The 488,688-nt window shown below is 44.5% G+C and overlaps 3 protein-coding genes across 5 annotated transcripts; 2 read left to right on the top strand and 1 right to left on the bottom strand.

The window, feature by feature from the left end:
• Positions 1-79,109: 79,109 nt before the first annotated feature.
• On the top strand, positions 79,110-80,570 carry HRH1 (histamine receptor H1; the record flags this gene model as incomplete). The annotated part of the gene is made up of 1 exon (XM_079712990.1): positions 79,110-80,570. The coding sequence occupies one exon, from the start codon at positions 79,110-79,112 to the stop codon at positions 80,568-80,570; it is 1,461 nt and encodes a 486-aa protein (XP_079569116.1).
• Positions 80,571-105,073: 24,503 nt separating this feature from the next.
• On the top strand, positions 105,074-328,385 carry ATG7 (autophagy related 7; the record flags this gene model as incomplete). Its single annotated transcript, XM_079713922.1, has 18 exons — positions 105,074-105,233; positions 105,710-105,764; positions 112,681-112,798; positions 114,648-114,725; positions 118,105-118,221; positions 119,507-119,656; positions 131,073-131,173; positions 132,793-132,908; positions 136,939-137,029; positions 137,789-137,933; positions 143,173-143,331; positions 146,910-147,104; positions 150,220-150,423; positions 152,129-152,244; positions 157,229-157,304; positions 171,267-171,347; positions 209,208-209,330; positions 328,114-328,385. 18 exons carry the CDS (start codon positions 105,074-105,076, stop codon positions 328,144-328,146), a joined length of 2,118 nt encoding a protein of 705 aa, XP_079570048.1. The 3' UTR covers positions 328,147-328,385.
• A 3,175-nt stretch (positions 328,386-331,560) lies between these two features.
• VGLL4 (vestigial like family member 4) lies at positions 331,561-485,712 on the bottom strand. 3 transcript variants are annotated; one of them, XM_079713840.1, is made up of 6 exons: positions 485,577-485,712; positions 471,854-471,919; positions 368,539-368,728; positions 336,107-336,329; positions 332,481-332,601; positions 331,561-332,124 (listed from the first exon to the last, which is right to left on the bottom strand). In XM_079713840.1, exons 2-6 carry the CDS (start codon positions 471,915-471,917, stop codon positions 331,853-331,855), a joined length of 870 nt encoding a protein of 289 aa, XP_079569966.1. In that variant the 5' UTR covers positions 471,918-471,919; positions 485,577-485,712; the 3' UTR covers positions 331,561-331,852. The 3 variants fall into 3 exon arrangements, with proteins under 3 accessions (XP_079569966.1, XP_079569967.1, XP_079569968.1); XM_079713841.1 differs by lacking the exon at positions 485,577-485,712 and adding an exon at positions 484,485-484,557; XM_079713842.1 differs by lacking the exons at positions 471,854-471,919; positions 485,577-485,712 and adding an exon at positions 446,801-446,883.
• Positions 485,713-488,688: the final 2,976 nt, after the last annotated feature.

Below are 488,688 nucleotides of genomic sequence, written 5' to 3'. Positions count from 1 at the left end.
TGCTTTATTTTGACTCATCTATTTCTGTCTGCCCTCGGGTGTGTGTGTGTGTGGCGGGGAGGATGTTCTCACCAGGGTTCTGATCCTGCTTTCAACCTCTCCCTCCAGACCCCAGGAACCTCCGCACCGTGCAGAGCCGGAGGCCGGGGCGCTCTGCGAGAGCAGCTTTGACCCTGGGGCAGGTGTGGGAGAAGGGGTCCGAGCCCGTGGCGGCCCCTCGCTCCCCTTCCAGCGTGCGCGGAGAGGGGGGCGGCCTAGGAGCACAGAGCGGGAGGCGGGGGCACTGCAGGCCCGGGGGCCCAGGTCTCCGCCTCCCTCCCGCCTTCTGGGCTGGCGCCCCTCGGCGCAGCTCCTCCTACCGCGCCCCGCCTCCGGGTCCGCTCCCTCGGCGCCCCAGCCGCCGCCGCCGCCGCCGCCGCCGCCGCCGCCGCCGGGCGCCGAGCACCGAGCAGCCTGGCTGCCGCGGCCGCCTCGCCACCAAACTTTCCCGGGAGCCGGCGCCGGTGAGTCGGAGCGGAGCGCGGGCAGGGCGCGGGCAGGGGCTGGAGTGCGGCCGCGGCTGCGGGGCGAGGCTGTGCGTGGCCGGGCTTGGGTCTGGGCATCCCCACGGAGCCGCAGAGCTCCCGGAGCCGGCGGCGTGGGGTGAGCGCGCTCCGGGGCCCTGGCGACTGTGGGCGGCGCGGGTAGGGTCCCGGAGCGCGGCTGGCTCCGCGGCACCCTGTCTGATACCCAACTCTGGCCCCCGCCCGACCTGCACACACCTGTGGCTTTGCCTGGGTTCGCCAGCGTGCGCGCCCCAGGCGTCTGCCTCCGGCTCCGACAGGGGAGGGCGAGTCTCCATTTTTCTCAGAGCTGCCCTAGGCTCTGAGTTTGATGTTCCCCACAGTCCGAGCCCATCTCTTGAGTGCACTGAATGCGCCAGGCACTGGGTATCCGTGATCTCTTTCGGCTCTCCCTTTAACTTGATGAACCGGCATTATTATACCCATTTTACAGAGAAGGAAAGAGGCTCAGAGAGGGAAAGTTGTGACCAGGAGCACCACCGAGTCAAGGAGAGAGCCAGGATTTTGAACCCGAGTCAGCCTGACCCACACCACTTAATCACATGCGGGCAAGCCCCAGGTTCCGCGTCACCAGGGGTCTGGTGTGGAAAGTGTGGAGACCGCTGCCCATGCTCTCCTACAGCACGGCTGCAAACCCGGGGCGGACCGCCACCACCTCATTGTGCCTCGCGGAGGATCCTGTGGAAAGATGCGTGGCCCTTACTGTCAGGGAGTGGATTCTGGCGGCAGAAGCCCGTTGGGGCTGCCCTTTCAGGTGAAAGGAGCCAAATTCCAGAAGCTAGTCTCGATTTTTCTGGAAGGAGCCAAGGAAATCAGGAGCTGGAACGCAGCAGTTCTTCACGGAAACTTCTTTCCTTCTCTGGGTGATTCTCCCCTCCCCCCCGCCCCCCAAAGAGACCCCACCCCAATCCCTTAATCTCTCTGAGGTGTCCGCTCCGCCTGGGAGCTGGTAATGCAGAGATGCTCCAGGCAGGGTTGCTGTCCTCCGGCAGGGGGCTCCCACCTCAGGCCTGGAGCCCGATGATGAAGGAATGGTGCTGAGGCTAAGTACTATGAACCAGGCCCTCGGCCGGAAGGTACTTGGGGCACTCATTCCATGATGGGGACTAGGTCCCTGTGACTGGAGCACAGATGGAGTGCGTCTCCAGAGCATGAAGGAGAGCAGAGCTGGGATCTGATAGGGAGGTCTTGAATGCCCCAGTCTTAGCTTTAATCTTGGAGTCAGGCAGGAACAAACAGAGACTGGGAGAGAGAGAGAGAATGGACCCGTCGGAGTATCATTATGCATCATCCCACTTAGTTTTCACAGCAGCCTTGCAGAGTGGGCACTATTATTACTAGGCTCATTGAACAGATTGTCTTTTGAGGCTCAGAGAGGTTAAGTAACTTGCCTGGGGTTGCCCACGTGGTCCGTGGAGGAGTTGGGATTTGAACACAGGTTTTCCTTGACTCCTTCCAGATTGTCAGTGACACTCAGGCTGTAGATGGGACCTTAGGTCCCTTCTGCTTGTGACTGGCAGCAGCAAAGGTGAAAACAGAGAGATGCCAGGCAACAGGGTCCCTGATGCCCCTGCACCGCTCTCCTTTCTCTGTGATAGGTGTCGTGTAGGAGGCCTGCTGCTGAGTGGTTATCACTCACAGGAATCCCTGACAGCCCCACATAAATTCCCTAATCTGACCCAGGGCTAGTTGGACCCTCACACAGAAGCCTGAGGCTGCCTGAGGCTACCCTGCTGTCTCAAGAGGTATTTCCCCTGATGGAGGGAAAGTCTGTAGGGAAGCCTGATACCATTTTCATGTGTGAGAGAGAATCCCTCCAGGATAGAGGGTGGAGATGGCTCAGCACTGCCTGAACATGATTTCAGAGCTGGGTGGAGGCAGGAGCTGCCTGCAACCCCCTGCAGCCCAGAGGAGTTTGGACAGTGCTGGGCTGGGAGTGCTCCCCCCTTGGCTGACTGTCCGAGGTAGGAAGAACTTGTATCTGATCTTCCTTTCCTCGGACTCTCTCAGAATTCCATGTTCCTGTTTGCACTTTCCTTTTTACAATCCAGGAGTGCCTGGTGGAAATGGTGTGGCCTTTCTAAAACAAAGAGGAGGCATGGCAAAGAGATCAAGAGTGTGGATTCTGGAGCTGGCTCAGATCCCAGAGCTGTCACTTATGGGCTCTGTGGCCTTGAGCAAGTTGCTACACCTCTCTGTTCCATTTTTAGGATGGGAGTATTCCTAGCACATTCCTCACTGGGTTGGTGAGAGAACTAATTGTGTTCATGCGCATAAAGCACCTAGATACAATACACTTTTATGAGGCAGTACATAAAAGTGCTATTTAAATGTTAGTTGTCACTGTTGTTACCGTTAAGGTCAAACAGACCCAGCTTGGTAACCTGGCTCTGCCACCTGCGAGCTGCCTGCCTGACCTCCTTAAGACTCTTGCTTTTTCGTCTATAAAGTGCGAGTAGTCTAGTGTTAGATGTAATGTAAGAAGTCTTAGTGTAGGCTCAAGCTTTAAATAGCCTAAAACCTCAAGTCCCAGTGCAAACTTATTTAAAACTTCTGGTGCTCTATGAGGTACTCAGCAAATGCTGGGCATTACCATGATTACCACTGTTAACAGCGAACCTCACTCCTTCACACTGCAGCTTGAACTTGATGCTCTGGCATGTTTCTGAGGGGCATGGATTTGGGACAGTTTTCTGGCTTGTGGGGCACGAGAAGGATTCTTCTTATCTTTCTGCCCAGGTTCTCTCTTCATGGTCATTTCTCAGGGACAAGTGTGGGCCTCTTGATGGTTGTGGGAAGGCAGAAGGTAGGTGTGAAGTTCATTTCATAAGGTCTGCCCTGTCCTCACCAACGCAAAGACGTCAGCAGAACACGCCACCCCAGCTGCCTTTCAGATTGATATTCTGTGCACCTTCCAGGTGGAGAAGACATACCCAGAGTTCTGGGGTTTTTTCCCCTTAAAGACAGAATGGTGCAGTAAAAAAAGTTCAGGATTAGAACCCCAGCCCTGGCCCTTTGAGCTGAGTGACCTTGAGCATCAATTTCCTCATCTGCAAAATGGCCATTAATCATATCTTCTAGTGTCTGTTTCTCAGGGTTAATGCCAGGGTGGAAAAGAAAAGGAAAAAAACAGGTAGTGTAAATGGCAAAGAATTACAAGCAATTGTAAGTAATTCTCATTAGCATTCAGGCTGGGCATTAGCTGTAATTGCTCCTGATCCAAGACGTTTTATCTGAAAGACGTACCTGGCAGAGGATCATTCAAGCCCAGTCACCTGCTGCTCTCCCTTTCACAGTGACGCTGAGCATTTCTGAATCTCGGGATGTAATTATAATAAAGCTCCCGTATCTTACTTATAAGTGACTCCCTTCTGCCGTTAATGGTGGCAGAGGACTCAGGCGCACCCTCATTGGGAACAGTGCTGCTGATGCTGGGGGGAGGGGGGTACAGGATACCTCTCCTCTTTATGCGTTCATCTTCCCTGCTGTAATTCTCCAGTGATAATGCATGAGAATCACACGGGCCAGGATCGAAGCTGACAGCTCTCAATTTGTGCAGCAGCTTGGATGGCAAGACCCATTGAATCTTGTTGCTGCCAGCAGAGTGGATGTTAGAAACCATTACATCACAACAGAGAGGATGGAGCAGAGGAAGTTGAGGAAGGCACCTCGGGGAGTGGTTAAAAGCATGGATTCTCATGTCCAGCAGACCTGAGTTTGAATCTCGGTTCTGCCAGCTTGTTAGTTGTGGTATGATTTTTGTCTGTCTTCCCACCTCGACTATCAGTTCTAAAAGAGCAGGGACCATGTCCATCTTACTCACCAGGGTATTCACAACTCTTGGTACATAGAAGGGGCTCATGAATGTCTAATGAATGAATGAATATATGAATGACAAGTTGCTTGTTTGAGCCTCAGCTTTCTCATCTGTAAAATGGGGCTAACATAGCACCCACCTTATAGGTTGCTGTGAGCACTGAATGAAAAAATGTTGTACACAGAATAAGCACTCAACAGTGCCTTGATGACAAGTTGATGAGCAAAAGCAAAGACACAGCTGGCCTAATCTGGGAGAGAGAGCTTTTTCCCTACCCTTAGACCAACAAGGGGCAAAAATGCTAGTCATAAGAATCCCTGTTTTTATAGAACACTCTGCAAAGTGCTTTCTTTCTTTTTTTTTTAAGTATAGTTGATTTACAATGTTTCAGGTGTACAGCATAGTAATTCAGTCATACATATATATATATAAACAGGTATTGAATATAGTTTCCTATTAGGTCCTTGTTCTTTATTTATTTTATATATAGTAGTGTGTTTCTGTTAATCCCAAATTCCAAATTTATCCCTCCCCTCCCCCCACAAAGTGCTTTATTATCTATTGACTCCTCACAACTAGGCAGGAATGGCTATCCATGTTTTACAGGTGAGGAAACGGGTTCAGAGGGCTTGGTCAAACACACCAGAGTCACACATTTTAGAAGCAACAGGAGGTAGAATATAAGCCCAGGTTACTCTGATCTGCCAGGTGTTCCTGCTGAGCTCTCTATTGCCCCTTGGGGGTGGAGGGTGCAGTATTTAGACTTCCATGAACATGGTATCTCTCTTCATTATTTAGGATACAGTTTAGGTCCAGTTTCCTAATGTCCCTTGGTGGTCTTGCACATCTTTTGTTAGATATATTCCTAGTTATTTGATATTTTGTATGCTATTGTAAATGGTATATCTATATCTATCTACACATATATTTTTTTTAAATTATGCTATGTTGGTTGCTTTTTTGGAGAAATATCTTTGCATTTTGCACATTGATTTTGTATCCGGAAATCTCGCTAAACTTTCTAATTCAAAAAAATGTATTTGTAGATTATTTTGGAGATACTGTGTATACAGTTACAGGAGGTGCAAATAAGTTTTGTTTCTTCCTTTCCAATCCTTTCTTCCCTTTGGGTTTTTTTTTTTTTTTTCTCTCTCTCTCTCTCTCTCTTATGGAAGAGCTGTCTACATTTGACAGTTAGATATAATGTTTATCTAGGGTTTTGGCAGATAATCTTGTGAGATCTTAGTTCCCTGACCAGGGATTGAATCCAGGTCCCGGCAGTGAAAGCGCCGAGCCCTAGCCACTGGACGGCCAGGGAATTTCCTTGGCAGATAATCTTTACTAGATTAAAGAAGCTCCTTTCTATTCCTAGTTTGCCAAGTGTTTCTTTTCTTTTTAGTCATAAACGGAAGTAGATGTTTTTCCTGCTTCTGCTCAGATGGTCGTGATTTTTCTTTTTCAGTCTGTTAACATGGTGAACTACATTGATTTTTGCATTTCTGGAATAAACCCAACTTGAGTTGTCCTGTTGCATCTTTTTTGCTGGGCTATTTCTCATCACCTTTTTGCTGAGGACTTTAACATCATGAGTTCATGAGTGAGATTCACTGGCAGTTTTCCTTTTTGGTGTTTACTTGTCAGACTTTGGTATCACTGTTATGCTGGCCTCATAAAACAAGGTGGGCTGTGTTCCCGTTTCCTTGGTTCTCTAGAAGAGATTATGTAAGCTGGGTGTTGTTCTTGTTGAGAGTTTGGTAGAATGGACCAGTAGGACCCCCACTGGGTGGAAGCTAAGTGCAAGGTGGGGAGGACAGCTGGTTTCAGCTCAGTCCAAGGCAGAACTTTCCAACAGGGAGAGGCTCGGGTTGCCTCAGGAGGAAGTGGGCAGAGTCTGTGAACCCAGCTATCCTGAGTGCTGTGGGGAGAGCCGGCCTTGCGCTCTGGGTAGGGTTTTTCCAGCCAAGGATCCCAGATGAAGGAAGTTCAGCCCAGGGTGAGAGTCTGGTACCCGTCTCCTCCTGCTTCTAAAATTGCTGCGTCTGCAGACAGTGTACGCTGTGAATTACTACTCTCCGGTGCCCGCAATGAAGGGACTTGACTCCATCCATGCACACGTCCTCTTTCCCCCTCTTTGATATCAGTTTGCCTGAAATCCCCAGATTATGACCTGGGGCCACACCCCTCCAGCCATTTCCCTCTGACCCCCGGGTGGCTGGATTTGGGCAAGTTTGTCAGCTGAATCATCCCTCAGTCCTCTTTTACTAAAACAGGAGGCCCTGTGCCAATTTGGATCATCTCTCTTAATCCCCATAACAAGGCCATGAGGTAGCTACTCTTACCCCCATTATTCAGACTAGGAAGACAAGGTTTCTAGCTGTGAATTGTTTTAATAGTTTCATCTTTCACAGTAAATTATCACTGTCTAACCTGTCTGGGTTTGGGTGTAAGATGAAGGTCTCACTCAGTTCTCTTTTCACATATTTCTCTAGTTGTCCCCATCCCACCTGCTGGCTCGCTCTTCCTTTCCTTGCCTCCGCCACCTGCATCAGATCCTCAATTGCTCTGCATCTTTAGAGGCAGAGCTGCAGCGCCGTACAACTCCAGGGAGCACCATTCACATGGTTTTCTATTTCAGGGTTTGCAACCTGGACACCCACTCCTCAGCAATGGGTCTCCTTCCCAGCTGTTCACGTGTTGAACTTGCTGCTGATTCGGGCGGCCAAGCATCAGACAGGGTCATGGCAGGACCAGGGCAGACGCTGGCTGGGCGCCACGCAGGTGGAGGAGAGCAGTGCAGGTCTGTGCCGTGCTGCTCGGAGGATTCTCTGCGGACCATAAATGTTAACAGCTCCCAAAGGCATCTGCTTTCCCCTTCTTTTTCTCTCTTTTTTTCTTTCTTTCAAACTTTCTAGGCAGTTCTCATTCGGTTTATTCTTCTAGGAGAACTTCATTTATCTACTAGATGGCTTTTCTCTGTTCCTGGAGAGAATCATCACTAAATAAATCCATCCCACTGGCCCTCTCCCCCAGTGCAAGTGAAGCCCAGTTCCATCTCCATCGCACACACGTGATCCCGAGTGTCTGCCAGTGTGACTGTTGATGCTGGCCCCCAGTGGAAGCCTGTTTTCTTTCCTTTGTCCGAAGCATCTAACTGTTCGTATGGCACGTCCACCCTGAGGGGCCCCTGATAGAGCTAGTTTCCGCCTCCCTGGAGGATGATGGTCTAACTTTTCCAAGAGCCTCTCGAGGGCTCCCCACAGCAAATTTGGGGGAAACCATGAATTCTGCATTTAAATCGGACCTTCTGAAAACAAGTTCATGTCAGGTAGAAAGAGACAAAGAGACAAAATGTAATTGTACATATAAATTCAATTGTGTAAATGATACTTGTAAATTCAGTTTACGACGAAGAGCAAAGGTTCCAGGGCCAGACGACGTAGGTTTGGATCTTGGCTCCGCCACTTTGCAGTGTGTCTCAGGCAGGCCATCCACCCTATCTTTGCCTTGATTCCCTTGATTAGAAAGTGGGGTTAGTGACTGTATTAACTTACAGGATTGTTATGAGTATTAAATGAGTCATGAGGTTTGAAAGAATTAATATTTGAAAAGCATTGACAGCAGAACCTGGCAACTCGTAAGTGTTTATTAAACAAACCGATGAATAAGTAACTATCTTACATGGATTTCTTTTTCCCCAAGAAACTGGGGGTCATTTTGTCAGGTTTCAAAATAAATCCCACTGGATTTAAAATTTTTGAAACTGTATTAATCCTATACATTAATTTGTGACCCACCTTGTGTGATGAGTGTTTTTGTGTAAAGATGTTTTCTCAGATTAAACTGGAGGCTCCTGAGGGTGTGCTGCATGCTACTTTGTTGAAGATCTCTGAGGTTAAGATTCTTTTTAAAAGTTCTAGAACCTACAGGCAAGTGGGTTTGGTGGCAATAGTTGGGGTTTCAGAGTTTTGACCTGGTGCCATAAATAGTTACCTTTTTGGCCTTGGAGGAAGCATTTTAACCTCCCTGGCCTCAGTTTCCACATCTGTAAAAGGGGAATCCTAATATTAATAATAGTACCACCACTCACAGCGTTATTGAGAGCCTCTTCCCCCAGGTCTTGCAATGGCTGGCACCTTCCCGTCACTGAGGACTCAGATGTTCCCTCCTTGGAGAGCCCTTCCCCGACTACCCCGTTTTGACCCCTGCCCAATCCAGTCCCTGTCTGTTGATTTTCTTCATCACTGCTACCAGATCGCAGTACAGGAGTGTAGGGGTGTCATCTGCCTGGTTGACAGCTATACCTGCAGTGCCTTTGTTAATAGCACCTGGCACCTAGTAGGTGTGTAATGAAAACTTATTTGATGAAGGAAGTGAGTTCACAGCTAGATCCTGAAAGACACACACCCTGATCATGCAAATGGCAGTAAAGACCACCAAGTTGGTGAAGATACCAGCACTTCGTAGCATTCGAGTACCTGAAAATGCTTTTTAGGCATCTCAAAAGTAGTAAGTAACACTGAGCAAAGCTGAGTTATTTTCACGGTTGTATCAGGAGCTTAGTAAGTATTTGTCAGTCATTTATTGATTGGTTCTCACAGCACCGAGCACCGGGCTTGATGAGGGAGGCCCTGAGAATCTCCATTAACAAGGTAGGAACAGCGGACAGGGTCTTCTCCCGCTGCTCAGTCCTGTTGGGGGGCGGGAGGGGCCAGTAAATAGCACTCCTCTGCCCGGCCTGAGTTCTGGACCAACTGAGTATTAAGACAAAAAGCAAGGTAGCCGGAGAACAAAATGTCACCGTTATTACTGATCCGAGTGACATTGAAGCATGTGGGCTGCTAATGCTGAAGGCTAGAATCGGATGGGTTTCCCACCTGCCCCAGGGGTGGGCAGGGCTGGGTTCCTGCAGAGCCTAGGTCTTTCTCCTAGGCTCGGTCGGCTGACTGAGAGTCCAGTCGGATGCAGGCTCCCAGCAGGCAGGCTGGCTCCTAAGAGCAGCCCAGAAGAGCCTGTATGACTTGGCTATTTCATCTCTCAAACTCTCTTATAAATACGTGGCACCGTGCACAGGCCCTGGAGAGTGAATGAGGAGTGGGAGAGAGGCCAGGGTCTGAAGCTAGAGGAGCTCCCACTATATGGAAGGAAACAAGAGGCAGGAAGCAGGCAAGAAGCCCTGTAGCTGGGGGAGTGAGGTCAAGAGAGGCAGGGGGGTGCAGAGGCCGCTGGTGCCTGTTTCGTATGTGCACCAGCAGAGTATGAAAGCAGAAGAGTCCCTCACCTTTCTCATCCCTCCCAGCCAGCTGATGGAGGAAAGGAACTGTCATCTATTGAGAAGGCACTCCCGGCCAGGGCTTTTGGTTCATTATGTCACCCCGTCCTCTCCACAGCCCTGTGAGAGAAGTGTCAGTGTGCCCATTTTAGAGATAAGAAAACTGAGGCTAGAGATGTGGACTAACTTATGCTAGGGTGGAGCTGGGAGACCAGGAACGAGGCTATTGCAGTCGTCCAGGTGAGAGAGGAAGGTCACTCAGACCAGTGGTGGTGGCCCTGGAGAGAAGTGGACAGACTAAGACTGTTGGAGCAGGCGCAGCAGGACTGACAGGTGGCCGAATGTGGTGGGGCTGGATGGCGTGGTACTAGAGGACGGTGTTAAAGCAGTGCTTCTGGGTAACTTGTGGAGTTTTTGTTTTGTTTTTTGCACTTTGGATAGAATAGATGTGACCCTCCTGGGCAAAGAATATTCAGTGAATTAAGAATTCCATAGACACCACATCTGCTGAACATGTCAGCTGAACTGAAACTGATGGTCAATCACTCTTTTTAAAAAAATTTATTTATTTTATTTATTTATTTTGGCTGCTTTGGGTCTCTGTTGCTGTGCGTGGGCTTTCTCTAGTTGTGGCGAGCGGGGGCTACTCTTCATTGCTGTGCGTGGGCTTCTCCTTGCGGTGGCTTCTCTTGTTGTGGAGCACGGGCTCTAGGTGCGTGGGCTTCAGTAGTTGTGGCACGTGGACTCAGTAGTTGTGGCTCTCGGGCTCTAGAGCGCAGGCTCCGTAGTTGTGGTGCATGGGCTTAGTTGCTCTGCGGTATGTGGGATCTTCCCGGACCAGGGCTCGAACCTGTGTCCCCTGCATTGGCAGGTGGATTCTCAACCACTGTGCCACCAGGGAAGCCCCGATGGTCGATAACTCTTAATTGGAAGTGCCAGCTGGGGTGTGCTCAGGGAGAGTCAGACATGCCGGGCTAGGGTGGGGCGAGAGGGAAAGATGCTGGGTCTGTAAGAGGCTTGTAAGCAGAAGGTGTGTGTGGGGGGGTCTCAGGACCCCTTCTTCCACTCCAGAATCCCCGAGAGGTGTAGTGCTGCCCCCTGCTGCCCGGTCATGTTCCCGGAGCCCAGCCTCCCTCAGCATCCTCCCTATCGCAGCTTGAGCTTAGGCCTGGTCCTCCCTCCCCAGAACCCCAAGAGAGCTCCCCTGCCCCTAGGTGGCCCCCTGCCTGTTTTCCAGGGAAGAATCTGATCACATCACTTCCCTGCTCAAATTCCAGTGACATCCTCCCTCTGCAGCCATTAAGTAGAATGGGGCCTGGGTTGCACCATTTAGAAGGATGTCTGTGATAAGTTCATGGTTAAATGAAAAGAGGAAATGTCAGAATAACACTGACAGCCTGAGACAGCAGAATGCAGTGGTCAGAAGCCTGGGCTCTGGGCTGCACTGAGTTTGAACCCCGGCTCTGCCACGTAGTAGCTGTGTGACCAGGAGCAAGTTCTTAACTCCTCTGTGCCTCAGATTCCTCATGTGGCAATGGGGATGGTAACAGTACCCGCTCCCATAGGGTTGTAAGGACCGAAAAGGAGCTAATATGTGTGCAGTGCTTAGCCCAGTGCTTGGCTCCTAGTAGCATCCATAAATGTCAGCTATTATTATAACTATACAGGTTCACGTACATTAATAGGCACCTCTCTCCATTTTAACCTCATTTGTCAGGGCTCAGAAGTCTCTTCCAGGAAGCCTTCCCTGGACACACCCCACCAAGTCTGGGCCAGGACTCTTCTCTGGACTCACATCTACCACACACGTATTACTCGTTATTGTGACTGTCTGTCTCCCCACGGCTTTAAGTAGCTTGGGGACGTGGGCTGCGGCTTCCCCATTATATCCCTAGTGCCCATCACAGTGTCAGGGATATAGTAAGCCCTCAGAAATACTTCTTGAATGAATGAGCGTGAGCAGGGCTTTGAAACATAAGGTTTCGAGGGGTAGAGATGTGAAGGAAGGCTATTCCGGGCAGAGGTGGGAAGGCATGTGGTCATCCAGCAGGTGACCTGGTCAGGCCACATCATAGCGTGTGATTAGGGAGGGTAACAGGAAGCAATTAAGGTGGGCAAGGTGGGCAGGGGGCATGAGAGATGTTCTGTGTAGGGGAAGCAGGTGTAATAGGGGTAGGCATGGGCAAGGAAGGGATCTGTAGGGCCGCCATCCCCTTCTCTCATTTCTGCCTGCTCCCCCAGACTGGCCAGGGGCTTCTGTGACACCATGCCCTCATCATAATGTAAAATAAATACGTGCTTTACCTGTCTCTTTCCATCAGCAGATTGTAAACTCCTCGAGAGATGGAAATGTATGTTGTTTTTCCCCTCTTTTTTCTAAAACTCTTCTTGCCCATAAAGATAAGCTGTTTCCTCATCCACCCCTGCTTTTTCTCTGCCATGTAGGGGTACAGACATAGATTGTGTTGTGTGTTCTGATATCGGGATCCTAGTAGAAGTCACTCCAGTTCTTCTGGGAGTAGATGATATATAGCTTCTCCACTTAAACCATTCACCTGACTCTGCTTCCTTTATGGAGTTCTTAAATCAAGCCAGAAACAAGAACAGGCTTGCAGTTCATTACTGGGTCAGACAATGACATTGGCCTTTGACCAGTGGCCTGCAGAAGAAAAAGTCCTCACTTAAGTTCTTGGGGCTGAACGAAATCTTTGCCAAACCCAAAGAGGCAACGTCTGGGCCAGCAGCAGAGGAGTGGGAAGGTAGAGCAGGATTTGGAGAGTTCGAAGGGATCGTGCCCCTGCTGTGCACAGGTGACACGACAGTGGACAGGCAGACACAGCCATTGGCTTTGCAGGGTGATGAAGACAGATGCTGGAAGAATAACAACAAAGTGGGATGTGATGTTCTCAGATGGGGAAGCACAGTGCTGACAGAGGCTCGGAGAGGCTAAGTGGCTGGCCCAAGGTCACACAGCTAGCTTAGCTGAGCTGGGGTTTGAACTAAGATACTTGGATCCCTTTTTTCTGTGCTAGGAAGCCCCTCACGGTGAGATGCTAATTGCCTGAAGTGTTTTTGGAAATTACTCAGCCTTAGGTAACCCTTCCAGTTTTTCGCTTGGTAGCTTACGTTGCATTTGTCCATTCAGTCCGTCCTATAAATATAAAAAGGGGGTGTTTCTAGGTGCTAGACCCTGTCCGTACCCTTTTTCCCGAGTTCCAGGCTACATAGTAGGAATAAGTCACGAAACTGAGCCTTGGGTTTCCAATGTTGAATGAATGCTCACTGATACCCAGAGATGATGTTGTTTTCTCTCTATTACAAGCAGAAAAAACACACACAGGCGAACAGGGAAGAAAAATCAAATGAGCATTTGGCTCTGTGGATTGAAGGGAAAGCTTGAGTGAGTTACAGGATGGACACCCCAGGTTCGTTCGGGCTGATGCGGGGCCTGGTTGCCCCATCGGCGCTGGACTCCATAACAGCAGGGACACCGTGCCAGTTCTGAACACCCAGAGCTTTCTCTGCGTCCTTGGTCACTAAGGGAAACCAAGCATTTTTCTAACGAATGCCTTTTACTCCCTTTCATCCCAGGCACCAAGCTGTGTGTCTATCCATGCACTAAGTGTTACTTTGAAAACACTGCAGCTGGCAGCAGGTCTCCACTTCTGTGCTTGCTGGTTTACAAGATTGCCCTCAAGCATCTCGTCAGCATCGGCTAACACGAGGTGGCGGTACTGATGGTGCTAGCATGTGAGGGCCTCGTGCCAAGCCCTCTCTATTTGTTGCCCCATTTGGCCCTCTAAGCAGCCGTGTGCGGTCGGGACTGTTGTCCCCATCCTAGAGATGAGGAACCCAGGGTCACACAGCTAGAAAGTGAAAGACCTGGGCTTCTAAGCCAGGCCTGGCTCGCAGCCCCGTGCTCCTTACCTCGTTTGTTTAGGGGAACTTAGAGCGGCAAGGGACTTTGAGAGATGCCAGAGGGAGGAGCGAGGGGCCAGGAGAGGGAGGGTGACCTGCCCGGGGCCACACCTGCTGTAACAGCAGAGCCGGCTCTAGAACCCAGCTCTACTGACCTCTGCGGGCACCACCACTGGCTTTGGGCAGACTGTTCTCCTTCCAAGGCTCATCACAGCCGATCCAGACCCTGAGCCAGAGTGCTATACATAGGCTCTTGGCAGGCTGGCCCTGGCTGCCTTTCACCCCCCACCCCCATACTCTCCATGTGCCCATCCATGTGGGGCACCTCGCCCTTCCCCAGGCACACCTCGTGCTTCCTCATCACCGTGACTTTGCTGCCAACATACCCTCCTGCCTCCTCTGCCCACTCAAACCCTAAGTCCCCAAGAGTTTTATTCTGAGGTTTTCTTAATTGTGATAAAATATACATAGCAGAATAAGTGAATCTCATGGTATGTAAATTGTGTCTCAGTAAAGCTGTTTAAAAAAAGGAAAGTAAGAAGAGGGGTCTGGGGTTGCCTGTTCCAAGTTCCCCCTTCTGTGGTGCCTCTTCCAGGGAGGCCTCCCTGTTAGCAGGTTGTTTGGGGTTGCAGGGACTAGAGACATGTCCAAGTTAGCCTCAGTTAATGGGGCTTATTGCCTGGATATAGGGGGATGTAGCAAAGACAGAAAGCAGTGTCGCCATCACACTGCCAAGCCCCACAGAGACTGGAGGCTTGTCCGGATCCCCTGGAGCCTGTTGCCCTGTCTTCCCTGCAGCCGTGTCCACGGCCTCTCCACTCCTTGCCCCACTTTGGCTGTTCCTGCTTCTGCCAACTAACTCTTCTCTTTTCTCCACTCCACCTTTCATTTATTCAGCAAACATTTATTGAGCTCCTGTGTGCACCAGGCCCTCCTCCAGGCCCTTGGGATTTTCTGCAGAAGAAAACAGACAAAGATGCCTGCTCAGGTGGAGCCTATTTCTGCCTCCTGGCCCATGACATCTGCTGTCTCGTGGTTTCTGTGGCTCCTGGCTTCTGCAGCCTCATGGCTTTTGATTTCTGCCCCTGATTCCTACCAACTGCTGCTGCTTTGTGCATTTCACACTCAGCCTTTCTAGAGGGAATCTTACTAGTTCAGTTAGCCAGCACCTGGTTGCCCAAAAATTTTGCCCCAGGCCACTCCACAGATAACCCATGAATGGGGGTCAAGGACTCTTGTAGGTGGTGAGGGACAGGGATGAACAAGATGGACAGTCCTGCCTTCCTAGAGCTTTCACTCTCGTGAAAGCCTGGGAGCCAGGCAAGAAGTGCTTCGACAAATGAATGTAAACTGCAGTGTTGAGCAGTTATTGATGACGAGCAGTGTGGGAGACTGGGAGGGGTGGCCTCTGCATCACGTGAGGAATTGAATCATGTTTGTGTCGAGGGAGAGGGAACAGCAAGGTCCTGGGCTGCAGGTGGTTTGGAATGTTCTAGAAAGAGTGAGGAAGCCTCAGTGGCTGCAGCAGAGTGAACAAGAGTGAGTGTAGGGGATAGGGTCAGAGAGGTCACGGGCCGAATGTCCCCTTGTCGGCCATCGTGAGGACCTGGCTTTTGTTCGGAAGACATTGTGAGCCACCGGAGGGTTTGGGACGTCCCATGACAGGATCAAATGTGTGATGAGAAGCATCGCCCAGCCCTCTGTGTGGACGAAACACAAAGGAAGGGGGACAGTGGCCGAGTGAGGCCTCCGAGGGAGGCTTGCCATCCTTTGAGCAGGGGCCGAGGTAGCCAGGCCAGGGTATAACGTGGACGTGAAGGGAGGGGATCCGCTTGCAGGTCTATTTTGAAGGTAGAACTGAACATAACAGGTGTCTCTCCGAGGCACTTTCCTCCAGTCACCCAGGTCGGTGCAAGTACCACCCCCTTTCTGCTCCTGGGGTGCTCGGTGTGGGTGCCACCACTGGGTTTCCTGATCTGTAACAAGAGGATAGTAAGCGTGTCTCTCCCCCCAGGGTCACTGGGGGCGTGCAGGGCCCTAGTGGGGCTCCTGGCGCAAAGTGGATGTCCAGCTGTTCTTGTCAGGAGCACTGGGTTGGGGGCGGCACGCCAGGGGGCTTCTGGGCCGACTTCTCCTGGTGGATCCGGGCAGCTGGGGCTCTGCTTGTCCAGGAATCCTGGGATGGGAGTCTCTCCAGTTGGAGATGGAGGAGCAGACCCCTTTACCGAACCCCAGCCAGGAGCTCAGGGCTTCCCCCAACTTGCTTCAGTCCTCCCAGCCCCTCAGAGCAATGGGACTCACCACCCCATTTTACAGAGTCTCAGAGAGGCAGAGGGATTCACCCGAGGGCCTGTTCCACGAGACGGAGCTCCAGCCCGAACAGCCGAGCCCTGGCCAAGAGGCAGGAAGTGATTAAAGGCCTGGGCTGCAACCACAGAAATCTGAGTTGGAATCCTGGCTCTGCCCCTGACTGGCTGCATGACCCTGGGCATGGCCTTCAGCCCTCTGTGCCTCAGTGTCCTGATCTGTAAAATGAGATACTAATAGGTTCCTTGCCTAGCTGGGATGAGGCGTAAGGGAGGCGATGGACGTGCAGTCTTGGACAGGACCCGCTCAGGGTAGGCACCCAAGGTGAGAGCTCCCTCCCCTCACCCCCAGGCCCGTGTCTCCGTGGCCCCTGCCTGGCATCCCTGCCAGCACTTTGAAGTAGACACCTCGTTGCCAGTCGCTGCCATGGAAACCAAGGGATGGGGGAACAGGAGAGGCCCAGAGGAGGTGTGGGGGAGGGGACGTCCTTCCCGCGCTCACCCTCCGGCCCACCTCGGCTGGCTCGTTACGGCAGTGATGGCTCAGAGGAACGGAGTGCGGGCGGGCGTCGAGGCGGTGATGGAGGCAGGCCGCTGGGCTCCCCTGGAGGCTTGGTTCCTGTAGAGAGTGTGGAATACAGGGGCCCAGCTGTAGGGCCATGTGCGGCCACCTCCCAGGCACCCGAGGCTTGGGCCGGCTGGAGTGGGATGTGACTCATTCTAGAATCCCTGTCCCTCTGCCTGTCCCTCTTTAAGAGGAGATGCATTCACTGTCTTTCCCTTTGAAACAACCTCCCCGCCCCATCTCCATCAGGTCATAGCCATGGCACTTCTGGCTGCCTCTCTGAATAGATGTCCAAGTGAGGTGCTCACTGCCTTGCAGTCAGGAACAGCTCCGTTTGAGGACCTGGTCCCCCATCCCAGTGTCTTTCTACTCTAACCACCTCCTCCTCTGCAGCGTGTCACCACTGTCAGGTCTGGACCTCTCCCATTTCAAATGCAGACCTCAAGCTCTGCAGCTTTGGGAACTCAGCAGAAGGGCCCCTTCGCTTGGTGTCACACAGAGCTGTGTTGGAATCCCCATGTGCCCGGCCACTTAGGTGCTATTGACAGCTCGCTGGTCTCTGTGAGTCTCAGTTTTCTTATCTGTTCCAGGGGGTTGATAGCAGGACCCACATCCCAGGATTCAATGGGTTAGCCCAGGTTAGGCACCTGCAAACTGCATTACTATTATTATCATTTCACACCTTTCTTTAAACTCAGGAACAAAGAAGGAAGCAGAAAACACACACACACACACACACACATTTTGTTTATAAAATTAAGTCATTTTTCTTTGAGATGGAAAGAATCTACTAAACCCTTCCCTTTAGCGATGTTACCAGCTTTGGATCAGTTTGGCAAACATTTATTATGTACCTGCTGTGTGCCAAGCTGTGTGCTAGGCACTGAGGAGACAGGGGACAAGGCATGATCCGTGCTTTTGAACTTAAAGCCTGGGGGGGAGGCAGACCCAGACTCAGGCAGTCTCCATATAGTAAGATATGCGTTATGGTCTAGATGTTCTTAAGGGTTATGTGTGTGCAGAAGCTGGGGTAGCGGTGGAGGGCTGGGGCCCTGATCTCAGCCTGAGGATGTGCCAGCAGGGTTTTCAAAGATGAATAGGTCTTAATTCAGCAAAGTAAGGTGAGAAGAGCTTTACAGGCAGAAGGTACAGCCTGAGCCGAGCAATGTAGCATCCACAATAGTGTGATGTGTGCAGGAAACCGTAAGGGATTAGGTTTTGCCAGGGCATAAAGTAAAGCCTAAGGGTAGGGGGCGGGGGGAAATGGACCCTCCTGGAGAGGTAAGCAGGGTCATCAGGGATCGCCTCTCTCCCTGTCTTGGTCTAACCTGGAATATTTTAATTTATTTTAATTAATTAATTTTTTTTATTTGCCTGCGCCGCACAGCAAGTGGGATCTTAGTTCCCCGACCAGGGATTGAACCCACACCCCCTTCACTGGAAACGTGGAGTCTTAACCACTGGACCGCCAGGGAAGTCCCCGCACCTGGAATATTTTAATGTCAGTGAGTGATAGTTTCAGGGTCACCGTGGGACCAAGGGTTGTGGGAGGAACCTTGCTCTTTGGGGGGTGGTCCTAGGACCAGCAACACTGACATCACTTGGGAGATTGTTGGAAATGCAGACTCTCAGGCCTCACCCAGACCTGCACAATCAGAATCTGCATTTTAACAAGGTGACACGGATGCACCTTACAGATTGAGATGCACGTGGTGCCAAGAGGCATGCGGACGTCCCCCAGTCTGCTTCCAGCCCGCTGGTAAGGTGGCCTCATCTAAAGCAGGGCCAAGTGGGACATCTAAACACAACTTTCTTACTTATTCAGTCAAGGGAAATCTTTTCTCTGCTCCTTGATAAAAACAGTCTCCACATAAAAGATATTTGGGCAAGAGAGTCGGCAAGTGATACTTGGCTCCTTCCATGAGATGGCTTATCTTCAAGGACAGGGCACCCAGACCTTGTGAGAGTCACTTGCTTGACGGCCCCCATTTGTTCATCTACGTGTTCTCTTGAGAAAGGGAAAATGACTGCAAAGTCTCCCCCATTTCCAAAGACCTTGAAAATCAGGCGCAGTGATCTAGACTTCTGCTGGGGGCACTAGGGAGCCATAGAAGAGTTCTAAGGAGTAACAAGTTGAATGTTGCCTGTTGAAAGACCACTCTGCCAGCAGTGAGGACGTGGTGAGAAGGGTCTGGAGACATGAGTGCAGAGGCCACATAGGGGCCCAAGTGTGAAAGACAAGGCCTGGGTTCAGCCAGTGGCCTTCTTTGGTCAACTGCATTAGGCCTCAGAGGGCCCATCCTTTTTCCTGCTAAGTGGGCAGTGGCTCAATTATTCTGAGTTCATAACCTATCTAGTCTGCTGGCAATCAAGCAGCAGCTAAATTTGAAGCAGTAACTCAGAACTGGCTGGGAGTAAAATTTGGAACCCTCTGTGAGTCATATGTGGCCAATGATGTCAGCTGTTTAGATCTAGACAGATTAGGAGCTGTCGGCTGGAATCCCAGCCTCTCCTGGGAACCCCTCCTAATTCTTACACCAGCCCCTGGAGTGAACACAGAGGGCCTGTTGAGGGGCTTGGACCCGGGGCCCAGCTGTGGAGTGCGGAGGAAGAAGAGAAGCAGAGCCTCAGAAGTCCTTTTGTTGCTTTTGGTGAATCTTCTGGTAAGAAACTAGAGCAGTGTTTCCCACAGTTGCTCTGTGGAACCCCAGGTATAAGGAGGGTCCATGGCTGAGGAAGTTTGGAAATGCTGTATATCGCATCCCCGTCTTAGGGATTCGTAATACCCAGGAAAGGGTGGAGACTTTGGGTTGGACAGAGCTGGACTGAATCTCAGCTCCACCATTTACTGTGTGATCTTGGGCAGTGAACTTCACTTCTTGGCTTGATTCAGCCTCTCTGAATGGGGATAATGGGGATAATCACAGATGGGGACAATGACAGTACTGATGACTTCAAGTTTTATGGGGGTTCATGAGATAGTGCATAGCACGTCTTGCACATGAGGAAACACCAAATAAAAGGTAGCTGTAAAATTATTATATTTTTAATATTTATTAAATTATTACTTATCAAAATTTATTTTAAATATGTATATTATTATCTTATTTCACCTTTAAAGGCTCTGAGAAGTCCTGCAGTAAAATCTGCTTGGCTTTGCTTACTCAGTGTTTCTGAAATGTATTTGGTCTTGGAGTCTCCTTTTTCACATTACATATAGGACTTTCCTAAGGAATTCATGCTCTTTGGGACTCTGGGAAATACTGATTTTTGTGTTTTGGGAATAGTCTGGGGAAGCCAATGTCTCTGAATCAGGATCCAGTCCAAACATGGATCCTTCTGGGTGTAAAGAGTTGTGTTCCATCCTCAGTTTCTCCTCTATCTCCTCTTCCCCCAAGATTGTCATTCAGGAAGAAAGGCATGGGCTAACCATGCCAGGATTGTAGGGCTTAGAAATAGGTGGTGAGGCTTGAGAGTAGCCCAGGCCTTGGAAAACTCCTGCTCATCCTTCAATACCCCATTCCCATGTTAACTTTGCTCGGAAGTCTTCCCACCTTGCCCAGGCAGAGTTAGTTGGCCATTCCCACATAAGAAGGCCAGTGGCCTCTAGTGCATACCTCACACTCAACACGGACCATGTCAAAACCGCAGTTATCTGTTACATGACTGCCTCTCCCAGCTGGACTGTGAACTTCTTCAGGGTGGGCATCGCGTGTGTCATCTCAGTACTCTCAGGCAGCACTAGATCAAGACCAGATTTCATCCATCACCTTCTAGGGATTCCTAATGACTCCGCCAAAGACAGGAGGAATGAAGAGGTAGCTCTGGGTCTTATGAGGCTGGGGGGCGCCATCTCAGCTCTGACAACTCAGCTGGTTCCCATTGCCTTGGGGGAAAGAATCAGTTCCCTCTGACTGTCAAATGCACGGTTCAAGACCTTCCTGGGGTCCCTGAGTGCAGAGGCCCAGGGAGCAGAGATGAACGCTGGGATTCCTGCTGTGGAAGGGCAGAGAGAACCACAGAGGAATGATGATAAGAAAAGGGAGCTCCCTAGGACTTCCCTGGTGGTTCAGTGGGTAAGACTCTGTGCTCCCAATGCAGGCACCCTGGGTTCGATTCCTGGTTGGGGAACTAGATCCCGCATGCATACTGCAACTAAGAGTCCGCATGCCGCAACTAAGAAGCCCACACGCTGTAACTAAAAAAAGATCCCTCATGCTGCAACTAAGACCCGGCGCAGCCTAAATAAATAAATAACTGTTTTTTTTTTTTAAAAAAAGAAAGGGCAGCTCCCAGCGCCCACTCCAGAGTTCATACACCATGACCTGTCATGTTGGTGGTTTGTTGAGAGCTAGGTGAGGACCCTGTGGATGCTTAACCTTGGAAGCAGACAGCTCTGCAGGCCAGGGGCGGGCCTAGTGCAGAGGGGCTGATCCGGAGGCTCAGAGGCCAAAGCTGGAACCAGGGGGCGGACCCTGCTGCCCCCACAGCCGAGGGGCTCAGCTCAGGGCACGCCAGGGCTCCAGCAGCGATGGGAAAAGCGGGGAAGGTGAACTGGAAGCCAGCGTGGAGACTCAGGGAGCTGTTGGGCAGTAGTCTGCTCCCCCGTCACCACCCAGGACAACGTTCAGTAGAGGGTGAGGCCTGATTCAGGCCTGGATCGAATAGGGTCCCGACGGGGGAGGCTTAGTTTCATGGTCCATGCAGATCAGGACCCATCCCCCCATCAGTGTCTGGAGATCAGGGTACTGAGCCAGACTGGATGTGGGCAGTGGAGGGTGGGGGATGCCAAGGCCTGGTCACATTTCACGGCCCCAGCTGGGGAGGATTCCCTGGAGACGTGATAATAACAGCAACAATGACGGTGACAGCAGCTTCTGTTATCACTGAGCACTTTCTACAGTCGACCTCATATAACCCCCACTACAACCCTCTGAGGTGGGTGTTTTATCCCCATTTTGCAGATGAGGATGCTAAGAATTAGCAAGATTATACATATTCTCCCGGGTCATATAGCTAGTAAGCAACAGTGCTGGGTTTCAAATTTCAGTCCTTCTGGCTCCCAGACCCTGGCTCTGATCCTTAGGCTGTCATCCCAAGGGAAATTGGGTAGATTCCCAGTTGTCTAGACCAGGCCAGTGGGTCTGAATCCTTCAGTCTCAATGTTACCTTTATAACAAATAGTTTGTGATGCCCTCTTTACAATCCTGAAATGCAGTTCATGCATAGATCATATAATCTATCTACAAATACTGAAAATAGTAATAATAATAATAATATGCTAATCACATGGTAAAGGAGAAATAAAAGGAAAGCCATTTTTTTGTTTGTTTCTGTTGTTTTTGGCTGCACTGGGTCTTTGTTGCTGCGTGCGGGCTTTCTCTAGTTGTGGCGAGCGGGGGCTACTTACTCTTCGTTCTGGTGCGCGGGCTCTAGGCACGTGGGCTTCAGTAGTTGTGGCTCGGGGGCTGTAGAGCGCAGGCTCAGTAGTTGTGGCGCACGGTCTTAGTTGCTCCGCGGCATGTGGGATGCTCCCGGACCAGGGCTTGAACCCGTGTCCCCCTGCATTGGCAGGCGGATTCTTAACCCCTGCGCCACCAAGGAAGCCCAGAAAGCCATTTGTAATAAAATAATAATATATATTCCACTACATTAAATGCTTGGGCATGCCCACACTTGAAGATTTTCTGAAGCAGTCATTGCCTGTAGTCACATCTAGAATCGGGTAAATACACAGCGACCAGTGCAGATGGGTACAGATGTGTTGAACTGGCAAACACCATCAAGTGATTCAACCGATGGGAAAGCTCCAAACAGAACAGTACATCACCTTTCCTCAGTTTACATCATTGGAGCAACCTTAGACAATTTAGAGCAGATTAAAGCTGTGCAGTGAGCTTTTGTGTTCATATGTAAATGGATTGGGGAATGGATTTAGATAGTTATAAACAGGTTTTTCCACCTACGTGTCTTCCGGGGGATGTTTAGAAGGTGGCAGGACAGAGGACAATGCTCCGTTGTGTGGAACGCCACTGGCCACTAATGCCACTTATGTCTTCCACATCATTGTGAGAACTCAGATCGCCCCCTCTGTTTCCAGATGCACTATAGAAGGTGGTACCCTCCCCGCCGCTTGAAACTACTCTCCTAGGCTTGCATGGTGGGGCTAGGTGAGGATCTGAGGTTTACAGAGGCACAGTGGCACCCACAGTTCCCACCCCTCCAACAAACAGTGAATTCCAGGCCCTCTGACCACAGCTTCAGGTGCCACCTCCTGGTGAACCTGAAAGTGGCCAAGGAGTGGGCAGGCTAAGCCTGTAGCCAAGTAAGAAAGGGGGGAAGAATTAATGAACACTGTTTACTCTCAGCTGGGCCCAAGGTCATATGATTAATGAGTGGTGAAGCCAGGATTCAAACAGGACTGACTCGAAAGGGGATGATTTCTATCATACTTTAAAAAGTTAAGGTTGTAACTTGGGGGATTAATGGAATGGGAGTCTCAAGATAGACAGTATTGTATAGCGTTCAGAGCACAACTTGGATTCAAGCACAACCCCAATCCTACTCTTTATCAGCCAAGTAACTTTGAAATGACATTTCTCTCATTCTTTCTGGTAAACTCCTACTCATCCCTCAAATCCCAACTCAGACTTCACCTTGTTTGTGAGTTACCCCCAACTCCTCCAGGACGAGGGAGTATTGCCTCTTCTGGGCTCCTAAGCTCCCATCCATACCTCTCACCATGGCACTAAGCACCCTGTGTTGTGATTCCTGCTCTGTCTCCCTTACTTGATGATGAGCTCCTTGAGAGTAGAGACCTTATCTGATTCATTTTTAAGACCCCCAGCACCTTCCCTTTACCCCCAGTGTCCAACATAATGCCAGCCGGGTGCATCACAGGCATGAATAAGTGCAGAATGAAGGAGTGTTTGATTGAATCAACTCACTTTGCCTGCTGAGCTGCTGTCAGAGCAGACCCTTCGTACTGGGTGACTAAGTGGAACAGGTCACAGTCACCTGGGATTTACCAGCTGTTGATGGTCTCTCTTTAAACACTGCAGCTTCTTTACTGGCACAGATGGAGACAGGAGTCAGCGTGTCCCTGCCTCAATCCAGCCTCCCTCTGAAGAAGTTTCTTTCCATGGGGTTTCTTTCAAACACGTCTGCATCCTGCAGTTGTCTCTGTTATCTGGGTCCCTCCACCCGCTAACCAGAGCTCTCAGCAGCCAAGAAGGAGGGGGTTGGACTGCATTTAGCTCCAGGCCACGGAGGGAGGAGGTGCTGCTCACCTGACCCTGTCGTCACCCCATAGCACCCAACTCCCACCTCATGCCTGCTTTTTCCTCTTCTGTCTTCCTTGGGATCCAGGCTCATAACCCTCTCCAGCCACTGGGCACCATCCTCCTTTTCCTCTAGCTCTGCTTGTCATCCTCACCCCGTGGGCCATGCCCTTCCCCAGCTCAGTCTATGGACGCATCCCTCTTGAAGAGGGTGAGGAGGTCATGGGCTGTGGAGCAGACCTGGGTACAAAGCCCAGATCTCTAGTTTCCTAGTTAGGTGCCTGGGCAGATGGTGTTGGTGCTTCACCCACAGCCCCTCGGGTCCTTTGCAGTTTCTGGGGAACCCTCCTCCGACTCAGCTGTGCTTTTGCCACCAAAGGCTTGCACCTGCAACCCTCCTCTGGAGGCTGCTGATGGCTATGAGCCCTTTGTCCACAAATGCAGAAGTCTAGACATGTCCAGGAGTTTACGCCTCCCACCCCCATCCCCGATGCCCATTACCAAACGCTGTGGAGTACGGGAGTCGGAGAGCCCCTCTCCCGTGCCTGGCTGGGGCCAAGCCTGGGGGTGACTCACACTGTAGGGTGGGCAGGACTCCGCCTGAGGTGCCCGCCTGCTCCGCTCCCACCCCACCCACCCCTTTTCTGCCTTTTCCTCAGAGCACTTCCTTCACGTATCTCTTGGCTCTGGGTCTGCTTCGGGGAACCTGAATTAAGACAGTGACTTGGGCAGGTCCCTGCACATTTCAGAGCCTTGGTTTTCTCATCTGTAACTTGGGGTTAGTTGTGTATACTTCTTAGGCTTGTCGGCAGGATTAGATAAAATAGTATGCGAAGTGCCTGGCGTGGGGCGAGTAGTGAGTGCACAGTTCCTGTTAGTGATCCCTCTTTTCAGAAGGTCAGCCAGAGGGGCGTTGGCCTGGGAATGGGAGGCCTGACTCTTGTTCTGAAATCGCTGATCATCCTTTAGTAAATATCTTTGCCTCCCTAAGCCTCAGTTTCTTTCTTTCTTTCTTTCCTTTCTTTCTTTCTTTCCTTTCTTTCTTTTCTTTCTTTTCTTTCTTTCTTTCTTTTTCTTTCTTTCCTTTCTTTCTTTTTCTTTCAGCAGCTTTATTAAGATGTAATTTACACAGTGTGCAATTCACCCATTTAAAGTAAACAATTCAGGGGTTTCCAGTATGTTCACAGAGATGTAATACCATCACTACAGTCTAATTTTAGAACATTTTCATCACCCCAAAAAGAAAGCCCCTACCCATTACAGTTACACCCCGTTTCCTCCCACCCCAACCCAAACCCATGACAACCACTGATCTACTTTCTGTGTCTACAGATTTCCCTATTCTGGACATTTCATATAAGTGTAGTCATATAGTGTGTGGTCTTTGATGATGGCTGGCTTCTTTCACTCAGCATGATGTTTTCAAGGTTTATCCATGTTGTATCATGTGTCAGTACTTCATTCCTTTTCATGGTTGAATAATATTCCACTGTATGGATATACCACATTTTGTTTATCCATTCATCTGTTGATGGACGTTTGGGTTGTTTCCATTTTTTGGCTCTTGTTAATAGTGCTGCTCTGAACAGGTTTTTGTATGGACAAATGTTTTTATTTCTCTCAGACATATATGTATATATTTAGGAGTAGAATTTCTGTGTTACACGGTAACTGCATTTTTAACTTTTTGAGGGGTTTCCTGTTTTCCAAAGAGGCTGCACCATTTTACAATCTCATCAGCATGTTTGAAGTTTCCAATTTCTCCACATCTTCGGCAGCACCTGTTATTGTCTTTTTGATTGTCGCCATCCTGGTGGGTGTGAAGTGATATCTCACTGTGGTTTTAATTTGCATTTCCCTGATAGCTAATAACGTTGAGCATCTTTTCAGGTGCTTCTTGGCCATTTATATATCTTTTTTGGAGAAATGTCCATTCAGAGTCTTTGCTTATTTTATAATTGGGTTAAATGTACTTTTATTGTTGATTTGTATGAGTTCTTTATATTTTCTGGATACTTTTCCCTTATCAGCTACATGAGGCCTCAGTTCCTTTGTTTGTGACTTGCTGTGTTCCCCAAATTAAGCGCAGAGTATGTAAGGTGCCTGACACATCCTGGGTAGCTGTTAGCTGTTATCGTTACTGGAACATTCTTTTAATTCACAGGGCCAGATAAGCCTCTAGGTATTATTATCTGATCTGACCCTCCCCTCTATCTACCCATTTCACAGATGAAGCAACTCAGGCCAGAGAGAGGTTACTTCCTTCTCTTGGCTTCAGAAATGGCTTAAAGCAGATCTGGGATGGAGCCCTGACCATGTGGGCAGGTCACCTCCTCTCCTTCCACCTCAGTGGTTTCATTTGCAAAACGGATGTGAGGGAAGGGGTTACAGCTAGCCGGCACTGAGCATCTCATGTGTGCAAGGGCTGTCTGAAAAATGTAATCTTGCTCAGCCCTCCCAACTTTACTAAGTCATAGGTGTTTCCACCTGCCTATTTCACAGATGTGGAAACCAATACTCAGAGAAGTGAAGTCCCTTGCCCAGGGGCTCATGTCTAGGAAGCGACAGCATCAGGATTCAGTCCCAGGATTTTCCAACACCAACACCTGTCCTCTCCTCTGCTGTGCCTCCTGGGAAGCACTTTTCCCTTTTTCTTCCTTTTCTGATATTTATTGTGGTTATATCATAAACTTTCTAATAACCACAGAGGAAACCTGAGGGAAAAGAGAATGTTTTTAGTACTTCTTAGATCTCGTGACCTGATACTTTCAAATGCAGTCCAGGCCTAGCTGAGTCCCACCTTTTTAAAGTGATGGCCTGGGGAGGCCAGAAGTTGAACCATCTCCAAGGCCAACCCCAGCCTAGATTGTGCTGAGTTTGGGGGCAAAGATGCATTGGGCCTCTCCTTCTAGAAGTCAGGCCAATCTGCTTCCTCACTGGGGGTGGAGGTGGGGTCTCTTGGGGCGGGTACTCTGTTTCTTTCTCTTCTGTATCACCAGTGCCCAGCACTGTAAACCATCAGAGCTGGTTCTCAGGCAGCACTTGGTGAATGATAACAGTTGGTCAGAGAGTTGCCTTCTGCTGATTAAGTCTTAACTGTGGTCAGCCCCTGACTTTCCACCTCCAACTGACATGTTACTATAATGAAAGCAAATAGATATATAAAATTTACTATATCTGATTGGCACTATTTTAAGTCCTTTACATATATTAACTCAGTTAATCTTCACACAACCTATAAGATAGATATTACTGTTACTCCCATTTTACAGGTGAAGAAACTGAAACAGAGAGGTTAAGTCACTTGTCTGAAATTGCACAGCTCAGAAGTAATAGAGGCAGAATCTGAACACAAGCGGTCTGGCTCCATGCTCTTTACCACTGAATGTTTTGCTCCCTTTCTTAAAAACTGCCAGTGAAACACAACCTGCCCTCCCTCCCTCGTGTCTTGAAAGGAGGCTCCCTTTCTCCCAGGCAGGCATGGGAGAGAGAGCCTCTCTCACCATGTCAGGCATTGACAGTAGGAGGGGAGGAAGCACACTTTCCTAAGGTGCTCAGATAATGATTTCCAAGCACAAGGGAGAGAGAGAATCACTCATTATGACAGGCTAGCTGGGCGCGGGCTTTGTCCCGGGGGCTTCTGGCTTTATTTTTCCATTGTGTTTAGAGTTTTTCTTAAAATGAATGACGTTCATAAAAGAAAAAAAAAAAAACCTGCCAATAGCTGCCCATTGGATGGCAGGTCCCAAATGCACATCCTTCAATAAAAAACTAGGGGGCTCTAGGTCTATCCACACCTCTACAAATGACCCAGTTTCGTTCTTTCTTATGGCTGAGTAATATTCCATTGAATGTATGTACCACATCTTCTTTATCCATTCATCTGTCCATGGGTATTTAGGTTGCTTCCATGACCTGGCTATCGTAAATAGTGCTGCAGTGAACATTGGGGTGCATGTGTCTTTTTGAATTATGGTTTTCTCTGGGTATATGCCCAGTAGTGGGATTGCTGTGTCATATGGTAATTCTGTTCTTAGTTTTTTTGTTTGTTTGTTTTTAACATCTTTATTGGAGTATAATTGCTTTACAATGGTGTGCTAGTTTCTGCTTTATAACAAAGTGAATCAGCTATACAGATGAACCGGTTTGCAAGGCAGAAATAGAGACACAGATGTAGAGAGTGAACATATAGGCACCAAGCGGGGAATGCAGGGCTGGGGAGTGGTGGTGGTGGGATGAATTGGGAGATTGGGATTGACATATATACGTTAATATGTATAAGATAGATAACTAATAAGAACCTGTTGTATAAAAAATAAATTAATTAAATTAAATTTTAAAAAAAGAGGGGGCTGTGAAAAAATACAAGTGCTTGGATGCTAGGGCTGCAATTTGGATTCAGAAGGTCTGAGGAGAGGCCTAGAAATGGGTATTTCTGACAAGCTACCCTGGAAATTCTAAAGTCCACCAGAGAGGGCAGGAGCCCGGAACATAGCACTGGAGCCCAGGAACCTCCATTTTCAGCCACTGAGGAATAAAACTCCTGCTCACCATTGACAATGGAAGCATGATTCAAGTTCCATCCTACAAGTTGCCTCCTCTGGGAAGCCTGCCCTGATTCAAAGTAGCTAATCACTTCTTCCCTGACCTCCCACAGCCCTTTGTATACCCATTAGACTTGACATCATAGAATAGCTATTGTATTTGGTCCTTTTGAACAAGGATTGTGTCTTGTCTGCCTCTGTACACCCAGCACCTATTCCGTTGCCAAATATAAAGTTGGTGCTCAATGAATGCTTGTTGAACAAACAGATGACTCAACAGTCCACTGCAGCCCCTGTTCGGAGCACATCGTGGTCAGGCTTTCAGTCTGTAAAGACCTGATTTCTAACTTTGCCACTTGCTGTCGTTTTGACTTTGGGCCGCTCATGTGCTCCATCTGAGTCTCAGTTTGCTCATCTGGAAAATGGGAATAATATTAATCCCTCTCAGAGGAGCTCAGCTGATATAGGCAAACAGTGCAGTGGTGCTTAAACCCGAGGTGTGGTGCTGGTATGTGTGGGAGCGGGTGGCCTGGGGGCTGTGTTGTTCCTGTTCTGGAATGTGGGTGCTCCGAGATGTTGTTCACACGACTTCTGGGCTCTGGGCCTGCTTTTCCCTGGGCTCACAGCACTTGGTGAGGGCGGGTGGAAGTTCCAAAAAGAAGCAGGTGACGGTTCTGGGGAACAGCACCGCCGGATCTTGGGTGTTGTTTGGAAGACTCAACCTCCAACCACCTTCCCAGCGTTCCCACTCTTCCCAGCTTCCCTGCCTTTCCTGCCCACCTTGCAGGGCTCCTCAAGGGTGCCTGGGCCCCTGCCAAGCAGGATGGGGCTCTACGCTGAGCCCTTTACGCCTCAGTGGCTCTGAGGTCAGAGTTGATTCCGCCCCCCTCTCTTTGGAGGACCTGGCCTTGCAAGTCCTGTGTCCTTGGGGTGTGGACAGACAGACCTTTAGACTGATTAACCGGCTGTCAGAAAGCTGCATAGCTCAGTCCCTGCTAAATCGTAGCCCAAGTGATGGGCGTTACTTGCCTCCGAAGGAGGGAGACCAGCTCTGCCATGGTGCAGTGTCCTCTGTCATCCTAGCTGGGCCTTTTTCCTATGACATCTTTGTCCAGCATCAGATGATTGCATCCTCGAAACGTGATATCAGTGTTATTATTACTATTACCGTTTTGCAGTTGGGAAACTGAGGCTCTAAGAGAGGAGCTGACTTACCCAAGGGCAAACCACTTCACTCTTGAGAAAGCTAGAGTCCAGCTCGGAGCTGGCAGAGGCCACTCACTGCCTCTGAGTGAGTGAAGGGGAGGGAAAGGCTGTGTGTTATGCTTGTTTATCTCCCAGCTTTGGAGGATCAGGATCTGGAACCTCTCTGACTTTCCCCAACCCACCCTAGAGTTAGGAGACCACCCAGTTATGGGAGGTAAAGTAGCACAGGCTGGGAGACCTGGTTCTGGCCTCACCTACACCACTAGGGTGCTTTGGTTTAATGTGATCATGTATAAAAGTGGCTCTAGAATAAATAGGCAGACAGTTACACAGAACAGAAGGAAGTCCAGAAATAGTAAGGTGACATGGAAAGTCACTGGAGAAAAGATAGATTACTCAATAAATGGTGTTGCAACAATTGGAGAACCACCTGGATGCGACTCACTCCTTTCACCAGAATTAACTCCAGATGGATCAACATGTACATTTTTTAAAAAGCTTAAATACAACTACTTGAAGAAATAAGAGATTTTGAAAATAATCTCAAAGTGGGGAAGGCCTTCCAAAGTATAATGTATAATCAAAAATATACCAAATTTTTGGTGAATTCTAATACCTAAATATTTTAAATGTCTTCATAACAATACTGTAAGCAAAGTCAAAAGACAAATGAGTTACTTGGAAAAAATAGTGACAAACAGATATCCCAGACATGAGCTAATTTTCTTAATATATAAAGAGTCCCTACCAATCAATAAAAAAAAAGATCTAACCTCACAGGAAAAAAGTGGTGAAAGGAAGTGAACAGAAAAGGAAATACAAATGGCATTTAAGCGTGTGAAATGATATTCAACTTCCCTTATTATAAGTGTAAATTAAACTACAATGAGGTATAATTATAACATATCAGATTGGCAGAAATTTTAAAGTTAGACAAGACATCCTGTTGTCAAGGTTGTGCAGAAACAGACACCCTCATAAATTTCAAATGCTGCACAAATACTATAGCCTCTGTGGAGATTACTTTGGATCTTACAAATTTTTAAATGCACAAGTCCTTTGACCCAGCAGTTCCACTTCTAGAAGTCCATTCTATAGACAAACTTGCACATGTGTGAAGCGATGATTGTATGAGGAGAGTCTGAAGTGACAAAAGCTTGGAAACAACCATAAATAGCCACCTCTAGGGCACTGGCTAAATAAATGGTCATCTATCCATATATGGCTTTCTGTGCATCTATGGAAAAGAATGAAGCCAGCCCATATAAACTGATATAGAATGCTTCCCCAGGACCCTTTGTTTAAAAGAAGGAAAGGAAGGCATGAGTAAGAGAGGAGAAAAGAAAGAAAGGGAGGAAGGAGGAAGTGAAGAGCATATGATGCATATGCGTGTGTGCACTTAGCCTGGCCCTGGAAGGGCACACAGGATACTAGTGACACATGCTCTGGGAATAAGATCTGAGTGGCTGGGGGATAGGGCTTGTTTCTTACTCTATTTTCTTTAGTATAATTTTTTTCTAACGCTGTTCATAAATTTATTTATCACATGTCCAAATAAATAAATGAAAGAACAAAACAACACACAAACACCTGACACATAAGAGGTGTTTAATATCTGTTCCCCTCCCCCTCACTGAACCTGAGTTTCCCCTTCTGTTAAAGTGGAATGCTGAATCCCAGTGCTGCCGTCCTCACTGAGCAGTTGTGAATAACAAGTGCAACCATCAAAAGAGAACATGGTTCACCTGTACCATTTTTCTAGGTTCCACATATATGTGTTAATGTGCGATATTTGTTCTTCTCTTTCTGACTTCACTCTGTATGACAGACTCTAGGTCCATCCACATCTCTACAAATGACCCAATTTCATTCCTTTTTATGGCTGAGTAATATTTCATTGTATGTGTGTGTATATATATATACACACACACCACATTTTCTTTATCCATTCATCTGTCCATGGACATTTAGGTTGTTCCCATGTCCTGGCTATTGTAAATACTGCTGCAGTGAACATTGGGGTGCATGTGTCTTTTTGAATTATGGTTTTCTAAGGGTATATGCCCAGTAGTGGGATGGCTGGGTCATATGGTAATTCTATTTTTAGTTTTTTAAGGAACCTCCATACTGTTCTCCATAGTGGCTGTATCAATTTACATTTCCACCAACAGTGCAAGAGGGTTCCCTTTTCTCCACACCCTCTCCAGCATTTACTGTTTGTATAGATTATTTGATGATGACCATTCTGACCGGTGTGAGGTGATACCTCATGGTAGTGTTGATTTGCATTTCTCTAATAATTAGCAGAGCAGGAATAGAGATGCAGACGTAGAGAACAGACGTGTGGACACAGAGGGCTGAATTGGGAGATTAGGTTTGATATAAATACACTACCATGTGTTAAATAGATAGCTAGTGGGAACCTGAGGTATAGCACAGGGAGCTCAGCTAGATGCTCTGTGATGACCTAGATGGGTGGGAGGGGGATATATGGCAGGGAGGTCCAAGAGGGAGGGGATATATATATATATATATATATATATATATATATATATATATATATATATATATACACACACACACACACACACATATAGCTGATTCATTTTGTTGTACAGCAGAAACTAACACAACATTATAAAGCAATTATACTCCAATAAGAAAAAAAAAAGAACATGGTTTGAAAGGTGTCTGATGCTGGAACATTAGTAGTAATAATGATGATGTTGTTGTTGTTTAAGGTTTTTCTGGGCATCCCGCAGGCTTCGTCTGCTTGTCCTGAAATTCTTCCTCTATGGGCTTCAATTTTATCATCTGTAAAGTGGGCCCATCTGGGTCTAATGTGGGTGATTCCTGACCCTGCAGGTCTGGAAGGCTTCCTTGTTTTCAACAGGAGCTGCCCAACTCCTCTCCCCCCGCCCCCTATTTACTGGAGGCCCCTCAGGTCTATGCAATTTCAGAACTGCCTTCTTCCCAAACCTTAGAGTAAGGTGAGGATGGAGGGGACCCAAAGGCCTGGAATAACCCAACCTCAAGGTCATAACTGTGAGCCCTGCTTGCTACTGATAACAAAGCTATCTTCTTCTCTGCTGATTAAAGTGCCAACAGATTTAAGTAAATCAAAAGTTTTTAATCTTCTGTGACAAAAACATAGATGTTTTTAAATGGATACAGGGGAATCCTAAGAAACTAGGAAGGTGCATTTGGAAAGTCAACTGAAAATGTGTCTTTCAAGTATTTTTTCTCTTAACTACAAAGGTTATATAACAGAATTGCAAAACATTTTGAAACATAAAAGGAAAAAAAGAATGTCTTCAGAAATCCCAACCCTTAAATACAGCTCCTACTGTTATTTTTATGTGGTTGTTAACATGGGATATGGTACACATTTAGTTTTATAGCTGCTCTTTTCCATTTAACATATGTCATGAGTGTTTTCCCACAATGCTTCTGTATCCTCAAATTGTAATAACTATATAATAGTCCATCAACCACTTGTGCCTTTACTGATTTAATATTTCCCTGTTGCTGGACATTTAGATTTCATGTCATTTTTCCTATTATAAAAATATGCGATACAAAGGTTTCCTGCATATAATATAGAAAATGGTTTTTTAAAGGGGCCTTAGGACAAGTCAGAAAAGAGATATAAATGGCCAGAAAACATTTGGAGGGAAAATGTCTAACTTCACTGATAAAATTAGGATACCTATGAAATGTCACTTGTTTAATTTCATCAAATTAACATTCAGTTTTGAAAATGACAGAATCCAGTGTCAGTAAGAATATAGTGAAAGCATAAAGATCCTATAGGTTTTATGAAGAGCAATTGAGTATATACATATCAACAACCTTAAAAGCGTTCATACCTTTAGACCCTGTAATTCCACTTGTGGAAATTTACCTAAAGAAATAACCAGATACATGCACAAATATTTATATATAAGAATGTGCATTGCAATTCTATTTATATAGTAAAAAATTAGAAACACCTTCAAATGTTGAGGTGTAAGTTATAGGTATAAATTACGGTAAATCTGTATTATGGAATTTTTATGTAGCTGTTAAAAATCATGTTTTTGAAGAATCCATAATGACACAATGTCATGAGGATGCAAAGCCAAACAGTCAAAATACTGTTCTCCTAATTTTAGAAGAGATTCATGTTATACATTTTACTTATGTAATGTTATATATACATGTATACACACACGCATAAACATATACACACATATAATGTTATTTATATAATTTATGCATAGAGAAAAGGCTGGCAGGAAACGCACCAAAATATACATCAAAATGTTAACTTTGGGGGAATGGGATTAGGAATAATTAAGAGTATTTTAATTTTCTTTTTATACCTTTCTTCAATTTTCCGTAGTAATTCTTTTCCTATTAGAGTAAAACAATGCATATTTTCTAAAAGCCTGATCATATGAAGACTAATCAGATTATCAGATCAAATAGGATTGTATAACCTTATAATCTCATAAAGTCCTCTGACTGACATCCATTAGGAGCCGCAAATACCAGGGCCATGGGCCTCAGCCAGACAACAGATGAAGCTGATTGGGTTGGTCTGCTCACATTTCATATATAATTTTGTCTTTCCTGCTTCTCTTGAAAAAAAATCAAGAGATTTGCCAATACCAGGCCCACATTCCCACTTGGCAAGTGTGGTCAGAGCTGAGAGGCAGCTGGCCCATTTGATTGCAGCGTTCATGCAAGCTGTCCACATCCCTCCCCCGTTCGCTGGCCTCCACCATCCCTGTTGTCCACGCCTACCCTGCTGGCATAGGAAGTCCTCATGAACCGTGCTCACCCTACTCCTCTGCTTGGAGGTCAGGTTCACGGCTTAGTTACCTGCATGTTCCTAGCCCTCCTCTTAGGCTGCACTGTGTGCTTGTTAAATGAGTTTACAGGTGAGTAAAGGGATGCCCAGAGAAGAGCGGCGTGTTGTCTAAGGTGGCCCAGTGACGTGGTGGCAGAGCCAGGACCAGAGTACATCTCTGAGCCCAGAAGACAACATGGTGACAGGCCATTCCTTCCGTGGAAAAGGATCTTCCCTGAGCTCCACTTTCTCCACCCAGGGGAAGGGGCGGGGGTCAGCAGCAACTCTCAGGAATTCGCTTGGGTAGATGTGTCCCTGTGTCATGACCCACAATAGCTTCAGTGAATGTAGGGCAGGAAGGAGGACTTTGCAGAATGCAAGGGTTTGGGAAGAAGGGGAAAGTCTGGAAGGAACACTGGTCTACCCTTGACTCATTTGGGACTCATGGGAAAGCCATACTGCCTCCTTGCACTGATTTCTGTGCCATGAACCACCCACCTACCCCCATGTCACTCAAGGGTCCCGAGAAGGGCTGGACGTATTGTTAAGAAATGCAAACTTCTTGTCATCTTATCCTTGGCAGTCCCATCTGCTCTTCTCTTTTTTCCTCTTCCAAGTGTAAACTCATGGCCTAGACATGACCTGGGGTTTTGCCTTAATTCGAAGGGCATTGGCAAACTTCCTCAAAATGAATATTATTTATAAAACTTCTGAAATACTTGTTTCAGTGATAACCTGCAGGATGAGAATAAGCATCTGATTAAAGGGGGAAAAAAAAGAGAAAAAATTCTTTTGGCTAGAAAATTATTACATCATCAGAGAAGGCTTCTTTTTGACTTGTGCCTTCATTTCTCTAATAAGCCTGGCATTGTGTTAAGCACTGTGGGAGAACCAAAGGTGAACAGAATTTGGCTCCGTATCACATAAAGAGTAATGCTCATCTAATATTCCATGCACTCCCCAACATTTCCCAGCCCCTGGCAGCCAATCAGGGCCAGTAACTAGTTCAAACCAGTCAAGTCCATAGCACTTAACTGGCTGTTCGAGACCCTCTGGCACTCACTTCCCCTGTGGTGTTGATCAACAACGTTTCAGATGATGAAGCCTCTTCATCCTGGCTTCCTGAGTCACCACGTGGAGCAGAATGCCCTGCTGACCAGGCCGTTTGCTTTGTTATACCTCTGAGATTTGGGTGTGAATTTGTTTCTGCAGCATAACCTAGCCTAGGCTGACGAATACAGTCCGTACTCTCAGTAATAAGAGCTACCACTTATTGAATGCCTACTGTATGCCCAAGAACTTAACTTGTTTTATTTCATTTAAACCTCACTTCAGCCCTGTGAGAGCTATTATCATCTCCATTTCTCAGACGAGGAGCGGTTCAGAGAGTCTTGCCCAGTGTCATGCAGCTAGTAAGTTGCAGAATCAGGATTCAGCCTCAGGTCAGTCTGACTTCAAGGTTGCTGTTTCCTCCTAAACTAGTTCCAAGTTCAAGAGACCTTAAACAAGAAAATGTATTCTGCAGGCGAAGGTTGGAGGCTGGGGGAGTGGGACGAAGGGGAGGTCCTTAGTTTCCGATGAGGAGGAACATCGAGGTTCAAGATCCCCAATCAGAACGCTGGTGTTTTGGAGACAGAAATGCCATTTTAAACATTGTTTATGTGTTGCCTGTGTAGATGCCATTAATATCTGTCAGACGCATCCCTGCTGTTTGTTCCCACCAGCAAGAAGAATTCCTAACATAAGCTGTTTGCTGTTTCATAAGTATTTTAACCCAGAAACAAAGCCAAAGTTGTAAAAACATTAGAACAGGAAGGGACCTCCTGTGAGAGGCCGTCACTTTTTGCGTGGAGGAGGGTGAAGCCCAGAGATGGGAAGTCTCCCGTTTCAGATCACACGGTGCGTTCCTGGCAGCCCTCTCAGCTGTGCCTCAAACACCGAGCATTGGCAGGAGCCCACGGAAGAAAATGCTTGTCTGCTCTGTAAGATCCTCATGCTTCCTGAAGGCAGGAGTGGCTTCGGACTTATGCACTTGTCCCTGTCCCTTCATGCACACATTTGCCAAAATCTAAGTATTCTCACATCAGTTATCTCTTCTAAACTTCACAGGAACCCTCTGAGTGAGCGAAGCAGGTCTTGTCCCCGTTGTACCAATGAGGAAGTCTTAGCAGGACGAGTGAATTGTCCAAGGTCACACAGCCCTGTTTAACTGCAACCCAGATCTCTTCACTCTCAGATAAACCTGTGATCCTTCCAAATCCAGAAGACAAGTTCCTGTCGTAGACCAGCCCCGTGGTGATGGGCATGGCACTGCATTCATAACCCAGCCATTTGATCCTTCTGTGACTCAGTTTATTCATCTGTAAAATTAGGAAGGTAATAGTACCTCAAGAAGAATTAAGTAAGCTAATACGTACGACGGTCTTAGAGTAGTTCTGGGGCCACAGTGCTCGGTCAGCATCAGCCAGGACCCTAATGAGATTCTGGGCAGCGGTGGATGGATCGTTTGGCACTTCTCAGGGACCTTAGTGGTCCATGATGTGTAACAGTTTGTTGTTTTGCTGAGACAGAAGTTAATGACTCACATGGAATGGTATTATGATGATAATTTAAACACACACCACTTTGTGAAAAACAGCCACTAAAGGAGTGAGAATGGTGCAAATCCAGGTAGCTGGATGAGAGTCGGGCAGGAAGCCTGTGCCTCTAGAATGTGTGTAGGGAGAAAGTCAGGAGTCTCTCTGGTGCCTTAGGGGGAGACTTTGGGAAACTCTTATGGATGTTGGTAGAAGGGTGTCATCCAGGTGGTATTTAGCCAGGGGCCCAGGAACACCCACTTGTGCCCTGCAAGTCCCAAGAGAGAATATAAGTGCCCAGAGGACACTGAGCAGAGTGTCATTCTGCAACTGTGGCTCCAGCAACCCACCAGGACCCCAAATGAGCATGACTGGACCAGACTGGAAGGCCTCTGCCCACTTCCCTGGTCCTCACTTGGACCTGAACTCTTCCCATCCCAATAGTGAGAAGAGACCCGGCCATCACATGCTGCCCCAAGGCCAAGCTGACCCAGGCTGGTTACCTCAGGCATCCTGAGGGCAGGGCAGTGGGCCAACCACATGGAAGAAAGAGCTAGTCTTGAAGTTTGTTGGTTTGGTAGGAGTTGTCCAAGCACAAATGCAAATAGATACATAGTGTACCCGTATGGGTTGGGATAAAATGGGCCAGGCCCCAAATCTGGGGTCTTTATGGGGTCTTTTATGAAAGACACTTGTGTTTTCTAGAGGAGAGAGAGAATGATGTATTTTTAAGGGTGATATGGTGCAGTTAGGGAATCTGGAACCTGAAGGCAAGCAGACCTATGTTCAAATCGCAGCCTTGGAGCTTTCTAGCTGTATGCATTTGGACAAGTGTTCTCATTTCTCCAAGCCTCCATGTATTGACTCTAAAATAGGAATGGTAAGTCCTACCTGCTTGTTATAAGGATTAGAGATGACGTAGGTACTTGTGAAATGGTGGCTGTCACGTCGGGGCTCCTGGTCTGTACCAGGCTGTATGCCAGATGCTTGCCTGCTCTTCATCTCAGTGTTCTGCAAATTTCACAACCTTGGCCTTCCTCGTATACTAACCGCACTATTGTTTACTTACTTTCCAAGTCAGTTCACTTTTTTTGCCAGTATATAACATTTTTTATTTTAGAAAATTAGGTAGCAAACATTTTGTACTCATAAGCTGCATGATGGAACTCTCCAGTAATTTATTTTTTTAATTTTGTTGAAGTATAGTTGATTTACAATGTTGTGTTAATTTCTGCTGTACAGCAAAGTGACTCAGTTATACATATATACCTTCTTTTTCATATTCTTTTCCATTATGGTTTATCACAGGATATTGAATGTAGTTCCTGGTGCTATAACAGTAAGAGCTTGCTGTTCATCCTCAACTCACTTTTTAATTTAAGCCTCATCCTGAGCAATAGTAGCCATGAAATTATGGGCTTGATGTGCTTTTTTTTCCAATATGCCTTAAAATATATGCATAACCATTAAAACAATAATTTTCTTTGTGTGAGACAAAGAAGAAAAGAATCACTGTGCCTTCCAACGTTTATCTGCACAGCACACTTTGGGACACCCCAAATGTCCATGTTTAATCCTCAAGATGTCCTGTCCAGAGAAGTACCCCCTGTTTGAGATAAAGAAATGGATTTCCCGATTAACCAGGCATCAACTTGATAGCTTTCAGAGGTCAGTTTGACATTTCTTCAAGACATTTTCTTCTTAGGAGGGATCTTTCAGATCCTGAATCTCCTTGCCTGTCACCAAAAAGAGCAAAGCACTGTAGCGAGTGGTTCCTGGACCCTGCAGATTCCCGCAAGGTGGTTCTTTTTGAAAAGATTCAAATTCATCTCCATCCCTTGTAAATCAAACCCAAACCTCCAATGTGAGGGGAAACCATAAACAGCTTTGAACGGGGCTGGCTGGACAGGGCCAGGGGTGACCTTCGAAGCTGGGGACCATGTTTAGGCGTATCTGCCATGTGGTCCCTCGACAGCCTGCCCCACACCCTTCCACTCCTGGGTTGGCTGGAAATCCTGTCCACCTCAGTGCAATGGGTGGGAATGACCTCTTGTGTCCCTGCCGGAGCTCAGGAATCTGCATGTATTCCTCAGAACGTAGTGACTTTACCATGGCATTGCCTCAAATTATGGGGTGTCTGGAGACTAATCCTGGGGTGCTGCTACAGCGTGTGTGGTGCTCTCGCACTTTTGAAATCCTCAGTGCAAGTGTGCTGCTGAGTTTGCTAGGACTCTCTGGGTTGCAAGGAACAGAAACTGCCTCAATCAAGGAACTCCTCATAAGGATACAGAGGCATCGCAAGGAAATCAGAGCAGGGTGGCAGAGGAGCCTCGGGAAGGGCTGGAACCATGAGCCGAAATGGAGCAGAAGCCCCCTGTCCTTCCCTGCAAGCCCTCTCTCTCCCAGTTACTTCCTGGGTGTCTGATTCACTCCTGTGTGTCTGAACAGACGGACTGTCCTGCTTCCAGCATCTATGGGGCAGAAAGTGGCCATCCATAGCTTTAGAGTCTTGTGCCACCCAGAGAGAGACTGAAATGCTATCTCCATCAAGCCTGATCCCTCCCGCACTCCCAGGGAAGGAACTACACCCTCTGGCCCCTCCAGCCCATCCTCCTCCCTACAGCCAGAGTGATGTTTTCAAAATGCAAATCTGATTATATTCTTCCTTCCCAGTAAGACACTTCAGGGGCCGCTCGCACTCTTAGGATGAATGCGAAACTCTTCATGAAGTCCTGCGTGGTCGGGCCCTGCTTGACTCTCCAGCCTCCTCCTTCGCTCCCTCTGCCCAGCCTCACTGGGATACCCTGGATCCTCAGCCAGGCCTTTGCTGTGCTGTTCTCTCCTCTCCCTGCCTCCAGCCTCCCCGGCCGGGTCACGCTCCCTGTTACAGACACTCATGACCTTTGTCACAGATGCACGTTTACATTTCACAGATGCATGTATTATGAGTCTTTGATTTTTACGTGTCTGCCCCCATTCAGCTGCTCACTCCTCCAGGATGGAGACATGTCTGTTTACTCCCCTAGTGTGCAGGAGGTGCACCTCAGAAACAGCAGTGCTGATGCTTCAACCTAATCGCCTCATCTCCCCGAGCCTTTCAGAGTATCTGAACTTCAAACCTGTATAGTATGTTTGAGATGCTGCCCTTTTGGAAACTGCATATGATGCTGTCATAGGGAATTATATTCCAAATCACAAGTAGCCATTCAGCTACTCAAAGTGTGGTCCATGGACCAGCGGCATCGGCATCACTGGGGAGCTGGTTAAAAATGCAGAATCTCAGACTCGACCGCAGCCCTACTCATTGGGAATCTGTATTTTCACAAGTGATTCACGTGCAGTTAAAGTTTGAGAAGCACTGAGTTAGGACACACTTTTTATACGTTCCTATAACCTCCCTTGATTTCTTTCCATTTCTCACTGCTTCTTTAGTGTTGGGCTTCTCTTCTACACCGTGAGCTTCCTGAAGGCTGGGACCCTGAAAGACCTCAGGGCCAGGTACATGTTCTGGCATATACAGGCAAAGATATTTTTCCCTAAAATTATCCCCCAGGAAAGGTCCACACAAGGCCTTTCATATTATAGGATGCTCTATAAATTATTTTGTTTTGAACAAAACAAAATAATGTGTCTGGGAAAGGCACATTATCTGAAAATGACCTCAGTGCTAGTTTGGATGTTTCTAGCGGTCACGCAATGGATGCCATAAAAAATAGGTAAAGAAATGCGACCCGATTTAGTTGTCATTTCTGTTCCATGTGACTTCACAGCTGTAACTGCTGTGTATCGCTGTACTCGTGTCCTTTGAAGATTATCTTTAGAAGTGTGTGCTTCTGCCGTGGGGTCACAACCTGCATCCACAGAGTTAATTTAGAAAAACAAGACTGCTCACCGGAGGCTGCCCTCCTGTCTGCACAGTCTCCAACACCACAGCGTTAGCTCTTAGGGAAAGAGCAAGGAGGACCACGTTTGGAGGTTGTGACTGGAAAGTCCTTGCTCTGCCTTTACAGACTGGTGACTGCGGGCGAGTTTTCAACCTCAGCCTTCATTCTGTGCCTGCAAAATGGGGATGCTGCTCTCTGAGTCCCCCTGTCTTTTGGCATCATTTATTCCAGTGTGTAGCTGAAGCATCAGTTGTCCAGCTACCCCCCAGGACCCTCAGTCACTACCCTCCTTCACTACCTGTAGCCTCTTATATCTAAAGCACAGGAGCAACGCTGTAGGTCATAAGAGCTGCAGTTGGTCCTCTGTGCCCTCACGCCTCCTGTTCCTGCACGCCCTCCACCTTGCACACCCTCCACCTTGCACGCCCACAGTGCTTGCTCACTGCTCTCTCCACAAAGTCCCCCCCAAACCAGCTTCCATTCCCCACCCTCACTTTCCGATTCCCCATGCTCCAGACATTTCTCTCTCTGATCTAATTCCCATTTTGTCAGGGCCCTGCTGCCAGAATTTTATTTAATGAAGGAACTGGATGACAAAAGTATATGAATGACTTGAAGGCCCATCTCTTATTATAATAACAGTTGCCGCTCTGTACTGGACACCTGGTTTTGCCTGGCTTCTGGGTTGGATGTGCAGGTGGCTGGCGGTGCTGTTCTCTGGGGTGGAGAAGAGGAAAGTGGGGCTTCCTACCAAGATGGCTGACTGAGCTTTCAAGGGAGATGCCACCCCTGGGCCCATCCCTAATGGTTGTGGAGCCCAAGGCAAGAAAGAGTACAAATGGTCTAGGAGTGGCTGCAGTCATGGGTTTTGGGGGCGTGGGGTGGGAATTGAGGTTGTGTGGGGCCAAATTGTAAGGGGTCTTTCATGTCAAAGACAGAATTTGTCCTGTGGGACATGGTGAGCCAGTGAGGAGTGAAACAGGATGCTGGAATGATCTGATGGCATTTTAGGACAGTTCCTCTCATAGCAACATTGAGAAAGGATCAGAGAGGGCAAGACTGGAGGAGGGCAGCCCAGTTAGAAGAGGGTCATAGCATTCCTGCCACCTGAACCAAGGCAGTGACATGAAATGAAAGGGGATTAGTGTGTAAGAACTCTCTAAGGCAGAAGCGGGATGGTGAGGAAAGAGGATGAGTGAGGATGACTTCCTGCTTTACAGGTGTGTGGCTGGTATGGTCATAGGTGCCCCAGGAGGAGGCTGGGAAATGCCAGGTGTGAGGTGCCACTCCAAGAGGAGTAGTCCAGGAGGTGTTTGGGTATGTGGGCCTGGGCTTGGCAGATCTGGGCAGATTTGGGGGTTGAGGCAGGGTTACAGAAGACCAGAGCTGCTGTCCAGATGAGAGATGATGGTGGGCCGGCCCAGAAGCAGTGGCAAAATGATCTAGAAGAGTGGATAGAATTGAGAAGCATTTAGGAGGTAAAATGGGCAGCACTTGGAGATGGTTGGGACGTGGAAGATGAGATGGGGGTAAAAATCAAAGTTGACTCCCTGTTTTCCAGATGCCATAGCATCTGAGATGAGGGCAGTGCAGTCCATGGGACAGGAAGCAGTTTTGGGGGAGAGATGATGGCTTAGTTTGCGATGTCCCCAAAGCAGACCTTGAAGCAAGGACTTGGATGTAAGGAGTCTATTAGGGAGGTGAGTGGGAAAGGAGGATACTGATGAAAAGTGTTAACGCACAGATTGCTGCTGTGGGCAGCGGAGCCTCAGTCCTCCTGGGGACCTGCTGACGCCCTGTGGGCCACGCCTGACACTGCTTGAGCATCACTCCTGAGGGGATGGTTAACTCTCCAGCACTTGCAGCCTGCTCCGCAGTGGGGTCTCCTCCTCTCAGGAGGAGAGCCCCTGTCAGAATACACAGCTATCTCAGAGGAGGCCAAGGAGTCTGCTAGGTTTGCGACAGGTGATGAGAGAGCTCGGGTGTGTTGAGTCCCAGGCATCTGAGACTTCTAGCTCGAGATGTCCCCAAGCAGATGGTGGTGACACTGTAGTAGCCACCAAGGAGCCCTGGATGCTGTGCCCTGGAAGGATGGGTGTTCATGCTTGTTTAGGGCCCTTGAGTGTCCATGGTCTGGTCAGACCCGCCGTGCATACTCATCTCCCCTCCCTGGGCTGGCTGCAGAGCCCATGCTTCAGCCCTCCCTTCCCTTCCCGAAGAACAGGCCTCGGCTGTTTCAGCGCCTCTGCCCTCCCTCCTTCTGTATCGAGAGCACCACTTGTCAACAGTTCCAAGAAATGGGGCTCATTTAGCAAAGAGGAAGCTGGGGGCCTGGGAGAAGATAGGTCCATTCGAGGACAATCTGCAGATCGAAAGGCAAGAGTGCCGGGTTGGGGTGGGGAGCGCATGACATTGGCAACGCCAAGTGGGTTTCCAGGAGTCGGAGGAGAGGCTTGTGCAGAGAGGAGGGTGAGCGAATGAGCGAAAGACGAGGAGTTGGTGCCAGGCCCCTGTCCCCGCTGCATCCTCTTAGCCACAGACCAGGCAGGGTGTTGAATGGGTCTGCATTTCTGTTTCTTTATATTTGCAGTGACATGCCTAGGCCAGCACAATCTTACAGAAATATACGCGAGCCGCAAATGTAATTGTAAATATCCAGTAGCCACATTTTAAAAAGTAAAGAGAAGCAAGTGCCATTCACTTTTCTAATATATTTTATCTTCAGTATATCCCAAATATTATCATTTCAGCTTGTAATCAACATAAACAATTTTGAATGAGATATTTTACATGGAGGTGGTTGGAGGGACTAATTCTTCAGACTCTAGTGTGTACTTTACACTTATAGCAGATCTCAGTTCAGACCCACCACATTCAAGAACTCACCAGTCACATGTGGCTGGTGGCCACATGTCTGGTGGCGCAAGCCCAGGCCGCCTGCACTGGAGAGCCACGGGGGAGTTCGGCCCCCACCCACCTCTGCTTGTCAGATCTTCATTGTAGGGTCCAAGCCTCATAGTAAGATAATTACGATACTGGAGGATTTACACTGTGGTGTGAGCTTTATAGGCAAGGTCTTATTTGTGCCTCACACCCACCCTGTGAGATATGTACCGTTATCCCTGTTCTACAGGTGAAACAGTTCAGGCACGGAAAGTTTCAGCAGCTCGCCTGTAGTCCTGTTCCCTATTAGTGGTGACTCCAGGATTCCAATGCAGATCTCTTTGACTCAGGTCTTGTGTTCATCCATGAAACATACTGCCAGCCCCAAGAGACACACATTCTCATTCACCTCAGGACCTTTGCACATGCTTTTCCCTCTGCCTTCAGTGCCCCCGCCCTGCCTAGCTAACTCCCACTTTTCCTTCAGGTCATGGTTTGGACTATGCCTCCTCCAGGAAGCCTTCCCCACATACATCCTCCCTATCTTGGGCAGGCTGAGCCACTTCCCCAGCATCCCTGGTATCCCTGTTCCCCTGCCATAGCACTCATTGTACCATGTTGTAATTGCCTGTTTACCTGTCTGTTCACCTCCTAGGGAGAGGACTGTGTCTGTCTGGCCCATCACAATCCTCCCAGCATAGCACAGAGCCTGGCACATGGTAGGGACCCAGGCATATTTGTCACATGCTGTTATGGATCCAAGATGCTGCCTGGCTGAAGACATACACAATTGACCACCACTGTTGGTTCTGTTACAGATGTTCCCCAGATAAGGAACCTTAGAAACAGTCACTGTGGTTGATATGTGTAATAGTCACAATTGGCAGCCATTCCCCTGTTTCCTGGCAAATAGAACCCTCATTTTCTTTGGGTAACTACTCCCCAGGGAAGGTGATCCTGTTTTTAGCTCAGCCAATTCTGGGAAATCTAACCCCATTGCTGGTGATTCACTCAGTAGTGGACTTAAGATGTGAGGAAAGTTAGTGGGGCTGGGATCTAGGTGTTTCTAGAAAAGATCTCCTTGATCTTAGGGAAGAAACTGAAAGAGCAGGATGTTGTCATGTCTGGGTGTGACCTCTAGGCCTGGGCAGCCATCTTGTGACCAAGAGGTGATCTGCTCTGAGGACATTCCTGACAGACACTGAGGATGGCAGAGCCAAAAGGTGGAAAAGGAGTCCTTGATGACGTCCTTGAGGAGCTGAATTAGCCAACCCTGGAGCTGATGCCCTAACTTGGGATTTCTCGTTAGAGGGAGGATACATTTCCTTATTACTACAGCCAAGTGAGTTGGGGTTTTCTGTTCCTTTTAGCCTAAATCATCCTAACAATTACACTGTGGTGGAGAGATAGTACAGTCTGAGACCTGGTGGAGAACAGAGCAGGGATGTGGGCTCCAGCTCTGGCACTGACGGCCTGGGACCTTTTGTGCAAAGCTCGGATGCCACTTCTCCACAAAGCCTTCCCAGAGGCCCACCAGGAGGTGGGTCCTCCCGCCTCTGGGTTCATCTGTCTGTGTGCCTCCGTTACCCCTGCTTGCGTCTTCTCTCCCTGCAGCTCTTGGGCTCTCCGAGAGTGGGGCTTGTGCGTTTGTCATTTCTGTACCCCCATGGTTGTACCTTGCACATAGTAGGTGCTTGAAAAATCATTGGGCATTAAGTGGAAGGATGAGTAAATTAATATTAATATTGCTACTTCCTCACTCATAAGAGAGGAGATATTTCCCCTAAGCATTCCGTCTGGCTGACAGATGAGTAATCGTTTCCTGGCTCTGAGGCTCAGCTGATTCATATGTAAAATGGGAAAGTTGGACTAGATCTTCAGCTCAAAGAGACTCCATGACTTGATTGCATTATACAGTAAGGGACTGCTATGTGCCAGGCTGTGCGATACAGGGAATTAGACACATTCCCGTCTGTCAAGATGCTCAGGGTCTAGGGTGGAGGTTCTTTACCTTTAAGGGGGGAACAGACCCCTTTGGTGGCCTCTTCCCAGAAAACTGCTCCTGCCCTCAAAATTCCATGGACAGTTGTAGGGGATCCATTCAACTAGAAAAAGGCATGCCGAGGCCCACCCCTGCCTTCCAGCACTGTCTGAGCTGGAGCAGGGGAAACAAAGGAAGAATACCATTCTTCCAGAGGGGCCCCCTGGGCAGAAGGGGAGGCAGCATCTCCACTTCCAGAGGTGCTGACAGAGGCAAGCCCTGGTGACTCCAGGAGAGGGACTGGAGCTGCCCGGAAATTCAGGGGAAGGCCCTGCTGCTGGTCTAGGAGTTCGACAGGTGCTCAGAGGGAGGAAGGCACACACCCCAAGGTGGGGAAGGCACCTCGTATTATGGAATGTGAGTAACTGTGCCCCAGAACAAAGCGGGACAGGAGACTGGAGAGGTGGGCAGGGGAGGTGGTGGAAGGCAGGGGAGGGGTGGAATTCCACATGGGAGAGGAGCCCAGAGGAGGGGGCCGGATACAGGGTGCTTTGGGGTGTGCCAAGAGTGGAGAGCAGGGTGGGAAGTCTCGACAGAGGTTTGTAAGGACCTAACATCAGACGCGGGCTTCCAGAAACCAGACTGAAAATTCAACGCAACCTCAGGCTCTGTTGGTCAAGGGTCGTTGAGAGGGAACTGCCCCCCTGAGAGGGAACCACCCGAGGAAGAAGGCTCTCCTATCCAGGCTTTGTCCTGAGCCCGCTGAGCTGCGTACAGGTAGCTTGGCCAGCTTGGAAAAATAAAAGCAGAAACCTTCTCGCTTTGTGTGGTCACATGGCGGCTCTTAACGCGGGCCCCCTGTAGCCAGCCTCCAGGGGCTGTTGTTAACATTTCAGGAAGTTAAAGGAAATCATTTACCTGCTGCCCAGGCCTCCGTTTTTGCCGGAATTGCCTCGGCATGTCGTCTCCGCATGGCACCCTCACACTGGGTAGGTGCCGGGCGGATGGAACAGGATGCCTTTGAGTAATTCAAAGCTGGGAAAGTGGAGTCTCCCTTAATACATTTACTTTTGTGGTGGATGAAATCATTTCATGCAGGAAAGATTAAAAGAAGCCTTTGTTTGGCAACCAATTAACTAGATCATTTCTAAGGTTCCTTGCAGCTTTTAGCATCCCGACCCTTTGCGGTGTTGGACCCCGGGCTCCCCGCCCACCTCCATCCAGGGCCAGGCTGGGCTTTGAGCTAGTTACACTCCTGCTTCCGCCTCTTCCCTAATTAAGAGGAATGGGGAGGTGGGGAGGGGGTCTGTAGAGGACCTGTTGACCTGGATGTGCCAAAAATCATTTAATCATTTCACAATACCATGAGGGGGGTGGGATCACGATTCCCATTTGACAGATGCATTCCCTGAGGCTCAGTGAGCTGCGCACATTCATCCATTAGACAAATACGAATTAAGGACCTGGTGTATGATGAGTCCTGAGGTGGAAGCTGGAGGTACAACAGAGAACAGAATAAAAGTGTTCCGCACACTGCTGGAGCTTCCTGTCTAGGAGGGGAGAGAGGGCCCTGATGCAGTCACCGCACAGATACATGGTGTTGGGAGAATTTAGTCTGGGCTGGGGAGAGCTTCCTCAAGGAGGTGATGTGTGAGCCAAGACTGGAAGCATGAGTAGGTATTAACCAGGCAGAGGGATGGGCCAGGTGATCCAAGCAGAGGGAACAGCACTTACAGAGCCCTTGAGACAAGAAGGAGCGTAGAGTTTTCCAAGGACTAAGAGGTGTGTGTGGCGAGGGCGCGATGTAAGGTGCCGCTCAGTGAGTCATTGAAGAGGTAGGCGGGGATCAGCTCCAGACAACGTCGTGGGCCTTGAGTGCATAGAGGGGACACAGAGAAAGAGAACCCACTGTGTGCCAGGCTGTCATATGTGTGATCTCGTCTGCTCCCCCAAGCCACCCATCCCATTTCCACATGGGAGAACTGAGGCTCAGAGAGGGCAGGTGACTGCGGGTCACACCGCTACTCAGAGGCAGAGCCAGCCTTCCCTGATCCACAGCCTGGGCCCTCCTCAGCTCCCCAGCTCAGGCCTGGACCCACCAGCAGCCAGCCCTCCCTCCCAGTACCTCAACCCTCCTTTTCCAGGTGCAAGATTTCCTGCAGGGAGAGCCCAGCCAGGCTCTGCTCGGCCCCAGCTTTTGGCTTCTGGTCTGTCTCTGTGGCATCCTTGCTTGGAATAAGAGAAAGAAACTTGGGGCCTGGTAATTGTATTCCACTAAGCCTAATTAAGATGCAGATTTGTACAGTTAGTGAAGAAGGCAATTTGGAGGCAATTTCGCCAGTGACACGGGACTCTTGTCGGTGCCTCTCTGCTTGGTTGGTAGGTCTGAAGATAGGGGAAGTGTATGCGCTGCCACCTACCAAGCTGCATCTGGCTGGGCTCCAGGGATAAATTTTTCCTGCTGGAGCAAGATAACCCACCTCAGGAAGAACACATTGTGCAGAAACTGTTCGGATCACGTGACCCCTGATGTAGGGAGCACAAAGTTCCGGGCTCCTGCCACCTTCCTCCCCTCTGGGCCCCATGACCCCCACCTGCAGGCTCTGCCCTGCCCTGGCCTCTTGATGTGGGCAAGGAGGGGTTGAAGCAGTTCCCTGGAACCAGACCACCTGGGTTCAAATCCCAGCTCTACCACTCATTGGCTGTGTGTCTTTGGGCAAGTTTCTTAACCTCTCTGGGCTTCAGTTTCCTCTTCCATGAAATGAGGCACTGATAGCATCACCTGATAAGGCTGCTGTGAAGATGGAATGAGGTCGTGCATGGAAAGCACTTGGCAAGCACCTGGCCCATGAATGTTGGACGTTTTCATGAGCTCTGCCAGTTCCAGATTCCGTATGGGTAGTTCTACCCACAAAGCCTAGGCTAATAGAGTTCTTACTGCTGCTGTCAGAGGCCCACTGTCTTAGAGTTAGACTTTCTTCAGGTCCTGGATGCCCCATCCTTGTGGTCCCTCTGGCTGTGAAGCTAGGGTACAGCCAGTACCTGCCCTTTTGCATGGATGGCCACCTGTTGGTTGGCTGTTTTCCCATTTTAGATGTCAGGATTGGCCTGCTAACCTGCACTTACCTCTGGCACCCGACCCCACTCCCTCCCACCACCACCTCTGTGGCCCCTCTACCTGTGGCCAGATGTATTTATTTATAAATAAATCATTCAACTGACATCATCATTATCAGAGCTGATACTTTTGGAGTGTTCCCTGTGTCGTGCTCTTTACCTTTAATTATGTTATTGCATCCTCACCACAATTTACAGATGTAGCAACTGATGCTCAGCGAGTGACTTGCCCAAGGTCACACAGCTGGTCCAGGGTAGAACTGGAGCTCAAACCATGTCTGTCTGACTCCTAACCTCATTTGTAAGCCCTCTAGTCAAGCTGCTCTTCAATTCCCAAGTGCCTGCTGTGTGCCAGGCCCTGTGCCCTGCGCCTGGGGCGGAGAGACAGCTGTCTTTATCCTCACGGAGCACAAAGACTTGAAGGAGGGGACAGACAGTGACAGAGCAGGGTGGAAGAGTGGTGGTGGAGGGAACTCAGGGCAGTGGCGTGTGCGGGAGCGTGGAGAGGACCTTAGTCTTCCTAGGAAGGAGTCAGGAAAAGAAGGGATCTCAGGGGAGAGAACGCTTGGCCTGCGAGTTGAAGAAGGGCGGAGTCTCTGGAGGTTTGCAGTGGAAGGGGCGTGACTGGAGGGAGGCGCGGCGGGTGCAGTGGATTGAGCTGTGAGGTACTGGGGTGCGTTGCAGTTTAGGGGCCAGGGGTCGCCAGTGGGCAGGGGGCAGCAGTGGGAGGGTGAGGCAGGAAAGGTAGGTGGAGGCCAGGTCACGCTGAGCGTCAAAGGCCAGGCCAAGTCAGAACTGACTAGAGGTAGGGAGTGGTGGCCTGGAGTCCGAGCTTCTCCACTTACCTGCTGTGTGACCTTGGACAAGACCCTTTACCTCTCTGAGTCTTGGTTTCTTCATCCATAAAATGGAGGAGGACTAATCGAAAGGCCTCTCTCCTAGGGTAGTTGTGAGGAGATGCACAAAAACAGAGCACAGTCTCTACGGAGTGAACCGTTAACCAGCACAAACCGCTTCCTCTTGCTGGCCAGGGTGAGGGCTGGAGGGAGTGCATCAGGAGCCCCTGCATGAGAGCTGGGCGCTATGAAGAAAAATCAGGCAGGCTAAGAGGTTAGATACGACACGAGAGAGGGCTTGGGGAGGAGAATTATTTAGACCAAACGGACAGGGAAGGTGGCATCTGAGCAGAGATCTGAACGACGTGGAGTGCACCATGGGAAGGTTTTAATTAGCAGTTTTGTGCCCGAAGCAGGCAGCTAACAGGGCCCTCAAAGCAGCGTTGTCAAGTCATAAGGAAAGGGTGCAGCCAGGCGCTACATGTGGGCTCCTACTCCAGTGAATTGCAACCGTAGATGCCAAGCTCTTTTATTTCCAACTATTATGGGAGTACCTATTGTCAACATGTAAATTTGGCAAATAGAGAAATGAAACAGCATTTCATAATCACAAGTAGGCCTTTTCTGGTTATCTTTCATGATCACAGCTAGGTCTGGCACCCTCTCCAGTTATGGCTACATCCAGGGCAGCTGCAAACTGCCCAGCTTGGGCTTTCCCGGGTAGGACCAGAGAGCAAACCCTGGGCAGCTCAAGTTAGGATGATACATGCAGAGGATTTAGATGAACATTGAGAGAGACAGGGATTTCAAGATTCTCTTCTGTTCTCATTTGCCCGGGCGGGTTCACAACCCTACCTGGAGTCTAAGTGTGCTTCTCATGGCCTGAGAAAGGACTGGGGGCCACTTTGTCCTGTGGGCTTAGATGCAGAAAAGTTGGGCTCTTGGCCAATCTCTGTTGTTTGGGTCAGTGTTTCTTAGACCACCGATAACAGAATTGTCTGGGACTCCTTATTAAAAATGCAGCTTCCAGGCCTTGTCCCCGACCTCCTGAGTGCAGGTCCCTGGAATCTGCGTTTAACAAGCTCCCCAGTGGTTCTCATGCACTGCAAAGTTGGGGGACGGTGGACGGGTCAGGGCACCCATCAGAAGAATATTTGTGATTGGGACTGTCCTGGGACTGCCAGGACATGCACTTGCTGTCCTACTGGCAGGTGGCACTTCCCGGCCAGGTTGGTGGCGGGGTGGGGCATTGGGAGGGAGGCTGGCCACATCCCACGGTATGTATTTTACGTGGTTTTGCCTCGGAGGGAACTGCGGCAGGAATAAAGGCAAGGCATTTCAGAAGTTGGTGCCTGTCATGCTGAGAGGCAGTGTGTGTGAGAAGGCTCCGCCACACTTCAAGTGAGAAGAAGAAAAGAACTTGATATATATATTCTGGAGGCAAATGTGTCACTTTCAGATGGATTCTTCCCAGCCTGAGCACTTTTAATTTCTCTCTGGTGAGTCATTGTAGGAGTTGCCTTTTTCTCGCTGCCTCTTGTGAACAAAGGACACATTTCAGGGAGAGGCTGAAACCTCCCAGGGACAGGACTGGGAAATTTACCCTTCACCAAGTCCAGTTAGAGGATCCAGTGAGGCCATCACAGAGCCCCACCCAGTCCTGTGCTGTGGAGGAGCCCCAGAGACACCTGACAACCGAGGGGATGGTCGTGCTCCCCTTAATAATCAGCCATCCTTTTTAGCTCAGATCTTGCCCTCTCTTGTCTTGTTTTCAGACTGTCTGGCTGCCATCCTGCTGGTTTTAATGAGAAAACATTCCCAAGTACCTTCTGACATACATTCATGCATCCATCAGTTGTGTAGTGTCGTAATTAGAGCACGGGTTCTGGGAGCCATCCTCCAGTGGCTTTCCATCTCACTCAAAGTCAGAGCTAAAGTCCCTCCCACATCTGCAAGGCCCTCTGTGATCTAATAATCCCTGTCACCTCTCTAACTTCATCTCCCACTCACTCAGCCCTAGCCGTACTAACTTCCTTGCTGTTTATTGAACACATCAAAGATGTGTCCACCCCAGGACCTTTGCACAGGCTGTTTCCTCCTCCTATGATGCTCTTTACCCCAGATCTCTGCAAGACTCATTCCCTCACTTCCTTTAGGTCTCTGCTTAGAAGTCACATTACCCTGACCATCCTAAATAAAATAGCACTCACCTCAAACATCACTAACCCCCTGTTTTCCTCAGAGCATTTATCAACACCTCACATAGTATTTATTTACTTGTGTGTTTTTGTTTGTTTGTTTGTTTTATGATCTGTCTCTCCCCATCAGAATGATAGCTTCTTGTGGATGGGAACTCTGACTTGGTTACTCCTGTTTTCCCAACATCTGGAGTATGTCAAGTTCATTTTAAGCCCTTAATAAGTAATGATCAGTTGATTGAATGAATGAATGCCTGGCTCTCTTCCTTACTAACTGTGTGACCTGGAGCTCCTTAGCATCTCTGAGCCTCAGTTTCCAAGTCTGTAAAATGAGCAAGGTTATGGGGGTTTGCATTGTAAATAAGACAGAGCATAAGTGCTTAGCATGGAGACCAGCACATTCAAAGTCCTCAGTAAATGATGACTGACCTTAGACTATTCTTACTTAGACCAACAAAGTAAGACAGAATGTGCTAAAGAAAATGAAAGAGATTTGCAAAAGGGCTGTTGTGTTGAGAGGTGGCAGCAGTTCCGCCCAGATGGCTGGAATCAAGAAAGGCTTCTCAGCGGGGATGGCATTTGAGCCGGGCCTCTGGGTTGGACAGGCTCTCAGCAGCTCATACTCAGTTTGCGGAATGATAGTACAGGATGAAGGAGCAGTGTGAGTGAAGAGGCAAAAGGGAGAGTGGTCAGGCATGCTTCCTGAACTTCAGGGACTGCAAAACACGGGGACGGTGGGGGGAAGCAGAATAAGGTGGAAGCATTTTTTTTTTTCCCCTGGAAGAAGAGAAACCAGTGAGTGCAACAATAGAACTAAGAGAAAGTCTGATTTTCGGTCTCCTTTTTAGGGCAGAGGGCTTTGCAGTCAGTAAAGCAATCCCTGGCCATCATTTTGTTGGCTCTCCACAATTCCTTCTCCAGGGAGGCAGGATTTATTAAGCGTTTGTATTTCTACTCTGGAGGTCACCTGCAAATAACCCTGAATGGAGTATCACATCCCTAAAATACCTATTAGTTATGGTGGAATTTCTGGGCATGGTGGTATCCTTGTGTCTTGTAGACTAGGAAGAAATTCAAAGCACAGGTGTAAGGGGAAACCAAGAAGGAAGGTGTGAGGCAGAAAGACTAAATGGTTAACTTAAGAAAACAGGAGGACTAGCATTTTTCATTCATTCATTCATTCATTCATTCATTCAATGAACACTGAGCGCTTACATGCACGAGACAGTATATTCAGGCCAAGGGCCCAGTGGCCAAGACTTCAGACGCTTTGTATATGTTTAATTTTCTACCTGATTGAAAAAGAAGTTTCTGTAACTTAAGGGAAGTTGGGGAGGCAGTACAGGTTTCATCTCAAATGTCAACTCCAATTGATCTATTATGGCTGCCCAGAGAGGGTTTCTGAGACAGCAGTGTGGACTCTGGCAGAAAGGAATCTGGTGATTGATTACTAATGTCTGCCATGGGTCTAAGCGGGAGAATAGTAGGTCAAATACCACTCATTTGCAGGAACGAGATGTGTATACACCTATAATATGCTGACCTGAGGGTTTGCAACAGAAGAAAATAATTTCTTGAGTCTGTACAGTTGGTGAGGGTGATGTGGCTGATAACTCACCGTGGAGAGCTGTGGGCATTCAGGACAACAAAGGGGGAGGAATTGATGCCCCAGGACGGTAACTCAGAAGGGTAGGTCCCCTCAAAGGGGTGGTGTCCCCAGACTTACAGTTGTCTCGTCCACCTCTCAGTGGACACTCGCTTAATGCATCTTCCCCAAGCATTAAACTTTGTTCTCATAGAAGCATTCTTTTTGCACTCATATTTCACCTTCCTGTGTCATATGTAATTTGCTAATTGGTATACAGTAAATGCAATCAGAACACACAAATTTGGAAACAGAGCTATCTCTTAGTTTTTGTACAACACAATGGTTGGGAACAGACGGTATAAAACTAGAGGTGTTGGGTCACTGTGTTTACTTGGGGGTGGAGGGTGGCAAATTTTGGCTAATCCAGTGAATCAGTTAAGTGGAGGTTAGTGAAGAGAGCTTCTCCTGTAAACAAATAGTTATCTTTTAAAAAAAAGGATTCACTCTTCATATTCTGTTTTGTAACCATTTTTTCCCCCTTAAACAAAGAGTAGGGGCATCTTTTTATGTCATCAAATACTCTCTTACAACAGTATTATAGATGGCTACCTGGGATTTAGTGATAGGGATCTACCATTAAATTGATCCCTTTTTGTTGGACCTTTATGTAGTGTCCAGTTTGGGACTGTTACAGGGAACATTGCCTTTCAGTTCCTCCAGTGGGTGGTGGAGAGCTATGAACAGTGAGGGTGATGAGGAGCAGAGATGGACAGTAAAAGGGGCTGGTAGATGGGGATGTAAAATGGTGCAGCCTCTGTGGAGAACAGTGTGGCAGTTCCTCAAAAAATTAAACATAGAATCACCATATGACCAGCAACTCCACTTCTGGGTATTTGTCTGAAAGGATTGAAAGCAGTGTCTTGAAGACATACTTGTACACCTGTGTCCATAGCAGCATTATTCACGGTGGCAAAAGGGTGAAAGCAGCCCAGTGTCCAGTGACAGATGAATGGATAAACAAAGTGCGGTCTATACATACAGTGGAATATTATTCAGCCTAAAAAAGGAGGGAAATTCTGACACATGAGATAACATGGATGAACCTTGAGGACATTATGTGAAGAGAAATAAGCCAGGACACAAAGGACAAATACTGCATAAGATTTTACTTATCTGAGGTTCCTAGAACAGTCAAATTCCTAGAGACAGAAAGTAGAAGGGTGGTTGCCAGAGGCTGGGGAGTGGGGGTGGGGAGCTGTCATTTAATGGGGACAGAGTTTCAGTTTTGCAAGATGAGTTCTGGAGATTGGTTGTAGAACAGTATGAATATACTTAACACTACTGAACCTTACACTCAGAAATGGTTAAGATGGTAAATTCTATGTTATGTGTATTTTACCACAATTTAGAAAAAGTTTTTTTTAAAGGAAACATGTGAGTAGATGTAGACATTAAGTATCCACAGCTGCTAAGATTATCCAAAAATGAGGCAAGCAGACATTGTGTACCACCTAAAGAAGCACCTGAGTCTGATCCAGTCTCTGGAACCAGCTGCCCGTTTGCAGAGGGACAGAGGACCCATTAAACTGGACCCTGGGTGTGCATTTGGCAACGTCAGACTGGGAGGTGCTGCAAACTCCCAGGCTCTTCCAGTGAACACATGAAAGGAAATGAAAAGGATGGATGAGGAACGCATAAATTAAAAGAGACCTAAGAGATCAGATTTTTCAGATGGGCCAGAATGTAGTGTCCAGAGATGCACATTTGAGTAATGAAACAATTAAAAAAAAAAGACATAGGAAGTGATTCCTTAAAAGTCAGGATAGTGGTTACCGTGCGGGCTGTGAGTGGGATGGGACATGTGCACTGGGCTTCCAGGGTTGGGGGCAAAGTGCTATTTCTTTTCTGAGTGGTGTTTGCCTTATGATAATCCACTAATTCATATGCTAGATGTGTGGTTTTCTGTGTTTGTTTTATTTTACAACAACAACAATCAAAAAAAAAAAAACAAAACAAAACCCTTTTTAAAAGGAAGGGAGGGGGCTTCCCTGGTCGCACAGTGGTTGAGAGTCTGCCTGCCGATGCAGGGGACACGGGTTCGTGCCCCAGTCCGGGAGGATCCCACATGCCGCGGAGCAACTAAGCCCGTGCACCACAACTACTGAGCCTGCGCTCTAGAGCCCGCAAGCCACAGCTACTGAGCCCACATGCCACAACACTGAGGCCCGTACACCTAGAGCCTGTGTTCTGCAACAAGAGAAGCCACTGCAATGAGATGCCCGCGCACCGCAACGAAGAGTAGCCCCCGCTCGCCGCAACTAGAGAAAGCCCGCACGCAGCAACGAAGCCCCATCGCGGCCAAAAATAAATGAATAGATCTTTTAAAAAAAAGAAAGGGAGATTTTGGATACAGACAGAGAGAAGGGTCACACTGATCCAGATAAAACCCAGGTTCTGCCTCCTGTCAGCTCCGTGACCTGTGGGGAGTTACTTCATCTCACAGTGTCCTCATCTGGAAAAGAAGTTACAATAGTACTTATCTCGTAGCATTGTGCTGGCCTTTTAATAAGACAATGCATGCAATCCCCTAGCACCATGCCTGGCCCAGAGTAAGTGCTGTGAATGTGAGTTGTTGTGCTCCTGGAAATAAGCAGCCCCAAATGCCATTCTCATCTCCACTCCGACCTGCTGCGTCATCCTGGTAAAGTTGTTTCTCTGTGGTTGGATGCCTCCTTTCCCTGATAATCCCTGTCGCATGTAAGATTGCTAACCGAGGTTGTAGGTTGCTTGCTGGGACCTGTGGAGCTCAAGGCTGAGCCTGCCCAAGCTTGCGTTTCCTCCAACAAAGCCTCCGTCATCCCAGGAAGCAGCAGGCGAGGAGAGGTGTGGAATTGTCAACGCTTCCCATGTCACCAGCAGGTGAAAATGCACCCCCAGACACAGGACCGAGACAGTAAATTGCTTTCTGTCATTTTCTGCAGGGAGAATCGTGCTGTTTTTACCCTAGTAAGCTCGGGCTGTCTCCCATAAGCATCGGTTGCCCTCTACTGCCTTTATCAGGCTGGGTGAACGTGAAGAACAGCCGAGTGGATGGCAGTGACAACAACCTCGGTGGAGGGTTACCTGCCCATTGGAGCCGCTTTGGACAGAATCCTGCTTCCCCGGTAGCGTGAAAGGGACAGCCAGTCCTTGATTGCTTAACTGAGCTAATGGGGGAAATCAAGTCACACGGAGAGCCTGCAGTCGCCGCTCCCTGAAGTATCTGGACAAAGGAATTGTTTGCAAGAAAATTTAATTTTACGTCCAACAGTCCAGTCCATGTACTGGTAGCTACTAGACACCTCCACTCACCCTACCTTGGATTCCCAGGAAGATTCCCTCTAAAGATCCCTTTCAACTGGCAAATCCTTTCATGTTAGGAAACCCCTCCCACCTCCACTCCATCTCGAATGCTGTAAGGAGCTGCCTGGTTTCTTATTTATTTATTTACTTATTTCTTAATTATTGTGGTAAAATACACATAGCATAAAATTTACTATTTTCACCATTTTTAAAGTGTCCAGTTCAGTGGCATTAGGTACATTCACATTGCTGTACAACTGTCACCACCATTCATCTCTAGAAGATTTTTCATCTTGCAAAACTGAAACTCTGTACCCATTAAACATTAACTCCCCATTCCCCCACCTTCAGCCCCTGGCAACCACCATTCTACTTTCTGTCTGTATGAATTTGACTCTTCTAGGTATGAATAGAATCATAGTGTTTGTCTTTTTGTAACTGGCTATGTCACTTAGCATAATGTCCTCAAAGTTCATCCATATCATAGCAGGTGTCAGAATTCCATTCCTTTTTCAGGCTGAATAATATTCCATTGTATGGATACCCACGTTTTGTTTATCCATTTGTCCATTGATGGATACTTGCATCAGTTCCACCCTTTGGCTATTGTGAATGATGCTGCTATGAACATGGGTATATAAGTTTTTCCTTAAAATTGTTCATCAATCCTTTATTCCAGTTATTGGGTAGTTGTTGTGATTCTATGGGGTACGAATAGGTACTCATAGTTTGCTAACACGTCTCTTTAACACTTACCCCCTGGGCTTAGGAACTGGAGAAAGAGCAAAGTAGCAGGAGGCAGGGGCCAGGTGGGGGTGAGGGACAAAGCAACCAGAGCATGGGGTACGTTCCCATCTGGAACTTCCCTGGATTGGGAAGTTTCTCTTGACAGCCATTTATGAAAACTGTGATTATTTTCCATTTCATGGTGTGCGTGATTGTTTTCATAAGAAGCTAAGTGGTTTACATGTGATTACAAATCCCAGGTGTTGTGTGGAATTTTAACTAAAATACCAAAATCTAAGGCTCTTTGCCTGTCCCTTATCCCTTTGTTCAACTTCCTCCGAGTTCACGGCACTATTTAAATTGCTTATAACCTGTGGAGGTTTTAGTGAGTTCTAGAAAACAAGGAGAGGGAAAAATTGGTGGAGAAAAGCAGGATTGAAGCAGATGCACATTTAGGAAAAAGACAGCAGACTGACAGAAAGCAACGGTGGTCCAAGCTGCCGACTGCCCAAGTGCTGTGTGGCAGGCCGACTTACATGCGTGTCAAGGCTGAGCAAGTGGTCTCCTATATCCAGGGTGGTTTCAAGGCACTGGGAAGCATCCACCCTCCACCCTGAAACAACCCTCTCTCCTTCTCCCAGTCAAGGTGCCTCCCTTCCACCCTTCGAGCAGTAATAGTTGTTTAAATGCGTCAGAAAGAATTTTCCCTTTTCGGAGCTACTCTCTTAAAATGCAGATGCTCCATAAAGAACAAACTGAATTTTCAAGCAGTAAGGACTTTCTGGGTTCACCTAGCTTGGTGGTTATCAAACTGTGCTCTGAGGGCTTCTGGGGAGTTTGGGGCAAAGAGAAAGGGAGAGCCTGTGGCAGATGGGGCTGCGGGTCCACAGCTTCTTCACTCCAACCAGAGCAGTCTGCTTTTATCTGACAGAAATTTTTATGAGAACCAGTAGTTGCACTCCCAAGGAAGGGGGTGGGGAGGGAGTTTGACAGCCTCTGATCTAGCGCAAACCCCTTGTTTGACAGAGGAGATGCAGAGAAGTTGAGAGAAGGGTTCAAAGTCTCACAGCAAATTCATTCAACAGATACTCACCGAGCACCTGCTATGGGCCAAATACATAGTAGACAAAGATGTGCGCACACATCCCGTGCCATGAAGAGCAGGCTCTTCTGTGCAGGGTGACTCCACAGCAGCCTTCCCCACCCACGGCATGCGACCCTCACGCCCCACAGCAGTGACACCGTCTCTCCTGGACACGCCAGAGGGAACAGACGTGCCTTCTCTTTAGTGTATTGTCATTCCCCTCCCCCCGTACTGTTTCATGTGCTATGTGTACCTACTGTGTGCCAAGCTGTGCCAGCATGGGAGGCTCCAGGCTGATCCAGACACGGCTCTGCTTCCGAGTAACTTCCCGCTTAAAGAGATAAAAGCTCTACTTAAATGACCACATTACAGAGTCAGCACTAAACGTCCTAAGGAGGCACTGATACCTTTGCAGCCTTGGTGTTTGGCCGGGGGAGAGAAGAGACCTATGTAGCCAAGGGAGGTGGCACTGGAGCTGGGCCTGTCTTATCTTCCCAACTTTTAGGTTCGGAATTCGGATGTCAGAGTCAGGCAGCCCAGAAGGGCCATATAATAGTGTGGGCTTGGGCAAGGGATGGGGACAGAGTCTCAGTTGAAAAATGTGGGTGATAATAATAGTTCCTACCTCAGGGGGATGCTGTGAGGATTAAATGAGATGATGCATGTCCAACTCAGCCTCAATAAACATGGTTCTTATTTCTAGGCTTTAGAGATAAGGTGGTGGTGGGAGAGAAGCACTGCAGACAAAGGCACCACCCAGCCACAGATCCGAGAGGGGAGAGGGAGCAGTGTTGAACAGGATGCTCCATCCACTTGTGCTGAGAGCAAAGGAAAGGAAATGCGTGGGAAATGGCTGGGAAACGTGGATCCAGGCAACAGAGGGGCCCCTCTGATCCCAAACTGAGGACCTGCACCCCCTGAAGTCATTTATTAGCTCTAATAGTTGTCTTGGAGATTCCTTAGGATTTTCTATGTGCAAGATTGTGTTATCTGCAAATAGAGACAGTTTTACATCTTCCTTCAAGTTTGTCTCCATGCCTTGTTTCTGCATTGCTTTTAACTCCTTTTGTTTTTGACTAGGTGAGAACCAGGTGTGGCTATAGAGTCAGGCATCCCTAGCAGGAAGAACAGCATTTGCAAAGGTATAGGGGATGAAAGAGCCAGGCCCATTCAGGGAAAGTGGAGTGTCAAAAGATGAGGCTACCCAGTAAGTTGGGTCCAGATGAAAAAGGTTCTTGTATGATAGGGTCGAAGGTTTTAACATATAACCAGTCACTGCCTGGCCCTCTGCCTCAGTTTCCTGAGTAGGATCTGTTTCTGAATGTTTGTCTCTTGGGCATTTGTTGTGCTTATTGCAGGAATGAATAAAGAAGAGAAGGCACTGGGACAGCTAGTGCCCTTCAACAGGTCAGAGAGATTGGAGAGTGGGCAAGAATAGAGCAGAGCCAATGCAAGCTCAAGTTTTTTGCTGGGGGGAAGGGAGATTTGAGGGCAAGCAGCTGACACAGGAAGTGGCACTATGGCATGACAGATGGGAGAAGAGTTTCTTTAGAATTTTTTTTTTTTTTTTGCCTCTTTGAGAGTCTTCAGTAAAGGTTTAAGTTATTTTCCATCTTTCTTTTTTTTTTTTTTTTTTTTTCCTGGATGTTGGACTTGAGTTTCTTCTGAATGTAATACCATGGTTGGACTGGACGCAAGGCAGCCCAGTTTTATTTGGGTCACACTTGAATGTTACCTACGGGGCTTACCCTATGTATCCTGTTACATCCTGACAGCAGTGGCAAGTCACTAAAAGAGTTTCAAATAGGAGGAAGAAGTGGTTGAACTAGTGGTTTTAGAAAGATTATCTGGCTTTTGTGTGTAGGATGGGCTGAAGGGGCCAAGACCAGGATCGGGATGGCCAGTTGGGAAGCTGTTAGGATGGTCGAGAGGAGGAGATACGTGTTATCAAAGTCTGCACCACAGAAGGTAGCACTAATGGTCATTACCTCCACCCTTCAGTAATCTGTGGTGCAAAATCTTAAAGCAGTGAGGGGGCAGCAGCTGGGAAGGAAAGTGCCTTTACCTTGGGGTAATTAAAGTCTTAATCATATCCTAAGGCCCTGGATTGTCTTTGTGTAAATACACACCCAGAAAGAAATTTGTTTGAGCAGCACAGGACTTTGGTCTGCCCCTTGAGACTTGCCTTTTGTCTTCTGCAGGGTTTGGAGAAGTCTAGAGAGAAACACTTCTTTTTTGTTTTTTTTTTTTTTGGTCTCTTGACTCACACACACCCTCCACGAACTCTCCCTCTGTGAGTGAATAGAGTCTGTGCTTACATTTGCCGAAGGAAACAGCCCGAAGTAAGGTTTGCTGTCAGTCAGTAGGGAGGTGATGGCTGTGGACTGGCCAGTTAATCAGGAAGACAAAGTTCTTGGATGGACTAGCACCCAGCCTCAGCATTCCCTAAAGCACTTTGGAACGAGGGGGAGAAGTGGGCGTCTCAGTCATGTTTGCATCTCCAGCAGCTTGGCCTTGCGTAACACCTGGTACCGTGTTATTGCTTAATTAATGTTTCCTGAATATATTAATGAATTAGCATCACATGAAACCCTGAAAACGGTCATGTTGAGTCAGGACTCTTATGTGCTAAAGGCAGGGTTCCTCCATTTACTCATTCATCATTTACTGAGCTCCTCCTACCACTGTGCTTCGGGTTAGGACAATGGTTCGAAATCTTGGCTGCACTTGGAGAGTTTTTGAAAATCCTAAGACCCAGACCACACTCCAGACCAATTAAATCAGAATCGTGTCCAAGGGTGGGACCTAGGCATTAGTATTTTTTTAAAGCTCCCCGTGTGATTCCAATATGTAGCCAAGGTTGAAAACCACTGGGCTAAGTGCTGAATTATAAGTGAATATCATATTGCCTCTGCCCTTGTAAGGATCAGTCTAATGAAGGAGACCTGATTTCATTCATTCATTCATTTATTCATTCAGTAGAAGACAGAGATTTAAATGTCTTGATAGAGATAAGGAAACAATACTGTGGGATCCCAGAGGAAGGAATGCTTAGAGGTGGCTAAATGATATGGGAAAGCTTCAAAGAGGAAGGAACTTTTAAGATGGGTTTTGTACAATAAACAGAAGTTCATCAATAACTCCTTTCCTCCCTCTCTGTGTCCCTCCCTCCCTCCATCCTTCCCTCCCTTTGTTCCCACCTTCCTCCCTTCCTTTCTCTTTTCTTCCCATCTTCTTTATTAACTTTTCCACAACCCCCCCCCCCACCTTTTCATCCTTCTCACCTACTTTGTTCCAGGCAGGCTCTGAAGTAGGCCCAGAAGGAGACAATAGTAAACAAAGATGTGGTCCCAACTCTCAAGGCACATTCTCTTCCAGGAGGAGGGAGTCACATGTACAGAGCCCAAAGGCTGAAAGAACCTGAGTGTTTGGGGATAGTGAACTCATTTTTACTGGAGTTGAGTGGGTCAGACACAAAGGAAATGTCATGCCAGCAGCCTGAAGAGTTTGCACTTTTCCTTAGAGGCATTTAGGAGCAAAACAGTTGTATGATGAGATTTAAAACAGTATTTACTGCATTTTAGGTGCTACTTTATGACTCTAAATGGTACTCAGATGTGGCATTAATTAACACCGACTCTCATGGGCTTGCAGTCCTTCTGATTACATCCAGGAGAGTCTCCATTTGGTGCTGGTAGGTCTTTAACACCTATCTTACACCTGCTCATCTTTTTTTTTTTTTTTTAACAAAGCAGAGCCTTTCTTGAAATGTCTGGCTAGAATTCAGTCACACTGTTTTTTGCCACTCTATTTATTCTTTTTTTTTTTTTTTTTTTTTTTTTTGCGGTACGCGGGCCTCTCACTGTTGCGGCCTCTCCCGTTGCGGAGCACAGGCTCCGGACGCACAGGCTCAGCGGCCATGGCTCACGGGCCCAGCCGCTCCACGGCATGTAGGATCTTCCCGGACCAGGGCACGAACCCGTGTCCCCTGCATCGGCAGGCGGACTCTCAACCACTGCGCCATCAGGGAAGCCCCACTCTATTAATTCTTATGGAAAGTTTCTATAGATGACAAAAAACAGATGACTAGTTTTTCATATATAGTAAAATGAAATTAAGCTAAAAAAAAAGGTGGATCCATTAGAAAATATACAAAGGAAATGATGGTATAAGAGACACATAGATGCAGTGAAGATTATGATGGGGCTAGGTAAATAACTGAAGGAGAGAGCAGATTCATCAGTTTTTCTTTTTATGGTTCATGTTTTTGGTGTCAGATCTAAGAACTCTTTGCCTTGGCCTGGACCATGAAGATTTTCTCTAATGTGTTTTTCTAAAAGTTTTATGGTTTTATGTTTTACCTTTATGTCTGTGAACCATTTTGAGTGCATTTTTTTTAATGAAGTATGAGATTTCAGTTTTTTCCTATGGATGTCCAATTGCTCCAGCACCATTTGTTGAAAATACCCTTTCCTGGGCCTCCCTGGTGGCGCAGTGGTTGAGAGTCCGCCTGCCGATGCAGGGAATACGGGTTCGTGCCCCGGTCTGGGAGGATCCCATATGCCGCGGAGCGGCTGGGCCCGTGAGCCATGGCTGCTGAGCCTGCGCATCCGGAGCCTGTGCTCCGCAACGGGAGAGGCCACAATAGTGAGAGGCCCGCGTACCACAAAAAAAAAAAAAAAAAAAAAGAAAATACCCTTTCCTCAGTTAAATTGATTTTGCATCTTTGTCAAAAATCTCTTGGGCATATTTGTGTGAGTCTGTTTCTTGGTTCTCTATTCTGTTCCATTATTCTCCACTGATACCACAGTCTTGATTACTGTAGCTATATAATAAGTCTTGAAATCACACAGACTGATTTCTTCCATTTTATTTTTCTTGTTTAAGATTATTTTAGCTATTTCTAGGTCCTTTGCCTTTCCATATAGATTTTAGAATAGTCTTGTCCTTCTCTGTAAGACATCTTGCTGAGATCTGGATAGAAATTGCATTAAATCTGTACATCAATTTGAGGAGAACTGACTTATTTACTATGCTTACTTATTTACTATGAATCTTCTAAGCTGTGGACATGTGTATCTCTCCATTTATTTAGATCTTTTATTTCTTTCATTAGCGTTTTGTAATTTTCGGCATAAAAGTCCTGTACAGGTTCTTCATATGAGAATGTATTGACTTTCCTTTATTCCTTAAGGATATTTTCATTGAGTGTAAGATTCTGGGTTGACAGTTCTTTTCTTTCAGCATCTGAGAAGCATTGTGTCACTTCCTGCCTATCTCCATATTTTCTGAGGAGAAATCTGCTGTCATTCTTATTATGGTAAGATGTTTTTTCACTGGCAGCTTTCAAGATTTCTTTCTTTGTCTTTAATTTTCAGAAGTTTAATTATTATGTGTTTTGGTGTGGGGTTTTTTTTGGGGGGGTGGGAGGTTATCCTGTTTGAGGTTCATTTACCTTCTTGATTCTGTAGGTTTATGTCTCTTGTCAAATTTAGGAAGTTTTCAGCCATTATGTCTTCAAGTATCTTTTCATCCCCACCCTCTTTTTCATCGACTTCCAAGACTATGATTACAGGAATGTTAGCTCTTTTGTTACTGTCCCATAGGTCCCTGGGACTATGGGGTTTTTGTTTTGTTTTTGTTTTTTTTCAGTCTCTTTTTCTTCTGATGTTCAGATTGGGTAATTTCTATTGTTCTGTCTTCTAGTTCATTGGTTCTTTCCTCAGCTTCCTCCATCCTGATGTTGAACCCTTCCATTGAGGGTTTTTTTTTTTTTTCCAGTTATTAGATTTTTCAGTTCGAAAATTTCCATGTGGTTCTTCTTTTTATCTTCTGTTTCTTTGCTGGGACTTGTTACTTTTTCATTTGTTTCAAACATGTTCCCATTTGGACATTGAGTATTTTTATGTTGATTACTTTTAAATATTTGTCAGATAATCTGAACATCTCTGTCATCACTGGCTCATTACTTCCAGGTGGGACTAGAAGTCCAGGTTCCCCACTTGGCTTCTGTGACAGTTGAAGGGGGAGGGTGTCTTCATTACTGATAAGTGGGGTGGGCGGGGAGGAGTTCTGGCTCCCCACCAGGCCCCCAGGGATAACTCCCTGTCTGGGAGGGGTTGATGTGCCTCCACTTGCACTGTGGAGGTGGATGCAGGGCTTGTCTCCACCTGATGGGGATGAAAGTCCCTACTAGGGATTGTAGGGACACCACCCCAGTGGTGGGGGGGGTCACCTTGTCATAGCCTGACAAGGGTAGAAATCTTGGCTCCCCACTCAGCCTTTGCTGGCGAGGATGGGAACAGGGCTCCAGTGTTTTCTGTGGTGTTTGGCTGCAGTAGAGCAGTTATTGTCTAGAAGTTTTCTGTTTTCCTGGCCTCCACCTTTCTTGTGTTTTTGTCTAGACACAGCAGGCTTTTATTGTGGCTTTTTTTTTTTTTTTTTTTGGTTTGTGCCCTTTGGTGTTTTGAGTTGCCAACTTCTTTAGCTCAAAGTCTCAGATATATTTGGCCAAATGAAAACCCAGGGGACTCATTGCTGTGTCATTCTTTGGGTCCTGGATTCCAAAGAAGTCCAAAGAATAACTAGTGTGCCTTTGCCTTTCCATTTTTCAGAGTCATCGTATGTTTATTTTAAATATGATGTCCAGGGTTTTCTAATTGTACTTAGCAGAAGAATAGGGGAAAGTACCTGTACCCCATCTTCCTTGAAGCAGATGTCTTAGTATGTTTTAAAAGCTTCCCAGGATCTTGGTATGTTTTAAAATCTCTCCAGGCCAAGGTTGAGAACCACTGGTATAGGCTGTAGGCTCCATGAGGACAGGGGTTGTGTTTATCCTTCACCTATCAAAACATTTGTGCCTGATCCCTTGATACGTAAAGATTTTTTGGGCAGACGGATGGATGGATGGATGGATGGAAGGAAGGGAGAATGGGTGGGTAGATAGATGGATGGATGGATGAGTGAATGAATGAATGGCAGAATGGAACCAGCAGCCAGACTGTTTCACACACACACCTGTGCCCCAGTACATACCTGTCACTGACAAGTCTGGCCCTCGAACCAGTGGGAGGGCTTGACCAGCTGGTGGCGCCGAAGAGCCCTGGTGTGGGGTTGGGGTGGCCCCTGCACAGCCAGGCACCCGGTCACCTGATTGAAGGAGGAAGAGACATTAAAGAAAGTCCTGATCACCTGGGAGCTCTCGCTTGTAAACACTGCATCTGCCTCTCCTTTCTCTTCTGCTAGCTCTTTTATTTACTTCAGTATCGTAAATTTTTTTTCTTAAGAAGAGGACAGTCTGGATTACTTTGGTCTTTGAAAAGCCTTTCTCGCAGCTTAATCTCCAGGGATTTGGAACAGAAAGAAAACATTTTTCATGTCCTGAAATGATACGTGTGCATGTGCTGGGCCTGGTACCATGTTTGCTGCGTCCTTGACTAATGTCAGCACGGATGTTCATATTTCCAGTTCCATGAAATCATTATTTAAAGCATGTATTCACTTTCCTCTCTTTCTCACTGTAGTGAAATGGAGGGTTAGTGAGGGTGGGGAGGGGGGTGTCTGCAGCTCATTCAAATGTCTTAGCATGTGGGTATCACTTGGGCCTTTAAATGAAACTTGCTCTTCAGTCACCCTTGGAGCTTAGTGCAGGGCAACCAATAAACTGCAGAAGTCTCTGTTTGCACATCTCTAAAATGGGGGCAAGAATGATTCCTTTCTTACGAGGTTACCAGCACTGTGCGGATTAAATGAGGAAGACCTCCCAGCCCAGTGCAGGGATGTAGGAAGTCTTTGAAATGTTACTTTTCTGTTTCTCCATTGATTTTCTAGGCCAGAGGATAAGAGAGAATGGAGCTGGACTTTTCATACTTCTTTTCTTGGCCATTTAGTGATGATTAACCTTCAGCTTCCCTTTCCTGTACCTAATTAAAAAAATCCCAGCCTGTCACACCAGGGGTGGGGGATGCAAGGGGCAGACAAACAATCAAGCAAGTCCAACCTTCCAAAACTCTTAAACCAAATTATACAAGGAGAGAAAACCATCGAGGTACACGAAGAAAGGGATGATGTAGCTAAATCATTTCCCTGTTTCCACTTCTGATGATTAGCTAAGAAGTTATGTGTAGCATTTCACTCTGCTTCCTTTATAAGAAACCATGAGATACATTTTGTCTAAAACTTAGTACCAGCTAAAGTTGTCCTTCTGCTAAGCAACTAGTTTGCTTTCATTTAAATGACACTAGAATCTTGTAATTGGTCCCATTTTCCTCTTTGCTCTGGCTGCTGGGAAACTCAGAGTCAAAACTGTGGCCCAACTATAGTGGTTCTTTAGGACCCACCTTTAGTTTCATCCTTCTTTGTCTAACAAGTCTTTATTTCCTTGAAAAAAAAAAAATCCTGTGGTAGGTATTTTGGGGTGCAACACTAGTGCACCAAAATAGATTTTTAAAACAGATCTGGAAACCCAGGCAGCTTCTTTCCTGGACCACTGAATTTCTTTTTAAATAACTTTATTGAGGTATAATTTACATGCCATGAAGTTCACCCATTCTAAGTGAATTGTACAATTCAATTATTTTTAGCAAATGTACAGTTATACAGTCATCATCGGAATCCAATTTTAGGATGTTGTCAACACTTCCAAAGAATCCTTCCGTTCCCATCCCCAGTCAACCACTAATAATAAACCCTAGGCAACCACTAATCCACTTTTTATCCCTATGGATTTGCTATTCTGGACATTTCATATAAATGGAATCCTACAATATGTGACCTTTTGTGTCTGGATTCTTTCATTTAGCATGATGTTTTTGCAGTTCATCTGTATTATAGCATGGATTAGTACTTTGTTCCTTTTATTGACAAATAATATATGGATATATCATATTTTGATTATCCACTCACCAGTTGATAGACATTTGGGTTGTTTTCACTTTTTGGATGTTATGAATAGAGCTAGAAATATTCACACACAAATACATGGACATATATCTTCAGTTCTCTTGGGCATATGTCTAGATATGGAATCGCAGAACCATCTGGTAACCATGTTTAACTGTTAAGGAACTGCCAGACTTTCCACAGCAGCTGTTCCGTTTTACATTCCCAGCAATAGTATGTGAGGCTTCTAATTCCTCTACATCCTCATCAGTATTTATTACTGTCTGTCTTTTAAACTTATAGTCATGCTGGTGGGTGTGCAGTGGTGTCTCATCGTGGTTTCGATTGTCATTTCCCTAACGACTAACGATGTTGAACATCTTTTCATGGGCTTGTGAACCATTCCTATATCTTCTTTGGTGAAATATCTATTCAAATCCTTTTCCCATTTTTACATTGGGTTATTTGTCTTCTTATTATTGAGTTATAAGAGTTCTTTATATACTCTGGATACGTCAGATATATGATCTATCAAATATATGATATACAAACATTTTCTCCCATTCTGTAGCTTTGCAGTTTCTTAGGGAGTTTTTTAGTTGTGGTGAAGTCCAATTTAGCAATTTTTTTCCTTTCTTGGTTGTGCCTTTGGTGTTGTGTCTAAGAAATCTTTGGCTAACTCAAGGTCATAAAGATTTTCTTTTCTTTCTTCTAAAATTTTTAAGAGGTTTGGCTCTTACATTTAGGACTTTGGTCTGTATTGGGTTAATCTTTGTGTATGGTGTGAGGGAAAGGTCTAAGTTCATCTCTGGGCACGGAGATATCAGCTATTCCAGCACGTGCATTATTGCATTTGTTTGCTGCCTTCCGTCACCTCCTCTCCTTCTGCCTGGAGGTGAGCAACACTGCCCCCCAGCGGCAGCCTCAGCCCTCGCTTCCCTGTCACTTCGGTTCACGAGACCAGAGACCAACAGACTATCTTGACTGCACAACTCGGATTCCAGTTTTCTGGAGCAAGAATCGGACTGATTGGCCCATTTGGGATCAGAAGACAACCTTTGGTCCAGTCACATGTGCCTAGGTGTCGAGTTTACATGATGTGACTTTGGCTGCCAGGGCCCATCCCTAGGTGGGTGGTGGTTCTCAGAGAGGAGGCTTGGTGTGAGCTGGGCAAATACCCCAAAGGTGTCTCTGCAGGGTCATTATCTCATATTCAGCACCCTGGATCCCCTGTGAACTAGATTCACACTTCCAGTTCAGGGCTCACAGGTCAGATCCCCCAAATGTGTTTTTGCTTGACCTGTGTTTAAGTGTCCAAGAAAACAAATGAAACAACGGACTAATTGACAACATTTAAAAACTAAAAGATTTCATGCAAAAATCCCGTTTTTAAGCGTCATTTTAAAATTAGGCAGATCTGGGCCTGCTGCAGTTGGTGGCATCTGAGTGGCAGCTGTCCTCTTTAGATAAAGGATATCCTCTCCTGGTTGCCCCAGTCCCCATCACTCTGTCATGCTCCACACACAGTCCCCTGTTCTTACTAACTTTTCCTGCCTGACTCTGTAGACATTTGAATATGTACCTCCACCCACCCCTGAAAAATCTTCAGGGCCACTGCCTGCCCACAGGTCATCTGCCTCCTGTGTCTTACGCAGAAGCAAACTGTGGGCCCAGCATTGCCCTAGATTCCGAGTCAGCCACATTCCCGCAGCGCTGGGCTCCTAACGGAATTTTGCTATTTGCATTCAGCTCTCTGCACCACTGCCAGTGGCATTGATAAACCTGGATGTTTTATGGAAATGATGTCCGGGACAGACTCGATGAGAATATGCAGTCCTTGGGGCCCCCTCGTGCATGGCATCTCTTTCTTAGAATTAGAGCAAAGAATTTAATGTTCTGGCTTAGTTGACCACAAAAACCGTGCACTGCAAGTGGGGCAGAGGGCAGAGCAGTTGGGATGGAGAGTGATGGGTGAGGCAGTTTAGAATGTATCAGGAAAGGAATCCCAAACTCTCACTTTTTACTAAACAAAATAAAAGATGTTCTAAGGATGTGGAAGACATTACAAAAAATTTTTCCAGTGGAATAAATCTATTTTATTTTGTTTTCTAAAAGGAGTGCAGTTAGTTCTTATTCCCCCTATTATAAAACTAAGATGTCTTTGTTGTTGAAATCTTGGAAAATACCAAAGATGATAAACATCATTTACTACCCTGAGGAAACCACTGTTAACATAACATAGCAGAGACTCACTCTCTCTCTAAGTCTGTTAATAGAGTTGACATCATCCTGTACAAACAATGTCTGTTGTAAATTTAATTTCATCATAAGCATTTTCCCATATCATTACTGGTGTCCCATAAATGTGATTATCGATGACTGTAGCTATCCCATAATATGTGTAGTTCCCAAATGTTAGATTATTTCCTTTTATTTCCTACCACGAATAATGTTGCAGTAAGCATTTTTGTGCATAGATATTTATTCATGTTTTGGGTTAACATGAAAGAAATTTCCAGAGGTTTCCAAGAAAACGTAGGAAAGTCTGCTGGAAGGTATTAATACTCATCAATAGGACAAATCTTATCTCAAATTTTTGTTGGTTTAAAGATCCCTGTGAAAAATATGCCCACACCTTCTGCATTTAGGTCCTACTTCCTGTGTCTTCTGCTGTGCTTTATCCACGTGTGTCTTTTTTTCAGAGCTCATCCAGTAAACTTCTTTTGAGCATCTATCGTGTGCCAGCACAGGAGAATGGCAGCGAGGAAAAGGTGTGGCCCCTACCTTCAAGGAGGGCATGTCCCCTTTATGGCCCTGGGTGTTGACCTTCAGAAACAGTGGGCACACTTCATGTCCTAGAGGTACCCCCTTGTAGTTGGGGAGAACCAAGTAAAGAAAGAATGGTAAGATAGCTGATGTAAAGGGGAGTGTTAGAACTGTTGTGGAACACAGAAAGAGGAGCAGCTAAGAGCTTCAAGGCAAGAGGGTGCTCCAGGCAGGGGAAACAGCACAGGCAAAGGCATAGAGGGTAAAAGTGAATCCTTATACCTAGGCCCCAACCTGCGTCTCCAGACTCCTCATTCTGTGCTCCAGTCACTTCCAGCAATTCCCTCCCAGTTCCTCAAACTCAGCTCTGTACATTTATTCTTTCTTTTACTCATCCTTAAATTCCTCTTTCTTCCTCCCTGCAAACTTCTACTCATCCTTCAAAGCCCAGTCACACATCACCCAGTCTGTGATGTCCTTCTTCACATTCCCACTGTACCTTGGGAGAGGCTGTTCCTCCCTCCCCTGTCCTGCCACCTGCTTTGATCTTACCTCAGTTATCACACTTGTCCCAGTTGCATTGTAGAATTTTTAATTTAATTTTTCTGATGCTGTTTGTTTATCTTTTGCCTTTATTCTCATCCTAATTGACAAATTCCTTGAAGTCAGGGGCAGTGTATCAGTTAGGATTCGGTTTGGGTGTGCATGATAGAAAAGCCAAGCTAGTCCAGATGTGGTTCTGGCTGGTATGGCAGCTCCATGATCATCAGGGACCTCAACTCCTTCCAAATTACTGCTTCACCTTCCTCATTTTGAGCCTCTTCCTCATGGTCCCAAGATGGCTGCTTAAGCTCTAGTCGTCCTGTCAACATTCCAGCCAGCTGGAAGAATGAAGAGCCAAAGAAAAGAACACATCCTCCCTTTAGGGTTGCTTTCTGGAAGTTGCAAACTACGTTTCCATGTCCATGTCATTGGAACTTAGTCACATGGTCATACCCAGCCACAAAGGAGCCTGGGAAATGTAGTCTCTATTCCACGCAGCCATGTTTTCAGTTAAATAACAGAAGTCTATTTCTAAATAGAAGAGAACTGATATTGGGAAACTGTTAGCAGTTTCTGCCACAGTGAAAAACAGGGAGAGGTCAAGGATGATTCTTCTGAGCTCAGCGGGGCTGGCTGTGGGGTCGGTGTGTCACTCACCAAGAAATGGAAAACACAACAGCCGCTTTTAAATGAGCACTTATATGTCAGGCTCTGTACTAGGTGTTTATCCCCATTTTAGAGGTGAGGAGTACTGAAGTTTCTTGAAGTAAAATATGTTGCCCAGCTAATTAGGGCAGAAGCAGGATGAGAGCAGAGGTTTGCTGATGTACAAAGCCTGGCTTCTTAACTGCTGCACTATTCTACTCACCCAAATGAGCTCCAAGCCTTCTGTGGACCAGCATTGCTGAAATGAGAAGGAAAGTGGAGAGGGTGAGGCCACTGGGAGCCTCGTTTCCTGGTACTATCTCTCCAAATCCTCCAGTTCCTCTTGCCTCCCCTTCCTGGCTGTCAACAGAAATTCCTGCCCGTCGACCCTTTTTTTTTTTTTTTTTTTTTTGCAGTACGCGGGCCTCTCACACTGTTGTGGCCTCTCCCGTTGCAGAGCACAAACTCTGGACGTGCAGGCTCAGCGGCCATGGCTCACGGGCCCAGCCGCTCCACGGCATGTGGGATCCTCCCGGACCGGGGCACGAACCCGCGTCCCCTGCATCGGCAGGCGGACTCCCAGCCACTGTGCCACCAGGGAAGCCCCCGTCGACCCCTTTTATCTAAAACCAACAATTGCCACTGAGAAAGCAGGAGTATTTCTAATTTGGAGCCAGAGCCACCTCTTCTTGGATACCTCCCGTGATGGGGCGCTTAGTATCTCTCAAGGCAATTCATTGCACTGTTAGATAACATCTATTTTAAGAAACTCCTTCCTTACTTTGAGCTGAAAGCTGTTTTCTTTGGCATATTCTTCAGTTAGATCAGTGATTCTCAACTACGGATCATTTTGCTTCCCAGTGGATATCTGGAAATGTCTAGAGATATTTTTGGTTGTCATGTCTGGGAATCAGGGGAGGGTGCTACTGGCATCTATTGAGTAGAAGCCAGGGATGTTGCTAAACATCCAACCATGCACAGGACACCCCTTCACAACAAAGAACTATCCAGCTCAAAATGTCAGTAGAACGAAGGTTGAAAAATTCTGAGTTAGACCTAGTTTTGAATCTTGGCTTCACCAACCACTTCTAGCTGTGTGACCTTGAGTAAGTTGCTTCACCCCTCTGAGCCTGAGCTCACCGTTTCCTCCTCTGTACCTTGGAATCATCAGAAGACCTCCGTATGGGCTTGTGGTGGGCACTTGATAACCGATATCTGAAAAGCCCAGGGCTTGACTTACCATCTTAGCTGCCACAGGCGTCGCTCCCAGGCTGTGGATGGACTGTTGGCTACGTTTGTTTATTTGCTGGCACATGGACCTGATTGGATTAGACTTGTAATCACTCTAGTAAAAATTCCACTGTAGCTAATTTTTCCTTTTTTTTTTTTGAATAAGCATGGTCTTTTTTTTTTTGGCTGCACCAGGTCTTAGTTGCGGCACGCAGGATCTTCATTGCAGCATGTGGGATCTTTAGTTGCGGTGTGCAGTCTCTTAGTTGCGGCATGCAGGATCTAGTTCCCTGACCAGGGCTCGAACCCGGGCCACCTGTATTGGGAGCTCAGAGTCTTAACCACTGGACCACCAGGGAAATCCCCTGGTTTTGGAATGGAGCCACTGCCTTAACTCAAAAATGATGGCTTGCTTGTGTACGTGAGCCTCTTAGAGAGAAAGGATCCATTTCTGCTTGTCACCAAGTTGTCATCACAGGGGGTTAGCAGAGCTCTCCCACCCCATTGTCTCAACTGAGGCTCCCGACAGCCCCAGGAGGGAGGTGATACAATTTTCCCTACTTTACAGGTGAGGAAATTGGAGATCTGGCTGTTTTCCCAGGCTCCACACAACCCATCGAGTGGCAGAGCCAGCTGAGAACTCTCTCTTCCAGGGCCCGCTCCGTGAGGGACATGGTACTAGAAAGAAAGACCCCTTGGTGCCCTGGTTCTTTCTTCTCAAAATGCCCTGTCCCAAGTACCTCCTTAGGTTCAGTTCTCTCTCCCCAGGGCACATCCTCTCTGTAGGCTCGACCTTGACCCCAGAGAGGACACCTCAGAGCCCGATGGGCTCTGGGCAGCCCAAGGGGAGTGTGGCATCCTGTGCAGCATGGGGTGAAATGAGAATCTGTGTCCTCAGATACCTTCCACCCTCTGCTGGAGTGCCTGGCATCCCTCTGGCATTTAGAGAGGGAAAACTGTTCACGGATCGTTCCAAGGAACGCAGATCCCCAAGGGAGAGGAAAGCGCCTTACATTAGCTATGTCACTGAGTGGAGCCTTTTCAGTGTCTGGGTGAGAGAAGAGAGATCAGAATGGCAGTCACACAGGTCCTGCACTCAGGAGGGCCCTGCGCTTGGTTCAATGTTCTGCTGCCTCCGTCCTGAAATGATTAATGATTTTTTAGTTTGTCATTTTGCACTGGGCCCCGCAAATTATGCAGCGGGTCCTGAGTGGGACATGCAGGAGATGCAGATGTGGCCACCCCTGCTGCCCTCTTGGCCTCCCTCCCAGTGGGACCCGCCAGGCCCCCAGCAGCATTTCCACATGCTGCTCTAGCAATGTGGGTGCTGCACTTGCCTTTCTAGGAATCTTTCTTCTGAATTGCGTGGTTTCAGAGAACAAAAGTGGGTTTTCTTGCTCCTAAAACAGATCACTGAGCTGAAAAGGAACCTTTCGCCAGTAAATACCTGTTGAATGAATAAGTTCTGAGCCGAGATATTTCAGAGCACTCTGCCTCGCGCTCACTTATTTATTCACGTAACAAATATTTCTTGATCGTTTTCCTGCTTTTAGCTTTATGCAAAATAACATGCTGAAGCTATGAAGGAGAAAATGTGATAAAGAATGGGAGCTTATAGTGATAGTTAAGTGAGGAAGATAAACTTATGCTGTATTAATTTTCTCCAACATTTTACCTTTTTTTTTTTTTTTTTTTTGCGGTACGCGGGCCTCTCACTGCTGTGGCCTCTCCGGTTGCGGAGCACAGGCTCCGGACACGCAGGCTCAGCGGCCATGGCTCACGGGCCCAGTCGCTCCGCGGCATGTGGGATCCTCCCGGACTGGGGCACGAACCCATGTCGCCTGCATTGGCAGGCGGACTCTCAACCACTGCGCCACCAGGGAGGCCCCATTTTACCTTTTTTTAAATTGAAGTATAGTTGATTTATAATGTTTTGTTAGTTTCTAGTGTATGGCAAAGTGATCCAGTTATACATATAAATACATAATCTTTTTCATATTCTTTTCCATTATCGTTTATTATAGGATAGTGAATATCATTCCCTGTGCTATACAGTAGGACCTTGTTGTTTATCTATTATATATTCTCCCACATTTTATTATGAAAAATATCAATTAAATAGTAAAGTTAGAAGCATTGTATAGTGAACACGCATATATCTACCACCCAGGTCATAAATTAACATTTTGCTCTTTTTGCTTTATCATATATCTATTCATTTATCCATTCTTCTAACCAATCATCCATCCAACTTACTTTTTGATTAATTTCAAGTAAGTTGCAGACAGCAGTAGACTTCACCCCTAAACAATTAATTTCACACTAATTTTCAGTGATCTCAGTTCAATCAAGAAAACTTTTGTTTTTAATCAAAAAGGAAAAAAATACATAGATTTTTATAGAAAAACAAATCATTTTCTGTCAAATAGAATTGTGGAATGATAAATAGTATATATGCACAATGAAAAAAATTACTTGTTTTCCTCTGTGTGTATGAGGCAAAGAGAAAAAAGAGAAATAAGAAAAGAGAGAAATTTCCTCAAGGTGATGAGGAAAGAGAGAAATGAGACACTCCTGTGGAAGTGGGAGGTGAGAGCTACCTGGGGAATGCTGAGCTGGGAGCACTTTAGGGAAGTGCTTTCTGCTTCCTCCCAACCAAAATAAAAAATAAAAATCCCTGAGACCATACGGCCCTAGCCTTCTTTCCTCCTTCCCGAGGTGACTGTGGACAGTTCCAAGCAATTGGACTTGGGCAGGGCTGAAGGGGAAGCTGTGAGGTATTGGGTGTTGGCTTTAGGAGTGGAGACAGGTACAGGCTGAAGCTACAGATTCAGGGGTGTCCTGACAGAGGTAATGGCTGGAGTGGAGTCGGCTGAGTGGGTGAGACCCCTGAGGCTGACAGCAGGAAGTGATGGGAGCAGAGGGCAGGACCGTGTCACAGGAAGAGAAGGGGATGCTGCTGAAGCAGTCAGAGGAGGCACACTAGGAGGAGTCAGACGGCTACCCTGGCTGTGGCGGCGCAGAGCTGGTGGAGAACTTGGAAAAACACCTAACGCGAGCCTCTAAAACGGAGACCTGGAAGTCTTAGCGATCACCTCCCCGCCTCTCACGTAGGCCACGGGAGAAGATGCAGGCTGAGAGATCACTCAGAAAATTAGTGATGGAGCTGGAGCAAAATCCGTGCTATCCAAGTGGTGCTTTTCCAACAAAGTAACTCAAAGGGTTCCTTCCACAAGGATCAAATGCCTTGGGGTCTTGCTTTTTTTCTTTTTTAGTTGAAGTATATTATATTTGTTATGGGTAAAAGTCACAGGCATACAACGTAGTGATTCAATATTTTTATAGGTTATTTATAGTTATTATAAAATATTGGCTATATTTCCTGTGTTGTACAATATATCCTTTTAGCTTATTTATTTTATACACAGTAGTTTGTACCTCTTAATCCCCTACCCCTATTTTGTCTCTTCCCCCTTCCCTCTCCTCACTGGTAACCACTAGTTCTATGTGTGAATCTGCATTTTTTTTTTTTTTTTTTGCGGTACGCGGGCCTCTCACTGTTGTGGCCTCTCCCATTGTGGAGCACAGGCTCCGGAAGCGCAGGCTCAGCGGCCATGGCCCACGGTCCCAGCCACTCCGCAGCATGCGGGATCCTCCCAGACCAGGGCACGAACCCGTCTCCCCTGCATCGGCAGGCGGACGCCCAACCACCGCGCCACCAGGGAAGCCCGTGAATCTGCATTTTTTAAATTATATTCACTAGTTTGATTTATTTTCTAGATTCCACATATAAGTGATATCATACAGTATTTGTCTTTCTCTGTCTGACTTACTTCACTAAGCGTAATGCCCTCTAAGTCCATCCATGTTGTTGCAAATGGCAAAATTTCATTCTTTAATATGGCTGAGTAATATTCCATTATATATATATATATATATATATATATATATATATATATATATATATATACATACACATGCCACAGTCTTCTTTATCCATTCATCTGTTGATGGACACTTGGGTTGCTTCCATATCTTGGCAATTGTAAATAATGCTGCTGTGAACATTGGGGTACATTTATCTTTTTGAGTCAGTGTTTTTGTTTTTTTTCAGATACATACCCAGGTGTGGAATTGCTGGGTCATATGGTAGTTCTATTTTTAGTTTTTTAAGGAACCTCCATACTGTTCTCCGTAATGGTTGCACCAATTTACATTCCCACCAACAGCGTACAAGGGTTCCCGTTTCTCCACATCCTCACCAACTTTGTTATTTGTGGGTATTTTTTTTTTTTTTTGATGGTAACCATTCTGATAGGTGTGAGGTGATATCTCATTGTGGTTTTGACTTGCATTTCCCTGATGATTAGTGATGTTGAGCATCTTTTCATGTGCTTGTTGGCCAGCTGCATGTCCTCTTTGGAAAAATGTCTATTCAGGTCTTCTACCCATTTTTAAATCAGATTCTTTGTTTTTGTTTTTTGTTTTTCAAATTTTATTTATTTATTTATTTTTGACTGCCTTGGGTCTTCGTTGCTGCACATGGGCTTTCTCTAGCTGTGGCGAGTGGGGGCTACTCTTCGGTGTGGTGCGCAGGCTTCTCAGTGCGGTGGCTTCTCTTGTTGCGGAGCACGGGCTCTAGGCACGCGGGCTCAGTAGTTGTGCCGCACGGGCTCAGTAGTTGTGCCGCGTGGGCTCAGTAGTTGTGGGTCATGGGCTCTAGAGCGCAGGCTCAGTAGTTGTGGCACACAGGCTTAGTTGCTCCACGGCATGTGGGATATTTCTGGACCTGGGCTCAAACCCGTGTCCCCTGCATTGGCAGGTGGATTCTTAACCGCTGAGCCACCAGGGAAGCTCTCTTTGTTTTCTTGATGTTGAGTTGTATGAGCTACTTATATATATTGGATATTAACCCCTTATCAGTCATATCACTTGCAAATATTTTCTCCCATTCAGTAGGTCGTCTTTTCATTTTGTTGATGGTTCCCTTTACTGTGCAAAAGCTTTTAATTTTAATTAGGTCCGTTTGCTTATTTGGGGTCTTGCTTTTTTTTTTTTTTTTTTTTTTTTGCGGTACATGGGCCTCTCACTGTTGTGGCCTCTCCCGTTGCGGAGCACAGGCTCCGGATGCTCAGGCTCAGCGGCCATGGCTCACGGGCCTAGCTGCTCTGCGGCATGTGGGATCTTCCCGGACCAGGGCACGAAGCCGTGTCCCCTGCATCGGCAGACGGACTCTCAACCACTGCGCCACCAGGGTAGCCCTGGGGTCTTGCTTTTTATCTTTAAAAAATCATAAGAATTTGGCCTTCTACTCAAGAATTTATCTGGCTTTGTCTTAATGTAAAAATAATGTTTTTGCTAAAGAGACATTTACACTCTGTTAGTATTTCTCAATTTTCTTTAAACTCATACCACTTTTTGATTAATATAAAAATCTAACAGTACCTTCTGGAAGTTTTAATACCTACTTTGACCTCCCTCCCCAACTGAGAATCACCTATAGCAGGATCCAACCTGTTTTCAGTATAGTCCTACTAGCAAAGGTTTTGTTACATATGACTTTGCATATTTTATGTAATGAAAAAAGATTTCAAATATAAAAGTGAAATAATGAATATGCTTTCTCAAATAACATAACCCTCTTCCCATTTGAAAACCATTCATCTAAGGAGATTTTCTAGATTTATTTCATGCTTTGTATGTCCTGGTAACCTCTTCTGTATTGGTTAGGAGTGCTTTTAGATGCAAGTAAAAACTCCCACAACAGTGACTTAAGCAAAAAAGATATTTAATTATTTCCCATAATAACCAACCTTGAGGAAGATGATTCCAGGGTCAGTCCAGCAGCTCAGTAATAACAGGTCTCTGGGCTGGCGTCTCAGTGGTGCTTCCGTGATGGCCCCAAGATGACTGCCATAGCCCCGTGCATCACTTCCTGTCACAAAGAAGAGGGCAAGTGGGAAACACCCTTTTACTTGTTTTGCTCATTTGTCAGAGAGGAAGAACTTTCCAGAACCACATCTCTGCCATGAGACTTCCCCATCTACTTCCTTGGCCTCTAGGAGTTGTGTTTCAAACCCACTCCTAGACCAGCCACTGGCAAAGAGGAACGAGGGGGCATATGCAGCTGAGACCAATCATGATGCAGTCCATCTCCCAGGACATGTGCAACATGGGACTCGTACAAACCTCCCCTTGTTTTTCCTCACGCCTCCCCTCACTAGAATGTGAGCTCCTTGAGGACAGAGGTTTTTGTTTTGTTCACTGCTCTATTCCCAATACCTAGAACAATGCCCAGGAATGCAGGAAATAGTCATCAAGTGAAGGAAGGGAGGAAGGAATGGCTAAAGAAGCAGGGGATATAGGCTGTAGGTAACCAGCAGTGTCTCTCAGCCCCGACAGTATACAACCCTAGCTTGATCACTGTGATAGCACTGAGTGACTCTACTGATCACCGGGGCTCTGACCTGAATCCTTGTGTCTTTCCTCCCAGGGAGTGAGCCATAGCTGGAGGCTGCTCTTGTGCCAATGACCCTTCCCAATTCCTCCAGCGTCTTGGAAGACAAGATGTGTGAGGGGAACAAGACCACCACGCCCAACCCCCAAATGATGCCCCTGGTGGTGGTCCTGAGCGCCATCTCCTTGGTCACAGTGGGACTCAACCTGCTGGTCCTGTATGCTGTGCACAGCGAGCGGAAGCTACACACGGTGGGGAACCTGTACATTGTCAGCCTCTCGGTGGCCGATCTGATCGTGGGGGCCGTCGTCATGCCCATGAACATCCTCTACCTCCTCATGTCCAGGTGGTCCCTGGGACGCCCTCTCTGCCTCTTTTGGCTTTCCATGGACTATGTGGCCAGCACAGCGTCCATTTTCAGCATCTTCATCTTGTGCGTCGATCGCTACCGCTCTGTGCAGCAGCCCCTCAGATACCTGAGGTATCGTACCAAGACCCGAGCGTCGGCCACCATCTTGGCAGCCTGGTTTCTCTCCTTCCTGTGGGTTATTCCCATTCTGGGCTGGCATCGCTTCATGTCGAAGACCTCAGGGCACCGGGAGGACAAGTGCGAGACGGACTTCTACGATGTCACCTGGTTCAAGGTCATGACTGCCATCATCAACTTCTACCTGCCCACCTTGCTTATGCTGTGGTTCTATGCTAAGATCTACAAGGCTGTACAGCAGCACTGTCAGCAGCGAGAGCTCATCAGTGGATCCCTCCCATCCTTCTCTGAAGATAAGCTGAAGCCAGAGGACCTCAAGGTGGGCGCTAAGAAACCAGGGAAGGAGTCTCCCTGGGAAGTTCTGAAAAGGAAGCCGAAAGATGCCGGTGGTGGACCTGTCTTGAAGCCAGCATCCCAAGACCCAAAGGAGATAAAGTCTCCAGGTGTCTTCAGCCAAGAGAAGGATGGAGAACTGGACAAGTTCCATTGCTCCCCACTTAACATTGTGCAGACGCAGATGGAGGCAGACGGGAGTGGCCGGGAATACGTAGCCATCAGCCAGAGCCAGAGCCAGCTCGAGATGGGTGAGCAGGGCCTGAACATGCATGGGGCCAAGGGGCTACTAGAGGATCAGATCCTAGGTGACAGCCAGTCCTCCCGGACGGACTCAGACACCCCCCCAGAGTTGGCACCAGGGAAAGCCAAATCGAAAAGTGAGTCTAGCAGAGGCCTGGATTATATCAAGTTCACCTGGAAGAGGCTTTGCTCACATTCAAGACAGTATGTGTCTGTGTTGCACATGAACCGAGAACGGAAGGCCGCCAAACAATTGGGTTTTATCATGGTGGCCTTCATTGTTTGCTGGATCCCTTACTTCATCTTCTTCATGGTCATTGCCTTCTGCGAGAGCTGCTGTAACCAACACGTGCACATGTTCACCATCTGGCTGGGCTACCTCAACTCCACGCTGAACCCCCTCATCTACCCCTTGTGCAACGAGAACTTCAAGAAGACGTTCAAGAAAATTCTGCACATTCGCTCCTAAGGGAGACTACAAGGGCATGCAACTAAGTGATGCTTATGATGTCCCTGAAGGAAATAGAGGAGGAGGCCTGTGCATTGCCAGACACCTGGGCTTTCTGGAGCCAAAAGAATAGCCTTAGGGGCTGGGTAGTTTGGAAAGTTCATAGGCACCACTGGAAGAGCAGCAGATGGCGGTGGTCAGCAGAGAGAGTGTACCCTGGGAGCAGAATACTTCCAAGAGGATCCCACCTGGTTGAGCTCTCCTGCTCCTCAGGAAATGTGGGCGCCTCAGACTCACACTGTAATTCAAGCTTTCAGACTCGAATTAATGGGCAACTGAAGGGACACGTGGGTAGAGTTCCAGTAGAGGAGTAAACAGAACTCTGGAGCCTTCCTGGAATGGAGCTATACGACTGTGCAGAGACCTTATACTGATACACACAGACAGATGCTGTCCCCTGCCAGGGGTCACCTTGAGAGGCAGGACAGCTGTTCCCCTGTGACTGCTACTTCTCAGAACACCTTTCCTCTGAGCCTCTTTTACAGCGTTCTCCAGACCCAGTGTTTGAACTACCTTGGAAATTCTGCCGTATTATTTCTCACTCACGCACATCTTAGAGTTGATAGGAAATTATGCAGTCTGCACATCCATCATTTTCAAACCCAGATTCCTTTTTTGCTATAAAAAAAGGCTAAATGCTACCCTCAAAGAGAAAAGAATATTTTTTAAATGGTTGTTCATTAAAAACCAAAAAGGGGAGTGGGGAGAAGAAAGCCATATTTCTTGAGGGCTGTGCCAGGTTGATGTCATTTAAGCCCCACGACACCCCACAACAGGAGGGTGGTATTACTAGAGAAGCAAATTGAAGTGCAGCAAGGTGAAATAAGGTGCCTGAGATCACACAGCTAGTTATAGGGGAGCTAGAGTGAACATCCTGTGGTTTCAGCTCATCGTAACACATTTTCTCCTAAAGGCAAAAATTTGTTCTATTCAGCACACACACACACACACACACGCAATTCCTGAGAGTGGTGGCAATTCTCAAGAGTATATTGAGGGCTTCCCTGGTGGCGCAGTGGTTAAGAATCCGCCTGCCAACACAGGGGACATGGGTTCGAGCCCTGGTCAGGGAAGATCCCACATGCTGCGGAGCAACTAAGCCCATGCGCCACAACTACTGAAGCCCGCACGCCTAGAGCCTGTGCTCTGCAACGAGAGAAGCCACCGTAATGAGAAGTCCGCGCACCGCAACGAAGAGTAGGCCCCGCTCACTGCAACTAGAGAAAGCCTGTGCGCAGCAATGAGGACCCAACACAGCCAAAAATAAATAAATAAGTAAATTAATTTTTTTTAAAAAAAGGGGGCTTCCCTGGTGGCGCAGTGGTTGAGAGTCCACCTGCAGATGCAGGGGACACGGGTTCATGCCCTGGTCCGGGAAGATTCCACATGCCGCGGAGCGGCTGGATCCGTGAGCTATGGCCGCTGAGCCTGCGCGTCCAGAGCCTGTGCTCCGCAGCGGGAGAGGCCACAACAGTGAGAGGCCCGCGTACCGCCAAAAAAAAAAAAGGGTATATTGAGAGCAGGAAGAGCTGACATAGAAGATGTTTGTGGCCACAGAGGAGATACTTTTGAAGGGACAGTGCATTTTCATCTGTGAGTTTTGCTGTTTATCCAAGAAGAGTCATCATGTTCTTTTATAGGCACACCTCTTAAGTCAAAACTAGCAAAGGCATGGGAACGTGCAGTTTTACTTGGTGTTTATGTTGCAGTCTGGTTGTGATTTATATTTTAAAACTCGATGCTAAACTGTAATATATGTAGCTAGTGGGAGTGCCTGTACAACCTGGTATTTTATGTCTTATGTTCCTGTTTGCATGATCTGTTAAAATGAGAGATTTTTTACCTACCTAAAATATGATCTTTGAAACTATACTGTTACAAATTTGATTGATTTAATACTACCTTTCTGAGTCTCTTGGACTGAGAAGATGTATTGAAATGTAATGTCAAATGTTAACAAGATCTGATACAAGGTTTCTCTTTGGTTTTGTAAGGACATGTACATTCACATTTGTAAACATCTTTAGAAAAGGACTTACTTTTTATAACAAGCTTCACTCTCTACTTTGCATCTCCCAAAGCTCTTCTCCCTCAAAACTGGGGGAGTTAAGGAGACTTTTATCCTGGTTTAGGTTTTCCTGCAGCTGGTCTGTTTCCAGGTCAGAAACCGGGAAGAGTTGCTTCCCAGGACCCCTCAGGACCAAGGAGCACTTCTAAGTCTTTTTAAGGACTACCCCAAGCAGACAAATGGCTAAGTGCCTGTTATTGATGTTGATGAACAGTTGAGGCAACTAGTGAAGAGGAGTGGTTACGAGCCCTGACTTTGGGTCAAGGAGACTTGGATTTGAATCCGACAAGAACAAAAAATGGTCAATATAAATTGCCAGAGCAAAATAAACAAGGTCCATGGATTATTGTGTACAGTGTTTATGGTGCTTGCAGAGTGAATGGTACCCAGTGGGGACTCAAGTAGTTTTAAAATATACTGAGTGTATACTTTTGTGCTTTACCACTGTTATCTAATCTCTATAACACCTCGTGAGGCAGATTTCTGTGTTTTTACAAATAGGCAAACCGAAGCACAGAGGGATTAATAAGGACCAGGTCCAAGATCTGATTGTGGAATGGGCTTCCTTTCCACGGTATCAGCCTGCTCTTCCTACGCCTGTCTGTATGCTTGAATTAATTCTTAAATTCATGAAAGGCAAGGGTCTATGGTGCAGACATAACTCAGCCCTAGCCCACTCAGGAAAGAATCAGTGGCTGATGGCTTACACAAAATCCAGTTGAAACCAGGCTCTCTGCCCAAAATATGAAAATAAATACCTTCTTGGAAAAGGCTGTCAGAGACCTTGATTTTAGATTAAAACTTGCAGACTCAGAAGCCCCTTTGGGTTTCTTTTTATGGCCTTAAAGCTGATGAGCTTAAAGCCAATTCCTCCACTGACCAATTTGCCAAATTGACCAAATGTTGGGTTCTTTTTAACTATTTACAAGGTTTACAACAATGCATGTTGGTTGAGGTTTTTAAGAGAAGTTTTCTGCAATTGTTGTGAAGTTAGAGTAACAGATTTTTGTTTTTCTTCACAGCTGCATATTGAAGGAGGTTCAATATGCTTTGTTCCCAGATCACTGCTGTTGCAGGGAGAGACCGAGTTGCAGAGAGGGGAGAAATAGAGGTGAAGAGACTCCAGGTGACAGAGGGGAAAACAAGGGGTAAAAATAAGAGGAAACTAGGGGAGGCAAGGCTGTTACCGAGTCCAAGCTCCTATTGCTCCTGCGTGAGAGGCCAGTAAATCAAGAGACGAGCTGCGGGAGCTGGGAATGGTGACTTCATCTGGGAAGCCAGCAGACCAGAAAGAAGGGGCACTAGTGTCCCAAAGAGCCATCCTCCCGAGTTAGAATTCAGGCTTATTTTATACTAAAAGGAGAGGGGATAAAAGTCCTAGTTCCGGCCAGACTCCAGAGGGGATGTGTTCATTTCTTCCTTCCTGCAGCCGTTCACAGGTGGGCCTGGTCAGGATGCTTCCTGTGAGCTAAACAAAAGTATTTTCACTTAACGCTCATTACCTGGGAGGCAGGGTTCCCAGAGATGGGCCATTATGTATAATTTAAGCCTATAGGCAACATCCCTTTAGTGATTCATTTGTAATAGAATACAAAGGTTCTTCCCTGTTACGGGGTGGGGGGGTCAGAGAGGACAGATCTAGGGGAAGAGATGGGGGACACCAAGGAACAGAAGAGGGAGGAAGGGGGAAATGAAGTGTAGAGGGACAGAGATGGGGAGAGATTAAGGGGCAGAGAGATGGAGACATTTAGGGGAAGACAAAGTGAGAAGCTGAGGAATGGGAAAGGAGACAGAAGGAGAAGTGAAAAGCAGGAGACAGAAAGAGCATAAACTTGTGTGGCATGATATTAATACACAAGAAAAATCTACATTCAAGAATATAGTCTTCATTAATGTGTTCATAAGTTAAATATAGTCAAAGGAAGAATAAAGCCATCCTTAATTTTTGGTAAAGAGAAAATTCTTTCAAATGCCTCTCTGAAGGCAACATGAAAACCATCAACTACATCATATAAATCTATAAAAGCTTGCAAAACCCATTCCATCCAGTAGAAATCGCCATAAACCTTAGACGTTGGTAAGTTAGTGTTAGGCGAAAAGCTGGGTTTGCCTCTTCGTGCATATCGATCCGAAAGACACAACCAAGCCCAAGAGCGGGATAAGGAAGTATTTATTCCTTGCAGCAAGTAAGGAGAACCCTGGAGATCTTTCCCAAAGCAGTATCTCCCCAACAGCAAAATTGGGGAAGTTTTAAGCTAGGGGTACATATATATTCATGAAGGAGCGTGGGCACTGAATGAAGTCACAAGAGTCCTAAAAGGTCCACATCGTCAGCCCTAGTTAGGTTCCAGTTGATCTGGTGGTTGAGCACCTGAGGGTGGGGGCGAATTAAATTCTGCACAACAGCTCAAGAAAGTGCTTCAGGCTAGTCTTCACCATTGGAACAGAAGTGGGAGTCTTTACAAATGATATGTTATTTTTGCTGTTGTTGCTTCTCTTGCCTGATAACAGTCGTTTGTTCCTGCATTTTTTTTGTTGTTGTTGTTCCTTTAAGATCATTAATTACAAAGACCTCTTCAAAGATAAGCATTGTGGCCAGGCTCAGATCACAAAATGGCTTAGGCCAAAAATGGCTTCTCTTATGTCAAGAAAGCCAGGCCTAGTTCTCTTTCTCTGGGGACCCCCTACCCTATCTGCTTACATTAGCAAAATGTCCATTTAGAAAACCCATGAGTCTGCAGATTAGCCATTTGATAAATTGGTCATTTGGTTACTTGGCTGGCAGAAAATCGCTTGTCTCTCTTTTGAAGATGGGTCTTCTAGAAGGTAGATTCAAGTCTTAACAGCAGGGCGAAGAAGATGCTGGGCTCTCTTGGCTGTGACGCATTCTAAGTGCTGTAAAGAAACGCTGTTAAGACCTAATTTGCTGGCATATCATGCCACAATTTCTTGGGCTTTCAAAGTCTAGGTCGTGCAGTGGTTCCCATTGTGGGGGGGGGGGGGGGGTCCTCAACTGAGCTGCAAGACAAGTGATGAAGGTACCTTGACCTGGATCTCTGTGGTCTTGAATAAGTGTCATGGGCCTCGTTGCCCTACTGTGTCTGAGAACATTCTCTGCCTTTTTATGGTTCCTGGTCTTGCATCTTTTTTGATGCTCCATCATCTTGGTGCCCCACTGGTCTGTCTCCCCCATGCTGGGCAGCAGGGGCAGATCTTCTGCTCTGAGCCTCACCCTAATTCCCTGCTAACATGGAGGCCACATTTGTGACCTAAGTGACCATCTACTTTGGATGCCCAGACCTCATCTAATAATTTAACACACTTTTGAGCACTTCTTGGGCCAGTCCTTGGGGCCATGCCTTAGGAGACAGTGGAGGACATACAGACTTGGCTTCCACCTCATGGACCTACTGCAGGGTTGCAAGCGACAGAAATCAGCTTTGTGAATGGCTACTGGGGTGTTTTGTGGAATCCAGTAACACTTTTTTTTTTTTAACTGGTGGTGCAGTGCACACTTGGGTGAATATGTCTTTTCTGGTTTTTAAATTAATTAATTAATTAATTAATTTTTGGCTGCATTGGGTCTTCGTTGCTGTGCACGGGCTTTCTCTAGTTGCGGTGAGCGGGAGCTACTCTTCGTTGTGGTGCACGGGCTTCTCATGGCGGTGGCTTCCCTTGTTGTGGAGCACGGGCTCTAGGAGCGCGGGCTCAGTAGTTGTGGCACGAGGGCTCAGTAGCTGTGGCTCGTGGGCTCTAGAGCGCAGGCTCAGCAGTTGTGGCACACAGGCTTAGTTGCTCTGCAGCATGTGGGATCTTCCCAGACCAGGGCTTGAACCCATGTCCCCTGCATTGGTGGATTCTTAACCGAATCCAGTAACACTTTGGATGACCTCACCTCTGAAAGGCTTGAGCCAAGGCAGCCGCAGGAACCTCAACAACCAGAATCCAAGGAAGTTCCTGCTAGACTGCTGCTGTTGACCTATGTGAATTATTCCGATTCCTACTCACTGTATCAGTTCAAAAGTCCAAAGCTGAGGGTGAAGAATCATCTTATATCCACCTCTGATGCAATCAACTGTAAAGGGAGGTGGGGGCCAGTTGGCACATGTGGTACAAACATGGCTGGAGGACCAACGGTTCCCAGAGAAGCAGGAATCATTGTGAGCTGGGTGGAAACTCCAAAAAATGTATTCATTACAAGGATCTCGAAGTCCAGCAGAGGAAACCTTATAAAGAACTAACTTCAACTCAGCCTCACAGGTGCTTAATCAAGTGAAACACAGGGGTAGGTGGATGTCAGGCATGCCTTCACCTAGGAGGTGACGTCCCCATTGTTTTTTTTTAAACCAAGTTTATTACATTCAATATATACAGTAAAATGCACCCATTTTAAATGTACAGTTCAATGAGTTTTCAGAAATGTGAACACCCATGTCATCCCGATCTCAGTCAAGATACAGAACATTTCTATCACCTCAGAAAGTTTCTCATGGCACTTTGCAGACAGTGCTCCCCTTTATACCCTAGGCAACCACTGATCTGACTTCTATCACTATAGATTAGTTTTGCTGATTCTAGAACCTTCCATATGTGGAATCATATTGTATGGACTCTTTTTCCTTCAACATTTTGTCTAAGATCCACCCACATTTCAAAACTGTGTTTTGAAGACTAAGAGGAAGGGTGAGGATACTGCAGGGATGGAGATGTAAAAGAGCAGAATGAGTAGAGTGTGCTTTAAACACCAGAATTAGTTTAGTGTGACCCAAGCATGCAGTCCGAGGGGGCAGTGGCAGGAGAGGAGCCTGATAAAATGGAAAGAGTTGACAAAGTTGAATTCTACCTGAACCCTGCACTCTTGAGAAACAGTGATGGTGAAGAAATCCCCCCACTCTTTTGTGCTCTGGAAATGGTTTACTGCAAAGAGACATCCATTCCCATAGGACCTACGTAAGATTTGGAGATGCTTCCCTTGTTTACCTGTGGCAAGGCTAGACACAGTCCTTCTGAATTCCCATTCTTTACCTTATAAATGATTTGCTGAACTACTGGTCTCCACTGATCAGTCAGAACAAAATGCTGATCAACCAAAGTTTAAACTTCTCTCATTTCCCCAGGCTCCTTAATTTTGACCCACCCTCAGCCTGAGCCAGCATATAACTGGCCTCAAGGTAAAACATTCTCTGATTTACTACTATCGGATCAAGCAAGCCACCCTTTCTTTCCCACTTTCCACATCCAGTTCTCTCTAGCTTTCTTCAGTCTTCCTGAGAAGGAAGAACTCCTTTGCGTAACCCTTGAGACACCTGCAGAGTTTTCGGCTGAAGTGGTCTCCCCACGGCTATAGTGTTGCCCCTTCCCCTCCCCCACCCTTTGCAATAATCCTTCTGAATAAAGTTCTCCTTAATAAGTCTGGATTTGTTTTCTTATTTAGCAAACCAGGCTTCCGTTAGAATCCTAGCCCAAAAGCTCTTTAACCTTCAACAAGCCGCAACTTCTCCTAGCCTCTGTTCTTTCATGTGTAAAATGGGGATAATATAACCTTTACCTTGTAGGACCTTTGTGACGACTAAAGATGGGAAACCATGAAAATAGGATAGTCAATAAATAGTAGTCAATAGAGTTACATCAGAGTCACGGCCTTACATGTCAGATTAGGTCTCTCCACACCTGCCTCCCGAACGGTCCCTGTGATACATTTGATGCCGCCTCTCCTGGAAAATGGAAATGATAATTCCTGTCATCCTCTGAAATCACTAGAGAGAAGGAGGAGCACTTTTTTTTAACATCCTGAGGGGCATATACACATTCCCACATGTGATGAGAGAAAGTCTCTCCGTCAGCTCTCACAAGGGGTCCTGGCCCACCTCCTGAGGCCCCGCCTTCCCCACGGCTCAAGTTCCTCCCACTCAGCTGGGTGCTAGGGGCTCCTTTAGCCGGCTGGCTCGCGGCTCCGGGTGCGCATGTGCGCACTTCCCCCCCCCGACCCGGCTGGAGGGGGCGGGGCCACATTGCGTCATCGGGGCGCGCGCGGCGGACAGTGCCGTGGTTGCCGGAAGTTGGGCGGCGGTAAGTGAGCCGCGTTGGTGAGGGAGGAGTGGGGTCCTGCGCGGTCGGTTCTGGAGCCCTGGGGAGAAGGGGCGAGCTCAGCGGTGAGGGCGAGGGTCACGGCGGGTCTGAGGATCCTGGTCCTCCCTCCTCGAGGGAGTCACTGACTCCGGCTCTCGCCTTCTGTCTCCGGTCACGTCCCCTCAGACTGGTTCAGCGCGGGGTTTTCTGACTAGGAAGCTCCTGCTGATGAACGAAGTCATTCCCGCCTGTCCCCTGGCAGCAAGTGCTCTGAATCTCCAGTGTTGGAACACGGGAGACAGGCCGCCTGGGCTCTCCTCCTGGCTTTGCCGGTTTTGCTGTGTGACTGGCGCGTCTTTTCTGGCCAACTCCTCTCTTCTCCTTATGTGACGTGATTTTGAAACCCTTTAAGGAGATGAATACAGGGCTCTCATTCAACCACAGGGTCCTTTTTCTGTTCCCAGCCAGCTTCTCATAATAGAGAATAAGCGTAAACACTGATTGAGCTTCTGCTGCCTGGCACTGCTCTGCAAGCTGGGAATACCAAAGTAAGTAAGGTACACATCCCCGTCTTCAAGGAGTTATTATTTTTTTTTTTTTAAAGTCAAGGAGATAGAACAGCAGTACTGTAGAATGAAGCTACTGTAGAAGTTTGCTGGAGGAGGACTTAGGGTGCTTGTAAGTCAGGCCGAGGCATCAGTAGGCTTCTGTGAGGAGGTGTTGCTTTATCCAAGTCCTAAAGGATGAGCAGGTTTAGTCAGGTGAAGAGGGCTGGGAGCTGGGACCATATCGCAGACATTGGGAGTGACATAAACAGAAGCCTATACTATGAATGACCTGCAAGTAGTTCACCCAACTGGGAGTGTCCAGTTGTAAAAGAGGTGATTCTGGAAAGCCAGATCATGAAGGATCTTGTGGGTGATAGCATGTGAGGAACACAGACTTTGGAAGCTGTGATACTTGTATGCCATTTCTGGCTTTGCCACTGAGCTAGTTTCGTGACCTTGGGCAAGTCACTTCCTTTCTTAGCTTCAGTTTCCTCATCTATAAAAAGGACAAGCAGGGAGTTCCCTGGTGGCGTAGTGGTTAGGATTATGGGCTTTCACTGCCGTGGCCCGGGTTCAATCCCTGGTCAGGAAACTGAGATCCCACAAGCCGTTTGGTGTTGCAAAAAACAAAACACAACAAAACAAACCCCCAAAACAAAACAGCAAAAAATAACAAAACAACAACAAAAAAGGGCAAACATTAACCTACCTCCTAGGATTGCTGTGAGAAGCAAATGAGATGATGTGTTACTCACTTGGCACTAGTAGTTAGTAAACAGTAAGCTGTAGCAGTTACTATTGCCATGTTAAGAAGCTTTATTTGAAAATGTGGCTGTGAAGAGTGGAGTCCTGTGGAATTTTACACAGGGGTGTGACATGATCTCATCTGTTTCAAATTACCCAGGCAGTGATGTGCTGATTATACTGGGTGGGGAAGGACCCACAGGGAGACCGGTCCGGCACTTTTGCCATGGTCCAGGTGACAGAGGAGGGAGGCCAGAACCAAGGCAGCGGCTATGGGGATGGAGAGGGGTGGGTGGATTTGAGAGACCAAGGAAGTGAGTTTTGCTGGACTGGTAACTGATTGGATGATACCTCGAGAGTCAGGAGTCAGGATATTGAGGGTGGAGTGGGGAATGAATCCTCTTGGTGGAAATAAGTAATAAGTTCCTTGATCGGTGGTCCCTGATTGGTTATCCCTGACCTCAGAGATTTTATTTGGAAGTCGGAATGGCCTCTGTCCTCCACTTTTACCCATGGAAGTAAGATTCACTAATGCCTTCCTGCTGTCTATCTCCAGATCCTCCTGGCTTTCTCCAGTGTAAGTAAAGCCCCACTGTGTGTTCCAGGGAGAATGACTAGGTGCTGCTTTGTTGCCAGGCAGACAACATGCATGTCCATGGTCTCGTTAGGCTGGGTGACAACCTGTCCACCTGGTCTCAGTCCAGCCACAGAATGATCACCTCTGGGATTTTCACACCTTCTTCTTTCTGGTTACCATCCTTTGAACTTGTTCCTGTGTGTCGGTCTCTTTGTGAGTGCGTGGCATAGAAAGCAGGTCCTCTTTTTTCCAGGAGTCTGGCCATGCAGAGCAGGACTGTACTCTTCTTTCCATAACCTAAGGCCCCGCGCGACTCTGCTGGGCTTTGCTGTAGACGCTTCACGCTCTTGACACTGTTCCACTATCTGAGAGCCAGCTGGGCTCTCAGCACTGCCCACACGTCCCTCCTTGTCTCTCACGTCTTCATTCCTCTCCCGGCTTCCTACCTTGCCTTTGACTTCACTAAGTTGCAGCCATCAGTCAAGGCTCCTCAACTTCTGTTGTTACAGACTTACCTCCAGCTGACCCTATTGCTTTGCCTTTTATTCTAATTCTGTGAAAAAATGGTGTTTGTTCTAAGGTTACTTCCTTTGCGTATGCTGAGATCCTGTCTCCTCCTTTTCCTCAGGACCTGGTTCCATCATTGTTCCATTTCTTTCCTGTTTAACTTATCCCTCTAGTTTAAATATCCTCTGTTTATCCTATTTTGAGAAAAACACAACACCATCCCATTAACCTCTGCTGTACCCCGTCACACCTCTTTTTCCCAGCCACTTTTCTTGGACAAGGTGCCACCTCTACTTCCTGAAGTCATCATTCACTGAAATTCTACTTCTGCATCACCCCTCCCCCAAAACTGCTGTCCTCAAAGTCATCAGGCCTTGGTGTTGCCAGAACCCCTGAACTCTTTTCCTTCCTTATTTTTTGCGTTCTCAGCACGTCTGACATTGCCGATACTCCTTCACTTACAAAATCCACTCCTGCTTTGAACTCTCTCTGGCCATTTCCCCTCAGTTTCCATTGTGGGCTCTTTCCCTCCTTTCATCCTTTAAATGCTAGTTTTCTTCAAGGCCCTGCCTTCTACTCATGGCTCTTCTCAACCAGTGTGAACTCTCATTTCTGTGCCAGTGACCGCTGCTCTGGATCTTGAGTCCAGATCTCTCCTGAATGCCAGCCCTAAAACTCAGCGAGTCCGAAACTAAGCTCATCATCTTCTCTCCAAACCTGTGATTCTCTCTCCATTCTTTACACTTCCTCATTCACTTTGTGCATTTATTCATTCCAGTGAGTAAACATTATGAACCCTGGGAGTCATCGTGGACTTCTCCCTCTCATCCCACCCCTCCCTTCCTCCTTCCCAGCCTGGGCAGTCATCGGAGTTCTACAGGTTCTCGTTCCTTGATATCTCCTGACACGTTTTCGCTTCCATTTCCTCTCCCACTGCCTTAGTCAGGCCCTTCTCACTTCCTGCCTATGTTCCTGCCCAGCCTCTGAGCTGGTTGCCCTGCCTCAGCAGTCTGGCCCTAACTGGTGCTGGAGTGCCCTTTCTAAAATACAGACCTTTGCTAAAATACAAATCAGTAGCTTTTCATGGAAGACCTCTCACGATTTGGCATTCACCTGCTTTTCTGGTGTGGTTTCCAGCTACTCTGCCACACGAACCTTTTCTTCTCGCCATACAGAACTCTTTGGGTTTTCTGAAACATACCATGCTATTTCCTTTGTTCATAGACTCAGTCACCAGCAGGTATTTTTTGGGCACCTGTGAGGTGCTAGGACTGAGTCAGGTGCTGGGAAAACAATGACGGATGGAGGACAACGAGAAACTGACGCAGTTCCTTTCTCAAAGAGCTTTTCTCCTAGTAGGGAAGACGGACATTCATCAGTTCATATAAAATAACTGCACATGTGCTGTGAAGCAGGAGGTAATGGTGCTCTTTGTGGGTAGGGTACAGGAGAACTGACCTAAGCAGGAGACGAGGGAGTCAGGGAGGGAAGCCTTCCCTCTACTGATGGTTGAGCTCAGATATGATGGGAGAAGAGGCATTAAGTAGACGCTGGGCATGTGGATGGAAAAGAACATTCTAAGCTTGTGCAGAGGCCATGGGGGTGTTTCTAGAATTGGAGACGTGGACCTGAGACAGCTCCCTCCTCTTGCCTGGAGCGTCCCTGCTCCGCACTGTAGGCTCCTCATCCAGCGGGACTGGCTTGGGCTGGTGCTGCCGCCCACTCCCCTCTCCCAACCATCCAGAGTGTGTGGAGCTGCTGTATTTTGTGACGTGACCACGGGGCGTTACTGCATTTAAGAGGGCACCAGGGGTGCTAGACATTCTGCAGTGTGTGGGGGCTAGCAGCAAATGAAAAAGAATTGTCCCACCCAACACGTCAAGTGGTGTCCCTGTTGAGAATCCACTGCCAGTTCTTTTCGGAATCTGGGCTCGAGGGTTTCCTCCTCCTCCCACGGCGCCCTGCCAAAACGCTTCCACCACACTTACTGTGCTCGTGTTCCCGGCAGCTTTGCTCTGTTGTCATTCCTGGTATGTCTTACCCTCAAAACTGTTAGCTCCTTAAAGGCGGGGATCATGGCTTTTTGCCGTTGAGTCCTGAGATACAGCATAGGGACTAGTAGGTCATATAAATGTTTACTGAAGTAATAACGAAATGGAAACCCCAGTGTTTTTGGCATGTGCTTTGTTGATGGTATTAATTTTCCTTTTGAGTGCCTCCTGTGTGCCAGATACATGCATTTTCTAGTTGAATCTTGTCAATAATTCTGCACTACAGGTGGTGTCCCATCTTACAGATGAGGAAACAGGCTCAGAGAAGGAAAATGACTTGCCCAAGGTTGTGCGGCTTGAAGTAGCAGAGGTGGGCTTTGAACCCAGGTCTCTCTGGCTCATGAAGCTACACCCTTCTGTCTACCGTACCAACTCCAGCGTATCAGACTACATTGTTGTCTAGTTGTTTTTTTTGGACTGAGATTTAAGACCCTAGATTTCCCTCTGTGAAAATTTTAATCTTGGTAAATAGACCTGTCATTCTAGGTGGTCAGAATCTTTCATTCTGAATTATGTTATCTGTTATAGTGCCTGTTCCTTCTTGCTTCATGTCATATGTAGAATTGATAAGCAAACCTGTATCATTATCCAAGTCACTGGTAATATGTGGTTATAAGAATATCTTACTGAATGTATTTGTTTATGTGTCAGCTTTCCTGCTGTAACAAGGTTCAGCACGCATAAAATACTTGGTAAATATTGATGAATATTCATTCACGTAGATAAGTAAAATAAAAATAAACTGGCTAGGCCCCAAGACTGAGCCAAAGACATCCCTGTTAGCTCCTTTCTTATTAACATCAGTTCATTCCTTAAGCAGCACCGTTTGAATAAGATTATTTTTACCAGTTTTAAATCCTTCTAATTATGTCAGTGTCCAATTCCTACATCTTTATCTTGTCTACTAGGCTATCTGAAGAAGACTTCTCAGAGACCTTGCTGAGGTCCACAGAGTCTATCTCCTTTGTCTATGGTTCTTCCGTAATCAAGGCAGAAATGCAGTAACTCTGTCGTGACTTGTTCTTGGAGAAACCGTAGTGGTCTTTTGTGAATATACTCAGGGTTGCTGCATACAGTTCTGTAGGTGGTACACTGCACAAGAGGCCAGATCTAAGAGGGTTCCATTTAGATCATAGGCGTCATGGGTGTGTTTTGTAGTGACAGTTTTCTGGCAGGCAAGGGTAAAGATATCTTGAGCTAACTTAATCGATATATTAAACAACAATTTTCTCAGAAGAGGAGGTAAAATGTCTTGAGGAAGGTGTGTAATTTTCTTATTGTACAAAGATGCCACGTGAACCAGAATGGACTATATGACACCTTTCCTGGGAACAGATTTCTCTGTCCAGTGGGCTGTAGAATCCATCTATGTTCTCATCTTTGGAAATCAAATATTTTGAAAATCTGAAATCAAGTGTTTGCTTGGCCCAGTTTTCCAGCACCTCTCATTTTCCAGGACTCCTTAAAGATCACCAGAAATGAAAACCATAAAGACTGTTACTCAGAAACAAGCCTTCATACTTCAGCCAGCTTTTAGGAAACCATCATGGATTTTAGTTGTGGGTTGACCTAAGGGCTCCTTAGTGATTCAGGTGAATCCAGGTGGCTGTCCCTCATGTACAGAATGGAACAAGGTGACACTGTTGGTTGGTGAACGTAACACAGAGGACTCAAAAGTGGGCACAGTGTTCTCCATCTCCCTTGTATGATCTCCTCTCTCCTCCTGCCCATGTTTTTCTCAGCTTTCACTCTCACTCTCTCATAGGCTTGCCACACCCCACAATACTGGCATCCAGGGTATCCATGCTCAAAAACTGAGCCTGAATGAGACAGCAGATTGTATGTGAAGGCTGAAGTTATTATAGCAGAGGGAAAACAAAATAAAACAAAAGAAGAACAACTCCCAGAAGTAACTATTGAGAATGAAGGTTACAGTTTGAGCCGGTGGAGGCGATTGCCAGTTCTCTGGTTGACCTCCTGAAGAAGCAAATAAAGTGGATCCTGTTGGGGCAGAGGTGGCCCACGGGGGTGAGGGAGACAACCCGTCCATAAGAGCAGTTATCCTGCCTGCTCATATCAGTTGTTACCACCTAATAGCACAGTCCCCAGAAAAGCCATTTTGGGTGACTTGGTGTCTTGCAGAGGCATCAGTTTAGCTCAGGGGCATCTTGACTCTAATGAAGTTTTTAAAAAGAATTGAGGCTTCTGTACCCAGCTGGTTCCCCTGTAGGGGTCCTGGGTTTTCATCTTCTGGTAAAGCCTACTTTTTCGTTTATGTTTGGAACTTTTCCCCCCTCCTTTTGGAAGGGAAGACCTTTTAAACCTCCTTCTTTAGCAGCCTTGCAAATTATTCCCAAAACTCCTGAAGTTGCAAGAGCATCATTGCCCTACAAAACGGGCATTGGCTCTGCATGCCAGAGGAGCCCTCTCCCCTCCCCTGGAGATGTCCACCGCCTTTTTACCCATCAGCAGCTAAGCACATACTCTGTTTGTCAGTGGGACTTGGTCATGTGGTTTGGTGCTTATTTTAATGACTGCCAGAGCTTGCAGCCCCACAGCTGGGAAAATGAGAACAGAAGTCTGTTCTACGTGCTCCATTTTGGCCCAAAGATGGTACTTGAGGGCCAAATCTTGGTTATTCTGGCACTTCTGCTAAGTGAATGGCCCCATGCAGCCTCGGAGAAGTTGGACACAGAGTGCTCCTGACCCCTTAGCACTTGCTCCTCTGGACTTCCCCTGGATGACCTATAGCAGGAGGTCATCCTGAGGTTTTAATTAAACCTCTGCTGTGTCTGCAGTGCTCTTGTGAGGGAGGGAAGACTTATAAGAGGCCTGCTTGAGGCAGAGGACGTTCTCGTGATGAGCGTGGGGAAGGGCGACCATGTTCTCAGGCACTGTTGGCTGATGGTGGGGTGAGGGAGGGCGAGGTGACAGAGACTAAGAGCAGCTGCTGTGTGTTGACTGCTGACTGTAAGCCAGGCACCAGAACAGATGTGTCACACACTTTCTCATTTAGCCCTCCCAACAACCTTGTGGTTTCGGTATGATTATCCTCATCTTACAGAAGAGGAAATGGAGGCACAGGGGATGAAGTTACCTGCCCAAGGCTACTCAGCCAGGGAGAGGTGGAGTTGGAACTCAAAGGTGGGTTTATCTGACTGAAGACCAGGTTCCCAACTATCTTAGCTTTTAGCATCTTTTCTCTGAATGGTTCAGAGCTCCTCTGCCCTCCCAAAGCAAACAAACAAAACTCCAAGAAGGCACACATGAAAAATTATAGTGAGAGATGTTTTGGATAGTCGGGCTGGTCTTTTTCTCTCTTCTCCCCACCAAGGGTCTAGTGTGCCTAAAGACAGGTTTGTTTGTTTTTTAATCTCTATGATTGTTGCTTATTTTCTACCAATTTTACTTCTTCCTTTCCAAAAGTCCTATACTGGCTTGATATTTGCTGTGTCCAACCCTATAGGTGCCCGCAGAGGGAAAACGGTTGGGCAGACTCACTCTAGGAAGCACTTATGCTCCAATTAATTTTATAAGCAGCAAAACCAAAATACTTTTATCTTCAGCATCTTTAATAACAAAATGCCAGAAAATCTATGGAAATGATATTTCATTTCCACACCTTATTTCGAGCAATGAATTTCTTTTCCACAAAGCTAGATTTAAATAGGTCATCTGTTAACTGTTGAATGAGAAAGGAAGGTTCTTTGTGGGATTGGTATAGCTTGAATATGGGATCTTCTGGGGTTTTTTGTTCAGGTATAGCATACATATAGTAAAGTACACTGATTGTAAATATGTAGCTCATGGATTTTTATATATGCACATGGTTTGTAACCACTGCCCAGCTTGAGGTATATAGAATATTTCCAGCTACCCTGGAGGCTTCCTCATGCCTCTTCCCAGTCAATAGCCCCACGCCACCCTGTCATTACTATTCTAACTTCTATCACATTGATTGGTTTTACCTGTTGAATATAGAATAAGCTGTGTCTGTGCAGGCGCATCTTCATATTTTATTTTATTACATCTTCAAACTTACAGAAACCTTACAAGAATAAGTCAAAGACCTTCCATATACCCTTCTCCCGGGGACTTCATTCCAATTTTATCCTGGTAACATCTTTCATAGCAGACAGTCAAAGCAGGATCATGAATTGCCCCCCGTTGTCAAGTCTTTCTAAGCCCTGGGGCAGTTCCTTAGTCTTCCCCTGACTTTTAAGACCTTGACACTTTTGAAGTTTATAAGCCAGTCCCAGTCATTTTGTAGAATGTTTTTCAGTTTGGGTTTATCTTGTGTTCCCTCCTGACTAGACCCAGGTCCACTGTTTTCAGCTGAATACCATACATGCTATGTTCTTTTCATTGCCTTCTATCAGATAGCACACAGTGTCTGTTGGTCCCATCACTGCTGGTGTTAACTTTGATCCCCCTTCATTAAGATGCTGTCTGCCACATTTTGTCACTTTAGAGTCACTTTTTCTTTTTTGTAGTTAATTGTGTGTGTGTGTGTGAAGAGATACTTTGACTGTGAGTGTAGCTTTTAACTTACATAGCCATGGGAAACCTTTCAGGGAGACTTATTCTTTACTACTTTTATTTATTTTTATTTTTATTTTTGGCCACACTGCAAGGCATGCAGGATCTTAGTTCCCCAACCAGGGATTGAACCTGTGCCCCCTGCAGTGGAAGCATGGAGTCTTAACCACTGGACCGCCAGGGAATTCCCTTCTTTACTACTTTTATATTTGGTTGAGTACAGTTTCATTTAAATTGATTTGTATGGAACTAGAACAAAAAAATATACGATTTGTATGGAAACACAAAAGACCCCAAATAGCCAAAGCAATCTTGAGAAAGAAAAATGGAGCTGGAGGAATCAGACTCCCTGACTTCAAACTATACTACAAAGCTACAGTAATCAAGATAGTATGGTACTGGCACAAAAACAGAAATATAGATCAATGGAACAGGATAGAAAGCCCAGAGATAAACCCAGTGCACCTATGGTCACCTAATCTATGACAAAGGAAGCAAAAATGTACAATGGAGAAAAGACAGCCTCTTTAATAAGTGGTGCTGGGAAAACTGGACAGCTACATGTAAAAGAATGAAATTAGAACACTTCCTAACAGCATACACAAAAATAAACTCAAAATGGATTAAAGACCTAAATGTTAAGACCAGACACTGTAAAACTCTTAGAGGAAAACATAGGCAGAACACTCTTTGGCATAAATCACAGCAACATCTTTTTTGACTCACCTCCTAGAGTAATGAAAATTAAAACAAAAATAAACGAACGGGACCTAATGAAACTTCAAAGCTTTTGCACAGCAAAGGAAGCCATAAACAAGATGAAATGACAACCGTCAGAATGGGAGAAAATATTTGCAAACGAAGCAACTGACAAAGGATTAATCTCCGAAATATACAAACAGCTCATACAGCTCAATATCAAAAAAAAAAAAACAACCCAATCAAAAAATGGGCAGAAGACCTAAACTGACATTTCTCCAAAGAAGACATACAGATGGCCAACAAACACATGAAAAGATGCTCAACATCACTAATAGAGAAATGCAAGTCAAAACTACTATCACCTCACACTGGTCAGAATGGCCATCATCAAAAAATCTACAAACAAAAAATGCTGGAGAGGGTGTGGAGAAAAGGGAACCCTCATACACTGTTGGTGTGAATGTAAATTGATACAGCCACTATGGAAAACTGTATGGAGGTTCCTTGAAAAACTAAAAATAGAACTACCATATGACCCAACAATCCCACTACTGGGCATATACTCAGAGAAAACCATAATTCAAAAAACCACATGCACCCCAATGTTCACAACAGCACTGTTTACAATAGCCAGGTTGTGGAAGCAACCTAAATGTCCATCGACAGATGAGTGGATAAAGATGTGGTACATAATACAATGGAATATTACTCAGCCATAAAAAGGAATCAAATTGGGTCATTTGCAGAGACGTGGATGAACCTAGAGAGTGTCATACAGGGTGAAGTAAGTCAGAAAGAGAAAAGCAAATATAGTATAGTAACACATCTGTGCGGAATCCAGAAAAATGATATAGATGATCTTATTTGCAAAGCAGAAGTAGAGACATAGATGTAGAGAACAAATGTATGGATACCAAGGGGGAAAGGGGTGGGGAGGGAGGAATTGGGAGACTGGGATTGACATATATACATTATTGATACTGTGTATAAAATAGACAACTGATGGGAACATACTGTATAGCACTGGGAACTCTACCTAATGCACTGTGGTAACCTAAATGGGAGGGAAGTCCAAAAGGGTAGGGATATCTGTATGTGTATGGCTGGTTCATTTTGTTGTGCAGTGGAGGCTAACACAACATTGTAAAGCAACCATACTCCAATAAAAATTAATTTAAAAAATTGATTTGTATGTGCGTATTTCCTGTCATCTGAGATCTTAATCCTGAAAAAGTCATAGGTTTAGAGACCCTCTATGTCACATGGCGTATCTCCATATGTTCTTCATGACTTTTTTACTCCAATCTCCATCTTTCATGGTAATAAGCCTGGAGTTTGTCCTCCCAATCACGGAAGCCTGGGTTCTTTCTTTCTCTTGTTTCTCTTGGGGAAGGTACCCATAAAAAGTTTCCAGAATTCATCTTAGTAACATTTGAGAGCCACTCTGAAAGGGACTAGGGTATATCGAGAGGAATGTGAACCAGGGTCTGTGTTTATGGAATTTACAGTCAGGTTGATGGAGGCAGGCAGGTACGCAGAGTTGAACGATACTCACTGTCCAGGTGGCCGGGGGAGTGGAAGTGGTTAACTGTGGCTGACGGGAGGCGCAGGACAGGAGTAAAGAGTGAGCGGCAGCTCTGGGAAGGCTTTCTAGAGCAGGTCACCTCTGTGCTGGGATTTGGAGAGCGCCAGGCAGTCACGGGGGCCGGGGGCGCCTTTCAGACAGGGTTGTAGAGGCAAGACAGCAGGTGAGTTAGCGGAGCACAACGCAGCTCGATGTTTCTGTGGCATCAGGTCAAAGGTGAGGCGGGGCAGGTCCCCCAGGGCAGCACTAGAGAAGTTGGGAAGCAGTAGCAGGGGTCCAGGGGAAAGTGTGAAGGAAACCGCCAGGGGTGCGGCCATGCACCTGCCTGGGAGGTGGAGTGCTGCGGCTGCGAGCTTTCGCACGTGATGAGCTTCAGGAAACGCCGAATGAGCTTCGTCTTGGCTTAGTAATGCTCACATCTGTATGAGAGTTCTGTGGAGACCACATTTGCCGGTCCATCAAGACGGATTTGTGTCATAGATGGCAGACGTGGCCTCGAAATCCGGTCTTACAATCTGCTTCACCCTTAGTAGCCCTTGCAGATCTCTACTGCCCTCTGAAAAGATTCTGCCAAAGAGGTCAGTCTCCCTAGAAACAAAATACATTATTGACACCTTCCAAGAATCAAAAAAACAGCAGGCTTCAAAGATCTTCTAGTCCAAGGTCGGCAAATATGGCCCTGCCCAAGGCCTTTTTTTGCGCAGTCCATGAGCTAAGAATGTCTTTTTTACTTTTTTTAAGAGTGAAGAAAATATGACAAACTGTTTTGGCCTGCAGTGCCTAAAATGTTTACTAGTTGGCCCTTTTCAGAAAAAGCTTGCCAACCACTGTTCTCATCGGACTGCCTGATACAGTAATCCTCTCTGCAGTATTACTTGGCAAATGATTGCCTAATATATGCTTGAACACTTCCACTGATGGAAAATTCATCATCTCTTTGGTCAGTCTACTTCCTATTTGGACAGGCCATTAGTAGTTTTTAAACTCTGCTGAAATCTTGTCCCACTGTAGCATCCATTCTTTGGCCCTTTTTGGGAGAAGAAAGCTATTTCATGTCAACATTTAGTGAACTAATCTATTCTAGGCACTGCACTAAGTGCTGAACACAGATCAATAAGACAAGGTTCTTGCATCAGGGTTTCCCAGGTGTTATTTCTTGAAACCAAAGTGGTTGAGCTGGTCATCTTATATCTGTCATTCCCTCTGCTTGCCATTGGGTTAGGGCTTTTTTTTTTTTCATTATTTTACTTATTTCTGTATTATTATTTCACATAGACAGTATAAAATTCAAAAGGCAAAAAGGTTATACAATGAAAATAAGTCTTTCCACAGCCCGGTCTCCTGACCCCAGAGCTTCTTTCCTGGGAGGCAACCACTGTTACACATTTCCTGTAGGGATTTGATGGTAAAGAACAGCACTAACACAAGGGTTAGGTCCATTTCGACAGGAACTTCTGATAAGTAACATACAGTGGCATTTTTTTTTTTTTGAGCTCTTGCTTGTTTAAGTTGCCGAACGTGACTTATTTTTATTTCCCTAAAAGCCTGAAATTTATAAGTTTGGGTGGTAGACGCAGCCCCAGAAGGTTTGTGTTGCTTTACATCCATCTGCTATTTCAGTTAAATCCTAACTGGATATTTTGGTTACTGCTGGGTTTCTTCTACTGCTGCGGTTCTTGTTCATTACAATTTCAAATCCTCAGAGCCTTTCCTCTTTCATCAGAAGTGACACAATCCCGTCTTGTGTAACACTTGGGTTTCACATCCTGAATACAACGTTGAAGTGTGATAGAAATAACCTTTTAGTTTTCTCAGCTAAGCAGAGGCCTCGAGTTTCATCTGCACTGTTCAGGGTTATATGGGCAAGCCTTACTTTTCAGGACACAGGTAATGTTTTGATCTAGGTTAGTTACACACAGATGACTTGGCACCTGAGACTCACTTCCTTTTCCACCAGAATTCCTTTCTGATCATTACTTCTTAAGTCTTCCCTTCTAATTTAAGGAAGATGGCAGTGTGACATAGATGTATAGGTTCCTAAGTGATACCTTTATATTGAGTATCCTATTTAGATGTTTCCAGCAGATTCCTAATCACTTGTTGCTGCTGTTGCTTAAGACCTTTCCGTTGCCTTAACCAGTCAGGCAACACTTTAGCAGCTGGACACCAACCACATCCTCTTGTGAAATAGGCTCTTGGGTTCTGTTCAGAATTTCTCGAAGACCAAACATGTCAGAAAATGAAGGATATGCCTCTTATGCAAATTTCTTTCTTGGAATACCCGTCCATTCTCTTCTGTGGTACTCCTGAGTCACTTTTTCCTAGCTGCTGAATAGAAAAATGGAATAGAATTTTCTCTTTTGTCACTGGCACTGGTAAAATTCCATCTTGGTGACCTTAGCAGGTCATCAAAATGATGAGGAGTTACTGTTGACTTCTAAGACTAAGTTGTGAATGATTGAAGTGTGTAGGGGCCTGATGACCCGTCCCACGGAGGATTTCAGAGTCGATCCATTTGTACCACTGCCTGCTGCTCTGTTGATTCTTATCTCTCTGAACCTCAGTTTCTTCTTCTGTGAAATTGGAACTGTCTCCTCTTAGGGCTTCGGGGAGGAGAAAATTCAGGCGCACACCCCTGCTGCAGTGCCTGCTCCTGGCCAATACTCAGTAGCTGCCACCTTCATCTCAGTGCCAGAGGACTGTTTACAGTTGAGCCTCTAGCATTTAGTGATTTATTGGATGTGAGAGAGAGAAAAATTGAAGATGACTTTGAGGGTTCTTCGTGGCTGTATGGTGGTACTATCTAGTAAACTAGGACGTATAGGAAAATGGGCCGAATTTTAGTGAAAGGTACGTTCAGTTTTGGATTTGTCAAACTCGAGATATCTGTGAGAAATTCACATCCTGACTTTGGAAGACACTTAAATATATGGTTGGAGGTTAGCACTAGAAATACAGTCCTGGGATTCATTGGCATATAGATGGAAATGGATGTGGAGAATGAATAATTTTGCTTTGGGGAAAGTTTATAGACTAAGGAGAGGGCTGAGCATGGGAACTTTCAAAAACCAACAGTAGAAGGAAAATGCTAGCTGTGTTGTGGAGGAAGAGAGGAGAAAGCAGCAATGGAGGCCCGCTAAACCAAGCAGGAGGCCATCTAGACCGGCGTTTCTCAAAGTGTGGTCCCTGGGCCATCTGCATGAGGGTCTCTTTCTCCACTGGGCTCTGAAGCCACAGTACGTAGGATTCACAAACTTTTCTGGGGCCTATGAACCCAGGAGTGACCCAAAAAGATGAACATTTTGAGAGTGCAAAATTATAAAGATCCTTTTGAACAAAAGCCAGAAATTATTTAATATGGGACGAGGGTTCATTTAAATATGTTTGAAATGATTTAGAGGTGGAGACTCCAAAAGTAAGAGTGACAGTGGCCTGAAGGCTTCAAGACAGTGTCAAACTCGAATCAGAATCACCCTGGGGCCCTAGTCCCGGCCACCCTCACCGTCCTTTTCGCCCGCCCCCCAGCAGGTGGAGCCCAGACATCTTTTTTTTTTTTAAATTAATTTATTTAATTTATTTATTTTTGGCTGTGTTGGGTCTTCATTGTTGCGCATGGGCTTTCTCTAGTTGCAGCGAGCAGAGGCTACTCTTCGTTGCGGTGCGTGACCTTCTCATTGCGGTGACTTCTCTTGTTGCGTAACACGGGCTCTAGGCACACGGGCTTCAGTAGTTGTGGCTCACAGGTTCAGTAGTTGTGGCTCGCAGGCCCTAGAGTGCAGGCTCAGTAGTTGCGGCACACAGGCTTAGTTGCTCTGCAGCATGTGGGATCTTCCCAGACTAGGGCTTGAACCCATATCCCCTGTGTTGGCAGGCGGATTCTTAACCACTGCGTCACCAGGGAAGTCCGGCATCTTCATTTTTTAATGATCCCTCAAGGTGGTGAGAGTTTGAAAACACTCAGTCGGGCATTGTCTGGTGCGTGATGCCACAAATCCATACTGAGGCAGCAGAGGGTTTAAGGACAGCCATGTGCCCAGCCACTTCGCAGAGGCTTTCGCCCTGCTCTGACCCACACTTGGCTCCTCTTTCTTGGTTTTTAGTGTGTTTATGTAGTGCTCACTTTGCATTTTACCATATCGTCACCATTGGACCAAAGCTCCTTGTCTCTAATTCCAATATCTAACAAGTTTAGAAAACTGAAAGGGGTTTAATTATCTTGGCACAAAACTCTGAGTAGATGTGAACTGTCTGTGGTTTTTTTTTTTTTTTTTTGGATTTATCTGTCTGTTGTGACTATTCATACATTCTACTGCAGAAATATTCATCTGTCTTGCGGCAGTTGGGCAGGATGGAAAGTGACCTCATCAACTTGTTCTTTTGGAACTGCGAAGCTCCTCTAGTGTTGTGCTTCTCCCCCTGGGGTCTGTGTACCCCTGAGAGTGTGCAGGCCATGTAGGGAGTTACAGTGTACACATGCCTGATTGCCAGGACAGTCAAATTTAGATTTGAGGGGGAGAATGAAATATTAAAATATATATGGTAGGGTAAAATGCAAGTTTTCTGCATTTGAAAGACAAAACATGAGATTTCGAAGAAATTCTGGTACTGTGGTTAGAGTGGGGGAAACTTCTTCATCCTCCTCGGCTGGGGTACTCAAGCACTGCCTCACTCAGAATCCAGACAGTTTGCATGGCTGTGATGCCAACTGGCTGGACTTCAGGTTTTGTGCTTGTAAAGTTCCCTAGGACAACACAGGTTGGCAGAAACTTCTGAGACTATGACCGTGTCGAAGAAGGAATAACACTAGTGCATCAGTCAGACCGACTTTAATGAGAAAGGGAGATGCACCAAAATGAAGGCCAGGAAGTTCAGTTGTGCCATAAGGAGACTAAACTTGGCAACAAAGCCAGATTCCTCAGGTTGATTTCCAAAGTTGTGTCTTCAGGCAGCCCATCTACCTCTCATTACTTTCTGTTTGTTTGTTTTGATTAAGCCCATGATTACAAATGTCATTTCTCACCATGTTTTGTGCATTGTTGCTGTGTTCTGTTTTGGTTTTAGCAGGCAGTAAAGAATGGCAGCAGTTATGGGGGATCCTGGACTCTCCAAATTGCAGTTTGCCCCCTTCAGCAGTGCCTTGGATGTTGGATTCTGGCATGAGTTGACCCAGAAGAAGCTGAATGAGTATCGGTTGGATGAAGCTCCCAAGGACATTAAGGGTTATTACTACAATGGTAGGCGATGGGGAACTCCATCTTTTGCCCTCTTCTGTTACCTTCTCTGCCCAGTATAGGGTCAGCTTTCCTTCAGGAAGGGATGTCCTTGACTTTTATAATTAATACTATTCACTGGTTTCCATTTTACTTCCTGACTTTTGACCCAAGTTCACTTTCACTTCTTTTCTCCTATGGGGAAAAGAAAGGGAGAACCTAATTTATTAATCCAAAGAATTAATACCGATTACTTAGTATTGCTGGGGGATGGGATTGGAAATATTTTTCCCAATGAGTCTTTTTTTGTATTCTTGGCAAATTCCTTGAATTCATGAAATCTGTCATCTTCTGCTATGTCCCTGTTTAGTTTGGGTGACCAGGTATTGGATGGGGCATTTTGGGCTCAACCAAAAGAGCAAAATTACTCACAAACGTTTTTGTTATAAATGCCACTATTACTGACTCGTAATTGACTATTTGATAATGCTTCTGTCCAGGTGATTCTGCTGGACTGCCAGCTCGCTTAACATTGGAGTTCAGTGCTTTTGACATGTGAGTATTTTTTGCTCAAAATCTAAAATAAAGAACACTGTTTTTTGCAAGGAATGAACGTTCTTAACCTTTATCGTAGGTGGGCCACGTGGGGCACTACAGAAGCTTCCAGTGAGCAGGGCCAGCTTCTCATGATTCTCTTGTACCTCCCATGGCACAGAGACAAGTGCTAGAGGCTTAGGACTATCTGATTCATTTTTTCAGCAGATATTTATTGCAGCCTATTAAGTACATCAATGAATACTTATTAGGCTACTTTTGTACACAAGTCACTGTGCAAGGCATTGTAGGGATATACAAAGAAACATGACATATGCCCTCAAAGAGATTTTTTTGACTAATTGGGAGCCGTGGGGAGTTGCTGGAGAGAAGAGAGACATTTGTTGACTTAATCATTGACTTATTTTCCATACATAATCCTTTCAGACCTGTCTGGTGTGGTTCTTCTCTCTTTTACGGATGAGGAAACCATGGGTTCAAAGGTAAAATGACTTGCCCAAGGTTACACGTGGCTAAATTTAGGAAGCAAGGGTAAGAGAGAAATAAACTGTATTTCTGAAGTTGCAGTCTGAGTAGCCAGGGGCATTTTGCTGTCTTCTGTAGAAACTGAGAAGCCAGGAGGGAGATACAGTTTGGGCAGGAGGTGAGTTTGTTTTAGAACATGTTGAGTTTGAGATGACAGCATCCAGTAGAAATGTCCAGGGAGCACTGGCGTCCAGGAGGGAGGGTCATCCACGTAGAGGTCCTGAGGCTGTAAGAGGGGAAGAGACTATAGCATAAGAAGAGCGAAGGGCTGGAATAGTGAATGGACCTGATTAGGGTGGGCAGGGGGACACAGAACTTACCAAAGAGATGGGACTTGTCAGAGAAGTAGAACCAGAGAAGGTGTTCTCAGGAAGGGAAGAGAGGGTCAACAGCATCAGAAGCAGAAGCATCAGAGTTCAGTGCTAGGGTTGCCGTAATTGTTGATTGGGTTGTTTGAGAAAGTAAATTCTGCACAAAAGGGTGGAGCAGAAACCATGCTGAGAGGCTTTAGGATAAGTGAGAGTTGAAGGGTTAAAGGTTTCAGGGAGGGAGGGCAGCTTTTTCCTGCTCCTGCGTGTGTCAGCTGTGTCAGGGTAGGGGATCTGGGGAAAGTGAAGAGGTGTTTGCCAGGTACCGCCTGAACATGGCGGTAGTCAAAGGTTAGGGCATCTCAAATAAAGACTCCCTAGAATTAGAAAATAAAAATCTCTTCAAAAGTCAATACATTTTTTCCCTCTATCACAATCAAATTGTGAAACTGAATTGTATAACATGAATTGAAAATGATGTTAGTCTTTATATCTTTAAAAGGTATGTGTTGATGTTTCTTGTTCCCTTCAGAGCTTTCTTGCTCCATAATAAATCCTTGTGATCGCTTCTGAAAACAAATTAAATCTTAGTTGTCTCTCTCCTGTGTTGGCAAAGACTAACTTACTTTGGAGCAATTACCAGATAATGAGGAAAATATATTCATTGTACAGCCTTGAATTATCTGGAGCTGGTAGAGGGGCAATAGCAGCAGTGTAGTCTGCTACATTAATCTGGAGAGTCCAGCGTTTATTGCAAGCTACCCTCGCTCCTGTCTATTCTGATACTAGACTGAAAGTTGTTATTTTCTGAGTTTTAATAATTTTATTCTTTGGCACAATTAATTATAGAAAAATGCAGTTCACAGAAGTTAGGTTTGATCTTGTTTCAAAGTCCAAGCATCTTAAACTTTAGCAATCCAGAAATTTTAGTTGAAGGAGGTAAGAAAATCTGTGATCCTGCAGCTATGGCTTTCACACAAATTGCTCTGTTTTCCTGGTCATAATATGTGATTTGGCTTTTGAATACTCGTGTGAGGCTCCGTGGTAGGCACTGGGGGAGATGAGCAAGAATAAGACATAGGAACCCTGGATTGGAAGCTTGAAGGCCTGGTATCTGCAGCTGATTAACTGTGTTACCTGGAATAAGTCCTTTTCGTTTTCTCAGCTTCAGTTTCCTCAACTGTAGCTCCCAGCTTCTAATATTCCTTGCAGTTTTAAAAGTTTGTGATTTTTCTGGGTCCCCTTTTCTTAGGATGATTGGTGCTGTGATTCAAATGTTTGTGTTCTTCAAAAATGCATATGTGGGCTTCCCTGGTGGCGCAGTGGTTGAGAGTCCGCCTGCTGATGCAGGGGACACGGGTTCGTGCCCCGGTCCGGGGGGATCCCACATGCTGTGGAGCGGCTGGGCCCATGAGCCATGGCCGCTGAGCCTGCGGAGCCTGTGCTCCGCAACGGGAGAGGCCACAACAGTGAGAGGCCCGCGTACTACAAAAAAAAAAAAAAAAAAAAAAAAAAAAGCATATGTTGAAAAGCCAGTGCCCCGGGTTATCATCTGAGGAAGTGGGGCTTTGGTGGGTGGTGAGGGCATGAGGGCAGGGCTCTCGTGAATGGGATTAGTGTCCTTCTAACAGAGGCCCTGGAGAGCTAGCTCTCCCCCTCCACCCTGCAAGGCTGTAATTGGAAGCAGGCAGTCTGCAACGGGAAGAGGATCTTCACCAGAACCTGACTGTGCAGACCCCTTGATCTTGGACTTGCAGCTTCCAGAACTGTGAGGGATAAATGTCTAATGTTTAGTAGCCACCCAGTCTGTGGGGTCGTGTTAACAGCCACTCAGGCAGACCAAGACAGTTAGGAAGTTTAATAAAGACACTTGGGCTCCTCAAGAGGAACGAGGTTTTTGTATCCAAATTATTTTCATTATTACTGTTCTTTCTTTGCTTTTATTGCTCAACATTTGCATGGGTTTGTAGGGAAAATCTTTATGAACTTATTCATCCAACACCGAATGCTTCTTGTATGCAGGATGTGTAGGTGTTAGGAATGAAAAGGCTTAAGAACTGGGGAACTCTAGAGGAGCTCTGGATGGAGATAGAAGACAGGTATCAGCATTACAGTGAATGCAGTGCTGGAATAAACGTGGAGAGCTAATAGTCGTTTCAGAAATACTTATTGATTGCCTCCTCTGTGTCTTGATAATAGACTGTGATGGGCCCTGGACATACAGAGAAGAATAAGATACAGTCGAAGAGCTAATAGTCCTAGTACTCTTTTATAGATGCCAAGTGTACCTCAGCTTTGCACAGGACCAGATAAATCTCTTTTACTCTGAGACCCTGGAAGCCTGATGGATCTCTGCCAGCAGTTAGCAACACAGGATCCCGTTCTCTCCATTGTTTTAAGTGAGTTATCAGTCAAGTAGTATTTTATCAGGCACCAGCCGTCTTGCACTGGAGGCTGCTGTCTAGGGTAGGGCACACTGATGAACCAGACTCCACCACGTAATGGCCCAAACACAGAGGACGTCTCTTTCTTAGCCCTTAATAGTCCAGGGTGGGGGTCCAGTCTTCTTCCCTCTTACGGCTCCATCGTCCTGGAGGGCTTGCCTTTGTGTGCTGTTGAAAACTGAATTGTCACCTTCTGGTAGCAATAGATAGAGGTGGAGGAGAACCAGAGTGAAAATCAGAAGAGACACACCCACTGTCTTAAAGGCCCTCGCGGGGTGGGGCTGTGCATCACCCCCCTCAGATTCCATCAGGGAGAGCTCAAGGCCTCACCTTTCTCCCAGGGAAGACTGGGAGACATGGTGCTGAGCTACAAGCATCAGAGAATTATTTCTGTTGAAGGAAAGGAAAATAGATTTTGGTGGACAATCTGTATACAAATTTGAAGCTGGTAAAAAAAAAAATGTCCATTCCTTTGAGGAACATTTATCTATGTAGTCATAAGAAAGATTTTTCTTTTCTAAGCCTCAAGTTGGACTTAATAAGAGAAATAGAAGGCATAATGCCTGCCCTCAAAGAACTTAAGTAGTAGCTGAGGAAATAAGACTCAGATGCGAAATCGTCTGTGCAGGGCACAGGCTCCCTTATTCTCCGCTGTCTCGCTAGCACCTAACTCAGGTCTGACGTGTACTGGTTGCTCAGGTAGTTGCTAGAGTCAGTTGCACAAGCAGTCTGAGGCCCTGGCTGTCCAAACGGGATGTGGTGTGGTTGGTGGAGAGGCACCAATGGACTCTGTTGCAAGATGTGAGGGACAGAAATTCAGACACTGTTACTGAAAGCAGTAAGTAACGCAGTCGTGCCCCCAGACCGAGTGTGACTTAGGTTCCCAAAGCTCCCCACGGGCATGTGAAGCTGTGCACACGTAGCAAAGCTTTCTCCGGGTGTGAAAAGTGACCTCTGTGCTTCTTTTCGGGGAATCTATTCCATCCCGGCCACTCCCACTGCCTGTCTGTCCTGGAGGCTCTGGCCACATGCCTGCCTTTGTCCAGGAGATTCCAGAACAGCCACGTTACTTTCCTGAGTTATCACTGTGAGACTGAGAGACATGAAGGCCAAGTGTCCAGGGGGAACATCCCCAGGCAGGCCCAGGCTTCAGGCCTTTGTAGGATCCATTCTTTACCTGGTTAGTGTGTACATTTTTGAGAGTTCACTGTTGGCTTTAAGAGCTGGGGAAGATTTCTAATTCTGGTGTTTTAAAATAGCTTTATTGAGATACACTTCACACACCATAAAATTAACCCTTTTAAAATGTACAATTCAGCACTTCTTCGTATATTCATGAGGTTGTGCAACCACCACCACTGTCTAATTCCAGAACATTTTCATCATCCCAAAGAGGAGCCCTGTACCCCTTAGCAGTCACTCTCCATTCCTCCCTTCTCCCTTTCCTCAGCGCTAGGCAACCATGAATCTACTTTCTGGCTTTATGGATTTGGCTGTTCTGGATATTTCATAGAAATGGAATCATAGGAAATTAAACTCATAAATATCCAGGATCAGGATTTGGACTAAATTCTGTAGTTTCCAAGTCTGGGGCTCTTTGCAGTCCTTATCTGAACCACCTCTTTGTAGAACGAGTGGAACTTGAACCTGGAGAAACTGCTAGAATGGCTTTCCCTCCCATTATCACTTCTGAAATTCTTTCCCTTGGCCATCTCCCCTGGGGGAACTTTAGTCATGAAAAACGCTTCTCCTTTGAAACTCAGCTTGTCCTCAGTAATTAACTCGCTCGAGGGCTCACGTCCTAGGAGTGTCGCCCTCCTGGCAGCTGCTTGCATTCTTGTGCTTTAGTTTCCTCCACTCTCAGAGCAAGGCTTTGGCCTGGCATTCGCACACCCGGGACATCTGGACTCTAGGAGGGAGGGAACCAGATTCGTCAGAGCATCCTTCCCTGTGTTTCAGCAGTCATTTCATAAAGCCACGTCTGAATGTGGAGGGCCCAGTTTACCAACGGCTCTGCTTCCTCCTTCTTCCCTCTAGGCTTAATCTTGTCCCTTTGTGATTTCTTTTTCTCCTCAAGACTACCCTTGATGTCCTTATCTCACCTGGATGAAGAATATTCTTCTGTTGGAGTACAGTGGTGACAAACGGCCTGTGACCCGCTGACTCATCAGCTCCCGGAGGAAGGCTCTGGCCTTTGGAAGTTACTTCTCTCCCAGGACCTAGCATTTGGTGGCACCTCCACACCTGTTGCACCCCTCCACACCTGTTCTAGGTTTAGATCTCTCCTTGCAGCACTCCCCACCTCCCAACCCAATTTTACTCAGACTCCAAAGGAAGAAACACTGGGTCTTTTAAACTGTGCAGCTACCATCAGTGTAATCAGTAAAAATGCATCCTCTCTGCAGTAGTTGCGACCACAGTATTCAACGACTAATGAAATGAGCACTGCTTTCATTTAACGTCTGTAACCTCTGAAACACAAGTTAATCATTTTAGAGATGAGACCAGGTTTTTCCACATCTGAGTTTGTGTTCAGAATCATCTCATCCTTCTCCTCCCCTGACCTTGATGACTCTGAGGCCTTCAGCGACAGTGCAGAATGTGACACACATGTGGCACAACATGGCCACACAGGTGGCCCGGGTGCAGCGTGTCTGATTTCATTGTTTGGCTCCGACGCCCACGGGGCCGTGCCCCGCAGCAGCTCCATGCACAGCCTGTTTGTGGCAGGAGAGGGCATGGGGCAGACGGAGGAGGGAGGCGTGCCCCTGCCCTCAAGGAGCTTACTGTCCTCAGGGTGGGTGTGTGAACGTTGGTCTTGAAAACACTCTAAAATAAATTATGCTTGTTACCAGAGAAAGGCAGGATGGATGGCTTCCTGGAAGAGGAGGGTTTGCAGCAGGGCGTTGACACCTGAGAGTGCTTGAGTGGGGAGTGGGCAACACAGTACCTTAGAGTCAACCAGTTCTGATTTGAGACCCCAGCTCTGCCTAGTATGTGACCTTAAGCAAGTTACTTAAACCTGAAGTCAGAGAACAAACTCTTCTGAGAACTGAAACCTTGTATAGTTCTTGGCACAGTAGAAGCACCATAAATCATGTTTCCCTTTCAGGTGAGAGATGGGAAAGAATTTTTTAAAATGGGAAAATAACTTATATTTGGGGGCAGTGGAAGAAGAGCATGCCGAGGGATTAGGGGAAGGGGAATATAGAGGCTTTGGGGGGTGGGGTATAGTGCCTGTTTTTACCTCTTAAGCAATGATATTCGTCTTTTTTTTTTTTTTTTTTTTTTTTTTTGTGGTACGCGGGCCTCTCACTGTTGCGGCCTCTCCCGTTGCGGAGCGCAGGCTCCGGACGTGCAGGCTCAGCAGCCATGGCTCACGGGCCCAGCCGCTCCACGGCATGTGGGATCTTCCCGGACCGGGGCACGAACCCGTGTCCCCTGCATCGGCAGGCGGACTCTCAACCATTGCGCCACCAGGGAAGCCCAATATTCATCTTTTTCCAAAGAAATATGAATCAGTCTTCTCTTTGCCCTGCAGAGCGCTGTCCTTGTCTCCCCTTGTAGTCTGGTTTGTTTGTCAGTCCCTGGCTCTCTGAGTCCCAGCTGTGCCTGTTAACCGTGTTTCTCTGTATCCAGGAATGCTCCCACACCAGCCCGCTGCTGCCCGGCGGTTGGAACGCTGTATAACACCAACACACTCGAGGCTTTCAAGGCTGCAGATAAGAAGCTACTTCTGGAACAAGCAGCAAACGAGGTTAGCTGGGAAACATGAGGTACCTGTCACATTTTCCATGGTCCCACAGGCATGATGCCCCTGATCGTGAGGTGCATGAGTCTGTTATGGAAGCTAGTATATAGCCAGTATTCAAGCGTAACTGTGGGCTTCTGCGTTGACAGGCAGGTCGGGGGAGACAGCGAGGCTCTCGCCTGGGGATGGGCTGGAAGGGCAGGGCAGGGTGTGAAAGCTCTGCTGCTGACCTCCAGTTAGCGTTCTGCAGCAGCCTGACCTCTCTCTGTGAGTTCTGTTCCTGTGTCTGAATGCACTTGGGTTCTCTGTTCTTTGTGCCCCTTGAAGAGGCTTTCTAGTTCTAAGCACTGTAATGCTGTCGTAGCTGATCATGTAGTCTCTCCAGTATCCTCAGGGCGGAATCTAAATGGCTCCGTCTCATTTACAAGGCTCCCTGTGGCCTGGCCTCTGTGGCCCTGTGGCCTTTCTGTCCTGTCCCTCTTGCCCTCGCTGTCTTTGATCCAATCATAGCAAATCACTTAGAATTCCTTCCTTCACCACTTTTTTGTTCTCTCCTCTCTCCTTGGGACATGATGTTCTCTGTGCCTGGAATGTCTTTCTTTTACTTCTTCACATCTGAGTTAGTGTGAGGAATAAATGAGGGGCAGTTTATCCCAGCCCCTCTAACACCCACTGAGTCGATGGTCTTCACACGAGTCTTAGAAAAGAGTCTGATTTATGTGAGGGTCGTGGTCAGAGAGGGAAGTCTCCTGCCTTTGGCCTGAGGAGGGAGTCCTTCCCGTCCCCTGGGTTGGGTGACCATGGTTGATTAACTTGGCCTGAGGCTCAACTGCTCCTGGGCTCCTGATTTGGCTGCACACGTCAAAGGCCGACTCCAAAGAGGTGGGTCAGGTCTTAGGCCATCATCGAAAAAAGCACGTTGCTCCCCACAGGAATCCTACCCCCATCCCTCATCCGAGGCTCAGCCTCCCCCAACCCCCAGCAGTTCCCGGCCCACCCTGGTTTTTCAGAAGGGGGGCCTGCTCTCCTGTGGTCCAGCTCCTCCAAGGTTATTATTTCAATAGCAGGAACTTCTGTTTCCTTGTTGCCCTCTTCCACTCACATGTGGGCATTGGCTCTTATTGACACAACTGTTTGTCTTGCTTAGTGACACAAAGTTTAGCAACTAATCTTCACTACCAAAACATCTTGCAATCAGTAGCTGCTGAGCAGGACCAGCTTCTGCTTCCAGTCACAGTCCATGCTGAGTATCCATACTCTTGATTTTTTTTCCTCTTCAGGGAAAGATAATCCCAAATAAGACTTTTAAGAAATCCCTGTACATAGTTCAAATCACTGCCTCCGGAGCGCCTCCCTGGCTCCTTTCCCTCTCGTGTCCTTAGCCGAGGTCAGGGCTCCTCCCAGGAACTGTCCGTCCTCCTGTGAGGGGACCTACCTGCTGCCTAGTGGTGCACAGGCATTGACGCCTGGCTCTCTCACAGCCTGTTAGCTTCTAGAGGGTGGGGACTGTGTCTCCTATTGCTGTAGCCCCGATGTGCTTGCTCTGTAGTTGAGAATAAGTAAATATTTGTTGAAGGAAGTAACGAAGCCGTAAACAGGCTGGTTGCCTCCTCTGATGCTGAGCCCCACTGAGAGGAGGCTTCTGGGTTCTCTGACTTTCCTCAGTCTGTGCAGGGAGTGGGGCTGGGGGAGAGGCAGCGTGAAGGGGGCAGAGTGAGTGGTGACGCACGTCACCGCCCATGATGAGTGGTGCTGGGCCTGCGGGCAGGAAGGGCTTGCTGCCGGGCAGCTCCACGTGTGTCTGGGAGGGAGGAGGCCCTGGAGCCTGCCTTGATGCTTTTCCTTCTTCTGGCAGATCTGGGAATCCATCAGGTCGGGGGCTGCTCTTGACAACCCTGTCCTCCTCAGCAAGTTCCTCCTCTTGACATTTGCGGTAAGTCCACGGACTCGGCTGCATCTAGACTGCTGACTGCCCTGGCCAAGCCCAGTGTGCCAGTGGGGCAGTCTGCTCTCTTCTCCCTGAAGCTTTTCCCTTGTGTTAGTCAAGTCATGGCTGTTAAAGAAATGCTCTGTTAGTGGCCGGATGGTGCTGGCCCTTACCACTGATGCAAAATTAATTCATTCTTACTGATCGTACTGGTGGCTGTTGCCCGACTCTCATCATTTGGGATGTGACAAAGTCGGGTTCCAGACCACAGTTCATCATTGCTAATGTTCATCATTGCTAATGTCTTCGTTAAGTTCAGCGCCGCAGAGCTCAGTTGCTGGGTCCATCGACACGAGGAACGGGTAACGACTCGGGGATCTTAGCCATTCCCAGGTGGCTTCTAGATGAGAGGTGATCACCCTACATAGCTTGTCCACACAACTGTTTTTTTAAGAAAGAAAAATATTTTATGCAAGTGAGACCTAATTAAAGTGAACCTTAAGGGCAGCCTTGAAGAGGAGAAAAAAATCACATTATGGTAACATCTGCTGCCTAGGGAAGCAGGGGAAGGATCTGGTCGTGGTGATGGGGAAAGTGGGAGGAAGGTAAGGGCTGATTGTAGGAGTACCAGCTACATGCACACGTGCACACACGTGTGTGTGTGTATATATATATATCGTGTGTGTGTATCCATATATTTACATATGAAACTAATTTATCCTTTATAATTATGTTGACAATATAATATTCTGTCAAGTGTATGTTCTTTAGACTCGGGTATGTCTAGGTTGTTTTCAGTCTTCACTATTATAAAAAAATGTGACAGTGAACAACGTCGGCCATGCTGATTTTCTTTTCCTCTTTATTTCTTTATAATACATTCTTTGCGGTGGGCATGTAAACGTACTGATGTTGACACGTATTAAGTGTGTTGGCTGTTTCACCCGAGCTTCATCCGTTTTGGATATTAACCCTCTTCCCTACATTTTTCTTCCTTTTTTTGTTTGCCAAGTTATAGGTCTTGCCTTCTTCATCCCCCACGAACTAGTCCTCCATTTCCTCCTCATGCTGCCTCTCTGATGTACCGCCCAAGGCAAAGGAGAGAGAGACAGGGTCCAAACTGGAAGCGATACCCCGGGGGGCCATCTACAAGGAGCACATTTTCCAACAAGTTAAAATGCTTTCTGTGTGATAGTGGGGAGATAGAAAAAGGTTCAAATTCTTCAGGAGATTACTAGGCCCAATTTGGCATTGATAATTTGTAAATTTGAGTAATTTTGTAAGCTCACTACTAGGATAAATATAAGCAGTGCTAATTAAAGACTTTTGGTTTTTTTACTTTAACATCAATACATTTTCTATACCAAGAATTCTAGTTAGTATAATCTAATTGACAATTTGCATTTAACTGAGAAAATAGTATTAGCTCCCACTTAAAGTTTTAAGGCATTTCCCAGAGTCATTATGTGCATTGGCCCTGTTGCCCTTTCTACTGAGCATTCTTAGCCTGACTTTAAAAATATTAAAAGTCTCTGTCTTAAAAAATCATCAGACACAAAGGGCTTTATGTTTAATGTAATCGAGATCCTTTGTGTCCCCCCAAAATTCTAAGAAATTCAAGCCTTTTGACTTTTGAAGATGACTTGATGAAGCTTCTTAGAAACTGTGAAGTCCTTCATCTTGAATTGTTTAACCTTTTACTAAAGATCAATTATGACAAATCATTTAAATACAAGGAAGAGAGAATAATCTCTGGAGGTGTTTTCTGCTTTCCTTTCTACTCTTTTTAGGACTCAAAGGTACAGACACTTTATTAATTTCAGTTTTTCAGTTTGCTTTGCTGTTGTCAAAGGGAATTTGTTCTTAGTTGATCAATTAATGGGCAGGATTAAAGACTGTGGAAACTATAATTACTAGACTTTTTCATGTGGACACACGTTTATGTGTAAGTTTATATTTAAAAAGTCAACTAGTATGACTCCATTTACTTGAAAAGCCCAGAACAGGCAAATCCATAGAGACAGAAAACAGACTAGGGGTTTCCAGGGGATGAGAGTGAGGTGAATGAAATGTTTCTGTGAATGGTATTTCTAACTAATAAACCAATGGGGAGCTTCTACTCTTGGGGTTTCTTTTTGGGGTGATGCATATGTTCTGAAATTGGTGGGGATAGTGATACAACCGTGTCACTATAGTAGAAAACCACTCGTACGCTTTAACATGGCGACTTTCATGGTAGGTGAATTATATCTCAATGAAAAGTCGTCAACCAGCCATCCCCTCTTTATTCTTAGCAAGATTCGAGAGGAAATATTAAGTAGCCAAGTAAACTGCATAGTGCTCAGTGGTAACAGACTGGCGGGGAAGCTGTCAGATACCCACACAACCATGGGGTCCTCCCATGTGAGTGCCTCAGGCCACACCTGGTGTAGGAATTCAGAGGCGAGAGCATTTGACCTGAGTGGGAATGGCATCTAGAACAGCCTCACGGGTCACTGCCCCTGCATCACCTCCCCTGGTCAGGGGGCAGCCACATACACCCCTGAAGGTGCGACCTCTTATAGCATCGATGCTCCTTAGCTCATAGAAACTCTTCTGTGACTCATACAGCTAATCATATACTTATTTTATCTCTGCTCCCTGCAGAGACTGAGCTGTCCAAGGGCTGGACTGGGTTTTATTCATCTTCTTATTGTCAGAGTGTCTAACATTTTGCCTTGTACACAGCAAGTGCTTAGTCGTTGACTTGAGTTTCACCAACGTGGCATTTCTGAAAACGGCATTATATTATCTCAGGCATATATAGGGTATGAATAGCACATTTTAATAACTTTTAATAGCTTGCTTAGTTCATTCAGTTGTGAAAAGAGTGGTACCTGTTTGGAGGTCGTACCTCCCCAGCTGGCACCCTATGTACACGTGGAACCGAGGACAGGAGCCTAAGTCCTAGAAGTAGAATTCTGCTCTCCTCTCTGCCACTTAGGATCTTTGTTTCGTTCAAGCTTTTTCACCCCTCTCTAAGCTTCAGTTTCCTGTCTATAAAATGGGACGATAACGGTTACCTCCCAGGGTGATTTTGTGTATTAAACAATGATGCCGACAATGTCAGTTACTTACTGAATACTTCCTGTTAGCAAGTGGCTGATAAAATATATTATGTCTGTCATGATATATTAGTGTGTGGTGTGTGGGAATATTTTGGATGAACACAGAGTTTCCAAATCCTATCATGAGTTCTGCTGGAGATGAGAATTTCTGACAAGCTGGTTGTATCTTGCATGCATTAAATTTTTCTGTCTTACGTAGCTACTGGGAAGTTAAATTAATTGGTGCATTTCAGTGTAACCATTGGCGCTGTTCTGATATGTTATATTGCTTCTTCTAGGATCTAAAGAAGTACCACTTCTACTATTGGTTTTGCTGCCCTGCCCTCTGCCTTCCAGAGAGTATACCCCTCATTCGGGGGCCAGTGGGCTTGGATCAAAGGTTCTCACCACCACAGGTATCAACAAATAAAACAAAATGCAGGTAAAACTGGGTTTAACGTGCATGAATAGTTTATCTAGCTCATTCTAAAGACACGCCAGCACTCGTCTGGATGAAGAGGTGGTTCCTGTGGAATCCTCCAAAGCTGGTACTGGAAGCAGACTTACTTGCACAATGTCTGTAAGCGCGTTTTGAAGAGTGAGCAGCACTCCTCCAGGTTCTCAGCAACATTTGTTAAAATGCTAAAAGCCAATAGGGAGGAATTACGGAAACGTTTTGAAAGACTGCAGGAATTTTCCAAAGTGTGGTCTCCACTCTCAGTGTGGGGATCCTGAGGCAGTATACTTCGGGGGGAGGGTCTTTGAAACCAAATAGAAGATCTCCTCCTTCCTTTGTGCCAAGTTGCAGAGCTTCTACATTAAGAACAGTACGTGCAGAGCTAGTCTTTGCAGTTGAAGAAAGATAGTAAGGTCATTAGAGATGGTTCCCAGAAAAGCAATGAAAATAATCAGGTTGGTAGAACACAGACCCTCACCCGCCAAATTCTGATTGTTGTTGAGGCAAAGATTGAGTGGCAAGGTGACTTGAATTCATGAAGCGCGACATTCGCTAAAACCCTGAATTCTGAAGCCAGGGAGCAGCCCTTATTAATTAAAAATAATAATAAGCTCAGTTACTAAGACAAGTCAAAGGTGGTGGTTTTGTGGAATTAATTTTCTAAGGAGAAATGTAAGTGGGAGAAAAAGAGTATTCCTGGGGATTGACTGGTGATGGATTTGAGGTTTCTTTTAATGGGGACAAAAATGTTCTCAAGTTATTGGGGTGATGGTTGCAAATTCCTGTGAACATGCTAAAAACAACATTGAATTGTGCACTGTGAATTAGTCAATTGTATTGTAAGTGAAGTAAGCATGCGTCAGTAAAGCTGTTAAAAATTATAGAAAGGGTCAGGGAAAAATTCATCTGTGGTAGATTCATGCTTGGCTATCACAGGAGAGATAATGTTCAGCTGCTTCTCTAAACCTTTGTGGTGACATCTTAGGGAACCGGGAGCCATCATGCTGTTCCATACAATGTCCCTTTATGCCCCTGTCTGAGACACTTCACCATGCATGTGGAAAGCATCATATAAAAGTGAGGTGGTATGATTTGGGGCGCTCTTAGTTTGTTTGCTGCAAAAGTGTGATCAGCCATTTACAGTCTTCTGGCTTGAAAGTAATACCTTTTATTTTATTTTAATTTTTAGCTCAGAACTAGATATGTAATTGTCTAGAGAATAACTCAGTGTTTCCTGTTTTCAGATTCAAGCCCTTGAACGAGCATATGATGATCTTTGTCAAACAGAAGGAGTCCCAGCCCTGCCTTACTTCTTAATCAAGTATGATGAGAACATGGTGCTGGTTTCCTTGCTTAAACACTACAGTGATTTCTTCCAAGGTCAGAGGACCAAGGTCAGAGAAACTTTGAGTATCATTTTATTACCCAGTAAGAAAATCTGATGTTCATGTTATGATAGACCACTGCAAAATTTGTACTCGTTTAGGTTTCTTAAGCCCTACAAAGAACGTTTCAGAACCTTTCTTTATCTTTACCCTCTTCCACCCCTGCGGTTCCCAAATCAGCTCCTCCGCCAGATTTTCTTAGCTCTGTGACACCTCAGAGTAATTTTGGATTCCTCACTTCCTCTTAGTGGTAAAGTTATTTCAGTTTTTCTTCCTGATACATTTTGTATCTATATTTTCATTTATTGCCAGCGCTACCATGGTAGTTCAGGTCCTGGTCCTCTCACGCCTGGACAGTGAGAGTCTCTTGCTTCCCCATGGGAAGGACCTCCCTCAGACCCCTCACGTTCCCTGTGTCATTCACGGATCAAGAGTTCACGGTGTCTTCCTTCTGCCTCCAAACCACCTTGCCTGCCTCACCTTCCACTGTTTTCCTTACAAACCATTGCTCCGGCTAAGATTCTCTGTTTTCTGCCAGACATTCCGCCTAAGCAGATACACCTAGAACTTTTCCTCCATCTCTCTTTGTCCTCGTGTTGTTATCATCTTCCTGAAATAGGCCCTGCCTGTGGGGATTCTAAGAAACTCTCTCCCCTTGTTGAAACCCTGCCTCCACAGTGAGGCCTTCTCATGGTGTGGCAGGTGTGACCTGTCCCCTCTGAACTCACTGCCCTTGCCCCCCGACCTCCCCCTTGCCTGCTCCACTCACTCGCTTGCATACACTGCCTTTTGTGCTGTTAGACTGTAAGCTCTCAGAGGGCAGGGACCAAGTCTGATGTATCCGTGTCAGTGCAGTGGCCAGCCCTTGTCCCAGGCCCTGAATACAATTCTTTTGAATGAGGGAAAGAGTACTGTGTCTTTTCGATGTGATGAGGTACATAGTAAGGTGTCTTAGCCATAGCAGACACTGAAAGTTAAAAATAAAAAAATTCATGGGCCTCCCTGGTGGCGCAGTGGTTGAGAGTCCGCCTGCTGATGCAGGGGATACGGGTTCGTGCCCCGGTCTGGGAGGATCCCATATGCCGCGGAGCGGCTGGGCCCGTGAGCCATGGCCGCTGAGCCTGCGCATCCAGAGCCTGTGCTCCGCAACGGGAGAGGCCACAACAGTGAGAGGCCCGCGTACCGCAAAAAAAAAAAAAAAAAAAAAAAAAAAAAAAAAAAAAAAAAAAAAAAAAAAATTCATGATGCGTATTATGCAGTTTTGAAATTAAGTGGGAGAATTTCAGTCGCTGTGTAGATGTATCAGAGCTGAAAAGAGACAGGCCTCTCCCTGATGCCCTGACTCTTCTTAGCCTGAACTTCAGATACCTTTTTGTAAGTACACTTTTTTTCTCAAACACATTAGCATTTTGTTTTCCAGAGGGAGCCCTGTTTAAATTGATGACTGAGGACTGGATTTTTATTAAAATTCTCCCCACGACCACCACTCCAGGCATGTTCACGGAACTGTAGCTAAATCAGTAGCCATGAGACCAACCATTGCTGATTTGAAGCCCAGTCGAGGGCGAGGCCATGTTGTGAAGGCAGGCGGGGTGAAACGGCCTGGGTGTCAAAGCAGCTGGATTTCATGTTGTGTGTGGTGGTTGCATGGTCCTCCCCAGAGGGCAGCTCTACTGAAATAACAGTTTGCAGAGCATGTGACAGTTTAAAAGGGGCTTTCATGTACTGGATCATGTAATAACTTGATGAGATAGGTATTCTCAGTATCTGCATTTTCTGTTTGACAAAAATGAGACTCAGAGTCACACGGCCGAATTGTCTCATTCCAAAACCTTTGCACTTTCTTCCATTCCATTCTCATGTCACTGGGGGAGAGGTGGTCCCTGCTTGACATTTGGAATCAAATAAGTCTGGCTTTGATACCCAGCATTGCCACCTAGTAGCTCCGTGAACCTGGGGAATTTGCACACCCTTTCTTCACCTGGGTTTACCTGTTCTGTGGTGCTAATTCTACCTCCTACACGGCTGCTGAAGGTGAAATGTGATGATGTGGATAAAATGCCCAGCATACAGCAGGTGCTCACTTTCTTTCTTTCTCAGCAGCAGCCAGTTTTTTTTTTTTTTTTTGCGGTACCTGGGCTTCTCACTGTTGTGGCCTCTCCCGTTGCGGAGCACAGGCTCCGGACGTGCAGGCTCAGCAGCCATGGCTCACAGGCCCAGCCGCTCCGCAGCATGTGGGATCTTCCCAGACCGGGGCACGAACCCGTGTCCCTTGCATCGGCAGGCGGACTCTCAACCACTGCGCCACCAGGGAAGCCCTATCAGCAGCAGCCAGTTTTTAACGACTGGACGACTCTCTGGAGTCTCCATTGAAGCAGTCTTGGTGCGTTCGCCAGGGCCCCGACCTGGAGGCCAGCCGCTGGCCAAGTCAGACACAGATCCTTCGCTTGGCTAAGGTTGATCTCAGGAAAGCCTGGCATGGCTTAGCGCATATACCGAGCACCTCCTATGAGCCAGAAATTATGAAATATGATTATACCTGTTCTTGCCTTCTAGGGGAGATGAGACATTGACTTGTGGAAAGTTAACTAGAAACTCAAGTCACGGAAGAGAAGTGCCAACGAAATAATATGGATGATACTTTTGGTTGTTTATCTGTGCATCTGTGCCCAGTCTGGTTGTAGGCAGGATCACCAGAAGCTGTGCAGATTGGTGGGCTCTTAGGAGTTTCATGGCCTCCTGGCAGACCTCCCTTCTGTGGTCCTGAATGTCCCATCCATTCCCCACACTGCTGCCCAAACGCATTTTCTAACACAGAAATTGCATTGTGTCACTCTTCTACTTAAAACCCTTCCTTGGTTCCTGTTGACTTCAAGATAAAGTTAGAAATAATTAGCCTTCAATGCCTCCTCAAACCTGGCACCTGCCTATCCCTCTAGCCTTACCTTCTGATGCTCCCTGAGATGCATCCTATGCTGTGGCTGCAACTGTGACCTCCAGACGCCCCTAATCCCCCCATCTTCCCTCCATCTTCCCACCTTCAGTCACGCCTGTCCGTTGTCCCTCCTGCACCTGGCTGATGCCTCACCCCACCCCCTTTCCGGTTCATCACCCCTGGGGAGCGCTGGCAGATTCCTTGTACTGTTTGATATCCCTTTTCTGTGTCCTGGTAGCAGCCTCTCTCCTGGCAGTGACTGGGCTCGCATGTAATCTTGGTTTGCTGCTTGTCTGCCTTGCCCGTATCACCGACCAGCCCGTGAGCAGTGTTAGCACAGAGACCGTGTTATACCCCACAGCGCGTCCTCTGCATTTAGCGTAATGCCAGACACTTAATGGCCACATGGTGTGTGCATGTAGAGAGGAGAGAGTTCCTTGTGGACAGGCAGAATCACTTGTGGACTTGAGCAGAGCCCTGAAGAAATGATTTCTGTGAAACCTATGTATCACTTCACTTGAGGTCACTCCGGCCTTTATGGCATGGATCTTTTCACTTACTTTCACATAATGCCAGTTGCTCTTTCGTGTTCCTTGAGTCATGAAGTTTCTTTGAAATTTTTTATCCTGTTCTTCCACAAATAGGCATTGTTTTCAGTGTGAGCTCCCGCAGTTGTGCTCTGGCTTCATATTTTATTTCCTGCCTCCTCTTACCAGGACTTTGACTCCCGAGAAGCCACTGTTCCTCTGTGAGCTCTGGTGTCCTCACGGATAAGATGGAGAACTGTTGGAATCCCTCCAGGTTTCTCTCTTTTCAGTTTGTTTTCTCTTCCGGGGGAGTCTGGTGCCCACGACCCTAGTGACCACATTCTCCAGCCTGAACCTCCTCTGGACCCCGGACTGCGTTATCCAACCCCCTGCTGCCTTCTCCAGCTCCTCGAATTCAGTATCTCCAAGCTGAACTCATGATCTTCGCCCAAGTCTGGCCCTCTTCTGGGCATCGCTGTCTTGATGACACCGTCATCCATCCAGTCACGAGAGCCAGAAATCTGGGCAGCTTGCTAGACACCTCTCCATCCTTTACCACCCCCGTGTCCCATAGATTTTGTGTCCTAAACTTCTGTCGGTCTGCCGCCTTTGCGTTTCTTCTGCCAGCACCCCTATCTGAGCTTCATGGTCTTTCATCTGCTTTCCTGCAGTACCTCCTAATGGGGCTCCTTGTGCTGCTCAGGCCTCCCCCAGTCCATCCCCATGTCACCCCAGGCAATCCTCTGAAAAGCACATCTGATCATGTCACTCTCAGAATGAAGCATAGCAACGCCTTCTCTCCCGTGCTCTAAGAACAGACACCTAATTCCTTCACGTGGCGTACAGGACTCCTCCTGGCCTGGCCCCTGTGTGGATCCAGCCCCGAGTCCTTCTGTGCTCCCCTCAGAGGTGCTGGGTGCCCGCCTGCTGCAGGGCTTTTGCACGTGCCTCTGGCCCGGAACTCCTGTCTCCTTTCTCTCCTTCTGCCTCTTCTCTCCCCACCTCCACGCCTCCCCTTTGCCCAGTGAAGTGTTCACTCTTTCTTCAGATTGAAACTCACTCATGATTCCTTGGGGAAGCCCTCCCTGACCTCTGTGCAGAGGTTTACGCTGCCCGTAATGGGTTCTCCTGGGGCTGTGTGGCTCCTCTTTGTAATATTTAGCACAATGGTATTGTACATTTTCTTGAGGGACCTTTGATCTTCTTCTCCCATGTCAGCGTAAGCTCCGTGAGGGCAGGTATCCTGTCTGATTTTTCACCATTGCATCTACATCCCGTGGTATCATGTCTGGTGTGTAAATACAAAGGGGGACTGAGGGCGTGAGTGCATGAGTTGTGCGGATTGGAGCTCACATATGTGAAGTACCTGGGTCAGTGCCCCTTACATAGGAGGCCTTCAGCAAGCGGTAGGTTACTCCTAATAGGGCTCATGATAAGTGTTCTCTTTCATATGGTCTTCTGATTAAGGCTGTGTTGCTTATAAAGGCGTTCCCAAATTGTCTGTGCACCTAAAGTCAATAGGTAGTATGAGTCGTAGACGTGCTTGGTGGTCGGACAGGAGACAGAGTATGGGGGAGGTGTGTGATTTGCTGTGGGGAATTTAGAGCAGTAGTTCTTAATTTGAGGAAGGGATGATGGTCAGACGTATAACCTCTGAGAATTTGGTGGAAGCAATCGATCCTTGCCCACCAAAAAATAAGCATCTAATATCTAACGTCAGGGGATCCACAGAACACTGAAATGCATTCCTGGATCCTCTTTGGGTCCCTGACTTAGAGGAACATGAAGGGAAGGACAGGAGTTAGCCTGCCCTGGTGGGGAGAGAAGGCTGTGGGATTGCTGAGATTTGGAGGTGGGTGGCCCATCTGTGTTCCCAGCCAGAGCTGGGACCTTTGCACCTGGAGGTACTGCCTGTTCAGGTCCGGAGCCCCAGCTCGCTGGGAGGGAGTGGGTGCCTGTACCTGAAGAGGGCGCACTGTCCACTCAGTCAGCAGCGGCTGCGGTTACCCCGTTCTGAGTTCTGACTGTGTGTCCAGCACAGAGCTGGTCACTCGTGGTGTCAGTAATCCTTCCAACACCCTGCAGAGTGAGTAGTATCCTTCTCACTTTATAGATGAGGAGAATGGAAATGAGGCTGGGGAATGGTGGCCCCTTCACATGTGAATTATCTTACCCCCTGTAGTCAGAATGCTTCCCACAGTGGGAAAAAGAGCATCCATGTTTTTCTCAGCAGCTCACAGCATGACATGACACAGTAGGAAGGCCAGATGTTGGGTCCACCTGCGACCTTGTGGGCTGTGACCTCTGAGTCTCCGTTTCCTCCCCCTCTTCTGCGTAAGATGGTTGTGAGAATTAAGATGACGGATATAAACAGGCTTTGTTAGGTTTTACTCACATGTTATAATTGTTCTCATTGTATTTTCTTAGAATACATTTGTCAGCTTTCATTTTCAAAGGAAAATGATTTTCTGTGGACAGACCTCCATCTCCAGCTATTCTTTATAGATGGACTTTTGAGGTCCTGAGTCAATGCAGCCAACTTTGCCTTTACCAAAGGAAGGCATACTTTTCTTGCCTTTTTGGTTTTAACAGAAACCTGGAGAAATTAGGCATGGCCTGCCTGCAGGAGAAGTCCTTCCGGAAATTTTCAGAAGGCCCCGGAGCATCCAGGAAGGTTTGACCAGTTCACTAATGATGCTTTCTTTAAAGTAAAGCTGAGTAGCAAGTGCATCTTTGATTGGTTTCTTCTCGTTTCTTGGATGACTTAACGGTTGTTAAAGGTGATCGCTAGGGGATCCCTTAATGCCAAACTCCTTTGACTGTTACTTGTAGTTAAAAATACCTGTTACATTGTGATTCAATAATCATATTTATGTGTGTCTTCAGATGTATATACACACGCATAGAAAACTGAGGCAAAACTTTCACAAAATAATACTTTGCTAGGGGCTATGTACTCTGTTTTCTATCCTGTTTCTGTCTTTTGAAAAATGCTAGTTGAGACCCAGTGAGTGATTTAGGACTCGCAAATAGCTCATCACGTAGAGTTTGGACAGTGCTGTGTGCCCACTTCGAGAATACTGGCAGGTAAATGAGCTGCACTTGGTGTGGTTCCATTCATTATTTTTATGTCCAGCTGTATCTTTCTGTTTTTAAAATCTCACAACGCTCTTCAATTAAGTTTTTGGAGTTTTTTTAAGTAAACACTTTGTGTATTTCCTTCTAATCTTATGTGCATTTTTCTAAAGGCTAAGATTCTACTATATTCTGTTTTATTTTAGTATTTTAGCATAATATGAAACTCTACATTAACATCCTTTTTAATAAATTTGTATGATAATGTATTTACCAAGTTTTTGACATTTAGGTTTCTCATAATTCTTCACTTTTAGGAGCTTCTTTGTGCATGAAATCCCATACTCCCCTCCCCTTGTATTTTGAATTATTTATTTCCTTAGGAAAAATTTCTAGATGTGGAATTACTGGGTTAAGAGTTTGAACATTTTAAGGTTTGTAATTGGTCGCATGCTGGTAAATGTTTGACAGTGGGCTCTTGGCGATGTGGGTACCCTGATTTTGTAGTGTCTGCTTACTTCCGTGGTCTCAGCTCTCCCACCGTGGCCCATTTCGGGCTCCCCGTGTGAAGTCACAGGCTGCGGAGCTGGGGAGAGATTGGACCAGTCGGCTCTCCCAAGCCTTGGGGCCCCTCCAGCACCACTGCTTATAGTAACTGTGGCCACAAGCTGCCGACTTTTTCTCCTGCCGCATTGAATGTTCTGTACATTGCCACACATTCAGTAGGCTGAAAATGGGCCTTGTTTAAGTTCTGCTTTCCCTCGAAGAAATGACTCCACTATGGGTCACGGGGCCACCGCACTGTTGCAGCAGTTCTGGTGGTTACGCTGAAACAGCCCCTGTCACTATCCCGTTGCCAATCCTCAAGGAAAGCTTGCTTGATTGAGTTTTACTTCTTTCTTCAGAGCAATTATTTTTTTATTATTTCTTTAAGGAAGATGTTGGGGGTAGGAGTTTATTAATTAATTTATTTTTGCTGTGTTGGGTCTTCGTTTCTGTGCGAGGGCTTTCTCTAATTGCGGCGAGCGGGGGCCACTCTTCATCGCGGTGCGCGGGCCTTTCACTATCGCGGCCTCTCTTGTTGCGGAGCACAGGCTCCAGATGCGCAGGCTCAGTAGTTGTGGCTTACGGGCCTAGTTGCTCCGTGGCATGTGGGATCTTCCCGGACCAGGGCTCGAACCCGTGTCCCCTGCTTTAGCAGGCAGATTCTCAACCACTGCGCCACCAGGGAAGCCCCAGAGCAATTACTGAAGATTAAATATTTGGGAAATGTTTTGTAATTTTGACAACATTAGCCTTTAATTCTAGGGCTGTAAAATCTTTGGACAAGAGCAATAAATAGCAGAGGAGCAATAATTGGTCTGTGTTAGCGGGGCTCTTTCTTCTCTTAGTGATCTCGGCATCTTGGCAGCCATCTGTGACATCGCCATGCATTAGATATCTGAACTTTTTCCCTAAACTTTTAAGACACATAATCTCCCTTGTGCATTTCCCGTTATATTGAGTGTTGGGTAATAGACAGCCATTTGTCAGATAAGCATGTTTTTTGGCAATGTGGAAATTTCTCCACACACTCAAGTTGACAATTTTGCCCTCTTTTCTTTCTCATTTTGTACTTTTTCAGCAAATTGCTGGGTGGATTGCAGCCAGATCATTACTGAACAACTTCAATGAATTGTATGCCCTCAGCCAAGGAGAAAAGAGTGTTTATTTCATAAACCTTCTAAACAAAGGGTTTTTTTGCAATGACATTTTGTTTCTTTCTGCTGATGTATTGTAAAAGGAAGAGATTTGCCCAAGTTCACACAATGAATTTGTGGCAAAGCCAGTTCTAGAATCCAGACCTCCTAGCCAATTGTTATTTCTGACTGCCATTAAAAAAAATCTGTTTACCCATATAGTTAAACTGGCTTACCCAGCCTTGTATGGACTAATTCCTATAATGATTGAGGTTCTGGATTTGGTTCCTAAAGCACTTGAAGATTTTGGAGTCACTTTTGAATCATCAAAGGAAAATTAAATGGTATTCAGCCTAGTGTCAAATGGATTCTGTCATTTTCCAGTCCGGATGCTTGCTCTTTGTACTCATGCATGCCTCGTGTGGGTAGGAGAGTTACTTTAAGGCATTTTCAAGCTGACCTCCCTTTACGAGTAACTGATAAATTTCTCTTTAGTGGTTCATTCCTTCTCTGTAACTCATTTTAGGTCAGGTTGCTCTAAGAAATTTATTCCTGGTCTTCTCAAAAAAGATTTCTTTTTCTTATTACCTTCCTGCCTCATTGCCTTTGTATTTAGTGTCAGAAATATACTCATTCTTTGAAATTAGGCATCCACTTGTGGTATCTAAAGTAACATTCTAATTTATATAATTTAAACATCACTTAGTCCCAACTCTACAATTGCAGATGGTAAAACCTAGACCCAGAGAATATTTGATAAACTAGAGAAGATAACCTTGAAACTGAAGGTAGGTAACTGTGTAAGGGTGATAGACTGAACTGAACAAAGACGTCAGTGAATCTACCACAATAGAGTTTATTTATATTGTTGTTACAGTTACCATTTATTGAGCTCTTGTCTTGCTCCCAGTCTCTGTGCTAAGTGCAGGTGAGAGTTACCCTCTAGATAAGAAAATTAAGGCATAGAGAGGTGAAGTAAATTGCTGAAGGTCAAATGAGAGTAAGTGACAGGACATTTGATCAGAGCCTAGGTTTATGAAGTCATACTTGAAAACTGAAACTCAGCATCTCTATATGAATGGCATTTCCTGGATTGATACTATCAGGGTTCTTCCCAAATAAAAATTGAAGAGCCTTTAGACACCTGGTAAGATTGAGCCTTAATAGAGACTGTGTTGTTTTGTAAGCTATATAGGATTTTTTTTCTCTTTAATGGTCTATAAAGCTCTGTAATTCTGGAGCTAGAAGGAATCCTTTGAGGTGAAATTATTTTACAGCTTCATTTTACAGGTGAGGGAAGACCTTCCCCAAGGTCTTAAAATCAATTAGCTGCAGGATTAGAATGCATGCCCGCTGGCGCTCCAGCCAGTGCTTTTTTCACTGCATCAGGCCATTCTCTTCTCTTCTCTGCTGGATAACAGAGAGGTAAATGCCTTCGGTGAATTTTTTAAAATGTGACGTTGAAGCAGTGATTACTTAATCATGTAGTATGCCTGGCAGATGCCCTCTGTCACAATTGATAGAGGGGAACGAAATAAAAAGGTGCCCCACGTGGTGGCGGTGGCCAGCTGGACCAGAAGAGCTCCAGGGAGACAGTGTCTTCATTCAGAGGGAGCGCTAGGCTAGAGGCCTCATTCTCAGAGCTCTCTTGCTTCCCATAGGAACCTGTCTCTTAGACCATGCTCTCACCTTCTCACCCAGGAGAATCCCAGAGGCATTCTGTTGTCATGTCTCCTTCATCAGCTCTGGTCTGTAGCAGTTCCTCAGACTTTTGTTGTTTTTAGTGACCTTGACCTTGACAGTTTTGAAGAGTACTGGTTCAGTTATTTTGGTCTAATACCTCTTAATTTGGGTTTGTCTGACGTTTACTTATGATTAGATGGGTTATATTAGATGGGGTTATTTTTGGAAAGAATACCACTAAGGTGAAGTTCCCTTGTCATCATTATATCCAAGCTACCTGATACTCACATGGCATCCCTGATGGTGTTAAACTTGATCACTTGTTTAAGGTAGAATTTGCCAGCTTTCTCCACTGCAAAACTACTGTTTTTTTCCTTTGGGTGTGAGTCACTAAGTCGAGCCCACACTCAAGGAGGAGAATGATTCAACTCTACTTCTGGAGGGGGAGGTATCTACATATGTTGTTTGGAAATCTTCTGTAAGGAAGATTTGTCCCTTCACCTTCATATTTATTTATCTCATCGTTTATGTCAGTATCGACTCATAGATACTTGTTTTATACTTTAGGTTATAATCCAATACCACGTTATTTATTTTGTTGATCAGATTGTCCCAGCCTTGGCCATTGAGAGCTCTTTCAGGTGTCTTGGGTGCCCGCTTGACATGCCCCCCATCCTTCTGTTTATTGAGCACTTGCTTACTTTCTGGTGTGGAAGGTGCTTCAGGCTCATCTTGTATTTTCCTTGCTGCAGCCCTAGAATTAGCCACGTAGCCATGGAGCCCTGATTCCTTTTGCAGGAGAATCGTGTTTAGAAATCAAGATCTCATTGTCTTTTGAGAGGAAGGAGACAGAAAAAGTGAAAGATGTTATGTATAACGTACAGAGGGCTATGGAAGCAGAGAGGACAGGGTGACGCCCTCCACCAGGGGCAGTCTTCACTGAAGACATGGTGTTTGAAGTTCAGTTGAGTTTTCCAGTTGGCGATCAGGGTTGGGGGAGCTGGAGGAGGGAGGAATGAGAGGAAATATATGTTAGCGATATCAAAGGCATCCTGCTTTTTAATTTGGTCTCACGATGGATTTACAATGGTAGTGACCCTTCTTTGATTTTCTCATTACATAAAAATTAGCAGTTTTCTCAGATGATGTCTCTTTGTGAGGGGATTTTCTCTGTGTGAGCCCTGACAATTGCCCTTCCTCCCTCCTGGTTTTCCTTTCAGTCTTCCTTCCTTCCTTCCTTCCTGGCACCTTCTAGGAACTAGAATGTGTCTAGTTCCTACTCTCTTCCAGGCCCAATGCGAGGCACAGGGGGTGCAGAGAATTTGACAGCCCCTGCCACCAAGACGTTCTCTTGTCTGGTGTGAGGTCCTCTGGCTTTCTTCTCTTCCTTCTAGCCCTTCACCAAGTGTCTAATTGTTGATGCTTTTACAAAACAGCATAAATAGGAAAGAGGAGGGATTAGCAGTGTTTGTGTTGTGAATCTGACATGATACTTGCCTCACTGAGAAAACCTTTTCTGTTCACAGATAACTATTGGTGTATATGATCCCTGTAACTTAGCCCAGTACCCTGGATGGCCTTTGAGGAATTTTTTGGTCCTAGCAGCCCACAGATGGTATTTACGTGTGTGTGTGTGTGTGTGTGTGTGTGTGTGTGTCTGTGTCTGTCTGTCTTTGTCTATATGTTTTTGACATTGTGCCTAACTATATCTTATATTTCTGTTTTCCCAAATGGATTTTTTTCACTGCTGGCATAGAAACCAGATAATAAATCAGTAAATCAGTCATGATCCCGTTTCCATCAGTGGTGAGCCTCTAAGCAGGTCTGTTACGGAGCTTCAGACTCTGACCATACAGCCCTAAAGATATTTTAGAGTAGGGCAGGGCCAACAGCTGGAGGTCCCCATCCTGAAATTCTCTAGCCCTCCCTTCAGCTATCTGAGTCACGTTCAGATAGGATTTTCCTGTTGCTACCATCTGCCCTTTTTCCCAACCTTAGACTAAACAGACGGTAATATACATTTGAAAAGATGCTCAACGTCATTAATCATCAAGGAAATAAAGTATAACTAGATACTACTCATTAATAAAGATAATAAGATGCCATTATGAAATACTACTACATACTCACCAGATAATGAGATACTCACCAGAATGAGTCTAAAAAGATGAGAATACCAAGTGTTGTCAAAGATGTGGATGAATTGGAACCCTCAAACACTGCTGGAAAACTGTTTGTCAGTATCCACCAAAGTTAAAAATATCTATAGCTCAGCAGTTTCCCTCGCGGGTATATAAAGCACAGAAATGCATACTCAGATGGAAGCAAAACATACACAGGAATGTTTATAGCAGCATTATTCTTAATAACCAAACACTGGGAATAACCCAGATGTCCTTGAACAATGAAATGGACAATAAATAGTGGTATATTCACTGCAATGGGATGCGATGCTGTAGTGAATCTGAATGAACTATTGATACACATATCAACATGGATGAATTTAAAAAACATAATGTTGAGTGAAAGAGGCTGGACCTGAGACAATACGTGCTCCCTGGTTCCATGTATGTAAAGGTCAAAACAGGCAAAACCCATGTCTGGACTTAGAAGTTGGAGCAGGAGTTACTTTTGAAGGGGCTGGTTATTGACTGGGAGGAGGCATGAGACAAGCTCCGTTACATTTAGGATTTGGATATTTACCTCTGTGTCTGCTTTACTGAAATAACAGTGTTCACTAAAGATAGCTAGATGACAGATCATCTGCAGAGGGAGAGCGTTATACTTGCTTGTCCTGGTGGTGAGTCTGTAGAGCTGTGGGCTTCCTCACCACCGCCCGAGCTGCCGTCTCGTAGACTGTACGTTCAGGTGGGAGAAGGGGGACCAGAGGAGCCCGTGCTTGTCTTGGAGTTTCTGTTTAATATCTTGTGAGCTTTTTTTTGTCTGCATTTAAGGTTCATTTGTCAGAAGTATTTATGTACAATGTGAAATTGTTATATAAAACTCACCTAAAAAGAAATCATAGCCAGTTCAGCGCTCAGCCTCTAAACACTTGGACAAAGGAAGCCTGCGTGGATATGTTCAGAATCTCTCAGAGGTCAAGGTCATCCCCCGAGGGTGTCAGGGAGGCATAATTACAATGAATTGAATCCTCTCCACCTGGGTTTGGCGAAGCTCTTACGTGAGCTCTTTCTTTTCCTTCCTTCAAAAAAATTTAAAAAAATCTGGGCCCGACATCAGGAGTAGCAGTTTCCAGTCTGTTGAAGTCCTCTGCTTCCGGGACCGCACTCTGCAGGGGATGAGAGACGTCACCCACAGCATCATCTTCGAAGTGAAGCTTCCAGAAATGGCGTTTAGCCCAGGTAACTTGCCGGTCTTTGAGAATGCATATACTTATCATTTACCAGAAACCAAATTAGGTTTAACTTTTCTTTCATCCCTTCACAATGGCAATGGAGGTGGAAGAACGTACAGCTCCTACCTCTTTGCCACTAGGAACTCTTCCCTGGAACAGAGGGCATGCTCTGCAATTCAGACAGGAACAAAGGCAGAGATTGTCCTCAGGGTATTTCCTCCAGGCAGTTTTTTCAGTCCTGAGAATTTTTTTTCCCCTCTATTTTCTGTTTTTGCTTAACATAAAATCTTTATTCCTTACCTTCTTACAGGAAGAATGAAGTATTAATGCACCTACGTATTTATTTGTTACAAAAAGTTGTGTGTGATCTTATTCTCCATATAGTAAGCCAGTCAGCAAAAGTGCCATTTCTCCTTCCACGTTTAATATTCTTCATCTGATCATGTGTGCTAGGCATCAGCTATTCGCCTTGTTTCATAAGTTAGGAAACTTGGGCTCACAGATAATGTTATATATATAGATGTGTGTGTGTGAGTGTGTGTGTGCGTGCATGCGTGTAGATATACATACATGCATTTATTTATATATTTATGTTTATGTACACATCACAAGGACAGAATAACATACCCAAATTTGAGTAAAATAAAGGTAATAATGCCCACCTCATGGAGTACCCCTTATGAGGAATCTGACTCCTATGTAAAAGACAGACACAATGGTGGCATATTATAGTTCCTTAATAAATGCTAATTTATGGTAATTTCCTATCTTACGCAAAGCCGAGAACCTTTTCCAAGATGACCCCTCAGATTTCTATGTCTTACGTGCTGCCCAGAGTACTTGTACATACCTACATGGTTTAATTTGCTCCATACAGCACCTGCATTGTTCCAAGGAACATTGCTTTCTTTAGTCCGTGGATCACGTGCCTTAATGTGAGTGTGTGTATTGGGGGTGAGGGGTGTTAAAATCTCTGCTTCATCAGGCAAAAGAGGAAGCTGTTTACTTGTTAGTTTAGAGCCTTAAAATATCTATCGGCTCTCTGCCGTCTTTAGATATTTAATGCATTTGATTTAGCACCCTCTTCTGGCACATTCTAAAATAGCTTCCATGTGATGTTTCATTAAGCCGCCACTGGAAGGTAGCTCCAGGGGAATGAGGTGAGCAGGAACTAACCAGTAATGCGGCCTCGTCTCCACCTGGCAGGCCACCAGCTCTTTCCACATGTCACTCACTTAATCCTGTCAACTACCTTTTGAGGGAGGCACTTTTCTTTCCATTTTTTAAGATAAAGTCACTGAATTACTCTTACTCCCTGCTCCCAGTGATATATCACTGATGCTTGGTGAAGCTGGCAAACCCAGGAAACACCGTGCAATTCCATTTGAAAAAGAGGTTTTCTGTAGCGCAGTAGTGCTGTCAAGTCTTTACACTTGATATTGAGTGTAGATTATTTAGTTTAAGAAAGGCAGATGTTCCTCTTTTTTCATGTAAATTAATGTTTTCCCTCTTAGCTGTAAATAAAACCTTATAATAAATAAAACTTTGTAAAGTTATTCTGTATTGTAATGTGAACTGAAGGTATTCGCATGGTAGTGTCTTTTAATATTTCTAAGACATCCCATAGTTACAATGACAGTGTTACAAGAAATGCAATTTTGAATATCCTGTGTCTTCTTCTGCTCTTGGTGGTGCAGGCAAGCTCACTCCCCTGTGCTGATACAGAGTATTTGAGCAGCTGGCGGAGGGAAGCAGCAAACACTGCTGAGGATGGGAGAGCCCTCCTTTCAATTCCTGTCCTTGGTGTGCTCCTCCTCTTTGTCCAGCTAGGGGAAGACAGGGCCTAACTTTCCCCTAAAAAATATTTCCTCATTAATTTGGGGTATGTCTAATATGGAAGCAGATATGATAGACTAAATATTATGGTCACCTATAGTATTTTTTAAAATTATCAGTAAGTTTAAAGTACATCTAATTTTCTTAAAATGGCTGTAACATCTTGAGTACAGAGATGTTTTCATTTGCAATGACATTTTGTGTTTGTCTTATAATTTCTTATCTGTAACAGGAGAAAGCTAAGGCTGGAGTTATTAATTATAGTACTAGACTGTGTTTCTGAATTTCTTGTCAAATTTCTGTGCATGTGTTAGAGAAGCATTTTTAAATTTAACATGAGAATAGTAAGAAAATCAAACAAAATATGAGTTAGTAACTGGTTTGAACTCTTTTTTTTCCCCCAGAAAAATGATTTTGGAGTTCTTATCCTCTTTAAGAACTCAAATCTATTATTTCAGTTGAGGATAAGAACTCCAAAATCATTAATCTTTTGTGGTGTAAAAAAGGACCACACCAGAGCACCTGAGTTAAAACAGGAAAAGGCTCATTTGTTTTTCGGCTCCGCGCTGTGAAAGATGCCCTCAGCCAAGTAGCTTTTGAAGATAACTGACCCCCTTGTTTCCCATTGGTCGTCCTGTCCCAGAAATAAAAAATTGTGTAAAGCAAATCAACACCTCTAGGTCCCATAATTATATTGAGCACTATTATTTTAAGAAACAAAGGTTGAAAGCTAAAAAGTTCCCAAGGAAAGGAAAATAGAGGTGTTGATAGAAATATAAAAGTCAGAGAATGTCCAAAGAAAACCAGTGTACAATTAGAGACAAATGTAAAATTCCTGCCATAGTCCTGTATCTCTTAACCTTAAGTCAAGGAGCTTCTGTTCCTTCAGAGACTGTTACTTCAAGCAGATATTGGAGGTGATGCTGGAAAGGTAGGTGGCTGAGTGAATTCCCTGCTAAGGAGTTGAGGCTTTATTGTGAATTTTGGGAATTCAGTGAGGAAGGGAGAGCAACTGAGGTCCCAAGGTGTGGGGAGTGTAAGACTGGGTGGCCCCCATTAGCAGGATTTACAAGGCCGGGTTTCCACCAGTGAAGCCAGGTTTCCACCAAGGAAGCCAGGTTTCCACCAAGGAAGCCAGGTTTCCACTAAGAAAGCCAGGTTTCCACTAAGAAAGCCAGGTTTCCACCAAGGTGAGGAGGTAACAGCAGTATTCTGCAAAGCCGTTGAGATTTTTAAGAGGACTTTGCAACAGTGGAATAGAGCAGCATTACCCTGAATGTGTCCTGTGAGATTTTAATTGGTGTTACTGGTTGAGGGTGATATTGGAGAGCCAGGTAAGGTTGGGAAGCTCAAAGCCAAATCAGACAGAGTGGCTCCTTTACTGCAGGTTTCTCAGAGCTTTATCTCCCTCATGTGCAATGTGACGCTCCAGGTTTGGGTGGTTGTGGGGCAGAGGGAGAACACAGGTAGGTGTACAGAAGCATTTCCCAAGCCCGTCAGCCATGGGGTCTTTATCCTCTCAGAGCTTTGCGTGGAGCACATTTTGAGAACAGCTGGAATTGGACTTACAGAGGCACCCATTGCAGAGGTTAAAAGAGGTCAGCGGGAAAGGGAAGAGTCAGAGGAGAGGAAGGTCTGAATGGATAAGGATGTGCTTAAAGGAGAGGGCAGCTTAACAGAAGAGCAGTCCCTTGGGCTGAGGTCTGGAGACAGGTAGGCGCAGTGATGGAACTGAGAGGCTGGGTGGAAGGGTAACGTAAGGATGAAGAGCGGAAGGGGTGCGCTCAACGGAGAGGTCCAGGTCCAGGTGGGAACTCAGCAGAAGGTGTGCTGCAGTCACACTGGCTTGTCATCCTAAGGTAGAAAGCCCTTCACAGGGTTAGACCTGCTCCAGATATATATTTTTTTTTGGAGCAACTTCCAGTAACTACAGAAGTTAAGGCAACTCGGACCAGAGACCAGGGCTGTTTCAGAAGCCCTTCTGCAGGAAGACAGTGCTTGGGTCTGAGGGTCTCTAAACCAGATTCCTAGTGGCTCAGGAAAATGAGGCAACTGAGGCAAGTAGATGCAAATTCTGGCCTGCAAACCTCCTTGAAAAAGAAGTGAACTAAAAGCTTATGGATGCGTGAGCCATCTTGCTGCTTTGAGTTATTTTTTATTTTTCCCTCCTTCCCTAAACTTACTGTTTTATTTGCCTTAAGATTGTCCCAAGGCGGTTGGATGGGAAAAGAACCAGAAAGGAGGCATGGGACCAAGGATGGTGAACCTCAGCGAATGTATGGACCCTAAAAGGTATACTTTGGAAGCCGTTTTCTCCAGGGTGCACAGCAGGTTCTGTCAGGCCAAGAGCATTGCCCAGTTCAGTCAGGGGACGCCTTCACACTGATGACACGTGTTAATCCACTCTTGGCTGCCTCTTGATTTAAGTTTGGTTGTGAGAATTAATATTAATGATGGGTATCCTGAAGGACACACAATTCACGTTTCTCTAGACATTCTAAATTTCGTTCTTGCTTCAAGCTCAGACTCTTCAGACCTGTGTACCTACACCACCTTTTAATTCTTTATTCATTGCCCTTTGATTTTGTCCATTAGCCTACACTGAAGGACATTATAAGAAATATTTCACAGAAACCAGTATTGTATTGAAGGCATGATGTAAGTACCCCCTTTACTGAGGAGACAGAAATTTCTCTGTTTTCAGTATTAGGAAAATCTTTCCTCATAAGCGACTGGTGTGTTTTTATTCCTGGACACAGTAACTCCTACACCTGGTCATGCTTCCCATTTCACCTTGGCTGCTGGGAGCTCAGGATCAGATTGGTGGCCCATCACTGTGCAATTGCAGAGGATAATGGTGGCATGTGTTCTGTGTGGTCACCTTTCTCCTCCTCGCTCACCCTCAAGCTTTGTTGTACTTTTCCTTCGATACTAATTTCCATAGTATTTGTTTCTTATTATCTCATACAGCTACTTTCTATCTAAAAAGGACAAGATTGGGGCATAAATGAGTGATTGACTAAATAAATAAATAATTCTCTCATTTTCTAGGTTAGCTGAGTCATCAGTGGATCTAAATCTCAAACTGATGTGTTGGAGATTGGTCCCTACTTTGGACTTAGACAAGGTTGTGTCTGTCAAGTGTCTGCTGCTCGGAGCTGGCACCTTGGGTTGTAATGTAGCCAGGACATTGATGGTAAGTTTGTGGGGGTCAGATGTTACCTCTAAAGCTGTGGCTTCTCTTCTTATTTCACTATACAGTCCACCTTCCATACCTGTGGGTTTCGCATCCGAAGATATGGAGGGCCTTGTATTTTATGTAAGGGACTTGAGCATCTGTGGATTTTGGTATCCCCAGGGGCTTCTGGAACCAGTCCCCTATGGATAGCAAGCGACGACTACAGCTGAGTGCCTTCTCTCTCCCAGACTCCCCCTATTCTCTCTCCCTCCCTCCCTTCTCTTTTTCCTCCCTGTCTTCCTCCCTTTTTTCTTTTCTCAGTATCTCTTTAAGTATAAAAGGAATACATGCTTTTATTATAAGGTAGAAACAGGAACTCTCCCTCCACTCCCATCCCAAGTCACTTACCAGAATTAAGCAGACTTCACAGATTATTACACAGCATCTTTCCCTGAAGTTTTCGTAGGCATGTGCAAATGCAGAGAGAGACATTTGTCATCTTTGCTCTTAGTTATTTATTTATTTATATTTACAAAAATTGGATCATAGCATACTGTGTATAGCACGTTTTTATTTTTAACTTAATATAACAATAATTGTGGTTCTCTTTCTATGTATTCCATATTATGTATATGTAGGATTTTATTATATGTCTTGCCCTCAATTTATTTACCAATTTCAGCATATTTTTCTTTTAGAGACGCTGTTGAAGTGAACATTCTTATATCTTTACATGTCCGTGGGATTATTTCTTTAGGAAAAAAGCCCTAGAAGTAGAATTACTCTGTTAGAGAGAATGTAAAACAGAGCTTTTAAATTTGCATTTCTTTAATTAGTGAGGGTTAGTATTTAATTTTATTTCTTTTGTGAATTTTATTTCTTCTATTCATGTCCTTTGGGCTGTGTTTCTTATATATTGACTAGGAGTTTCTTTTTTTAATGGATATTAGCCTTTTTCTGTAATATAATGCAAATATTTTTCTCAATTTAAGTTATCTTTAGCCACATAAAGGTTTTTAAAATTTTGATGTTATTAAATATGTCAGTCTTTTTCTTTATGGTTTACAGAACTCTTGTTTTTATGTTTAGATCTTTATCAATGTGGAATTTATTTTTGTTTTATGATGAGAGTTAAATATCTAACATTTTTTCCACAAAGTGGACAGTCATTTGATTGAATGGCATTCGTTCAATAATACAAATCATCATTTTCCCACCTTTATCAAACACTAAATCTCCTTATGTACCTGAGTCTCTTTTTTGGATTCTATTTTGTTCCATCATTCCATTTGTTTGTTCCTGCATTATTACTCGTAGCTTTAACTCAAATTACAATGAATTTATAGATAAATTGGGAAGGATTGACATCTTTACAATATTGATCCTTAGTTCCAGAAGCATTGTATATCTCTTAAATTATTTAGATCATCTTTGTAGCATTTTCTTTGTTTAGGTCTCCCACATGCCTCATTTAGTTTATTTTCACATGTTTAATTGTTTTTTTTCTTTTAAAGATATGTTCCTCCCACTAAATTTTCCAGTTGACTATTACTGGGATATATAAGAAAGATATTCTATCTGGCCATCTTTCTAAACTTTCTTAGTTATATTAGTTTTTTGTTTGATTCTTTAGAATTTTGTCGGTTGATAAGTATTCCTCACCAACATTTATACCCATTTCTAAGATTGACTAGGACTCCATGGTTTTGCTGAGGAATAGTCATGAGAGTCGGCATCCTCATTTTGTGACTGATTTTAATGAGAAACTTCTTTTTTTTCCTTTAATTTTGATATGTGATATTGGTTTCTGCTAATGCTCTTTTATAAATTAAGGAGGCAGATTTTTATTTCTAGTTTACTATGAGTTTACATCAGAAATGATTGTTGAGCTTTATCAAATACATCTATCAAGATAATAGTATTCTAATGTTGAGCATTCCTGGAAAAAACCCTATTTGTTCATGGTATGTTATTCTTCTAATATACTGTGGGATTCAGCTGGTAATGTTTTATTGCTAGGTTTTACATATGCATTCATAAGTCAAGTTGGTTTATAGTAATGTTTTTCCTTTTCTTTGTGGTGTCGTATATCTTGTAGCTGAGTTATGCTACTTTTATAAAATAAAACCTTCTGCCCTTTTCTATGCTCCAGGACAGTTTAAGTATATGACTTATCAGTTCCTTGATGGTTTGGCAAAATTCAGTTATAAATCCATCTGGGCCTGATGCCTTTTGGAATTTTGTTGGCAGTGAGGGCAGGGAATCTTTGTGAACTTCTACAAATGTTTCTATAGTCATTGACCTTTTTAGATTTTATACCTCTTTTGAGTCAGTTTAGTCATGTTGTTTTCCTAGAAAATCATCCATTTCATCTAAATTTGAAAATTAATTGATATAAAATACATGTGGTATTCTCTTACCATCTTTTATTTTATTTCATTTTTTAAAAATAAATTTCTTTATTTCTCTATTTCTTTTTTGGCTGTGTTGGGTCTTCGTTGCTGCATGCAGGCTTTCTCTAGTTGCAGCGAGTGGGGGCTACTCTTCGTTGCGGTGCGCGGGCTTCTCATTGCAGTGGCTTCCCTTGTTGCGGAGAACGGGCTTTAGGCACACGGGCTTCAGTAGTTGTGGCTCGTGGGCTCTAGAGCACAGGCTCAGTAATTGTGGCACACGGGCTTAGTTGCTCCACGGCATGAGGGATCTTCCTGGACCAGGGCTTGAACCCAAGTCCCCTGCATTGGCAGGCGGATTCTTAACCACTGCACCACCACGGAAGTCCTTCTTACCAACTTTTTTTTTTTTTTTTTTGCGGTACGCGGGCCTCTCACTGCTGCGGCCTCTCCTGCTGCGGAGCACAGGCTCCGGACGCGCAGGCCCAGCGTCCATGGCTCACAGGCCCAGCCACTCCGCGGCATGTGGGATCCTCCCGGACCGGGGCACGAACCCGCGTCCCCTGCATCGGCAGGCGGACTCCCAACCACCGCGCCACCAGGGAAGCCCCTTACCAACTTTTAAATCTTCTCTTTATCCTCTCTTTTATCTCTCCTTATTCCTAATGTTGAATATTTGTGTTTTCTCTTTTTTTCTCTTTCTCAGACTTGCCAGGGAGGCTTGCCTATTTTATCAGTCTTTCCAGAGAACTAAACCCTTAATCTCTTTATTCCATAATTTTTGTTTTTGTTTTGTTTTGCTTCCAGATTCATTAATATCTACTTTTATCTTTATTCATTTCTTCCTCCTTTTTTGTGGAATTTATTTCATTCTTTTCCTAACTTCCAGAATTAGGTACTTAAGTTTTCTTAGCATTTTTAAAATTATAAAGTCATTATAGACCCATTGTAGAAAATTTGTAGAGTATAAGAGTTGTAAAGCAAGAAAAGAAGACCCATTTTTCGACTACATTTTCACTTATTTCTTTTCAGTGTTTGTTTAATGTATATTGAAAAATCTTATTTGATATATAAAAATGCCCCTTGCTTTTACCAATTAACATTGTAAACACTTTCTCATGTCATTAAAAAGGATACCTAAAAAGCTTTCTTAATGGCTGTAGAATATGCCTTCTTGTATGATGAAACATGATTTACTGTGACATTCCCCTAATGTTAGACATTAACATTGTTTCTGGTTTTTTACAACTCTAAATTATGTTACAGAGAACATCTTTGTGATTGCATTTTTGTCAGTATTTCAGATTATTTCCTAAAATAGATTGCTGGAAGTAGGTCAAAGGATATGAACCTTTAAAAAGTTCTAGAAACCTATTGCCAAATTGCTTTCCAGAAGAATTATACCAGTTTACATTCTCAATCAGTAAAATAGTTTTTTCATCACCCCATCCTCACCAGCATTGAGTATTGTAATTTTCTTTAATCTTTACAGATTAGCCATTTAAACTGTGTAGCATTCCAGGAAACTGAAAGTTAAGTGTGAGAGTCCACATGCATGTGACTAACCTGTGGCATGTTTGTAATTTATGTAGCTTTCTTCCCACCGCCAAGCATGTTCCCAGACTGCCTTCCTTGCTCTCCACTCAGCATTGCTTTAAGGAATGCAAAAATACTCCCGAAATAAATATCCCCAAGCCAAGCACCAGTGACTTGGATTTTCCATACTTTTATTCCCCCTTCATGGTAGTTTGCTTACCTGGTGAAAGTCACTTATAAAACTGGGTGGCTAGACCAAAGTCACCATTGGGCTTCAAAACAAACAGCCGACTTAAACTATGCTTTCAAAAGAGTGGATTCTGGCCCATCATCCTCCACCCCGACAGTGAATCTTGGGTTGTTGTTGACTGTGCCCCTGGAATCATCAGACTAACTGAATTTCAAAGTCCCTAATGGAAGGATATTGAAATAAGACAGAGATCAGACTCAATTCTGCAGCCAATCCTGGCAGGGCTTCTCTTACATCACTGTGCTTGTTTATGGTTTACTAAAATACACATACCCCATCTCACCCCAGAAAGTAGGCATCTTCATTTGGTTGCCACTCTGAGGATCTCATTTCCTCCCCACCATTAACCAGATCTGTGACCTAAGATAAGTCACTTATCTTTTCTGGGCTTCAGTTTCTGTATCTGTAAAAGAAAGTAATTGAACTAAAGATTTTAAAGAGCCTATCTAATTTTAAAATCATGTGGTTCTATAAGACTTTATAGGAGATGGAATTGAAGTGTATGAAATCATGAGAACTATCTCTGAGAATGTAGAATTGTCCCCTGCATTCCAGAATATTAATAAGGGCTTTGCCTCTTGGAGAAAAAGTACAAAATCTTCTATGATGTTATACAATTGGAAATAACTTATAAGTCACTTTTACGAGGAGCTAATTCAGGCTTTAAGTGAATTTTAGGATGAGCTGTTATTTATGCTTACTTATTCATTCAGGGAAAGCAAGGACATTGGGTGGCTCTTGCTAATCCTTTTAAGACAGTAACAGGGACAGTTCTTATGGGACTCACCCCCAAAGCTTCCTCTGGTGCCACTGTCAAAAATAATGAATTATTAGTCAGACCCACAATGACATTTCTTAGTCTTATTACTGTAGGAAGCTAGGCACTGTGTGTATAATTATTTTGTCTTTTAAAGGAAGTTGACAGTGTCAAAAACTGAATTTGCACAATTCAATTTCTGGAGCTTCCTGTATTTTGAGGTTCCCAAGCTGCTCCAAAATAAAACCCCTTTTAGGGATTTCAAGGGAGACACCCTGTGAAATGTTCATCAGAAACACACCATGATCTCCTGTTTCCATGCAGGGTTGGGGCGTCAGACACATCACATTTGTGGACAATGCCAAGATCTCCTATTCCAACCCTGTGAGGCAGGCTCTGTATGAATTTGAAGATTGCCTGGCAGGTGGTAAGCCCAAGGCCCTGGCTGCAGCAGACCGGCTCCAGAAAATATTCCCCGGAGTGGTACGTTGATGCTGTTTGAGAACGTCTGAGGTTTTCTCCTGGATCTTTCAGTGTTTAAGTCTCGGGGAATGAGGCCCTGTGGTATTGCTGAAAGGGAGTCAGACATCTGTCACTTACTACCAGGCCCTCATCATGTGGCCGAACCTCTGTTTCCTCATCTCAGAGATGCAGATTACAAGAACAAAACTCTCATATATTATTATGAAAATAAAATGAAGAGTACATGAAAAGAATGTTTTATAAGTTGCAAAGTGTTATCTGAGTTGAGGAATTTGGGGTACAAATATTTTTAGATACTGCCTTGTTCCAAAGGGATTTATGGTGGCTCAGATGTAGGATATTATTTTCCTCATCACCAGAATACTTGATAGTTAGTACAGGTTTATGAAATTAAGTTGAATGTAAGTCTGCAGAAGAAAGATCTGGCTAATGGTTAGCTTTTTATTCCAGCTGCTTCTTATTTTTGACTTTCATCATTTATTTTAAAAACAATGAGGCAAGTCATTCAGCTCATTTGATTCAAAATTTGCCAGTGTTTTTGAGGTCATCCAGCAAAAGACATTCTGCATCTTGCATGCTTAATCAATTTATGTGACAGAGGTTAGATTAGGTGTCTCCGAAGTATCTGTTTGTACTTAAAGTGCCACAAGAGACTCTTGGCCCTGGCTAAAAATAAAAAACCTGCTTTCTCAAAATTTCTCTGTTTAGTCACTCAGCATTAGATTCATTCATTTTAACAGTCTTTGCTTTAAAAGCAACTTTGACTGTTTTGCCCATTTCATCCATGTACCAGAGGAATGTCATTTATTGGGCTTTATTCAACAGTATTGATTGAACACCCACTGTACCCAGTGAGGTGCTGGATGCCAGAAGAGATAAGAATAAGTTACACCCCATCACTGAGGAGGCATCTTAGTTAGTTTTCTGCTGTGACAATATTGCATATCACATACTCCCAACATCTAAATGGCTTACGATCATAAACATTATTTCATGCTCATGGGTCTGCAGGTTAGCCATAGCTTAGCTGTAGGCTAGGCTGGACTCAGTCTTCGAGTCAGGTTCCAATCTGCTCTGTATGTCATTATTTCAAAATCTACGCTTCAGGAGCAGCAGTCAGCTGGTCCTACTCTTCTTATGGTGGAAGGTAGAAGTGTAAAGGAGTTGGTGAGGCTTACCATACCTATACCTGTTAAAGTTTCAGCTCAGAAATGGCCCTGTGCAGTGTCCTCCATCTCCATTGCCAGAGCTAGTCACAGGGCCAGGCCCTAAGTCAATGGGGTTGGTCAGTATACCCTGCCTTCCTCGTGGGAGGTCCTAATAAGTTGTATGGCAAAGGGCATGGACATACAATTCTATCAGAGGGAGGCAGTGCACAGTCAGGAAGAATAATTCATTCTATCACCAGAGAGTATCGTGAACTCCCCTCTGGGCCCAGACAGACCTGGCTTTGAATCTGAGCTCTGCCTGAAAGTTTTGCTTGCCCAAATCCTAGCCATGGTCTATGACCCAATGCAATTCCCCCTATTTCTTTGTTCAGTTATTCTATGACTTACTCACTCCTCACATACTTATTTAAGGCCTACTGTGTGCTGGGGACTGGGGAACAAGGCAAACGAAGTTCCCCTTCCCTTGCATGGAACTTCAAGTCTAGCTGGGAGCACGGTCAATAAACTAATTTCCTAAACGGTTACACTTGTAACAAGTGCATGAGGCAGGAGCTCAGTTGCTGTGAGAATGTTTAACAGGTAGGCCTGACCTAAACCAGGCTTCCTTGAGGAAGCTAAGTCCTGAAGCATGGGTGGGAGTTCGCTAGACCAAGGCGGGGCACAGCTGTTTGTGCAGAGGCCTGAGGTAGGAAGCAGCATGCTGCCTCTGTGGACTGAAAGAAAACCAGGCTGGCTGAAGCATGGAGGTGAAGAAAGACACAGAGCTAGGACGTCAGCAAAGGCCAGGTCATGCTGGGCCTTAGAGATCAAGTTCACCTTTTCTTGAAAACATCAGCCTACCAGGATCAAGCCTCTTCCTCAGCACCTACATCATGTTACTCCATTTTACCTATTGGATTATGCATTCCTTACCACTGGGAGCCAGGTCTCTTATACTATTATCCTTCATGCCTTATAAGTAATACTAGATAACGCAGAATGCATCTAAGTACTAGTGTAATTCATCAAATTCGTGAAAAGTACTTGTGAAACTGTTTCACTTATTGGTTAGCCAGGCTTATGTAATTTTCTTTGTGTATTCAACTTAGTGTTCAACAATCAATATTGTTGATATTTTCATTCAACAAATACTTACTCATCACCCTCCTTACACCAGGCCATGGACAGAAGGCTAGTCCTAAGTGAAGAAGACATGAAAAGAACTGCTCGACTACAAATACCATGCCTAATCCTGGGGTTGAATTAATTGAATAGGAAAAAAACCTGACCTTTAATAAATCAAATAACTATTTGAGGTCACCATTTTTTTTTTCTCCCAAAGGTAAGGCAATAAAATGTAGGATTGTAGAGACACACTAGGGGTTTTAAAACCCAGCTCTGGACATCTGCTTCCAACCCTGAAGAGTAACTGATAGACTAGCTCTCCTACCATTATGCACCTAAAAGTTCTGCACCTGGGTAGATTATAAAAAATGACTCTTCAGACACTGAACAATATGTAGTGAAAGACTGTGGTCTCAGAAAGAAATGTTTGTCCCAATTTATTGCATGCAGACACTTTTTAGCCCATTGGCACTCCTTTGTGACTCACAATTCATCTGCCAAGACATTGTGGAGCCAGCAGGGGACAAAAGGTAAATTACAGAGCTGTTCTAAAGCCCCCATGAGAAATCCTGAGTCCCCACACTCAAAGAGAACCCAGGTTGCTGGGCAGCTTCTGCTTTTGGACAGGGAATGAAGCTTCACTACCACACATAGCTGTCACCCACCCCCCAAACAAATATCTATACACTCCTAAGTCAGTTTTCTAGTTCAAGTCAGCAAGTAGAGTTTTTTGGTTTGGAGGGTTTTGTTTGTTTTTAATGCATATACTCCTAAGAAGATTAAGGCAAGACTAGCAGCCATTCTAATCTTATATGAATTTATTAAATTATTTTTGTTCTGACATCCCATTTGGAGGTATTCTACCGTAAGGAAGTGGAGGGGAGGGCAGCTTGGGAATAAGTGGGGAGAGACAGCCTGGCTGGATGGAGGGACTTGCGCTGGCAGAGGGCATTTTGATGAAGTTTCTTGGCCTCAGGTTGTAGGAAAGAGCCAAAGGTACACAGTTTTTTCCAGTGTTCACCTTTTCTCACACAGGAAGTGTCCCCCACCCACTTTGGAACTAGGATCCGTGTGTCTCTGTCCAGCTTCAGGGGCCCTGGGTGACAGGAAAGGGTGGTCTAGGTTGAAGAGGTGAAGAGGGTTGGGGGCACAGGCAGCAGAAGGCTAAGGCAGAGTGGTCGTGACGGAGAGATTTCAGGCTGTAAGCGACCATGCGTGCACACTTGTGGCGACCGGGAGATGCGGGTTCTGAGATCCCACCTGTCCCTTTGCTTCAGACCCCCCCTCTCTCTGGTGTGTCCCCAGAACGCCAGAGGGTTCAACATGAGCATCCCCATGCCGGGACACCCAGTGAACTTCTCCAGCGTCACCCTGGAGCAGGCCCGCAGGGATGTGGAGCAGCTAGAGCAGCTCGTCGAAGGCCATGATGTCGTGTTCCTGCTGATGGACACCCGGGAGAGCCGATGGCTGCCCGCCGTCATCGCCGCGAGCAAGAGAAAGGTAGAGTGTGGGTCCTCTGGTGGTGACTTAAGGCATCATCTCCCCAGGGGGAAGTGTCCCCAGTCCGCCCCCTCCAGAGCAGAGGGTGCTTTGTGTGGCCTAGTGACCTGGTACAAGAGGGCTTCCTCCAGAGACTGTCTCTGCCTTATGCACCATCATCCAGCATAATTGTTACCCTTTACTGTTTAATTTTCATAACCACCCTGTGAGGTCCTTTACTGGAAGGGACACTCTACTAACAATAGAATGTAAGCTCCAAGAGGGCAAAGATTTTGTCTCATTCACTACTGTTGGGTCAGTGACAACTTCAAGGGCCAAAAGAACTGAATGGTTAAACACTGCGTTGGCCAAAAAGTGCCTTCAGTTATAAGTAAAAATAAGACACATTTTTCATTTTCACCAAGAACTTTATTGAACAATGTATTCACCCTTTTGTTCCACTACCTTCTGCCATTTTTCAGGCAACTTCATAATTCCATCTTCCCAAAACTTTTTTTTTTTTTTTTTTTTGCGGTACGCGGGCCTCTCACTGCCATGGCCTCTCCTGTTGCGGAGCACAGGCTCCGGACGCACAGGCTCAGTGGCCATGGCTCACGGGGCTACCGCTCCACGGCATGTGGGATCTTCCCGGACTGGGGCACGAACCCGTGTCCCCTGCATCGGCAGGCAGACTCTCAACCACTGCGCCACCAGGGAAGCCCTTCCCAAAACTTTTTATCTTTTTGAGCAAAGAGCTGTTCCAGGTGCCTTTTACAGTCTTCCAGGGAATTGAAATTTTCCATTAAGAGAATTTTGTAAAGACCTAAATAAATGGAAATCCAAAGGTCAATGTCTGGTGTATATGGCGGATGAATCAGAACTTCCCAGCCAAGCTGTGACAGTTTTTCCCTGGTCATCAAAGAAACGTGCAGTCTTGAGTTATCCTGATGGAAGATCATGCATTTTCTGTTGACTAATTCCAGATGCTTTTTGTTGAGTGCTGCTTTCAGTTGGTCTAACTGGGAGCAGTACTTGCTGGAATTAATCGTTTGGTTTTCCAGAAGGAGCTCATAATAGAGAACTCCCTTCCAATCCAGCCATATACACAACATCACCTTCTTTGGACGAAGATTGGCCTTTGGTGTGGTTGGTGGTGGTTCATTTTGCTTGCCCCACAGTCTCTTCCTTTCCACATTATTGGACAGTATCCACTTTTCACTGCCTGTCATAGTTTGTTTTAAAAACGGAACGTTTTCATTACGTTTAAGTAGAGAATCACATGTGGAAATACGGTCAAGAAGGTTTTTTTTGCTTAACTTACGTGGAACCCAAACATCAAAGCAATTCACATAACCAAGCTGGTGCAAATGACTTTCAACACTTGATTTGGATATTTTGAGTATGTTGGCTATCTCCCGTGTGGTATGACATTGACTGTTCTCAATTAATGTCTCAATTTGATCGCTGTCAACTTCAACTGGTTTACCTGACCGTGGAGCAGCGTCCAGCAAGAAATCTCCAGCACAAAACTTCTCAAACCGCTTTTGATACATTTGATCAGTCACAGCACCTTCTCCATACACTGCATAAATCTTTTTTTTTGCGTTTCGGTTGCGTTTTTACCTTTCTTGAAATAACAAAGCATAATATGCCGAAAATGTTGCTTTTTTCTTCCATCTTCAATATTAAAATAGCTACACAAAAATTCACCAATTTTGATAAGTCTTTTTTTAAATGCGTGCTGATATGACAGCTGTCACATACAATCTAACAAAATTGTTTCGAATGACATTAAAGACAACTAACTGCTACTAGAGCCATCTTATGGAAAAAACAGAACGAACCTTTTGGTCAACCCAATAAATCACGGTACATATGTGTGACAGAATAGTATGTAGCCGTTCACGGTTATGTCTTCAAATAATTTTAATAACATGGAAAATACCACATTATGTTAAATAAGCAAGATATAATATTGTATATTTTTTATCAACTCTGTTGATATATGTAAAGATATCTACGTTTCTCAAAGGGTGGCAAGAAGAAGGGAGAAAGGGAGGAAGGGAGTGGGAGAGAAAGAGAGAAAATAACAGGGAAATACTTCAAACTATTAATAATAATTGTTTGAGCTGTGAGATTGTGAGTGATTTTTGTTTTCTTTTCTGGTATGGTTTTCCTTGATTTTTTCCAACTTTCTGTCTAACCATAAATTTGGGAGAATAAGTTAAATTACAACTAAGAGAAGTTCTTACAGTATAAATGAAAAAAATTGTCCTCAAAGACCTATGTGGGGGGCTTCCCTGGTGGCCCAGTGGTTGGGAATCCGCCTCCCAATACAGGGGACGCGGGTTCGAGCCCTGGTCTGGGAGGATCCCACGTGCCGCGGAGCAACGAAGCCCATGCGCCACAACTACTGAGCCTGCGCTCAAGAGCCCGCGAGCCACAACTACGGAAGCCTGCACGCCTGGAGCTCGTGCTCCGCAACGGGGGGAGGCCACCGCAATGAGAGGCCCGCGCACCGCAGCGAGGAGTGGCCCCCACTCGCCGCAACTAGAGAAAACGTGCGCGCAGCAACCAGGACCCAATGCAGCCAAAATTAAATACATAAATTAATTAATTTTAAAAAAGAAAGAAAATATTCAAAAAAAAATCCTATGTGAAGGGTGAATTATATGGTATGTGAATTATATCTCAATAAAGCTATTATGAAAAAAAATCTCTGTAGAAATGACAGAGGACAGCATAATGCTGGAAAGAATGGGTTTGAGAACTATCGAGACAGTTTTATACACCTACCTTTTACCAGCTAAGTGACCTTAGGCAAGTTATAGAAGTAACCTCTCTGACTTTCAGTATCCTCATCTGTAAATAGGAAATGTTTGCTGGGAATTTTAAATGAAACCAAATGAGATAATTTATGTTAATCACTTGTCAAGTCTTTTGCACTTAATAAGCCCTCAGTCTTGGGTAACTTTTAACAACATTAGCTTCTAGAATCTAATTATAGTCATATGCAAACATTTATTGCAAACACTTATAAAATAAATTTTTTAAGTGGACCAAATATGAAGTTAGCCATGTGTGTCTTAAAATATGTGTCTCTTAACTCTAGCCTTTTATTCCTTGAAACTCACAGCTGGTCATCAATGCTGCCTTGGGATTTGACACATTTGTTGTCATGAGACATGGCCTGAAGAAGCCTAAGCAGCAGGGAGCCGGGGACTTGTGCCCCAGCCACCCTGTGGCACCTGCCGACCTCCTGGGCCCATCACTTTTTGCCAACATCCCTGGCTACAAACTTGGCTGCTATTTCTGCAATGATGTGGTGGCCCCGGGAGATGTAAGTGGATTTCTTTGTTATTCCAAATATTTCCTACAACTGTCTCACCCACTGGAGTGGAGAGACCCAGTTCTTTCCTTTACGACTATTTAGATATTGTCTTTTAACAAAGAGAAAAATTCTGCATTTGGGGGACGGGGCAGGGCCTTATCCCTCTATGAGCCTTGTTTGACATCAACTGTGTACAGCTCTTCCCTGTTTGCCAATGTAAATGCAGCAACAAACCATTTTTATGGAAAGCTCAGCAAGGAAACTGCAGGCTAGATTGGTTCCTGGCAGTGCTTAGCGCTGTATTCTGTGTGTATCTTAGTGAAGAGGGCATTAAATGAGGAGTCTGAAGACCCAGACTGCAGTCCAGGCTTGGACACTGCCTCACAGGATAATTCCAAATAAGTCTATTAGGCTCCCTGCGCTTCTGCAGGATGGGACTGAGGCCCAGAAGTTTGTCAGGCTCGGCATGTCAAAATACAGGATTTCCAGTTAACTCTGAATTTCAGGTAAATAACGAATAATATTTTAGTATAAGTATGTCCCATGCAATATTCGAGATCTGTTTATGCTAAAAGATTATTTGTTGTTTATTTAAAGTTCAAATTTAACCGGGCATCTTGTATTTTATCTGCCAACCCCAGTAGGGGAGGGACGAATACTTTCCCTGACTATTAACAGTGCAAGGTGGTTCAAACATGGAAGTGCTCTGAGCAGCAAGCACTACACTGTTCCAGCGTAAGGTTCTGTGTTCTTAATGCTGCCATGGAAGCAGGGTGAGCAGGAATGGTCTTTCATCAGAAAAGGCGATCACTTCTAGTAAAACAAAGCAGAGGTGTTGTCTGTACCCTCCCCTCCATTTTCACCTTCTATTAAAACTTGTTCCTTACTAATTTACACCTCTTTTGGATGACTGGCTTTTGTGTCTTCCCAGTATAAAGAAAAAAATATCCTCTTATGTGAAGAAGGGTGGCTTTATCTCCATCGTGGGTTATAATATACAGCTGACCCTGTTATTTCATTATTACCAACAAGTAGGATTAAGGATCAGCTGCAGTAAAGTTACATCTGTTCATAAGGCAAAAATTTCAGAGTCAAAGTTATCCCTAACAACCCCTTAAATTTGCCCAGAGTTGGAAAATCAGAATTTCTTAGGTTGAACTAACGAAGGCTTGTGTTTGGAGCCACAATGTAGCAAAAATACTTGCTCTTAAGCCCTGAGATCACGCTCAGGGTGACAAGATGCCTCCACTGTGAGGGGCACATGGAAACAGAGGATGGCGGGGACAGCAGATCAGTGCTTCCGTCTCCCGGGCACTCCGAGGGTTAGCGCAGTCATGGTGGGAGGGCAGGACCATTTGCTCTGTTCAAATGTTCTTCCTGTCTGTGCCTCTCGCTCTCAACTCACAAGCACAGTAGAGTTGAGTCAGTTAAAAGAGTACATGATGCCACTCCATGTATGAGGCAGCTAGGCCCCCCATCTTTGTTTATAACTGCTAATCCTTTTTAATGTATTACCTCATTTAGTTACCTAACTTGTATATTTTGTTTTTCTTGGTACTTGCAAGAAATGGTATTATGTGAGGCTGACTGATCTTTGCCAACAGTGAGTGTCTGGTATGTGATAGAGCTTTATTGTGGAGGAGTTTCATGCTTCACACAGCTGGCGTTGGGTGGAACAGAACTTTGCATTCACGTCAGTGACTGTTCTCTGTAGTCAACCAGAGACCGGACCTTGGACCAGCAGTGCACTGTGAGTCGTCCAGGACTGGCCATGATTGCAGGAGCCCTGGCGGTGGAGTTGATGGTTTCCGTTTTGCAGCATCCAGAAGGGTGAGTTTGCCTTTTAGAGATGGGTGTTTAAACAAAGAAAGCTTTTGTATCTTCCTCGGCCTTTTCTCAGTCTGAATTTTCTGAGAATTATATTGCGCTTTCCATCCTCAAAAAAACAAGATTTTTTAAAAACCCAGTGTGATTCTTTGGCCTGGAGAACTTGTCATTGTGATCTTTGGAGCTGTATCTCTGCATCCTTCTGGAACTGAACTCTCCTAGAGTTAATTGGTAATTGATAATAAGGAAGGATAAAAATTTTGGTAGTGGCCTTAGGACCTTCATGCATTTATTCTCTTAATATGTTTTGATCTCCTTAGCCCTGAGCACTTGTAAGGCAATACGTGAATCACATATGATAGAAATTGCATTTAGCTGTATGTAACAGATCCATCTAAAGTGACTTAGCCCAAAGGGTACAGCTTGATTTTTCTCATGCGGCAAGAAGCTCGGAGGCAGCATCCAGGGCTGGTACAAAGGCTCCGATATGCCACTGGGGACTGTTTCCTTAGCACTCACTCAGCCACGCTTGGTTCCCTTCCTTATGCTTGTCACCTGCGGTCACAAGATGGCTGCTCTGCCAACAGTGTTGCTTCTGTGTTACACTTAAGAGGAAAGGAATGACCAAAGGATGAAAGTTGTACTCAGCTGAGGCTGCCCCCTTCTAAAAGGCTCTCCGGGAAGACTTACCCATTGATTCTAAAACTTCTGTATCACATGACCTTGCACTCGTAACTGCAAGGAAGACGGACAAATGTAGTCCTTTGGCTGGGCATGTTGCCTCTCTCAGTGAAACTGTGATAAGATAGAAGTGGAGAATACATTGGGCAGGCGCCCAGTACTGTCTGCACATTCATTTAAAAAAAATTCTGGGGCTTCCCTGGTGGCGCAGTGGTTGAGAGTCCGCCTGCCGATGCAGGGGACACGGGTTCGTGCCCCGGTCCGGGAAGATCCCACATGCTGCGGAGTGGCTGGGCCCGTGAGCCGTGGCCGCTGAGCCTGCGCGTCTGGAGCCTGTGCTCCACAACGGGAGAGGCCACAACTGAGAGGCCTGCGTACCGCAAAAAAAAAAAAAAAATTCTGTATGTATTTTAAACCCTAGAAGATATTATTTTTGTTATATAGTTGGTATACATTTCATTTTGCTAATATTTTCCTTTTTGTTACTTTTCTTTCTGTGACCTTGAGCTTCCATCCAAGGGCATTTTCCTTCTGCCTGAAGAATATCCTTTATTCTTGCCTTTAGAAATGCTAGCGACAAAGATATTTCAGTTTTTGTTTTTGTCCAAAAATGTCTTTGTTTTATCTTTTTTTTTTTTTTTTTTTTTTTTTTTTGTGGTACGCGGGCCTCTCACTGTTGTGGCCTCTCCCGTTGCGGAGCACAGGCTCCGGATGCGCAGGCTCAGCAGCCATGGCTCACGGGCCCAGCCGCTCCGCGGCATATGGGATCCTCCCAGACCGGGGCACGAACCCGTATCCCCTGCATCGGCAGGCGGACTCTCAACCACTGCGCCACCAGGGAGGCCCTCTTTGTTTTATCTTTATGCTTGAAAGCTATTTTTGCTGCGTACAGAATTCCAGACTGGTGGTAATTTCCCTTTAGCAAGTTGAGAGTGTACTCCTGTTGTCTCTGGCTGCCCTTATCCTGGGTGAGGAGTAAGGTGTGTACCTCACTGCTACTCCTTTGATACAATTTGCTTTTCTCCCTCTTCCCCTACCCTCAGTTGCTTTTAAGATTTTCTCATTGTCTTTGGTTTTCAGAAGTTGGGAATACATACCTAATTCTGTTATTTATTATTGTATACCTATTTCTGTATTTATTCTGATTGTGCTTTTTAGTGTCCCTTGAATCCATGGCTTGATGTTTTTCACCCACTGTGGACAATTTTCAGCCATTATCTCCTAAAACGTTGCTTCTGCCCCTTTCTTGATTCTTTCCTTTTGAGTCCCCAGTTGCATGTTAGAATCAGCCTATGCTCTTTTCTGTACTTTCCATAATTTTGTCTTTCCTTACTTCAGTCTGGCTATTTGGTTTTGGCTTACCTTCCAGTTTACTAGTTCTTCCTTCTTCTGTGTCTATGTTTTAAACCATCCATTGAGTTTTAAATTTCATAATTATATGTTTCACTCTTAGAGTTTCCATCGGATCTTATTTTATACGTTCCTTCTTCTTTGCTAAAATTGTGATTTTGGCCTTTTTCATTCTTTGAACACATTTGATCATGTTTTTCTAAGTCCTTATCAGTTATGTCCATTAATGGGATCTCCTATGAGTCTGTTCCTATTGTCTATTGTTTTTATTGGCTTTTGGTTATGTATTGTCTCCTCATATACCTGGTTTTGTTTTTTTTTTTAAAAAAAACAAAACCTTTCATTATGGAAATTTCAAACATATATGAAAAGATATATATAGATATAGATATAGATATATAGATATAGATATCTTCTTTCAAACACACACACACACACACACACACACACACAATTTGTGTATATATGTAGAAACCACCTTGTATGCACCATCCAGCTTCAACAATTATCAGTCATCATTTATCTGTACTACTGTCCACAGTTTTTCTCCTTCCACTGACTTATTTTAAAGCAAAACCAAGACATAGCTTTTCATGTATAAAAATATATCTTTTTAGTATGTATCTTTACTATTTTTACATATAAAAACAAATTAAAGGCAATTCCCTAATATTACCACATACCAATCAATATTTAAATTTCTTCAATTCCTTGTATCTTCTTGGCTATATTTGATTGACTACTGGACATAATATTTGAAAAATTACAGAGATGTGATTTATATTTCTTTCTTGCAAACTGCTAGGCCAAGGGGACTACCATCCTAGAACATTTTATCCAATTAGGGCTTATCTATTTACGGTTCACTGTTAGTCTGAGGATGCACCCCTGTATGATCCCAAACCAAAGCCTGGGATATTTTCCATGGTTCCTCCTTATTGGCAGACCTCAACTCTGGATTTTCCCATCAGCCTCATGAGTCAGTGAGTATCACTGTTCAGCTTCTGATCTTGTGGCCACTGCTTTTGGACATTGACAGTCATTTTATGGGGGAAAACTCCCCTTGCAAATGCCTGGTTTACCTCTGTCGGCTTCCCTCCTCTTATAAACCTTAGCTCTGTAGTTCTCCCCTACTGTGGTAGCTCTCTGATACTTTCAAACAGAGGTTTGTGTACTTTGTCTAGCTTTCCTATTTGTTCTCAGTGGGGGAACCGGTCCTGACCACTTAGTCCACTAATGCCACACCAGTTATAAAAATATTTTTTAATTTATTAAGCACTCACAGGGTTCGGCTTGCATGTGAGAGGAAGGCGAGGAGTAGGCTGGTGTGTTTTGTTTCAACTTGACCTTGGGCCTTTCGGTAGTCTCTGTGTAACACATTGTATGTTATATTACAAATATAAAAATTAGCACAATTGTGGTCTAGACACCCTCTCTTCTCCAAGCAAGGAGAAGATCTTACTTTATGAGTTATAAACAACAGAAGTAATTCATCTTATAATAAATAAAACTGAGACAAAAATTAAATTAATTTTAAAAAATAAAGTCAGTAATGTAGAAAAAGAAAGAGGGAAGGAAAAGAAGAGAAAAGGAAAGGAAAGAAAATGAAGAAAAGAGAGAAGCAAAAGAAAACTTAGTAAACAACTTAAGACTCTCTCAATATCCGATGGAGACCGTGCTGTCAAGTGTGATATAGTGAAGGCAGACTGGAGCCAAACAGGTATTTACACCTGACTGTGTGACGAACACACTGTGATTTATCTTATTTTCAACGCTTACATAGTGCTTACGTTGTGCTAGGCATTATTCGAAGCACTTTACAAATAGTAATTCATTTAATCCTCATAGCAAACAGATTAGGAAAGAACTCTTATCTGTCCCATTTTTGATGGGGAAATTGAGGCATAGCGAAGATAACTAAGTTGCTGAAATTCACATAGCTGATAAGTAGTAAAGCTGGGATTAAGCACAGCCCAGTTTGGCTCCAAACTCTGTTTTTAATCACTCTGCTATGCTGTTTGTAATACAGGCAGGAAAGAACTGAATTTTTGAAAGATTTGTTTTTCCAGTTCTCAGAAATCAACATGAATATTCTATTTACTGTGTAACTCAGAGTTCTTCTCTGAAGTTGAAAAGACAGCCTCTGTACTATGTTGGTAGCATACGTAACAGTATAGATGCTTCAGAGTTAAATGAAAATAAGCAGCTGTTTTTGTCTTCCTCTCATCTTTGTCATCCTCCTGGCACCTATGTTTATTGTGGCCCCCTGACAGGAAGCATTTGGGTTAAAATCTTTCAGAGCTGGCTCTGAGTCCTTGACACTGACCCCTCTGTCTGCCACATGTGCCTTGGTCATAGGCTAAAACCAGGGTCTGTGTCACGTCTCTTCTGTAACATAAGTAAACATCAGACTGTTATTCAGGAGGGAGTATTCGTTCTGCCCAGTTAATCCCTCGCTTTTCTTTCTCCTTCCTCCATCGTGGTAGCATTTACATCACCTCAGCAAGTTAAGGTTGGAAGGTTTTCTGTTTCAAAATTTCAATTCAACTCAACAATGTGTTGTGGTGTTTTACAAGACTATTTCAGAGAAGGGAATTAACATTAGTTGGATGTTGCACTTGGCAATTTATCTAACATTCCTAATTCATTTCTCACAACTGTCTTATTCCTATTTTATAGGTGATGGACCTGAAGCACAGAGAAATTAAGCAACTTGCCTGTGCTCACAAGCTCTGGTCTTTCTGACTCTAAAACACAAGCTTTTTTTTTTTTTTAAACTATTCTTCTGCCTTCCTCCCAGGGAAATTAGGGATTTTTTTCCCTAGCTTATGCTGCCTAGGAAGGGGTGTTTCAGTTATCCTTATAAATGTTATGTGGACCTCCTCCAGATCGTCCTCACAGGAATCAAACATAGATTTTTATGAAATGAACAGCTCTAATGGTTTCCTTTTCTCAGGGGCTACGCCATTGCCAGCAGCAGTGACGACCGCATGAATGAGCCTCCAACCTCTCTCGGGCTCGTGCCTCACCAGGTTAGTGACTGGGAATGAAATCACAATTCTGGGCCCGATCCCAGTGGTGCAGTGGGAAAGTATTTGGGGTCATCCCAGCCCACCTCTTCTCCACCCTGTCTACCCTCCAGCTTCCCTGGAATTTCAGTGGGAATTCTTTATGAGCACCTGGAGGAGATCCCATTCTGCAGGATGGTGATGAGAAGAAATCCTGAACAAGCAGCATTACCCAGAGTCTTGATTTAGCATTTAGCATGTTGACTAGGGGCCTCGTGATGGAGTAGAACAAGAGAGAACGGGCTTTGGAACCAACCAGACAGCGGCTTAAATCCCAGCCCTGCAGTTATTAAGATGGCCTTCCTTGGCCAAGTCATTAAACTTATCTGAGCCTTAGTTTTCTTATCTAGAGAATGGAGGCAAGAATACCAACCTCAGCTGCTAGCAGTAGAGATGAGAGATGTTATATAGAAAGAGCTCAGCGACAGTGCCTGGTACATCACAGCCCTCAGTAAATGGTGCTGCTAGTTTTGTTGCTGTTGTTTATTATTACTGACTCTTTAATAATAATTAAGAAATAATAAATAGTAGAAGCCAAATGATAGAAGCCTTTCTGGGCGTGCATGGGAAGGCCATTAGAAGTGCACAGTGTCACCAGACAGTGGGATGTCTTTTCATAAAAAAGAATCTGAGGCATCATAGGGAAGGTCCACCCATAGAGAGTGAGAGAGAAAAAAAAGAAAGCAGTGGGATGAAAATGTTAAATTCGTGTTGCCTCTTCACCAGTTTTTGACACTATGCTTTTGGAGGTCTTCTGGTCTTTTTGGAAATCATTTCTCTGGGTTCCGTGTGTGTATCTCAGTCTGTAGCAGGAAGGCTGTCTAGTTAGGGGAGCAGTGAGAGCACCCGACAGTCCCATCTGGGGGCTTTTAAGTCCCCAGACTTACAGACGCGTGCAGAGAGCGGGGTAACTCAGGCAGGTCGCGTTCGTCTGTCTCACTGCCTATGCACACCTGCCCTGTCATTTGCTGGTTGAGGGTCTGAATCAGAAGAGGGGAAATTACTTGTCCACGGTCATAGAGGTAGTGGATATGCCGAAATCCATACCTAAACTCGGCACTCTGATCAGGGCTGCCTCTGAGGTTTTGTGAGTGGAAATAGCCCCGGCCTGCATTTTGGGAGAGTTTGCTTCGAATCGCTGCTCTGGGCCACTTGCACTATGTCACCTGTCATGGATTTATGTTAGGTCACTTACCTCCCTGGGCCTCAGTTTCTGTATCAGTAAAAGCAGGTGCTTTACCTTGTGTCCAGGATTGTCTATGACGAGGCTTGGTAAAGCACACAACACCACGCAAATGTGACTTTTCCAGCCTGCCTCACTCAAGATGGCATTTATTTGACATGAATGGGTTAATCTTTTCTTCAGAAACCCTTCAAGTAGGACCCACTAGGCCCTGTAATAAGCCCCCCTCATCCCCATGAAGAAGCTGTCCTCCAGAGCCAACCTTTGCTGTGGACGTGCTCATTTGAATCCTCACCCTCATCCCTTTTCACATGTCTCCTTCCCTTTCTTCTGACCTTGAGATGTGCCCTCATCTCCTTTACAGATTTCATGCTGAGAAGGGCCTTAATTAAATTTTCAGTCATGCCCCTGCACTGGTTTCCTTCTTTAAGTCCTTTATGTTAAATTACCGCAGTTGTAGTTTTCTCAGTGCTGAGGCCAGAGGGCAAAACAGTTTCTTTATAGAAGGGGTCTGGTGTCAAAATGCATGTGCCCATGTTTTTAAAGTACTATGGCAACTAATCCCTCTCAGTGTTATTTACCCCCATGGAGCCTTGCAATTGTTTGTCATTCACCCACTCTTCTAGTTCTTTCTCCTCGTTTTCAAATGTCTGAAGGATTATTTTGGTTGTTGGCCATCTCTTCATTTGGCCTTTTCAAAGTCTGAAGAATAATGCAGCCATATATGGGAAAAGCCCAGTGCGTGCATGTGTGTGTGTGCGTGTGTGTGTGTCATTACTTGCTTACATTATTTCAAGTTTCAAGCCTTTATTTTTAGCTACTTTCTAAAAAAGACAGTGGAGAAAGAACTTTAAAATTAGTCAGGGTTGTGTGGTCCCTATTTTATAAGGCTTTAAATTTCTTATTTTTTTTTCTTTTTGAAGTGGAGTGAGTCCATTTATGCAACTGTGTTTTGATTAGGGGACCACCGTTTCCACAAAAACACTGGGCTGTGTTGCAATGCAGACTCAGCACTTACCCCCTCCTTTTCCTGGCTCTCTGAGACAAATGACTTCCTGTTGGAGGGGAACTCGGTAAACCCCTTTGTGTGCTTTGTATACAGAGAATAGCCAGTGACGTTCCCTGTGCTCATTTTTTCTCCATTCCCCAAAGGAGAGGGTTTATTAATTGGCCCCTGTGGAATGAGATGTAGTAGAAAAGTGATAGTCCTTGGACGGAGAATCACAAGGCCCCCCACCAGCAACTCACTGTGTAATCCGGGGAAAGTTGCTTAACTTCACCCATGCTCTCTGCGTCTCAGCTCTCCCCCGTGTCAGACCTGGGAGGCCTGAGGACTACTTAGTCCATCTCTCCGTGGGACCACAGGCAGAATTTGGCTTATCCAGAGATTGGCCAAGTGCAGAAAAAGGCTTGATTAGTCTCTGAAATTCAGTGATATTCAGCCTGAAACAACCTCTTATTGCATTTGAAAACCGTGAAAAAACCATTTGAAGGTGAGAAAATAGGCTTATGGGTTTGTTCTTTTTAAAAAGTCCCTGGCCCACTGTGTGTGGATGGGATTCTGTAAGCAGGCAGCAATGAGTATAAGCCACTTTCTGCCTATAAAGGGAATGGCTTTTTAATTTGTCATTTTTATCTATATATAAAATATACACAATCACACAAATCATTAAGTATACAACTTGGATTCTCACAAAATGAACACCACTCATGTACCCAGCACACAGATCAAAATGAAGTGTTATCAAGTACCCTGACATCCCCCCATGCTTCCTCAATTATCACCGCCTCCTTCCCACACAGAGACACGCAGCTCTTGGCTCCGAACACCTTGGGAGACTTTTGTCTAATTTTGAACTTTCTGTAAATGAAATAATATAATACACGGTCTTTGGAGTCTGGCTTCTTTGGTAGAGAGAATTTTTGCACTGTAGATCTTAGCGCATACTGTTATTCCCTCTGCTTCCCAGCAAGTGGGATCTTTTATTTAAAAAAAAAAAAAAAAAAAGATGGTGGGGTTGTCTTTTCCTCGCTTCTGGGGTGGTGACTGTTCTGTGAGGCCAGACCCCTTTTTCTGGTTCTTTGGTGGGAGGCACAGTGCAGGAGTTATCGAATGTAGAGGCCACTCCTGATGTCTCCAGGAAGTTGGTGTGCAGGCTGCCGAGACAGAAATGCGACAGAAATTAACAGCCGATGTAGCTGCTGCTCATTTGACTGCATGTCCCTCAGAGAACGAAAAGCCTCGTGGCAGTTCAGTAGCTGTCTGAAAACCACGGTCATGAATATAGCAGCCTGCTTTGATCCCACCATGGACCAGGCAGTTCACATTTTTTGTCTTTGGGCAAATGGACTCTTGGTCCTCAAGTACTACTGAATGAAGACCCTGGATGGGTACACCCCTCCTAGGGGTTTGGACTTGCCAACCCCATAGTTCTCTTGGGCTTTCAAGTTCTTTGTTTTCATTACTTTCAGAAGAGTAGAACAAAGCCCAAACTAGGACAGGACCTGGGCAGGGACCAGCCTGGGAAATCTCCCAGTGAGACGAAAGCTGAGCTAGAGCTGTGGTCTCTAGCCAAGCCTCGGCCTGTCTGCACAGGCTGTGCCCCACAAATCCTCAGGCCATTCGCTTTCAATAAGGTCTCGTTACCGTGCTCTGAAATGCTGACCTCAGTGTGCCTCTGGGGGTGTGGATGGACTGACTGCTGAGGAAGGAGGTTAAGAAGATAAGCCCTAAGAGCGTATTTCCTGAGACGTAGCCCGAGAAGGAGTCTCCTTCCCCCTCTGATTCTGTACCCCTCGAATTGATGGCAGTGGAAAGGGCAGGAAGAACAGATAGCCCAAATGTCTGCTGTTCCACCATTTCAGCTACTGTGGTTTGTGACCTGTTCGTCCTCCCTTCCCCCTCCCTCCAGTCATCCCTGCAGCAGATGATCCCCAAACGCTGACGCCGTGCCAAAGCGCCATTAGGTTCAGAGAAGTTCGGTGACCGGCACGCAGCACAAGCGTTTGGTTCCACTTGCCTTTGGAGTTTCTAAGGTGGTGGATGTACCAGCCACTCAGATGTGGTGAAGTCTCATTCCAATGGGGAGGCCCCTGAATTCAGGAGGGATTTGGGTACAAGATCCGACAAGGTCTGGGCTTCCCTGCCTGCAAGGCCCTAGAAGAACAGAGGGGCATTCCCTGCTCCTGGCACACAAAGTGGGGGATAAATTACACACAGTGCCAGAGTTCCAGAGCGTCTCAGGTAGCATCTCTTGGCCCAAGAGGACTTGGGCATAGTCTTATCAGGTAAAGAACGTCACTTGTGCCCCACGAGTTTTGCTCACCCAATGGGGCTGTCCTGTTTGGGAGGCCCGTGTGGGAGGGAACCAGAAGACTCTGTGATCATACAGATCCTATTAGAATCCCAGCTTTGCCTCTTAATTTCATTTTCATCCATTTGACAAAAGGGTTCAAGGCGGTTCTTGCCACTTGTCACTGTGTGACCTTGGGCAGGTTACTGATCCTTTCTGAACTTCATATTTTAACTTACTAAAATGGGCATAATAATATACTAAACAACTGGGATTCATGTACAGATTAAATTACATTATAGATTAAATTACATTAGTACAGTTCTGGCCACATAAGGGACATTTGTAAATGTTGTTTTTATCTTCCTCTTTCACTTTTAATTAAAATGGTAAAGTGGGCGCCTATCTCGCCTCCTAAAAAGGAAGTTACAAGGAATCTCGTAGAAATCTGGAAGCCGTGAGTGTGCAGGGAGGGGTTGGAAGGATTCGTTCCATCCTGCACTATTTTTCTAAGGATGGCACTGGCTCATTTCCAGCTTGCTGCTTCTCCCCCTTGGTGGCCCCTGTTTGACAGTGAGAGGTGGGTCAGTGGTGGTAGCTGAAGCTGTTGTCTGAAACAAAGACCTCTGTGGTGCGCCTGAGGTTTTGCATTTGCTAAACTTTATTTTGGCGTTGAATTTGGTTAAGCCTCTCTGCAACATCCAAGAGCAATGCGGAGTTTGGAGTTAGCTCTTATTTATGCAAACTCCAAGCTCTAGAAATACTGCCAGGCCTGCTGGAAACCGGTGTGAAGTCAAGGCAGCAGGTTTCTGCTGTGGCTGCAACTGTGCCTTCTCACAATGGCTGTTTATTTCTGGGCATTGGCTCTTCACTTCCCATCCAGGGGAGGTTGATTTTGGACACACGCAGCAGTAAGCGGCAACTTGCAGCAAGCAGCAGTGAGCAGTAGCTGGAAGCAATATTCTTAGTCCCTGGACCGGGAGTCCTAACTGTTAGACCACAGAGGCCAGCAGCTAGGGCCTAAACCCACAGTTCTTGCCTGCCTTGTCAAGAAAGAATTCAGGCAAGGAGGCAGAAAGTAAAGAGAAAAGTAGGAAGTTTATTGGAAAAGCAAAGTACGTGCAGAAAGATGCACGGGAGAACTCAGAGAGAGAGTAGCGCCTTTAGGAAGTTTAAATCCTTTATAAGGGGGCAGTTTTCCAGGTTTTTGTCTCCCTTCTGGCCAATCATCTTGCTTTGTCCCCTCCTGGCTAATTTGTCTCAGGACCCTCCCCTTAGGTGCACAGGCACCCCACAGTCGAGATGGACCCTGATGTGAAGGCATCTGGGAGAAGCAAGAGTCACCATGGCATGCAGTTGTCCCCTGACTTTTGAACCCCAAGGAGCCTTTCTACACATGTGTAGTGTCTCCCTTGCCCCAAGGAGGGGCGAAGCGGAGATCCCTTGATCCTTTACTCAAACGAGGTTTTGCCCCTCTTCATTTTTGCCATGACTTATCTTAAGGCATCCACAAGAGACAAAGCTTGGCTTTTTACCCTGTCTCTGTCATTGCTTCCATTTCGGAGAGCAAACAGGAGGCTGATTTTAAATGTCTAACCTGAAGCCCACCTATCTCCTGTCTCAGGAAATGCAAACAGGAGGCTAGTTGTAAGTGTCCGGCCTGAAGGCCCATTTTTTCCTGCCCCATGAAATGTTAACAGAAGGCCAGTTGTAAATGTCTAACCTGGAGCCCATCTATCTCCCACCTCAAGGTGGGCTTGGGGCTCAAGCCGCTTTCACTCAGCTTAGGTGTAAACACCATTAGGGGCTGCCCAGAATGGAAGAGACCCGTTTCTATTCCTGATCTATTTATTTTGTAGCTGACTGGGCATAAATGACTGAAGATAATTTAATCCACTCAGACCCTGGTGGCAGCCATCTTGATATTGAGTTTTTGGTTTTGAGGGGGTGTTTATTTGTTTTTTAATTCCTCTGGTTTTCTCTTTCTTTCTTCCATTCTTTTTACCTCCTCCTTGATTTTCAGCCTTTCCCCCTAGACTTTGGAGAGAAGGAACAGAACTCAGACCCCTGGCTTACCACTTGGTAGTTGTAGAATCCTGGGCGAGCCAAGCCACTTCCCTGAGCCTCGATTTCTTTATCTAGAATACAGGGGAAAGTCACAGGATGGTAGTGAGGGCAACATGAGGTGAGTATGTGAAAACACTCCAGAGAGCCAGACACAGGGATGGCACGTAGCAGATGTTGGTCCTCTGCTCAGTCCCCTAGGCCACCATTTCCACAGGATGTCAGGACATGCCCTCCTGCACGGCTTCCAAGGTTAGGAGGGAGCAGTTATTTCTGTGGAGGGAGAAGGGAGAGGGGTTAGCACTTCAGGGGAGGCACAGGAGAGGCGGAGAAGATGGGTGAGTCTGAGAATCTGAAAGGCCACCAGTGTCCCTGTAACATAGAGAATTGGGAGAGCACAGGGGAAGAGGAGGAGAGGCAGGACCTCACAGGCCATCTTAACCCCAGGGGCAGCGGAGAGCCGTTGAAAAGTCATAAGCAGAGCTGTGACGTGATCAGGTTTGGCTGCTGTACAGAGAATAGACCGGAGGAGATAACAGAGGATGTGGGCATAGAATTGGAGTCCTTGAGCGTTTAAGTGGAAGACAGCCTAATCCAGGGATGGTGCATCAGAATCCCCTCGGGAGCCGTTCTAGAATACACATTTCCCAGCCCTGTTCCAGATCCACTGAATGACAGCCTCCAGGGACGTTAGGTGTTTGAGAACAACGACTTCATTCTATAAAGATGGTTTCTTGATGGCATCCTATGGGACAAAGCACATGACTCGTCAAGTTAACACGGACCAAATCCTGCTCGTTGATCATGGCTTTTGAGTTTTGTGCTCCCACCGGCCCTGGTTCTTTCCAAAAGGGCCCTGGACTCCTAGTCCCTAGGACACACCCCCAAACAGGTGTTCCTGCCTTCCAACCTTTGGACGCTAGTTAAGTGCGCACAGGTGCGCCTAATGAATCCGGCCGGGACCGCCCACTGTCCTCCTGGGAACCGCCCCGAGGGAGGAGGGAGGCCGGGAGCCTATATAGGCCTGGCTCTGAGGCTTTGTGCGTCATCTCTGCGCTCATCTCTGCCCCTTCCGGGTGAGGGGGCGTGAGGCCTCACTAGCCAAGCGCAAGTACAACCATGCGCCTCGCTGGTGTTTGAAGACGGGGATTCAACTCAAGCTCCTTCTGCCCTTTCTGGGGCCTGGGGGTGAAGAGAGGGAAGGGAGCCAGGAAACCGCAGGTAATTGTCCTTCTCCCAGCTTCCCGGGTGGGGTTTTTAAATATTCGGGGCGCGGGGGGCCTTCCCTGGTGGCGCAGTGGTTGAGAGTCCGCCTGCCGATGCAGGGGACACGGGTTCGTGCCCCGGTCTGGGAAGATCCCACAGGCCGCGGAGCGGCTGGGCCCGTGAGCCATGGCCGCTGAGCCTGCGCGTCCGGAGCCTGTGCTCCGCAACGGGAGAGGCCACAGCGGTGAGAGGCCCGCGTACTGCAAAAAATATATATAATAATAAATAAGTATTCAGGGGGGTAGCAAAGAGACGCATGTTGTAGAGCTGGTCTATTCGTAAAACACTTTTTCTTTCCCTGGAAGGCTACATTGGAAACTGATGCTGGAGGGGCTATTTTTGTTTGTTTGTTTGTTTTTGTTTTTTTGAGGCAGAGGGATTGGGGGCAATAGGGACTTTATGCTTTCATTTTGTACCTTTCTGTATTGTTTGGAAAATGTTAATGAGGTTATGAACTTTTTTTAGTCACCTTTTTTCAGGCATAACTTATGTACGGTCAAATGTGCCCGTTTAAGCGTGCATTTTAATGAGTTTAGACGAGTGTGTACACTTGCATATGACCCCTACCACGGCAAACGAGGTCCAGAGCTTTTCCATCCATCCCCAAAACTGACTTTGTGCCTTTTCTATGGTAATATCCCCACCCTCAGCCCCAGGCAACCACTGATTGGATTTTCATACAGGCCATTTTAATATCTTCTTTATTCTTTTCAGCATTAAGAGGGAAAAAAAACTTCATCAATGTAATTTAGAAAATAAAATATGCAGCGAGGCAGGCAAAGTTTGGCCCCTCTAGTAGAGGCGCATGTGTGTGTGTTTGTGGAATTGGCAGTTTTTCCCCCTCTAGGGAGGGGAGAGATTGAGAAGCCAGTAGTATTCGGGAGGCTGTTTAAAAGGAAGTTAAGTATTTAAATATATTTAAAAAAATAGGAAAACAGGAGTAAATATGCTATGAGAGTACGGGTTATTTTTTTGTTTACTCTTTTGTTTTCTGTCATGCTTATTATTTTTATAATAGGTCGAATTAAATTTTTTAAATATAGCTGTTTAATACTTACCCTCCTGTAAGGAAAGATTGACAGCAAATATTATAATCCAATAAGGGTTTAGAGGAAGCTGTGTGTAGTCCCCAAAGTTGGAAGACTGTACCTTGAGCCGTGTCAAGAGGCCTTAGAGTGGATGGAGAAATCACTTTATAAAATCTTGTCATTTAGATGTTAATTTAGATGTGGCTAAATTAGCTGGGTGTGGTGGTGCTATGCATAAAAACCGTGAAAAGGAGGGAGAGGCTTGCTAACTGCTTCCATCTGCTTTCTGACATCCAACAGGTGATGCTGAGTGTATAGATTAAACCACGGGAACGGGTAAATGAGCTTGGTAATTGAAAGCATCTTCTTCCAAAGGCTCTGAATCACCTGGGCTCTTGTTAAACATGCAGATGCTCTGGCCTTACTTCAGATCTTTTCAGACAGGTTCCAGGGGATTCTTCTGATCAGGCAGGCTTCGAAAAACACCAAATGAGCATATTGTTTCATATACTTTGCACACTTCTAAGTAGGAGGGTGATGGTGAATTTTTCTCCACCCAAGCAAGGGACAAATCCTTATAACTTCTTTGATTGTGAATTGGTGCCTGGCCTCTCTAAATAGGTAGAATATATTTATTAGGATTTTGCATCAGGTGCCTGGATTTTAGATTTGCTCTGGGATTTCTATGCATGTCTAAGGAAGGTGCTAAAATTTTAAGTAGCAACTTCTGCTCTTTAAATTTTATGCATTTCTTGTAAGATTTTAGGGAATACAGAGCATATTGTGGAAGCTCAGTGCATTTGTAATACAGGGGATTTAAAGAGTTGTTGATGGGGAGGGGCTTCATATTGCCTGAAAGGTGTGAATGGTGGTAAGATGGAGTTTTTCTTGTGGTTTATTTGGGATGTGTTTCCTCTGAATACTTCAGGTGTGAATAATTTGGTTGGCTTTGGGTTGTTTGTGTTTTTTTCTCATCCACTCATTTCATAATTAATAATTAGTGTTTGTTATGAGCAAATCACTGTGCTATGGACAGATGCAAATAGTTCAACCTATATCTTGCCCTCTAAAAGCAAGAGAGATTAAAAAATAATTTTTTAAGTAATTATATTACACAAGCTGATTCTAAAACTCATTTGGCAAGGCAAAGGACCCAGAATAGTTAAAATAATCTTGAAAAAGAAAACAAAGTTGGAAGACTCATACTTCCCAGTTTCCAAACTTACTACAAAGCTACTATAATCAAGACAGTGTAGTACTGTCATAAAGGTAGACATATAGATCAACAGAATAGAATTGAGAGTCCAGAAATGAACCCTGACATTTATGGTCGTTTCTTGCCAATTAAACGGGGGGAGAAGGCCCTTTTCAGGAAAGATTTGGAACAACTGGATTTCCACATACAAAACAGTGAATTTGCACCCTTAATGTCACACCATATAAAAAAACACCTCAAAATGGATTGCAGACCTAAATGTAAGAGCTAAAACTATTAAATAAGAAAACATACTAACTCTTCTTAACCTTGGGTGAGAATTGGTTTGTTATCTATGATACCAAAAGGCCAAGCAACCAAAGGAAAAATAAATAGGACATCAAGAAAGTAAAGTTCTGTGCTTCAAAGGACACCCATCAAGAAAGTGAAAAGACACCCCACAGAATGGGAGAAAATATTTGCAAAATCATATCTGAAAGAAACTCATATCCAGAATATATAAAGAACTCTTAACATTTAACAATAAAAAGAAAACCCAACTTAAAATTTGGCCAAGAATTTGAATCTACATTTCTCTGAAGAAAGATAATATGAATGGTCAAGAAGCACATGAAAAAATGCTCAACACTATTAGTTATTAGAGAAATGCAAATCAAAACCAGAGTGAGCTACCACTTCACATTCATTAGGATGGCTGCCTGAAAGAGACAAGAAGGTGGAGAAATTGGAACCCTCGTATGTTGCTGGCAGGAAAGTAATATGGTGCAGTCACTTTGGTCCTCAAAATGTTAAACATATAGTTACCTGAGATCCATTAATGCCGCTCTATGTATATACCCAAAAGTTATTCAACTTGTGAATAAACAAAATATGGTATATTCATGTAATTGAATAGTATTTAGCAATAAAAAGGAATGAAATACACATGATACAATATAGTAAGTGAAGCCAGTCACGTATGATTCCATTTGTAGTGAATAGGCAAATTAGGCAAATCAATAGAAGTAGAAAGTAGATTAGTAGTTGCCAGTGTTTGGGAAAAGTGGAGAATGGGGACTAATTTTTAAGGGTTCTGAGTTTCTTTTGGGGGTGATGAAAATATTCTGAAATTAGGTATTGGTGATGTTTACAAAATTCCATGAATATACTAAAAGCCACTGAATTGTATAAAGTAAGTTTATGGTACATGAATTTTATCTCAGTAAACCTGTTATTTTTTAAAGAAATAACTATTACATAAGTTATTTTGGTGATAAATACCAAAAAGAAGGATTTCGAATAATGAAGGCGTTATCTCTAAGTCAAGTGGTGGGTGGATTGAGTATTTATGAAAGAGGTGTGTTTGAGCTTGAGTGACTATTATGGAAGATGTAGATTTGGTTATATAGCTGGTTCCCAAAGGAAGAGCTCTGAGTCGCAGAATTCTGGCATGAGGCAAGGTCAGCAACGCAGGAATGTCTTTGGGAGGGACGTTGTACTTGAGCTTAGTAGTTGTATGAAGCCTGTGAAAAGATCAGAAAGGCAAAATGGGCCCAGATTAGGGGGGACCTTGAGTGCCAGCATGAGGAATTCTCTGCTTTTTTGGTCAGCTCTAGGAAGCTGATAAAAAAGTGACACACCTCAGGGCTGTGTCTTAGGAAAATTAATCCATAGCAGAGTGTTGGATTCAGTGGGAGGGAGAGAGCTCACCTGTGGAGGTGCCTGTTAGGAGTCTGTCGCAGTTGGTGTGAGAACAGGCCTTCCTCTTTTAAATTTCCTAAAACTGGAATTAGTTTGGTGGAGTTCTGAGCCTTCTGATACCAACTTGGGGAATTAGAAAGGCCTCACACACAGATGTTATTCTACTTCATTTCCTGGGAAAATGAGTCAGTTTCCTGGTAAAGAGCTGTCTGGGGTGCTAAACAATGGTGTGGGTGCCCCTGCTTGGCCACCCCATTCACTTCGGCTCCTTTCTGTTGCTCACCACCTGCGTTTTTGGTTTATATTTTCTCTTTCCTTCCTTCCTTCCTCTCCCTTTTCTCCCTTCCTTTCTGCTCCTAACTGGGTCTACTGTCTCCCTTCCCTTCGCCTTTAACTCCGCACCTCCAATTGTGGAACAGTTTAGCAGAGAAAAATACCAGTATTTCTTTGCACAACACAAAGAAAGTTTATTACCTGTGTGAGAGACTAGAGAATCAGGAGACCTTTTCATGAAGCCTGTATGGAGACATTAACCTGTAGGCCATATCAGTGAGCATTTTAATGGAAAATATACTACATATGATAAATATTTTCCTAGGTAAATTTAATATTAAAGCCATTGAGATAGAAGGAGACTCATTATGAGAATTCTTTGGGCCTGTAACTTCCAGATCTCATGAGGATCTCAACATATCCATTTGTGACCTGCCGTTATAGTCTTTTCTGCTGGTTTGCCTTCTCTTGTTTTGGTGACCTGGAGAGCAAACTTAGGACCCTGCTTGTGCCTCAAGCACTGTATTAGGAAATGGTCACCACTTTCCTAAGATACAGAGAACTAAAGATTGTCACATTTTCAAAGGTTCACAGTAGGCCAGCTAACTTATCCCAGCTATCTAGCTTATCATTTCTACCAAACACTCCTTTGTCTTTGGATTACATTGAAATCTCATAACATATAGATAACAACATTTAAAAGATTGCTATAGGCGTTTCCTTTAAGGTTAGATCTTCCAGCAATAAGTATGCAAATGTAACTAGACTAGTTGCAGTGTGGGCTTAAAGGTGGAGTTGCCCACGCTCAGAAGGAAGCCTGTCTCTTTAAAGAGTCCGCCAGGTTTTCCTTGGTTTTGGGGGAGTGCTGGTAGGGTGGCTAAAGGCAACAAGGACTGCGGGGTGGGGGGGGTGGTTGGTTCTTTTGCTGTATTCAGGTGAGGCTGTTAAATGTGTGGTGAGCCCTCACATTGAATACAAAAGCTGTGCTGTCCTGAGAGGGAGGGAAGGGAAAGGAAGGAGAGAGGGAGCCCAGGCCAGGGCCTGGCCAGGTTTGGCATCAGGGGCCCGCTTCTGAATCTTAGCGTTGTCACTTTTTGTTGACCTGAGCCAAGATGCTTCACCCTTCCCAGCTGGAGTTTCATCAGTGGGGTAGTTGTCAAGATCAAATAAATTAACTCAAGAGAAGATTGGTGGTGTTTGGCTTATTATTAAATGTTGAGTCCTATGGAGACTTTAGAGATTTCACCGTACATATTTTGAGTAATAATGTTTAAATGATATATGTAACAGTTTAAAGTCCCCTTTTGGTGTCAGTGTAGTTCTGGAAGTGTAGTGTCTGAATTACTTAAGTCACAGTTTGCGAAACCTGGTTATAACTGATACCCCGTAAATGGAAATGAGTTGTAATTCAGAAATTATAACTGAGGTGCTCAAGGTGGCGCTGTTTCCCCATAAACTTGGTAATGTGCTCCATTTTATCCCTGTCTGTTCCAACTCAGGCAAGTAACTGGATCTATATTTAGGACCATTTCTGCCTTCTGTAGTCCCCCGCCCTTCTTACCTAGTGAGGCCGCACCCAATACCACATCCTAAAAATGCACACTTGTCCTGTATTCACTGTAACATACATGAGAATTGTCAATAATAAACTAGTTGACTGGTTATATATCTGAAGATGTTTATGAAAACAATACTTCAGATTTTACAGCTTTCTTTTTACATTTTGGAGTCAGTTTGTGTTTAGGTCTCAAATATGTGCAAAGCTTGTAGACCAGTTCTTAATGGAATAAAAGACCTCATATAGTTCTTCCTCAAACTGATTATATAGTACGAGGGAAAATATCCACATTGAACTTCATTTTTGTTAATCTGTACCAAGAGTGTCATCCTGGGCCTGATGTGCATTGTTGTGTTTGTTTTTAGATACGAGGATTTCTGTCGCGATTTGATAATGTCCTTCCTGTCAGCCTGGCATTTGACAAATGTACAGCTTGTTCTTCCAAAGTAAGTCGTTCCACATTCATGGGACTTGTTTAAAATGAGCTCTTCAGCCTTACTAGCCAGAGGCACTGAAACCAGCTGAGGGCTTTCTGTGGAGGAGGGGAGGGCCTAAACATGCCAAACCAGGAAGGATGGTGTTTGCGTTGATCTGTATTCATTCTCACAGAGAAACCAGCCTGAGAAAGTGTGGTTTATAGTGTAGAGAGAGAGACTGAATTAGATTACTATAGTTCTGTATCAGTACTTGAAGCACGATGGTAATTTTGACTCGAATTTGAACTTTACTCGTCTCTGTTCCTCCCCAGAGAGCTCCTCGCTTATACCGACCGTCACAGAGCAATTTTTCAGTGTTACTCAGAGGATGAGGGGTAGCAGGCGGTCCTGGTGGTGTGTCTTTTCGGAGATCTACATAATGACAAAGAAAGAGTAAACAGAGATTAGGGCCCTGGATGGGGAGCCAATAAAAGGGCCCATTCAGCTTTGATCTTTCCAGAGGCTCTAAAAATAGAGCTGGTATGTCCTCCATTGTAATGGGAAACGGCTGATGTATCTCAAAACTACAGTGATGGCATCTCATTTTTTAATAGGCTTTGAGATAGTGTGAGTTATTTTTACATGTACACTGTGTGTTATAGCTGATTTCCTTTTGGATACCTCTTTAAGCCTTCTAATGCCCAGTGATTTAACCTGGGCTTTTAAAACTCATGATTCTTTTTTTTTTTTTTTTTGCGATACGCGGGCCTCTCACCGTTGTGGCCTCTCCCCTTGCGGAGCGCAGGCTCCGGACGCACAGGCTCAGCGGCCATGGCTCACGGGCCCAGCCGCTCCGCGGCACGTGGGATACTCCCGGACCGGGGCACGAACCCGCGTCCCCTGTATCGGCAGGCGGACTCTCAACCACTGCGCCACCAGGGAAGCCCAAAACTCATGATTCTTGATAAGACTTTCATGTTCAAGTGTTATGCAAAATAGCATTGGGGTCATTAATCCCAAACTCTGGCCTCTCAGTTATAATTTGGGACTTTGCTGTGTAGCCTACATCTGGCACTCTGAAAGGGATTGAATTCTAGGGATAGTCTCTCCACTCTGAGATGACAAGCTTTCTTTGAAAACTTTACCTGGGTCTTGTCTTATGAGAAGCACAATCGTGACCAGTCAGTCTCTCTAAAAAGTTAACTCAGGGGGCTTCCCTGGTGGTCCAGTGGTTAAGACTCCAAGTTTCCAATGCAGGGGGCACGGGTTCGATCCCTGATCAGGAAACTAAGATCCCTCATGCCGTGCGACACGGCCAAAAAAAAAGTTAACTCAGATTTGACAAACAATGTTGATAAATTTGGTTAATTTTAGGTGCTCAAAAACTTAGAGTAACTCTTTCTCTCTTTTCTTCAAAAGTAAACTAAGCTCCTGTTCTATCGTTATGCATCCCAAGTGTCTCTGTTGAGATTTAAAGCTGTTTCTTAGTAGTTATCCATGAGTTCCTTTTTTCTGTAGGTTCTTTAAGGCATCTTCTATCTTCTTGAGTCAGGGCCTCAAGGACATCTGTGTGCACTTCTGTCTTCAGAAATGCAGGTTTTAGGATTACGTGCTCTTCAGTGGAGCACATTTTTTTCTTTGAATGGCTAAGCTAATTGGTCTCAAAATAACTTGGCAGTATTAATTTTCATATTGAAATTGTTTGGCACCGGTGCCAGAGGTTTTTCTGTGGCTTTATGTAAATCTGGTTAGTCAATGAAATAACGATAATTGGGTTCTCTAAGTGAAATGCAAACACTCATTTTTTCTTGTTCTATTTCTAATTAAATTAGCCCTTTAGATACTGTTTACAAAAGGATCACAAGCATACCAGCTAGCTGAGGCCCCTTATATTCTTTGAAAGAGAATAGCTTTGCATTTTTCTTTCACACTTATTGTAAGCATTAAATTAATTATAGGTATTACTTTTTTGTTAGCAAAATTATTTCCCCTTGGTGGTCATTCTGAGAGTCCTGCTTTACATAAACATGCTGGACGATTTAATACAAACTGACTTGGATTTTAACAGCTGTGCTATTCCCATAGCGATCACTTTTCATGTGGTCTGGGTATTAAATTTCTTTTGTGCTGAAAAGGTTGCTTCATTGGTGCATGTATTTCCTTACAGTAGAAACACAGCATTTACTTACTTGGCTAACTTATTTATTCGCTTAGGAGAATGTCATTCTCTATTATCTGCAAACCCAGCATTAATACTTTGAAATGACAAATCCAATTACATTTTCATCTCTGTGCATGTGAATTTTTCTTAATTCATACTTAGCATAATATTTTTTATACTGAGTCATATCATAGTTGTTATTGTTTCAAAAAAATTCTTTGAGGCTAAAAATGAGTTTTAAAAATTTCTCCTTTGACATCCATGAAGTAATTTTTTCCTTTGGTAGTGTTCAGTATTTTTGCTTTTTTTTCCCCCTAGCACTAAGGCCATGCTTGTATCTTGATTTAAGCACAAGTACAGAAAGATTGGGGAGGTAGAATAAACTATGCTGAGTAGAAATGCCTTCATTACCTTATTTATATAAATAAAATATAGACCTTTTATAAGGCCTGAGGTGGGGAAGAGTACAGCTCTCTGTTTCTGTGGCAGGGAAGGCTAAATCATCTACACGCAAATTGTTCCTTATCCTGTTTGATTTTAGCTTGGCATACAGCCAGGTGAATTGTTCCGTCTTCCAGAAAAAATATTGAAGAATCTGGAGGGAGGAGGGTGGTGAGGAGTCGCTTTCATTCCAATTTCTATTTATTGCCTCGTAACACTTTCCAAAATGATAGTATCTGTCACTAGAATTTCAAAAAACCCTATTTGAAGGTATATGAGTCCTTTTTTAGTTTTTTTTTGTTTGTTTGTTTTTTTTGCGGTATGCGGGCCTCTCACTGTTGTGGCCTCTCCCGTTGCGGAGCACAGGCTCCGGACGCGCAGGCCCAGCGGCCATGGCTCACGGGCCCAGCCGCTCCGCAGCATATGGGATCCTCCCGGACCGGGGCACGAACCCGTATCCCCTGCATCGGCAGGCGGACTCTCAACCACTGCGCCACCAGGGAGGCCCCTTTTTTAGTTTTAAAAAGGAATTCAGAGCCAAATAGTTTTGTGGAATTGGTACCAAAGGGAAAAGTATACATTTGAAACCGATATTCTTGAAAGAATTTCTTGTAATACATTGAGTTAATTTGTTGTTCTTAGATTTTCACCTAAGTAATTTGGGGGAAGTTAGGGTATTTGGAGGGGTACCTTTCTATTTTGATACAATTTTAAACTTACAGACAAGTTGCAGGAACAGTACGAGGAACTCCTTTCCCCAGGTCCCCCAAGTGTTTACATTTTTCCCCATTTGTGTGTATGTGCTCTCCTCCCTGCCTCTCCTCTTTTTCTGGAAACTCTGAGAGTGAATTGGAGACACTGTGATTGTTCATAGCTAAATACTTCAACATATGTTTCCTAAGAAAAAGGTTATTATCTTACATAAGCACAATGCACTTATCAAATTCAGGCAGTTTAAAGTTTGTGTAATACTGTTATCTAATACACGGTCCATATTTTATATGTTGTTATTTGTACTAGTAATGTTCTTCATAAGTTTTTTCTCCAGACCAGAATCCAGTTCATGATCGGGCATTTAGTTGTCATGTCCCTTTGGCTTCCTCAACCTGGAAAAGTTCCTTAGCCTTTCTTTGTCTTTCTTCACTTCACCACTTTGACATTTTGCCAGTTGTTTTGTAGAATTTCCCTCGATTTGGATTTGTCTAATGTTTCCTTATGATTAGATTCAGGTTATGAATTTTTGGCAGGAATACCAAAGAAATGATGATGTATCCTCATGTCAGGAGGCACATGATATATTTTATCCCCTTTGATAATGTTAACTTTCCCCTTTCCATATTTGTAACTACCTTCCCCAATAGTGAGAAACCTGGCTCCCAGTGTCCTGCATATATTCACTTACTTGCTCAAGCCTAGAGTACACAGGAAGTAGTTCCAAAATTGCTAGTCCGTACTACTGCAGATAGTAAGCCTATTACCTAGAGTTTGATCATTGTGCATGGTTCTTTTTTTCTAGGCAAAACTTACATACAGTGAAATGCGTGAATCTTAAGAGGACAATACTATAATTTTGACAAACACATACACCCATGTAACCTACATTTCAATCAAGACATAGAATGTTTCCATTACCCCAGAAAGTTCCCTTGTACCCCTTCCCAGTCAGTCCTGGGGGAGGGGAGCAGTATGTTGAGTATTGTGACTGTTCTCTTTCCCTAGAAGGAGGAAAACTAGGCCCCTTCTGGTGTTTTTTGTAACAGTAGCCTTGTTCCTGGGACCCGGAAGTTGACTGGAAACTTCTCTCAGATATGCAGAGTCAGGAGCAGGGCTGTGCCTGAGGCGACTGCAGGCAGACGATTCTTGATCTTGTCGCACGATTCTGTCACAACCTTGGCAATATTGCAGGAACAGCCTATTACGAAGAAGCAGGCCCCAAACTTGGTTTTCATACCGTCTGGGACTGCCTAGTGCACAGATGTAGCAAGATGTGCCCAGAAACCTGATCTTCAGATGTTAATTAGCCATTAGCAACCCTAATAATATACTCACTCTGGTGTTTACTATACGATGGGGTCTTCTGTTGATAGGTTATGACTGAACTTCCCAAAGTGACTTGTTATTAGTTTTTTTATGTGCACCTGTGTATGTGTGTCTTGGAGTGACAGGGAGAGGGTGGTGTAGAATATGTGTCAGCTGGTATCATCATATGGTAAACTGTGCTTGCTTTTTGCCTTTGTCATAGTCAGCCTGTCCATTTATCTTTTTTTTTTTTTTTTTTTTTTTTTTTTGCGGTACGTGGGCCTCTCACTGTTGTGGCCTCTCCCGCCGTGGAGCACAGGCTCCGGACGCGCAGGCCCAGCGGCCATGGCCCACGGGCCCAGCCGCTCCGCGGCACGTGGGATCCCCCCGGACCGGGGCACGAACCCGCGTCCCCTGCATCAGCAGGCGGACTCCCAACCACTGCGCCACCAGGGAAGCCCCATTTATCTTTTGATATTACTATAATCCTACCTTTCTTCTCTCATTTCTCTTCTCTTTGTTAAGAAAAGAGAAGCATGAAATGCCAAAAATTAAACTCAAGTATTTAAACTTTCTTTAAAGAAAAACCTCTATCCCAAAGCAACCTATTACCTAAAAGTTCTGCAGATGCACCGTTGAGGAGAGAAAGACAAATGGTAGATTTGGAAGGAGAGGTTAAACTCTTACTGTGTGTCTGTTAGCAGACATACGTTTATTCAGCTGACATTTGAGTCCCTGCCGTGTACCACAGATATGGAGGTGATTAAAATAGCCACTGCCTTCAAAGAACACTATCAAAAGAGAGAGACCTATAAACCAATGCCGATCTCCCTAACATTGTTATATGCTCTACAGTCAAGGTATATTCTCTTAAGGTGTCCTGGTACCAATTAGCTTTGTAAATGGAGAAGACCAGGGAAGGTCTTGCAAGGGACTTGTAAGTTGATGTTAAAGGATGAGTAGGAATTTGTAGAAATATATGGGAGAGAGGACAAGAGGAAGGTATTCCAGGCGTGGGGGGATCACATGAGTGCCAGCCAGAGGCAAGAAAACATGGCACATTTATGAAGTTGTTCTGTGTAGCAGTTGTGACAGAGCCTGGGACACCTCATTCCCTTCAGATTGTCCTCTTGTCTTGGTGAGTGCCATTTTCATTTCAGCTCTTCTTGAGCTGGAATCTCGCTGTACTTTGTCTAGCACTCGAGGCTCTTTCTCACCTCGCATCAGGCTTAGGGGTTTCCTAGCCTAAGGAATCCAGCAACTGCAGCCCGTTGGGGGGGTGGGGCGGGGCGGAGAGGACAGGAAGGCAGGCGGGGGATTTCCAGGTCCTGGCTCTCCATCCCTTGCTGGGCAGCTGAGGGACCACGAGCAAGGTGCTCCCCCCTTCTGCCCGCCTCCCTTTCTTTTGTTAAATGAGTCAGTCGGATGAGATAAGCTCTGGCTGTCTATTGACACTTGAAGTTGCTAGCTTTTATATTTCCTTTACTTACTTTTATTTAATTCTTTATTCCCCAAGCAATGCATTTTCGTTGCAGAAAAATCAGAAAATAGATTTAAGGAAGTAATCGACTTTATTCCAGCCACGCAGATCATTGTTAGGCATTGAAGTCTACCCTTCTTGGCTTTAAAAAAAAAACCCTATCTTTTATGGGTATGTGCAGATAATTTTTCTCTCTGAACATTGCTATTGTAAGTTTGAAATTAGCTTTACAGAGAGGGATTTATGGTGCTGCATCAAGCATACTCTCTGCTTCTCTGATTTGATAGGGTTTTAAATCTCAGTCATTTACAAGGACTGGCCAGAGCCCCATCGGAAGAGCTCTCCAAAGTTGTGCCAGGAATTTTTGCAAACGGCTTCTCAGTGGCAAATATTACTCAAAACTGGGCTGCAGCCAGGTGTTCCTTCTTCTTTCCAAAAGGGACATAAATCTCCGATTTGGAAAATGATGAGTAACCCCCAGGTTCCCTTTTTCTATCTCATTTACCTAGTGAGGCCTCAAGTCTCCTGTTTTAATGTGCGATGGATTCCATATGGATAGTTGTGTGGTGTAAACTGTATCTCACATCTTGTCCTTAGCAACTAGAGTTCCCCCAACTTCCAGAACTGCTCGCTTCCCAAAAGGAGATGGAATATCCAGCCAGAGCCAGTGTGGAGTATTTAGCTACAAGCCCTAAGCTCAGAGCTCTTGGCTCTTCACCTCCTTGAAAAACCTTGGACGTTTCTCCCTTTGCTTCAATTTCCTCATCCATAGAGTGGGGAAAATATTTTCTGTTTCCCAGGGAAATTGCAATGGCTGACGTGTATCCAGTTCCCTGTGACCAAGTACCAAGGCCTTTGCCCACTCCTGGGACTGATGTTGACATCAGAAATAAGAGGAAAACAAAGACCCCTGTGATTGCATTAGGTCTTCCGGGGTGTGTGGCACCCTTTCTGGGGTCACTGTTCACAAGCAGGTACAGTGAAAGGCCTGATTGAAAGTCAAGTCTGCCTTGGCTCTGAAAGGCTGCAGAAACCTTCCATCATGGCTCATGATGACTATTACTACCAAAACCTTTTCTGTGATTCCAGAGAACTCAGTTTTGCTAGTTACTTCTAACCTGAGACCACCTAATCGGTAGTTAGTTTGTGCTGCTTACTCCTTTCTATGTCACCTGAGGTCACAGAGACATGCCTTCCCTGTCCAAACACATTTTTTTTTCCCTTAGAGGATCTCTAACATCCAGACCAGAAAATTTAGGGCTGTGTTCTCCCTAGATGGTTCCACTGGCTGCCTGGCCCAAGCGTAGTCTTCAGGTTATTGAAAATCTGAGTTCCTTTAAGTTGGAGTTAATCTCATTCACTTTTAGCCTTTCCCCCAAGCCCAACCCTTGACATAGTGGTTCTTAAATTTTTTGAGTCATGGACCTCATTCAGACTGATAAAAGCAGTAAACCTGCTCCCCTGAAAAATGGAAGCCACACAATTTTGCAGGCAATTTCATTGGCTTTGTGAAGTCCCTGAAACATGCCCGTGGATCCTAGGAAGGCATCCTTGCTCTGAGTCTTCTTTGGTACCATTCCCATACTCTCCCAGACAAGGCCCTGGGGGATGTGGGTGCAGCCAGCCACAGCCCCACGATGACCTCTCTGTGTGGCTTGGGAAAGTAGCCCTCTCTCTTTGGGGACTCATTTTCCTCAACTGTAGTAAAGGGAGATGCTTGGGCTGATCTACCACTGGGTTTTGTTACCTGACTCTGACATTGTTGTAGTCTCTTGATCAGCTACTTTGTTTCTTTAGGCCATGCGGCATCCAGGTGGGGGAGGGGAGAGACAGCGAAGCTGCTCAGAGTTCTAAGGGTTATTTGTCCTTTCTCTAGTGGTGCATTGATTTGACTCCAGATGGGCAAAGAGCCCCAGCTGTCATCTGTTCATGTTCCTTCTTTTCTTCTTATTTATGTAATACATTTGTCTTCTTCCCTCCTCCCTCTACCCTTAGTACCTTTGTAAGATAGGGAGGGAAGAACATGGTAGTAACTGCTGGTTTTTTGAAATAAGGGTGCCATCAGCTTGAATTGGGAAACATTTTATGGATGTACATGCTTATACATACACAGGTTGCATATAATCTATATATAACTGTTTAAATTGAGTACTTAAACTCATGTAAATATATGTTTGGTTGTTTATTTTAATGACTATTGTCATAACAATTCAATAAACATTGGAGCTTCTGTTTCATGATATATTTTTGGATGATACAGAGGTCAGTAAGACATTCTCTGAAGTTTCTGATTATATCCTTCTGGACAAGATAGGAAAATTATACTACACGATTATACACCTCAAGCACATCAACTTATTTAAACATCTTGACCCAAGAAATGTTCCTAAGCTTAGAAGGTATAATTAGTTCCTAGCAAAAGGTAGGAACTGGTTAAATATATTTTGAATGGTGAGAAAAATTAATGAGTGTTTTTGTAGATTAATAAATGAACAGCACAACAGGAAGAATGGGAAGATAGGCTGTGCCCTCCAGGTATTCAGTCGGGTGGGAAGCTAAGGCTTGGTAGCAGATGCTCTTTGCCTACTCGTGCAGAGGCATGATTTATCATGAAGCCATAGGTGGTAGCTATAATTGAATGTTACATTTCAGTGCTCTGAATATTTGTTCAGCTGAGCTTCTTTCCAGCTTTTACTATCTCATTTGCTTTAGTTGATGCTCTCGATGATTTGTTATTGTGTAGGAAGATCATTTCCAAAGTATATTAAAATAAGGAGCCTTTGGGATTCATCAGAGATGACTTAACATTTTATGAAAGGACACATTCTGGCAGTGAGCTTTTTGCAGGGTTTTGGTTGCTCTCCTGCAGGATTTTTAAAAGTCCATTTTATTTTTTCTAAAAGGTCTTCCAATGTCCTGTCCAGGTATTTCTAAAAGTACTTATCACTACAGCCTTTCTTGCCATAGAAGATTGAAAGAACTGTTTGAGAACATCCTATTCCCAAAGTTACTGTTGTTATAACTTGTTTATAGAACATCTTAGGTGGTGATAGTGATAAATTCTAAAGTATCTGGCCTTCCCTGGTTTTAAGTAATTCTTCCAGCATGAAAGTTTTATTAAACTTTTTTTCTTAGCAAGAAGAAAAGACTACATATTTCTGTTTTCTGGAGTATCTAATGGCTGGCTAAAGCACACACCAAAGTTAGATATCTTAAATTTATAACTATCAGACTAAAACTGGGAAAATAGCTGCTCTGTGGTCCTGACAGGGCTGCAAGCGTGCCAAAGGTGAACAGTCAATGGGAGAACAGACACAGCAAATCTTGTAAATTAGAAGAACTACCTTGACACTAAGTAAGTGTACATCCAACAGAGTTTTAAGGAACGGCAGCATCGCTGGGATGATTGCCCATCCCCATGAGGACTGCTTTGAAGGGTGTGTTGAATGGTCACAAGGCCCACAGTCAGAACTCCAGACAGCCTAGGTGTCTTGGCAGTTGACTTGAGTTACTGAAGCATTTGGATGTTTTTAAGACCTTTATCAGCACTCCAACTTGGAACAGAAATCTGTGCAAAAGTATATTTTTGTGTTGTTTGTAAAGGCGGGAGAGAAAACTTGGGTTTTTCCCAGTTCTCAGTTGAACTTCACATTTGCCTTTCCTCTTATGTCAACTTTTTCACGAAGGACCCTAAAGGGAGATGATAACAAAAGTGGGATTGAAGGAAGTGGCAGTGTTTCTCTGTTGCATTAAAACCCCTCACACACCCTGAGCATGGAACGTGAGCTCCACGTCGCTCTTTCTTAAAGAAGAAAGCGTGACTAGAAACCATCCGTGGGATTGGTACTGTACCCATATCTAGATTTTCTACTAGTTCAGTCTGACCTAACAAACTTGACTTCAGTCACAATGCAAGTGGATTTAAAAATAATAATAATAATTGAGAGCAAAATGACTTCCTGGTAGAATAACATGCATAAGTAAGAAAGCAAAAACACATACGCAGCACTTGGCCCTACTGGAGGAGTAGGAGTTTTATTTCACAACATCTGCTTTTCTTTGCCTAATCACTCACTGCTTCCTATTATTGAGAATGTTCCAGTGGGCACTTAATACCTGAAAAATGAGTCCTGCATCGCAATATCATGCTCTCTGCAGAAGGACTGCAAGTCCCAAGAAATGGGCCCTTTCAGTGACCCCTGGGGGCGGGGTGCGGTTGGGGGGCATCGTACTTGTTTCAGTTCTGCTGTGGTAGCTCAAAACAGTTGACAAGTTCTTCTTGGGAAATTGCTTCAGATCTCACAATATTTTCCTCTTAGTAGCCTCAGCAGCGGTGAATTCTTGACCTTTGAGAGTGGGTTTGATTTTTTTGGAAAAGGCCAAGAGTAATTTGAAGCCGTGTGTTGAATAAAGGGAACGAGCCATCTGCAAGAAAAAGTTTAAAAATTTTTTAAAGAACTGCAGAGGCTTCAAATGGCTTGCAGGTCTGAACAAGTGAGAGCCCCAGTACCAGGAACTCCAAGTATACCAGCCTTTGACTACAAGCTGGCAGAAAGGTAACAGGACATTTGGACATGGTTTGTACACTAGAAATGAGCACTGGCTTTTGAGACGACGCCACCTACTAACTACGTGACCTATGACAAGTTTCTTGAAGTTCCTGAGCCTCAGTTTCCTCAGGTAGAAAATAGTTAAAAATTCTTTTTTGGTGGCGATGAAGATTAAACAAGAGCCAGTATGCCACGTGTCACGGGCGCGCCACTCTGTAAATGTTTTCGATCGCTCCTTTGTACGAGCAGAGATCTGGTGCCATTCCTGTGTCCTTTATAAGTGCACTCATTTTGTAATTTACAGCCGTAAAAAACTTGGCATCTTTAGAAGTTGACAAAAAAAGGAGGGGAATAAAAAAGGATGAGCAATTCTTTTAAAAGGGGCATGGGCCTCAAGAGGTCAGCAAATATTAAATGTGCAGGCTGTTAGATTCTTTGTCTTTTTCTTTCCTTTTCAAGTAAGCTGTTAATCTGGGGGTTTAATTATTAACCAAAACGAAATGAGATTTCATGTTCCCAGGAGTGTGCGCTCTGGGCAGGGGTGAAGCCTCTTTTTTCCTGAAGATCTGTGCAGGTAATCTGTGGCCAGTTTTGGGCCTATAACTTGAGAGGAGCTGACGTGAACCTATAGGGTAAAGACTTCGTGCCTGTGTTCCCTCTGAATTCTGAGTTTCTCTGTGCTCTTTGAGGCCAGAACGCGAGAGTGTGGATGGCACTTCTGTGACAGCACCAGGCTGCTGCCTGTTCGTGCGGTTGTTCTGGTCCCTGCCCCACACTGCTGCTCACAGGCCTGTCTCTAGCCTCATTCATCTTGCCGCCTCTCGCTGGAGCTGTACGGTGAGTGGGCCAGTGCAACACGAGCAGAGAGGATCAGCTGCCTTGGCTGCGGCATTTCTGCCTTCCTTTGGCATCACTAGATGGGTGTTTTCCCAATCTCTCTTTCAAGCTTCCTGTGAAGGTGCTAGCAAGGGGGCTTACCAGTCTATTAGGTAGAGACACCACTAGGTTCAGAGAAACTGCATGGGAGTCCAGGATTCCCAGCTCCCACTTCACTTACCTACCGTATTAAATGCCTCTCAGACAATGAGCTGGTAGGATTAATTCACCCTCAGAGAATTCCAGTGTACTCATTTGGGGTTGGAGGAAGATCCCACTTTAGATTTAAAAAATTTTTTTTATTATTATTTTTTACATCTTTATTGGAGTATAATTGCTTTACAATGTTGTGTTAGTTTCTGCTGTATAACAAAGTGAATCGGCTATATATATACATATATCCCCATATTCCCTCCCTCTTGAGCCTCCCTCCCACCCTCCCTATCCCACCCCTCTAGGTGGTCACAGATCATGCTACCATATGACCCAGCAATCCCACTACTGGGCGTATACCCTGAGAAAACCATAATTCAAAAAGAGTCATGTACCACAGTGTTCATTGCAGCTCTATTTACAATAGCCAGGACATGGAAGCAACCTAAGTGTCCATCGACAGATGAATGGAGAAAGAAGATGTGGCACATAGATACAATGGAATATTACTCAGCCACTTTAAATTTTTAGCAGTTTCAAGAACAGATTGGTTAAGCTCCTTGGTGAACCAGTTGGTTGACTACCCTTGGGGGACTTGTCTTTTTAAAGGGGAATCCTGATACCGAGAGGAAAGTGTTTCTGAGAGTTGTGTCTTCAGACCGTACCATCAGGAACATTGTGTGGGCTGGAGCAACGTCTAGTGCCCCACCGATACAGGGTGGGTGGTGAAAGTTTCCAAGGTTTTCCTCAAAAAACTGTTTATGACAAACATAGTTCACTTTCCTATTTTGGTAAATTTTTAGCTTAAATTTTTAAAAACATTTGGCGTGTAAGGACGTACAGCTGTTAAGAATCTAAGACAAGTGCTGTTTTGAAAGTACAAATGCTTCTGTTTTGCGTTTACTGAAGCAAGTAGGATAGTTGCCTCTAATATAGTCCTTTGAATACAGATACTGTTTAAGTGACATCATTTTGTGTAGAGCACCGAGTCCAGGTGGTTTGGGGGAAATCATTGGAGGCAAAAGAAAACGAAAAAGCTTGGGTATCATTGCATTCTAGGGGCCAAGAAACAGAATGATGGTGTTTTTGGCAGGCTCCCAGCAAAACCCACACCCCAAGGCTGTCTTCGTAGCTTCGTGTGGTTTTCCCACTAAAGAGAAGCAGCCTTTCTCTTAGAGGGTCCCGGCTGGCAAGTTAGTACATCAGCTTGATCAGCGTGATGTTCCTGCTTTGAGGTTCTGTCCCAGCAGTATTCATTTGGGAAATTTGACGCACCACAATTGTTGCAAACTGAACTGAGCCAGTCTCACTGCTCCTGGCAGTGCAAATCTTTTTGGTAGACATCGGTAGCTTCTAATAATTAGAGGTGGTTATGCTACCATGTGGTCTGCAACAATAAAATCAAGACTCAGACCACATTTTGCCACACATATGAATATTTATTAGCAAGCAGGCACAAAAGTTAGTCATTCAACCTGTTCTTACAGACAAAAGCCCCAACCTTTTTGCTTTGGCTGTGTAGCCTGCATCAGAAGTTCAGTAGAGACAGGTGTGGACATATTCTCATTACAGGATATATCTAACCTTTCCATTGGATCAGGTGATGGAATTCTCTGTTAAGTGTCCAGACCCAGGACCAGAGCCCTAGGCCCAGAGGGCCCCTGAAAAGAGTGTTAGGTGGCCTGCTTTGCCAGATACTTACAACCCACATGTACACACAAGGTTCAGTGCCCCTGTACAATCATTCTAGCCAACCCATATATATATTGAACACTATTATTTTAATCAGAAAAATTATTTCTACCCTCCTTTTCTCATTAGGGGACCCTCTAATATAGATTTAGGTAGCTGTAGTTGATACACTTAAGATAGCCTGACTCTGAAGGTTGGACTTCTAGTCTTTCAAATGTGAACCAACCACACCTGGAGTATGCATTTTTTTTTTTTATTAAGGTACCTGAAATACTACCTACCTACCCCTAGTGGTTAAGAGTGTGTGTGTACATCATCTGTGAGCACACTATGTATACTGAAGTATATAAAAACATAGATAGTAGTATAGAAATAGGTAGCTCTTGTTTGGCTCCTGGAATACTGTGTCTTATGTAATGTTGCCAGCCAGTGATGAGTGACCTGAGTTACCAGTTGAGCACTAGCCTGCCATGATGAATTACCCAGAGCCATGGATGAGTGGTTCACCCATGGAGCAGAGAAAGGAGGGAAGAGAATTATAATTTTAGTTGGTTTTATAGGCCTTTTCAAGTTCTTTTATGTTCCTTCACTTGATATTCTGGTAAGTGTGGAAGTATTATTTCCCTACCCAATTTTGCAGACAAATCTTTGTCCAGGGTCATAGAATGAATAAATTACAAGAACTATAACTTTGTTTTTAAAAGTATAGTTGATTTAGGGCTTCCCTGGTGGTGCAGTGGTTGAGAGTCCGCCTGCAGATGCAGGGGACGCGGGTTCGTGCCCCAGTCCGGGAAGATCCCACATGCTGCGGAGCGGCTGGGCCGGTGAGCCATGGCCGCTGAGCCTGTGTGTCCGGAGCCTGTGCTCCGCAGCGGGAGAGGCCACAACAGTGAGAGGCCCGCGTACCACACACACACAAAAAAAGTATAGTCGATTTATAATGTTACGTGAGGTTCAGGTGTATGTATTTCTATTACAGGCTATTATAAGATATTGACTATAGTTTCCTGGGCTCTCCAGTAAATCCTTGTTGTTTATCTATTTTGTATGTGGTGGTGTGCATCTGTTAATCCTCTACTTCCAATTTGTCCCTCCCTGCTTCCCCTTTGGTAACAATGTTTGTTTTCTATGTCTGTGAATCTGTTTTGTAAATAAGTTCATTTGTAGTATTTTTTAGATTCCACATATAAGTGATATCATATGATATTTGTCTTTCTTTGTCTGACTTGACTTAGTATGATAATCTCTCAAGGTCCAACCATGTTGCTACAAATGGCATGATTTCATTTTTTATGGCTTAGTAATATTCCATTGTATACACAGACACATACACACCACATCTTCTTTATCCATTCATCTGTTGATGGAAGGGGAACTATAACTTGAAATCTCATCCTGTATAGTTGCTCTGCACTATAGGGGTAAGTTGCTACCAAGAAGAACTGTCACTATTCTTCAAAGAATATCATAGGACTTTGTACTTTTCACCTTGAGGTAGGTGTTGTCAAGCTAAGGCCATGTACCAACGTTATAACATATAACAGAATGCTGGGAGGTTTCTACTTTAGCTAGTGGTAAGTCATGTAATTCAAACAGCTCTCTTACTGAAGTCATTTAAAGAAGCTAGATAAAAATTTGTTTAATCTTAAACATTTAAGAACTAATAAATTGTGCGGAGATGAGTTAAGATTTGGGAGAGAATGTAAACACAGAAGAGTGAGCCTAGCACTGGCATCACTTTTGTCTTGTGGTCATTTTCTGACCAGGAAAAGGAAGTTGAAAGTCTGAGCTTACCTTTGGTGTCCTTTCAAAGTTAGGGAGATAAAAATTGTAGTCTGAGTCTTTGAAACCTGGGAAACCTGGTGAACTATTCCTTACTTTGGATTGGGACTCCCTGAAGAGATATGTCTAGGAATAAGGGTGAAGTAGTAGTAAACCAACTCTCACATTGGCTGCAGCTGAGTTTCACATTATCTGAGTGGCCCAGAAACCGTAAGGCTTACTTGGAATAAGATGATTCCATTTAGCTAATGCCCATAGGTAACAGGTAAAAGCAATGAAATGTTCTCAGAGAAAGGTATAATGTTCTATTCTCAAATGATTTCTACAAATAAATTTTGAGTTACAACATCTGACCACAATTATAGATAACCAGGCACACAAAAAGAGAAGACACCATATGTGAGAACCAGCAAAAGCAACAGACAACAGAAATAGACTCAAGAGATTCTAGATATTGGACTTATCAGAGGCAGAGTATAAAATACTATGCTTACAGTATTAAAGGAAATAAACACCAAATTTTATTTTCAGCAAGGACTGAAAACTCTAAATTGTGGCTTTGCAGATTAAGAAACAAATTCCAGAACTGAAAATGTAAGAACAAAATGAACAAGTTTATAGGCAGTTGGACACAGCTGAAAAGCAAATAGTGAACTGAAGAACTGGTTAGAAGAAACTATTCAAAGTGAAGCACAGAGAGAGGGGGAAAAAGTGAAATATATAAAAGAGAAGGTAAGAAAAGAGTGAGGCCTATCATGTAGTTGGAGTCTTAGAAACGAGAGGAGAAAAAGAGTGCGATATTGGAAGGATCATTGCTAAACATTTTGAAACAGATGAATGACCTCAAACTTAAGATCCAAGAAGCGCAACAAAGCCCAAACAGTATAAATAAAATGAAATCCACACCTAGACTTGTCACAATGAAACTTCTGAAAACAGAATACAAAGAGAAACCTTAAAGCAGTGAGTGGGGGAAATGTCATTAACTTTAGAAGAGTGACGGTCAGACTGACAGTTGACTTTTCTGTCACAGAGTATAAAGCAAAGGGCAGTGGAATAATGTTTTCAGTGTGCTGAAAAAAAGAACTGCCAGCCCCAAATTTTAGACCCAGCAAAAAATAGTGTTCAAGAATGAAAAGAAAGAGGTAAAAGTGAAGGTTAAAGGTATTTTATATAAACAAAACAGAGTCTACCACCAGTTGTTTGCACAAAAGGAATTCCTAATGGGTATTCTTCAAGTAGGAGAAAAGTAATCCAAATGGGAGGTCAGAAGTGTAGAAAAAAATGAAAACAAAGTGGTAAATATGTGGGTAACTCATAGTGAATATTGTGTAAGATAATGCAGTGGTGGATTTTTTACAATACAGAGAGATTTAAAATACAGGGCAAACATAGCATAAAAGTTGGGAGGCGGTAAGTGGAATTAGTCTGTTCTAAGATTTGTGCATGGTTTTGGAGGAGGGTAAAGGTGTCGATTAACTTTTCACCTGGATAAGTCAAGGATATATGTTGTAATACAGTAAACATTAAACAAATAGAAAAATTTTGTAACTTCTAACTAACAAAGGGAACACCCTAATGAGAAAGCAATTTAAAGGAAGAAAAAAGGAACATAGAACAAGTGAAATATATAAAACATAAGAAGAGGTGGTAGACTTAAACTCATTCATCAGCAATTACATTAAACATAAATTGGCTAGCTATTGTGGTTGAAAGACAAAGATTTTTCAGACTAGATTTTGTCAGTTTTATGCATTATACAAGCAGTATATCTTAAATCTGTGAATACAGAATGACTGGAGATAAAAAGATGTAAAAATGTGTACAATATAAATGCTAATCACAAGAAAGCTGGTGTAGCTATGTTAGTAGCAGACAAAATAGATTTCAAGCCAAAAAGCATCACTGTGTGTTACTCTTACTTTCCAATGATCAGTTTTAATTCACCAGGAAGATAGAATTCTATATTTGTATGTACCTAATAACATGGCTGCAAAATATATAAAGCAAAATTTTACAGAACTGTAGGAGAAATAGACAGTGTGTAATCACAGTGGAAAATTTTAACACATCTTTCTCAGTAACTGATGATAGAAGCATATGAAAAAAATCTGTAAAGGTTATTGAAAATTTGATCAACATGATATATAAACATATTCTAGTGAACACACTACACCAAACTGAAGTGCATATGCTTTTTAAGCAGGCACATAATATCTTACAAGAATTTATGATAGACTGGATTGTTAATCCTCAACAAATTTCAAAGATTGATATTATACCTAAAATATGTACTTTGATTCCAATGTAATTATGCTGGAAATCAGTAACAGATAAATAGAATATTATCTCCATGTTTGGAAACTGAAATATATAACCCTAAATAACTAATGAGTTAAAGGAGACACAATGGAAATTAAGAAGTATTTTAAATAAATGATGAAAATATTTCATATAAAATTTATAGCATATAGATAAACAGTACTTAATAGAAAAGTGTATAGCCTTAAAAGAAAAAAGACCCCAAAGTAACTAGCAAATATTATCTCAAGAAGTCAAAAAAGCAGCACAGGGCTTCCCTGGTGGCGCAGTGGTTGGGAGTCCACCTGCCAATGCAGGGGACACGGGTTCGTGCCCCGGTCTGGGAAGATCCCACATGCCGCGGAGCGGCTGGGCCCGTGAGCCATGGCCGCTGAGTCTGCGCGTCCGGAGCCTGTGCTCCGCAACGGGAGAGGCCACAGCAGTGAGAGGCCCACGTACTGCAAAAAAAAAAAAAAAAAAAGCACAATAAAAAACAAGTAGAAGGTAGAAACTACTAAAGACAAGAGCAGAAAGAAGATCAACAAAGCTAGGAGTTGGCTCTTTGGAAGGACCTATAAAGTTGATAAATCTCTGGTGAGGCTAATCAAGAGGAAAGAGAAGGTACATTAACATGTATCTTAAAAACATAGACGCAAGAGGGAGGAGATATGGGAACATATGTATATTGTTTAACTGATTCACTTTGTTATAAGGCAGAAACTAACACACCATTGTAAAGCAATTATACTCCAATAAAGATGTAAAAAAAACATAGAATTGAAATTTTAATTTCATTTACAAGAGACAAAATTTATAAAACTGGCCTTTAGAAACAGGCAGAACTGAGTGATATTGTTAGGGAAGCAGGTTTAGGTGGAAAAATTATATAAGTCAGTGTTTACCTCAGAAAGGCAGGTAGGGTGTTGTGATTGGGAGGTGGCTTTGTAGGGACTTCTGATGTGCTGATGTTCTTGACTGGGTAGTAGAGGTTTACTGTAGAGTACAGTATTTTAAGCTATGTATTCCATTTTACTTTTCTGTGTTATTTCACAAGAAAAAGGTTAAAATAATAAATAGGCATTCTGCATGCAGGTTTTTGCAGGCACAGCCATCATTTACAGTGTTCTTTTTGCCACATATGAAGGGTCTCAACCTGACACAACTGCTTTTCAGAGAATGGTCATTAGCCTGAAAGTTTCTAATGTAAGAATTTCTGGGGCTTCCCTGGTGGCACAGTGGTTGAGAGTCCACCTGCCAATGCAGGGGACACGGGTTTGTGCCCCGGTCCGGGAAGATCCCACATGCCACAGAGCGGCTGGGACCGTGAGCCGTGGCCGCTGAGCCTGCGCGTCCAGAGCCTGTGCTCTGCAATGGGAGAGGCCACAACAGTGAGAGGCCCGCGTACCGCCAAAAAAAAAAAAAGAATTTCCAGAGAGCAGAGGTGGCCTACTGGTACATCACACAACTCAACAACCTTAGGCCATAAGAGAGGGAGTCCAAAGGAACTACCCACACCACACTGAATTTAAGCCAGTTTATATCTACTTTTTGAAATTGAGACTACTGTTTCCTCTTACGCCCAGCACTCAAATACACATGCCTACAGAGGCTAGGCCGATAAACAGAGTGGAGAGGACTAGGTTGAAGACCACAAGAAATGAATGGGGACTGTGGCCAGCTAGAGCTCGAATGCTCTATGAAGGGCAGCTGTGGCCCAACTCTGGCTGATTATTTACGTGTAAAATTGGGAATGACATTGCCAGATTTTCGGATTTTGTTTTTTTTTTAGTTTTAAGGGTACGTGGAAATCTGAATTTTAATGTGAAAGCACCTGACTTTTAAGTGTTGGACCAAGCATAACTTCCCCCTCCCCCAAGTATTCCATGTATCAAACCAAATCTGTGTCTGGGCTATTTCCATCCAGTGGCTGTTAGTTTATGGCAGTAACCTCAAGGGCCATGCAGATGGAGATAGAGAATAATGTATAAAATAATTCAGTATAATCAAGTACCTAATTTTTCTCAATGGAGCTTGCTTGCCAAATATGTGCTAGTATAATTATCAGCCCCCAAATTAAAAGAAATTCGCTGAACCAAAATTCACACATTACAAGACTCACTTGGGGTAATAAGTTTCTTTAATGAGACCTGGCTGTCTCTGAAGGGGTACTAAAAACTTTTTATCATAAAGAATTTATTAAAGGGATGAACTAAAACTGCTAAATAAACAGTAATATCACACAAAGTAATTTCTTTTAGGAGGAATAGCTAAAGATGAGTTTTTAACATTAATTTAAAGGGAATGTACATGCTTCTTCATAGGTTGAGTCTCAAGAGAATGTGCTCCTGTTTGGATATAGCAGGTGTTTTCAAACGGACCCACGGCATCTGTGTCATCTGAGAACTCACTAGAAATGCAAATTCTTAGATCCCACCCTAGACCTAATTAATCACAGACTCTGGAGGTGGAACCCACCTCTGTTTTAACAAGCTCTCCAGGGGATTCTGATGCGTGCTCCAGTTTGAGAATCACTGCTCTGTAGTTTTTGTGCTTTGTGACTTATTTTGAAGAATGAATTTAGAAAGTTTTACTTTGTTGTATTAAGGTTGCAGGTGTATTTTTTTTAATTAACTTTTATTACAGCTTTTTTGGGATATTTACGTACCATGCAATTCACCCATTTATTTTTTTTATAAATTTACTTATATTTTATTTATTTATTTTTCGCTGCGTTGGGTCTTCGTAGCTGTGCGCGGGCTTTCTCTAGTTGCGGCGAGTGGGGGCTACTCTTCATTGTGGTGCACGGGCTTCTCACTGCAGTGGCTTCTCTTGTTGCGGAGCATGGGCTCTAGGCGTGTGGGCTTCAGTAGTTGTGGCACACTGACTCAGTAGCTGTGGCGCACGGGCTTAGCCGCTCCGCGGCATGTGGGATCTTCCCAGACCAGGGATCGAACCCATGTCCCCTGCATTGGCAGGAGGATTCTTAACTACTGTGCCACCAGGGAAGTCCCTCAAGTTTTTTTTTTTTATTTTTTTTTTTAAGTCTTGGAATCCTCCAAATGATCCTTCAAAGAATATCTCCAGGATGTTAGTCATTTAAAAAGATGACTAAGAAAAGTTGCATCCCTAAAAATTCCGTTTTAAAGTGAGATTTGTATGACAATAGATGCAATTATATCCTCTTTCCACCTTTCTTGTCCGCTACTCATATGCTTAAGTAGAGAAATGTATTTTTCAAGGGTATTTTTTTATTGTTAAGGGCATTAGGGGAAAGGAAGTAAGAGTTTTTTGGTTTTTGTTTTTTTAATGGTAGGCATTTCAGCTTGTTTTTGTTCAGATGAAAATGTTAAGAAGGAATACTTCTTGGGCTTCCCTGGTGGCGCAGTGGTTGAGAGTCCGCCTGCCAATGCAGGGGACACACGTTCGTGTCCCGGTCTGGGAGGATCCCACATGCCGCGGAGCGGCTGGGCCCATGAGCCATGGCCGCTGAGCCTGCACGTCCGGAGCCTGTGCTCCGCAACAGGAGAGGCCACAACAGTGAGAGGCCCATGTACCGCAAAAAAAAAAAAAAAAAAAGAAAAGAAGGGATACTTCGTGTCTGATTCCTTCTGTTTAGATAATGAAGGATGAAAAGAAGTCATTTAGGAAATACAGCTTGTACCTAATGTAAACTTTTAACTTAGGTATTTTTAAATATTTTTTTCCACCTGTGAGTTACTTGCATTTAATTGGGGGAAGAATCTTCCTTTAATATGTTACTGTTAATTAATACTTAAGTATGTAAGGTAGCCTGGTTCCTTTTCCCTGAGTTGATTTTAGAAATTCATGAGAGTGTTAATGAAATAGCAAAGAAAATAAAAAATAAAAACAAACCAACAAAACGTTAGTGTATAAGCAAACCTGAGACCAAACAATGAATATCACAAATGCAGAAATAGTTTTGCTTGCACTGTGTGTTACAGTGGATGTTTGGCCATCTCCTTGATAAGAGATGGCACCCCTGAACACCCCTGTTCATAGCAACATTACTCACTATAGCTAAAACATGGGAGCAAACCAAGTGTCCATCAACAGATGAATGGATAAACAAAATGTGGTCTATACATACAACAGAATATTATTCAGCCTTAAAAAGGAAGGAAATTTTGACATGCTACAACATGGATAAAACTTGAGGACATTAGGCTAAGTGAAATAAGTCAGTCACAAAAAGACAAATATTGTATGACTCCACTTAAATAAGGTACTTGGAGTAGTAGTCCAACTCATAAAGTAGAGTGGTGGTTGCCTTGTGGGTGGGGGTAGGGGGAAATGGAAGTTTAAAGAGTGTAAATTTCAGTTTTGCAAGATGAAAAGAGTTCTGGAGATGGCTGGTGGTGATGACTGCACAACAGTGTGAAGGTACTTAATACTAAACTGTATACTTAAAAATGGTTAAGATGGTAAATTTATGTTATATACATTTTACCCCAGTAAAAACACTGGGGAAAAAAAGATGGTATCCCTTATACAGAAACACTGAATTTACAGAAGAAAGCTGTAACCTAGAGCAGGCTCTTTGTAAATATTTGAATAAATGTATTGAGTGATTTGGGCTGTAATTATTCTTGGAGTGGCTTCTTTTGCATTTTTCCAATTTGCCTTCTTGTCGATTTCTATCAGTATTTAAAATAAGCCCTCCTCAAATTTATGACCTACAGTAAGTTTTAGAAGAGTAGATTAATTGGTCAGAGCATCCATTTGTAAATATTTTGGTCATTATAATATCCTGTTCATTAACCAACTCAATTTTTTAATCAGTTCAATTTTGTAATGTCAGATTATTTGAGAAAATCTCATTTTGAGTATTAAAAAGAGTTGTTTTTATAGATTTGGATAAAGTTGCTCATGGCTTATTTTCTTTTTTTTCCTTTTTTTTTTTTTGTCGGGGGCGGAGGGTGCAGGTTAGATTTTCTACAAACGATCTCCACTAGTTCTTTGATCCTCTTCTACTTCCCAAAACTTGAAGGTTATGAAACCTCCTCAAGAGAACTTACTCTTTCTTCTCTCCCTTTCTCTTCACCATATGTATTTCTTTATTTTCCCAAGAATCTTCAGAAGTATTGTTAACCTTTTAAAATGATAAACTAGACTTGGTGCTTATTTAGCTCGAAAAAACTCTCATTGGAAGTGACACATTGTTGAGTAAGCATTCCCTAGCAGCCCACAGATTGATGGGGGCACGGTTAAGTTCATCTCTCTGACCCTCCCTCCCTGCAGCCATCCAAATAGTGTTTTTAATTACTCAGGCTGCTTTATAGACACCCTGCGTTGAATCCTGATACTAACAGCTGATTGTATGTCTTTATTTTTTTAAGTTAAGGTAAAATTCATATACCATAAAATTCACCATTTTAAAGTGTAAAATTCATTGGTTTTTTAATATATTCACGAGTTTGTGCAGCCATGATGCTATCTAATCCCAGAATAATTTCACCCCCAAAACAAAGCTGTATCCCCATTCACTACCTTCCCCTAGACCCTGGCAAGCACATTCTGTCTCTATGGATTTTCCTGTTCTGAACATTTGGTATAAAGGAAATTATAGCATGGTCTTTTGTGAATGGCTTCTTTCACTTAGCATAATGCTTTCAAGGTTCGTTTATGTTGTAGCATGTGTCAGCACTTCATTCCTTTTCATGGGTGAATAATACTCCATTGTATAGATATACTATATGTTTATCCATTCAACAATTGATGGATATTTGACTATTATGAGTTTTTTGGCTACTATGGATAATGCTGCTATAAACATTTGTGTACAAGTTTTTGTGTGAACAAATGTTCTCAGTTGTTCTTGCTGTGTACCTAGGTGTATAATTATTGGGTAGCATGGTAACTCTATGCTTAACATTTTGTGAAACTGCCAAAACTGTTTTCCACAACCTGTACCATTTTAAATTCCCATCAGCAGTGTAGGAGGGTTTCGATTCTCCTCTTCCTCATCGACACTTGTTATTGTCTCCTTTTTATTATAACTATCCTACTGAGTATGAAGTGGTATCTCATAGTGGTTTTGATTTGCATTTCCCTAAAGACAAATGATGTTGAGCATCTTTTCATGTGCTGTTGGCTATTTATATAGCTTTTTTTTTTTTGAGAAGTGTCTGTTAAATTCCTTTGCCTATTTTTAAATTGAGTTGTTTGTCTTTTTATTGATAAGTTGTAAGGGGTTTTGATCTATTCTGGATACTGAACTCTTGTCAGGTACATAATTTATAAATATTTTCTCAGGTAGCTTGTGTTTTCACTTTGTTAACGTATCCTTTGAGGCACAATAGTTTTTAATTTTGATGAAGTCTTAATTTTTGTTTCCTTTGGTCGTCTATGGTTTTGTTGTCATAGCTAAGAAACTTTGTCCCACCCAAGGTCATAAAGATTTACTATGATTTCTTCTAGGAGTGTAATTGTTTTAGCTCTTACATTTAGATCTATAATCCATTTTCAGTTAATTTTTGTATAACGGTCTATGGTATGGGTCCAACTTCATTCTTCTGCATGTTGATACTCAGTTGTTCCAGCACTATTTGTTAAAGAGACTATTCTTTCCTCCATTAAATTATCTTGTCACTCTTGTTTAAAAAAAAAAAAAAGGGTTTATTTTTGAACTCTCAATTCTATTCCATTGATCTGTATGTCTGTCCTTATACTAATGCCACGTAGTACTGATTATTGTATCTTTCTAGTAAGTTTCGAAATCATGAAGTGTGAGATCTCCAACTTTGTTCTTTTTCAAGATTATTTTGGCTATTCTAGGTCCCTTACATTTCCATATGAATTTGAGCATCAGTTTGTCAATATCCACCATCCCTACTAAAAGCCAGCTGGGATTGCATTGAATAGTAGACCAATTTGGGCATTGTTACCATTTTACTAGTATTAAATTTTGCAATCCATTGAACTTGGGATGTCTTTGTATTTATTTTGTTCTTTAATTTTTTTCAGTGGAGTTTTGTAGTTTTTAGTGTACATGTATTACAATTATTTTGTTAAAGTTATTCTTAGATATTTTATTGTTTTTTGATGCTATTGAAAGTGGAGTTGTTTTCTTAATTTCTTCTTTGAATTGTTCATTGCTAGTGTGTAGAAATAACAATTGATTTTTGTATATGGCTCTTGTATCCTGCAGCCCTGCTGTACTTATTTTGTTCTAAGGGGTTTTGTGTGTGTGGTTTCCTTTGGCTTTTCTATATACAAGATCATGTCATCTGCAAATAGAGATAGTTTTACTTCTCCCCTTTGAATCCAGAATTTTTTTTTTTTTTTTTTGGCTGCGCTGTGTGTGGCTTATGAGATCTTAGTTCCCCAACCAGGGATTGAACGTGGGTCATGGCAGTGAAACTGCTGAGTCCTAACCACTGGACTGCCAGGGAATTCCCCAGATTCAATCTAGATAGATGCCTTTTATTTCTTTTTCTTGCCTATTACCCAGAGTCAAACCTCCAATACAATGTTGAATAGCAGTGGTGAAAGTAGACATCCTTGTCTTGTTCCTGATATTAGTAGGAAAACTTTGAGTCTTTCACCATTAAGTATAATGTTGATGATTATTGATGCTCTGCAACAGGTTGAAGAAATTATCTTCTGTTTCTAGCTTGTTGAGTGTTTATTGTCATGAAAAGGTGTTGGAATTTGTTGAATGCTTTCTCTGTCTCTGTTGAGACGATCATGTGGTTTTTGTTCTTTATTCTATTAATATGGTGTATTACATTGATTTATTTTCGTATATTGAACTAACCTTGCTTTCCAGGGATAAATCTCACTTTCTCATGGTGTATAATTCTTTTTATATGTTGCTGGATTCAGTTTGCTAGTAGTGTACTGAAGATTTTTGCATTTATATTCATAAGGGACATTTCTTTGTGATGTCTTTTCTGGTTCTAGTATCAGGATACTACTGGCCTCAGAGAGTGAGTTAAGACATGTTTCCTCCTTTTTTGTTTTTTGGGAGTTTGTGAAAGTTTTGGTTAATTCTTCTTTAAATGTCTAGTAGAATTCACCAACAAAGCCACTTGATCCTAGTTTTTTTGTGTGTGTGTGGGAAGTTTTTTGATTGCTCATTCGCTCTTTTTACTTTTCATTAAGTCTATTCAGATTTTCTATTTCTTTCCTTTTTTTTAATTAAAAAAATTTTTTTATAATCTATTTTTGGCTGCTTTGGGTCTTTGCTGCGCGCGGGCTTTCTCTAGTTGTGGCGAGCAGGGGCTACTCTTTGTTGCGGTGTACGGGCTTCTCATTGTGGTGGCTTTTCTTGTTGCGGAGCATGGGCTCTAGGCGTGCAGGCTTCAGTAGTTGTGGCGCAGGGGCCCTAGAGCACAGGCTCAGTAGTTGTGGCGCCCGGGCTTAGCTGCTCCGCAGCATGTGGGATCTTCCCCAACCAGGGCTCGAACCCATGTCCCCTGCATTGACAGGTGGATTCTTAACCACTGTGCCACCAGGGAAGTCCCTCTATTTCTTTTTAAGTCAGTTTCAATACTTTGTGTCTTTCTAGAAGTGTGTCCATTTTATCTAGGTTATCTAGTTTATTGGTATATGGTCGTTCATGGTATTATAATCCATTATATTTCTCTAAGATTGATAGTATTGTCCCCTCTGTCACTCTTGATATTAGTGATTTGAGTCTTCTTTTATTTTTGGTCAGTCTAGATAAAGATTTGTCAATTTTGTTGATATTTTCAAGAAACCAGCATTTTATTTATGCTTAATTCTTTATATTTCCTTCCTTCTGCTTGTTTTGTATTTAGTTTGCTTTTTGCTTTGTTTTGTTGTTAGCGTGAAAGGTTAAGTTGTTGATTTAAAATTGTTCTTTTTTTTTTTTAGAGAGATTTTAAAAAATTATATATTTTTGGCTGCCTAGTTGCGGAGAGCGGGGGCTACTCCTCATTGTGGTGCTCAGGCTTCTCATTGCAGTGGCTTCTCTTGTTGTGGAGCATGGGCTCTAGGCATGCGGGCTTCAGTAGTTGTGGCTCACAGGCTCTAGCGTGTGGGCTCAGTGGTTGTGGCGCATGGGCTTAGTTGCTCTGTGGCATGTGGGACCTTCCTGGACCAGGGCTCAAACCTGTGTCCCCTGCATTTGCAGGCGAATTCTTAACCAGTGTGCCATCAGGGAAGTCCCTAAAATTGTTCTTTATTATAGACATTTATAGTTATAAATTGCTCTCTAAGTAGTGCGTTCATTGCATCTCATAAATTTTGGTATGTTGTGTTTATTTATTTTTTTCATCTCAAAGTGTTTTCTAATTCCCTTGATTTTTACTTTGATTCACTGCTTTTAAGAGTGCGTTTTTTAATATCCACATATTTGTGAGTTTCCCAGATTTCTTTCTGTTATTGATATCTACTTTCATTCCATTGTAGTTAGAGAACATATAGTGTATGACTTCATTTTTTTATGGTCTAACACATGGTGTATCCTGGAGAATGCTTCATGTGCATTTGAGGAGAATATGTGTTCTGCTATCACTGGATATAGTGTTCTAAAGATGTCTGTTAGATCTAGTTGATATATAGTTTTGTTCAAGTCTTCTATGTCCTTGCTGATCTTCTGTCTAGTTGTTATATCCATTATTGAACACACAGTATTGATGTCTCTAACTATTATTGTTTATTTATATTTTTCCCTTCAGTTCTGTCAGTTTTTGCTTCATGTGTTTTCAGGCTGTTTGATAGGTACATGTATGATTATAATTATACATTTTTGATAGACTGACCCTTTTATCATTAGATAATGTCCTTCTTTGTCTCTTAGCAATGTTGAAGTCTATTTTGTCTGATATTAGTAAAGTCTCTCCAACTCTCTTTTGGCTTCTATTTGCATGGAATATCTTTTTTTAAAAAGCAACTTTAGGGAATTCCCTGGCGGTCCAGTAGTTAAGACTTGGTGCTTTCACTGCTGGGGCTGGGTTCCATCCCTGGCTGGGGAACTACGATCCCGCAAGCCGTGCTGCTCAGCCAAAAAAAGAAAAAAAGACTTCACTGAGATATCATTGATATATAAAAATTATATATATTTAAGGTATACAAATTAATGTTTTGATATATATATGTATATATATAGTGAAATAATCACCACAGTCAAGCTAATCAACATATCCATCACCTCCAGCACCAGTAGTTACCATTGTGTGTGTGTGTGTGTGTGTGTTGAGAAGTTTAATTTCAGATCTATCCTATTAGCACATCTCAAGTATACAATATAGTATTGTTAACTGTCATCACTGTGCCATACATTAGATCTCTAGAGCTTACTCATCTTGCATAATTGAAAGTGCATGGTATATCTTTTTCTCTTCTTTTACTTTCAACTTATTTGTGTCTTTGAATCCAAAATGAATCTCAAGTAGACAGCAGATAGTTGGATCATGCTTTTTTTTTTTTTTTTTTTTTTTTGCGGTACGCGGGCCTCTCGCTGTTGTGGCCTTTCCCATTGCGGAGCACAGGCTCCGGGCGCACAGGCTCATCAGCCATGGCTCATGGGCCTAGCCGCTCCGCGGCATGTGGGATCTTCCCGGACCGGGGCACAAACCCGTATCCCCTGCATTGGCAGGCAGACTCTCAACCACTGCGCCACCAGGGAAGCCCCATGCTTTTTTAATGCATTTTGCTGTGTCTGCCTTTTAGTTGGAGTCTAATTCATTTACATTTAATGTAATTACTGATAAGATTTACATTTGCAATGTTGCTATTTGTTTTCTGTGTGTCTCATGTATTTTTTCTTCCTGTATTTCTCAATTACCACCTTCTTTTGTGTTAAATAGATATCTTCTAATATACCATTTTAATTCCCTTGGGTTTTTTTATATTTTTTTAGTTAATTTCTCAGTGGCTGCCCTGGGAATCACAGTTAGCATCTTAATTTATAACAGTGTAATTTGGTTTATCATCAACTTAATTTCATTAGTATACAGAAACTTTGCTGCTGTATACATCTGTTTATCTTTCCTTCCTTTGTGTAATTTCCTTCGAAATTACATCTTTATACATTATATGACAACACAGATTTATAATTATTGCTTTATGCATTTGTATTTTAAATCACATAGGAGAAAAAAAATTACAACAGAAATATATTTAGTCTTTTATATTTATCTATACAGTTACCGTTACCTGTGTTCTTTTCTAAATGTGGATTTGAGTTACTGTCTAGTATCCTTTCATTTCAGCCTGAAGGACTCCCTTTAGTGTTTCTGACAGGGCAGGTTTGCTAGTGATGAATTCTTTGTGTTCTGTTTATCTTGGAATGTGTTAATTTCTCCTTCATTTTTGAAGGTTAGTTTTGCTGGGCATGGAATCCTTGGTTGAGAGTTTCTTTTTCTTTCAGCACTTTGAGTATTTAATTACACTACTTTTGGTCCCTGTGGTTTCTGATGAGAAATTGGCTGTTAATGATTCCTTTTACATGATAGGCTCTTTCTTGTGTTTACAAGAGTCTCCCCTTGTCTTTTTACAGTTTGGTTATGTGGTATGTAGGTGTGGATCTCGTTGAGTTTATTCTACTTGGAGTTGAGCTTCTTGGATGTATAGATTAATGTTTTTCATCAAATTTGGGATGTTTTCTCCCATTATTTCCTCAAGTATTCTTTCTGCCCTTTTCTGTCTCTCCTATCTTCTGAAACTCCCATTATGCGTATGTTGGTATGCTTGATGGATATTTAAGGCTGTATTCATTTTTCTTCATTCTTTTTTCTTTCTGTTCCTCAGACTGGATAGTCTCAATTGACCTATCTTCATGTTCAATGATTCTTTCTGCAACTTGCCCAAATCTACTATTGAGTGTCTCTCATGAATTTTTCAGTTGTACTTTTTAACTCCAGAATGCCTCTTGGGTTCTTTTTTATAATTTCTCTATTGGTATTCTGTATTTTGGTGAGGCATTGTTCTCATACTTTCTTTTAGTTATTTGTACATGGTTTTTTTAGTTCTTTGAACATACTTAAAATAGCTGTTTTAAAGTCTTTGTCTAGTAGGTTCCTCGGGGACAGTTTATATAGACTGATTTTGTTTTGTGAGTAGGACATACTTTCTTGTTTCTTTGTAATTTTTTGTTGAGAACTGGACATTTTCAATAATATCATGCCACAATTCTGGGAATCAGATTCTCCTCCTTCTCTGTGGTTTATTGTCATTCCTTGCTGCTCCTGTTGTTTTTTATTTAGTGACTTCTCTAAACTAATTTCATTAAGTTTGTATTCTTTGTCCTGTGTAACCATCAAGTTTCTCCTCAATTAGCTTAGTGGTCATCTAATGATTGGATAGAGATTTTCTTAAATGCCTGGAACCAGTAAGTCCCCCAGTCTTTGCTGGGGGGCTCTGTGTGCATATTGGGTCATGCCTTCTGTGCTCAGATATGCAGTTAAGAACTCTACCTTACCCTTCATGTCCTACTTGCACACATCCTCATGATCAGCTAGAGGTGAGAGCTTAAGGCCTTCTCAGATCTTTCCTGAGCATGTGCATGACTTTGAGCATGCACCTAGCTCTGTGCCTGTGCATAGTCTTCTAGATTCCTAAGATTATGGAATTCCCCCAGATTTTCCTTTTAAGCTTTTTAGTCAGCTTATTGTTGCTTCAACTGTTAATTACCATCTCAGGAGATCACAGTGTTAAACAGTTGCTCCTGCTACTTTTCAACAACTGGTCCCAGGAAAAAGGCTTTCACACAGGGTGAGTTCTGAGTTTGGTTGAATAAAGACAACAAGCAAGTAGGGTCTTCCTTCCAAACAGGTGACAGTTTTGTGAATATGGGGTCAGAGCTCCTTCAGAGCTCCAAATTGCCTCCTCCAGTCACTGCCAGGCTGGTTTTCATTGTGGTAGTGTGTTGGTTTTCAAGGCTACAGTCAAGCTAGAAGGGGAAAAGGGATGGAAATGGGGCAAGTTAAAATACCACAAACCTCATTGTTTTTACTGTGAATCAGCTGCTTTTCTTAATTTCTCCTCAGATTTTGTTAGTATTCTCTTTTCTTTTATGGAAGAGAGCATTTTCAGAGGTCCTTACTCCACTATTTTCACTGATGTCACTATGTGTCATCTTTTCTGTACTTATCAAGCCCTATTTAGTGATAATAATTGTATTCTGAGTAATAAATGCAAAAAAAAGGTAATAAATGAATAACATTTCTGTTGCTCCTTGTAAACCATTCTTTGTCAGTGATTGAAGTCATAATGTTTTTTTAATCTAAGTGGGGAGATAGGCATGCAGTTGGATCCCCATTGTAGAAATGAGCAGACTCAGAAAGAGGAAGTGTTTTGCCCAGTGTTGCCAAATTACTGTCCATTGCATTTTGACTCCCAGTTTTCAGTTTCTTTCCTTCTACTCAGTTGGCCTTAGTAAATTTGTGATTTTGGTACGTGAAGATACCAAGATGTAATATTATTTGGCTTTTTTTAGTACAGTTGTATGTTGCACCATAAGAAGTTTAGTTAAAATACTAAAGTGTTGGAACTTTCATACTGTTGTCAATTATCTCAATTTGAAAGCTATTCAGTGTTTTGATTTAAAATCTCCTGTATCCTTTAAATTACCATTGTGCCCATTTTACATTTGGATGCCTAAGAAAAAGGTACACTATACAGTGACTTTAGGGAAAGGACAAGAGACTTATCTGTTTTATATTTTTGACATGCCAATAATTATCCTGATTAATGCTATACTTTATGACATGCTATTATGTTTCTTTAACTTGCTTTTATTTTTATTTATATTATGAAATTAGATCAATTTACAAGAAAGAAGAACTAATCTTAAAAATCTCATTTATATCTTTTCAGACTCACTTTTTAAAAATTTTTATACAATTCTTAAAGGTTACACTCCATTTACAGTTACTGCAAAATATTGGCTATATTCCCCGTGTTGTACAATACATCCTTGTAACCTGTCTTACACCCAATACTTTGTACCTCCCACTCCAACCCTGTATTGCCCCTGCTATTAAATATCTTGAACTCAGAGCAGCCCTCCTTTTTTAAAGTTTGATCTTATAAATCCTACCTGTGTCTAAATAGAGTAAGTTAACAGCAGCCGATTTAGTTAGGATGATAGCTACATGTTTCCATATGAAGCCGTTTTCTCATCCATTATCTGCTTTATATCACTGACGTATATAGAAAATAGGAACAAAGTTACTGAACATCTGGTTGATGTTTGAAAATGCCATCAACTGCTGATTACAAGGGACAGTGGGGCAGAGTATTTCTTTCAATCCCGTTGGCAGCTCAGTGTGCCATGGAGAGTGGTGGGGTCAGAGAAGACAAAAGGGAAAAAAGATCATCGGGAGTGGAATTACTCACGGAAGACTTCTTGCAGGTGATACTTGAGCTGAACTTTGAAGTGCAAGACCTCATTTGATAGGAAAGACGAGATCATTCTAGGTAGGCCAGCACCAAGAGGTAATGAGAAGGGAGCTGAAGCTTTTCCAAGGTGATGGTCCCAGGGAGGAGCTGGGAGTAGTGAAGGTGGAACAGTCGTGTTGTAAGGGCTGCTGAAATCAGGTCTTTTTTCCTCTTCTTTGATTCTTTTTTATGATGATGAGAGAAATCCCAGGGCACCAAGAGACAGAAACTGATCAAGGGGCTTCCTGGTGTTACTAGCAGTGCTTCCAGCTCATTATCCAAAGTGGGGGCTTCTCTACCCTGGCATGGCTCCCTCAGCAAAAGTACTGGAAAACAGAGTTTTGCCCTCAACTTGAAGTAAAGTCTCTGCAGACGACTGGGTGACTGTCCCTCAGAAGGGAGTGTTTTGACTCTTCTTTCATGGATTCTCATAGGATGGGAACTAAGGGTCCTGGTGGCTTCTAGCCATACTCTTTTATTACCCTATCTGGAATATTGGGCAAGCTTTTCCTAAGTTTTTTTTAGAATTCATGACCCATGTATATTTTTAAATCATCAAGAGCAAATAAGTTTCTAAACAACAAAGACTTTTAAGTAAGAGTTTTGCAGACACTGCGTGTTGCCATCCCCTTTTGAAAATATATTAGCTATTTTTTTTTTAGGTAGGGCACACAGTTCCTCGTGTCCTTGTTTAAGAATAACAGACAAGAGTTGCAAACTGTGAATCCATTCTGCTTCTCATGAACTGAAAGTCATTGCATGGTGTAGTCAGGAGATCTTAGACTCTATGAAAGGCACTCTACAGAGAGCCGTCCAACAATTGGAGGATTCTGGAGGGACTTAAACGCCTAGCTGGACAGTATAGTTTTTTGGTTTTTTTGTTTTTTGCGGTATGCGGGCCTCTCACTGTTGCGGCCTCTCCCATTGCGGAGCACAGGCTCCGGATGCTCAGGCCCAGCGGCCATGGCTCACGGGCCCAGGCACTCCGCTGCACGTGGGATCTTCCCGGACCAGGGCACGAACCCGTGGCCCCTGCATCGGCAGGCAGGCTCTCAACCACTGCGCCACCAGGGAAGCCTGGACAGTATAGTTTTGATCTAGTAGCCACCAAAGAGTATCGGCAAGAGAAGTGATATTCCTAAAATCATGTTTTAGGAAGAGATTCTACCATCTTTGTCCAGGGGTATGTGCTCATATACATCATGAATAAAGATAACCTAGCCTTACGGAATAGTTAAGTAAGGAAAATTGTGTCCATTAGGAAAGGATCTGTATCTTTATACTGAAAGAGTCATTATTATTTCTCTACTTAGCAAAGTACCTTTAGAATACTTACAACCTTCCAAAATGTAATGTGTACAAGACCGCATATTATATAATTTACTTAAGAGGTGTTATATGTTTTTTGACAGGTTGTTGCAGTGCTCAAATTCATTGTGATAGTATTTTTTTGTGTGATAATTTAAAACACATTTTTCCCCTTTAAGAAGGTTAAGATGTTTGTACAGGAAAAAAAACTCCTCCTACGTTTTATAAGCTGCTTATACTTGTAACAGAGATTAACTTCCCTGCACATAAAGGGAATACTGGAAAACTCTTGCATGATTAAATATGCCCCTAGGGGATTAAGTTTTTCCACATATTTTTCAAGCCAGAGCTATTAATAATGTTTCAGCCTTAAACTTGCTGTACATCCTGATTATGGGGGAGGCCTTCACTCATTCGGCCCTTGCTGTTAGTTTTTTCACTGTCCAGGTTTGTAGCACTACACAATTAGCTGTGGATGCGTAGGCTTGAAATCTCAGAGAATAATTAAGGTCTGACAAAGCACCATCTCTGGAGTTACTCCAAATTTGTTTTCAAAGTTTTTGCCCGTTTTTCACTCCCACGTCTTCTTTTTTTTTAAACCTTACTGGAAACCTAGCACAAAGTAGCTGTTTAATTACTTTAGTAGTTCACCCAGGAATAAGTGATCACTGGATGGACCTAGAGATTATCATACTAAGTGAATTAAGACAGAAAGAGAAAAATACCATATGATATCACGTATGTGGGATCTAAAATAAAATACAAATGAACTTACTTCCAAAATGGAAATAGACCCATAGGCAGAGAAAACTAACGTATAGTTACCAAGGGGGAAAAGAGAGGAGGGATAAATTAGAGGAGTTTGACATCAACATATACATACTACTGTATATAAAATAGATAACCAACAAGGACCAAGTCTATAGCACAGGGAATTATACTCAGCATTCTGTAATAACCTGTACGGGGAAAGACTCTAAAAAGAATATATGTATATATATGTATAGCTGAGTCACTTTGCTGAATACCTGAAACTAACACAACATCGTAAATGAACTCTATGTCAATTAAAAAAAATAACAGCAGTATTAATATCATGACTCTTAAAAAAAAGTAAGTTCACTAAACACACAGCATTTAGCATTTCAAAAAAGATCACTTACTTTCTATGCACATTTTTCCTGAGATAACATTCTGGTTTGTAAGGACTCCCATAATTACTGAGGCATTCAATTATTAAGTGCCTTTTTATCCAGGCATTGGATTGTCAAATTAATTTACTGTGGCTAATCAGCCAAAGACTGTACTTCGTTAATGCCTTGGGGCCTAACAGTCATCCCCTGCCTCTCCAGCTCTCCACGTTCCGTCTCTCTGTCCCTCCAGCCTGCAGGTCTTTCCTCACCAGCCTCAGGTCCCTTCATCGCTGCTCACTAGCCCCTCAAGTTCTTTGACCCTTTCTGGCCAGTCCTCAAGCTTATTAGATGGGTCCTTAACTATCTTTCTCCCCAAACTTATATTTTCTGTCCTGAGCAGGGGTTTTAGATTGTTTAGCACTCTTCATGCGCTGCTGAGCAGCTGCCCGTCTCACATTCCACACCCAGCTGCCCAGACTGTCCTCACCCCCCTCCAGCTCCATGTCCCACCCCATCCCCTTTTCTGGCAGCAGATGACCTTGCTGCCTGCTGTTCAGACCCTAGAGTTCCTCGGCCCCCAGTTCCCTTCTCTCCTAACTTAACACTTCAACTGCTTTGCTGGCCCCTACCTACACACTTGTGTGCCCGGGGCAGAGCCGCCCCTCGTTTCTAGCTCCAACTTCTTCATTAGGACTTTACATAGAGTTCTTCCTCTTCTTCTGAGAACTTTCTCCAGCACTGAAGAAAAAAATAAAAACTAAATTGAGATTTTAATATTATTTGACGAAGTAATATGTGCACATGGTTTTAAAAATTCATGTAGTGTAGAAGAATGTACAGAGGCAACCACTTGATGTCGGGTGTGTGTGTGTGTGTGTGTGTGTGTGTGTGTGTGTGTGTGTGTGTGTGTGTGTGTGTGTGTGTGTGTGTGTGTGTGTGTGTGTGTGTGTGTGTGTGTGTGTGTTCTTCCAGAGATGATATATGCAAAAACAAGCCTATGCGTATATGCATTTCCCTTTCTTCCTCTCTCCTCCTCCACCTTTATTTTTAAAATATTAATACTAGACACATGGTCTGGGCATTGCTTTTTAATATATCTCTGTGTTGGAAATCAGTTTATGTTAGTACTGTAGAACTACCTCATTCTTTTTTTTTTAATCTTTATTGGAGTATAATTACTTCACAATACTGTGTTAGTTTCTGTTGCACAGAAGGTGAATCAGCCATATGCATACATATATCCCCGTATCTCCTCCCTCTTGCATCTCCCTCCCACCCTCCCTATCCCACCTCTCTAGGTCATCACAAAGCACCTAGCTGATCTGCTTGTGCTATGCTGCTGCTTCCCGCTAGCTAACTGTTTTACATTCGGTAGTGTATATATGTCGATGCTGCTCTCACTTCGCCCCAGCTTCCTGCCCTCCCCCACCATATCCTCAAGTCCATTCTGTACGTCTACGTCTTTATTCCTGCTCTGCCACTAGGTTCATCAGTACCTTTTTTTTTTTTTTTAGATTCCATATATATGTGTTAGCACTACAATGAGGTATCACCTCACACTGGTCAGAATGGCCATCATCAAAAAATCTAGAAACAGTAAATGCTGGAAAGGGTGTGGTGAAAAGGGAACCCTCCTACACTGTTGGTGGGAATGTAAATTGATACAACCACTATGGAGAACAGTATGGAGGTTCCTTAAACTAAAAATAGAACTGCCTCATTCTTTTAATGGATCCTGGTTATGTCCTTGATTGTAAATATACCACAATTTAGTTAACCAGTCCCCTTTAAAAGGGTAGTTATTCTTAATCTTTTGTTGCTGCAAACGGTGTTGCAGTGAGTGTCCTTACACATCAGTCTTTGTGCCCATGCAAGCAGGGTAAAAGCAGGAATGGTGTGGGCATGCTGTTTAAGAGTCAACATTCTCATCATCAGGTTTTCTTCAAAATGTTCACTGTGTAAACTAAAAGATAATTGAATATTGAAGAATATTGAAAAAAAGGGAATCACAATTCCCCAACCCTCAACAACAACAAAAAGTCTTTGAAAAGTCTTTGAAGTGGAATTGCTGGATTGAAGGACTTATACATTTTCATTTCTGAATGGAGAAAAAAATTTTCTAATTCTTCTTTCTATATCGTGTTATTGCTTCTCCAACCTTTGTGTTCATGTGTTGATTTCTTAGATTTATCTTCAATGTCTGCTTTTTGAAACTTTCATCTCTTTATTTATTCTGAGTTTTGAGAGAATTTCCAAGACATTATGGTTCAGTGTTTGCTTTCTGCAGTTCACAGTTCTTATGATCGTGGAATTTCTAAACGTGATAGTCATTTTTTTGGTGTGTGTGTGGTTTGCTTTTAGGTAGTCATATGTTCTTACATTGTTCTCAGAAGACTAGTGGTCTCCTATCTTTTGATCTTTTTGTTGAAGGACAACATGTATATGAAAACATGCTTGATAGTTTTTCACAAAGTATACCTTTGTAACCAGAACCCAGATAAAGGAACAAATATTACCAACATCTCAGGACCTCTCCTGTGCCCCATTCCAATTACAGTCCTTCAGTGGATAACCACTCTCCTGACTTTTACACCACAGGTTCATTTTTTAAAAAAACTTTATATAATTGTAATCCTGTAGCACATACCGCTTCTCCCTTCTATTGTTTCACATTATGTTTGTGAGAATTATGTATATTGTTGCATGTAGTTGTCTGTTTGTTTTTATTTCTGTATGTTACTCCATTGCATGAATAAACCACAGTTTGTTAATTCATTCTACTATTGATGGACACTTGTGTAGCTTCTAGTTTGAGGCTATCATGAATAGTGCTGCTATGGATACTTTTGTTCAGGTCTTCTGATGCACATATGTACATATTTTTTGTTGGATGTATATATCTAGGAGTAGAATTTCATGATCACAGGGCATATACATGTTAAACCTCTAAAGCAGTTATCTCATTTTGCCTTCCCATGAGAATACTGGTTGTTCCACCTCCTTGTCAGTACTTGGTATTTTCTGTCTTTTTCATTTTAGCCATTCTGGTAGGTATGAAGTAGTAGTTCATTGTGGTTTTAGTTGTCATTTCCCTGATAACGTGTAATGTTGAGCAACTCTTCATATGTTTATTGACTATTTGGGCAACTTCTTTTGTGATATGCCTGGTGAAATTCATTTTTACATTAAAAAATTTTTTTAATGCATTTTACTAGCTAGTAGGCCACATTTCCGACCCTTTTGTCCCCACCCTTTCCCTTTATCCTTAAAAAATTTTTTTCTTGACTCTTCTCTTGCTATTATTTTTCTTCTAAAAAGTGAACTTTAGAATCAGCAACCTCAACTCTTCTAGAAGTTTTAGCGAATTTGCATGTAACTTACTTTGTTTGAGAAATACCATCATCTAAATTGGAAGATGATGTTGTCATTCTTTCTAAGAAAGAGAAAATAATAAATCCTAAGCCCTCACAGTTTTTTGCCTACCATATTGATTTTTCCCATATTTAATTTTTAATTCTAGTTTTAGTTCCATTTTTGACAAGTGATTATTAGAAGTGAAACTCTTAATATGCATTTAAAGCCTACAGCCCCCTTAAATCATCTATATGTATAAATATCTTACAGGTTCTTGATCAGTATGAACGAGAAGGATTTAATTTCCTGGTGAAGGTGTTTAATTCTTCGCATTCCTTCTTAGAGGATTTGACTGGTCTTACGTTGCTGCATCAAGAGACCCAGGCTGCTGAGGTAAGACTAAAACAAACATTTTGTTCGCAAGACTGATGTGTTTCAAACCTGTTTGGTAATCGGATTTATGGAAAAGGAAGGAAGCAGTTCATTACCATTCTTTCCTTAGGACAAAATCGCTGAATAAGTCTGCTAGTTATCAGAAAATGAACCTTCTGCAGCTGCTGGATGATGCAGTGTGCAGGTTATTGTGTGGTAGGTTCCAAATGCACAAAATTGCTGATAAAGGAAGTACAGGTTATTGATTTCCAAGCACCTCTGGTCCTTACTGAAGAACAGCATGCCTGTGGCCCTTGGAGGGTTGGCTGTGATGTCCATACATTAAAATGCAAGTCAGGGAAGACATTGGACTCTGGCCATGTCTTTTATTTCACAACTGAACCCATCTTTGTAGGCCACTGAACCTCACCACGAAATGGCTTCCTCAGTTACAACCTAAGAGAGTTTTGTTTTGCTTGTCGTTTAGAATATTTTGCAAATTGTAATTTCCTGGGTTGCTACCATTGTGTGTGTGTGTCTGTGTGTGTTTTAAGACAGGGATTACAAACTAGATTATCATTTTGCTTTTCCAAATGCTCACTGTACTTAGAAAAGGGTATGCTGTGTATGTGTGGCACTGTTGGGTCACTTGACCAAACAGACAGTTCCTCAAAATGGATGAATGAGATTAAATGAGATTAAACCAACATCTCCCCCAGCCATTCCCTACCCACCTCCAACCCCCACCCCACCCCCACCCAGTAGCCTAGGTAAAGAAGCTCTTAGGAAAAATGTGGCCTGTCATAGCGTTTCCGCAAGCTGCATAAGGAAAACCTTGAGTGCCTGTATCCTATGGGAGTGGAACACTTGCAAAGTGACCATCAGTCCCACAGTAACTGATGTTGAGAGTAACATAGTTCCTCTGTTGAGTAACAGATGTTGAGTAACATAGTTCATTGATTTCTGCCTGGGGTTTTGTATGCTCAACATTGGGGGAAGCCCCAGTGGTCAGTGAGTGATGGTCAAGCCCAATACTGCACTAGCTGGTGGTGAAAAGGCTGGTGTTTGCAAGACTGGAACTAGCCCTGAGTATAGGAAAACGATGTAGAAATAGCAGAAGGAAACCTTGTGAAGCTTTCAGCAGACCGGAGTAAGAGTTTTAGCCACCCCAGAAATACATGATAGTGCTCTTCTAGTGCTAGACTTAGAGCTGAAACTGATTCTTCTTTGACTTGCTTTGGTGTCCTCTGGGCATTCAGCAGATGCAATCTTCCACTTATGACCAATAGTTAGACCTACATAGGGTATCTTAGCTTCATTTTCAGGAGATGAATGGCATCTCTACAGGACTTTAAGAGACGTTGAGATGTTCCTCAGAGCTGTGATTGGCTTCCCAGATATGGTTCAGAGTATCATGTTGATCATGGCTGCCATTTTTTCTTTTGAGCAGTGCTGATGGCAAGGGAAAAATAACTTACGGGTCTTTTCAACCACACAGTCATTTGACTAGTTGGCTGGGGGAATTTTTCCACCCAGCTAGAAATAATTCGCATACTTCTCTTTAACTGCCTGGAAGAATTGCAACTTGAAATTGATCCCGTGTTTCACTCTTTAAAAACAGAGCAGATGCTAGGATAATGGGCCGATTCCTTCATTAAACCTGGCTTGTTTTGCATTTTGGTTGGTCAAACGTTCATAATCTTTTCAAAGACCCAGAAGGAGAAGGGGAAGTTTGAGAGCAATATCAGCTAGGTGGTAGGGCGGAAGGGGGTATGATTTCATCCACAAGTCTTATCTTTCTTTTTGAAGTTTTCCTCTATTAAATTACATTTATAGTTTTGGAATCATAAGTTACACATCAAATTTTAGATTAGAGGTGGTAAACTGGTTGGCCTATGAGCCAGATATGGCTTACAGGTGTGTTTAGTTTGGCCTACCCTACGTGTTAAATTCTGAATAAAGCCAACATTTAAAAATTTAAAAATTATGAGTTTTACCTAAAAATATGAATGTTCCCATTTCCAGCTTCTTTGAAAAATCAGATCTGGCAGCCCCAGGCCTGCATTCCTTTATAGTGATGTTAGCTGGAGCCAGGAAGAAAATTTTATAGATAAATAATGCACTTGATACAAAGTTTTAAAGGCATAAAAATATTCTGTGTGGAAAGGAAACCTTCCTTCTGCACCTGTCCCTTAACACCCAGTTCTCTTCCTGGAGACACACACTGCTGTTAGTTTCTTGCCCAAAGGTATTCTTTAGGTGAGGATGCTCTGTTTAGAAAAAAGGTTGTGAAGAACCTAGGGGCAGGACAGGAATAAAGACGCAGACCTGATAGAGAATGGACTTGAGGACACGGGGAGGGGGAAGGGTAAGCTGGGACAAAGTGAGGAGTGGCATGGACATATATACACTACCAAATATAAAATAGATAGCTAGTGGGAAGTGGCCGCATAGCACAGAGAGATCAGCTGGGTGCTTTGTGACCACCTAGAGGGGTGGGATAGGGAGGGTGGGGGGGAGGGAGACGCAAGAGGGAAGAGGTATGGGAACATATGTATATGCATAGTTGATTCACTTTGTTAAAAAGCAGAAACTAACACACCATTGTAAAGCAATTATACTCCAATAAAGACGTTTAAAAAAAAAAAAAGAGGTTCTTCAGTTGATGACCCTTATTGTTATTGGAATTTGCAACTCCTGTCTTAGGAAAGGATTATTCTTTTTCTTAAAAAGCTCTGAATAGGATTGTGTTTTAAAAAGATAATTCTCACCAGCAGACCTCAGAGCAACAAAAATCATTGTGTTGCCTATATTATTTTACGTTACTGTGAGAAATGTGTGTGTAAATAAATAAGTATGAATATCAAAAAATATATACATATACACTGTGTAAAGCTAGTGTTTTGATTTGCATAGTTGATTCCCAGTGCATTTTTCAGTAATAAAAATACAAACTTCTGCGTCCCATATAGAAAGGTCCCAACTTACTTATTTTAGCAATGCAATCAGGAATGCCCAAATAATTCTCATCTTAGACTGTTTTCACCCATCAACACTGGAATTGCAAAAGATATGTGACAGTATCCTGTGATACATTGTTTACAAAATATGTATTTGTACAAATAGTAGCTTTAAAAAAAAACCTTTACTGAACATCTTTTGAAAACTTGGTAGCAAGGCACTATGCTAGTGACTGAATACAGAAGTTAATGAAATGAGTTCACAGTCTAGTGTGCAAAGCAGAGACGTAAATAGTGAACTCTAGTATCATCAGAAATGTTTTAGTCATTTATACATTAGGTGCTGAGGGAGCAGGGGAAGTTACTCCCTGGGGGAGTAGGGATGTCAAGGAGAACTTCCCAGGGACCAAATATTCCATTTAGTTTTAAAGGATGAGTAGGCGCTCTCTAAAAATAAGAGTTGGATTTGGGCAGGGGAAGTGTACGGAGGGAGTCGGACAGGAGGGGAGGGCCAGGGCATCCTAGGGATAAAGGACTCAGAGGCCAGGAGTCTTTAGTGTGTCACTCAGATTGTGAGCATTTAGTTGGCGTTACCTGAAATCAGATAATGTACTTTTTAGTAACAGTTTTATTGACCTATAACTCACATACCATGAAATTTACCCTTTAAGAGCGTACAATCAGGTGGTTTTTAGTGCATTCACAGAGTTGTTACGCTGCTGTTTTTCCTAAGTTTAGTACCTTCTCATGCCCACGAAAAGGAGCTCCGTACCCACTGAGCTGTCAGTCCTTGTTCCCACCTGCTCCTTGCAGTCCTCATAACCACTCATCTCCCTGCTGTCTCGCGGGATTTGCCTATTCTGGACATGTTGCATAAATGAAACCAAGCAATGCATGGCCTTTGTGTCTGATGTCTGTAACTTAGCATGATGTTTTCTAGGTTCATCCATATTGTAGCAAGGTAATTCTTCTCAATTTAAAGAAAAAAATGTTTTGATGCTATTAAACTTTCTCCTATCCCTTAACACCTGTGGTCTGTCTCCCTAAATATATCCCCTTTATGAAGGATGAATACAAAGCTGATCCCGCTAGAGACTACAAATCCCTTTATTTTCATAGAAAGAGGCACAGAGAGAATAGATGGAGAGAGAGATTCAAGACAGAATCATCCGGATTTAGTGAGATTGACCAGTGCAACCCAGTTTTTTGCACCCATCTCCCTTCCATCATCAGGTCTACAAAAATGATTGCCCTTATTTTAGTCCAGGTTACTAGTTTAATGATAGTGCTGTTGAGATTAACAAACAAACTGCCAGGTTGGTTTCTGTTGGAGGAGGGGTCGAGGAGCAAGGTGCAGGGTGGGGACTGGCAGTGGGGTGGAGGGGGGCGCCAGACTCACAAAGGCAAGTTTGTCTTGGGGTATGATGGTTTTGAGGTAGTGGAATAAATGAGTGAAAACGACTAGATGGCATTAGAGACAGGAGGGAGATAGAGTTTGGAGAAAAAGAACAGAACTGGTAGATGGATTTCACAGATAAAATTATTCTGTTTCATTTAGCATAATGAGGAGAAGCTGTAGAGCTAGGATGCAAGAAAAATACTTAAATGAGAAATGTGTGTGGTATATTAATTTTATTTCAAGCTGTAGATTAAAAAATTTTAAATACCCACATCAGAAATGTTTTTGGTAATGCTAACATTTCATAAGGAAAGGGTATTGGACAGAGATTCGTGTTCTTTGTAGCCCATCTAGCTGCCAAATTGTAGGTGCATCTGCCCATGAGGTATTAAAAGGCCCCACTCAGCTTTTTACCCTCTTAAAATGTTGCTGGCTGAGTAGGGAATTTGGCATGGAGTTCTGACCTTTCCTTTCAAGACCCTTACTGAGAATGGGTTTGGATATTTGGAGATTGACCCCAGGTCCATATGGCTCCTAGATGGCTGTTTATCCCAGTTGGAACCAAAGGAAATGGCCTTAAAGTTGATGAAACACAAGATATCCAAGTCACGAAGCTGTTGAAGTGCTCACCAAATACCGTTTAAATTGCTGAATTTGTTGAAGAAAGGCTTAGTCTAAACCAAACATGTGAATGACTTAGCCATCTTTTCATAAAATGTGCTGTGACTTATCTTCTTAGGGTTATTTTTCATCAAGTATCAGTTCACATGTACTGATTGAGTTCCAACTGTGAGTTCAACATAGTGCTGTGGGAAATGCCAAATAATTTTCAAATTCTATCTAACTAGAGAGAAAACACTGATTATAAGGGTTAATGAAACAAGCTATATTGGTATATCCTGGAGATACTCAAATTCCAAAATTTCATGACCCAACTTTCCTGAAATATTTCATTCTCATTCTTGAAAGTTTGCAAGTTTCATGATTCCAAGATTAATTTTAGGCTATGTTTTCTCCCCTTGACTGATGCTGTATCATACAGTTATGTTTTTAGGATTGCAGTTACAGCATTCTTTCAAAAGAATTGCATTTTTGTTAAGCAGAAGTTGCTTTCTGCAGAATTGGGGATTAATGAATGATCATTTATAAAGTAAGTTTAGCACACCAGCTGTAACATAGGATGTAAGATCATAAACAGACTAGAAATGAGCAGGGCTCGGCCGATGGGTTGATTTTTGAATTAAAACTCAGATTTTGACTCATCCACTACAGAATTCAGAATTCTAGAAAATAAAATGCCCATTTCTCTCATAGCAGGAAAGTCATATGAAAAACATTATAGTCATGTGATATGACTTCATTGGCATGACAATTTACTGTTTAGCAAAGTAAATAGCACAATTAACAAGTGTTTCTGCTGGGACTTTTGCACTTACACTGAGTTTTTGGCCTCTCCCCCTTACAGCTGGTTTTGATTTGGTTCCTGTGGAATATTTTTGCTTTGTTTTGTTTTGTATTTAACAACAGTCAGATATTTATGTACAGCTTCATCAAGAGCCTCCGATGACAAATATGCCTTTGGAGGCCAGTAGAAGCTGTGGGAAACCCCCGTGTCAGCACTTAAACCTGTTGCCAATGGAGAGAAATCACTCTGGGGACTGACCTAGCCTGCTCGTGAATCCATTTCTCTTTTCCCAAGCCTTCTGCTAGCCCACTTCCAACCTGCACTGGCCCATCCTGAGACTGTATCCTGCCTTGATTTTTCCTTATGGAGCAATCCCTCAAGACACAGCTTTGGCTTTCTTTCCTTAAGTGAGGGGGGAAAGGCAGAAACAGCAGGCAGAAAGCCATTTAATTCTTACTTTGGAAACTAGAGCCTGGCTTTTGAAATAAGGCTTGGCAGTATCCCTTCAGAACTCACTTTATAAAATGAGTCACTTCTATTTGCTGTCAGAGCTATCTACATGGATTTGAGATGTTTAGATGAGTTGGTATTAGGGAAAGATCCAGTTGGAGGATGGACAGTGAAGCCTGGGCAGAGTTCCATACCCTTTAGAAGAGGAGTCTTGGATGGTACAGTCCACTTGGAGGTGTGTGGGAGAGAGAGGGGAAGAACCATAAATGCTGAGTTCAAACAGCTAATATTAAGAAATAGAACATGGAAACTGCATCCTCCTTAAATTTTAGTCCCTATTCTGCTAGTGTTCTCATGAGTACTTGAGTCATGAGAACATTTTGTGCATCAGTTTACCAAATTAAAATAAGGAGATTGAACCAAATGTGAAATCCTTTTTAGCTCTAGTAATTCAGTGATTTTGATTCAGTATACCTGGTATGACCAAGAAGTAAAGAGATGGCCAGTTTTTATATCAAAATGTTTTCAAATGCATCAGACTGATTCCTTTTTATACATTATACAAATATTCTCTGGTATCTTTCATATCTGGCTGCCATTGCTAGAAACAGTTCTGGTTGCATTCTTTTGAGACTTAGATCTACCTGTACTTTGAACCTTTTAATCACTTTTCATGCTTGGTACTGGTTGGTTTGTGTAGCAGTATAAAAATCCAAAATGGTGCCATCTGGCCAAATAACTTATTCTCCGGACTTCAGTACCGAGGACTTTTGGCTTCTTCATAAACTCAAGTCTTCCGTCACTTTAATTAAATATGTTTATAAAACATACCTTTTCATATAGCTTCCGAAGACAGACTCCAAAATCCTGTAGTTTTAAGTAATGGCAGCATCCTTAGAATGTTAAATGTATAATATGTGAGGAAGTTGTTTAAAAATCGGCCATATTACACTATAACCTTCATAGAGTGTATGAGTGCCTGAACTCTGGTTTGGTCAGAAGGCCTGAGTTCATAGCCCAGCTCCAACAAATGGCCAGGACTGCTCTGTTCACCCTTATGGGTTGTGCAGGGCAGAACCATGTGCAGTGGCCCTATGTGAGACCTTGGGTCATTTACTTCATTGAGCTTCATGTTCCTTATTTGTAGAATGGGATCAGTAATTTCTACTCCTCACAATTACTGTAAGCATTAAGTAAGAAAGCACCTAACAAAAAAGACAGATTAATTGGGCTCCATCAAAATTTAAAACTTTGTGCTTCAAAGGATGCTCTCAAGGAAGTGAAAAGACAGCCTATAGAATTAGAGAAAAAAGTTTTTTGCAATTCATTTATCTGATGAGGAACCGGTATCCAGAATATATAGGCAACTCTTACAACTCAATAATAAAAAGACATCTAGCTCAATTTAAAAATGGGCAATGGATTTAAATAGCCATTTCTTGGGACTTCCCTGGTGGCGCAGTGGTTAAGAATCCGCCTGCCCGTGCAGGGGACACTGGTTCGAGCCCTGGTCCGGAATGATCCCACATGCCGCAGAGCAACTAAGCCCGTGCGCCACAACTACTGAGCCTGTGCTCTAGAGCCATGAGCCACAACTCTTGAGCCCACGTGCCACAACTACTGAAGCCTACACGCCTAGAGCCCCTGCTCCGCAACAAGAGAAGCCACTGCAATGAGAAGCCCATGCACCACAACGAAGAGTAGCCCCTGTTTGCTGCAATTAGAGGAAGCCCGTGTGCAGTAACGAAGACCCAACGCAGCCAAAATAAATATATGTATATTATTTTAAAAAATAAATAGCCATTTCTTCAAAGATATATAGCTGTCCAGTAAGTCCATGAAAAGATGCTCAGCATCGTTAGCATCAGAGAAATGCAGATCAAAACCACTGTGAGATACCACTGCACACCCACTAAGACGGCTGTAATCAGAAAGATGACAGTAATAAGTGCCGGCGAGATGTGGAGAAATTGGAACCCTCACATACTGTTAGTAGAAATGTAAAACGGTGCAGTCACTTTGGAAAACAGTCTGGCAGTTCCTCACAAAGTTAAATAGAGTTACCATATGGTTGTGCTCTTCCACTTCTAGGTATATAAGCAAGAGAAATGAAAACATATGTTCACCCAGAAACTTGTACGCAAATGTTTATAACAGCATTATTTATCATAATAGCTAAAAGGTAGAAACAACCCACAGGCCCATCAACTGGTAAATGGATCAATAAAATGTGGATATTACATTTGGAATCATAATGGAATGTTATTTGGTAATGAAAAGGAAAGACAGCTACAACGTGGATGAAGGTTGAAATTATGCTAAGTGAAGGAAGCCAGTCACAAAAGGCCACATATTATAGTATTTCATTTATATGAAACGTCCAGAATTTAAAAATCCATAGAGTCAGAGAGCAGATTAGTGGTTGCCGAAGAGTGGGCGTGGGGACTTGGGGGGGAAATGAGGAGTGACCGCTTATGGGTAAGGGTTTCTTTCTGAGGTGATGAAGTGTTCTAATCTTGGATTGTGATAATGGTTGCACACTGTGAATGCACTAAAACCAATGAATTATACACTTTAATGGGTGAATTGTGTGGTAATGTGAATTACTTCTCCATAAAGATGTTTTAAAAAGAAAAGAGAGCAAGCGCACGGCCCCACGGCACGTAGCTGGGGGCTCTCTGTGCTTCCGCCTCCTCTCCTCTCTCTGTCCAGCTCCTGGTGGTCGTGATTTTCTGTTGGTGACAGTGTGCTCGCTGTCTGTAGGAATGAACTTGGTGTAGATGCAACAGTGATTTCTCATGTTCTTATTGCGTCTTAGTTTTCAAAGCCTTAGTCTCTGTGCACCTCGTTTAACCCTTTTTTGTAGCACGGGTAGCCAGTAAATACTTTGTTGGGGGTGGGATGCTAAAGGGGCCCACTGGCCAAGTGCATCCCTTGTGGGCTTTCTGGGAGAAGATAATGAACATGTCAGCCCCTAACGGAGGGGTGAGAGGAAGAGGAGAAGTGCTCTGTTGTTGTGGGTTGAAGCAGGTGTTTGACAGATCCATATCCCAACCTGGCTCTGAATTTTTGTAACTTCCCTCTTTATCACAGGATTTTATTTTTTCCCAAGACTTTTTATTTTGAAAATTCTCAAACATACAGAAAAGTTTTAAAAAAAAGTAAAATGAATACTGCAGATACCTTGGATTCCTCTATTAGCGTCTTGCCACACCTAGTTTATCTCTTGCACTCTCTTTCCACACACACACCACATACATATTCACACAATGTCTCTTTTCCTGAACCATTTGAAAGCAAGTTCCGTATACAGTGACACCTCCCCCCTAAGTTTTTATCATGAATCTGCTAGTCATACAGACACTCTTCTGTGTAAGTAGAATACTGTTATCGTCACAGAACAGTGAACAGTAATTCCATAACACCACCTAAAATCCAACACATATTCAGAATTTCCCAATAGTCCACAGGATTTTAAAGGCACCCTTTAAGCCACTGTTTGCTTTCTCCTTAAGTTTGTAACTTTATACATAAACAGTTTTTAAAGAACAATTAAGCATCAGTCACTTGGTATATAAACTTGAGCACATCTGTTAAGCTCTCTTGGCGCCCTCATCTCTACATGAGGAGACACAGTTCTTCTGTTAGGCAGGTGCCCCAGTCATCCTGCTGCCCCAGGCAGGCCTCTTCCAAGTGAGGTTATCTCCAAGTATTACCTGAGCATCCTGGTAGAAATGAAAACATATGACTGAAGCAGCCCTGATAGCCAATCCACCCTCCAGTGCTTGAGGCTTTGAGAAGGTAGGAATGGGACTGTGGAGCTTATTTTTGATATTTGGAAAAGCCAAACAGAAATAAAACATTTAAACCATGAGATTACATTGACCAACTAAACCATCAAGTTGTTCCCGCACCACCATCCCTGCCCCCTGAATTCTGTCGTCTCTGAGTAGAATAGAATACTGAACAGCTTGACCCATTCCGAAGCTCTGCTTGGCAGTTATGTGTGACTTTGAATAATTAAAATAAGATGAAATAGTGCATTTTGTTGGGTAGGAGGGGTTTTTCAGTCTGTGAAAGAGAAAGTGGGGATTAGGAAGTAGAGGGCTGCTGGCCCAGGGCACACCTGCGCGGACTTCCTGACTGCGTCTGCAGTGGAGGGTCCTGGGGAGGTGTTCTTGCAGTCTGCCCTGTGACCATGATTCTAGGGGCTATATTTTTACAGCTGACCCTTCTCACTTGCAAACATAACAGCTGCTATGTGTTGAATTTGGGGGATTTCCATGCTTTGATACTGTAAAATTAAATTGATTCTTGGTTCTGAAATCTTAGTTTTGATCCATCTTGCTTCTCACTTAGCTGTGGGAGAGCAGGGAGGGGAGGGAGTATGAAATATTCTGAGGTGATATTTTAAAAAATATTGTTCATATTTAATCATGGCTTCTGTTGGTCAACAAATATTTATTGGCCCCTTTCCAATTTCATGGTCGGGTGGGGATTCAAAGAGGTACAAGCCAGGCCTTCACGAGACTGATAGTGGGTAGCCCAGGGTGTGTGTGCAGGATGACTGCGGGGCGCTGGGCATGCACAGGAGCTGAGCACGTGGCACAGCAAGACCGGCAGGATTTCAGGGCATCAGATACAGAGAGAGGGCTCTGGGCAAAAGGTGGATTTTGAGCTGGGCCTCACAGATGGGACTCCCAGTACAGGAAAGGAGAATGAGAGAAGCCATTCCAGAATGGCCCATGACCCAGGGTGCAGCCTAGATCTCTGACAGAAAGTACCACGAGAGGCATAGCAACCACCATTGATTACATCAGCCGTCATTTTCATGGCACTTTGGTACCTAGCCTTTTGAAGCTCAAAACAATCTTATGAGGTGGCTGTGACCCCATTTTGTGGATGTGGTGGTCAAGGCTCAGAGAAGGGAATTGATTTGCTAACTTGACTGGACTAGTTAAACATAGCTATGCTCAGTGTTTACACCTCGAGGCTTACAGTATACTCACAAGCCTGGGAGCAGAGAGGGAGGTGGACGAGGAGTGACATGGATGTGCTCTGCTTTGTAGAGAGTACCACTACATCAACGCTGAGCAGTTTTTTTTTATATATATAAATTTATTTATTTATTTATTTATTTTTGGCTGTGTTGGGTCTTCGTTTCTGTGTGAGGGCTTTCTCCAGTTGCGGCGAGCGGGGTCCACTCTTGATCGTGGTGCGTGGGCCTCTCACTGTTGCGGAGCACAGGCTCCAGACGCGCAGGCTCAGTAGTTGTGGCTCACGGGCTTAGTTGCTCCGCAGCATGTGGGATCTTCCCAGACCAGGGCTCAAACCCGTGTCCCCCCTGCACTGGCAGGCAGATTCCCAACCACTGTGCCACCAGGGAAGCCCCGCTGAGCAGTTTTAAGAAAGCAGTTTTGCTTTTTGTCTGTTTCCTTAAAACCGTGTCCTTGGGTAGCATGGTTTCTTGCACTGTACCATCCATCCCAGGGCCTAGGAAACCAGCATCACTGTTATTTCTTACTTCTGAACAGTTTTTAAGAATAGACTGGCTTTTAATAAACTCTGTGGGAATGAGGTTTATACTCATTCATGTTTCCATCTCCAGACATACCTATGGGAAAAGGGCAGGTGAGAGAGAACTTTCTTCCTGGCCTTTTTTCCTAAATTGTAAAGGGAAATTAAGAGCTTGCCCCCACTTGCGTTTATTTAGCTATCTGATTTAAAAAGTAAGTGATAGGGCTTCCCTGGTGGCGCAGTGGTTGAGAGTCCACCTGCCGATGCAGGGGACACAGGTTCGTGCCCCAGTCCGGGAAGATCCCACATGCCGCGGAGCGGCTGGGCCCGTGAGCCATGGCCGCTGAGCCTGCACGTCCGGGGCCTGTGCTCCGCAACGGGAGAGGCCACAACAGTGAGAGGCCCGCGTACCACAAAAATAAATAAATAAATAAATAAATAAATATAAAAAAAATAAAAAGTAAGTGATAAACTAGAAATATTTATATCTTGTTGCAGAACAAAAGCATTGAGTTCCCCATTACAAATACAGTGAATTGCTGTGGGATAGCAATTGTTTTCAATGAGAAGTCTTCTGTAGCCATCCAGACCCTGCTTATAGTGGCAGACACCAAAAGCTCAAACTGGCTTTAACATAAATGAGGAATTTATAACCAGGCCATGGAACCCTGGCCCCAAGGATTCTAGATTGGGGCTTTTCGTGTTGCAACCACCTTTGTAGTTACCGCTCATCTCTGTTCTCTGTTGGCTTCATTCTCTCTGATTGCAAATCAGTTTTTTTTTTTTCCCCTCCCATTTAGCAAAAACCATGGCCCCAGGAAATTCCAAAATCTCATTTTTCCTTTAAGAGCATCTTCCCCAGTGGCTCTAAAAGGAAAACCCCAGACCCAGACTGTGATTGACCAGGCCCTAGTCACATGCCTTCTCTGGACCACTGCAGCCGGCAGGCATGGGCTGCCGTGATTGACCACCTTGGGTGACAGGCAGGGGCGGTGATTAGAACCACACCGTTAGGGTAAGAGGGGCACAGTCCCCCCAGAGGAGGGGCTGATGTGGGTGGACCGGTGTTGGGCGTATGTACAAAAGTCCATTCTAAGTCCACCCTACTCTTAATTCTATTCCTGTGTCTGTTCTCATCCCTCCTAAACAGTTCTGCTTTTCTCTGAGGACTTTATTGTAAATCTGGAAATTCCAGTCACCAGATTTGCCCCCCAAGCTTGAGTTACTCTGCTTTCTAGATTTATGCCATCTTCTCACCTAACCACAGGTTCCATAAAAGAACTCTTTATTCATTGAGTCCTTTAGCAGACCAGCTGCTCAGTCTCCCTTACCACCAGTCCCCGCTCTAAAGGAGGAAAGAATTTTCTCCGAGAACGGAGTATAGGGCTTCTCCCTTTTTCTACAGCATACAGATTTCTCATTGTAGGTTAAGGCTCAGCTGTTGCAAGCTTCCACACACCGTTGTGAGGCCACACCTCCTAGGGTGGGGATGGGGAGTGCTCTGGCCGTCTGTGCAGACCAAGTGTGGGCCCAGAGGCCAGCATGAGGCTTCGTCTTTCAGCCCAGATGGTGATGGTCCGTACGTGTCACTGCCTCAGGACATGTGCTTTCAGCCTCCAGTCTAAAAAATTACTTACCATGCTGAAACTTGTTGATAAGCCCAGATCTGTAATTTGGAACATAAACGACACAATACAGGTCTTGCACAGATGAACAGTTGTGGAGTATTATGGGCCCCTGTGGATTATTTGACTCAAGAAAAGGAGGAGGGAAAGCTGGTTGCTGTTGGACAAATTGCTACCAGATGTAGATTTCAATAAACACCACACTGCTGTTCCCTTGCCCGAAGGTGCTGTGAATTTCTTGAGGCAACAGAGCAATCAGTTAACTGGCAACTGCCCCACTGTGAGTAGTTTCCTGGTGTCCCTGGCCCTGGATGCTTGTCCACAAAGTGCAAGGCAGACCCCAGGGGCCTCTCTCCCCTACCTGACATTTTAAAGGAGAGTAATATACTTAAAATGCAGCAACCAGATCCCATGGAACCTAAAAGAAGTCTGGAATTGTGGTTCAAATGTCACAAAAAGAAAGTGTCACTGGGGTGGGGAGGATGCTTTAAGAGAATGAGGATCAGGGGTTTTTCCTACACATGCTAACTGTAAAAGCCACAGGATGAACCTGCTTCAGTCAGTGAATATTTGAGAGCCTCCTGTGCCACATGAAGAAAGCCCACTTTCCTTCTCCCATTGAACTTACAGATGAGAGGAAGAGGGGCATTAGAGCAGTAGTTACAAGTAAATAATGGACAGCCTTTGGTGTCCCATGGACTTGCAGCATGGAAGCTGCTTGTCTACCTTCACCAACTGCTGCCATGGGGCGGCCAGTATGGCCTGAGAATCTGAGACTGAAAGGTCCCAGAGCCATCATGCCACTTTGTTGTACCTTGAAGGGCATGGAAAGGAGAGATTGAGATTGAGAGAGGGAGGGAGAGGGAATGTGACTGATTTCAGTTTCGTTTACTAACGAGCTTCTCATGGTCCTTAGAATAGAGTGATTCTAGATATAGAGGTTTCCCTGACCCTTCTCTTGGTTATGCCACTCTAATAAAAAGGCAAGCACCGAATGGATGGTTGGCCTAAATCCAGCACACGTTTGCATCACTGTCTGGTTCTCTAATCTGCTTTTCTCAGTTAGATGTTCGGCTTCTTGAAGGAGAGGACCACCTTTCCCATTCTCATCGACTAACAGGTGCTTTGCACATATGTAATCAAAAAAAAAGTTTTACATGAAAACACATCAACTACTGAGACCACATTTTTGTTTTGAATTGTGTGTAAGTGTTGTAGGGGCATGGAGCTAATTGGAAGTCCTGGAGTTGAAGTAAATTCAACATTTGGCCCTCAGTTGACGTATCTCTGCCAGTTGAGCTCTGGGGGGCTCCCCGTCTCAAAGGGTGGTCTGTTCCTCCTTTGGACAATGATGATGTGTTGGCTTACTTCTGAGAACTTTCTGTGTTCCAGATGTCATACTAAGCATTTATTTGGGTTATCCCATTTAGTCTTCACAACCATTTTATTTCACAGATGAGGAAATTGAGGTGCCTGGAGGCTAAGTTGCCCAAGTTTATGTAGCTAGTAAGTGTTGGAGCCAAGTAGTTTGGCTCCAGAGCTTGTGTTTTTAACTCCTACCTTGTAGTATCTCTGTTTGTTGGGCCTGCCTAGAGTTAGTTAAATTTCTCTTCTACATGGCAGGCCTTTGTATGTTTGGCCATGGTTGGTTTTCACATTCCCCAAACCTCTGTTCTCCAGATTTGTGCTTTGGTAGACCATCATGGTGTATGGATCCTACCCCTTTGGGTCAGAAACTCAATTTTGCCAGAGCAGGAGGGCTAACTCCCAATAGCCAAACTCATAAGAGATTGATGTATAAACGAGCTTGTTAAATTTGTTCTGCCTGCCACTCCCCATACATACATGGGGAGACAGTTGGTAGTTGGAAGGTTTCATGATCACCTCATGGAACTGTGATACCTGAAGAACAGAAGGGATTTGCTTTCCAGTGAGATCATCTTGCTAATTTCTGGACAAAGGTAGAGACATTAACAAATTGTTGCAGAAATTCTGGGCTCCCTTTTCAAACTCCACGTGGAACCTGATACCATCTATGAACAATCTTCTAGAGTTATGTAGATTTTAGCTTTCTTAGTTAAAATATGTCTTCTGAGATCACTCCTTTGTCACTTTGGAAATTCCCTATCTCCCCACCTGCTTTTCTACAGTCTCTTCAGATGACTAACTTCCACACATGGCCAGTGTCCTTCAGTGCGTGTCAGTTCTACTAATTCCATTCTCTAAAGCTAACCTTATTTTCAAGATCTGCAGGGAGACCTCAGTATCCCTCCTCATATGTGCGAAGTGTAGTCATTATCGCAGGGGAACATCACACATACCTTGTTGGAAACCCGGGAGAAACATTCCTTTGATCTTAATGGAAAGAAGATGGCAAACTGGGTGCGTTTAAAAACAGATTAAAACTTCTGAATCATTACCAAGGAGGGTGTCTTTTGAAGAGGACAGGTCAAGTACAGGTACTTGCTGAGTAGGACTAAATATAAACATCTGTGGGCCTGATCAGCACACGAGGTGGAGCACTGGGTAGCATCTACCCAACAGAGCTGAAACCGAAGGGAAATGATGGGCCTCTTGACCTGAGCGTCCCACAGGTACAAAGGGCCTCCACCAGCTAATGTGTGTGTGGCTCTCATGCCCAAGAGAAAAGCCTGGGAGGTCTGCACTCAGCAAATGTTTATTATTGGACTGTGAGCAACTAGAAGGCAGACCCTAGATTTTACTCCAATCTGTGATTCCGGTATCTGGCATGAGAGCTGGCATGCCACAGAAAACACAATAATTCTTTTTTTTAATGAATGAGATTCCATCTAAATGAAATATCCACAGTAAGCAAATCTGTAGTGGCATAAAGTAGATTAGTGGTTGCCAGGAGCTGATGGGGTGGGGCTTTTAGAGGTGGAGGGAGAGTTGGGGAAAAATCAGGAGTGAGTACTAATGGGTTTCTTTGGAGGATGATGCAAATGTCCTGGAATTGGATAGTGATGATGGTTGCACAATTCTGTGAATATAGTGAAACCACAAAATTTTACACTTTAAATGGGTGAATTGTATGGTCTATGAATTATATAGCATGTGAATTATATCTCAGTAAATTTAATAATTTTAAAATGAATGAGAATTTGTTGCTGGTGGGAATGTAAAATAGTACAACCATTTTGGAAGACAGTTGGGCACCTTTCTTACAAAACTAGTCATACCCTTACTATACGATTCAGGATTGTGTTCCTAGGTATTTACTCAAATGAGCTGGGAACTAACGTCCACCCAAAAATCTGCGCATGAGTGCTTAGGGGAGTCGTATAATATAATCTTCCAAACTGGAAGCAACCAAGGTGTCTTTCAATAGGTGAATGGATTAAAAAAAAAAAAAAAGCAGTGTTGCATTCATACAATGGGATATTATTCGGCAGTAAAAAGAGATGAACTATCAAATGACAAAAAGATAGGGAGGAAATTTAAATGCATATTGCTAAGAGAAAGGGTTCAGTCTGAGAAGGCTGCATATTGTATAATTCCAATTATTTGACATTCTGGAAAAGGCAAAACTACAGAAATAGTAAAAAGATCAGTGGTTGCCAGGGGCTCAGGAGGAGGAAGGAAGGGATGAATAGGTGGAGCTAAGGAGGGTTTTGCGGCATATTCTGTATGACACGGTAATGATGGGTACATGTCAAAACCCAGAGGGCTGGAAAACACAAAGAGTGAACCCTAATGTAAATTATGGACTTTAGTTAACAATAATAATGTATCACGATGGTTTCATCAGTTGTAACAAATATACTGCACTAATGCAAGATGTTACTTAGGAAACTGAGGGTCGAGGAGAGAAAACTAATTTCTCTAATTGGAACTCTAATTTCTGCTCAATTTTTTGTAAATCTAAAACTTCTCTAAATTAATTAAAAAAAATAAAGTACAAACAATATGGCAAACACTCATGTTTCTACCATGCAGTACTGACATTTGTATTATTTGCTTCAACTTTTCTTTTAAGTAAAAGAAATAAAATATTATAGGTGAAACCCCCCCCCTTGACATCCCTCACCCTCCCCAGAGGAAACCACTATTACGAGTACATGTCCTTGCTTTCATATTTTTATATTGAATAAATTGCATTATTTTTCAGGTGTTTAAAAACAATACATAAGTGGCATAAACTATAATAGTGTTTTGCAACGTTCATTCAACCTGATGCTTTAAAGATCTGTCCATGTTGCTAAATATAGATTTAATGCTTTTATCTTTTATAAAAATCTTTTTTAGCTGTAATATCATATTCTGTTGTATATATGTTACTTTACGTTATTTTTCCATTTCTCTATTGATGGATGTTTAGATTATTTCTGATTTTATGTTATTACCGCCAATGCTGCAATAATTTTTTTGACATAAATAAAATGAATGAGAAGGTGAAACCCATAAGAAGTCCCACTAGACATCAAGCAAATGATATGATAAGGATAAGACAAGGGGCATTTTGAAAAGCAGATTCATTCATGCTAATCTGATCTACTGGAATCCTGGGGTGTTAACCCTTGAGGAATAGAGAACCAGTTAACTAGCTTTTGTGTAAATAATCAATTAACTAGTTACATAGGCTTGAGATCCATAATAAGGACCATTTTAAAAGTTGAGTCACGTTAGGGTTGAAAATTTGTTAGGACTGGGGGACTGAGGTTTATAGAGTCAAGTAGAGGAGATGAACATTTTTCTAGAACACAAATACTGCAGATATTAGTGTTCAGACCCATTCTCTTTAGTATTTTTTACGCACAGTAACATCTCCAAGTTACCAACAATATTCCACAATTCACCAGCATTCACCAAGCATCTACTATGTGCCAGTTGCCAATCCAAGGGAGAACCAGTTCTTGTCTGCTGAAAGTGTCTAATCTCCTGGGCTCCAGTGCCAGTCCAGCGGGGGACAGGTCCACTTACTGCTGAACTGAGCAATCTGTTAAAACCCAGAAAAGATACTGAAAACAAACAGCTGTTCATTCTTACCAAGCATGACTGTCTACAGCTCTGTAGATAATCTAAAAGAGAGCCGCGCTCAAATTGGAAGGTTCATTGTACAGTTAAAGGAGGGGTGGTCAGTTTGATGTTGAGTGGGCTGAGGGTTCTCTGAATTCCCAGGAGCAGAGAACGAACGGAGTCATGGGCCTTCTTACCATGTGGCCTGAGCACTGAATGTCCTTGAAGTGTAGAAAGTCCTGCCCACAACGTTTATTAACTTTTTTTCTTTTAATATTTATTTTTATTTATTTATTTGGTTGCACTGGGTCTTAGTCATGGCAGCCTGGCTCCTTAGTTGCAGCTTGCCGGCTCCTTAGTTGTGGCATGCATGTGGGATCGAGTTCCCTGACCAGAGATCGAACCTGTGGCCCCTGCATTGGGAGCGCGGAGTGTTATCCACTGTGCCATGAGGGAAGTCCCTATTAACTTTTTTTCCACCTAGAAAGAAGCCAAAAAGTTTCTGAGTAATTCTCAGAATAATCCAGAATCATCTTCACAAAAGATAATACCAGAAAGCTCAGAGGGATAAAAAGGTACGCTTGCTAAAAAGAGTATTTCCCGGCCTCTGCTGGCCCTTTGAGCCAACAAAAGCAAGACCTCAGTCACTGTTTAATGAGTGAGAGAGAACAGCTAGAAATGGGTGGAGAAGTAGGCAGAAGGAGGCTATTTAAAAGACCCTAAAGTGCTGCAGCTGTTTTGGCTAATTTTTCTCATCTCAGCGATGTTCCAAGCTCTTTGTCTTCTATGTGAGGCGAATTCATTTGGCTCTCTCATGAGTCATTCTGCCCACAAATAATCTCTCTTGGAGTAGCCCTTATGAAAATAGACAATTCACATTGCATTGTGTGAATTGGCAATTGTGTGTCCCTTCCCTGGGTGGGCTGTGCTGCGTCTGCTCTGCCTGCATCCACACATGTCAGGGCTTCTAAGGTCTGAGCACACCCTCAGTGTGCCTGCCGAGTGACAGGGGAGTACAGAGGGAGACGTCTGGACTCTGAAGCTGAGGCAGGCTGCAGACAGTGGGCCCCCACCCACTGACGGCTCCCTCCTAAAGGTTTCTAGATTTCATAGATGTAACCTTTGCCACAGGGTTTTATGAGAATTATCTATGAAAAAGTAGACAACATCAGAGGAAATTCTGGGTCAATAAATGTTACTAACATTTCAGCCTGGATCTTGCCAAATTTAGCTTTTCCTTCTTAGTATTTTCTTCACTATCTGGCCAGCAGATCTGACCAACCAGCATTCTTATTTAAAATTTCCCTGGAGAGACACTGAGCTCTTGAAAGTAGAGACTAGAGGGATATATGTTGTTTCTGCTGCCTAGCAAAATTTCCTCTTCCCTAATGATTACCTTGATTTTACTCTAAGAGACCATCCTGGACCTTGCTCTCATCCCATGTGCTTTTCTGGTGCAGTTGGCTCCACCCTTGGCTCAGGGTTGGAGCATGTAATTGCGGCCCAAGACATTCAACACTTCTTATTTCCCTGGTCATAATGATTACCCAGTCATAACCAGTGGGATTCAATGAGACTTTGGCTAGGAGGCTGGGACAGGACTCGGGGCTTTGCCAGTGTGAGGTCGAGCCCGGCACAGCCTTCTAGCGCTTATGAGTGGAGAGGCAGTTTGCGCATGGACACCATGCATGGAAGAGAGCTGAGTCTGGCTGAGGAGGGAGAGGGTGTGGACAGTCATGGCCTTATCCTCTAAGCCCTGAACCAAGCTACCCTGAAGGCACCATTATCCTGGTCTTTCTCGGCCTGTGAGCCAAGTCCCCTTTTGGCTCGAGTAAAGCTCAGTTGAGTTTCCTATCGCTTGCAACCAGGAGTTCTAACTCATTCACTCAGCCCCAGCATCTAGCAGAGTGCCTAGCATGTAGAGGAAGTCCAGTATGTGTTTATTGCATAAATTTTCATTCAGTTGAACAGCTGTTTATTGAACACTTATGAGGAACAAAGTCTTGTTCTGGATCTTATAGGGCTGCACTGTCCGATACGGCAGCTGCTAGCCACATGTGGCTCTTTAACTGTACATTTAAATTGGTGAAAAATAAATTTTAAAAAACTTCGGTTTCTAAGTCACACCACCCACATCTCAAGTGCTCAGTAGCCACAGGTGGCTGGTGGCCTCCATATTGGACAATACAGATATAGAACATTTCCATCATTGCAGAAAGTTCTGGAGGACAGCGCTACTGCAGAAAATACAGACATGCACAGGACTCAGAACATGCCTCCAAGAAGCTATGGTTTTTGCAGTTGTTTGCATTCAAATTATAACCATAGAAAGCATCACATACAGAATGATAGTCTGACTTAGTGAAAAGACTCATTTATAAAAGGCCAGCTTTATTTTTCCCATGTATAATTATTCACATATAAATTCTGACGAAGTAGTTTAATGAAAAAAGTCACTACATAGAGCCACTCATTATACAAAGTGTGGTTCGCTTAAATGTTCTTTCATGCAAGAGGAACTAGCATTTACTGGGCCTGGAAACTGAAGATGTGTGGAATAGAATGCCGTGTTGATTTTTGGAGGCTTTTCAAGAAATAAGTCATTGGTTTAATTTTAAGTCATTGGACCTTCACTCGAGTAGTAAAGTCCTAAAATTTCTCGGAGAGCTTGTTCCTTCTGTCTCGTGATGATGGCGAGTCTGAAGCGGTGAGAGCAGAGGCATCTGTCTCTGGCAGGCGCTCCTGGGCATGCTGGTGCTCCTCTTCTGCCCTGTTGTGGCCCACATCCGGCCCTCTGCTGTCCCCCTCCTTCACTGCAGGGTGTCTGAAGCATACTCAGACCTGTGATGTACTCATTCTGGAGAGGAGGAAAGCCTCCCCACCGTGCCCTCCTCCCGGGGTGTCTAATTCTCCCGACAGTCCTGAGAGAAGCTGACCATGAGGCTGTCAGCGTGAGAGTTTCTGCCCTCGCCAGGGGCCATCGTCAGCATCTCAGGTTAGCCCACGCTGGCCAGACTGCATTTCAGCCTTGTCCCCTCCGTTCCCGACTGAAGGCTCTCACCCTCACCACACTGGTTACTCACAGTCCCAGAGCATCTCTGTCCTTTGGCTCACACCGAGTCCCTACCCAGCTCCCCCACCTCCAGGTACTAATTTCTCCTCAAGACTTGGCTCAAATACCTGTTGTTATGATGGTCTTTCAAACCATCCAAGCCAGGAATTCTGATCCCTCCTTTAAGCCTTAACATCATGGTCTGTGCTACTGGTTTTTTGGTAACAGTTTTATTGAGATGTAATTCACCCTTTTTAAATGTACAAGTCAATGTGTTTTTTTTTTTTTAATGTATTCACAGGTAGCAACCATCACTATCATCTGTTTAGAACATTTTCATAATCCCAGAAAGAAACCTTCAGGCCTCATTCTCCAAGCTCCACCTCTCTCCCCAAGCCCTAAGCAATGACTAATCTACTTTCTGTCTCTGTAGATTCGCCTATTCTGGACATTTCATATAAATGAAATCCTATAATGTGTAATCTCTTGTGACTGACTTCTTCTACTTAGCATAGTATTTTTAAGGTTCATCCATGTTGTAGCATGAATGAGTACTTCATTCCTTTTTAAGGCCAAGTAACATTCCATTGTATAGCTACACCACATTTTGTTGATCCATTTATTAGTCATTGGGCATTTGGGTGGTTTCTACTTTTTGGCTATTATGAACAATGATGCTGTGAACATTGGTGTACAAGTTGTTGTGTAAATATACGTTTTCTTTTCTTTTGGGTATATACTTAGGAGTGGAATTGCTGAGTCATATGGTAACTGTGTTTTGTACCATTCTTTTGGCAACAAATATTCCAATGTTTAAATCCCATGGTACTTAGTTTATCGCTACTACATCTTGGCTTCCTTAGGAGACCTAAACCCTTGGGAGTAGGGGAAAAAAAGCCCACTTTTCTTTTTATTCCACCCAGTACCCACCACCATGTCTACTCAACAAGAAACACAACTGCTATTTGGATGTGAAAATGTAATGCAAAGAGGTAGAGACTTGTAAAGTTCTCTTCCTTGTTTAACCCTGATTTTTGTCACCTTTTTCTGTTTGTGCTGCATCTGCTCTCTTTTCTAAAAGTGTCTGGCCTCTCTGAGGCCTTGGTAGTGGAGGGGGACCGATCTGCAAATGCAGGTAATTAGTGTACAGCTCCCACAGGTCTGAGCGTCCCGAGGGGGATGTACTTTGGGAGCACAAAGGAGGGTCAGCTTCCACCGTGTCTCCTTCCGGACAACACTGTGCAGTGCTCTGTGCTGTGGAGACAGGTCAGCTGTGGGGCATTAGTGGACCTCTACCGGCAGGGCTTCACAGGGTCATTGCTCATTCATCACCAATAATTAAAATGTTTAAGGACACAGTAAAAGCCATTAGGAGGAAAAGACGTCTTCCTGCTTCTTCTCCCTTGATCAGACCCTAAGAAGACAGCTTAAACAAAGGAGAGGAATGATGCCAGGTTTATAAAATGGAGGCCCTGCAGCTGTCTTTGGGTCCACCTTGAGGTGAGATCAGAAGTTTTTTTTTTTTTTCCCAAACTCTTGCTGGCAGGAAGAACTGTACTCAGCGGCATTGTCATAACCGGTTCTTTTCTCAGTTGGTAAATCACTGGGCATGATAAGCAGCTGCTTTGAAGTGAGCGGTGTAGCACCTCTGTTTGATTCTCCAGCAGCAGATGGCAGCTGTGGGTGATGACGGACAGGAGATAGAGGGCTGTGCTTCCCAGGATGAAAGGGAAATTTCAAGTGAGAGAGAACTGGGGTCTCTTGTTGGGGTATAATTGGTCTTTCATGAGCTGTTATCAAGGGTTCTCCCAGTACCTAGAAGAATTGTTCTTCCCAGTTTAATCAATGCTAAATGAATGAAAGGATTTACATTCTTCTCTTCTGAATGGGGGGAAATCAGCATTCTAGTAGATACAATAAGAACTTCACATTGTGTAGCGTTTAATAGGCACGGAGTAATAACTATACTAGTTCAGGGGTGACGGGTAGATTTCATTTCATGCCCCTCTTATCAGTTGCTCTCAGCTATTTAGAGGGTTGTGTTGGGAAGGATTTTTGAGGCCAGTTTCAGGGTCAGCAAGAAACATGGTCATATAAGCGAGGGAAGACAGTCTCTTGTCATGACGCCTAAGATACTAAGAATGGCATATTGTGTTGAATATTTGTCCTAGACCTTGAGCTCTGTGAAGACAAGGACAGTGTCTAAATAGCATATTCTCAGGACCCAGCACATTGCCTGTATGTAGTAATTAACCATTAAGTATACATTGGTTGAATGAGTGACTTGATTTCCTAGTTTTAGAATGAGCGCATGATTCTAAGTAAATGACACACACTAAAGGCCATAACAGTAAATGAATTTTTGCAACAGAGTGTTTCCCAGAGAACTTTGATTTTTTTGGAGCTATTGCCTTGATATTTTCAAAAAAGCCCTCTGTTTTGCTACAACAAAATAATATATTTCAAGAATTTCAACTTAAACTGGCTACTCTAAGTAAATTTCTTCATTTTCTATTTCAGTGGTCTAGAGAAGAATCTTGGCATCTTAGAACACAGGCCTGGAAGTCAGATTTGGGTTTTACTTACAGCCCAACCGTTAACCTACTATGTGACCTTAAGATAGTCACTTCTCCTCTCTGGGTCTCATTGTCCTCTATAAAATGAGACAGTTGAAGTCAGTGAGCTCTTTGATTCTGTGAATCGGGATGGAGGATGAAAAAGGGAACTGGTTTCAACTATATAATCTGCCTTCAGCCTAGCTGATAGCTTCTCTGATTCCAGATTCAGTTTCTGTCCAAGGAGCAGTGATCCTGGGATAAGGTAGGAGAGTGACATTTTTAATGATGACCACAGCAGTAGAACATCAACATAATGAAAGCCTTTTTTGGTATCTTTGCAGAATGTTCCATGAGATTTGCCCTATATTCCAAGATGATTGTGGTACATGTAATGTATAAAGACATAATGTATCACCTCAAACACATGTCTTGGCTGACATTCAGCATCAAGAATCTGACAACTATGTTTTAATATTTATATACATTCTGCCTGATTCCAGAAAAAGATTTAAGATAGCTACAGTCAAAACCATAGACATAATTAAATCTAAAAACCCTTAGAATGAGATTAAAAGGACAAGAGCGAAGTTTTGTGTTGTTTTTATTTATTTTATTCTATTTTATTTTTGGCTGCGCTGGGTCTTTGTTGTGGTGAGCGGGGGCTACTCTTCGTTGCGGTACGTAGGCTTCTCATTGCGGTGGCTTCTCGTTGTGGAGCACAGGCTCTAGGTGCGCGGGCTTCAGTAGTTGTGGCACTCGGGCTTTCGAGTGCAGGCTCAGTAGTTGTGGCGCACCGGCTTAGTTGCTCCGCACCATGTGGGATCTTCCTGGATCAGGGCTCGGACCCGTGTCCCCTGCATTGGTAGGCGGATTCTTTTTTTTTTTTTTTTTTTTTTTTTTTTGCGTGGTATGCGGGCCTCTCACTGCCGTGGCCTCTCCCCTTGCGGAGCACAGGCTCCGGATGCACAGGCTCAGCGGCCATGGCTCACGGGCCCAGCCGCTCCGTGGCACGTGGGATCTTCCCGGACCGGGGCACGAACCCGTGTCCTCTGCATCGGCAGGCGGACTCTCAACCACTGCGCCACCAGGGGAGCCCAGTAGGCGGATTCTTAACTACTGTGCCATCAGGGAAGCCCAGTTTTGTGTTTTTAAAGTCATTATTTTAGGAAACTTAAACTAAGGAAAGCTTCCAATGTTGAATGTGAAGTGTAACTCCATGGCTCCTGGACTACCTAGTTTTAGTTGTCTGGTAACAGCCAGGGTGATTGGCTTTGGGGGAAGAAAAGGAAATGCAGGCAGAATCCGTCAGCCTGCCAGGCCTCCTCTAATAGCCTGTTACCAAGGCAGGAGCCATCAGTTAATAATGAAACACTGAATTGCAAACAAGAGTGACAACATAGGCCAAGCCTTATTTAATCAATAATGGCTATTTTACTAGTTGTGTGGTAGACCTTAACCAGGCCACACATAATAATAGTAGCTGATGCTTACTTTTTTGGTGCTTATGTGCTAGACACTGTTCTAAGCACTTCATCTGCATTAATATATCAAATCCTTACAACGGCTCTGTGAGTTAGGAACTCTGAGGCTTGTGGTCTTAACCACTGCACCGTGCTGCCTCTCACATGTCTGAAGTCATGCAGAGATTTAACTGACCACCAGTTATACAGCTCAGCTCCCCGGCTCCGAGCCATCGCAGGACAGAATGTCTCACTTAAAGCAGCAGTTACTAGTTAAAAATGAGGCAGCTGTAGTGCTACCAAACTGAGTGGATCAGTTCTTTGCTTACTGAGTTAAGCAGTTCTTTTTGCATTGCTTTAAGGTGGCATGCTGAATATTAAAGGAACAGTGTAAGCTCTATCTAAGCATTCTTTCACACATCTCTTTCACACATCTTGGTGTGGCTGCATCATACATCAGCCGCCCACCCTCTTGTCCTCGGGTATCATTCATCTATATACATCACAAGTGCTAATCAGCCAGCTCATTCAGGGAAGGTTGCTGCCTGGGAAACCGTGTTGAGAAGGGGTCTCAGGCCTGGTTCAGACGTGATGAGAGAGGTTCATGGCTTAGCAGTAACATCTGCCATGGGCAAGCACGAGTGCGTGTCTTTGCCAGCCATGGTCTAGTTCAAGATCAGGGCTTCCCTCTACACTGAATGGCTTCACATAATTCATTAATTCATTCTACAAAAATCTAATGAATTCTCTCTTTGTACAAGACAAACAATAGAAAGATGAATACGTCAAAGTCTTTCCAAAAATATTATTCTAGCTACAAACATAAATTTTAACAAATCATTTCCATACAGTGAGGTAATAATTATTCTTATAAAGTGCTGTAATAAGGGCAGACAGGCATCACAGAGATGGTGCCAGTGAGTCCAGACCCTGGTTCAGTCCTTGTGTATGGAGCCAATGAGGGAGTATGTTTTGATAGCCACCTGGCATGACCAGCGTCCCCAATTTTTTTGGCAACTGTCATATTCACAGTACATACAGCACCACCATTAGTAAGCTATCTCTTTGGGTCTTGATGCAGTTACACACCCAGGAAGAGAGGATGAAAGGAATTTATCATGATTAGTCAGTATTTTTCAAGTTTGGCTATGAGTAAGATCTTCAGGGAAGATGAAGCCAGGGATCTAGGGAGTCAGTCCCGGGCAGGTGGAGTCGGATGCTAAAAGGGAAGGTCAGAAATGCCAGAGATGAGCCAGCACTGGTGTTTCCACCAAGGCCTGTTCTGTGTCCATTAGGAAATATGTTCTCTCCAGACCCATGAGAAGCACAGGGAGCAGTGATTGGGTTCAGAAATGGCATCACTGGGCCGAAAAGCCCCAAATAAAGTCATTTTGGAGCTAACCTTTGATTTCAGAGAGAGCGTTGCCCTAAGCGTGTTTAGGATTTCCACAGAATATTTTCTGAAGAGAAGTCAAAGGCTTTCACTTTTCCCTTCTCCCTGCCTTGTGAAGACAGGCATCCAAAATCCCCGTCTGCAGGTGAGGAAATCAAATCTGTGGTCTGAGATCCCACAGTGAGTTGAACAAAGACTCACAAGAAAGTGTTTAATCTCTCTTACCCCACATTTGCTCTTCAATTTAATGCTTCGAATGAGGAGAATTCTCCTCAGTGGTTTTAAGAAAATAATAAAGCTTTATACTATATTTAATCACCAAGAAACAAAACATTTCTACCAAGGGGACACTTTGGAAATCATCTCATCCGGTGCTCTTGTTCTAAGATGTGGAATCTGAATCCAAGAGACAGCTCCAGATAACTTGAGGGGTCCAGGTGTTAAACCTACTCAGCTCTCATGGTTTCCTTTTCTAACTAGAAATGCCTCCAGGAACGGTTTAAGAGTCTCTGCTCATCCTTCTAGGAACTCACTTTAAGACATCTGCTGGGGCCCTGGAAGGTCCCCCTGCCCTCAGTCTGCATCTGAGACTAGGGCCTTCCCTTTGCCATTGCTAAGGGCCCTCCTGGCTCCCTGTCCCCCGCCCCTGTCGACTTCTGCCCATTTATGAGACTCTCACCATCTCCCTAACAACCACTGACTTCAGTTTGCAGCAGAAAATTCAGACTTTGCAGTTCAAAAGGACTCAGACTGCTGACCAAAAGCAGAAGAGGCCTCCTTGTAAGGTGTTATATACCAATTCGGCTGTCCTTATCTGCTTCTGGATGGGCCAGCTTGCACTGAAGCATCTCTTTCTGCCCCTTTTGTAATGTTGCAAGAAATAGACAGTGTCTCCAATAATTGGATGCTTCCCTAAGTCCCCTAAACCTTCAGCCTTGTTAAACCGATTGTTTTACCACCTTGTAACAGCAATTGTGGGGAAATTTTTCCACCCCAGGTGGAGTATTTCTCATCCTTTTCTGCATTTAGACTTGGTCGCCTTCAACTCTCCATTGCTGGTACCATTTCTAAATTATTCAGAACGCTTTTGGTTTCAAGTGACACACACCCAACTTGAATTATCAGAGGCAAATGGAAATAATGGAGCCTTGAACACAATTAAAAGAAAGGTAGATCAAGCAAACCTTGGGAAAAGCTGCAGTTTAGGAGGAACAGGTGTTCTCCCCTGGAGACAGGCTTCTTCCACAAGGCAGGAAGCATGGCTGCTGGCAGCTCCTCCTAATTCATGGCTTCATTCACCTGACGTGGACTGGCCCACGACCCAGATTCAAAACTCAGGGCCCAGCTTGCGTCTGTTGCTTATTTTGGGGTCAGTCAAGTTGGGCCAGAGAGGCAGGGTCTGTAAAGGAACATGGTTGGCACGAGGGGAAGGAGCAGTTCCCATTAGAAGGTATTTGCCGTTTCCAGGAGACAGGAGGTGCTGGGCAAACAGACCTAAAGGTGTCTGCTGCAAACCTGAGTCCATCAGGAGAAGGATGATTAAGTGATTTAAGTAGCAAGAGGCATAATATGCTTTTGAAAAATAAAACATATTCAAGAAAGCTTCCCTAACCGGCTTTCCCTTCATTGCCCTGTCCTGATTGATTAACTCTGCACTCCCTTGTTACAGCAGGATCTGGTGCCCATGGGGGGCTGGATGCTGCCAGCCAGCAGGCTGGTTTCTAGGACACCTGCACATTTCTGCTCCCACCAGTTGAGGCATACGCTTTCCAAGAGTCATTCGTGTTTCTTGCCAGACCTGGGAATGCCAGATGGACTTACTGTTGTAATTATACCATTTAAGTAAATATCTCCCAAGTGAAAAAATGCAAAAAGAAAGTTATTTCTATGAAAATCAAGTTTAGTTCAGGAAGATTCGATGACAGTAGCTAGAAGCAATGGCTCTTCTGCAGTGCGGAGAGGGCTTTTACCTTTCATTCCAGGATAGGTTCTGCAGTCTGATCCCCTATATACACATTTTAGCTCACCAGTAACTAGCTTTGTAACCCTGGGCAAGAGGTGGAATCTTCCTGAGACATAGCCCCTTTACTGTAAAAAGGAAATAATAACAACTTTGTTGGGGAATTCTGAGCATTAAATAAGATGATGTATTTACAGCACTTAACACAGTTCCTGGCACATAGTAGGCACTCAAAAATGGGACAACTGTCATCATCATCATCATTATAATTAACAATCGCAATTTGAAGTGAGACATATATATTTATACTGTTTCACACCGCTCATGTTAAATGGTATAAGAGGGTGTCATTTCCATTAAAGAATTTAATAAATGTATTTCTTTTTAAAAATTAATTAATTAACTTATTTAGTTATTTATGGCTGCGTTGGGTCTTTGTTGCTGCACGCGGGCTTTCTCTAGTTGTGGCGAGCGGGGGCCGCTCTCTGTTGTGGTGCGCAGGCTTCTCATTGCGGCTCACGGGCTCTAGGTGCGCGGGCTTCAGAAGTTGTGGCGCTCAGGCTTATTTGCTCCGTGGCATGTGGCATCTTCCGGGACCAGGGATTGAACCCCATCCCTTGCACTGGAAGGTGGATTCTCAACCACTGGACCACCAGGGAAGTCCCAAATGTATTTCTTTTAATAACAGAAGTAATTGTCTGACCATAGAGATAAATCATTTTTTATCAAATCAATTTCTGAAAACCTAAATAATTTTTTTAATGTAAAAGCCTACCTCTGATTCACTTTGCTGTACAGCAGAAACTAACACAACATTGTAAATCAACTATACTCCAACAAACAGTTTTAAAAAATAAATTTAAAAAAAGTAAAAGGCTGTCTCCATGAAAACATGGTTTATTAGGATGAGTCTGTAGTACATCCTCCATCCCTAGTATGTTTGGCTTTTGTAAAAGTTAGAAAGCCAAGGATATGAAGCAAGGGAGATTTGGAAAGTCTCCAGGTAGTTTTAAGGAGCCTCTAAGTGCATAAGAACCCGTGCTGGCTCTATTCATAGCTTTGCTTTCTGGACCAGTATTCTAGAAGTTGCTACATTCTTTTCATTTGTGTCTTTCACAGAAGGCAGTAAAATTTAGTTCTAATTACATTTAGGGCATCTGGATTCTAGTCAGCATTTCTGGCTCCGTTTTAGAACCTAAAGTCTGCGGCTTATTCCTAATGTGGAAAATGGAATAATCCCCCAGGCCTGAGAAGAAGAACTCCAACATTCAGGCTGCCGTTACTATAGTGAGACGCTGCTTCAGACATCACAAGACTTGTTATACAAGGAAACATGATTACAGTGGATTAGAGAAACTTGCCAGGGCCTTGAAGGATTTATTACTTTTTGAATTCTGAATGAGACATAAATGTGCTTTTCCCCTTTTAATTTTGGACCCCATACGGAGAAGGTGAAAAAATTCTTCAGCAAATTTTAGAATGCTTAGCTCCTAGAGCTCAGTTGGGTGTTGTGTCCAAGTCATATTGCAAAGGGCATGAATACTTGCTTGGCGGAGACGCAGAACAGTCACTCCTTTCTGTCTGCACTGCCAAGATAGTTACTGCCCTCTCTCCCAGTGGGAGAAAAATGTAGCTCCCTGGGGAGTCTTCTGGAAGGCAGCATGGTGTAATGGAAAAAGCAATGTACTCAGAGGCATGAGGCCTGGATTGCAGCTTCCACACTTAAAAGCTCTATGATTTTTCAACAGGTTACACTCTCTGAGCCTTTGTGTCCTTTTATGAAATATAGGGTTGGTAATTCCCATCTCAGAGGGTGGCTCTAAGGTTTAAAGTAAGTTAAATATCATGTATAGAAACTCAAATATTAGTTGCATTACCATCAAAATGGTACCTGTAGCACACTCATATGAGTTCATAGATCTCAGAATTTTGCTAATGTCCCAAAAGGAGGGACTTTTAAAAAATAAAGGTGGTCTCTCACCTTATCTATTCTGCAGATTCTTTGGTTTCTCTGGATGCTATAGAGATAGCATAGGGTAGTAGTTATGAACAACTGAGGAATCAGAAAGACCTGAGTTTAAATTCACTACTTACTAGCTATGAAGCCTTGAACAATTTACCTAACTTCTGTTATCCCCATTTCCTCATCTGTGTATTTTTATTTGTATATAAAAATAGTTCCTCAAGCATTCTTTATCCCTTTACGCTGTTTTATTTTCTAAGTGGCATTTATCACTATCTGAAATTTCTGTTTATTTTCTGTCTCCCACTCCAGCCCTCACTCAGATACAATCCCCATAAGGGCAAAGACTTCATAATGTCTTGTTTACCATTTTATATGTCTTGCCAAAGATAGTGACTGGTACATTACTGTTATTTATTCTTTTCACCTTTGACTTCTGTTTTTAAAAAGTTCCCCTCCCAGTGTCATGACTAAATATATATACAGTAGCTGAGTTAGAAACCGGGCAGAGTTGTTTTCTGTTTGGAAATACCTGTGTTCTTACAGTCGAGTTTCTATTTCCTGAAGGTGCTTACTCAGCCTTGGATGGCACAGTTTGACTTGTGACATCAGAAGATTGACAGGCAGGAGTCTGACTCAGGGATTCAGCTAGAAAAGAACATGACTTTCAGCCCGGCTCGCCCTTTGAGGGATGGCTGGACAGGACTCAAAAAGGTCTTGGATTTCAATTTATCTAGGAAGGTATTTAGCGAATTATTTTTAACCGTCTGGATTTGGTACAGATCACCCGAGGAATCTGCAGCCTCTGCATAAGTGAGGAATGAGAGTGGAAGGACAGAGGGGAGCTGAGGGGAGAACAGGCTTCCTTGCTGCTTCCCGGGGTACCTGGCTGGCATCTTTCTCCAGGGCCTGTACCACACTTGCCCCGCTCTCCACCCCAGACCCCCCAGAGCATCCACTTTGACTTTTACCTACTCAGCACCTTGGAAACCACTAAGTTTCCAAGGTTTTCCACAGTCACTCAGAGGTAGGCACTGCAGACAGATAAATGTTCGGGCTCTGAGTGTCACATCATTCATTAGCCCTCTCCCTATGAAGAGGTGGCATTCACGGCAACGAACTGTGTCATGGAGAAAACTGAGCCCCGAGAAGAGGAACTCTGGACTCTCCTACCTCATTCTTTCAAGACCTATGAACTGGTTCTTCTAAACTCCTGTTGGGCTAAGATGGGCTTAGGGGGTGGGGTGGGGATGCTTCCTGAACCCCCAGGGGGTGTGTACAAAAGGTCGCATGTGTGTGTTTTATGGGGGAAGGATTTGTGTCATTCAATTCTCAAGAGATATCTTTGGTCTAAAATAGGTTTGGGACCCCTGCCTTAAGTGGACCTAATATATTTTTATAGTGTTTGCAAACTCTGCAGCTTTGCCCCCTGGCACTCAAAGCTCTGTGTGGGTGGGCTGAGGATGGAAATGCAGAAGCAGTGCACAGCTGCCCAGTCTTGTTGGGCTTTTGCATTATGGCTCGCTCATCTCTTACTGAGTTTGCTGTTGGCATGAACAATGAAGTCAGGCGCATTGGAAACCAAGTCGTGACTTGTCGGCAGAGGGCCCAGTTGAAGAAGGTAGTAGGAGATCCTATGAACAAGGTGTCTCTGGATTCAGCTTCTAGGATAAGGCGGAGCCACACCACCAACAAGCCTATCTGTTAGTGTGGAGTTTCTCCCTTCAGTCACAAAACACTCCCTGGCTGTTCCCACACTCTTGGACAAGGAACCGTGATACATTTGACCGTCTCGCCCGTGAAAGTGCTGCCTGAGAGCTGCGTTTCCACCTCCAGGAGCACCGACACCCCTCTTCTCCGGCCCCATTCACAGCAGCCTGAGCGGAGTTCTGAGGGACCTTCAGGGGTTGTGCACTTGTGTTAGTCCACGTGCTTTAACTGCCACGAAAGAGCTTCTGCCTTGTTCTTAGAGCGACATTCTGTTAACTGTACGATCTGGAAATCCCTGGCAAGTGAGAAGCCACTGCTTGGCATGAGGATGTCTTTGTGTCTTCGTAGTGTGTTGTGCAGTCTACTTCATCTTCTGCAGGAGTGTGGCAGCTTCTGTGTACAGGGTGTTTATCACATGCCAGGTTCTGTGCAGAGCGCTCTATGAAATTTTTCTTATTTTGATCCTTATCCTGAGATAAATGACAGTCTTCCCACTTTCAAGATGAGGAAGCTGTGGTTCGGAGAAGTATCGTGAGTGATCAGGTCTAAAATACAAGTATAGGATCTGTGGCAAGGGGGCACCCAACAAGCTACCAGCAGATATGGAGCAGTGGCCTTCCCAGAAGCGGAGCTCTGTGAGTAGATCGGATTTAGGGTGGGGAGAGAACTTAGGATGGAGGAGCTGAGACCCAGAGTCTGAGAAGGCCACAGGCATTTAGTACCCTCTCCCCATATTACTCTGACTCAGTCTTTGTCCTTTAAGATGCAGCTAATCCCCAGACCAGAGTTCTTCTCAAGTCATCGGCATGGGATTGGTTTTCAGTGCTTTTTGAGTTAGGATTGTAGACTCTTGCCTTCTACTCCAGTCTGGCTTTTCTCCACCAGAGTCCGCATGGCCATTTCCCATTGACGACCACAGGCCCCAGTAAGTCCTGCCTTCAGTCTCTGTCCCCTCCAGTCCACCCTCCACAAAGGTTACCAGGCCTTGGGTGGCACACACAGTTACTCAGGGACTTCCAGAGGCTCAGTTTGGCTTCAGGATCAGGTCAGCCCCTCACAGGGCAGTCGCAGACGCCCTTACAGTCCGGCTCCAGCCTACCTCCCGCCCTGGACCTCCCACGCTTCCCACCGCCCCTTTGCTCTTGTTTTTGCCACCTGGCAAACGCATACTCATCCTTTCTGAAGGGTCCCTTCTCACATCTGTCACCCTGGATCATAATTATTCATTAGCTTCCTGAGAATGAGAACTATGTCTTAACCATCTCTGTATCCTCAGTACCTAGCATAATACCTGACACATATTTGGTGCTTACTAAGAACATTTTTGAAACAATGAGTGAATGTGTTTGATGGGAGGTGAAGATGAAGGATCAGGGACGTAGAGAATAGAAGTTCTCCTTCTGTCCACAGTGGCCTCGCAGTGCCCTTGTCTCATTTATATTCCATTTGTATTTGGTTAAATGGAATTGCTGGCTCAAGAAATGCTGGTGGGGACTTGCCTGGTGGTGCAGTGATTAAGAATCTGCCTGCCAATGCAGGGGACACGGGTTCGAGCCCTGGTCTGGGAAGATCCCACATGTCGCGGAGCAGCTAAACCTATGCGCCACAACTACTGAGCCTGTGAGCCACAACTACTGAAGCCCATGCTCCGCAACAAGAGAAGCCACCGCAATGAGAAGCCCGCGCACCACAACGAAGAGCAGCCCCCGCTCGCCGCAACTAGAGAAAGCCCGCGTGCAGCAATGAAGACCCAACGCAGCCAAAAATAAATAAATAAATAAAAGAATTTAAAAAGAAGAAAGAAAGAAAGAAATGCTGGTGGTTCCCCAGCATCTCACATGTTCTACTCTAACTTTTTTTAAAAAGAACTCAGAAAAGTGCTTCACAGGCTGCCTTTTTAGATAAGTCCTTTAGGATTAAACTCTACAAGATTACTTCCTGTATCAGTCACACTCTCTTGGTTGAAAGTTCGACACTAATTCAAAGAGATTTAAGCAAACATGGGGATTTATTTGTTCAAGTAACTGAAAAATTCATGGATACTTCTAGCCTTAGGCACTACTAGATCCCAGTTTTCAAAAAATGTCAATAGTGACCTTTCTGCCTTCTTTCCTTTGCCTGGCTGTTTTCTGCATTGCTTTGTTCTGAGGCAGGCTGTCTCCTCATGAGAGCAAGTTGGCACTGGGAGCCCCGGGCTTAGCGACTCCCATGGAAAGGGAGCCTTGTTCCCAGTGGCGCTGGCTCGTGTCCTGCTTTACTGGTCACTGATGGCTCGGGCACGTGGTGGGGCAGGGGGTAACTCGCACTGGTCAGATCTGGGATATGTTCCCATCACCAGTGGTACATGGGGTGAATGACCCACCTAAATCACATGCCCTGAGGGTCAGGGAGAAATTGGTAAGAAATTAGAAAACTGGTATGATTTTCACAGGGATAAAGATGCCGCAGTCTGAGTAGGCAGAGTGATAGCTGTCCACTACAGTTACTTTTCCTTTTTTTGTTGTTGCTAATATTTCTCTTATTTCCAAGAGCTAAATGGTATGATGGACCCCAAGCAGGTGGCCTTGTCTTCTTTTTTTTTTTTGTAAATATCTGTCCCCCAGGATTATTAAAAATAGCCAGTTCACTGCTTTCTTTGACTGACTTTTCACCCTAGACTTTGTGATGGGTTCAGCAGCTCCAGTGTTTGTGTTGGAGCCTTGGAATGCCAAGTGGAGTGATGTGAACACAAGAGTTTTTCATGATGACTTGCGTTTCTTGATAAGATCAAGGAATGCCAGTGTTTTTTGTTTGTTTGTTTGCGGTACGCGGGCCTCTCACTGTTGTGGCCTCTCCCGTTGCGAAGCACAGGCTCCGGACGCGCAGGCTCAGCGGCCATGGCTCATGGGCCCAGCCGCTCCGCGGCATGTGGGATCTTCCCGGACCGGGGCACGAACCCGTGTCCCCTGCATCGGCAGGCAGACTCTCAACCAGTGCGCCACCAGGGAAGCCCCCCAGTGTTTTTTAAATTGGAATCCTGCCATGAGTTCTCTGATACTATATAGATTTAAAGTAAATACTGTTTGGGAGTTCCCTTGGCAGTCCAGTGGTGAGGAATTGGCACTTTTACTGCCATGGCCCTGGGTTCAAACCCTGGTCAGGGAGCTAAGATCCCGCAAGCTGCGGCACAGCAAAAAAATAAATAAATTTAAAAAGTAATAATAGTAAATAAAATAAATAAATAAAGTAAATACTGTTCTCAGGAACATACTTTCCTATTACTTTCTTTTGGCTGTTAACCAACGATTTCTCATATTCAGTGACTTTCTGATTGATACTCAGCTCTGATTGCTACATGTCACTGTGATCAAGCCATAAAATAGGAATATTTGCAGATCCTGCTTATGTGGGGAATAATAACAAAACACCTTAGCAGTTTGGGCCATGTTTTGTGTCTTCCAATTGATAACTTGTTTTTTTCCTGCCACCCTTCATGTACTTGTTTCCTGGCATGCTTTCCACCCCGATTTGGTTGCCACCTATTTAGTGTATTTTGAGCTTCTACCATCTACCCAAATGGAAATTTTAATTTTTTGAGTACCTACTTTCTGTTAAGTACATCCGAAGGACTTTTTTTTTTTTTTGCAAATAATCCCATTTATTTCTCATAGCAACCCTTTGTGGGATGGGTATCAATATCACTACATAAAAGATGTGGAAATTAAGGTTGAGAAGACAAATAATTTGCCAAATGTCTTAGAACTGGTAAAAGACCTTGGAATTCAGTTCTGAGTCTAGTAACCTTCAAAGTTAGTTCTCCACAAATTAGGCTAGGAGTGCTAACATACTGGAAAAATAGAAGATCCAATTTCTTACCTGAAGTGGAAGGAGTAAGACTAACACATTTGAAACAATGAGAGTACATTTAAGATAGGATCATTGCTAAGTGCTGTGTGATACAGTGTAGTTTATGGTGCTGTTTAAGTTCAGAAAATGGTGAATTCTGCCTCCAGTTCCCACTCTCCTTCTATCTGAACCTGACTGGCATATATATATAAATTTAAATCAAGACTTTGTTTTAAATGTAAACTTGGCCCCGGTTTCACAGTGTGCTAATCAGCTGTTTTGTGCTGTGAATTTAGACATTTGTGTCTCCTCGCACTTCTTTTGAACCCAGAAATATTGGTGAGCCCTAAATATGTTTACATGTGTTCACGCTCATGTCCACTGCCTTTTCGGTCCTATGAACTCCTTGATAAGCACAGGTCCCAGTTATGAGCCCTTCATTATACATCTGATACGGCAAGACAATGGCCAAGGCTAGATTTTTATCTGTGCCCTAGTTATCTGCCCCTTGGTTGAATTCAGTGCAGTGCAGTTAAGCTGCAGCTGGCTGAGTGCCTGGGAAGTGGCAGCCTGTGTGGAAGGCTGTGGAGGAGACAGCATGTTCATTTAAGTGCTGGGCCCCTTCCAAGCTCTGGGGATACAGTGGTAGTCAAGGCACACAAGGCTCCATGTTTTGCAGGAGCTTACATCCTAGTTCCACAAGCAAGCGGAAAAAGAAACCTTCAGCTAGTGATGAGCACAGAGATGAAGACAAAACAGGGTATTGGATTAGAATGAATTGGGGTGGGGAGGGAAGTGGAGAGAATAGAGGTCAGGAGTTAGACAACTTAGACTGGTGGGTTGGTGGCGGTCCCTGTGAGAAGGCGGCTTCCGAACTGAGACCTGAATGTAGAGGAGGCGGCCAGACCTGTGAGCATCTGGGGGAGGAGCCGGGTGGCTGAGGGAACACCTCTGACGCAGACTAAAAATCGGGGGCTTCTTTCTTTCAATTTTATTCATTTATTTTTTTTTATTGAAGGATAGTTGATTTACAGTGTGGTGTTACTTTCTGCTCTATAGCAAAGTGATTCAGTTATATGTATATATACATTCTTTTTTTTTTTTTTTTTTTTTGCGGTACATGGGCCTCTCACTGCTGTGGCCTCTCCCGTTGCGGAGCACAGGCTCCGGACGTGCAGGCTCAGCGACCATGGCTCACGGGCCCAGCCACTCTGCGGCATGTGGGATCTTCCTGGACCGGGGCACGAACCCATGTCCCTTGCATCGGCAGGCGGACTCTCAACCACTGCACCATCAGGGAAGCCCTACATTCTTTTTCATATTCTTTTCCATTGTGGTTTATCAGAGGATATTGACTATAGTTCCCTGTGCTATACAGTAGGACCTTGTTGTTTATCCATCCTCTATATATAACAGTTTGCAACTGCTCACCCCATCATCCCACTCCATCCCTCCCACACCACCCCTCCCCCTTGGCAACTACAAGTCTGTTCTCTGTGAGTCTCTTTCATAGATAAGTTTATTTGTGTCATATTTTAGATTCCATGTATAAGTGATATCATATGGTATTTGTCTTTCTCTTTCTGACTTATTTCACTTAGTATGATAATCTCTAGGTCCATCCATGTTGCTGCAAATGGCATCATTTTGTTCTTTTTTATGGTTGAGTAGTATTCCATTGTATATATGTACCACATCATCTTTATCCATTCATCTGTTGATGGACATTTAGGTTGTTTCCATGTCTTGGTTATTGTAAATAGTGCTGCAGTGAATGTTGGGGTGCATGTGTCTTTTTGAATTATAGTTTTGTCCAGGTATGTGCCCAGGAATGCGATTGCTGGGTCATATGGCAACTCTATTTTTAGTTTTTTGAGGTATCTCCATACTGTTTTCCATAGTGGCTGCATCAACTTACATTCCCACCAACAGTGTAAGAGGGTTCAAAATCGGAGACTTCTTGAAGGAGAATTTGTTAATACCCTTAACTTAGAATATCAGGAAAAGTTCTGATGTCATAATTGAAATCCTACACCCTCTCCTAGGTCAATTTTAAGCTGAAATGGTCTTAGGAAATCTGTCCTGACCTGTGTCCTCTACCCCAACCAGGCAGGCCGGTGGGGACATTTTCCTAACCCTGGTTCATCTGTCTCTGTTATTCACACCCCAGAACCTGGACAGGCTGGGGCACCTCAAGAGCTCCAGAGCAGTTGTCTTCCATTCTGAATGTTCACCTTGGGACAAGAATGATCCCAGGTGTGGTTTGTTTCCCTCAGACTCTCAGGGTCTTTCCATAGCCCCAAGCCATCATCAGGATTTCCTAAGGGCTGGGGTGTTCTGTGGGCACGTAACTAGGGTCAGGTCCTGTTCCTTTATGCTGGGGTATTAGGAAAGCTGTTGGAGCCCATATCTGGTCTATATCTATTTATATCTCTAGGAACTATTTTGGTTTGGTTTTGCTTTTTCCCTCTTATTCTTCCTTGAGAGGACTTACGTTGCTTTTAGTTTTCTCCCAGCAATCACTCGAGCAAAATCTGGAGGCTCTGGTGTTTATCATTGGCCAGGCTACATAGCAGTTTGTAGAAAATGGCTGCAATTCTAGGAATTGCAGTCTTAATTTGTTAGTCAAATATTCCATGCATCAGCAGTGGCGGTAGCTGCCAGTTGATCTGAGTTTTATGTGGTGAGATTTTTGTTTTGTTTTGTTTTGTTTTTTCCCCCTCAGATGAGAACTACTGTTTGCTAGAGCTGAGATCATCAAAACCATTTCAATTAGGACTTTGTGTGAGAATGTAATTACACCTCCCAAAGATTCAGGCCTGGCCTAGGAAAGTGAGGGTAAAAAATAGAGTCAGTAGGAGAATGATTACTGGTACAAGGTAGCTTGAATGGCAGCTCCCTTGTTTTCAGTGATATTACACAAATCAAATAAAATCCTGTTCCCTTTTATTTTAGCTAAGTATTCTTGTCCAAAATGAAAATCAGATGTTATTCCTTTTCATTTTTTTCCAAAGCAAATGGTTATGAACACTTCCTTTATATAATTTACTGGAGGCTTTTTTTTTAATTCCTAAAAGAACATTTACATTACTTCTTTTATGCATGCAGTAACTTTTGATCAAAACATGACTCCACTCCCTTGTTTAATGTTGAGCATCTGGATTAAAGGCTTCTTTTAATCTTAAGTACAGATTATGGCTGTCTTTCCCTTTAAGCAAACCGCCATAAAACCCTGGCCCCTTTCCAGATTTCTTCATTAAAGCTCTCTTTATTATAGTGTTTTGGGATGGCAGTCATTAAATGATTGTTATGCACAATGGCCACTTGATTATAATTATTTAACTGGCAATCAGTTATTGCAGCAATTTGGTGGTATAATTAAAAGGGAGCATGTTAGTACCTGCCAGCATCTCTATGATGTTCAGCTCTGGAGGGGAGGAAGAAGCAGAACCTAAACATATGGACAGGAAGAATCAAGCACTCCTATGAATGGAAGCTTTTCTTTTATTCTTCCCCATTGTGGTTCTTGGCCTCTTTTGTTTCACAAGGTAGATGAACAATGGTGTTAAAATAAGATGTGGATTAGAATTTTTGTGCTACAAACTCCTGAATCAGAAAATATACTCAGTAATGAATGTTTCCCCATGTACTGAGAAATGCTAAATGTGCAGAAGTATATTAATATAATTCTGCTTTTTTTTTTTAACACAAGCATTTTTCCCACTCTAAAGTTTCAGCATTTCTTTCTTGACATATACATTGACATGAGATGCCGCTAACAAAAAGTTGGTATAAAAGATAAGTGGCTTTCATTAACAGACAGCTGGGAAGCCATTAATCACTGAAGAACTTAGTAATGGTGTGATTCCCAGGTTAAGAAGGGCCCCTGCATTATTCAGAACTCTTTTAGTTGTGTCAAAGACCTAACCCTAACCAACCTTCACAAAGAGGAACTTTCCCGGCTTATGTAGCTGGAATATTACTGGAACTGCTTGTAGGATTAAAGGAAGAGCTGCAGGAACCAGGCCTCAGGGTTAGGAACTAGGATTCAGTCCCTCTGAGACTTTCTGTCCATTTCTCAGCTGAGCCTGCCTGTGCTTTGGCCTCATTCTGAGGATGGGCTTCCAGCTTCTCTCTGTGTCAGGAACCATGGCCCTTAGTCACCCCAGATTCCCATCTTCTTAGCTGAACAACTCCAGTGGAAAGCAACACTGTATCTTCCATCGTTCATAAATCAGTCTCAGGGAAGGACTCTGATTGGTTGTACGTGAGTCATACACCCACCCCCTGGACTAATTACTGTTGCCAAGGAAATGGCACCATGTGATGGGCCAAGCTTGGATCACATGTTACCCTGGGTGTAAGGTAGAGAAGATGAAAGTCCTGTGGTTAACAATCCTGTCAGAGACATTGATATGTTCCTATAGGTGGTACCCCAATGACTAAGAAAACCAACGATTATTTGAGAAAATGAGGGAGTTCCATGGTGGTGCAGTGGTTAAGAATCTGCCTGCCAATGTAGGGGACACGGGTTTGAGCCCTGGTCCGGGAAGATCCCACATGACACAGAGCAACTAAGCCCATGCGCCACAAATAGTGAGCCTGCACTCTAGCGCCCGCGAGCCACAACTGCTCAGCACGTGTGCCACAACTACTGAAGCCCGCACGCCAAGAGCCTGTGCTCTGCAACAAGAGAAGCCACCGCCATGAGAAGCCCGCACACCACAACAAAGAGCAGCCCCCGCTTGCCGCAACTAGAGAAAGCCTGCGCGCAGCAACGAAGACCTAATGCAGCCAAAAATAAATAAATATTTTTTAAAAAAGAAAATGAATGTGAAAATCTGAAGGATCCAAACTTAAACAACATTCTCTACATGTTTCCCCAAAGTGTGGATCTCCATGTTTCTTTTAGAAATATTCCACCTTTGTGAGACTGAGTTGAAAAAGTCTCTGCGTTTCAAATGATTGCCTAACTTTACTTGTAGTCATTCTTCTGTGCCAGAGACCCCTTAATAGTGTGATCTAAGGGCAGGGCGTTGAAGAGATGGGACACAGGCACAAATAAAAGATGCCTGCTCTGGTGGCATGGCCACCACGGCTGTGTTATCATGAGCACCTTAGGATCCAGGGTTCCAGGGAGCGAGCACAGTTTTCCACTACCTTGAAGTAGTCAACCATTTATTTACCACAGTTCTGGTTAATAAAATTTTCCATTTCCCTCCTGGTTTAGCTCCATATTTGAATCTGTGAGTGCAAAGGCAAAACAGTCTGCAAAGCATCAGACTTAAAGAGGAAAAAGCCTTTAAAGTAAAGGAAAACATTAATTGAAAATTCAAAAGAAAAGTGTCCCTCCTACCCTCACCGCCCACCCTAACCTGATCTTATTTACGGGGAAAGTGTGAATCATCCTGTTTATTAAGTAAATAAGAAAGATGACTGAAATGGGCAAGCTCACACTTGAATAAAAATAAATTCTCAATTTCCTATTTATCTTATTAATCAATGCACATTTTTTAATGTATTTATTTGTACAACTGTGATATTGAAGCTCAGGGTAAATTAAACCATTAATAGGATACTACCTGAACTTGGAGGCGGGGAGGCAGCTTCTTTCAGTTGAATGAGTATGTGTGTATTTACACGCACACTTTTCAGTTTGTGGATATTGGATGCTGCTAGAGGGGTTTCTTGGGAATCTAATCGTCTCAATGGCAAGCTCCAGCATCGCCTTTGCCAGTAGTTTAGTTCATGTGGACTTGATGCCAATTGTCTTTTCACATATGTAAAATAACAGTTTGGCACATAGCAAACAAAACAGTGAAACATAGAGAAGACTGGTGCTTTTTAAGAAGTGAAATGGGCGGATTCAGAGCTCATTTTTTTATTTAGGTGAACCGAGTTTAAATTAAATGTTGCAAGAGATTACAGTATTTGTGTGACTCTCAAGAAGTCAAAGGCCGTGGCAATAAAGTATTTTCATTTTATAGAGTTTTTCTTGGAAGGGCTGCACACCGTATGACAGCAAAGTGCTTAAAACCCAGAGGCTGGTGCCAGTACAAAATCCAAACATCATAAAGTTACTTCCAAAGCCCAGATATTTATTGGTCCCATCTCTTGGAACAGAGCATCTCTGAACCAGTCCAAGTCCGCCAGCTCAGAATCACCTTCCCAGCCTAGGGTTTTGAGTATGAAGCATCGGGTAAGGCGTGTTCTCCAGGAAGCAAAGGAAAAGCTGTTGAAGAGCAATTGTCAGATGAGTCACAGACCACAGAGAGCACCACAGATCCTAATGGATAATTTTTTTTCCCAGTAAAATTTGTTTCTTTAATTATCCTTTAGCCAAAGAAAGTCAAGGGAGGCCAACCAGTGGCACAGTGGCATTTGCTGTATGTGTGCCTGCCTGGTCCCTTGGTCAGTTTTTGAAAACCTAGCTAACCTCCCTCCAACAAATCGTCTCCCTCCGCCCCTTTTCAGTTAAGGCTGTGTGCCTTTACCAGATTAGGAGATTCAGAAGTGAAGGGGCCATGTGTTCAGGCTTTCCATGCTTCTGCAGTGCCAGAGTCAGTAAGAAGCCTTGCAATCTGTGTTTCTTTGCTTCTCTAACTTCACCTGAAGGGGATTGGGGAGCCTTGCCTCCTTGCTAGGCTGCTTCTGTACAGAAGACCTCTGAAAGCTCTGCTCACCAGGACTTGAAATCCAGGCTTCTCGGTGAATTTCCATCACAGGGTCACTGCCAAGTCACACAAATCTGTCAGAGGAGGCTTGCCTAGGAGAGAACCGTGTCCCTGTCCACTAGGTGACAGTTCAACAACTAGCCCCGAGTGCCGGCTGGTCAGGTGTCTCTTCTCTCCCACCCCGGTCATTAGACGTCCCCCGCACCTGCTAGTGCATCTAAAGAGAACAGGAGGTCTTGGTCACAATAGGTGATTAGAGTTGATGCCAGAAGTGTAAACAAGTTGTAAATTACTCTTAATCCTTCTTGGCTACGATGCTGTCAGTCTTTAGTTATGGAAAAATATATTCCCTTTAATCTCTTTTACTTATATGATAGTTGGTCTTCTTGTACGCTGGTAAATCTCACTATTCTTCAACAAGGATTTCCTAAGCATGTGCTCTGGGCAAAGTGCTGTGGAAGCCACTACTTGAGAACAGATAATGGGAGTTTGCGTTTAAAGGGGGCAGAGTGTCAGTTTGGGATGATGAAAAAGTTCTGGAGATGGATAGTGGTGATGGTTGCACAGCAGTGTCAGAGCATACTTACCACTGAACTGTGCACTTAAAAATGGCCAAAATGATAGATTTTGTCATATATAGTTTACCATTATAAAAAATTAGGGTTCTTGCATTTTTCTTTTAGTCAAGATTAATTATTTGCTATAAGTTATAATTTTCTCAAATATTCTATATCAAAATATGTGTGTGTGATTCACCACAAAAACCTGGAATTCCACATTTCTTGTATTTCACATAGCAAGTTCTGAGGTCATGATTCCACTGATATCTCCTATTATCAGAATACTTTATAAGACTGTAATTAACAAATAATTATCCTCTACAACAGAAGTAAAAACAGAGTCTCAACAAATGAACTGTGAACTAATGAACTGAACTCCTGAGTTAGGCCTCAGACTTCATGTCCATACCGCAGTGCCCAAAAATGACTGGAGCTTCATTAAGCCTGGAGAACAGAGATTCAGATCCTGTTTTGAGGCTTGCTAAAGTGGAGAAAACCCTGGCCTGCAGGCCCTGGTTCCTGCTTCTGCCTTTGGCCAGTAGTATGACAGGGTCGATCATTCATCTCATCTTCGTGGACTTCCATGTCTTTATCCACAAAATGACAGTGAAGATGCCCACCTTGTAGGGTTGTCAGGCCAAACGTACAGACATTTGTGAGACTTTCGTGACAGTCCCAAGGGCCGTAACGCAATGGATGTCTGAGCCAGGCTCCAGAGAGCCCTTCCTCCTGCACGTGTGGAACACGCAACCACCTCCTGAGATCCTTTCTCCCTCTCCTGGTACCAAGTCCCCTCTCTGCTCACTCTCTAGACTGTGCTCCCACTCTGCCTGCCTTTGAACTGGTCTGGGAAGTTCATGCTATGAATATATTGATGCTGTGTGAGAGGGGAGACGGCCCACCCCTCAGTCCCCGGCCCGGCGCCAGCGACAGCTGTGGAAACACGGTGGTGCTCAGTGTCTGACGTCTGGGCCTCTTGCTCTCTGAAGACCCAAGGCCTCACTGTCTCGCTTCCCACCACACCCACCACACCCACCACACCCACCACCTTTCCCTTGGATTAGAATCTCTTCCCCTTGGTACCCTTTGATTTGACCTCTTTGTCCTCAGTCTAAAGCCAGCAGTAAAGAAAGATACTGTTACCTCAGACCTGTCTTTGTGGCACGTAGCTTGGCCCCAGTTGGCCCCTCGTCCCCAAGGTGTGAAAAGCTGTGTCTGGCAACTGTCACCCTTCCTTACTTGTGGATCCACACTGCTCCTCCCAGCTCCAGGGGACAGTCTGGCCTTGCATCAGGCCTCACCAAGAGCTACTATTCAGTTTGGTGAAAGATGACTTTGATTGGTGGTACAATTTACCAGCTTCCAAAGTTAATAATATCCTTTTCCATCTTGTAAACACCCTTCCATGAGTTAAAGGGGATAGCTAGTGCCGGGCTACTAAGCCAGTGCTTCTCAATCCTTCTGTTTTGTTTTTTTTAACCTTTTTATTGAGGATTCTATAATTTATATACAGTTAAATCTCAATTATTTATAAATCTTAGGTGTACACCTCAGTGAATTTTTATTAGCTATACACTTGTGTAAATGCCATCCAGGTTGAGATTCAGAATGTTTCTAGTTACTCCAGAGCTTCCCTTGAGCCCTCTGCACTCAGTCCCCCAAGGATCACTAATCTGACTAATCACCTTTGTTTGGGTTCTCAACTTTTTTCCACCTATGCCCACCCCTAAGTCCTACTCACCTTCCTACTTAATATCATTTAAGAATTCAAGATTAATTATTGCCTATTGTTACCAAAAAGAAAGTAGTGATCATTTTAGAAATGCTTTTCCTGCCCTCTCCTCCCCAACATGTTCCAGTACACCCTCTGCCCCCGACCCAGCACCCGTCTTCCCCCTTTCTGGTCAGTCATGCTTAATCCCAGAATCTGGAAGAGAAGAGAAACAGGCCCCCGGGACCTTAGTCCTGTTTTCCTGGTGCTCAAACCTCACAGTAGAGTGTTTTCTAAGCTAAATAAGAGTATGGTTCTTAGAATCATCCAGTATCCACTGAGCTCCCAAAGTGCATAGATTCCTGCTTTCCGTTTTCTGTCAGAGGAGGGTTTTTCTTTCCCCTGCTTAGGTTTGGCATTTTCTTGGGGATGGGAAATGCATTTGAAGAGCGCTAGCGACGTTACACTCCCCTTTCAACATGTTACTATTGACCACCTTGAGGAATACGATGGGAGGATGATTTTACAGGAGGCACACAGAAGCCCCCATTTCGGCGTGTACTGCCACACTCAAATCCTTGTATTTAAAAGTAGAGCTTAGTCTGTTTATCCTACAGTAAAAATATCTACAAGAAGCTATTATTATATTGACACTGGAGCCAAACAGGAAATCAGAGGATTCACAGATGTTATCTGCTTTAATGCAATGGGTTTTCTACAGACTGACTTTGCAGCCAATCAGGATAGACTCTACAAAAGGATTGAAGGAACATGTTATTGACATAATGTTTATTCCTTGGGCTTTGCAGGCTACATCGCATTCCCAGAGTTCTGAGGGCTAAAGAGAGAGGGAGGTTTAGAGAGAGAAAGAGAAGATGAAACCAGCAAGAAAGAATCAAGATGGATTCCATCATTACCATAAAAATATATTATAATTATAATATTCTTTGATGTGGAGTAGAATTTGGTGTAATTCAACAGTTATATTTAATCATTTATTATATGCACAGTATTGCAGAAAGCACAGTTCACAACCTAAAGGGAAGGTGATATGCCAAAAAGGTTCAGTCCTCAAAAACTGTCTTTTTCAGCATTTTTATCCATGATTTAGATTAGGACAAAATTGGTACATCTGCCAAATTCATGGGTGATGCTAAGCCAGGAAAGAACACTAAAATCAGGACCTAAAGATATCATGACAGACCTGAGGCTGAACCTAAAAAGTTGAAGTACAACAGGCAGACGTGTAAGTCCTTAGATCTTTTTTAAAAAAAGGTTCCATGAGCACAGGATGGGGGAGATGCGATAAACAGGACCAGTGAAAAGAGGTTTTCAACGCTTGTGAGCGCAGTACGAGTGAAGCAGTGTGAAGGGGTGTCACAGATCGCTTCTGCACCGTGAAGCTCCGTCTCTAGGAACCGAGTGGCCAGAACCCACACCTGGCGGGTTGACTTCAGATCACCACACCTACAGAAGCGAGGGGCGTGGAGGACCGGGATTGGGAACCGTGTTACCAGGAACATCCTCAGATAAAAGAATGAGCAGTTAGGTGGAGGAAGAGGAAAACAGAGGGGTGCCCTGTCCCATCCTCAGATACCAGACGGCCGTCCCACCTGTGGGGCAAGTGCGGCTTGTGCTCCAGGGCCGAGCAGGTCCGGGGCCGAGCAGGGAGTAGCGGGCACTCACAGAGAAGAGTCTCTAGTTCTGTTACCCGCCCTTGAAGTTGTCGGGCAGAATGGAGGAGGTGGGCTCGTGGCCCCGCCGGTGTGGAGGACATCCCGCACGCCAGTCGTAGAGCACCGGCCGCCGCTCGTCAGAGGGACTGTGGGGGCAGTGTGTGCCCTCCGTGGAGGTGTGGAACTCTGCAAGACCTCATCCACGCCTGCTATTCCACGGTGGCACACAATCCAGGCTCTGGTACGCCTGCCCTGGGCTGGAAGGGGACAGGGATTGTTGTGGATCTTGACATGCAGACAGAATTAAGGAGCACAAGGTGATTGAAGGCTCGGAGATAGACATGCATGGGGGGTGAGGTGAGGGCTGGGAGATGATGAGAGAGAAGTTCGGATTGTTAAGGTGGGGCGACAGAGAAGGCCCAGGCTGGAGATGCAGGCGGGTTTGCTGCTGCAGGCCATCGTGCGCTGCTCAGGGTTTTTACTGGGGGTGAGGTAAGGTGCATAATCCTGCGGGGAGACAGGCACTGAAGTCCTTGGACCCCCGTGCTCTCATGTGGTCTCATGCAGGGAGACAGGCAGCAGAGACCCTGATCCCACAGCCTTGGTGAGGTCAGCTCCCTTTTGTGTTGGTCGATAGAGAGTAAGGTGCCCAGACCAAACCGCAGGCGAGTTCCTAAAGACTCTGGGAGAAAGGCGCCTTCTTAGGACACGAGGAACTGGGCTTCCTTTTCCACCTGCAGCCACGTGGGGCGTCTGGGGTTTCTACTAACGCTAACTCTCTAAGCTCTCTGCCGTCCTTCTAGGAGCCGCGGGTACCGAGTGTCAGTTTTGCCCTTGTTCGTAAGCGTGGCTCTCGAGAACGCTTCCTTAGTTCAGGCCACCAGCACACTTTCTCTAGTTTAGTTTTACTTCCCCCATTCACCCATCATTTCCCCTTAACTGAACGGGCAACAGCGAGATGCAAAGTGCATATAGTGGACATTGCACTGTAAGGACCCAGGCTGCCTGTCAGTCTGACCTTGTGCGTGTGCATTGCACGTGTGCTTCCAGCGACTTGCACAAGGCGGCCCTGAGATGCGAGTCAGTCAGGGCCTCTTCCCTGTCTGGCGGTGGCTGTAGGAGCGGCTGAGTGATGGTGGGAGTGTTTTCACGAGAATGGAGAACAGCCCGTTTTGTGAGAGCAGAGGCCATTGGAAGGAGGATGTTATCGCTCTTTAACTAAAGAAACATTCACAGAGAAAGGGTTTGGCGTTGGCAAGGCCAAGTTAAACAGGATACAGCATTCTCTCCGAGCGTTTCCCCCGCCGCGCCCCTCTCCTCACACTGGTGCTTGCGGGTCACTTCCTAATCCATGAATGGGTTCACTGACCTGGGAGCAGGGGCGGGAGGTAGAGAGTTTCCTTGCACAAACTCCTGGAGGGAAGTCATTTTGCAAGTTTCCCAAGGATGAGAGAATGTTTTCTCTTCCCCCTCCTCCTCCTCTGTAAAGCAGCCATGGCCTCCCTACTGCAGCAAAGGCTGACTGTGGCCACGTTGACCCTGGTCTTCTCTGGGGGCTGCTGAGGCTGGAGCTTCGTGCCGCCACTAGACCAGTGTGTCTAAAAAGACATTTCAGGGCTATCAAAGAGACTGGAATATCCGGTGGCTATTGAAAAAGCCAGAGGCTGCTTCTGTGACTCATCACCAAGTCCTGACATTTAAGAATCCTATCACCGTAGGGGGTCCCAAATACCATCTCATTTGACCTTATACGCAGTCTGAGTAAAGAATCAGGAGTGCTTTATGGGCAAATTCTCTAAGGCACAGTGCCATTCCTCCTGAAGCTAGAAAGGAAAAATAAAGTTACTCCTTGAATTAAACAAAAGTCCATAGGACTTTCCTCATGTCCTTTCTGACGCAGCCTTTATTTCTTGTGTTCATAATTATTTCAAGTTCTGAGTTTTTCTGACCCTGCTGAGTTTCCACCTTCTTCACCCCGCCATACCTGGACATTCCTACCCTGTCTTAACGTAGGTTGTACAGATCATGTTTGTTCCCTCAAGATACAAAGCAGATCAGTGGCTTAATTTTTATTTTAAACGTTGTCTGTGAGTCATCATCGTGGGGCAGCTTTGGTACATGAGGCTGATATTTGTTCCCCAGAAGTCTCTGCCAATATTCCTGTCTGTTGTATAGATTCACTGCTATTACAGTAATAGTAGTTTACAGGAGCCCAGGTTATGATATTTCAATAATATAGAGTCCTTTGTTGGTATAAATGCTTCATGCAAATCGAAATGAAATATTAAAACCACAATTTTGGCTCTCCTTATCAGTACACAAAGAAATTGAACCTCAGCCATCAGGTGGATCGGAGCCCTCTTTGGCAATTTAGTATTTCTTTGCATTTCAAATCATAGAGCCCTCATTTTAAGAATAAAGAAGCCAGGGCCTCGGCCCACTCTTTGTGGTCAAATCGAGATTCAACTCCAAGTCTCTATCCAGTATTTTTTTCTCTATTCCTTATTTAGTCCCTCATTTTACCTGCTTTCCTAGGAGGAAGGCTATGGTCTCCAAGCAGAATTTCTAAACAGTTGATTCCAGCGTGCCCCAGTTAGAGAGAATCCTTAAACAACAATTTTCCAAGCACACAATCAAGGAATGCAATTCTTGCAGTCAAGAACTACAGTTTGGGGAACTCTGCAGTGTGGTCCCCTATGTCATGCTGCATTGAAGGAAGGGACCACCACCTGCTCTGAATTATATCAGGCTTGGACTATGTAGGAGAATTGCTTTTTCAGGTGATAGAATTTCCTGCCTTCTCATCCCTCCAGTCCATCTACTATCCCCACTAGGATTAATCTTCCTAAAACACTGTTTTTTCCTGCATCGTTCCTATGACCAAACTCCACCCCACCATGTCCTCAGCTGTTCTTCCAAGGCCCCCCCCGCACACCCCGGCCAGACCAGTGGAACAGGCCATATTCATTCCCAGTCCTCTTTGGTCTTGTAAAGGCCCTTCTCTTGTCTGTGTTCAGCCCCTCCCACTTCTCAGCAGGCAGGCCAGTCCCACCTGTTAGACTCTGTCCTAAGCTGTGCTCCCTCCAGTCTAACTCCTGAAATGTCTGCTGTTTCAGTGAATGTGTAAGGCTAACTGTTCACATCCCGATTACATCACTGGCATGACTTCTGGTCTCTGAAACTCAGCTGTGAGCCACCAGAGTTCTCCAGCTCTCTCGGTTCACGGTGCTCTTGGAGTCTCAGGAGTTACCTCATGGAATCCCTAGGCCAACAGAAAAACATAACAGTTCCATTCATTAAGTAGTTGGGACCAAACAACTTAACAAGCAGCTATGTCCTAACAATTGAGTAACTACTCGAAAAAATACTGCACATAAATTGAAAGAAAATATCATTTTATTCTGAAATAACCAGTTATTTACTGATAGGATGTTTGCTCCTGTTGGGCAGTGCACAGCTTCCCAAACCTTGGAATCAGATGGGACACTGCCAAACTCCTTTGCTGTTCTGTGTTGATTTTCACATAATAGTTGCTTTTATAAAATGACTGCCAAAACCCTAATTTTGCAAAGATATGAGATCATCAGAATGATTGTAACACAAACTAATGTGGAAGCTGTAAACTACTTTGATCTAGTAGTTTGTGTGGGGCCTGACAGATGTTGTATATCATGTTTCAAAAATCTTGAAATACCTCATGGTGGAAATTCACTGCAGTGCCTGAAGACACACAGTTTGGGGACCACAGCTCTAGAGCACACATGTAATATCATCCTTCTCTTGTGTGTCCCCAAAGTGTGTTGGGTAATGCAGTCCTCATGGTGGTAGCCAGTTAATACAATCTTAATCCTTGAGTGCCTGATAGAGGCCACACATGCCACAACTTCAGCAATGTGCTGAGTTCTCTGGCATGGTAATAATTCAAGTTACATCTACTTGAACATCTTTTGAGGATGCTGTGAAGGAAATTCCTGAGTGGAGGTTAGCTTAGATGCCTTTTAAATTCCCTTTCATCGCTAAGCTTCTTTAATTCATGGACAGTGACATGTCATATAAGACCAATATGAGCACAATTGCATGACAGTGGTGAGGATGAAATGTCCTAAACCCCCATGCCAAAAATATAAAAATATTTGACTTTTAACATGAATTTGGTGTGGAGGAAAGAGGTAGAGACATAAAACTGCTGTTCCCCTTAATTTATAAGGTAGATTAATTGAAAAACTTTCGACTTTTCAGTTGTCACAGAAATTGACCATATAGTAGGACACTGAGAAAACGACGGTACATACCAAAAAAGTAGAAATAGCACAAAAACCGTATCTGATCACTATGTAATATAACTGAAAAATACAAATTTAAAAAATTTTAAACAAAACATCACTGGAAAATTTAAAAACTCCCCTTGGGGTCAGTAAGGAAACCAAAATCAAAACTGTAGACTCTCTAGAAAATAATGTGAAAATTCTACACATAAATACTTTTTGATACAGCTGATACAGCTTAGGAAAATTCATCAGCATAAGTTCTTATATGAATAACAAAAATGAATGAAAATTAAAGAAATTATGCACTAAACTTACAAAGTTATAAAAAGAACAAGAAAATTAACCCAGGGATGGCACAAGAAAAATCTTTTAAAAGTGCCTGACACACAGTAAGCACTTAATAGATGTTAGTCTTTATTATTATTTAGTTACCAAAAATATTGAGGAGTCTCTATTTGAATGGTACAGGAAAATCTCCAGGATCGAGTTCTGATTTTAAAAAGCAAGTTTCATTTTTGAGACAGTTGGGACAGTTTGAATACAGACTGCATGTTAGGCGATATTATTGAATTAATGTTAATTTTCATAGGTGTGATCATGTTGTGGGTGCACAGGAGGATGCCCTTATTCTTAGAGGTTATATCCTGATGTATTCAGAAGATGAGTGTCATGATACCTGCGGTACTGTATACTTTTCAGAGGTTCAGGGGGGAAAAAATAAACATATATTAAGAGAAAAATGTGGGAAAATATTAATCAGTATATTTGGGTAAATAGTACAGAGGTGATCATTCAAGTTTTCTCTAAGTTTGAAACTTTTCAAAAGTGAAAGAACAAATATTATTACAAAAAACCCAAGGTATAGAACATATATAGTATGCTTTTAAAATCACGTGTATGTATATGTGTGTGGTTGTGTGTTCACAGGCTTGTACATGCATGAACTGTCTCTAAAGGATATACTAGAAATTGAGAACAGTGGTTGCTGCTGGGGAGGGGAGCTGGTTGGCTGGGGAAAAGGACTGGAAGGAGACTTGACTTTTGAACCTTGTACTATGTGGTTACAGTTTCTGTCTTAAAAAAAAAAAAAAAAGCTAATAACACATTTAAAAGAAATATATAACTCCATGTCCTGTGCTCAGTTTCACTGTTGTGCCATAAATGAAGTAAGAATGCCTGGGGGCTGGGGCTGCTGAGAACTACTTAGGAAATGCCTTCCCTCAAGGCAGATGGTTTCTCTTTGGAGTCGGGGCTCTGCTGCTCTGAGCAGCCTGTGTGCTTCCCGCCCCTACCCACAAGGAGCAGCCCCCTGGCCTTGGCCCTGTGGGGTTTTCATGAAGGCATTTTTACAGCTGGTGGAAGGTGGTGGGCACATGGGACGGTCCTTAGAAGAAAAAGGTGTGGGCTTCCTGTTTTCACTGTGACTCAGGCATGTGGGAGAGCGTTTCTGCAGTATACTCTTAATAAATAACTTGTTTACCCTGACACCAAGGAGACTCCCCAGTGTCAGAGTTAGAATTCAGGGCGAGAGGCAGTGATCCTTGAGGTTCCGCTGTGGAGAGAACCACGTCTTTTGGATGTGGCTTGTGGTGCCAGCGATTTCAGAGCTGGAAAGGACTATCCTGAGGGGTCCGAACTGGTTGCTTTACAGATGAAGACACCTAGGTCAGGAGAGTCCACTGACTTGGCTGAGTGACACAGCTAGTACCCACATGTCCCCTGAGCCATGTCCGGTGCTTCCATGACACTGCAGTGCCTGAGAAGCCCTCAGGGAGTCCGGGCTCCAAGACCGCCTACAGGCCTTAGACAGGTTGACCCTGGACAGTTGGTGCTGCAGCTGATGTGCTTGTTTGCTTCCAGAAGAAAAGGGCGGAGTGAGGCGTACAGCTGAGGAGGCAGGGAGGGAGGGGGGATGAGATGGGAGGCAAGGTTCATGAAAACCAAGTTTTGCCCATGCAAGGCCTGGCCAGGAACCCGATTCACCTCCTACCAGGAAAAGACTGATAAATTAGTGGGGGATTTTGTCATTTGCCCTCAGTGCATTAAAATACCTAACGCTGGAGATTTTCACATAAAACACTTGAGAGCTTTTTCTTAACCACTGTCTTTGTTATGGAATACTTCAGACGTGCAAAAGGACTTAGGGAAGATCCTGAAAGCCTGCATACTACCGCTGAGCCCCAGAGTGAAGGGAGATACTGAGTGGAAGCCCCTCCACCATGGCCCATCTGTGCTGGCTTCACACTCTGACCACATGTGTGCTGTCTCCTTAGACAATGTATCACCTTGTTTTCCATATTTTAAAACTTTATATATCGATAGATGGTGTCAGGTTGTACATATCCTTCCACGACTTAACTTTTTCTCATTCAAGAGTGTATTTTTTGAAATGTCTCCATGTTGCTGCATATAGCTCCAGTTCAGCCACTGTACCACATGTATACTAGTTTGAAAATCCATCCATTCTTCTGTTGAAAAACATCGAGTTTGTTTCCAAGCTTTGGATAGAAATAATGCCCCAACTAACATCCTTATGCTCACAGTACCTGTTCTTGAGGGTCTGAGACTTTTCTCACTATCGCTATATCCTTCATTGATCAACACCCCGAATGAATGGGTTAGGTCTGTTCCTATTCCAGAAACTCATGATTCATAAAGGTGGGAGTTTATCTGAGAGGTGGCACGTTGGTTTACCTCGGGGGTTTTAACTTAGAGAGTGGTACATTAAAGTCACCTGGGGGTTTGTTTTTGTTTTTTTTTCCTTGAAAATAAACTCAGGACTTTACCTCAGACCTAGAGAACTTGACATTTCTCAGGGGGGAAGAAGAGGTCCTGTTGGAGAAGTTCCTAGTGACAGGGGCCGTCCATTGATTTACCACCCCAGCTGGACTCAGGCAGGCTATTCTCTGCACAGCTGAGGAGGTAAGTCACATCCATCCCTGACTACATCTCAGTAGACTCTGGTCATAGCCCTCTAGAAAGTGGGCCCACCCCATGAGAGGAAGTGGCCTTTCAGCAGAGTAACTGCTGTGAACGTGGACACCACTGCAGTGCGGTTTTGCCATTTGACTTCCATCTCTATCATCCCTTCCAGGCGCCTGAATTTATGGCAGGTTGGATGATGTTGTATTTCTTCCTTCTGTGTTGGAAAAGGCTTAACCTCTTTGACCCCAAATACTAGGGCAGTCACTTTATCCCAGTATCATGCTGAATATAGGGGTTACAGCCTGCCTTCAGTGAGATTGTGTTTTGGTGCTAAAGGCTGCACATATATACATTTATAACTGTAACCCAAGAAATAATATAAAGACCACTAGACACATATAAAGGAGAGATATAGAGTGTCAAAGAGGGAATGATTCTAGTTTGGAGGATGGGGAAGACTTCACAGAAGAGGGGCCATAGTAGGATTTTAACAGAGCAGATGAACATGAGAACAACAGGTTCAAAGGCACAGATTTGCCTTTTTCAGGTAACTGGAGAATAGGGTGCATGTAGGGATGATGCAGAGAGATGAACTTGAAAGATAGGAAGGTAGGCGGGTTGAGGCTAGGCTGAGGAGCATTTTGGATGGAATTTATCCTGAAGATGTGGGGGACTCATGAGAGGTGGGGGTAGGGACTGTTAGAAAAATGCCTTTGGCAGCCGGGAAAGGCACTAATTGCAAAGGGAGAGCTGGAAGCCTGAGCAGGAGACAGGAAGAGGCACAGCAATAGAAAAAAGCAAAGGAAAGGATGAATTTGAAGGCAGCTACTCTGTCAGGGGTAAGCACAATGCAGATTGATAGACAGAGGGCAGCTTTGGTTACTTATTCCTTTTCTGTTTCTACTCATTTTGTCAAACTGGGGTCAGATGAAAGGTAAATAGCAGCAATGTTTGTATCAATACTGAAGGCTATGAAAATAAGGGAAAACAAAATGGAGTATAATGTGGAAATAATTGCCAAGACATCTAAATAAGGACAAGAGTTTGAGGCATATGAAAGAAATGAGCATCAATTAAAAATAATAAACGGCCATCCCGTATGTCTTAACTTTTTGTATGTTGATTTCTGCACGTGCTGAAGTCAGGAAACAAGAGAAGTCCTCCGCATTCCGACTCAGGGAGCCAGCATTTAGTGTCCCTGCTGTGCCTGTTGACTGTGAGACCTTGTACAAGCCACTTGACCTTTCTACACTGCGGTCCCTTCCATATTAAAACAGGGTTTGTCTGTTGCCCCGGGATCCCTTCCAGACCTAATGTCCTACAGACTCTGCTGACAGCACTTTAGGCCTCTCCCCTTGGGCATGTCTTTCTGGGTACCACTCACCTTTACTTCTCCAAAAAGAGGAACTGCTTCCCGAATTTCTGTAAACTACTTCCATGAGTCATATGATTCAGTTCTCAATCTGACCCACATTGGTTTAGGAGCAAGAAAGCTTCTAAAGGATTCACAAAACAGTTGGTGGTATACTTGGCCTTATCTTTTGGCTAAGGAGCTAATATAAAAAGCTAGTGAACTCTGAAGAGGGATTATGCTTCAACTGGCATTTAACGATGAAAGTGGGACAGAAAGAACATAACAAGACACCCTTAGGTGTGCCTGCTTCAGAATGCTGCCCTGTCCTTGAAGACTACAGTTGTGTTATAGATGTGATGAGATAGAGGTTTCTCAGGCTGCCAAGCTGACTGCTCAGCTTGGTTCCATCTCCATGTGTCAAGGTCTGACTCTCAATTATGAAGGCCCAGAAACCTGGTTTTTGCAGAGTACCCAGAGCTGGCACATAAGAACTTACTACAGAAAAACGGAACTGTGATAGTCTTTTCACCAGAATCCCTTGGTTGGCACATTCTACGTGGAAAGCCAAGTTATAATCAAGTAACTTGCTGATTATGGATCAGAGCAAGTTGGATGATCTTAAGTGCCAGTGTTCCCTCTCCACTGTAGAGATGTATTTGCCAGAGAAGGTAATATATCTTCAGGATCTCTAGACAGCAGAGCTCCTGGAGAAATGACTGTTTCTAGATCTGGAGTGATATCTTTCTATGCCAAAATACATAAATTAAACTCTCAAAACAGGACATGTCCAAAGGACATAGGCCCAGGGAAGTCAGGCAAGAAAAAGAAACAAAAAGGTATCCATATTGGAAAGGAAAAGTAAAACTATCTCTATTCATGATCTTATATTTACAGTAGCCTAAGGAATCCACAAAAGAAGTATTAGAATTAGTAAACAAGTTCAGCAAAGTTGCAGAATACAGGGCAAATATACAAAAATCAATTCTCTTTCTATACACTTGCAATGAACAATCTAAAAATGAAATCTAAAAAGTAATTCCATATGCAATAGCATCAAAAAGAATGGAATTGTCATGAATAAATTTAACAAAAGTAGTATAAGGTTTGTGTACTGAAAGCTACAAAACATTATTGAAAGAACTTAAGGCATAAATAAATGGAAGACATCTCACATTCATGGATTGGAATAATTAACATTATTAAGGTGGCAATACACCCTAAATTGATCTACAGATTCAACACATTCCCTATTAAAATCCCAGCTGCCTTTATTACAGAAATTGACACCTGATTTTAAAAATCATATAGAAATATAAGGATTCAGAGTGGCTAAAACAAAGTTGGAGGTCTCACACTTCCTCATTTCAAAACTTATTACAAAGCAATAGTAACTAACATAGTGTGGTACTACTAATAAACATGTAGATCAGTGGATTAGAATTGAGAGTCCAGAAATAAATGCATATATTTGTGATCAACTGATTTTTGACAAACGTGAAAGACAATTCAATGGATAAAGAATGGTCTTTTCAACAAATGATACTTGGACAATTGGATATCCCCATGCAAAAGAATGAAAGTTGGACCCCTACTTCATACCATATACAAAAATTAATGTAAAATGGATCATAAACCTAATGTAAGAGCTAAAACTATAAAACTCTTAGAAGAAAACATAGGTGTAAATCTTCATGACCTTGTATTAGGCCATGATTTCTAGATACGACACCAAAGTACAAGAAACAAAAGACAAAAACAAATAAATTGGACTTTATCAAAATTAAAACCTTTGTTCTTTGAAAGACACTATCAAGAAAGTGAAAAGACAATGCACAGCATGGGAAAAAATATTTGTAAATGATTTATTTGTCTGATAAGGGCCCAAATCCATAATATATAAATCTTAGAACTTATCAACAACAACTAAAAATAAAAATAAGTAAGGCTTTGAATATACTTTTTTCAAAGAAGATACACAAATGGCCAGTAAGTACCTGAAAAGCTACCAAACATCATTAGTGGTTAGGGAAATGCAAATCAAAACTATAGTGAGATACCACTTCACACCCACTAGGATGGCTAAAATAAAAGACAGACAGTAGCAATTGCTGGTGAGATGTACCATAATTGGAACCCTCAGGTGTTACTTGTAGATTGTGAAATGGTGCGGCCACTCAGGAAAATATCAAAATTTTAAACACATGGATTGTCAAAAAATAAAAAAGGATTGTTGCTGAATCCATTTATTCAGCTTTTTATTGAGTCCCAACTATGTATCAGGTATTGTGCCAGTTATTTGGGGTACAAGCATTTCTCAATCCAGTGGGGGAGAGAGTCTGGGAAGCAGTAAGTTGTGGTAAGTGCTACACTACAGATATGGCCAGGGGAAGTAGAGAGAAGGCAGCCTTGAAGAAATCCCTTTAGTAAGTCTCCCATCTTCACATCTGTCCCCTTGTCATATGTGTATACCCAAATAAGCAGGAGTATGGGCTTTGTCGATCATATAAACCTGAACCCCAGGCCTGACTGATGCTTAGGAGCTGTGTAATCTTGGGCAAGTCCCACACCTCTAAGGCTCTATCTACTCATCTGTAAAATGAAGTTAATAATGCCCACCTCTCAGAGTTGTTTGGAGGTTCAGTAAAGAAAGCCATATGTGTAAATGATTTTGTCAGTACCTGGCAAGATGATACATGCTCATTAAATGGGACCTGCTACTATTACAACAGAAAAGGTGCTTTTATAAATAACACTTTTAAAAATTCATCTTCCCGTTGTTTGTTGCCAGAATATAGAAGTACAATTAATTTTTGCATGTTGACTTAGTAGCCAATGATCTTTGCCAAATTCACTTAATATATTCCAATTATTTGTCCATTTTGGGGGGATTTTCAGTGTATGCAGTTTGTCATCTGTGAATAAAGACTAATTTACTACTTTTCCAGTTTTTATACCTTTTAAGAAATAGCTTTACTGAGGTATAATTTGCATACAATATGCATTTAAGTATACAGTTTGATGAATTTTGTGTCTTTAATTCTTCAACAACATTTTGTAGTTTTCAGTGTACAAGTCTTTCACTTCCTTGATTAAATTTATTCCTAAGTGTTTTATTCTTTCTGATGATATTTTTCCCCCCATGGAAATAAATGCCCTTTTAAAAAATTTTCTTATACAGCAGGTTCTTATTAGTTATCCATTTTATACATATTAGTGTATATGTGTCAATCCCAATCTCCCAGTTCATCCCACCACCACCACCCCCCCACCACAGCTTTTCCCCCTTGATATCCATATGTTTGTTCTCTACATGTCTGTCTCAATTTCTGCCCTGCAAATCGGTTCATCTGTACCATTTTTCTAGGTTCCACATATATGCGTTAATATACGATATTTTCTCTTCCTGACTTACTTCACTCTGTATGACAGTCTCTAGATTCATCCATGTCTCTACAAATGACCCAATTTCGTTCCTTTTTCTGGCTGTTAATATTCCACTGTATATATGTACCACAACTTCTTTATCCATTCGTCTGTCTGTGGACATTTAGATTGCTTCCATGACCTGGCTCTTGTAAATAGTGCTGCAGTGAACATTGGGGTGCATGTGTCTTTTTGAATTATGGTTTTCTCTGGGTATATGCCCAGGAATGGGATTGCTGGGTAATATGGTAACTCTATTTTTAGTTTTTTAAGGAACCTCCATACTGTTCTCCATAGTGGTTATATCAATTTACATTCCCACCAACAGTGCAAGAGTGTTCCCTTTTCTCCACACCCTCTCCAGCAATTGTTGTTAGTAGACTTTCTGATGATGCCCATTCTTACTGGTGTGACGTGATACCTCATTGTAGTTTTCATTTGCATTTCTCTACTAATTAGTGATGTTGAGCAGCTTTTCATGTGCTTCTTGGCCATCTGTATGTCTTCTTTGGAGAAATGTCTATTTAGGTCTTCTGCCCATTTTTAGATTGGGTTGTTTGTTGTTTTAATATTGAGCTGCATGAGCTGTTTATATATTTTGTAGATTAATCCTTTGTCCGTTGATTCGTTTGCAAATATTTTCTCCCATTCTGATGGTTGTCTTTTTGTCTTGTTTATGGTTTCCTTTGCTGTGCAAAAGCTTTTAAGTTTCATTAGGTCCCATTTGTTTATTTTTGTTTTTATTTCCATTACTCTAGGAGGTGGATCAAAAAAGATCTTGCTGTGATTTATGTCAAAGAGTGTTCTTCCTATGTTTTCCTCTAAGAGTTTTTTTTTGGTGGTTTTTTTTTTGTTTTTTGTTTTTTGTTTTTTTTGTGTGGTACGCAGGCCTCTCACTGTTCTGGCCTCTCCCGTTGCGGAGCACAGGCTCCGGACGCGCAGGCTCAGCAGCCATGGCTCACGGGCCCAGCCGCTCCGCGGCATATGGGATCCTCCCAGACCGGGGCACGAACCCGTATCCCCTGCATCGGCAGGCGGACTCTCAACCACTGCGCCACCAGGGAGGCCCCCTCTAAGAGTTTTATAGTGTCCGGTCTTACATTTAGGTCTCTAATCCATTTTGAGTTTATTTTTGTGTATGGTGTTAGGGAGTGTTCTAATTTCATTCTTTTACATGTAGCTGTCCAGTTTTCCCAGCACCACTTATTGAAGAGACTGTCTTTTCTCCATTGTATATCCTTGCCTCTTTTGTCATAGATTAGTTGACCATAGGTGTGTGGTTTTATCTCTGGGCTATCTGTCTTGTTCCATTGATCTGTGTTTCTCTTTTTGTGCCAGTACCATATTGCCTTGATTACTGTAGCTTTGTAGTATAGTCTGAAGTCAAGGAATCTGATTCCTCCCACTCCTTTTTTTTCCCTCAAGACTTATTGGGCTATTTGGGGTCTTTTGTGTCTCCATACAAATTTTAAGGTTTTTTGTTCTAATTCCATAAAAAATGCCATTGGTAATTTGATAGGGATTGCATTGAACCTGTAGATTGCTTTGGGTAGTATAGTCATTTTCAAAATACTGATTCTTCCAATCCAAGAACATGGTATATCTCTCCATCTGCTTGTATCATCTTTAATTTCTTTCATCAGTGTCGTATAGTTTTCTGCATACAGGTCTTTTGTCTCCCTAGGTAGGTTTATTCCTAGGTATTTTATTCTTTTTGTTGCAGTGGTAAATAGGAGTGTTTCCTTAATTTCTCTTTCAGATTTTTCATCATTAGTGTATAGGAATGCAAGAGATTTCTGTGCATTAATTTTGTATCCTTCAACTTTACCAAATTCATTGATTAGCTCTAGTAGTTTTCAGGGGCATCTTTAGGATTCCCTATGTATAGTATCATGTCATCTGCAAACTGTGACAGTTTTACTTCTTTTCCAATTTGTATTCCTTTTATTTATTTTTCTTCTCTGATTGCCGTGGCTAAGACTTCCAAAACTATGTTGAATAATAGTGGCAAGAGTGGACATCCTTGTATTGTTCCTGATCTTAGAGGAAATGCTTTCAGTTTTTCACCATTGAGAATTATGTTTGCTGTGGGTTTGTCATATACGGCCTTTATTATGTTGAGGTAGGTTCCCTCTGTGCCCACTTTCTGGAGAGTTTTTATCATAAATGGCTGTTGAATTTTGTCAAAAGCTTTTTCTGCATCTGTTGAGATGATCATATGCTTTTTATTCTTCAAATTGTTAATATGGTGTATCACATTGATTGATTTCCATATATTGAAGAATCCTTGCACCTCTGGGATAAATCCCACTTGATCATGGTGTATGATCCTTTTAATGTGTTGTTGGATTCTATTTGCTAGTATTTTGTTGAGGATTTTTGCATCTATTCATCAGTGATATTGGTCTATAATTTTCTTTTTTTGTAGTGTCTTTGTCTGATTTTGGTATCAGGGTGATGGTGGCCTCATAGAATGAGTTTGGGAGGGTTCCTTCCTCTGCAATTTTCTGGAAGAGTTTGAGAAGGATGGGTGTTAGCTCTTCTCTAAATGATAGAATTCACCTGTGAAGCCATCTGGTCCTGGACTTCTGTTTGTTGGAAGATTTTTAATCACAGTTTCAATTTCATTACTTGTGATGGGTCTGTTCATATTTTCTATTTCTTCCTGGTTCAGTCTTGGAAGGTTATACCTTTCTAAGGATTTGTCCATTTCTTCCAGGTTGTCCATTTTATTGGCATAAAGTTGCTTGTAGTAGTCTCTTAGGATGCTTTGTATTTCTGCAGTGTCTGTTGTAACTTCTCCTTTTTCATTTCTAATTTTATTGATTTGAGTCCTCTCCCTCTTTTTCTTGATGAGTCTGGCTAAAGGTTTATCAATTTTGTTTATCTTTTCAAAGAACCAGCTTTTAGTTGTATTGATCTTTGCTATTGTTTTCTTTGTTTCTGTTTCATTTATTTCTGCTCTGATCTTTATGATTTCTTTCCTTCTGCTAACTGTGGGTTTTGTTTCTTCTTCTTTCTCTAGTTCCCTTAGGTGTAAGGTTAGATTATTTATTTGAGATTTTTCTTGTTTCTTGGGGTAGGATTGTATTGCTATAAACTTCCCTCTTAGAACTGCTTTTGCTGCATCCCATAGGTTTTGGATTGTCGTGTTTTCATTGTCATTTGTCTCTAGGTATTTTTTGATTTCCTCTTTGATTTCTTCAGTGATCTCTTGGTTATTTAATAATGTATTGTTTAGTCTCCATGTGTTTGTGTTTTGTGCATTTTTCCCCTGTAATTGATTTCTAATCTTATAGTATTGTGGTCAGAAAAGTTGTTTGATATGATTTCAGTTTTCATAAATCTACTGAGGCTTGATTTGTGACCCAAGATGTGATCTATCCTGGAGAATGTTCTGTGCACACTTGAGAAGAAAGTGTAATCTGCTGTTTTGGATGGAATGTCCTATAAATATCAATTAAATCTATCTGGTCTATTGTATCATTTAAAGCTTGAGTTTCCTTATTAATTTTGTTTGGATGATCTGTCCATTGGTGTAAGTGAGGTGTTAAAGTCCCCCACTATGATTGTGTTACTGTCGATTTCCTCTTCTATAGCTGTTAGCAGTTGCCTTATGTATCAAGGTGCTCCTGTGTTGGGTGCATATATATTTATGATTGTTATATCTTCTTCTTGGATCGATCCCTTGATCATGATGTAGTGTCCTTCCTTGTCTCTTGTAACATTCATTATTTTAAAGTCTATTTTATCTGATACGAGTATTGCTACTGCAGCTTTCTTTTGATTTCCATTTGCATGGAATATCTTTTTCCATTCCCTCACTTTTTGTATGTGCCCCTAGGTCTGAAGTGGGTCTCTTGTAGACAGCATATATATGGGTCTTGTTTTTGTATCCATTCAGCGAGCCTGTGTCTTTTGGTTGGAACATTTAATCCATTGACGCTTAAGGTAATTATCCATATGTATGTTCATATTACCATTTTCTTAATTGTTTTGGGTTTGTTTTTGTAGGTCCTTTTCTTCTCTTGTGTTTCTCACTTAGAGAAGTTCCTTTTGCATTTGTTGTAGAGCTGGTTTGGTGGTGCTGAATTCTCTTAGCTTTTGCTTGTCTGTAAACGTTTTGATTTCTCCATCAGATCTGAATGAGATCCTTGTTGCATAGAGTAATCTTGGTTGTAGTTTCTTCCCTTTCATCACTTTAAATATGTCATGCCACTCCCTTCTGGCTTGTAGAATTTCTGCTGAGAAATCAGCTGTTAACCTTAGGGGAGTTCCCTTGTATGTTATTTGTCATTTTTCCATTGCTGCTTTCAATAATTTTTCTTTGTCTTTTATTTTTGCCAATTTGATTACTGTATGTCTTGGCGTGTTTCTCCTTGGGTTTATCCTGTATGGGACTCTGTGCTTCCTGGACTTGGGTGGCTATTTCCTTTCCCATGTTAGGGAAGTTTTCGACTATAATCTCTACAAATATACAGATATTTTCTCAGGTCCTTTCTCTCTCTCTTCTCTTTCTTGGACCCTTACAATGTGAATGTTGTTGCATTTAATGTTGTCCCAGAGGTCTCTTAGGCTGTCTTCATTTCTTTTCATTCTTTTTTCTTTATTCTTTTCTGCAGCAGTGAATTCCACCATTCTGTCTTCCAGGTCACTTATCCGTTCTTCTGCCTCAGTGATTCTGCTATTGATTCCTTCTAGTGTATTTTTCATTTCAGTTATTTTGTTGTTCATCTCTGTTTTTTCTTCAATTCTTCTAGGTCTTTGTTAAACATTTCTTGCATCTTCTTGATCTTTGCCTCCATTCTTTTTCCAAGGTCCTGGGTCATCTGCACTATCATTATTCTGAATTCTTTTTCTGGAAGGTTGTCTATCTCCACTTCATTTAGTTGTTTTTCTGGGGTTTTATCTTGTTCCTTCATCTGGTACAAAGTCCTCTGCCTTTTCATGTTGTCTCTCTTTCTGTGAATGTGGTTTTTGTTCCATAGGCTGCAGGATTCTAATTCTTCTTGCTTCTGCTGTCTGCCCTCTGGTGAGGCTGTCTAAGAGGCTTGTGCAAGCTTCCTGATGGGAGGGACTGGTGGGGGGTAGAGCTGGGTGTTGCTCTGGTAGGCAGAGCTCAGTAAAACTTTAATCCACTTGTCTGCTAATGGGTGGAGCTGGGTTCCCTCCCTGTTGGTTGTTTGGCCTGAGGCAACCCAACACTGGAGCCTACCTGCTCTTTGGTGGGGCTAATGGTAGACTCTGGGAGGGCTCACGCCAAGGAGTACTTCCCAGAATTTCTGCTTCCAGTGTCCTTGTCCTCATAGTGAGACACAGCCACCCCCCACCTCTGCAGGAGACCCTCAAACACTAGCAGGTAGGTCTGGTTCAGTCTCCCCTGGGGTCACTGCTCCTTCCCCTGGGTCCTGATGTGCACACTACTTTGTGTGTGCCCTCCAAGAGTCGAGTCTCTTGTTTCCCCCAGTCCTGTCAAAGTCCTGCAGTCAAATCCCACTAGCCTTCAAAGTCTGATTCTCTAGGAATTCCTCCTCCCATTGCTGGAACCCCAGGTTGGGAAGCTTGACGTGGGGCTCAGAACCTTCACTCCAGTGGGTGGACTTCTGTGGTATAAGTGTTCTCCAGTTTGTGAGTCACTCACCCAGCAGTTTCGGGATTTGACTATATTGTCATTGCGCCCCTCCTATAGTCTCATTGTGGCTTCTCCTTGTCTTTGGATGTGTGTATCTTTTTTGGTGAGTTCCAGTGTCTTCCTTTCGATGATTGTTCAACAGTTAGTATTGATTCCAGTGCTCTCGCAAGAGGGAGTGAGAGCATGTCCTTCTACTCCGCCATTTGATGATATTTAAATGAAGTTGTTTTCTTAATTTTCTTTTTGGATTATTCATTGTTAGTGTATAGAAATGCAACTGGTTTTTGGGTGTTGATTTGGTGTCTTGCGACTTTGTTGAATTATTAATCTTTTAGAATAACCTATTTTGGGCTTTCTTGATTTTCTGTTATTTCTGTTTTCTCTTTCATTGATTTCTGCTCTTATGTTTATTATTATCTTCCTTCTATTTGTTTTTTAAATTTAATTCTTTCTCTAGCTTCTTTTGTTAGAAGTTTTTTGTGTGCTTATTCTGTCATTTAGAGGTGCGTTAAAATCTCCAGCTATGACTGTAGATTTGTCTATACCTTGTTTTTTCTTCGCAACATTGTTTTATTTCTTTTAAAGCTATATTATTTGATGCATACATGTTCCAGGTAGTGATATCTTTCTGTTGCATTGACCCTTTTATCATTGTGAAATGCCTCATTACCTGTCATAATATTTCTTACTTTAACATCTATTTATCTAATATTAATATGACAAAACTTTTGTTGTTATTATTTGCATGATATAAATCATTTACTTTCAACCTTTTTATTTAAAGTGTATTTCTTGTAAAAAAACATTTGGCTGTATTTCTTGTAAACTACCAGCTGCTGAGGGTTTTTTATAGTTGCAGTTGTATGTTTTTTTTTTTTAAAACCAACCAGCCTTTGTCTTTTCATGAGATTGTTTATTCCATTTACATTTAATGTAATTACTGCTAGAGTTAGGTTTAATTCTCTTGTCATTTCTTTTATATTTGTTCGTTTTGTATTTTCTTCCTTTATTGCTTTTTCTCTGGCTTTATTTTAACTAGTCAAGAATTTTTAAATTCTGTTTTATCTTTTCTACTAACATTTTTGTTATACCTTTATATATCAATCTATTAGTGGTTACTGTAGAAATTTCCAAATTAATCTTTTACAACTTACCTTATCATTTTTTAAACAATGCAAGAAACTTAACGTAGTGCATTCTGTTTACATTTTACCATTTTTTGGCTATAATTGCTATATACTTTATTTCTACATAAGTTACAAACCCCACAAGACTTTATTATCATTGTTGCTTTTATAGTCATTAATCTTTATAGTTATCCATATATTTACCATTTTAGAGCTGTTGATTCCTTCTTATGACTGTATACTTCCATATCAGATCACTTGCCTTTCAACCTGAAAAACAGCCTATAACATATTCGTCATATTAAATATCCTGTAGTATTACTTGTAGAGCAGTTCTCTGCCAGAAATGATGAATACTCTCAGTTTTTGTTTTTCTGAGAGCATCTTTACTTTTCATTCCTTTTTAAAGGTCATTCTCCTTGGGTATAGAATTTTTGGCTGACTGTTTTTTCTTTCAGAACTTTTCAAATCTTTTGCCTTATGTCATTTCTCTTAAGGAATATTTTTTTGTATTATTGTTTCCCAAAAGGTAATGTCTTTTTTTTTCCATTGGCTACTTTTAAGACTTTATCTTTACTTTTTATCATTTAGTAATGTACCTGGGTTTGGTTCTCTTTATATTTATCTTGCCTGAGAATCACTGAGCTTGAATCTGTGGGGTAGATATGTTTCCTCAGGCTTGGAATACTATTTGCCATTATTTTTTCAAATTTGGTTTCTTTCCCATTCTTCTCTCTTTTTCCTGTATAGGAGTCTAATTACATGCATGTTAGATCATATGACCATGTCTCAAATCTGTATTACTTTCTTTTTTTAATGGTTGACATTTTATTGTGGCTTATTCAAATATAATATGTTCAGAAACCATTATGATATGATATCAGTACAGTATTAAAACAAGTCAATTTGAAAAATTCTTAGCAAAACATAATTCATTTTTTGTATCACTTTGTTATTTCATGTGTTATCCAGTGAAATACAGATGCCACTAATTGAATTTATTATCACTGTTGCATTTTGATCAGTTTCATATTGTTCTGGCTTTGAAGAGTATATATCCATATTATAGCATAAGTAGCTATTTGCTTGAAATACAATAATGAATAGACAGAGATATTTTTCTTTTCTTTTAAACAGATTATAACATAAAATGAATATTATAGAATTCAAAAATATATAAACAGTTTTCTAATTGAAGTGTAGCTGACTTACAATTTTATATTAATTTCAGGTATACAACATAGTGATCGCACACCACACAAAGTTATTGCAATATTATTGACCATTTTCCCTGTGCTGTACTTTACATCCTCATGACTTATTTGTTTTATAACTGATAGTTTGTACCTCTTAATCCCATTCAGTTATTTTTTTCTGTCTTCCAACCCCTTCACTTCTGGCAACCACTAGGTTGTTCTCTGTATCTATGAGTCTATTTTTATTTTTTTCAGATTCCACATATAAGTCAAAACATACAGTATTTGTCGTACTTTCTGACTTGTTTCACTTAGCCTAATATCCTCTAAGTCCATCCATGTTGTCACAAATGGCAAGATTTCATTCTTTTTTATCCCTGAGAAATACTCCATTGTGTGTGTGTGTGTACGTATGTATACACAAACACATACATACATACCACATCTTCTTTATCCATTCATCTGCTGATGGACACTTAGGTTGCTTCCATATCTTGGCTATTGTAATTAATGCTGCAATGAACATAGGGATTACATATATTTTTGCAAATTAGTGTTTTTGTTTCCTTTGGACAAATATCCAGAAGTGGGATTTCTGGATTGGATGGTAGTTCTATTTTTAATTTTTTGAGGAACCTCCATACTGTTTTCCATAGTGGCTATATCAATTTACATTCCCAGTAACAGTGCACAAGGGTTTCCTCTTCTCTGCTTTCTCACCAACACTTGTTATTTCTTGTCTTTTTGATAGCCATTCTAACTGGCGTGCGATGATACCTCATTGTGGTTTTGATTTGCATTTCCCTGATGATTAGTGATGTTGAGAATCTTTCATGTGCCTGTTGGCCAACTGTATGTCTTCTTTGGAAAATGGTTTATTCAGGTCCTCTTCCCATTTTTTAATCAGGTAATTTGTGTTCTTTTTATTGTGTTGTATGAGTTATTTATATATTTTGGATATTAACCCCTTATCGGACATCTGATTTGCAAATATTTTCTCCCATTCAGTAGGCTACCTTTTTGTTTTGTTGATGGTGTCTTTTGCTGTGAAAAAGCTTTTTAGTTTTATGTGGTCCTATTTCTTTATTTTTTATTCTGTTTCCCTTGCCTGAGGAGATAGATTCAGAAATATATTGCTAAGACCAGTGTCAAAGAGCATACTGCCTCTTTTCTTCTAGGAGTTTTATCATTTCAGGTTTTACATTTAAATCTTTAATCCATTTTGACTTATTTTTTGTGTGGTATAAGCAAATGGTATAGTTTTATTATTTTTCATGTACCTGTTCAGTTTTCCCAGCACCATTTACTGAAGAAACTTTCCTTTCCCCATTGTCTATTCTTGTCTCCTTTGTTGTAGATTAATTGACTGTATGTGTGTAGGTTTATTTCTGGGCTCTTTATTCTGTTCCATTGATCTTTGTGTCTGTTTCTATGCCAGTACTATACTGTTTTGATTACTGTAGCTCTGTAGTATAGTTTGAAATCAGGGCATGTGAAACTTCCAGCTTTGTTCTTCTTTCTCAAGATTGCTTTAGCTATTTGGGGTCTTTTGTAGTTCCATACAAATTTTTGGATTATTTGTTCTAGTTCTGTGAAGAACGCCATGGGTATTTTTTTTTTAATTTATTTATTTATTTTTGGCTGTGTTGGGTCTTCGTTTCTGTGCGAGGGCTTTCTCCAGTTGTGGAGAGAGGAGGCCACTCTTCATCGCGGTGCGCGGGCCTCTCACTGTCACGGCCTCTCCCGTTGTGGAACACAGGCTCCAGACGCGCAGTCTCAGTAGTTGTGGCTCACGGGCTTTGTTGCTCCGCGGCATGTGGGATCTTCCCAGACCAGGGCTCGGACCCGTGTCCCCTGCATTGGCAGGCGGATTCTCAAACACTGCGCCACCAGGGAAGCCCCCGCCATGGGTATTTTGATAGGGGTTACATTGAATCTGTAGATTTCTTTAGGTAGTATGGTCATTTTTACAACATTAATTATTCCAATCCATGAGCATGGTGTTTCTTTCCATTTATTTGTGATATCTTCAGTTTTGTTCATCAGTGTCTTATAGTTTTCAGAGTATAGGTTTTTCTTTTAGATGTAATTGTAATTCTGGTTTTTTTTTCCTCTGTGCTTTATGTTGGATATTTAATATTGAGTTATCTACTGGCTCACTAATCCTGTCTACTTCTGTATCCAGTCCACTGTTAATGCAGCCAATTAGTTCTTAATTTCAGTTATTGTCTTTGGAAGTTCTGGAAAGTTTTTTTTGGATTTTTTTTTTTTTTTGGTAAATTTTAAGTTCAAATATTCTATCTTTTCATCCAGCTTTTCTATCTTTTTTTAATATATTAATTATGTTATTTTGAACTCCTTGTCGCTAAATCTAATATCTGGATTACCTCTGATCTATTTCTAGTCACCATTTTATCTCTTGATAATTGGGTCATTTTTTATAATTTTTTTGCAGGGGGCTATATTTAATAATTTTTTATTATGCGCCGTACACTGTGAATGATAGATTTGACCTACATTATGTTGTAGTATTCTAGGATGTTTGAATTTGTTCAGACAGTGAGCTAAGTTACCAGAAGTTCACTTTGGTTCTGCTAAGGTCTGTTTTGGGCTTCTTAGGGAAGATCTATTTTAGTGTTCCCCTTAAATCCTAAGTATGGTTGATAATCTTGGAGGTCTTTCTGAGTTGTAAATAAATGTTTGGTGTATTCACCTATGTCTTCCACTCTGACTTGGGCCAAAATCCAACATCTCTCCAGTATGTTTAACATCTGGCATTTTCACTCTCTCTCAGCTTCAGCATCCCAGCTTTCTTCCAAACTTTTAGGAGTCTCACTCTTTACTCTGCAGCCCAAGAGTTAGCCAGGGATCCAAGGGCAATTTCCATGTAGGTTTCCGGGTTCCCTTTCTAAGGTTTACCCATCCCTGTTACCTGCTCCCCAAATCCCAGCAGCCTCAGCAGCATCAAACTTTGATTTTTGCCTTGTCCCTCTATCAAAACCATTGCCCTCTGCTTGAGTTCCTTTATTGGTTGCTCTCTTAGCCTGGTAACAGTTATTTTATGTATTTGTTGTTTTTATTATTGTTTATGGCAAGAAAGTAAGTCTGATACCATCTACTTTATTATAGTCAGAGCTGGAAGTCAGCATTTTGCTATCTTGGTTTCAGGTACATTTCTTTATACTCATTTTAAAAGGCATAATTTGTGGATTATTTTTATTTTGATTTAAATTTACTTCATGGTAATCTTGTTATTCAGTAATGTTTCCCATTATCATTTAGATGGAAAATGATTATTTTTTATAACGTAGAAAGGTTTAACTTTGTCTGTTCAGCTTTGTTGCTCATTATATTAAGAGAGAGATTCTTTGGTGTTTGCTTGGTTTGAAATTGTCCAGTGTTGAGAGTCCACTCTGGCTTGACCTAATTTTCCTGGTAAGCATAGTCCTAGTAACAGCACGTCTTGGCAAAACTGACCGGTTGTCTTGGGCAGCTCTCAAAATGGCAGCTGCTAGAGTTTGATTCCTTTGGCCTTAAGTTTTATCTCCTCTGAAAGTTCAGCCACTTTGGGGAAGATTGACAGAGTAGGCTGTATTAGTCATTCACATGAGAACAGTTTATCAGATCCTTTCTTGCTGAGCTAGTTTAATAATAGGTGGGGAGAAGCTTTTGTGGTCACTTCTTAGTGTCTGAGGCAGTGAAAAGGGCCATAAAAGGTGGGAAAATGTACATAAAGTGGAAGGAACTATAAAGATAAACTTTATCATTGTTCTAATCCTCCCCAAGGAGCTAGGTTTCTTTTATCTATTTCCTCAAGAAGTTCTTAGTGCATTGTGAAAAGCACTTTAGTAATAAAGCGAAGTCTAAAATGATACAAATAGGCTGATAATATAGAGTAGGATCTAAAATGATAAAGGTAGACTGGAAGGACACCAGAAATCAATAACATTGTTTTCTTCCTGAGAGGGATCTTGGGTGGCTGGTCATTAAGGATGGGAGGGAGACATAATTATATATGCTTTTTTTTCCTTCTAAACCTTGAACCATGTGAATACTCAAAAGTTGATTAAGCATATTTATTTATTTATTATTTCTCCTGTAATGTCCTAAAATCACAGTAAAGAGAATATTTTTTAAAACCTTCAAAGATAGTAAGAATGGGAGAGCAAATAACAATAAAAAATATGGAATCTGGAAAGGTGGTGCTGTAGACTGAATGTCCCCCCAGAATTGATATGTTGTAACCCAGTCCCCAGTGTGATAGTATTTGGAGGTGGGGCCTTTGGGAGGAGATTAGGTCATGAGGGTGGGGCTTTCATGAATGGGATTAGTCCCTTCTAAAAGAGACCCTAGAGGGCTCCCTTGCCTCTTCTACCTTGTGAGGACAAAGTGAGAAGAGGTCCATCAGTAAACTAGGAAGTAGGCCATCACCAGACACCAAAACTGCTGGTACCTTGGTCTTGGATTTCTCAGCCTCCAGGTCTATGAGAAATAAAAGTTTGTTGGTTAAGCCACTGAATCTATAGTATCTTTGCTATAGCAGCCTGAACTGACCAAGATAAATGGACAACAAGAAGGTTAAATTCTAAGCCAGCCAGTAGAGAAAGCCAGTATTTTCCTCAGAACCCTCTGAAGACTTGGGAATTGGGGACAGTAGATACATCTGAAAATGGGAAGTAAATATGAGACTTAAAACAGGAGAGTTAGTTGAAAGTCTGTCTGTAAGAAGCAATTAGATCTCCACCCTAGCTTTGTACAACTTTGGTTAAGAAACTGAAATTTTACTTTCTGGTCAGAGTAAAACAGGGTTTCTAGACTAGGACACATCAGCCAAATTTGAAAATAGGATGTATCACTGAAAACATGGGATTAAATGAATGTTTACATATCAAATACAGAGAAGTCAGACCTTCTCCTCATCCTGGGCTCCCACAACACAGGTCCTCCAGCTTAAATACCTTCCAGATGGGAGAGTGGATGATCCTCCTCCTGGGAATCTGTCCAACACTAAAGAGAAAACGTCAGGAGCTCTGAGATGACAGCTCAGCCAGACGGCCCCACAGGGAGGTCCACGGGGGACTTAAAATCAAGTACCTCCTTGAACAGAAGCAGAAACCAAGTATTACTTGACATCTGAGTTGAAAGACAGAGACTAAACTAAATTTGAAGGAAATAGATTATGCCAGGAGATGAAAATTTCATGTATTCCTACAAATTCCACCATCATTTAGGTTCTCAGTGAGATAAGAGAGACATTATATTCATGAAACAAGAGTAAAAGGCTATAAAAATGGATATTCAGATAATTAAAAAGAGCTCTCAGAAATTAAAAGTAAAAGTTTAAAATTCAGTAGAAGAATTTGACAATGAAATTCAGAATATTTTCCAGAAATTAAAACAAAAGGACAGAGAAATGGAAGATAGAAGAGAAAAGATAAACAAATTAGTGGGTCAGGCTAGGAGTGCCAACATCCAGATAATATAAGTTCCAGAAAGAAAGAGGAAACAGACCAGAAAAAATAAAGAAGGAATTAAATAAAATATCTGAAAATTGAGAAATACAGTTTCTAGATTGGAAGAGCCTACTGACAGCCCAGAACAGAGAATAACAATAGGCTAACACCACGGCCCATCACAGTGAAATTTCAGAACAGTGGGGTCAAAAAATACCTACAGTTTAAAGAAAGAATAAGTCATATATAAAGAATTTTAAAAATCTGAATAGTTTTTTCCTTCTCAGTAACTACATTGGAAACCAGAGATCAATGGAACAGTGCTTTCAAACCATGAAGGAAAATTATTTCTAATCTACAATTCTATATCCAGCCAAACTGTTAAATTGAGTGTGAAGGTAAAGATATTTTCAAATACATAAGATCTCAAAAAATTTACCTTCTGTTCACCCTTTCTGAGGAAACCACTGAGGGATGAACTCCAGAAAAACAAAAGAGTAAACCAAGGAAGAGGAAGACATGGAATGTAGGAAGTGGGGAATGGTACACAGGAGAGAGTCAAAGGAATCGTCAGAATAATGGTGAAGGGAAAGCTCAGGATTACAGTTGTGCCTGAAGCACTAAGGGCAACTAGAACAGATGGGATCAGGCCATAAGTCTCTAGCACAGGTTTTGTTAAGGAAATGAAATTGCTTGAATACCTAATGGGTCTGAGCATATAGTTAGGAGATTTAGATAATTGCAGAAAGTTTAGGATTAAATTACAGAAAAGTACTTAGGAACGAAGTAAAACAAACAAAAAAAAGGCAATTGTTAACTCCGGAGAAAGCAATATTGTAGAAGGGAAAAATAAGTAATCCTAGCACATTACACAGTTCACCTAGATATAGCGATTAGACATTGATCTAATCGGAATTATAATTATGTTGTAAGGATGAGAGGATAGGAAGGTAAGAATTTGTGATCACAGGGGTAAGGGCGTGCTTAACAGTGGAAGAGAGCTAAATCCTCATTTACCAAAAAGAGAAATAGACATATAGTGCTTAAACCTGAAAAAAAAAACAAACCAAGAAGTCAAGAAGTAACAATACAGACATTAAATATTTTGTACCCAATTCCAATGTGGGGTGATGGTTTCCCCACACTAAGCAATTCTCCAGCACCAGCTGGGTGTCCTACAATTCAACTCAATTCTGACACTGTTTACACAGGTTAAGGGCTCAGTCCCATAAGACTGCCCCCTGCTTCAGATGCCAATCACGAGTCCAGGTTGTTACCTGTACTTCTTTTCTGACTGACTGGCTCTACATCAGAGGTTCCCACAACCCCCTCCTTGGGTTCAGTTAATCTGCTAGAGCAGCTCACAGGACTCAAGAAACCAACTTACTAGGTTACCAGTTTATTACAAAGGATATGAATCAACAGCCAGAAGAATAGATACATAGAAGGAGGTCCTAAACAAAGGAGCTTCTGTCCTTGTGGAGTATGGGGCCTGGCATGCTGGCACATGGAAGCAATCTGGTTTACCAACCATAGAAGCTCTCTGAGCCCCCTCCTCCTGGGTTTTTATGGAGGCTTCATTACATTGGCATGATTGATTAAATCATTAGCCATTGGTGAACGATTCAGCCTCCAGCCACTCCTCCCCTCCCTGGAAATCAGAGGGTGGAACTGAAAATTACAGTCCTCTATTCATGGTTAGTTCCCCTGGCAACCAGTCCCCTGCCCCCCTCTTTAGGAGATTTCCACAAGTCACCTTATTAACATGAACCCAGAATTCCCTGGCTGTCCAGTGGTTAAGAGTCGGTGCTTTCACTGCGGTGGCCTGGGTTCAGTCCCCAGTCGGGGAACTAAGATCTCCCAGGCTACGCAGTGTGGCCAAAAAATAAATTAAAACAAAACAAAACATGAACCCAGTTATGGTGGAAAGGGACTTGACACCCATTTCACCTTTATGGTTCTGAAGAGTTTTCAGAAACTGAGGACAAGAGACCAAATATTATAAGAAAAGATGCTCCCATTGCTCTTATCACTCAGGAAATTCCAAGGTTTTTGGGAGCTGTGAGCCAGGAACCATGGATGAAGACCCACTATGTATGAGAAATATATTTCAGTCATTGGAGTGACCAAATATGTATATTTCTTATGTCACAATATTGTAGACAGATTATTTTAACATAGAGGTAAATACTTGAATAGCATCAGGGAACTCACCATGGGGAGTAGAAGGTGGAGGCCTGCTATTTTTCATAACAAGTCTTGGAGTTATTTGGCTTTTAAACTTTGCTCATATATAACTTAGAATCAAATGAAAACTTTTTTAAAAGAACAAAACAAAATGGAAGAAGTGATAATGAGAATGGACAGACTGGGTTTTTGAAGGATAAGTAGAAGTTCTGTGGGCCTAGGGAACAGAAGGGTGTGCTGGCAGATAGAGAGAACCAAGACTGGCAGGAAGCAGGGTGGGTGTTGCCTGGCCTCCACATGGAAGCATGAGATGTGCGATGTAGTCACACCTCAGTATTGGCTTTTCTCCTTTTGGTGTCTAGGTTGTTTAGAATTTAAGGCATGGCCCTTTTGTTAACTGATAAAATTATAATGTATTACTATGTTTGGTTGTTGTTCTAAAATAATAGTGTTCTTTGAACTAATTTCAAAGGGAGGAAAATGAGCTGTCATTGAAATGACTTGCAGTAAGGTTTGCTGAAAAGACCGTGTCATTTCCAAGTCCTTACCTGGACTTGAGGAAGTGTTTTAGCCACCATTCCCAGCACTCAGAAGTCCTTGTAAGACAATAGACTCCAAAGGAAATGGGCACTTGGCCAGGAATTTGGGGAATTCAGATGCCTGCAGCATCCCACAGCCCACAGGGCCAGAAAAAGGACTTGGCAGCTGTGTGTGCCCTAGAGGCAAATGGGCATCTAGGAGAGGGGTGGGGTGGCTAAGTGCTGGCTATAGGTCTTTTGCAGCTGCTGGGTCACTGCTGACTGCTGACTGCCGACCGCCATCCAAGGTATTGGAAGGGCTAGAAAGCACAAGGTGTGGTGGAAAGATCTGGAGTTGACTTCTGGCTCTACCATCTTCGTAACTTCAACAAAGTTGCCTAACCTCTTTGAGAGTAAGACAGGTGCAATAATAAACACAGGGTGATTAGAGGCAGCAGGTAAAATAATGTGCACGGGAATGCTTTGTAAATAGAAATTTCCTGTTCTAAATCTTGGTTTCAGTTAATGAGTCTCTTTACCTGTTGTATCTACAAATGTGCCTTCTATCCCTAGTATATTTATTCTTATTGACTCCAAGTAAGCTTCTGTATTAAGGTATAGGTTAAAGTACTGTAACAGAGAGACCCCAAAATATGGCAGTTCAAACCAGACAGAAATGTGTTTCTCTCTCATATAACAGTCTAGAGCTCTGTTATCCAGCATGGTAGCCCCTAGGTACATGTGGCTGTTTGCATTCAATGAATGAAAATTAAATAAAATTTAAAATTTAGTTCCTCAGTTGTACTGGCCTCATTTCACCTCTGCAGTCCTCCGCTCTACCAGCTGAGGTATCGAAGGGTGCATTGTAGCGGCCTCATTTCAAATGCTCAGTAGCCACTTGACTGAGGCTGTTGTATTGAAAGGCACATATAGAACATTTCTGTCATCACAGAAAGTGCAAAGGGCAGCCCTGCTCTAGAGGAGTGGTCCAGAACTTGAAGGGTGGCTCTGCTCTTCAAGGTCATCCATGGACCTGAGTTCCTTAAATATTACTGCTCTGCCACTCCCTAGGTAAGGCTTCATAATATTTTGTGTGTGTGCGATGGATCCCTTTGGCAGTGTGACAAAGCCTACAGACCACTTCACAGAGTAATATTTTTTTTGAGTGATATTTTTAAATGTGTAAGGTAAAATACATAGAATTACAAAGGAAAGTAATGATGTTGAAATACAATTATCAAAGTGGTAAAAAATGAAACAAGCTCATAATATAGTAATATATGCTTTATTAATACATCAAATAATGATCTAGGGGCAAGTATAATGACTACTATAATTTCAAAATATTGATGAGTGGACTTCCCTGGTGGTGAAGTGATTAAGAATCCGCCTGCCAATGCAGGGGACACGGGTTCGAGCCCTGGTCCAGGAAGATCCCACATGCCGCGGAGCAACTAAGCCCGTGTGCCACAGCTACTGAGCCTGTGCTCTAGAGCCCGCGAGCCACAACTACTGAAGCCCACGGGCCTAGAGCCCATGCTCCACAAGAAGAGAAGCCACAGCAATGAGAAACCCACGCACTGCAATGAAGAGTAGCCCCCACTTGCCGCAACTAGAGAAAGCCTGTGTGCAGCAATGAAAACCCAACGTAGCCAAGAATAAATAAATAAATAAATTTATTTTAAGAAATATTGATGAGTTCATATAATATTTCAAGATAATCCATAGCAAGTATCATGTGGTATGAGAATATCTGTAAATGTCTGTTGCTGACAGAGTCTTGGATACTGCTAATATACTATATTTTTTTTCCCTACCTGATAACTGAAGGAAATGCTAAATTTCAAATAGAAGTTAGTGAAAATAAAGTTGTATAGCTTTTTTCCCCATCCAAGTTTATAGGCCAACAATTCTATTTATGGACCCCTTTGCAGTCTGTGGACTTCAGGATTGAGAAACCCTGCTGGGTGTTGTCAAAGCTGGCTTGGCAATGCCACGTCCACACTCTGGAAAGGGGGAAAGAGGAAGTTGAGGGCAAATGATTTCCCTTTTAAAGGGCATGACCTGAAAGTTGCTTGCCTCCCATTGGCTGACAGTTAGTCACATGACCATCAGTAGTGTAAGGCAGGTTGGGAAATGTAGTCTCCAGGGCAGCCCTGTATCTTGCTAGTAAAAAAACTGGGAGGAATTCTATCAGTTAAAGGAAGAAGGAAAGAATGGATATTAGGATAACCAGCAGTCTCTGCCATAGCTTTGTTCATAATTATGAAACAAAGTATTTTTTCAAAAACTGCACTGCTTATTTCATACACTTTCAGGGCTAAGTCAAAAATTCCAGGAAAAGTTTCACTTTTACTAGCTGTTGACAGGCCCCCAGTGTGGCACCAGTTCCTGGGCCATGCAGTGTCTAAGGGATATAGCACATTTTGAGCCAATGTCCCCCAATTCTGTGCACATGCCTATAGTTGCTGGCAACATTGTCATCAGCACAGAGATACCATTTTTATCAGTGCCAGAAGTGTGTCGTCCCTTGTTTAAACTCAGTATGCCCTGATCTGCACTTATGGAACTAATAACAAATTAGGTGTCTGTTCCTGTCACCAATGACCAGTATTCTGTGTGCAAGAGAACATCAAGTAGAAGGAGGCAGGCCTTTTCCAAACAAACAGATCCCTGAGCAAATGCCCTTTAAAGTTTAAAATAACAACCCCTCGGGTTGTACGGCTTTTAACTTCTCAGAGAGCTTTAAGTACCTTAACTCTTCTTATTTATAAAGTGCCCAGATCATGGTTTTTTTTCCTTTTCTTTTTTTTCAAGTTAGTTAAATAAATAGCAGTTACGACACAGTACCACATGGCCAGCAGCTTTTAATGTATAAACGGAGGGTTTGAAAAGGCATATTTAGAGGCCAGCTTGCTCTGGCTTCTCCTGGCAGGAAGGAGGCAGAGCTGTTCCAAGGCCAGATAGCACTTAGAGGGCCAGGCGACCCCTTGCACACCGCTCGTCTCCATACAGGGGGATGCTTTTCTGATGGAACATGACTGTTTGGTGCCGTTTTCTTTAAAGTCCCAGATTGTGAGCTCCCAAGGGGCAGGCGCTGGAGCCTTCCGAGCCCTCACAAAGCCTGGTGCAAACTCTTGTGTGTCACAGGCGCTAGGCATATGTTTGCTGACAAATCGTTAGTATTTTATGAGCATTTATAATGGCCTTTTAAGTGCCGTTTTAAAGTTTGGTGAATGAAGGGTGGTTTTTATTTAGTCTTAGGGTCATCATTGTTTTGTTGTGTTTGTTCGGCCACCCCTACCCTAATCCACCTCTGGTTTTAAAATGTGATTCACTAGGAAAATATGACTCCGTTAATTGAATTCATTTTAGAGCCAACTTTTCAGGAACCTATCTATTTATGTAAAGTGAGATCCACTTGCGAGTGCACCTTTTGGTGCCAGCGCTCAAATTTTCCCTGACTTAGTTGCTCCCGTGGTGTTTCAAATATCTTCCCATAAATCAGGCAGCCAGCACCCCATACTTGTGAGGATTATTTACTGGGTCTTGTGATTCAGCCCAGGATCCTGATAGTGATGTTGGACGGGTGATATAAATAGACTAGGATTTGCCAATGGCTATTTTTATAAAGGAAGCTTTCTAAGTTGATTTCTTTGAACCCAGAATGACTTCCTCCCTCTGGCTTCCCCTGTTTTCCTCCATGGCCAGGGAGATCCTCTCTTCAGTCTTCCTGCCTATCTTTCCCCTCCCCCAGCCAGCTGGTGTCTGCAGAAATCAGAAGGAAGGTACGTGCCTGACACAGAGCTGCCTGAAATTGAATATCTTCACCCCCTTTCAGGATCATCTTTCTTTTATCCGGCCCAAGAATGGCACCTGCCCCGCCCATCAGGCCACAGGATCTCTGGGACTGGATGCCTTGTCTGAAATAGATACCCACCGGCTCTCAAGCAGAACAATTCCCTACTTCATATCTGAACATATATTTTACAATATTACCTCTTGTCTGTCTTTGCAGGTTTGCCCCTGCCCCAAGTTTTTAAAAAAGATCCTAAGTGGAGTTACTGCTAATGAACCCAACTGCCTCCCTTGAGGTCCCCTACTTTTTCCCTACCCCAGCCTCCCTGTGCCCAGCCTTGCATGCCCACCCCAAGTGATGCAGAGGCAGTGGTGCCTGGTCAGGCCTTCCCAGAGGACACCTTTGCCCCACTGGGCCTCCAAAGCTCTCTTCCCTCCTTATGGGGGCCTCCCCCCACCCACCCACATCCACCACAATAAGTGCGCTGTCAGCTGGGAGAAGCTTGCCGTTCTTTGCATCCTTTTCCCAGGTTTTCATGCTGAAAACAGCACATTCTCAACAGGACACAAAAATTGATTCTGCTCTCTTTTTCACCTTGTGTTTCTGACCATGCTGTTCTTGGCAGTCAAACTTCCAGGCTTGGGGGTAGAACTGATAGCTTAAAGTGTACATGTTAAATTGGTTGGCAAAATGCCATTTGGAATCTTAGGTCCCTTGGATAATTTACCAGCATCTGTGGCTTCACCCACCCAGTGGCCTGGAGTGTCTTCTTAACTTTACAACTGGCTTGCCTCTTGGAGCTCCCCCACCCTTCCACCCGCCAGCCAGCCCTGAGTGTGGGACCCCTTCCCCCTTCCTGGGCCAAGTGCTGGAAGTAGAGAGACTGTTTTCGATTTCTGAGTTCCACCAGAAGCTCAGAGTCTGGTGCTGTGGTCTGGCCAGAGGGACCACAAAACCAGGTCACCAATGATGCTCTGAGCTTTGGTTCTGCCTTGGCATAGGATTAATGTTCCATCTCGGAATAACTATGAAGATCAAATGAAATAATGTATTAATGCTTGAAATGCCTTGTGAAAGGTAGAGAGCATAACAACAGCAAGAATAAATATAGTAGCTACTGTTTTATAAGTATCTATTGTGTCCCAAGTACTGTGTTTAGTGCTTCACGGGATCCATCTCATTTAATTTAATCTTGACAACTATTTTTAAAAAGTATTAGTATGCCGGGTGTTTTTTGTTGTTGTTGTTTTGGTTTTTTTATTTGGTTGTGCTGGGTGTTAGTAAGGCAGGCTCCTTAGTTGCGGCAGGCGGGCTCCTTAGTTGTGGCATGCAAACTCTTAGTAACAGCATGCAAGTGGGATCCAGTTCCCTGACCAGGGATCGACCCTGGGCCCCCTGCATTGGTAGTGCAGAGTCTTATCCATTGTGCCACCAGGGAAGTCCCAGTATGCCCGTTTTATAGAAAGGAAAGTGAGGCTCGAAAAGATGAAGTTATTGGTCAGGATCCCATACCTCGGGAAAGTGATAGAATCAAAATTTGAGTCTGGCCAATTGACTTTACGGCCCATGCTTTCAGCTATTAAGTAAAATTTTCCCCTCCCTATTTCAGGATTGGTAAGAGAAGCATAATTAACTTTCAAGATGGGCATTTATAGTTCTTTTCCTTGGGATACCTATTTTACCTTCCATTTTCAGATCAACAAGCAGTTTCTTGTGCTCGACCCTTAATCCCTTCAGCAGAAGGAACTCGGTGATTTTCCCACTGGTAGAGGGAGGCTTGAGACGTGGCTGCTTGTTCCAGGAGATGCTGCCCACTCGTCGCCCACACTGAACCTCCCAGTGCACTGACTGTACCTCAGCCAACGCAGTGATGGCTCTTGTGTAAGCCGCTGGCTGTCAAAATGACTAAGGCTTAGAAAGTGGCACTGCATTTCTGTTCCCGGGGCGGGGGATGGGCAGTGGACCTAGGAGGGCATTTAGAACCACTCTGCTTTTAAGAGGCTTAGGGCAGGTGTGAGTTCATCAAGCTCCTGGCAGAGCTCGTGGCCAGCCACACGGAGAGTCAGACACAGAGCCCCCATCCTACAGAAAAGACGGAACAGGCACTGTGACTCATCAGTGTGTGTATATTCGGCAGTAAAGGACAAGGTGCATCAACGGAGAATTCCGAGAGGGGAGAGATGGATACAGGCTCTTGGGAAGCCCCCATGAAAGAGCGTTTGATCTGGCGCTGGCGTATATGGGTAGAATTGTGAGGAGAGAAGGATATTCCCAGTGAGTGAAACAGCCAAGTGTCTCTGGTCAATGTTCCTGAGAGGACTTGATAGAATTTGCATTTTAATCTTAATTCAAGAAAAGGCGCATGATAAAACTTGCCACTTTGCAAAGTGTTCATGTCTTAGGTGAGACATGGTGCAATTTTCTTCAGTGTCTTAACTGAATACTTGTAGGAGGGAAGTGAAAGTGAGCAAGGCTGTGGTGGCGGTGGTTACATAGACACGTGTGTGTTAAAGCTCATAGAGTTATTCACCAGAAAATCAGGGTTTTTTACCATATGTAAGTTTTAAAAATAATTATTTCTTTAAAGTGTGAAAGATGGATCCTTCCCCTCAAAGAGCTTACGGCTTCACGCGAGATCAGGTAGTCAACTGTCTTGCGTAGTTAAATACGGTCTCTGCCACAAGAGAGGTTGAACAAAAGAATGTTGGGGGGTGTTGGAGCCAGTGTGGAGCACTGCTGGCTGCGGGAAACCTCACCTGTCCTGACGGCTGGGTGGCCTGTGCGGTGTGATCTTAGAGTGGAGAGTGGTCAGAATAGAGGCGTGGGAGCAGGGGCGTGTCTTGGGACAGCTCACGTTTCCTCACCGAGTAAGATACACAGATGGCAGATAAGCACAGGAAAAGATGTTCCGCATCACCTGTCATCGGAGAATTGTAACTTATAGCAATAATGAGATACTATCACACACCCATTAGAAGGGCCCAAATCCAAAACACTGACAACATCAAATGTTGGCAAGGCTGTGGAGTAACAGGAACGTTCATTGCTGGTGGGAATGCAAAATGGTGCAGCCAGTTTGGAAGACAGTTTGGTGGCTTCTTACAAAACTAACATGCTCTTACCATCCATCCAGCAGTCACACTCCTTGGTGTCTCCCCACATGAACTGAAAATTTATGTCCATACAAAAGCCTGCACACAGGTATTTATAGCAACTTTATTCATAATTCTGGCACCAAGATGTCCTTCAATAGGTGAATGGGTACACAAACTGTGATACATCCAGATAATGGAATATTATTCAGTGCTAGAAAGGAATGAGCTCTCAAGCCATGAAGGAAAACTTAAGTGCATGTTAGTAAGTGAAAGAAGCCAGTCTGAAAAGGCTATGCACTGTATGATTCCAATGATATTACAGTCTGGAAGAGGCAAAAATATGGAGGCGTTAAAAGCTCATTGGTTGCCAAGGGCCAGGGGAGAGAGAGGATAAATAAGTTGGCAGAGCACAGAGGATTTTTAGGGCAGTGGAGAAAAGAAAGACTCCATCCCTGTCCTTTAGGATGTCTGTCCAGCTGGGGAGACAGAGACAGTGCAGAGGGAGCGGAGGAACTGTGGATTCTTCCTCTGTTCCTAGAAGAAGTCAGAGGAGGAAACTGACGGGTCTTGGGGGCTCCCAGCGAATTCTAGAGGAAGAGACACATCTAAGATGTGACTAGAAAGAGCGGCAAACAGAAAGCAAGCCAGAAAACCATTCTACGCCACAGAAACTGCACGTGGAAAGGCCTAGACTAGGTGAGAGAAAGGAGGACAAACCGTATGTGACTCGGCTCAGCAGAGCTAGGAGCCTGGGCAGGGAGGCTGAGGCCGGACGGCTGAGCCACGCAGGGCTTGGTCGGCTACACGAGGACGTGGGGACTTCACGTGGACAGCTGTGGGGACTGGAGGGTTTTGAGCAGGGTGACATGATCAGATCGCTGCTTCAGAACGATGGCCCCAGAGTGCAGGACAGACTGGAGATGATGCACTGGCCCAAGAGGGACAGTGGCTTGGCTGAGAGCAGGCCAGAGGGAAGTGGAGGAAGTGAGAGGGTATAATCTCCAGGCCTCGATGACCGGGTGGGTGGGTGGTGAGGTGGTGGGGCCTCCCTGGGCTCTGGGTCTCGCTTAGATGGCGGGTGAGGGGCAGGCCCAGAGAGGAGGATGAGCATCTGGGAGAGGAAGGTGAGGGACTAAAGCTAGCAAGGTTGGTTAGAGCTGTGCTGTGACGGAGCTGAACGCCAGCACAGAGAATTTGTCTTAAAACCCACGGAAGGCACAGTCTTGCTGCAAAACACTGTTCTGTTAGCACTCTTTTCTTTGACACATCAGACTTCAGCCAGAACCTGGAATATAGATGGACCTCTGGGAATTGTTAGATTCCAGAATAAACATTTGACAGCCTTTGCAGTCCTAAAGTGGCCTGTACCCAAACTGACAATCGGGGGCTTGCTGAAGTGTGGAGGGAGACTTGACGTGAGCCTCAGAGCCAATGCAGTTGGTTAAAAGAGAATACCTTTTGTTGAATACTAACAATTATTTTTTAAAATATTGAATTTAAACAGTAAGGCAAACAATAGAAACAATCTTAATCTCTCTTGACCCCAGTTTTCTCATCTGGTAAATGAAGGAAGACCTGTTGATCTCAGAGTTCCCTTCCAGCTCTGAAATTTTAGCCTAATAAAAAATTTCACCAAGATTTTTAGAAAAAAGACTCATGTGAATAACCGCACAGAGTACATTGCTATCCCTTATTGAGCTTCAAACATATTTTAATCCAAAATTTTAATTTTGAAACTCCACCTTGCCAGATTTCCCAGAGTATAAATCCCCTGACCAGTAAAGTGTTATTATTTGAAACTACTGTAGCCTCTGAAGCTCTGAGTTTACAAGGCAAGGAGAGAGGAAGGAAGGGAGGAAGGCAGTAAACTTCCACATTTCCAGCAATGAATTTCCTGATACTAATACAATGCAAAGCTAACAGCTATCTTGTGTCATATAAGGAACCCGCATACAGGGTTCCTTATGGTTCCTTAAATGGAGATTATAATCGCCATTTTATTAGTGAAGAAATATATAGGTGCAGGTGATTATTTCAGACCCTGTGCTTCCTTGGCGGAATATGTCTGGATAGTGAATCTTACTCAGATTCTGTTCTGTTGCTATTCTTAGAATTGACTTGAGAAGCAGTCGCCCCCAGCTCCCTTTCTCAGAGCAGACGGAGATCTGGGGACGAGCTGTCTTACACTCCTGCTCACAATATTGTTTGTTGTCACCACTGAAGTCAGTCGGTGAAAGGAGTTTTCCTTCTACCTGAAACATTTTTTGTTTCAACACAATTATCTTCACTTTCTCCTTCCCATCCCCACTTTCAGATAATGACACTTTTGGGGGGGCATTTTAAAAGGGAAAAAGTTTGGGGGCCACATTCATACAGCTTGAGGCTGTGCTTGCAGTGAGTAAGGGAAGGAGGGAGCCTGCCAGATGCCTAAACGGCAGCTCTGTGCTTGAGACTTCTGCACATAAATTCGTCTGATTTTCATAAGAATGTTGTGAGATCAGGAAGCTGAGGCTCAGCGAAATTCAGTAAACTTACCCAGGATCACACAGCTGAAAGGGGGCAGAGCTGGGACTTGAACCCACTTTGGGCAGACCCCACCACTCAGCGTGCTGCTCTGCTGTGATTAGGGGACCCTGGTTAGAATCCCTCCTCCAGCAGTGTTCCGGTAGAGAACCAGCATGTCTGAAATGCCACTGTCTTCCTAGCGTTCGTTCATTGAACGAACAAGTGGAGATGATGCATCCACCTCCCTCATGAGGACATTTTAAGGATTAAAGAGAGGTAATCCCTATAAGAGTTTTGGTTTATAACGACAGTAAATGCCTGCTCAACGGTAGTTTTTGTTTTTTTCCTTTTTTTTTTTTTGCGGTACGCGGGCCTCTCACCGTTGCGGCCTCTCCTGTTGCGGAGCACAGGCTCCGGACGCACAGGCTCAGTGGCCATGGCTCACGGAGCCAGCCGCTCTGCGGCATGTGGGATCCTCCCGGACCAGGGCACGAACCCGTGTCCCCTGCATCGGCAGGCGGACTCTCAACCGCTGCGCCACCAGGGAAGCCCCTCAACAGTAGTTTTTATGGCTACTAACAGTGGCTTCTGTGCGAGGCTCCGGACCAGACAGGCTGCGGGAATCAGACTGAGGTGGACGTGTCCTGCCCCTGCCCTGGAGGAGCTAGCAGAGGAGGAAATGGCTCCAAAACAAATAACAAGCGAAAGCGGAACCTCAGCTCGCAGCCTCTGCGTCTCTGACATCGCCCACTTCCCTCCCAGCAGAGGTGACGTGGACCTGACAAGCTCAGTCACGGAAATCACTCTGTGGATCTGGGCCTCAGCGTGTCAGTGACCAACAGTGTGTTCAAAAAGTCCTTAAACAGGGCTTCCCTGGTGGCGCAGTGGTTGAGAGTCCGCCTGCCAATGCAGGGGACGCGGGTTCATGCCCCAGTCCGGGAAGATCCCACATGTTGCAGAGTGGCTAGGCCCGTGAGCCATGGCCGCTGAGCCTGAGCGTCCGGAGCCTGTGCTTCGCAGCGGGAGGGGCCACAACAGTGAGAGGCCCGCGTACCGCAAAAAAAAAAAAAAGAAAGTCCTTAAACAGCACTTAGTGGGGGCCCTCCCCCTCCTCTGCCTCCTGTCTTCCCTGCATCTCCCACCCCACCCCACCCCACCCAAGAATTAGGCACAGTTGTTGTGTGTCCTCCGGGGTCAACATTCTGCAGGCAGGTGAGCATTTTCTAGCACTTGTGGCTGCCTTGTTCGCATAAGGGGAGGGAACTGTTGCTCCAGGCCACACCGGGGATGGGAGAGGGAGGAGACCCGAGTGGACAGCGCATGCTGGCCTCTTCTGTAACACCGGGATGATAGTAGAAATGCTTGTGTAACAGGTGGGGATAGTCGGTCATGGGATGACAGGCGTAGCGCATGTGAGATCTGTACAGCACTCAGCAGAGCTTGGTTGCCGTTACTAATAATGAGTCGGGAGGGCCTGCAGCACAGGAAACAAGTAGATGTATGAGAGCGCGGGCTGTGCAGGCCACAGGCTGACAGTGCTGACAGAAATCCCACGGGGGCTGGGACCAGCCTGGGAAAGGCTGGCTGAGAGAAGCGGCGGCGGAGTGGCGACTCATCAGCTGAGCGTGGGTGTGCGTTGGTGTGGGACGGGCAGATGGTCTGGGCTCTGGGCAGGGCAGGCGCACTGATGGCAGGGGAGCGGGAGGGAGCATGCTGAGTGGGGGCGTTCAAGACCCTCAGATGCCAGACTTGGCACCCAAATGGTCTCTTTGTAATGCCTCCAGGGCCTGCCATGGGATGAACTTTGATGCTTGTCCCAGGAAGCTTTGTGGGGAATTTTCCAGGCATCTAGTGGCTTTAGATGGTGGCTGTACCAACAGTGACAAAGTCGATGACGTTCTGAGTGCCTCCTGGTGTTGTGCTAACTCTTTATGTCACTGGTGTCACTGCTAACCCACGAGGGGATACCGTCGTTATCCTCGTTTTATAGAAAGCGACACTGAGGGACAAAGAGCTTGCCTGACTTGCCCCCGGGTCATCAGCTAGTAAGTGGCCAAGCCAGGGTTCCATTTAGATCTGTCTCTCCCCGGAATGCAAGCTCTTAACCCAGCAGTATAAGGTGGCTCTTGGGAGGAGAAGATTTTCGTGCCTCCCCAGCCTGTTCGCCTCCTTCCATCTGGGTCTTCTCTGTGTGGGAACTTCCCTGTGGAGGGTTCAGCCAGTGGAGACAGCACATGTCCTTAGTGTAGCATCAGGGAGCCCTGACATCCTGAAGCCAGCAGTCATGTCTTTTGGGAACTTTCCACCTTCCCCTTTTGTGACCTCACTCCTTTTTCCTAGCAAGAGGAGGCTTTACAGAAATGTGGAAGATGATTCTGTGTTAGGAGACCCTGGGGAATTCCTGAATAAGCTCGGGACTTACTAATCAATCAGAAAAGCCCATGAGTGTCACAGCGGAGTCCACAGCTCCACCTGGCCAAGGGAGTCAGCAGGGGGTGGGCAAGGCCTCCTGAGTGGCTGCACGGGGCTGGGATGCCTGGGAACAGAAGCAGTCATGCCCCAAGGTTACAGACATCATTCTTAATGGAATTGAGACTAGACTCTAGTGCTCTTTCTTTTTTTTTTTTTTTTTTTGCGGTACGCGGGCCTCTCACTGTTGTGGCCTCTCCCATAGCGGAGCACAGGCTCCGGACGCGCAGGCTCAGCGGCCATGGCTCACGGGCCTAGCCGCTCCGCGGCATGTGGGATCTTCCCGGACCGGGGCACGAACCCGTGTCCCCTGCATCGGCAGGCGGACTTTCAACCACAGCGCCACCAGGGAAGCCCTAGTGCTCTTTTATATTAAAATGCTGCAGCCAATTTTAACAGTGTTTACTGGGCAGTTCCATGTGACTGTGAACAACGGATTCAAACAAGGCACAATATTCACACTAGCCTGTTGAACGCCCACTGTGTATCCTCCACACCAAGCCTGACGTGCCTGCACTTAAGTGTGGACGCATCGTGGCGGGGCTGCCGGGAATCGTAGGCAGGCTGTGAATCCCCGCACTGTTTTGATTTGGTGTTTGAAGGCGCCTTTTCACAAATTAGTAGACATCTCTGGATCTACCGTCAAATAGAGCGGAGGTCCAGTCCCAGTCAGCCACCTACCAGCCCTGTGGCCTCTAGCCACTTGCTTTTCCTCTCTCAGCTTTGTTTCCTCACCTGTAAAATGGACACACATTTAGGGTTCTTCAGAGGGGTTAATGAAATTGTGTGGCCACACTTTGTGAAGCACCTTGTAAATGTTGTTAGAAATTTTGTGTCATATAGGAAATGCTTCCTTGGTGTTTGTAACGCCTAACTCACGTCCTTCCTGAGAGCATCCCTAAGTTGTAAGGGTCAACCAAAAGTTGTGATGGTAGTTTTTTTGTTTTGTTTTGTTTTGTTTTTTTATTTTATTTATTTTTGTCTGCATTGGGTCTTCATCGCTGCACAGGCTTTCTCTAGCTGTGGCGAGCGGGAGCTGCTCTTTGTCGCGGTGCGTGGGCTTCTCGTTGCGGTGGCTTCTCTTGTTGTGGAGCCCGGGCTCTAGGCTCACGGGCTTCAGTAATTGTGACACGCAGGCTTCAGTAGTTGTGTCTCGTGGGCCCTAGAACGCAGGCTCACTAGTTGTGGCGCACGGGCTTAGTTGCTCCGGGGCATGTGGGATCTTCCCAGACCAGGGCTCAAACCCATGTCCCCTGCATTGGCAGGTGGATTCTTAACCACTGTGTCACCAGGGAAGCCCTGTGATGGTGGTTTTGTACATGTTTGACCTATAAAATAAAATCAGCATCTTTCCCTTTTCATTTTTGGAGTGCGTGATGGTAGGTGATCACTTCTGTTAAGATGATCTTCAGAAAATTCTTACCCAAAGATTATTTTACCCTCTGTCCTGGTGACCCATCTCATATGAGGCATATCCATTTAGCCTATCTCTAGGCCTAGAGAGAGGAAGGGGGAGGATGCTTTTTAATTTTTACCATATGTGTGACCTGTTCCCAGTCCACGTTTAGGCAGAGGTGAGGGCTCCGGTGTTTGATTTCGAGTCATCAGGAAATCCACCCCGCTGTTCCTCGGGGAGCCCTAAACGTTGATTTGCCTTTGGGAGGGCGGGGGTTTCGGTGAAACCTGATTTACAGCATCACCCTGGTACTGATTTCCTTTCACATACTCTAAAGGAAGTGCTCTGGTGATATTGGCACTGAGCAAGTAACAAAGGGTTTAAAACGTCAGCTCTGGAAACAAAACTGCACCTTGTGATGTTAGGATGATTGAACCACACTTGATCTCCGATTACAGCTAAAACAACAGTTGCTAAATCCAGCTAACATGGAAAAACTAGAAACGAAGAGGGAAAATCAGCCAAACCCATGGCCAGGGACGGAGAGAGGGGGCAGTGGTGGGACACAGTCTTGTGTTTCCACTTGCCGGGTGTGGGCCCAGGCAGCCGCCGCGTGTGGACACTGGCTGTGGGAACTCTGTGACTTAAAGTCGAGTTGAAAGAACTGCTTTTATCATTTCGAGTTTGCAGCCCCAGGCCAAAACAGACAAAACAATTTTTTAAAGTCTCAGTTCAAAAGCAGTTTGAAACATTCTCTCTTTTTCTCACGTGAATGTCTCCATCAGAAGGAACCCCACATCTCTCCACTGTCCTGTGTGCACCTCCTCTGATTGCCTATCTGGCAGACTCCCCCAGGTTCACGGACTGACCCAATTAACTGGCTCCCCTGGGTGAACCGTGGCTCAGTTAAGCTGAATTTGAAGCACGTAAAATGAAGGAAGGCATTTCCTTCCAGCCATGGGCAGCGCAGCCTGTTCTGCTGCTGTCACCACAGGGAAACCCGAGCCGGAGCGCTGCAAACGGGGGTGCAGGGGTTCCCTGCAACTGTGGCGGGGTACAGAGTAGAAAAGCACCGTTTAAAGTGGTGGCAGCTGCTCCACGTCTCTCAGAAAGGCCGAAGAATTCTAATAAAGAATGTACGGTCTATTTTTAATGCTCCTAATAAATACCATGCATTCTGAGTCTATAGCAGACCCCCCATTATCCTGTCATCTTCCAGGTGAGGATCTGTACTTTGCAGATCATTAAGAACACGACTCTCTGTCAGTGAGCAGACACTTCAAACGACAACACAGAAACAAACTCCATATATTCTGCGTTTCCCCTCGCTGCTTCAGGATTGGGGTGGAATTTGTAGGGGCATTTATCCCTCTGCTCAAATCTCACGTGAGTTATTTCCTGAGGAGGAGGCAGACTGCTCTCCTCTCTGGCCTGAGTGACTGACTTCCTCTTAGAGGGTCACAGGAAATCACTGATGGGTTTTTTTACTCCCTGTCCTTGTATTCGATAGATACTTACTTGGTTGTTGATGGATTGAGCATCTTTTATTCAGCTGGTATGAATATCTAGGTATAGTCTTTTTTTTAATCAGATGACCAGGTACTGAGAAATTTTGTAGCATACTTTGTGTATAAAATGGAGATTCTACCTCTCTCACAAGACTATGTCAAAGATCAGAAGTGCCATTGTGATAGCTGACTAGACCCAGGGAAAGGAAAAATTCCGTTTCTCCCAACTGCCAGAAAACTTTGGTATTCCAAATGTGTAGGTCTTTTTTCCCACACCAAGAAATTCTCTAATTCTCTGCAGACACCAGCTAGGTGTCCTACAATTCAATTCCATTCTGACACCATCTACCTGGAGGTAGAATCAGATGCCACAGGTTAAGGGCTCAGGCCTGCAAGACTCTCCCCCTCCAACAAGACTCTCCTCAGGTGACCCACGACTTCTGTCCGACTTGGCTACAAATCGAGAGTTCCCACCACCCCCTCCTCAGGTTCATAATTTGCTAGAATGGCTCTCAGAACTCAGGATACAAGGACGCAACTCAGGAACAACAAAGTGGAAGAGACGCGTAGAGCAAGGTATGGGGGAGTGGGCACGGAGCCTTACGCCCTCTCCCACCCTCTCAACACCTCCCAGGTGTTCACAAACCCCGTACTTTAGGGACTTTTATGGAGGCTTCATCTTGTAGACATGATCAGTTATTAACTCAATCTCAGCCCCTCTCCCTTCCCCAGAGGATGGGGGCGAGGCTGAAAGTTCCAAGCTTGTAATCATGGCATGGTCTTTCTGGGGACCAGCCCCCATCCTGAAGCCGTCCAGGAAAACACCAAGAGTCACCTCATTAGGACAAAAGGTACTCCTGTCGCCCAGGAAATTCCGAGGGCTTTAGGAGCTCAGTGTCAGGAACCTGGGTCAAGGACCAAATATTAGAACAAAAGATGCTCCTAGCGCCTGTATCACTTAAGAAATTATGAAGGTTTTAAGAGCTTGGCCAGGAGCCAAGGACAAAGACCAAAAAATATATTTCTTTTTTGTTTGTTTATTCACCCACTTGTTCCTTTATGCATTAAACAAATATTTACTGAACCTTTCTTTAGGCTAGACTCTGACTAGGTACTGTGGCCACAGATGAAAGAGAATTCTTGCCTTCAGGGAGTTTGCAGCCTAACCATCTCGTTCACTTTTTTCCTTCTTTAATAAAGCTGTCAACTTTTATCCTCCAATACTGTTTCCTTCTTTAGATTCCTCACTTTCTAGAGCAAGCAAGAATCAACCCAAGTTTCCCTTTCTTCATGGGGTTTTTCCAGGCCAACCTGGGCTGTGTGTTTCACTTTCTCCAACTGTAAAATAAAGCCCAAAGGGAGCTAACAATATTTCCAAAGATTGTTGTGAGGTTAAAGCAGAAAAGAAAAAAAGACTGTATACCTTTAGGAAAAAGGTATTAAGCAGGTGACATTTTACTGTCAGTTCTAAGATGCGTTTGCCTAGAGAAATTCTTTCTTGTTTTATTTTTTGTTGTTTTTTAATAACAGCTTTATTAAAATATAATTCACATACCATACAATTTACCCACTTACGGTGTACAATTCAGTGGTTTTTAGTATTCTCACAGAGTTGTGCAACCATTACCACAATCAATTTTGGAACATTTTTATCACTCCCAAAAGAAATCCCATACCTATGAATAGTCACTCAACTCTTCCTCTTTCACTCAATATATTTCTTGTTATATCACAGTATCACACTCAGTATGCTGTAAAGCACTCTGCTGATACAAACGTGATTACTGCTGCTCTGTTTCCTAGATTCACAGGCAGAGTATGAGATTCTTGGACCATAACCTGCACTCAGGAACCCCTGCCATGGTAGAGTTTTGACTATATTTTAAGTTTCTAAACAATAATAATCCTTACAAACAATAGGACTGTTAATAACGTCCCTGACTCTTTCTCTTACATTTTTTCAAATTGCTAGTTATTATTGGTATACAGCAAAACTGAGTTTTGTATGTTGATTGTATATCTAACAACATTGTTGACCTTTCTTATTAGTTTTAATAGTTTGAGAATTCTTTCAGATTTTCTATGTAGATCGTCATATCTTTTGCAAGTAGAAATAGTTTGGGCTCTTCTCTTCCAATTTATATACCTCATTTCTTTTTCTTGTTTTTTTTTCCCCCTTTGGCTAAGGCTGCCAAAATAATGTTGAATTAAAGCCCTAATAGCAGATTCCTTGAATTGTTCCTAACTTCACTGAGAACGCTTCTAAAGTTTTACCATTTATCGTGATACTCACCATAGGTTTTATTAGGTTAAGGAATCTCCTTTTGGTTTTAGATTTGCAGTTTTATTAAAATTATGACTCAGTGTTAGAAACACTTCCTGCGTCTCTTGAGATGTTTATTTTTTTGTCCTTTTGTAAAAAGTAGTAGTGTGGTATATTAAATTACTGGATTTTTAGAAAAAATGTTGAACCATCTTTGCATTTCTGAGATAATATTCTCTTCCCGTTGTCTCAGAGTGACTATTTCCTGTAGTTAAGAATTTGCGTTCCTAAGAACTAACTCCCAGGATATTAGTGACACCGGACTATTTTTCATGTTACACCAGTGCCTTACAACATTCAGCCGGGTGTGTTAGGATTGTGTGGGAAGGAACACTGGGATCTGTGTTCATGAGCATGATTGTTACCATGTACACCCCACAGAGTTTACTCAGGAAGCAAACATATCAAAGTTTGAGAAACTTCTATCCTACAAAGGACTTTAACTGCATAGGAAGCAGTATACTACCTTCCTGCTTTAGTATTTATCACCCTTATCTACACAGAAATGCATCAGTGAACTGATTTGGGGTAACTCCTCTTTCCCTGCCTATTGGTTTGAATCATAAAATCTTTCCTACTTTGCCTGTTGGTTGAAGATCACCGACGCAATAATTTCTGCTTCAGCTGTGGGCTTTCTGTTGTCTTCTCATTTGGGGGACCGTGGGAATAGGCATGGCAAAGAAAACAAACACATTAGTGAAGCAAGGTCCTGCTTACTTTTTAGTTTGAAAGGTAATCATTTCACAAGGCAATGTTTTCTGTACTGATTCTTGTTTTCAGCCCATGAGAATGTTGACTTCATTCAACAAATATTTCTTGAGCTGCTGTTATTAAGTCAGCAAGTATCAGGCCCTGTTAATATGTCCAGGTATATCGAGTTTTAATGGCACATACCTTACAAAAAACACCCATCATCTGTCCTGCCTTCAGAAAGCTTACGGTCGGCCATTTATTAGCACTAATATCCAGTAAGGCGGACGGATGTGCACTTCCTGTGTGGCGGCCACCGCCAGAGACCCTGAGACCACAGCAAAAAAAGCTCATCTCTGACACCATGGCCCAGCGTCCAGTCCAGTAGGGGAGACGATACAAAGCACACATGGAGACTTAAAAACAACATTACAAGAATAAACTGACACTTTGAGGACACAGTTGCAGAGGAGTCCTATGTAAAGTGTTGTCAGACTCACAACCACATAACCTGTGAGACTGTTGGTGGGGATGAGAGAGGTAGGGAGGAGGGTTTCTGCAAAATGGACGGGCATTTCAAAGGTGGGCCTGGGGGGCATTTCAGGTAAGCGAAATACTGCATCGCAAGCACGGTTGATAACAGGGAATGGTACAGCCAGGTGACAGTGGTGACCAGCCAGTGTAGCTGGATAAGAAGGCACCTGAAGAGGGATGGAAGGAAGGACAAGGAATGGAGAGCCGGCCTGGGTGCGGGTGCATTTCCACCCGAGGGTGCTGGGGCCGGGGCAGCTCTGTGCTGGTCAGTCAGCCACAGGCCGGGTCTCTTCCCTTGCAGTGACTGTCCTTCACCATCCCCTCCTGCCGACTTCCCTCATGCTTACTCCTTTTTCATTGGGAGGTGCTGGCCTGTGGGGGACCCTCTGGCCCTGGCTGGAGGGAGTGAGGCAGAGACAGGCCTGAGGCCTGGATGACCCGCGCGGGCAGAGCTGCCACAGGTGTGCTGTAATATCCTTGCCACGCCTGCAGACACGACGAAACACACTGTCTGCTGTGAATAATTCGTTCGTCAGAGCCGCTCACAGGGTGAGTGAGCAAATGGCGCGCGTTCTCAGCAGGAAAAGCCCTGGCTGTGCGTCCACAGCTTCCTCCTGCTAAACAGGTTGCCAGTCAATGTGTTGGACATCCTAAGATAAACTTGTTCTTTTTTAACATCTTTACTTGTGTATAATTGCTTTACAGTGTTGTGTTAGTTTCTGCTGTATAACAAAGTGAATTAGCTATATGCATACGTATATCCCCATATCCCCTCCCTCTTGCGTCTCCCTCCCACCCTCCCTATCCCACCCCTCTAGGTGGTCACAAAGCACCGAGCTGATCTCCCTGTGCTATGCGGCTGCTTCCCACAAGCTATCTGTTTTACATTTGGTAGTGTATAGATGTCCATGCCACTCTCTCACTTGGTCCCAGCTTACCCTTCCCCCTCCCCGTGTCCTCAAGTCCTTCTCTATGTCTGCGTCTTTATTCCTGCCCTGCCCTTAGGCAGAACCTTTTTTTTTTTTTTTAGATTCCATATATATGTGTTAGCATATGGTATTTCTTTTTCTCTTTCTGACTTACTTCACTCTGTATGACAGACTCTAGGTCCATCCACCTCACTACAAATAACTCAATTTCGTTTCTTTTTATGGCTGAGTAATATTCTATTGTATGTATGTGCCACATCGTCTTTATCCATTCACTAAGATAAACTTTTGAATTTAAAGAGTCATAATGACCTGAGCTGCATCTTGGCCCAGGAGTCACTTCCGTCCCTCCTTTCATGGTTTTCTGAGAAACTTGGATGCTGAACTGTGAAGTAAAGGTTTGCTTTAGTTGTAAACGGAAATGTAAGAAGAATGAAAATTCTTCCCACTGGCACCCAACCTGGACCTCACCTCCTCATGAAATGTGCCCCCAGCCCCGAGATAGATCGTCACCCTCCTGATCACCACCTCCATCTGTGACCCCGTCTAGCCGTGATCTTTGTCTCTCTGGGTCTTCTGAGTAATGAATAGTAACCCTTCACGTTTGTTTTACTCTTGAAAATGAGGAGTGCCTTCCTCCCATGGTCCCAGATGAGAGCCCCCTCACTGCAGGGCAGGGCAGGGCAGGGCCGGGCAGTGCTCTCAGCTAGTAGGTTACAGCTGCACGAAGAGCCCAGTCATCCTGGCCCCCTGGGAGCGGGAGGCTGTGCAAGGGGCCCAGCCAGTGGAGCAGGGTGAGGCTGGGGAGCGGGGACTCCTGTCTCGTCAGCCTGAGAGGTGGGGGGAGCTTGCAGCAGGAGCGGCCTTACTCTCGCTTGATGCTTGGCGATTCCTCTCAGCCTGAGGTGAGCAGCTGGGTGCAGCCTGCCTGGGGAGGCAAAGCCATTCCTCACAGGACTCCCCACCTCCTCGCCCCGTCCTTTGCTGGATGCCACCAGGAGTGCTCATTCATTTGTAAACGTCCTCAAGCCCATGCGTTGGCTTTCAGTAAGCTCCACCCTGACAACAAAGCATTTTGAAGTTTACTAAATGATTAAAAATGGTCTAGTAATAATAATAACAAGAGCTAACATTTATCCAGTGCTTACTGTGTGCCAAAAACACATATACTTTGTTGGCATCATTTAATTTAATCATCAAATTTATTTAATCTTCCCCAGAATCATCACTTTAGAAAGTGATCACTTAAGGCTTAGTGAACCGGGGAATTCCCTGGCAGTCCAGTAGTTAGAACTTAGTGCTTCCACTGCTAAGGGCCCAGGTTCAATCCCTGGTCAGAGAACTAAGATCCCACAAGCGGTGCGGTGCGGCCAAAAAAAAAAAAAAAAAGTGAAACGAAAAGATTGCATTTTATACCAACACACTGACCAATCCCTTGCTAAGCTAGGCTCTGTGAGGGACGCAGAGACTGCAGGGCGCATCTGGTCCCTGCCCTCCAGGTGCTTGAGATTCAAAATGGTGAGAAGAGAATTCACAGAGCTGATTTGGTGCTAAGAATAGGCTTGTTCTTTTATTCCCTCATTCAACAGGCGTTTATTGAGCCTGATTGTTGATTTATGCCTGGTTTATGATGTATTGGTGCTGACCGCTGTGTGAGACGCCACAGACACTGGTCTTAAGGAGTGCATCATCTGCAACAAATAAACCAGAAGTGCGGTGTGCTGGGCCCCGCAGGAGAGGGCTAGTCCAGAGGACGGGTGGGAGGCTCACGGAGGGGTGTGAGCTGGTAGTTAAGAACAGGCTTCTCTCCCAAGGTTAATGATAATCTCCCCATGGGGTGAGGAACCATCTAGATAACATACGGCATGTTTACCAACGGTGCCTGACAGGCAGTCAGCAGGCGGGAAGATGTTTCTACTTTGTTAGTGGAGTGAAAGGGCTTTGGAGGAGCCCTGAGTCTGTTCTTCTGCCTGCGCACTGGCCCCCGGCCCCCAGTGTCGGCGTTGCCTCGCATACCCGGCTTGGTACCTGGATGCTCACCTGGAGGCTTTCCCAGAGGGGTGGGGAGGGAAGCAGGCCCCAGGCGGGGGGAGGACTGGAAGAAGGGGCCTGAGACAGGCACAGCCTGGAGGCAGAGCAGAGAGTGGGCTTTTCACCTGGAGTCCCGGACCTGGAATCGCCCCCCCACCCTGACCCCCCCGCCACAGACTCAGCGCGGTGCCACCTGCGGGGCAGGTTGGTCTGGGCTGGCCCGGGCTGAGCTGTTTAAGCCCCCAGCCCTCATCCCCAGCGCCTGTCAGCGTGGCTGTGCGTGTTCTTTTAGACCCAGCAAGACCCTTGCCAAGAAAAACAAAGAAAATGATCTCTCAGCGGTTATTTATATGGTAAACCTCCTCTGGAGCGATTTTTTTCCCGGTCCAGCTTGCAGTAATTTATTAAGAAAGATAAAGTGATTTTTAAGTGTGATTTTAAAGGAGTTAGGACCATACATAGCTTGCTTTCTGTTGTTCTTCTGCTTGGGTTTGATGTTGTTCCCAGAATGAACTTAGATTTACCTTCTTTTCCTGATAGTTTGGGACCACTGAAAAAAATCCCCATTCTGTAAAATAATAGCTATTACATAAACACACTGAGGCAGAAACTTTTCTGAGATGACTGAAAACTATCACTACAAACTACCTCCTGAGAAGAGAGAAGAGATGGGAGGGAATATGTGGAGCGGATTCTTTGAAGATGTTATTTTTTGTAGCCACAGTTCTTGCTTCTCTGTTAACCAAAATGCAACTTTCTGAATGTAGTGCCTGCTGTTTATCATCAGACCAAGAGAGAGAAAAGAGAAAAATTAAGAGGCTTGAAGCAGAAAACTCTGAACGGTTTATGAAGTGGGTTTTTAAAAAATATTAAGAGAATGAACTGTTGTTTCTTTTTCACCCTTAAACATTTAAACTCTTTCAAGTTATGGCCAATTAGAAAAAACCTTGAGCGCATCTCGAGGCCCAGATTTCTCACCATCAGAAATGTGTAGCCACAAAGGAGAGGTCAAGAATTGCCGCACTTCTGAGCTGTCTGGGCTGGAAAAGTACTGACCAGAGGAAAGCCTTGAGCTGGGGCCGTGGGCCTCCGGGCTTCTCCAGCCCATGGGCGTACCTGTGCCCCTCGGCCAGGCGGGCTGTCAGTTTCACCTGCCTCTGAGGATGGTCAAGCCAAACAAGAAAGGAACTTGAGATTCCAGCGACCCACAGTGAAAAGCTTCTAGAGTCTTAACACTGAGCCTTTCTGCTCTGAGTCGGGCCGTGCCGATGCTGTGGCAGCAGGCAGATGCGCCTTCTGCACAGGCATCTATATTTAGGTGTGGGCAGGATGTTGCCAAGGTAAAGAAAGGCATGGTCCATGTCGCCTCGGCATGCTGTTTGTCTTGGAACAGAGGCCCTCACCGCCTGTCCCCACGTCTTCTGCTCACAGCCAGGCCCTGTGTTGCCCCCGGGGTTAGAAATTCTCACCAAAGAGAAGGCATCTCCCCAGAGCCCAGCAGTTTGGAAGGTGGCAGCGCCCTTCCTGAACGGCTGTCCTTCATGCTGGTGGTACGTGCCACCCGGCAGGGACTGGACACTGAGGTTGCCGCACTGTTTGTTAGCAGGCCGTGTGGTGGAGCCCCAGATGACCTGGGGTGTCCAGTGGCCCATTGCCTGCCTCTCTGAAGCAGTAGTCCTTTAACCTGCGGTGGGCAGTTGCTCTCTCCCAGCTCCGTCTGCTGGGCCTGCTGGCCACCTGGAGACAGAGCCCCAGTCACTGCCTGCCGTCACGTACCTGGCCACCTCGGGACCACCTAAGAACCTCCCACCTGCAGAAGGGTGGCCCAGCTCAGCGGGCCTTAGCCAACCAGCAGCCTGGAGGCTTCTCCCGGCCTCGAGCCCCCATCCCGGAAGCCTTCCCTGCCGTCCCTGTAGGAGCCTCATTCCTGGCCTTCAGTCCTCGCCTGCACTCCTGGCCCCAGTGCCTTGGCTGCCTGGTATCACCCCGGCTGTGCGTCCAGTTCACACCCCCGTTTGCTTGTGAATCACCTCTTCCAGGAAGCCTTCTGTAAAAGGGTCGATTGATGTCTTCCTGGGATTCCTTACATGGGGGCCTCCCTCGAAGCCATGCTGGCATTCCTTCTGGAGTGTTCCATCCTTCAGGGCTTAGCTCCAGACCGTCCTGTGCAGAGCCTTAGCGGAGTGCCCGGCCGTTTGCCCCCTCAGCTCAGGCCCTCCCCTGGGCCGCCTATCAGACACCCTGCCTGCTGTGCCTTACCCTCCTGGCCAGACTAAAGACTGCCGAGGGGAGGGGCCCTCCCATCTTAGTCATCGTTCTATCCCCAGAGGCACCTAGCACAGCTCCCAGGTCCCTAAGGTGGAGTCCCAACTTCTGTCACCCTATGACTGTCCTGCATCGGCCCCTCGCAGAGCTGGACAGGCTGTGGGAGGTGGTGATGGAACAGCCGCCCTGATAGGGGCTCTCAGGCCCACGGACTGAGGAGACAGCTGTACGCCCAGTGGGAGGACCCAGCTCTGCAGGTGGATTTGGCAATTGAGGCACGCAGGCTTCCTGTGAGGAGGGCTCGGCCCTCTCAGTTTTCAGATTCACAGGGTCCTTGGCACAGACGTGGGGGAGCCCGGGATGAGGCACGGTTCGTTCTGTCTCTGGGAGAGCCGTGCGGCCGTTCTCGAGCCTGCCTTCCCAGGGCCTTCAGGGCACCTCGGAACCCCCGGGACCAGGGCTCCCGCTAGCCTCGTACCCTTGCTCTCGGGGTGAAACACATCTGTCCCTTGTAAAGAATTTCTGCTGATCCCACCAAAAAATGAGCCCGAAGCTTGTCACCCTCAGCAGAGAAAAAGCGGTTCCATGTGGGAGGGGCAGAGCCCCCCACCCCTGCCGCCCACACTGGCCGGCTGGGGATGAGACCCCCTCCACTGAGCAGGTCAGCCAGGCCCTGGCTTCTCTGGGCCTCTCAGGGCCGGTGCCTGGGTAGGGGGAGTTTGGAAGGAGTGTCCCCAGGACCCAGGTGAGCAGGACCGGGGGGGAACTGAGGGCCTTCTGGTGAGTTGGGAAGTAGCTCCTTAGAGACAAGTTAGATAGCAAGAGGAATGTCTTTATGGACTGCCATTAGTGAGCACAGCCAGCTCCCATAAACCCTCTGGGAAACGTGCAGCCGGTAGCCTGGACACAGCAGGGCCGGGGGCGGGGCGGGCCCCACCCTGCTCGCACCCTGCTCGCACCCTGCTCCAGCAGAGAGTGACCATCACCACTGACGCTTGGAGTTTTGTCCTGGCCACGGAGCCTGGACTTCAGGACGGGTCTGTGCCTTCCCAGGACCTTTACCGGGACTGCAGAGGAAGAAAGCCAAAACCTCCACTTCGCAAGAGAGGTGCAGAGTTTCACGCGCACCTAGGGAGGATGTTTGTGTTCCGCGGAGGTCACTGCCCTTGTTTTCAGAGTAAACGTTTGTGTGAGCACACCCGGTGGGGGGCCTCCGGGGAGAGTGGACCCTCTCACCTCTCCTTCCGTGGGCGTGGACTAAGCCTGTGACTCTGACCCGGGACAGGGCAGCCGAGGACCACCCTGGTGTCTAGGGTTCCACGCCCAGCTCCGCCTATGACCTTGCTTAGGCCGTGTCCCCTCTCTGGGCCTCGGTTTCCCCTTCTGTAACAGTGGGCGGGGGGACTTGACGTGTGTACGTTTCCAGCTCTGACATTTAAGGACTCTGGTCCTAGCTCTTTATGCTCAGCCTGCTGGTTCTCCCTCCAAGATAGACTTCAGATATGCACACTGCTCTCTGTTTTTCCTGGCACCGTCGGTGATCGTGCTGCTTCCTGCTTAAGTTCAGTGGCTTAGAATAAACCCACACTCCTCACCGTGGACCCTCTCGTCGCAGACCCTCTGCCCTGAGCTGTCCCACCACAGCCACATGTTCTGCCGCCAGTCCCTGGAGCACACGCGCCCGTTCCTGCCTTCAGATCTCCGTGCCTGCCGGTCCCTCCACCAAGAGCCACCCTCCCTCTGCTCTTTGATGGGCTGGCTCCTTCCCATTTTCGGATCTCAGCTTACATGTTGCCTCCAGGAGGGCTTACAGAAAATCCCTGTCTAAAGCAAGCACTCCTCTGTTACTCCCTCTCACACTCCGTGTTTACTCTCCTTCATGGTACTCAGATGTCTTGGAGCTGTTTTCTTAGTTCTCGTTGTGTGTTAGTCTCTTGTCGCCTCCACTAGAATGTGAGCTTCACACAATCAGAGGCCTCCTGAGAGTGGGGGCCGTATCTGTCCTGGTCACTGCTGCACACCCAGAGCCTAGCATCGGGCCTGGGATGCAGTGGGTGTTCCCTGTTTGTTGAATGGATGAGTGGCTGGCTGGCTGGAGACTCCATAAAGAGTATCGTTTTTCTTCCTGATCTCTCAGTCTCAGGCACCATTCTCCCTCAAGGGTCTGAATGTTGCAATGAGGGAGATGTTACGTAAAACAAGTGTCCATTATGAAGCCCTCAGCCAGTAGCCAGGAGGGTTTGTGTTGCTGTGGCCTCAGCGCAGTTGGACTCAGATTCGTTTAACATTTCTTAAGGGCCTGCCTGATGCCAGGTTCTGGGTGAGTGCTTTCCGTTCGTATTTTATTTACCCGTGACAACCTTTGTGAGGGTGGTGGTGGAAACTAAGTCTCAGACAGATGAAGTAACCTCGCCTGAGATCACGGAGCTGTTCAGTGGGAGAGCCCAGATCTGAACTTGGGAGCACCTCGCTCCCTTCCTAGCCAGCGCCGCCGAGCCGAGCTGTAGCCGTAACAGAGCGGCGGCCTGGCAAGGGTGTGTGTGACCTCAGATGGCCTCTGTTATCCACCCCACTAGGAGGAACCTGGAGCCCAGGGTTGACTGACCATGAGGAGTATCACGGGAACCTGACAGAAAGTCCGTGGCATATCTAGCCCTGGTGTCATACAGAGCACGGGGGCTCTGTTGGGATGAGTGATAGCTGAGAGCCCAGAGGACAGGCCCAGTGATCCTGCCCTCTCTGCGTGACCTGTTAGCTACTTCAGGAAGGCCTTGCTTTTCTTTTCTTTCTTTTTTTTTTTTTTTAATTTTTGGCTGTGTCGGGTCTTCGTTGCTGCGCGCAGGCTTTCTCTAGTTGCAGTGAGCAGGGGCTAGTCTGTTGCGGCGTGTGGGCTTCTCACTGTGGTGGCTTCTCTTGTTGCAGAGCATGGGCTCTAGGCGCAGGCTTCAATAGTTGCAGCACGTGGGCTCAGTAGTTGTGGCTCGTGGGCTCTAGAGCACAGGCTCAGTAGTTGTTGCACACGGGCTCAGTTGCTCCGCGGCATGTGGGATCTTCCCGGACCAGGGCTCGAACCCATGTCCCCTGCATTAGCAGGCGGATTCTTACCCACCGTGCCACCAAGGAAGTCCCAAAAAGGCTTTTCTGAGGCGAGCACAGACTCTGTCATACAGTTACCCTTCAGAGGATAGTTCTCCCGGCAAGATACTCCCTAGGAGCCTCACAGTGACTTATTGCCAGAAGCCACAGTGGCGAGAGAGCATAGGGCATGGAAGCAGAGAGACCTGGGTTTGAATCTGGGCTCTGCTGTTGTCTAGCTGTGTGACCCTGGCTGAGTCATCTGCCGTCTGAGCCATCAGCTTTTTATCTGTAAAGACACCATGGTGTGGTAGAGATTAAAGAGGGTCATATTTGAATATGACACAGAATTGGCCCTGGATAATTCTTGTGACTGAGCAGGTGAAGGAATGACATCAGAGACAGGAGGAAACAGGTTTGTGGTATTTTCAGCATGAAAAGCTTTAATTAGGCTCTTCTGTGAGATCAGTTACCCACAACTTCTAAGAGCTTACCAAAAAATGTTCATGATGGCAACAGGGATTTTTTTTTTTTTCCAGGTTGTTGTGTTCTCAATAATTTCAAGCAAATAACAGCAACTACTGTGTACCCAATGTCGGGTACTATTCTGAGCACTTTAAATCCTTTGTCACAACAACCTTATGAGGGAGATGCTGTTTTTGTCTTCGTTTTTCAGATGAGAAAACAGAGGAACAGAGAGGTTAGGTAAATAGCCCAAGGTCACCCAGCTAGTAAGTGGCAGAGCGGGGATGCGGTCCGAGAAGTCTGGCTTCAGAGGCAGGGCTTGTTACCCCTCGGCTAAACCATGGGGTGTTGATTGGTGACTAAAGGGGAAATCCTACCCAGGGTAAGAGAAGGCCTGCCATCTAGCTGAGGAAGCAAGGATGCTAGACCGTAATGATTCTATTCCGCTCAAAGTGGTTGGAAAATTACACTCGGAGTAAAGTGGTTGGGAAGCAGTCTGGGTGCTGAAAGCGTGGGAGGGGGCCCCACTTGGGGACGCCCACCCTCTGCCTTCTTGCCTATTTTGGAAAAGTCACAGTATTCCTCTTATATATTTTGGCAATTATTATAATATGTATTTATATTCTGTGAACCCCCCCACACACCTTTTAGCTTTTTTTTTTGCTGAATTTTTAAAAATCACATTTACTGAGGTGTAATTTACATACAGTAAAATATATGTAAAAGTGTACCTTTCTATGATTTTTGACAAACTTACACACCTGTGTAACTACTACCACAATCAAAATATGGACAATGTCTATCACCCCAAAAGGTAAAGATTTCCTTGGGGCCCTTCACGCTCAGATCCTCCACCAGCCAGCCCCAGGCAATCAAGGGTCTCTTTTCTACCATTACAGATCCATCTGTATTTTCTAGGGTTTCATATAAATGCAACATATTTTTTTATTTTTTAAATTTATTTTTATTGAGATGTAATTGACATAAAACATTGTGTAAGTTTAAGTTTACAGCCTGTTGATTTGATACATTTATTTTTGCAGTGTCAGTGTTAGCTAACCGCCCCCCATCATGTCCCATAATTATCATTTCTTTGTGTTGAGACCAATTATGACCTATTCTCTCAGCAGCTTTGAAGTTTATGATACAGTATCATTTTGTATAATCACTGTGCTGTGAGCTAGCTCTTCAGGACTTATTTATCTACTAGTTCCAAGTTTGTACCCTCCAATTCTCCAGCCCCTCAGCCTCTGGTAACCATCATTCCATTCTCTGTTTTAACAAGTTCGGCTTTTTTAGATTCCACATATGTGATATCATCCAGTATTTCTCTTTCTCTATGTGTCTTATCTCACTTAGCATAATGCCCTCAGGGTTCATCCTTGTTGTTGAAGATGGCAGTATTTCCTTCTTTCTCATGGCTGAATAGTATATATACAGCATATCTTCTTTACATGTTCATCTGTTGATAGACACGTTTTCATATCTTGGCTATTGTGAATAATGCTGCAGTAAACACAGGACTGCATGTATCTTTTTGATACCCTGTTTTCATTTCCTTTGGATAGATACCCAGGATTGGAATTTCTGGATCATAAAGTATCTCTTCTTAAATTTTTTGAGGAACCACTATACTGTTTTCCATAGTGACCAAACCAATTTGTATTCCCATCAACAGTGCACAAGGATTCTCTTTTTTCCACATCCTCGCCAACATTTGCTACTTGTTGTCTTTTTGATGATAGCCATTCTAACAGGTGTGAGGTGATAGCTCATTGTGGTTTTGATTTGCATTTCCCTGATGATTAGTGATGTTAAGCACCTTTTCATGTACCTGTTGGCCATCTGGATGTCTTTGGACAAATGTCTGTTTAGTTCCTCTGCCCATTTTTTAATCAGATTGTTTGGTTTATTGTTTGGTTTTGTTGTGGTGGTGGTAGTTACTGAGTTGTATGAGTTCTTTATATATTTTGGATATTAACCCCTTATCTCATATGATTTGCAAATATTTTCTTTCATTCTGTAGATTGCCTTTTTACTTTATGGTTTTTTAGCTGGCAGAAACTTTTTAGTTTGATGTAGTCCCACTTGTTGATTTTTGCTTTTGTTGCTTGCGCTTGTGGTGTCATATAAAAAGAATCATTGCCAAGACCAATGTCAGGGAGCTTCTTCCATATCAGGTTTTTAGTATCCGATCTTACGTTTAAGTTTTTAATCCATTTTGAGTTAATTTTTGTGAGCGGTGTAAGATAGGGATCCAATCTCATTTTTCTGCATGTGGTTATCCAGTTTTCATAACACCATTTATTGAAGAGATTCTCCTTTTCCTATAGAGTGTTCTTGGCTCCCTTGTCAAATAATAGTTCTCTATTCTGTTCCGTTGGTCTGTGTGTCTGTTTTTATGCCAGTACCATACTGGTTTGATTACTGTAGTTTGTAGTATAGTGTGAAATCAGGAAGTATGAGGACTCCAGCTTTGTTCTTCTTTCTCAAGATTGCTTTGGCTATTTGGGGCCTTCTCTGGTTCCATACAAATTTTAGGATTGTTTTTTGGAATCATATATTGAATACTCTTTTGTCTGGCTTCTTTTGTTCAGTAAATTTTTGAGATTTATCCATTTTGTTGCGTGGGTCAGTAGTTTGTCCTTTCGTATTGCTGAATAGTATCCCATTTTATATCATAATTGTTTATTCACTCATCTATTGATGAGTATTTGTTTCCAGTTTGGGACTAATGAAAATAAAGCTCCAATGTGTGCTTGTAAAACAAGTCTTCATGTGGACATTTGTTTCCATTTCTCTGAGTGATTACCTAGGACTGGAATTGCTGGGTTATCATATAAGTATATATTTAATTTTTAAGAAGCTGTCGAACTGTTTATCAGAGTGTCTGTACCATCTCTTCCCATCAGCAGTGTATGAGAGTTCTGGTTGTTCTGCATCTTGGCCAACACTTAGAGCTGGCAGTCTTTTTAATTTTGGCCATTTGAGTGGGTATATGGTTTTTATTTCAGTATTCTAATGAGAGTGGATGTTGAACATCTTTTCATGTACTTATTTGCTGTTCGTATATCTTCTTTTGTGACATTTCTTTCATATCTTTTGCCCATGTTTCCAATCGGTTATTTATCTTCTTATTGAATTGTAAGAGTTCTTTATATTTTCTGGACATAGGTCCTTTGTCAGGTATATGCACTGCATGTATTTTCTCAATATCTTTGGCTTGCCGTTTCATTTTCTTCATGTTGTCTTTCAAAAAGCATTGAACTTTGATGAAATCCAGTTTATTAATTTTTTATTTTATGGTACTTTTGGTATTCTAAGAATTCTTTGCCTACCTCTAAGTCTCATTATTTTTTTTAATGTTCTTTTCTAGAAGTAGTTGTATGCTTTTTGCTTTTACATATATGTCCATGATTCATTTCAAATTAATTTCTACGTATGATTTGAGATAAAGGTCAAGGTTCATTTTTCTCCATGTGGATATCTAATCGTTCAAGCACCATGTGTTGAAACAACTCTCCTTTCCCCTTAAGTTACCTCGGCACCTTTGTTGAAAGTCATTTGACCCATATATGTGTGGGTCTGTTTCTCACTCTCTATTTTTTTCCACCCTCATGTCAGTACTGTACTCTCGGGTTCCTGTAGCTTGGTACAAAGTCCAGGGGACAGCTTCTGCCTCATCTTGAGGTCTCTGGTGGTCAGGCCCAGAGGCCGGGCCCTCAGGAGAAAGCCTGCGGGGATTGAATCTTGGCGCTCTGCGGATAGCCCAGGGCACCTGCATTTGCATATTTAAAGCTTCAAAGTTCTCTCTTGGTACCAAGTCAAGTCTGGTCTGAGTCTGTTTAGATGCTGCATTCACTTCACGCTGGAGCTCTGAGCTCTCAAGCTTTCCTCCCTTCCATCTCCCCCCTCCAGTGTTGACCCCAAAAGTGCTTTGAGGTAGAGAACAAAAATGCCAAAGTGTCCGCCTTTTTATGGGGCCCTTATCAGAAAGTTTTCTAAGGAACTGAAAAGAAGAACTACATAATGGAAAACATTTTGCAGCCTCCAGCACGGCCATTTATCTCAATAACCATTTCATTTAAAATGTGGGCCAAACGTATAAATCATATCTTGAAAGAAAGTATGTTGGTGCCACAGAAATTGCCCTGTATTCTTACCACCTAATTTGAAAAATGTGTTTTGAAGCCAGGAAGAAAGCAAGCAGGCCTGGGGCCTGGCCACCCTTCTCCCTCACGTCCCCTTCCTTCACGCCTCATGTCGTCTCCAAAGTGAATCCCCGCTACTCCCCAGTCTGAGTGGAGAATCCACACCCTTTGTCAGTTGCTGCTGCTGCTGCTGCTGTTTGAGAGCCTCCCTCCTTAGAGATGAGGGGTTGAGAGCCCAAACCCGCTGCTACCCGTCCTTGGCCCTCCCCACAGCAGAGCTCAGTCACACCTCCGTCTTTTGGCCGCCATAAACCCTCCTTAGAGCTCTTAGATGTTGGTCCTCATTTAAGGACATGCCTGGAGGGAGGGGGCTAAATATATAGCAGGGCCCTGAGCCCCATTTTCCAGACTAATCACAGCGGGAGGTGGTGGGCAGCCTGCACTGTGGGCTGGGAATTCCGGCTGGGGTCTTCCACTTAAATCTCACTAGGGGTCCACGGTTAAATGGCAGCATTCTCCCCACCCCCCCAAACCCCCACCCCTCCCTTAGCGGGAGGTTTCTTATTTTGCTTCTCAGCACTTCCTGGGAGGGAAAAACACAAGAAACCAACAGGCACTGAGTCCCTGTGCACAGAGCCACACCCTCACCTCCGCACTCCCTGGGGGAGCGTCAGGATCCCCCCTCTTTACACAACCTTTTTTTCTGATCATGGAAGTCATAAGCGAGCATTTAAAAAAAAAATTCTAAAATAAAGAACAAAACTCACACCCATGATTCCACCACTCAGACGCTATTGTTCTGATTTGCTTTTTACTCCTAGCCCTTTTTTTTCACCAAGCATGTATGTCAATGGGGTCAGACTGAGCATAGAGTTTTATTTTCTCTTTTCAGAGATTGCTGATCATTTTCTCACATCATTAAAACTTGCTTGAAAACATGTTTAACGCCTGCCTAAGTACTCCCTCTGGTGCATGGCCACGTTCTCCCGCCCAGTCCCCCCCACCATGGTGTGGGGAGGCCACCAGTTTCTCTTTTCTGGCCCAGGGGGCAACTTGAGCCCCCTGCCCCCCATGGGCTATACCTTCTCCCCCCGCCACCCATGTCCCTCTGCCCTAGCTTTGAGGCCCAAGGAGCCCCAGAAGGTGGAAACAAGCCTGGGCGGACCGTCACCGGGTGGTGTCACCTGAGGTCTGCATCTCCAGTCTGGTCGTTGCTCGCAGCAGCCTCTTTTCCTCTGCTTCCCTCCTGTGCCTCCTTTAAGATGATGGCCCCCTGGCACCCCCTCCAGGGCATCCTATCCCTGTATCCCATGTCAGCTGAGTTCTTGGTGCCTGGAGCAGTGAAGTGAGGACCAGCCAGGCGCCACCCCGCATTCCTGAGTGCCGGCCTGGCGTGTTGGCCTTTTTCTCTGGATCTAGGTTCTGAGGCATGAGGCTATCTTCTTCAGATCATCTCTTCTTGTCGCTCGGAGCCCAGAGCATCTCTGTGGGTGGGAGGAGCAGGGAGGATGGGGGCAGAGGCCCTGAAGGTGGCGTGCAGGCCGCCTGTGTGCACGGGGGCTGCAGCCACACGGGGGATGGGGGGACAGACCCCGCTCCTGCCACTGCTGCAGCCCCCAGAAAGCATCGCCTTTCGCCTTTCCTCCCTCCCCATCGGCTGCCCAGGGTACTTGCTGTAAATCATTATTTGCATCCTATCAGCTCCCTTGGCCACCACAGTTTCTTTGGAGTGAAACCTTAACCTTGTTCCTGGAACCGTGAGGCAGTGCACGCAGGGCCCCTGATTTAGTGCCGGTGGGGGGGCCGCCGGGGGGAATGGGAACGGCTGGTGAGAAGTTCTCCACCAGAAGCCTCTAGAGCTCCATGCTGCCACACAAGTTCTAGCTATGTCTCCATCCCCCTCCCCTCCACTAGCCTTCCACTGCCTGGTCTCTGGAAGGCTGAGTTTGGGGCTGGGGTTTCCCAAGAAGAGGGGTTGGGCCTTAATTCATCTCCCAGATCTGGCGTCCAGCAGAGGCCAGGCTAGAGGAGGTCGAGAGTGTTTGGGACACAAGGATGGAGTGGCAGGTGAGGGTCTTTCAAAAGGGAGGCACCAAAGTGGTGGTGCATCAGAGGGGCCTGCAGACCCCTGAGGATGGCACATGGGGGGATTGCTTCATCTCCACTGAAGGAGGGTGAAAGGCAGGTGGATGGAGTGTGAACAAGGGGCCGTGACAGCCAGCGACAGACAGCAAGGGCCCCTGGAAGTCCCCTGCCGGGCGTGGGTGCTGTCCCCTGGGAGCCCTCATCATCTGCCCTGGCTTCCTTGCACAGATGCTGTACCCTCTCTCTTCCCTCTTGTCTGTCGCTGACAGCTGTCATCTGCTCACACCAGGCAGCCTAGGCAGTTCCCTTCAGTCACCCTTGTCTGAGGGGCAGAAGAATCTTGAAGCTTTCAGATCACATGGTGCCTCCAGGGATGCTGGGGCATGTGCTCTGTGCTCTTGGGTTCTGGACTTATGTTGAAAGGGCAGGGTTATTCCCGTGGTGTGACCGGAGCTCCAGGTGGAAATCTGGGAGTGGGCTCAGAACCTGGGCCCTTACCCAGGGCCCATTCCTGCTACCCTCCCCAGACGTGACACGAACAGCCCCAGGGCAGACAGGAGGCGCCATTGGACAGCCCCACGGCTGCTGCACACACAGCATAGTCACCAGCCAGCACCAATCCCGCCCCCAGGCCTCTGGGAGTCCAGAAGCAAGAATTGCCCACCACTCTGCACTCCCGGAGCCTGGTGTGTGGCTTGATGTGGGGCGGGGCCCAGGGAGGAGAACAGGGCGTCAGTGGTCTGGAGTCAAGGCCTCCCTGGAAAGTTGGCTCTACTGCTCACCTACCCAGCAGGAGATGCCCACAGCCCTGCCCCATCGTCCTGTGGGCGTGGAGGCCAAAGGCTTGACCTGCCAGGATCCCCAGCAAGCAGGTGGACTGAGGGACCCCTTCTTTACTGCTTGATTCTTGGGTATTATGTTCGCATCCAGAATTCCCCTTTCTTTTTTCCACTGTGGAATCGCACCCAGGGCAGATGGTTCTGAATCACTGTTCATTCAAAAGCCACGTATCGGGCCAGGCTCTGCACCAGGGCTGGGGGCCCACCCTCGGGCAGCTCACTGTCCTCTGGGGAGTCAGGCAGATGCACAAACTAAAACACGGTGGCGAATGACGGGAGGGGAGGAGTCGGCAGGAACCGAACAGGCTGTTCGTCTGAGACGCCCGGAGCAGGAGCCAGCCCTGCAGTGCAGAATCGAGGGGGAGGGGTCTCCCTTGCCCAGAGCAAGGGAAGAGCTCGAGAGCCGGGGGCAGCTAGAATCTGGTGAGCTGGAGGGAGGGTCGTGGGAGGTGAGCTCGGAGAGGTGTGGAGCCCAGTGGCCCGGAAACGAGCACGGATTGCACTCTTCCTGTGTAGACAGCACCAGCAGGTCTGTGGAGACCCGAAAGAACCCCCAGGGGCCAGTGATGCCTGTGGACAGGAGGCCCTGTTCTCTGGTGGGCACCTAGGGTGGAAGTGACCCTGGAAGCAGCCCTGCCTTCCTCCTTGGGATCCCAGCCCCGTGTCTCCACCCAGGGGGACAAAGTGGATGCCTGTGGGGATGCCCGGGGTCAGGGAGGGGTATTGCCTGGAGGCTGCTCCTCCCGCCAGGCCACCTCCTCCCCTACCTTCCTTGTCTGTGACTCTGACCTAGAATGTTGGGGACCAAGCACAGGCCCACAGTCCACTGGCCGGGGGAGCCCGGCAAGCCCTGCTGTCTCCCTGGGCCTCGGCCATGATTGAGTCCTCTGGCCCGGCCCTCCTGTGGGCTTGTGTCTCTCTGGCCGAACCTGTTTGGAGCCTTTCTGTGAGTGCCTCCTGTCCCCTTCCTCCTCTGGTCCCAGTGGTCCCCTGGAAGTGCTCAGTCAGGGCTCACTGACCACCAGACCCCGGCCTGCCGTTGTTTCCCATAAGTTTAAGGAAAGTACTGACCACCTGGACAGGCAGGAAATGGAGGAACCCCCTCCCCTCCTCTCGCCTAATGCCGCACTACCCAGCAAATGTTTCTCAGTGTGTGAACATATGTGAGTGAATGAATGAATGGCTATAGTGTTACCCGCTTGGAAACATGATGGGACCTTCATTCTTCCCCCCAAGTGGACGGAGCCCCGGCTGGGTAGTCTGCCGGGGAAGCCCAATCCAGCCTCCTCACCTGGTCCCCAGCATAAGCCACCCCCAGACCCCTGTGTTCTCGGTCCTTCCCAGTAGAACAAATCGTACCTGCGAGGGTCCCACTGAGGAGGTGTGGGGAGCAGGACTGCTCAGAGGCCCAGAGAGATCGGGGACGTTTTAATTGTTATCTGAGAAATAAAGAAATGCTACAACTCGGTTTCAAAAATGGTGGTAGATTTTAAATGTTTACATTTAACAAATGAGCACTTTTAACACACACAAACAAATATAACCGTGCCATGTACGGGATAATTAGTGTCTATAGAAGAAAAACCTTAGTCCATGGCAGGTTCCAGGCACAGCGTGGTCCAGAAATGGGACACAGGTTCGAAATTGAAAGACAAATGGCTCCTCTGAGATGCGTCCGTCTCGTTGGGAGAGTGGAAAGTGAAACCTTGAGGCCCTCTGGGGGGGTGTGGCCCAGCGCTCGTGCCCCCTGACCCCGTGTGACGGGCCCCAGCGGTTGGAAGGCTCCCTATCCCCACATGCACAGTGGTGGTCCCAGCCCCGCCAGCTACACACCTACACTGGCCTGAGGGCTGCATGGCGGGGGCTGGGGGAGAGCATGAGGGGCCCGGGGCAGAGACTGCCCAGGCCCCCCAGCCAGCACAGGCTACCGCCAGTCCTCTCCTCGGGGGGCCCAAAGTCCGAGCCAAAGGACAGGAGCTTAGGCTCCGCTTTCTGAACAGTGTTGGAGGACAGAGGTTAGGGACCCTGGGAGCCGGTGCCAGCTGCCCTGGCCTTCGCTGCCCTGGGTTAGCTGTGGGTACTGTGTGTTGGCCGTGGGGCCACTCACTGGGTGCCAGGCTAACAGAATGTCAGCTTCTGCCCTTTACTGTTTTTTGGAAGGAATTATGCTCAACAGTAAGGAAATGGTGAGATAAAGTGGAAGAAGCCTCTGCTCTACGCCTCACTAGCTTGGCCTCCTTGACAGGTTACATAACTTCCTCTGCACTTGAGTTGCCTACTTGGCAGAAGGGGACAGTCACCCCAGCGTCCTCAGGCTCTTGAGAAGACGGAGTGTAAGCAGGTGTTTGGCCAAATATTCCACTGTAGGGAGAGACCACATTTTCCATTCCTTGCTTGGTGGGCAATTGGGTTGTTTCCACTTTTTCACTGTTATGAATAGTGCTACAAACATTCGTGTACAAGTTTTTATGTGGACATGGGTTTTCATTTCTCTTGGGTGTACACCCAGGAGTGGAATTTCTGGGCCATTTGGCAACTCTATGTTTAACTGTTTGATGAACTGCCAGACTGCTTTCCAAAGTGGCTGCACCATTTTACACTTCCAGTAGCAACGTATGAGGGTTCCAGTTTCTCCAAATCTTCACCAACACTTGTTACTCTCTGACTTTTTGATTAAAGCCATCCTAATGAGTGCAAAGTGTTATCTCCTTGTGGTTTTGATTTGCATTCTCCTGATGCCTAATGATGATCAAGTGTCTTTTATGTGCTTCTCAACTGGTTATCTGTCTTTTTTGAGAAATGTCTATTCAGCTCCTTTGCCCATTTTAAAAAACTGGGTTGTCTTTTTATTATTGAGTTGCCAATGGTCTAGATACAGGTTCCTTATCAGATATGTTTCTCTCACTCTGCGTTGTTTTTCCCCTTTCTTTATAGTGTCCTTTGATGCACAAAAGTTTTTTATTTTGATTAAGCCCAATTTATCTATTTTGGTTTTGTTGCTGTGCTTTTGGTTATTTTTTTTAGTTTTTCAAATACACAAAACAGTCACTTGATTCTGAAGTGAAAAGGTATGCTCAGAGTAGCCTCACGCCCATTCCACCCACCCCATAGGTAGCCATTTACTTTAAATTCTGGCTTATCATTCCTGTTTATTTTTGCAAATTTTATGAAGAGTCAGCTTGTTGGGTCAAGAGTTGACACCTAAACAGTTCTGTTGGATATTGCCACATTTTCATCTGTGGGTCATACCACTTCTGTCCTAGCGGTGTTACGGGAGAGTGCTGTTTTCCCAAGCACTTGTATTCTGTTTCCCACAGCACTTGTATTGGGGTTTTGCCAAGCTGAGAGGTGAAAAATGTTCTGCGTAGCTTTTTTTAAAATGTCAACTTTATTAAAGTACAATTTACATATAATAAAACACACGCATGTAAAGTGTATAGTTTGGTGAGTGTGGCACGTGATCTACTTTCTGTCACCATAGGTTAGTCTTTCCCTTTCCAGAATTTCATATAAATGGATTTATGTAAAGACTTGTGTCAGACTCCTGTGACTCGGCATAGAGATTCTGAGATGTATACACATTGCTGTGTGCCTTGGTGGCTGGTTCCTTTGATGGGGAGCAGTGTCCACTGGATGGATGTCACTGTTTGCCTGTTGATGGACATTCGGATTGAGCCTAGTCCATGCCTATTAGGACTAAAGCTGCCATGAGCATTCTTGCAGTCTTTTTGCAGACCCGTGTTTGCATTCCTTGGGGTAAATGGGAGTGGAGTCGCTGGGGCGCATGTGATGTGTATGTGGACTCTTAAGTCGCCAGGCTTTCTTCTCAGGGGCTGTGCCGTTTTCATTCCCACTAGCAGCAGCCGGTGAGTTCCTGCTGCTCCACATTCTCACAGACCTTTGGTGTTGCCAGCCACAATTTTTCATTTTGGCCATTCTAGAAGGTAAGGTATGCTGTCTCTTTGTGGTTTTTTTTAAATTTAAAATTTTTACTGCAGTATAGTTGATTTACACTGTTGTGTTAGTTTCAGGTATACAGCAAAGTGAATCAGCTATACATACGTCCAATCTTTTTTAGGTTCTTTTCCCATATAGGTCATTACAGAGTATTGAGTAGAGTTCCCTGTGCTCTACAGTAGGTCCTTATTAGTTATCTATTTTATATACAGTAGTGTGGATATATCAATCCCAGTCTCCCAATTTATCCCTCCCCCTCATCCTCTGGTAACCATAAGTTTGTTTTCTACATCCGTGACTCTACATCTGTTTAAGTAAGTTCATTTGTACCCTTATTTTTAGATTCCACATATAAGTGATATATTTATTTTTCTCTGATGGATTTCACTCAGTATGACAATCTCTAGGTCCATCCATGTTGCTGCAGATGGCATTATTTCGTTCTTTTTTATGGCTGAGTAATATTCCATTGTATATATGTACCACATCTTTATCCACTCCTCTGTTGATAGACATGTTGGCTGCTTCCATGTCTTGGCTCCTGTAAACAGTGCTGCAGTGAACATTGGGGTGCATGTATCTTTTTGAATTATACTTTTCTATGCATATATGCCCAGGAGTGAGATTGCTGGATCATATGGTACTTCTATATTTAGTTTTTTAAGGAATCTCTGTACTCTTCTCCATAGTGGTGCTACCAGTTTACATTCCTACCAACAGTGTAGGAGGATTCCCTTTTCTCCACGCCCTCTCCAGCATTTATTGTTTGTAGATTTTTAAAAACTTATTTATATATTTATTTTATTTATGGCTGAGTTGGGTCTTCGTTGCTGCGTGCGGGCTTTCCCTAGTTGCAGCGAGTGGGGGCTACTGTTCCTTGCAGTGCACGGGTTTCTGATTGCGGTGGCTTCTCTTGTTGCGGAGCACGGGCTCTAAGCTTGTGGGCTTCAGTAGTTGTGGCTCGCAGGCTCTACAGCACAGGCTCTAGAGCGCAGGCTCAGTAGTTGTGGCGCATGGGCTTAGTTGCTCCACGGCATGTGTGATCTTCCCGGGCCAGGGCTTGAACCCTTGTCCCCTGCATTGGCAGGCAGATTCTTAACCACCGCGCCACCAGGGAAGCCCTGCTTGTAGAGTTTTTTTTTTTTTTTTTTTTTTTTTTTTTGCGGTACGTGGGCCTCTCACTGTTGTGGCCTCTCCCGTTGCGGAGCACAGGCTCCGGATGCACAGACTCAGCGGCCATGGCTCACGGGCCTAACCGCTCCGCGGCATGTGGGATCTTCCCAGACCAGGGCTCGAACCCGTGTCCCCTGCATCGGCAGGCGGACTCTCAACCACTGCGCCACCAGGGAAGCCCCATCTTGTAGAGTTTTTGATGATGGCCATTCTGACCAGCGTGAGGTGGTATGTCATTGTAGTTTTGATTTGCATTTCTATAATAATTAGTGATACTGAGCATCTTTTCATGTGCTCTTTGGCCATCTCTTTGTGGTTTGGATTTGCATTTCCCTGAAGACTAAGGATGCTGAGCATCTTTTCAGGTTCTTATTAGCATTGTATTTCCTCTTCTGTGAAATATCTGTTCAAACCTTTTGCTCACTTTAAAAAAAAATCAGGTTATTTGTCTCTTTATCACTGAGCTGGAAGAGTTCTTTGTATATTCTGGATATGAGTCCTCTTTATGTACAGTGTGGATATTTTCTCCTCCTCTGTCAGTGGTGTCTTTCAGAGACAAGAAATTTTGAATTTTGTGTCCTAAGAAATTTTAGCATTTCTTTTCTTTTAAGTAAAGTTGAACACCTTTTTTTATGTATAAAAGCTATTTGCTTATCCTTTTCTGTAAACTGCCCATGTCTTTGGCCTGTTTTTTTTTTTTTAATCAGTTTATTGGTCTTTTTCTGCTTGATTTTAAGAGCTATTTATATCTTAGGGGGATGAGCCCTTCATGGTGTGTTGTGATGTTTCCACCCAGTGTGTCATTTGTCTTTTCAACGTTGCTTACAGTGTTTTTTTCCATGCAAAATTTCTCACGTGTGTCTTTACATCATCCACTGTATCTGTTTTTATTGTTTATAGATTTTGGATCATCGGCTCCCCACTCCCAAGTTATAAAGAAATTCACCCATGTTTGCGTCCAGTATTTGAATGGTTTCATTTTTTTACACTTACATCTCTGCTCCATTTGGCCTTGATTCTGATATACAGTGAGGCATGGAATCAATTTTATCTTTTTGCAAATGACTCTCCAGTTGTCCCTATGTCGTTTATTTAAAAGCTCATATTTTTCTAATGATTTGAGATCGCATTCCTCAGACCTTTATTATTAAAATACTAAACTTCCATGTGTATTTGGACATTCTATTCTGTTCTGTTTCTCGACTCATTTGGTTCCACTGGCCCATCTGTCTGTGTTCCTGCTGACACAACCCTCTAAATTACAGGCTTTATGACATGTTTAAACACACAGTAGGGGAACTGCCTCACTGCTCTTTTCATACTCAAAGGTTTTTCTTAGATAGTCTTGCTTATTTCCTTTTCCACATAAACTTTAAAACCAGCTTGTCTAGCTCTAGGAAAGATACTTGATTTTTTAAAAACTGAGATTGTGTTAAATTTATATGTTTACTTGGGAAAGTTGACATCTTTATTGATGTTGAATTGTCCCGTGCAAAAAACACAGGGTGTATCCCCATTTATCCCAGTTTACTTTTCATACAATGTTTGTGAGGACTGTTACAGGACTGTTTAGAAGGATTTTCTCCCTAAAGATGTTGTACATTTCATGTTAGGTTTACTCCCTAGTAATTTATCTTTTTCAGTGCTCTTACAGTGGGTTCTTCTCTTTCATTATGTTTTCTAACTGAATGTTGTTTGTATACAGGAAGGCTGTAATTTTGTGTCATTAATTTCATATCTTGCTATCTTACTGAATAGTCATTATTATCTGTATTCATCTTAGCATTTATTTTCTTGGGTTTTCTAGGTATACTTGCATATCATCTGCAGAAAAGATCATTTATCTCTTGCTTAGGGTACGGACATTTTTAAAGCTTTGGGTTACATATTGCCAAATCTCTTCTTTTAAAAAATACGGTACCAGTTTATACTCCTCCTGGAAGTGTTTCCCCATACCCTTGCCAGCACTGAGTGTTAACATTTTTTAAATCTTTGCCAGTTTATTACAACCTTTATTCATTAAGAGGATGTGGCCCCGTCTTCCCCAGGTGGTGGGCAGAAGGCTGAGGACCTAGCAGGGAACAGACTAACCTCGAGTCCACAGTCTAAGAGGAGCTGAGGCTTAAGTTTCTCCCCTGCCCCCAACTTTATTGAGGAATGGCTAACAAATTACAACTGTATGTATTTAGGTTGCACATGTGATTTTTTAAAGGTATACAATGTGATCATGTAATATGCGTATACTTTTGAAATGAGGACCACAATCAAGTTAATTAACACATCCTTCACCTCACAACCCTTTTTGTATTTGTGGTAAGAACACTTAAGATCTACCCTTTTAGCAAGTTTAAAAAGTATACAGTACTATAAACTACAGTCAGTAGGCTGTACACTAGATCCTCAGGATTTATGCTTCTTATAACTGAAAGCTTGTACCCTGTGACCATCTCCCCATCCCCTCCAGGGCCTGGCAACCATCCATCTACTCTCTGGTTCTATGAGTTTGGCTTTTTTAGATTCTACACGTTAAGTGATATCATACAGTATTTGTTGAGGCTGAAGTGTCTGGAGGTTTACAATTAAGACTGCTGCTGCCCTCCTGAGCCCAGCCAATGGCAAAAGGACTGGCTGCCCTAGCAGAGAAACCCCATCTCCGGCCCAGAGAACGCATTCTGGAAAATCCCTGGGCAGTTCTGTAAAATCCATTGCCTCCCCTCAACCCCCCTTTTGCAGAGTCCTGTCATAATCAGCCCTTTGGGTGCCTTACTTGATCCTCTACACACCCTGGGCAGTGCCAGGAACAAGGGGAAGAGCCAGGCTCCCTCCCCGCTGCCCATGCTCAAGCCAGCTCTCTCCCCGCCCTGCCGTGTGCAGAGGTAGGGCCGGGTGCTGAGGATTCTTCCCCAGAGCTGAGAGCCAATAAGATGGATGACAGAATGGATTGAGGCTCCTGCTTTCCCATTAAAGCCCTTCCCAGGGCCTGGCCCCCCAGGGTCCTGTGAAGAGCCCTGGCTACCCACTTGCAGGAGGGCGTTGCTCACTGACACGGACTCTGCCCGGCCCTGGCTGGCAGCCCCTGTCCCCGGAGGCTGGGCGGGAGGACGGAGAGGGCCGTGGCCCGCCGGGCTCACCCCCTCGTCTTGGCCTGGCTCCCTCCTCCAAGCAGCCCGCCCCAGCCCTGAAGCCCAGGCAGCCTTTCTCCTCACATAACCCTTTCCCTCTCACCTGTGTTCCCAGCTCTGTACCTTACTTGCTGTGTGATCCTGGGCTAGTTGACCCCCTTCTCTGAGCCTGTTTGCACCTACACCTCCTCACAGGCTGTTGTGAGGAGTGAAGGAGGGAGCATGTGCACCAGGTGGGCAGAGCCCATGGCACAGGGATGGGCTCCATACGCGTGTGTTTACTGAATGAGAGAGTGAAAGAATAAATGAATCGTGTCCGAGAGCCCTCTGGTGGTCCCTTCCCCCACTCAGATGGTTAGAACTGGAGGAGCATCAGATGCAGCCTTCGTCGGAAAGGCAACCGCTCCTCCACCACCAGCCGCCATCCCACCCGAGGGGGCAGGCCCAGGGGTCTGGTTTCAAGCCTTGCTGAGGATGATCTGGGTGGGGAGTCTGGCCCAGAGAAGGGCAGGGCCGCCAGGCCACCCTCAGGCTGCTGGGCCCCAGCCCCTCCACACCATCCCCGCTGCTTCGGGCGTCTGGACCCTGGTGGTCTCATCCCAGTGTCCTTGGACAGCAGGGTGCATGTAAAAGTGAGGGTGTGTGTGAGAGGCACACCCACCACCAGCCCTCGGCCTCAGGCGGTTGGTCCTCAGGAGAGAGGAAATTTCCTTCTCTGTATTTATTTTCCACATCCCCGACACTGAAAGCCAAGCTGGTGTTGATATTTACCTTGGCCGGGACTCCCCATCTCTCCGGGCCAGCCTCGCGTAAACACGATGTTCCTTTCCTCGGATCTGCCAGGATTGAGGTGGCCTTTTGCAACCAATTCTAGGAATTTTGAAAGTCTGTAGGCATAAGTTCAGGGCCCAGGCGCCCAGGGTGCGAGGAGCGCCTGGGGGCTCCATGCTGGCCTTGGGCCTTCTCCCGGGGGTTCACGCTGGGGGTGCAGAGACAAAGCCGGGCCTGTGGGGGCCAGCGGGCAGGGCCCCCCATTCCTCTCGTTCTTCGGGGCCGGTGGTGGCCAGAGGGCTTACTCTGGAGGGGCAGCAGTGGTCAGCGCCACAGAAATGGGAGTGAGCGGGGGACTGGGCGGGGCAGGGACGCTGCGGCAGTGGGAGGGTCCACACGGCCCGGTCCAAATCCCAGCTCCCCCAGATCGGCCACCGGGGGCTCACTCACCAGGGAGGCCTTGGGCAAGTGACCGCAGGGCTCTGAGATGTGGTTTCGTTATACAGGGAACGGGGTGTCAGTCCCTCGGTGACCAGGGGGCTGTGAGGCACTGCAGGTGGCACCGTGTTCCTTTTGCTGTCGCCACAGCCGCACGGCTTTGAGGCAGCATCCCGGGCGGCGCCGGGTGAACGAACGCTCTGAACGTCTCCCGTTCTCCACGCAGATCTGGGACATGAGCGACGACGAGACCGTCTGACGCGCCCCCACCCTGGCTGCCGGCCCACCGAGGGGCTCTCAGGCTCCGGAGCAGGACGCCGCCCCCAGGACCGGTGATTCTGGGCCCCGGGCCCCTCCAGCCTTTGTGGTCCCCTCATCTCCATACCTTAAGGACTGGGGCCCGCCCTCTGCTGCCCGGGAGCTTCTCCGTTTCTTATGATTCATGGTCCCACCAGTTCTCAGCTAAATAATAACCTTGGCTTCGGCCTTGCCAGTGATCTGGGACTTGGTTCCCTCCACGAGCAGTTCTTTCTTCTTGCTGTCACACGTGTTTGGTAGTCAGGCTCCCGGGATGCTCCTGGCCGTGACCCCCATAGGGCGGAATGAGGAGAGGGAGGAGTTGGCCCAGCACAGAGCAGGCAGGGAAGTGAGAAGTCAGCTCCTTGCAGCAGCCATCGCGGGAGCCCGCAGAGGGGCCCCGGGCACGTGTGAGTGCTGGGGTCCTCGTCAGCGCTCGTCAGCTTGGCCTGCAGGCAGGGGAGGCAGGAGAGCTGAGGCACGTGCGGGACAGAAGGGATTGCACTCGTCCCTGTGAACCCAGACCCCCGCTGAGGACGGAGTCTGCTGCCCAGACAGCTCCCCCACCTGCGGGCCTGTCGTCAGCCACGGGCTCAGCGAGGACACAAGTGTCTGCTGCTTTGGGCTGGTGGCAGGGCCCAGGGACAGATCCTCGAAGCTGCCTGCGTGGGGGCCCTCCTGCCTGTGTACAGGACACCCAAGGCCCAGAGGCGGCTTCAGACCCCACGTGGGAGCCTGCTCTCCTGCCACAAGCAGGGGCGGCTGCGCCTCCCGTCCCGGGCTCCTCCCTGGTGGTGGCCTGGAAGGCCCGACTCCGTGTGGGCTGGAGTCCGTGGTGTGTCTTTCTCAGCCTGTGGCCAGGTGTCCATCAGGGGTGGCGGGAGGGCTCTGCCGTGGGCCCCTCGGGCTGATTTTCCTCCTCCTCCTGGGTGAGCACGTCCGTGCCAGCCTTAGAGCTGGGCATGGAACCCAGGAGAGGGGCCCTTTCCACACTTTTATTTCTGTGGTGTCACCTTTTGTCTTGGGCCTGGAACCAAAGTCAGAATTGAGTCGTACAAGAGTTGGATTTCTGTAAGTTAGGTTTTTGCCCCACCCTCTCCGGGCTTCAAGCAAAGGCCCCGCCCAGCCTGGCTCTGTCACTGCAGGACCCAAGGATCACACATACAGTCTGTGGTTTAAGAGCACTTTATTATTGTTCTTAAGGCTACTTTTAAGTACAAAAAAAAGATGGCCTGCCAAACCTTTTTTTTTCTTCTTCTTCCAGGAAAAACAGGCCACAGAGAATGGTATATTACAGATTTACAAACATGGAGAGAATGGTCAGAACGCACTGCAGATGGCGTGGCTCTGTGAAGAACCTCTCTGTGCCCCCCGAGGCCTGGGAGTGTCCCTTCCTGGTGACCGTTTGGTTTCCTGCCTCAGGCCCCTCCCAGGTGCTGCCTATCCCAGATAGGTCAGTGCACCAGGGACCCGGCCCTCGGTGCCACCGTCCCTCGCAAAGCGATGGCCTCGCTGGTGGACGCGGGCGTGCGAGGAGCCCGTTCTGCACAGAGCCACCGGCAGTGGGGTTGTTTTCCTGGGGCGACGCTCAGTAGCCTGTAGCAATAACAAACTAGTGGCTATTAAGGCAGATGCAGTGTTCTCATAGAATAACTGTGTTCCTGCACTTTTACAGACAAATCTACGACAAAAAAAAGATCAACTTTTTTTTTCCAAACAACAAAAAAATATGAATGATTACAATAGGAAAGGGAAAAATTAAATAGCTACATATCATTAACAAATTAATTGTTCTTCAAAAAATACCTACAAATTTCTCTGTACATTCTTTACGCACAGCGTAATGATGGTCTTAAAGTTACCTATATAAAAAAAGTGTTCTCAACGATTTTTCCTACAGAAAATATAGGGGCCTGAATGCAGAAGCCTGGAAGCCCAGTTAAGTGGGAGGGAAACGTGTGCAGGGGCCAAAAGGGGAGGCTTTCCTCCCGCCTTTTCAAATACCTACAGCCACCCTGTGGCCACAAGAGCCCATCCTCCTGCCTGTTCACCCAATGCCAACCAGCGAACCTGTACTTTTCTCATACTGACAACCAGCCTCGAGAGCTCCAGTGAGTCCACGGTGCCTCGCAGGTGAGGTGGTCATGCCCGAGTCACCTGGCCAGGTGACTGCTCAAGCCCTGTGGTGGGCAAGGCTGGAGGGTAGTAGCACAGGGGAGGGAGGGGCAGGGGCATAGAAACGTTTACCAGAAAGAAGAGCAGCTGTCGAACATCCACAGCTGGGTCTGTCATGCTTTCTTCTTCACCTAATTTCTAGTTAGTAGCTATTACTATAGCAAACGATAATAAATGCAGTAATAACTGTATAAAGTCAGAGGAATGTATACTGCCTTGGCCCCAGCGTACGAGGAAGCATACAAAACACCATCTCACAGATTGTCAGGAATCTGCTGTTCAGCCAAGAGTTCAAAGGGAGCAGTTTCTGCATCGAGGGAAGTTGGAAGACACGAATCCCAGCTCCCCTGGGAGCGAGTTAAGAAGCAGACAGGGATGCAAAAAATAACTGACAACTGTCAGCCCACAGCCACAACTCCAGCATCCTACTCTGCAGCTGACCAGCCACTCGCCCGCCCGTGTCCAGGGCCTGCCAGGGACCGACTGGCCCCACGCTACTTGGGAGTAACGTGAATATCAAACACAAATCTTAGAGTACAACTGTACCAGCAGTAAGTATATCTAGGACTGTAACTGACAAAAATAAACGAATTCTGAAAAGAAGCTAGTAAGTATTAAGCTTTTTGTTTACTGTCTATACAATTAATAGAAACCAGCTATTTTTATCCATTAAAACATGCATCACGTTTAAAGCACTACAGAATCCTCCAACTTCAGCTCTAGTCTAACAAACTGCAGTGTTTAGAAAAGGTAAAATGCCCGTGATTGGTAGAGTCTGCAGTCCAGTTGCAAGCACCTGAAAATCTAGACAGAGAAAGACCTATAAACCTGCATGAGACTTCCCCTTCCAAAGCAGTTTTGTCTAAATTAATACAACAAAAAAACACACCCATGGTCAGAAATGTCATCCTTAAACCCTCCGTTTTTCAGCAGTTTGCCCTCAGAGTACTATCATCTCGCACAAAGTTGTCAGGCAGGCAACTTGAGTCCTCCTCCCATAGTGCAAATCAGACACGACAGTTCTGTTCTCTTCAAGTAGACGCACACACACAAGCGCGCACACACACACGTGGGCTGGAAGCTGAGCCGCACACGCCCCAGTCTCGAGAAGCAAATGAAAAAGCACAAAGCGTCTAGGTCACCAGTGGCCTGGCCTGTGACTGAGAAAGCGCAAGCCGTGGAGTCCAGGCCCTGTCGGGCAGCTGACCTGCATTGAGGCTTCTTTGGTAACCAAGGCAGGGACTGGGGGGCGACAGCGGACAGAGGTTCCACACGCAGGTGCTGCTATCACGTCTGAGGGCCCCGGGTATGGATACCAAGCAGGTACAAAACAGAACAAAAATCCCAACGACGTGGTTTTTGCGAATAAACCATCCCTCCCCCCACCCCACCCCCACGATTTTTTTTTTCATTTTTCCATTTTTTAAGCACTGACTGTTCGAAGCTCAGGCAAACCATGCAGATGGACGTGGCGTTGGAGGGCGGTGCTCCCTTCAGGAGGCCACAGACGGGGAGTGGCTGTGGCTGACCATGTGGGCAGAGGGGCTGGCGGGCTGGCCCCTGCGAGAGGCCGACTCGGGGCTGCTCGACGCGCCATCCTTGGCCGCCTTGATCTGGAGCCACGTGTCGCCCAGGGCTTTGGCGAAGTGGTCGTCCACGGAGCCCGTAATGGACACGGAGTTGGGCGCCGGCTCGGGCTCCTTGTAGTTCTTGCCCAGGCTCCTGCGGAAATGCTCCTCCACCACGGGGTCGCAGGTGGTGGCGGCTGCGGGGGGGAGGACAGCGGTCAGGGCTGGGACCCGGGGACACCGGCGGGGGCGGGGGGCCGCACAGGTCACCTCTCTGAGGCTGCCACGGGGCGGCGCGCCTGCTGCGCCGAGCCGCGGACGCGTTCAGACCGCCCCGTGCAGCAAACGCGGGCCCCGCTAGAGGGGGGACCTGGAGGGCGGGGCCGACGTGCTGCTCCCCCGCCCTCCCACGCCGAGCACAAGGCCGCTGCACCGGGGCTCAAAGAACGGGGTGTCGACCTCCCTCGGGGGCCCTGAGGCCAGCCGCTCCTGGGACCAAGAGGACACGGAAGGAGCCCTCAGTCCCCTGCAGTGGTCTGAGCGGGGCACTTACAGCTCGGGGCTCTCCGGTAGCTGGCCGGGCCGGCCGCGCAGCCGCTGTGCGCGATGGGGCAGTGGGAGAGGTTGCAGTTCCGGGCGCTGGCGGAGGCGCACGTGATCACCGAGGGCCGGTTCTGCGGAAGGAGGGAGCTGGCATCAGTGCGGGCACGAGCACACAGGAGGCAGCAGCGCTTCGGCTCCCCCCGCCCCAAGTGGCGACCCCATCCTCATATCCCCGCCCAGCTCCAAGGCCGGGCGGCCACCCCGGCACCCCTCAGTCCCCCCGCTGGGCACCCGTCCCGCCTGGAGAACCAAGAGCCGGCGGCCTCGGTGTTGGAGTGGTGCCTCGGCGCGGGGCCTCACCAGTACCCACGCTCTGCGGGAGCCCCTCCTGGAGCCCTGCCGGCCCAACGGCAGATCCGGTCAAGCCCAGGCGCAGCCGCCTGCTTCACGTTGGAGGCCACACCGCTCAACGACCCGAACCCTCCGTGAACGAGAGTCTTGGGGGTGTGCGCTCGGCCCCCTCCCAATCTCTCCCTTGTCTGAGCAGTGACCCTCCGTGTGAGGCAGTGGCAGTGTGGATCGGTGAGGGACGTGGGACAGAGGCTCGGCTGTTGGGAGCTGGCCTGTCCCAACTCTCGGATCTGAAATGAGACCATCGCCGAGTCGGGAGACCAGTGTGTAGATGGCGGAGGGCTGTAAAGGGACCACAGCTCCTACCGTCACGGTCCTGAGAGCGCCTGGCCCTGCACTTCTCAGAGTGTATCCTCGGACCACGCCGCCCGCCCCCCGCCGGCTTCTCTGGGCCATCCCAGGAGCCTTCTAATATACTCCTGGTTTTTCTCAAGCCAAGCCAGCTCAAGTCGGTTTCTGTTACGACCATGCAAGTCATGATGGAGACAGAAACGCAGGAATCTATCCAAGTGCCTGAATTACACACAAAGCACCCTCACCCCATGCGCCTGCCCACACTCGCCCTCCTTCCCCGAAACCACCGCAGAGTCTGCCTGGCAAACTCCACTCGTTCTTTAAAACCTCGTTCAAATATCATCTCTGTGAAGCATGACCCTCCCCCTGCCTGCCCCACATTCAGCCAGTAAACCAGCCCTTCCAGAGGCACCTGTCTCCCTGACCACACACACTTCAGAGCAGGGACCAGCGAGTGTCTGGATCCCCAGACCCGGACAGAAAACATCTGTGAACCAACTGAGCTCCCTCAGGTTCCAGCCAGGAAACTTAACTCCTGAAAACCCGGACGACAAGACAGCTAGCAGGAGCTGGCTGAAGAGTCACCCCAAAGGCAGTGTCAACAAGGGAATCGGGCCTTGTCCACCCCGGGCCTTTCCCATAAAGAGCTGGATCAGTAGCCACTGTGAAGTCCGCACATCAAACCTTCCTGTGATGGGAAGTGAACAGGAATGATAAGGACACGTCTGTGATGAAGATCTGTACCCACACAGGTGAGCGGGGATGTGCTTGGGTCTAACAAGAAATTCCACACATCCAGGATGGGGGAAGATGCAGCTTAGCAGCAGCACGTGAACAAAGAATCTGGGGCTTTATTAATTCCACACATGAGCAATGGGAAGGAGCCACCAAGAGAGTCGGTGTGACAACCCCCGCCCCCGCCGTGTGGATGACAATGGCAGACAGGAGAGAACATGGCTTTGAGGCCTGTGGACCTGGGTGAACCAGCTCTAGTCAGCAGGCAGGACCTTCAGCCCTCTAAGCTTCCATTTCTTTGAGTATGAAACAGGAAGACTCGTACCTGAGGGGCGTGGAGCATCGCCTGAGACGGGTGTGGGGGCCTGGCCCGTGGTCACGTCCAGGAGTCCCGCCCTGCAGGTGCTGGTCATGCCGCACCTGAAGGACAGCCTGCAGTGTGCAGCCCACCTTTTGAAGGGCCTATTTAAACCCCCGGGCCCGTGATCTCCCCACCAGCCCTCTCGTAGTGACGTGCCCTCCATCCTCGAGGTGGGGCTGTACAGCCCTGTTCATAAGTGACCTCGCCCCACGGCCAGGCTGGAGATCTGCCTCAGGCTGCGGCTCAACTACCGAGGCCGACTCAGGGAGCTGGGGGACGGCCACGCCGAGCTGGCCATGTGATCCAGAAGCAGAGAGAGAAAAGGATGCAGAGAGAGGCACGGGGCCAGGGGAGGAAGGAGGGTCCTGCCTCCTATCTGCTCGCCCAGGCAAGAGCTGGCCCTTGCTTCCTGAGCCTGGCTGTACCCACGACCCTGGGTCTGGGAGACGCCCCGGGCCCTCCCAGTATAACTCCCTTCCTTCCTGTAGCTCCAGGGCCTCCCAGCGCCGGGGCGCAGCAGCACTGGGGAGTGTTCACTATGTGATAACTCAGCCTGGTTCTCACCAATTCATACATTAAGAGTTTAGTTATTTGACTCCCTGTCTCCTCCAGACTCAAACTGTGAGCGCCCGCAGCCAGCTTGACCAGTTTCTAACACACTCCCTACACAAAGCAAGTGTCCACGCAGTTTTGTTAAAAGAACAAAGGAAACAAACAGGGTTGTGATTTTGGGCTCCAAGGTAGGAAGCGCAACTGCTCATCAGCCTCACTGGGAACCACAGGCACCAGCGCAACCTCGCCCAACGCCCGGGGCCCCTCACAAGCAGGTGTCACAGACAGACTGGGTCAGAACCAGGAGCGGGCAGAGGACACAGCGGCAGCCTGGAGGCTGAGCCCGGCTCCGGCGGCCCCAGCACCTCCTCTGCTCGCTGTCCGCATCCAAGAGTCTTAAGCAAACACTGAGTGAGGACCTATTAGGTCACAGGCCCCAAAGGTTCAGAGAGAAAAGCCATGGGTTCATGCAGTGTTTCTGAACCTCAAGGCTAACGCCTCCTTTTATTAGCTCTTCCCCCAGGAACCCCACTTTTTTTTTTTTGCGGTACGCGGGCCTCTCACTGTTGTGGCCTCTCCCCGTTGCAGAGCACAGGCTCCAGACACGCAGGCTCAGCGGCCATGGCTCACGGGCCCAGCCGCTCCGCAGCATGCGGGATCCTCCCAGACCGGGGCAAGAACCCACGTATCCTGCATCGGCAGGCGGACTTTCAACCACTGCGCCACCAGGGAAGCCCCCAGGAACCCCATTTTTTAAAGTCTGTTTTCCTACCAAGCAATCTGTGTTTATTAAGTAACAACTTAATTTCCTAAAAAAAAAAAAAATCCTTGTCTGCCAATCACAGGTTTCTGACCAGCAGGAGCTAATAGCCACTGGGACCACTGACTTCATAGGATTCCAGCCCAAAGCAAAGCAACCTGGCATTTAACTCCATCCGTGTGGCCTTATAACGGGTTAACGTAGGATTCCTATTAGGATTATTACATTGATCCCTAAACGCGGCTGCCAAGGAAGACTGCTAGAAACACAGCTAGTCTAGACCAACCCCACCTCGTGCAAAGAAACTAAGCCCCAAAGACATTAAGTCTTGTCTGAGGCCATTAGTCCCAAGGGGCGAGGCCTAGGCAGGCCCAGGTCAGAATTAAAACCACCCTCAGTACAGAACTGAGCGTGGGGTTACTCCCCACGCCTGTCACCGCCCTCCTTCCACCCCACCCTCCGTCCCCCAAGCCCCCGGGCCCACTACCGGCCACCGGCCGAGCCCCACTGGACAAGAGCATACCTGCTGCCGCTCCACTGGGGTCAGGGTGGGCGAGAGGCCGGCCGGCCTGCCGGCGTCCAGGCTGTTCTTGGTCAGTGCAAGGGGCTGCTCCATGCTGAGGCTGGGGAGGGACGTGTACAGGTGGCTGCCGTGCAGGCTCATAGTGGGGGCCACGGCTCGCTCAATGGGGCTGCGGCTCCGTTCCCGGGGGTCTTTCCGGCAGTCCCCGTTGGCCGTCTTGTTCCTGAAAAAGAGAAGTGAGCGCTCAGACAGGAAGACCTGGCAGCTTCTGGGAGGCAAGGGGGCTGGCGACCGTGGTGAGATGCTCACACTGATCATTTCATCCCTCACTTTGGTGTGGGTAAATATTACACAATCGTCACCCCACTGTCTGAGGCTCTGATCAAACAGCCTACCAGTAACTGAGGGGCCAGGATGCTAACCAAGGTGGGTGCTGGGGAGAAGCACCTTCCCAGGGTCCAGAGTCAGCTCCATAGCTCCATCCAGACGAGACGGCAGCCCCCTGCTCGGCAGTCTGGCTGAGCGCTTCTTCAACAAACTCCACTCTCTCGGAGCCCAGAGATCTCACCTGTGTGCTCCAGGCTGGCTTGCTTGGACCAGGATCTGCCTTCAGAAGGATGAAGGTGGTGATGATGCCAAAGTAACCCAATGCCTCCTACCTGCCGGGTCCTATTCTAAGGTTCCACTGGCCTCAGCTCATTCAGTCTTCCCAACAGCACTGAGAAGGGGACCCGCCCCAGACGGGGGGACAGAGACCCAGTGCAGTCTCGTCACTGGCCGAGACTACCGGCCCGCGAGCCGTGGAGTCTGGCTCACGGTGTGGCGGTCAGGCTGGTGTGGAGCGCGGAGAGCCTGGCGCGCCGGCGGGAGGGCCCTGCCGCAGGGAAGTCCAACCACGGGCAGGTGCCGACTGGGACCCAGAAGAGGTGGTAGCACGGGCCCTGCCTGCAACCTGATGGACCTCGTCTAGGGGCAATGTCACACGCTGCGTCGTCACACGCTGCGTCTCTTTGAGAATGGGGAGAAGGACTCTGCACGGCAGCGCTGGGCCTCGCGGTAGAAGCCCAGGAATCGCAGCCCAGGTCTCACGCCGGCCCAGGGGTTCTCTGTGCCTCATGTCTCAGCCCTTAAATCCGCTTTGTTCTCTGCTGCCAAAGCAGTCTTTTTTTCATAACAAAGGAGCAAGTATTTTAACTAAAAATGTGGTCATGACTTCTGTGACAGTGGAGGGATCAATGGACATTAGTGGGACCAAATCAGTTGTAAGCTCAGTTCATCAACTACAGGGCAACGAGCCGCGTAAGGCACAGCATGTAATTTATGGGTGCGTCCCCCCAGCCCCGCACTCTTCTCTGGTCGACTGTACAAAATGACTTAGAAGCAATTAGACAATAAACTTCCAGCCCATGAAGACAATCATGGAAGAGTATATTCTGGTCACAGTCTAGATGAGATGTTCCATACACACCACATGGATCCTGGCAATTTTCAAAGAATTACAATACCAAAAATAGAAAAAAAAAAAAAAAAGAAAAAAAGTACTTAATTCTGAAACCAGCCTGTCCATAATTTCATCTTCCTGTGAAGATTCAGATGACATGACAGGCCTTTATGGTGAAGGGCTGCACAGTTGTGACCGCAAACACCGAACTTCCCTGCAGAACGGCACAGAGCGGGGACGTCTGGCTCGATGGGCTCCAGGCCCCTCAAACCCAAGATAAGCTGGCTTTTCCCTGAACGGGTACTTATTACTGAATATACAGGTGACCAGTGTCTGAAAAGACTACGTTGTCACACAGAGTCATCTCCAGCATCAGGTTTCCATCTAAATTTGAATAAAATTCAGTGTTTGATGAGCTATGTGAATTGCTTCCCTGACACAGTGAGGTTTGTCGTTGTGTCAGGGAACCGCCCCCCCCCCAAAATGAGGTTTCTAGAGGTCACTTCACGAACTCTGCAAACTCAGGGACTGGACGCGTCACTCGGAACGCACCTCCGTCCAGTTCAGGCCCCACGATATTCAACCAATGTTAACTGAGCCCCTATTTTCTGACGGTTACAGAGAGGAAGACACAGCCCTTCTCATAGGCTCACGACCACGGGCAGGGGAGACAAGCTCCCCCGTGACCACCACAGCAGCGGGAGGGGCGCAGGCCCGGAGAAGCGGGCAGAAGGCTGGAGAGTGGCCCGGGCGGCGCCGGTGCTCACACCCCGCACCCCGCAGCACCGCGACACTGCACAGCGCAGCAGGGTGCCCGAGGAGCGGAGGGGACTGTCCCCAGTCAACCCGCGGGGAGCGAACGGGAGAATGGGCCCCTGCAGGCAGGACGCAGCAGGCATCAAGGACCGGAAAAGACACGGAAACACCCAGAAACCATCTGAAGACCTCGCTGGTTAATTTTAGTAAAATTATACATTACTCAGATTTCCAGCTCATTTTCCCGGTTCCCGGAGCTTGAAGACAGACGTTGTTTTCCTTCCCCCAGTGACTCATACCCCGGGCTCCGCTGCTTCCCGGGGCGTCATGTGCTCCCGGACCCAAACCACACGCTTCCTGCCTGCGAGGGGCCCCGCGGCGCCTCCGTTCTCATTAAAGACGACGTTTGCTCGGGAAAGAGTCCAGAGGGCTCGCGCGGGGGGATGGACGCGGAGGGGCAGCCGATGACAGGAGGCTTGGGGTCCACGGCCCCTCCCGGGACCCATCCTCATCCTGGGGAGGGCGTTTCCACAGAGAAAACGGGAAGGGGCTCAAAAGCACAATGGTGTCCGGGAAATGGGGGGAAATGGGTGCCACGTGCTGCCGCTCTGCCCTGAGGCGAGAAGCCAGCCATGTCCCCAGTGTCCAGGGAAAAGTAGCCTCAACTCCAGGCAGTGAAACTGAGGAAAGTGCATCCACTTGCACACTCATCAGCGTGAGGTTTTCCGGCCCTTCAACCAACCGGGGCTCAGAGTTGAAGGAAACCCTCGGGAAGGTCTTACTTGACAATCTCGGGCCTCAACTAAATTCCTTACCTCCTGACATCAATTAACTAAACCAAGGGGAGTATCAGTTCTTAGCACAGGGGAGGGATGTGGGGATGAGGCATTTTACTTAGTGCTTTGGAGGAAATGTTCTGGGGCCCCAGGGGTCCCCATGCTGTAGGCCCCTCAGCCCAGCCCGGCCCCCGTGTCCCCCACGCGGGCCCAGGCTCCTGTAATACAGGAACATCCCTGAGGTGACAGGGTGTCCCGGCCAACGGGATGCAGAACACCCCTGGCAGGAGTGGACTGAAGGTCTGTGACAACACCCACTGTGCACGAGGGCGAGGCGTATATGGAGGCTCAAGGAAGGAGGGCGCAGGGCCCACGAGGGTCACGGCGAAGACCGAGCCCTGCCTCCGACTCACCCAGCTTCCCTGGCCTCGGCATCCCTCACACAAGCGTCTCCGCCCTCTGGGAACCTACAGGATGGCAACAAAGCTTCACCTTCATGGCCCAACACGAATCACAATAAAGTTGTTAAAACATCTTTAATTTTAGAAAGCTTCCTCAGAGAAGATACTTAATGCCATTGAACTGTACGCTTAAAAATGGCTAAAATGGTACACTGTATGCACTACAATTAAAAATAATAATAATTAAAAAAAACTAAAACCAGAAAATGTCTCTCCCCTGCCATTACTTGCTGAGTTGCTGGGTCTGTGACGTGGATCAGGTAGATGGCCCCGTCCCTGTCTCACAGAAAAGAGGCCCGAGGTGAGGATGATAAACGCTTAGCCTGAGCAGTGGAGGCGGGACGGCAACCAGACACCCAGCCGCTCAGCCATCCTCACTGCAGGCCCCCGTATCACCCACCCCTCCATCCCCAGCTTCCAGAAGGCCCTCCCTGACCCCCCAAACTGCAGCGCCAGAGGGCACGGTGGGGACCTGCACGTGCGTGAGGGGACAGCCCTGCAAGGCACGGGGCTGAGCACAGAGCGGGTGTTTTAACCACCATTCACTAAGTGAACTATTTTTTTAAGAAATTCATTTATTTTATTTTTGGCTGCACTGGGTCTTCGTCTCTGCGCGCAGGCTTTCTCTAGCTGCGGCGAGCGGGGGCTACTCTTCGTTGCGGTGCGCAGGCTTCTCATTGCAGTGGCTTCTCTTGTTGCGGAGCACAGGCTCTAGGTGCGCACAGGCTTCAGTAGTTGTGGCGCACGGGCTCAGCAGTTGTGGCACATGGGCTCTAGAGCGCAGGCTCAGTAATTGTGGCGCACTGGCTTAATTGCTCCGCGGCATGTGGGATCTTCCCAGACCAGGTTTCAAACCCTTGTCCTCTGCATTGGCAGATGGATTCTTAACCACTGCGCCACCAGGGAAGCCCCTAAGTGAACTATTAAAGTACACATATCATGTGTAAGTCCAGTTAGGATCTGTGGTGAACGAAAGGGAATTAAGGCAATTTCAGGGGAAATTCCCAGCAGGAAACTTTTTTTTCTGAAAAATGCAGAATTTAGGGAGCATTTAAACATCAGCCATAAATAGCTGTGAAATAGTTTCTCCCTTTCACTACCTTCCCCATCGTTTGTTTCCCCTTCCCCCGCTTCTAAGTGTCCCCCAGGTCATCCAAACCTCACGCATCACCCCCTTTCTCCTTGTGAGCAGGAGAATTCACTGCTTTCCAACCAGGCGGGAGGGTGTGTGGGTGTGTCCAGGACATCCTGAGTCAGTGTCATCACTCCAAGGTACCAATTTCAGACGGGAAGCGGCGGGGCAAGACAGCGCTGCCAGGGTGTGTGGTGTGGAGGGAAGGCGTTGGCATGCGGAGGGGGTGGGAGGTGAGGCAGAGGTGCCCTCCTGGTACAAAGTGGTGAGCTGTGTGTCATGGGCCGGAAAAAGCTGAGAAATACTGGCATTCAGAGCATCCCAAAGGCACAGAGGGACCAGGGCCTGTCTGCTGCAGTGCCCAGCACGTCCCGCTCGGCAGTGACACGGGGCAGCTGTCTCTGCCTTTGACTGGGGGGAAGACTGTGTCGTATATGACACCTGCCACCGCTTAACATCACTTAATAATCAAGAAAAAAGCCACAGCCCTACCGCATCCAAGGTTCAACCCGACCTGAGCATGGCGGACCGTGCAGCTGGCTGGTCACATCCCTCCCCATCTTTCCACCCAAGTAACATGCCACCCCCCGCCACTAACTCTCCCCCTTTCTGCTAGTTCACATTTCAAAAACCCACTACCTGGAACTAAGCGACATACTCCTCACTGGCTCTGTCCCATGACATGTGTGACCTGCAGTGCCAGGGAGGAGCACATCCATTGCATCGCTGCCCTCAGAAAGACCTGCCCAGAAAGAGAGAGCATTACGGGCTGGGGAACCCCTCCGAGTCAACTGCTCACCTGGATTATCTTCATTATCACCAACTGCCGTTCCCTGAAGGCACTTATCATTATCACCTTATTAAATCCACCACAAGGCTGCAAAGTCAGCATCAGCATCTCTGTCGTGTAGGTGTGTACACTGAGATCCAGAGAGGTTAAGTAACTTGTCTAAGGTTGCAAAACTAGCACAGTACAAGGGTTCTATTTATATCTGACTGGCTCCAAAGCCTCTCCTTTTCACCTCCCTGTCTCGAGAGAGGGATGTGGAGAAAACTACAAAGACCCATGTACCCACCACCCAGAACTGACAGATGAAACCGCACCATCCTATTTGCTTCAGATCTTTCCTTCCCTCTTGAAGGCTTAAAGCTGCAGAGCACGGTCCTCCTTCACGCCCCCCAGGCCCCCGCCCCGTCTTCACCCCTAGACACACCCACCAGCTTGTATTTGGAGATTCTTCCCACCTGAGCCTTTGTCCTCTGACCACCTGCGAATGTATCTGTAAATCAGAGCAGCACATTTTACTTTCCCATCACCGTAGGTACTTAACAGCCGGGCTTTTTCCCCTCACGTGTTTCTGGCCTAGAGATCCGGTTCATTCATGTTCGTCACCTGCCGTACAGGATTCCTTCACAGGAATCCACCAGTTTGTCGATATACTGCTGCCCCGACAGGCGTTTGGCCATGTCGGGTTTTCCTAGTTATCAACAATCCCACGGTGTTTACATTCCTGCACCTGGGTGCCTCTCAGGTGCATCTCCGGAGGGAAGGCTTCTGGCTGCAGGGCGCCCCGCCTTCAGGGCCAGCGGGTGCTGCCGGAGCCCTTTAGGACCCGGCGTCCACTGCACTCCTCCCACCACTGCGTCCTCAGTCACGTCTGGCACCAGCGCAACTGAGGGCCTCTTCGTACATTTGTTAGCCAGTCCACTTTCTTCCTTCAATTACCTTTTATCACTTATGGGTTGAATTGTGTCCCCTGCCCCCAAAAGAGGCTGAAGACCCAACCCCAGTACCTGTGCTTTTATTTAGAAACAAGGTCTTTGCAGAGAATCACGTTAAGATGAGGGCATTAAGGTGGGCCCTCAGCCAATGACTGGTGTCCTTCTAAAAAGGGGAAATTGGACAAAGTGACAGACATGCACCAAGAAAAGATGACGTGAGACGTGAAGATGTAGGGAGAATGCAATCTATAAGCCAAGGAATGCCCGAGGCCACCGGAAGCTGAGAGAGAGGCCTGGGACAAGCCGTCCTCACAGCGCTCGGAGAAGCAACCCCGCCCTCAGCTCCATCTCAGACTTCAGCCTCCGTAACTGGGAGGAAATACATTTCTCCTGTTGAAGCCACCCAGTCTGCGGCACTTGGTCATGGCAGCCCCAGAAACTAATACAGTTTCCATGGCTTTTACCCCCAATGCTTTTACTTCTTTAGATATTCTCCACATCCAGGTTTTTTCTGCTTTATCTGTAATTAATCTCTTCCCCCCCACCACCAATTTTTTTGAAGCTTGGTCTGGACATTTTCAGAGGCCCCTAAGATCCACCGGACCTGAGGTGTCCTTGTCACACATACCTGTCATCACGAGGACATTTAATCAGCACTGAGGTGACAAAGTGTGTGAGGCCAGGCCTGCCGGTGAGAAGCTGGAGGGCCAGCTGCCCCCGACTGCTCCTCCAAGTGCAATTCAGGAAGCCAGGAAGAGGCATCCGCCCGCCCCTGTGCGGTCCACACAGGACCGCAGACCCTCATCAGCCAAGCCATCCTCCCAGCCGTCCAGCTCAGGACCACTGCAGGTAGAGAGTGAACGAACCAGCAGACCTTCTCCTCAGTCCTGCACGGATGGGCCCGTGGATAACCAACCCCAAGGCCTGGGCAAGCTGCGTCCAACACCCGCCTTCTCTCCCCAACGCCCGCGCCAGCCTCGGGGGTGCCCACACCCTTCCCAGGGCAGGAGGAGGGAGACGGAGCCGAGAAGAGGCGCGCCCAGTGCACAGGCCGGCGGGGGCGGGACGGGGGCTCCCATCAGGCCAGCCCTCCCCCTCCTGCCTCAACTGCTGCCCACTGTTCGGTGCTCAAGGGAGGATGACCAGCTCTGGGTAGGGGAGAGGACAGGCGTATCTGAGGAAGGCTTCGGCCGTCCTCACTGGACTCTGGCTCTTTAGATGAGTCAAGGGTCTCCAGTCGCCGCCCTCAAGACCGAGCGGCACTGAGAGAGCACCGCCCACAGCTCCACAGTCTCCAGCCCTGAGACGCCGCCATGGCTGCACTGGCCTCCAGGGAGCCAGCCCCAGGGGACCCTCCAGGGGACCAGCCCCAGGGGACGTTTCGTGGCTGCTCCTCCTGCCTTGCTCCGTCCCCCAGACGGTAGGTCTCTCTTCCCTCGGGCACAGTCACTGCGCAGACCCGTGTGGAGACCCAGGGCACCCAGGACACCCGACAGCCGTCACCTGGGCCCACGGCGGCCACTTCCGTAAAGGTTCTAAACAACCGACACGTAAGCCTTAAGACACAAGATATTTTAAAACTTGTAGTTAGAAACCCGTCTGAAACATCCTACAATTGACTTTTCCTTTCTTGGTGACTTGGGATCTTTATTATAAACGTGATTTCGGGATGTGATGGCCCCGCGGCAGGCCCGTCTGTCCTGTGCTAAGGCTCCTCAGCTAGCTCAGCAGCTGCCAGCGCTAGGTCCGCTCCCCTCGTGTCTTGGTTTCCTCCCTGGTCATCCTGGGGGCAGGCCTGGCGGGAGGGTCCCTGCCTGTCTGCTCGGCCTCTGCTTTCCCTTCTCCTCGCGGTGGGCCCCGAGGCCAGGCAGCCAGATGCTGCGCTCCGGCTCCAAGAACAGGGCCAGCACTTGGGCCTTCTTCGCTTGGGGAGTCAGGGCTCCCAACCTGCTGCCCAGAGAGGGCGGGACCTGCGATGTCGGACCACCACCCGGAGCCCCTCTCCCAGCAGCTCAACTCTGTGAAAAGGAGGGACTAGTTTTCTTTGACTAGGACAGTCTGTGCATGTTTTCCATCATTAGCTGAGACAAGAGGAAAAACCGAAGTTTTAGAAAAGAGGTCAACCCTGAGAACGCGACGGGGAAAGCCTCTCCCCCCTCCTCCCCCAACCCAGGTGGGCCACGGCCGCCATGAGAGCGGCGGGCATCCACCCGCGGGCGGCGGGTGCAGCACGGGACCACGTGCAGCCTGAGCTCTGCTTATGGACTCAACGGATCACGTGGGCCACACGTGTACACTCATTCATTCCAAATGAATGGAGATGTGGCTGAGACTAATAAAATACAAATTAATTTAAAATTCCTCCTGCTACTAAATGTGTAAGTCATTTTTGTCATTATGTATCCTCTAGATGAATGATATTAAAAAATAATACAGGGCTTCCCTGGTGGCGCAGTGGTTGAGAGTCCGCCTGCCGATGCAGGGGACGTGGGTTCGTGCCCCAGTCCGGGAAGATCCCACATGCCGCGGAGCGGCTGGGACCGTAAGCCATGGCCGCTGAGCCTGCGTGTCCAGAGCCTGTGCTCCGCAACCGGAGAGGCCACAACAGTGAGAGGCCCGCGTACCGCAAAAACAATAAATAAATACAAATAAGTAATACAACCACTTTCCTGTTTTTGGCATCGAAGTCCTTGCACCAGGGGAGGGACAGAAACATCATGTCCCTCCTGCTGCACAACAGCTACAGTGTCTGCAACGCACACAAACCTGGGGCAGCCCGTCCGTCCCGCTGCACAGCAGCAGAGGTATCACTGCGGCACTGCTCTGCTTGGCTATCCGACCACTTGGGACGGCTGGGTGAGGGAGACAGGGAGGACGCTAAGAGAGTGGCTTTTTTGTTTTTAAATAAATGTATTTATTTATATTTTAATTTTTTTTGGCTGCGTTGGGTCTTCGTTGCGGTGTGTGGGCTTCTCATTGCGGTGGCTTCTCTTGTTGCGGAGCACAGGCTCTAGGTGTGTGGGCTTCAGTAGTTGTGGCCCGCGGGCTTGACAGCGCAGGCTCAGTAGTTGTGATGCACGGGCTTAGTTACTCCACGGCATGTGGGATCTTCCCGGACCAGGGCTCGAACCCGTGTCCCCTGCGTTGGCAGGCGGATTCTTAACCACTGCGCCACCAGGGAAGTCCCAGAGCGGCTTTTAAGTGGACGGTGTCTGCAGCAGCTTTGCTGGGGTCAAGGCGGCAGCTCCCCGCACCAACACACAGCCCTCAGCCCGATTCTAACATCTCCTGACGAAGCCTTCCTTATGCTAGAAATGCGGAGCGTGGAACCAGCTGCTCAGGCAGGAGGAAGCCAGGCGCACTCCGCTTCCGAGCCATCCGCCAGCCCGGGACTCAGCAGGGAGACACGGTGGCCCTTCTAGACATGCCTGCATTGAGACCCATGGACCTCCCACCCTGCTCCCAAGCTCCCACGAGTCAGCGTGGAGAACAGTGCCGGACACACAGTATCTAATGCATGAATGAACCAACCAAAAAGCAAACGGATTCTTAGGAAAAAGCAGCACCAACGGGTCTGAATAAGACAGGAACCCATGAAGCTCCAGGGCGGCATCGGGCCCAAGGGTCACTGGAGAAGCAATCCCAGCCCCCGCAAGGCCACCAGGAAGGGGTGGTCTGCAAACACCTCCAGGGTCATTTCTGCTCCCTTCTTCTGGGCGGGGGCTGGCCCGCTTTCTGATTCCATTCAAGTTCTTCGGAAGGCTCACTCTTAGCTTTTGCTCCACATTCTGTGACAAATCGCTGGAAGGCATTACACACTGTTTAGGGAAGAGAGTGGACGCTTTGTCCTACTCAGAGGAAGAGAGCTTCGTGCTGAGACGGCTGTGAACCCCGGAGAGGGGTGCGAACAGCAGCGTCCTCACATGACGCCCTGCGGCTGCTTCTCACACCCTTCCCAATGACCCTCATACCATCCTAACACCTTACCATCCCGTCATCCACCTCCACACACTCTCCAAAGTAACATCCATCTTTAAGTGTGGTACCCAGAACTATGTATAATACTCCAGAGGAAATCTAAAGAACAGAGCACACAAGAAAAGATAACTCCCTTCAATTTACGTAGCACATTTTAAACCAAAAGTCAGTGCAGAAAGTCTAGTAAGAACCAAGGTCAACAGAATAGAGTATCGAAATCAGGATGATTCTGAGACCTGTAGTCAACTGGGACTCCACCCGGCACAGCACGACCCAAGACACAACAGTTCTGCCAGCAGCCTGGTCCCACAGTAACGTGTAGTCTCCTAAAATCCTCCTAATTCAGCTATACTTGTGACCCTGTATTAGCCAAAGAGAGAGATAAATGAGTTACTGCACACGTCTGCATCACAGGCGAATGCCTGTCAAAGACAGAGCCGCACATTTCCTCCCTGTGCTCTTTGGTTTGCTGCAATTCCCTCCTGCCCTTCACATACCCACACAGTCGCCTTCCTACACCTGAATGCAAGTACCTTCCCAGCGTCCAGCCCCGATGGTGGCAGTGACCAGTTCCAAATTATTCTGTGGACTTCTTTATTTTTTTAATTTTATCGCAGTATAGTTGATTTACAATGTTGTGTTAGTTTCAGGTATACGGCAAAGTGATTCAGTTAAACATATATATAGGTTATCGCAGAATATTGAGTAGCATTCCCTGTGCGGTACAGTAGGTCCTTGTTGGTTACCTATCTTATATATATTAGTCTGTGTGTGTTCATCCTAAGCTCCTAATTTATCCCTCCCCACCACCCATGTTTCCCCTTTGGTAACCATAAGTTTGTTTTCGATATCTGTAAGTCTATTTCTGTTTTGTAAGTAAGTTCATTGGTATCAATTTTTTAAAAATTAGATTCCACATATGAGTGATATCATATATTTGTCTTTCTCTGACTTACTTCACTTAGTATGATCATCTCTAGGTCCATCCATGTTGCTGCAGATGGCATTATTTCGTTCTTTTTATGGCTGAGTAATATTCCATTGTATATATGTACCACATCTCCTTTATCCATTCATCTGTTGATGGGTATTTTGGTTGCTTCCATATCTTGGCGATTGTAAACAGTGCTGCAATCAACGTTGGGGTGCATGTGTCTTTTTGAATTATGGTTTTCTCCAGATACATGCCCAGGAGTGGGATTGCTGGATCATAGGGTAGTTCTATTTTTAGTTTTTTAAGGAATCTCCATCTTGTTTTCCACAGTGGCTGTTACCAAATTACATTCCCACCAACAGTGTAGGAGGGTTCCCTTTTCTCCACACCCTCTCCAGCATTCGGTTTTAGACTTTTTGATGATGGCCTTTCTGAATGATGCGAGGTGATACCTCACTGTAGTTTTGATTTGCATTTCTCTGATAATTAGTGATGTTGAGCATCTTTTCATGTGCTTTTTCGCCATCTATCTGTATGTCTTCTTTGGAGAAATGTCTATTTAGATCTTCTGCCCATTTTTTGATTGGGTTGTTTTGGGTTTTTTTTTTTTTTTTTTTTTGTGGTACGGGCCTCTCACTGTTGTGGCCTCTCCCGTTGCGGAGCACAGGCTCCAGACGCGCAGGCTCAGTGGCCATGGCTCATGGGCCCAGCCGCTCTGCGGTATGTGGGATCTTCCTGGACCGGGGCACGAACCCCCGTCCCCTGCATCGGCAGGCGGACTCTCAACCACTGCGCCACCAGGGAAGCCCTGTTTTGGGTTTTTTTGATACAGAGCTGCATGAGCTGTTTGTATATTTTGGAGCCGTGGACTTCTTGACAATAGAGGATAAGCTCTAATTCAACATATTCATTCTACACTAAACAAAAATTAGAAAGACAGTTTTTCTTTTAAAACCACCCACCTACCCTGACTGACATCAGAAACTTTGCAGGCAAAATTAAATTACTTACTGAATTAAATTACTATAAAACTATACTAAAAAGTTTGAGAATTTAAGTATTGAGTATATAAAGTGATTAAATATTCATTTAATAGAAGATACTGAGGCATCTACCAAATATTCTTTAAAATAGTTACTACTGTTACTATTAAATTATTAGTTATTATGATTATTAGTAATAAAATTATCATTATTAAAGGGCCTTCAGGACCTTGCATCTGAGAGCACATTATGTACGGCATTAATTCCCTCTGAGCATCCGTGTGGTCTGGGTTGAACTCCATCTTTTCGAAAACTAGAGGAAGAGGTTAGCTAAGCCATTGTTTCTCTTTACTTAGATTACAGGGTAAGAACATGATCTGAATTTCTTAAAGGTTATTTCGAGGACTCTCCGGTGCTTAGAAAGGCTACTGATGTATTGGCAACTGATAGGCAAATTACCAACCAATCTCTATTCTTGAAGCAAAGTTCCCAAGGGATCTAAAAAAGCCAATACTGATGGCTTACTTCATTTTCCAAGTTACAAAAATGCATTTCTTAACAAATATTCTTATTTTCAAACTCTTCAGAGAATTCAGAACTGACTTTCCCTATAGTGTCTGCTTAGTTTTACTGTAATGTCACTAACATCTGGCTATTAAAATCATATTTAATTAATCCCAAACCTGGGACCTGGAAAAGGAACCCAGGGGAACCTCATGACTGTTCAACACTGAAATGGCATCTCCCCCACAAACTCCTGAGTGGATGATTCTAAAAATGTCTTCGGAGAATCCAGGACTGCCACCCCCAAATACCTCAAGGGATGCACCCCTTTCCTTTTCACAAGGACCTCCCACACCAAATGGCAACGGTGACTCCCAACCACCCTTTAAATTAAAATGACCACGCCCCAGAGTCCTCACATTGCCACTCCCCACCATGAGGCCCCAAATGTCACATCCTGAGAGCTGAACGTCTGTCCTTCAAGTTCTTACCCCCTCTTGACACACTGTTCATCCCAGCCGAGCACGGAATACAAAGGCTGAACACATAATAGATTCGTTATTGTTTATTCAATTGAACCAAAGTTAATCATTAGTCTTTGGAAGGTTTTTAAATCTTTTTTAAAAACTGGCAAAATACACATAAAATTTACCATTTTAGTCATTTGAAAATATGCAGCTCAGAGGCATTAAACACATTCACACTGTCATGCAGCCATCTCCACAACCCATTATCAAGAAATTTTTCATCTTTCCGAAGTGAAACTCTGTACCCATTAAATACGAACTCCCGGTTCTCCCTCCCTCATCACCTGGCAACCACATTCTCTTCACTGCTTCTAGGAATGTGACACTCACTCAAGAAGAATCACACACTCTTTGTGCTTTTGTGACTGGCACATTTCACTTTACATAACGTCTTCAAGGTTCATCCACGCGGTGGCAGGTGCCAGAACCGCGCGTTCCTTTTTTAAGGCTGAATAATATTCCATGGTGTGGATCTATTCATTCCTTGACGGGCACTGGGTTGCTCCCACCTTCCAGCTGCCATGAATCATGCTGCTGTGAACACGGGCAGGTGTACAGATACCGGTTTCAGGTCCCTGCCTTCACTTCTTGTGGGTCTATACTCATGTGTGGACTTGCTGGATCAGATGGTAATTCTGTGTTTAATTCTCAGTCCTTAGGCGTTCTGACATATCATTGGTAGTCAATGGCCCTCTCTACTAGAGAAAAATGATAGGTTTCCAAAAGGATAGGTCTGGCTCACAACAACAACACAAACGCAAGTCTCTGTAAACACAGTCCAAGTGGTTCATGAGAGAAATGCTGAAGAATAATGTAAGCATTTGACGTAAAAAGGTAAATAAACAAACACCACCCAACACCAGCTCACCCAACCCTGCAGCTCCAGGCACACACTGGGGGACTGCAGTCAGGGGTGTGGTCAGCGCCGGGGAGCATTTGGAGACTCACAGGCTACACATTTGCGGTTCTCATTTCTCACTATGGGCCTTTAAAAATGACTTCAAGCCGTCTAAGGATGGCTAGTGTTAAGAACAGTAATAGCTACCATTTGTGTGACATCAGCGTACAGTTCTACAGAGTGTCCCGCACACACGTCATTGTTAACAGATCTGCCTCAATCTGCACCCCCTCCTCGCTGCCCCGCCAAGTGTGTGCCTCAAATGGCCTGCCCTGTGGACAGGGGAGGGCGCCTGGACACCGGCTCCCAGGCCGGCGACCTCTCAGTCTGCATCTGAACCTCAGCTTCCTGTCAGGGCCAGGAGGGAGGAGGCTGCTCACCGAGTTACGTGGCAAGTTCCCGAGAGATGGGACAAGAGCCCCATGTCCTGAGGCCTGTGGAGGGGCCTCCTCTCCAGTGGGTCCTGTGCCCTAAAGCAACTCACAGAGGAGGGCCTCCAGCACCCTCTCCACGGAGGGCAGTGGTCACATGGCTGAGGTCGGAACCTCCAGACTTCAACTGTGCCCAAGTGCTTTTATTTGCCTTGTCATTTTCTTTAAGAATAAATGTTCAACGTAAAACATACCCCCTTCTGGAGGCGATCCTGGCGGCTGAACTGAGTGGGAAGAAAAAGCACCCTGTCCTCCCCGAAGCTGCAGCCTCACCAACTATGCATCATTGTCTGCAGTGGGTCAAGTGATGGCCCGGCCCGGCAGCAGCAGGTCAGCGGTCACCTGGAACCTGGCTGCTTCCACCCCCTTAAGGCAACAATTACCCATTTGCGTTAACCCCTCGGCTCACAGCGGCGGGGCTGCGGCCCCTTTAAGAGCCCTCTCTCTCCAGGCCCCTCTCAGAAGAAACCGGATACGACGGGGATCTGATTGGGACAAGGGGCCGCCTGGTGAGGGAAGAGAGATGAGCAGGAAAGTCACTGCTGCCCTTCTGAGCACAGGCAGTTGCCGCCTCTCCCAGCCTTGCTGCCGCAGAGTTTAAATTAATTACAGCTGAAAATACAGGGTTGCCATCTGGTTTGCAAAAGCAAGGATAAGGGAATAAAATGAAAGGGTTTTTGGTACTAACCTCACTTTAATCATTGCCAAAGAGCATGAAGACAGCCCAGCGTCCTCCCACAAGAAAGCCTTGGGCCTCCCAAACTTGGCAGGCGGTCCAGGCGCAAAACTGGATGGGCGGGAGGCTCGTCAGAATAAAAGTCCCCGCCGGGGGAGGCGGCAAGGTGAGGGCCGCCGCCCGCGCGCGAGGGCCAGGCTCGGGGCCCGGGCCGGGCCGAGGTTCGTTCACAGAGGCTTTCCTGCCAGAAGGCGACACGCATCGTTACGGTCCCAGTCCGTGAGAAAAGGGGTCCGCTGTCAGGAGGACAGCATGCCATTTCCTCTTTCTTTGTCTCCCCGTCTGCCAGAACATCAGGCTTTTATAAAACTCTCTAAAACGAGGCCCAGCAGAACCCAGAGAGGCCGGTGGGCTGCTGGTGGGGGGGGGCGCGAGGAGGAGCAGCGCCGCCCCGCACGGTCCCCCGCCCCTGCCCCCGCGCCCCCCAGGGCAGGAGGGTCGAAATGCCCCAGGTTCCCTCGTGCCTGGTAGGGAGCGACTTCCTCCTGCTTTCCTCCCGTCGGCAGAAGCCTGGCTGAGAGGCTCCGCTCTGCGGGGGCTCAGGCCGCAGAGAGCTGGGGACAGTAAAGGTGCCACCGCGGTCCCGGGTCTGTCTCCGCAGGCCTGGGGTGGGTGCAAAAGATGCCACGTCTGCAGCTTTCTCACCCCGCCCAGCATCAGGGAGTCCTCAGGAGCCAGCCTCAGTCCCATTTCTGGCCAGTTCGAACTTTCGCCTGCCCGCTACCTGAGTTCTTTTCGACCCAGGTGAGTTTTACAGACAAAACCTAGATGTACTGGGTCCAGCTGCTTTCAGAAAGTACTAGCCGCGGTGGCACAGTGGTGTTTAGGGGAATAAGTTCCGAGCAACCGGTTACAGTCTCTTATAAACCAGAGATCAGAACAGTAACAGAGAAGATAAAAGCTGATGATGAAGACGGCATTACTGTTCTGGGGGAAATCACATCTTCAACCCCAAAATGATGCGAAAGTTGTCTCCCAGATCCTGCCCTGACCGAATCATTGTCTATAGCAACGGTGTCCATAACATTCAAACTCTCAGGAGTGTAACTTTCAAGTAAATGGTACATCTATCAAACCACAGGAAACATCTGGTAAAATGGTTAAATAAAACCAGAATTGAAACGTTTGATTTCAGAGCTTGCTGATGGGACCCAACAAGAGACCATTAAAATAAACACCCAAAGCCCTCTGTTCACTCAGGATGCTCAGTGCAACGGTGGAAAATGTCCTAGAACGGGGAGGGGAGAACAAACAGACAATCCAGAAACGCTGGCGGGGGTGGGGGGTGGCAGGGCCCCTGTTCCTGGGGCTCTGCCCTGCACATCGCCGCCCCCAAAACTTCCTCAGGCCCGGGAGGGCTCCTCCACGCCCACCCTCATCCCCCCACCCAATGCCGCCAGAGAAGCAGGCACCCGGGAAGTGCCAGATAAGTGAACGAATGAAGCAACGGACACACAATATACATCTCTTCATTGCATAACTAACATGTATTAAGCACATACAATTATCCCACCGTCAACACACACAGCCTAGACATGTGTCCCAAGGTACTAGGCAGCACATTCCGCTCCTTTCTAGTACACTTTAGAAGCCTTTTCCATTAAAGAAAAGGTTTAATGATTCGACCACTTCCAAATTTAAAAAAAATCTGTATTTCAAAAACACAGTAAAGTTGAAAAGCAAATAACAAATTAGGAAAGTGGTTATTTTCCTAACTCATCTGATGGAGGGTCCTTAATAAGCAGAGTTATAACACAGCAATAGAAAGAAGATGAATGCCCTAAATTTTTTTAAAAAGAAGATATAAACAGTCACAAAAGAAGAAATCCAAATGGTCAATGAAAATATGAAAAGATCATTCAAGTTTCCTAGTATCAGAAAAAAAAAAAAGACAAGTTACCACAATGATTCTCCTATGAAACCTGCAAAAATTAAATACACGTTAACAGTCACCTTTGTGATGCTGTGGGTGACAGGCACATGCATAGAGTTGCCAGTGGAATGTCAGTGAGCTAACCTACTAGAGACGAGCTGGCAGGATGCACGGAAGCAGAAATGGGCGCTGTCCGACCCAGAAATTCTACTTCTAGAAACGGGGAATAAGAGATGTGAACAAGAAAGGATGTACAGAGACGGCCCCAGAAGTATCACAAATAATAGCGAAACATTGTAAACAGCCCCAGTATCTGTATTTGTTAACAAGTTCTTTTGGTCACAAGCAACATAAAACAAGGCCTGCTAGCTTAGGCTAAGTGGGGGAATTTACTGGAAGGACACTCTACTACATTTCTTGGAAATGAAAGAAGAGTCAAACAACCAATGCTCAAAAAAGAAAAAATAAGGCGTTCTGGGATCTGGGCAACAGGAGGAGGAAGGCACCCCCTGCCCCCAGCCCTGCACCGGGCAAGATGCCCGCCTGGGAGACCCTGCCGCCCACCCAGCCCACCATGCGCTCCAAGTTCGGGTGAGAAACCCCACAGCCACCGTCGAGGTCTCCATCACGGCACCCCCAAGGAGTTAACATCGAGTCTCAGAAATTCTGAGGTCGGTTTTATTAGACATCAAATTCACTACTGAAAATTAGAAGAACCCTCCCTCCACTCCCCCAAATGCTACCAGTTTTCACAGTCAAGAGACTTCACGTGAGCTTTGAATCAATTATATCTAAGAAACCAGGGGTCTCACAGGAAATCAGTCTATTAGAGTTTTGCAGGTTTAGGGAGGAGGAGAATAGGGCAACGCCCCACCTTTGCCGCGAATGAGGGAAGGTGCCGGGTTGTTGCTTTTTTTTTTTTTTTTTTTGTAAGTAAAACCCCTGGGATTGTTGGCTAGAAACAGAAATGAGCCTTTGGGGCAGCGATAAAAATATATGAAAAGCTGATGAGTTATCTCGGAGCAGGCGGAGACATTTACATCTGTTCCTTACAGCTCAGCCACGTCCTGTTCCAATCGCTCCGACTCCTCCTTCAACCTGACTTCTCTCCCTCTGCCTTGTCCATTTCTGAACTCACCCTTCCCCCCACGTAACAACCACAGGCACATCCTGAATACGTGCTTTATTTATCACGTACAACAACGTCATCCCTCCCAGTGTGGACAGACAGGCCCCTGCTGTCGGTCTGGCTGGTTCCAAAGGGCGACTTTCCCAAGGAGTGACATCAGGGCCGCCCCTGCCCAGGACCCTGCCTCCCTCGTCCCCCAACGCCACCACCATCCACCCCGCAGCATGGGGAAAGCTGTCCTAGATCAAAGAGCACTTGGAGGCACAACAACAAAATGCAATGTGTGGCTCCTAACTGCGCCCTGAATGTAAAGGAAAACATCCCTAGAGGGCATTCTCGAATGTGAACACATGTACTACGTTAGATCGCATCACTGTCTACGACGCGTACAAAAGAGAAAGCAAATGTGGCAGAATATTCACAACTAGTGAAGCCAGTGAACGATATGTGGGTGCTCATGGTACCAGTTTAATGTTTCTGTAGATCTGAACTTTTTCCAAAATGACATGCTGGGGAGGATGGCAGGTCAGACGCTCACCAAATTTGGTGGCATGTTTAGAAAGATCAAAGTTAAAGTACAGGCAACCAGGGAGGCTGGGAACCCTGACTGACACAGGGGGTGTGAAGAGGAACCTGGGAGATGGTGAGGGCCACACCGCACACATTAAGACGCCCCGGGCCATGAAAATGCTGGTTTCAAATATTAGCCTCAGAGTGGAAGTTCCAAAGCAGGTGAACAACCCAGACTGCCCACCGTGAGTTGGGGAGAATCGCTTCTCACACCATGTGGAGCTTGCTCAAAGGCGTATAATGGCGGGGATTCGGATAACTTCTTTTAAACATAATCATGGTAAAGGAGGCTTTTGACAATTGATAGTCCAAGAGGGCCATCTACTGAGAATAATTCTGGGAAAGGGAGTTTAGGAGAGGTCACCAAAGTGCCTGAAGATCACCCTACATAACCTGGATTTTTTTTTTTTTTTTCTTTTTGCGGTACGCGGGCCTCTCACCGTTGCGGCCTCTCCGGCCGCGGAGCACAGGCTCCGGACGTGCAGGCTCAGCGGCCATGGCTCACGGGCCCAACTGCTCCACGGCACGCGGGATCCTCCTGGACCGGGGCACGAACCCGCGTCCCCTGCATCGGCAGGCAGACTCCCAACCACTGCGCCACCAGGGAAGCCCCATAACCTGGATTTTATCTTACTGTCAAAAATGAGCCAGAGCCATTGCCCCTCAGTGAATGTTGCCTTGCCCTCCACGGAGGCTCTCAAGAAATACATGCCAATCACAGAGCCACAGGGCATCAGCACCACGCACCCGTGTTACACGGTTAGAACACGGAGCCTCTGCGCTGCGGTCACTTGACATAACTTGCCCTAGAGCTAGCACCCAAAGTGGTCACACACAAATAAAATACACACCACAGCTCTACTATGAGATGGTTGAAAAACGCTTTGGCTTTGAGAACTTTTTAGGTAGATTTAAAAAACTCCAGAAGTAATAAACACCTGAGCAGAGATCTGTTGGCTTTTCTAGCATGGCCAGAACTATTGTTTACACCCACAAGTGTCTGGCCATCCCTCTGACCTACGAGATGCACCCACCTGAACTGGATTTCTCATTTCTATACACCTTACCTGGTGCTCACACTGGGATCAGAGCAAGATGCACAGGAAGAAATATAAACAGAGGGAGGAGCGGGGGAAAATTCATTCCTACAATAAACTCTGAAGGCTTATTACTCAGGGTCAGCACTGGGATAAGAGCATCTGATCCAAAGCCAGCATCTCAGGCAGAGCCAGTGATTCCGATTATTAAGTGTGCACATGCCCAGGTACTAGGGATTTGCATGTTTCTGTTTGGGGGGAACAGGGGTCCGGGGAGGAAGGCAGGACAAGTAGTGGCGGTGGGGTTCTCTGTTCCAGGGGTTCCCTGAATGAAACATCAGGGCTACACAGAAAAAACAGAAGTACAGTAAGTGGTGCCACTCAGGGCTCATTGCATATTTGAAAGCGATTCTTGGGATTTCCTTGGTGGTCCAGTGGTTAGGAGTCCGCCTTCAAATGCAGGAGACGCGGGTTCCATCCCTGGTCGGGTAACTAAGATCCCACATGCCGTGGGGCAACTAAGCCCGTGCGCCACAACTAAGACCCGTCACAGCCATAAATAAATAAATAAATAAATAAATATTTTTTAAAAAGAAAAAAAGTAAAAATGAAAGCAATTCTTACCATGCTTTCCAAAGGGAAGAGCACTGACAGTGCGCTCAGAGTGCCACATTTTTCATGGAAACATTTACTTAGCACCTAGAAGGCCTCGGGTGCTATGCTGGGTGCGCCAGTGGGACAGACACGATAAGGGACAGCAAAGTGTGATCGTTCTATGCATAGAACTGTTCCCCTTGACGCAGAAGGAACCGCCCTTTGCCAAGAGAAGGAGGCAAGAAAAGTGACGAAGGACAGCAGTGGGCGGCACCTCAGCAGGCAACGCGGAAGCTCCTGCAGGCGGGGGTCTGCTCGGGGTCCCCTGGAGCCGAGGGGAGCCGTGGGAGGATTCCAAGCAGAGAGGAAGACTTCAGAAACCTTCTTCTGCACTAAAGTGCCAAGACCAGTAGGGAGGGCACTGCCATGGGAATGGGGGTCTAAGCCATGGCCGAGGCCAGGAGCTTCGTGGAAAAGATTCAGCAGACTGATTTAACAGGGGGCAGAGAGAGAGCAGCCATGGGAGACCAGATGGAAGAAGAGCGAGGTGACTTCAGGGAAAGTGGAAAGACGGACGGCCGCCCTGCCGTGAAGATGGGGGACAGACCTGGGGACGCGCTGGAGGAGAAGGAGCCTATAAAGTCACGGCCGGTGGGGCAACTCTGAGCCTGAGGGGCACATACACTATCCGGAAGGCAGGCGGCTCTGGGGGTGTGCAGGTTTGGCCTCAGCCGGACATAAAGATCTAGGAACCCTCCACCTCTAGTGGTAAATCAAGGCATGAGCTGGCATGTGACTTCTTTCCAGGGTCTGTGCAGTGAGAAGAACGGAGCCCTGGAGGATGGATTAATGACGAGCCTTTGAGAGATCCTGAACGGAGGAGCCAGAGAACTGGGAGGGGAACCAATGAAAGCAAGAAAGGGGCCAAGGAAACCAAGGGAGAAGAGGCTTCCAATGGAACAGGAAGTCAAATAAGATAACCTGGATCAGGTTCCCCCTGCATCGGGCGACCAGCGGGGCACCAGCGAGGGAGGGAGAGAAGTTTCATTAACGCTGATGGTCCGGATCACGGCGCTGGACTGGGAAATGGACACGGAAGTGGAGACAATCCACCCCTAGAAACAGCTCGGAGGGAAGGCGGTGGGTGAGGAAGGAAGGTGAGGGGCCACGGTCAGGGGACAATGGGGCCCCGGGCGTCCTCAGCCTCCCTGGCCTCAGTGAACTTCGCTGGAAGCCCTGAGCATGAAAGCTGGCACCCTACAGCCCCAAATCAAGGGATCACACAATCCTGTCATCACATACCTAAGCTGTACGGCACCAGAACCTTGCGAGTCTGCATGTTCATAATAGAATTTTGAAACCAAATAAAATGCTCATTTTGTTAGGCAAGTTTGCCCCCCGGAATATTGCTAACAGGGCTCGTGAGAAAGGAATCGAGGATCCCATGGCGAGTTACATTTGAGAAACCCTGGGCTAAACCACGTCTCTGCACCTCAGACTCTCAGAGCCTGACTGGCGCCAACCACACAGGCAGACTCAGGAGATCGGGTTGGGCGCTTCCCAAACTCTGGCCGGGGAACACTCTCTGTCCTTCGAGCATCTTGAGGTAAGAGGGCCCTGAGGCACTCGACGGGCAGCAGTGCCCTGCACCCCTGAGGGGTCACCTTGGTGGTCCCAAGGAAACGACTTCCGATGAGTTAGAAAAGCCCACGACCCTCCCTCGACGGGTTCAACGACAGGGACAGGTTTGGGGGAGCAAAGAGGGTTCAGCCTCAGACGTGCTTCTGAAGTGACCTGACCAACTACAAGTTGGTTTGCTGCTTCCACTTGGCCCTGATCCGGTTTCTCTGTGGATCTGTTAGTTGTATTCTTAGATCTCTTCAAGGAAAGCAAGGCAGGAGGCAGAGAAGTCAGAGGAGAGGACGGTAGCGAAATCCATCCCCCTCTAGTCTGCGGTGCACGGGGCCTCTGCTGGGGCCATGGAGGCTCGGATCCAGAATCCAGATCCCTTGTTTGCCAAGGTTTCCAGCTCCTGCCAGACCCAAACCCTTACTGCAACACTGAGCTCTTTAATTATGCTTTGGAGACAATCTGTGGAGAAACTGAGAGAGAGACAGAAAGACGGAGAGAGACGGAGAGATGGAGAGACGGAGAGGGAGGGAGAGGGAGGGAGAGGGAGAGGGAGGGAGAGGGAGGGAGAATGTGTGTTGCGTTTGTGTGTGTGTGTGTGTGTGTGTGTGTGTGTGTGTGTGTGTACCCAAAGATTTAGCAAGGAAGATAAGGGACCAAAGTACTGGCAGTCATGAAACAAACATTACACCAAACACAGCACGCGGGACTTGGCCACCACCTCACTGTGTGCCAGCCGCAGGCAGCACAGGAGACCACGGGTTTACAAGCAGGACCCAGAGGAACATCAAAGAACCACCGACACTCACACGAGACACACTTCTGAGCAGTCCTCCCTCTGGTCCTCAGTCAGATCTACTAAAGTGACAGCACCTGATACGCTCTCAGGACAGGCTGGCTCCACACTGCAGCAACAAGAGGCCTGTGCGGTCACAAAGCAACAAGACTAATCCTCTGCGTGTAAATATAGCTGCCGTTTGTGTCCCCGGCACAGATGCATCTTCATGGAGACGGCGCTCTAAAAGGGGCTGAGGCGCCTGGAGAATCAGGGCAGGAGGGGGAACCGGCCAAACCCTATGTTGTGTTGTTTCCTCAACTTCGGAACAAATGCCTTTGACTTAATCCATCAACCTAAAAACACTCTTTTTCTTTTTTTCCATCTTAGTGAGGCGTCTTAAAAAGTGTCTTTACACATGCTAATGAAAGTTCTCTGATGGATCCCAAAGGTTCTTTAATGCCTCTCTAGTAAAGAAGTCCCCCCTTTTCAAGGTTCTCGTCCCACTTCTATAAGCTCTGTGATACGGAAGAGCCCAGAGGTCCCCAGAGCAGATGAGAACAGACACGCGATGACGGTCCTTTATTCTGCTGCCTTGACTGTTGGCACGCTTGGCATTTCTGCCTCCCGTGTGTCATTTGGCCAGAACAACGCCAGTGGCAGGACGGTTCTCTGCCTTCCGAGCTCTCTGCAAAGACTCTTAAGGCAGAAATGATGCCTGCTGGGAAAAGGCTGATGTCAGCTCTTAAGAGCATAGCGCCCTGCTCGGATAAGGAGGTCTTTGTTTTCGGCTGAACTGTGAAAATGAGAAAATGCCTCTAGCCTGACAAACAAGAAACCCACACAACAGAGGTCGGGCCCGTGACCTTTATTTAAAGGTACCACACTTCATTAGCAAAACACTCACATGCAACACACAGATGCGCCTTTAATGTCACACAGAGTGGCTGTAAAAACCAGCTTCATTTCCACCCCCGTTAGGGATGACCCGCAGCCCTAGCTCCAGTGCAGGGCAAAGTCAGCCTCACACGAAGCCCTTCTGACACCCCACAGAAGCACTCATTAAAGACCCAGGCTCCCTTCTCATTTACTTTTCAAAATAAATACACATACTTGCTATACGTTGGGGGGATTTAAAAATAAAAAATTAACAATATCTCAGTTTCTGAGTTAGTTATTTAGGATAACTAAAATTAAGGCTATAAAATATCCTCTTAAATCCCAGAACACTTGTGGGAAGACTTACACGATTGTGTGTGAAAGCGCAGAAGAGGAGAGAATTTCGGGGCTAAAACTTCCCAAGTTCAGACGATGCCAAAAAGGATGTGGGAGAAAAAGAGAAAGCACATAGTCTGAGGGATTCTATTTCAAAAGTCCTTGATTTATGAAATCTGTAGTGGGGGGGAAATGTCTTCATATATTTAAAGCAAATTTTAAAATGCCCCAGTCTGCGTCTTTAGACTAACGTTACTATTGGCCTGTGCCACTAACTTAATATTGGGTCAGAGATTTTAAACCAGAACACAATTTCTTTTTTTTTTGGCTGCCCTGGGTCTTAGTGGCCGCACGCGGGATCTTCGTTGAGGCATGCGGGATCTTTCGTTGCAACGTGCGGGCTTCTCTCTAGCAGTGGCGTGCAGGTTTTTTCTCTCTCTAGTTGTGGCGCGCAGGCTCTCTCACTGAGGCACGTGAGCTCAACAGTTGTGGCGCACGGGCCTAGCCACCCCATGGCATGTGGGAACCTAATTCCCCGACCAGGGATCGAACCCGCGTCCCCTGCGTTGGAAGGCGGATTCTTTACCACTGGACCACCAGGGAAGTCCCCAGAACACAATTTCAAAAGCACTTTCCTGAGCATGAAGGAAAGCTTCCTCTGTTCACGTGGGGCTCTCACCTGCACAGAGATGCCCTTTCAGCCTCTTCAGGGGAAGCTCAACAGCTGCTCTTCCTCCCATCGTCCCTGCAGGGAAGCCTCGCCGTGCAGGGCGGATGGACCTGCCTCGCGCTCTCAGAGCCCTTCCACGCTTACTCGCCTGCAGCCCGTCACCGCGTGCTCCAACGACCACTCTCCACCCGCCATCTCCAAAGCATCACTCCGCTGTGTGGAGAATGCTCACACAGCAGATCATCCAAAACCACAAGGCGTTAAGCTCCTGTATCAAACAATTCACAGCAGCTGGATGCATGCGCTCTTCATCATCAATGTAACATGGTTCCTAACAGCGCTGGCTCCAGGAATAGCCAGGCTGGGTTTTGATTCCTGGCTCCGTTCCCAACTAGCTAGCTCTGTGACCTTGAGCAAGTTACAAACCTTGCTGAGCCTCAGTTTTACCACCTGCAAAAGAGGGATAATCATAGCATCTACATCACAGGCTTGAGAGGACGCAAGGAGATCACGCCCATGAAACATTCAGCACAGGGCTTGGTACACAATCAGGCTCAACAGATAGTCACGGTCACGAATAAGCCCTGATACAAAGGCTCTCTTGATTCTCTGGATGCTGGGAATCCTGACCTATCACCATTCTCAGTGATGAAAATTCTGACTCCCTCTAAGGCTTATGTAGACATGGACACAGCAATAACATGCTCTGCCTATAAATACGTACTACTGTTTACCTAATAAAAACACATTACTGTTTACCTTTTAAAGTCTCAGCTGCTGTTAGGTCAAGGTACTAAAATAACCCCAACTTTTTAATTTCCTCTGGGTCTAGCTGTTTTTTTTGTTTAATTTAAACTATAGTTGATTTACAATATTGTGTTAGTTTCAGGTGTACAACAAAGCGACTAGGTTTTATATATATATACATACATATATATATATATATATATATATATATATATATATATATATATATATAAAAGACTATATATATACACACACACATATATAAATAATCTTTTTCAGATTCTTTTCCACTATAGGTTATTACAAGATAGTGAATATAGTTCCCTGGGCTATACAGTAAATCCTTGTTGTCTATCTATTTTGCATATAGTATCTGTTAATCCTGTACTCCTAATTTATCCCTCTCCCCACACCTTTCCTCTTTGGTAACCACAAGTTCGTTTTTCTATGTCTGTGAGTCTGTTTCTGTTTTATAAGTAAGTTCATTGTATTATTTTTAGATTCCACATATAAGTGCTATCATATAATATTTGTCTTTCTCTGTCCAACTTACTTCACTTAGTATGATAGTCTCTAGGTCCATCCATGTTGTTGCCAATGGCAATATTTCATTCTTTTTTATGGCTGAGTAATATTCAATGGTATATATGTAGTGTATATATGTAGTATATATATATTTATCCATTCATCTGTTGATGGACACTTAGGTTGCTTCCATGTCTTGGCTATGGTAAATAGTGCTGCTATGAACATAGGGGTGCATGTGTCTTTTCGAATTAGAGATTTCATCTTTTCCCGATATATGCCCAGGAGTGGGATTGCTGCATCATATGCTAGCTCTAGCTTTAGTTTTTTAAGGAACCTCCATACTCTTTTCCATAGTGGCTGCACCATACATTCCCTCTGGGTCTGGTTTTAAATTGAAATGAGGAATTGCTTCCTCTACTTTCATGAAGTCTGTGGACTAACGGTCCCCTGGGAAAGCATGTTCATACACATCAGTACTAAAGGTACTAAAGAGATACAAGAAATGGAGAATCACCGAACAGAGCATGATGGTGTTGCCAACGATTATGCATATACTTTACAAACTAGATACTCCTGAACACCTGAGGTACCATCTACACAATCAATCCCTCTGGGGGAAAAAAATGTCCATTCTAGTCAGTAATCAATAAGGTTTTGTTTTTTTTTTAAACCGAGTTTCTAAATCACACCCAGAATGTGATTTCAAAGGCTTCCTCCAACCTTCTGTCAAGCTGCAAGAATTACTGGTTTTGAGTCTGTTTTTCCCTCTTTTTCTGTTCACTCTTATGGGGTCAAGAGGGAAGCGACTGAAACCAAGGGAGAAAAAAAAAAAAAGAATAAGAATAGGAGGTTAAGGGAAGAAGAAAGCAAAGGAGAAGGAAGAAGAGAAAGGGGAGGAGCAAAGGGAACAGAAGACCCGAGCCTGGAGAACACTCTCAAGGATACACCAGGATCGGCTCCATCAGACTTGAGAAAAACTTCAAAGGCATGGCCACAGAAGCAAAGACAACATCAGGGGACATATTTCACACCAGGAAAGGATTTCAAAGGAGCAACACCAGCAAGCAGGGGTCATGTTTTCTTTCGCTGGGCCCTGCCTCTTTCAGCTTGGATTGTTAACGCCGTCTGGGGCGAGCATAGCCGTTACAGCACAAGGCCAGTGACCATGGCTTTGATCTCAGTGTGAGCTTATGGGTTTTGCCCTGTTCTGAGGCCAGGGGCAACTATTTTGCACATTTATATAGCACTGATCAAAAAGAGGATGCCTCTTCCAATTGGGAAATGAGCTCAAAGAGCACATTCTCTGGATAGTGGGTCTAATTTTCAATTCAACACAGAAATTATTTAGCACCTGCCATGTGCCAGACACTAGAATGGTCAAATGTCACCCTAAATATGTGATGTCCATCTTTAAGATGCATGTCATCTTGTCTCAGGTGAGATACAGCTGTGACATCACGTGATGATTGGTTTCGGTGTCACACACAGCAAGGTTAATCCCAACTCCATCACTTTGGACACGTTATGCTCTCAATTTCTGCTTCTGTAATACACACACACACACACACCATCTTAAAGGGACACACTTACTGTAAGGGTTAAATGAGATAACATGCTTAAAGTGTCTGGCATAGGGCCAGTATAGAGTAAGCACTCAATATACATTCCCTTCCTCTCACAGGTAACTGAGTGAAGAGTTCAGCTACATATCCATCACTCACACACAGAGGTGAAAATTGAAAGCCATCTTAGACTATACTCTTCAGCACAGAACTCTCACCAGGTTCTACCAGCCAAGCAGCCTAGACTAAGTCTCAAAACCAGTATGAATTCAGCATGTTGTTATACTGCATCAATTGTTAGCCTTCAAGAGTCTTAATTGTATTACAAATACACAAGATATTACAAATGCACAAGATTATCCACGGCAGCATTATTATTATAAAATATTATCTAAATGTCCAAACAAAGGGGGTTAGCTGAACCCACCATGGCAGATGCGTGCAATGGAGTACTATGCAGTTGCAAACAAGGATGAGAAACTGGCATGAAGCAATTTCCACAATACATGGTTGACTGAAAACACCTGAGCTCAAGTGAGTATACAAAGTATGGCACCTTGTGTGTAAGAAAGAAAGGGAATGAGAGAATATTCATGTATCTGCTTACTTTAACAGAAAGACACACAAGAAGGGTAATCACCTTCAGGGTTAGGGAACAAGAGCAGTGAAGGAGACAGGGAAGGGAATAATACTCCTCTAGTACTTTTTGTTTGTTTTGTTTTGTTTTTGCGGAACGCGGGCCTCTCACTGTCGTGGCCTCTCCTGTTGCGGAGCACAGGCTCCGGACGCGCAGGCTCAGCGGCCATGGCTCATGGGCCCAGCCACTCCGCGGCATGTGGGATCTTCCCAGACCAGAGCACGAAATCACGTCCCCTGCATCGGCAGGCAGACTCTCAACCACTGTGCCACCAGGGAAGCCCTCCTCTAGTACTTTTAAACATAGTTTTGACTTTTTTTTCTTTCAGTCTCATTAAGACATAATTGATAGATAGCACTGTGTAGGTTTAAGGTGTACAGCATAATGACTTCACTTACTTATACAACAATATGATTACACAGTCTTGACTTTTAGAAGCATGTTAATAGTTTTACATATTCAAAAAATGAAATCAACAAGGATGGGAAAAAATCTCCGACTGAGTGCCAACAGAAATTAATTATAGATTGTAATTAACACAACACTGAAGTGGGGAGGGGAGGTAACTTTTGAAGTTGGTACTTCAGAAGAGGCTACTATTATACCCTCAGCACCAGGGGAAAAAAAAACACCAACAAATCTTGAACTCTTTCTAGCAGGTTTGTTTTTCAGAGTGGTACAGGCATAGCAATTCTGAAACTCTTTTAAGTGTACGGTAGGACTGAGCACTAAGTAAATGGGTTGAAGTTGTTGGAATCAGGGAGATACAAATATGAAATAGGAAGGAAGAACTCCGTGGGGTTGGATTACACCTGGAGTATTAAAATGAACTCATGATTCCCTGGCTCTTTCCACAGAGTCTAGAAATCATGCTGTTCAACAGAACTTTCTGTGATGGTAGAAATGTTCTGTGTGTGTTCTGTCCAACGTGCTAGCCACTAGCCACATGTCACTACTGAGCTGGAAATGTGGCTACTGCAACTGAGGAACTGATTTTTTAAACTTAATTTAATGTTAAGTGTGATCTGCCACATGCAACTGTGTCTACTGTATTAGACAACTCAAGTCTAGAGGCAATGACACCACAGTTACACTTAGCACCCAGATCTTGGCTTCTAAATACTACTCCCCACTGAAAGGAATTAGGGTCCCCAGGAGAAATGGCCGATTCCATGGCTGAAGCAGGTAAGTTACAAGATGAACATCCGGTCTGCCAATCAATGAGGAAGTGCTCAAAAAAGGGGTTGGGGGGGAAGGCATGTAAGAAGGACACATGAGTCAGTTGAAGGGGCTCTTATCTGCCACATCAGGGACAGCTCAACTCACCAAATAAAACAGGAATCCCTGAGTCCATATGGATGATAGACAGGGGGAAGGGCGAGCTCTTCCTCACCAGATCACACTTGAATACCAAGGTCGTAGAAAAAATTACTTACTGACATTTCCACAAGACGAACCCCACTCTACCCCTTGCCTCATACCTTGATTACTTTATTTCTATGGCAGATAAGAGTACTTTTCAACTCCCAAATAAGACATTCATGTTCTTAACACTTAGGGAACAAAACAAAAAAATTTCTCAGGGTCACCCTTTCAATAAGAAAATAAAGAGTTCAAATGACCCAGGAATCCTCAATTTCCAAGTTCTGGAGAAATCACTAGGCAAACCTCTTCTCTCTCCCCCTCCTCTCTGAATCAAATCAAATGAAAGTTAGTCATACTCTGTAGCTTCCTACCTTGGGTCAATCTCTCCATCTCTCTACTGGAAAATATCTCAATATGATGGTTATGGTGAAATGCAGCCAAAGCATGCATCTCTGAGACCCTCTTCATATGAATCTGTAATTTAGTATAGGAAGATTCTTGGATATCTTCAATAAAAAGGAGGGGACACACTATAGTGCAAACAGGAAACATTTCATCGAATCAAACAATGCACTTAAGTACCCTAACCCATGGAGAAGCAAGAGGTGCAGCATCTTTTAAACCTGCCTGTGAAACTGGTCATTCAGCACTTAGAAAACATACATGGAAACATCAGTAACGTTACTGAGATGAGGAATTAACCTGCGGCGAACAAGTGACACTGCCCACCTTTCCTCTTTGAGTCCAGGGAGTTGGCCCAGGGGGCGCTGCCATTTCTGTTTTTCTAAACCTGTGCATGATGACATCCATTGTGAGTTGCACGTGAACTCTGCAATTCTATTACTTACACTTTAAATTATTTACAGCGTCATCACAGATCTGTGCATCAAGGTCACATGTGTAACCACCCAAGGAGTTACAAAATCATTCTCTAAATGCTTCGACATTCTAATAATACTAATAATGACGAAAGCTCTGCTTATCATCTGCCAGGCACTGCACTAAGCACTTACCATCTTCCTTTCAGGAAGGAACCACTATTACTCCCATTGAAAGATAAGGAATCTGGGATGTTAACCCAGACATTATGACTTTCAAACATTACATTCACTGTAACAGGCTCTTATTCCCTATCATTACCCGTATCTGAATAATGGACTCATTAATAACAAAGCAGTAACTATCATCAACTGAGTATTGTACTGGGCCCAACTCCTTGCATATTTTCACTCTACTGCTCACAATAGCTCTATACATGAACTGTCAGCATTGCCATTTTACAGAGAAGGATATCGGGCCCAGATAAATTAAGTGATTGTCCAAGGCCACAAAGATGGAAAGTGGCAGAATTGGGATTGAAACTAAGGCATGCTTGATCACAAAACCTACTATCTCAGAGCCACCTCCCCCTTTCTTCATTTAAAAAAAAAAAGAGAGAGAGAGAGAGAGAGAAAAGGACCAAATGTCTCTTATTTGGGTTTGGAGAGAGGAAGAGATTCCTAGTAACAAAAGAATGAACTCCAAACAGTTGGACGCCCAGGATCTGAATTATGAGCCTCTCCCTCTTTGCGAGAGGTCATTGTTTTGCAGAGCCTTGTTGCTGGATTCCTGATCGTAGCAAATTCCAGGGCTCCAGACTGCAGGCTCAGCCTCTGACTAACACTACAGTGATTTACTGAGGATAGAGAAATACCGCTGTCAGTACGTCTCATGACTACACACACAGGCCAGCGCGCTGGAATGCCGCCAATGCCGAGGGCTGCCGGCGCGACCGGCCCCCTCGAACCGTGCTAGGTCCCCGCCTCCAGCGAGGAGCCCGGACTATGCGCTCCACGTTCCTGCCAGGAACGGCAGCATCCTCGAAGAACTGGGGATATGGCCGAGCATCCTGAGTAATCACTATACATTAACTCACGTGTGGCGAGGAGAAAGGGGCAGCGCCTTTTACCCAGACAGACAGCGCGCTCCTGCCAGCCGTCAGGGCGGCCTCTGCCCTCTGCCAAGACCCCAGACGACCCACCGGCCGCCCAACCGCCAGGCCAGCCTCTCCACGCAGCTGCCTGGGGGTCTCCGAGCCCGCCAGACCTCCGAAGAAGCATGCGGTCCCTCCTCGAGGCGTGCGTGTGAGAAACACAACGAGGAGCCCAGATACAGCACGCCGGTTTCCAAATACAAACGTGGTGATGCCGCATCGGGTCACAGAACTTTCGTCTCAGCAAAGGTGGACACTGAGGCGCAGGGAGTTGAAGCAACGCACGCGGAGGCCTTAGGAGCGGGCGGCGACGGAGGGGCAGGGCTACCGCCCGTGCACCACCGCTCCTCTGCGCGCGGGAGGAACCGCCCTCAGCCGCGCGGAGCAGCCTCGCGTCCCCAGCACGAAAAGCGCCCTCCCCACCGTGGGGCACACAGCTGCGGCTGCACACCTACTTCTCAGGGTGCACCACTGGGGCTCCTGAGCCAGCATTTCACAGCGGTGGCCCGGCGCTCGCCCCTTCGGCCACTGCCCCGGCCCCTAAGAACACTAGGTGGGGACCGGCCCCCCGCGCAAGCAGCCGGCAGTGAGCAGGCAAGAGAAGCCAAGGCTTCCACACAACGTCCCCAAGCCGCTCTAGGGAAAGGTAGCTCCTCTGGGGAACACGCTCGAATGGCCGCACACATGCGTTGGAAGGAGCTGAGAGGTCACCTCTCCTGGAGCTGTTAACACCGGTTTAATGCCCGCTCCTGGCGGGGGAGCAGCGGGCATCTCTCCCCTTCCGAGTCAGCGGCACAGAGCGGCAAGAGAACCGTGGCCCAGGACCCGCTTCAGTGAGGGGGGCACTTACAGGTGGGGGGCGAAGATGCGACTCATCTTGGAAGCATGGTCACTTTCACAGTCCAGCTCGTCGTCGCCGGGCTCCACGGTGAACTTCCTCTTGCTGGGACTGATGGGTGGGGGCCCCGTGCGGTGACTAGTGAGGGCCGAGGCCACGGGCAGGGTCTGCAGCCGGGGCTCCCCCCTGAGAGCAGCTTCACCTGAGCAGAGAGAAAGAGAGACACGTGTCACCAAGCAGGAGACACGCCCCCACCCCTGCCCGACTCCCGGGGGAAAGTTTCTGGCAACAGGACGGGCTGCCATTCTCAAAATGCGCCTGGGCCCCGGGGAGCTGCCAAGCGTGAGCCCTTCTACATAAACATGGTTTCCCAGCACAGTCGCTCTTTCCTCCCCCAGCGTTATTGAGACATCACTGACATATATCATTGTGTCAGTTTAAGGTGAACAACGTGTTGATCTGATACACTTATATACTGCAAAACGTTACCACCAGAGCTAACACATCCATCACATCACATACCTACCATTTCTTCAATAACTTTTTAGGGGAGAGTTTAAAATAAAAAGTTGCAATAAAGTAACTGGGGACAGAGAGAGTATCAAACATAAACCATCTCAAAAGTTAATTGAAAACAACAGAGGTCTTTTGATTTGTGGGTATTCAACTGCATAGCTGTAAGAGTATGATGACCTAACCGTGGGTTCATTAAACCACTAAACTCACTTTTCTTGCATGTTACACTTTTATTATGTCTTTGGTATGTTATTTTTTTTAAGAATGAGGAAAATTTATGGGTTAATAGTTCACATGTTTGCCCCCAACGTTAAAGCAAACAAAAATACATTGTTTAATGGGAAATACATATTTTGTTCTTACGGTACACTAAAAATGGCATGCTAAAAATATGATTATTATCAGCACTAAGTTTCTGTGGATAATCTCTCACCAGCTTAATGCACGTGTGCTGTTCTCAAAATATTTTCAAAGTCAGACACTCACGATCAGAGTTCACATTTTGATCTGATTTGACATCTTGCTGTTTTTCATTCCCGTTTTAGAAAGGCTTTGTGTGAAGAGATAACTTTGTGCCTTGTTATGAATTAAAATAAGCATAACCTTTCATTACAAGAATGGTTATATACTTTCTAAAATTTACAAGCAAGAGTAATAGTTACTTTAAGAGAAAACATCAAGCTTTCTAAGTCATGGGGGGCTGAGTACCTAAAATTTTCACAAATAATAACCTGTTGTGCTTTTCATATTGGCCTCTAAGGCCTGACCAATTTTGTTTCCACTTGGTCACAATTTGAGAGTCACATTAGGATAAAGTCGACTTCATCTGAGGCCTGTGGTACCTAAGAAAGGAAATCTTTGTTTGCCACCACTAATTTTCATATCATCACAGAATGCGTGGACAGTTTTAACAGCCGTTTGCTTCACACACATACGACAAATACGATTTTGTTAGGGAAAGGAGGGGAAAATGCCTTCTTAATGTTTACCAGGAAAAATAGAAATTTTGCCAATTTAGTCAGCAAGATATAAACTAGCAAATATACAGTCACCCATAATACACCTCCACAGTCAGGGTTTCTTTTAAGGATTCTGGCCCCAGAGCAAACTGGAACTTTCCATTTTAAATGAAATACCTAAAACACAAGCCCTATGCTGGCCTGCTACACTCAGAAACTCAGTAGGATTTTGGTTGACCTCTACTACCTATTAAGTCATTTTTGGTTTAAACAAACAAACAGCAGTGCTAATATCTGTACCTTGATAAATTAGAAAATATCCTTTCGAAAGCTGCCCCCCCTTCTCATTCTCTCCTTCTCCACAGAGCATCAGTAAGCCGGTTAACTTCTGGAGGAGCCCTGGTGATACCCTGAGAAACCCAACAACTGCAAATCAAGCCTCATCCACAAGGCACAGCGCCAGCGCACCCTCCACCCAGCGTTTCTCCACATCCTTGGCAGGATAAGTGGGATGAGGAGCACTCTGTGTGGACCCCCGGGCTTTGGGAGCCATTTCATCAGGTGCCAGATGTGTGGCAATGACAGTTGCCATGGAAAATCGCCACCACATCAACGAAGTCAAATCCCCCCAAAAAAGAAAGAGTCTCTCATTACACAAGCAATCACTGTTACGTGAAGAGCAAAACTCTTGGGGTAAGGATAACACTCCTGCTTCACTCCCCAATTTCCATCCTTGTACAAGTTCTTGGGCTTGTTTGCATTTAAGTTCATCAAATGGAGGCATTGCTTATCTTGAGACTGAATTGTTGGTGTCTGGCAGAGAAAGTCCACAGGAATCCTCTGAAAACACTGGAGATTGGTAACCGGGCGGGTAAAGGACCCACGAAGGAACCACAGGTGGTCCTCCTCCCCTGGGGGGAGGGGGGTTCCTCTAGAGATGATGGGGACATGCATGCCGTTAGTGCTGGATTCCCTCGTGTGACAGATGGAGTCACCCACTCAGGGTCACACGTGAACAGGTTAACTGTAGCAAGAACCATGCCCTCTGCCTATCAGGCTAACACCTCCTTCCTAAACACTGTGCAAGCCCCACACACGGCTCAGCACAAAGGAACCAGGGGCAGGAGGAAAAGAGCCACAGTTAGAAGGGCAGGCAGGTCTGCTCAGTTCCACGCCTTCATTCATCTCCGGGCCCCCCTGGACAGGGCCGTGGCCCAACGCCGGGTATTGTAGAGCAGGATTTGCTGTTGTCAGTGTGTACGTAGCAAAACATGGTTAAAATTATTTTAGTAAAACTGAGGAGTACATTTAAAAAAATTTTTTTAATAATTTTTTTCCCTTTAAATTTATTTATTTATTTATTTATGGCTACGTTGGGTCTTTGTTTCTGTGCGAGGGCCTTCTCTAGTTGTGGCAAGCGGGGGCCACTCTTCATCGCGGTGCGCGGGCCTCTCACTATCGCAGCCTCTCTTGTTACTGAGCACAGGCTCCAGATGCGCAGGCTCAGTAATTGTGGCTCATGGGCCTAGCTGCTCCGCGGCATGTGGGATCTTCCCAGACCAGGGCTCGAACCTGTGTCCGCTGCACTGGTGGGCAGATTCTTATCCACTGCACCAACAGGGAAGCTCAAGGAGTACATTTGATCTGGGAGTCAAGGCACCTGTGGGATACCCTCCCTTTATTTAGAATCAGGCAAATATGAGCACGTACTTCCCCCCTCTGGGCCTCCATCCAACCAGGGGACAGACTAGCTAATATCTCATATTCCTTCAGACCCAATTCTATGGTCCACAGTCCTGTAATCAATCAAGTAACCAACCAACCAACCAACATTTACTATGAAATTATTACTTGTGAAATACTGAACTAAGACATCAAAACCCAAAGTACGTACCTCAGATCTTACATGTAAAAAAAAAAAAAAAAGTGAATCCATGGTCAAATAAATTTGGAAACCACAAGATTAAATAATTTTCCCAGGAGTTCCTTCTTGTCTTCTAATGCATGTGTCAGTTTCCAAGAGAGAAACACAGCAGCGCTGCCTTCAATCACGCCACCCCCAATTCATCCTACACCTTCTGTAGACACAGCCTTCCAAGGCTCCGCTGTGAGAACATCACCCCATCCTCACCCAAACAGCCAGCAGCTTGCCAGTCACTGATAAAACACTATCCAGACTGCTTCAGCATTCAAAGTCAACATCTGGTCCCAGCTATGTTTCCGATCTGTGTTCCTGGTATTCCTCTTTCTAAGCTCTGAAAATTTCAGCCCTAAAAGTTAAACTAGACTAGTCACCATTCCACAGAGAACTAAAGATCTTTACTCAGGTTCTTCCCCTAATCTTCTTGTGTTGAATCCCACACATCCTGCAAAGGCCACTTAAAATGCTATCTCCGTCAGGTTGCCTTCCTTGATTCCTCAATCTCAAAGTCATCTCTCTTCCTGAATACCCACAGAAATTTATCACTATGGCCCTTCCCTTCCCACTTTGTTCTGTGCCCCTTGAAGTAAGGGACACTTTATTCATTTTCTATCCTTAGAACACAGAGCACAATATATCCCATGCAGCAGATGGTTAGTATACACTGACAATGAGTAAATGAGGCAAGGGGTGCCCAGGTTATAGAGTTCTGAGGTACGTTAAAGATCAAAGATAATGTAGAATAAGGAATTTTTAAAGATCTATTTAAGGATATATTTATATAAAGAACTCTTACAACTCAACAATAGAAAGATAACCCAATTTAAAAATAGGAAAGTAGGGCTTCCCTGGTGGCGCAGTGGTTGAGAATCTGCCTGCCGATGCAGGGGACACGGGTTCGAGCCCTGGTCTGGGAGGATCCCACATGCTGCGGAGCGACTGGGCCCTTGAGCCACAACTACTGAGCCTGTGCGTCTGGAGCCTGTGCTCCGCAACAAGAGAGGCCGTGATAGTGAGAGGCCCGCGCACCGCGATGAAGAGTGGCCCCCGCTTGCCGCAACTAGAGAAAGCCCTCGCACAGAAACGAAGACCCAACACAGCCAAAAATAAATAAATAAATAAATTTAAAAAAAAAAAAAGGAAAGTATCTGACAAGAACTTTCTCCAAAGAAGAGAATGGCCAAGAAGCACAAGGAAAGATCTTCAACATCGCTAGACGTCAGGGAAACACAAAACAGAACCACAATGAGACACCACCTCGCAGCCACTAGGAGGGCTAGGATGAAAAGACAGAGGACAAGTGTTGATGAGGATGTGGAGAGATTAGAAACCTCGTGTCCTCCTGGAGCAAATGTGAAATGTGCGGGTGCTGGGGAAAACCACTTGGGGCAGTTCCTCAAATGGTTAAACACAGACCCAGCAACTACTCTCCCAGGTATATATCCAAAAGAAATGAAAGCACATACTCACACAAAACTTATACATGAATGTTCACAGCAGCATTATTCATTATAGCCCCAAACCCAACTATCCATCAACAATGAACAAATATAAAAAATGTGGTATATCCATACGATAGAATGTTACTCAGCTACAAGAAGGAATGAAGTACTGGTTCATGCTACGACATGGATGAACCTAGAAAACAGTAGCTGAGTGAAAGAAGCCAGCACAAAAGCCCACATACCATCGGGTTCCATTTTATGGAACGTCCAGGAAAGGCAAATGCATAGAGACAGAAAGTAGATCAGTGGTTGCTGGGGGCTGGGAGAAGTGAGGGGTGGGACATGGCTGCTACTGAGGGCAGGGTTTCCCTTGCGGGTGATAAGAAAATGTTCTAAAATTTATTGTGGTGAAGGTTGCATAGCTCTGTGAATACACTAAAGTCCACTGAATTGTATACTTTATTTTTTTATTTATTTATTTTTTTTTGTGGTACGCGGGCCTCTCACTGTTGTGGCCTCTCCCATTGCGGAGCACAGGCTCTGGACGCGGAGGCCCAGCGGCCATGGCTCACGGGCCCAGCCGTTCCGCGGCATGTGGGATCTTCCTGGACCGGGGCACGAACCCGTGTCCCCTGCATCGACAGGCGGACTCTCAACCACTGCGCCACCAGGGAAGCCCGAATTGTATACTTTAAATGGGTGAATTGTACGGTAATGTGAATTATATTTCAATAAAGCTGTATTTATAAGTAGATGAAAGAAGATCCCAGTATTACGAGATCCTTTTCTCTCTCAGGTTTTTCTACAATTAACTGTTAAATAAGAACAAGCATCCATTAATTTTCCCTGAAATAAAAATAAACCTTTTGTTATTATAGCCATATCTCTCTGTCAGTCAGATAATTTTCTAAATATTTATCAAGTTAAAACAAATCAAAGCAGAAGTGCTTGAGGTTATGTAGACACTTGGATTCATCAGAGTCCTATTAAGCTCCAGCTCAGCTTTTAATCAGATTGTGTTTGAGTGTCTATTACATGCCGAAGGCTGTGCAAAGCGCTGTCAGAAAAACAAATGATGAAACTTATACAGACCCTGACCACAAGCAGGGAAAGAAAAAAAATACACACCAAAAGGAACTTATCTTGGTGTATAAAAGACTTCTTTCTTTTGTGCTCATGTGTATTCTAAATCTCACAATGGTTTGGTAATTGAAAAAGGAGAAATGATCTTTCTTTGTCAAGAACAAACAAGAGGAGGGAGTTTGAGCTGAGGAACCCAGTATTTTAAATTTCTCAAGTTGGCTTAGCTACAATTGTCAATTTAACTTTTTTTTTAAGTTACAATTATAACTAAAGAAGCTCAACTTTTAAAATATATCTGGCCTTTTTAACAGAACATAATCTTATCCAGGTATGTGATGCTGAAGAACAATGCCTAATGGATACAAAAAATTTACTTAATTGCTGTTTTTAGTCATGGTAGCAGTTCTAGTATATGGATCAAAAATATTCATTAAATGTTTCTCCCAGTTTTGAAGATGAGCAAGGATTTGGGCCCAAGATTTCACAAGAATCAGCATATATTAATTTCAATTAAAAAAAGTTTAACAGAGAGAAAGAAAAAAGAAAACCACTTAGCTTTATGATGTGCTATATAATGATTCTGCTGAAATATTAGAAGGAAAATCCTGCTTTCAAAGTCAGAAATGGAGTGGGAGAAGAGAGACCAAGGCAGAGGGATGAGACCCACAGGAATCTGCAGCCTCGTTTCAGAATCCCATTCTTGCCATATTTAAAAGCTTCTAAGGGGCTTCCCTGGTGGCGCAGTGGTTGAGAGTCCGCCTGTCAATGCAGGGGACACGGGTTCGTGCCCCGGTCCGGGAAGATCCCACATGCCGCGGAGCGGCTGGGCCCGTGACCCATGGCCGCTGAGCCTGTGCGTCCGTAGCCTGTGCTCTGCAATGGGAGAGGCCACAACAGTGAGAGGCCCGTGTACTGCAAAAAAAAAAAAGCTTCTAAGACTCCTTATTTCCTACATTATAATATAGCTAAAACTGAAGTTTGTCTATCATCAAGTGGCATATTCTGATAGGACTGGTTTTCTTTGGCAGACATGACACAGTGGTTCATCTTAGACTGGACCCAATACAGAACCTGCTGGAGGGCCTTCAAAACAGCACCTGTCTCTTCAGCCCTGATTTCTTCATTTGTAAAATTCAGTGGTTCCATTAGCTCATCTTGAAGGCCTACCTTTGGCTCTGAAATCTACATTGTCCATAAGGTACAACTTCCAAAGGTGGTTGATAGAGAAACAGTCAACTTTTACAGGACACCCTTGACATGGTGGGAGCAAAAGCTGGTTCAACTAAGAACTCTTGACTCACAGTTCACCTCATAACTGAAGGAGATTTAGTTAAAAACCAAGCACCCTTCTCGGTCCCAGTGTCCCAGCATCATTTACTTATTCCAATGCTACGAGAAAGTTGTCCTTAGTCAACTGAAGCCCGAGATAAATGCAATGTGATCCACAAAGCACAGACTTTTGACTTTTACTGAGCTGAATGGCGGAGACTAAGACCTCCACCACGGAGCAGAGACAACTGATCCGGTTTCAGAGGGACGGCTGGGTCCTGGGACAAAGCAGGGGCGGTGTCAGAACCGGGCTCAACCCCCGTCACAACGCCTCCATCAGCTCTGTGGGCCAAAGGCCAGACAGGGATTTGTGGCTGCACTTAAGGCGGGCATGACTCGGGGGAAATGAATCAAAATAAGGGCATTTATTGTTGTTTTATGGAGGTTAGACAGCACAAGGCTGAAATGACAGTGTCTGTGTTTATCGGAAAGGGGAAGGGACAGCTATAGTAAGGGGTCTCTGGCTATAACTTCTAAGGATTTTTCACAAAAATCTCTACGCCTTGCCCAACGGAGAGCTTTCTGCCACAATTTAAATCTCTGCTGTGCCTAAGATTTTATGTTCTACTCTCCTCCTCACCCCTTTTATTGTTTCTAAACCTGAACCAAAGAAGTAGAACCACTGCTCAGTCCCCCAAGCCAGCTGCCCAGCAATGGGATCCCTCTCCTGTCTGACCACAGCCCACGGCGGCAGACTGACATCACCCTGCTGGCAGGGGAGTTCCTGATAAAACAAACGCACTCTACATTTCACAACCCATCTCCCATCTCCCAAGCCCCGGCAGCCGGGGCCTATTCATTTTCTTTCAAAGAATACTTCTTTGTCTCACGGACCAGCAGCTGGGGAGAAGACAGAGAAGTCAACCTCTTTCAAACAGTCCAACTTGTGGCTATTCTTGACTTTTTTCTTTTTTCTAAAAAGGAAGGCTGTCAGGCAATACAATGAAACCCAGGAGAGCCAGCAGAGATAAAAGATGTGACGTAGCGTCTGCCAGCGGCGCAAGGATTCCATGGACTCTACAACTCAGTGTGGAGCCCCCTCCCACCTCCGCTCGGGGTGCCCCACCAAGTGCCCTCCCCACTGTCACCCTAGACTCACGGCTCTAAACCCGCAGCCCGATTGTACATCTGGAGGCCAAACCTCAGCTAAAGGTCACTCTTGTCCAGTCAGCTGGGGTCAGGGGGCTCAGGGGAGGCTATGCCAGACCCCCGAACTGAGCTTGGTTTCAGCAGCTCTCACCTTTTCTTTAGAGCAACAATGAGATTGTTGAGAGAGGAAAACAAAAAAAACAAAAAAAACCAACCACAACCTGTATGACTGACTGCTAATAATATAATTAAGGATAACAACACCACAGTAAAACTTGTGGAGTTAAAACACACACTGTTTTAATTAGAATTTCAAGTACTCCAGATAATCTTGTAGACATTACACCTTGTCAGAGCTTTCTTCTATCTTATATCAGCATATTTTATTTTAAAAGCATTTAAAAATCCAAGCTGGTATTCTGGGTTTTCCTGACTATAGTCCTATAAGGGAAGAGAGGAAGAATAACTCCCATCCTGCAGCCGAGGAAATTAGTGTTTCAAGAATGGGTGAAGGGTCTTCCCTGGTGGCCCAGTGGGTAAGAATCCATCTTGCAATGCAGAGGGTGCCAATTTGACCCCTGGTCGGGGAACTGAGGTCCCACGTGCCGTGGGGCAACAAAGAGCCGGCGTGCCACAACTAAGACCCGACGCAGCAAATAAATATTAAAGAAAATAATAATAATGGGTGAATAGCTCAAGTCACAAAGCTGATTAATAGAAGGGCTGGAAGGAGAAACCTGTCATTTCGATTTCCCAGCTTTCACATCTTTCTAGCTGTGCAGGATGCTTTACAGGTTAAGGAAAAGTAGTGGGAAGAAGACACTTGAAGGGAGGAAGTAGGAAAGAGAGTGGAAGGGAAGGGAGAGGAAGAGGAGGGCTGCAAGGTGAGGGTGGGAAGGGGGACTTATGCACTGAACTGTGCCCCCCAAATCCATATGCTGCAATCCTAACCCCAGGACTCAGAATGTGACTGTATGTAGAGACAGGGTCCTATGGGTGGGCCCCAATCCAATAGGACCAGTGTCCTTATAAGAGGAGATTAGGACACAGACAAGTACACACACGGAGGAAAGACCATGGAAACATGAAGATGGACATCTACGAGCCAAGAGGAGGGGCCTCAGGAGAAACCAACCCTGCCGACACCTTGATCTCGAAGTCCAGCCTCCAGAACTGTGAGAATAGATGCCTGCTGTGTAAGCCCCCAGTCTGGGGTACTATGATCCCACAGCCCCGGCTACCTAACCTAAGGAGGGAAGAAGGAGGGAAGAAAGGCAGGAAGCAGGGGAGGCAGGGACAGGGCTGGACCTTGGGTCTGACACAAAGGCTAAAGCTCTTCACTGACACGAAGGCTAAAGCAGCTTCGACAGCTTGGTCTATCCTGACTGACCTCATCTAGTGGGACTGGTCGAGATGGAAGCCATGTTTTTTCAAGTTTTTTTATTGTGGTAAAAGTCACATCATACAAAACATACTATTTTAACCTTATTTAACTGTGGAGTTCAGTGGCACTAAGTGCATTCACATTGTCGTACAGCTCTCACCACACATCCATCTCCTGAATCTCCACCTTCCTAAACTGAAACTCTGTCCCCATGAAACACTAACTCCCCATTCCCCCGCCCCCAGGCATCTAGCAATGTACCTTCCGACTCTATGAATTTGACTATTCTAGGTACCTCATATAAGGGGAGAAATGGAAGCAATTTAACGTCTGGAGGCCACTTCCAGATTAGAACCTGCCTGGGAGGGGACGAGACCCGTGGGCTGGCACAGAGAGCAAGGGGAGCCCTGGCTCCGTACCAGGAAGAGTGCAGAGAGACTCAGGCTGTGTCTCGGCGAGAACAAACGCACAGGAGAGACCAGGGCTCTCTCTGGAAAGCACAGGTGAAGGGGAGGGTCGAGGAGACCAGGCGAGGGTCTCACCCAGGCTGCTCCCAGACAGTGCCGAAGCTGCCGGTGCACCAGGGGTGGACAGTGTAGACAGTTCCTAATGGTTTTAAACACCTGTAATTCTCCAGGGGCAAGAGGAGAAAGGGTAAAAAGACAATCCCAAAGAAATGGTAAGATGTCTATAATTCCCAATATAATTCTAAATACACACTAAGATGTTTTAATAAGGTGAAGAGAAAGGTTAATCTGATATCAAAAAGCACTAACAGAAAATACTTTAAAGTAAATTAAAAATTGTTATATTCGCATCCATATGTTGCTATTCATTGAATTAGCAAGTTCTACATCATTTAAAATAATTGTGTTGTGCTCAGGGTTTAAAAAAAAAATCCGTGCAATCTCATTTACCCTACTGAGTTCACTTTATACCTGAACTGTATCTTCATAGATCATGTAATACTAACCTGTGTGAAATTATCACAAAGTAAGAGAACTCAAATTAATCTTACTATCTATATCATCTATACATATATACCACATATATATCATCTCAGCTTAAAGAAAATTTCAGGTACCTAACAGTGAGATAATCAGGCTGAAGAGCCACCGATCTCAGTCTCAGGTTGGGTTTTGGCTTCATAAATCATAACTGGGATTTAATAGGATTGAACACCCGTTCGCATCCTTGGTTTCCTGAGCCAGACCTAGTAACCACACCGGCTTCTGTTCTTGGTCCTCGAACCCCAGACTGTGGCTCTGACGGGAGCTGCAGAGGGTTCAGAGTAAATCAGAGAAGCTGAGTCTCAAAGGACAAGCCCTGCTTTTACTGTATGGTGTCTGCCTGGATATTAGAACATCAGTACAGTGAGTCACACGCCCTCACATGTCCCTGTCTGAGGCCCCAGCACTGACACATGACCCGTGAACCCCAAGGAGATAAGAGCAGTTCAAGTACCTTGGATGCCAAGTGCACAGAACCCTCCTTAATGGGAAAGACTCTCTAAGCCCGCCAGAAATTCTTCACTATGTTTACTAGCAAATCTACTTTTGTAACATGTTCCTGTTAATAAAAAAGAGGAGAATTATGAAAGCAAAGTGTCTGCAGGTGGTATTGGAATCAGGCACTCTGCTGGGGACTTGACTTTCTTTCAGGTAGAGCTTACAGAAGGAATCGCTGAACGACATGAAGCAAGAAAGAGGCTGTCCTGACCTCTTCAACAGGAGAGCTACCTGGGGAAGGTACCACCTCTTCAATGTATTGTATAAGTGGGTAAAAATACCCTAAGCAACTCCCTCTTCCAGCCCTTTGGCATGCAACAGGTTACACATCTAAGGTAACAGGCTAGTATCGGCACTGTCAAAACATTCTTAAATTTAAGGGAATTCTAGAGGGTATGACCGGGGCCAGAGGCCCTGGGAGGGTTGAACCTAAGAATCAGTCACTGACCACTGAAGGAGGAAAAAGAGAGAGAGTTTGGGGAGTGGAAGGAGAGACTGGAAAACTAAACATTCCTTCCTCTGATGTCCCATCACACTGACCCTCTAGAATGGACTTCTCACACCCTGGCTACTCTCGAGCTTGCCTGGGTCCCATCCTCTTTGTCCCACCTGCGTGTGGTCAGAGTGCGGCCCCGTGACTCGTTTCTGTGTCCCCGACCATGCTGGCCCAGTGCAGAGAGACGTGGTGGGCTTTGGGATCAAAGGTGTGATCTTGGCAAAGTCTCTTCGTCTCTCTCGAGCCTCTATTTCTTCATCTACCTTGAGGGCTTCTTTTGTGAGAACCAGTGAAAATGCACAGGAAGCTCCCAGCCCTGCACGGGCCATCTGTTACTATACCATCTGTTCAATTCCAGCCTTTGATATGACTCCCATCCAGAGGATGAAATGATGGGGGCAAAGGAACTACTCCAGGGTCGCTCCCACTGTTCACAAGAGGTTAGCACATGCACAGTTTCCACTAGTCGAAAGTCAGACACAGTGCCAGGAGCACAGGTCAGTGGCCTTCCAAACCTGCTCCACCAAGAGCCAGTGGGGGATCTCGGGGCAGCTATCCGACTGCCTGTGACTGTTTCCACGTGTGTGAAAAGGACCACGTGAACCCACACGGAGGCCCAGATCTATCTTAAGGGTTGAACAGGACACTTGGCACAGTGCCAGGTGCTCTAGCACCCCTCCCCACACCACACACACACACAGAGGCTCCCCTCGTTTGCTTGTTTCCAGACGCCTTTCCCCCCACTAGAATCCCTCCTGACCAATTCAGTCATCCCCACTTTCAACATGCAATCTCAAGGCGGCCTGCCGCCCAAGAGCAGCACCTCTTCTGATACCACCGGCTGGAGTCTGCCCGGCTCCAGCTCCCAAACTACAGATTTCTGAGCCGTACCATCGTGTTTGCTGCTGTCTCTCAAGAGACAGACAGGCAGTCTTGTTCTTTGCAATATATTCTAGTCCAGACCTGGAGGAATAAGATGAGGCTCCCAGGAACCAACTCAGAATTCATACATAAACTGGCATATGAACTCCTGAAGGCCACAGATGGGCCAACCTACCCCAAACACGGGATCTCACATCAGCTCCAAATCCCTTCCAGCGTGGAAGCCGGCAGGTCGCTGGGACATGACAAACATCCTAAGTCCGACATCTCAGAAAGCCATTCTGCCAACCCACAGAGAGGCAGCAACCCACTGTATTACTTACTGCTGCTCAGTGGGCTGGTTTTAGAAGCCAGAGTGATTTTTCCAAGGATTAAAATAGGACACAAAGTTCAACGACTCCACAATACTGAGAGTGAAAGAAGCACTGGGCACTCAGGCACACACGTGATCCAAGGGCCTAATCACCGTGAAGACTGGTAAAACGAGCCAGTTAAACTAGGATTTTGTCAGCTTTATCACTCAAAGAGCCAAGTGCCCAAGTACATGAGTTTATTTTCTCCAATTCTTTTTTTTTTTTTTTTTTTTTGCGGTAGGCGGGCCTCTCACTGTTGTGGCCTCTCCCCTTGCTGAGCACAGGCTCCGGACGCGCAGGCTCAGCGGCCATGGCTCACGGGCCCAGCCGCTCCGCGGCATGTGGGATCTTCCCAGACTGGGGCACGAACCCGTGTCCCCTGCATCGGCAGGCGGACTCTCAACCACTGCGCCACCAGGGAAGCCCTCTCCAATTCTTAAAATAATTTTAAAGCCACCGAAAAGTTTAATAAGTGAGCATCCCATTCCCTTCCCCTTGATTCATTTCGTCTGTCTACAGACATGCACCTTTCAAACTATAATTTTTACAATTTTTAAGGTACCTTGCAGGCAGGCATCATATCATACCCCAAATACTTCAAGTGTCTTCTACTAGTGAAGGCACTCTCCTTCACAGACACAGAACCATCATCACACCCAAGAATGTTAAAGTTCATATATCATCACTATCTAATACCCAACCCAGGTTCAAATTTCCTCAACTGAACTATCTCTTTTGGGGGAGGTAGTGGAGAGAATCCAGGATCCAATCACACACTGGCCGATGGAGTTGCTGCATCTCTTAATTTTATTTTATTTTTTTTTATTTGTGGAATTTTTTTTTAAAACATCTTTATTGGAGTGTAACTGTTTTACAATGTTCTGTTACTTTCTGCTGCATAACAAAGTGGATCAGCTATATGTATACGTATATCCCCATATCCCCTCCCTCTTGCATCTCCCTCCCACCCTCCCTATCCCACCCTTCCAGGTGGTTACAAAGCACCAAGCTCATCTCCCTGTGCTATGCGGCTGCTTCCCACTAGCTAGCTATTTTACATTTGGTAGTGTATATATGTCACTGCTACTCTCTCACTTCGTCCCAGCTTACCCTTCCCCCTCCCCGTGTCCTTTATAAATTTTGGAGATTAATCCTTTGTCAGTTGCTTCATTTGCAAATATTTTCTCCCATTCTGAGGGTTGTCTTTTCATCTTGTTTATGGTTGCCTTTGCTATGCAAATCTTTTAAGTTTCATTAGGTCCCATTTGTTTATTTTTGTTTTTATTTCCATTTCTCTAGGAGGTGGGTCAAAAGGGATCTTGCTGTGATTTATGTCATAGAGTGTTCTGCCTATGTTTTCCTCTAAGAGTTTTATAGTGTCTGGCCTTACATTTAGGTCTCTAATCCATTTTGAGTTTATTTTTGTGTATGGTATTAGTGAGTGTTCCAATTTCATTCCTTTACATGTAGCTGTCCAGTTTTCCCAGCACCACTTATTGAAGAGGCTGTCTTCTCTCCATTGTATATTCTATACTCTTGCCTCCTTTATCAAAGATAAGGTGACCATATGTGCGTGGGTTTATCTCTGGGTTTTCTATCCTGTTCCATTGATCTATATTCCTGTTTTTGTGCCAGTACCATACTCTCTTGATTACTGTAGCTTTGTAGTATAGTCTGAAGTCAGCGAGCCTGATTCCTCCAGCTCATTCTTCTTTCTCAAGATTGCTTTGGCTATTCAGAGTCTTTTGTGTTTCCATACAAACTGAAATTTTTGGTTCTAGTTCTGTGAAAAATGCCAGTGGTAGTTTGATAGGGATTACCTTGAATCTGTAGATTGCTTTGGGCAGTATAGTCATTTTCACAATACTGATTCTTCCAATCCAAGAACATGGTATATCCCCCATCTGTTTGTATCGTCTTTAATTTCTTTCATCAGTGTCTTTTTTTTTTTTTTAACACCTTTACTGGGGTATAATTGCTTTACAATGTTCTGTTAGTTTCTGCTGTATAACAAAGTGAATCAGCTATATGTATACATATACCACCATATCCCTTCCCTCTTGCACCTCCCTCCCACCCTCCCTATCCCACCCCTCTAGGTGGTCACAAAGCATGCTACTGTATGACCGAGCAATCCCACTACTGGGCATACACCCTGAGAAGGCCATAATTCAAAAAGAGACATGTACCACAGTGTTCACTGCAGCTCTATTTACAATAGCCAGGACATGGAAGCAACCTAACTGTCCACCGACAGATGAATGGATAAAGAAGATGTGGCAGATATATACAATGGAATATTACTCAGCCATAAAAAGAAACAAAACTGAGTTATTTGTAGTGAGGTAGATGGACCCAGAGTCTGTCATACAGAGTGAACTAAGTCAGAAAGAGAAAAACAAACAGCATATGCTAACACACATATATATGGAATTTAAAAAAATGGTTCTGTGGCTTCCCTAGTGGCGCAGTGGTTGGGAGTCCGCCTGCCGATGCAGGGGACGCGGGTTCGTGCCCCGGTCCAGGAGGATCCTGCATGCCACAGGGCGGCTGGGCCTGTGAGCCAGGGCGGCTGAGCCTGCGTGTCCGGAGCCTGTGCTCCGCAACGGGAGAGGCCACAACAGTGAGAGGCCCGCATACTGCAAAAAAAAAAAAAAAAAAAAAAAAAAAAAAAAAAATGGTTCTGATGAAACTAGGGGCAGGACAGGAATAAAGACGCAGACGTAGAGAATGGACTTAAGGACACGGGGAGGGGGAAGGGTAAGCTGGGACAAAGTGAGAGAGTAGCACTGACATATTACACTACCAAATTCAAAACAGACAGCTAATGGGAAGCAGCTGCATAGCTGCATCTCTTTAATTTCCTAAAGGAACTTTTTCTATCTTTCTTCCTCTTCTGTGACACTGGTGTATTTAAATAATCGAGACCAATTAACTGCCCTACAATTTTTGGTGATCTGATCATTTCCTCATGATTCGATTCGAGGTGAACATTTTCGGCAAGAATACGAGAGGTGGTGTGCACAGCACGTGGCATCACATCAAAGGCACCTGATGCCACTGTGTCCCACTGCAGGTGCCACTAAACTTGAGTACTTGGTTACAGTGATGCCCACAGAATTTCCCTATCCTAAAAAAGTAATCTTTTCCCTTTCATAGTAATATGGGGGTGAGCGTGCTGTCACTCCCTCTCAATCTCTTGCTCATTTATTAAGCACCTTTTATTTGTTCTGCAAGAGACTAGAGTTAAGCTGGATAAAACATGGCGCCCCCCTCCCGCCGATTACAAATCGGCACAGGTCTGACATGGGACACGCAGCATTTCTACATAAAAGACAGTGAAAGAAAAATATAAGAAAACACCTGACACGATCAGGGACTTCCTGAAATACACTAGGCATTCAATAAACATAATGCTGTGTTAGGAGCCTGTACAGTTAGGGCAAATAAAAGCTACTGGCACTAACTTCATCCTCTCAATTATCCCTCTCACATCACCTCATACCTTGGCAGAAAGTCCTTCAACATGGTCACCCAGCCTTTCACCATGAGAGTTTAAAGTCCCTGATGGATTCGATTGCTGAAATAAAGTCTAACAGTTCTCAACTTGGTGGTGGAGACCTCCACAGCCCAACCCTCTAGCCTCACCCCTCTCTTTCCCGTCAAACGAACTCCTCCCAGGCTACACCGCTCATGCTGTTCACTCAGGCTGCGAACACTCTTCCGTCTCCCCATCACCTGGCAAGTTCGAGGCGCAAACCCTAGTGCATTATCCTTTGCTCCGAAAGCTGCCACCCAAGTTCTCTTCTTGAGACAGTCCTCATCCCCAGATGATAGTTAAGTGAAACTAGCATCCCTGCTGAATCGCCCTGGAAATTGACATAACAGCCCCTTATTTTAAAGGCTAGCTGCTAATTGCTGAATCTAGTCCCCACCTAAAGAAGGTATGGAATTTAAAACCGGCAGAAGAAAAGAGGAAACATGGATCATTCAAAGGCATTTTAGTGCCTGGTATGTTTGTAGCACTATGCCTAGCACTAAGGGGAACACAAAAATGTCTGAGATTTGGTCTTTGCCTCATGAACCATAGTTCTAGTAGGAGTGTTAAGTCACGGTGATAAATAATCATAAGGAAGAACGTAAATGCCAAAACAAAAGAGATGCTCTTTAAGTGGGTGAACTGTATGGTATACGAATCATATCTCAATAAAGCTGTTACCAAAAAAAAAAAAAAAAAATTACCGAGGACCACAAAGAACTTTTGCTTACATAATTTCTATCTATCAATAATTACCATATTAGGAACTAAAATGGAGAAAGTTTTCAAATATTAATTTCAAGATAAAAATAAACTCATTACATGTAAAAAGAAAAATAGAGAAGCTATGAACATTTTAGATGAGGATGATATCAATTCTAGCTCTGATAATCTAGTCAGGAGTGGAATTGCAAAAATAGGTAGGATTTGGACACTTGGAAATGGTGGGAATGGGCATTCCAGGTGGGGACAGCTACACACATAAAGGCAGAAAGCAGGAACGGCGTCGTCATGTGTGCGTGAGATCAATCTAACTGGAACAAAGGGCTCGTTTCTTCTGTTGGTTAAGAGTAACTGGCTAAATAGATCGATGGGTCAGATAATAAACGGCTCTGAGCACAGGCAGAGTTCAGACCTGATGGCAGACAACTGGACGGAGCCACTGTGAGTGCTCACACAGCTGAAGAAGAGCTTCAGAGAAGGGTGGTCTGATGATGCTGAGTTGCTCGGATGGACACACCTCAGCCAGGGGACAGCGCAGCAATGCATCGGGGGCGGGGCACCAATGTCCATACCCATGAGGGGGAAGAAGAGGCCAGTCCAAGGGACATTTTAAGGGACGATCAGAGAGCTGGACAGTGTTTCAGCCTGCACCTTCACCTGATCCTTTCAAAACAGGCCACCCTCATTTTCTTCCTAATCATTCCCTCAATACTCGCTGATCTTTGCTTCTTTATAAGTTGAGAAACTAAAATGAATTGAAGAAGCCAGAGAGCTACGTTTTTTCTGACTTATCAACATATAAGAGGGAAAATAAAGATTGATTTAGCAGTGTAACTCCATATGTGAAGTTCCACAGGTTGATCTAACAAAGTTTAATTAACCTTCTACATCCACTGTCAGTGGACACTTTTAATATTCTAATAAGATTATTTTTATTGTTGGAGAAAATAAATCAGTATACCAAATTTTCTTTAAGTAAAATAATGTTGATGTCCAGTGTTTAAGTGGCAGGGATTGTGCTAACAGCTTCCCATTACCCATGATTAACTGACATTCACTCAATAGATATTTTCTGGGTAACAAGTAAGTTGTGAAGAACAACTATCAAATACCTTAAATAATAATGCATATTTATAAAAGAAAAATTTGGAATGGTAATTTAAAACAGACTCATATGAAACTTACCCTATGTTAAAATAAACCAATCCTAAAAAAATTATCACATGTCATCATTCATTAAATGGATGCCAAGCTAACATACAGTTATGTTGGTTTCTTCACAGTACCTAGGATATTTTGGAGTCCTTTTACGTACAAACTTATTTCAATAGTTATAGTTCGCATAAGCTATTATTAAAAGATGTTTGCATTCCCCAACTGAAAACGAAGAGACTATTGAAACTGAAGTCTCAAAATACACTGACCAGCTTGAAACAGCACTAAAACACTTACTGGAGATTTACTGGAGTGGCACACAGCTAATTTCATATATGGAAAAGAGTATTTAATGTCGAAACATATTTTTCTTTCATATTAAGAAAAATGCATAGCCACGGTGTACAGCACAACCAAAGAATATGGGAATGTGAGAACTGCTTTCTGAAGGGACTACTGCAAATCTGTCCCCTAGGTTTTCATATTAATTGGAAATCTTTGATTTCCTTATGAAATCTTATAAGATGCTTATAAAAACTATATCCAACCAAGGAGAACTTGTCGTATCTTCAAGTTCCAAGAAAAGATACTGTTAAGATACTAATCTAGAAAGTCCTAAAAGTTCATCTGAAAACAAATAATCCACTGGCAGGTAGAATTTAATGTGTTTCCAAAACCGGAATCGCCCACTTGCTGCTCAGTGTGAAGGCGGGGAGGTCCCCCAAATGAGACAACTTCAAATGTTGGGGGCGTGTGCTGTTGACATTTTCCTTCTACTTCTCGCTCCTCTCCCCACCCCAACCTCTCCTTTTAAGTTTACATTATCCCGGTGAGCCGGATTTTATCAATGGGAGGCCAAGGAGGGCTGACTCCCTGGGGCATGTTTGCTTAAGATATGAAGGTCAAACAACCACTGTGCTTAAAAAGTTGTGGCCTTTGGGGGCCCATACTTCAGGTCTCTCCTCACCTCCAAGTGACTCATTAAGAAGCCAAAGGAAGAGGAAAATGGAGCGGATCAAAGGCTGGGCTGTCCTTAAGTGAAAATGAAGGCAGATGAAAGGCCTGCCCTCCACTTCAAAGGGGCAGCTGAGCTCAGGTGCGCAAACAGCGAGAGGCTGGGCCCCGAGGGCAGGCGGCTGTGAGGGACACGAGGTGGTCTCCCGAGGGCCAGATACCTGGGATCGGTTACGCACAGTAGAACCGTAACAACGAACACAAATTCAAATGTTTTCCTCCTGCATGTACAGGGGCGTAGGTAACCCCAAAACATCAAGTGAGGTACATCAGGTCCGCACTTGGAAAGATGAAAAGTTTTAAATGTAACAAGGTTCAAGGACTGCTGAGGAAGTTGGCACATCTAAAGCCGTGTACAATTATATTTAAACAGTTTTTCCTTATGCCCCTGAGGTGTGTCCTGAAATAAATCTTAATTTTGAGAGATCTTGGCCGTAGCAGGAAGTCTGGTTTCCCCAGGAGTTTAATGAAGGATCCTTAGTGCGTTGAGGCAGAGGGCCCCCCAGACTTGCTCGAGGACCTCGGGTGGGCACAGAGCTGGTCTAGAGCCACGATGGGCTGTGGAGGACGAGCAGGGACCCCAGGTCCATTTCTGGCTCCACCACAGTCCCCCCCTCAGCTCACCCCATCCGCGCCCTCTACCCACACCAGGCACCCGGGAAGACAGAAGCTCCTGCGGGCAGGAAAGGCCTTACATTCTCAGGGGCCCTTAAGTCACTTAATCGAATCTCCTTCCTCAGACAGTCTCCCTGGAGTGACTATTAAAACAGGTGACTGTGAACCCCACCACCCAATCCCTTTAACACAGGGAACAGCCTTATCTGTACAGCTGTGGCCATATTGCAGACTTTTCAGGGAATTTGCAGGTTCTCCCCTGTAATTTATTGTTAGTAATAGACTTGCATGTTAGTGCCCAGGAAGCAGAGGAGGGAGCCTGCCACCCCCCTCTGCCTGAAATGAATAATCACGAGGACGGGTAACCATTCAGGAGCATTTCCTTGGGGCCAAGAGGTATTCCAACAGCTTTGTGTGCACGAATTTTATTTCATCTTCCTAATTACCTATGGAGTAGGTACTATTATTAGTCTTATCTTTCAGAAGAGAAAATGGAAGCAAAAAGTGGCTTGGCAACTTGGCCAAGGTCACAGGCCTTTGGAGAGGCTTCGTGGATCCGAGGGCACTCCAGCTGGGTGTTGAAGGATGAGTAGGAGTTTGCCGGTGGGCACAGGGTGGTGGGAAACAGCATGGCACCCCTGAGCTGCTGGAGCGCACAGGGCCGGGTGAAAGCACGGGAGAGGACAAGGCAGAGAAGAGAAAGCCCCACAGACAGTGGTGTAGGGGGGCAGCTTAGATTTGGGTCGTCCAAAGTCTTTAGCGCCTCCAAGGCCCCCTCAAATCAATGACTGTGAGTAAAAACTTAGTTTGCTATGCAGGCGGGCACCAATCAAGTCCGTGAGCCCTCCCTCCGCCCGCTTCCAATCAGACTGCCCCCACAGAAGCGGCGCTGCATGGAAGTTCCGGAGTGGCCAGTTTCACTGGCCACACTCAGGAAAGAGTGTGGACTTCATCCCGCAGGCCACGCAGAGCAAACGGCTAGGCTCGAGCCGGAAAGCAGCACACTCACAGGGACATGTGGCCATGTGCACACCTGTCCTTGTCAACTGCTTCCCCTGGAATTCCATCCCCTCCTCTCCTCACCCCCAGCTTCCAAACACCCGACGCTGACAAACACACCATTTATTCTCTGTAAAGATTATCTTAATTTACAACATGCATGGCACTGATTTGTTTCTTTATAAGACAGCTAGTAGTGATTATAAAGAAAGCACGATACCTGACTGTCAGCTCCTTGAGAAGAGCTGTATCATGTTCAGCAGGGAAGGTCCCTTAGCACCAGACACAAAGCCTGGCTCTCAGACACCCATGGCACGGACTACAGGTGCCATCAGTGAGGCTCATAATCAAACTAACGGTACTTCGCCAAGTATTTTCATGTGAGCAAATGCACACATGTAGAACTCTGCTAAGAGTCAAATGAATGGAGTAACAGTAATGAACAATATTCTCCACTTCAAATCTCCAAATTTTACAAGAGCTTTACTGAAATACAATTCACATACCATAAAATTCACCCATTTAAAGCGCCCGATTCGGGTGGGAGGGAGGGAGATGCAAGAGGCAAGAGATATGGGGACATATGTATATGTATAACTGATTCACTTTGTTATAAAGCAGAAACTAACACACCAGTGTAAAGCAGTTATACTCCAATAAAGACGTTTAAAAATAAATAAATAAATAAAGTGCCCGATTTGATGTGTTTTAGTGTATTCATAGGGTCATAAAACAATCACCACAGTCTGAGGGCGGAATAGTTCATCCCCCCAGAAAGAAACTCATACCCCTGAGCAGCCACTCCCCACGCTGTCCCCGACCCCTACTCTCTGGCAACCATGCACCTACTTTCTATCTCTACAGATCTGCCTATTCAGGACATATTTCATAGAAACAGAATCACACGTGTAGTCTGGCGTGTCAGACTTCTTTCATTTAGCATAGCGTTTTCAAGGTTCATCCATGATATATGTCAATACATTCGTTTTTACTGCCAAAGAATATTCCATCACATGAGATATACCACATTCTAGTTATCCATTTATCAGGTGATGGGCATTTGGATTGATTCTACTTTTTGGCTATTATAAATAATGCTGCTATGGATGTTCGTGGACAGATTTTTGTGAGGCTATGTTTTCCGTTCTCTTGGCTATACACCTAGGAGTGGAACTGCTGGGTCTGATGGCAACTCTGTGTTTAACATTTTGAGAAAAATGCCAAACTGCTTTCCAAAGGGGCTTGCACCATTTTAAATTCCTACCAGTAACACAGGAGGGTTCCAACTTCTCCAGATCCTCACCAACACGTCATTGTCTCTTTTATTTTAGCCATTTTAGTGCGTATGACGTCATATCTCACTGTAGTCTGGATTTGCAATTTCCTAATGACTAACAGATGTTGAGCACCTTTTCACGTGCCTCTTGGCCATCTGTATATCTTCTTAAAGTTGAGGTGTCAGAGTTTTTTTATATCTTCTACACACAAGTCCCCTATCAGATATTTGATTTGTAAAAATGTCCTCCGATTCTGTCTTTTTATTCAAATCTATTTTTCCCCTTATCTATGCCCTTCAGGCACAGGAACAAAAATCTGATCCTTACTCTTACTTCTTTTATAAGGTATGCAAATTTTATTACAAATGCTCTCCTAAAAGCCACTATCTTGCCATTCCATTTCTTGACAGGCCGGCCTATGTAGAATGAGGTCACATCCATTGCTAAATACCCACTGCATACACCTGGGGAGCAAACTCCTAAATAATAAATAACAGTGATATTCACCATGGACATTCTGGCATTTCAGAAATTCAATCCATCCCCCAAAGCCTTATTTTAGTGGTTTAACAAAACAAAGAAATAAAATTTCACACTATTAATAGATTTAAGAACCTACATGTGTTTTGCCAACCTGTTTTCTTTAAAACCATGCTGACAATAGTCATTAAAACTGTTCCCATGCTAGCATGCTTCTAAATTGTTTTAGCCTTGACATAAGGTCAATGGGAATTAGACTAATGAAGAAACAAAGCAATACTGAAACATTTTAATTTGGGGTCTACTAGACTATACTAACTTCCAGCAAATTAAATGGATGAGCAGTTTGCAACCACTGACATTTGTATTTCACTATTAGTTCTCCAGGCTTCTTGTTCTCCCTGTGCCATTAACCTTGAGGGTCCGGCTCTTTGTCAATCTCACTTCAACCGTGCTTTCCAGGGATTACAGAATCACTAATTCCATAGCACATTGTGGCACAGACCCAGTCAAATCAGAGGGACAGATGTGAGCTCATGTAATTGAGAGGTTTCCATCTGTTGCCTTGAGAACTGAGGCCTGAAAGACTTGCATTTTCTTTCTTATACTCATTCAGGGATGTTCAGTCTTTGATGATCCAATTAACATAAGCACTCGGTATTTCGGCAAATAACTTAAATGGCTAATGCTCCAACCTCTCAAAGGCGGATGGACATTCACTGAAGATTCTCACATTAGACCTATTATGAATCCCAAAGGTGGCTGAAAGCCCAGAGGTGATAAACCGAGATGGAGAAAGGGATGCCAACTCATTCACATCCAAACCCTTGCTTCCACATTCACCCACACATTATCAGGGTACCCCACTGAGGCCACAGATCGTCTACTGGGACATTGTCAAGGCACCGGGGACTCGCTTGGGAGGAATAAGAGGAAGGATCTATGAAGCAGAAGCAGCAAAGGATCTTATTTTAGTAAAAAGTTTAAAATAGGTGTTGTAGGGACTTCCCTGGTGGTGCAGTGGTTAAGAATCCGCCTGCCGATGCAGGGGACACGGGTTCGCTCCATGGTCCAGGAAGATCCCACATGCCGCAGAGCAACTAAGCCCATGCGCCACAACTACTGAGCCTGCGCTCTAGAGCCCACGAGCCACAACTACTGAGCCCACGTGCCGCAACTACTGAACCCACACGCTCTAGGGCCCGTGTGCCGCAACTACTGAGCCCATGCGCTGCAACTACTGAAGCCCATGCGCCTAGAGCCCACACTCCGCAAAAAGAGAAGCCACCGCAGTGAGAAGCCCGCGCACCGCAACGAAGAGTAGCCCCCGCTCGCCGCAACCAGAGAAAAGCCCGCGCAAAGCAACGAAGACCCAACGCAGCCAAAAATAAAAATAGGTGTTGTATACTAAGGAGGAATTACATTCTGTCTCTCGGGGTTTTCTGTAAGATGCTGATGCTGAATATTTATCAGGTGAAATTGACTTCATGTGACAAATGTATTCCTGAAAATTGGGGAGTAAATTAACTTTTGGTTAAGTCTGATCATGATCTACACCAAGCTCCTACTTAAAGCAAAAGTGGTTCTCAGTTTACTTTCATCGTCTGTGGGGATTTTCCTTATTGTCTCTCATTCAGCTGCTCCTACTCACCACTCTGTACAATGTTTTTCAAAGTGTGGTCCCCGGGGGCTTCCCTGGTGGCACAGTGGTTGAGAGTCCGTCTGCTGATGCAGGGGACACTGGTTCGTGCCCCGGTCCGGGAAGATCCCACATGCCACGGAGCGGCTGGGCCCGTGAGCCATGGCCTCTGAGCCTGCGCGTCTGGAGCCTGTGCTCCGCAATGGGAGAGGCCACAACAGAGAGAGGCCCGCGTACCGCAAAAAAAAAAAAAAAAAAAAAAGTGTGGTCCCCGGACCACCTATATCAGAATCCCGAGATGCTTGTTTACAATGCATATTCCTAGGCCCGAACCCAGTCCCAGTGGGTCCAGGGACCCTCAAAATCTGTCATTAAGCATGCCCCCCAGACGTTCCCAAACACACTAGTGGGTATCTTCTCTTGCGCCTCTTCCACTTTTAAAACTGATCAATACTATGATCAACCAATATTCTGATCAAACATTTCCAACTGCCTAAGGGGTGTTTGTACAGTGATGTGGCTGCTGGAAAGGAGAACTGATGGCTGAGTATCGCAAGCTCAAGCACCTGATCAGGAAATGCCCGAAGAACCAGGGGTACAGAGAGCAAGACTCAAGCCGTCCTGGTTCCTCCAGGCAACGGTAACAGGTCAAACACCTAAAAACCACCTTTAGGAGACCCTGTTTTCAAACAATGATGTACTGATACTTCTCTGCCTAATTATTTTAAATGTTCACGTCTTTAGAGGTCAGAACCTCAACGAGGGGACCCTCACCAATACCTCAATTTCCCCATAAGGAACATGGCTTCACCATCTGCTGCCCTACATTCCCTGTAATGCATTTACTGCCATATAGTTCCTACATGTCTTTTACATAATAAAACAACTCATTCCCCCAAAAGCTTTGAATTAGGACCCTGAGACGTTCGATAAAAGCTTTGCAGATGGAGTCCAGGGCTACTGATTTGTAAATTTCTCCAAGCCTAGAAAACTGAGAGGGGCAGGAAAGCAGAGGAACTTGTACTCTAACTGCAGACACTAGTCTCAACTCGCTAAGCAGGAGAGTGCCAGCGTGCGCCCAGCTGGCTGCCCAGGATTAACTCAAGGCCACGGTGATCACTCCCGGGCAAGCTGCGGACTGAGTTAAGAACAGCTCCGGGTAAGTGGCGTCAGAGGAGGAGATCAAAACGCCCTTTGCTAGATCTGCCTTTTAAGACATCTCATTTCAGGCTGGGGATATTCATAAAATAAGAAATAAAATAATTTACAAAGAATCTCATGCTAACTTCTAAAGGTTTCTGTCTCCCCAAATTCAAAAGTGCCAGAGGCTCTTTCTTTTGTCCCAGATTGCTTTTCCAACGCTGCTTCATGACAGAGGAATGGCTCCTGACCTGTGGCCACACATTTCTTTCTTTGTTTCCCAGAAGTCATACTTTATCGTACAACATAGAAACCACACGAGAGAAATCCTGCAAGTAAAATGAATGTCAGGAAATATCTGTCAGGGTAGCCATCATTTAGACATCCAAAAAGCTCACATGAGTGAGAAAGTCCTATCAGTATTCTGAGCATTCAGAAATTTTTTTATACCCGTTGGACTCATATTAGAACACTCTAAAGGGGAATAATCACAAAGACTGCAACATTTATGGAAGGCTTTAACAAGAGGTGGTGTTTCCATGAATGTCAGAGATACAAAGTATAGAACCTTTTTAGATATTTTAAATATGTGAAAGCTTTTTAACAAAAATTCAAAGAGAATCTGTACTGAGGGAAACACTTACACTATAAGTCATCTTGCAGAGATCTGATTACAAGGTTGGTGTTTTTCTTTTAAAGAAACCTGCAAATGTCTAGATATATGAAGTTTATTAAAAAGCACAAATAAATTGAATAACCAGGTGACATCACTAAACACAGTATGCAGGACTTACGTGTGAATGTCAGGAGCACATTTCTTTTATCCTATGAGTGGGCCTCCTAGGTAGGACTGCTAGCATTCAGCAGTCTATCTTACCTAACCCCACGATAACCGAGAACAAAACTACAGAATACTTAGTTGATAATCCATTATGGTTCAGGTTGAATGACATTTTGGTTCTGAAGTCTTTGAAATGCCAAAGACCTTCCTTCTACCTACCTACCTATCTATCTATTTGGGTACATATGTATAGATATATATTTTTTAACTTTATATATAATAGAAATGTTCTAAATATACATACATATCTATCAACAGACATCCATGTAAAATTAGAGGTCTAACATAGAAACTCCAATTTCACTGCCATACATAAACACACACACACACACACACACACAGAGATGTGTGTGTATATAAATCACCACAACTAAGGTGCAAATTACTTGACAGCAAGGAATCTACCATCTTCCTCTAGAGCCATCTGTGCAACGTATGTGAGTGACCAAAACTGAACAGAATAAAGACAAAGGCAGAGACTGTCAGTCTACCTGTGAGCAGAAATTATCACTCAGATACTGAAAATAAACCATGCTACTGCACCAGGGGATTATACCATAGGATTGTGACCATGACATTTTGCTGGGGTTCAAGTGCAGATCAGCAAACAAAATGGTTTTCTTTTCTTCTGCTTTTCAGGGCTGAAGAACACATCATAGTCTGTATAACTGCTCAGCCTAACTTTTATCCAGGAGCTATTACTGCTTCTTAAAAAACATTAACTTTTGGATAAATAAAATGTGATCTATCCATACAAGGGACTATTATTCAGCCATAGAAAAGAATGAAGTAGTGACACCTGCTACAGCATGAGTGAGCCTTTCATTATGCTAACTGCAAGAAGCCAGTCACAAAAAACCATACATTATATGATTCCATTTATATGAAATATCCAGAATATGCAGCTCTATAGAGACAGAAAGTAAACTAGTGGTTACCAGGGCCTGGGAGGAAGAGAAGGAATGAAGAGGGACTGCCAATGGGAACGAGATTTCTTTTGACACTGATGAGAATGTTCTAATCTTAGATCGTGGTGATGGTTGCACAATTCTGCGAATATACAAAAAACCACTGAACTTACATTTTAAATGGGAGAATTTTATGATATGCAAATTATGTATCAGTAAAGCTGTTAAAAAACACTAGATTAAAAAAAAACTATCATCTTTAAAAAGCTATAGCAGAAACAGAGCCAACATGGAGGACAGTAAATATGGTGGCTCCTTATCTTTCCAAGATTCTCAAGATAAACCCTGCGCATTAGAAGAATTAGTCCATCAACCATCACGCCTACAATGTAACCAAAGTGAGATGAGCCAAACACAGAAGGGAAAGTTTCTAAACCCAAAGAAATAAACTGTGCAAAACACACACACACAAACACATACACACCACAAAATCAAAACAACATGAGTCCCTGTATGGGTATATATGTGTCCCAGTGTCACTCACGTCACCAGAGTTTCTCTCACTCTCCTCTTGTTACTTAAAAGATAAGCCCTGGGAAGGGCAGGAACTTGATTTTTCTTTTTTTTTCTCATGACACATAAGACCTAGCACAGCTGAAGATTTCAAAACCTTTAAAGGCAGCAATAAGTATTTTAAGGTGCACCAACTATTCCCTGAACTGCACTCTAGACACCATTGTGGCCACTGTAAGCTGTGATTATCCCCCATCAGCGATGGGAATGGGGGAGTCATTCTACAGAAAATCCCTCACAGGCAAACTAGGCAGCATTCAAATCTTCCATAAAGTGAGCTGAAGAACATGTTGCTAGAACTTCACAAACATACAAATGAGTGAGCAAAGCTGAACAGTACACAGATAAAAAGCCAGAGATTGTCAGTCCACCTCGCGTAACAGCCAAATTATCTCAGCCCTCTAAAATAAGGGCTGTGATCTCAAATCACCACGCATTCACTTAGTGCCTGCCACGTCACAGCAAGATGTGCTACTTACTAGCAGCGGGATACACAAAAGATAGGAGACTCCTTGCCTTGCATATGTGTACACACACACACACACACACACAAACACACACCAATAAAACGGAATTTTAAAAATTATTGGTAAGCATGCAAACGAGTGTTGTCATTTTCAAGGCAGTCATTCTGGAATGACTTGAACCTCCTTATTCCAAAGAAAACTGTCACTGATTAAAATATATTTTCAAACTCCACTTGTGGAACTGGCTTTAGAATGACATAGGAAAAAGCAGCTCATCATTTTATAGGCACACTTACATAGAACTGAGCCTGGCAGAGAGTAAGCCCTCTACAAGTATGTAATATATATACTTAATTACTGGTAACTGTTTAAAATATTCAAAAGAATGTATCTCAGACCATGAAGGCGACTTCTAAATCACCAGCGGTGTCCTGGGGATGAGATCACCACAGTGTTAAGTGTGTAATTTTCCAGGGTAACTATTTTGAAGACAAGCTTCCTCACCTTACTTATTTAGACGGAAGCTGTTACATTTGTTTGCTTTCAATGTCACGCTGTATTTACACTAAAGATAACAAAATACAAGGTGATATAACTGCTAAATGAATATTACAGACTGTAAACTCTACAGAAACTCAAAAGAAAAGGATATAAACATCATCAGACATTGAAAGACAACAAGGCGTCTTGCCAGGAATTGAGAATTGAACAGGTTACAGTACTACTCCTGCCTATAAAAAGTTTCAGGTCAAGTTTTATAAATGGAGGCTAAAGGATCTATAGAATTCATGTTGCTGGAAAGGAGTGTGGAGGCATTCTAAAGCGGGGGGGTGGGGCACAGATTAAAAGAGGGAATGGTAGGCAAACCAGGAGGTAAATCAAACTGGAGCTGAGAGACCTTAATCCCTGAGCTTTCTTTTCACAGGCCAGTGGGTGGATGAATCATTACCCAACATGAACTAAAGCAAAGGAACACTATACTACAGGAAAGTGTTCCCAAAAAAAGAGTCCTCTGTGCCACGTTGGTGTTTGTCCACATCTCTCAATCTGGCTGCCTGCTGGTTTCCATGGCTTTGGATTTACCCACTTGGAAAAACAACCCCTCCTTTGAACAATACCAAAATCACTACCTCTGCCCTGCAATTAGACAGCAAACATACATATTCCAGCCTCTAACTGAGGCCATCAACTCATCCAAAGCAGAGACTATGTATTTTGGCACATCATACCAATCAGCAGTGTCATAGTAGGTATTCCAATAAGTAATGGATTATAAGTTAACAGTGAAAAACACCTGGATATTGTCCAATGACAAACCCCCAGCAGGGCTAAAATTTAAGACTGGCGACACCACGTACTGGAGAGGACACAGAGTTCCTGGAGCCCTTAGGTGCTGCTGGTGGGAGCGTCAGATGGTACAACCACTTTGGAAAACAGTTAAGCAGTTTCTAAAAAAAGTTCAGCTTACCCAATGACCCAGCAATTCCACCCATGAGTATTTATCCAAGAGAAAGGAGCACATATGTCCACAAAAAGGCTTGTATAAAAATGTTCGGAGTCTGCACCACAACGTGAATAGACTGAATACCACTGACCTGTACCCTAAAAACGGCTAAAATAACAAATTTTATGGTATACCTTTACCACAGTAAAACAACTGTTTAGAGCATCTTTATTCATAATGGTTAAAACCTGGAAACAAGACAAATGTCCATCAACCTGAGAACAGAGAAGCAAATTGTGATATACTCGTCTGACAGACTATAGCAGGGCAATCCAAAAGAACAAACTACTGATCTGGGCAACGACGTGGACCAATCTCAGAAATATTATGCCGAGCACAAGAAGCTGGAATCAAATGATTCTACTGACATGAAGCCCAAGAGCAGGCAAAACTAATTTATGACCACTGAGTCAAATCAGTGGTAACACTACCTCTGGGGGACGGGTATTGCCTAGCAAGGAGGCATGAAGGAACTTTCCGTGGGGATGAAAATGTGCTATGTCTTGATCTGGGTAGTGGTTACGAAAAGTAAAAACATAGGGGGAAAATTCATGAACCCATGCCCTTAAGATTTCACCATAATTAATTATGTCTCAATGCAAACAAAAGAAAAAAGAAAACAAAACAGGTGGGACACTCCAGTCCATTATCCACATTAAGTTCAAGATTGACTTTTTGTCTAGCCCTCAGCAAATACTCTGTTATCACAAAATAAGAGCTCACAATAAAAATTCCTTTGGGTTGTTGTAGGATCCATCCCATACAGGGCAATATCTTTTTTTTTTTTTTTGCGGTACACGGGCCTCCCACCGTTGTGGCCTCTCCCGTTGTGGAGCACAGGCTCAGGACGCACAGGCCCAGCGGCCATGGCTCACGGGCCCAGCCACTCCACGGCATGTGGGATCTTCCCGGACCGGGGCACGAACCCGTGTCCCGGGCATCGGCAGGTGGACTCTCAACCACTGCGCCACCAGGGAAGCCCAGGGCAATATCTTTTAAGGTCTGACTAGAGTAGTTTAAAAAGAACATACAACGAATCCATTGATTTCCTGGGCTTTTTTTTTTTTTAATTCACTGAATATGTAAATTCTAAATATATATTTTATTCCTACTAGGACCCAAATGAACCATTTGACTATCCTGGGTTTTTCTAAGTTGATAAGACTGCAATAAACACTAGTTCCCAATATAACAGACAGGTACGATGGAGCAAGGCAGTCTGACTCTGATCACAGTGAATAAACCAAGTAGGAGACTCCACACTTCTAAGATTCCAAAGGAAACTTTTCTCAAGTTTCCTCAACATACATTTAAGTCCTTCACAAGACAATAAGGGAAATCATCCACTCAAAGCTTGGAAATGAAAGCAGTCACTTTTTGAGAATGGATAAAACTACTGTAAACAGTAAGTCAGCTAAGAGACAGCAACCTGTAATAATAACACTTTTCATAATCTGTAATTACCTTCTTTCTTTATTTACATCTTCATTGTTTGCCTCCCATCTTCGCTGTTAAGCTCCAAAAACTCAGGGATCCTGCTGTCTATTTTGTTGACATTTACATCCCCAGCACATACAACAGTGCCCGGCATGTAACAGGTATTAAATATTTTCCCATAAATGATCAGTTCACTTCACAGACTAAAGGCCAGTGATTAGAAAACAAGACGAGGGGCTTCCCTGGTGGCGCAGTGGTTAAGAATCCGCCTGCCAATGCAGGGGACACGGGTTCGAGCCCTGGTCCGGGAAGATCCCACATGCCGCGGAGCAACTAAGCCCGTGCGCCACAACTACTGAGCCCACGCGCCACAACTACTGAAGCCCACGCACCTAGAGCCTGTGCTCCACAACATGAGAAGCTACCGCGATGAGAAGCCCGCGCACCACAACGGAGAGTAGCCCCCACTCGTTGCAACTAGAGAAAGCCTGTGCACAGCAACGGAGACCCAACACAGCCAAAAACAAACAAATAAATAAATAAATATAAAAATAAAATGATGAGATCGATGTGTCTCCCCAGTGGGCTGTCCCCCTTCTATTAAAAACAAAAAACAAAAAAACAGATGAGATGGGGCAGTTATTTCTAAGCAACCAGCCCACTTCAAAATGTTTCTCTACAGACACTGAGCCTTAAAGAGCGCCCCCCCCAACCTTCATACGCCTGCTTTTCCTGGCTCTCTGTCCCCCCCTCTAAGAACATTCTAAGAATTAACAAACTCCCTTGTGTTCTCAACTAACTGAGCATCCCTGGGCGAATCACACAATTCCAATGTCTCTTTATCTTTAATGAAAAGACAGTGGAGTGGATTCACTCATAAGCAGACACCACGGTGCTTGAAGCGAAGAACAAAGAGAGGAAAGACAAAGGCCTGGCCCTCCCAGAGCTTACAGCGAGGCAGACAGGTGAGTACAAACACTCTGACAGACGCACACGGGGCACGCCACGCAAACACAAACACAACGCCTAACCCTGCCAAGAAGGTAGGGGTGAAGACGGTCACTTTCCAGAAGAAGCCTGTGCCCGTGAGGGAGAGGCTAACAGGAGTCAGGAGAAAGAACAGGTGGCATTTCAGGAAGAGGCCACGGCTCACTGGAAGGAAGGAGCCGGGTGTGTCTGGACCACAGGTGCAGGTGAAGGAGCGACGGGAGACATGACGTGGGCGATGGAGCAGTGGAGGATAAGGCTGGAGGGGTACATGAGCAATGACACTCCCGTGATGTTACAGACCAAGGCCCAGAGGGGACGTGACGAGAGGTGGGGTCAGTGATGCGGTTATTTTAGTGATAATGAAGAAAACCCGTGGAGACCTGACTAAGAGAAGAGTTCCTAGGACCTCTTCAACTTCTTATCCTAGTCTTTGTTCCTAGGTGACCATTCTTATTCTCGATCCCAAATTACTATCTCCGGCAGCAGCCACTTCTCTGAGCTCTAGACCCATATACTCAACTTTCTAATACTTATCTCTCCTTTGAAATTTCAAAGATCCTTCAAACTCAACGTACCCCAAACTAAACTCATGAAACTCACCATCTCACCACAGAACCCAGTCATCCCCCCGTGTTTCCCGTCTCTGCAAATGGCAGCACCGTCCCTCCACGTGGACAAGCCGGAAGCTGGGGAAGCAGCCTCACTGTCCTCCCCGTCATCTGCCTCTTCCCCTGCTCCCATCCAGAACCACGCCCTTCAGTCTTCTCTCCAAACATCTCTAAAATCTACCCCCTTCTCCTTCTCCACTACCACCGCTGTGACCAAAGCATTGCACAGTCACGTCCTCTCCTATTTCTCCTATTTCCCTCCAATCTATTCTCAAGCTCAGAACAAATGTGTATCAGCCTGCCTCCCTCTTACGTACCCTCCTACCCACCCCCAGGAGCACATAAAGCCCCTGCGGATGCTGCGCACAGCACCTCGTTCACGATGGAGTGGGGACCCGGTAAGTCTCTGAGCCAAGGGATGTAAGAATTTTAAGAATTTGGAAGGAGCCAGCACCACAGGCACAGAGACTCAACTAAGGACTAACAAGTGTCCACTGAACGTGCCACGAGGGTAACACTTTAGTGACTTCGTCCAAAACAATTTCAATGGAGTCGTGGGAACAGAAATCAGATGACGGTGGAATGAGGAGCGAATGGAGAGAAGGTCAACAGAGAACACTGACCTCCTTCCGATAACCTGGACGGCACGGAAAAGAGATCTAAGAGGTAAAAAGGGAACACAAGGTTTAGGGGTGGGCTAGCTTTTGTTTTAAAGTTGGGAGAGACTTGTGCGTAAGCACATGATGAAGAGAAAGACCCAAGAAGAGGAAGAAAGGAAATCAGAAAAGAAACCAATCACTGATAAGTCCCTGAGGCCAGAGGGTAGGGACTTGGGAGCATAAATAGAAGAACCAGCCTTTCACTGAGCCTAGGGGAAAGGAAGGAAGGATGGAGTCAGATTCTGAACAGCCTGCAGGCAGGAAAGCCTAGGAGATGTGGCGGTTCCACTATTCTCTCCTTAAATGGTACATAAGGATGCTTCCAACTCTACAAGAAGGCTCCCTCTCATTCTCTCTCTGTCGAACAAAATATAAAACCATGTATGGTATACACGTGTGTATGTGTGTGTATTTTATATATTTATACAGAGAGAACATGTAAAAATATATTTATATATGTATACAGTATATATATATTTTATGTGTTATACTTATTATTGGACGCTAAGAGCAATATTTGATGTCTGCTGTTAGTCCTGGAATTCTACTTCACTCTACCGCTTCCCTCTCTTTATTGCAATAAAGCCTCTAACAGAAAAAGGGCTCCATCATCATCTCCAGAAATTGGTGGTAATTGTTCCCAACTGGGAATTCAGTGGGGCAGTGTTACAGAACTTTACACAGGTTTCACACCGAGAATGACTACTACTTTCCATCCCTTTTACCCTCCACTCAATAGAACTTCAAGCCTGGTACTATAGCTGCTATTACATATTTCTTTAAAAAGCTACCCAAATCACTCTCCGGGGTGATTTTAAGCACTGGCAAAGAGGTCAGAGCCTTTCAGCAGGGAAATAAAACACGGGTTCTCTGTGGGGTCAGCCAACAGTTTATCAGTTGCTCATCAAAAAAACAATAGTTTAAAAGGACACGCGTAGTAAGAAAGGGAGAAAATGGGTACAGGAGAAAGCTGCCGACAATGAAATAAAATTTTAAATTAATGCCTTGTCACTTTAATAGGGCTGCCACATCATGGAAGATGTGTTTGTTTTCAAAGGGGGGAAAACATGCAGAAATCTGCACTCATCACTCCCTCGACTGTTAACAGGGAAACAGCACAGGCTCTGTCCAGCAGAAGGTGAGGGAGGGTGAACACTGTGCTAAACTGCTCGGCAGAAAGCATCTGCATCAAAGCATTAAATTCTGGAATTCACTCTATTACAATCTAATCATTAGCCAAGAAGAATTAACAGGCAACTCTTTTCATGCAAAACAGATATAAACACCAAGAGTGATACATACGGATGATCCTTCTTCATTCATAATTTTAGATGGTGCATAAGGCCGACTATTGTTTCAGCTCTTTGTTGCTCTCCAGCAGCCATCTCTATACAATGCAGAGTATTGTTTGAGTACTGGAACAAACAATTTAAGCTTTTTCTGTATATCTAAAAGTCCCTGGATTACCATCCAAATAAACCTGGCGCTGCGACAAAGTTGACTTCTAACAAGTCTCAGCCTTTAAGCAAATTGCTCATTAATGCACAACTCAAGTTTCTGTTCAGACCCTAATTAACCTATGTATCTCCAGAAGTGTCCCCCCACCCACCCCCAGTTCTGCGCTCTCCGAAACTGGGCAGAATTTTTTTTTGAATTTTATTTTATTTATTTTTTTATACAGCAGGTTGTTATTAGTTATCCATTGTACACACATCAGTGTATTCATGTCAATCCCAATCTCCCAATTCATCCCACCCCCTCACCGCCCCCCCTGCCACTTTCTCCCCTTGGTGTCTATACGTTTGTTCTCTACATCTGTGCTGGGCAGAATTTTTCTAACACACAATTTTCCATTATACACGGATGCTGGTGGGCTTTAACAGTGGTGAAGACTGTGACCAAAATACTCACTGAAAAAAAAGTTCAGACCAAAGCAACACCACGTCTGTTAACAGGGGAGCAGCAGGTGAGTGGAAAGGGAGGCTGGGACGACCGCGAAAGTGCCAGGGTGAAGCCGCCCCCAACCCGAGAAACAGGTTTCATATGGAGAAGACAACCTCTTAGGACGTGGCCACTACTTTAAAAGATCTCATAAACAAGACACAGAGAAGACTTACAGGATAGATCCAATTATATAGGGCTAAAAAAACCCACAAAAAAAACAACAAAAAAAAACCCACCAGACAAAATTAAGCTAATTTATCTAGAATGGCACACATAGGTAGTAAACATATAAAGAAAAGCAAGTTACAACTGCGACGCCCTCTTGGGGTCGGGAGGAATTCTGACTGGGAGAGAATACTTGAAGGAGGCGATTGAATACTTCTTCACCTGGTGATGATTACAAGGTTGATTATTTTTTAACCATAAATTACACATATGTTTTATGTACTTTTATGTCTATATATGTTTCATAATAAAAAATGTTAAGAGACAGAGACACACAGAGAGAGACAGATAGACACAGACAGAGAAAGATCAACCCAAGACCTAACACATTCCTTAGCAGAGCAGAGGCATTCCATACATGTTTAAGAGAATGGATACTGGGTTACAAAAGCCCAGTACTGAGTCTTCTCCAATCACTTCCTAAATATTTTTCAGTTTGTTATGTTTACAGACTTCTTTGCAAACAGATGGGTGAAATGTTAAGAGTTCAGAAAAGATCATATAAATAGCCACAAATTGAAGACAACTTTCAGAAGAGATTTTCTATTTTATTTAGCATAAATAAACATTCTTTCAACTAGCAGTGATTCACATTGTTAGGATTAAAACATATCCTGTATACAATACCCTGAAATTAAAACAATCTACAGAATTCTAAGAAAGAAAATGCAGAAAAGGCAAGATAAGAAAGCAAACTGATGGCAATAATCCCTTAGAACTTAGTAGAACATGTAACATTCAGGAAGGCAGAGAGAAAGAAAGCAAACGAGAGAAAATAAAAATTTCAGACTCTGCTTTTAAAACAAAGTGGTTGAAGGTTTTTTTGGGCCGGGGTGGGGGGTGGTGGGGGCGGCTGATGTATGAGTTCATTAAAAAATAAAAGGGAGAGGGACTATTTTGTAAGACAAACTGACATTGCTGAGGAAGGCTGGAGCTCAGCTCCAAGGAGCCCAGTATATACATAGATACCACTAAATATAAACAGTCACGGAATAAACGTGCAGATACAGAGAGATAAAACAGATACAGTCAGAAACAATCCCTGGTAAGACCGATTTTATATCTTTGTGTACATGCAGAAGTGCTAAATCTGGATCTAATTTCTTCACGACAAAACCCAGTTTTCTGCAACATCCTCACAATAAAGCAGAACCAAACTATTAAGGAGAGGTATTGAATCTTCTCACATGCAGAGGGGGAATGTCTTCATATCTTACGGTGTGTTTTTAAAATAATCTTCCTTCACAGCGACGAATCCAAACACCCTAGGAATTGAAGGCCCTGCGGGCCACAGTGAAGTAAGGAGGAAGGAAGGAAGAGAAATCCGCCTTCAAAACAAAGCTAGTGTAGGTTCCAAGAAACAGCCAAGTAAAATAATCCTTCCAGAAAAGGGTAGAGAAACAGGGAGGGGAGCCGGAAGGAAGGAGGGGATAATCACACCTTCCCTCCCAAACTGTAGATAGAAGGAATACATACTGGCCAGGTCCTCGCAGGAGAGCTCTTGGGTTCACCTGGGCTTGTTTTATTAACCAAGCTCCTCCCAACCTCTCCTCCTCTCCCCCCACCCCCTCTCTCTCCATCTCTCCTTCCCCCCTCCCCCCTCACTCCCGACCCTCTCCTACAAATTAAAAGCTACAGTAAAATGAATTTCCACAGCAAAACAGCTGCAGATATTCTACCTCACCCCTGGGTGAAGAGCCAGTCACTTGATGTTCGGGGCTGGGGACAGAATACAGCCAGTACAAAACGGCTCTGCTCTGTGCCCTTTCCAACTCACTAGTACCCGACACTCCTAAGTTTCCTGATGCCTCTGAGCTCATTAGACAAAGAACAATGAAACCAGGACTCCATTAAACTGCTGCTGGTTAAACTGGCAGACAACAAAAGAAATCCGTCAGCCGGGCATGGGCCTTGCTCACATCCCTAGCAGGGTCTCACTCCACTCAACCACCCTTGTTTTGTACATTTTCCTTTCAATTCCAGAAAATTCATTTATATGTAGCCTGTGATGAAACAAGTGATAATTAAGTTCTGAAACAATGAACAGCTCTAAAAGTCCAGGAACTTATAATGCTCTTCTCTTAAACTTTCAGAAGATCTGAAGATACAATCTATTCTTCCTTTCTCCCAATATAAATCATACCATTAAATTAAAAGGGGAGAATTCTTCTACCAAATTACACCTTAATGGCTCTTAACCCATAATTAAAGTATCACTAACAGCAGCTTAAAGCACGGCCAACCGTGAGTACATTTATTAGGACCTAAGTTTTCAGCACTAAGTAATTATGTAAATAGAACTATCAGCCATCTTGAGAAAAGTCCATGGTCGAACCAGCTCCCTGGTCCCCTGAGGAAACTCTCTGTGACTGGCATCTACACAGGGCCTCCTCCCCTGCAGTCAGAGCAAAGTTAAGCAGCTACGTGCCAAAGGAGCAAGGAAAGCGAATTCCGACGACTCTCCTCGCCTAGGGCCCTGATTACCGTCTTCCCTGATTATCACAACAGTTTGGGAACCTAGACCGACAACTGGTTTCAGAGCAAAGAAGAATCCAGGTCAGACTCAACTGTGCATCGTGATCCAAGATGCTGTCCCTGTGCTGCGGGCTGTGAAGGTCCCCGGGACAGAGCATGGCCCCTAACATCAAGGAGGTGATGATTAATTAAGGAGGCAAGACATCAAATAATTCTGGAGAGGTGGTATGGTACAGAAGACTCACAGACTAACTGAAACCACTTTGCTCAATTCAATTCTGTTACAAACTTTCTGAATAAACTTGGACAGACAATTTACCTCTCTAGGTCTCAGTTTTCTTGGCAAAAACAAGGCAAATGTATTAGCTATATCTAAGGCCCTGGACAGCTCTGCAATAATTAGATAATTAGAGAACATGAGACAGTATAAAATTAAGTGCTAAATTATACAGTAGCGACCACAGCTGCCGACAGAAAGATTTCATTGATTTCTGAGTCCACCACTTCCTGAGAGCCACACCAGGCACTGTGCCAGGACTCAGGGATACAGTGACCAAGACAAAGCCCTGCCTTCATGAGGCTTTCAGTCTACTAGTGGCGCATTCTCAGGAGTTCAGAGGGGAAAAAATGAAGGCTCCTTTTCAAGGAGATAGAGGCAAAACTGGGATTCAAGTGGGTATAATTTGAACATACAGTAGGAAGGGTGATGAATGATGAACTGGCTAACTGTTGAGAATTTCAGTAATAAACCAGAGATTTTTGAAAAGACACATTAATACCCAAGCAGAGTTCTGCTAATGGGCTTATCACCAATGAAGGTAATTAGTTTCCATAAGTTAGCCAAATGCAGATTCTTCCTGCCCTTTGCCAATCATCTTATCCTATCCCAAAAGGTCCCCACCCCGGATCTATTTGTGGTTCATTTTTTTCCTTAATTCTCTTTTCAGTTATGCTTGTGGATTTCTATGGTGAAAGTCAGGAGCAGACACCAAGCAGACTCCATATCTAAGCCATCTGGAGTCTACCCTAAATGTGGGGTTTTAGGAAGACCTTGTATGCTGTGAGAGAATTGGCTAAAAAAGACCTACTTGTGTATAAGTTCCTAGAGAGGCTGAGGAAAGATGGGGCAGACACATGGTTTACTTTGTGGGGTAGAGATCTAATACAAATAAGGAAAAGAGCACAACTAGCCTAGAGAATAATTAACCGTCAACATCTGACCTTCTTAAAACTAAAAATTCAGAAAACTATTTTGTCCCTTATTTTTAAGAGACGTGAAACATGCCTGGGCCCTAAGTGAAATCAAACACTGCCCACCAACTGTACACTCCATTTTGCAAATAACTTCCCTGGAATGCTGGTGAGCTGAGAGATTTAATACGAATATTCTCAAAGTGTTGGACTTAAAAGGAACAATAACTATTCCAACTTTTGTTACTCCCCCCAAAAAAAATCCTATCTAAGATTTATGCCCATCTTCTAAACACCCTTTTGAGTTCAGAGCAGATGTGTGCAATGTTTACACTGAGAAAACCACTAGGACATAAACAACCCACTATAAACACCACTCAGATTTTGCTGTGCTTTTCTTCATTTCCTGTGTATTTATTTTGGTGTTAAAATAATGTTAACTTTCATAAGAAGGAAAATAGCAGCAGATGTTTAAACCAAACAGACTACAGCACATCATCCCACACATCTACTCAACTTTCAGAATCAAAGTTTCTTCCTCCCAATTAAGGAGGGAGCCTAGAAGACCACTCTCGTGTATGGTACCTACTAAACAACAGATCAACCTGGACAAGCTTTCCGTAAGCTTTTCCTCACCACCTGCAGACATAAAAAATTAATGTGGTATCAATTTCCTAATAATCCCTATACTCCTCTCTCAGGCTGATTATTATGCTTTGTTTTATTTTGAAAATATCTTATTACTCAATGACAAAGACAATCCAACAGAAAGTGCCTTAAAAGTTTTCAGTTCCTTGTTCACTGAAAAAAAATTCTTTTAAACTAACTGCAATGTTAATTTCACAGGAAACACGCCTGGTGGCTTGCTGCTTAGACCACTCTAAAAGGGACTTGAGGACACGGGGGCGGGGGGGGCGGGGAAGCTGCGATGAAGTGAGAGAGTGGCATGGACATAGATACACTGCCAAACGTAAAACAGATAGCTAGTGGGAAGCGGCCGCATAGCACAGGGAGATCGGCTCGGTGCTTTATGACACTTAGAGGGGTGGGATAGAGAGGGTGGAGGGAGGCTCGAGAGGCAGGGGATATAGGAGTATATGGATACATATAGCTGATTCACTTTGTTGTACAGCAGAAACTAACACACCATTGTAAAGCAATTATACTCCAATACAGGTGTAAAAAAAAAAAGTCTGCCTTTTAAATGAGTGACTTTAGAAACAGGATGATACCTAAAGCAGCAGATTCAAAGAAAGCAATTCACCAAAATTCACATTCCTGGAACAAGTGGGATTAAAAAAAAAAAAAAAGACTACTTTAAATATGAGATTCTTATCCACAAAGTTAAATAAAAAACAATAAGAATGAGATTTTTCCTTGAAGGGGAAAGGGTAAGTTTTTGACTGCTTGGGCAACAGGGCTAAAGTTTTTACACGAAAAATACAAGTGGATCGGCTCACCCTCCCAAGTTTCTTCCATGTTTTCTCTTTCTAGAGCAATGTTCAGTTCACTATAGGCAGAGACATGGAAACTTCTCCTGCTGAATCAGAAGGGAGATGTCTCCTTGATTTGTATGTGGTTACAACAAAAAACACTTCCCCTGCCAAGCTGAATTCCCCCGGAGATGTGTCTCCGGCTACTCAGACTCAGACCATTACCACTTTTTCAAATCGCACGTAGATAATGTCGGATTAAGAAATTCCCTTTTCTCTTCTTACTACTAATAGAGACAGCTTGAAATACTACAGGGCAGTGGGGAAATACCTCATGGTTTAGTAGGAGGTAATAAGTGATAAGATTTCAGAGGGTTTTTTTGTTTTGTTTTTTTAATTTAGCTTTCTGGTTGGTGGGTTGTGCAATCACTTCCACAAGGGACAGGAGTGTGGAGGGAACATCCTTCAATGTCAGAACTCTCCCAGAGCTGTACAGGAAATGGGAAATCAGACAAAGAGCCAGTCTGTGCTCTGTGACATGGGTGCCCTTCCAGGCCCCCAAACTGAATAGAAAAATTCTTCATTGTTTGGGACAATCGCTCTTGAACACAAAAACGCACTGTAACTTTCTGTTCCCCTCTACAGGAAAATCCAAAGCTCTTGCTGGCTGTTGGACTACAACAGGAATACTGTATGTAGATAGTGTATGTTTAAAATAAGTATGAAAGCCAAAAAAGAAAAAAAGAGAGAGAGAGAGAGAGAAAACCTGGCATGTTTAACTTTTTACTTGGGTCCAGAAGTTCCTCCTCTAAAGAAAACACCAACAGAAATCAAAAAAGAAATACAATTTAAAAGAGTTTAAAATGTGAGGAGTTAGTATGTTGCAAGCATAAAGCAAACTTTTAACAATGTATATTTTACCACCTCCCCGCCCCCGCCCCGCCCCCTCCCCCTCCACTGTAACCCCTGAAGGCTAAGATACAAACAACAAACTTTGTACTGAAAACAGTACCTAAGAACCGCTTGCCTTTCAAAGCACCCTAAAGTCTCAAGAAAGAGAACAAAATGCACAGAAGGCAATCAGAACCGGAAAGGAGGAGTGGCCTTGACCAAAGCAATAGGGTAGCAGTTTCTAGAAGGGAACATCTACCTTCATAGCACAGAATCCCGATATTGTTGTTCATCTTGTCCAAGTACTGGTAGTTCAACAGGTCCATCTTCATAAATAGCATTTATTGGGCTAGCACAGAAAACCAGCTCTTTGCCTTCGCCCCGAAAAAGTACGTTTCCAAAATCAACTAGTGCTGAGCAGCTCCTGGCTCTTCTCTTAAACTTCACAAAGACGGAGGCCCGGCCTCGGATCAAAACAAAGTAAAAGTGAAAAAAAAAAAAAAAAAAAAAAGACGCACACAAAATCGAACTTGCAGAAAACCCTTCAAGGGTTCGTGGGCAGACGGTATACGTCCTGGATCCTCAATCGAGCATTTAAAAATCGTTTCAGAAGTCTTTACGGGTCTTTCTTCGACGTAAGAAAGGAGCAAGGAAGGAAAACCCGAAGCCCATTTCCTAGGACAAAGCCGCGCTCGCGCCGCTCACAGCCCGCTGCGAGTTCACTGCGCTGACACGCCGACTATGCCTGGAATGACTCGTATGTGGACGAGCTTCCTCTTCCCAGCGGGAGGGAGCGCGGAGCATGCTCACTGAATCCCCGGGGCTCTTCACATGTCAGGGATGTTTTCTGCACAAGATCAGGCTCTAAATGTACTAAGTGTTTGAAAGAAAGAGAAGCAGGAGGTGGAGAGTCTGCAGGAGGGGCCGGGGCAGAGCTGCTCTTGACAGGAAGCAGCCCTGCCGCTGCAAACCGGAGGAGGGAAGAGAAAACCCAGGAAGTCGCTTTTTCAGGAGCTGAGTACAAAGTCAAAAATCCATCATGGAAGCAAACTGCCATGGAATTTAACTCTGGTGTAGCTTCACTTTTGGGTTTCAGAAACCCAAAGTGCTTTGCTGTGGTACATATACCACATATTTCTTTTCTTTCCTTCCTTCTCTTTTAAAAGTCGTTTTACAAGGTCCATTTACACTTTAACTGTATACTTAAAATTTCGATGTCATGTTACATATAACTTCTCTCATAATTCTCATAACAACTCATAAACAGGGCAGGGATGGTATCACCTTTTTACAGCAGCGGAAACTGGGGCTCAGAGGGATTAAATAATGGTATATGGCTCCCAAAATAGTTGGTAGAACTACTTTTAGAGTGTGTTATTCCCTTATAACCTTCTAAAAAATAAGGAGGGGAAGAGGGAGAGAGAAAGATAAGGAGAAACAGGAAGCGAGAAAGAGAAAGAGAGAGTTTAAGGAAGTAAGACTACATATCCCCAAAACAAAGCCTACCCGACACGATGGGTGGGAGGCATAAAATTATTTTCATTTTGCACATAGGAAAGCTGTTCCATCTGTGTATTAGAGGCTAACAGAATAGCATGCTGCCACGTCACGTCTTATTGTAAGGACCTGGGCCTTAAACTTCACATCTCCAATATCTAGCACAAGTGGTGCCCAAAAGCTATTTACTGAATCAGTTAATCACTGAAAGTTCAGAATCTTCAGCACATGAAGAACACGCTAGCAAAATAAAGGGAAAAAAATAGTTTTCTCTTTGGAGATGGCACGTAGATTTTGGCACCATGAATAGACTAGTAATTCACCACAGGAGGTGTTTCTATACTAATACTATTATGCTATTTGGAGATTTAGAAAATACCAAGGGGTGTGCTATACTGTAGACCAAGACTTGACATTGTAATACTCTAAAATAAGAACTGGATAAATAATTTCAAGGGCTTATATGTTAAAAGATTAGCAGTTGCACTTTGGGTAACAGGCATGTTCATGACAAGTTCTAATTGAATCCTATTTGGAGATAAATACAACACCCAATACTGCTGCCGTCCCTGCTGCAACAGTAGTAACTGGCATAGCAGCAGGTGCAGGAGGCAAGAGAAGAATCGAGATTTCACGAGCTTTAATTTACAAGGCTATTTATTAATGCTAGATTACATATTCTAGAATCTGAATAAGCTATACTGAAAGGTATGTACACCATCAATTGTAATTAAAATACTTGATGGTACTTGACGGGGAGGGTCAGAAGAAAACTCTTACAGCATCTAATATATATTATTGTACTTAATCTTAATATCTTTAGGTACAGATTCAAGTTCAACTGATAGTTTTGGTTCAAATTCAATTACCCAGTTGGTTGTGGAGAACAATTACTGTGCTACATTCTTTGATGTAAGTTCTCAATCAGAAAACGTTATGAGTCATTAGCACACCCCATACGGGAGAAAGCTGGCTGCACCTTGGAATCAGTGTAGAGTTTTAAAAAATCCTGAGGCTGTGGGTGCACCCCAAAATAATCTGAGGGGGTGGGGCCCAGTGCTGGGATCGATTTTAAAGAGTCCCAGGTGATTCTAACATGCGCCCAAGATTGAGAACCACTGCTTTTATCTCAGAGGGAAAAAAATCACCTGCCTTCAGATACTTCATTTTACACAACTTATTTTGAGAAGGAAAGTCTTCTTTTTAAAGGACAGTGATTTAGCCAGATCCAAACAATCCAGTGGTAATGATATAAGTAAAATATTTAGTAACTTCCCTTTAATGACTCAGTGTCACTTACAATGTAGTTTTCACTCTCCAAGAGGCAACCACCCATGTGGACACAGGCCCACAGGTACACCTTGACCTGTGTTTGCAATGAGCTGTGGGAAAATAAAATCCCCAGCCCCCACCGCGTGTTTCCCACTGATCTGGACGCTACTGTGGTCCTACTTAGAGCTACAGACAAGGAGAGAAAACAGGTAGAAACTTTGATAGCAATTTGACAGAGTCATCTTAGGTCCCGTAAATCTTCCAGGCAGACAGTCTGAGAAGCCCCGCCCTGAAGGGTGGCGGCCACACCCGCCGACTCCGCAGGGCAGCCAGTCCCTGCGGCTGGACCTATCCTATCACAGCTCCCCACATCGTCCACCTTCCGCTTCAAGCAGTGAACTACCTACAGTTACTCTCGAAAACCAAATTCTTTCATGTCTCAGTGCACATGCTCCCTCTTTGTGCAAGACTTTTCCAGCCTCTCTCGCAGCAAACACCCATTCTTCCTTCAGGACTTGGCACACATCTCCTTTGTCCTGTGGGACCCCCGTCCTTCTGAGTCCTCAATCCCAGGCCTGTGCCATCATTTGCCAACGGGCATGCTTCCATCCTAGGCACGTCTAGGCTTTAGGAGCAAGGGCTATGCCTTCTGTACCTCTGCAGGGTTGGTCTGGCAGGAGCCTGGCACACAGTAGGCCATCAATAAATTCCTGTTGAATAAAATCTCTAAGATGAAAACACCTCAAAGGTAGACTCTCCATCTTCCCCTCCCTACTCCCAGCACATACCAGATTATCTAACTCAATGTTTCTCCAACTGGATTCTGTCAGAATCTTCTGGGGACACAAGTCCTCACATCTGAGGAAAACTCATGTAGATTCTGATCAGGCTTCAGGTTATGGTCAACATATCCACCGAAAAACTCCAAGTGCTGGAAAATGTCAGTGCTTCTCAAGTTCATTCACAGACTAACATTGTCATAATTAAACTACCAACAGGATTCTTCTTAAGGAAACTGGAAGGATGGTTCTAAATTTTATCCACCAAAAAAAAAAAAGAAAAAATCAGGTAGAAAGTTGGGTTTTTTTGGATGAAGAAATTTGATCTATCAGATATTTAAAACATAAAGCTACTGTATAGCATAGGAAACTATACTTGATACTTTGTAATAACCTATATGGAAAAGAACCTGAAGAAGAATCATATATATACATATATATATGTACACATATAACTGAATCACTTTGCTGTACACCTGAAACTAACACAACATTGTAAATCAACTCTACTTCAATAAAATAAAACAAATAAATAAAACATAAAGCAAAGAACATTTTTGGGGTGGAACTGGGAAGAGATTAAGAAAAATGAAACAGATATTGTCATATAGTAAAAACTTTTAAAACTGTAAGAAAATGTTCAGACTATCTAATTTGGAATAGGGAAACATTTTCTAAGCCTGAAAAAGAATTAAATCAAAGAAAGAAGTCACAGAGGAAACTACTGTAGAATTTGACTGAACATACAAATTTTATGTTTCGTACATCTGAAAACACCAAAACCAAGTAGACAGGCAAAACACAAAACGGAAGAATATATTTGTGACGTATACTATGGTGTATGAAGGATGAATGTTCTTGGTATATACACATTAAAAAATAGAAAATAAGAAAAAACGTAATCTAAATTATTTTTAAATGAGCAAAGAACATGAGAAACAAATGGCCAATACAGTTTTAAAAAGCCTATTCGAGGGACTTCCCTGGCGGTCCGGTGGTTAAGACTCCACACTTCCACTGCAGGGGGCACAAGTTCGAGCCCTGGTTGCAGGGAAGATCCCGCAAGCCACGCAGCACGGCCAAAAATATAAACAAATAAAAGATAAAATAAATGCACTTTAAATTTTTTTCTTAAAAACAAGCCTATTCAACCTCATTAAAAACAGGAAAAATACAAATTAAAAAAAATTAAGTGATTCTCTACCTGCCAAATTAACAAAAAGAGAAAGCATTTCAATCTTATTTAATGCTGGTGAGGTGAGCTGCCATTGGAATTTGTGTCACTGCTAGTAAAAGTGTAAGCAGTCAATGCCTTTCTACAAAGCAGTCAACATACACATCAAGCTGTCTGTAGTGCTGAAAATCTTCACATCCTTTCCTTGATCTGGACTCTAGTTCTAGAACTCTGTCTTAAGAAAATAATAAGATTTGGTCAAAGAATTACATAAAGATGCTTATCATGCTTCTATTTATAATGATGAAAATTTGAAAACCTAGAAGTCCCAAAATAAGGGAATGCATGAAAACTGTGGTATATCAACGACAGAATAGTATGCAACCATTATAATTGCTTCTAAAAAATATAATGACAGGGGCTTCCCTGGTGGTGCAGTGGTTGAGAGTCCGCCTGCCGATGCAGGGGACACGGGTTCGTGCCCCGGTCTGGGAAGATCCCACATGCCGCGGAGCGGCTAGGCCCGTGAGCCGTGGCTGCTGAGCCTGTGCGTCCGGAGCCTGTGCTCCGCAATGGGAGAGGCCACAACAGTGAGAGGCCCGCGTACTGCAAAAAAAAAATAATATATATATATATAATGACAGGAGAAAATGATATACTCAAAACATATGCTAATGGAACTACATATGTTAAATGAAAACAAGCAAATAAAAAATATAAAAATAGTATGTACACTAAACACCAATTTTGCTTATGTATTTATAAGTATACACACATATGCAGAAAGAAATATACACACACATGTATTTAAAAGACTATACTAGAGAAGACAATAATTCAGAAAGATACATGCGCCCCAATGTTCACTGCAGCACCGTTTACAGTAGACAGGACATGGAAGCAACCTAAATGTCCATCAATAGAAGAATGGATAAAGAAGATGTTTACTCAGCCATAAAAAGGAACGAAACTGTGCAATTTGCAGAGACATGGATGGACCCAGAGACTGTCATACAGAGTGAAGTAAGTCAGAGAGAGAAAAACAAATACCGTGTAATACCTCTTATATGTGGAATCTAGAAAAATGATACAGGTGAACTTATCTGCAAAGCAGAAACAGAGACACAGACTTAGAGAACGGACATATGGATACCCGGGGGGAAGGGGAGGGTGGGATGAACTGGGAGATTGGGGTTGACATATACACACCACCGTGTATAAAACAGATTACTAATGAGAACCTACCTATAGCACAGGGAACTCTACTCAGTGCTCTGTGGTGACCTAAATGGGAAGGAAATCCAAAACAGAGGGGATATATGTAGAGTTATAGTTGATTCACTTTGCTGTACAGCAGAAACTAGCACAGCATTGTAAAGCAACTATACTCCAATAAAAATTAATTTAAAAAAAAAGAAAAAAAGGAAAAAGTCAAAAGGAAAAAAATAAATAAAAATAAATAAATGATTGGAAAGCATACCAAAATGTTAACAGTGCCTACCTTGGAGGGGTGGCATTTTTTACATTTTCCTGTGTTTCTACTTTACCTGCAAAGACTATATTCCTTATATAATCAATGTGAGGGTGAAGCAAGGCCCTCACTTTTTAAAAAGCAGGGACATAAAGAAAATATGCCCTGGTGAGGCATAAGCAATGGATCATTTATAACTAATTTTTGAACACCGTGATATGTCCTTTTCATTTAGATTTAACAGCTAAAGATTTTAAAATTCCAAACATTTATTTAGAACTCTGTAAGATTTAAAGATGTTTATAATGAGGTATCTGTCCTAAAGAACAGTCTACAACATGGCGGTGTATGTCAATTATATCTCAGTAAAACTGGGGGACTAAGGAAAACAGTCTACACGGAGAAACTCCCTGTACTTTAAACTTTCAGAGAATGTAGACATGTATGCATATGCTTTTGTCTTCTATTATTTACTAATTATTTCATGTATTAGTAACAGTTCCCCAAACTAGACCATAAGCTTTGGAGAAAAGGAAAACTAAGCTTCAGTTCTTGGTATAAAGCTCCCCACAGTATAAAATAAGGGCTCCATAAATGTTCATTATGGCAGCGTCTCAACATCTTTGTGGAATAATCATGGCAAAATGATCACAGTAGGAAGCCCAGGCTAATTACTAGGTTAAATGGTCTACTTGCTAGAGAGTTGACTACCAGTTTAGAATAGAATCAGCAAAACTGTGAGCTGCTTCATAAAAGCCAAATGATCAAAATCACTCTCGAGACACTTATTAAAAGATAAAATGCTAGGATTTCCCTGGTGGTGCAGTGGTTAAGAATTCACTTGCCAAAGCAGGGGACACGGGTTCGAGCCCTGGTCCGGGAAGATCCCACATGCCGTGGAGCAACTAAGCCCGTGTGCCACAACTACTGAGCCCCTGTGCCACAACTACTGAAGGCCACACGCCTAGAGCCCATGCTCCGCAACAAGAGAAGCCACCACAATGAGAAGCCCATGCACCGCAACAAAGAGTAGCCCCTGATCGCCACAACTAGAGAAAGCCCGCATGCGGCAACAAAGACCCAACGCAGCCACAAATAAATACATAAATAAATAAAATTTAAATAAAGAAATAAAATAAAATGCTTTCATTAGCACACTTGCCAAGCAAGGAATATTTTAATGTTAAGTCTAACAATTATTTTTTCACAGACACCAGGAAAGGTAAATAACCCTACAGGGGCTACTTGGTCCCCCCCAACGGATTCAACTGCCCTCTTCTTTCCAGGATGCTAAGTAACCAATATATTTAACTAATGCTTTCATTTTTAAGTTTATTTTTCTCTTACCACACATGTATTTTTTCAAATCACTTTAACCTGATATGTGACTAATAATCAAAAACCGTACCAAAGGAAGAAAGCTAAGTCTGACTGTAACTTGATCTACATTATCAACTAACCAAAAAGTTGGATGTGCAAAAGTGCCATGTTTAGCAGCATCTCTAGACCCCACTGCAATCTATGGGCACATTCTTCAGTATAATATGAACAGTAACAGTAACAATGGTGATGATAATGTTTGTTAAATACCTCATTGGTCAAGGCACTCTCACTTTTTTTATATTATCTTAATTACTAAGACAAGGTTGTAAGAGAAGGAAAGCATAGAAGAGGGTTTAGGTGAAAACAAACTGAGCACTGAGTGGTAAGAAAGAGGACTTAAGGAACGAAGCCTTTTCTTTTAAATATTGTTTAGAATGCAAAGTTCTGTGGCTCCTCAAAAGCTCAGCTAAAATCCCACCTTTCACAAGAACCCCATTAGCTAGGATTAATCTCTTTAAGAGTCCACTGTATTTTAGGTTTACACTGCACTTAATTCTAAAACAAGGCAGACTACGAGATAATTTATGTATCTCTCCCCTACCTGATTATAAAGACTGTTTTGCACACAGTAGGTCTTCAACAGTGTAGCTGCTGAATCAAAGAAGACACCAAAACAAAACAATTTTCAAATGCCTCAAGTATCAAGGATGTAAACCTGAATATCTATTAAGTTCTCTGTGTTTTTTACATTTTCTGTCAAGGAAAGAATTCCTAAATATATCACAAAACATTGCTTATTTCTCTAACCTGGAGTTGCCCACACTGAAACGATGATGAAAAATACAGAATTTTGTCAAATTTTTCACAAAAGCAAATGCCATTAAGCTGTATGTCTTGACTTTTATTGTTTATAAAATAGTAACATTTCTAAGCTAAAACACTCTCAACTTCTATTAAGTATGACTAGATTATGTGCTATAATATAATGGGATTTTCACACAAATATATGTACTTTTTAAAAAACTTAAAATGGTTCTTCAAAGCAAAGATTTAAACTTTCAATACAACAGCACCCTCTAAGGGTGAACTTTAAATTGCAAAGACAATTTTGGGAAAGCAAACTGCCTAATTTCTCACCTGAGTTCAAACACAATAAGCCTCTTATTTAACTTAAAAAGTCACAGTGAATATCTTTTAACAAACAGTCCCACTCTCATTAAACTTTGCAAAAATTAAAAAAAAAATCCTAACAAAACCAATTCCCTTGATATCAAATGAGTGAATAGGAAATCTGCTTTACTAACATGAATTTAAGATAAAAATAGCATTTAAAAGTTCAGACTAGGATTGATGTTTTAAATAAATCAGTACTGGGGAAGGGAATATAATTAATTAGCATTCCCAAGAAAGGAGAAATCTCTTGCAAAACACTATAACTTACTAGTTTTAAACTAGTGCCTATATGCTTGAAACAAATGTTTCCTTATTAACAAAAATTATTATTTTAGTGGTTTTCATTATTGCAGACAATTTAGCTCAGTAAATCCTGTTCAAAGAACCTTCATAAATAAAATATTATCCTGATATTCACATTCTCACCAATTATAATTATCCACAAACGTATTCTTGCCAGGTTGGCTAGCACTTACTGCCATGGTAAAAACAGAAGTCCAATGGAGGAAAAGTCCTAAATATTTAACATTTGAAGGTCAATGTCACTGACAGTCCCAATTTCTGATTCAATCTTCACCTAGCAGTTTAATTTGCCTTCACAGTATTTCATTCATTAGGCACCATTTTTCTACCTTCAGAATCACCCTTTCAACCAACTAGGATCCAGTCTAGAAAACAGACAACACACCTGTTTTTTAATAGAGAGAACTGTAATGCTTCCTCCCAACCTGTGCCCCCTTCCAGTAACTACCCCCATGAGGTAACTACTGTCCTAACTTTTAAGAGCATTAGATTAGTCTGACCACTTAATACAAATAGAATCATATGGTATGTACCTTTATGTGACTGGATTCTTGCACTCAACATTATGTTTATGAATGTTATCCTTATTTTTAAGTGAAGGTGAAAATCATTCCTTTTCATGGCTGTATAGTATTCCATTGCTCTAATGGACCACACTTCATTCTACAGTTGATGGACATTTAGGTAGTTTCTATCTGGAGGATATTATAAATAGTGCTGCTACAAATATTTTGGTCTCTGTCTTTGGTGAGCATGGACTGTATTTCTGTTGCATACAGTCAGCTTGAGTAGATACGTTAGGTCACAGAGTGAGCATACATTCAGTGTGAGTAGATACTGTCAAATAGTTTTCCAAAGTATTTGTACCAATTATACTCCCGCCAGCCGTGTATGGGATTTTAGGTTGCTCCATACCCTTGCCAGCACTTTTTCATCTTTTCATTCCTACTACATGGGTAGTAGGTACAGAGCAGCCTCGCTGTGGTTTTACTTCACACTTCTCTGACCGAGAGTAAAAACATTTAAATGCTCCTAAGAGGCAGAGGGATAGGATTCACCACACAGAACAGTGGGGTAAGGGTCTAATCCACTGGCTCTCAAACAGAACCATTTTGCTTCCCTCAACCCAGGGGACCTTTGGCAATGTCTGGTTGTCACAACTTGGCGGTACCACGGGCATCTAGTGGATGGAGGCCAGGGGTGCTGCCAAAGACACTACAATGCACAGGACAGCCTCCCTGAGCGAAGAATCATCGGGACCAAAACGGCAGTAATGCTGCTGCCAAGAAACCAGGATCTAAGCGGACCATTGTTAGAATCATCCCCCTTAGTCATATAATCAAGGTAATCCATGGCCGGTACAGCTCAAGAGGTCAATTTCCTACTGTCTTCAATTTCAAGCTGAAGGAACAGAAAGACAAAGGATACTTACTACGTGCTGGGTGTGGCACATGGCAGAGCGCTAGGTTCTCTCAGGTATCTTGTTTCTTGTTAAATCCTCTCAACAATGCTGGGAGGTACTTTCACCATTTTATAAATGAGGAAACATATCAGGCTGAGAAGCTTGTCCAAACTCACACAAAGAGTGTAGAACTGGGATCTGAAGCTGTGATTTTCCACTCTACCCAGGGTCTTACTTTTAACCAAAAATAAGAAGGGTTTTTAAAGTCCACAATGACTTATCTTGCAAGGGGCAAGTTTCACTCTAGATTTGCAAAAAGCAGCTGAATAAAAACTAGGTATGAAAACTAGATCATATGCCATGTTAAGTTAACAAGCACCTGTAAGAACTGTACCCTAAACGTTTTCAACAAATTCATCTTCTTCACCACACTGTGATCTCTTTAAAGTTAGATCTGTGCCTTACTTTCCTTTGTATATGCCCCAGTGCCTATAGGAGTAGACATTTAAAGTTTCCTGGATTAATTACTGACCTAAAATCACCAAAGAGGGAAGAAAGGGTCTTCAAAAAGCAAGCAGATGGTTCAGATTTTATTTTATTTTTTTCACCAAGTCAACTATATTTTAGTAACATAAAACAGAATTAGAGGTTTTGGTTGAAGATATTCGATTAAATCAAATAGAAGTCAATACCATCAAATTCTTTTCACAACACAAACAATTCAATTTTTCCAAGGATGGATTTGCCAGCATGGCTTTGTCATCAGCCTCTGGATGTTATTTACTGATGCTTCTGTTAGCGAGGACATTGCAATCATAGGCTCACCAGAAATCCATTCATTGAAAGAGAGGTTTACAACCCTGGCTGTGCATTAGAATCACCCATGAAGCCTTGAAAGCCACGGATGCCAGGCCATTGATGTCAGGCCCTGGATCCGGCAGCTGATTGAGCAAAGCTGGGGTGGGGCCCCAGGGGGCCCGGAAAGACATATTTTGAATTTATACCCAGGAAACGACTATACTCAGACCAGTTTGAAAATAGCTCCCCAGGTAATTTTGACACACTCCCCACCCTGAGGATCAGGACCCCTGCAGTGGGGCTTCTGAACTGAACTCCACACCCCCTGCCTTCCAGCCCTTCCAAACCTTCCAGAGCTCAAGGGCAACCCAGCGAGCTACCCATGGGCAGTACCGGGGGGTAACAGAAGCCAACCTAAGAAACAGCTCAACTTCCTCCCCACGAGGAAGTGATCCCCTCCTTCGAATTCTCACAGCTCCAATCTTGCTTTACACGGAAGGGAATGCTTTACGTTCTCAGCCTCTCTTTTTTTTGTGCGGTACACGGGCCTCTCACTATTATTGTGGCCTCTCCCGTTGCGGAGCACAGGCTCCGGACGCACAGGCTCAGCGGCCATGGCTCACGGGCCCAGCCACTCCGCGGCATGTGGGATCTTCCCGGACCGGGGCACGAACCCGTGTGCCCTGCATCGGCAGGCGGATTCTCAACCACTGCGCCACCAGGGAAGCCCCCCTCGGGCTCTCTTTTAACTACCAATGCTCTGTAGCCAGAATAGGACTAGAGTTTTATAAACTATCAATACTCAACTGTACCAACACCAGAAACGTACGCACCAGGATTCCTGCTTAGCCCCACGTGGGTAGGGATTTGTGGTGTGAGGGGTCCTCGGAACGAGACAGCGCACTCACTGGAGAAGCACAGCAGGGTCGCCAGCGCCTGTCTAGTTACGGCTGATGGCGGTGAGGTGTTTTTTTTTTTTTCTTTTTAAAAATTTTTATTTTATATTGGAGCATAGTTGATTAACAATGTTGTTTTAGTTTCAGGTGTACAGCAAAGTGATTCAGTTATACACATACATGTATCTCTTCTTTTTCAAATTCTTTTCCTATTTAGGTTGTTACAAAATATTGAGCAGAGTTCCCTGTGCTCTACAGTAGGTCCTTGTTGGTTATCTATTTTATTTTATTTTATTTATTTATTTATTTATTTTTTATTAGTTTCTGCTTTATAACAAAGTGAATCAGTCATACATATACATCTGTTCCCACATCCCTTCTCTCATGCATCTCCCTCCCTCCCACCCTCCCCATCCCACCCCTCCAGGCGGTCACCAAGCACCGAGCTGATCTCCCTGTGCTCTGCAGCTGCTTCCCACTAGCTATCTACCTTACGTTTGGTCGTGTATATATGTCCATGCCTCTCTTTCGCTTTGTCACAGCTTACCCTTCCCCCTCCCCATATCCTCAAGTCCATTCTCAAGTAGGTCTGTGTCTTTATTCCCGTTTTACCCCTAGGTTCTTCATGACATTTTTTTTTTAATTCCATATATATGTGTTAGCATACGGTATTTGTCTTTCTCTTTCTGACTTACTTCATTCTGTATGACAGACTCTAGGTCTATTGGTGGTGAGTTTTTAGCGACTCACGACACCAGGAACCTCCCATCAGAGGACTTTAGTGGCACATGTGCGTCTCTGATTAACGCCCACCTCCCCCCAGCTCCCGTATCGCTGCTTCCCTAGCACCTGACACAATGCCTGGCACCTGGCAGGTGATGAACGAAGATCTGTTGAAAGAAAAAATGAGAAGGAAGAACTCTAGAACCTAAGCTGGGCCTGGAGGAAAGCCAGGAAGGATGGGACGCCCTGAGTTCTGGATGGAGTCTAGGGGAGTCGGGCGGAGAGCGCGTGGACAGCTGAGGGCTCTGCGGAACTAGGTTTCCAAGTAGGCTTAGCAGACGGGTGACATCCCAGCCTCCCAGGGAAGCGCCAACTACCAACGACTATGGCCCCAGTAACAGGAACCACAGCCCTGGGGAGGGAGTCAGACCCTAGGGAAGGAGACAGGAGGGCCTGGGACTAACCCAAGCAGGAAAGGGCTGTAGGTGACCATGGCCACCTACAGGTGCAGCCAGCAGTGGCTCCCCTCCCCCAAAGGAGGAGAAAGAAGCTAGAAGCTGAGGGGGTGAGGAACCCCAATTTCCTGAGCTCTCAGCACCTCACGCTGGTTTCCTAGCACAAGAAAGCACCAGACCCAGAGTCAGAACCACTAGGGTGCTATTCTGCTCGGACCCACGATCAAGGGATGGTGATCAAGGAAATCTACCTCCCGGCCTCAGTTTCCTCATCTGCAAAAGGGGTAGATCGAACCTCCCCTGCCCAGCACAGACCTGGCTATCACAGGGGTCCATACCACAAAGTGCGCACAAATGTAGGGAACGACGGCCACCATTCTTCCTTAAGATGAGGCTTTCTCTGTATCCCACGAGGAGAAGCGGGGCCTGTTCAGACAAGGAGACGGCCCCACCCTGCCCCACCCCAAGAATCTCAAACAGAAACAACATCCATAAAAAAGCAGCGGGAACAAAGGTCGTAGTAGCCCTTTCCTTCAGTTTAATGAGGCTGTAGTACATGGATTTCTGAAAGGAGAGGCCAGCAGTCCCCAGGCATTAATTCAAGCCGGCAGGGGACCTGTGAAGGTATCAGCACACACCTTTTTTTTAAAAAAAACTTTAAAAATATGATCATAATGCATGCTCAGTTAAATTTAGCATTCTTACCCTACAAGCTGTCAAATATTCAAAAATCACATGGACTTCTCATCCATCACTTGAATGAAACAAAAGCACATCCTGAAGATGGCATTAAAAACAGGGTCTAGGGCTTCCCTGGTGGCGCAGTGGTTGGGAGTCCACCTGCCGATGCAGGGGACACGGGTTCGTGCCCTGGTCCGGGAGGATCCCACGTGCTGCGGAGCAGCTGGGCCCGTGGGCCATGGCCGCTGGGCCTGCGCGTCCAGAGCCTGTGCTCCGCAGCGGGAGAGGCCACGGTGGTGAGAGGCCCGTGTACCGCAAAAACAAACAAACAAACAAACCAAAAAAAACACCAGAGTCTAGTACTCGACACGAGTTACTCTGCTGATGGAACACAAGGTGCACCACGTTTACCACCCCCCGCAGCCTCGGCTCCCGTCCACCCTGCTTCACAGACACACTCTTCTCTCCTCCTCCTCCATTGTATCAGAATCAGCCCTAAAATTCTCAGGTTCTGGACAATTCCTCTCTTCCCTTTCGCCCCTCACCCCCATCCAACTGCAGGCTGCCACTTTCATTTGCAATCTCAATAGTTTCATATTTTATAATAAATGATAGTGATTATTATTTAGAGATGGTTGTTTCTGGATGAGCTAATGAGCTTCTCTTTGGTTTTTGTCACCGAAGGGATGTGAAGAGTTAATTAGAGCTGTCCCTCCAGGGCAAAAAAGAGAGAGAGAACTAGAGAGAGACATTTTTTATCACAATAGACATGAAGAATATCGTTTAGCTCATTTTCAGCAACAGTAACTGTGAGAGGCCTCCAAGTGCCCGTTTTACATTTCTTTGGGGAGAACACCGAGGCTACGTAGAAGAAATCTGGCTTTTCTCTCCAAAAAAAAGAATGAAAAAAACTAAAATTACCAGTTGCCTCTAGTTCTAGGTGAGGCTAGTTACGAGAGCGTTAAAGGAACCTAAACACTTCACCCATAAAAGCGTCAGGTATAATCCTATTACTTCTCAATGCCTATCGGTGTTCTGTGACAGTCTGGTTATTCAGGGATCACCGGGACAGGGTATCTGTGCTAACAGCCCTGTGCGGGCTGCCAAGAAGAAAATTATGAACCTCACTGCAGTAGTGCCAATTTACACTGCATCTAAGTAAATGCTTCTTCCTGCTCTCTCTTCCCCATTTCCCCAGTAAAACAAGTTTTAAAAAGAGAGAGGGAAATACGAGAAAGAACAGCACTGCACCTGCACACTTAGTGGTGTCTACTCCCCAAAGCAACAACCAAATGGCCTTACTTTATTTGCAGACGTGCTAAAGGTACAAACGGCTTGGAGCACAGGCTGAACCATTTCTAATTTTGGGTTGTTTTTTTTTTCACATCTTTATTGGACTATAGTTGCTTTACAATGATGTGTTAGTTTCTGCTGTACAACAAAGTGAATCAGCTTTTTGCATACGTATATCCCCATATCCCCTCCCTCTTGAGCCTCCCTCCTACCCTCCCTACCCCACCCCTCTAGGTGGTCACAAAGCACCGAGCTCATCTCCCTGTGCTATGCAGCAGCTTCCCACTAGCCATCCATTTTACATGTGGTAGTGTATACATGTCAAAGCTACTCTCTCACTTGTCCCAGCTTCCCCTTCCCCTGTGTCCTCAAGTCCATTCTCTACACCTGCGCCTTTATTCCTGCCCTGTCACTAGGTTCATCAGTACTGTTTTTTAAGATTCCATATATATGCGTTAGCATACATTATTTGGTTTTTCTCTCTGACTTACTGTACTCTGTTTGACAGTCTCTAGGTCCATCCACCTCACTACAAACAACTCAATTTCATTCCTTTTTATGGCTGAGAAATATTCCATTGTATATATGTGCCACATCTTCTTTATCCATTCATCTGTTGATGGACATTTAGGTTGCTTCCATGTCCTGGCTATTGTAAACAGTGCTGCAGTGAACACTGTGGTACATGTACCTTTCTTTTTTTAAATAAATTTATTATTAATTAATTAATTAATTAATTAATTTTGGCTGCATTGGGTCTACATTTCTGTGCGCGGGCTTTCTCTAGTTGCAGTGAGCAGGGGCTACTCTTAGTTGTGGTGCGTGGGCTTCTCATTGCGGTGGCTTTTCTTGTTGCAGAGCATGGGCTCTAAAGTGCAAGCTCAGTAGTTGTGGCGCATGGGCTTAGTTGCTCTGCGGCATGTGGGATCTTCCCGGACCAGGGATCAAACCCATGTCCCCAGCATTGGCAGGTGGATTCTTAACCACTGCGCCACCAGGGAAGTACTTACTTTTTGAATTATGGTTTTCTCAGGGTATATGCCCAGTAGTGGGATTGCTGGGTCATATGGTAGTTCTATTTTTAGTTTTTTAAGGAACCTCCATACTGTTCTCCATAGTGGCTGTATCAATTTACATTCCCACCAACAGTGCAAGAGGGTTCCCTGTTCTCCACACCCTCTCCAGCATTTATTGTTTGTAGATTTTTTTGATACCCATTCTGCCCAGTGTGAGGTGATACCTCATTGTGAACTACTTCTAGTTTGACCTGCAACCACCAAGGAAAGGTAACTGACACGTTTTCCTCTGGAGGGCTGACACGCAAAACAGAAGCCTCCTCCCTCTTTTTTTTTTTTTTTAAGATGTATTTATTATTTATTTGTTTATTTTATTTATTTTTGGCTGCACTGGGTCTTAGTTGCGGCATGCAGGATGTTTCATTGCGGCATGTGAGCTTCTCTTTAGTTGTGACGTGTGCGTTTCTCTCTCTAGTTGTGGCTCACGGGTTCCAGGGCGCTGTGGGCTCTGTAGTTGTGGCTCACAGGCTCTCTCGTTGAGGTGCGCAAGCTCAGTAGTTGTGGTGGGCAGGCTCAGTTGCCCTGCGGTGTGTGGGATCTTAGCTCCCCAACCAGGGATCGAACCCATGGTCCCCTGCATTGGAAGGTGGATTCTTTACCACTGGACCAGCAGGGAAGTCCCCTTCTTCCTCTTACCAAAGCGAACCTTCCAATCACCTTCTGACAGAGCACCGCAGTGTGTTTGCTGTCTTAATGTCATGATTAATGAAAGAATCAGCCGCCAGTTTTAATAAACTGGGAAGGCCACAGAGGAAAAAGAATATATGAACTCTTTCTGGACCTTTCCTCTTATTCATCTGGCACGTGGCCCGCTATTCTTCATGAAAGAGAAGAATCATGCCCTCAATTTTCACTCGTAAAACGCACTGAATGGAAAGAGCATCTGAATAACTTGCCCCATAGGCACTTATAAATGTTTACCTGCCTACAGGGTACACTTAGTACATGAATGTGAAAGTATGTTGAAGACCCAGAAAATTTGCTATTTGGCTGTTGACAGAAGGCACTACACAAAATGTACCACCCAGAGTTTATTATTATTACTACTACTAAAAGAGTGTTGCTGAGCCCCAGAGGCAGAGGCGTCTAGCGATGCTCCCCATACGCACCTCGTATCGCCAAGCCTCAGATACAAATTTATCCTGTCCAGGTCAGGAGAGAAGTAAAAATCTAGAATTTAAACCCAACACAGATACATGCCTCCAAGAAGTATGCACTCGTCTTCAGAACCCTAGACATATGGGAAGCAAGACACCCAATAAACAGTATGGACAGGGGGCCATGTTAACCCAGGTACCACTTCAATGGCCTAGAACAGGATGGGGTCCAAAGATGAAGCCAACACAGTCCCTGTCCCTGAAGAGCTCATAATTGACGACAGACCACAGGAACCACAAACAAAAATAGAAGGCAGAGGAAGGAGAAACCCTATTTTCTGAAGGGACTTAGGGGTGAGCTTCATGAAGAAAGTGGCACTTATCTGGGCCCTTAAAATAACAGAATTCCAAAGTGAGGTTGAGTACTTCATTAGATATAAACAAAAGTAAATATTTGATATAACTCATCAATTATTCCAGAGGCATATGAAGTGAATTTTGATTACTGTGGACAAATGTAACTTAAATGATAGAAATATTTGAAATGTGCAATTCTGGAGGCCAGGAGTTAGTCAGAAGCAGGTTCCAATCTTGGTTCTGCTACGAACTAGCTCTGTGAGTTGAGGCATATAACTTAACCTCTCTGGTCTAGTTCTCCATCTTCGGAAAATGGGGATGATGACAGCACCCCCAAAAGGCAGATCCTCTCCTTGGATGCCAGCACTCTTAGCAGGGCACTTAACACAGCCTGCTCTGGTCTCGAATGGCTTTACCTCCCCTACAGACCAAGAGCTTCCTGGGGTCCTCTGCTTAGTCTGAAACACTCAGCACAGTGCTAGTACTAGCAGACACCCATAATTGCCAAATTCTCCTCCTTCTACTGAATTTCTATTTACTATGAAAATACTTTCCTTTGTTCTTCAAGTTGTGAAATATGCCAATTTCAAAACCTGAGTTCTACATGGCACTCGTCAGCACATCTCTATCCCACGAGGATTTTTTGTTTGATTAATGTTACAGGTTTAAAAAATATATATATATATACATATATATATATATATATATATTTCTTTAGGGACTTGGGTATACGAAATGCCAGTGGAAAATCATTTGAATTTAGTTCTCAGAATTCAAAATTAAGTAACTGTGGGATCCTAAGAGAAGACTTTCAAGCATTATGTTAACTGAACTTGCATTTCAGCTTTGCTCCCACAAATCAAGGAAAACGCAGAACACCAAAGGGCGACCAGTCCAACGCACGCTTCACTTCACCAGGGCAGCCGTGGCACCAAACAGCAAGATGATCACACACTACAGTCTTCCCCAAAATGGACACATATACCCTGCTTGTTTCTCTTCAGACACTGAGAAGGACCTGAGCTCACTAATTTCACAGCCAAAATTCCTGCCATACTGGAGAGAAGGACCCTCAGGATGGAGCAATGCTAAAAGTACTCTGAGGTAGCTGCCTGTAGCCCCTGCACTCCCAAACACATCATGCAGCAAATTGCTACCCCAGAAAGAACAATCTCATTTAAAACTGAGAAATAATGAGAAAGGAACCATCACTGAATGATGCAAGTAATGTGCAAGATAAAAGAAAGAAAGGACAGTTACAAATAACAGCCAGTTAAAGAAAACACACCAGAGAAATCATGCTGCAAAGAATTTGAGATTTATGAACCAACATTTCTCTATGAGATTAAAGAAAAAGGCATAACCTCTTTGAAATAAGAGCTCAAAGAGGAAACAGTAAGACAACAAGGGGAAATGAAGAGAGCTAGCAAAGTTCAGGGAAGAAATAGAAAAGAAGAATTAGTCTATGATAGAAATGGATACCACATTAAAAACAATAAAAGAAACAGAGACATTGATGAAAACTCAATCCAGTCTATAAAGGACAGGCAGGCTTCAGGAAATCACAGGGACTGGTTCAAGGATGAGCAGACACCTTGCCCATGTTTTCTGCAGACTTTCTGGAAAGAAGCCTAGGAGAGCTATCAGAAGAGACAATCTTCTCTGGTGAACATGGTGCAACCATTCTGCTACTACAAAGGAGGTCAGCCAAGGACAAAGCCACATACCAAGAAAATCACAGAGAAATTGAGCCAGAACCTGAAAACACCAGGATCCTTTGAATCAAACGGCACCTGAAGCCCACCCTACCTTCACACTGTCCCACTATGTGAATTAATAAATTCCTTTTGTCTTTAAACTCATTTTGATTGAGTTTTCCATTATCTACATCATAAGCTTCTTCATATAAGAGATTTTTAATACTAGTAAAATAGAAAAAGGAAAGTTTTTCATATTTTTAAAATAACATACCACAAAGACAAAAGAGAAACAGCTGAAAAGTTATTCAAAACAATAAGAGAATATAGCAAAATGATTTGTTGTAAAATTAATTTATCAAAATCCAATATAAAATTAACCTTTTATGTGTGGTAGACACAATCTGGTGGCTCATTCAAAATACACTCTCAACTCTCTTTTCTTCCTTATTATCTCCACTGGAGGGACTGAGAAAACTAAATACATACTCTGTATACCAGAGTTTCTTATAGCCAGGAGTAGCAATGTAACAAAGACCTGTCCAGTGAGACACAAACAGAAGTCTGCTTTGGGCTTCTGGGAAAGCTCTTGCTTTAAAAAAAAAAAAAAAAAAATTCAGATATGGGTCATGACACCATTTTTTTCTCCCTTCCCTGACTTACTGTCTTAATGCAAATGTGATGCCTAGAGATAAGGCAGCCATTTTGTGACCATGAGTGAAAAACATGAGAAGGCTACAAAAGAAACTTAACAGTGGTTACTTCAGAAAAACTCGGAACTTGAGATAGGAGGGATTTTCTTCACTGCCTGAATCTCTTTACTTTTTTTTAAACATCTTTATCAGAGTATAATTGCTTTACAGTGTTGTGTTAGTTTCTGCTGTATAACAAAGTGAATCAGCTATATGCATACATAGATCCCCATATCCCCTCCCTCGTGCATCTCCCTCCCACCCTCCCTATCCCACCCCTCTAGGTGGTCCCAAAGCACTGAGCTGATCTCCCTGTGCCATGCAGCTGCTTCCCACTAGCTATCTATTTTATACCTGGCAGTGTGTATATGTCAGTGCTACTCTCTTACTTTGTCCCAGCTTACCCTTACCCCTCCCTGTGTCCTCAAGTCCATTCTCTACGTCTGTGTCTTTATTCCTGTCCTGCCCCTAGGTTCATCAGAACCTTTTTTTTTTTAGATTCCATATATATGTGTTAGCATACAGTATTTGTTTTTCTCTTTCCTGAGTCTCTTCTTAAAAGCACATTTATAACAAAAACTGGTAAATAAAGTTGTTTTTTTTTTTAAGAAATAAAGAAGGAAAGGTTATTAGGGGTCACTCAGAGTACTTAGGAGGTTTTAAAGAGGGGACAAGTAAAGGTTGGGTAAGCAAAAGAGCAGAAGAAAAGGTGTTCAGGCAATCAAAATGACATGAGTCATGAGTTTACTGAAGCAAAGGGTTTGGGGGAGAGGAAAGTAATAGAAAATATAACTGAAAAGATAAAGTCAGCCAGAGGTTGAGGACCAGCTATAAATCAGAGAGAAATCAAATTCAACTTTGTGCAGTAACGCACAGCAGTGAAGAGTCCCACGGGTTCGTTTTGAGGAAAGGGAGGGAGTAATACGGCAAAAACAATGTTTAAAGATCAGTCCAGGATACAAAATAAGTTGGGAGAGAAAGAAGCAAAAGAAAAATGAAGTGAAAATCACAACCAATTCATTCAACTCAATTCTCAGGTTTCAAAATTATTTTCTGATGGGTGGTGCTGTATTCCTGTCTTACTGGTTGTTTGGCCTGAGACGTCCAGCACTGGAGTCTGCAAGCAGTTGGACAGAGGTGGGTCTTGGTGCTGAGATGAGGACCTCCGGGAGGCCTCACTCCGACTGATATTCCCTGGGGTCTGAGGTTCTCTGTTAGTCCAGCGGTTTGGACTCAGAGCTCCCACCACAGGACCTCAGGCCCGACCTCTGGCCTGGGAACCAAGATCCCACAAGTTTCGTGGTGCGGTTTAAATAACAAAAAAAGGGGGAAGAAAGAAAGAAAAAATGGAGCAGTACAATAAGAAAGAATTAAGAAAAATAAAATTAGAAAGATAAAAAATATATAAGGAAAAATAAAACTATAACTGAAACAACCGGTCGCTGGGGGTTCCTCCCGTCCCCTTAGGTGTACATGGTCCCCCGCCGGTGCCTGGTAGGTGCCCTAGTTGTGAGAAGATGTGAATTCCGCGCCCCCCTTGTACCCCATCTTGACTCCACCCCCTCCATTTATGAGTCCTTTAGTGAGAAGCTGCAATCTTTAAAGAATTAAATGTGCTCCTTCTCTGACTGAGACCTTCCTATGGCTTCCTACTGTGTTTAGAATAAAAACCCAAACTTCTTCCAAGGCCTTCATGGTCTCTTCTGATCTGGCCCCTGCCCTCCTCTCTAGCTGTATTCTCCCACCTCTCTCCTCAGGTTTCAAAATTAAATTAGCAGAACTTGATAAAAGGAATTCTGTTGTTGCATATGATAAAGAATTTGGACAGCTCTATTATTACACACTATTTCTTTACATATTATTTCTGAGACCAGCAAAATGATGGATTTAATGTCTCAATGCTGAACTGTAATGTAAGAGAATACATTTGCCATTTCTTTTTCCATTTCATTTTAGGTATAAATTCCATCCAAACAGCTTCAAAAACAACAGTAGTTCCCTGGTGGCGCAGTGGTTGAGAGTCCGCCTGCCGATGCAGGGGACACGGGTTCGTGCCCTGGTCCGGGAGGATCCCACATGCCACGGAGCGGCTGGGCCCGTGAGCCATGGCCGCTGGGCCTGCACGTCCGGAGCGTGTGCTCCGCAACGGGAGAGGCCACAACAGTGAGAGGCCCGCGTACCGCAAAAAAAAAAAAAAAAAAAATTCCATCCAAACAGCTTCAAAAAGAATAGTAGCTGGCCATAGACCATTCCCTAGAAGGAAGGCAGCCAGAGTCCAATTTACCACTTTTGCACAGTGAAATAATAAACAGCACACAATGAGGAGTCTGCAGACCTGGCTTCTAGTCTCAAGTCTGTGGTCCTAAGCAGTCACCTCCTCTTTCCGAAGTTCAGCACTCTCATCGACTAAATAAAGGAATTGGACCAAAAGTGTCCTTTCTAAGTCTACAGCTCTGTGTCTACTTTAACCTTGGAGCTGGCATCAATGGCAGCTAACAGAATCTGGGACCAGAACTGGAGACCCAGAAGTGAGTAACTGAGACTCTCTGGTAACAGGTTACCCGTGACACCCGAGCACACAGCAATCTAATCATGCTGTTGCAAACTTCCTGAATAGTTCAAAAGTCCTACACTTAGGAACCTGTACCACCCAACTTCATATCTGCCTTGGTGGGGTGGGGGTGGGGAATCCTTAATAATCCTTAAATCCTTAATCCTAGAGTCACTATAAAATACATTATATACTATATATATACATATATATATATAACTTTTGAAACATTGTATAATAAGCAACTTGATATACAAAGAGTAAAAATACACCCAGAATACCATCATCTTAATGCATAAATGGTTTCCAGTTTTCATCCTAGTCGGTTCCCTTCTATTTCTTTGCACAATAAGAAAACGTGCTACATGCCTGCAAATGGAATACTATTCAGCCTTTTAAAAGCAGGAAATCCTGCCATAGGCGACACCACGGCTGAACCTGGAGGACATTATGCTCAGTGAAGTCAGCCAGTCACAGGACAAAAACTGCACGATTCCACTTAGACAAGGACTCTAAAACAGGCAAACTCATAGAAATCCAGAGTAGAATGGTGGTTGCCAGGGGCCGGGGGAGAGCGGAAGTTGCTGCCTGAAGTTATACCTTTAAAGTCTAAGCTACCCAAAGTGAGCAAGTTCTACAGATCTGCTGTTCAACACTGTACCTATAGTTAATAATACTATAGTGTGCATTTAAAAATCTGTTGAGAGTAGATTTCATGTTAATTATTCTTTCCAAAATTGAAAAGCACCAATAATACCTATTGAGGAATATTATTCACTATATTTTTTGTTTCTATACACATTGCTGTGATGAATCACCTAGTAAATACGTCTTTATGCCTTTAGGTGAATATACCATTTGAATAAATTACAGAAATTATCTTTATATATTCAGCCTTTCAGTCAGCACTATCTTTACATAATCAACTTCTTAGAAATTAACTGTGGGGCTTCCCTGGTGGCGCAGTGGTTGAGAGTCCGCCTGCCGATGCAGGGGACGTGGGTTCGTGCCCCGGTCCGGGAGGATCCCACATGCCGCGGAGCGGCTGGGCCCGTGAGCCATGGCTGCTCTGCAACGGGAGAGGCCACAACAGTGAGAGGCCCATGTACCGCAAAAAAAACCAAAAAACCAAGAAATTAACTGTGAATTTTCATTGTTACTTAAATTAATGCAATGATAGAATTCTTACACTGAGATATTCTCTTTTGTAAATCTACATCCTCAGGTACCCTAATAAAGGTATTAAAAATTTTTTTAAAGAAATTTTTGGATTGGAGAAGAATGTTTATAGCACTAGGATGCAACCCAGGCTCAAGTAAGTAACTGTGTCATTGCAGAAAGCAGCTGCAGAGCCATCAGAAGTTTCAATAGAAAAGCATTTAAAAATTTTTAACTAAATGACAGGAAATAGACTTTTTTTTTTTCTTTTTTTTGCTGTACGCGGGCCTCTCACTGCTGTGGCCTCTCCCGTTGCAGAGCACAGGCTCCAGATGCACAGGCTTAGCGGCCATGGATCACGGGCCCAGCCGCTCGTTGGCATGTGGGATCTTCCTGGACCGGGGCACGAACCCGTGTCCCCTGCATCGGCAGGCGGACTCTCAACCACTGCGCCACCAGGGAAGCCCAGGAAATAGATTTTTATGACTAAGCACTTGGTTTGAGCATTTCACTAGCCAATGTATAAAATCCTAACATTTCAGAATTAGAAGGGACCTATGGGCTGTCTAAATCTCACCTCCTCACCAGATAGTTCAAGAAATCATTGTACAAAAGGCAGATGTGAATTATTATGGCTTCATCATTCTTTTTCTTTTGATATTACTATGTCTTGCCTTATATCTTCTCTGAAGATATCAAATAAAATCCTTTTGATTAAAAAATTATATAGAACACTTGGCTGGCCATTATATCTTGTTTTATAGAAAAGGATAGAAGTGGAAGAGTATTTACAAGTCCGCTATCTTGAGAACACTAAGGGTAAGCCAGGCTGAAGTGAAGGTGGTTTACTGATTTATACTTATTTGATATCTGTCATCATAAAATTGAGACTGCCTGACTTGAACAAAGCAATCTTATGAGATTCTACTTTAAATATGATGGTCTACTTATTTGTTCGTCTAGAAAGATTATATTTCTCTTTATATGTTTAGAATTTGAATTTCCCCATCAACATGTAACATTAAGTGTGCTATCTCTTTTCTGATCTTATTAAAATCAGCTCGGTTGGTTGAATTTAAAAAAAAAAAAAAATCACTGTACAGAAGACCTGTGGATGGTGGTTCCTTCTCAGCTCCAGCTCTGGGCTCACTCTCTCACCTGGGAGCCTGTTATTTCACTGCTGGACCACTCTTCATGTTAGACAGTTCTTATTTTCAGGGAACTAAAATCAACTCCTAGAGTTTCTGCCCACAGAACCTAGTGGGGTCCACTGGAGCAACACCGGTAAGCCTAATCCTTCATCTAAAATGAGGGTACTTGTCATTTAGCAGCTGGCTCTTCTCTCAATTCTGGAGAAGAAAAAGGATTTCACAGCCTTAACCCTATATCATTCCATTTAATTTCCTTCTTCATACGAGTTTAGATTGTTACTGACATTCTTTTAAAAACAGTGCACAACTGAACACAATATTTCAGAAGAGAACTTGCCAGTAGAATGGGATTATTGCTTCCTGTGATCTGACACTTCTTTACTAGTGATTCTTCAGTTTTTTATTACATCCCCTTAATTCTCTCCTTTAGATTCCTTTGTCCCTTGCTCCCAGGAGCAACTGAAATAAACCAAAACAAAGCAAAATCAAAACAAACAAAAAACCCACATAGCATTGCTACTATTTACTAGGTAAGTTTTAAAGTGTGTTTGAGAAAAATCAGAACTGGTAGGACCTGTCTGAACAGAGAAGTCATATGCATCAGAATCCAGAGAGTAAGTTACCTCATAATTGAAATTCTGTTTGCTTGTGGAATTTTGCCAAGTAAATCTATGGTGTAATGTTTAGAAATAGATTCCTTAAAAATTAGTGTTATCTCATCAAGATAAACATTTTAACTTCTTGTCAATTTAAATTACCTAAACATCTAAACTCAATAACACAGACATACACAGACTTACCTATTCTGTGTAGTTTTAATATAAGAAGGAATTTCAGTAAACTCCTATTTATTTGAAGTTTGGGAGAAACAAGAGTATTAAGTAAATGCTCTGGCTAACTGAAAGTTACCAAGTGTAAATAATTAATTTTCAATTACTTGTAAGACAATCACAGAACCAATACTTTAATAAACACTCAGATCAAAGCACGTGTAGAACCATAACTATACAAGATAACTCGGCCTCCCTCTGAGGTACTGGAATGCTTGAAGCAGGTCATCACTGGGAATATCAATTACCTTAGCCCAGGGCTGCATATAAAGCAGGTAATGGGCTTAAGCCAACACATACTAATAACTAGTAACCATCTCTCCCAATTTTCTACAACAAATCCAACTTCATGTATTTTTTCCCATTATTCGCAATTCTTTTAAAGTACAGCTAAATATAACTAGATTTCTCTATCTTATTGTTAATACTCAGGTAACATCTTCACAAATCAAAGAAAAAATGTGTGTGACCACATGTCTCAGTATTTTATTTAAAGACAAACGATTATACCTATCAGATATCTAGCAAACTGCCATTAAAAAACACATATATAATAAACACAGAAGTGTCTATAACACAAAAATATTAATAATAGCATTGTTATAATTGAAAAAACACTGAAAATGACCTGAACTTATAAACTAATGAATTTACATCTATATAATGTAGTCATTTAAAATGATAATGTAGATCTATATTTAGTGATATGGAAAAATATTCACAATAATTCTAAGTGAAAAAAGCAGGCAATATCTATGGTGTAACTCCAGTTTTGTTTATATACGTATGATTCCATTTTTGTTTCATAAACAGTGAAAATAATTGTATATCTAGCTAACAACATATAAATATTATTACATTAGATATTATTCTATTTTTGTGATATATTATACACTTGTATGGCAAAATGTTTGAAGCCTGCACACCAAAACTAATAGCAAGTTATCTTGTGAGCAGGAGGGAGGACTTCAGGTGGTTTCTGTGATTGTTTTTTATACATCTTCTAATTTTCAATGAATGAGCAAGAAGCAAATGACAATAAACTTGTAATCATATTTTTAAATCCCTAACATTGGTTTCTTTTCTGTCATTTGTCTCTTACCTAGAAGATACAGAAGTGTATTGTATTAAAATCTCTGAAGACATACGTGTATACACAGACACATACACACACACAGTGTCGTTGGTAAAAACTCCTGCAGGGGTTTCTGATATGCCCAGAGGTGAAACGCTTCCCACATAAAAGAGACACTGGTCTAGACGTAGGAGATAGAGACAGGCTTGTCAAGGGTTATGACAGGAACAATTTCCTCAAAAAGAACATAGTTCTCACCAGAAATAAGTGGAAGAGAATAAACATTAATCCTTGAGATTTTTCCAAAGTGTGCTTCTTCTATGTTCAATCTATACAGCCGCAGATCCCTGCAATCCATAGAATTCTCGCTCAGAAAACAAAACTGACCCCAAACAACAAGTAGTCACAGCCCCAATTAGCCAAAGTACGTTCCCATTCTGTTATCCTCAAAGCCAGGCAGCCTCTTCCTGCATTTCTTTCAGGATACAGGCCCTTTGTAGTGACTATTGGAGGTTTTCTTGAATGTCTCCCCTTACCTTTTTTTTTTTTTTTTTTTTTGCGGTACGCGGGCCTCTCACTTTTGTGGCCTCTCCCGTTGCGGAGCACAGGCTCCGGACGCGCAGGCCCCGCGGCCATGGCTCACGGGCCCAGCTGCTCCGGGGCATGTGGGATCCTCCCGGACCGGGGCACAAACTCGCGTCCCCTGCATCGGCAGGCGGACTCTCAACCACTGCACCACCAGGGAAGCCCTTCCCTTACCTTTTTTAATACATATGATTAATTCCAAAATAAAGTTCCAAACGCTGCTTACCAAAATGAAAGAGGTTTGAATGTCCTCATTTACTCTAAAATTCCACCGTATTCAAATCCCAACATGCCTCCATGCACCTATAACTTTGCCAAAGCCAGTTTACAGCATGCTGCCAGCCTGCAGCCTGGAGGATGAGTAACTTCTATGCGGGCAGGAAGCGCTGGCTGAGCAGCTGCAGAGGAGGGAGGAACTGAGGATGCTGCCCCAGGAAAGCAGCCCCGTCCTGCCCATGCACATCCCGCCCACCCAACCCACCCAAGCACCAGCAGTGAGGGGAGGCAGAGACGGCATTCCTGCAGTCCGCACGGGTCACTGATTGCCTACCACGGGCCAGGCACTGTCCCAGGCCCTGGAGATTCTACAGTGAACAAAACAAGACGGAAATCCCTGCTCTCACTATTGACAACAGCCAGGACACGGAAGCACCTCAAGTGCCTATCAACAGATGACTGGCTTAAGATGTGGTACATATATACAATGGAATATTAGCCACGAAAAAGAATGAAATGATGTCATTTGCAGCAACATGGATGTACCTATAGAATATTATGCTTAGTGAGATAAGTCAGACAGAGAAAGACAAACACTATATGATATCACTTATATGTGAAATCTAAAAACTAATACAAATGAATCTATATTCAAAACAGAAACAGACTCACAGACATAGAAAACAAACTTATGGTTACCTAAGGGGACAGGAAGGGATGGAGGAACAAATTAGGAGTATGGGATTAACAGATACAAACTACTATACACAAAACAGATAAGCAACGAGGATTTACTGTATAGCACAGGGAGCTATACCCAATGTCTTGTACTAACCTACAATGGAATATAACCTGCAAAAACAAACCAGAACAAAATGAATCACTATGCTATACACCTGAAACTAACGCGATATTGTAAATCAACTACACTTCAATGAAAATAATAATTAAAAAAATAAAATATGAAGGACATTCCTCAAACTGTTAAAAAAAAAAATTCCTGCTCTCATGGATCATACATTGTAATGAAGTAAGAGAGAAACAAGATAAATAAAGCATAAAAGTGCAGTCAAGTCACAGATTATGGCCAGGGGGAGGCAGGAGACAAGAAAGGCTGTTCTGAGAAGGTGCATCTGAGTGAAGGAAGGGAGGACGCAGTCCAGGAGGCTATCTGAGGGACAAGCAAGTGCAAAGGCCCTGAGGCAGGAGAGGGGGCAAGCTTTCCAGGAACCCTAAGGAGGTCAGCTTAGCTTAGAGGTTATATAAGAACATCAGCTCTTATCTCTGCATGAGATGGAAAGCCACTGGAAGGTTTCTGAACAGAGGAGTGACATAATCAGACTTACATTTTTAGTCTACTGGCCATGCCACCCTGAATGAGCCCAATGTCGTCTGATTTACATTTTTAAAGGATCACTATTCTAGTTAAGAATAGGCTGAAAGGGAAAAAGGTTAGAAGTAGTGACAGCAGCTGGGAAGCTTCTGCAAAAATCCAAGCAAGAAATGAGTGTCTCTCAGGACTTCCCTGGTGGTCCAGTGGCTAAGACTCCGTGCTCCCAAGGCAGTGGGCCTGGGTTCAATCCCTGGTCAGGGACCTAGATCCCACATGCTGCAACTAAGAGTTCTCATGCCACAACGAAGATCCCTTGTGCCACAACTAAGACCCAGTGCAGCCAAATAAATAAATAAATTAATTTAAAAAAAAAAAGAAAGAAAGAAAGAAATGAGTGTTTCTCAAAAAACTAAAAACAAAACTACCATATGACCCAGCAATTCCACTCCTGGGTATTTATCTCAAAAATAAATAAATAAATAAAAAATAATTCAAAAAGATACATGTACTCCAATGTTCATAGCAGCATTATTTACAAATGCCAGAATATGGAAGCAACCTAAGTATCCATCAATAGACAAATGGATAAAGAAGCTGTGAGATACACACACACACACACACACACACACACACACACACACACACACACAGACAGAGGAATACTACTCAGCCATGAAAAAGAATGAAATGTTGCATTTGCAACAACGTGGATGGACCTGGAGGGTATAATGCTAAGTGAAATAAGCCAGAAAGAGAAAGACAAATACTGTATAATATCACTTATATGTGTAATCTAAAAAAAATACAACAATCTAGTGAATATAACCAAAAAGAAGCAGACTCACAGATATAGAGAATAAACTAGTGGTTACCAGTGGGAAGGGGGAGGGGTGAAATAGGGGTAGGGGAATAAGAGGTACAAACAATTAGTTATAAAATATGCTACAAGGATATACTGTACAACACAGGGAATACAGCCAATATTTATAATTACAAATGGACTATAACCTTTAAAAAGTGTGAATCACTATATTGTACACCTGTAACTTACATAACGTTGTACATCGACTACAGCTCAATTACAAAAAAAAAGACCTGAGTGTCTGTGGACTAGGCTGGCAGCAACAGTGGCAGTGGAATGAGGTCAGATCTGGAATTTATTAGAAGGCAGGTCCAACAGAACGTGCTGGCAGACAGTTTGCGAGAGAAACAGAGTCAAGAGGGACTCTAAGCCTTTTGGCCTCCATATAAGATTTTCAAAAACATATATTTGGGTATGACTACTACTCACACTGAAAACAGGTTTGCAATCCAGAGCCAAGGAGACCTCGCAAGCTATAAAAGGTCATCCACAGGGAACTATAAACCTAGTTTCTGAGGTTCCGTAACACCAAACCTACAAAAGAAATTCACTGCAATACTAGTCACTTACAAAATGTTAAGCTACTATACTGCTACTTATTCCCACTCTATTGTTTGTAGAGATTCATATACATTTATGAGAAATTCATTTATTCTCATAAATCGCTAACAACATATTCTTTAACTCTCACTGTCTTCTTAACCTCTCTGTGCAGTAAAGACTGCTAACCGCCTCCTTGATGAAATTCCCCTCGCAGCCTCTCTCCTGCGGCACCCGTGCCTTCCCAAGTCCTCCCCTGGTCCCACTTCCTCACTTGACACCCCTGAAGCTGATCTCTTCCAAAGATCTATCCTCGTCTGTTTCCTCCTGTCTCCACAGTCTTTCACTCAGCAATTGTAATCACTTAGCGCAACAACCCCTTCAAAGCGGAGGGCACACAAATTGTACATCTCTGGCCTGACTCTCTTTGGGCCACACTTTCCTACTTCACACTGCATCCTTGACACGTCTTACTACCCTGCAGCCTCTCAAGTTCACAAAGTCCTAAACTGAGCATCTACTCTTCACTGTTCTCTTTGGCTAAAGCCAGGGGAGTGAGATTTTGAGTGACAGGCACCACATCTTGGGCTTCATTCAATGACTAACAAGGAGTAGAATGAGATCAGTGAGTCTCCTGATAATCGTTCCTTATCTTTCCTCTGAACTTACATAACATGTTATCTGTCTTCTTTTTATGGTTCATGTTACTTTTGACCTGACATAAAAGTAAAAAGTGACAGATCTATTTATATATCTATATAACGTGTACACACACACACACACAGAGTTTTTCATTAATCTGATTGCTTTATATTCCCTGTTACACTATACAATCATTCAGGACCTACTGATTCACTTTCTGTAACTTCTGCCTAGTACCGGTATACAGACTTTGCACATAGAAGGGCCACAAATATTTAATTCGTTGTATTGCAAACAAATGTATAGAAGACAATGGAAAGTGACCGAATATCAAAGCCAACTCAAAAACCTTTCTTAAAGTCACTTCCTTTAAAACTCTCTAAATATCGTTATCACTTTGGTTGTGTTTTCCTCATTCTGCAATTAGCAAAGGTTCCTTAAAACTAGGGAACCTTCCTGACACATTTCGTGAGAGCCTCAACTTCCTATCTTTAAGCCACAGGAAACAATCCATTTCTTCCACATATAGACAGACAGACAGACAGAAAAACCAAACTCAAGAGTAGTATTTTGAAGGCAGACAGAATTTTAAACATCAAAACAGCTGCACTCTCCTCTTCTAAATCCCAAAGACAGTCTTTTAGAGTAACCACTATTTCTAAATGTATCGGGCTCACTATGGCTCCTGGAAACTTCCTTACTGAAACGATCCCATCCGTTCTCCCCTTGCTACTAAAAGTGAGGCTACCAGCAGGATCAGCACCGCCTGGCAATATGTCAGAAATGCAAATTAATGGGCCCTCCCCAGACCCGCTGCACCAGAACCGCTCTTTAGGTAAACACTGGAGAAGGACAATTCTACCCCATCTATCCCGCTAGCGGAGTTACACTCTGAAAACACACTTCAACATGTCATGTGCCTCATAAAAAACCTTCAATGGCCACAGGTTAAAGTCCAAACACCTTAGCAAAAAGTGAAGTATCTTCATAATTTAATTGCAACAATCTTCCCATTAAATCAATAGACACATGTTGACGTGCTGCTACACACCAGGCACGTTGGCAGGTAGCAAGTATGCAACCGAGGTCCCTGCTCCCACACAGCTTACCTTCCAGCGGGGGTAACTGCTCTCAGGACTCAATTCCCATCAACCCCATCACCTGCGTGTTCTAGTCAGACGACCTTACCCAGCCTTCTCCAAACACACCCATGCATTGTATCGACTTCATGCCAGGTTCACGCGGTTTCCTCTACCTAGAATTTCTTCCCCACTTGGTCGCTTCCACCGACCCCACGCCCTGTCCTTGACTCAATACCAATCAGGCTGACCTCCTTTCTCTGGACTTCCAACTATCCTCCAACACAGCAAGGGCGTCATCCCTAAATTGTGATTTGTATTTAAACATCTCTTTTTCCTTCACGGGGCAATGTGCACCTCAAGGACAGGACCAAATATGATTCATCTTTGTAGCCATGGCACCTAGCACATGGCTTGGAATAAACAGGCATTAAATTAAATGTTTTCTAAAAAGCAAATTAGAGACAGAATTTTCTTTGTTCAAAATGCTTTGGAAATCCTTACTATGACTTTCCTTTTTAATGGCATTCATTTAACTGATGGAAAATGTCCTTTGAAGGCACAATTAGAATTTTAAGAAATACTTAATCATTTAAATATAAGTGGTGTAAAAATTTCTTTAATCAAATACAACTATACATATATATATATAAGTGGTGTGAATGAAAGAGGTGGCTACGACAGGTAATACAATTGCAATTACAAAACAGAGCTCACATATAATAAAATCGATTCTTTTGGTGCATTTTATAAACTCTTTCCCAAAGCAACTCAAAAAATGTCTTAAACAGTGACAGTATCACTGTAATATTTTTTATTCTAGAGTAATGTTTAGAATAACATTCTTTTGAATATATCCATTCTGGCATGCATCTTTAAAACTAAACGGGAAAACAGAATCCCTCTTCCAGCAGGTAAGTCTGTTAAGACGAGTTTTCAGGAATGAACTATGTGCAAAAGCGAGAGCCTGTTTCTAAAACAGATCACGTAGAAGTGTTCCGATTAGAGAAAGGCTACCTGACAACCCTCCTATCACCCTTCCTCCTTCTGCCCACAACTTGGCATCTGAGGCACCGGCACGTAACCCCGAGGTTCCCTGGGAGACACTCAGGAGCCAAAGGAACAATGGAAAGAAAACTGAAGTATAGGCTGGAAAACTTCCGTCCCAGTCCCCAGTATTATAACCTTAGGAGTACTTCTACTGCTTGGGTCTCAGTTTCTTTATATGAAAATAAGGAAAGCCTGGGTTCCTTCCCATTTAAAATGCTATCGTTTTCAAATATCCTCAACTCTGTTAACAGAGAACATGTTAATTTACCTGAATCCCATGGTCCCTCTCAGGATGCAGACACATGGTTAGTACCTGGATTTGATTTCATCAAGCAACCCATCGTTAAAAGTGTCCAACATTCATACCCCAAATATGTATATTCATTTAAAAAGTACATATAAGTAATGTCATCAATATCTATATTTCATATTAGTAAAGCTCATTTTCTTTTTTAGACGAAAATAAATATAAATAAAGCTTACTGTCCCTGGAGCCCCCTGAGGGAGAGACCATCATGGATATTAATGAGCCCCTGTCCTGTGCGGAGGAGAGATAATAATCGTGGCAAGAGCCCCTGTCCTTAAGGTTACAATCTGGCCTCAAGCACAAATAGTGTTTCTGTGAAGTAATGCGACATTCACATGAACATATCAAACTTTTTTCTTTTTAAGAAAACCATTGCAATACCATTTTGCCAGGTCAATAAGAGTACGTAAAAAAAAAAATTTTAAGTGGTAACTAAGTGAGGTGATGGATGTATTAACTTAATTGTGGTCATCATTTCACAAAGTATACAGATATCAAATCATCACGCTGTACACTTTAAATATATACATTTTGGCCAATTATACCTCATGCTGGGAAAAAAAAACGGTTGAGTTTCCTCTCCTGCTCCCCCCAAAAAGAAAATGTGGAAGTAAAGAGAACATTTTACCCTGGTGTAAAGCTGTGCTTCTCAAACTTGAGCATGCACAGAACTCACTGAGGGAAGTGGTCATGATGTAGTCTCTCCATCAGTAGCCCTGCTTTGAAGGCCTGCATTTCTAATAAGCTCCCAGGTGACACCATGGACCACGCTGGAGGTGCAAAGAGATAGAGAATATATTCTACACAGTAACAAGCATCCTAAACAGATGCATTCTGAAAATATGTAATCTAAAAATTCATTTTTTTTTTTTTTAAACTTCAACTGGGAAAATTCTATGCAGCCAGACCCTGGCTCAGAGCCCAGCATCCCAGCCACACTCCTCTTAAAAATAGGTTTTCAAAATGCCTAGCATATTTTTTAAAAAGAATGGATATTTGCCTAAAATTCTGGCAAAGTTCTTGATACTCACCAATCCAACTACTTTTTAAAAAAATTTTTAACATATTTATTTATTTATTTGTTTGGCTACGATGGGTCTTAGTTGCAGCATGCATGTGTGATCTAGTTCCCTGACCAGGGATTGAACCTGGGCCCCCTGCATTGGGAACATGCAGTCTTAACTACTGGACCACCAGGGAAGTCCCTATTATTTTTTTTATTAACTTCATCCTTCTTTCAATTTTCACTTCCTGCTCTACCATGGCATTAAACTGTGTCGCAAAATTGCCAAATCCCTGTTCTTGTTCGCCACATATATGAAACCCCTTTTGCCATTTGCATATCTCCTGCAAAGCAGAGAAAGATTTCTTTCCTGGCAAGTTTTCTAAATTCTTTCATTTATTTATTTCTATTTCTATTTTACTGATGTATAAGTGACATATAAAATTGTAAGATATTTAAAGTGTACACAATGGTGATTTGATATACATGTACATGGTGAAAGGATCCCCCATGCAGCTAATTAACACATCCATCACCTCACATATCTTTTTTTTTTTTAATGAGGACATTAAAGTTCTACTCTCTTAGCAAATTTCGATTATACAGTACAGAGTTATCAACTACAGTCACCATGCTTCACATCAGATGTTCAGACCTTATTCATCTTATAGCTGAAAGCTGGGAACCTTTTTACCAACCTCTCCCTATTGCTCTAAATTCTTTAAGATTCCCAGTGGCACACAGTACCATGCAGCAGAGTTATGGAATCAGGAAACCAACAAGAACTTTTGTACTTTCTCAAAGTTTGTAATTTTTTCAAATCGTCATCCCATGGAAAGGTTCTCTTTGCTGAGCAACAATGCTATAAAACTAGAATTTAAGTTAGAAGGTCAACTTCAAAGGAATTTAGGATGCAAAGATCTTTCAGGCATCCAGGCTGTAACTTGATTTTCTAAAACTGTATTCTCTGCATCAAAATAGCTCAAGAAGGGACTTCCCTGGTGGCGCAGTGGTTAAGAATCCACCTGCCAATGCTGGGGACACGGGTTCAAGCCCTGGTCCGGGAAGATCCCACATGCCGCGGAGCAACTAAGCCCGTGTGCCACAACTACTGAGCCTGCGCTCTAGAGCCCTTGAGTCACAACTACTGAGCCCTGAGGCCACAACTACTGAAGCCCGCACACCTAGAGCCCAGGCTCCGCAGCAGAGAAGCCACCGCAATGAGAAGCCCGCGCACCACGACGAAGAGTAGCCCCCACTAGCCACAACTAGAGAAAGCCCGTATGCAACAGTGAAGACACAGCACAGCCAAAAAAAAAAAAAAAAAGAGAGAACAGGATTTCAAAAACAAAATAAAATAGCTCAAGAAGAAAACATATGCTTCTACTTAGTGTTTTTTTCTTCCTGTTGTAAATTTTACTGTCCTGTTATTTTCTTATTTTTAAAAACATCTTCATTCTCATTCAATATCCTGGCAAATTTTTCATATTTCCCCATGAATTTTCCAGCACAGCTGTGGGTTTCCAAGTCAAAGTTTGTACAAACATCACCTGTCAAACTTTTGCAAGGAGGAAATCCTTTCTTTCTTCCTTCCTTCCTTTCTTTCTCCCTTTCTCTCTCTCTCTCTTTAACATGAAAACTGTTTTATTATTCCTGAATGATTTAGAAAAAGTAACAGTTTCTTATTCATTTTGTGTGGCAAACATAATATCAATTCCAAATGCTGAAAAAAAGCTAACTGAAGGACAGCAAACAAGGACAAAATTGTAGACCAATCTTACTTATGCCAACAATCTTGAAGATTCTTAATAAAATAACAGTATTGATAAATGCAAATAAATAATGCACAGAAAGAATAGTGCAGGCATGCCTTGAAGATAATGCAGGTTTGGTTACAGACCGCCACAATAAAGGGAATGTTGCGATAAAGTGAGTCACACAATTTTTTTTGGTGTCCCAGTGCACATTAAAGTTATATTTACACTATATTGTAGTTTACTAAGTGTGCAATAGCATTATGCCTAAAAAGTCAGTGTACATACCTCAATTAAAAATACTTTATTGTGGGCTCCCTGGTGGTGCAGTGGTTGAGAGTCCGCCTGCCGATGCGGGGGACACGGGTTCGTGTCCCGGTCTAGGAGGATCCCACATGCCGCGGAGCGGCTGGGCTCGTGAGCCATGGCCGCTGGGCCTGCGCGTCCGGAGCCTGTGCTCCGCAGCGGGAGAGAGGCCCGCGTACCGCAAAAAAAAAAAAAAAAAGATTTGCTGAAGGCTCTGATGATGCTTAGTACTTTTAGCAATAAAGTTTTTTTTGTGTGGTACGCGGGCCTCTCACCGTTGTGGCCTCTCCCGTTGCGGAGCACAGGCTCCGGACGCGCAGGCCCAGCGGCCATGGCTCACGAGCCCAGCCGCTCCGCGGCATGTGGGATCCTCCTAGACCGGGGCACGAACCCGTGTCCCCCGCATCGGCAGGCGGACTCTCAACCACTGCACCACCAGGGAAGCCACATAATTTTTTTTTGCTGGTGGAGGCTCTTGCCTCAAAGTTGATTCTGCTGACTGATCAGGGTGGAGGTTTTGACAATGCTGTTTGACAAATAGCATTTTACCCAGAGTAGAGAAATCCTTCTTTATTGAGTACCATTGACCCAAGCAGGAAAAAATAAATAAATAAAAGTCAACAAACGATCATTTATAAGTCAAAGAATTAAAGCTTAATTTTTCAGAAAAATTTATCGCATGCGATTAACTTTTTAAAATATGAACAAAGACCAATAAACTTTAGCCAGGATATTCATGGATTGTTTCATTACATACTTTTACTTTATACTGGAGGTAATTAAAAGAGGCATCCCAGATGGAAGACAGTCCATGTAACTCCATGAGGACAGGGTTTGGGGGTGTTTGCTGCTGTGTCCCAGTACCCAAAAGAGTGCCAAGCACAGGACAGATGCTCAACACATATTTGTTGAATTAATGACTCAAAAGAGAAAAGGGAAAAAAGAGAAGAAAGCTGCAGCACATGGACACACACATTGAGCAAACTACGATGGCTGTTGATGGGGAATGGATGGAAAATGAGGATTAAGTGTGATAAATAGATTGATCAGAGCTGAGCTCTGTGTGGATCAATGACAGATAATAAGCCATGAGTTGAGGTTCAGCCAAGTGAAAGAGGAGAGCCCTGGGCAGGGACAGGCAAAGGTTGGGATGGAGAAGAATGATCAGTTTCAAGCATTAGCAACCGACTCCTCCATCCCCCAGGCCTGAAAAAACCAAGCTGAGGACCAACACCTGCCTTTAGGCTGCTGGTTCCTGCTTACTGACCAATATGTATTAGTAAGTGTCACTCAACAGGGAGTTCAATTCCAAATAATAATTATTAGTTTGGAAAGAAGGAATCTTGGAATCCCATTTACCTATATCCCACTTTAAAAAAAAAGAGAAAAAAAGTGCACATTTTCAAGTTCATGTAAATTAACCTCAGGTTGAAAACAAACAACACTGCAGCTGGCTCCCAGGAGCAACGCGGCACTGCCTCCTGAGCCAGCTGTCACTAAGTTAACTACACAAATTGGGCCACTGAAGAGGTTTTTTTTAAATACCCAGAACATAAACATCATATTCTCTACCCATAGTGTATTATCACCTTCCTAATATTGTATTATCACAATATTCCCTCCATCGCCTGTCCGAATCCCCAAAGAGACTCCGCTATTATTCATGAACTCAGCTTGTACATTACTTGTTCTAATTGCCTTCAAGGCTATTCTATTAACAATGGTAATAGACAATGGTAACAACGGCCAACTTTCCAAAGTTAAGGGCTTGAAAATTAGTCAACAAATTTGTTCCTAATTTTTAAATGCCCGAGTTACAATAGCACTGTATACTTTTTTAAAGCACTTTCACAAGATCAACTCACGGGAAGCAGGCAGAGCAGGTATTAGTCCCACTAAGAAAAAGGGAATACAGAAAAGATTAAATAAATAACACAGTTATTGCCAGAGCCAGAAGTGAAACAGGTCTCTGAAACATATTTAGTCCAAAACTCCATCATTAGTTCAATGTTTTTCTATTTCAACAAGCAGCCTCGCAATCACTGACAAAAGCTGAGAGTACAGAGGGGTTTGGAAAGGGAAGGAAGCCCATACAAGCCTTCCAAGCAGAACTCCACATGATAACATACACTGTTGAGAGCCTCCACAGACCAGGTGCTGTTCTAGATGCCGGGGATTGGCAGTGAACAAAGTCCCAGCCCTGAGGAGCTAGCATGCCAGTGAGGGACAGAGACAGCGCACAAGTACATAATATAACATCAGGAAGAAATAAGTCCTCTAAAAAGAAATGCAGGATTCACTTACTTGTGGAATCTAAAAAAGGCAAACTCATAAATACAGAAAGTAAAACAGTGGTTACCAGGAGTTGGGATGGGGGGATAGGAGAGATGGTGTTTTGGGATGCAAACTTGCAAGGAGTAGATAGTAAGTCCTAGAGATCTAATGTACAGTATGGTGAATACAGACAATACTGTATCATAATAAAATATTGCTAAGAATCTAGATCTTAATTATTCCCATCATGAAAAAAGAAATGGTATTTATGTGATGTGATAGAGGTGCCGTCACTACAATGGCCATCATATCACAATATATAAATGTATCAAACGTGTTGTATACTTTAAATTTACACAATGTTATATGTCAAACATGTTTCAATTTAAAAAAAGAAAAAAGTATATTTACACAAAGCTACAAATATACTACCCTGGGAACATTCTAACTCCATTGAACTGTACACTTTAAATTGGTCGATTGTATGGTACATCAATCTAAGTATCTCAATAAAGCTGTCTTTAAAAATGCAGAGTAAAGGAATAGCGAACAAGGGGTCGGGTATAAAACGACACAGTTTTGTGCTAGCTGAGCACCTGGCCAAGTTCACTTGGCAGGCTGATTACACATCCCCCTCTTGGCTTCCAGAATGCCAGCAGCCAGACTTCTAAACTCTGGGAAGCTCTGAGACATGATCAGCCCAAGATGAAAGACCCACTATATTGAGACTGCAGGTTCTCCTAACAGACAGGTGGCCCCCAGAAGTCCATCTACAGTGGGGCTCAGAGTACAAGCCGCCACCCCCCACCTTTTATTCAACTCTGTGATTTCTTCTCTGACCTTAACCATGAGTAGACATGCAGATATTTATTTTAGGAAAGCCACTAACATGGAAGATAGAGGCCAAATCAAACCCCAAAAGCGTCCCAAGGACACGAAGACTATGCAAGAAGGAAAACTTTAAAAACTACTCTATCAATTGCCTCAGAGATATAGCAGCCCTGAAAGAGGGTGTGATTTTTCAAAAGAGCTCTAGCAACTAAAAACATGATAGCAGAAGTTTTAAAAATAATAGAAGAATTGGAAAATAAAGTTGAGAAATGTCTTCCAGAAAGTAAAATAAAAAGTTAAGGAAAAAAGGGAGAACAGGGTGGAAAAATGAGAAGACCAGTCCAGGAAGCCCAACATCTGAAAAATAAAACTGCCAGAAGGAGAAAAGAAGAAAAAAAAAAAAAACAGAGATAAGAAGAATTACCAATGAAATTATGTAAGAAATTTCCCCAGGAATGAGTTTCCGGATACAAGGGGCTTACTGAATCTCCAATATTATGGATCAAAAGATAACTATAGCTAAAATTGACGCGAGTTTTTACCTATGTGAGACACATTTCTGGCAGAATTAGTGTCATACTGCATGTATAGTTTTATTGTTAAATATTTAGGTTATTTTCTATATCATGTGATGCCACCATAAGCATCACTGTGTAAGCCTCGGATTATTTTCTTAGGATAAATTCCTAAAAGCAGAACTACTGAATTAATAAATATGAACAGTCTGCTAATCTGTACTCCCATCAGTGACTATGCATATGATTTGTTAGAATCCAAAAAAAAAAAGTAGACTGCAAATTTTTTTAGTGCTATAATGAGTAGATATATGTGAACACAAAGGAGAGAATACACAGGCAGTCATTTTTTAAAATTTCGCTTAATGTTGAAGCCATATTGTTTACAATTTAAATCAACAATTCTATGGGCTTGCTTCAATGAAAGCCACTGTTCTCAGATGGTAGTTCTCAAGAACAGAGGCTCCTTAAAGATTCACATCAAATAAATGGCTCAGACCCATAGCTAAATCCTTAATACCATGGCATTTTTCACTCCAAAGATACATAGTATTAATTCTGATCTAAGCACTAATTATCTTTCAGCAGGAATTTTGTTCCCGCTGGCAACTCTCCTTTCCTTTTAAACCGGCTTTTGTTTAGCTTTGATCCTCAACATCTCATCCTGATCTGGTTGAAGGGAATAAGAGAGTCCATTATGATGTTCTCCCTACTTGTTTATGTTGGAAATTTTTCATGACAAAAAATTTTAAGTGTATTCATTAAAAAAAAAATCACAGCAAAGGGATGTTCCTAAGAAATGCCATCTTATTTTTAAGTATTCCCTACTATGACAACCATGTGCTATTTTCTACAGCAGTATGATAATCAAATATCCCAAAACACTACCAAATTTATACCTACTAAGAAAAATAATATTCAACTTAAAATTAAAATTTTATTTTGCTTAAAGTACGACACAAAAGATCAAGACGCCTGGGGGAGACGGCAGACTGACATGGTGACAACAAGCCTGACGCAAGGCAGACTAGACCAAAACGTGGTTCCGGTAATATTCTAGGACTAATCCCAGAAGGGCAGCGGGGGGATAGTGGGAAGATGCCACAAACTTGGTGGATACCATTTAGCCAATTTTTTTTCCTCATCCGCAGCACTTGTACAAGCTCCTTAACAAAATTCTAAATAAAACTTGCATGGTGAACTCCAAATAGTCAATTTAATAATCTCCACCTACACTGAAACAGCCCAGTGGAAAGGATATAAACTGTGGAATCAGTCAAGTCTGGTTTCTCACCCCGTCTCTCCCAATCTTTGCCAGGCGGCGACAATACTCTCCATCTCACTACTTTGCACGACATCGGACACTTCATAAGCTTTCAGTAAGTATTTGCTGGATGAATGGATGGATGGGTGGGAATTAATCGTGGAAATGCTCACACCATTATAGCAGGTATTCAGTAGAGGGCAGCAGCCCTCCTCCCCTCCCCAGGGCTCGGTCCCCTGCCTTGTTCTCATCTGCTGTGGTTTTCTCTCCTTCAGAGATGATCCATTCCCATGGAGTCGATTATTACTATTATTATTATTACTAGAATAAATTCCAAATTCATATGTCTAGAACTGACAATCTGATCTGACAGCAATAAAACTGTGTCATCTTTCCCCGGCATTAGGTCCCCTTCTAAAATTCTCTTTTTCTCAACCAATCAACCAAAATTAAGTACCCACTATGAATTCTATACTGTGCTGGGCACAATGAAAAATTGAGAATATAAAACCCTACCTTCAAAATTATATACCTACTTGGAAATAATAAACTAAAATGTGTGAAACAATCAACTATAAATAGCAAAGTATTAATTCCACCCAATAAAAATTCATTTAACTGAAAATTCAGCTCTATGTGATAAAGATAGGAGCCAGGGAAAAGTTAAAAAAAAAAAGAAAAGAAAAAGAAAGAAAACAAGAAAAAGAAAAGACCCCAGGACAGCCAGGATAGAAGTAGTGGTAACAGCATACACACATTCTTGGACCCAGTAATTCATGTCTGGGAACTCACCATAAAGAAATAACCCTAAAGGGCTTCCCTGGTGGCGCAGTGGTTGAGGGTCCGCCTGCCGATGCAGGGGACACGGGTTCGTGCCCCGGTCTGGGAAGATCCCACATGCCGCGGAGCATTCAGGCCCGTGAGCCATGGCCGCTGAGCCTGTGCATCCGGAGCCTGTGCTCCGCAACGGGAGTGGCCACAACAGTGAGAGGCCCGCGTACCGCAAAAAAAAAAAAAGAAATAACCCTAAAAAGGGGGGAAAGGGAAGAAGAAGCTGCCTGAATAAATGAAATTCACTGCAGTATTATGTATAAAAGGGAAAAATTAGAAAAAAATTTAAACTCCAACAATAAAGGAGCATCTGTTTTGGCCCATGCACTGGATGGCATATTTGGGAACATTTCCTCACGTTAAAAAATGCTTACAGGGCTTCCCTGGTGGCACAGTGGTTGAGAGTCCGCCTGCCGATGCAGGGAACAAGGGTTCGTGCCCCAGTCTGGGAGGATCCCACATGCCGTGGAGCGGCTGGGCCCGTGAGCCATGGCCGCTGAGCCTGCGCGTTCGGGGCCTGTGCTCTGCAACGGGAGAGGCCACAATGGTGAGAGGCCCGCGTACAGTAAAAAAAAAAAAAAAAAAAAAAAAAGCTTACATTATGTTAAGTGGAAAGGGATATTAAAGAGTGCATCCAGCATCTAACAGGGATCGTATGAAACAAGAAAGCAGGCACAGAAAACTGATAAGAAGAAACAAAGCAGAAGAGACACGTGATGTTCTGGATGGTCGGATTATGAGTTTTTTCTTCCTACTTTTCTGAATTTATCAGACTTTCCACAATGAGCAGGTATTAGGTAGATAATAAAAACTTAATACGGGTTGAAACATTTTAAAAATATACAATTCTCATGTACTCTGGTCAGAGAATTCTTTACTTGGAGCCCAGTGCATCTTCCTTCATTCATTCATGAGCTTGGCTCTGTTCTAGACACTAAGGTTACAGAGGTAAATACGTTATGTACCGTAGCATCATGTGGCAAAGCAGGGGTCACCCATGAGAATGGTTTAATTGTTTTCAAAATCAGAAGGAAAAAAATGAACCATTAGGTTGAAGAGTATGTTTTAATGTATAATATCAATATATTCATCTTTATACCAAAGCAGTTATAAAATATAATTTTTAAAACATTTTTGATGAAGGCAGGTGCCTACAAGAGCAAACGTGCCTCAGGCTCATGAAAGTCAAACTGCGGCCCTGGGGACATTCAAGGTGAAGGCTGACCGTGAAGGAGGAGCCAGCAACTCAGATGGGGAAGGAGGGTACTTCAAGCAGAGACAGCAGGTTGTGCAAAGGTTCTCAAATGGGGTAACAGTATATATGGAAAATGTAATACCATGACAAGGCCTGGTCTGAACCACATTTTAAAATAAAAACAAGCTGGAATATAATTAAGAATGATAAGGGGTTTAGAAATTTAACCAAGGAGGTAAAAGATCTGTACACTGAAAACTGTAAGACATGGATAAAAGAAATTGACAACACAAATAAATGGAAAGATGTCTCATATTCATGGACTGGAAAAATTAATATTATTAAAATGTCCATACTATCCAGAGCAATCCATAGATTCAAAGCAATCTCTACTAAAATTCCATTGGCATTTTTTTTTTTTTTTTTTTGCGGTACGAAGGCCTCTCACTGTTGTGGCCTCTCCCGTTGCAGAGCACAGGCTCCAGACGCGCAGGCTCAGCGGCCATGGCTCATGGGCCCAGCCGCTCCGCGGCATGTGGGATCCTCCCGGACCAGGGCACGAACCTGTGTCCCCTGCATCGGCAGGCAGATTCTCAACCACTGCGCCACTAGGGAAGCCCTCCATTGGCATTTTTCACAGAAATAAAAACAATCCTAAAATTTGTATGGAACCCTGAAGAGCCAAAGCAATCTTGAGAAAGAAGAACAAAGTTGGAGGCATCACACTTCCTCATTTCAAACTATATTACAAAACTAGAATAATAAAGACAGTATAGTATTGGTATAAAAACAGACACAAGGACCAGTGGAACAGAATCGAGAACACAGAAATAAACCCACGCAAATACAGTTCAACTAATCTATTACAAGAGTGCCAAGGATACACAATGCAGAAGGGATAGTCTCTTCAGTAACAATGCTGGGAAAAATGGATATCCACATTCAAAAGAATGAAACTGGACCCTTATACCATATAGAAAAATCAACTCCAAATAGATTAAAGACTTAAATTAAGACCTGAAACCATAAAATTCCCAGAAGAAAACATAAAGGATAAGCTCCTTGATGGTGGTCTTGGCAATGATTTTTTTGGATATGACATGGAAAGGACACACAACAAAAGCAAAAATAAACAAATGAGTCTACATCAAACTAAAAAGCTTCTGCAGAACAAAGGAAACAATCAACAAAATAAAAAGGCAACCCATGGAACAGAAAAAAAATGTCAAACTATGTATCTGATAAGGGGTTAATATTATGAGTTAATATCGGGGGTTAATATTATATAATTCCCTTTATATAAAGGGGTTAATATTTAGTATTATGATACTCAATACTCAACAGCAAAAAAAAAAAAAAAACCCCACCACCACCAACAACAAAATTTAAAAATGGGCAAAGGAGATGAATAGACATTTTTCCAAAGAAGACTTATGAATGGTCAACAGGTATATAAAAAGGTGCTCAACTACACCTTTGTGTCATCAGGGAAATGCAAATCAAAACCACAAAGAGATGTCACCTGTTAGGATGACTATTATCAAAAAGGTGAGATAACAAGTGTTGGCAAGGGTGTGGAGAAAAGGGAACACTTGCGCACTATTGATAGGAATGTAAATTGGTGAAGCTACTACGGAAAACAGTATGCAAGTTCCCCCCAAAATTAAAAATAGAACTACCATATGATCCAGCAATTCCGCTGCTGGGTATATACCTAAAGGAAATGATCAGTATCTCAAAGAGACAGCTACACTGCCATGTTCAATGCAGCATTATCCACAATAGCCAAGATATGGAAACAACCTAAATGTCGGTAAACAGATGCATGGATAAAGAAAATGGGAGATATGTGTGTGTATATATAATATATATGATATCAGTGTGAAAAATGTAAGACATTTATATTAATATATATTATATTTGTAGATATTACTGTGAGAAATATAGTGAGAATATATGAATATATATATTAATGTAAGAAATGAGATATTATATATTTATATAAATATATATGAATATTATTCAGTCACAAGAAAGAAGGAAATCCTGTCATTTGCAACAACATGATGAAGCTGGAGGACCTTAAGCTAACTGAAATAAGCCAGACAGGGAAAGACAAATACCATATGATCTCACTTACATGTGGAATCTGAAAAACAGAACAAATGAACAAACATAACAAGAGAAACAGAGTCATAGATACAGAGAACAAACAGGTGATAGCTGGCGAGGGTGGGGTAGGGAATGAGAGAAATAGGTGAGGGAGATTAAGAGGCACAAACTATGTATAAGATAAATAAGCTTTAAGGATATATTGTACAATGCAGGGAATATAGTCAATATTTTATAATAATTAAAAATGGAATATAACCTTAAAAAATTGTGAATCATTATGTTGTACACCTGAACCTTATATAATATTATACATCAACCATACCTCAATCCAAAAAAAAGAGGTACAAACTTTCAATTACAAAATAAATGAGAAACAGGTATGAAATGTACAGTCTGGGAATCAGAGTCAATAAAAATGTGATATCTTTGTACGGTGACAGATGGGAACGAGACTTATCATGGTGATCATTTGGTAATACATAGAAATATAAAACCACTATGTTGTGCACCAGGAACTAACACAGTGTTATAGGTCAATTATACTTCAAAAACAAATAAATAAACTCACAGAAAAAGAGAGTGGATTTGGGATTACCAGAGGCGGGGGTGGGGTCGGGGTCGGAGGAATTGGATGAAGCTGGTCAAAACGTACAAACTTCCAATTATAAGACAAATAAGTACTAGGGATGTAATGTACAACATGAGGAATATAATTAACACTGCTGCATGTTATGTATGCAAGTTGTTAAAAGACTAAATCCTAAGAGTTCTCATCACAAGGAAAAAAAATTTTTCTTCTTTCCTTTTGTATCTACATGAGGTGATGGATGTTTACGAAACCTATGTGATAATCATTTCATGATGTATGTGAGTCAAATCTTCATGCCGTATAACTTAAACTTATACAGTGCTACATGTCAATTATATCTCAATAAAGCCAGAAGAAAAATAAATAAGTAAATAATAGAAAATAAAAATTAAAATGTTGAACAGGGCTTCCCTGGTGGCGCAGTGGTTGAGAGTCCGCCTGCCGATGCAGGGGACGCAGGTTCGTGCCCCGGTCCGGGAAGATCCCACATGCTGCAGAGCGGCTGGGCCCGTGAGCCGTGGCCGCTGGGCCTGCGCATCCGGAGCCTGTGCTCCGCAACGGGAGAGGCCACAACAGTGAGAGGCCCGCGTACAGCAAAAATAAATAAATAAATAAAAAATAAATTAAAAAAATTAAAAAGTTGAACACACAGAAACAAAAAACAGAAAAGTAGATGCCAGGGGGAAATGTTGGTCAAAGGCTACAAATTTCAGTTATAAACATGAATAAGTTCTGAGGATCTAATGCACAACATGGTGACTAAAGTTAATAATACTGTATTATATACTTGAAATTTGCTAACAGTAGATCTTGAGTGTTCACTTCACCAAAAAAAAAAAAAAAAAAAAAAAAAAGCCAAAAACTGATAACAATGTGAGGTGATGGGTGTGTTAATTAACTTGATCGTGGTAATCATTTCACAATGTATACATATATCAAACCATGATGCTGTACACCTCAAGTAAATAAACAACTTTTAAAAAAACTTTTCTGGCCGTGCAGCATGTGGGATCTTAGCTCCCTGACCAGGGATCAAAGCCACGCCCCCTGCATTGGAAGTGTGGACTCTTAACCACTGGACTGCCAGGGAAGTCCCGATACAACTTTTGTCAAGCATACCTCAATAAAGCTGGGGGAAAAAAGAAAGGAAGCACATCATATACGAAATAAGTGAGAAACGAGGCATCTCAGGATTAGAAAGAAAACTTAAAGGAAATGTGACAATTTTCTTCAAATATTGCAAGGATGGAAACGAACAATCCCAAGGATTAAATGTTCTAAGTAGCTGGGAGTAGAAATGTGTCCAAGGAGTGAAAGTTATAGCAATGTAGATTTCCACTCAATAATAAAACTGCCCTAGCTCCTCTAAGTGTTTAACAACTGACAATGCAGTGAAGTAATAAATTCTTACATCCAAGCAGAGGACAGAGAGGCAAACATCAGGAGCATTGCTAGGGTATCTCTGCATTAGAGGATATAAGAACAAGAGGATATAATCAAAGTCCTATCTATACAGAAAAGTCCTATGGTCCTAAATTAGCATCTGTTTGCACAGAAGTCCTCAAAGGGAAGTAGAGGTCTGCTGCAAGGTGAGTTCCCCAGAAAGCAGACTTAGAGGACAGATGTGCAGGAAGTTTGCTGGGGGGTTCTCTCAGGATCATCCCCGTGGGGGAAGGGAAGAAGTTAGAGACGGAGAAGTTGGCCTTCAATGCAGTCACAAAGGCCACAGCGACCTTCGGAGTCAGGGCAAGAGGGCTGGCTGGACCTTTACACCCCTTACCCACCAGTCACTGCCTGCAGGCTGCACCGGGGAAGGGGCATGACCTTGGGAGGGAGGCTCCCATTGGCTGAGAGCTGCCAGGGGGCACACAACCAGCAGCATGGCATCTATTACAAAGCATTACGTAAAATATTTGTGTATCAATTATTTCAGTAGGATAACATACGTCAAATGCCAAAACCAGATGCTGACACTTCACAACATTGTGCTGTAAAATATTTAGTAGCTCACTGGCCTCGCTTGAAAACATCACAGCACATAAATATCATTATATTTACAAACAAATCTTATAAAAGAAAAACCAAGTTTCATTCTTCTTATAGAAATATCCCATCCCAATCTCCACAGGCAAAATTTAGGGGGTTGAGAATCCTCACCTAGGACACTATGGTTTTGAGGTTTGACAGCCAAAATTAACCAGTAATATTCAAATTAAATGTAAAACTAAACGTTTTTAAACCCTTCCCTCTCCTCCAAGATGTAAACAATTCCTTTACTCATTGGTTATCTTCTAACTGATAACCTTTCGCCATGCTATTCCTTCATGCTATTAATACTAGGACATTAATTTATAAAATTATCTGCACCACACATATGAAATGGGAATATCAAACAATGAGACTGCCATACAGCTCAACTGAAATTCAGGTTCAATACCATGAAAAATAACCAAACCCATAGAAGAAAACAAAATGTGACTCACTCTCTAAATATGCTCTATGCATATACTTCAAGGACAATTAACAATTATTTTATATTTTAATTCATTACTCTTGAAAAATAGGTGAATAACATCTAGTCTTCTACAATTAGTGCAATGGGTTTTCAACAAGTCTCAAGAATAATTTACTCTGTTTGGTTAAAATGCTGCAGATGGAGCATATGCTCAGTTATGATACAAATATTAACAAGGCTTTCCTTTTGCTCATGAAGTGTATATTTACACAACACACAAAAAAGTGATGTGGACAAAGGCAAGCAGGGCCTGCCCTCACACTGAATTATCTAAAAGGCCACCTCCTTGGTAACCAGACTGACCCATTTTTAGAGGAAAAAAAGTTTAAAATTTAATACAGAAAGATTTTTTTAATGGTCTATTCACACAAAGGTAAAGTAGCTTCTTGTGATTTATCTCTGAAATTCTTCTGAAAGCTCAGAGAGAAGGAAAATAATAAGGAAAAGTAGACCTACAGTACTACAGTCAAAACAAAAATTGCTTAATTCAGGAAGATTTAGAGAAACCAAATTAAGATCAAGGGAACAATAAATAAACAGGTGGGATTCTGAGCTGCTAAGTGCAGTGACTGTCACAGTAGCAAGTGAAAACTAACACAATTGTTTATTAACATCTATCTCTTGCTAGCTTTCAAGCAAATGTTGTGTCTTACACATTTTAATGTGTTCTGTTCAAATCTAGCACGGTTCTCTACACAAACTTGGCCCTCAATAATATTTTTTGAATGAATGAAATCCTGTAAATCCCCTCACTGCTTTCACCAGAGGAAGAATTATATTAGAACTGTCTAGATCAAATTTCTTTAGTTGGGCTCTTTATCACAGAGCCCAGAAGCTTACAGACTCTTTACATTTTTTGAATTTTATTGTTCAATGGTCTTAGTTTGACTTCTCTAAATGTTTCTGAAATACATAAACCTGTACAAGGCTGTTTCTTTTAAAGGATGGCTAGTTTTCTAATAATAACAAACATATTCAGTATATAACTGAATCACTTGCAGTATATACCCTTGAAACTGACACAACATTGTAAATAAACTATACTTAAAAAAACCACACTTTGGGGTCTTACTGTTTGGGTTTGCTGGTTTATTTTCATTTATAAAGATAAAAGCAGATATAAATTTTTCTTTCTACTTTTGTTATTATTACTGTTGTTGTTATTGTTTTGGTTGTCCATTTGACTCACTTATTTCCTATTTTCCTAATAAATGCATCCTCTTCTCAATACTGCTTTGGCCTCATCCCACCAGAACTTCAATCTGGCAGATGTATAAGATCCTAATATCTTTGTAAAATTCTGCAATATTTTGTTGCCTATCTTCCAAACCCCTAATTTTGTCTTCAATCAAATCCATTCAATTCTCAAGCTGATCTTCCTTAATCTTTTAAATTCAATAATCATAGCTTTAATCTCCATAAACTTTGTTGTTCTAAATGATCTTTTTCTTCATAGCAGGGTACTTTTATTTAATATATTCATACTGTCAAGTCTCTTTGAAGATCTAACATGTTTTTACTTCTCCTATATTCCCCAGAGTCTTCTGACTCAGGTTCTTTTCTTTTATCCTATTTGTTTTCCTCAAATGTCTGATGATCCCTTGATATTCATCCATACTTAAGAATAAAAGACTGGGTTGAGCCACAAGGGCAACTAATGCCTGTTTCCTCTCTAGTATGAGGTCTCTCCCTGGGGAGGCTCAACTGTAGGGCTCTACCTTAAGAGTACAGGATGCGTCTGATGATGGGCTTTGCTTTAGGGTATAGGAGTGAGGAACAAGCAGCAGGCAGGTTGGGAGACAAATACACAGACCCGCCAAAATAAGAAAGTCTTGCCTCTAGTGTGAAGAATTTTAGTAGATACTGCCTATTAGAAGGCTCAGACTTCCTTCCCAGCACGCTTTTTGCTGTGGGTGCCCATGGTGATCTTAAACTCTACTCTGCTTCTCTCTCAGGTCCCTAAACCCACTTGAGGGACCCTCCCAAACAGGATGTTGACTTTTTGTGAACAGTCAGTTCTTAGCCAGGGGATCACTGTTATAAATGGAATACTTTAATTTCCTGAATTTTGCTCCAGGGCCCCTTCCCACTGACAGTTGTTAGTCACTGTAAGTTCTGCTTTTAATTCAGCTTTGCACCTGTGTTTGGGGTTATGATTTTTTACTTTTGTTTTCTTTTGTCAATCTAATCGCATCTGTTTTCAGTTTTCCAGGAATTCTTTATAACTTTTAGTCTAATGAAGGTAGGCACCCTTGCTAGTTTTCCAGCAGTGTTACAGATTTTTTTTTTTAATGTATAGTGTACTTTCTTATTTTAAAGGATTTTTGTTAAGAGGGGAGCCTGATGCATGTGTTCAGGCTGTCATTTTACTCCAAACATCCAGTTTGTCCTCCTGAATTCCTAAATGAAACATTCCTTTGTAATTTAAAGTGTTTTATTCAAAGCACCCTAAGCTAGCTGGGGAACTGAAAAAAATTATTCTTCTCAACCCCTGCTTACCGGTGAACAAAACAGATTTCTGCCTTGCCTAGTTCATTTAAGAAGTGACTACAGCCCAGTTAAACGAGGTAAGTTCCACGAGAGAAGGGACTTTTAAGCAGTATTTTTCAGAGGGAGAAAAAAACACATGTATGTGAAGTTTGATGAAAAAGGCAGTCCTAGAGAAAGAAATGGTAACTTCCCCCAATGTCAAATGGAAAGAAGATGTACTCATTTCATTTACAAGGAATCAAGAGTTTGATCCAATAAAAAGCAGTTACAATAAATCAAAAAGCCACTGAGGAAGTAACAGTTTGATTTTTCAAACTGAATTTGATTTCTCTAAAAGTGTAAATCCCACACGTATTGCTTCTACGTATTGCTTCTAAGTTATATCCACATACAATGCCAAGTCAACAAGCATTTCATAACTGTGTAACATAAATCTTTAAGAAAACAAAAGAAGATGAAGAAAAGATGTGGCCTTCTGCCTTTTAAAAATAAACAATATGAATGGAAGGAGAAATACACACATACCCAGATTCATGTCCACACTGAGATCATGATAGATACTTGGAGATGTTTCAATATTAAATATCACCTTTTCCAGCTCTTAAAGAATTGCTATAGGAATTCACAACTACAAAGGGGGAGGGGAGAGAAGCTGATGGAAGTTGCTTTTTAAAAAAATCTGTTCTTTTAGGTTGTATTAATAGAAGTATTGGGACTAAACTAGAAAACACATACTAGATAGATGCTGATAGGTTCCATCTTGGCAAAGGAACTACTGTTGGCCTCACATGGAACTTTAAGTATCTAGAAATTTTATATAAAAATCCAGCCTTCATCATGTCTTGAACAATCAGAGCTCCACATCCACATGTAAAAGTAGTCAGCTGGAGCCAGTGGTAACAACTGGCTCTGTAAGGAGGGAAAACAAAAAAGCCAGGATCTGGTGTAAATACTCCCACCAGGGCTGATTTCAAGCTTCCAACATGATTCGAGGTTGGGAGGAGACCCGCACAAGCGGCTCCCATAAGCCAGCTCTGGCACAGCAGTGGCTGGAGCTGGGTGGGGGCTGCCCCCTGAAGAGGAGGAAGAGTTTCTGTTCTCCAGGGGTCCCTGCACCCTGCAGTCTCACACTTGGCCACTTCAGGCACCTATCACCAACCCACCCGGCTCCCTCTCTCTCTCCCTTCACCCCCAAGGACTCATGACTAAGACAAGGTTGGTGGTGGTCCCCGGTACACTGTACCCAGACCACACACACAAGTCACTGTTCAGGTGTCAATGTTCCATCCTACAGGAGGCAGACTGATGAGCCAGGGCGAGTGAAGACAGCGACTTCAAATGATGGTTTGGAAGACATCCAACAAAGAAAGGTCCTTGTGCTGGGGGTGTCTGGACAAGATACTGATTAGGGAGGGCAAGGATTTTCTCAAGATACAGGGAGGGGAAGAGAGGATGGGGAGGGAGGAATGTGGAGAAAGGTATGAATCAAATGAAAAAAGGTAAGTACTTCAGCCAAAGATTCTTTTCTTTTTTAACACCTTTATTGGAGTATAATTGCTTTACAATGGTGTGTTAGTTTCTTCTCTATAACAAAGTGAATCAGCTATATGTATACAAATATCCCCATATCTCCTCCCTGTTGCATCTCCCTCCCACCCCCCCTATCCCACCCCTCCAGGTGGTCACAAAGCACCGAGCAGATCTCCCTGTGCTATGCGGCTGCTTCCCACTACCTAGCTATTTTACATTTGGTAGTGTATATATGTCCATGCCACTCTCTCACTTGGTCCCAGCTTACCCTTCCCCCTCCCCATATCCTCAAGTCCATGCTCTACATCTGTGTCTTTATTCCTGTCCTGCCCCTAGGTTCTTCAGAACCTTTTTTTTTTTTTTAGATTCCATATATATGTGTTAGCATACGGTATTTGTTTTTCTCTTTCTGACTTACTTCACTCTGTATGACAGACTCTAGGTCCATCCACTTCACTACAAATAACTCAATTTTGTTTCTTTTTATGGCTGAGTAATATTCCATTGTATATATGTGCCACATCTTCTTTATCCATTCATCTGTCGATGGACACTTAAGTTGCTTCCACGTCCTGGCTATTGTAAATAGAGCTGCAGTGAACATTGTGGTACATGACTCTTTTTGAATTATGGTTTTCTCAGGGTATACGCCCAGTAGTGGGATTGCTGGGTCGTATGGTAATTCTATTTTTAGTTTTTTAAGGAACCTCCATACTGTTCTCCATAGTGGCTGAATCAACTTACATTCCCACCAACAGAGCAAGAGGGTTCCCTTTTCTCTATACCCTCTCCAGCATTTATTGTTTGTAGATTTTTTGATGATGCCCATTCTGACTGGTGTGAGGTGATACCTCATTGTAGTTTTGATTTGCATTTCTCTAATGATTCGTGATGTTGAGCATCCTTTCATGTGTTTGTTGGCAATCTGTATATCTTCTTTGGAGAAATGTCTATTTAGGTCTTCTGCCCATTTTTGGATTGGGTTGTTTATTTTTGATATTGAGCTGCATGAGCTGCTTGTAAATTCTGGAGATTAATCCTTGGTCAGTTGCTTCGTTTGCAAATATTTTCTCCCATTCTGAGGGTTGTCTTTTCATCTTGTTTATGGTCTCCTTTGCTGTGCAAAAGCTTTTAAATTTCATTAGGTCCCATTTGTTTATTTTTGTTTTTATTTCCATTTCTCTAGGAGGTGGGTCAAAAAGGATCTTGCTGTGATGTACGTCATAGAGTGTTCTGCCTATGTTTTCCTCTAAGAGTTTTATAGTGTCTGGCCTTACATTTAGGTCTTCAATCCATTTTGAGTTTCTTTTTGTGTATGGTGTTAGGGAGTGTTCTAATTTCATTCTTTTACATGTAGCTGTCCAGTTTTCCCAGCACCACTTATTGAAAAGGCTGTCTTTTCTCCATTGTATATTCTTTCCTCCTTTATCAAAAATAAGGCGACCATATGTGCGTGGGTTTATCAGCCAACGATTTTTGACTCTGATATTTTTAATTCAATTGCGAATGACATTAAAATAGTTCAAAACATTTTCATGTGTATTAAAGGAAAGCAGGGATTTCTAAAGACTGAAAAATATTCATTTAAAGGAAATAATAAACCATCCTCAAGTGTCTAAAGAGCTATTCAGTGGAAGAATCTAGTTCCAACATCCATTATGCTAATTAACAAGCCATTATTTTCACCAGTGAGATCCATTTCTAACATTTAATATGCTAATTTGATCTGATATAAAACTACAAAAATAGAACAGACATTTGTAGTAGCTGTCTCTGGGGGGTAGCCCTTCTGGTTAGATGCCAGGTGCCTACCCTGGGAAGCAAACGGTGATTAAAGCATCTGACCACACCTAGAAAGTGTCTTAAATAAGCACATAATACTATCCCACCTTATGTTTTATGAAGCTTTTTAAAGTAAAATGGGCTACTGGGCAATGATCTTTTCAATGCCATTGTTCATGAAAGGTAAATAACTGAATGCAGAAAACAAATTATTAGTGACTCCAACCTTTAGAAAAGGCAGTAAATTCAGCCTCCTTACTTTGAAAATCAAAAGGAGGCTTGGGAACATGAAGCCAGAGAAGAAGACAGCTCCCCAGGACCTGTGAGTTCCTCGCCTGGAGGACTCTGCACTACACAGCAACAGATGACACTCGGTTATTAATTGCTATTCTGATGACCGTAGCACGTGATGGCACATCAAGATACTGGGGTGGATGGGGGAAGCGCCTCAAGTTTTTTTTAAACTTTAATCTTGACTTAGGCATCCAAAGTCTTAAAGCTTCATTTTTTTCTCTGACACCTCCCACTCAGCCTACTGCAAAGGTTCCTGTTATAAGAATCAAATGAAAATGTTTTGCAAACTATGAAGAATTATCAAGAGGGAATCAGTATTCCTTTGAATTTGTATGTTATTAGTAGTAATAGTGATAATTAGAGTGAGTCATTTTTGCTAGCGTTCAATAAATTAATTCCTTAGAGATGAGCCTTTCACTCCAGCAGTTACCTTATTACCTACAGATGTTGATTAAAGGCTGATCATATGCACCAAATGGTCCATGCGTGGAATATGAAGCAGAACAGTGCAGAACCCTTGCCGTGAACAGGTCTGGGGTCTAACACCGACCCACAGAACCTTAGGTCCTCAAGTCCAGCCACTCACCCAATGCCTATTCCCTTCCTCAATGCCTCTGAACAGTCGTCATCTCATCTCTGCCTGGGCACTCTGGCAATGAGGGATCTTGTTACTCTGTAAGCAGCCTGTGTCATCAGAGCCGAGATCCTCTCCTTGTGTTCACTGAGGTACTTACAGGAAAAGAAAGCTCAGGGTAAAGGGAAGTTCTGGGGCGACAGGCAGCTGAGCCACCGGCATGCGTGACGACAGTCTGGGCAGCCCCTGCATACGTGCTAACACCCGTCCTCCACATGTGGCTGACGACAGCTACTTCATACCTAGGAAATGCTGCTTCACTGGTTGGGAAACCTTTTCCAAATGAAAACCTCCTTGCTGACTTATTAGTGGAGGTGGCACATACAGTTTTGTTTGCTTTTAATCTGCAACCATGTCTTCAATGGCCTCCCACCTAAGGACGCACAGAGCAGATGAATGAGGGCTTAGGCTTCAGAGTCAGGCTGCCGAGTTCAAACCTCAGCACCGCCATGACCAGCTAAGCATCCTTAGGCAAATTATTTCAGTGCTGTCCATCTCTGTTTCCTTGGTCATAAAATGGGACTAATTATAGTGCCTCCTGAGGAGGGTTGCTGTGAGAACTGAAGGAGATAACACAGTAACCCTTAACCTGAGGTCCACAGGCAAATGCTGAGGGATCTGGAAGGAGTTTTCACTTGTGCTGTTATTTCACTGAGAATCTTTTTTAAAAAAATCTGACATAAGTATATCCTGAATCAGACACCTACTATAAATATAACCAAGTGTTGGCACATGATTTTGGTGACTGTGTTTGCACTTTTTTCCTGGTCTAACGAGAAAAATACAGAAACAGACCTAGTATGAGATTGAGGTATTTGCACTAAAAGAAAACCAGTTTGTGTCACCATAATGCATGCAATGAAATATTTTACAAGAGTTTGCACAGATAAAAATGGTGGGGAAATTGTGTCAAAGAACACATGGCAGTACAGGCACGGTGACGTTAAAAGAGTCAAGCCCAGCATGGCAGGAGTGGCACCATACGCCAGGGGAACAGAATTCAGCCGTAGCAGATCATCATCTACTGGATTATGGCTAACTTTTACGGGCTACATTTAAATGATAAGTTCATATTCTGGCTATGCAGCTGTAAAAGAACTGTAAGCATAAAGATTTCATGCCCCGGGCTTCCCTGGTGGCGCAGTGGTTGGGAGTTGCCTGCCGATGCAGGGGACACAGGTTTGTGCCCCGGTCCGGGAAGATCCCACATGCCGCGGAGCGGCTGGGCCCGTGAGCCACGGCCGCTGAGCCTGCGCGTCCGGAGCCTGTGCTCTGCAGCGGGAGAGGCCACAACAGTGAGAGGCCCGCGTACCGCAAAAAAAAAAGTTTCAGTAAAAATAATCTACATATATATGTGTGTATACATGTATACATACACATACACTACATACATATATACATACATACATATATATATATAGAGAGAGAGAGAGAGGGAAGGAAATGGAACAAAATATAAACAACTTGGTTAAAGGATTATGATAGCCAAAGAATTACAGCATCTCATACCTAGAAGATCTAGCCCCTCCTTCTTAAAGATGCAGATCCAGAACTCCCGAAGGAGTATTATTAGACCAGTGACTCAGTAAGTCACATCTGGGGGAAGGGACCCAACATCAGAATCACCTGGGTAGGCGTCTGCAAAATGCTTACAAAAACTCCTTCCTCCTCTCTCCGGGAATCGCTGCTACGGTGAACCCCTGTCTTGGATACATGGTCTCTCTACAGGTGTTAGGATATAAAGGATAAAAGTCATAAATGCAGTGATCGGAGCCATCAAATTAGGCTGCAAAGGATCCGATCGGTAGGCTCTCCATCAGTGTCTGTCAGGCAGTCTCAATGCAACACGCTTTTGGAAGCAAGAGGGACCTAAGTAGGTTTAACCAAAGGGGAGTGACCATTTTCTTGAGCACTGACTCTAAAAATCAGGAACAATACAGGCTTAGGACAGAGAGGAACTGCCTCTAATGGGGCGGTCCTGTTTGCTCACAGTGGGGATGCCAAGTCCTCCAGTGCTCTTGACCGAGAACAATGTGAGGACGTCACCCCCGTCCAGCCACGAATGGATTCCAGCTCATCTGAATACCCTGGCTCACTGTACCTTCATGCCCCACGGGTTAGTCAAATCTCCCCAGTACATACATGGAGGAACCAAAAGCAAGTTTACCCAATGAAAGAGATACATAAACCAAATCATGTTTTTTTCACCTGCAGGTCCCAATTCATTTGTGGATCCTAAAGTCAACTTAACAAGTCATGACCCACCTTTTATTCGGACAAAGTAAAACACAAAGAAATACAGGCAAATCAAGCTACACTGTACAAAGCCAGGGTAAGAATTGTTTCATGAAGCTTTTGTATCAATTATGTCAATATGAGTACAAGGGTCACAAGGTAAATGCTTTTTAACTCTGGGCCGTGGCCAAAATGTTTGAAAGCTACTGTGTCAGGTGCTGAGAGGAAAGGCAAGAGGATAAGAGGGAAGGAGAGAATGGGAAAAAAAATCAGAAGCAGCCCCAACTGGTCTGGTCACAGGAAAGCACTGGCTAAAGCACCGTAACCTATACACACAGTGACTTGATTGGCGAGGAGGCTGGCAAGAGGTGATGGTGATCTAGGAGGACAGAAGTCCATCTGAGAAGACAGCATGTGAGCGCAACTCATCTTTATGTTATGATGAAGCATATAGGTTTCTTTTTTCCCCTTTTAAGGCAAAACAGAACACAACCTATACACATGAAAATGTTCCACACGTCTGAGGCATTGGCCCCCATAATAACTAGAGCTTATGCTCCTAGGAATGCCTTCCCTGGAGAATGATGGTTAATTTATGCTTCATCAATTACTCAACATTCAGTGACCTTCACCAAACAAAGAGTTAGTGAATTTCTAGGAGCAAATGCAACAGCAACACTGCAAAAGCCGCCTTCTTCCCCTACTGCTCTGTCACTCACGCCGACCTTACCCAGCTTGTTCTGATCATACACATATTCATTAGACCAGATCAAAAGTACTACCCCCTCCATCAAAATCCTCAAAAACAAAGCTACATGTTTCTTAAAACTATTTCAGCCTAAGTAAGGAAGTCAGCAGATACAAGAACTTAGAAGATATAAGAACAAAATTACCAAAAAGAAAACATTCTGTACATATCGTGATGAAGTGCAGTATCATGTTAAAGACACACCCAGGTGACGTTATAAACATAGGTGCCTACGTGTCCTGTCCACAAATTCTGTTCAATTTTGACTCCTAAAAAATAGACTTGGAAAAAGGTTAAGGTCTTCCCAGCACCAGTATTAATGATGCCTGAAAGGAGAGATTCCTCAAGCACATGGAAAATTGGCCATCTCATGTTGTATTTTCATTAAGTACCTTCCAGGATTACCCGGGATGCTGATTAAATCAATGTCTCATGAGCAGTGGAATGATTATTTTAAGTAAGTGTATTCCTTCTAGGCCATCCAGATAAGTGGCTATTGTGTTACTACAAAACCACCATTTCACTATTGACTTCAGCTCTGCAGTGTACTATTGAGATATTTCTTTGATTCTTTGCTGGTAGACATAATGAAGCCTTAAGGCTATCAGGTATTAAATACTCAATTCCTAACAGACACTGTTCTCCTCCAAATGCTAAAACAATAACATCTTCAAAAATGCCTAAGTTACTGGTTCTCCAGGAGCAAAAGGAAAGAGAACCATTTAGGTCACCAACACAAGTTGGAAAACTGATCTCAAGTCGTAGAACATTTTTCTGTTTGTAATAAGACACCCAAATCAGATTACATACACAAGACTTTTTTAAAGTTGAGGAGAACGTGAAGTATAAGAGCAATTTTCAACAAAAGCTAAAATAGAATTAATCTAGGGCAGAGAAAGCTGAATCAGGCTGAACAAGCACAAGTAGGTCTGAAAAATCTACCGAAAGGCTGTGAACTTAATGTTCAACTTTGTCTATAAACTGCCTGAATTTTCACATTCTTACATTGTTAGGTAATAGAAAATATGGTGAATCCCTGGTTCTTGGGTTCTGCTCTTGTGGGTGGTACACAGAGCACCACAGTAAAACAGTTTCTCAAAAATGTCACCTCCGTGTTAATGATTACAGACATCTTTGGGCTTTTTTTTTTTTTATACTTTTCTTTAAATGTAAAAAATGATCCTGAGGTGCTGAAACCATTATAGAGGGATCCCAGAATCATGCCAGCCCATTCCTAAATGAATTGGAGTTCAGAATAAAGTCTACCCTGTGATCACTTTGACCTTACATATGTATATATCCTTCCTCTGTAAAACACTAATATTGTGTTCAACGCAGGAGGAAAGTAAGAATGCCTCTCTCCCTTGGCAGTATCGTTCTGTTTCTATGAGAAACAGCTCTCTCAAACTGTAGGCTCCACGGAGGCCCTGCATCTATGTCACAAGTACACCCAGTCTCCCCGACATACATTTTACAGCCGCAAGACTCAATGCATAAATCAGTTCATAAGCTCCATGAAGGCAGGACTGCCACTTGCCCCCCAGAAAGGCCCCCTTTTCCATAAGCCTTCAATCACTGCTCACTGAATTGGTAACTATTCAGGCCTCCAACCTGAGCAGACTGATCCTGAAGCTGGGCTCCAGGAGAGAACCTGAGAAGGCAGCAGAAAAAGAGAAGAAACTTTTACTCAGGACACAAAAAGCTACCCTGAGGTCATTACTTATTTTTCATTTATACAAACACCATTTTGTTTTACTGATCCTAACTAAATGTGGGCACTATAAAACAGAAAAATTCAAAATATTGTCTTACATAAAAAACTTCTAAATTAGCTATATTAATGTTTAACGAAATCTGTAACTAGCTACTCAAGTCAGTAACGCTTATTGCAATCTTAGAGGCATAAAGGAGTTTCTTGTTGTTTCAATAAAAGCCTACAACCTGAGCTGCCTCTCCCGAGCTCAATGTCCCTGGGAATGACACTTAACATCCCTGAGCTTCAGTTTCCTTAGGAAAGGATAATTATACCTCCCAACAATCAAAAGCTAAATAAATGTAAATTACAAAAGAGGCTGGGGGGGAAAAAAAAAACTTCAATGGCTATTTCATTCAGTCACTCGTCTAAAGATGATCTTGTGTGAGTGGTGGTAGTGGGGGAAGGGAGGAAGCTGCAGGCACAGGGATAACATAAAGGACTGGAGAAAGTCCTATCAGAGGGCCAACAAGGTGCCTAGAGAGAACAGGGCAAGGCAGTCGCCCCAGGAGTTGACAGTTACGGTAAGTACTATACACATAAAGTCCAGTTTATCTTCACATATGTTTTGTAAGTAGCTACTATTATTTCGGGGTTACTAATGAGGAAACTGAGCCTTAGACAAATAGAAGTCCTACCAGCTAGTAGAAAGGCAGACCTTACATCTTAAGCAACAGGCACTTCAGCTGCCAATTTATTAAGAACTAAACTGGAAAGTTGCTCATCTTCAAGAACTTACCATGTATAAAAGCTCAATCTCACCAAATCTTGTCAGTAGCATTTTAGTGCTTACAAAAGAACAAAACCTTGCTTCCACAGAAAACAGTCATTCTTGCAAATATCAACTGTGAACAGTAACATTTAAAAACAAATATACCTTAGGACGAGCAAGAGAATCACTTTCACACAATGGCAAATGGCCTTCCAATGTCGGTCGGTGTTCTCTCTTCTTGTGCCCCTTCTCCACCACATTAGCGCGCGCTCTCCCCCCCAGTATTTGGTCTCTTTTAGCTGTGCAAATAGAATTTGCACCACTATTTCCCATTATATGCACACTTCCAATGACATGAATGATCTTGGACGATTCTTCACATCTCTAGTTCTCTGCTGGTCAATTAGTCTATCAACAAACACCTATTTATCTAAACTTCTAGAGACACGTAAGGAGTATCTCCACTCCAGATCCCACTAGAGTAAGCTGTGGAGGAAAAGAACTTCCTGAGTTAACAGCTCAAGCCCTAGCATCCAAAGAAAACAGAAGACTTACATGTTCTGGCACTCGAAAACAAAAATAAGGATGCCAAGCTGTTATCTCTGAAGAAAACAACCAAATTAACAGCATATAGCCACAAAACCATGTGGAAAAACACGTGATTTTATTACACTTCAGGAGACAAGGGGGTATAGGTGAAAAACACTTAAAATGGATTCCTGACTTACGTTTTTCATCATCAGCATGTACCAGGGATGCTGCCCTTGACAAGACGTCCAGTGGCGTCTCCATTCCTGGTTGGATCCCAGAAGGAAAAAAAGAGAGAAAAAAAGAATTTAAATGGAATTCCAAAGACTTTTTCTAGAATTCTGGCAGTTAACCATTTGAATGATGCCTCCACCAAATGCAAATCACAATGCTGAAGATGAAAGTCTTCCCAGCCTGTGACGAGATCCAATGGACGTGGTTCAGGAACAGATAGAAAAAGGGGTTAAATTCCATTCTGTCTACTCAGCCAAACCTTGCCAATTCCAGGAAGCAGCTCAAGTCAGAACTAAAAGAAGGGATATTGTGAATATTCATGCCCATGTTATTCGTGCTTATAAATGTTTATGTGCGTACGTAACAACATGCCTGTCCAGACATACCCAGTAAAAAACAGTTCTCAGAACAAAGGCTACTCTATGAACGCAGCATTACACCAGTCTGAGATTGTGGTGGTAGTCGTCGTTGTTGCTGGTTTACTAGTTTTAACAAAAATTACTAAGATTGAACCATTCTGTCCTTTTGCCTCCTTAGCTGAGACTCTGCAAAACTGTGTAGCTTAAAATAGGCAATGTACTCATGAAAAGTGTGTGAATTCCACTGGTGAGTTAAATGGTATTTTAAGTCCAATAGGAATCTTTATTTCGAAATGTCATGTTTTATAGCTATCACCACCACCTAACACCAACGTTTTCCTTTTTTATAAAACCTGGATTTTTATTTTTAACTCTGTTTTCTTAAATTACAGCACACCTATAAAAGCAAACACTGAAAAAGAGTTAAAGATGGTGAAAAACCTAGAGAATCAGGCTACTTTTACCCAGTTTTCCTTTTTTGGATTATTTAAATATATACACGCAGACATGCACGCACGCACACACAGTTATTAGGAAAAGAGACACGCCCTATTAGTTCAACAACTGAGAGAAAGTACTTTAAGTGCACCCTTTAGAGATGCTCAGCATGTACTCAGCATTCTTCAGCCTTTACTGAGTACCTACTATGGGCGTGCCAGTTACAAGACGTAGCAGACCAGCTTTACTTTACAACATTCATACCTCAGGCCTCCAAAGAAACATCAGCTCTTGATCTTGCAATGTAATTTCATTCAACAAACATTATTTACTATGTACTAAGGCAGGAAAAATAAACAGAGCCCAACAGTTGCCTTCAAAGAGCTTTCAATTTATACAGTAGACATGCCTGCAAGAAATCTAGTTTAAGGCAGTGTTTTCCCCAAGTGTTGCACGGGATGTTCATATTTTGTAAGACAAAATTTTTTCTATGATAAATAAGTTGGGAACACACTGGAATAAACCAAATTAAGCAGTTTCTTTTCCTTCCTGTGCTTTTGGTAGGCTGCTGTGCCTTCAGCAGCGGCAGAGGCAGTAGGGAGGGCAGCTCTATATACTTGAAGTCTCTCAAACTTCACTGGCCTTTCTTTTAACCTGAAACACCTCTTAGGGGACATTTGGAAATCATGGATTAAGGCAAAATCTGCTAAGTGCCAAAACAGTGCTATAAACAAAATCCTATAGAAATATCAATGAATTCTGAAAGGCTCTGTGGAGAAGATGAACTGAGCCTCTGAAGAATAAATGTAAAAGCACAGAAGGGAAGAACAGCAGAATCCATTCAAGAACAAGCTGCCCAAATCAGCCAGAAGACAAATGATGTGGGGACAGGAAGTGACGGGGATGGAAACTTGGACCGACGCCACAGCATGGGAGGACCGAGGGCCTGAACGGGACTTGGGCTGGATTTTGTCCGCATTAAGGAGCCACTGAAATCTCCGAGCCGAGCAATAACCTGGCCATTGATGTGTTCCAGGGAAGTTATCCTGGTAGTGCCCTGCAGTCACAGCCTACAGAATAGGAAGCCAAAGGCAGGGGACAATCTGAAAGATACAGGGATACAGCGGGCAGGAAGTAATGAGGGGCGTGTGTCGGGGGCAGCGGGGATAAGAGAAAACACAGACAGAAGTGATGGAGCTTGGGAGGTCTCAAGGTGTCAGAGGAGAGTCCAAGAGGACTCTGAGTGACAGGGAGGACAGTGAGGTTGTAAAGCAAACAGTAAATTTCTTCTTTTTCAGAGACGAGGAGGTGAGTAAAATCAGAGGCACATGAGAGAAAAATGAAAGACATTCACAATCCTTGTCTTCCTTGTAAGATAGAAAAGATCACCTCCTGAGAGTAAGGATTTGGAAACTTGTTCAAAGGCAAAGAAAACAAGTTTGCAACAGACTGACAGGAAAAGGTTTGCTGAACTCACAAGAACTTAGTTACATTCTCGTCACACAAGCCAGTTTCCTATTCAGGCAAGATTTGAGTTTAAAGTCTTTTTTTTTTGGCTGCATTGGGTCTTCATTGCTGCGCACCGGCTTTCTCTAGTTGTGGCAAGCCAGGGCTTCTCTCCGATGCGGTGCGCGGGCTTCTCATTGCGGTGGCTTCTCTTGTGTGGAGCACAGGCTCTAGGTGTGCGAGCTTCAGTAGTTACGGCACGCGGGCCCTAGAGCACATGGGCTTCAGTAGTTGCGGCACATGGGCTCAGTAGTTGTGGCTCACAGGCTCTCAAACACAGGCTCAGTAGTTGTGGCACACGGGCTTACGTGCTCCGTGCCATGTGGGATTTTCCCGGACTGGGGCACAAACCCGTGTCCCCTGCATCGGCAGGCGGACTCTCAACCACTGTGCCACCAGGGAAGTCCCTAACTTTAAAGTCTTTTATTTTAAGTAAATGCCGATAAGCATTCTACTCTGTAAAGCAGTATTTAGACTCACAATTCCTTAAATTAATTGCCTCATTAAGTTGAAGGACAATGCTTTCAAAATTCTAAACCCAAAAAGATACATGTTAACATGTGCCTCTTATGCAAAGTATGTGCACAGAAGCAAAATATCAAAGCATAAAAATACCAAATGACACAAAAGTAGACCCAGAATTCTAGCACGTGGAAGATTATTTAAGTTCATTCACTCCAAGCAACTTAGGTTCAAAGTAGGTAGATAAGAGATTAGGTGTTTAAGGTTCATCTACGAGGCACCTGCCATCTGCTGCAACCTTATTAATGCGACCAATTTTTATTACACAATTATTGAGTTCAGCAAAGTCTCCGGGAGAGGTCACAGAGAAACAGAAGACATGATCCCTGCTTTTAAGGAATTACAACCTTGTTCATGAACCTAAAGTATATGGAATGGGATAACAACAGACAAATATAAGAGCATAATAAAAGACAAAATATAATTTAACACTGAAATGTGTAGTGTGTTATAAAAGAGAGATCAGTGTCAGCTGAAGTGTTTACCTCATGAACACACATTTTTTCTCGGTTTGGTGTGTGTGTGTGTGTGTGTTTTAAAAAGCCACTTTAAAGGTTTCCTTCCCATTCCTCTCCCCTGGGCAGTCTCTACTCTCTGACCTCTCCTCCTCACCTGGATCACATGGTCTGAATATTTCCTGGGTGCAAGTACCCTGTCTGATCCTTACATGTCCAGTCCTGTTGGATCCACAGCCTGAGGGAAGGCACAGCGGCAGGTATGAGAGCCCGGGAGGGAGACTGAGCCCCACCCAGGCAGGACTGAGGACCCCTGCTGAGGAGCGGCGGCACCTAAGTGCAGGGAGCACGGTGTGGGTGAACTCAGGAGACAGCACAAGACTGGCCAGGCTGGCGTCCACTTACTGCAGTAGGCAACGAGCAGTGGTGAGTCCCTGAGCAGGCTGGGGAGATGATGTCAAGATGTTTTAGTTTAGCAGGTGTGGGGAGGACGGTTTGACCTGCAGGGATGAAGTCAGGAGTCACGTGGATCAGCTAGGAGGCTTCTGTAGGAACCAGGTGTGAGATAAGGACCACAAGAGCGGGTACAGTGATACAGGTGGGAGAGGAGGACCAGGCACCAGGTATTACTCAGCCACAAAAGCCCTAAGCAAATAAGGGTGGAAGATAACAGTAAAAAAAGAAAAAAAAAAACTTCTGAATTTTACATCTTGTACAATATCCGCAGTCCAAGAAACCCAATAAAACATGTGAGACATGTGAGTAACATGGGGGAAAAAACTACGGTCACAGTATTTTTTTGTTTTTTTTGTTTTTTGTTTTTTTTTTTTGCGGTACCCGGGCCCCTCCCTGTTGTGGCCTCTCCCGTTGCGGAGCACAGGCTCCGGATGCGCAGGGTCAGCGGCCATGGCTAATGGGCAGAGCCGCTCTGCGGCATGTAGGATCTTCCTGGACCGGGGCACGAACCCGTGTCCCCTGCATCGGCAGGCGGACTCTCAACCACTGACTGCGCCACCAGGGAAGCCCCGGTCACAGTATTTGATGGAGGGTCACAGTCAGCTGAGAGGGAAATGAGCATCACGGTGGTTTAAGAGGGGGTCTCTGGACACTAACTGTGTGAGCTTGAATGAGCACAGCAACTTCCTACCTCTGTGACCTGGGAACTGATTTTATGTCTGTGTGTCTGCTTCCTCATCTGTAAAATGGGGATGTTGATATGACCTCCCTCATAGGGTGTCAGAAGTGAATGCGCTTTACATGTATTAAAATAATTATGTGTCAAAACAAAGGCAAACATATTAAATAAATTGCAAATGATGGTAAACATACTAGAAAAAGGGCACTGGCCACTACTTGAGACAGGGAGATTCCTCTGAGATGAGAGACCTAAAGGATAAGGGGAACTGGGCTTGTAAAGGGGGAGGTGGGGGAGAGACTAAGATGGCCCTGTGGACGCGGGGGGCTCCCATGACCACAGCGAGAGGACGGGGCAAGGCGGGGAAGTGGGCACGGGTTGGATCATGCGTTCTTTGCAGGGTGTGACAAAGCTGAGATCTTATTCTTTAGTCAGTGAAAAGTCCTTGAATGGTCTGAGTGGTTTTAAACAGGGGGATGACATGTCTGGTTTATTTTATATCCCTTATGAACCATAAATCATCTATGAGATTTTGCAAAAGATTACACGGCAACTGGAAAAATCTAAGTACAAGCCAGTGATGTGTTCCCATTGGCGTGATAGTTTTTACAATATCGTGATCACCGAAAACATAATCACTTAAAACACTGACACCTGGAACATAATAACCCCATAAAAGGGAGAGGAATGTGCTTCTGGATAAAGACATCAAGTCCATCTGTAAGGGTTCTACTGCACTGCAACCCGTCTCTGGTCTATCCATTCATCTTTTTTTCGTAGTTGCTGTCAATTATGAATATAACTCATGGTGAAGAGAACACATATTTTGTTTTTTGGGTTTTTTTTTTTTCCAGGCAATGGTCGGTATTTTCTCTGCCAGCCCATATTCCTTTCCTGAAGCTCCCTTACCCCCAATAATACATTCTTCCAAAGAGCTTAAGATTGAGAATTAGGGAATAATAGGTATCAATGATAAAGCTACTACATTTTAGGGATATTGGGTGCTAATGAAAAGCTCAGCTCTAAATTTGAACACCATTATTCTGGGCTTCCACAAAGGACCGTCTTTTTTTTTTTTTTTTTTTAGATCAACCAGAGGACATGAACTCCTATCTTGGGAACAGAATTATGGGGTGTATTCGTTTTTTTTCAGGCAAGGGAACAGAATTTCAAGAAACGTCATAGAAGTGTTCCAAGGGAACAGAATTTCAAGATACGTCATAGAAGTGTTCCAAGGGAACAGAATTTCAAGATACTCATAGAAGTGTTCCAAGGAGATTTCCAAGGTGAAAGCTACAGCACAAAGCTTGGCTCACGGCACAGCTCCTCCAGTAACACTGGCCCAACTACAGTGTAATTTAGGAAAGAGTGAGAGTCTTGGCCAGAGGTGGAAACCAGTGGAGGCTGGGAGAGGCCCATGCAAACCTCCTGATGTCCCTGCCACACTGTCACTTGAGCAAAAACCTGAAATAGGAAGATATCGCTATCCTGGGATCCTGATGGCACATCCAACCCCCAGACACACACTCTTCAGGATCCCTCATTCCTGCTGGCCCTGTCCCATCCCTCTATCAGGACCACTTCCTGAGCTAATCTAACTTGGCCTCAGCTAAGAAATATAACTGTAAGACAAGCCTACAGTATGAAGTATCTCACTATGGCAGGGGGTGTGTGGCCCTTGGGGCCATCAAGAATTCAGAAGCTTTCACTGGGTATCTCCTATGTCTGGCAAACACTACATAGAGACTTTTCAGAAAAGAAAACATGAATCCCCTGCCCTGAGCAACTTACACCAAATGCAGGTCACTCTGTGGTCGATGTGGCTAGCTGTGAGTCTCAATGAGGTTAACTGGAATGAAATTTCATACCGAATCGTCACCAGATTCTGGTGGCCACGTGCAAGCATAGCTTCAGGCACATCAAGTAGACGTGAATTAACCTCCTGGCTGTTTCTTCTCCATAGCGTGTCCAACTGAGGCCCCACTAACTTCTGGTAACACAGATTGTCTCTGTTAGTAACATCCATCCAGTTCTCAGGTCATCCCTCTGTTCTTCTTGCTCAAAACCTCTCTCATTGGTGTAACCCTTTTTTCTTCTTGCACTTTACCAGCTGTTAAATCAGCAGAGCCGGGACTTCAGCATCAGAAAACCTAAGTCTGAGCCCTATCTTAATACGTTGAACTCATTCAATCCGTCATCACGGAAAGCCGATGATGTTCTAGACTTTGCTCTAACTGCCTAACACCAATTGTGGGGCCCATTTAACCTCTCTGGGCCCAAGTTCGCACACCTAAAGAAAATGGTCACAACGTTGCCTACTTCACATGGTCACAAGCTTGGCACATGGATTAAATGATACAACGTAACTGAAAATGCCCAATCAACGCAAGTGAGAAATACATTCACATTATGCCACCTTACTGCCTTGCAGCCTATACTTTTAATAACACACTCACATACATTGGCTTACTGATCCTCACAGATAGGATTATATTTTTCTACAGATGAAAGACCAAGGTGCCAAGAATATAAGTGACTTCCTGAAGAAGCTAACTCTAGAATCCAAGTCTCCTGCCTCACCATTTTAACTATTTTTCAGCTGATTTTCATAAAGACCTTTTGGAGAAAAGCAATTTTTTAGCTTATCTAAAAAAAAAAAAAAAACAAAAAACCCAAAATAAAGAATACCTTCCAGCTAGACTTCTAGTCCTGTGCTCTTTCCCCTATACCTTGAGATATAGATGAAGCAATAATCTGATAATTTCTAAAGAAAGCAAAGGAAGACAAGCCCTCCTCTCCTAGGAACATAAAAACCAGGACATGTTTCACTTTCTTTGAAAAGAAAGCGGCACAGAGTCACATGAACAGTAACCAAGGCAGGTAAGAAGATTCTCACACCAAGTCGGTTGGTGAGACTGGGACAGACAACACTGGCAGCAATGCCATAGGATCCCTGGGGCCCAGGGCACACAGGAATTAACATAAGCCCTGAGGGCTTCAAGCTCCAAGAGCAGGTTCAGTATTCAGGAAGGATGGTTCCTACTTAGTCATGTTCAAGACAACCTGCTATTAAACTCCAGGGGATAACTCTGAAGGTTCAATGAATGATATTTGAAAACTTTCACCGCGTTGTTTGTATTTCTCACAACCTGAAATTGTATGTCACACTCCTAAACAGAAACCAGTCCTTATTCAAAATACTCCTTCAACGGTCTGGACCCTTTGCCTGTCTAGCTTTCCTTATCGAGGCATGTGCCAGACATGAATTATGGACCTGTCTTGCCATAATTTGAAGCATCCTACCAGGTACAAGGTCAGAAGGACTTGCCTGACTTCCCCTTATATCCAATTCCTTATTTCTACACATAATCATTTCTGAAAATTCATTTGAAGGCCAAATGTCTGAAATCTGAACAACACATCTACATGTTCTATGCTTATTTCCAGAGAATTAAAAATATACCTGTGGGGGATTCCCTGGTGGAAGGGCGCAGTGGTTGAGAATCCACCTGCCAATGCAGGGGACACGGGTTCGAGCCCTGGTCTGGGAAGATCCCACATGCCGCGGAGCAACTGGGCCCGTGAGCCACAACTACTGAGCCTGCACGTCTGGAGCCTGTGCTCTACAACAAGAGAGGCCGCGACAGTGAGAGGCACGCACACCACGATGAAGAGTGGCCCCCACTCGCCGCAACCAGAGAAAGCCCTGGCACAGAAACGATGACCCAACACAGCCAAAAAATTAATTAATTAATTAATTAATTTAAAAATATATATATGTGTGTGTGTGTGTGTAAAACCCCTTGTTAGGCTTCTTTCAGGTGCCTGTCAACCTCAAGCGTAAGTCCCAGGATGAGAGCCAGCTCTGTTGGCAATTCCTCCCCCACCCCCCCAGCCCCGTCCTAGAAAACTAAAGAATTCAGTAAGTTAGTACAGGGTGTGTACCCTTCCCGTAAGGGTTTAACGCCCCTCCCCCTCCCATGAAACCTCAATAGGGCAGGTCTATAGGCTAGGCAGCCATCCATCTCCCGCCCCCACCCCTCCACCCACCGTGGGACACATCAGGTATCAGGAACAAGGTAACCTCAGGTGCCTGCCATCAACTTAGCTCTGTCTCCTGCTCATCTCCACCTCCCATCACATCAACACAGAGTCAGCTGGGCTGAAAAACGGGTACCAGTCTGGATGGCAATCCTTGCATAAATGCTCAACTCAGCCACCTTAGGTTTTCTGATGCTAAAATGGCCCAAGGCTCCATGGGCCTCCCAGGCACCCCCCTCCCCGAGGTGGGGACTGTAGGGATGTGATATTTAGTCATCTTGATGACCCGGGCAACAGAAGCTGCCCAACGGTGCTACCACACAATAAGTAAAATCCTTAATTACTATAACACAGTTTGGCATCAGTGTCAGCTGTGCAAACACATGGACTGTTCGAAAGCAATCGTGTGCCTGTCAGGGTCACCTATATGGACTTAAAGCTGCAAAACCAAACTCAGGTTATAGCGTATTTCATGTCCTTTATGTGAGGCTGCCCAACACTGGTGTAAAATTCTTTCTGCTGGCTAAAGTTCATCCATCTCCCTAAAGTGCCCCCTGGAGAGTGCCTGTGTGTGGGCCCACACTGACACCACCACTCTGTCCAAAGAGGAAAAATAAAATTCAAATCTGGACTTTTTGAGCAGACTACCGATTGCCACGATTTTTCAACACGGTTGTCAAACAAACAATGAACTATCCTTTTCTTTCTCATATTTAGGCTATTGTGAACCTGTCTCTTCATTTTCAATACTTCGGCCTTCTACAGCACCTCATAAGGAAATAAAAGAAACTCTTTGGCATTTCTAGTTTACTCTGGATATGCTTGTTCTTGCCATTTATTTTATTTGGATACTTAGAATCTCCTATTCAGAAGTACTGAGGTGCCAGGTCCTCTTGGGGACCTGTTACACCCAAGAATTACAGACACGGACCTGCATCGCAGCCTAAGTTGGCAAACTTCCCATAACACCCAGGTCGAGCTCCCCACTGTACCAAAATCTCAACTCCCAGCCTATTAGTAGCCTAGAAAAGTCTTCTAACCCATGACATGTTGCATCACTAGGAAGCTCTTTCATTATCGGCATCATTAAATATGGTAAATTCTTATCATTCGCAGTCATTATATTCTATAAAGCCTCTGAGACCTCTAAATTAGTGAGTACTGAACCACTGTGCCTAGGAAGAAACTGCCCCAAGTACTGATTTGGGGATACAAATAAATTTTAGTCAGGAGACAAATTCACAAATACAGGAATCCACGAACAGTGAGGATTGACGTATCTGGTTATAAGACCTGAGGCCTGAGATACTGAAAGCACATTCTACAAGGGCTTCTTCTTTTGTAAAAGAGCTACTATGGTGTTTTTTTTTTTTTTTTTTGCGGTACGCGGGCCTCTCACTGTTGTGGCCTCTCCCGTTGCGGAGCACAGGCTCCGGATGCGCAGGCCCAGCGGCCATGGCTCACGGGCCCAGCTCTGCAGCATATGGGATCCTCCCGGACCGGGGCACGAACCCGTATCCCCTGCATCGGCAGGCGGACTCTCAACCACTGCGCCACCAGGGAGGCCCAAAAGAGCTACTATGGTGTAGCCCAGGTAGAAAGAATTTTTCTGATTTCACCACTTCATGCGTACACTCCTTCCTTCCTTACCTTGGCAGTTTATACTATCAAGATTTGGCAGTCTGATTTCTAACTTGTCTGGTTTTTTGTTTGTTGTTTTCATGTGGACAGATCCTAAATGGCTATTGACATTATCAATAGACTGATTGATATTATCCCCTTTTCTCTTCTCTTAAGCTCCCACATATAGACTTGATTAACTTCAGAGAGGCTCCCTAAAAGAATCACAAACAAGCCTCGGTCAACATACCCTGCAGAAACTTCTTAACCAAAAAAAAAAAAAAAACACAACCCTCTCTTTCACCAGGTTCCCATAACTGCAACAGCTTGTCTAACACAAGCAATGAAGAGACAACTTGATATGTTAAAATTGCCACATAGTGTCATCATTTTAGTTATATTAGAATTTTCCCAATGTATTTGACTCTTACCTCCTAAACTTATGACAACTCATTATTTTATTAAGTCATACTCAAAGTTGCAAAGCAACTTTTATTATGGTTATATGACTTATTATTTTATTAAGGCAAACTAAAAGTTGCACAACAAAACTATCCAGGAGAGACACCAGGAAGAAACACAAAGTAAAATCTTCCTTTGGATTTGTTTGGGCAACCACCAGAGGCTGATGACAAGGCTGACTCCCTAAGGAGTTAAAAGGAATTTCACACTGCAGAACTCTTGTCAAATAGACCATTTGAAAGGGTCTATTTCATAATTATCATTTTGTAAGAAGTGTTGAAACCTTAAGGTAAAGTCATAGTTCTAAATCGGGTGGGAGAAGTGGTGACAACTGTGTTTTATGAAGCTCTTTCAAGTCTTCAAAGACTTTTATAAATAACATAACACAAAATACTTTTCAAAGCACACTATTCCCTGTAATTAACTCTGTGATGTATCAGAACAGATTTTATCACCCTCTTACAGAGGAAAATAAAGCACAAATGTTAACTAGAAGTAGCTTTTTCTGGTCACAAACTTAGTAGGTGACAGGGATAGGACTTGAACTCAAGTCTCCAGAAATAAGCCAGAGCTGTTTTTACTACAACATTCACAGTTTTGGAATGTAGTTCATGGTTATTTATAGCAGAATTATCTTCTTAATTGTATTGTGTTTTGGTCAACATAAAATTTAGTTTGCATTCCCTTCCAAATGGAAAGCAAAGGCAGGCTGCCCAGAAGTGTGAAAAAACCGTGGCGGGGGAAATTAGCCTGGGATTAAAATGTTGCCAAAGTCAAACAACAAATTGAGGGGTTTACCTCATTTCTACCAGGACGGAGGTGACTTTTCAGGCAGATACATCAGGAAATACACAGAAAACAAACGACACACACACACACACACACACACACACAACTGTCTTGAGTACAAGACAACAAACTTCTGAGTATTCCTAAACCCATTATTTAAATGAGAGCACTGAGATTTAGAGATAGATGATAAATAACTTGTTCCAATATCGCGCCCCCAGTACAGCCTTGAGGCGCTGACCCCTCAGCGCTCTTTAAACGACCCACACTACTCCCCTCACGCTCATGCGCAGACTTCATCAGCTGCAAGCAGGAAACAATGAACATTGCAAGTCTGTGGACTGGGAGGCTAGTGCAAAGAGTTAACACTTTGGTATGCTAAAATGGAACGCAAAACTGACCTTCAAATACTAATAGGAAAATTAACATTTGTTGCCTTTGTCTTCGAAAGTTCAGAGAAAACAAATGAGAGGCTTCATTTTCGTCAAGGTAGGCTTGGGTTTGTAAAAAAAGATACTCAAACTCTACAGGAGACAGTACCTTCCAAACAGAGGGGGCAACCAGCCGCTGGTAAAAACTAGAAGAGCCGCCTCCAACCCGCCCCCCAGGCTGCTGGTTCTTATTAACCGCAGAGAAGGAAATAACGACTAGCAAACACACAGCACCAATGATCAAAGTGAAACCGATTTTTTTAAGTCAGCTGGCTTGAACAAACGAACACATGCCAACTAAAGCGCATAAAGACCAGCGGCCCCAACAGTGCTGTCATCCTAACCTAAGAGATTTAAAGGTCTAGGGCGATGAATAAAAGGAGACTTGAAGCAAAAAAAAAGGAAAAGACCTTTGCTTTGCGGCGAGGCCTGCACTCACTCACTGCAGGAAGAGGGTGCCGTTTTGTTTTGGAAAGGGGGCAGGAAGTATACAGAGAGGAAAGAGCCGATCCCAGCTGCCCATCCTCTGCCATGTCCCGCGGTCCCGCACCACAGCCGTCCTTTGCCGCTGGCCACGACCAAGGGGCTACAGGGCGCGGGCCCACCCCCCCGGCAGGCCCCTCGCCGCCGACTCCCAGGACAGCTTCCACTCAAGACGCTAGACCTCTCCCTCCGGGTGTCCTGGCGCTTCGGTTCCCACCAGGAGCCTCAAGTTGCCCCCCAAGAACAAGCCGCCTCGTCCGTCCTTCCAGGAGGACGCCCCCGTCCCGCTCCGAACCAGTCCACCCCTGAGCTCTCCGCAAGCCAGCCCTCGCCCTGCCCCCTTCTCCCGCACTCACCGCCGGGCGGCTCTGGGCTCGCCCGCCTCGGGCCGGCCGGGCCCCGCTGGGCGCGGGGGCGGGAACACGGGGCGCACGGGACCGGGCGCACTCCGGGGGCGCGCCGACGCGCAGGCGCCCTCGCGCCCGCGCTCCCGCACTGACCCCCGCCGCTCCGCACACCCACACGCACACACGGGCGGCGCGCGCCGAGCCGGCTCCGCGGCGGACGCGAGCGCGGGAGCGCGAGGAATCCCTGGAATGAGGCGCCGCCCGCCCTCTCCCGGGCTCCGCCGGGCTCCGCCGGGCCACGCCCCCGGACCCGCCCCTCCAGCCCAGCAGGTGGGGGCCGGGCCCAGGTGAGCTTGCGGGGAGGCGGGGGCGGGGCCTCGCACGCCCGGGGGAGGCTCATTTCCCCTCCCCCACCCGCCCCGCTCCTGACGGCAGCTCTCACCTACCCAATGGATGCAGACGCGCTCGGGCGGTCAACGTCCGCATGGGGCCCGGGCTGCGCTCGAGCCCTGGGAGCAAGTGGACTCGGCGCACGCGGTGTGCACCAGCCTCTGACACACACCGGACCGGACCCCAGAGGCTCAGGCAGCGGAAACACAGCTTTGGTGCACACGCACGAACATAAACGAACCTCTCGTGCGCGCCCAGGGGCTCGCCGGTGCGGGCCAGAACGCCTCCCCCCTCCCCCGCACGCACACAGTAGGCTCTCGCGTCCGGTGGACACAGCACACGTGACCACGACGACCACAGTCGACCCGATCCCTTACCCGCTGTCCCTTAACCTCCCTGCCCCTTAACCGCCACGCAGCCGGCCAAGGGCCCGCTCATTCGCGCCGGACCTGCGGCACCTCCGCAGCCCTCGGCTCCAGACCCGCACGCGTCCCCGCCTATCACGCAGAGCGGCTCGCTAAGCTGCCCAGGGAAGGCTCCCGGGGGTCGGCGTCCACGCCCGCTCAGCCGCCGGAGCGCCGCGCACGCCGGCGCTTCCCGCTTCCCGGGCTCCACGCTCCACGGGCCGCCGACCTGGGGCACTGGTTCGTCCGCTCGTGACCCGCACACCCCCAGCCGCTCTGCCCGACAGGCCGGCGACCACACACGCACCTGAAGGGACAGGTCGCACTTGCTTGGGGAGGTGAGCGCTCAGGTGCCACCGCGATCAGAACGGCTGCTGCAGTCCCCGGCTCTCAGACGCCGATCGGCTGCCTCTCATTACAGCATTTTACACCCCGCACTCCACACACACCCCACAGGCGCACGGCAGCGTCTTTCCTCCCCCTCCCTCGCCCGGAGGAGGAAGTCCTAGTAAATGAAGTCAGTGTGGAAGGGAGGGAACCGAGGAGGAAGGGAGAGAGTTCGGGGTGGAAAGAGCCCCCTCCAGGCGCTCACACACCGGTGTTTGCTGTGTCTGGCACACTCCCGGAGTCCACAGCCCCGTCTGCTCCGGAACGTGCCCGGGAAGGGGCGGAGAGGAGGGGGCGAAACATTTCTAATCGGTGCGGGTTCTTATTACAGCAGCAGCGTAGACATGTGACCACGAAAAGAAAAGCCCTGTCTTTGATTTTTTCCTGTCATTCTCTGGAGATTTCGGGGTGTGGGTAGGGGGGGTGGGGGCCTGACCCTCCCCGGTCCCCGGCAGCCCTTGCCCCATTGTTTTCTCATACTGCCACAATTAAGAAAACATTTGCTTAACGTACCCAGCCGCTAACTTCATAAAATAAATAGTCAGGGACTGGACTTCCTCTGGTTTGCTTGAAACGGCTTCATGTTGCTTGCCTTCTGGCTGTTCTCAAACCTCAGTCATTATTAGGGGCTCCTGCTATAGGGCTTTCCCTGGGAGATGGCTCTGCTGAGATGGAATGATAACAAATACCGGCTTACATTAATGCTGGGGGGAAATGCTTTGCAGTTTTCAAACTGTTTTCCCATCTATTACCTCATCCAATTATATCGGGTCACAGCCTGTTAGCTCATTTGATCTTAGCCCCGGGATGGGGAGCAGGACAGGTGTAGATAGTTCTATTTTACAGTGAGATTAGGTTTACCTAAACCGCGGAGAGGGCCACGGCCTTGCGGCCCCCTGTGAAATACTCTCCTGCTGTCCGCACAGGTCCAATGGAGATAGGATGACCCAGGTGACAAGTTGACCCAAGCATAACCACGCCTGTTTCCCTGGTTCCCAGATTAAAGCTCGGGGAGGCTCCCAGTCTTCCCAAAGACATTTTTACTTAGACTCCATTTTAGTTCATCAACAGTCTCAGACTAGGGGAAAACAATCCTGAGAAAGATCATAAAGAGGAGGTTTTCGTCCTGCCAGATTAGGACGTGGAATGAGGAAAGGGTGAGGACTGCTGGGGCAGATTTCGGGAAGTGTGACAACAGAGGAAGGGCTTTGGATTTGAACAAACCTGAATTTGAATCAAACCCCACCTCTGTCAGTTATGAAGTTATAACATGCCCAAAGTTATAACTTTGGGCATGTTATCAAGCCCAGTTTTCTCATCTGTACAACAGAGACAATTCTGAATTTGAAGAGCTGTTGCAGGGACTAAAGACCAGACAGAATATTTGATGAACATTCACATCTCTCCCCTTCTCTCTACCTCCCTTAAACCCAGCCTTGCTGGGGCACCGTATAAACAGACAGCCACCATAATCATGGAGGGATAGGAAAATGATTTGTCCAGATAATGCAAATGAGTAATGATAACAATCACCGTGCAACTGCACATTTATAAAACGGCTCTGGGGTTTACAAAGTGTCCACACATATCATTATCTCATTTGATCTGTATGACAGCTCTGCCATTTGTGTACTGCAAAATGATTTCCATTTTGGGTCAGGGTGGAGGTCCTAAAGCTGCCTCTTTAATTTCCATCACTGCTTAGACTGAGCCTTACTCTGCAGATAAATCATGGGGCCTTTTCTCATGGATGTGACCAGTCTTCAACCTTTCCAAGGATTAATCTCGCTGCTTCCCTTACATCAGCATTAGTGTGACTTCTCCCTGGCCACATCTAACCAGAGTGGTTTCCGTCTGAATGTCTTGATCAAGCAGATGAGAGACACACTCAAGCTACCGTAAGAAAAGGAAGGTATGCTGTCAAGACAGAAGTGCACTGGAGGTGGAATGTGTCAGACACGGACTGTCCACACAAGGGAATGTAGACAGCAGCCTAAACGAGTGACTTCCACAGAGGCCTGCAGCAATAGAGGGGAATCTTGACAATAGTGAGTGAAAAAAGCAAGTCCCCAAAGGTTACTCGCAGCATAATATCCTATTTGTAATGTTACAAATAGCATGAAAAATAATTGTGGTAGTACATGCACCTGCAATAAAACTATGTAAAAAAGAAGTAAGGGAAGGATGATGAGAGAATTCAGAATGATGGTTACCTGGGGAGGGGAACTGCAAGGGGTGGGTGGCAGGGAACCATTGGTTAGGTATAGGTCATTGTCAAAGTCTTAGTTTTTGGTTGATGGGTTCACGGGTTCACTACTAATATTAACTACTTAAGTGATAGTTGCACAACAGTGTGAATGCCACTGAACTACACACTTAAAATGGTTAAAATAGTAAATTTTATGTTATGTATATTTTACCATAATAAAAAATATATTTAAGGAGGTAAAAGAAAAAATTGGGCAAACTTCTAAATTGAAAAACAAAAAAACTACTTTAAGTAAGTAACTAAAAAAGATAATAATAATAAGGCAGGCTGTGCATGGACCACTGATAACAATGTTTCAAAGCAAGGATTTTATAAGTGCACCAGAAGTTTATTTAAAATAAATAAAAATAATCAAGAAGGTGAGTGAGTGGAGATAGAGAAGAAACAAGATGGACCCTGAGTCGATCACGGTTGAAGTGGAGGGATGGGTATGGGGGCCGGGGGTTATACTATTCTGTCTACTCTTTTCTTTTTTTTTAAGCCCGGCAGCATGCGGGATCCTGGTTCCCCAACCGACCTACCGGGGATGGAACCCGCACCCCCTGCAGTGGAAGCCTGGACTGCCAGGGAAGTCCCTGTTCTGTCTAATCTTGCATAGATTTGAAATTTTCCATATTAATTAAAAGGGGAAGAAAGTGCAGGAAAAAGCAGCTCTGGGAACCATGGTTCTGCCTCCCCCACGGGCCACAGAGTCGTTAGCCAGACTCCCTCTCCGTTTCTCTGTGCCTCCTCACAGTTTGATTCTTCCTCGTTTACCTACCAA

The sequence above is a fragment of the Hyperoodon ampullatus genome (genome assembly GCF_949752795.1).
Source record: "Hyperoodon ampullatus genome assembly, chromosome: 10".
Classification (NCBI taxonomy): domain Eukaryota; kingdom Metazoa; phylum Chordata; class Mammalia; order Artiodactyla; family Ziphiidae; genus Hyperoodon; species Hyperoodon ampullatus.
The sequence above is the reverse complement of the archived record's forward strand: the minus strand, read 5'-3'. Positions and strand labels throughout refer to the sequence as shown.

Bases quoted from the DNA above. Each gene is read 5' to 3' on its own strand.
- VGLL4 (XM_079713840.1), bottom strand. From the start codon at position 471,917: ATGGAGACGCCACTGGACGTCTTGTCAAGGGCAGCATCCCTGGTACAT. The intron at 368,729-471,853 runs GTAAGTCAGGAA...CTCTCTGCTCAG, and splicing joins ACATGCTGATGATGAAAAAC to GTGAAGCTGCTCTCAGGGGG. The intron at 332,125-332,480 runs GTAAGTGCCCCG...TCCCCCCCGCAG, and splicing joins CTACCGGAGAGCCCCGAGCT to CCGCCACCACCTGCGACCCC.